The sequence below is a fragment of the Rhynchophorus ferrugineus genome, unplaced genomic scaffold (assembly GCF_030347505.1).
Source record: "Rhynchophorus ferrugineus isolate W39M unplaced genomic scaffold, kcgeb_rfMv2 rfM1, whole genome shotgun sequence".
NCBI lineage: Eukaryota > Metazoa > Arthropoda > Insecta > Coleoptera > Curculionidae > Rhynchophorus > Rhynchophorus ferrugineus.
Window position 1 is genome coordinate 94580381 of NW_027472580.1, and position 478189 is coordinate 95058569.

Here is a 478189-nt window from a genome sequence, read left to right on the forward strand (position 1 = left end):
ACAAAAAAAAAACATGAGGCCCAAAACTCTGATGTAAGTAAATACTTACATCAGAATGGTCTTCATAGCAATGCATTATCGATCTTCAAGCTATACTGGCTGGCCGGCCCTTTTTTCTATCTCGAAATGAAAATACACATATACATAACTGACGCCTGATAGCTGATATATATACATATATATATATATATATATATATATATATATATATATATATATATATATATATATATATATATATATATATATATATATATATATATATATATATATATATATGCAATTGCAACGCTGCTGCAATCTAATATGGTAACACAAACAGAACAGTACCATAGTACTAAATGTTCAATACATCAATGAAATTCTGATGAATAACGATGTTGTACGACGATTGATCACTTTGAACAAGACCTTCAAGAGTCTTCAGGAATTATCTTTGGTTTTTTGGTGTGATAAATCAAATTTTTTTATGGATTAGTAGAATAAAAAACCGATTTGTTACTGAATCAGTATATATCATACAGCTTCCCTAAAACTAGTCAAGTAGAGTACGAATTGTTTTAATATTCACCTTATTCGCCAGATTTAATTGCCTCTGAATTCTCAAACTCATTCAATTCTCAACTTCAAAAAATAATTCGGTGAAAAACTATTTTTATTAAACGAAGAGATAGTAGCTGCTCCAAAACTAGAGAATCGTTGAAATGTTTATTGAAGTACTTTTGCAAGCATAAAATCATTTTTCTCCTCCATTTTATTTCATCGAACTTATTGAACTAAACGGCACTTTGTTTACTTTGCATTTAGTTTTTTTGCTCTTAAATGTTATTTACGTTGTCTATTTGACATTCTTGCTGCTATTTCGAGTTGATTTTATATCAGATTGTTAAAATTTAGTTGCAATTGAGCTGATTGTGTAATAATGACTATTATCTTTTTAGTAGGGATCATCGCAGTACAATTTTTTTGATGTTTGTACATAGAAAGCAGTAATATTTTATCACCTACCATATCATGGTTTATTTTGTAAAATCCTTAGTAACGAAGAATTAAACTAACACCTCACACGATGTCAATAAGTGCGATAATTTTACTTTTTATTAGACCATCTGTATTAATTGTTTACATTATTTTTCGATACTTGTTAGTGTACAGAAACTAGTGAAACAACAGTGTGCTAAATAGTCAACACATGTTAATATTTATTTACCAAAGCTTTAACAATGATTAGCAACCGAAACATTGCCCGCTTTCTCTCTTTTTTATCTTATCAGAGAAAATGTTATTTATATTTTCACTCTACTGATAATTTTAATATTATTAATATAATATTATTTCACGCTATCGTGACATCGTTGTTCGGTTTATATGGGGCGCCCCCTATTGGCAAGGACACGACGTAGCGTAGTCCACTGAACAGGAACAGTCGGTGGATGATGAGTTGAAGTAGGTACCGGTGGGACAGGTACGCTTAACCGGGCTGTAAGCCTTTCCCGATCTGGATACGTAACAGTACACGAACTTTTGACAGTAGGGATCGCTGGGATCGGAAAAACAACCCGTTCCTAAATCGGAGGAACACTCGAAGGTGGCACCGGCGTCCTCCAAGCAAGCGGTCTCCACTATCATGCTCTCTTCAACCACGTCGCCGCACGGACACGAGTAGTACCAGTCGCAGGCACTGATGCTGGGGTTAAAGTAGGTTCCCGAGGCGCAGGTCTTCGTGACTTTGCTATAACCAGACGTGGTGTTGTAGCAGGCGAAGTAGCTGGAACAAGTGAGGTCGTTCTGGTTCTGGAAACTGCCGGCATCCTCGCAGACGAAGTAATCGGGATCCGAGTTATACACGCAGGTCGATTCGCCGAGCCCGATTCCGACCAGTACCAAAAGGGCGAAGCACCACGGAGAAAACATCGTCGCTACACTTTCTAATCGCTCTCACTGAAGGAAAGCTTCTAGAGCGATAAAACTATATACCTCCACCGTCGAGGTTATAAAAAATGAAATTGTTTGATGTTCATTGCCTGGGCTATTAAGTTATGACGCTTGGCAATTGGGGTCGTAAATATCAAGGTATACGATGTTGATTTTAAAAGCCATATACTCAGTACTCTTTACTATATACTATAACAGCGTAATTAATGATTCCGGTAATTAGGTCATTATGTATTTGTTGTACAAATATGATTCCGTCTTTGCGCGTTGTTTTAGTTCTTATGTTCGACACTAGTTCTATTGGGATAGTGCGGCAATAAACTTTCCTTTTAGTTCAACGTTTGCCGTAAGCATACACTAGGGCCTGTTTGGATAGTTTGAAAATGCTCTAATGCGTATCAACAACAATAATTTATTACACGAAAGGGTATCGCGGAGACGCAATATTCGTTTTCAGAATTTTGTGGCACATATTAAGTCGATTTCTCATATTTTCTATATTTTTATGATTTTGTATTAATATTTAAGTATCATAAACATTGAAAACCGGACAAGACTTGTGAAAAATTAAATCGGTTAATTTATTTATTCGATTATTATGTGCGACTTAAAATGAAATAATAGGAAATATGAATATATGAAATGAAACAATGAATATACGGTGCCAATATATGAAAAATAGTAGTGTATCCAATAAAACAGTCAATGCAGGCCAAGTTTATGATGTCAGGATGTCGCAATGTTGCCGCATTAACTTAAAAAAAAAATTGGTATATAACGTTTGCCGGTTTGTAAACCCTAATTGTTATCACTAATTTTGTAGACACTTGACAACAGGGTCGACCAATATCAACACAAATCGTATATTATAGACTGATTCGGTCATATTTTATATGTTTCGACGCATCAGACAGCATTCTATCTTATTTTATATAGGAGGCTTTAACAAGTAAAATGTGAAGGTAACATCATATAACATTTAACATTTTTACAAACATTTGGCAATATATTCGACGTTATCTGTGACGTGCATTGGCTATTTTATTAGAAGAACTATATATAGCCCACACAATAAAGCAGCCAATCCACGTCATAGAATTTTATAACGTCAGAACATCGCAATGTTGCCACATAGAATTTTAGTTTACAACGTTTGTCGGTTTATAACCTTTAATTATTATCACTAATGTTTTTTGAAGAATTTTGTAGACATTTTGGCAACATGGTCCGCTAGTATCCAATCCAAGTCGAATTTTACAGGCTGATTTGGTACATGTTCCTGCACATCAGTCATTATTATATCTTTTTCTAACCAGGATAAAATGATAAAGGAAAATCGGCTCTGGACTTAAGACGAATCTTTACAAACTGCAATAATTAATATAAAATAGATAATAAATATTAAAATAGATGCAAATAACTGGTAAACTGAAAAGGTATTTTGCAATTTTAAGAGAATTATGAGGAAGAAAACGTTCATTAAGGTTTAGCATGAAGAATTTATCGATAAGCTTCAAAAACATCCTTTCATATCAGCTGGCATGTTCAGGTTTAAGCAAAAAAGCTTACTTTACAACAAAAAACAAAAGCATGTTACCTGTTTGATATGTTTCATATTACCACAAATGGAAAATACCAATAAGGCTACATCATGCTGATTCTTGTTGTCGGAGACAATAGCGAAGAAGCCACACGAAAATAAGAACAAACAAGTGACAATATAAATAATTGGGTCCAAATCTATATAAAACGCTAAATATAAAAGTAAACAACTGTTAAATGACCTAACCTAACTGTTGAATTTGATGGTATATATTATAATTGAACTATTCAATAATTTTGTCGCTTGATTGCAAGAAATCTGCTGCTGAAGCTAATAAAACACAATCATAAAATAGGACATACAACAAGAATTATGATAAGGCCGTTGGATGATATTGCAATTTTCGGGTTTTATTTAAACGATTTAAAACGACACTAAAAAAAAATGACACAAGGCTAATGGCCTTCATTCAAAGGCTTAGAGGACGAAAACCAAGGTTAAACTGTCAAAAAATTTCCAGACATTTAGCAACTGACGAATCAGCTACCACATGAATTGGCTGAAAATGTCATTTTGAATTCATGGTATTGGATTGATGCTGAAAAGGGGATTTATTACTATAATCTCAAGTAGCAAGAGGTACGGGTTAGTCCAGAAGAGCCGATTTAAACTGTTACTGCTTATGACTACTGGCATCTGGCTTATGACTTTGCAAGAGTTGTGAGAGATTAGAAAGGTTTCAAATTGTTGAAGCGCGAAACTGTTTCAGTTGACAGTTGAACGACTGCCAAAGTAGCATCGTTATTTTGCTATGTTGATGGGAAATATTCTAATTCATATATATTATTATTTTGATATATTTTACACGAACATCTCTCAATGAATGCGTTTTTAAAGTGAAAAAATGATCAGTATACATGCAATAAATTAATATTTACGAGTAAAATACAAATATAAGAACAAATGATTATGTCAGAAAGAAAGGGCACCAGTTTTTTATTTTTTTGAAACAGAGCTATTCAAAATAAAGACATGATGCACTGTATTGATTGATGCTGAATTCACTCACCATCAATGACATTCAACATTCATATTCTTTACTTCCCACAAGATATTTTTCTTATGAAATCACAGTTCGAAATATGATCATCGATGTATTCATTTCATTAACGGAGACCACGTTTCAGCTTCAAGTTTAAGTTAAGAGTTAAAAACTACTTCCTGGTTCCAATACAATTAGGAAATCTATAGTAGAACAACAATTAAAAAAGTATTTTCATAAATAACACAATAATAAAACCTTCATGTTTAAGAGCATAACCAAATATTGGGTTTGACTTGACCACTTTTGATGTATTGATACTATAGTCCAGATATAGCATCCTTTGATTATTACCTGTTTATTAAATTATTGTTATATTAATATTGAGTTTATTAAATTTTATTAATAAATGTACCAGAACATTTTTCTCAGGCCTAATGAACAACTAAATTCTACGAAGTAAGTCGATTTATTTGCATTTATTTGGCTACTTTTTGTGTATCTAGTCCTTACCAGGCACGTTTATATATTTCGGTTGTTTATTTTCCTATTTATTATACTAATTTCTATTTTATTTCCATTGATATTCACTGCATAAAAATAAATAAACCCGAAATATTACATTTTAATGATATCTCATAAAAGAAACCAGATGGTTTCTTATACCTGTTGCCGGTTGATTCTTTCATAGTCATAGTGCCGTCTTCCTTCCAAGGGTCAAGAGTCAGGTCCACGGTACTGACCGAGAGCCATGTGATATAGCGATCATGCGCATTTGAAGACTTGTTTCTTTGATCATTGATAATTGAGATGAAAAATTACTTCGGCGCTCTCGAGTAGAATCTAATTTATGTTAAATAGCGGTTAAATCTCCTTAAGAATGACTGTAATAATTCCGTAAATCTGTTTATGTGTGAGTTTGACGGAAACTGAACCAACTAGAAACGGTAATTGTTCGGCGCTCTACCTGTTTCATGCTCGAAGATACTTGTCGGAACTACCGCCTTCACGTCGCCGTCCAGTACGACTAATAAGACGTTAAAAGTGTTCGGTTTGAATTTGTGTATTTTGTATACTTTTATGTGACAAATATGGTGATATATTGAGTGTTATTGCTGTGGAGTGAATACAGGTATGTATTTTAGTAATTTCTACGTATGTTTAAGTTAAAAAGTGTTGGTTTTAAGACAATTTCTTCGATTATTTTGATCGATTCTAACCTCAACAACACAAGTGCATAACATTACATATTTACAATATTCAAATAATTTAATAAACTCTGATTAAAAATATGTTATAACAATGTGTTCCGTTTTATAGTTTTATTTCTGATGATGAGCTATATCGATTTCCTTAAAAGGTAGCCAACAAAAACATTGTTATTATATATGAGGTAATATAATGTCATAATATATTGATACATAATGTTGTGAATGTTTTATTTATTTCGAAGCATTATGAACTAAAATGTTGATATATATCTAGTGAGTAGAAATTGTTTAAATATATTGCTAATGCATGAGTTGGTTAACTAATAGTAATTAATTATAGAAAATTAATATTTAAAACTTGTCATCCTTAAATTTGCGCATATATTTATCAATGTGCGCATTGTAATTGATATAGTCATTAAAGTATTTTTTAATATCATTTATTACCGTTATTTAATGTTTATCATCACGTCACTTCGTAGTAATTTGTTATATTATTGTTTTTTTGTTGAGATCTAAAGTTATTTGTGTTTGGATTTTGGTATGACATTCAATAATCATATCAACAAGTTTTTATTGCTTGTTTATACGAATGTATAACGGTACGGATTAAATTATTGCACATATAATATATTGTGCATTAAAAGATATGTATTTGAATGAATGTGTTTTAATTTCAGTTCAAAGTTTTTATAAGGTATGTTAGTAATGATGTTTTCAGTATTTAAATAAAAAGTATTTCATTTTTTAAAAATGAATTTTAGTGAAAAAAATAGTCACAATTGACTGAATAATGATCTTCGTGGGGTGTGAAGAGGAATCTGTGCCTCCAAGAAACTTTGGAGTGGATCAGTATCTGTATATGTTGGTTTTTATAATTTTTTAAATTTTATTATGTGTGAAGATAAGGTGGAGACTATATCAGGAATCACATTTGAGAAAAGATTATATCAATAAATATATAAGAGAGATTAATGAATTAATGAGTGATAAAACACTTGATATTTTTTCTGGTACATGTTATCTTTTAGCTGTTGTGTTTGGGTCATCCACATTGTCTAGTTAAGCCTTACTGTTAAAAAAAGACAATAGTCCGTTTTCCTTTATTTTTTGTAAATTATTTCCAATCCTCTTTTTGTGTTGTTTAAGAATTTTTTTCCCAACATTCAAAATGTAATAATTTTTCATTATAATAACAAGGTTTTTCTGCAATTACAAAGTACTGCGAATAAGAATTCAGCGTAATACGATATAATTGCTAAGTGCTAAATCTGATAAATGTGCTGTATGTATATTGTCTTGGTAGAAGAGGATCTTCTCTTTATCAGATTTGAACATTTATTTTTAACCTCAATGTCCAATAAGTTTAATAATATTCTCCCTGAATTACTCTTTCTATAGGGTAATGCAACTCAAAACACTCACTATCATGTTTTTTGTATTTTTTAGCTTATTGTAATCTTTGTCTATGACGAAACCACTTTCGTTAACATTTATTGATCATATTAAAATGGATATTTGCTCATATTTTGTAACATATAAAATAGTGCATTATAATTTTGAAGACGGTTAGTTCTATGGATTCATGGGAGAGCTACGATTTAGAAATGAAGCAGGTTTAGGGTTATGTTTTTTAAATAATTGTATTTTTAAAATCAAAAATTAGTTTTTTTTTTGTTGAAAGTTTGACAAAATTATTATAAAAAGATATATAAATCGAACCTCAAAAAAAGGAAAAATGAGTATTCTGATGTTGCTAACGACGTTATACTGTGAACGTACTTTGTGGGATTTTGTTTGTGCCATTGTTGTTTTTATCTGTCAAATTATTGATAAACCATAAGCTGTTTCATCTTCTGGTGCCTTCAACAGGTGATAATTATAAGGGCCTACATTTAAATGCGACAGGTGGGATACAACATATGGCCACCTCATAGCGTTTCTTCTTTATAAGTAAACTATAGGATATAGAGTTATTTTTTTGTATATTTGAAGCTTTATTTTGAGAAACTGTTGTAATATATTTCTTTAAAGTACTGTCCGTTATTAGTTACACCTTTTTCTTCTGCTGCAAAAGCTCATAGATCTACTGCCGAAAAAATGCTGCTACTTTTTGAGCCTTTCCTAATATTCGACTTTTTCTTCTTAAGAAAATAAGGACTTTCTGTGTATGATTCATTGAGCATTACAAGTAGTCGAAATAACTGCAACATTCTTATTTTATTGAATCACTAGTTTGCATTTTTACTTCTATAACGATAATTTGTGTTCGATGATTTATTATGTGTTTGTCGTCAACATCAAATTCACTATCCTGTAGATTTCTTCTAATAGAATAAAATATATATGACGAAAGAAAATCGTTAATATTTATACTTGTATATAGATCTGTATATGTACAAGTAATACTATGTACGTATAATGTACATATAATCTATTCAAAGCATTTTTCACATATGCCATCAAGATATTTAATGTGTTGCTTGTTTTAATTTGTAAATTCGTTTTAGAATCAGACAATATTTTCCTTCACATTTTAATCTAGTTGAAAAGAGACACAATGCTGTCTGATTAGTTCGAACGCGTAAACGAATGAGCATGTCAAAGTCGTCCGGTTGTCAGACGTATGTAAAATTCTTGAAAGCAATAGTGGTAAAAGGTTATAACTCTAACCTATAGACTATTGTGGCCGTAGAATTAACTGTGGTTTTTAGATGTGCTGTAATGTTAAAATAAATCTGATAACATATATATTTATATATATATATATATATATATATATATATATATATATAAATATATATATATATATATATATATATATATATATATATATATATATATATATATATATATATATATATATATATACTAGCGACCCGCCCCGGCTTCGCACGGGGGCAATGCTGATACTAAATTAAATACACTACAGAAAAAATATGAACGTTGTATATAAAAACATAGCGGCCCGCTCTGACTTTGTACGGGCATAAAATATATATGCCTACGTCACTCAATGAAAACATGATTAAAATCGATCCAGTATTTTTGGTTCATTCATTACCGCCCTTGGCCTGCACGCATTAAATTTGGAGTAAAACAATTCCTCTTCCCCTATACTTACTATGAAGATTTCCTGCTATCTTTGGAATATCTAAATTCATACAATTTTTATTACATTACACATTTTTAAACGCAAATTTTAAATTTGTAATATCTCCGAAAATATTTGTTTAATTTACATGCTGTAAGGAACCATATTGATCTATATTAATTGCACACTGTATTTAAGGTACTTAATTCGATAAGGATTAATGCCGTATTGCTTAAAATAGCTTCGTAAATAAGCCATTTTCTCACGTAAAAAGTAAACAATAAAAATGGTTAATGTGGGTTATCCCTAAAAGATAAACATATACCATCGCGGACTTTTTTGTAGACCTTTTTATGGTGTACAATACTGTAGTACATTAATTTGATCTAACTCGTAGGGTTAGGCAGCGTTTTTGCTAATTGCTAAATAAGCCTAAAAAATAGGTTAATTTACGACATCACGTTAGAAACCTCTAAAATTAGCAATGTTGTCTTAGTATATTATGCATGTATTATACATATAAACCTTCCTCTTGAATCACTCTATCTATTGAAAAAAACCGCATCAAAATCCGTTGCGTAGTTTTGAAGATTTAAGCGCACATAGGGATATAGGGACAGAAAAGGCGACTTTGTTTTATACTATGTAGTGATATATACTTAATACCCATGTAAATATCCCGAAAATTCTGTTTATACATTATTTACTTAAATATTATTTTTTGTTTTGAACATTTGTTGTTTGTACATGTGATAGATTGATATTTTTGAGCCGTTTTGTTCTTCTACTGTGTACTGATTGTTGAGTCTTGATAGAAAATCTGAATAATTAAAAGGGCGTTGGGAAAAATACTCAAAATTTGATTGGATTATCACATCTTTGAGCAACACTTTGTGCTCTCCTACCCGCAGAACTATCAAATCCTAAAACCATCTAAAAGGATTAGAAAAATAATTTTTCAAAATTGCCCCTGATATATTGTGCCGAATATTCTCTATTTGAATATATTTTTCAAGTACTTTTTCTATGATTGATGCATCTGTATATTACATATTGCTTACTCCAATATGCATTTTCTATGCAACTACCGTTCCTTGGGAAATATTGCCATCTTAATTTTTCTTGATATGTAAGAATAAGAAAATCAGGCGAGGCAAAACAGAAGTATACTAAGTATTTGTTATGCACTTACGTTGTAGTTTTGCAGACTTAATCCTGTGTTTCATTGCCCAAAATTCCAATTCATAGATGCATTATTGACGTAAAACTAACTAACATTATATAACTAAATATAACTAGAATTTTAGGCGCTATTTGCCCCTCGGTAAACACAAATTCGCTTGTATATCAAGAAGTCTTAACTACCTATTTTCCTAGAAATGTAATTGTTACAATGAGAAGGTCAGCTACCAGATGGTAGCATTAGTTTATCACGATCCCTAAACATAAAAGACAACCCCTCGTGACAAAGCCCTGGAAATGGCTAATACTAAAACACATTTTATATTAATTTATATTGCTCTTACTTTATTATTTAGTTATTACAAGCAACTGTATAAATAACATACATTAAGGGTAATACATAAAATATGACTGTAAATACAAGTATGGAGTAATTTATCATTAATTATTCATAATGACTGCGCCAGAGATAGGAATAATTGATACCTATACAATTTTAATAGTAAACATTATGTTTTTGGTTTCATACATTCATTAATAATGTTGTTCAATAATAAATGTTTAGAAAATAAACAAAAATTACGCGTTAATGTATATTCGTATTAATTATTAAAAAATACATTTAAATATTAACTAACATTAAGTATTAAATTAATATTAAACTAAAAACAATATTTATCGTTGAATATGACTTGATTAGATTGCATAAATTATATTTGGTGTACAATACAGACCAACGATTATGGAACGTTTTCAATGATTTTAATCTGTGTTATTTGATGAACTGGTTCTGAAAACGATTATAAAAAATAGTATCACCCATTATTTTCTCGCATTTTAATTTGTGGTTATTAAAAACAAGTTTGTAGTGTGTGTTTTTACATATTAGAAATGCTTATAGTTCATTGTCTGTTGTTAATTCAATATATATGAAGGAAACAGTACTGTGTCGTTCTTAAAAAGTTGTTTTTATACTGCATGGTTAACGAGATGGATTTACAAAGTTTTCATGCTATATATGGAAGTGAAACAATGAAGTAAGGCTTCATTCATCCAACAAATTACTGCCAATGAGAAAATCTCAAGCAACTAAACAAATAAAGTTGGGCTTAATGAATGGTTTTGGAAAAGCTTTGAGTAAAGAAAAGAGAGATTTTCTTAGATCCGATATGTGTTAATTTATATTTGATTCCATCTTCTAACAACAATGAGTACAAAAAAAGTAGGATTGTATGTTATTTAAAGATCTTCTTACGTTACATGTAGAAATGAAATGAGTTGAAAATACTATACGTTTGAATAAAGATAGATACGTTTAAAACTCTATGTCGTATGATGAGACCATTTCTTGCCCAAACGTCTTGACATTTTTCTTGAAAATTTAGGTGATGTGTGTGAAGAGCAAGGTAAACGGTTTCATCAGGATGTAAAAGAAATGGAGAAGATATCAGGAATAATATTGGAGAAAATATTATATGAATAAATATATAAGAGAGATTAATGAATTGGTGTTATATTGTGAGCTAATTACGAGTAATAAAAAACTTGATATTAAATACGGTTTCGCCAACTAAAAATATATACAATTTTGGTAATTTGGTTTATAACATTTTATATATCTGTCTTCATTTACACCTTAATTTTCTAGATATTTAAATTCGACTATTCTGATTTTTTTTGTTTTCGCCTTGTGATCAGTACATATTTTTTTCTTCTATTATTAATTTGTCTAGCTTTTTTTCTGGTACATGTTATCTTTTAGCTGTTGTGTTTAGGTCATCCATATTATCTAGTTAAGTCTTGAACGTTTATTTTTAACCTCAGTGTCCAAAAAGTTTAGTAATTCTCCGTGAATCTTTCTATCGGGTAATGCAACTCAAAAAAGTCACTATCATGTTCTTTGTCTTTTTTAAAATTATTGTACTCTTTGCCTATGATGAAATCGTTTTCGTTAATATAAAGTTTTGGTAAATTAGTTTAATGCGTTTCTGTAAACATATTTCCTTTGGTCTGTGTAATAATTATGTTTAAACATTTTTTTTGGGTTCTAGTCCTCTATAGTAAGGATATCTTTTAATCTATGTTTTCATGTTTAATTTATATTTATTATGTTAGAAAATAAAAATTAAAACATGTTTTTATAATTTTAAAATATTGTCTCTTTAAAGGACATTTCTCTCCTAATTTTTGCTGTTATATGTTCACGCCATGTGTTAGATATCGTATGGATTTGAAATTTAAACCCGAATTGTTTTTGTACAAGCGCATCGAGCAAATAACGCGCATACGTATATTTAACACGATTTCCGTTTTGTTTAAATTCGAACTAGATACATGGAAACAGCATTTCCATAAAAGTTTCCTTGTGGCTGATATTTTTCGATTCTATAGCGCAACAAATAGGAATCGCGTTTGTTTTATGTCTTTTTAAACGTAACAAAGCGTCTATGATCGCCGGTTTCTTAAATTTGTTGTTCTTGTATTCGTTTTGGAGATAGTCGTTGAAACTATCTCGAAAATAGTCGTCAACTAATTTAAAAATCCCCACGCTGTACACGAACATGGCGCCGACGAATATAAACCACCGGAACACGAAAGAAAACATTTTTAAGATTTATTGTAGTCCATGTACGAGTAGTAGAAAGCGTCCATGGTCTGTTTCATTTCGGGCCAGCTAATCAACAGGAAGCAGACGAGGGTGTTGCCGAAAACGAACAGCTTCAACGTCTCCCATCCATCCTCCGACCTCAACCACTTGGTGAATCCTTGTTCTTCGTTGTCCGACTCGTTCTCGTCCTCTTCCCTTCGTGGAGAGTTCTTCGATTTCGTAGCGGCTCGTTTGGATTTGGATTTCATGTCTGATTATAACGGCATTCCTGGAAAAGATGTGTTTTATGGCCATTATTATCTGGTGTAACACAGAGATGATTGTAAATTGGTTTATGGATAGGATTACAAGGTTTATTACATTCATAACAAAACGTAACGTGATAATGCGACCTATTCTCATTTCGTTGTTCCAGGAATTATTTTTCTACCGCCTGCTGGATTACTGATAGATAACAATGTTTTTAGAAGGTTTTCGAAAACGAATATGTTTTTCTATCAGATTAAATTTAAATGATATTTTGCTGACTTTTCTTCGTTTAGCCCATTTAGCAATTAATTGAGAAATATATAAATATAGAGTGTCCCAAAATGTACGCACGATTTGATTTAAATATGTAAGTTAATTTGAAATTTAACTTTATTTTTCAATATCGAATCTTTATATTTTATTTCCGACAGTGTATGGTCGTTGTAATATTCAACAGGAGTTGTGTATACTTCAGTTGCAGAGTTTTTTTGGCTATAATAAAAAGTTTATATATTCAGTATAAGATAAATAGTGGAAATAATTCAACCCTAAAATCAGATGTACCCAACATTTGAAAAATGCATTTGACATAGTAAGAAGAGAAATATTTTGGGTTATATTAAGAATAATTAAGAAAACACTGAAGGATAAATATGTGAAATATGTGTATAAAAATATGAAATAGAAATGAAATGAAAAAATGAAAAATAAAATAGAACTGTTGGAAAGGAGCTTCTGCAGATAATGTAATAATAAACAACTGATCGGAATATGACAGATGGAATATGAGACTAATATAGTAAGCGATGATAATGAGTAAAAACAAGACGAAAATAATGCTGATGGGGGAGCCTGAATAAATAACTATCCAAACTGTCAAAATACAACAAGTAAATGATTTTAATATCTGGGCATAGAAATCGAAGATGATGAAAGCCAGGTAAAAAAAAATGGATATCGGAATTGGGAAAACCATGAATTTACAAACTGAGACAAGCAACACATTAAACATCTTGATGGCATATGTGAAAAATGCTTTGAATAGATTATATGTACATTATACGTACATAGTATTACTTGTACATATACTTGTACATATACAGATCTATATACAAGTATAAATATTAACGATTTTCTTTCGTCATATATATTTTATTCTATTAGAAGAAATCTACAGGATAGTGAATTTGATGTTGACGATAAACACATAATAAATCATCGAACACAAATTATCGTTATAGAAGTAAAAATGCAAACTAGTGATTCAATAAAATAAGAATGTTGCAGTTATTTCGACTACTTGTAATGGTCAATGAATCATAGACAGAAAGTCCTTATTTTCTTAAGAAGAAAAAAATTAAGTCGAATATTAGGAAAGGCTCAAAAAGTAGCAGCATTTTTTCGGCAGTAGATCTATGTGCTTTTGCAACAGAAGAAAAAGGTGTAACTAATAACGAACAGTACTTTAAAGAAATATATTACAACAGTTTCTCAAAATAAAGATTCAAATATACAAAAAAAATAACTCTATATCCTATAGTTTACTTATAAAGAAGAAACGCTATGAGGTGGCCATATGTTGTATCCCACCTGTCGCATTTAAATGTAGGCCCTTATAATTATCACCTATTGAAGGCACCAGAAGATGAAACAACTTATGGTTTATCAATAATTTGACAGATAAAAACAACAATGGCACAAACAAAATCCCACAAAGTACGTTCACAATATAACACACAAAATTTAGCTTAATACCTCGGAAATGCACTCTTTCGAACAAGAAAAATAATTTTGAAAATCGGTCAACATTTGACGGAGAAATCGGCAAACATACATTTCAAAAATATATGCAGGCGAACATAGAACGTCCTCCTTTTTCGAAGTCGGTTAATAAAAAGCCAAACTAAAATGGGAGTATATAAAACAATTCTTGTATGTGATGTTGTTAAGTGGCCACAAGTAAGATACAAACTGCAAAAATGAAATACCTCAGAAGAGTCAGAAGTGTAACTGAGATGGATTGGATTAGAAGTAAATAAATCAGCGGAAAGGAGACAACTCAGTTGGTAGGGGCACTTACAGATTATGGGGGACACAAAAGAGGTACATGGAGCAATGTACATGGGGTAAGAGAGAATAGAAACTAAACATAACAAACCCTCACAACCATGTGGCACAAAAAGTTTTTTTTATTATATACGGTATATTTAACTTAATTATAACCCAGTCAAAATATGAATGAAATAGAATGAAAATCAACACCTTTTTAGTTCAGAACAGTGTTCCTTCTAATTTGAGTAATACATTTTGTGCTAATCTATAAATACGATTTTTTTTCTAGGTAATTATTTGTTGTAAGTTTATTTTTAGGTGTATATGTGATCTGATACTAATCTGATGATTAATTATGTTTCGTTTCGTAAAACTCCCTTAATACCTCTAAAAACTATCTCTAAAATAATTCAAATAATTTGAAAAAAGATATATTAGCACAGTAAAGCTTTTTCATATCTTAAAATAACTCAAAATTTTGGCATATTTTTATTACAGTTTGTTCAATAATTATTTAATTTCTAATGTTATCGATATCATAATTAAATTACGAATACATCAATTAATATAATTTCCTAGGAAATGAAAGGCCTTTAAACAAAGTTTAACCTTAAATAATAAAGCGCACTGACTCACTAATTACTGTTTTAAATTATTCATGGACAGACATCATTAGGCGAAACTAAAGTCAATTGGAAACATCTAGGATCTCGAATTCTATATGAAGTATAAAATATTCCTTTTCAAAATGTTTACATTCTCAACTTCTACTCTATGGATGTTTTTTTTAATTCAAAAATCACAAAGTGCAAAAATATATCTGCAAATATGCAATATTCTCTGCAAAAAACATTAGCTAACATCTTTAAAATAATATTTTATGAAACATGATATCTGATGCTTATACTTTGAGCTTACTTCTTCAGGCATCCTATAATGATTCTATTAGCAGTATGTGTGTGTGCGAAATGCTTTCTCAAATTCATTTTGAGGCCCAAGCGTCCTGTTGTCTCTCCACTGCTTTTCAACATAATAATGAAGGTAATTATGTGAATAACAGGTCAATTGAAAAGTCCTCGGCTTACCATAATGAAACACATTTTTTTTACAAAAGGTCAAGTTTTTCAAGGGTGATACACTGATTATAGCGACCCTTCAACTTTTCGATACCAATTTTGTAGTACGATTTGTCTTTTTCTTCAAAATAGGCCTCAGTTTCGGCGACCACCTCTTTTTTCGACGAAAATTTCTTCCTAGCGAGCATTCTTTTGAGATCTGAGAACAGGAAATAGTCGCTGGGGATCAGATCTGAAGAATATGGTGGATGAGGAAACAATTCTAAGCCTAATTCATGGATTTTTGCTATCGTTTTCACTGACATCCTTTTTCACCCCTTCCTTTTTTAAGGTAGTCAATGAAAATTATTTCATGCGCATCCCAAAATACAGACGCCATAACCCTGCCAACCGATTGTTACGTTTTCCCACGTTTTTGAGCGGGTTCATCGTGTCTAGTCCACTCGGATGACTGTCTATTGGGCTTCGGAGTGAAATAATGGAGCCATGTTTCGTCCATTATCACATATCGACGCAAAAACTCGGTTTATTACGCTTGATCATCTTCAAACACTGCTCCGAATCATCACCTCGTTGACGGTCATTGAGAATTATTTTGTGGATTTTTAAAATATTTTCGTCGGTAACAACCTCTTTTGGGCATCCACTGCGTTCACCGTCGTCGGTGCTCATTTCGCCACGTTTAAACTTAGCATACCAGTACATGATGGTTGATTTTCCTGGGGCAGTGTCCGGAAACTCGGCATCAAGCCAAGTTTTTGCTTCAACTGTATTTTTTCCCTTCAAAAGGCGATATTTATCAACACGCGAAATTCCTTTTTATCCATTTTTTTCACAATAACAAACGTTGCCTCACACAAAATGCTGTAATATTTGTGTAAATGATGTAAAATTTATACACGCATCTTTTGAGGGTTGGGATTAACTAAAAATCATATGGATTTAATATAGGATAGCAGCGCCATCTATGTGTCAGGTCGGCGACTTTTCAATTGACCTGCTAGTTTTTAAAAACAGACATGGCATTCAGTATGGTGCTTCAAACTCTTTGACCGATCTGATGTTTCCTAATGATAGCTATATTCGCTGTTATAGATGTTGAGATTTCTATACTTCTTCATGATATAGTTCATATTGTCAGTGTCATATGACTTGAGAATTAATAGAGAAAATGCCAAAATATTGACAACTGACCAATGGACCTCTATTGTAAATTTCAACTGGCTCCAGTTATACTAAGAGCAGGAATTTAAGCACTTGCGATCAAGAGAAGAAAGTAGCATCTATCGCTGAAATGATAAATCGAGTCAGCCAAGCTGCACGAGTTTTTACTTCTTTGAGATATAATGTAATCTAAAAAATAGGAGGCTAACGTTGTCCAAGGTTCAAACGAGTTGGTCGAAAATTCTAGTGGAGTTTAAGTTCTACGGTCCCAACAACAAACTATTACTTGAGAAGTAAACAGTATTCCTGAGTGTCGGCTATGGATAGTTAATGGTCATATAACTGATCTGTAACTAACACAATCATACTTTGATGACGTTTGAATGAAACACCCTGTAGATATTATTGAACGAAGTTTGGCGAAGGTGCTATATACCAGGGTCACTATTTATATTTCAAGAATAGGAAAAAAAAATCAACTACTTAAGCTGCAAATATATTTCTATTATTTTTCAAAGTACTCGCCATGATGATCGATACACTTTTGCATACGCTTAAACCAATTTTAAAAGCGTTTATTCCATTCCGAATGAGGTATCTTCAAAACATGATTTTTGAACGCTTCAATAGCTTCTTCGGGCGATGAAAATCGTTGACCACGCAGTTTATTCTTCACGGATGGGAACAAAAAGAAATCATTGGGTGCCAAATCAAATTTTGAGTGCAAATAGTCTCTTGTTTGTTTTCCTTATTTCACCGAAGACTTCCTGCAAACAAATGGTTATGTACCAATCAGAATTTACTGTTCTACGATCCTCCAGAGGCACTGTTGCAATAAGACCAGTTTTCCCGAAGAAACAGACCACTTTGAAGTGCTTCGTTCGCGAGCAACTTTTGTTGGATTTGGTTCATCTTGGGACACCCATACAGTGGACTGCTGCTTACTTTCGGGCTCATAAAAATATATCCTTGATTCGTCACCTGTTACGATTTTACAAACCTCTTTCGGAGCACCGCGATTGAATTTCTTAAGCATTTCTTTGCACCAATCGACACGATCCTTTTTTTGAACAATTGTCAAATTGTGTGGGATCCAACGCGAACATAACTTTCGCACAGCTAAGTGTTCTAAGTTGTAATGTAAAATCGCATATATGCTGGTGGAACTAATGCTTAGGGATGCCTCAATCTCACAATAGGTGACATGACGATCTTGCTTAATCATTTCGTACACAGCATCGATGTTTTCTGGCACAACAGCCGATTTTGGACGAACTTCACGAAATTCGTCGGACAGCGAACTACGACCACGATTGCAGTCACTAAACCAACGATACACGGTGGTTTTTGATGGAGCTTCATAGCCAAAATTCCGTTCAGATTCAGTTCCATTTTTTTCGAACTTTCAACTAAATATGAAATAAACAAATAGCGTCCGTGCGACAAAATGTTCTGAGTACGTATATCGTCAAAAATGTCAAACTTTATGATGGAACCACCAGATGGACTCATACGATAACAGTGTTGCCAATTCTCGAAATTTAAATAGTAACCCTCGTATTTTTGGACAAAAATACCATCTTTTTGCAGGGATTTTTCAATTTCTCGTTTAATTTATTAAAATAATTATTAAAAAATATATTTAAGTTTTATAAATAATCAATCCGAAATAATCAGCAGTCTCTTATTAATGGGCTAATTCATATTATCGAAACAGTATAATTAATAAAGTTTATGGCCTGTGTAGTTCGTAATGTTTTATTGCTGCGAATCTGAATTGCAATTTTCGATAAATCACTGCTGGTTTATTTAAACGAAACTGCATGTGATACCTGTTTCATTATTATTGATTCATTTGGGTACAGAATTCAGTTAAAATATTTAATAGTTTTTGTTGTTTAGGGTAAATGAAACGTCCTTTTTTGTGATCGTCAAAGGTAACTCGTCAAATTGTTTTATCATATTTTAAATTAAAATATATGTGTTTTTTTATTAATTACATCTTACATTAGATATGCTTAGTACAATCTTAATTTACAAGTTAATTTATTACTGCTCTTCTATTGTACATAACCATTGGTAATTAATCGCTTTGTACAACTTTGTTTTGGGATTTATCGCTGAAGCTCCTCTCTCAGGTTCTTGGTGGTAGACAAGGATGGTCCAAGAACCCTTTTCTGTACACCGATTCGCTGAGTATATCGGGGTGGGAAACACTCTTCCAGCTAGGAACTCACTCACTCTGATAAAACCTGTGCGTTTCGGACTGTTGAGGAATTCCTGAATATTCCACGATTTCGGGTCTTCTTGATATTTATGGTTATGGGTGCCATAAGGTGTTCTCTACCAGTTCTAACATCTGACACGTTTCGTCTAGTCTCGGTACTTGAACCCTCGTTATCCGAAAGACTCGGCAACGAGCCGATGGTAATCCTCTTTGTTGAACACGTATTGAACACAGCCCCTTTTTTGGTTATCTAATTTCACCAGACGTTTAATATAATGCGATGTTATATTTTGTATCAAGCCATAATTATTTTCCCATGTCATAAATATCAGGATCATCGGTTAAAAGTCTAATAAATTAGACCCGTTAACTATACAACCCAAAAGAATTCTACAATTAACGTAACTTAAATTTTACACGACTGTCCCAACTATTAATTATTAAAAACTTTAAATTTAACTTTAATTTTAAAAACTTTATTTTTTAAATTAAAAATCCAACAAGTGGGTTGGATTACTAATTTGTTTGATGTTTAGTGCAACCGCATTTTTGCACCCCTTAGGTCCAAATTGGCTTTATGATTGACTGATAAAGAAATATCTTTGATATTAGGTCAAATTGAGAGTATCTTCGGACTAACCGGTACAGTTGCTTGACTTTGAGTCTAATCTGCACTGCTTTTTGTCTAACTTGAGCTGTATTTTCCAGTGTCTAGTCCATTTGTGGATCTTGACTGCCACTTGTAGTTTTTCTATAGCCGCAGGCAGAGATATATTTTTTGCCATGGTAATTGTTTCTTTGGCAAATGTTCCAAGTACTGTTTCTTTTGTTGTTGGTATATCAGCAGTATAGAGCAGGTGCACAATCCCTTAAAAAATACATTACATAGATAAAGACATTGCCCTGAGAAATCTCATCTAATGAGAAAAAAAAACACAGGATTGAAGCCCAATATATAAAGGAAAGAAATAATAAATATAGTGGAGTATATTATGTAAGATAGGAACATATTCATACGCCCATTAAACATGCAGCCTCAAGTATCCAGCTTGTGTATATAGATCAAATAAATTAGAAAATATAATGTAAATCAATCGTAAATATTGTTTGCATGTATTTTGATTCGCGACATATATTGGTCAAAATTTGAATCTTTGAACTATGTAAAACAAATTCTTTGCCAAATTCGAGATCATCAGCCTTGAATTTGCCAAAAATGGTTAAGCATTAATTACCGTTCTTTATATAACATTAAAATTTTATATTTTCTCGAATATTTGTAAAGCATTTTTATTGTAAATGGCAAACGTTTATAACTGATTTCTGAAATTAGATATATTTAACAGGTCAACTAAAAAATCCCCGGCACATAGATGGCGCTATTAGAATTAAGTCCAGTTTTAGTTAGCCCTAACCCTCAAAAGATGCGTGCATAAATTTGACAGCTGTCGCATATAGCATTTTGAATGAAGCAACTTTTGTTATAGTGAAAAAAATTGATAAAAAGGAATTTCGCGTGTTGCTAATATATTGCTTTTTGAAGGGAAAAAATACAATTGAAACAAAAACTTGGCTTGATGCCGAGTTTCCGGACACTGCCTCAGGAAAATCAACCATCAAGGATTGGTTTGCTAAGTTTAGACGTGGTGAAATGGGTACCGAAGACGGTGAACGCAGTGGACGCCCAAAAGAGGTTGTTACCGATGAAAATATTAGTAAAATCCACAAAATGATTTTGAATGACCATAAATTGAAATTGAATGAAATAGCAGACACTCTAAAGATATCAACTGAACGTGTACATCATATCGTTCACGAATATATGGATATGAGAAAGCTCTGCGCAAAGTGGGTGCCGCGCGAGCTCACTTTTGACCAAAAGAACGACGAGTTAATGATTCGGAGCAGTGTTTGAAGATGATCAAGCGTAATAAACTAAAGTTTTTGTGTCGATATATGACAATGGATGGAACATGGCTCCATCATTCCAATCGACAGTTATCCGAGTGAACTGCACACGATGAACCCGCTACATAGCGTGGAAAAACGCAACAGTCACCTGGCAAGGTTATGGCGTCTGTAGAATAATTTTCATTGACTACCTTGAAAAAGGAAGGACCATCAACAGCGACTATTGCAAGGCGTTATTGGGCCGTTTGAAGGACGAAATCGCCGAAAAACGTCCGCATTTGAAGAAAAAGGAAGCGCTGCTTCACCAAAACAATGCACCGTGTCACAAGTCAGTGAAAGCGGTGGCAAAAATCCATGAATTGGGCTTCGAATTGCTTCCTCATCCACTGTATTCTCCAGATCTAGCTCCCAGCGACTATTTCCTGTTCTCAGATCTCAAACGAATGCTCACTGGGAAGAAATTCTCGTCAAATGAAGAGGTGATCGCCGAAACTGAGGCCTATTTTGAAGCAAAGGACAAATCGTACTACAAAAATGGTATCGAAAAGGTAGAGGGTCGCTATAATCAGTATATCACCCTTAAAGGGAATTATGTTGAATAAAAAAAAACTAATTTTGCCAAAAAAATGTGTTTTACTATGGTAGGCCGGGGACTTTTCAATTGACCTGTTAGTATTTAGATTGATATATCATGTATTATATTTATTTATACAGATATGATAAAGTACGTGGAAATTTGATATACCAACTTGTTTTTATTACTCCCCAACAGTGATATAAAGGTTAACCGGAGGCTTGGAGTGTTCACGCCCTCAACAGTCAATCCACAAAAAAACAAACGCAACCTCATCTGCCAAACCGGCGATTGTTAAAAGAACCAGCACTGAATAATCCGAGCGTATATATTAGAAATATGCGAAAAAGTATTCACGTTTTTAGCATTCAAATATATATTTCAGCAACAACAAATTTAATCTTTATTTATTTATTGTATTTTAGAGTTTCCTTTTTATTAACTGTCTAACGACTACTGATTACCGCTATTCAGTGCAGTTGCAAGACGCCAAAAATATGCTCGATAAAATCCTCAGCAAATTAACATGTAACAGTAAAAATGCTTACTTCTCTAAGGAATTTTGCTGGCAAGAGGGGACCTCCATTCCTGTTCAGTTCCAGAACAATTTCTGTTCCTGTTCAGAGTAACTGAATCAAAACAAGCAAAGCAGTAAGACAACGCTTACCGGTTTATAACCTCTTATCACATCACTATTGTCTTGAAGAATTTTGCATACGTTTGCCAACCGAACGACTTTGACAGGCTAGTTTGTTTACATATTTGATTGTATTGGACAGCATTGTATCTCTTTTTAACTAGATTTTTTTTTATTACTCTTCGTGAGTCCACAATCTGCCCTATTGGCAATAAGTATTTCTTCTGTTTATATTAAATATACATGGCATGTAGAAAATCACTTTATTAAGCAATCTTCTGTATAAAATATTATCTTAATTAATTAGTCTTATTCTAATGCTTACTCTAAACTCTACATATGTCCAGTAATCAGATCAGGTGGTGTTAAACGTTTTAGTCTACGCACTTCACTATCACGTCGCATATTTAGCTGGTTAGCGAGTACATTGGGATGCACTGACACTCTTTCGAAGTACTTCACACAAACACGTTGGATTACACTCGTTATAGGTTCTAGAGGAATATCGCGTTGTATCACTTTATTTGAAATATAGTACGGAGCATCAACAATGGCACGCAACACCTTATTTTGGAACCGTTGAATGATGGATATATTAGATTTGCTAGCGGTACCCCATAGTTGAATTCCATATGTCCAAATGGGCTTGAGTATAGACTCATACAGCAATACCTTGTTATCTAATGATAACTTGGATTTGCGCCCAATGAGCCAATACATTTGATATAATTTTAGTCCCAGTTGTTTCCGTTTAGAGAGTATGTGCTTCTTCCAGGTTAGGCGTCGATCTAAATGCATACCAAGATATTGAACATGCTCTGCTTGGGGGAGTTGACGATGATTGATATTTACTGGTGGACATGTTCTTCTACGCAGGGTAAACGTTATATACGTGGATTTTGATTCATTGGCTTTAATGCGCCATGTCTTCAACCATAATTGTATTTGCTCCAGGTGGGTTTGTAGGTTTATTGATGCTGTGACTGGATCTTCATGGGATGCTAAGATTGCTGTATCGTCTGCATATGTTGCCACAGTAGTTATTTTTGTGGTGGGCAGATCAGCCGTATACAGAAGATACAGTACTGGACCCAGTACACTACCTTGCGGAACTCCTGAATATATGGGATTTAATTCGGTATGTTCATCGCCTTGATTTACAATAAAATGTCTGTCAGTGAGATACGATTTTAGTAGCTGATAGTCCGGATGAGGGAGAAGTTTCTTTAGTTTAACCTGCAAGCCCGTATGCCATACTTTGTCAAAAGCCTGAGATATGTCTAGGAAAGCAGCCGAACAATATCTTTTCGCATTTAGGTCAGCGTTTATTTGGTTTACAAGTCTATGCTCTTGTTCTATAGTCCCATGCTTATTGCGAAAGCTAAACTGATGTTCTGGAATAATTTTTCTTTTTTCTATTATATAGTTTAGTTTTTTTATGTATAATTTCTCGAAAACTTTCGAGATTATTGGTAATAAGCTTATAGGTCGGTAGGAGGTCACATCTTCTGGTATTTTTCCTGGTTTAAGTATCATTAATACTTTAGCTACTTTCCAGATACTAGGGAAGTAATTAATTCGTAGCATAGCATTAAATAATTATGTTAATAGTTTTACAGCCTTTTCTGATAGTTCTTTTAAAATTTTGCCAGTAATTAAGTCATAACCAGGAGCTTTTTTAATATTAATCGCTCTCATTATTGTATCTTTAACTTTTTTGACCGTTAATTTCTCGTGCGGTAAATCCATTTGAAATGGCGAATCTAGAAAGCTAGTAATTTTATTTTCGTCATCTTTATGTAGCTGAGACTGGAAAGGTTTAAAAACATTTTTTAAGTGTTTTGAGAAAATGTCGGCCTTCTCTTTATTGCTTCTCGCCCAATTATTTTCGCTTGTTTTAATAGGTGGGTTATGCTGCTGGGATCTCCTAAGCTTTTTTGTTGCTTTCCACAACGAATAGTCTGTAGCCTCAGTTGATGTCAAGTTTTCTAGGTATTCTTGAATGTCTTGGTTTTGTTCAATTTGGATTTGATCTCTCAGCTCTTTTATGGCCCTATTAAATTTTCTTTTATTCTCTTCAGTCCTTTGCTGTTGCCAATTTCGTCGTAACTTTCTTTTTTTCTGCTATCTTTTTCTGTATTGTACATGATATATGTGTATTTTTTCTTGGAAATGTTTCACTGTTGGGAGTCGCGGAATATGCTTATGAATATATGCTTTTAACTAGAATGAAATGAGAAGGAAACTGCTGTCTGATTCTAAAACGAATTTACAAATTGGGGTAGGCAATACATTAAACATATTGATGACGTATGTTCACAGCAAATTTGGATATACTATAGTTTTTTAAGTTACTGTAGAGAAAGATTGTAAGTTAGTCAGCGACGACTAGTAATAATATTTCCACGCATTTTGCGTAAACGGATTAACAAATAATCCGAGCATTAGTATTCAAATTTAAATTCGGCTTTTTGCCAGGAACTTTCGCACAATAAATCTCGAACAAGGCGTCCCGATATTGTTATGGGATCGAGGAAAAACGTCCGATACTGCCGATAAATATCAATCCATATCGGGAGCCGTCAATCAGGAAAATTAATTTGGAACGCGTGCTGTTACAACTCCTTCTGGGCGCGGCCAAGGAAAAGAAAACATTTCCTATACCCCGGACTGTCAGCTGTCGTTCCGTATCGTCGTGGGCTTATCCGGAGGACCTACTCTCGATTAATCATCGGCCCTCGCATCAAACTGACAACACCTCGATGGGTTTTCGTTCGAAAATATGGCGGGGTTGTCGAAGATGTAAAGAAGAATGATATAATTATGGAGAAAATCAACAGATTTTTATCCGTCCATCCGTCTTGTCGTGTCTTCATGTATAAGCGTCTTAATGGATGATCGGAAATTAATTTAGAAAGTACTCAATCTGTCTAATAATAGGTTGGGGAAAAAGTATTTTCCGAATTTTTTTGTGCGTGTTTTTTAATGAGGATTTGTTTATGTAGCCTTCATCTCGATATTTCTCGGGCACTCGACAAGGTGTGGCATACTGGACTGCATGTTAAATTGAAATAGCTTTTGCTCCATGCGCACTTTCAACTACTGAAATCGTATCTCACAGACAGACATTTTATTGTCAATCAGGGTGATGAATACACTGATCTGCATCTCATATATTCGGGTCTTTCGCAGGGCAGTGTTCTGCCGCGTTCGCCTATATATATATATATATATATATATATATATATATATATATATATATATATATATATAACTATCCTGACATGTAGAAGATCACTTCAGTAAGTGATCTACTGTACAACTTATAATCTAAATCTTATTCTATAAATATTCATATATATATGCTGTTTTGGTCGATGGCCTCCTCTTCTAGTAATCCCGTTGTTTCTTGTCATTGTGGGTCGTGTGAGATTTCTGAGCGAAAAACTTCACTGAACTATGTAAATGGTTTTACTGTCTTTAATCTTGTGAGTAAGCCATCATTATCTAGTAGCTGGAGAATCTTAACATCGATATGCCAATGGAGCCTCTGTTCATGTCTTTGAGCATGGTCTTTGTGCAGATTACGAATGTACCATGGAGCATCAAGAATACCCCACAGTACCTTGTTTTGGAATCTTTCTATAATATATCTGTTGTTTTGGTTGGTACAACACTAGGGTTAAACACCACACTGGTGAACATAAATGCTCTATATAAATATTTGTAAATATATCAGATAAATACAATACACGTCGCACATACATGCTAATTTGGGGTTGTTATATATATTATTAAAACAGAATCGAATATATTTCTTTCAATGTCACGTTTTTTACACGTTTTATAATGTGCCTGTGTGTGTATAATATATGCCTGTGAGTAACAAGAGTAACGGTACTAATGATAAAGCTAATGATTTTATTTTAGCGAGCAGCGACGAGGCTAAGTGATGAACCATAAACATCAAAAATGGAATTAGAGTTAATCAACTTCCTAAACGATGAAAGCAAAATGCTTACCATTCTTCAACGCTATCTAAATATACATGGAAGAAGAAGATTGAGAAAAAATGTTTCCTTTAGCAGATTTTTTATGACCCAACAAGAAGCTATTTCATAGTACTTAGAGAAAAAATATAGTGTTCATGAAAGGACATTTTTCTTTTAATGATTAAAGCCTGGTTGGATTAGTTCTATTCTATTTACATAATCTAACATTGAAAGTATTGTTTAATTATATCAAATGGTAGCAGGACTTTTGCTCCACGTTGTATAATAGATTCACTGAATAAAAATGACTAAAAATATGCATCTTTAAGATGGGGCCACTGCAGACACAGCACGTTCAACTATTCAATTATTGAATGACGTTTTTCCACAAAGTCTTAATTTCGCGAAGCGGCGATTTAGCATGGCCAGCCAGATCTCCGGATTTAACAGCACCAGACTTTTTCTCATGGGATGTTTTAAAACCAACAGTTCATGTGAATAAGCCCCAAGCGATTCAAAGTCTTAAAGACAATATTCGTCACGAAATTGAAGAAATTCAGCCTCAGATGTTGCAGGATGTCATGAAAAATGCCTTAAAAAGAGTCGAAATTTGCATAGCGAATCACGGTTACCATTTAGCCGATACAATTTTTCAATCATAACGGAAAAAAAATGTAAACACCAAATATACTTTTTATCAAAACAGAATTTACTTATATTTTCGTTGGGCAAAGATATAGGCAATCAAAATGGTAGCGAGACTTTTGCCCCACGTTGTACATGCAACAAATCATGTTCTTTGCCTAGCTGTAGAAGGGTATTGAAGTTTAAAAATCAGTTATATTTTTTCGGACATTAATATTACCATTAAACCGTTCATTGAAAAGGAGAGGCGAATATTATTAGCAATTATTCAGACAAACAACGAGCCATCCTTGATTACTATACCGATTTATAACAATGATGTTTTTATAGGAACACTAACGATACATTAAACGTAACGAATACCCGTGAAATTATCAAGCAAATGGGGCAAGATGGGTTTTTGTCTTTTATGTGGGTCGCCATTGTGTCGGATATCTTGTTGTCTTTAGCTCCGGTTAAGGCTCGGGACAACTTATCAGCTAAAGAGGGGAGATGTAGCTTACCGGGGATCTATTTATCTAAACGTAATTTTGGAGATTATGGTTTTGCGATGCGAGTTCATTCAGATTAAGAATAGAATCCTCGAAACAACTCAATTTGTTCTGGTTAGAATGATATATTTTTTGGTTTGGTTAATTTTATTAGGTGTATTAGATGCTTATTGGGTATGGATATTTTTTGGCAAATTTCTCTGACCTGGTGTTTTTTCTCAAGTAACATATGAAGGTTTGAAAGAAACTTGTAGACTTTGGTCTATTTTCAAACAGTTTTTTAGGGTAGTTCTTAAAATAAATTAATAGTTTGTGTTTTCTAGACCCTTTCACATTTTATAACTAGCACAGCATAAGGTTCTTCTCTTTTAAATGCATTTATTAACCAGCATCAAATTAATTATCGAGAAAAGACAAGGACGTTGGATTGGCAACCGTTCCGTAGTTACCCGAAATATCTCTTGGTGTAGTTAAGTAGACTTCGAGCAAAAGTATCGCAGCTGAAGCTGTAAAGTCACAAAAAGTGGATTGAATGTAATCAAAGACCCCTAGATATAATCTATTCCAAGTAAGAAATATTCAAGCTTTGAAAAACATCTCTAGTACGTGGATTCTCGACATATGCATCACTGTTCACGGTATAAGGCTACCAAAGGTAGACTGAAATTGCTATGAATTAACAAAGTCTACTGGAATTTAGACAGAAGCTTGCAGTTCATGGTGAACCGCCGCTAGAAGACTGTTGGAATCTGAAGTTACTAAAATTCGAACACCCATTCCATAGAGGATACTATGGAAATTTAGGTAGAAACAGTGTCATTTCAAACATCTTCAAAGGCAAATTGTAACTATAAACAACTGTTAACTGTCCCTGTGGCCGTTTCTTTAGGAGAGCAGTTTTATATAATGCAACGTTATAGCTCTGACTATCTGACTATAAATGGTGAACGAGTTAGATGGGTTTGATCTGTTTTTGAATAGATAAATATCCCCACTGTCGCTTTGTATTGCCGTTCAACAAGTACTCTCTTCTTTCTTTGAATAAAACAGTTTTTATAGTAATTTAATAGTTTTTGTTTTCTAAACCTTTTAACATTTTATAACCTATAACAAGGAATTGTAGAAAACACTCGATAGGGTTTAATTTATACAGTAAAACAGAGCAAACGCGGGCAATGATTTATATTAGATAAGTGAATAACTAACACATCAGATTTCCAAAAAATTAGCTTCTGAATGAAATACGAAACCAGAAGTTCCGGTAAAAATGGATAAAAGTCATGGGGTCTAACACTGCCTGAATCTTGCGGCATCTATTCCCTGTGAAGTGAATTGATGTTGATTTTTAAACGTTTGAAAGGCATCTAAATTAATTTAAAGTCAGAAAATCGGATGCTTCACGAACGGTGGTTATGAGTGGAAATTAAAAATGAAAATTATATATGTTCAAAATATTTTTCAACAGGAGAAAAAGCTGTATTTGTATACGTATTAAACAATAATCTAGAATGGAAAAATTATACATTAAGTATGTACTTTTTTAGTATTAAGTGGGACACATTAGTATGGTTAATGCCTTTTATCTGGTAGGATACAAGGAGCGTATTGTTCTATAAATCACTAAAATCTAGCGATCTCATTCGTGGAGAATGTTACCGAGAAAAATTAATTAAAAATATTATTAACAAAAAAATTGAAAAAGGAATTCATTAAAGGAAATCACTAAAAAGTAAACAAGAAGCTTATTTAACCTATCTATTACAATACCTACCTAAACCTATTCATCTATTTACAATATTATTTTAACTGTACTTTTATATAATTATTATAATGACTATTATGTACATATTTTATTTTAAAACGTATTTTGTCTTAAAAATCTAAGTGAGTTCCTTATTTTTTTCTTGAAGTCGGTTTAATTTTCTTGTTAAAAATATTTTATTTTTCTCTTTTTAGTGTTTTTAGTGATTACTCTAGAAATTACACAATTATTTTCTTAAGTATTACAATGGATAGCCCAAATAAAAGTACAACCCGTATGAGGAAAAATGGGAGCAAATACACAATGATTGAAAATAAGGAATAAGTCTAGGTACTTTGACAAATGTTCCAGTCAATCTAGAACAAAAAAGTTGCTGCCTTGTTGCGAATCGAATCTACGACCTCCGCGTGTGAGCTGAGCGTTCTAACCAATATAAACCGTTGCCTACAACGTCTCATATGATATGGTTAGTGCTTAAATAATAAACTGAATGACTTTTACACTATACTCCAATATCTGATTATTTTAGATAAAACATATGTGAAAACATTGTACGTGCCTTTGAAATTTGAGGTTTTTCCTCGATTTCCTCCCTTCCCCCCAACAGATATTAACTAGGTTCCAATGGTATCACCTCGGAAGTGCACTCTTTCGAATGAAAAAAGAATTTTGAAAGTCGGTTCACAACCTCCTTCAAGAACTTCCTCCTTTTTTGAAGTGGCTTATATATTTATTGGATAAAAATGGTTGGATTGAGCAACCAGGTGTAGTATGATATTTGAGAAGTATGCGGTAGAAAACTTTATTCTATCGGCTGTATAGGCCAGGACAAAAAACATTTACTTTTTATTTTTACAAATTACACTTAATCATAGATCATAATAAAAATTTATTGAATTTAATTTAATATGGATACTGTTACACAATTGTTAATAGCATAAATAAAACAAAATGTTTCACACCCGATGTTATTTTGAGATATTAAAATAGCTTAAGAACAGAATGACCAAAATCATTTACCTTACTCGAGGAGAACGCCCTTAACTATTCCTGATCGCGATCCCACCGACGTCTAGAACAACAAGCTTCGCCTTGTTTTGATGTAAACATTCTGTTCGACGTTCGACTGCTCCGTTCAGCTCGACTCGTCGTCATTCAAATCCGATTAAGCCACAAAATGGATTTTCGACCTAACAAATCCCGTTAGGAAAAGACAGGAAGCCCCACACCGTCACATCGATGAACGTTAATTTTCCCATTCTCAACCGCCAACCAACCCCCCTCCCACCGCCATACATCCCCGAAACGCAATTCGGCGTCATTCGCGGAAGTTTAATGGATAGACTTGACGGTCGCAAAATGGTTCAGTGCTCGGTTAGGAATGATTTTGTAGCCTTAAAGTATCGATATTTGATTATGAGTATCTTAATTGGCATTAGAACGCTTAAGTGTTGAGTTGTATATGTTATTTTCCTTCTTACCAAAATATTTTGAGTTTAAAACTTTTTTTTGTCAAATGTCGATGACAAAAATTATCATAAAAAGGATTAATATAATTTTATTTATAGTATAGTCATTTTCTTACGTGAAGAGTTTCATTTTGGATGTAATATAAATCATCATTTTTGTGTTTGGCCAAACAGACGTAGGTTGCAATGGTTTGGAAATGTCTGTCGAATAAAACAAATTTCTCACATACTGTTGTACCGAAATCAACATATTAGATGAAAGACGCAGTAGATAGCTTAAAAACAAATATATATATATATATATATATATATATATATATATATATATATATATATATATATTACTAGTAATATTTGGTAATGTTGGAAAATTATTTTTTCCTAGTGGCTATGGATTGATGATGATCCAGTGCCTATCTATTTGTAGCTGATTAATGTTCATTGCAAATTTTGTAAATCCCTGTATAAATATTAATTTTAATTTTCGAGTTTGTGCATGTTGGCATCACTGCACTCTTATAACTGCTGTCAGCTGACGGCGTTGCATTAAAAATTATTTGAAACTTACTTATGTGCTCTGATTGTGCTTCGGAATGTGTGACCATGCAGAGAGAATGTTGCAAGGTTAGTTCAAAGTGTTTCTGTTACGTATATAGATGTTATATGCTCGGTTAACATGAAAAAATCACGGCAGCTGCCTTCAAGGATGCCTATTTGCAGTATTTTAATTTTGCTAAAGTAAACAGTGACAAGCCATGAGTACCAAATAGTTTTGTAACGCGTGCAGACCAAAGCTGTACAGGCGGTCACTTTTTTTTTGGCAAAATTAGTTTTTTTTTATTCAACATAATTCCCTCAAGGGTGATACACTGATTATAGCGACGCTCCAACCTTTCGATACCATTTTTGTAGTACGATTTGTCCTTTGCTTCAAAATAGGCCTCAGTTTCGTCGATAACCTCTTCAAGATCTGAGAACAGGAAATAGTCGCTGGGGGCAATATCTGGAGAATACGGTGGATGAGGAAGCAATTCGAAGCCCAATTCATAGATTTTTACCATCAAATGTAGCAGTTTTTCGGCGATTTGGTGATTCAGACGGTCCAATAACGCTATGTAATAGTCGTTGTTGATGGTCCTTCCTTTTTCAAGATAGTCTATGAAAATTATTCCATGTGCATCCCAAAATACAGACGCCATAACCTTGCCAGTCGACTGTTGCGTTTTCTCACGCTTTGAAGCGGGTTCATCGTGTGTACACTCCGATGACTGTCGATTGGACTTCGGAGTGAAATGATGGAATCATGTTTCACGCCTTGTCACATATCGACGCATAAACGGCACCCACTTTACAACCACGTAACAATCTCTTTTGGGCGTCCACTCTGTTCACCGTCTTGGGTGCTTATTTCCCCACCTCTAAACTTAGCATAACAATCCTTGATGGTTGATTTTCCTGGGGCAGTGTCCGGAAACTCGGCATCAAGGCAAGTCTTTGTTTCAACTGTATTTTTCCCTTTAAAAAGCAATATTTTGTCAATTCCTTTTTATCCATTTTTTTTCACAATGGCAAAAGTTGCTTCACTCAAAATGCTGTAATTCACAAACTAATGGTCCGACAGCTGTCAAATTTAGTAGCGCCATCTATGTGTCAGACCGGTGACTTCTCAATTAAATATACATCACATACAATACAATCATTAGTGTCGAAGTCCGTTTTACATATGTACAGTCATCCGTTAAATTGGTCTGTGTAATAATACCTTAAGAAACTTCGTCTTCAACAAAAATCAAGGAGGGAATATTTGTGGGACCTGATATTCGAAAAAACGAATGGCTGACACAAAGTTTACAAAATGTTTAGCGCATGACGAAGTACCGAATTCCAAGCACGTAATCGACAATTTGTTGCACAATTACTACAACATTGGAGCTCTAATTTATCTCAAAATATATTTTCTGCGCCAAGATATAGGCAAAATCGAAAGGCTATACCAAAGATGTTGAGAGCAAAGCATGATGACCGATTAGTGTTGAACCTTAATGTGTGAAACAGATCCTAAGCTGTATAAAAAACTCAGTTCCACCTTTATTCATTTCTGTTTTATACTTTTTAATTTAACAAATAGCTGTTAATAGTTAAATATAGTAAAATAATGAATTTACGGAATATGTCTGAAATTAGAACAAATATTTAAAAACTACCCCAAATTACCTTACATACAACTTTTGGCTCCTCAGTGTGCAATTACTTGTATATTTGAGATGTGGTAGTAGAGTATGATAGATTTCACAATGTTTCTGAGTACACACCATTTGATTATGTTATTATTTCTTCTTATTTAAGTTTATCTTTTTTGTCAACACTTGAATACTTAATGGACATATTCTCAATATGAGGATCCATTTGTATCCAGATCTAAACCATATAATTTTAAATATTGACTTTGAATTGATGAAATATCAACCAAATTGAGAATTGCAATATATCGTGTAGTGAAAATATTTATAAAAGATAATATTTATTAAAAAAATATAAATTGTGATAATATACAATGGTCCAGATTGTTTTTTCACGGACTTTCGTTTTATTTTTTTGCTAAAATCCATGTTTATATTTCATAATGTGGCAATTGATAGGTCCATTTTTACTTGGAATATATTTGGTAAGAAAGAGAAGCTTATTCATATAAATCGATTTTTTAATTGATTGGGACCGTACGAAATTCTTTTCAATCGGTTTTGTTAATGCATATTCCCTAGATTTCAGAAAGTATGAGATAATGAAATGTTTAGATACAGGAGATTAAATAGATTATGGTAGATAGTGGAGATGAATAAAGTAATATGAACACCTGACGTATATATACATAGTGTTTATTTATAAATAAGGTGTTGATCCACCATTTGCTTTTAAAACAATCGTAATTATTCGCGAAAATGTTTCTAAATAGTTTCCAACGGAATAAGCCAATTGCTTCAATGATGTTGGAGGTGAGAATCTACAATTCACAACTTCAATTTTGTTGAGATCTGATATCTGATATATGTTTGATGATAATATTCTGATGCTCCATAAACTAAGTTTGAACCTTTTTGGCTGTGTGTATAAACACACCATGATCTTTCAGTATGACGGTGTTTGACGACGATATTCTAGTCGTAGTAAAAACTTCATCTTTGAGGATAGTTTGGAGGATGAGGAGGAGATATTAATTCGCGTAGTCCCGAAGTGTTGGTGCGAAGTAATCCGAAAGTGCACTACTCTGATTAGTGCATCCCAATGCACTCGCCAAACAGTTAAATGTGCGCAAAAACGCAACATACGAACCAGAACCATACGAAAAGTATCATGCGAACTGATTAAGATACATATAGTGAGATTTAATAATCTTTAGAATAAGATAGAACAGTCTTTAGAATAAGTTAGGATATGCTTTAAAATAAGTTAGAATAGCAGCTAGAATAAGATTTAGATTAAGTTGTACAGCAGATCACTTACTTAAGTGATCTTTTACATGTCAGGATGGTTATATTATATAACGGAAATCATATAATAATACTTATTGCCCTCGGGCAAATTGTTGACGTTCTGAGAGAATAATTTAACAAAAAGTGTAATCCGGCCAGTAATGTGAGTGGGAGGACCAGCTGAATACCACCATATAGCTGCCCAAACCATAACGAAACCTACCCCATGCTTAACCGTGTTTCCGGTTTACTTCAGTATTTTTGTATATTTCTGAGAGGTTTTTGGTTTTCTCTGAGAAAAAAGTTTTGCAGTAAATTATATGTTCAATCAACCTATGTTATTTGATAATCAATCATCGGCAGCATATCTGTATCGAAAAAAAAAACAATCGATACTTTACTTACATTTACCCGATTCGAAATCATCCTCATGCCTAGTTGCAGTCGTCTTTGGATTTATGCTTCCTGTTCCTGAGGTTCAATTAAACTTTTGCCGAAACAGAAGACGATTCTGTTCGATTGCAGGGCCTTTGTGCGTTGAGATTAGTGGGAATCTAGTAATAATTCCAGCTTCGCTGCTGTAAATCAGCGACGATCTGGTGAGTTGTTCGAGACAGAGTTAGAATTTCGTTGGCTTTATCATTTTATGATTACAGAGGTTTGTCTTACTGTTAATGTAATCGTGTATGCCCAGAAATAATCTGTTATAATAACCACCTCGATTAAAAATTTGTCTCTTAACTTAGGAAAATCAGTCTAACGATTTTTAAATATTTTAGTACTTATTTTTTGTGGACTATATATATAACAGGTTAATTGAAAAGTCCGCGGCCTGACACATAGATGGCGCTACTAGAATTAAATTTATATGTTTTTAGTTAGCCGCAACCCTCAAAAGATGCTTGTATAAATTTGACAGCTGTCGGATCATTACTTTATGAATTATAGCATTTTGAGTGAGGCAACTTTTGTTATTGCGAAAAAAATGGATAAATGGAATTTCGCGTGTTGATAAAATATTGTTTTTGAAGGCAAAAAATACAGTTCAAGCAAAAATTTGACTTGATACCGAGTTTCCGGACATTGCCCCAGGAAAATCAACCATCAAGGATTGGTATGCTAAGTTTAGACGTGGTGAAATGAGCACCGAAGACGGTGAACGCAGTGGACGCTCAAAAGGGGTTGTTACCGACGAAAACATTCGCAAAATGATTTCGAATAGCCGTAAATTGAAATTGAATGAAATATCGTACACTCTAAAGATATCAGCTGAATGTGTACATCATATTATTCACGAATATTTAGGTACGAAAAAGCTCTGTGCAAAGTGGGTGCCGCGCGAGCTCACTTTTGACCAAAAACGACGACGAGTTGGTGATTCGAAGCAGTGTTTAAAGATGATTAAGCGTAATAAACCTGAGTTTTTGCGTCGATATGTGACAATGGATGAAACATGGCTCCATCATTTCACTCCGAAGTCCCATCGACAGTCATTCGAGTGGACTGTACATGATGAACCCGCTCCAAAACGTGGGAAAACGCAACAGTCGGCTAGCAAGGTTATGGCGTTTGTATTTTGGGATGCGCATGGAATAATTTTCATTGACTACCTTGAAAAAGGAAGAACTATCAACAGAGACTATTAGGTAGCGCTATTGGACCCTTTGAAGGACGAAATCGCCGAAGAACGGCTGCATTTGAGGAAAAAGAAAGTGCACGCCAAGACCGTGCACCGTGTCAAAAATTCATGAAGTGGGCGACTATTTCCTGTTCTCGGATCCCAAAAGAATGCTCGTTGGAAACAAATGTTCGTCGAATGAAGAGATGATCGCCGAAACTGACGCCTATTTTGAAGCAAAGGACAAATCATACTACAAAAATGGCATCGAAAGTTGGAGGGTCGCTATAATCAGTGTATCACCCTTGAAGGGAATTATGTTGAATAAAATAAACTAATTTTGCCAAAAAATGTGTTTTACTATGGTAGGTCGGGGACTTTTCAGTTGACCTATTATATATATTATACAACTATATGTAAAATAAATAAATAAAAACAATACAAACTCAAATAAACCAAATAAAGACTCTTAACTATACTTATAAAAATAAAAATAATGGTAAACTGAGAATAAGCACAAGAGAAACTATATAATAAAAAATTATACCTTTATAAAAATAATATAGGCTCTAGGCCACTGCATAACACACCCTGCATAAATGTTCAAGAGTCCAAATATTTAAAAGAAAAATTCTATTTAATTTTCTTTATGCATAAAATATATTTAAAGCTAAAGGACATATAAAAACAATTTGATATTGTATTTTTCATCTTTTTTTATATTGTATTTCAACAAAGAACGAATACTGCTATTAATTAAAGTACTCTGGATGTATGTAACATGATAATAGCTCCCTACAGTAGAATATCATCTCGGCTAAGCAAATCCAAATAATACAGATAATGCGGAGCAACAACCACCGCCCGCTATTATTCGCAAACACCTCAGAATCTCCGGCCTTGCACCCGAAACTCACACTAATCCAGTTAACCGATAAACAATTTCGATTTTCCAGCCGCTTTAGCGTAGTAACAGGGTCTCTTCCGTCTCCCCATCCCCCACCGACCTCCTTGCGCCACCGTCTTGTCGTCCGGGGATTAGATTCTCGTCTCTGTTGATTTATTCCGTTCCTCTCTGTCCGATTGCGGCGGTGTGGGGACCGGGGGGGAGAATGGGGTGGTCGTCCTCCATCATTCCCGCTAGCCGGTGTACCTTAATGTGTCCGTCACGGTGGGTTTAGACGGCATTCGAGGCGGCCTCGGGAATGACTGTTTAGAATTAATCCGGCCTCTTAGAACGGTTTCAATTACGCCTTTTTTACTTTAATCGAAGTTTAAACGGTTTTTGGCGAACTAAAACGGAATTGGAATTAGGGAATTTGGAGCTACTTAGTTCTTATTGCCACTGTGACTATTTTTTTTAATGGTTTCTCAGCTCGAAAGCCTGTCAGCTATTTTTTTTAAGTGTTAGGATTAGGAATTAATTCTTAACCGAGGAAAATCGACACCAAAAGTTGGTTCGTCTTTTAACCAACATTTTGATCCCAATTTCCTACTTTTCACATCTTCAGATTTGTCTGCTCCTATAATTCAGCTCAGTGTTCTTGATCTGATTCTAAGGGCAATGTTAAGACTTACCATGAGACCTTGCGTAAGTTCTCACGTAGTTTATAATCGTTGTATTGACATCAAAAATTAACTGCCTGTTGCAAAAATTAATTCTTACTCTCAATTACTATTATAAACGTACTATATTAGAAAGAAAACTGAAATACTTAAAGTAACAATCTAAACAAGACCTTTTGTAGATATTCTCATTCCACGATACATTGCAATTATGAAATATTTCATCAACAAAATCAATATTTAAAATTATATGGTTTAGATCTAGATACAAATGGCTTTTCATATTCAGAATTCAGAAGACAAATTGTAGGTTAGATGGAAACGACTAGTAATAATGTCTTAATTAAATAATAAAAAAAAAATTCAGAATATATTTATTAAGTGTTCTAGTGTTGACAAGCAAGACAATCTATATATATATATATATATATATATATATATATATATATATATATATATATATATATATATATATATATATATATATATATATATATATTACTACTCGTTTCCGACTAACGTACAATTTGTTTTTATGATAACTGAAATCTAGGTATATAACTAGGAGGACCTATCTCTGGTAAAATAATGTTGATACATGTCACTGCCGAATTTTTTAATATATGCACCTCACTACACAACACTAAACAAAATCAGATGGTTGGATTCTTTTGAGTCTGTATCCTGTCCTGGTGGTATCCAAAAGCTACAATACTTCAATATTCTCATGAGAATGGAGTTATGTCCTCTTGCAATTTTCTTGATTTCTTGACTGACTGTGGGTATCTGAAGGTCACGATGTAGGTAATCAGTCCTGTAGTATTTGGGTGCGCCCACAATACCTTTCAGGGCTTTGTTCTGAAAAATTTGTATTTTGTTTATGTTACTCTGTTGCAGGACATTCCCATAATTGAACTCCATATGTCCATATAGGTTTCAGTATTTGCTTGTATAATAGCAATTTATTATGACCTGATAGTTGTGATTTTCTTCCCATTAACCAGTAGATTTTCCTATATTTTAATTCCAGTTCTTTTCTTTTCTTTTTTATATGTTCATTCCAGCGAAGTTTTGCGTCAAAATTCATTCCGAGATATTTAGCGTCATTGCTATATATATGTTGCTATATGAATGATAGTATTATTTAATGTTATTGGTGCTTGTAGGGTCTGATTGTAAAATTTTAAAAATTTAAATTTTTTTCCAGATATACAGCAAATGCTTCTGCTTTTTGGTGATTGTCGCGTGCCTAATTCCCACATAGGTCTCTTATAGGTGGACTGTGTATACATAAGCGCTTTAGATATTTCGTGGCTTTCCAGAGTGAATAATCAGTTTCTTTATCATCTGTTAAATTTCTCAAATAGTCATTTATGGTTTTGCTTTAATTTCCAGTATTTCCCTTTTCAGTCTTTGGGTTATATTGTTTAAAATATTTTTATTTTCAGGTGTTCTGTTTTGTAGCCATTTTTTTCATAATTTTCGTTTTTCACCTACCATTTCCTTCACATATGTTCTTATACGAAGAGATAATAACATAAAAAAACGGCGTGTACTCGGAAATATTGTGAAATCTATATTGTGCCATCACATCAGAATTGCACAAGTAATTGCACACTGAGCAAATAAAAACTATTTATAAAGTAATTTATAAGAATCAACTTTTCTGGACGGTTGCATCGGTTGGAAAAGTTCTAAAAGGAGAAATGAAAAATCCATTTTGAATAATTTTAAGAATGCAATTCCATTTCTTACCAGGCGTAAAAATGAGTGTTTTCTGTGATGTATTGTGACGGATGATGGCAAATGGATCTAATACGATAAGGGCAAATAGTCATGGCTTACCTAATAATCATGAATTTAAGTTTTGCAGTGTATTTGGTGAGATCAGCAAGGTGTAATGCCAAGTATTGCATTACAAGCTGCTAAATTCGAATGAAAATGTTCCTGCAGATGTCTATCGACACAAATTGAATACGTTTAACGGCTTATTGTTGCAAAAAAGACTAGTAATAGCGAATAACACGAATATTCATTCTCCTGTATGACAACGCTTGGTCTCACGTTGAAACAGTTGTGAATGATAAATTGTGACAGTTCGAATGTGTAGTCATGCGGTATCTCGCCTTTGAAATCACCAATTTTAAACAATATTGAAAGTGTAGCGACCGCTACAACCTATTACTACCTCGCATTCACCTACAGAAAAGCCTACCTAAGTCTCTTGGTCTAAGGTTGGCAACGCTGGTGGATTGGTATCATGCTGTTCCCGGCTATAAATGACCACCACGACGACGTCTCGCTCTCTTTTCTTTTCTTTTCTCTACCCCTTTGTAACAATACCACTTCCACAGTGCTACCGTACTTTCTTTATCTTAACCTAATATCCTGTCCATTCTCCCGTCGACCACATGTATCATTTAATATCACAATAAACAAGTTTTATTCAACCAGTGTTTTTAGTTCCCATGCGAATTGCTTCCCCAAAATAGTAGTGAGTGTTCGGACAAACAATCGCATCGACAGCCATACATTCTGACCGACCGACTAGACGAACATTCCTACAAAAATTTAATCTCGACATCTAGGATGGAAAGGAGTAACCACAAGATTTAAAATTTAGTATCAAGGTAGATAGATGTCAACACATGTACAGAAATAAATCATATAAAATACAAGAACGTTAGCTACTATTTTCAGATAAACTGATTATGAAATGGATCTCTTGAATGTTGATATTAGATTTGCTATATATAATACCTTGGTATCTAAGAATAATATTGGTTTGTGTCTGATAAGTTCTTTAGTTTAACGTGTTAGGTGCTTCACTAGACAGAATTCTGGAGAAATGCAGTATTTTATTTTGATATCTTTTTATGTTTCACTTTATTTGGTTCATTAACCTATATAACTGTGCTACAGTTCGGTACTTATTACGAAATCTAAACTAGTATTCTTAAGCTTCTTGGGGTGTAATTTCTTAATGATGGTAGAGGTCATAGATAGAGTTTGTATAAATAAATGCGAGGACATCTTCCATGACGGTTTAGTTTGGTTTGAACATTTAATTTTGCGTCTTCATACACTTTCGGTGTACACCTCTACGTTATCTCTCTAAGCTTTGGAAATTATTGCCCAGAACTTGATTAATTCATGTCAGATTTACTATATGCTTATAGTATGTCACTCGTAGCTTATAGTAGTAATTTTTTTGGTACATCCTATTAGATATGCTTAGTATAATCTGAATTTATAAAATTAATTTATTACTATTGTTTTGTTATATGTGCATCAATACACAGGCAAGACGAGCGTGGAATAAAAACATCAGTAGGTATTTCCCAAACTAAAAGTAAATTAGACCACTTAAGCCAAAGAACACTTACAGAATACAAAAGTTCATGTGGTCTGGTTAGCGTCAATATTTTGATTTCCTGCGTGTTGTTTAGTAGGTATTTTGCTTCCATGTTGCTGTGATTTAATTCCTTATTTCTTATTTTAGAGCGAAATCTTGAATAACTTGGTAAATTTATTTGATTTTGAGGGCATCGTGCATCTCTTCTTTGATTATATATAGCGATAAGAATCGGTAACTACTCGGGGAACTTTGTTTTGGCAGCGTTGAATTATTAATTGGTTTGATGTTTGAAGTTCAATTAATTATTTGTTGATTTTAGGTCAAGTAATCAATGCCCCCTGGTTCGTTAGGAATAATCATATTCATAGAGAAACAGAAGTCCCCTAAGTTTACGATTTTATATCCGAGCTCTACTCGAGATATTCTCCACTCTTAGTCTCTCGAATAATAGATGTATTACGGAGCTGGCCGATATTTTAGGTCAATAACTCATCCGGCTCTCCGTGGTGCTATTCTATCGCTACCGACATTACCCCCTTCATACTCTTACTCCCAATTTTCTCGACCTTTCCCGTCGAGCGATTAACTCAGGTGCCGCAAGCTGTGTAGTTTGATAATGTTCTTGTCTGATCATCGTGCCTCTTAACGGAGTTACCCGTCACGGACACCCTCCATATCAACAGTAAGAAGTATTAGTTAGGGTCTTGGGATCAGCTGATAGGGAGGGGTTTAGTGAGCAGCCCAGAGGCAGTCTCTATCAGTCCAAATGGCTTATTCCAGGTCTCTGGGGCCAAGTTTCCGTAACAGGATTCCCTACCTCTTTTCAGGTCAAAACTATTGGTCAAGTTCAGGGTATCTTCCGATTGATCAGTACAGTTGTTTTATATTGAGCCTGATGTGCTCTGCTACATGATGTATAATAGCAAAAGCATAGCATAGTTCTTATTAAAAATTGTGAAATCCGTAAATTATTAAGCAGTTACGTTGATTACGTTATTAATCAAAAGTTGTGGCTACTGGATATCAGCATATCGATTCTGCGTTTCATAAGGGCGCTGCTAATAAAATAACGGGAATAATGTGCAATTAGTCCAATGAATGGTTATTGAAATATGCAATTACCGACGACAATCCAAATGCGATCTCGATAAAATGTGGCCCATAATCAGGACGACCATTGTTTCGAAGAATTCGGAGCTTTCGAGCAGCACGATGGCCAATTGCCAACCGTTCAGACTATCCAGGACCCGGTATCCGGGAGACAAAGCCCAGCCGTCGTCGGCACACGTGTCGCCATTTTACATTAATAATTATGACCCGATGAGGCCAAATATTATTCACCAGCGGGAACTGCATCCATCCTACACCTACTGTGCCACCTACGCGCCCTCGCCTATCCCCCCGCGTCCCCCCATCGTTCGTACATTTAATTGAATTTCGGTGGAGTCGAGTTTTCACGAGGGAAGGGTCCTCGCGAATTTTGCTGCTAAAACAAGCCGATTACCGAACGGTAATTGGAAACTTTCCTTGCTCGGAGTTGCTCGGGTTGTTTTTCGGCATAACTAACTTTGAAAAGTTAAAGATATTTAATATCGAAGTTATCGTCGATGTAGTTTCGTGCGCTTGGTTTTAGACATTCAACACTTCTGATTGAAATCTTTATATGACTTCGATTTGAGAGAGAAGTGCTAGAAACGTTGGGGTATAGTAGGTTCTTCAATAAATTTGTGGACCACGAGAAAATTCGTATTCATCTTTCATAAGAACACAAATAATCTTTTATCTACCACACATTTATACCAACAGCTGCAAATACCGTGGTAGTATCTATGGCTGTGATGGACAAACCTGCTTTTTCAGGCTCGCTATACAGGGAGCGATATTCACTGCTAAATTATATGCCTTGCACCAGGTCCTAAAATATGTGTGTACCCAACTATACAAAAAGTACAGTCATTCTTTGGCCTCCAAAACCCTAATTCTTCTACGATTCCTCTTGCTGCCTGGTTATTTTCTGACGCTAGTGTGGATCCCGATCTCCACACGTTGTTTACGGTCGTTCCCACTAACAAACAATATATTCTAGTTTTTTAGTTTGCCCTAACCCTCAAAAGATGCGTGTATAAATTTGACAGCTGTCGGATCATTAGTTTGTGAATTATAGCATTTTGAGGGAAGCAACTTTTGTTGAAACTGCCCCAGGAATAACAACCATCAAGGATTGGTATGTTAAGTTTAGACGTGGTGAAATGAGCATCGAAGACGGTGAACGCAGTGGGCGCCCAAAAGAGGTTGTTACCGACGAACACATTAAAAAAATCAACAAAATGATTTTGAATGACCGTAAATTGAATCTGAATGAAATAGTAGACACTCTAAAGATATCAACTGAACGTGTACATCATATCATTCACGAGTATTTGGGTATGAGAAAGCTCTGTGCAAAATGGATGTCGCGCGAGCTCACTTTTGACCAAAACAACGACGAGTTGATGATTCAGAGCAGTGATTGAAGAGGATCAGGCGTAATAAACCGAAGTTTTTGCATCGATATGTGACAATAGATGAAACATGCCATCATTTCACTCCGAAGTCCAATCGACAGTCATCCGAGTACACCATGAACCTGTTCCAAAGTGTTGGGAAAACGCAATAGTCGACTGGTAAGGTTATGGCGTCTGTATTTTGGAATGCGCATGGAATAATTTTCATTGACTACCTTGAATAAGGAAAGACCATCAGCAGCGACTATTACATAGCGTTATTGGACTGTTTGAAGCACGAAATCGCCAAAAAACGGCGGCATTTGAAGAAAAAGAAAGTGCTGCTTCACCAAGACAATGCACCGTGTCACAAGTCAGTGAAAACGATGACAACAATCCATGAATTGGGCTTCGAATTGCTTCCTCATCCACCGTATTCTCCAGATGTGGCCCCCATCGACTATTTCCTGTTCTCAGATCTCAAAAGAGTGCTCGCTGGGAGGAACTTTTTGTCGAATGAAGAGGTGATCGCCGAAACTGAGGCCTATTTTGAAGGAAAGTACAAATCGTACTAGGAAAATGGTATCGAATAGTTGGAGGGTCGCTATAATCAGTGTATCACCCTTGAAGGGAATTATGTTGATTAAAAAAGACTAATTTTGCCAAAAAATGTGTTTTACTATGGTAGACCGGTGACTTTTCCATTGATTTGTTATAGGCGTTCCATGCCTTTGGCTGAGATAATAGACCATGACCATGACACTAACCGTAAATTAATAGAATTCTTTACTAGTCGTTATAGATCAATTATATTGTTCAAAACAATTATACTTAATACTAATAAAATTAGAAGGTAAATTTGTAGACAAAACACTGCAAAAGTATTATTATATGGATAATTACTTACCTTTTGATTGTTTAGACGCAAAACTCGGTTAAAAGTAATGACATTATAATATCTAGACAATAGAACAACAGTACTACAAAGCGCAAGTTTTAACGGACAATGACTGAACGAGAAGAGACGTCACCAAACTGATAAATGACGCGTGTATACTGTGTTGCCACTTCACAAAAACAATAATAATAATAGCAATATCTATTTAAGATAAAGTAACCCTTTGAAAACATCATTTATTAAAGGAAATAGCTGCCAGTACTGTCGTTAGTAATTTGGCCACCGACTGCATACTACAGCAGTTTATTTGATTTTCAACTTCCTGATTTCTTGTGTGTTGCTTAGTAGTTGTATTGCTTCCAAGTTACTGGCATTTAGTAATCTTATTTCATATTTTCAGGCAAACTCTTGGATACCTTCGTAAATCAATTTGATTTTGAGGTCATCGTGCAGTTCTTCGTTGATTACGTAGCGATATGAATTGGTAACTAATCAAAAAACTTTGTTTCGGCAGCATTGAATTACTAGTTGATTTCCAAATTGGCTTTATAATTAAACTAGCGACCCGCCCCGGCTTCGCACGGGTGCAATGTTGATACTAAATTAAATACACTACAGAAAAAATATGAACATTGTATATAAAAACATAGCGGCCCGCTCCGACTTTGCACGGGCATAAAATATATATGCCTATGTCACTCAATGAAAACATGATTAAAATCGATCCAGTATTTTTGGTTCATTCATTACTGCCCTTGGCCTGCACGCATTAAATTTGGAGTAAAACAATTCCTCTTCCCCTATACTTACTATGAAGATTTCCTGCTATCTTTGGAATATCTAAATTCATACAATTTTTATTACATTACACATTTTTAAACGCAAATTTTAAATTTGTAATATCTCCGAAAATATTTGTTTAATTTACATGCTGTAAGGAACCATATTGATCTATATTAATTGCACACTGTATTTAAGGTACTTAATTCGATAAGGATTAATGCCGTATTGCTTAAAATAGCTTCGTAAATAAGCCATTTTCTCATGTAAAAACTAAACAATAAAAATGGTTAATGTGGGTTATCCCTAAAAGATAAACATATACCATCGCGGACTTTTTTGTAGACCTTTTTATGGTGTACAATACTGTAGTACATTAATTTGATCTAACTCGTAGGGTTAGGGAGCGTTTTTGCTAATTGCTAAATAAGCCCAAAAAAATAGGTTAATTTACGACATCACGTTAGAAACCTCTAAAATTAGCATTGTTGCCTTAGTATATTATGCATGTATTATACATATAAACCTTCCTCTTGAATCACTCTATCTATTGAAAAAAACCGCATCAAAATCCGTTGCGTAGTTTTAAAGATTTAAGCGCACATAGAGATATAGGGACAGAAAAGGCGACTTTGTTTTATACTATGTAGTGATGATAAATCAATCTCTGACTTTAAGTCAAGTTAGGAGTATCTTCCGACTAACCAGTATAGTTGTTTGATTTTGAGTCTGATCTAAACATAATAAAATAAAACATTAAAACATGTTTTATTAAAATTTTGTCTATCTTGTTAATTCTACATTTTTAATTTAAAAAAAAACTACGTATCATTATGAATGTCCAATACCTATGTTCACATTTGGTAGTTACACGTAAATTATAATATTTTAATAGCGCTTTTAATGTTCGTATTTGAACGATGAAATTATTAATGCACATATTAAGGCATTAAAATTAATAAAAACCAACAAGTTATTTTAAGCTCGGTTGCACAGAACCCGCGCCTTCCTTCCTCCATTCAGGCCTTTCAAAAAATATCCATAATTAATGGAAATATTTTAACCGGTCGCTTTTTTCTCCGCGCCAAAAATCCATTTAACTTGGCGAGCGCGGCGCTTCATTTATAATTATTAAATTACGTTTTCTAGTCGGGATACGGCGACGGTGGCTCCACGGACGGAACATTAGCGAGGAAATCTCGTCGGCTACGCGATCGAAACGTTCAGTTGTCGAGTTTTACCTCCGGGTTCTTTTTTTGCGCTTTTCCAATGTCGTCCTCGCAGCCGGACGTTTAACAATTAGGAAATAACTTTTCAAAGTATTTTTTTTTGACCTGGAACCGGGTAGGGGAATACCTGGTCGGGAAGACCCGCAGGAATAAGCGAGTTGGACTGGTTATGTGGAGGCTGCCTCTGGGCTACCCACTAAACTCCACCCTATCAGATGATCCAATGACCCTAACTGATACTTCTTACTGTTAGTAAGGAGGGTGCCCGTAACCGGTAACACCGTTAAGAGGCACAAGGGCTGACGAACCAAGGGGCATTGGTTATTCTCCTGAGAATTTTGTTTTGAAAGACTTGAAGGCGTTCCACCTGACTAGGTGAGACCTATTTTAGATAGACACTGGAGCCGCATAGAACGACTGATCGAATCAGCATCTTGTACAGGAGAAATTTTATAGAGAGAGGAGGCCTGCTGGCCCGGTTGATAAGCGGGAACAGCAAATTAACAATACCTTGACCTTTATGGGGGGACTTTTGAATGTGGGAATTCCACCTAAATTTGCGATCGAAGATAAGACCGAGATAGGTGGCTTCTTCTGACCATGAGATTTCGGCGTTCTCGATTTTAAGACGTGAAATGCTCGGTGAAAGACGCTTCTTCTGGAAGAAGGTGGCTTGGGTTTTCTGTGGGTTGACCTGCAACCTCCAGTAATGTAACCACTGGACCGTCACATCGAGTTGTTTTTGGAGTCTGCTTAGGATGTGCGGTGCTACTCTTGAAGAAGCAAAATTATTTATTAAATAGAGCGGGTGCCGGGGATAGCCTTGTGGAACTCCTGGGTCGATGGTTTTCCGGCTTGAGAAAATATCTTTAATCTTCACGTGGAACGATGATCCTGACAGAAATGATTTGATAAGAGCTGTTAGGTCATAAGGTAGACCTAATCGGATGCATTTCGCCACTAAGCCTTCGTACCAAACCTTGTTAAAGGCTTTGGTTAGGTCTAAGAAGACTGCTCCAAGTCTTTCACGTCGGTTAAAAGCACAGTTGATTTTTGCGGCCAGCTGATGGGCCTGATGAACGGCTGAGTATTTGGCGCGGAACCCGAATTGCTCATCTGGAATGATATTGTTTGTCTTCGTAAAATCATTAAGAGCATAAACAATTGGTTTTTCAGCGGGTTTGGAAATGGAACTTAGTAGGCTGATAGGTCTGTAGTCAGAAGACTTAGCTTCTTTTTTGGGGATAACTGCGATGAATGCATGTTTCCATGTAGATGGAAAGTGTTGTAGCCTCAGAATGGCGTTGATGATATTACTTAGTTCGGCGAGCTCCTTGTAAGGAAGATTTTTGAGTTGGGCTATCGAACTTTTCAAAGTTGTCGAATATATATTTTATCTCATTATGCGCTGAATTTATTTCTATAATATTTTCACCAATTAGATGATTTTTTCATTAATCTCTTAGAACAATATGCCCGTGGGTATATATAGTCCATCCAAAGAAGTTTTTTACATACGACATCTAAATTTGTAACGTCAAAACGTCGCAATGTTGCCGTATCAACTCTGAGTTTTAGTTCAGTTTGGCTTTGACATACAACAAAATTTTAATCTAAATAAAATAATTAAACAAAAATACTGTTTTCAACAATATAATTTATTTTAACATTATAGTACATCTAATGCCTATATTATTGAAGGACTTAAACTACAATTAATTATACAGTTATACTAGTTTGTAAGTTGGGGTTGTGTTTGATTATATTTACATTGAACTGTTTTCCATACCACCTATGAGTTAGAGTTCTAGGCGTGTTTGTAGTGGTAGCCCCTGGAGGACTAATCCACGCAATTAAGAATTATATATCCGAGTAAGATATTATACTTTCATTAGAGATCATATATCTGCAATGAATTATTAATAAATGTTATGATCCACTGATGAATTATGAAGGCCTAACCCGCCTAATTAACGATTGTATTTCTGAGTTATTTATTTAATTTTCATTAGAGAGCATATTTATTTTTTGCGATATTACTTATATTTCTATTTAGTTTGTCCTGTTACTACCTGTATACATCTTTCTTGATAAAACTAGATTTAATCACTGCATTTTCCTTCATTCATTTGCCATATATGCAAATCAGTTACTATTCTTTTTCGCCTGACACATTTTAACCAAATTCTCATTAATATTCTGAACAGTTATACAACATATCTGTGCACATAAATCTTTTACACTCTACAGTAATATTTCCTACATTTATCATATATTAATTATATACTTGCCTTGTTTCCACTCTCATCATCCTGCGTTAGAGATTCGCAGCATTGAATCGTATCATACTCAGAAAGTTTCACTCAAGTGAATAACTAAGATGTTAATTTCCAATCTATCTAACATTTGTTCACAATTCCATCATTTGTCAATTTCTTCTTCAATGTGTATGATCGAGATCATCCATTCCTGTTTCCAGCATGAAGTACAATATATCTGCAATGAATTATAGATAAATGTTATAACTAATAAAACATAATCGACTGTTATTCCATTAGACCTCTTCGATACTTTTCAAATTAACAGTTTTCTTTGAAATAATTGTATTAAATGTTTGTATTAAAAAACTATTCACTGTTTTCATACATTTCATATATTTGATCTCTGATAGAGTTAACTTGATTCGTCACCCGCTTCGTATGAGGACCGTTTTTTTGGAGAATGCAAGATTATATTTTTTATTTTTTCATATTTTCAGCAATAGATATCGCTGTTAAAGATGTGCACCGGACTTAATAAAACATTCAAATAAAACGGAAGCCAAAAAGAATCGTAAAAAATAAAACCGCAATTATTTCTCCTAGACTCCGCGTTTACCCCATTACTTGGTCATTTACAAACAAAGCAACAGTAAAAATGGGGTGAACATCCCGGACCATTTAATTAAACATCCACCGAGAGATTAGCCGCTAATCTCGAAAAAGAGAAAAATGAGAGCGGGGTGCTGGTATTTTATCGGAGGCATGATGGCGAAGGGGACGTCGTAAGAATGTCTGCATCAATTCTGAAATTATGATAATTAATGCTAGAGTAATTTTTTTCTAAGCATTCGGGGTATTACGACGGAAAAAAATGCGAGGGCGGAAAGTTTGGAGCTGCCTCATTAGTCTGCTGTTGCGCTATATCGTTAATCCGCCTACTTCGTGGAATTTTTTTAATAGAAACGCTATAAAGGCGTTGGGTATTGAAATTAGATCAGTTCTGCCCGCGAATTTTTTAAAATTCGAATCTTAGTGCCCTTGTGGTAACCTCATGGAAGTTTTCAGTTTTTGATTTTAATCAGAATAATGTTTCAATAAGTGATTTCTTGAAAATAAACGACCTGAATAATAAACGACGATAATAAATAGAAAAAAATAAGTCAATAAGTAAAATACAATTTGGATAAAGAATGGAACAAACAATATACAAAAGCTAAAACTTATTTCCGAAGTTTTAAAAACTTGTACGAGAAAAAGGGTATATAATTATGGACTAGTGAAAGAAAGAGACTTAATTACTGAAAATTAAAAAATAATGGAGAGATGGAAATATACTTACAGGAATTACGAAAAAATAAAGTGAAAGCACAGAGGCGATAAAAATTGAAAAATTAAAGAGTGGATGATTGTACCAGAAATATGGAAAAAAATGTGTCAGAAAGCTACTGAAAATTTACAATATAGTATGGAAACAACAATAAATCTTACAAGACTGAAAAATAACACTGGTTGTTAGGATACATTAAAAAGGAGATAGAGAGGGATAGACTGTAATAATTATAAAAGGATTACACTGTTGTGTACAGCCATGAAGGTATACGAGCAAATTATTGAAAACAGTCTAAATTCCAGTACCAAAAAAATCAGGTATATCTAGATTTTTTCTGATTGCTAGAGGTTATATCAGAACAAAGAGGTGTAAGTAACAAAATTGTAAGAATAATTCAAGAAATATAAAGGATAAATACAAATTCGGTTATTGCAGCAACATGAAATGAAATACCTAAGCAGTATTAAGACAAATAGACAAGAAATGACTATCAGATGATGGACATATAGGGTACAAAATGGTGCTACTACTGCATCCTGACCTATTTGTTAATTTTACTTTCAATGATTTAAAACTGATGAGGACCAAACTTCAAAGTCAATGAACCTGTTACCTGACAAACCAGCAGAACAAGTTGAATCTTATAGGCCTATTTCTCTGCTACCTGCCGTTACAAAATTATTTGAGAAACTGCTGTTAAAGCGCATTAAATCATTTATAGAAATACCAGATTTCGAATTTGGATTTCGGAATCACCATTCGACAATCGACCAAGTGCACAGAGTAACAGCGGTTGTTGAAAGGGCATTCGGAGAAAAGAACTACTGCCATGCAATATTCCTGGATGTCTCACAAGTTTTTGACCGGGTATGTCATTTGGGATTAATCTACAAAATGAGCAAATTGCAACCGCGGAATTACTGTCGACTACTGTAATCATATCTCAACACTTAAACCTATTTCGGCTGGAGTTCCACAAAGTAGTGTGGTGGGGTCATTTCTATATCTGCTCTATAGTGGTGATATCCCAACAACAAAAGAAACAGTACTTGGAACATTTTCTAATGGTACAGTTATAATGGCAAAAGATATATCTCTGTCTAAGGCTATAGGAAAAGTACAAGTAGCGGTCAATAAGATTTACAAATTGACTGAAGACTGGAAAATACAGCTTAATAGCTCCAAATCTGTCCATGTTAATTTTGCGTTGTTGGCGAATTAAGTTTATACTAACCATATCGAATGTAAGATGTCAATAATTAAAAAAAAAGAACTTGTTGGACGAAAATGCGACTTGAACTGTCAAATGATTTTCAGATAGCTTAACAGTTGATAAATCAGCTGTTTCCACTCATTTTGCACGCGATTTAAAAGATACAAATAAAATAAAATAGCTACCATACGATTTGATTGTGGATGCCATTTCGAATCGTTTGAACAAAATTTTTCTCAATAAATGCCATCTAAAGTGAAAAAATGAAATTGTCATGTTAGAATTTTAGTTCGATTGAAACTAAAAAAATGTTAAAAGGTAAAATATGTAAATATAGCCTTTACAAATGAATTAAGTGTTACATAGTTATATTCCCAGAATGTGAACTATGCTTTGAACAGGGATTTATTAAATTTGTGCTACGCCAACAATTTTGATGAGGTATTTACTTATTTACTGTAATATTACCTGAGAAATCTTATTGTTTTAATTATGTTTATTATTATTTTAATAACTGTGGCTCATATTATTTTTATATTATAGTGTTACATTTTTATATATGTAGAACAAGTTAATACAATATTTATGTAAATGTAATTTTTTTTGTTATCCTCTTAGCATTCCACAATCTGCCCAATGGGCAATAAACATTTCATGAGATTTATGTTATACAACGATATATAGAAGACCTCTTCAATAAATTGATTTAGGTAGGTATTAAGCTAAATTGTGTGTATATAGTAGTGTAGCGACTATGAGGCATGTCGAATTTTACATCGTGGAATGACGGGCAACTAAGTACCCAAAAATATAATCCCAGATGTTGAACACGGGCGGGGTGCTAGCAGCGACAACTAGAACAGGATAACGAATAGCTGGCAACCCCGAGACGTTTATCTGGGATGTTATTGAAGGGTACTTCGATCATTTAGTAACCGACCATCGTTTGGTTTAGACGTGCCACCATCGACTGCCCAAGCCTCGTCCCCAGGTAACACCGCTACCATCCGTTTTATCTATTTTGTATTTTCGACATTTTTATATTACCTCAATAAATAACGGTCACATAATGTAAACACCACTGTTTCATTTCGTTTTACCTCTATGCACCGAGCCACATCTAATTTACCCTAAACTATAATATAAAGTACGTGTAGTAGATAGGTTAGATAATGTTCCTGTTTATTTTTATTTAGTTATTACCACGATTATTATGTACATATTTTATTTTAATGCATTTTGTTGTGTTAAAAATCCTTATTTATTTTTTGAAGTCGGTTCAATTTTTTTCTTACAGTTATATTACTTTATACAGTATATGTTAATATGTTAATTATGTGTTAAAGGCATCTAAAACTATTGTGGAAGTGTTTGAATGAAAGACAGTTAATAATGAAATTTTAATACTTGTTGAACTAGCTTTGTTTTAGCTTGCCAACCATTATCCGAAACTCATTTGTCTCGCCACAGAGGGTGTAGAAACATCAATCGTTTTGTCGACGGTTTTTAATCTCTTACCGAAACCGAACGAATGGGCAACCGTCGTCTCTATCGGCGTTTCGACTTTTGAAAATCGAATTTCGCGTCGGCTGCCGTTGCCGGACGCCTGATTTATTTCGACCGAATGCGAAAGACTAATTCGCTTTTATTTTATCACTTGGCGACTAATTGGGAAAACGTGTGACTGAGACCGGGAGGGTGGGAGACAGAACTGTTGAGTTGCGGAGGTGGCGGCGCGTTTCTCTCTTAATGAACTCGTGCCCCGACTGCCAACTTTCTAAATTTACAATAAACGAAATTTATTTCGTTTCGTATTTAGCGCGAGACAGTTCCAGAAAATTTATCTGGAGCGCTTAATAGAATGCCTGACGGAAGGGTGAAAAAATGCCTCTGGGTCGGGAGGACCACGTTTCCAATTATCTTTCAACAGCTATTCGAGTAGATATAGTGCTTCAAAACAGCAAATGCACGTCATTAAAATGTATGACGTCGCAATATTGTTATATTAACATTATAGTACATTTAATGCATATGTTAGTGAATGACTTAAACTACAGTTAGTTGGACAGCCACAATAGTTTATCGGTTACAGTTGTTTTACTATGTATATATTTAACTCTTTTCCACACCACCTATGAGGTAGGGTTCTAATCGCGTTTTTTAGGTAATGGTCAAGACAGTTACTCTGATACGTTTATTTACTATTGAAAAAATATACAGTTTTTCTAGGTTTTCCCCTCACTAGTTACGCCGGTATCGAATTCCTTGAGTAACTTTGCCATGGGAGCACAAACTCCTCTACCTAGTAGTCGGTGTTGACTCCTTGACCACCGAGGGCTTCTTTCAGTGGTCCAAACATCTGGTAGTCGCAGGGTGATAAATCCGGACTGCAGGGGCGGTGTTCCAGTACCTCCCACCCTAATTCCAATATTGTATAGAGCGTGAAATGCGCGGTGTGAGGGCGCGCGTTATCCTGAATTAATTCTTGTTATATTTTACGCTCTTATATTTATAACTACAATCACGAATATAAAGTATATCTATGTCCGGTGGGATCCAAAATTTTTAAAAATTCTAATGTTATATTTTTTCAAATGCTACCAAACCAAACCAATTATTATTTTTCTGTAATGAAACCCGTTTTCTAATATTTTTCAGTTATTTTCTGTCTGATTAAACGTGAAAACTCGATTTTCATCATGGCCTTTCGATCTAATTTTAAAAAATGACTAATTATATTTAAAGGCAATCCACGGACTGTTGCTGACGACTACCACTTTCAATAACGATGGCGGGAAATTAAAACCAGATCGACGAATTCGATGCAGCTCGGGCGCCCCCGCCTACTCGTCCTGCCGCGCCGAGAGTTTCCAGCAGGAAATTTCCAGAGAAATTACGTACGCGTGTAGCAAGGGACCCAATAGGATTTTCGGGCGGAAATTTTAACAACGATCCGCTTGATTCGAAATTATTATTGATGTGGCAATATATTTGCTTTGCTTTATGCTATTAAGTAAAGATATAGATGAGTTTTGATTACTTGTATCGAAGGAATTGATATTTTGTATGGTATTTACTTTTAAAGGATTTTTTAGTTAAATATAAATCTTGTGACTGGAAGTTTAACGTTGATTGATATGTGTTGAGTAAGTTTTATCATTCGGCAAGATGGATATACAAAAAATAGTGGAAATGATAATGATACATAAACCAGTAACTGCCACTTCATTCGAAAAAAGCTACTTAATAATAAAGCCACCAACAGAGAGTAACAATATAGCACAACCATATCTAGCTTCAACTAAAGGCCTAATTTATGAAATTGGGGATAAAATTTCAAATGTTCATTGTTAGATTGTTCTATCGTTATTCTAGATGTGGCAGACTTTTGGAAGGTTTGGTGAGGTATCTAATCTTAAATTAAGAAAAGTATTAACCAAACAGTTCGCAGACAATTTTAGAGTTCAGAGAGAGCCATCAGGGTTAGGTTGGGGATGTCTATTGTGAATTGAAAACCGAGAGAAATGGAGTGCCGTAAGGTAGTGTGTTAGGACCCGTCCTTCATTGAAAGTATACGAGTGATGTTCCTGAATTGTAACACAAGACACTATCTAGTTAAGTAAAATTATTAATTGGGCCAGTCTGAATAAAACAATATATGTCGTCGTCAATTTATATCAACACATCTCTATAAATGTCCGGATGTGACTATTCAGTGTGAACACAAAAGAAAAACTTTCGAGACTACACTCATTTAAAGAACAAGAAAGATATACTTGATATTAAATTTAGAAGAATGATTGGCTATTTGGAAGAAATTATGCTCTGTCAACATAACAAAGTACTGCATTATGGGATTGTGCTAAGAAAATCAATCTAGAAATAATTTAGCTGTTTCTAAATAAAAGATTGAGGAGGGATGCCCCGTAGTACTTTAGAAATATAGAATATAGATTAGGAAAAGGATACCATTAAACATACTATGATTTTCATAGTCATAACCCAACTGTCGGTTTCGATTTCAACGATTTAACAGTAATTCTCAAAAAAGGTCGAAAAGAATAAGCTGCCAAGTTTATTGGTCGAAATCACTGCTCAAGTTGCAAGCTTAAGGAAACATCTGAGAACAAGCTTTGCAATTTATTAATCAAATATTTTCAGATAGATATTTCGTATTTACATGGAAAATATCCACGAATTGGCTGAAAGTGATGTTTTGCGGTTTCATGTCTTGCGCGCAAAAAATGAAGAGTTTTCTGAGGCGTATTGTAAATACCGTATCAAAGGTGAATCTAGTACGATAACCCCTAGGGTAAGAGTCATAGGTTAACCCAAGGGAGCCCAAGCGGATTATTCATTAGACTAGCATATTGGACAAGCAATAACGAGTAATGGGCAGAGGCTGAGTTTTTTACATGACAATGCTCGGCTTTATAAGAGTTATGAAGGTTGATGGGTAATAATGGCTCAGTGAATGGAGGTAACTCAAAATAAAACTGTAGTATTTACATTATGTTACCGTTATTTGATGACAGCGGTGTTACCTGAAGACGAGGTTGATCAGTCGATGGTGGCACGTCTGAAACTGAATCATTGTCAATAGTAGAATGGTCGAAAGTACCCTTCAATAATATCCCAGATAAGCGTCTCGGCGCTGTCAGATATTCGTTTACTAGTTGGCGCTGCTGGCACCTGTTCAACATCGGGGATAAAATTTTCTGGGTATTTTGTAGGCCGCTATTTTAAGATGTAAAATTAAAAATGCCTCAAGGTTGCTACAAAGGATACACTGTTGCGGCTTGAATGGGAAGTTCTACCGAACTCAACTTACTCACCAGACATAGTGCCATCTAATTACCACTTGCTCAGATTGATGCAGTATTACTTGCTTGGCAAACGGTTTCTAAATGCTGAAGAAGTGCGAAAATGGAGTCGCAGCTAAAGCAATATCATTTCTGGGACACAGTATCGCCATGATTAGAAGAAAGAAAAAAGTTGTAGAAAATATTTTGATTACTATACGAGGGGAATCAAATATAACTGGTAATTTTACTATTTAGCTTAGCACGTAATTCCGATTTAGAGGATTCTTTTGAGGCGTATTGTCACTTGTGATGCACTTTCAAATCCAAAAGCAATCCAGAAAGGTTGGGGATAGCAAACCTGCTACCTTCTCCGATCTGTCCTTCTAGCAGACTTCCCGTCTCCAGCAAATGCTTATTTTACCAGATGTTAATTCGGTCCGTACTCCTCTACGGATCTAATTTTTACTTCGAGTTTGTTACTCCCAACCAGGTGAAAGGGCTCCAAGTTTTTCAAAATAAGCTCCTCAGGAGAATCTTAAATGCTCCATAGTTTGTCAGAAATAATCAAATTAGTGCAAGTTCTTCTGAAACCGCGCTTATTCGCGAGCTGGTAGACATGCTGAGAGCTTAGCACTGCGTCACCGCTAACTTCCGTCGTCGCTGTAGTCATAACTTTTGCCCCCATATGACAGTACCCAGTTGTGTGTTCGCCAGAATCGCCGGGTTCTCGTGCCCAATAGCGGCTGCCCGATTAGCAGGTGTCATATCCCCAATTTTAATGCAGTAGCAGTAGTGATCCACATGGATCAACTGTGGGGCGGTTTCGGTTTAGTGTATTGGTAGGCCCAGAGGCAGTCCCACATAACACGGTTCAACTTGTCACTTCAGGGCAAGTCTCTGCGGCCAGGTAGGCGTCATGCCTTCCACCGCCTGGTTTTAGGCCAGAACATAAAAAAATACTTGTGATGGTATAAGGAGTAGCAAATGTGAATGGAGGGAATGCGTTGGGAAACCCTCGAGCACCCTCCTTATAACCCTCATCTTGTTACGAAGAAAGAATATTCAAACTTCTAAATCGGTGGCAAAAAGTGGGTAGAGTATGGAGGTGGCTACATTGAAAAATGTTAAGTGTTAAGTTTGTGTATGCTATTGATCTCAAAATTTATTTTACAAAATTACCGGTTATATTTGATTTCTCCTAGTATATTGCACCAATTCTTTTCATTAAATGCCCTTTTCAAGTGATAGAATCATTAGAATATACGTAAGCACCTAATATCAACACAATGCATTAAACAATTGTTTTTAATGAACTAATACATTTAATCGGTGTAATTCAATGTGGAAAATGTGGAAGATGACCAATCAGGTTCTATGATGAAATCTTTTTTAAGCGCTCTCCTTAATTTGGGCGTGTAGCTCCACGGCGGTGGCTTTAACGAGAGTACAGCGGCAGATGGAAGGATCTTGGTCACGTATAAGAAGTACAGAGTTTGAGCGAGCAGCCAAGTCACCAGTGCTAGTTCCTGACTATAAGGGAACTTCTTCGGTTGAGGCCAAACCACAACAAGCCCTATAGAAATAATTTTGGAGGACACCAATGATACTCAGCGGTGTTGCTTACCTTTCTGGTGAAATTTCGGTATAACCTCATTGCATTTCGGTGTCCGGACTCGTTTGTATTGATGGCGATTCGTATGTTGTTTCGTCGACAGGCTCTGAGTCGGCGAGTTACACAGTCCTCTGCTGACTTTCTCGTAGAATTGCGTCTTAACGTATTTGAGGTTTCGCGACTTGCTGTTCTTGATTCGGACGAAGATATCGAGACAGTTCAATACGCGGCAAGAGCTCCGTGCCTCGTCGGTCATCTTACGGGCGGGGTTACATGACGGCTTATTGGGGACACTGAACAATTTTCAACATCTAAGACAAACAATCTTTCCTAAATTGGATTTTTTAAATTTACTTTTTTTTCGATAGGTTTATGTCAGAGAGACACATTTAGGGATAGTTATAACTGTTAGGCAGCCATAAATACATTAAGAATCGGCATAAATAGTAATATGAATTTTAATTTCTTTAAAATCGAAAGATTTGGAAAGTTATTCCGGTATTATATTGAGGTGTGTGTTTTTATACGTTTATTATTGGTGGTTGGAAGTAGTTCGTAGTCTTTTTTGTAAAATATATTTTATTTGAATTCAATTGAAAAATAAATGTTATAAAAAATGTTTCGTCGCTCACTACTGCTTTTTATTCATCTATCGGATAAATGACATCGGGGCAATATCGATAACTAATTCCATATCGGAGAAACTTTCATCTCATCGGAACTCATTTTTCCCATTTTTAGATACAATCTATGAATCAGCAATTTTCGTAAAAAGTTTGAATTTACCCACACAAACATTGGAAAAAGTTATTAACAAAATAAGATCTATTAAGCATTTATATTTATTCTATTATCCACACAGCTGAGCTAAAGAAACTTTTTTTGAACAACCAGAATCAGATATATATATATATATATATATATATATATATATATATATTAGGCATATTGGCACTGAAAATTCAGTTTATTATTTTTACGCCGATGCTTAATAGTTAAAAATAATCAATCATTTAGCAAAAAGACCAACAGCTGTGTTTTATAATCAAAAGGTTCACTATACTGCCAACTGTTTGGTTATTAAAACAGACGGTTTTTGGTCAGTTATTTAATATAGTCTAATCTCTTAGATATTGATTTATGATTTCAAAAACTGTTAGTTTAGGGTTCAGTGTAGTCTGCCGTACATGTTTTCAGGCAGAAGCAGATTTCCTTTAAACAGCTATCTATACTTTTAAGTAAGAAGCTTATTCTATTTTACAGAAAATAAGCTAATAAGAAGTCAGATCCGAACAAATTCGGACGTTCGAAATGTCAACAAATGAGGAAGATAAGTTTGTTGTAATTTTATGGAAAAGAAATCGACGTTAGCTGTACTGTCTCCTGGCTTGAAAGGGTACGTGGCTAAAAATCGAGAAAAACTTGTACTTGTGAAACTTGTGTAGCCTACAACACATGAAATCTGGACGAAAAACTGGAAATATTTCCTATATACTGATGAGTCCAAATTTCATATTTTTAAATTTAATAGGCATGTTTTTCTGCTCCGATCAGAAAGGATCAAGCTGCAGAATGTACTGTTATCGTTAAGCATGGTACTGGTAGATACTTTGGTAACAATAAGCCAGACCATACGATTAAAATTGATGAAAAATTGAATAAATGTTATTTGAAAATACATCAGAAAAATTGCGATTCTTTCTAGAGCGAGTCTAGTTCTTCCGGATAGGCCTAAGTTTTGTTTTTTTTAACAACACAATGATCCTAAACATTCGTCAGAATTATGTCAAAGGTTTCGAGAGCACAATCGCCAAAACGCTCTCCTATCTGAACATTATATTTTAATATTTTTCCGTTGTTGTGGCTATAAACCTTCCATGCCGTTCAGAATAATTACTCCGAATATCGAGACCATTCGTAAACATATGGTTTCAAATATTTGCGCTTCCTTGCTTTGACAAACGTATAATGTGGAAAAAAAGCTGACTGAAGTTTTAATCCCCATGTTTGCCAACCATGTATTTTCGTAATACTTTACTCGAAAATTGTGAAACGACCCAGGGAGTTTGGAACAAATAAATACAATCGTCGGTAATTTTGGAGATATGTATTTTTATGTCCAACATTTTATTTTTAACACTAGAGTGTTGGTCATGGTTTCCTGATTTTATAAACGGTTATATCTATTACCTGTAGAGTTCTGAATAATGTATGTTAGTGAAAATAGCATGAGTGAATCTAGATCTAAATATTCTAAAATATTCAGTGTTGTAATGGTCACTCATTTGATAATTTTGGGTGTTATTAAGTGTTATTAATGTTCTGTTAGAAAATTTTATTACAAATCTTGAGGACGGAGTGAAAAAGACCATATTTATATAGAGATTATTTGACATTATATATAATTGATATGTTTATATCAAGTCCATGCACCATATTTACATAAAGACTTCCAGAGAAAAGTCCAGAAACCATATTTGTATATGTAATTCATCTATCTCAAAGAAATTTTTTTTATCTTGCACACCACTAGGTTATTTGTTTTCACTCCACCAACGGTTAATTTTAAAATGGCCGATTTTACACTGTACGTGGGGAAGGAGAGAGCGCAAATATTGTGCGCATGCGGCAATTCCAACATTTCCTGCAGTTTCGCGTATTCTGAGAAAAAGAGAGCGCAGCATAGCCGATTGAGCGCATCACCTTCAGTTTATCGTATTCTAATCCTTCGAACTCGGTGACATTTTTGATTTACGCTAATTTTAATAGAAAACCAAGCGATTTGACGCGCGTCAAGAATAAAGATATCGGCATAGATACGCCCGTCGTGGAAATAATCCGGCTGCCGACGTACTTCGTCCCTCGTAAACGTTCATTGCGAGAGAAGCGATCCGATTAAAGTTTCGCCGCCGGCCGTTTCCTTTTGTTTCGTTCGCGATTGCTCGACATATCCCCGGGCACGATAAAAATATTCCCAACTTGCCGAAACTGTCGGAAAGATAACGCGACGACGCCTGTCATCTAAATGTAAATGGATTCGACTCGAAAGTTCCACATCTCGGGCCAGTTATCGACGTCGCGGGCGACTTTTTCGCCTTTGAAAAGAACTTTTAATCGTTTGTCTCTCGAACGCCACAGGGCAACAATACCCTCGGCCCTCCGCAACCCTAAAATCCGATCAAGGCGCCCTTTCCATTATGGGGATGCGTTAAAAGGACGGGCACGGAGATACCAACACGGAAAAATTGCTGGAATATCGATGCGCGGATGGAAAATCCATTGTGCATTTCTTCGGAATCAATAAGCCAAGCCGCGAGAGCCGATTTCACTTCGTAAAAATGAAAAATTTCCGCGTTATCAAATAACTTCGATATCGACGAGTTTCGAATGGAGAGATTGTTGAAAAGGCATCTCGAGATATTAGGTTTTGTCGAATAGAATTTCGGATATTCTCTTGATATTTCATTGAAGTACTTGTTAAAATAAAATTTTATTGTATACGATTGCAAACAGTAAATGTTTATTTTAGTTATCTGTTATGGAATTGTCATTCATCATTGTAAATACTATGCGGTTACTATACAGACAACAAATTCCTTAAATGCCGACTTGGTTGGCGCAGTGGTAAAGGCTACAGGATGGCCTACTGTTACGATAATCGCCGGTTCGAATTCTGCTGGGGTTTGTGATTGTTTAATAATTGTGATTGTCCTAGGCAAGAGTGTAAAATCCGACAAGGAAAATGATCCCAGTCACGCCAGTAACCAGACTGGGTAAGACCGGATGTCTTCTGGGATGATCTCTAAGTTGGTCACTCGCCAGGCAGTAGGCTTAATGCCGAGGATCATGGTTCGGAGCTCACGTTAAACTGTAGGTCCACTCCAGATAAATAAACCCCTAGTAGGGTAAAAGACTTAAAATATAATAAAAATCCTTAAATTAAACCAGATTTCTTTTCAATTTTTTTCAGTCTTTTAAATAAATCTCTGTTACATTTACTAAAGGAAATTAATGATCTCCATAAAATTTAATAGTGTTAGTGTTTATTTTTGGCGGATCTACTCTGCTTAGTACCAGTTTTAACTTAGTGGTTGCTTGTGTTATTCTTAAAGGGTTAAATTTTAGAAATATGAGAACACACGCCTTAAGCTTTTGTTCTCCATATTGATCTTTCATTCTTTATTTTTTATCGTTTATCAGTTCGTTGTTTTCTTCGTTTTTGGGTTAATTTTTAAATTTTTTCATGGATTTCTGTTAAGTTATTTATTATTAATGTTCTCTCTGTCTTTTTACTATCAATTACATTTTATGCTTTTTTAGCTCTTATGTCATTGCTCTGGCTCATTTTCGTTTGTTTCTTTATTTTTTTCGACGTCTTTTAATCTTTTCTTTGTCTTTCCTTTCTTTTCTCCATAGCTCTTCATTTACGATCAATTTCTTTTACGCAATTATTGCTGGATTTTTTGTAATATTATGATCTGTAGGATATTTATTTAGATGTTCCTGAATTTTTGTTTTTTTTTATAATTTAATCTTATTTTTTTAGTATTTGTATTCTTTCTATTTTTGTAGTTCGTCTTTTCCATTCCATTCTTTTTAGCATATATATTTCTTTCTTCATTATTTTTGTGCCCATTTGCTTTATATTGTCAATTATCTTATTTTTTAGTGATTCTGTTTCCATCTATTAGAATACTGTCAGTTTTTTTCTAGATCTTGTTGCCATTCTTCTTGCTTTCTCACTATTTTTTCTTTCATCCATCGGGTGATGGCATGTATTCTAATTATAGTTTCACATTATATAGCCATTTATTGAGAAACATTGGTAGATTATATCTTTTGTATCAAATATTTCCACATTTCTAGTATCAGGAGGCCATTATTTTATGGAAATAAATATCAAAATCGAATTTTTACTTTAGATTAGGTTGTTTAATAGATTTTTACATCAATATTTCGCATTTTCATCAATAGATATAGCTAATTAAAAAGTATACAAACACGTAATATTTGCACAATTGCTCTGTTTGCTTAATTGAGAGTTCATATTATCATAATTTTACTTTTTGTATTTTGTTAATTTGTAACATGTAATATGTAATTTGTGTAATTTGTTGTTTGTAACATATAAGACCTACTTATGTAAAACTCTTGATTCTTATCTATTATACTTTTAGTAGCTGTTTTGTTAATTATTTTTTCAACTTAGAACATCTTTTATTCAAAAAGCAACCAATTAGTTTTAGCTTCTGATTTTTTTCAAATCAAAGAAAGCAATCAAAAGCTTTAGTAAATGGTCCTTATTTTATTCACAAGTTGATGTTTTGTACGAAAACCTGCATGATACATATTTTTGTACAAAAATACAAAATAATATAAAGGTCTCAATATTTCATGGATTTGGCGTTGGTAGTTGATCAATCTTCACTACATAGTATAAAACAAAGTCGCCTTTTCTGTCCCTATATCCCTATGTGCGCTTAAATCTTTAAAACTACGCAACGGATTTTGATGCGGTTTTTTTCAATAGATAGAGTGATTCAAGAGGAAGGATTATATGTATAATACATGCATAATATACTAAGGCAACATTGCTAATTTTAGGGGTTTCTAACGTGATGTCGTAAATTAACCTATTTTTTTAGGCTTATTTAGCAATTAGCAAAAACGCTGCCTAACCCTACGAGTTAGATCAAATTAATGTACTACAGTATTGTACACCATAAAAAGGTCTACAAAAAAGTCCGCGATGGTATATGTTTATCTTTTAGGGATAACCCACATTAACCATTTTTATTGTTTACTTTTTACGTGAGAAAATGGCTTATTTACGAAGCTATTTTAAGCAATACGGCATTAATCCTTATCGAATTAAGTACCTTAAATACAGTGTGCAATTAATATAGATTAAAATTAAAATTAAAATTTGCGTTTAAAAATGTGTAATGTAATAAAAATTGTATGAATTTAGATGTTCCAAAGATAGCAGGAAATCTTCATAGTAAGTATAGGGGAAGAGGAATTGTTTTACTCCAAATTTAATGCGTGCAGGCCAAGGGCAGTAATGAATGAACCAAAAATACTGGATCGATTTTAATCATGTTTTCATTGAGTGACATAGGCATATATATTTTATGCCCGTGCAAAGTCGGAGCGGGCCGCTATGTTTTTATATACAACGTTCATATTTTTTCTGTAGTGTATTTAATTTAGTATCAGCATTGCACCCGTGCGAAGCCGGGGCGGGTCGCTAGTAGGATATAATATAACATTTTCAATATGCTAGTTATCATAATAATATTTATGAATCAAGATTTGAAACTGCATCAACAATAACTCAGTCAACAATGAATGGATAACATGGATACTTAACAATAACTTCTTTTGTGACGGATAGTTTTGTAAGAAATGTTTGTAAAACATTAGGAATTATTTGCTATAAAGATTTACCAATACTTGTTAATGTAACGATTATCTGTAATACATGACGAAAAATACAATACAAATGCCTCTCAGAAATATTCCTGCAATAAATGCATAAACAGGATAAACTGATGGCGCGCTTTAAGACCACCATCGTATATCAAAAACAAACCATTTATGGAATTAGATCGTTCCTGCGGCGAAAGCACAACCGAACTATCAATTCCGTCGGCAGCAGCGCGGGCTTTTCACAGAATCTACATAAGTCCGTAGCACGTGAACTGTAAAAAGGCTTTTTCGTGGCATGGCAGATTTATTCGGTTTTGTGCGTCGCGGCTGGGCTGCCGACAATATTTTCGGACCAAACGGAGCGTAAGAAATAAATTTGAATTAAACTCACTCCATATCTTGAATGCACTCTTGGCAGGTCGCGCTGCTGCTCCTGTTTGGTTTGGTGTAAAGGGTCGTACATTGTCATCGCCCACGTTGAATGTTGCCGTTCTGCCTCTGACAGTAACACGTATTATTAGGTGTGTAAAGAAGAACATAGCGTTTTGTAAATTGTTTTTTATTTAGTTAAATGTTGGGTATCATTTGTAGCGACCTTGAGGCATGTCGAATTTTACATCGTGGAATAACGGTCTACAAAATACCCAGAAATATAATCCCAGCTAACTATGAAATGATAACGATTATCTGGCAACCCGAAACGTTTTTCTGGGATGTTGTTGAAGGGTACTTTCAGCAATTTTAGCAATAATTTCGTTTGCAATATATTTTTTGCTTTTGGGAGATCGATTATTTCTTTTTCTACTGGTACAAGCAATTTTTAACCGACTTCAAAAGCAAAGAAGAGGTTCTATGTTCGACTGTTTATATATGTAGCAATGTTCGTCTAGTCGGTCGGTCGGAATGTGTGGCTGGCGATGCGATTGTTTGTCCGAACACTCACTACGATTTTGTGGAAGGAATTCGCACGAGAACTGAAAACACTGGTTGAATACAAAACTTGTTTATTGCGATATCAAATGATACATAGCGCTGTGGAAGTGGTACAATTACAAGGGAGTAGAGAAAAGAAAAGAGAGGGAGACGTCGTCGTGGTGGTCTTTTAGAGCCTAAAGGGTTGTACATATATATTTTTTTATGTATGTTCGCCGATTTCTCTGTCAATTATGGACCGATTTTGAAAATTACTTTTTATTCGAAAGAGTGAACTTCCGAGGTGGTCCCATTGCAACCAAGTCAAGATCTGTTGGGGATATCGAGGGAAAATCTCAAATTTCAAAGACACGTATAAAGTTTTCACATATTTTTTTGTCTAAAATAATGAGATATTTTTGTATATTGTTATTGCTGAGCTGATGTGACGGAAAATCGGAAGTCGTTCAGTGTCATTGTTTGCTTTTCAAGCACTAACTATACTGCTTCTACGGCCTGGCTATTGTAATACTTAATAAAATAACTACGTAATTTATTGAGTAAATATCTAACACTAAAAAGAGAATAATGAAATATTTAACAAGAAAATTAAACCGACTTCAAAAAATAAATAAGGAACTCACTAAAAGATAAAACATATTCAAACTTAGATTTTTACCACAAAAAAACGTCTTAAAATAAAATGTGTACATACTAATTGTCATCATAACTAAATAAAAATAAACAAAATTCTTAATTAATCCATCTACTACACGTATTTTATATTCTACACAATTTATTACTTATTACACAATTACACATATTAGCAATTTAGCTTAATACCTACCTAAACCTATTTATCTATTTACAATATTATTATCCAGTCCAAAGAATACGATATTAATAACATAATTGTGTGACATATAAACAAAATTAATTTATAAACAAAACAAATCTAATTTGTTGCTCGTACTATCAAAATAGTAAAATAGATAAATAGGTTTAGGTAAGTATTAAGCTAAATTGTGTGTATATAGTAGAATATAAAATACATGTAGTAGAGAAGAAGATGTTATTACAGCGATTATTATGTACATACGTCATATTAAAACGTTTTTTTTTTTGTTAAAAATCTAAGTTTGATTATTTTTTAACTTTTGGTGAGTTCCTTATTTATTTTTTGAAGTCGGTTAATTTTTTTTTGTTAAAGATATTTTATATTTTCCGTGTTTCATATGTTGCATCTCTAAGTCATTTCACCTCCTTTTTATTAGTAAGACTATATTTTACATAAGACCTGCTTGTATCTTCAATTTTTCTTTTTTTTTGTGGTATCGCTGGTTCCTTTTATTTAGGATCCATATTTAGTATCTTCCCATTTAATTATTTTCCTAATACAAAGACTTAAGCATTTTCCGGCTCCCACCCATCATCATCATCGGATGATACTTCTATATCTCACCAATCATCATTTTCAAGTACTTCCAGTAGTTTCTCGTCAGTTAAAAAATGTCTTGTCTTCTTGAGGTAAAAGCAAAATAAATGTCTGGATAAATAAGACCTAAATTTTTTTCAGCCATCTCGATGGACATTAAAAAAATCAATTGTATATTGGAGGTACGTCACATTCTACGTAATTTATATTATTACACTCACCTTCTGTCAATAATTCGATAAACACCTGCCAAAATATTCAATTTTAATGCTCAAATTCAATCGCGTATTCCGTTACCATCACCAACTACGAAACATATGTCTCTATAATATCGAACGACAATAAAATCATCGTAAAAGTCACTAATTGTACCAATGTTTTTATTACCGGTCCATCTATGTGGAGAACTAATTTTCACATCGAACGCAAATTATAGGGAGTAATTGAGCTGTGTGAATCCAATAATCGTGTCCACTCTAGTGGAGGCAGCGCCCGAAAGGTTTAATATTACTTCTAGTACAATAGTATGTTATTTCTCTCATACCCTTTGCAACGTTTTTATTTAAACAAAAAGAATAATTTTCATCTTTGTTTCTTGATATCCTTTCGAAATCTGTAGCTATATCGGGGTGAATTTTTTTGTTATAAATTTGGCGGTTAATATTCCAACTATAAACAAAATTGATGCTGTTGGGATATAAAACTTAACCTTACATTTCATACTTACCTTTGTTCTTTCATATTTTAAATCCAATGTATGTTACAATACTAAGAATAACACAACAATTTAATTAATGTTATAAACTTGTTGGTGCATCACAAAATCTAAATATTATAAATTATTTATTTTTACTCTGTAGGAATGTTCGTCGGGTCGGTCAATCGGTCGAAATGTGTGGCTGCCGCTGCGATCATTTATCAGAACACTCACTACTATTTTTGGAAGGAATTTGCACGGGAACTAAAAACACTGGTTGAATCAAAGTTGTTTATTTTATCTTACGATTGATACATGTGGTCGATGGGAGAATGGACAGGATATTAGGTTAAGGTGAAGGAAGTACGGTAGCGCTGTGGAAGTGGTACTGTTACAGGGGGACGGTGATAAGAAAAGAGGGCAAGACGTCGTCGTGATGGCCTTTTATACTCCAGAACTTCATGGTACCAATCCACCGGCGTTGCCAACCTTTGTAGTTGTTGATGGTGAATTGGTGGTGGCCTAAAGGGTCGTGGCGGTCGCCACATAACTCCCCTCCTAGTGGAACAGCCGTGGAACGTACCTATATGTGATGCAAGTTCCGGAAGGCACCCGCAATCACGCAAACAAACGCCCGGGGACTGCTGATGAGATGGGGATCCCAACCTGAGCGAGGAGTTTTACGGGATCAGCTGCCATCGGAGCTGTAGCAGGACGTCGTTCGTCTTGAGGCGTTTAGCTTTGTTTGAGGGTACCTGTAAATGTGTTACGTGTCCCGTTTCGTGATGCGAGGGTGCTCATGTGTTGATATACATGGTGGGCTTCTGTGGTTTTCGTCCATCAGGCTAGTCTCGTGGGATGTCGTCGACCAAGTGATGTTGATGGGTTCCGTTCCTCGTGCTATCCTTCCATGTACGTGTCAAGCACCTGTCGAGTGGCTTATGTTGATTTGATTTACCTGTTAGGCACTTTGATCACGTCGGGGTCACCAATTGTAGGAATGTTCGTCGTGTCGGTCAATCGGTCGAAATGTGTGGCTGCCGCTGCGATCATTTATCAGAACACTCACTACTATTTTTGGAAGGAATTTGCACGGGAACTAAAAACACTGGTTGAATCAAAGTTGTTTATTTTAACTTACGATTGATACATGTGGTCGACGGGAGAATTGAAAGGATATTAGGTTAGGTAGAGGAAGTACGGTAGCGCTGTGGAAGTGGTACTGTTACAAGGGGACGGAGAAAAGAAAAGAGAGCGAGACGTCGTCGTGATGGTCTTTTATACCCTGGAACTGCATGGTACCAATCCACCGGCGTTGCCAACCTTTGTAGTTGTTGATGGTGAATTAGTGGTGGCCTAATGGGTCGTGGCGGTCGCCACAACTCCATCAACTGTAAATTTTAAAACGGTCAACTATACACTGTAGGTAGAAAAAAAGATACTGCAATATAGACGATTGTGCGTATTCGCTAGTTCCAACAATCCCTTCTGTTTATCGTATTCTGGACAGTAGACTTCTACGAAAATGCGCGGTGAGTCTAAGTACTTATCGGACCGCCCTCGTATATGTTTTCCTTGTGACCAAATGTTGATTATCCAAGGAACGGCATACTGCGAATATAATTCCAGCTATGAAGCACGCATATGGGGGACGACGACGACATTCAAAGCATGGCACGCTCGATGCTCGACGCCGAATATTTGAAGCGTCACCGACCACCGTTCCAGCGTCCCATCGTCGCTCCAAGAATTCGTTTCGCCTACGTCGGTCGTCGTCATCGGCCGATCCAGAAAGGTAAATGTAGTGCGCGTCCTTTATTACGGGCGTCTCCCCTAAAATTAGGGCTTGGTCGGCGTAAATTTCCCTTAAATAGGAAACGTTTGAGCGACAGCGAGGCCCGGAGGTCCTGTTTCGGGGTGAAAACGACTCATTTTTCCTTCCGCCTGACGTGGCCGCCCGTGAAGTTCGCCTTAATGATCGACTTTTTGCCCGGAAAGTTTACAACGCGGGGCGCGGGGGACGCTAGCGGTCCGTCGACGGCGGGGGAGGGACGGTAACGCTGGCGGGTCTAAGGGAGGCTCGACGAGGCGATGGCAAATGGGCTTTTGTTAAGTGGAAATGTCATTTCTGAACAAATAGGTCTAGACAAACTAATACTAGAAAATAGATTGTTTACGGCACAAGGCCTACACCATTAACAACTCGAACTAAGTTCGGTATAAGATGACTTGTGTAGAAATAAGACTTAGTGATGTTGGTTATTACATGAACAAGGATATTAAGAATTAATCTTAGCCTATCCTAAGTAGCAAAAGCAGTGGAAGCGGTGCAATGTTGCCGCATATAACGTTGACATTTTACCCATTTTAGTTTATTTTAGTTACGATATATACAATATACTAATGTACATAAAATAATGAAACAAAAATGATAATATCAAATAATTTATTGTAGCGTTATAGTATATCTAAAGCATATATTGTCGAAAGACTTAAACTACAGTTAATTAATCAGCCATAATAATTTGTAGGTTAGAGTAATTTTATTATATTTACATTTAACTCTTTTCTAAACCACCTGTGGTATGCCCTGAAGACTTAATTTGCCTATATAATAATTGTACATCCAAGTATTACATTTATTTTCATTAGAGAACATATTTACCTTCTATTTAGTTCTTGTTTTCTTTGTTGCCGTATTTTCTTGTCAAATCATTTTGATATTACTGTATTTCGCCTTTGTTTCTTCTGTTATTTCCTATGTAAGGTTTTTCTTGATAAAATCATATTTAATCACTGCTTTCTCCCTAATGCATTTGCTATATTTGTAAAAGAGTTAATATTCATTATCTGCTCGTACATTTTAATCAAGGGCTCATATATATTCTGAACAATTACACGCCTATGCACATAAAAGGTAAAAGGTGAAAAGTGCCCGGCTTCACACATAGATGGAGCTACTAGCATTAAATCCCTATATTTTTTAGTCAGCCCTAACCCTCAAAAGGTGCGTGTATAAATTTGACAGCTGTCGGATCATTAGTTTGTGAATTATAGTATTTTGAGTGAAGCAATTTTTGTTATTGTGAAAAAAATTAATGAAAAGGAATTTCGCGTATTGATAAAATATTGCTATTTGACGGGAAAAAATACAGTTGAAGCAGAAACTTGGCTTAATGCCGAGTTTCCGGACACTGCCGCAAGAAAATCAACCGTCAAGGATTGGTATGCTAAGTTTAGACGTGGTGAAATGAGCAACGAAAACGGTGAACGCAGTGGACGCCCAAAAGAGGTTGTTACTGGCGAAAACATTAAAATAATCTACAAAATGATTTTGCATGAAATAGCATACACTCTAAAGATATCAACTGAACGTGTACATCATATCATTCACGAATATTAGGGTATGAAAAAGCCCTGTGCAATGTGGGTGCCGCGCGAGCTCACTTTTGACCAAAAATATCGACGAGTTTATGATTCCGAGCAGTGTTTGAAGATGATCAAGCGTAGTAAACCCGAGTTTTTGCATCGACAGGTGACAATGGATGAAACGTGGCACCATCATTTCACTCCGAAGTCCAGTCGACAGTCATCCTAGTGGACTGCACACCACGAACCCGCTCCAAAGCGTGGGAAATCGCAACAGTCGGCTGGCAAGGTTATAGGGTCTGTATTTTGGGATGCACATGGAATAATTTTCATTGACTGCCTTGAAAAAGGAAGGACCATCAACAGCGACTATTACTTAGCGTTATTGGACTGTTTGTAGGATCAAATCGCAGAAAAACGGCCGCATTTAAAGAAAAAGAAAATGCCGCTTCACGAAGACAATGCACCGTGTCGCAAGTCAGTGAAAGCGGTGGAAAAAATCCATGAAAAGAATGCTCGTTGGGAAGAAATTTTCGTCGAATGAAGATGTGATCGCCGAAACTGAGGCCTATTTTGAATCAAATGAGAAATCGTACTACAAAAATGGCATCGAAAAGTTGGAGGGTCGCTATAATCAATGTATGGTGAATAAAAATAACTCATTTTGTCAAAAAAATATGTTTTACTATGGTAGGCCGGGGACTTTTCAATTGACCTGGTAAAGCTTTCACGCTCTACAATACGATTTCCATATAGGATAATATAGGTTAAATAAGGTTTTTGTTTAATTTTATTTAGTCATTACAACGATTATTATGTACATATTTTAAAACGTTTTCTTTGTCTTAAAAATCTAAGTTTTATGATTTTTTACTTTTTAGTTAGTTCCTTATTTATTTTTGAAGTCGGTTAATTTTTTTTTGTTAAAAATATTTTATTTTTCTCTTTTTAGTGTTTAGTGATATTTATTCAATAAATTACGCAGTTATTTTATTAAGTATTGCAATGGGTAGGTCAAGTAAAGGTGCAGGCATTATAAGGAAAAATAGGAATAAAAAACAATGATTGAAAATAAGGAATGCTTCAGACCGCGGGGTCCGTTATCTGGTCTAGGAGATTGAATTAGAACAAAAAGTTGTTGCCCCATGGGGAATCGTACCTGTGACCTCCGCGTAAGAGCTGAACGTTCTAACTATTACACCATAGAAGCAGTTGCCTGCAATATTTCTACGACTTCTCATATAATACGGTTAGATCTTAAAAAGCAAACTGAATGGCTTTTACACTGAACTGCTTCCGATTTTCCGCCACATCAGTTCAGCAATAACATTGTACCCAAATATCTGAACATTTTAGATAAAAAATTATGTCAAAGCTTTCCACGTGCCTTTGAATTTTGAAGGTGTCCTTCGATTATTTCCCTTTCCTCACACAGATCCTGACTTGGTTCCAATGGGGCTACCTTGGAGATGCACTATTTCGAATAAAACAAGAATTTTGAAAATCTGTCCATAATTAACGGAAAAATCGGTGAACATACATTAAAAATATACTGCCGAACATAGAACTCTCCTTTTTTGAAGTCGGTTAAATAAATAATAGACAATAAACACGTCTACATCATTATGTGGTATAAAAGGTGTTTTCGATTTTATATACTAAAGTCATTTTGTTTTGCCAAAATGCGTATGTCCCATAAAGCTTTAATATATTCTTCATTTTTAAAAAATGGTATTTTTTTATCTGGACTGCGCCTACAGTTTAACGTGGGCTCCAAACCACGGTCCTCAGCATTAAGCTTACTGATTGACGAGTGACCAACTTAGAAATCATCCCAGAAGATATCCGGTCTTACCCAGCTTGGTTAATGGCGTGACTGGGATCATTTTCCTTGTCGGATTTCGCACTCTTGCCAAGAACAATCACATACATAAATTTACGACCATGCCCCAGCAGGATTCGAACCCGCGGCTACCGCAAGAGTAGGAGAACCGTCCTGTCGCCTTTACCACTGCGCCACCAAGCCGGCCGCAGTTATTTTTGAATATATTTTATGTTACGAACTATGAAAGAAACTAAGAATAGATCGAACCGATTGATTTTGTTTTATGTTCGACATCGAACAAGGTCCCCCGTTATCCCCACGAAAATAAAATTAAAATTGACCACTAAACCGTCGAACTCCGAAATATATATCGGGAAAATCTTGCAGATTTATGATGGCGAGGCGTTACAAATTTATTACCTTCCACTAAACGCCTAGGACGCTCGTAAATTTTATCCGCTTTTTTCCGACGGACAAAAGGAAAATTTTCAACTTCGAAGGGCCGCTCCGGACCGAGAAAGACCGGGAAAAAGTGACGCGACACGACTTGATTTAAACGGCGATGTGTTTTATAGGTGAATTTTTATGGGGTCGGACTGAAAAGCGTCCTCGAATGGTAATACAGAAAACAGTTCCTTTGGCCCGCATATATTTCGACATGCTCTGGGCGTTGTTCGCGACATCAATCTATTTTTGTGCCCCTCAATTTGTCAGACGCGAGCTTTTAATATTTGTTCGCTAGCTCTGTTTATTTTTGAACATTCGTGGAAAATATATTGTTACGAGAAATTATGGTTTGATGATTTATTGAAGGACCATTAATGTGTTACTCTAGTTTCGTGTACCCAGTAACTTTAAACGATAGGAAAATTTAGCCTTCAAATAGTTTAATTAAAGTGTGTATGCACATTTCGTTGATATTATAGAGAAGAGAAGACAGTATTCGACTAGCTAGTTTAGCGCGGACATTCTTAAATACAAGATATTATAAATATAAAAAATGATATAATACAATAAAAGCTTTTCTTTGACGTATGAAAAATATTAGCGAAAAAATAAAACAAAATTAATATCGAACTTACTCAACTATGTATATTCACATATTATTGGTATATTTCTTTTGTATTTGGCTTTTTCACACTACCTATGTGCTCTAAATATACTACGTAGTCTGGATTTTGCTTTTGTAACTTTATATTTTTAAAGTACTCGCCACGATTATCGATATACTTTTGCATACGCTTAAACCAATTTTCAAGGCATTTATTCCACTCCGAATGACGTATCTTCAAAACATGATTTTTGAACGCTTCAATAGCTTCTTCAGGTGATGAATATTATTGACCACGCAGTTTATTCTTCACGGATGGTAACAAAAGGAAGTCATTGGGTGCTAAATCAGGGCTGTGCGGCGGATGACCCATCAATCCGATGTTTTGAGTGCTCAAATAATCTCTTGTTTGAGAGCTCGCATTGTCATGATGAAGAACAATCCGGCGTCTCTTGTTTGTTTACTCTATTTCACCGAGGACTTCTGGAAAACAAATGGTTGTGTACCTATCAAAATTTACTGTTGTACGATCCTCTGGAGGCACTGTTGCAATATGACCAGTTTTCCCGAAGAAACAGGCCACCATTTTCTTTGAAGTGCTTCGTGCGCGGACAATTTTTGTTGGATTTGGTTCATCTTGGAACACCCATACAGTCGACTTTTGCTTACTTTCGGGCTCAGACGAATATATCCATGATTCGTCACCTGTCACGATTTTATAAACGTCTTTTGAAGCACCGTGATTGAATTTCTTATGCATTTCTTTGCACCAATCGACACGAGTCTTTTTTTGAGCTATCGTGAAATTGTGTGCGATCCAACGCGAATATAACTTTCGCACAGCTAAGTGTTCATGCAAAATCGCATATATGCTGGTGGAACTAATGTTTAGGGATGCCTCAATCTCACAATAGGTGACATGACGATCTTGCTTAATCATTTCGCATATGGCATCGATGTTTTCTGGTACAACAGCCGATTTTGGACGACCTTCACGAAACTCGTCGGACAGTGAACTACGACCGATTGAATGATTGAATTCACTAAACTAGCGATACACGGTGGTTTTTGATGGAGCTTCATAGCCAAAAGTCAAATTAATTGGATTGATACACTCTTGTTTTGATAATCCACGTCGAAAATCGTAAAAAATCATCGCACGAAACCGTCAGATGGACTCGACAACAGTGTTGTCAATTCCTGAAATGTAAATAGTAACCCTCGTATTTACATAACTACTAGGAATACTGACGATATTGATATATACAATTTGATACCTAGCAAACGGTGTTATATAATTAGTTACATTTTACATTATCTGCCATTATGTTTATTTATTTATTTGTATATTATAGACACATCAGCCTTAGGGACTATTTAGGGTCTGTTTACAGATATACAATATACAACACATATACAGTATCAGTTAAAATATATACTGCTATTACAAGTATATTGCAAGATGACAAGCAAAATATGTAAAAGCATACAGATACATGAATATATGAATGCTTCAGTATATTGGTCGCAAAATCCATGACACTGATCAGTTTAAAAATGTTATCGTTATTATAATTTTCGAGCAATTTTGTATCAATATAGTGATATTTGTAACAGATATTTGTACGTTATGTTTTGTATGTATGTACAATTTTTTAATAAACCTCGTACGTACTTAAAGTAACTTCTAAACGTACTATTTAATTTTGTCTAAGCTTATTGTATTAGAATATATCAAATTCTGCTACCTAATAGCCAATATGAAGGCAAACTTAAACTTAAACTAACAGTATGAACTAACTATATGTTATGTTGACATTATCTACTTAATTCTAACTTTAAGAGAAACTGTAAAAATACAATTTGGAAGTTAAATCAAATATTTAAATAAATAAAAAACAAATATTTTCTGTTTTTTACATTAGTTGGGAGCGTGTATATATATATATATATATATATATATATATATATATATATATATATATATATATATATATAGGAATTGGGCATACTGATATAAGTAAAATTGACATTAACAAATTTCAGTGATATATCTGTTGCCTTTTATTGCCTACTATGCCTTTTATTGATGGAATATTGGCAGTTTGGAACAGATATAAAAGTGATACCAACTTCAGGTTAAATATGTTAAATGAATTTTAATGTTAAATGAATGTTAAAATATTTAACGTTTTAGCCAACATGATAAAAAATATTTAGCAATATGTTTTAATATTTTTCTGTTTTTTTTTTCAGTGTTAATCAGCAATCCTCAGACATATGATCTGAAAAACACCATCAACAAAAAGTTTGAGGTAAATAATATTTATTATGTAGTTTATTTTTAAATGAATCATCACTGATTCTAAATAAAAATCAGAATATTTTATAGGAGACTTTTTTTACACTTTAGAAAGTCTATCGTGTGATGCGATATAAAACCATTTTTTTATTTGAAGCTTTTTTGTTATGATTTAATTATTCTGTCCTTCTAACTGTTTTTTGACAATTTCAACACGTGAGATATAGCGTTTTTGTGTTATAATATTAGATGTATAACTTAATTCATATATATTTTTTATTATTATTTCCAATGTTTAAAAAATATTTTTAAAGTACTGGAATTAACTTGAAGCGTTCTTGGCGTCAATGTTGTCTCTTTTTAAACGTATAATTATGTTGTTGAATGGTCAAGTAAAAAAAATATTATTGTGTAATATATGTATGTGTAATGTGTGTATAAAATACTATTATTATGTACATATTTTATTTTTATCTTTTTAATGTTATATATTTACTCAGTAAATTATGCAGTTATATTATTAAGTATTACAATGGGTACATCAAGTAAAGATGCAGCTCCTTTGATGAAAAATAGGAATAAAAAAATAAATAAGCAATGATTAAATATAAAGAACGATTAGATATTGTTCAATGATTAACAAGTGTTTTAACCAAACTAGAATAACAATAATAAAGTCGTTGCGCCCCCGGGGAATCGAATCCGCGACCCCCGCGTGTGAGCTGAACGCTCTAATCACTACACCATAGGGGCAGCTGCCTGCAATATTTCTACGGCTTCCCATATGATATGGTTAGTGCTTAAAAAGCAAACTGAATGGTTTTTTCGTTGAATGACTTTGGTAAGCAAACGCTTACTAAGATCTTCTCAAAAATTCAAGGGTACAGCGGTCCGGTCTCTATTTTCATCATCAGTTTACCTAAATAAATGTATAATATATAATTAGTTGTCTGTACGTCCCCATAATGTTTAAAGCAATATCCTCTCACTCCTAAACGTTGAAGATTTGTGTCTTCCGTCACATAAGCTTAGCACTAACATTATACCCAAATATCTGATTATTTATTGTACATGCCTTTGAAATTTTAACGTTTCCTTCGATTTCCCCGAATCCACCATCAGATCCCGACTTGGTTCAAAATGGACCATCTTGGAAGTCCACTCTTTCGAATAAAAAATAATTTTCAAAAAAAATATATATGTAATAACCCTTTAGGCCTTTAGGCTATAAAAGACCACCACGACGACGTCTCGCTCTCTTTTCTTTTCTCTACTCCCTTGTAACAGTACCACTTCCACAGCGCTATGTATCATTTAATATCGCAATAAACAAGTTTTTGTTCAACCAGTGTTTTCAATTCTCGTGTCAATTCCTTCCACAAAATCGTAGTGAGTGTTCGGACAAACAATCGCATTGGAAGCCACACATTCCGACCGACCGACTAGACGAATATTGTTACATATATACACATGTTCTTGTTTATATTCATGATGGCTAATCGTAATTTATGACTTGCTTTCTTAGAATTTCTTCTGTTGCCTATTCGGCTATGAAAGTCTCGAACTGAACATCTTTGAATTCTAAACATGAATGGACGTAAACGTAACTATTTGCGACATTTCTAATTTTTTCCCATCAACGTGCCCGAGAGCTTCGGTCCTAAACTCAGGTATTATTTTCGAATAGAAATTGGGACGTCGTCTGTTTCGCTTTTCTGTTTCTTCTTGTTTCGGATAGTGAATAAAAAGTAGACGGTTAAGGGACGCGAACGAGGGAAAAAAAAGGATGACTGGTTTAGGAGAAATGAGAATATTATAATGTGGAACACGGAATGTTTTTATTCTGTTGGAGATTTCGTCTCGACTGAATATAAATGACGGTATATCAGCTTAGATGCGATGGGAATATTCGCGGATAATGGGAAAGGGAACTAGTAAGGCGGAAAAGTCGGTGTAGGTGCGGAAATCTCATGCAGATATCAATATTTGAATGAGGCCGGGGGCCGATGGTTAGCAGAACTATTCAGCTTTCGTTCTTCGGTGGTTAATAGAGTTCAGTCAGGTTAAAAGAATGCGAGGTTCATATTTTATCGGGGATATTTCCCATTGTGTTATCAGAGCGGGAAATCTCCAATACTGGAGAACTTCCTTGTCAGATTTAAATTTCGTGGATTCGTTATGTTTATTTGATATTTCCCCATCAAAGATTTCTTCCGCGTTGTTAAGCTTTTTGATTTGGTTTAAGCAATAAAAAAAATATTCCAACGATTGTCCAAATTTATTTGGGCTAATAAATTTATTAGTTTTTTTATTCACCGAAGTACTGTATAAAGACGTCATCTACTATAGACTGTTTAAGTTATTAAATCATACAAAAAATACTTAGTTTGTACATTTTTAATTAGTGTTAACATATTTTAACTGAATGAGATGTTATGTTGTTAATTTTTCATCAAAAAACTTGATAAAGTAAGAAACTTACGGACGAATTGTTAGAAGTTAATAGAAAAAATAATTTCGTCGTAAAATTTATTCAAGTAACGTTATTTTTTATTAGTTTGCATCATTGTCGGATGGATATCTGGGGAAAATAAAGAATTCCACGTGTAGCCTGGATATTAAAATCCGAGAAAAGTAATGAGACAAAACATAAGGCGACTTAAGCTTTCGTAATAAAAACTTTTTAAGACGTTCGATGCCGACTACAGGCTTTAGAACAATCACGACAGTTTAATTTTTCGATAATATTCGGTGTAAGCTGAAATTGCTTACAATTTGTCGTTCTGGCATTTTTTTAAATCGTTAAATATCTTTTTACCTACAAACCAAGAATTATTTTATATAAATTAATTTTCGCAAATCTTCAGTAGTTACAAATTGTTTTTATTATTTAATTATTACATTGTTACTAGTCGTTTCCGACTAACCTACAATTTGCCTTTATTATAACGTAAATCTAAGTATATAACTTGTTTATACATGTCATTGCTGTATTTTTTTTTAATTATATAGACCTCACTACATAACACTACACAAGATCAGATAGTTTGATTCTTTTGAGTCTGTGTCCTGTTCTGCTAGTATCCTATACTTTATATGTACTTTATATGTGTATTATGTACTGATAAATATGATTTTCTTCCCATTAATCAGTACATTTTCCTATATTTCGATTCCAGCTCTTTCTTTTTCTCTTTATATGTTTCAGCGAAGTTTTGCATCAAGATTCATTCCGAGTCAATATTTAGCGTTGTTACTATACGGAATGATAGTATTATTTAATGTTATTGGTGCTTGTACGGTCTGATTGTAGGTGAACTGCACATGTACAGGTATACTTTCATTAATTTTTATTTTCCAAGCTTGTGTCCAATTATTTATATTTTCACTTGCCTGTTGTAATTAGTAGTTAAGAATGACAAAAACAGTAAAAAACAAGAATCTAGTGTTGAAGTGCCGCCAACAGCTGAAATAAAACATGATTTTTTAAAATTGTAACCCTTACAATGTTAAACCACAACAATCTGCCAAGTGTACTGTGGCGACCTTGAGGCATGTCGAATTTTACATAGTGGAATAACGATCTACAACATACCCAGAAATATAATCCCAGATGTTGAACACGGGCGGGGTTCCAGTAGCGCCAACTAGAACCCGATAACGAATAGCTGGCAACTCCGAGACGTTTATCTCGGATGTTATTGAATGGTACTTCCATTCATTCAGTACTCGACCATGGTTTGGTTTAGACGTGCCTCCATCAACTGCCCAAGCTTCGTCTCCAGGTAACACCGCTGCCATCCGTTTTATTTATTTTGTATTTTCCACATTTTTATATTACTTCAATAAATAACGATCACATAATATAAACACCACTGTTTCATTTCGTTTTACCTCCATTCACCGAGCCATCTAATTTACCCTAAAGGACAATAAGTATAATATAAGATATAATATATGATATAATATAATATATTATATATGATATAATATATTATATAATATATAGGTCCAATCCAAATAAACTCCTAGTAGGCAAAGGGAGACTTTAAACTATACAAAGAAAATATTACAAAAACAGTTCTAATGGTTAATTGGTCTAATAAACTATACAAAAGAAAAGACATTACAACTCTTATACATATTTAAGAAAATTAAACCATTTTCTTAAATATGTATAAACGCAGTTACTAGTCGCAATTCAATTGTTTAACTCAATATAATCCTCATTAATAAATTTATTTTATTTAATGAATATATTCGTCAGCAAATCAACACGGAACAATCATCGATTTATTTATTTATTTAATTTAATTCCGATTTTAACGAATATCGCGATAAATCGCCAGTCATCAGGAGCCGACGATTGCCAGATCGGCATTATAAATTTCAATTTTATAGCCCCCGGCGGTCCCCTAAATCGTCCGGGAACATTCTCGCCGGTGGCGGGATGGGCGAAAAAACACCGTGAACCGTTCGCTTTTCGCTGCCATTAGCGCGATACCGTCTCGGAAAGGGCTCGACGATAAACAGAAACATTAAGCGGTGAGTTATAAGGATACGCAGGTTCGATTCTTTTACGACGGGGCCTCCTCCAGCCTTAATTATTCGGTTTCTTGCTGGTGGGTGTTAAAGGTCGTTGATATATCTAATTTGTTTCGTTACTTACGATTAATTGTTTTAATATTGGTTGACATTAATCAATATTATCGAAAAAAATCGTTTTCAATTTTAGGGTAAATGATGTGACTCGGTGAATGGAGGTAAAACGAAATGAAACAGTGGTGTTTATATTATGTGACCGCTATTTATTGGCAACTAGCGACCCGCCCCGGCTTCGCACGGGTGCAATGCTGATACTAAATTAAATACACTACAGAAAAAATATGAACGTTGTATATAAAAACATAGCGGCCCGCTCCGACTTTGCACGGGCATAAAATATATATGCCTATGTCACTCAATGAAAACATGATTAAAATCGATCCAGTATTTTTGGTTCATTCATTACTGCCCTTGGCCTGCACGCATTAAATTTGGAGTAAAACAATTCCTCTTCCCCTATACTTACTATGAAGATTTCCTGCTATCTTTGGAATATCTAAATTCATACAATTTTTATTACATTACACATTTTTAAACGCAAATTTTAAATTTGTAATATCTCCGAAAATATTTGTTTAATTTACATGCTGTAAGGAACCATATTGATCTATATTAATTGCACACTGTATTTAAGGTACTTAATTCGATAAGGATTAATGCCGTATCGCTTAAAATAGCTTCGTAAATAAGCCATTTTCTCACGTAAAAAGTAAACAATAAAAATGGTTAATGTGGGTTATCCCTAAAAGATAAACATATACCATCGCGGACTTTTTTGTAGACCTTTTTATGGTGTACAATACTGTAGTACATTAATTTGATCTAACTCGTAGGGTTAGGCAGCGTTTTTGCTAATTGCTAAATAAGCCTAAAAAATAGGTTAATTTACGACATCACGTTAGAAACCTCTAAAATTAGCAATGTTGCCTTAGTATATTATGCATGTATTATACATATAAACCTTCCTCTTGAATCACTCTATCTATTGAAAAAAACCGCATCAAAATCCGTTGCGTAGTTTTAAAGATTTAAGCGCACATAGGGTTATAAGGACAGAAAAGGCGACTTTGTTTTATACTATGTATAGATATAAAAAAATGTGAAAAATACAATTATATAAAAACGGATGGTAGCGGTATTACCTGTAGACGAGACTTGGGCAGTCAATGGTGGCACGTCTAAACCAAACGATGGTTGAGCACTGAATGAATCGAAATACCCTTCAATAATATCCCAGATAAAAGTCTCGGGGTTGCCGCCAGCTATTCGTTGTCGGGTTCCAGTTGGCACCCCGCCCGTGTTCAACATCTGGGATTATATTTCTGGGTATTTTGTAGACCGTTATTCCACGATGTAAAATTCGACGTGCCTCAAGGTCCCTACACAATAAACGATAATAAAACAAATACTATGAGTTGATCCAATTTTGTAGTTTTGTTGTGATATATTCTTATGATCAAAAAATGTTTAAGAGATAAAAAATCCTGGAGCCCTACACAGGATCCTGAATATAAGCCATTGTCGAACATGCCAAAAAATTCATCAAAATGGTCCAACCGTTTAGGAGGAATTTATAACAGTTTGTAGCTTAGGGCTGTGTTATTATAATTATGATATCACCTATGAGTTAGAGTTCTAGACGCTTTTTTTTTTATTTAATGGTATCCCCTGGAGGCCTGATCCATCTAATTAACAATTGTTTATTCAAGTAATATACTTTACTCTCATTAGAGAAGAAATGCTGATGTATGTTCTGAACAATTATATACATGCCTGTATCTTTCACACTATACAATAAGATTTCTTACATTGATATGAATTATTTACTCACCACTAGTTGTTTCCTCTCTCATCACTCTGTTTTGGAAATTTTCAGCATTGCATCATAATCCCATGTTCAGACACTTTCATTCAAGTGAATAACTAAGCTGTTAATTTCCAATCTATCTAACATTTTTTCATAATTCCATCATTTGTCAATTTCTTCTTCAATGTGTCTGATCAAGTCATCCAAACCATTCACCAGTTCATAGTTAACTATTTATGGTTCCAGCATGAAGAACAATATATCTGCAATGAATTATTAATGAATGTTACGACTATTATTATTAATAAAGCTTACTCAATTGTTATTCCAAATTTTAAATTTTTTATCAACTTATATTAGCTTAACTCTATGTTTATTATCATCTTGCACTCAGCGACCAATAGGTATATTGGTCCCGTTCTGAAATATCCATGTCTCTTTTAAATACACAAATTGAAATAATAAGTCTTCCTTGATTTTATTATATACTTTTAAAGATTATATTCTTTCAAGAAAAATATCTGGAAGTTCCATTAAACCTCTTCGTAAGATATATTTACACCATTTAAATCCTATATTACTCAACAGTGTATGAAGTGTATGTTCTACAGCCCTTAAACAGCTGCATATTTCTAAGCTTTCTATGCATACTTTCCAAAATAACAGTTTCCTCTCAAATAATTGTATTAAATTATGTTGATTGAAAAAAACTACTCGCTGTTTTATGTTTTTCATATATTTGATCTCTAATAAAGCCAACGTCAATATTGATTCCTCACCCTCTTCGTATGAAGACTGTTTCTTTTCGGTGAATCCAAGATTATTTTTTTCTTTTTTTTTGAGATATTTCTGTGACGGTGTTCGGAATTTTCAGAGTTTTTGAAGTGTATCAAAAGAAGCAAAGCGTTAAAACAACGATTGCGGGTTTCTAACATGTACTATATAATGTGTATAGTACATAATGTGATCATATTGTGGCTCTTTTTAACTGGAATAAAATGAGAAGGAACATATTGTCTTATTCTAAAACGAATTTACAAATTACAGCAGGCAATACATTAAACATATTGATGACGTGAGTTCAATGTTATTTTGATGAACCATCCGGACTGTGAATGTCAAATCGACTATCATGTGGATGATTCTTCTGGATTAACCCATGCGTTCTTTTTTTGGAATTGGCGTAGTAAGACTGTGACGTTGAAACTGTTCGAAACGGCATATTTGTTTGCATAATTGTTTGGTTGAATTGATTTGAGCTCACTAGGTCTTCGAACTCTTTTGGTCTTCCATGTTGCTACTTGACGTCAAAATTACCACTTTTAAATCGCTAAACCAAAGCCTACTTTAGGGTAAATGATGTGGCTCGGTGAATGGAGGTAAAACGAAATGAAACAGTGGTGTTTGCATTATGTGACCGTTATTTATTGGCTATATAAAAAATGTGAAAAATACAAATGATAAAACGGATGGCAGCGGTGTTACCTGGAGACGAGGCTTGGGCAGTCGATGGTGGCACGTCTAAACCAAACGAGGGTTGAGCACTAAATGACCCGCAATACCCTTCAATAACATCCCAGATAAACGTCTCGCGGTTGCCGCCAGCTATTCGTTATCGGGTTCTAGTTGGCTCTGCTGGCACCCCGCCCGTGTTCAACATCTGGAATTATATTTCTGGGTATTTTGTAGACCGTTATTCCACGATGTAAAATTCGACATGCCCTAAGGTCGCTACATTACTATTCATATAGCCATCACTATTCTTTTCGGTTCTGCCAATATATATCACGGGTCAAAATACATGCAAGCGCCGAAGGTATTGATTTTAATCGAAAAAGGCTAATAGGTAGTATTGTTAGCGCCTGTGGTAGATCTGAATAAAGTGAAATTGTGGTTTCATCACTACTCAAACTATAACTTATTGACATGCATGCTTTTAACTTAGCCATCACAAGCACAACTTTTCTACAACTAAGTTATGTGCACGCCTAGTGGCAATAGCTTTATTAAAACTAAACCAACTATATGTTATTGCGAGATATAAATCATATTTGATACGTCGTAATAAGTTTACACTCATTTTTCAGTAAGTTTCCTGTTTTGCCGGCGAGAGAAAACAACCGACTGCGTCGCGGCAACGCCACTTCCAACAAACTCCAACCCCATTACCAGTCGAACTTTAAATGTCTCACTTGAAGCGTGCTAATTGATTAAACCGAAGCGATACATTTGTCATGGAAACTGTGCTCGGAGTTGAATCTGAAAACTTTTTCCCGTCTTTCCTTCTCGGCCCTACGTCGCAGGATAATGGGCAACCGGCGAACGTTTCACCTTTTAACCGTCGCCTCCCCCCCTCATCGCCGAACTTCGACAGAGCCGAAGTTCCAAATAGGTTTTTTCACTTAAGCAATGTTTGCCGTACTTCTATACATTATTTCCGTTCAACTTTTATGTTGGGCGCATTTTAAAACAAAAAGTTGTCTCCGAATCAGATTTCGACCCTCAGACATATACTTAACGTCGAGTTGGCTGTGTAGGTGGGCTTTATCGAGGAGATTATTATTTCAGTAATACAGCTTGGCGATCATCGATTTTGTTTTAGCGTTTTTTTTCTTCGTTGCTTTTGGGTTGTTGGTGTAATGAGGTTTTTGATATGGGTCGATGGGCTTTTTTTTTGGTTCCTAATTATTTTTTAAAGATATCGTCAATCATTAGACGCTACTTATCTTATCATTCGAAGTATTTGTCGGAAAATCGACCTGTCTTTAAGACCATCCAAGGGTCAAATGAACAAATTACTTTTTCAGGTTTAACAGTATTATTTAAAATTTTTTTTTTAATTTTAAAGTATGCTTTTTACCAACGAGGGTTTATCTGGACTGGACCTACTGTTTAACATGGGCTCCGGTGAGTGACCAACATAGAAATCATCCCAGAAGACATGCGGTCTTAACCACCTTAGTTACTGGCGTGACTGGGATCATTTTCCTTGCCAGATTTTCCACTCTTAGTAGCCGCCTAGTACAATCACAAATATTAAACAATCACAAACATAAATTTGCGATCATGACCCAGCAGGATTCGAACCCGCGACTATCGCAACAATAGGTGTACCATCCTGTCGCTTTTACTACTGCGCCAACCAAGCCTATTTAAAAGTTATGTTGACGTCAATACATATTGGACTGTATCTATGATTTGTGATGTTTAATTTTCTTAAAAAACATAGTTTTCACTTGATAGTTTTCCACGAAAAACCTTTTTGTTGCTATCGGCTAAAGTACCCTACTAAAGTGTGGTCTACCAAAACTTGTTCCATTTGATATCAATACTTGCTAATAAGTATATAACTATAATAATGCCAAGCTCGAGTAGCGCTTGAAGAGCTAGCAATTGCATGTTTAAAAATTACAATAGATTTACTTTTAACAATTTTCTGGAGAATTTGGCTGAGTATGTTACACACTGTGCTTGCTACCTCCTGTATATATTTTGTTATATTTATTGTTACATCTCTATCTCTCTCAGTTTTTACAAGCAAATTTGGAAAAGTTAATTAATTTAATTTAATTATTGCAGAGGGAAGGGGACCTATTTATGGGGATATTTGAAAATACTATTTCTATAGGTTGTGTTAGTAATTACTTTTCGGTTATTTACTATTGATAGTTAAATTTTGGTATCAAACCAGTGTGACCTTATGGCATCAAAGCAATTTAAATATCGTCCAAAGATTCTAAAACAAGGTACTGCAAGATATTGTTGATGCTTCTACATATTCGTAATGACAATTTGCATAAGGACCTAAAGGTAGAAATTGTTGATAACGTTATCAAGGAGTATGCCCAAAGACACGAACAGAAGCTCCATCAGCATATCAATGTTGAGTTTGTCCAGCTTCTATATAATGATGACTTAGTCAGATGATTAAGGAGAATAAAACCATCTGATCTGGTTCAGTGAATTAGTAATTCTCAGTGACATAGATGTTAAGCTAAATGTGTCGACGGTTAGATACGTACTTTGTAATTTTAGTAGCATAAATTGGATAAAAAGAAAAGCATTATTTTTTATTTATTATAGTGCTATAATACATAATAACAGTAAGATTTTTTATGTCTTCGCACATAACTATAACTGTACCTCCATATGCTTTATTGTCTAGCTTAACATAATTTACATTCACATAAAAAGGTTTTCTAGTACGACTATAAAAGGCTTGGTACAAACTCTCGAAACATAATGAAAGAAAAAGGGGACAAAAACATCGAGAGATCCTCTAAACCAACGAAACTTATTTGCTCTCAATCGACATCCGACATTCCTCCCATCGGCTGAAAGAAAAAACCAGTCGACGAAAGCACTTATACTCGTTTTCCCATTTAGAAAATGCTTGGTACAAACGTTCGAAATACAATAAACTAAAAAAGGAAATCAAAAGAATCAAGTTCCAGCCAAATATACATGACTCTTGATGTTAAACTCAGGTGGAAGCCACATGTTAAGATAAAATGTACTGATTATTGTGTAGATTTGCAGCCTTGTTAGTATGTGATAACCTTTTGCCTTCCCAGTAAAGCTTGAAACCAGTGTGGGCTTATGGCATCCAAGCAATTGAAATACCGTCCAAACATTCCAAAATAAGCATATATACTGCAAGATATTGTTGATGCTTCTTCGTATTCGTAATGACAATTTGCATAAGGACCTAAAGGTAGAAATTGTCGATAACGTTATCAAGGAGTATGCCCAAAGACACGAACAGAGGCTCCATCAGCACATCAATGTTGAGTTTGTCCAGCTTCTATATAATGATGGCTTAGTCAGATTATTTAAGAGAATAAAACGATCTGATCTGGTTCAGTGAATTAGTAATACTCAGTGACATAGATGTTAAGCTAAATGTGTCGACGGTTAGATAAGTACTTTGTAATTTTAAGAGCGTAAATGGGATAAAAAGAAAAGCATTGCTTTTAATTCATTATAGTGCTATAATACATAATAACAGTAAGATTTTTTATGTCTTCGCGCATAACTATAACTGTACCTCCCTATGCTTTATTGTCTAGCTTAACATAATTTACATTCACATAAAAAGGTTTTCTAGTACGACTATAAAAGGCTTGGTACAAACTCTCGAAACATAATGAAAGAAAAAGGGGACAAAAACATCGAGAGATTCCCTAAATCAACCAGACTTATTTGCTCTCAATAGAGATCCGACATTCCTCCCATCGGCCGAAAGAAAAAACCAGCCGACGAAAACACTTCTACTCATTTTCCCATTTAGAAAATGCTTGGTACAAACGTTCGAAACACAATGAACTAAAAGGAAGTCAAAAGAATCAAGTTCCAGCCAAATATACTTGACTCTTGATGTTAAACTCAGGTGGAAGCCACATGTTAAGATAAAATGTACTGGTTATTGTGTAGATATGCAGCCTTGTTAGTATGTGATAACCTTTTGCCTTCCCAGTAAAGCTTGAAACCAGTGTAGGCTTATGGCATCAAAGCAATTGAAATACCGTCCAAAGATTCCAAAATAAGCATATATACTGCAAGATATTGTTGATGCTTCTTCATATTCGTAATGACAATTTGCATAAGGACCTGAAGGTAGAAATTGTCGATAACGTTATCAAGGAGTATGCCCAAAGACACGAACAGAGGCTCCATCAGCACATCAATGTTGAGTTTGTCCAGCTTCTATATAATGATGGCTTAGTCAGATGATTTAAGAGAATAAAACGATCTGATCTGGTTCAGTGAATTAGTGATACTCACTGACATAGATGTTAAGCTAAATGTGCCGACGGTTAGATAAGTACCTTGTAATTTTAAAAGCGTAATTTGGATAAAAAGAAATACCATTATTGTTAATTTACTATAGTGCTATAATAAATAATAACAGTAAGATTCTTTATGTCTTCGCGTATATGTTTTACTGTCTGGCTTAACATAATTTACATTCACATAAAAAGGTTTTCCAAAGCGAGTATAGAAGGCTTGGTACAAACTCTCGAAACATAATGAACAAAAAAGGGGAAAAAACATCGAGAGATCCTCTAAACCAACCATACTTATCTGCTCTCAATCGAGATCCGACATTCCTCCCATCGACCGAAAGAAAAAACCAGCCGACGAAAGCACTTATACGCATTTTCCCATTTAGAAAATGAATCAGGCCTCACATAAATCCATATCTAATGTTCTCGCCTGGAAAAACCGAATGTTCGATCACTCCGGGTCGGATCGCGTCCTAATTCCTGCTCGCATCCCGCATCCGTAAGTGGTCCCGTTCACCGGGCCACCGAAGGCAAAAGACAACAGACCACACACCATCTCGGCAACACATCGCTGCCGCTGCCGTCACGGTTGTTGCAGAAGAGCGCGCCGTCGGACGGTCGACGCGCGACGTCTCCTGCAACCACCAGTTAAGCCTCAAGCGACGCCCCCGCATCTCAGTCGTTCGCCAGCGTCGGTGGCATCGCGACGGCCTCAGCCTCGTTACTCCGGTCGCGAGATTCTGGTTACTTTCGTCCGAGCCATGACGAGTTAATGCCGTCGTACGTCTAGTCTGTGTGACGGATTTTTCGTGGTCAGCTCTGTGGTGAGGAGGTTGCGTCGGTTAGGAGGATGTCAGAATGGATGGGTTGACGGCCGCTCGTCATAATTGGTTTTACGCCAATTAACAGCTAATTGAACACTGGCTTAATTAATTTGTTTCCGTCGATATACTCATTTTTTTACTTTATAGAAAATTATTTTTATACTTGTTTTTGTTTAAATCAAATATCAACATCACAAAATCATTGAATCATTGCATTATAACATATATATGAAATATTAACCCTATTTAGATTTGGAAATGTTTGAGTATTTGATATTTAATAAGTGTCATCTATGGTCACTAATTATTCTAACGGTTTACTATTTTTTTTTAAATTAATTATTTCCGAAACAAAATTAAATTACTTAAGCTAGAGTTAAGTGTAACGCTTATACACTAAACAAGTTCGTGTGATTTGGTTCGCTCCAATCTTCTGATTTCCTGCGTGTTGTCCAGTAACTACATTGATTCCACGTTGCTATGATTTAGTAACCTTATTTCAGGTTTTACAGCGAAATCTTGGATAACACCGTAAACTAATTTGATTTCGAGGTCATAGTGCAGCTCTTCGTTGGTTACGCAGCGATAAGCATTGGTAATTAATCGTAGAACTTTGTTTTGGGTGCATTGGATTACTAGTTGGTTTGATGTTTTAGTGTACCCCATAGGTCCAAATTGGTTAATACAACTGATAAACCAATCTCTTTTATTTTTTGTCAAGTTGAGAGTATAACTTTTTAATTTTTTAAATTTATTTCATTGTTTTTTTTGATCTATTATTCAATTATATTACTAAAATTATGATCTGAAACAATAAGTTCTGTTGAAATTAAAAACTAAATGTTTTTACACTGGTGTTTCTTTGGTTCTAACATCTTATTTATACTAATATTTAGGTGTACACTTGTACTATAATCTGTTCTTATACTAACACAATATTATTATAATAGGTCAAAAGTTTTCTTGAATCTTCTTGTCAGTCTATTAATGACCTTTGGAGTTTTCTAATAATTTGGTTAATGCCCATAGGTCCATATTTGTTTATACAACTATAAACCAATCTCTTTTATTTTATGTCGAGTTGAGAATATAACTTTTTAATTTTTTAAATTTATTTTATTATTTTTTGATCTATTATTCAATTATATTACTAAAATTATGATCTGAAACAATAAGTTCTGTTGAAATTAAAAACTAAATGTTTCTACACTAGAGTTTCTTTGGTTCTAACATCTTATTTATACTAATATTTAGGTGTACACTTGTACTATAGTCTGTTTTTATACTAACACAATATTATTATAATAGGTCAAAAGTTTTCTTGAATCTTCTTGTCAGTCTATTAATGACCTTTGGAGTTTTCTAATAATTTGGTTAATGCCCATAGGTCCATATTTGTTCATACAACTATAAACCAATCTCTTTTATTTTATGTCGAGTTGAGAGTATAACTTTTTATTTTTTTAATTTATTTTATTATCTTTTGATCTATTATTCAATTATATTACTAAAATTATGATCTGAAACAATAAGTTCTGTTGAAATTAAAAACTAAATGTTTTTACACTGGTGTTTCTTTGGTTCTAACATCTTATTTATACTAATATTTAGGTGTACACTTGTACTATAGTCTGTTTTTATACTAACACAATATTATTATAATAGGTCAAAAGTTTTCTTGAATCTTCTTGTCAGTCTATTAATGACCTTTGGAGTTTTCTAATAATTTGGTTAATGCCCATAGGTCCATATTTGTTCATACAACTATAAACCAATCTCTTTTATTTTATGTCGAGTTGAGAGTATAACCTTTTAATTTTTTAAATTTATTTCATTATTTTTTTGATCAATTATTCAATTATATTACTAAAATTATGATCTGAAACAATAAGTTCTGTTGAAATTAAAAACTAAATGTTTTTACACTGGTGTTTCTTTGGTTCTAACATCTTATTTATACTAATATTTAGGTGTACACTTGTACTATAGTCTGTTTTTATACTAACACAATATTATTATAATAGGTCAAAAGTTTTCTTGAATCTTCTTGTCAGTCTATTAATGACCTTTGGAGTTTTCTAATAATTTGGTTAATGCCCATAGGTCCATATTTGTTCATACAACTATAAACCAATCTCTTTTATTTTATGTCGAGTTGAGAGTATAACTTTTTATTTTTTTAATTTATTTTATTATCTTTTGATCTATTATTCAATTATATTACTAAAATTATGATCTGAAACAATAAGTTCTGTTGAAATTAAAAACTAAATGTTTTTACACTGGTGTTTCTTTGGTTCTAACATCTTATTTATACTAATATTTAGGTGTACACTTGTACTATAGTCTGTTTTTATACTAACACAATATTATTATAATAGGTCAAAAGTTTTCTTGAATCTTCTTGTCAGTCTATTAATGACCTTTGGAGTTTTCTAATAATTTGGTTAATGCCCATAGGTCCATATTTGTTCATACAACTATAAACCAATCTCTTTTATTTTATGTCGAGTTGAGAGTATAACTTTTTATTTTTTTAATTTATTTTATTATCTTTTGATCTATTATTCAATTATATTACTAAAATTATGATCTGAAACAATAAGTTCTGTTGAAATTAAAAACTAAATGTTTTTACACTGGTGTTTCTTTGGTTCTAACATCTTATTTATACTAATATTTAGGTGTACACTTGTACTATAGTCTGTTTTTATACTAACACAATATTATTATAATAGGTCAAAAGTTTTCTTGAATCTTCTTGTCAGTCTATTAATGACCTTTGGAGTTTTCTAATAATTTGGTTAATGCCCATAGGTCCATATTTGTTCATACAACTATAAACCAATCTCTTTTATTTTATGTCGAGTTGAGAGTATAACTTTTTATTTTTTTAATTTATTTTATTATCTTTTGATCTATTATTCAATTATATTACTAAAATTATGATCTGAAACAATAAGTTCTGTTGAAATTAAAAACTAAATGTTTTTACACTGGTGTTTCTTTGGTTCTAACATCTTATTTATACTAATATTTAGGTGTACACTTGTACTATAGTCTGTTTTTATACTAACACAATATTATTATAATAGGTCAAAAGTTTTCTTGAATCTTCTTGTCAGTCTATTAATGACCTTTGGAGTTTTCTAATAATTTGGTTAATGCCCATAGGTCCATATTTGTTCATACAACTATAAACCAATCTCTTTTATTTTATGTCGAGTTGAGAGTATAACCTTTTAATTTTTTAAATTTATTTCATTATTTTTTTGATCAATTATTCAATTATATTACTAAAATTATGATCTGAAACAATAAGTTCTGTTGAAATTAAAAACTAAATGTTTTTACACTGGTGTTTCTTTGGTTCTAACATCTTATTTATACTAATATTTAGGTGTACACTTGTACTATAGTCTGTTTTTATACTAACACAATATTATTATAATAGGTCAAAAGTTTTCTTGAATCTTCTTGTCAGTCTATTAATGACCTTTGGAGTTTTCTAATAATTTGGTTAATGCCCATAGGTCCATATTTGTTCATACAACTATAAACCAATCTCTTTTATTTTATGTCGAGTTGAGAGTATAACTTTTTATTTTTTTAATTTATTTTATTATCTTTTGATCTATTATTCAATTATATTACTAAAATTATGATCTGAAACAATAAGTTCTGTTGAAATTAAAAACTAAATGTTTTTACACTGGTGTTTCTTTGGTTCTAACATCTTATTTATACTAATATTTAGGTGTACACTTGTACTATAGTCTGTTTTTATACTAACACAATATTATTATAATAGGTCAAAAGTTTTCTTGAATCTTCTTGTCAGTCTATTAATGACCTTTGGAGTTTTCTAATAATTTGGTTAATGCCCATAGGTCCATATTTGTTCATACAACTATAAACCAATCTCTTTTATTTTATGTCGAGTTGAGAGTATAACTTTTTATTTTTTTAATTTATTTTATTATCTTTTGATCTATTATTCAATTATATTACTAAAATTATGATCTGAAACAATAAGTTCTGTTGAAATTAAAAACTAAATGTTTTTACACTGGTGTTTCTTTGGTTCTAACATCTTATTTATACTAATATTTAGGTGTACACTTGTACTATAGTCTGTTTTTATACTAACACAATATTATTATAATAGGTCAAAAGTTTTCTTGAATCTTCTTGTCAGTCTATTAATGACCTTTGGAGTTTTCTAATAATTTGGTTAATGCCCATAGGTCCATATTTGTTCATACAACTATAAACCAATCTCTTTTATTTTATGTCGAGTTGAGAGTATAACTTTTTATTTTTTTAATTTATTTTATTATCTTTTGATCTATTATTCAATTATATTACTAAAATTATGATCTGAAACAATAAGTTCTGTTGAAATTAAAAACTAAATGTTTTTACACTGGTGTTTCTTTGGTTCTAACATCTTATTTATACTAATATTTAGGTGTACACTTGTACTATAGTCTGTTTTTATACTAACACAATATTATTATAATAGGTCAAAAGTTTTCTTGAATCTTCTTGTCAGTCTATTAATGACCTTTGGAGTTTTCTAATAATTTGGTTAATGCCCATAGGTCCATATTTGTTCATACAACTATAAACCAATCTCTTTTATTTTATGTCGAGTTGAGAGTATAACTTTTTATTTTTTTAATTTATTTTATTATCTTTTGATCTATTATTCAATTATATTACTAAAATTATGATCTGAAACAATAAGTTCTGTTGAAATTAAAAACTAAATGTTTTTACACTGGTGTTTCTTTGGTTCTAACATCTTATTTATACTAATATTTAGGTGTACACTTGTACTATAATCTGTTCTTATACTAATACAATATTATTATAATAGGTCAAAAGTTTTCTTGAATCTTCTTGTCAGTCTATTAATGACCTTTGGAGTTTTCTAATAATTTGATTAATGGTGCCCATTTCTGAAATTCCTTTTGGCCAATCTAAATGCCATAAGGACTTAAGAATGTGTTTATGCAAAACAGCTTTGTGGTAGGTTGAAAACCTAGAATCTCTTCCAATACCAGTCTATATATATGAGTGTATTTGATATTAATACAACTTAAATTATGTTTAATAATTTATTTGTTTTTGGCGGGGCTCTAATTTCACATTTCATTTTTGAATATTTGGTAAATGTACTAAAAGTATTAAACGTTTTAATTAGTAATCAGCAGTCGTAATTTTATATTATGTATGGCCGCTAATTTACTAATATCATCCCTTTGTTATTGATTGATATGACTTTATGATATTTTAAAATTTACCATCATTATTTAATCAGTCATCTTAATGATATTACTGAAATTACGATCTGGAAAAGTAATTATTAAGTAAGTTATATTGAAGTTAAAATCTGATGATTTCTACTATAGAATTGCTTAGTATCTAACAAATTATTATATTTACGTGTACATTCGAGTCCACACTCGATCTTAAAGGAGTCTATAGAGCTCGACTAGCTATAAAGAATGATCTGGTAAATAGTGTCCGTTGCTAAAGCATTACGAGACATTTATAGTGAATTATATCTAAATTGTTCCTTTTGGTTCAATTCATATTTGAATGCCACAGGCTTAAACATTTGTTTGTAGAGAAATACTTTTGGGGGAATATCTTCCAAATAGCCTATAGATTTTCACAATTAGATGTTTATAGTAACTTAGACTAAATTAGTTAACATGGTAATTAGGTGAAATTAAATTATTACACCTGATTTTGAATTAACTTTAATTATTTTGTTTGTAAATTTGATTTTATTTATTGCTATATCTCTATATAATTTGGAACACAAGCCATTTGTTTTTTTTTCAATAAAGTTGAACTGCTTTTGCTTTGCCCCATACTACGATCCACAATGTTTTACCATTTTTTGGGTTTACCTTACGAGTTTCTATAATTTCTGGTTTAATAATTGAATTAAATGTCTAATATCATTGAGAATTCTACAGAGATCTAAACAATTCATAATCGGAAGCTATTATATTTGAACCATATATTGGATGTATCAAAAAATCCTAAGCTTTAACATTATACAATTCATGACATTTTATTTCAGTTTCTTAGCATATATAGAGATTATATCCATTGCATTATAGCATACAATATAGCATCCACTATATTGTATGGTGTTCATGTTATTTTGTCTAGCCCCTGTATATGTTGACCGACTCTTTTGTTTTAAATTGCTTTTTATAAATATTATTTTTAATCGTTAATCGGCAAACACACGAGGGAAAAAGGATTTATTCCAATATATTCGTTCATATATATATATATATATATATATATATATATATATATATATATATATATATATATATATATATATATATATATATTTAATTAGTTACCGCGAAAGATATTCGGTAGGTATTTTTATTTATCTGATATTTTCCATTATTTCCATTCACGAAAAAGTTTTCCAATACGACAATAAAAACTCCGATATACATTTTCTAGAAGCAATAAAAATATAAAAAACATCGAGAGTTCCTCTGAGTTAAACAGCCTTATCTGTTTTAAATTGAGAATCGATTATTTTCCTCCAAGACATTATTTGAATTACAGAAATCGTGAATCACGAAAAACAAAACTACAGGAAGTTTACTTCAACAAAACGCAATTTAATAAATGTGGACTACTTTATCACTAGATGTATTTACGCAAAGTAAAAAGCCTTGATCGAAAAATAGTAATACTTTTAAAATTCAACGAAAAGTCTTTGAAATAATAGTAAGTAGTTTTTTTTGTTTAGAAAGTAGCCAGAAATTTAATGGAGCTAAATCAAGCAAATAGGGTAGTTGCTGAGCTGATTAATTTCCAGTTCTGTTTAAGAAGGTACATGATTCGCGGTGAAGTAAAACAAAGTGTTATTGATTCATGATTCCACTCTTGACACTAAAAGCATGTAAAATAATTATTTCTTTAGTGATAGTTTGACCAGGTGGAAAGAATTCATATTATATATAACAACACTAGGCCATAGTACTGAGAGTGTTATTAAAAACTAAATTAAAAATTGAGTTATATTAAATATATTAGTTATACAGTGTACTTTGATATAAGTGGTGAGAATTCAGACCTATCATAGACATTCATTTTCGCTTCTTCGAATATACATGGTCGTATCAGTCGTGCGATATAACACTTTTGTCCTAAAAAACGACTAAAAGGATTTACATGGTCGTTGTTCCGTCTGGACGGCTTATACTTGTAACAGGTCAATTGAAAATTCCCTGGCCTACCATAGTAAAACATGTTTTTTTGGCAAAATTATTTTTTTTATTCAACATAATTCGCTTCAAGGGAGATACACATTATAGGGACCCTCCAACTTTTCGATACTATTTTTGTCGTACGATTTGTCCTTTGCTTCAAAATAGGCTTCAGTTTCGGCGATCACATCTTCATCCGACGAAAATTTCTTCCCAGCGAGTATTCTTTCGAGATCTGAGAACAGGAAATAGTCGCTGGTAGCCAGATCTGGAGAATACTATGGAGTCCAATTTATGGATTTTGGACACAGTGCATTGCCTTGGCGAAGCAGCACGTTCTTTTTCTTCAAATGCGGTCGTTTTTTTCTTTTTCAAGGTAGTCAATGAAAATTATTCCATGCGCATCCCAAAATACAGACGCCATAACCTTGCCAGCCGACTGTTGTGTTTTCCCACGCTTTGGAGCGGGTTCATCGTATGCAGACTACTCGGATGACTGTCGCTTGGACTTCGGGCGAAAATGATCGAGCCATGTTTCATCCATTGCCACATATCGATGCAAAAGCTCGGGTTTATTGTATGTTTATTTTGTGGGTTTATTATAGGTCAGGCCTGGGACTTTTCAATTGACCTGTTAATAAAATGAATTGTGAGTATTCCCTGTACTTTCTTTCGTCAATTTGTCTCTAACGTTCATCTGAATAACACTGTTTTTATTCAAGTTTCCATGGTATACTGTGTATGCAATGGTTTCCCAAGTTGGTGACTCCAAATTCCAATAGTCTACCGCTGAAGAAAAGAATGCTGCAATCTGCTTTTGGTGATCATACATCCTGAACGACAAGTTTCAGTCCAAATTCCAATAGACTATGTTAGTTCACATCAACTTCAGTTCGCCTTTGGTTGCCTTACACCTTGAACTGCCATATTTGTGACAAAAATTCAGAGACTAGGGGTATTTTTCAAAGCTTGATTGCTTCTTACTCAGAATAGTTTATGGCTAGAGGTCGTTGAGCCTCTTCAATCTATATTAAAAACAGATAACAAAACAAGCAGAAAGATGTAGCGACTTGTTGGAAGCTAGTACAACATGATTTGTTATATTCAGATTATTTTCTTAAAAATCAAAAAATGTATTCTGTCAGAGACCTTACAAATTCTTCTTCCTTTTTTGAATAATTATTCGTTTTTATACCACAAGTTTACTTCCTTTAAAACTTTATTTTATGCCTTTTCATTTAATGTCTAAATTTATAATTCCCTCAAAAGTTATCCGCTCAAAACCCCCGTTGTTTTTCTTGGCTTGATATTGTGCGATTAAGAATTCCGGAAAACCTTGAATTATCCAGTTTTCCATTGTTATGGTCAATAACTTCGGCTTTACGGTTTTACGAACGGATGAAACAACGGAACTCGACGTGATTATTATTGAAATCTACGTTATAGTTGCTTATAAAGTGTTTAAGCATTTAGTTTTGTTTGAGTAATATTTAGTTTTCTGTTATTACAGTTTTTGTGATTTTTGCGATCATTTTTAAAGGTTGTGTGCTAAACAGGGTTGTTTTTTATATTCCGGTATTTGGAGAAAATTAATTCTTTTTGAATAAAAATGTTTTTTATAGTTAATCCTCAATATCGCTACTCATTAATATTTGTGTAATTCGTGAACTGTTTGAACGCTCATACAAATATCGAACTTCTTTTGGTAATAATAATCAGTTTTATATAAATGTTTTGAAATTGTCAGCCTATCCCTATAGGTTTAAGAATTTCGATTTTTTTAAAAGATTATTTCAACGGTTGACCAATAACCGAATGAGTAAACCCATTGAGACATTGGCATTCCTCACTATAAAGACAAAAGCAATTTTTGATGAGCCTTCGCTTCTTTTTTTACCTATTCGAAGATGTGCTTTTGGAATATATTTTGTAATCGTAACAGCTTTTGACTGAGTAAAAGAATAACGATCTTGTATCCAGGCTGTTCTATGGACTGTTCTTTTTCAAACGCGCTATGTTATCGCTTCGTTGAATTAGTGTTAATAAGATAATTGTCATGAAGATCAATTAGTTATAACAAGAAGTCATCTATAGATCGTTTTCTATTATCTCGGCTATAACTTTTTCGATTTGCACTAATTGTCGCATCTCAGCTGAATGACTTAATCTCTAATGCGATGCCTGGAGAGTTTCTCTTTTAAATAGCTGGATTTTAGTCTTGATTGTGTTAATTCCTTTCTTTTGAGATTTTTTTTTTGTTCAGGAACAAGGACCTAGCTGGTGATGCTTTGTGAAAGGACTAGTTGGACTTGTTAGTGATGTGAAGACAACTGCTGAGTAACTCACCTTATACCACTACTATATACCACTACTAATACTTCCTCCTTATAATATATAGTGTCAATTAACAAATAACAAATAATAGCGTGAATTTTGATGAAAAATTCTTTTTCAAACTCTTTCACGGGGAATAATAGTATCCGTGAGAATCTGGTAATTCCTGACATGAATTATTGAGAATTCCAACATTGAGATTACTGCTGAGAAAAATATTCTGGAACTCCTGAAAGCGCTCTACTTGAGAATGTGTGATGTACTGCGTATCCTAACGCTAGATAAAAAAGTATCAGGATAAGGACATCTTTTATGGGGAAAATTTGATGGAGAAAGATAACTAGCTTTTCCAGCAGATGAGTGAAAATAGCAGATTGGAGATTCTTTGAACTTTCTGGACTGCTTTCTGTATTCGGAGACTAGAACTGAACTTCTAGTGAAAGAATAGACCTAGGTAGTTCAGTTTTCAAAAATGATGGCCTGGGTTATTTGTTAACCTCTTAGAGAAGCAAAACCTCCTGATACCATGCCGATTTAGCTTATTACTGTTGTAGTGGATGACACTTTCTTCTCTTGCATCAATCGTTCCAAGCATTTGAACTCCTATAACTGCTCTAACTAGATCGCGTTGAAATCTACAATATCAGCCAATTGTTCAGTTTACAATACTTTGGTTTTTTCTTCATTAAGTCTTAAATCATATAGCTCTTTAGTGAGAACTATATCTTCTAGAAATTGTAGAAGCCCGATCATCTGTATCAGCGAATTAACCAAAACGATGTAATAATACGAAATAATTTAAAAGAGACAAACACGATAATACAAACAAGAAGTCATGAAGATAGATGTATTTTGATACATATCTACTTTATGGAGCTATCTAATGGGTCTAAAAATTAATTTTAAAGGATTTTTTTTAGTTTTCAGTTTTATTATTAAAAATCCGTAAAATATATTTTATTCAAAGTATTGTCTTTCGATAGCTGCACTTTTTTCCTATCCTTCAATTATCCAAGCGATGTATGTTCGACCCATTTTTGGTATCTTTACAATAAATGAAGAAGTGAAGCGCTGCGCAGACAAGTCACAGCTCAGATGTCGGATCAAGTAGCAATCAGAAGGAACAAGATCTGGAGAATACGACGGGTGGGGTAGCATTTCTCATTTTAATATTTCCGAGTGTTTTCACTGGTTTTATAACATTTGGTTGATAAATTTTAGTCGACAGCGAGCCCTTGGTTGATCGTTGATGGTTTCATTAGGTTTAGCAACACATTGTATACTATATTAAGCTGATCCACCAAATACAGAGCACTAGCCTGGATCCATGGTTATTCGGCTTTGCTAATGATGTTTTTGATGCATGATGAGGTCACTTAATTGTGCAGTTGACAAAACACTTTACACACGACCAAATTCCTGTCAATTTCTCTTAGTTTTTCAAAGTCTCTGTTCTTTGAGCGACTGAAAATTATTTCTTGTGTTATTCCCAACAGACCTGCATTTTCTTCTTGCGTTTTACACAGATCATCATCGAGTAATGCCTTCGAATTCTTTTGAAAATTTGTCCGACTTCCCAGAATGCTAAAAATAGCCACTTTTAAAGGGCCAATACCAGTATTTTACATGTTAAAATTGATGGAGCATGGTTGTCATAACCTTCACACAATGTTCGATATAAAAGAGGTAAAATACAAAAGTATAAAAAATGTAAAAAAGTATAAAGGAGGTAAAAAGTAAACTGCAAATGCGGTTTGCTTGGTATAAATTCAAATATTTTCAATGCACCGAAATATTTTTGTGTTCGCATTTCGCCAGCCAAATGTACTCAAAGCTATTTAATATACATTAGCACCATGTATAGTAAATCCTTTAAACGTAATTTATAATTTGTATACTAGAGGCTTATAGTAAACGCGTATAATTTTCCAAGACAAAGAAAACTAATTTAAAAATGTTAAGCGTGAATTAAGAGACTCTGACGCGTGGTGATGAAATATTTCGTTTTTTTACAGTCTGGTATTGAAGCAGAGTTAAAAGTTATCTGCTTTTATGCTCTGTGTCAAGTAAAACGATAAGGTTCCTGTGCGGTAACGCTCTAAAATACCCAACACAGGCCGAGAACAATGTATAAACTGAAACACAAGGCGCGCGGAGACTGCTATACTGGGTTCATTATGTATTCCCGACTATTAGCTGCTGACAAAATGCGTTATCTCAATGTACGATGATGTAGACAACAAGAGACAACTCCGCGAGACTTTTAACAGCCGAAGGAGATGATAGGATAACGTTCTTGTGCGCGGTAGTAAGTTTAGTAATCTATAGATATATTCGAATATAATAGCAAATGAGTCTCTAGTGTACATTTATCAGTATAAGAGAATTCCTTGAAACAGTTCAAAGTTATATCGTTAACTTTTCCATGAAGTTAAGTCGTTATTTCGATCTTTTGACGTTATCTCTATACTTGCTTCGTAAACATTCATTATTAAGTGATTTTAGATCTAAGTGAAATTTACATTTCAATTTTTCTCATTGGCTCAGGCTTGCTTCTGAGGTGTGCCGTAATTTTTAAATTCCTAAATTTTGGTTAGAGTCTCCTGTTGTTATCTTTTAGTCCTGTATAGAGTGTAGAGTATATTTAGTTAGTATGTTGTTTCTACAAAATGTACTTGTACCCTTCACAATGCTGTACATTTGATAGATATTGGATATACTAATGAATCATTATATTTTTTTTTTATTATTTAATTATTACATTGTTACTAGTCGTAACCTACAATTTGTCTTTATGTTAACTTAAATCTAGGTATATAACTAGGAGAACCCATCGGCCCTATCTCAGTCTGTGGTGAAATAATGTTTATACATGTCACTGCTGTATTTTTTATTATATGCACCTCACTACACAACACCACACAAAATCAGATGGTTTGATTCTTTTAAGTCTGCGTCCTGTTCTGGTGGTATCCAAAAGCTGCAATACTTCAATATTCTCATGAGAATGGAGTCATTTGTGGTATATCACAAGTGTAGAGTAGATAAAGCATTGGCCTTAGTACACGTCCTTGTGGTACACCTGTTTTAGCTGACTCATTGATATCATAGATACGACTCATAATGAACAACTTTATATACAATGTCGTTTAATAGTTTCTGTATTTTAACATTCATTTAACTTGTTTTTGTTTTTTGACTAGAATTGTTTTATTACATCTTACATTAGATATAATTTTAAATTATAAAGTTAATTTATTACCATTATTTTGTTGTATATGCATCATTTATTCAATCTTCTGATTTCTTGCGTGTTGTCGATAGATTACTGTTATTTAGTAATCTTATTTTATTTTTCGATGTTTCGATGTTTTAGTGCAAATCCATATTTGCATTACATACGCCCAAAGTCGCTTTGCAATTGACTTATTTCCCCCAAAAAGCAAGAAAGAGGGCTTTTCAATTTCTGAATAATTTTTTTATCAGATTAATGCACATCAGTTCACCATTTTCACTGACGCACTATTTTACATAAGGTGTGACCTTCTTCAGCGAAAATCATTAAGAAAGTTACTAGGTGTCCATAAGCCATCGTGATTGACTAAATGTTATTGTTGATATAGTTTCTGATAATGTTCCACGTACTCTCATTCTAAGTAAAGGAATTACATGTTGGTGCCATATAAAAGTTTTATTGTAAACTGAAGATGACGCGTTTGGTATCAAGATTTGATTTTGAAATAAGTTAATTGAAGCTCTGGCATTTCCTTAGGCAATATGAGTAATATTTTGGTGGAACTTTTGAGTTTCAGAAAGCCGAATGAAAATTGTTTGTTCCATTCGTTAAATATAGTCTAAAAACCTATTCGAATGTTACATATTTTCCAGATTTCTTTTCAAGACATTCATCTTTAATCATAATGAAGGAAACTTCGATGTTTTATTACCCTTTTGAACTGAAATTAGAGGGTAATATGTGAAACGAACCTAGTACTTCGGCCATCAGTAGTATAGAATCAGGAATCATTGAAATAAATAATGAACTTCTTAATATATTCTTTTAAAATTCTTAAATATATATTAAGTTTTTAAAGAATTTTTACGATACGATTGTGTAAGAATATCACGTGTTATTGTTATAGTTCATTTCGAAATCATAAATTCTATATCTAGCCATATCAATAAAGATATTATAATGCGTATTACACACAATTTGCAAAAGCATCATTCTTCTAAAATTTGTATCCTATTGTTTAATTATTTTATAAAAATATTATCAGATAATTGTCCTCTTTCCTATCCACAATAGCGCCATAAAATGTACTTCTTGTTCCTAGAAATGCGACTAGCGAGGTTATATGGATTCTATTTTAGTAATTTTAATCGGCCTAAGTAAAGATTCTTGATTGTATTCACTCATTAAATATATATCCTTCAATATAATTTGTATTATTGTTAAGTGTGCCTTCGTTTCTGTGTAAATACGTCGATTTTACATTGTTTCACTTAAAATTACGCAATTATTATTTAATGATGACCACTTAATAATATTTTGTTTATATATCAGCAGTCCAGGAAGTTCGCAGTTTAGAATAAAAACGGTTTTTATAAAATGAAAAACTAGAATCACTAGTACTTGAAGGTAATTAATAATTTTTTAATGTTTTTTAAGTGTTCAGAGGATTTTGTTCAATAATTTAGTCCAAATAATCACGTGTGATGTTAAACTAGGGCGACGATTAATTGGTAATAAAAATCAGTCCAGTTTATGGAGGAGATTGACATACAATAATCGTTATAAGTATTTTTTTTCGTAATGTTGTTTCGCATCAAATGCTTTGAAAATATATGTAATCATTTTAATGAATGTGCTACTACTTGAATAGATATCCTGAAGTTTTCAACTTCTTATTCTAATTTGAAATTGGCATTCAATTTGATGTTCTCTGACGGACAATCCTTGGCTTTCCCAATCAGTAGTTTCGTTAGTGAAGGTTCCTCAAGCTTTTTATTATATTTTTATGTAAGTTTAACACAGTGGCTAAATGATTGGCATTCAGGTAAAACAAACTCAGGCACTTTTATTATGATAAAAAATCGAATAAATTAGATATTTTCTCGATGTAGTAGGCTAGTAGATAACTAGCTAATGACAATTGCATCTAGTTTCTTGATTTGCTCGTCTTAGTCGTTTGCCTTCTTCAAAAAAATCTTTTTTGCAATTACTTGAGTATGGATAGATTATTCTTCTTTTTTAGTGTTATATTTGGAGTGCAGGAATATAATATTTAATTAGTTTCTTAAAATCCTAGAAAAAATATACGGCTTGGATATTGACTCGTATTGAAAGCATCATTCTTGAGTTATTTTTTTATTTTAGTATTTAATTTTTTAGCACTAAACTGTGCTCTTAACTTAGTAAGAAGGGAGTTTTCGAAAATTAAGATATTCCGTGAGAATTTAAAATTTGTGGATATATTACATTTTTTCGCTTATAACTATAATTTTAATTGGCGAAAATGTTTACTATAGGGATTCTACTGCGCTTTATGTTCATGATGTTAAACATTTTGTTATGAGTTTAATATTTTAAAAATAGTTCTGGCTTAAAATAGTCTTTAAGAGTCATAGTATATTGACAGAACATTGGTAAAAGATCTTCCATCAATATAATACCATATTTTTTAGTAAAATACCTGAAACTTTAGCTATGTTTAAAGTCCTTCATAGGCCATTGTTATGGTAAATTCAACATATGTCTCTCCAAGATTATGTTAATATAATGTGATATATTAATACGACAGTCAGTGTACTATTGCTGAACAATCCAGACACGCATTCAGACCATGAAGGTTTGGGCATGTCTGTCGAGTAAAAGGTGAATGAAACCTTCACATACTTCTGTAACCTGGATGAAACATGTACCAGTGTTTTGCTTGAAAAGTAGCTATTTAACTCAGGAATAACTGGAAATTATTTTAACAGCCCCACATTATCTTTTTTTGTAATAATTTTTCAAATAATACAAATCCGACTAATGATCAATTATATTTTCTTGTAACGCTTTTGAATTACTCCTTTTTTTCTCTTATTTAAATCTATACCATTATTTTTTTTTAATAAACTTTGTACAAATAGGACTGAGAAGCCACATTATTAGGCTTAAAACATAAATAGCAATCTACGCAGCAGCGTATTGCTTGAAGTGTGGATAGTCTCCCTTACTGTCGGATATGGATTGATGATGATGATGATGCTTTGTGACTTGTACAAGTAGCCATTTAACTTAAATATAACTGGTAATTAATTTTTCGGCTTCATAAAATCTTTTTTTTGTAATAATTCCTCGAATAATTTAAATCCGACTAATGATTAATTATTTTTTCTCGCAACGTTTTTGAATTATCCCCTTTTTTCTCTTATTTAAATCCATACCATTATTTTTTTTAATAATCCTCCTACAAATAAGAGCGAAAAGCCACCGCCGTCTTGGGATAATCATTTATCGTGTTATTATGGCTGGGGACGGAAGGGGGTTTTTCGCAGACGACGAAGGCCGTCCCGTTCGCTCACATTTAACTGAAAAATTTACAAGCAGCGAGAAAAAAGGCGAGAGAGAATTAATCTATTTGGCGCTCTCGCGTTCTCTCGCCCTCCTTCCCCGTTATTTGTACTAATTAAAGGCGCCTCTGTATAGGGTCTTAACCGGAAATTTTTCCGATGGCCTTTAGAGCTTGTTACCATGCGGGTTTCCAGACGCCGAGAAAAAATATTTTTCCGCCTCCCCCGCATTCCGCCCCTCTACCGTCGCCCGTTTCATCGAACAGAAAGCCTTTCAAAGAAAATATTTATTCGAACGTCGTCCGTCACCTGCTCTTTGAGATATAATTAGGGGTTGTTCTAGGAGCAAGGTCCTTTTCGATAGTTTTATCTTTCAATGATGTTTAACATCGGCGTCATGATATGTAATTGACTGATTTCCCCAAAAACAAAGCAATATATTTAATTTTAAGTTAAGTTTTGGGTATAGTCTGATCTCTGTTTTTGGTCTAACGTGTAGATCCAATTCTTTCTGCCGGTTCGTCAGGTTTTTTAAGCATAATTATTCAAGCAACCTTAAAACCTTCCCCCATATGCTTCTGTCTCAAACCGGCATTATATTTATGTCAATATGATGATTACTTTTCGTGGCAGCTCTTTCAGTAACCCTGGTGAAATATCATCAATTCCATGAGCCTTTTTAGGATTGACTTGTAATTGACTGATTTCCCCAAAAACAAGGCAATATATTTAATTTTAAGTTAAGTTTTGGGTATAGTCTGATCTCTGTTTTTGGTCTAACGTGTAGATCCAATTCTTTCTGCCGGTTCGTCAGGTTTTTTAAGCATAATTATTCAAGCAACCTTAAAACGTTCTGGAACATGCTTCTGTCTCAAACCGGCATTATATGTATGTCAGTATGATGATTACTTTTCGTGGCAGCTCTTTCAGTAACCCAGGTGAAATATCATCAATTCCATGAGCCTTTTTAAGATTGATTTGTAATTGACTGATTTTCCCAAAAACAAGGCAATATATCTAATTTTAAGTTAAGTTTTGGGTATAGTCTGATCTCTGTTTTTGGTCTAACGTGTAGATCCAATTCTTTCTGCCGGTTCGTCAGGTTTTTTAAGCATAATTATTCAAGCAACCTTAAAACGTTCCGGAACATGCTTCTGTCTCAAACCGGCATTATATGTATGTCAATATGATGATTACTTTTCGTGGCAGCTCTTTCAATAACCCAGGTGAAATATCATCAATTCCATGAGCCTTTTTAGGATTGAGGTTGTTGTCAAATTCTGTGGAAACTTCCACTGGAGAAATCAGATTTACAGCTACATCGCGCTGACAAACAGGATTTATGTCTATTGTAGATTCCATATCAAGTTTTGCATACAAATAATTGATGGTAGAAATATATTTAACAAAACAAATATAATTTTATATTATAAAATATAATATATACAGTATATATTTATATGAACTCAAGCAGGAGATATAGAGTTTTCGTTGGAGCTGTAACGGGTCTGACAGGCTGTCAAAACTTTATTACCGTTCCTGATGAGCACCAGTCTCTTGAATAATGAGCGGGAAATAGTGGCGGGATATTTGTAGAGGAGAGGACGGGGAACGGCGTTATCCCGACGGGTACGAGGGCTGCAGGACGGGCTTTTCGATAAGTTTCGCCGTTGAAAAATTTCGGAGAATAACGGCGCGCCCTCTGCGGGCTTGGGACAGCCGCCTAATGGATATTCTTTCATCGGAATTAATCGTAGTCACGCAGACATGGTGGAAATGAATCTGGTAAAAAATGAAAGCGATAAAAACGTTGTGGCTGTATAATATAATGTAATTTAATTTTTAAAAAAATCGTTATTAATTTTGTTACATGTTTTAAAAATATTGTCTATGGGCCTAGCATAGAGATGGCGCTTGTTTTATTGCATTCACTAATTACTTTAGTTAGTACTATCCTTCAGAAGTAATATGTTAAAATTTCATGATATTCTACTCAAAGGTTTGTGAGGTATTGTGCTATGGATAAAAAACAATTTCATGTTTTAATTATATACTGCTTCTTGTTCATCAGAAACAATAATAAAACGTGGTCGTAGAGACACCGATGATGCAGAACGCCGTGGACATCGAAATGAAGTGGTAATACCAGAAAACATAAAAAATATCCAGAAAATCGTTTTGAATGATCGTAAAGTGAAGTTGCGTGAATTACCTAACATAGTAAAAATATCAAAAGAACTTGTTGGTTTTGTATTGCATGGACATTGGCTATGAGAAAGCTCTGTTCAAAGTGGATTCCGCGTTTGCTCACTGTTAACCGAATACAAGAACGTGTTGATGATTCTAAGCTGTGTTTGGCTATATGTAAACTTCATTACTTTATTCCGGAATCAAAACAATCGTTGTCTGAGTAGACAGCAACTGATTACAGACCCATTTTGAGGCAAAGGATCAATCGTTCTACAAAAGCAGTATTGAAATATTAGAGCGACTCTGGAATGATTGTGTAGCTCTTGATGGAGATTAAATTGATGAATAAAGCTAATTTTGAACAAAAAAAGACGCATTTTCTTTGTTGCGTCCATCCCTTGTTAAAAACAATTTGAGTCTGAATATTTTCCCTTCAATTTAACAAAATCTAGTTAACCATGTAAAACAAAAGAAAAAAGCCTTCTTACTATATATAAAAAGAACTAGAACTGTCCTATATCGCTAAGACAATAAGAGTTCCCCTAAAAATAATATGTGACACCATACAAACCCACAACTAGAAGTGTAAGGGGCTATTATTGTTGAGTTATTTTAGTATACATAAATATCAGTAATACGTTTAAACTAAAAATTATATATAAGAAAAAATATAGTACACCAAATATAACAATTAGCTTAAATATAAATAAATATATATAGAAGTGTAGAATAGAATCCGAAGTATAGAATAATGTAGATAGAACAGAATATATATGTAAATAAATTAAAAATCGGTCAAAGACAATACGTGCTGGAAAATAGAACAAAAATTAGAAAGAAATCCATTAAAAGTGTTAACGTTTTATTCTTAATAACTATATTTTCTCAATTATTACTCATTACTTTTGCTAGATGAAGAAAATTTCATGTATTCATCAACAAAAATAAGATTTATTTAACATTTTATTCAAAACATTCATATATTTTGTACAAAAGGGCCACTGAATTGGACAACTGAACAAATACGGTTGATCATGCTTGCCACTTTATACATTTTCAATCGATGAAGGTTATAAGTGTTTGTGTTCGATTAATGTACTCGATTAATCCTGTTTTAAGCCATAGAAGATTCCAAGAGATACCAATTATGTATTAGTTTGTTTAACAAGAATAGAAATTTGGAAGTTTTTTTTATATAGCGATCACATACCTGATAAACGTGACTGTTTCTCCTGAAGTTTTGGGAGATTTGGGCAGATTTATAGCAGTTTGATGTTAAAACAAGGCACCTGGCTCGTAAACTATGTATAAAAATTTAATTTTTATGCACGTAAAGCCAGCAAACGGTACATTGAAACCAGTTTTCTCTAAATCTGTTTTCACAACATTTTTTTCTATACTTCCGAATGCTTTTGTTCTTGTCCTCTGTTCGTTTGAAAACAATTTTCATGACATATTGTTGTTATTTTGTGTTTAAGTTTTCTAGATATTAGAAATATAGTATTACTTTTGGATTTGGTGATCAGAAAAGTGTTAGATTGGTAGTAGTACCTCACAGTTCAATACCATAGGTCCAAATGGGCCTAAGCATTGACTTATACAGTAAAACGTTGTTATCTAATGATAATTTAGATTTATGCCCTATCAGCCAGTACATTTGATTTAGTTTAGCCTCAAGCTGTTTGCGTTTTGTCACTATATGTTTTTCCCATGTCAAACATTGATCAAAATGCATTCCCAGATATTTAACGTTGTCTGCTTGCGGAAGTTCATGATTATTCAGTTTTGCTGAGGGACGTGTTCTTTTACAAAGGGTGAATGTCACGTGGGTAAATTTTGTCTCATTTGCTTTGATACGTCTCGTTTTCAACCACAATTCAACTTTATTAAAATGAAGTTGGAGGTTTCTTGTGGCTGATATATGGATCTTCTTGTGATGATAAAATTGCTGTATCGTCAGCATATGTTGCAACGGTAGCGTTTCTTGAGGTTGGTAGATCTGCTTTTAACAATATATATATATAACAGTGGGACAAGAACACTGTACTGCGGAACACTCCAATATATTGGGTGTAGGTCAGTGTATGTTTTTATTCATGAAAACAAATTTCGTGATGCTGCTTTTAACAAAATTGATAATACCTAGACAATACATTATCAAGACAGAGGGGAAACTATTTTAAGAAATAAATATTACGCATCATTCCCGACAGAAACATTTTTTGCTGCTCTTTGTCGTCTCCGTGAAACGTCTCCCTGTTGTTATACCGCTCCAGACTTCCTTCCCGACGCAGTTTAATGGAATAGATGAAAATCCGACAGGCTCAAATTGTTCCTATCCCGCTCCCCTATCAATTTTCCTGCTCTTGCCTCGGGCAAAAAATATTAACCAGCCACAGTGTATTTATTATAAGATATCGTACCCTTTCTGGGTATCATCCCGGCTATTAATTTCCATTTTAAAATCGGAAAAGTGATTTTTGAGGAGGCGTCGCTTCGACACTTCTCCTTCGTCGTCTCCTCGTGAGGGAGTAGAACGACGCCAACGGTAAAACTGCGATTAATTTTAATCGAGCGACATTCGTTAAGCGCACCAAGTTTGCGAGGGAGGAGACGATAAAGTTTTACAATCGTTCCGGTAAATATTCAATAAAGAAGAAGTCGCGCTGATGAAGTGTTTCTTTTTTAAACTGTCAAGGATGGACAAGCAATTTTTTTGTAATTTAGCGATTAGTTGACGTTTGAATAGCCAAAATGATAATAGTTTCCACCGTAGGATGATATAGCTTAGAAATTAATAGAGAAAAGATAAAAATCTTGAATCTTCAATATTCAACTTCAATATAATTTATTTATTACAATGTTACTAGTCGTTGGCGACTAACCTACAGTTTATCTTTAGAACACCTTAAATGTAATTATGTATTAAAGTTCATTAGTTCGTGAATTATAGCATTTTGAGTGAAGCAACTCTTGTTATTGTGAAAAAAATGGATAAAAAGGAATTTGGCGTGTTGATAAAATATTGCTTTTTTAAGGGAAAAAAGTACAGTTGAAGCAGAAACTTGGCTTGATGCGGTGTTTTAGGACACTGCCCCAGGGAAATCAACCATCAAGGATTGGTATGCTAAGTTTAGACGTGGCGAAATAAGGACCGAAAGCGCTGAACGCAGTGGACGCCCAAAGGAGGTTGTTACCGACGAGAATATTTAAAAAATCCACAAAATGATTTTGATTGACTGTAAATTGAAATTGAATGAAATAACAGACACTCTAAAAATATCCACTGAATGTGTACATCTTATCATTCACCAATATTTGGGTATGAGAAAACTCGGTGCAAAGTGGGTGCCGTGCGAGCTCACTTTTGGCCAAAAACAACGACGAATTGATGATTCGGAGCAGTGTTTGAAGATGATCAAGCGTAATAAACCCGAGTTTTTGCGTCGACATATGATAATGGATGAAACGTGGCTCCATTATTTCACTCCGAAGTCCAATCGACAGTCATCCGAGTGGACTTCACACGATGAGCTTCAAAACATGGGAAAATGCATCAGTCGGCTGGCAAGGTTATGGCGTCTGTATTTTGGGACGCGCATGGAATAATTTTCATTGACTATCTTGAAAAAGGAAGGACCATCAACAGCAACTATTACATAGCGTTATCGGACCGTTTGAAGGACGATGTCGCCGATAAAACGGCCGCATTTGAAGAAAAAGAAAGTGATGCTTCACCAAGACAATGCACCGTGTCCAAAAAAAAAGAATGTGCTGCTTCCTCATCCACCGTATTCTCCAGATCTGGTCCCCAGCGACTATTTCCGGTTTCTAGATCTCAAAAGAACGCTCGCTGGGAATAAATTTTCGTCGAATGAAGAGGTGATCGCCGAAACTGAGGCTTATTTTGAAGTAAAGGGCACAAATCGTACTACAAAAATGGTATCGAAAAGTTGAAGGGTCGCTATAATCAGTGTATCACCCTTGAAGGAAATTATGTTAAATAAAATAACTAATTTGCAAAAAAATGTGTTTTACTATGATAGGCCGAGGACTTGTTACATAATATTTCCCTTGTTAAACTTCATTCAACTATGCTTAATATCCTATATTTTATAATATAATAATACCTATAATAATTTTTAAAAGCTATAACCTTTAATAGTCGCATTATACTACTCGAATATGGTAGATAATTTCAAGGGAATATTTAGCTAGCCCCATTATTGATAAAGGTGGCTGAACCACATTTTACATCTATTTGAGCATATCAATAATCTACAGAATTTTCTTTCGAATATCTAATTCTCGAAGAATTCTCTTGTTGTTTTGAATGTTTTTTTTTGTGATTGGGTGTAGTTTATTTGAACAACATTTTTCTTGTTCATGTTTGTTCAAACAGTTCAAACCTCTTCAAATTTATGGTTTTTTTCTTAATATACGATTGTGTATTATTACAAAGGCTAAACTATATGTATGGATCTGCTGCAGATCGTAGTCCTTGAACCACCGTTCTAGACTGACAAGTGACTAACTTAGAGATCATCCCGGAAGGTATTCTGTCTTACCCAGCCTTGTTAATGGCGTGGTTGGAATTATTTTCTTTGTCACATTGTCTACTCTTACCTTTTGGACTATGATAATTATAAACAATCATAAACATAAATTTACACTGCTATCGAAGAAGGATTCAAACCCGCGACAATTAATAGGAGGACCGTCCTGTTGATCAATTTATATTATTTATTCAAATAGTTGTTTTCTTATTTTTGCCTTTTGCACATGCAATACTGCATATATTGCTTAGACTTCTTGTTCTGTAAAAAGAAATAACCTAGTACACGTTAACAATTTTATCGCTTTTACATCCAACTACTATAAAAGTATTATTGCTTCATCCTTTGAATCTTCGACTCGACATAAGAAACATTCACGGAAACTTTTCTAATATGTTTTGCTTCGGGAAAGCTCATTCGTAACGGAGTCCGCATCATGAACGCCGTTGGAATCAAAGAAAACGCTTCCTCGACCTTCAAAGTCCTTTTTCAGTTTGACGAGGTGGGCGAGTCAAAGTAAACCCGTCGGGGCGAGGCCGGTCAAAGGGAAACATTTCCTGGAAAACGCCGTGACAGCCCTGGATATCACGTTTCGCCATTTTTCGGTCGGCTTGGCCAGAACGAGCATGAAGGCGAGCAACCAGACAGATTGGGGTGACTGTCGACACGATCTCGGATAACTTTCACACACATCTGAGATTATGACGGCGTTAGAATGCTTTGATGAAAGAACAGTATCTGCGTACTATTTTTTTTCTCATTTTTCGTCAGTAACTTCATAGAAAAACACATTATTTCAGAGAAATTAGTAGCGAAACGTGTAGGATTTGAAAACAAAAACTTTTAACTTACATGAAAACGATTTAATTTTAATGGAAAGGAGTGGGAACTTATTCATCCAAATCTAACTCTAATATAGACGCACAACCCTTAGCTCTGAACGCTGAACTCTATATTTAGTCTTACAATCAGATATAACCCCAATATAACGATATTGTTTGATCTTTACCATTTCGAAATCCTGTGCCAGCCAAGTCATGCTGTATCAATGTGAACAAGTGGCAATCGAGATGTGTTTTGTATGATGAGTTTAAGGGAATTGAGGCTGTTACTTTATATTGTTGGTCTTTTTCAGTCAGTAGATATCTGCAGTAACATTTTCATTCAGTTTTAGCGGCTTGTAATACCATACCTTGCCCATCGAGGTTAAACATACAAATACACATTAGGCATTTGTAATTCAATTACTTCCCAAAAAATATAAATTGTAATTGGTATTTCAAATACCTGAAGATGGCGTTGGTTACAGTTAGTATCTCAATATAATACTTATGGCTTCAAAATACTTCTGAACATAAATACATTTATCATTCAGCCTAAATCGTCTGAAATTATTTAAGACTTTCTTGAATAACAGTTGATATATCTCTGTCCTGCAAATTGAACCCTCTTTACTATCCTATTACTCAGCTTATGAGAAGTAAATTCAAATTAGTCCTATTAGTCCTCCCTTTCTCAGTCATAGAACTAGAATAGGAATTTATAGATGTATTGAACAATTGGTACTATGGTATTCTTCTGTCTGTTTTAGTGTCTGTGAGAATATACTAATCTAATTGCAGCGTTGCAATTGCATTTCATTGTTACAACTAAACCAAGCACTAGAGCATAGAACCAAGACTTAATCAGCTTTTAAAGCTGTCACCTGAACTATATCGAGCCAGATTGACAGAAAACATCACAACAGATTTTTGTATTAATTACATCTTACGTTAGATATGCTTCAAGATGTACAATCTTAATTTATAAATTGATTTATTACTACTGGTCTGTCCTACTTGTATTAAAACACAAGCAAGGCGAGTACTAGATTAATACATCGGTATGTATTTCCCAAAATCACAACAGATTATATAAAAAGCAGGAAATAGGCCCATAAATAACAGGAGCATTAGTACTAGTAAAGAAGTGAATGATTTTTTGTTGTTCTGAACAGGGATAGTGATCAACCTCAAACATCAAAAATGGCATGAAAGTTAGACAGCTTCCTGAATGATAAGTGCAAAAAAACTTACCATCATTGAACGCTATCCAGATATAACATAGATTAGAAAGTAGAAAGATTTTTTCTGTTTTTCTTTCATAGTTTTATTCATTCCTTAACAAGAAACTTTTTGTCTGATTGTATATTTAAAAATATAGTATTCAAGAAAGAAACTTCTTCATATACTGATTAAAAGACTTGGCTGGATTTGTTCTATTCTATTTACATAACCTTACAACTGACTTTATTTTGTATTTTATATTTCAATTACACGACTTAAAAAAATTAAAAACATTAGAAATAATATTTTGTAACTTGATGCCACCATACGAAAAACAAGTCTCACTGACTACGACTATTTTGCTTCGAAGTTGATTGTGGATTTCTCTTCTGGATGAACTCTTAAAATTTTACTTTCGAGGACTTTATTTTTTGCTTGACGAGCAATGAAACCGCAGTGTTGAAATGCCTAGAAATTGTATTTTCAGTCAATTTGTATGTATACGTCTGGAACTAATTGAATTAGCTGCTAAACTGTTTTATTTCATTGAAGCAATTCAATATCTTCGAACCGTTTTGATGTTTCAGATCATTCTAAACCTCTAAACCGTTGAAAAACCATAAAAACTAAAACTAGACTTTAAAATTAGAATTAGAAAAATATTTGTTAGAAGGGAAGAAAACCCGGGTGCAATTGAGAGAGTTTTGCAAAGACGTTTTAGAGAAATATCTTACGATTGATAGTAATGGCTAAGGATAAGCAAAAAGAAAGAACGAAGGACAAATTATGAACTATTTTAGAACTGACATTTATCGTATATATATATATATATATATATATATATATATATATATATATATATATATATATATATAGGAATAAATAATGTTATTTACTTTCACGTTGATATCTAAACATGGCGAAAGAAACGAAAAGAAAGAGATTGGAAGTATATTAAAAGAAATTTAATAAATTCCTTGACCTATAACATTTTCGTTTATTGTCTGGGGAAAAGCTTTTCATTTTCTGATATTCGAAGGGATAAGTGAGTAAAGAAAGACAATGAAAGGGGACCGATCAGGTTGTCGTGGACGGGCGTTTCACATGCGCTATTTCGAAAACTATTATATCCCAGACGTGTTATTATAGGTTGTGTGAAAAAGTATATAACTTTGGTTGGGTTCCTGTATCTCATGAATTATTTTTTAATTTTTACCAAACACTTTGGATTTTCACTATTCAATCGTTTGTTGGGATTTTCCAGGCTTCAGGTATCATCTTTATTCCAGAATATTATCACAAATGATCCGCTTTTAGTCGCCTACATCAATTCGTTTCAAAAATGGTTCGATTTGGTTTCGTTCTGGCAGGAGCAGCAAGGCAGACAAATGATGAGGAGACCATAGAAGTAGAACCTCAATCATAACTTGATGAAAATGACCAGGAACCTCAAAGGCATTATTATATTGCTTTTTGAAATCATTTTCAAGATTCAATAACTTTTGACTGGTTGAACGAACGACGCTATTCTGTATTATATAGAATATTGATGGACACATTTTTGAAACGCACTGTATCTAATATTATTAGACATTTTTGATAAAAGTTATTGAAATTTAATATTTATTGAAAGTTATGGATACAGAAAAATGTAAATTACTTTTTCGACAACTTTATATAAATCAATTTAGTTTTCCTTCACCAATCTGTCGTAAATTTATGTTGACTATATGGGAACTATTACATTATTTGTAGCATGAAGAAAATATTATATAAAATATTAATTTATATATACATTTAATGTTTTATGTATGTAAGTATTGATGATTACAATTAACACATATTACAATATTACTAACTGAGTGACCAACAGTCAGTGTCAGATTTTACACTTATACCTAAATAATTATAAATATCCATAACCTCATTTGGTGACACTTTGATAACAAGGCTAATAATCTGACAGTTTAGTGGTTAAGAATGTCAGCAAAAAAAAGCAATTTCAACCCTTCAAAAAAAAAACAGATATACCTAGATTTTATTGGTTTTAAAAAAAGCACTTGACAGAATAACAGGAGAAACACTATAGATTATATTAGAATAAAAATGTGTCAGTAATAAAATTTAAGAAGTGTATCATATACATAGAATAAAGAAACTTATAAGTGCATCACCTATGTTAAAATTGGTTCTAGGTTACGCTCGGAATCCCCGTGTAAAGGCGCTTACGCATGCGCCGTATGACAGTTAGTTACGGCGGGAAATTTAAGAATGTTTAGCGGGAATTTTAAAAATTTTAGCGGGATATTAAAAAAAAATCTTTTAATTTTACTGGGAAAATAAAAAAATAAATATATCTAAATATATTTTATTGATATATTACAATTACATTAATTTTCCTTCACCATAAAGACATTGATATAATCACAGAGATATCTCCACTACCCAAAACACGTAATCCACTGATACTATTTTCTTTCTAATATTTAAAACAAACATTAAAATAAGATAGTATAACTATTGATGGTTCCGTTGTATTATTTTTTAGAATCAACTAAATTAACAACCTACCTAAATTGAGGTACATTTTATCAAGTATGACATGCTGCTGTTCGGTCTATACAGTCAAGTTTCTGAACTAACGACCAAAATTAGAGGTTACTACTCCAGCAGCTAAAAGGAACCTTATTCAGTATCTGCGTTAATGTTCTTCTAGAAGTCGTCAGAGTTCTTCAGTTTATGTCCTCTGCCACTGCATTTCAATAAGGATAAAGCCATTAGCTTTTCATCCAACCTCGAACGAAACTTATGGGACAGGCTGAGTTATCAGTAAATGAACATATAAATTTTAAGTTAGAACCTCCATTCTCTAATAATAAACATAACTTTCTTATTATATACTTACTTCTGGGTCTTGTTGGAGTAGAAGAATCTCCTACATATCTATCAGCCTCAAAAAACTTATGTGATTTAATATTGCCATTGGGGGCATATGTTCCTGGTCTTGTAGTAAAGGTAAAGAAAAAGCTTAATTATTTCAATGCAATAAATCATTATTATTTAACAAAATACTTACTATTTAAATTACTAGTAGGAATCACATCTTGTTTTAGCCATGGCTTTCCACATTTTGGTCTATAGTCTTCATCTTTAAAATGATTACAAGCTTTCCTGGACCTACATAGGAGATCATAAGAGATCCCCTTAAGGTTTTCTTTTTATTACACTAATAAATTGAAATACACAGAATAATCTAAAGTAATTGTCAAATATATATAAAAACACATACCGAAAAACTTGACGTAAATAAACAATACAAATTATATGACCTAAAAATGGCAGTTAACTGCTTGGGTTAGAATTATTAATACCGAGGCCGAACGAGAGAGAAACACCCATATAGCTGTTGTATTTTTCATTTACATTTTGCCGCGTAACGGGGACCCGATTTTTCCATATAACTTTCACTTCTAAATTTCTTTATTCTATGATCATATATTGAATAATTGAAGAAATAGACAGGATAAATACCAATACCAGTACTTACAGAAAATCTTAAATATATAGAGTATGATACCGGAAAAATATAGAATGATAATGAACAAAATCAAAACGATAGTTGGGGCGGAAGAATTGGAATTTATACATTTCCAAATTGAGGATATAAAAATAGAACAAGTAAATGCATTTAGCGGCGTATGGAAACAAAAAGTAATAGGAGCTAGAAGATGAAAATGAATGCCAGGATTGGAAAAACCATGAATTTGAAAAGAAATACATTAAACAAAACTAAAATGGGAGTACAGTCGGCTCAACAATCGATTGCGATACACAGATACTAGCAAAGTAAGATACGAGAAGCATAAATCATATACTTCAGAGCGGTCGGGGGTGAAATAAAGATGGATAGGATGATAAGTAACGAAATGAGAATAGAACCTCATTATTGAATGACCGGAAGGGTGCATAGAAAGGAGACAACTCAGTTGGTGGGGATACCTACTGGAGCACATATCCTATATGTAATATATATCATATACATCACATATATCATATATATTATATGTGTCCATATATGTCATATATATCATATACATCACATACATCATATATATCATATACATCATATATATCATATACATCACATATACATCATATACATCATATATATCATATACATCATATATATCATATACATCATATATATCATATACATCATATATATCATAAAAAGTTTTAGTGTTCTCATTACACAACATTCAATAATTGACTATTACGACTATTATGCTCAACACTGTTATTTCTGAGTTATTAGTTATATATAATAACCTCCAAATATAGATCCTTAGCAGGAGATTCGGCTTTTGATGCCGTAGGATAAAGACCAGATTAAATGAACGAGACCACCACCGTCTCGTTGCCCCTTCGAAGGAACGAACAAATAAAGAAAAACTTATTTAGAACACGACACCGATATTGTTCTGAATTCGTCCATTGTTTGCGGGATCAAAACCTTCGCCAGCGAACGATCCGGGGGATTCTCCGACGATGAAAGGGCCCCATTTTTAGGCGGTTTCTTTATCTAGGGCGACCGCCTCCGCGGAATATCGGTTTGTCGATGCCGACAAAGCGGCCTGAAATATGCCAACGGAGTATTTGTTGTTTGGCGGATTCGCGGTCCGGACTCCCCGAACAAAAGCTTTTCGAATATAAATAATTTGCCGTCGCGTGAACGGCACCGTCCCGTCTAATCTAGATGCCAATTAAGTTGGCAGTCGACGTCGTTTTCAGCAAGAAAATTGGACGGGGTCGTCACGAGAGACAGTAAAAACTAACCCGGAGGGCGTCTACTCCACCTGGGCGCTCCTTTTCATAAATAGCTTTCTATATTTTTAGACTAACAGGGTCGACGTAATTTATTGATGTTTGGCAATACCAGGGTGAAGTTACAATTAGACAAGTTTACCAATTCGGATTACTTTTTAGTAACGATTGGTTACATCATCTGATCCCCTAAACTCAGATTTGTGTGTCAAAATTGGAGTATATAAGTCGTCCAAACAAAGTAGTCAGAAACATAGCAAAACCGAAACAGAACGTTCTCGTCATCGTCGCTCACAATGTACATTTGAACTACCGATAACAAGTCATCTTTTGCATACTAAAGAAGGGTTTTCATTCACATTTGTTTAAATTACGTGCATTAAATTTGGGGATATGGCACCGGTCAACCGGGCAGGCGTTATTGGGTATGAGGACCCGGCGAATAAACAGATAGTGGAACTAACTATGGATTTGCGAACTTGAGTTAACACACGACAAGGTACTGTCATATGGGGACAAAAGTTTTGACTGCAGCTACGGATGAGATCGTTGAAAAAGAAAGTGCTGCTTCACCTAGACAGTGCACCGTGTCACAAGTCAGTGAAAACGATGGCAAACATCCATGAATTGGGCTTCGAATTGCTTCCTCATCCACCGCATTCTCCAGATCTGCCCCCCATCCACTATTTCCTGTTCTCAGATCTTAAAAGAATGCTCGCTGAGAAGAAATTTTCGTCGAATGAAGAGGTGATCGACCGAAACTATTTTGATGCAAAGGAGACATGGTACTACAAAAATGGTATCAAAAAGTTGGAGGGTCGCTATAATCAGTGTAAAAAAAACTAATTTTGCCAAAAAAATGTGTTTTACTATGGTAGGCCGGGGACTTTTCAATTAAACTGTTACAGCACAAAATAGTCATTTCACAGTTCCCCATTTAAAATCCTTTTAGTAAGCGTACAATTCTTATTACTTTATTTATAATGATGTTGAAGGACTACGGATTTGGTCTCTTTCAGTTATGTCTCAATTTATTTTTGCTTGAATCTGATTTACTTCATATGTATTTCCTATGGTATTGATGGCATTATGCAGAATCATCTGTAGCAAAGGAAATATAATCGTAATCTTAACTAACCACTTATAAATCTAAACTACTCAAGCTAAAGTAAAACGCTCATAATAACACAAAGACGAGAAATTATACAATTTACATTTAATAGACGGGAGACATAATAAAGAACATAAGTAAGAAATACAATAAACTTCTCAAAAACCCTTCAAAATAACTCTTCATTCGTATTCAGCTTCTGGCAGGAATTAATAACAATTTATAATAATTAATAAAACGGGCAAAAATTGAGACCAGGGAGGATTTGAAACTGAAACTCGGAGAAAGAATCAAGAGTTAGAAGTTATTGGCCACTTTTAATATATAGGAATTACGATATCGGAATTAGAGATAAAGAAATGAAAATGTACAATGTTAAAAGTAAGCAAACGCTTTTTAAAATTAATAAAAAAGATAAAAATAAAAGTACATAAAACGCTAACAAGATCACTAGTAATCACAGTCACTTGGACCATTTAAAGTAGTAGAAAACGGGTGGAGAAAAAAAGCGAACTACTAATTAGAGAAGCAGAACGGAAAATATAGCAGAGTGTTGTAAAGTGGCTATGATATGTAATGATTAGTAAATAGATATAACACATTTATTCAGAAAGCTGAAGAAAGTAAGGAAAAAACGAGACTAAGGAAGGACTGACAATAATAATTGATAATATATTATTTCATAACGTCGCTATTTATAAACGGTTCCTTATATATTTAATGTTGTATTAGAAGTAATTTCTTCCGTCACTAAAACTGCCAGAAAACGATAAAAAACCAACGGGAGTCCTTATAATCAACTGTCGATATAAAAGAAAATATAAAAAGAAAAGAAACGGGCTCTTGTCTCGCTCGAGCTCGGCAATTTACCACCTGAGCCCTTATTAAACGCTATCGCATTATCTGGAAACGTACTGTTTTATTTTATTTTTTTGTGTGAACTTTGTTCATATGCGGGCAGTGCTCCCGCGGGGTGGATAATTGAATTTGGAGCGGAGCGCGATTCGCCATGACCTTTACGTGTCGCTAATTTGCTTCAGTTTTTGACGTTCGGTTCGGAACGCTGCTTTAATCTACTTAACACGCCGTGGTTGCCACAACGTGATACGCGATCACGTTACGTTGAATGTCCAGGTCTAGGTGGTTGTATAGAGATTTGTTTTCGGCGTTCCGATTTAATTGGTTCCCGTATATTATTTTCAAGTCACTGATTTTGTTTCGTTGATTTTTAAATGTTTTCTTGTTCAGTTTATTATTAAACATTGTTTAGAATTGAATGTTGTTTTGTTAAGAAGAGAAAAGAATGTTGCAGATGAAATAAAATTTATTTTCTTTCTTCTTTTGTACGTAAATGAAGGCACAAAGACGAGTTTATTTAAATGGATAATATAAATCACTACCTAGTATAAAACAAAGTCGCTTTTTCTGTCCCTATATCCCTATGTGCGCTTAAATCTTTAAAACTACGCAACGGATTTTGATGCGGTTTTTTTCAATAGATAGAGTGATTCAAGAGGAAGGTTTATATGTATAATACATGCATAATATACTAAGGCAACATTGCTAATTTTAGAGGTTTCTAACGTGATGTCGTAAATTAACCTATTTTTTTAGGCTTATTTAGCAATTAGCAAAAACGCTGCCTAACCCTACGAGTTAGATCAAATTAATGTACTACAGCATTGTACACCATAAAAAGGTCTACAAAAAAGTCCGCGATTGTATATGTTTATCTTTTAGGGATAACCCACATTAACAATTTTTATTGTTTACTTTTTACGTGAGAAAATGGCTTATTTACGAAGCTATTTTAAGCAATACGGCATTAATCCGTATCGAATTAAGTACCTTAAATACAGTGTGCAGTTAATATAGACCAATATGGTTCCTTACAGCATGTAAATTAAACAAATATTTTCGGAGATATTACAAATTTAAAATTTGCGTTTAAAATATGTAATGTAATAAAAATTTTATGAATTTAGATATTCCAAAGATAGCAGGAAATCTTCATAGTAAGTATAGGGGAAGAGGAATTGTTTTACTCCAAATTTAATGCGTGCAGGCCAAGGGCAGTAATGAATGAACCAAAAATACTGGATCGATTTTAATCATGTTTTCATTGAGTGACATAGGCATATATATTTTATGCCCGTGCAAAGTCGGAGCGGGCCGCTATGTTTTTATATACAACGTTCATATTTTTTCTGTAGTGTATTTAATTTAGTATCAGCCTTGCACCCGTGCGAAGCCGGGGCGGGTCGCTAGTAATATATAAAATGAAGATGTTAAATCGATACGTAATTGTGAAATGAATCACGAATTGGATGGAAATGACTTACTAATCTTTCGGTTAGTTTGGCATGATACAGATTCCTTCATCGTACTCAACTGATGGTTATACATACAACGTAAGAATTTTACTGTTCTGATCTTTATCCTCTAAGTTGACTGTTATTGCTCTTGACGCTTCTTGGCTATTCCCAATTTTCTTGATTCTTACTGTCTTATTCTTACTATTCCTACTACTTCTGTTATGTTTTCATTCACGGACTAAATCTTCCTTCTTACTGTTCTGCTCTTCTTACTTCTCTTTTCTGGTTGAATCTTCCGGATAATCTTTTTCTGCTTGAATCTTGCCAATAACATTACTGTTTACAGTGGTCGCATCGTATTTTTATTGCGGAAGCTCCTCTCTCGGGTTCTTGTTGGTGGCTAAGAAGGTTGTTTATATGGGGAGGTTGTTTTAGGATTTAACAGCACCAGACTTTTTCTTATGGGGTATTTTTAAAATCAAAAGTTCATGTGAATAAGCCCCAAACGATTCAACATCGTAAAGACAATATTCGTCCCGAAATTGAAAAAATTCAGCCTCAGATGTTGCAGGATGTCATGAAAAATGCCTTAAAAAGAACTTAAAGTTGCACAACGAATAAAAAATGTATACACCAAATAAGCTTTTTATGAAAACCAAAGTTACCTATCTTTTCTTTAAACAAAGTTACAGGCAATCAAAATGGGAGCGGCCTTTTGCCCCCAATATTTGATATTAGCTTTTTGTAATTTAAGCTTGATTGGATTTGATTGAAACTTGTTGAGATAATTTAGTTAGTTAATATTTTTCTCTGTATTTTGAAGTTTTTGCTGTTTAATATTGAACAGCAGTGAAGCCCTATTTCTTCTATTAACACTTCTAATAGGCATAAATAAAGTTAGATAAAACTGTAAATTCTCCCATTTCACTTGTTTTTACGAAGATAAATTACCGACATTCAATATTAATCACCTTTCTCTAACTGTTTTCAGCCTTGGAACTGATGGAATCCACACATTTTTAAGACACCGCATAATTTTCACACATAACTAAATAAGTTCAAAGGGTTTTTGTCTCTTCATCCTCCGGGTAAGCCTACTGGTGTCAAGCAGTTGTAGTACTTTGCAAACCTTTTACCTTTTTGGCTAACTGTTATGTTGGTATCCTTAGATATTTATGGATGTCCCCATTTGTGGAGAACTTTATTTTGGTAAATTTGGATCATATCATTATTAGATTTCTTTGTACAACACCATCATTGCACTCCATAGGCCAACAGTGCTTTCAAGATTTTTAAGATGTTTTCCTCTAATTGTATTTTTTTTCTAAGCCACATTATCGTAGATTCAAGCAAACCAGAATTAGTTAGATGAATATATTTCGATACAAAACCCAGCTAAACCAGCTCGATATTTTTTTCTAGGCCCTATACGCACCCGCAATAATTACGAATAAAGGGAAAGATGGGCCAGACTAGATATCTCGAGGCGTTTACGTCGAATTGTTGCCTGTTACATGGCCGACGTATAATATCTGGCGTCTTTGTTGCATAAAAGTGAGCCGGGGGGGGATGTGGGCGACGGGGGTGTAAATAGTTCCGCCCCTCCGGTGTCTCCAAGGGTATATTGTCGGGTTGCGAGTCTCACTCTAATAAATAATACGGCCTTAAGCTGTTTGCTAATTTTCTAGATCATCAGAAACTTTACAAAATACATATTTGTTTCAATTAATCCTTTGTTAGTCGGGCAGATATAGCAAATATAGTAAAACATTTTCCACTCGGCTGGTAATATTTTCTAATTTATTTCACCCCTTGATCTCACAATGAGTTTTCAGGGAAAACACTCGTGACGATTCAAACAAAGATATGGGCTTGCTACCAGGATATGGGAGAAATTTTCGATGGTTTTGTGGAACTGTTGCTGTGGTGAGAAATTGATAGAGTTCATTTTATTTAAACTATTGTAGATGGTCGTTAGTATGATTTATTAGCCCATACATTGGATTTAAAAGATTTTTTTTTAATTTAAAGCTTTATGCTAAAAGGAACTATATTGCTACGTAATCAACGAAGAGCTGCACTTTTCAGCTGCACTGCACAAGATTTCGTATTAAAATATGAAATAAGGTTGCTAAATCACAGCAGCTTGAAAGCAACACTGCTACTGGACAACATGCAGGAAATCAGAAGATTGAAGCGAAACAAACCACAGGAACTTGTGTAAAGTGTTACTCTTAACTCTAGCTTAAGTAATTTAATTTTATGTGGGAAATACATAGCGATCGTGTATTCTTAAATTTAGCTTAAGTAGTTTAGTTTTATAATTATAAATTAATTTTTATATTAAGATTATATTAAGCATATCTAATGTAAGATGTATTTAATTAAGAAAACTAGTAATCAGAAGGAGCTAGCTGTGGGGAATACAATTTTTAAAATACTATCCTGAAATAATTAATTTTTACATTCCTATGATGATTTAGATCGATTTGAGATTTTATTTCTATGTCCTCATACACTTTAAGCCTCTCTTCGTGTTTTTTTTTGGATTCTACGCAATATTTACCATTCTTAGCTTTTCAAAACCTTTCCTAACTCACTTAAATACTCATTAACATGAGTTTTAAGAAGAACTAATATATCATCTGCAGATTTATTTAAATTTACGAAGTAACATAAAGATCCCCTACCAATAACTGAACACTTGAAGTGGAACTGTTACGCTCTGGAAATAGTACTGTTACAAGGGGTAGAGAAAAGAGAGAGAGAGAGAGAGACGTCGTAGTAGTACGTTTTTTTGTGTAGCCGGGAACCGAATGGTACCATTCCACCAGAGTTGCCAACCTGTGAATTTAATGTAGATGTAATAGTGGCGGCCTAAAGATCTGTAGTGGTCGCTATATCACTCACATCCTAGTGGAGCTGCCGTGGAACGTACCTTCGTGTGGTGCAAGCTCCCTGTTCCCCTTTCGAGAGAGAAGATGTAATTAAAGAACCCATTTCTTGGCGGTGTCTATTCATTATTCCGTTTTATTTTCAATGATTTTGTGTTGGTTTAGATCTAATTATATATTTTATGTTGGATTTGTTAAAATGAGTATACAGTAAGAAGATATATAACAGCATAATATATATGGCTTGATAATCAATTTGTATATCATCATTTTGATCTCATTGATTAAATATACAACTGATACTATCGCTTGCTGTCCACTTATTTTCGCTGAATTCATTAATGTTCATGAATTATTTTCGTTACATATTTTCCGGTACCAATTATCTTGATCATGAATCGAAACAAGAAGCAATGAAATATTGCGAACCTGGCCACTTCTCCTTCAAAGTGACTGATGTCAGTATCAATTTTTCTGCATGAATTAGCAAGTACTAGAACAATAAACAATTTATTCGACAAACTCAACTCCATCTGACTTTTTGAAAACATGTTGCCGAACATATTATATTTCACGCCATATGATCGTATTTTTCTTATCTGTCGACAAAACTTACTGGACAACCCAGTATATATATATATTTTATCCCGAATGACATTTTCTCGGCAAATTGCCCGTGTGCAGTCGTCTCGTAAAAGGACTGACGTTTATTTGACTCTGTCCGGAGGTAAAGAATGGGCGCCTTTTGACGGGAAATACGTCCAGGAAAACGTACAATATGGAGGCCTTGTGACGGGACCGTAGTTAGATTAAAATCGTTTCGCGAATGCCGCAGCCACAATGAAAACGCTAGGAATTGCGCTAGAAGTGAAACTAGAAGCGAGCTATTTAATCTCTTGTACGAGGATTTTTCGATAAACGCATTTCATAACCGTTATTATTTTTATTGTTGTCGGTTTTATGTAGTGGTCGTTTTTACTTTTATATAATAACGTGATTTTTCATCCAGTCTCATCAATCTACAATCTCAGCAAACTGACCTCTAACAAAAAGTATAATGAGAAAACTTCCCCATTTCTAATATATAAAAAACATTATTTGTTATGAATGCGTTACTATACCGTTAATCCGTTTGTGATGAAACTTCAGCGGGTTCTTCTACATATGACAGTGAAGATTCCTAGCCCAAAAAAACGTATACAAATAAAATATTTTGTTAGTTCATTTGTATAAATTAATAGAGAGAAAATAACAAATACTATTCAAAATTTTCTCTTTCATCTTTTCCCTTTTTCATATTTGTTTAGTGCTATCAATTTAATAGGATCTGTTAGAGTTCTGTCTTTTTGCTTTCCAATACTTAAAGGAAATTTTGAGTCTTTCCCTGTTTAAACTCTATTTACTTGTTTAATCCAAAATTATATGACGCACTTTGTTATTATTCTTAATATTTTATCTGAAAAAATAGAAAAGAAAAGTGGGCTGTGCAATTAAAAGTTTTCAAATTTATTTTTTTAATAATACCTGGCAAAAATTGTGTTATATTGTCAACTGTGCAACAGATGAAAGTCTGTGTCTGTTAATATTTTAGTTACTTGTTCAACACAAAAATGTATTGAGGAATGTTATAATTATTTTTACAATGTTATTGTGAACATTGTATGATATTCGTCAGAATCAAGAAGACATATCAAAAATAATACTTTAAAGAACAGCAACAAAAAATGAAAATGGATGATAAAAAGTATTACTGTGCTCTTATTATAGTAAAATCGAGGAGTTAAACAGTTTAAGGATCTATTAATAATATAATAAAACAAGCATGATAACCTCTTGTCTATAAAATCAAGCTCAATCTGTTGATCTACAAATTGTATTATTTTATTTTATATTAATATATTTTGTTAACATCTTTATTGAAAAGGTTATCTCGGTTAAAAAGCCTTAAGCCAAAATATTAATTATATGTATCTTAACCAATATACATTTGTTTCAAGTAAATGAACGAACCCCTTCAAAATAATTACGTTTTTAATTGATGGCACTTTACAAACAACTTTTTAAAGGGTAACAAAAACTTTTCATGTAGTATAATCACCTTTACCTTCAGTGTAATTTTGCCATCGCCCAATTTGGACACATTTGGTTTTTAAAGTGTGGGTAATATTCTCATGATTTCTTCTATATATATTATATATAAATACGAATGATCTATATAAATAATTGTATACGTACCAGGCAAAAGCAATGCTAAATCAAACATACATCCTTAATCAATCTAACTTGGGTTTTTTTTATTTCCGCACATTGACTGGATACACCATACTTATGCAGTTTTCATTTAGTATTAATGAGTTATTCAGTGTATACAAAAATTTAGTTATGGAATTTTATGGAATTAGTTTTATTGTTTAATTTGAAGAAATCTAATACCGAAGCCCATAACAGAAAACTTAAAAAGGTATGATGATGTGCTGCATTTATGGTATCTTATGTGGCGTTTGGTTTCAACAATTTGAAATGGATGGTTTTAGTGTCAATAACAAAGAATGGATGGGGGGCATAACATAGCCAACCAAATGCCTTTGTAGAGAAATTCAAATGAACCTATCAAAAATGTTGTCTCAGGGTCAGCATTAGTTGAACCACACAAAACATTCCCTCGGTTTTGCCTATTTAAGTAAAACCTCTATATATACTCTATGGTTAACATTTGCATGAAGCATTTTCAAAACACATAAAAAACGCTATTTAATATATCATGTACAGGAAAATCTATCAGCACAATAATATAACTGTTAATGGGAAAGTACTGAAAATGTTGCTGTTTAAACCTATATATCAAAATACACAATATGAAAATACATGTCAAATTGTTTAAGAATTATAAAACCTTTAAAATTAGTTCACACACCGTATGTTAACAAATATAATTTTTGTGATTAGATATCAATGTACTATCAAAGTCAAATAATTGTTGAGATTTTCAGTATTATACTATACTAATTCCGTGTTAATTACGACCAATAACAGCAGCTGTCACCCATCCTTCGACTTCGTCCGAGATCGCATAACGTTTTAACCGCCTGTTCTGCAGCAGCCTGTTAGTGATGCTCCAGTTGGTACTGCGACAGCAAACCCTCCTCCTCGTCCTGTAATGCGTCTTTTAACTTGGAACTCTCTTATCATGTTCGACATCGTGTTTATATTCTTCCTGTTTCTCATCGGAGTCACGTGTCTGGTTTACTATCTGCCGGGCAGAAGGGTGGACCAGGATGAGTCCTCCGTCTACATGCCCAGCAGACCTCTACAGTGCTACGTCACGGTACCGTCCGGAGACGTACAGAGGGCGCCAGTAGACCACGTCTAATGAAAATCACGGCATTGTAAGTATTTTTTTCTAATTGGTTTTGTTAAATATGACATCTTGTTAATATTAAGTAATATGAAAACAAAATCTAAATTTTTAGTATGCAATACAGTAAGGCAATTATTATTTTTTTAACATTTCCAAATTTGAGTTTTGTTGATCATATCTAAAATGTTTTTATTCCAAGAAAACCATAAGATACTGTAACTGAGGGAACTTCTAGATATCAACTATATATATGCAACTAGATATTTATCGCAGCTTAATTGTATATAATAGCGTTTTCATCACTAATTGAATGTGGTGGGTGTAATGTGTAAACTGTAATGTAAACTAACTAATTTCATGTCCAAAAGTCTGTCCGTTCATTAATAAATTTGGACATATATAGTGCATATATTATGTCATATATATAGTCTATACATAGTTTATTCAAAGTTATTTTATACATACGTCATCTCAGTTTGTGACATAAAAACGTCGCAATGTTGACGCATCAACTCAGAGCTTTAGTTCAGTTTGTCTTTGATATACAACAAAATTTTAATCTAAATAAAATAATTAAACAAAATGTACTGTTCTCAAATATAATATATTTGAACATTATAGTACATCTAAAAACTACAATTAATTATACAATAACAATAGTTTATGGGCTATCACTATTGCTTTCTAGAATTTTTGCATACGTTTGACAACCGGACGACTTTGACAGGCTCATCGCGTACGCGTTTGAACTAATCAGACAGCATTGTGTCTCTTTTTAACTAGAATAAAATGAGAAGGAGAATATTGTCTGATTCTGAAAGGAATTTACAAATTTTGGCAGGCAATACAGAAAACATTTTGATGACGTATGTACAAAAAAAAACTTTGAATAAACTATATATATATATATATATATATATATATATATATATATGTATATATATATATATATATATATATATATATATATATATATATATATATATACACGCAAATGGCAAATAACCGCTTTCCCAGATTTACTTTATCTATCTCACATTAATCCTCCATGCATATGAGGTGGCGAGAATGATAATAGTGTAAGTCTAGCCGTTAATAAAAAAGTCATATTTTGATTAACAACTATTTTTTTTTCCTTGAACATAACTTTTTGTATTACAAAAAGCGAAATATGCCAAAGTTAAATTAATTATTAATTAAATAATTAATTAGGGTCAATTCCGATATAAAAAATTATTTATCATTATATTTCACGGTACCCTAATATTAAGTGTTTGCATGTATTTTGAGCAGCGACACCTGTTGGTAGAAATGGCAAATATCCATGTGAACAACTGAACTAAACTGTTAAATTCGAAGGTTTTAACATGTCTGTTGTATATAATTATTAATAATACAGTTTTCATTTAGTATTAATGAGTTATTCAGTGTATACAAAAATCTAGTTATGGAATTTTATGGAATTAGTTTTATTGTTTAATTTGAAGAAATCTAATACCGAAGCCCATAACAGAAAACTTAAAAAGGTATGATGATGTGCTGCATTTATGGTATCTTATGTGGCTTTTGGTTTGAACAATTTGAAATGGATGGTTTTAGTGTCAATAACAAAGAATGGCTGGGGGGCATAACCGCTCGAGGAAGAAAAAAATTCCAGCTCCAAAGTCAGCCTATATACACTCGCACTGAAGTGGAATATTTATGGGCAAAAAATCTAGCTGGGGATCTGGTTGAATTACCAGGTGTAGTGTTATTAGAAGTAGTTAAATGTGTGAAGAGTGAAACTGTTACTGCTAATGAATACTGACGTCAAGTAGCCAAGTTGAACGACATATTGTTGCAAAAAGTCCAGCAGTAGCAAGGAACTGCCACAGAGTCGTGCTCTTGAGTGAATGGCAAGTTTAATACACTTCTTAAACATTTGTTAGATTGATAGTTTTAACATGCTAAAGAAATGTGAAGCACGCCCACGATAACATGAAAAGATGCAAATAGTTATAGAAAACAATGGAAAATATTTAAATATATGGTACTAATACATACATGTTAAAACTGAAAAAATTATCAAAAACATACTGCACCTAATATTTTTCTCTTTTACTCTTCGAAATCGTTGCGGAGTGACATGTTTGGAATGGGTTCTTATGTCTTTCTTCACCTCGGTATTAATATCGTTAATCCACAAACAAAGTTTGGGGAATATCAGGAAATCCGATGGAGCTAATTCAGGCAAATAGGATGGGTACGAGAAACTTATAACCTTGGTCCATGGTTTAAATTTCTCTAGGAAAAATATTCTAAAATATTGTTCACGCAAACATCACGTCTTACTATTTTTTAATCACAGTAGTATGTAACCTAATTATTTTATTTTGTTTCTTATTTCATTGTCTTTTGTTGCCGTAACGGCGAATCGCTATTCGAGTCTAATTTTCTCCTAATCCTAATTCTAATAAAAACAAATATCGAAAATGACAACAAATCAATAAACTCGTTTACTATAAAATGGCGTACGCGCCCCGAGTAAGCGGGAGGCCCATATTTCAAATTAAGCCGGTTATTTATGGAAAAGGGCTTTATAATTGTCTTATTTAAGCGAACCGAATCAATACATTACATTATTTACGTTATTGATTAAAACCGAATTGAAATTGCACCGAGACCTGACGTTATATAAAACAAATGATACGTATCCGACGTGGAAATGGTTTAAAACGAATGCAATTTCGCAACGGGGCAATTAATTATGATGGTGGAATGACTAGACGCCAGTTATCAGTGCTCCTCCCCCTTCCCTGTAGATAGATGTGGTGAAAAGGGCGTCGAGTGGACCCTCTTTTAAAAATCGATTCAGGTTAAAAACCATCCAGGAAATTATCGAGAGCTATTCGGAGAAGGACTCTCTTGTGCTTCTTCCCGTTTTTTGAATCGGTGCCAATTCGGTGCCGATATTTTCAAGGACTGTGTAGTCATTCTGAGTGATCCTTTTTGTAAATTTAAAGTTGTTTTACGGAAAATGGTGTACATTCATGCACGTCAAGATTTTATACTTTGCTAAGTTTCTTAATAAATTATTTTCCTAGCTTACTTATTAGCAATTACCCATTTTAGTCAAAAATTATCTTATTTTTGTTGAATAAATGACAGCCATAAGTGATAGTATCTGAAGAAAATGGCTCAGCGGAGACAGGAACTTTCGCTGTCATCGACCACGAAAAAATCTATGAGGCCCAAATGGAACACCTCCCTCCTGTTACAAATATAAACGCTGCTGAGAATAACGAAATCATTGGGACGGCCAATTCCATTTGTTCTCAAGTGCCTTCGAGTTATCTTTTAAACCATCTGGTCACTCCTAAAATACTCACGCAAATGTTCTGCAAGATTCGGAACAAGAAGGCCCCGGGTTTCGATAATATTTCGATAGCTCAACTCAAAAATCTTCCCTACAAGTAGCTCGCCGAACTGCTGCAACACTTTCCATCCACATGGAAACACGCTTTCATCGCAGTTATCCCCAAAAAAGGAGCTAATTCATCACCTTCTGACTACAGACCTATCAGCCTACTAAGTTCCATTTCCAAACTTGCTGAAAGAGCGATTCTTTAGGCTCTTAATGATTTTACGAAGACAAATAATATCATTCCAGATGAGCAATTCGGGTTCATCAGGCCCATCGGTTGGCCGCAAAAATCAACTGTGCTTTTAACCGCCGTGAAAGACTTGGAGCGGTCTTTTTGGACCTAACCACAGCCTTTGACAAGGTTTGGCACGAAGGCTTAGTGGCGAAATGATTCCGATTAGGTCTACCTGATGACTTAACAGCTCTTATAATATCATTTCTGTCAGGACGATCGTTCCAGGTGAAGATCCAGTGCTCATATTTCTGGAGGTTGCAAGTCAACCCACAGAAAACCCAGGCCATCTTCTTCAACATGAAGCGTTTCGCACCGAGCATTTCGCGTCTTAAAATCGAGAACGCCGAAATCCCATGCTCAAAAGAAGCCACCTATCTCGGTCTTATCTTCGATCCAATTCAAAGGTCCCTCCATAAAGGTCAAGGTATTGTTAATTTGCTGTTCCCGCTTATCAACCGGGCCAGCAGGCTTCCTCTCTCAATAAAATATCTCCTGTACAAGATGCTGGTTCGATCAGTCGTTCTATACGGCTCCAGTGTCTATCTAAAATACGTCTCACCTAGCCAGGTGGAACGTCTTCAAGTCTTTCAAAACAAAATTCTCAGGAGAATAATCAATGCCCCCTGGTTCGTCAGGAACAATCAAATTCATAGAGAAACAGAAGTCCCCCAAGTTTACGATTTTATATCCGAGCTCTACTCGAGATCTTTCTCCACTCTTAGTCTCTCGGACAATAGATGTATTACCGAGCCTGCCGATATTTTAGGCCAATCGGCTCTTCCTGGCCTTATTCGGTGGTAAGCCCAGAGGCAGTCTCCACATAACCAGTCCAACTCGCTTATTCCGGCGGGTCTTCCCGACCAGATATCCGTAACAGAATTCCCCTTCCCGATTCCAAGCCACAAAAAAAGAAGATTGGAAGATTGTGGAAAGTGCCTTTCAGATGTTTATTGAGATACCATTTTTCCTTAAAACTCGTTCTAAATACAATCAATTGCAATTTATTGTGATCTTTCATGATAACTTTACACAGTTTCTGTCTCATGTAATATTTGAAGTTGGATTTCAGGTTCTTATCTGGAGCTGGTCTGATTTTATTTGATCATCCACTCCAGTGAAAATGATGATAATCCTTCTGTGACTTCAGTGTTGTTAAAACTGTGTTGTTTCATGTATCGTGTATGTATATCGATCAGAAATATATATTTATGAAAATATCGATATCAATATAAACAACCTAACCTTGATGTGGAATTATTTTGATATTTCATTACATAAAATAGACTTTTCTGCTTAGTGCTATTCAGTGTTAATCAGTATGTATTGATGACATTTACACACAGCAGTCTTATTTGAATCTAGAAAAAGAAATCTAGACAAAACTAATAATTAAAAAAGTTATTTTTTCTGTATTTAGGAAGGGTATTATAAGTACAAAATGAATTGAATGATTCTCTCTTAAGAACAACAAATAATATCAAGTACAACTGGCATATAACCAAATCTAAATACGACAGGTGACGAATTTTAAAACAAAAAATAATAACATCAACAAATCTCATTTCCGAAACTCAATATACGCAAAACCAAAATAACTTTTTTGTCAGTCCGACAGAATCCGATGGAGTGTTGCTTTTTTCGTATGCAGTAACGTATTCTTTTATGAGGCATGGTAACAAACAAATCCACTCTATGATCCGCCGCCCTATCCCGGAAAAAAGAAATAATATATGTAAAACTGATAATAAAAAATTATATTTTTTTTCTGTATTTAGGGCAGGATTTTTCTTGTACAATGCTTTAAAAATTGAGCAAACCGGCAGAATAAGTTGTATCTTGCAGGTCTACTTCGCTGCTATCTGCGATATCAAAATTAATTGAAAAACTGTTGTTAAAGTGTATTTTCAACTATTTATAGAAATACCAAATTTCCAGTTTAGATTTCGAAATCACCTGCGCAGAATCGGCCAAGTGCACAGAGTAACAGCAGTTGTTGAAAAAGACATTTGAAGAAATAAAATACTGCCCCGCAATATTCACAATTGGTCTCGCATGAAGGGGTATTCTCAACAATTAAACCCATTTCGGCTGAAGTTTTACAGGACTCTATGCTGCTGGTTATTCCAACAACAAAACAAACAGTGCACACAATTGTCAGTTGTCATATCAAAAGATGTATCTCTGTCTAAGATCTCAAGTCAATAAGACCTACAAATGGACAACCTAGAGTATTACTACTGACTGGACTTAAACTTACTAATTATATCAGTTGACGGATGCCCGATTTTCAAGCTGTATTAACTAAATATGGTAGGTTAAATTGGAAACAGAGCAGTTTAGACTCAAAGTCAAACAAATGTACTGGCTACTCGGAAGATACTCTCAACTTGACCAAAAACAAAGAGATTGGTTTATCAGTCAGTCATAAAGCCAATTTAGACCTATGGGGTTGCATTCAAACATCAAACCAACAAGTATTACCAATGCTTATCGGTACGTAATGAACGAAGAGTTGCGCGATGACCTCGAAATAAAATGGATACTCGAAGTGATCCAAGATATTGTCTTAAAATTTTAAATAGGGTTACTAAATTACAGCAACGTGGAAGCAATACAGCTACTGTACAACACGCAGAAATCAGAAGATTGAAACAAACTAAACCACACTGACTTGTTTAGCGGGTAACAGTTGAAAACACAATTGAAAATTACCCGGCCTGACACATAGATGGCGCTACTAGAATTAAATTAATTAGAGATTAAAATGTTTTTTAGTTAGCCCAAACCCTCAAAAGATGGGTGTATAAATTTGACAGCTGTCGGATCCAAAAAGAAATCGATAAAAAGGAATTTCGCGTGTTGATAAAATATTGCTTTCTGAAGGGAACAATACAGTTGAAACAACAACTTGGCTTGATGCCGAGTTTCCGCACACTGCCCCAGGAAAATCAACCATCAAGGATTAATATGCTAAGTTTAGACGTGGTGAAATGAGCAGCGAAGACGGTGAACGCAGTGGACGCCCAATAGAGGTTGTTAACGACGAAAACATTAAAAAATCAACAAAATGATTTTGAATTACCGTAAATTGAAATTGAATGAAATAGCAGACACTTTAAAGATATCAACTGAACGTGTACATCATATCACTCACGAATATTTGGGTATGAGAACGCTCCGTGCAAAGTGGGTGCCGCGCGAGCTCACTTTTGACCAAAAACAACGACGAGTTGATGATTCGGAGCAGTGTTTGAAGATGATCAAGCCTAATAAACTCGAGTTCTTTCGTCGATATGTGACAATGGATGAAACATGGCTCCATCGTTTCACTCCGAAGTCCAATCGACAGTCATCGGATTGGACTACACACGATGAACCCGCTCGAAAGCGTGGTAAAACGCAACAATCGTCTGGCAGGGTTATGGTATCTATATTTTGGGACGCGCATGGAATAATTTTCATTGACTACCTTGAAAAAGAAAGGACCATCAAGAGCGACTATACCATAGCATTATTGAACCATTTGAAGGACGAAATCGCCGAAAAACGGCCGCATTTGAAGAAAAAGAAAGTGTTGCTTCAACAAGACAATGCATCGTGTCACAAGTTAGTGAAAACGATGGCAAAAATCCATGAATTGGGCTTCGAATTGCTTCCTCATCCACCGTGTTCTCCAGATCTGGCCACCAGTATTTCCTATTCTCAGATCTCAAAAGAACGCTCGCTGGGAAGAAATGTTCGTCTAATGAAGAGGTGATCGCCGAAACTGAGGCCTATTATGAAGGAAAGGACAAATCGTACTACAAAAATGGTATCGAAAAGTTGGAGGGTCGCTATAATCAGTGTATCACCCTTGAAGGGAGTTATGTTGAATAAAAAAAACTAATGTTGCCAAAGAAATGTGTTTTACTATGGTAGGAAAGTAACTTTTCAATTAACATTTTAAGACAAACTTGCACGTAACCAAACCCATACCATAGGTGATGAATCTTAAAACAAAAAATAATAACATCGACAAATCTCATCCGATTTCCGAAACTCAATATGCGCAAAACCAAAATAACTTTTTTGTCAATCCGACAGAATCCGATGGCGTGTTGCCTTTTTTCGCATGCAGTAACGTATCCCTTTACGAGCCGTGAAAACAAACAAACAAATCCACCCCCCCTGCCCGCCGCGCTATCCCGGAAAAAGAGGGAGGAAAAAAATTGAAAACAAAAAGTCCTTCCGTCTCGTTGGCCTCTGGTAATTTGTTAGTGGGCGCTAAAGCGATTTTTTCCCCTTTGCCTCCCCCTCCGTCTTCCCTTTCTTTCTCCGTTCCAGAATACGGACTCATGCATCTTGGCGGCAGGGAGTTGCGAGGGTGAGAAATAAAGATGAATATTGTCTCAAGGAGTGCCCGGGGCGGTAGGTTGGGGCGGCCCTGTTGATAATGCAACCCCTTCTAAAGAGCTAAATAAATTTTCTTTTTATTCAGTTTTTCTTTGCGCGTGTTTGTTCCTGTTTTTTTCTATCGCTGTTCATCTGCGTCATCGAGAAGGGCCGGGGACAACGGCGAAGGAACCCCTTTGATGTTTACGGCTTGTTTTCTTTTTGTGAAGTTCGGAGTTGGAATGACATAATTTTTTTATTCGTTCTCACTGTTACCATTGAAACATTTTTCTCGTAAAAATGTTTTTTTTTACTTTCTCTGTATATGTCCGGAATGAATTCAAACTGATACTGTTGTTGACCTGTATTGTGACCGTAAGGAATATTTGGTAGATTGATATGAGTTCAGCTCGGAACTAGAGGTGCGCGTTTGGATTGGAGAATTTGATGGACCACACTGCGGATGTTCACTTATGAGATTCGTTTTAATCCTGTAGAGCGGGAGCGATTGACAGAACAGTCACGTTATTGGAATAGTCGTTGCGTCATAGCGTTGGGAACTATCGGCTGAAAACGACTATCGACGTTAATTTTTTTAAAATTAATCTCCTAGAACTTCAACAATATTCTTAACTCATTTCTTATTCTAAATATTATTGTAACTTTCTAGAGATTTATATATCTCACTCTATGTGTCTATTAATTAATTTATTTAATAGTGTTCTTTGGAGCCTACGCACTTCAATGTCTTCGGTTACATTTAACTGTTTGGTGAGTGCATTAGGATGCACTAACAGTGTTCCAGAGTACTTTGCACTAACACATCGAATCACACTCGTTATGGGTTCTATGGCGATATCGCGCTGAATTAATTTCTTGTGGACGTAATATGGGGCACCAACGGTGACTCGCAACACTGTTCTGGAATTTCTGAAGGATACTTATGTTAGATTTGCTAGTAGTACCTCACAGTTCAATACCATAGGTCCATCCAAATGGGCCTAAGTATTGACTTATACAGCAATATCTTGTTATCTAAGGATAATTTAATTTACGCCAGGCAATACATTTGGTTTAGTCTATAGACTAAGACCAACCTATTTTTGTTTAGTTCTGTCACTATATACGTCTATATGGTTTTTTCCGTGTTAAGCGTCGATCAAAATACATTCTCAGATATTTAACATTATCTGCTTGTGAAAGTTCATAATTATCCATTTTTACCGGAGGACAAATCCTTCTACAAAAGGTGAATGTCACATGGGTAGATTTTGTCTCATTTGCTTTGATATGTCATTCACAGTTTTCAACCACAATTCGACTTTATTTAGATGAAATTGGAGTTTTCTGGTGGCTGATATTTGATGCTCGTCTGATGATAACACCACATATATATCGTTTGGTATCATATAACGTATCGTCAGCATATATTGCAACAGTAGTGTTTCTTGACGTCGGTAGGTCAGCGGTCAGCCTGCATAACACCTGAATATATTGGACGTTTAGTAATGAATTACTTTTTACTCTCGTCTGTTTTAGTTGCTATTTTTGGTCCGACTATTTTTTATCAATGACTATTTCAATAGACTACTTTCAGCTAGTTTGACTAGTTTGAATCATGACTAGTTCACTCGACTCATTTTTAACCTAGAAAGTAATGTGCCGATTTTATGCTAATGCTTTTAAAGTAATGTGCCGATTTAGGTATGTAAATAGATTTTATCCAAAGTAGCAGTGAATTCACGCCATCTCAAATTATGACGTCAAAACGATGCAATGTTGATGCACTTAACGTTAACATTTTACCCATATTAGTTTATTTTAACTTCGAAATATAACATTATAATATAAATAAAATAATGAAACATTATTCAATATTATTTATTTTAACATTACAAACACATTACATACACTTACATAGTACATCTAAAGCCTATTAAGATGCAAATTAATTAAAGAGCCACAACAATTTGTAAATTAGAGTTATTTTATTATATTATATATTATATACATTTAATTCTTTTTTAAGCCACCTGTTGTATTCCTTGGAAGCTTAATTCAGCTAATTACTAATTGTACATCCAAGTAATGTCATTAGAGAAAAATTTTCAGTAGGGAACATATTTACCTTTTTATGTTTAGTTCTTGTTTCTTTCGTTGCTGCGTATTTTCTTCTTTTACTGCCTGCGAACATTTTTCTTGATAAAATTAGATTTAATCACTGAATCACTGAAGAATTACAGACTTATTGATGCACATAAATATGTCTCGCTCTACAATACGATTTTCTAAAGTTATCCCTTAATAATTATTTACTCTTGGTATTGTCAGCATTGAATCATAATTCTACATCCAGAAAGTTTCATTCACAATTCGACTGAACACTATGGCCATCTTATTCAGCCCTCTTATCTGCTGCATATTTTTTTCCAGGTCTATTTCTAAAATTAAAATAACAAGTCTCCCCTAACTTTATTATATACTTTTAAAAATTGTATTATTTTAAAAGAAATGTCTGGAAGTTGCATTAGACCGTTTCGTGAGTTATCTTTACTCTGTGTCCTATCTGAATCCTATGTTTCTTAACAGTGTTTGAATTGATGACTTATACCCCTCAAATTGCAGCATATCTCTAAGTTTTGTATGAATACTTTCCAAACTAACAGTTCATTCTGAAATAATTGTATTAGATTATGTTTATATTGAAAAAAACTACTCACTGTTTTTATATATTTCATAAATTTAATCTTGAATAGGGTTATCAATGTTCATCAATGTTCTTTTAATTTTCTTTTAGGCGAATCTTATACAAAAATTATACAGTTTTTCTTTAATTAGAGAGAATTTAATAATCCCAACAGTTTAATATTTAATAGTGGTTATACCTACCTCTCTAACTTATTTTACTGATTAGAATGGGACCTAATTACCTCGTTCATAGTCGAACTTATTGATTAGAATCGTAATCTGTTTCTGACTGACTATTTATGTGGCGTCGGTATTTTCAGCAAGAGTAATTAAAAATATTATGTAGTGATTTAAAAGGCACCAAAACAACGTTTGCCTGTTTATAGCCTCTTATCACTAATGTTTTGTAGAATTTGCATTTGACAAACTATCGACTTGCAGGCTGATTCGGTTATAAGTTCAAAAATGTGTCAGACAGCACTGGATCTTTTTTTAACTCGAATAAAATGAAATAGAAAATATGATCTGGTATTAAAACAAATTTACAAAATGCTATAGACAATACATATTCGTGACTTGAGTTCACTGCTTATTCGTATAGACTATGCTTACTCTACGAGTGACACTTGTGGCTTGAAATACTGTCTTTAATGTATACTGAGCTTTACTTTTAATTTTACTGAATTGGGTCAAATGATTTTACTCTCTTTAATCTTCTAACTAAGCCATCATTATCTAGGAGCTCCAGAACCTCAACATTGATCTGCTAGAGGAGCCTCGGTTCATATCTTTGGACGTAGCCCTTGATAACGTTACTGAGATTTCCTACCTTCAGGCTCCTATACAGATTGGCGTTACGAATATACCATGAATCATCAAAAATTCCTCGCAGTTCCTTTTTTTTAATATTTGTATGATGTTTCTCTTGTTTTGGCTGGTACAACCCCAGAATTGAACGCCATAGCCAAGTCTGCTCAATGATCCTATACGCGATGTACAAATAAAAATGTCTAGTAGCACACTGTCAATCCAATAAAAAATAAAAAGTGTAAATCTTCCGTTGATTGTCGACAAGTTAAAAGGATCCGTTCAGTAATCAATCACGTTAAAATCAAACGCGACTGTCGCATCGCTACACGTCGCCCATCCTAATATGTCCGCGTTAACATATGGGTTCCCCTACAGCATCTGGATCAGTTAGATCGAATTAATTACTATCTCATTAAATTGGATGTGAAACAGGATTTACTGATAGCTGCTATTGATGGACTCTGGCTCGAACTGATTCGGTAATATGTCACGCGATATTGATAGATACCAAAAAATGTATCTATATAACAGTAAATGTGCCAGTATGAAAATAAAGTTCATTTTAAATATTATATTTCGGAGAGTTTTTCAACTGATCGAACTTTCAATGGCCTTAAAATATGAATTCCGACAGCAAGCTAATGATATTTTTGCTTGTTATGAAATTGACATATTTTTGACATCTGGCTATCATACCTCTATAAATTATGAAGCTTAACTACAATGTATATTATATATATAACTAGCGACCCGCCCCGGCTTCGCAGGGGTGCAATGCTGATACTAAATTAAATACACTACAGAAAAAATATGAACGTTGTATATAAAAACATAGCGGCCCGCTCCGACTTTGCACGGGCATAAAATATATATGCCTATGTCACTCAATGAAAACATGATTAAAGTCGATCCAGTATTTTTGATTCATTCATTACTGCCCTTGGCCTGCACGCATTAAATTTGGAGTAAAACAATTCCTCTTCCCCTATACTTACTATGAAGATTTCCTGCTATCTTTGGAATATCTAAATTCATACAATTTTTATTACATTACACATTTTTAAACGCAAATTTTAAATTTGTAATATCTCCGAAAATATTTGTTTAATTTACATGCTGTAAGGAACCATATTGATCTATATTAATTGCACACTGTATTTAAGGTACTTAATTCGATAAGGATTAATGCCGTATTGCTTAAAATAGCTTCGTAAATAAGCCATTTTCTCACGTAAAAAGTAAACAATAAAAATGGTTAATGTGGGTTATCCCTAAAAGATAAACATATACCATCGCGGACTTTTTTGTAGACCTTTTTATGGTGTACAATACTGTAGTACATTAATTTGATCTAACTCGTAGGGTTAGGCAGCGTTTTTGCTAATTGCTAAATAAGCCTAAAAAAATAGGTTAATTTACGACATCACGTTAGAAACCTCTAAAATTAGCAATGTTGCCTTAGTATATTATACATGTATTATACATATAAACCTTCCTCTTGAATCACTCTATCTATTGAAAAAAACCGCATCAAAATCCGTTGCGTAGTTTTAAAGATTTAAGCGCATACATAGGGATATAGGGACAGAAAAGGCGACTTTGTTTGACTATGTAGTGAAGTGTCATATTCAAAAATTCGTTTTAATATTTGTTATTGGCATTTTTACCCGTATTAATATTTTAATTATTATGCGTAAAAATTATCAGCGTAAAATTAAATTTTAGACATTCATTACTTTTTTTTTTAATTTGAATAAAATCGCTGTTGGAGCTCTTTAAATATTTGTGAAAACTTATCATGACGTGACAGCTGTTGATTTCGGTTAAAACTTTATAATTCTATTTTTTTATCACTTGTATCTTACATTAGTATGTTTAGTAGAATCTTAATGCACAAATTATTTGATTACTACTATTTTGTTGTACTTGCATTAATAGCCAAGCAAGACGAGTACGGGATTAATGCATCAGTATGTATTTCCAAAGTTAAAATAAAATTAAACTACATAAGCTAAAATTAAGAGTAACACTTTACATTATTCAAGTTCATATTCAATGGTTCGCTCCCATTGTCTGATTTTCTGCGTGTTGTCCAGTAGCTGTATTGCTTCCACGTTGCTAAGATTTAATAAACTTAATTCAGTTTTTAAGGCGAAATCTTGGATAACTTAACGTAAATATATTTGATTTTGAGGTCGTCGTGCATTTCTTCACATACATACATTGGTTACATAGCGATAAGTATTGGAAATTGGTGGTGGAACTTTGTTATGGCAGCGTTAGATTACTAGTTGATTTGATATTTTAATATCTGCACCCCATAGATCCATATTGGCTTTATAATTAACTGACAAGTTAATCTCTTTCATTTTAGGTCAAGTTGAGAATATCTTCCGACTAATTAGTTAGGTTCTTTGAGCTTGATTCCGAACTCTGCTTTTTGTTTAACACGAGAATTTTAATTCAATCTAACATGAAGATGGATGCCGATGGAAGTTAAATACCTAACTTATTTTGCTTGAGGAAATGGGCATCCGTCAAATTATATAATTAGGTTTTTGTCATTTCGCTGTAATGAAAAATTAAAATTAACACAATCCGATTTGGAGCTATTGAGCTGTTTTTTTCAGTTTCTAGTCCTTATTGGCTGCTACTTGTTCTATGGTCTTAGGCTTCTTTTGTAGTTGGGATATTAAGAATGGACGGCTGACCCATGAGTAGTCCCGAAATAATACCCTAGGGAACTCCAGCATGAATGTTGAGAATGTCGTTTCATGCAATATTATAAAAAATCTTTCAAAAATATATGTCTCCAACAGTTGTAGATTAGTCCCAAATGCTTGTAAGACGTCTATTGGAATATTGCAGGGTAGTATTTTTTTATATTTAGGATTATATATATATATATATATATATATATATATATATATATATATATATATATAATCGAGTTAGGCCTGTAAAATCCGGTTCTGTCGATTTGTTACGTTTTTTAGGCCTAATTTTTGTGTTCTTGTGAATGTGGTTATCTTTTTTAACATATAATATATTTGCTAGAATTTGCTTTCATTAAAGTTAATATTTACATGCCACCTTGAATAATAATCTAGATACTAATTCAATGTAAATGGATCAAGAATTTATGAGCTATTGAAGTGACTAAACGTCGGCAGAGTAGAAATAGAAATATTTTGAGTTATATTAGAACAAAGAGGAGTAAAAAGTAAAAGTCTAAGAATGATTTATGGGACAAACATATACACTGTAATTACAGACAATAAAAAATCACCTTTATAATAACTACAAGATTGAATTTATGAATGTGCTGCATTCATAAATAAAATCCTTAACCTTAAAGACACTACTGCAATTAGGGTATTGGAATATTCAGAACTCTGATAGTTTAAACTAACACTGACACTTCTAATAGAATAGAAATAGAACGATTAAACGAGTATATAGAAATGAGACGACTTTCGATGGGGCCATTTGCAGGGCATGGAACAGATAACAGGGTCAGGGAAGCAAGGACGGAGAGCTTAAGAACCATGAGACAACCTAAGTTAGTCTGGGAAAATTTACATCAGAGAACAAATATAGAAGAAAGGTATAATACTGATCAAAGCAAACATTTAACTTAACATGATGTTCCAACAGATACGAAATATAGCACACTTACACCACTTAATGGTACGAAAGGTGGTTTGATTATTTATACATAAGAATCAAAACAAAATAAGCTTTGGAACAATTTATATATCATTTCCAATAAAAGTGAACTGATGAAACAAATTTACTTTGTTATAACAGCTTTGTTCAAAAGTTATTTTATTACTTATCCATTAATTAAGGGTCGATGTTTTATACACATTAAAATAAAATTACACTATAATATAGACATTATTTCCGTCCATCAGAGATAATATTTGAACATGTATTGAGACCGTAATGACACGATTCGGTCGTTAAATGTTTTACAGCGCGTACATAAATTCGCTTGATTTATCGATTTAAAATTAACTCTAAAAAAACGTTTTAACCTTTTTGGGTCAGTGTAAAGTTAAGCGAGCCCGGTTAATTGTAAATGGGGACCGCGGCGACCGCTAATTCGCGGCGTGCTCGTCGGAGGCCCCATTCCAGCTGGTAACTGATTCGGTTTTAATGGAAAGCCTTTAATCGTATCGTCAGTTCAACGAATCGATCGCCTCTTTGTTTTGTTGCAGGATGTCCAGACCGCGATCGACGTCAACCAGTAGCAGCAGCGTCGCCGGCAACGGCACGGAAGACGGCGTGGGCGGCAACATCGGTTTTCGTCAACGGAAGGCGTGTCTGGCAGATTTGCTGGCTACCAGGCCGTCAGGATTACTAGAAGCGGAGACGTGGGCTATCCTGTGTCAGAGCGTGCAGGCTCTGCAAGATCTGTTTCTGTCGGGTAAGGCTTGTTCGTGTTTAGAATTTACGACAGTAAAAGACTCTAAATTTACGAACTCGTTGGAAATGCAGAGTGAGTTTTGAAAAATAAATAAGTCTGATATTTCGCCGCCGATTTTTTTTATTTATATATTGGCAAGAATGTACAGGTATCTATTAATTTTTCGCTATATTGGTTGTTTACTTTTTTGTCTATTTAGTTGACAAGTCTTTTAGCACCGTTGATGTCAGTTTTTATATATTATATATTATACATTGCAATTTATTTTAAAAAATCTTATGAAGTTTAAGAAAGTCTTGGACATATTAAAAACTCGGTGAGAGCAGAGTAACACACCAACAACTGATGAAAGCAAAAAAGTTTAATCATTTATTATGAACGCTTAGCAATTAGGAAAAATTCCAAAAAATTCCAAAAATTACTGTTGATATTGGACTTTTTGTGATATGGACAAATTTGTTCAGACATTTAATTTCTGGTTTATGAAGGTGAAAAAATAACATTATTAGAAATCTGCCTCCATATTTATCAGACATAGCGTCGTGTAGCTTTTTCTATCCAAAAAAAACTTTGAAAAGCAAAAGAACAAAGGAGTTTCCGAATTTCGAAGAAAGAGTACTTTCAAGGGGATATCCCAAAGTAAAATTGGTTCTAAAAAGAAATAATCTATTTATTTTGTGGTCCGATCTCGTATAAGAGTGTGTTTATTCCGAAAAGAAAGGTCTATTCGTATTTCACAGACTCTAAATTTACCGTCTCGTTGGACATATAGTCAAGTTGATTAATTTTAAAGAATTTACGATTTTTTTATCGCTATGCCTCCAAAATATCCTATATTTAATTATTGAGGCTTATTTTAATGCTATTTGAGTGTAAGTAATAAGGCCGTCGTCTAAAGACTCTGTTTTGTCCTTTTTGGTTTTTCGAAGCATGACCTTGAACTGCTTCAGCGAATATTCTTTAGTGTGGTTTGTTCAAGCAACGTAGGATTTTTTTATTAGTTAAGTTATGTTCTTATTTAAATTTTACACTCTCTATATCTCTAAGCTTGTTGAAAATAAGAGAACAATTAATTCATTTTGAGGTAAGTGGAAATTATTAAAATACAAGTTTATCCCGGTATCAAATCTAGTGGGTATAAAATGTATATATAATGTGTATATATATATATATGTATATATATATATATATATATATATATATATATATATATATATATATATATATATATATAAACTGTAATATAATTTAATCAGAGACAATTCTAATTCAATTAACTTATCAAAACGTATATCGTATCCTTTATAATTTGTAATTTCTGAGAAGGATTCGAAATTTTCGGAGAATAAACCAAAGCAATCTTTAGAAATAATTTTCAGGTATAAACGATGATTTTATCTGTAAGGGAAATCTCAAGCACCATCAATTTCCAGGTTTCCAACGAGTTCATTAATATAGAGTAAGTAAAATTCTTGTTCTATCTAATATAGAACCGTTTTATATATTACCAAGAACCGTTTTTTTCTATATACTTTTTACACTTCGCCCATACTTCTTGTACATGATGTATCATTCAATTCAATCAAATCAATTACCAGGCTTCCAACGAGTTAATTAATTTAGAATGAGTTAGAGTAAAACCGATCGATGGTTGCGATCGAAATGTCGAAATTCTCTTGTTTTATCTAATATAAAAACCATTCTATATGTTCATAAGAAACATTTTTTTTTCTGTATTCTTTTTTCTGTTTCGATTTATGCGTGTTTCGTAGGCGTACTGCCATTTTTCCCCGGCTCGTTTGTTACAAAATTACCCCTCTACGTCCCGCCTGTCTCCGCAACACTTTATTCGCGTTGTCTGGCCTTTCGCGTCATATTTTATCCTGACAATCGCAGGCGGTGCAACGGCAACACGGCTTACGCCTTCGCCTGCAACCTCCGTTATCGGGAAATGAAGTGTGAATGTATCAATCTATTTGCGGAGTTTTTGCAGCGTTATTGTCTACAACTCCAGTGAGGTTCGAACAGTATATATATATATATATATATATATATATATATATATATATATATATATATTGGGCGGATTGTGGGGCCACTAAGGGTAATAAAAAAAGAATTGTTTTCTTAAAGTAGTGGTGACTATTTAGAAACAAAGCTTCGTCCTTTCCAGCATTTCATTTCACGCAATCGTCATAAATTAATTATATTTTACCTCTAACCAACTTAAGGACGTTTCTGTCTCCGCCTGGAGCTTTTATCGACACAATTGCCTCCAGACGATACATCTCCCTCGCCGATCTTGTATGCGTCTCCAACCTTACTTCCGTCGACTCTCCAACGAAAGTAAAACAATATACTCTGCACATTTTAGATGATTAATATAATTGCCGTTGACACTTATTCCACTTTCGATCCCTTTTAATTTACGAAATATCTTCTCGAGACCGAAGGAGATCCGAGAAGAGGAGACCAGAAAGAGGGAGAGAATCCCTTTGGCCCTTCTTTTAGGATTTACTTGAGTTTTAAAACATAAAATAACAGCTCTCCTATCTTCTCAAGGTTTTATCATTGTCTCGCCCGCACTTTTCCATTAAAATATGGTTCTTTGTAGTTTTAAAAACGGTTTGCCGAACGAGGATCCAACATATTTCGACGATCTAATATAACATTTTTTATCAAAAGTGTCTTCATTATATTATATAATATATTTCGACCATGTTTTTTTATCAAAAAGTCTTGATTCAGTTGAAAAACATAATAAAATATTTCAACGAGCTTTGTGGGATAGAGTATGTTAATATTACGATTATTTTTCAAATAAAAATGATTCTTTAAGAAGAAAAATCGAATAAAATACAAATTTACATCGGAAACTTATTTATACTATTTGGAACTTATTAACGTAAAATAGAAGGCCAATAAAAAGTTTTCTGGATACGACGAGTTCGTCGATTTAGAGTATGCGAATATTAAAATGGTTTTTAAATTATAGCGAAGTTGGGACTAACAAGAACGAGACTTAGCGAGAAGAAAGTTCATTTTTAGTTTTTATTTCACTCAAGTTGGTAACTTTTTATTTGACTTGTAGAAGCGGCCTGGAAATTAAAATAATATTAGATGCGGAGAAGCCTAAGTAATATTATTGATTCGATATACGCTAAAATGTAAATGGATTCGAAGCTAGATCGAGGCTTATAGAGAATGAGTCCATTCTCATTTCTAATTTTGCTTCTTTTATGGTAGTTAACAATCAATAAATTAGTTTAAAGTATGCAACGAGTTCATTGTTTTAGAGTAAGCTAATATTTAAATGGTATTTTTGAATAATAACATTTAAATAACTTAACATTGAAAACGTTAAATTAATATATGACAATTTAAATAAGTTTTAAGAAACTTTTTTAATTAACATGAGATCGATGCTTACAGAGAACGAGCTCCAGTTTCTATTCTTCTTTTACTTGTTTTAACATTGTTAACAATCAATACATTCGTTTACAGTATTCAACGAGTTCTTTTATTTAGAGGAAACGATTTTCTATTCACTCATTTGAACGTTACAGTCGAAACAAATATAATAAAATAATTTGAACAATTTAATATTGAGAACGTTTAGTTGATGTGGGCTAAAATTTAAATTATTTTTAAGAAGCTTTTTTAATTATCAAGATCAAGACCTACAGAGAAAGAAGTGCATTTTCAATTCTTATTTTACTTGTTGGAACATTTACAGTATTCAACGAGGTCATTGATTTAGAATAAGTTAACATTCAAGTAGCGTCTTCAAGCATTTCCACTTTCTAATCATTTTGAACGTTATTTGTTCATAATTTTAATCACGTCAACATTATTGTGTTATTTAATAGCTGGTAAATGAAAACGTTTAATAAAAAACTGACTTTTTATATAAAAATATTTTATCAGATATTCTACGACGAAGAATAAAAAATATTGTTTGTATTTTTTACCTAATTTTTCGATATAATAGCCTAATAAGAAACGATTGTGTACTAATTCTTGGTCGAGTACATAGATTAAAACATGGGTTGGAGTCTGATTTAATTATTTGATAATGTCTGTCAATATAAAAATTACACAATTAAAAAATAATGTAACACAGCTCTTTTATTTAGTTTTTGAATTAGTAATTTTTTACTCTAGTATGATAAGTTTTCAACGAAACCCTCAACTTAGTACATGCTAATATTAAAATTGTTTTGAGGAAACTTGAACTAACAAGAACAAAACAAGAACATTTAATAGATTTTTTAATTTTATAAATATTTTAAAATATAATAAGAAAATAATGATGTTACACCAACGAGTTCATTTGTTTAGAGTGTACAAACTTATAGAAATAGTCATTATAATTAATACAGCAGTCACTGTAGTATAATTACGTCTCTAGTTAGTTAGTTTTCAATTTTAAGTTATTTGATAATTATTTGCCATATTTGTGCTAATATCATATATGAAGAAATAATATATAATGAATCCATAATACCACCAGATGTACATATAATCATGAATAGAAATCATGATTAAAATACAATAAAGGAATAATGAGATAGTCTTAATATAAAGCAATGAATATAACGAGTTCGTCGGCTTAGAGTACGCTAATATTCAAAGCGCTCTCGGAACTCGAAACATGTTAGTCAGACATCAGACGTTAGACATGTAGAAAATAGACGATGAAAAGGCAGGAATAAGTTTAAAGTTACTATAAAAAGTGTTAGTTTACCAAACTAGTAGCATAGATTAGAACTATTCATAATCGAAAGGATATTTATAAAATTTTATAAATATTTTAAGATATAATAGGGAAATAATGATATTACACCAACGATTTAATTTGTTTAGAGTGCAGAAAATGATATAAACCACGATTAAAATTTAATAAAGGAATGAGAAGAGACATTCTTAATAAAAAGGAATTAATCCAGCGAGTTCGTCGGTTTAGAGTCCGCTAATATCCAAACCTCTCCCGGAACTGGAAACATGTTAGTCACAGACGAGGGAAAGACAGGAATTATTAGCGTGGAGACGTGGGTCGACCGACAGCGTTATTGTTAGTTGGGTTTTCTCCGTTTTTCCGTCAAATATCACCCGGAACAATTAGTTTGAACGCCTGGAAAACAGGCTCGATATTAATCCGCGTTCAGCGATAAATTTTGGGCGCGCGGCGGTTGCCCGGGGTGGGAAATTTTTAACAGTCGGCGAAACCCATTAGTATCTGGCTTTTCCCCGATTGGGAAAATTAACGTTTCCAGTTCCGCTTGACGGTTATTGATATCGGAACGGTTTTTATACAAAACACCGACTTTTTGAGACGTTTTTTTTTGTTTTAATTACAATCGATATTAGAATGGCATGGCACCCATTAATACTTCCTCGAACGAAAGTCTAACATCATTATTGAATATTGTTCAGAGCTTACAATAGGAATATAAATTAAACTTAAGGATTTTTATTTGGTAATGTCAAAGCTTACTATAGAAGTCAGCTTAACCTACATTTAGGTCTCCAAATAGTAACCTTTTCTCTTAATAGCGAGGCAGTCGAAGCTATTTCTTTCCATAGCTTTTGGCTTTGTTTTTATATTGATTATTTCCATTAATAATTTTTTATCGATATACACATAAAATAGAAGGAAGAAGGAATATGAGGAAGCTGTCGGCGCGATGGGTGCCACGTTTGCTCACTCCAGACAACAAGCCCAACAGTGAAACCACTTCGGAGCATTATTTGACGCTATTTAAGCGCAATGCAAAGGATTTTATGCGCCGTTTTATGACCGTCGGCGGATGGATCCACTAGTACACACTAGAGACCAAGTCGAAATAGACGAATAGTCGAAACAGCGGACTTCACTGGGTGAACGTGTTCCCAAGAAGTCGAAGAAATATCTTATCGGCCGGAAATGTTGTGGCCATCGTGTGGTCTATATCGACTACCTGGAGAAGGGCAGAACGGTCACAGGACTACTCCATGCCGAATTATTGGTTCGGCTCGACGCCGAAATGCAGAAAAAACTGCCATATTTGGCAAAGAAAAAAGTGTTCTTCCACCATGACAACGCACCGGCTCACACTTCCGCACTTGCCACTACCAAATTGGTCGAATTGGGCTACGAACAGCTCTCTCATCCCACGTATTCTACAGATTTGGCCGCGTACTACTTTTTTATTTCGAACTTGAAAAAGTCACTCACCGGGCAGAAATTTACTTTACCGGCCCACTTTGCAGGCCTCGAGAAAACGTATTTTTCAGACGGGTTAAAGAAACTGGAGCTAGGTCAAGCGTATCGAGCTAAAAGGATACTTGGTACTTATCAAACCACCCACTAATCATTTGTTCCCTTTAAAAAGACATTTAGTGATAAAAAATGGTACAATAAAAACCAAGATAATTTACACGATTTCCTTCTTCTGGAAAATTGGTGATGTGTCAAAATAATGATTGTTGATTTGGGAGCGATGTGGTAATCATAAGCCACTAATATCGGCTGAGTACGCTGGGTGTTGTAGAAGTTCGAGCTGCAACAGTGTATCCCTCACAACTCTCGCAAAGTCTAATCTGAAAGTGTGTCTGTTACTCTTTTTCTTTATAAAACAAAAATAATCTTTTTTGTAAGAAGGCGTCATTGACATTCATTGACGTTGGAAAATATTATCTGTAATAGTTTTGTTTGCCTTTAGCATATACTTTTTGAAATAGACTTTCCTTCTTTGTCCGGCGAGGAATGAAACTATTGGAAATCATATTTTTAGTCAATTTGTGTGGTAGCCAATTTACCTCCTATTGATCTTTCTCATGACATATAAATGTTAGGAAATAGTTGAATCATCGACTGGAAAGCTGTTTGAAAGTTTCTCAAGTCTTGGGCTTCATTGATTTTGAACTGTTTGGTTGTCTAGTCCATTTCCAGTTTGTTTTGCAGAAATAATAATTCATCCTATAATCTTAAATAATCTCTATATAATAACTCTATATCCTTTAACCTATAACACTAATCCCTATATAGAAAATTATCTTTAATATAATGTTATACTGTGCCACCATATTCAGACGAACACTTTTTTCTCTACTGTTCTGCGTCGCCAAGATATCACATGAAATTCATCATTTATGTCATCATTCTTTAAAAGACAGATATAAAATTGTCATCTTGACAAGAGTGCGTATTATTCTTCTTATTGACAATTCTGTTAATCCTGTGATGATATTTTAACATATACCTTTAATATATATTTTAAAAAAACATGCACATTAATTTATGTTATTGTTTGTTATTCATATATTTTTATCTAATATACATTCACTAACACACACTAAACCTTACTCATCACTGACATTTTCCATTTTTTCTGGAATGTAGTCCATGTGGGAATGAAGAAAATGTACTTTTACACTCATTAAGCAACATAAAGCTTGAAATATCTCTAAAATCTAAAAAATATCTCCATGTCTTTCTTAAAACAACCCTCCATTCTTTTTGAGGATCCGCCTGTCTGGTCCGACGTAAACACCGACCTTCATCTTTGCTTTTGAGAGACCTGGAAACTTTAAAACTATGGATTTGAAGCAATCTCCATCCCCGGGAGGTGATTTTACAAATTGCTTCATCAATCCCAACTCTATGTGGAGATACCAATATTTCTCGGCGTGGCTAACTTGTTTTTGGTCTAGTGATTTAGTCGGCATCTGCTATCCCGTAGACACAAACAGCAAGGAATTTGGTAAACAGCCGAGCACCATATACAATATTTTAGAATGGGCGAATACCTACCAACCATGACCTTAATATTTTAATTCTAAGTCCTTGTAGTATATTTTCAGATATAGTGAATGACCTACAGAGTCAGAAGGGCTTATTTTTAATTAATCTATGAAAATATGCCATTGTGCTATATCGTGGTGGATCTTATCATTGTGTTTATGTATGAATTTTAGCTATATAGACTTCTTCTACTGACTATGACAACTTTCATACTCCTTCGGATCTTACTCAGTAACAAGCCGGCTTGATGGCGCAGTGGTAAAGGTGACAGAACGGTCCTACTGTTGCGATAGTCGCAGGTTCGAATCCTGCTGAGGCTATGTTTGTCTAATATTCGTGATTATTCTATAGACAAGAGTATAAAATCCGAGAACTAAAATGATCCCAGTCACGCCAGTAACCAGGCTGGATAAGACCGGATGTCCTCTGGGATAATTTCAACCGGTGTGACCGTTAAGCTGTAGGTCTAGTCACTAAAACATCCAAGAGGTTGACTTTATTGCACTTAAAAAAATAAATATTATCCTTTTGTTTTGATTGAGTATCTAAAAGTAAATTGAGAAAAAATGCAAATGTTCTTATTTGATTAACAACTATTTAATTTTTTATTTGTAGTAGAAACGACAACGTAATTAGATTTTTATTCGCCTTCTCTGCATACATTGTCGAAATTAATATTTTCCGGTATTTCCATATAAAAATTCCGGACCGACGTCACGGTTCTCTTTGTTCGTCGGAACTTTTTTCAAACTCGCCGTCGTCGCAGAACGTTTTTTTTTTTTCTCTCAGAAAACGTTCGATTGGCATCGGTGTTTTTACGGGAATTATAACCGAGAATACGTGCTGTCCATTTGGACGTGTCGGAGAGTCTTTTTTTACCGGAATACGCCGCAACGGGGGTGGATAAAGCTTGTCAGGTTGTTTGAACGAGCAATAAACCTTTTAATAAAAGTTTGTCTTTTTGTCGACCCTCGGGACGAGCCTAATGGATCTAATGGAAAATTGTTAAAGAAAACCGAAAGAATTATTTAAAAAAGTATCTTGGCAGCGGTGGGATTCGAACCCACGCCTCCGAAGAGACTGGTGCCTTAAACCAGCGCCTTAGACCGCTCGGCCACGCTACCTTATGGTAAATTTTGATCTATTAACTTTTTCAAAAAAAAAATGACTACTGTGTCAGTAAGCTTATTTATTTGATTTATTTAAAAAAAATTAGTTATCACTTATCTCAATTATATTAAATAACACCCTCATTTTAAAAGTAAACAAGTTGTGATATAAACTTTGTCTCTCTGAAATGTAATTATAACAAATATTATATTATAATATTTAGTGTTTAATATTTTAAATCAATTAGTGTAAAAGTTACTGTAATTTGAAATAAATATATTTTAATAAAGGTTTTGAATCTAGGTAGTCAAAATATTAAAAGAAATGAAATAAAATTGCACCAAATAAAATATATATGTCGAAATAGGTATTAAATGTATTTGTGTATAGTGGATATCTATCTTTTAAATTGTGTGTTATACCACTTATGTGGTCGTGATATATCCTGTAGATCTGAATTCTTCTCTTGCAACTATATTTTTGGTTTAGTAGACTCCATGTACCTTGTATATTTCAGACACTTTCAATATTGTCTCAACAGTATCAGTATCTATGCATTCCTTATATATTCACATCATACCCACTATGGTCAACACTTAATTTTAATATCAGCTAGTTTTTTCAATGAATATTTCAACTAGAACTTAACTTTGTTGTAGATATTTACTAGGATTCTTCTTCAAACACACTACAGTATGACTTTTTTGAATAAGTGTGGCTACTTTAAATGTATCTACAATATTAAACAAATCGAAAATACTTTTTCCCAATCGTATATATAAATAGATAAAGGAAATAATAAATTTCTGAATGATTTCCTTTCAAGTAGAAAAAATAATTGACGGTGGATATTCACTCCAACGAAATCCATTTTAAAAAATGTCAATTAATTTTTCGCACACATCATTTTTGTTTCTGTTTGAACAATTACTCACTGATGCAGAATTAATCAATGAACTTCTGCCTATCAGGCTTACACCTGACAAGGTTGTAATAATTTCTGTTTATTAAATATGTTTCACCAATTTTTTAATTTTGCTATAAAGCTATATGAAATTATAGAGTAAAAATAAATATCTCTGCAGTTTTTCGTATGAATTATATCGCCAAACATCAACAAGTCAATATCCATTATCCCTGAGAGGAAACGGATAACTGATTGACTAGTCTACTAATAATTGTAGACATAACTTACTCTACAAATAATCCCTATTTTTTTCACTTCAAATTTGTTGAAAATGAACAATATTAAACCAATTTTTTGAAGATAATTAATTTTTTTAACATTATTTTTTTGCACCTAATAAGTAAGGTAATATCTAAAGTATGGTAATAACTATGGCTTATAATAGGTCTACAGATTTGTTTCCGTAATTTTCCTACAAATACCTTTAGAACGAGGCTGGGATTTCTATTAATAATAACACCAGTTTAGTTATGTAAATTTAAAACTTATTTCAGTTTGGAGAAAACTTCATATAATTGTTAAGATAGCTGTTAAGGGCATAATTTAATGATTTTAACATATTTAAAAAGATTTTTTTCTGTAGTCATTGGTGAATTTCTATACTTGTTCACTCTGTATTGAGTTATTCCACTTTAGTTTTCTTCCTTTGGACATTATTTGCTAATTAAGACACGAAACACACCAAGACCGTTTTAATTTATATGGGTGCAATGACATTAATATTCAAATTTGTATAAATGCATCTAAATAACAGGTAGAGTAAAAGTCCCACTACCATTTTGATTGCCTATAACTAAAGTAAGTTTAATTTCCATAAAGTTTATTTGGTCTTTACAATTTTTTTTCGTTATGATTGAAAAATTTTATCGACTAAATGGTGACCGCGATTCACTATGCAACTTTCGGCTCTTTTTGAGGCACTTTTCATGACATTCTGCAACATCTGAGGCTGAATTTCTTTAATTTCGTGACGAATATTGTCCTTAAGATGTTGAATCGTTTCGGGCTTAGTCACATAAACTTTTGATTTTAAAAACGACATAAGAAAAAGCCTGGAGCTGTTAAATATGAAGATCTGGCTGGTCGTGCTAAATCGCCATTTCGCGAAATTATTCTTCGTAGAAAAACGTCATTCAATAATTGAATTGTTGAACGAGCTATGTGTGATGTGGCTCCATCCTGCTGAAACCACATGTCCTCTAGTCCTTCCATTTCAGGCACAAGAAAATTTGAATTGATTCAGCAGTATTGTTAACTGCAACACCGTGATTATTTTCAAAAAAATAGGGACCAATGATGTTTTCAGCATGAATACAGTTGTTTTTAGCGGATTCAATGATGTTTTATGAATTAATTGAGGCTTCTCTATTCTCCAAGACCGACTGTTCTGTTTATTGACGTGGCCACTGAGAAGAAAATGGGCTTCATCACTCATTATCAATTTGAACTAAAAATCAGCCTTAGGATTGCATTGCTGTACTCAACTCGTCGATCAGAATCTCTCGGTAGCAATTTTTGAACTAATTGCCTTCAACTGCATGCAGAAATGTGTAACTGGGAACCACGTCTCCGAATTGATGTTTCTGAAGACTCCGCAACACTATCGGGCACCAGAGTCACATTTTCAGGGTTACGAGACATCTGTTGTCTTCCAGAACGAGGCCTGCCTGCTGTCGTATCGTATTGTCGAAAATTCGCATGTAAACGGTAAATTGTGGTTTTCTGAGGCACTGAACGATTAGGATATTTTAGATGCAATTTCCGCTGAATGGCAATAATGGAACGATTATTCTCAATAAATATTGTCACTATTTCTGCTCGTTCTTGTGGCGTATATTTATCCATAATAAAATATTAACGTCTACACAACATAATGGTTAAAGCGAAACTGAGCTAAACGTCCCATAACCAAGATGGGGGGCAGTCAAAATGGTAGCGGGACATTTGCACCAATCATGTTTCATTTAATTTCAAATAAACTATTATTCTCTTAAAAACGTATGAACTAATGCTAACATAATAAATCAAAGTGTCGATACTATCTTATCCTATATTCCCACTGTGTGATTAACTGTACAAGTAGCATACGTAATCCGCTGCAAATGCAATTTACAAGACGCATTAACAGACGCCCCGAACCGCAGCCATCAGCACTGCGAGCTGCAAGACCGCTGGAATAACAATCAGTTACCCGAACGCAGCATAAATCAAAACCGAAATTGATTGAGGATGGTGCTCAGTTTTCGTTCTCGTTTTACAGACGGTCTGACGGGGAAACAATGCCTGCCGTTGGTGACGCCCTCCACCCTGCAGCTGAGCTCCAGAGGACGGGTCAAGTTATGCCAGAGGGTCAACTTCTTCGTGTCCGGACCTCCCGCCCATCTGGCTGGATATCTGGCGCCCGAATATCGAGCAGGAAGAAACTACAGCGATACGGAACTTGAAAAAGTAAGTAAATAAAACACAATAAGTATAATAAGTTGGGTAGAATATAATTTCGGTTTTCTGAAACTTTGTTTAATTACTTACGATATTCGTATCAAGATTATTCGATATATAAAAAAGTTGATACCAGAGGTAACACACACACATATATATATATATATATATATATATATATATATATATATACCCACATATATATATATATATATATATATATATATATATATATATATATATATATATATATGAGATAATATAATATATAAGAATCGAGATTACAGAGTAGAAAGTAGAAAAATTAGCTATAGTATGTCTTAAATCGAAAGAATCTTAAAACAAGGTTTGAAATTTAAAACGTTTTTCAAATTAGCTTATATAGTAGTCTTCTGTTTTCATTTTTAGATAAGGTATTTTAATAGTATTTTCTTAAATAGGTAATGGATTGAAAGATCTAGATTTTTAAGATAGACAAATAGCTGCGTTTGCATTGAATAATCTTATTATATTACATATTAAATGAAAACAGAAAAGAAGAATTATGATTAATATCAACTCCACGAACATTTTTATCAACTGTTTTCAAATTTTGACCTCAAGTTCAAATTTAATTTTCTTGGATTTTAGTACCGACTTTAACGTTTTCGACTTTATTTGTAAATAGTAATTGCACTATAATGAATAGTTTGCTACTTACTATTCAATAGTTTTACTATAATATTATTTAACTTATAACATCTGCTGGTATATTACTAAACTTAAGACAAATTAAATATTAATAATGTTGAATTAAATTAGCTTCGCTAACTAAACTAGTTCTTTTAGTTTACCATCTCTTCAATGGCTCTCTTAGTGGATTGTCATTGCCCTTTTTATTTGTTGCTAATTCACTATGCCCTTGGTCGTCCATTCTGTGGCTCCCTGAACAATTTCAGCTGGACTTTCTCGCGAATTAATGAAACACTTTACATTACACTACTTAATTTATTTGTACTAATTACAATTAAAGTGAATCAAGGCGATTTTTCATATGAGTCTTTCTATCTAAACGGCCCCAACCTCGCGACTTTTCGCGAATTGCAAGTTTGACGAACTTATGTTAATTGAAGAGCAAAGGAGTGAAAGAGGATTAGATGACCTTGGTTCTAATTATATAGGGTGTCAAGTATGTCACGCCTACTCCTAAAGTTTACTGCATTTGCCAATCATCTTCTCTTCTAGCCAACGGCTATACCCCAAATGTGCCAGAGGCTGACTGATACTTACTGACAATATGTGCAAGAGACCCAAATATCCCCATAAAGCTATAAAAGTGCAGATAATAGGTCAATTGATACCATTTTTGTATCACCTCCACATTCGACGAAAATTTCTTCCCAGCAGGCATTTTTTTGAGATCTGAGAACTGGAAATAGTCGCTGGGCCAGATCTGGAGAATACGGTTGATGAGGAAGTCATTCGAAGCTCAATTCATGGATTTTTGCCTTCATTTTCACTCACTTGCGATTTCGTCCTTCAAACGTCCCAATAACGCTATGTAATAGTCGTTGTTTATGGTCCTTCCTTTTTCAACGTAGTCAATGAAAATTATTCCATGCGTATCCCAAAATACAGACGCCATAACCTTTCCAGCCTGTTGCGTTTTCCCATGCTTTGGAGTGGGTTCATCGTGTGCAATCCATTCGGATAACTGTCGATTGGATTTCGGAGTGAAATGATGTCGACGCAAAAACTCAGGTTTCTTACGCTTGATCATCTTCATACACTGCTCCAAATCATCAACTCGCCGTTGTTTTTGGCCAGAAGCTCGCGCGGCGCCTACTTTGCACAGAGCTTTCTCATCATTGTTGGTTGATTTTCCTGGGACAGTGTCTAGTAATTCGGCATCAAGCCGAGTTTTTGCTTCAACTGCATTTTTTCCCTTCAAGAAGCAATATTTTATCAACACGCGAAATTCCTTTTTATCCATTTTTTTCACAATAACAAAAGTTGCTTCACTCAAAAAATTATCCGACAGATGTCAAATTTTTACGCGCATCTTTTGAGGGTTGGGGCTAACTAAGAAATATTTGGATTTATTTCTAGTAGCGCCATCTATGTGTCAAGCCGGGAACTTTTCAATTGGCCTGTTTTATCCGACATCTTTAACGAATAATTTTCGTTATTTTATGTATATACATATACATACAACGTTGCAATCTTCTATATATAATGTATGGAATTTTTCGAAATATTTACATACCTAAAAAGCAAAAACGTAACGGACAATCCCCAAATACCATTTTATCAGTAAACATCTGCCGTATCAATAAAAACCCATCTCGGGATATTTTCCGACTAAAGCCATATCCACCCGCGTCCGCCCCGGACATTTTCCGATGTATACCCGAGAAATTCGAACCGGAAAACGCAGTATATTACGTCGACTTTTAAGAACCTTTTAACTGCAACGCGAGACTTTTTCCTCTGCGAAAAATCCTCTTTTAGGTTCGAGTTTAAAGCGAAACGATTCGGATGATAATAAAGGAACCGCTTTCGCGTACGATTTATCGACTCATATTTTAAGGTTCGCTCGTTGTAAATCTGTTTTCGTTTCAGATGTGGATTTTCGGATTGGGAGAGACGTTGAAGCGAGCCACCCTGACTAGTCACGCAGCCACGTCACGTCTCAGTCGGGAGGTCTGTCAGGTTCTGGCGGATATGACGAAACAACAAACAGCTCGACGTTCTTCCCTTATGAGTTTACTGGATGTAAGTACAATTAATCTTAAGTAGAAAATGCTATAATGGGTGTTTCTTTATGTTACTTATTATTCAAAGAAAATGTATATTCTTACAAAAAGTATCACGAATCAATTGAAGTCCCTAAAGCTTAAGAGAATTATCAAACTATCCTCTAGAAAAACCATAGAGTAATGGAGAGTCAATTCAATACAGACTTTAGGAGAATAGTTTGGTGTCATCTACTCATTATATGGTACTTTAATTGTCATTTGAGGAATTTGATTGGTTAGTTTAAATTTCTATTATAAAATTTTTAAAACAATCTTACAAAATACAAACAATGTATGAAGAAAATGAACAATACATTCTAAAAATGTATGTTAAAAACTATAAGTGCAGTTGAAATAATATCAAAATATATAGTCAATGCAAAACAGAAGTGTACCCACGTAATATTTCAAAATATCGCAACGTTGCCGCAGCAACTTACAGTTTTAGTACATTTTGACTTTGGCATATCACAAAATTCTAATCTAAATGAAATAATGAAACAAAAATGTTAGGTCTTAATATAATTTACTTTAATATTATAGTATTAACTAGCGACCCGCCCCGGCTTCGCACGGGTGCAATGCTGATACTAAATTAAATACATTACAGAAAAAATATGAACGTTGTATATAAAAACATAGCGGCCCGCTCCGACTTTGCACGGGCATAAAATATATATGCCTATGTCACTCAATGAAAACATGATTAAAATCGATCCAGTATTTTTGGTTCATTCATTACTGCCCTTGGCCTGCACGCATTAAATTTGGAGTAAAACAATTCCTCTTCCCCCATAATTACTATGAAGATTTCCTGCTATCTTTGGAATATCTAAATTCATACAATTTTTATTACATTACACATTTTTAAACGCAAATTTTAAATTTGTAATATCTCCGAAAATATTTGTTTAATTTACATGCTGTAAGGAACCATATTGATCTATATTAATTGCACACTGTATTTAAGGTACTTAATTCGATAAGGATTAATGCCGTATTGCTTAAAATAGCTTCGTAAATAAGCCATTTTCTCACATAAAAAGTAAACAATAAAAATGGTTAATGTGGGTTATCCCTAAAAGATAAACATATACCATCGCGGACTTTTTTGCAGACCTTTTTATGGTGTACAATACTGTAGTACATTAATTTGATCTAACTCGTCTATTCACTCTATCTATTGAAAAAAACCGCATCAAAAGCCGTTGCGTAGTTTTAAAGATTTAAGCGCACATAGGGATATAGGGACAGAAAAGGCGACTTTGTTTTATACTATGTAGTGATGTTTCCTTGTGAAGTCATTTTGATACTACTATATTTCTCCTTAGTTTATTCTGTTACTACCTGTATACATCTTTCTTGATAAAACTACATTTAATCACTGTATTGTCCTTAATGTTTTTGTCATATGTGCAAACAATTAGTTTTATTTATCTCCTCATATATTTTAACCACACATTCATCTATATACTGAACAATAACACATATTCTCATAAAGCTTTCACACTCTGTAACACAATTTCCTACAACTAAAGTATATTAATTGTATACTGACCTTTAGTGGTTTCCTCTTTCATCACCCTGTCTTGGTAATCGTCAGCATTAAACCATAAACCAACATTCATAAAGTTTTGTTCAATCATTGTCAGTTTCAGAAACACTAATCAAGTGAATAACTAAGCTGTTTATTTCCAATATATCAAAAACTTGCGCACCATTCTACTATTTGTCAATTTATTCTTCAATATGTCTGACCGAGTTCATCCAATCCGAAGGTTTTATTTTCGACAATGCTTCTTTCCATAAATGCAGACAGTTCTGGTTCGAATATCCTCCTCGATCTGAATGTCTATTTTAATAATTCTTTGCGATACCTCATATCAACTCAATTGGATTAAATATGCAGTAACAGAGAGGAAGGCCTGTGGCTCTAACATTCTCTAACTCTGTGGCCATAACATTCAGCAATCTGATCTACCATGTATCTTTTCTGAACCTTATTTCTAAAAAAGTAAATTACATAAAATGCAATCAAATATTTCATTTATATTTACTGAGTAACAATTTGAAATAGTTCATTCTTTATGATGGTTTTTTCAAAACATATTGTATGTACTTTAAGCCATTCCTTAATTGCAGCCTTTGTTCTTTCAACTTTTACCTTTTTCCATCAACTTTTGTTTTCTTCACACTCCTTTTATTAGTGTTTTGCCAAAAGTGGCATAATGTTCTATTTTGAAGGAAGGTTTTAGGTTTTCTATGGGTACTTTCAATACTAATAGTCATCTCTGAAATAATGGTATTAAATTATTTCTATATTAAAAGAAACTACTCACTATTTTTATACAATTCATATATTTAATTTTGAATAGAGCTAACACCAAGGTATAGAGATATTTTGTTTTCGGCTAATACAAATTATACCGTTTCTCTTTAATTTAGGAAATTTTAATTATAGTGACCATACTAATATGCAATACAACTGCAAGACAATAAAAATATTTTCAATAAAATGCAGCCTAATATTAATTAGTATCATTACTTACCTCTCTAACGCATTTTACTGATAAGAGCGCACCCCCCCCCCTGATTAGAGACCCCAGAATAATCAAAAATATTAAGCAGCTTGATTTATAACCTCCTGTCACTAATATTTAGAGTATTGTGACATTTACATTTGCAGGCTGATTCGAACATGTGTTCGAGCTTATCAGACAGCATTGTCTCTTTTTAACTTGAATAAAATTAAAAGGAAAATATTGGCTGGTATTAAAACGAATTTATAAACTGCAATAGGCAATACAGTATACATTTTGATGACGTAACTTCACTGCTAGTTTTGATACACTATAGGTAGTTTCATCACTAATATTTACTGGATATAGATTAGATCTATATCCAATATCCGATTAGATCTATAGATTGGATCTATCGGAACATCGTCTAGTATAAATCCCTCAATGTCCTAATACTTTCCTGCCTTCTAACAAAAACTTTTAATTCAATAAATAGTCGTGTTCAATGAACTTTTTCTTTTGTCTTCGGCCATTCATCTACGTCCAGGCCCGTTGTTAAACGTAACAATTCGAATAAAACACAAACAAGGAAGCGGTGAAGCTAATTAAAAAGACCGGCCGTATTCAATCCAGACGGGCTCCGAAACTTGTCCAATATCCAAACCCGCGTGCGTCTTCCCTCGGACCGGACAATCGACAGTTTCTGTCGGGTCAGTAATAAGGGAAGCCGTCCAGCAAGACGTCTCATCCGTCTCTCTACATCGGCACGCTCCCTCACAATGAACGAGGAGATCTGGGGATTGACGGCCGGGAGAGGAGAGAGCGATCCCTCGGAAATACTCGGCCCGTCTGTCCAGCGACGCTGATATATGCTCGACGATATTAAAAGAGAGCTGCGGGCCCCCCTTTTTCTAGGGTGCATAAAAAAGGTAATGTTGTCGTTAGTTCGAAACGTTTATTTTTAGAGGGGAACGATTTTTTTTCTGTGTGTTATGAGAATGTCGGGGGACGCTCGTAAATTCCTTCAGGACACCTGTTGACAGGCCGTTTCGTTTGATGCGTTCACTTTTATGCCGGGCAGAATTGGTCTATAAAACTTTAGTTTTTTTTTTGGACAAAGAATTTGGACATTCCTTATATAGAGTGAGTCATTTTTTTTTCTTTGAATATAATGACAGTTTTGTAGTGTTTCATGGATGGTCATACCGCCATCGATATCCGACAACAAATTCTCCGCATAGTTTTTTCGTTTAAGAAACACTATTAAATCTTGGCCAAGAGGGAGCGTAAAAAAACACATTTCCCTTTTCTGTACTAGGCTTGACATATTATTAAAAATGTTGTTCAGATACCGATCATTTTTGTATTAAATTCTTACATGTAGTATAATCATATTTTCAATTTAAAAAGTCATCTGTTGAAGAAAATCGGGACAATATATATTAATTAAAATAGTTTCCACTATTTCTATTTCCGTGCTTATTGCCTCCAAATCGAAAAAGTTCCTATCCTCTAGCTCCAGAAGATATCATACCTCGGTCTCCAGTTCGACCGTAGGTTCCAATGGTCAGCTTAAATGCATCACGCTATTTCCAAAGGCAAGGGCGTATACAGCCTACTATTTCTACTCCTCTGCAGAAAAAGCAAACTTCCAATCCCCCAGAAGGCGATTCTATATAAGATGCTAGTCTGTTCAGTCTACCTCTATGGATCACAGGTGTAGTACAGGCACTAATCCAAGTGTTTCAGTCCAAAAAATTCCTCCGTTATGAGGAATGTGAACACTCACCTCGAATAAGGAGTCAGAATTTCACGGACATGCTCAGTGTAAAGTTCTTCCTCGGCGCCTTAGAAATCGAAAACAACTCGATCAAATCCCTAGCCATCCACAAGCCCCGGTACTTAAATCATTATATTAATTACTAACGACCCGCCCCGGCTTCGCACGGGTGCAATGCTGATACGAAATTAAATACACTACAGAAAAAATATGAACGTTGTATATAAAAACATAGCGGCCCGCTCCGACTTTGCACGGGCATAAAATATATATGCCTATGTCACTCAATGAAAACATGATTAAAATCGATCCAGTATTTTTGGTTCATTCATTACTGCCCTTGGCCTGCACGCATTAAATTTGGAGTAAAACAATTCCTCTTCCCCCATAATTACTATGAAGATTTCCTGCTATCTTTGGAATATCTAAATTCATACAATTTTTATTACATTACACATTTTTAAACGCAAATTTTAAATTTGTAATATCTCCGAAAATATTTGTTTAATTTACATGCTGTAAGGAACCATATTGATCTATATTAATTGCACACTGTATTTAAGGTACTTAATTCGATAAGGATTAATGCCGTATTGCTTAAAATAGCTTCGTAAATAAGCCATTTTCTCACATAAAAAGTAAACAATAAAAATGGTTAATGTGGGTTATCCCTAAAAGATAAACATATACCATCGCGGACTTTTTTGCAGACCTTTTTATGGTGTACAATACTGTAGTACATTAATTTGATCTAACTCGTCTATTCACTCTATCTATTGAAAAAAACCGCATCAAAATCCGTTGCGTAGTTTTAAAGATTTAAGCGCACATAGGGATATAGGGACAGAAAAGGCGACTTTGTTTTATACTATGTAGTGACAATATTATAACAAAAATAGGCCTCAGTTCGGCGATCACCTCTTCATTCGACGAAAATTTCTTCCCAGCTTCTTTGAAGATCTGAGAACAAGAAATAGTCGCTGGGGCCAGATCCGGAGAATATGGTGGATGGGGAAGCAATTCGAAACCCAATTCATGGATTTTTGCCATCGTTTTCACTGACTTTTGACATGGTGCATTGTCTTGTGAAGCAGCACTTTCTTTTTCTTCAAATGCGGCCGTTTTTCGCCGATTTCGCCCGTCAAACGGTTCAGTAACGCTATGTAGTAGTCGCTGTTAATGGCCCTTCCTTTTCCAAGGTAGTCAATGAAAATTATTCGTCAGACGCCATAACCGTGCCAGCCGACTGTTGCGTTTTCCCACGCTTTGGAGCGGGTTTATCGTATGCAGTCAACTCGGATGATTCAAACACTGCTCCGAATCATCAACTCGTCGCTGTTTTTGGTCAAAAGTGAGCTCGCGCGGCATCCACTTTGCATAGAGCTTTCTCATACCCAAATATTCGTGAATGATATGATGTACCCGTTCAATTGATATCTTTAGAGCGCCTGCTATCTTATTCAATTCAATTTACGGTCATTCAAAATCATTTTCTGTATTTTTTAAATGTTTTCGTCGGTAACAACCTCTTTTAGGCGTCACTGCGTTCACCGTCTTCGCTGCTCATTTCATCACGTCTAAACTTAGCATACCGATCCTTGATGGTTGATATTCCTGGGGCAGTGTCCAGAAACTCGGCATCAAGCCAAGTTTTTGCTTCAACTGTATTTTTCCCCTCAAAATGCAACATTTTATAAACACGCGAAATTCCTTTTTCACAATAACAAAAGTTGCTTCACTCAAAATGCTATAATTCACAAACTAATGATCCGACAACTGTCAAATTTATACACGCATCTTTTAAGGGTTAAAGCTAACTAAAAAATATTTGGATTTAATTCTGGTAGCGCCATCTATATGTCAGACCGGGGACTTGTTATATTTAAAGAGACATTGAGAGTTCATTATGGTGATACACATCTGGTGTTCGCTGATGATTAATAGATATAATGATGATATTTTTTAGAATTTTTAGTAATTTTTTAATATAACTTTTAACTTTTTTTTATTCACGTGATATAACAAATATTTTTAGCAAAGTGACGATGCAAATATTGCCGAATTATGAACGTGCACCCCAGTAAGCAATCTCGGAATTAAAATTCCCGATTCCAAGTCGAGGGTACCACCGTATTCAATTTAATTATAGGGATTGGGCGGCCAACAACCGCATTAAATAAATATAAAAGGTATTCTCCACGGTAGCGTCGCGATTATACGTTCATTTTAACGTTCCGCTAAAAAGGGACAAAAGCTTTTTCTTCCTTTGTTTACTGGAAACGTTATTGTCCCCCGTCGGTTTTTGTTTCATTTTTTTTTGTACGTATGCGTGCGTTCCGTTGATCCTGTCCTACTCAACTTTGCACACGGTCGTTTCATTGAACACACATACATATACGACATGCCGGCGGCCATTTTCGGTGCTCTGTTCATTTACCGGATGCCGAAATGACAGCGTCGTGTCGCCCGACAAAAAATCGTCGGGTCCTAGCGGGAATAGATGGACGTTCCCGCAAAGCCGCGTTTTTTTGCTTTCAAATTTTGAGTGATTGGTTAAAAAATGGGACAAATATTTTGACTGGAAAAATCCCCCGTTGAGGGAATTGGTGTATATGTTTTTTCGATCGATAAATAACAAATGGAGTATCAGATTAAATTGGTGATATTTGAACCGGCAGGAAAGAAATTTCAGTTGTATAGCGTAAAATAAAATTATTTTTGATCATCAATGAATTCCCATCAATTCCTATATATTTGAAATCAAAGTCTAGCCAAAGTAGCGTCATTTCCATCTATGACATCAAAACGTCGCAATTTTGCCGGAATTATCTTTAACATTTAGTTTATTTTAACATTATAGTACATCTATTACATATATCATCGAAGAACTTAAACTACGGTTAATTAAACGGCCATAATAGTTTGCATGTATTTCAGTTTCATTAGAGAAAATATATATGTTTTTATTTTTAATTCTTATTTCTTTTTTTGCTTTGTTTTCTTGTCATATCATTCTAGTATCACCGTATTTCTCCTTAGTTTCTTCTATTACTACCTGTGCACATTTTTCTTGATAAAATTGTATTTAATCACTGCATTCCCTCTAATGCATTTGCTATATCTGCAAAGCAGTTAGTATTCATTATCTCCGTGTATATTTTAACCAAATGCTCATATATATTCTGAGCTATATATGTAAATTTGAATTGTAATATATGTTAATAGTTATTTCTATGTTCCTTTACGCGCTTTATTACGATTTTCTACACTTATCCTATATTACTTATGTATCACCTTTATTTGTTTTCACTCTTACCGCCCAGTGTTTGCATTGTTACCATTGAATCATAATCCAGAACGCAGCATTCACCCACTGTCACATTATGAGCCACTATTGAATGAATTTATATGAAATCAACAACTAAGCTGTTAATTTTCAATCTAACACTAGTTCACAATTCCATTATTTACCAATTTTTTTCTTGTGAGTGTTTGGTGGAGTTCATTCAGACCGAAGGGTATTATTGTAGACAATCCTTTCCACTTATCCAAACAGTTCTTGCTTGTATATATTTCTTGTATAAAGATTTTTCTCCTAGATTTTATTATATCAATCTTTTTTCATTAGCTGCGTATTTTCCCTTTTGTCTATTGCTGTACTTATCTGTGGTGTTTTTTAAATCGTTCGTGTATTCTTATTGAATTTTTATATATCCGTGCTATTTCTATTATTGTTTCCTCTCCATATTTTTTCAGTTGAATACATATTTCCGTTTTTACCAGCTGCATTATTCGCTTTTGAGGTTCTTAAGATTTCCTTTAAAACCTAGACTTTATTATATCAATCTTTTTTCATTGGCTATGTTTTGTTTTTAGTTTTCGCTTTTCTGGGTTCATACCTTTTATTTAATTTATTAGATTTCTGATACACTTTTTTGGTAGTCTTCTTATTCTCTTTTCCTATTTCTTATAGTTCATTTTTCTTATAGTACCTTTTTATTATGTTACTATTAATTTCTTAAATTTAGCTTGACTTTTTCTGAACATGTTGTGTTTCTTTTAATTCTTATTATTTTCCTTACTACAATATTTATAGCTTCTTCTTCTGGGAATTAACATGTCAACTGAAAACATTTAGTGAATAAATGTCTCAAAAGATGTTGTCTCTTGTTATCTGTTGTCTCTTGTTATCAATGTCTCTTGTTATTAGTTAACAACAACTAACAGATGCAAAGTCATCCTTTTCCAGGACGAACCTCTACACGCGTCGAGAACTAAACAATCAAAAGTTGACAAAACGAAATAAGCAAAGAGATTTAATTAAATGTGTTGGTATAATTAATATATTAGTTCCGACCACAGCTAAATAGTTTCGCAAATCATTTTAAATGACGTTTTTTACTGAATATATTACATCAATCTTAATTTCTTGGAATCAATCGGATCCTACAGTGTTTGTTTGTAACAATCAGTGGGTTTAACAATTGACAATAACAATAACAGCATTTAGCGATTCATCTGATGGGAACGTTTTCTGTTCAGTCGACTGTGGAGATGGATGTTGACCAAAGGCATCCACATCGAATCGTAATTTACCTTTTTGCACATTTTAAGTTGAAGAAAAGTGTTCTGATATAGAATATAGACAACTGTGTGTTTTTCTGTGTTGAATATTGGAGCAGGTATGGACGCTATTAAATAATATGGATACATTTATTTGAATAATCTGATAATCAGCATTGTTTGGCTTTTTATAACATTGCTATTTCAAGATAATCCCAAGATAAACTATTGAGTATGAAGTAGATGTACTGAAAGTATTTATACAATTCTCAAATAATTTAAAAATCAGCATTATGAAGTGATATTGTTTGGCTTTTTTTAACATTGCTATTTTAAGGCAGTCCGAAGAGAAAATATTAAGTATGATGTAAATTTACTGAAGTATTTATACAATTTTTGGATTCTTCATTATAACAATTGATACTGACACTGATCATACATATGTTGTACTTTACATTTATATATAATGTAAGTTTATCTACCGTTAACCGGAGATACTCTACCGTGATGTTTTTTGATTTCTATTACTTAAATCTTTATTTTGAACAAATTGTTGCGGGGATAAAGAAATATTCGCGAAAGACATTGAAGGTGATTTCAAAACCGGCTTGATTAGATGAAAGTTATTTTAATTTTGTATCTGTACAGAAAACTAATAATAACGATAATTAGGTAGAAACTCTAATATAATATGTTTGAGGGAAAAGAAATTTAACTATTTGTCTTCGTAAGCTTTTCTGAGCTGTTACCCTTATTTGTATAACCGGAGACTGATATCAATAAATCAGAAATATTCTAGGTATGATAGCAATTTGTCTATTTTTGTGCTTTAAGTATCTTCAGAATATTAACTTCTTCCTTACATATTTCTGTGACCAAGTGAAATAATTTGTTGTTTGGCATAATAATCTCATATTTATATATATATATATCAAGTATTTATATATATATATATATATATATATATATATATATATATATATATATATATATATATATATAAAGAATGTATTTCCGTACATTTCAAATACTATACAGTGATAGATGATTTCCATTGGAAAACCATAAATTTTCGGATAAAACTTGAAGCTAGCTTGATATCACTGCGTTTTGCAGAGAATTTATCAAATTGTAGTCGGGCAGGATAAGATCCGGGGTATATGGTGGGTGCATCAGAACTTCCCAACTAATATCTCACTATTTTTCCCGAATATTTAGATATAAGACGAATTAATGGTTTGGCGATATTCTAGCCCATTCTTCATTCTTCATTCACCCTAATTATAAGTTTCAAATTTGGTTTAACATATTCGTTTCAACAGTCATTAAGGCAGTCCCAAAAGAAAATATTAAGTATGATGTAAATTTACTGAAGTATTTGTACAATTTTTGGATTCTTCATTATAACACATCATAATTGACATTGGATCATACATATGTTGTACTTTACACTTATATATAATAATTACTTAGAAATTATTATATATATTAATAGTTAGAAAGCCATAATTACTTCATTGAAGAAGAAGAATTGTACATTTTCGGATAAAACTTGAAGCCAGCTTGATATCATTGCGTTTTACAGGGAATGTATGAAATTGTAGTCGGGCAGGACAAGGTCCGGGCTATATGGTGGGTGCATCAGAACTTCCCAACTAATATCTCACTATTTTTCCCGAATATTTAGATATAAGACGAATTAATGGTTTGGCGATATTCTAGCCCATTCTTCATTCTTCATTCACCCTAATTATAAGTTTCAAATTTGGTTTAACATATTCGTTTCAACAGTCATTAAGGCAGTCCCAAAAGAAAATATTAAGTATGATGTAAATTTACTGAAGTATTTGTACAATTTTTGGATTCTTCATTATAACACATCATAATTGACATTGGATCATACATATGTTGTACTTTACATTTATATATAATAATTACTTAGAAATTATTATATATATTAATAGTTAGAAAGCCATAATTACTTCAGTGAAAAAGAAGAATTGTACATTTTCGGATAAAACTTGAAGCCAGCTTGATATCATTGCGTTTTACAGGGAATGTATGAAATTGTAGTCGGGCAGGACAAGGTCCGGGCTATATGGTGGGTGCATGAGAACTTCCCAACCAATATCTCACTATTTTTACCGAATATGTAAATATAAGACGAATTAATGGTTTGGCGATATTCTAGCCCATTCTTCATTCTTCATTCACCCTAATTATAAGTTTCAAATTTGGTTTAACATATTCGTTTCAACAGTCATTAAGGCAGTCCCAAAAGAAAATATTAAGTATGATGTAAATTTACTGAAGTATTTGTACAATTTTTGGATTCTTCATTATAACACATCATAATTGACATTGGATCATACATATGTTGTACTTTACATTTATATATAATAATTACTTAGAAATTATTATATATATTAATAGTTAGAAAGCCATAATTACTTCAGTGAAAAAGAAGAATTGTACATTTTCGGATAAAACTTGAAGCCAGCTTGATATCATTGCGTTTTACAGGGAATGTATGAAATTGTAGTCGGGCAGGACAAGGTCCGGGCTATATGGTGGGTGCATGAGAACTTCCCAACCAATATCTCACTATTTTTACCGAATATGTAAATATAAGACGAATTAATGGTTTGGCGATATTCTAGCCCATTCTTCATTCTTCATTCACCCTAATTATAAGTTTCAAATTTGGTTTAACATATTCGTTTCAACAGTCATTAAGGCAGTCCCAAAAGAAAATATTAAGTATGATGTAAATTTACTGAAGTATTTGTACAATTTTTGGATTCTTCATTATAACACATCATAATTGACATTGGATCATACATATGTTGTACTTTACATTTATATATAATAATTACTTAGAAATTATTATATATATTAATAGTTAGAAAGCCATAATTACTTCATTGAAGAAGAAGAATTGTACATTTTCGGATAAAACTTGAAGCCAGCTTGATATCATTGCGTTTTACAGGGAATGTATGAAATTGTAGTCGGGCAGGACAAGGTCCGGGCTATATGGTGGGTGCATGAGAACTTCCCAACCAATATCTCACTATTTTTACCGAATATGTAAATATAAGACGAATTAATGGTTTGGCGATATTCTAGCCCATTCTTCATTCTTCATTCACCCTAATTATAAGTTTCAAATTTGGTTTAACATATTCGTTTTAACAGTCATTAAGGCAGTCCCAAAAGAAAATATTAAGTATGATGTAAATTTACTGAAGTATTTGTACAATTTTTGGATTCTTCATTATAACACATCATAATTGACATTGGATCATACATATGTTGTACTTTACATTTATATATAATAATTACTTAGAAATTATTATATATATTAATAGTTAGAAAGCCATAATTACTTCATTGAAGAAGAAGAATTGTACATTTTCGGATAAAACTTGAAGCCAGCTTGATATCATTGCGTTTTACAGGGAATGTATGAAATTGTAGTCGGGCAGGACAAGGTCCGGGCTATATGGTGGGTGCATGAGAACTTCCCAACCAATATCTCACTATTTTTACCGAATATGTAAATATAAGACGAATTAATGGTTTGGCGATATTCTAGCCCATTCTTCATTCTTCATTCACCCTAATTATAAGTTTCAAATTTGGTTTAACATATTCGTTTCAACAGTCATTAAGGCAGTCCCAAAAGAAAATATTAAGTATGATGTAAATTTACTGAAGTATTTGTACAATTTTTGGATTCTTCATTATAACACATCATAATTGACATTGGATCATACATATGTTGTACTTTACACTTATATATAATAATTACTTAGAAATTATTATATATATTAATAGTTAGAAAGCCATAATTACTTCATTGAAGAAGAAGAATTGTACATTTTCGGATAAAACTTGAAGCCAGCTTGATATCATTGCGTTTTACAGGGAATGTATGAAATTGTAGTCGGGCAGGACAAGGTCCGGGCTATATGGTGGGTGCATGAGAACTTCCCAACCAATATCTCACTATTTTTACCGAATATGTAAATATAAGACGAATTAATGGTTTGGCGATATTCTAGCCCATTCTTCATTCTTCATTCACCCTAATTATAAGTTTCAAATTTGGTTTAACATATTCGTTTCAACAGTCATTAAGGCAGTCCCAAAAGAAAATATTAAGTATGATGTAAATTTACTGAAGTATTTGTACAATTTTTGGATTCTTCATTATAACACATCATAATTGACATTGGATCATACATATGTTGTACTTTACATTTATATATAATAATTACTTAGAAATTATTATATATATTAATAGTTAGAAAGCCATAATTACTTCATTGAAGAAGAAGAATTGTACATTTTCGGATAAAACTTGAAGCCAGCTTGATATCATTGCGTTTTACAGGGAATGTATGAAATTGTAGTCGGGCAGGACAAGGTCCGGGCTATATGGTGGGTGCATGAGAACTTCCCAACCAATATCTCACTATTTTTACCGAATATGTAAATATAAGACGAATTAATGGTTTGGCGATATTCTAGCCCATTCTTCATTCTTCATTCACCCTAATTATAAGTTTCAAATTTGGTTTAACATATTCGTTTTAACAGTCATTAAGGCAGTCCCAAAAGAAAATATTAAGTATGATGTAAATTTACTGAAGTATTTGTACAATTTTTGGATTCTTCATTATAACACATCATAATTGACATTGGATCATACATATGTTGTACTTTACATTTATATATAATAATTACTTAGAAATTATTATATATATTAATAGTTAGAAAGCCATAATTACTTCATTGAAGAAGAAGAATTGTACATTTTCGGATAAAACTTGAAGCCAGCTTGATATCATTGCGTTTTACAGGGAATGTATGAAATTGTAGTCGGGCAGGACAAGGTCCGGGCTATATGGTGGGTGCATGAGAACTTCCCAACCAATATCTCACTATTTTTACCGAATATGTAAATATAAGACGAATTAATGGTTTGGCGATATTCTAGCCCATTCTTCATTCTTCATTCACCCTAATTATAAGTTTCAAATTTGGTTTAACATATTCGTTTTAACAGTCATTAAGGCAGTCCCAAAAGAAAATATTAAGTATGATGTAAATTTACTGAAGTATTTGTACAATTTTTGGATTCTTCATTATAACACATCATAATTGACATTGGATCATACATATGTTGTACTTTACACTTATATATAATAATTACTTAGAAATTATTATATATATTAATAGTTAGAAAGCCATAATTACTTCATTGAAGAAGAAGAATTGTACATTTTCGGATAAAACTTGAAGCCAGCTTGATATCATTGCGTTTTACAGGGAATGTATGAAATTGTAGTCGGGCAGGACAAGGTCCGGGCTATATGGTGGGTGCATGAGAACTTCCCAACCAATATCTCACTATTTTTACCGAATATGTAAATATAAGACGAATTAATGGTTTGGCGATATTCTAGCCCATTCTTCATTCTTCATTCACCCTAATTATAAGTTTCAAATTTGGTTTAACATATTCGTTTCAACAGTCATTAAGGCAGTCCCAAAAGAAAATATTAAGTATGATGTAAATTTACTGAAGTATTTGTACAATTTTTGGATTCTTCATTATAACACATCATAATTGACATTGGATCATACATATGTTGTACTTTACATTTATATATAATAATTACTTAGAAATTATTATATATATTAATAGTTAGAAAGCCATAATTACTTCATTGAAGAAGAAGAATTGTACATTTTCGGATAAAACTTGAAGCCAGCTTGATATCATTGCGTTTTACAGGGAATGTATGAAATTGTAGTCGGGCAGGACAAGGTCCGGGCTATATGGTGGGTGCATGAGAACTTCCCAACCAATATCTCACTATTTTTACCGAATATGTAAATATAAGACGAATTAATGGTTTGGCGATATTCTAGCCCATTCTTCATTCTTCATTCACCCTAATTATAAGTTTCAAATTTGGTTTAACATATTCGTTTTAACAGTCATTAAGGCAGTCCCAAAAGAAAATATTAAGTATGATGTAAATTTACTGAAGTATTTGTACAATTTTTGGATTCTTCATTATAACACATCATAATTGACATTGGATCATACATATGTTGTACTTTACATTTATATATAATAATTACTTAGAAATTATTATATATATTAATAGTTAGAAAGCCATAATTACTTCATTGAAGAAGAAGAATTGTACATTTTCGGATAAAACTTGAAGCCAGCTTGATATCATTGCGTTTTACAGGGAATGTATGAAATTGTAGTCGGGCAGGACAAGGTCCGGGCTATATGGTGGGTGCATGAGAACTTCCCAACCAATATCTCACTATTTTTACCGAATATGTAAATATAAGACGAATTAATGGTTTGGCGATATTCTAGCCCATTCTTCATTCTTCATTCACCCTAATTATAAGTTTCAAATTTGGTTTAACATATTCGTTTCAACAGTCATTAAGGCAGTCCCAAAAGAAAATATTAAGTATGATGTAAATTTACTGAAGTATTTGTACAATTTTTGGATTCTTCATTATAACACATCATAATTGACATTGGATCATACATATGTTGTACTTTACATTTATATATAATAATTACTTAGAAATTATTATATATATTAATAGTTAGAAAGCCATAATTACTTCATTGAAGAAGAAGAATTGTACATTTTCGGATAAAACTTGAAGCCAGCTTGATATCATTGCGTTTTACAGGGAATGTATGAAATTGTAGTCGGGCAGGACAAGGTCCGGGCTATATGGTGGGTGCATGAGAACTTCCCAACCAATATCTCACTATTTTTACCGAATATGTAAATATAAGACGAATTAATGGTTTGGCGATATTCTAGCCCATTCTTCATTCTTCATTCACCCTAATTATAAGTTTCAAATTTGGTTTAACATATTCGTTTCAACAGTCATTAAGGCAGTCCCAAAAGAAAATATTAAGTATGATGTAAATTTACTGAAGTATTTGTACAATTTTTGGATTCTTCATTATAACACATCATAATTGACATTGGATCATACATATGTTGTACTTTACATTTATATATAATAATTACTTAGAAATTATTATATATATTAATAGTTAGAAAGCCATAATTACTTCATTGAAGAAGAAGAATTGTACATTTTCGGATAAAACTTGAAGCCAGCTTGATATCATTGCGTTTTACAGGGAATGTATGAAATTGTAGTCGGGCAGGACAAGGTCCGGGCTATATGGTGGGTGCATGAGAACTTCCCAACCAATATCTCACTATTTTTACCGAATATGTAAATATAAGACGAATTAATGGTTTGGCGATATTCTAGCCCATTCTTCATTCTTCATTCACCCTAATTATAAGTTTCAAATTTGGTTTAACATATTCGTTTCAACAGTCATTAAGGCAGTCCCAAAAGAAAATATTAAGTATGATGTAAATTTACTGAAGTATTTGTACAATTTTTGGATTCTTCATTATAACACATCATAATTGACATTGGATCATACATATGTTGTACTTTACATTTATATATAATAATTACTTAGAAATTATTATATATATTTATAGTTAGAAAGCCATAATTACTTCAGTGAAGAAGAAGAATTGTACATTTTCGGATAAAACTTGAAGCCAGCTTGATATCATTGCGTTTTACAGGGAATGTATGAAATTGTAGTCGGGCAGGACAAGGTCCGGGCTATATGGTGGGTGCATGAGAACTTCCCAACCAATATCTCACTATTTTTACCGAATATGTAAATATAAGACGAATTAATGGTTTGGCGATATTCTAGCCCATTCTTCATTCTTCATTCACCCTAATTATAAGTTTCAAATTTGGTTTAACATATTCGTTTCAACAGTCATTAAGGCAGTCCCAAAAGAAAATATTAAGTATGATGTAAATTTACTGAAGTATTTGTACAATTTTTGGATTCTTCATTATAACACATCATAATTGACATTGGATCATACATATGTTGTACTTTACATTTATATATAATAATTACTTAGAAATTATTATATATATTAATAGTTAGAAAGCCATAATTACTTCAGTGAAAAAGAAGAATTGTACATTTTCGGATAAAACTTGAAGCCAGCTTGATATCATTGCGTTTTACAGGGAATGTATGAAATTGTAGTCGGGCAGGACAAGGTCCGGGCTATATGGTGGGTGCATGAGAACTTCCCAACCAATATCTCACTATTTTTACCGAATATGTAAATATAAGACGAATTAATGGTTTGGCGATATTCTAGCCCATTCTTCATTCTTCATTCACCCTAATTATAAGTTTCAAATTTGGTTTAACATATTCGTTTCAACAGTCATTAAGGCAGTCCCAAAAGAAAATATTAAGTATGATGTAAATTTACTGAAGTATTTGTACAATTTTTGGATTCTTCATTATAACACATCATAATTGACATTGGATCATACATATGTTGTACTTTACATTTATATATAATAATTACTTAGAAATTATTATATATATTAATAGTTAGAAAGCCATAATTACTTCATTGAAGAAGAAGAATTGTACATTTTCGGATAAAACTTGAAGCCAGCTTGATATCATTGCGTTTTACAGGGAATGTATGAAATTGTAGTCGGGCAGGACAAGGTCCGGGCTATATGGTGGGTGCATGAGAACTTCCCAACCAATATCTCACTATTTTTACCGAATATGTAAATATAAGACGAATTAATGGTTTGGCGATATTCTAGCCCATTCTTCATTCTTCATTCACCCTAATTATAAGTTTCAAATTTGGTTTAACATATTCGTTTCAACAGTCATTAAGGCAGTCCCAAAAGAAAATATTAAGTATGATGTAAATTTACTGAAGTATTTGTACAATTTTTGGATTCTTCATTATAACACATCATAATTGACATTGGATCATACATATGTTGTACTTTACACTTATATATAATAATTACTTAGAAATTATTATATATATTAATAGTTAGAAAGCCATAATTACTTCATTGAAGAAGAAGAATTGTACATTTTCGGATAAAACTTGAAGCCAGCTTGATATCATTGCGTTTTACAGGGAATGTATGAAATTGTAGTCGGGCAGGACAAGGTCCGGGCTATATGGTGGGTGCATGAGAACTTCCCAACCAATATCTCACTATTTTTACCGAATATGTAAATATAAGACGAATTAATGGTTTGGCGATATTCTAGCCCATTCTTCATTCTTCATTCACCCTAATTATAAGTTTCAAATTTGGTTTAACATATTCGTTTCAACAGTCATTAAGGCAGTCCCAAAAGAAAATATTAAGTATGATGTAAATTTACTGAAGTATTTGTACAATTTTTGGATTCTTCATTATAACACATCATAATTGACATTGGATCATACATATGTTGTACTTTACATTTATATATAATAATTACTTAGAAATTATTATATATATTAATAGTTAGAAAGCCATAATTACTTCATTGAAGAAGAAGAATTGTACATTTTCGGATAAAACTTGAAGCCAGCTTGATATCATTGCGTTTTACAGGGAATGTATGAAATTGTAGTCGGGCAGGACAAGGTCCGGGCTATATGGTGGGTGCATGAGAACTTCCCAACCAATATCTCACTATTTTTACCGAATATGTAAATATAAGACGAATTAATGGTTTGGCGATATTCTAGCCCATTCTTCATTCTTCATTCACCCTAATTATAAGTTTCAAATTTGGTTTAACATATTCGTTTTAACAGTCATTAAGGCAGTCCCAAAAGAAAATATTAAGTATGATGTAAATTTACTGAAGTATTTGTACAATTTTTGGATTCTTCATTATAACACATCATAATTGACATTGGATCATACATATGTTGTACTTTACATTTATATATAATAATTACTTAGAAATTATTATATATATTAATAGTTAGAAAGCCATAATTACTTCATTGAAGAAGAAGAATTGTACATTTTCGGATAAAACTTGAAGCCAGCTTGATATCATTGCGTTTTACAGGGAATGTATGAAATTGTAGTCGGGCAGGACAAGGTCCGGGCTATATGGTGGGTGCATGAGAACTTCCCAACCAATATCTCACTATTTTTACCGAATATGTAAATATAAGACGAATTAATGGTTTGGCGATATTCTAGCCCATTCTTCATTCTTCATTCACCCTAATTATAAGTTTCAAATTTGGTTTAACATATTCGTTTTAACAGTCATTAAGGCAGTCCCAAAAGAAAATATTAAGTATGATGTAAATTTACTGAAGTATTTGTACAATTTTTGGATTCTTCATTATAACACATCATAATTGACATTGGATCATACATATGTTGTACTTTACACTTATATATAATAATTACTTAGAAATTATTATATATATTAATAGTTAGAAAGCCATAATTACTTCATTGAAGAAGAAGAATTGTACATTTTCGGATAAAACTTGAAGCCAGCTTGATATCATTGCGTTTTACAGGGAATGTATGAAATTGTAGTCGGGCAGGACAAGGTCCGGGCTATATGGTGGGTGCATGAGAACTTCCCAACCAATATCTCACTATTTTTACCGAATATGTAAATATAAGACGAATTAATGGTTTGGCGATATTCTAGCCCATTCTTCATTCTTCATTCACCCTAATTATAAGTTTCAAATTTGGTTTAACATATTCGTTTCAACAGTCATTAAGGCAGTCCCAAAAGAAAATATTAAGTATGATGTAAATTTACTGAAGTATTTGTACAATTTTTGGATTCTTCATTATAACACATCATAATTGACATTGGATCATACATATGTTGTACTTTACATTTATATATAATAATTACTTAGAAATTATTATATATATTAATAGTTAGAAAGCCATAATTACTTCATTGAAGAAGAAGAATTGTACATTTTCGGATAAAACTTGAAGCCAGCTTGATATCATTGCGTTTTACAGGGAATGTATGAAATTGTAGTCGGGCAGGACAAGGTCCGGGCTATATGGTGGGTGCATGAGAACTTCCCAACCAATATCTCACTATTTTTACCGAATATGTAAATATAAGACGAATTAATGGTTTGGCGATATTCTAGCCCATTCTTCATTCTTCATTCACCCTAATTATAAGTTTCAAATTTGGTTTAACATATTCGTTTCAACAGTCATTAAGGCAGTCCCAAAAGAAAATATTAAGTATGATGTAAATTTACTGAAGTATTTGTACAATTTTTGGATTCTTCATTATAACACATCATAATTGACATTGGATCATACATATGTTGTACTTTACATTTATATATAATAATTACTTAGAAATTATTATATATATTAATAGTTAGAAAGCCATAATTACTTCATTGAAGAAGAAGAATTGTACATTTTCGGATAAAACTTGAAGCCAGCTTGATATCATTGCGTTTTACAGGGAATGTATGAAATTGTAGTCGGGCAGGACAAGGTCCGGGCTATATGGTGGGTGCATGAGAACTTCCCAACCAATATCTCACTATTTTTACCGAATATGTAAATATAAGACGAATTAATGGTTTGGCGATATTCTAGCCCATTCTTCATTCTTCATTCACCCTAATTATAAGTTTCAAATTTGGTTTAACATATTCGTTTCAACAGTCATTAAGGCAGTCCCAAAAGAAAATATTAAGTATGATGTAAATTTACTGAAGTATTTGTACAATTTTTGGATTCTTCATTATAACACATCATAATTGACATTGGATCATACATATGTTGTACTTTACATTTATATATAATAATTACTTAGAAATTATTATATATATTAATAGTTAGAAAGCCATAATTACTTCAGTGAAGAAGAAGAATTGTACATTTTCGGATAAAACTTGAAGCCAGCTTGATATCATTGCGTTTTACAGGGAATGTATGAAATTGTAGTCGGGCAGGACAAGGTCCGGGCTATATGGTGGGTGCATGAGAACTTCCCAACCAATATCTCACTATTTTTACCGAATATGTAAATATAAGACGAATTAATGGTTTGGCGATATTCTAGCCCATTCTTCATTCTTCATTCACCCTAATTATAAGTTTCAAATTTGGTTTAACATATTCGTTTCAACAGTCATTAAGGCAGTCCCAAAAGAAAATATTAAGTATGATGTAAATTTACTGAAGTATTTGTACAATTTTTGGATTCTTCATTATAACACATCATAATTGACATTGGATCATACATATGTTGTACTTTACATTTATATATAATAATTACTTAGAAATTATTATATATATTAATAGTTAGAAAGCCATAATTACTTCAGTGAAAAAGAAGAATTGTACATTTTCGGATAAAACTTGAAGCCAGCTTGATATCATTGCGTTTTACAGGGAATGTATGAAATTGTAGTCGGGCAGGACAAGGTCCGGGCTATATGGTGGGTGCATGAGAACTTCCCAACCAATATCTCACTATTTTTACCGAATATGTAAATATAAGACGAATTAATGGTTTGGCGATATTCTAGCCCATTCTTCATTCTTCATTCACCCTAATTATAAGTTTCAAATTTGGTTTAACATATTCGTTTCAACAGTCATTAAGGCAGTCCCAAAAGAAAATATTAAGTATGATGTAAATTTACTGAAGTATTTGTACAATTTTTGGATTCTTCATTATAACACATCATAATTGACATTGGATCATACATATGTTGTACTTTACATTTATATATAATAATTACTTAGAAATTATTATATATATTAATAGTTAGAAAGCCATAATTACTTCATTGAAGAAGAAGAATTGTACATTTTCGGATAAAACTTGAAGCCAGCTTGATATCATTGCGTTTTACAGGGAATGTATGAAATTGTAGTCGGGCAGGACAAGGTCCGGGCTATATGGTGGGTGCATGAGAACTTCCCAACCAATATCTCACTATTTTTACCGAATATGTAAATATAAGACGAATTAATGGTTTGGCGATATTCTAGCCCATTCTTCATTCTTCATTCACCCTAATTATAAGTTTCAAATTTGGTTTAACATATTCGTTTCAACAGTCATTAAGGCAGTCCCAAAAGAAAATATTAAGTATGATGTAAATTTACTGAAGTATTTGTACAATTTTTGGATTCTTCATTATAACACATCATAATTGACATTGGATCATACATATGTTGTACTTTACATTTATATATAATAATTACTTAGAAATTATTATATATATTAATAGTTAGAAAGCCATAATTACTTCATTGAAGAAGAAGAATTGTACATTTTCGGATAAAACTTGAAGCCAGCTTGATATCATTGCGTTTTACAGGGAATGTATGAAATTGTAGTCGGGCAGGACAAGGTCCGGGCTATATGGTGGGTGCATGAGAACTTCCCAACCAATATCTCACTATTTTTACCGAATATGTAAATATAAGACGAATTAATGGTTTGGCGATATTCTAGCCCATTCTTCATTCTTCATTCACCCTAATTATAAGTTTCAAATTTGGTTTAACATATTCGTTTCAACAGTCATTAAGGCAGTCCCAAAAGAAAATATTAAGTATGATGTAAATTTACTGAAGTATTTGTACAATTTTTGGATTCTTCATTATAACACATCATAATTGACATTGGATCATACATATGTTGTACTTTACATTTATATATAATAATTACTTAGAAATTATTATATATATTAATAGTTAGAAAGCCATAATTACTTCATTGAAGAAGAAGAATTGTACATTTTCGGATAAAACTTGAAGCCAGCTTGATATCATTGCGTTTTACAGGGAATGTATGAAATTGTAGTCGGGCAGGACAAGGTCCGGGCTATATGGTGGGTGCATGAGAACTTCCCAACCAATATCTCACTATTTTTACCGAATATGTAAATATAAGACGAATTAATGGTTTGGCGATATTCTAGCCCATTCTTCATTCTTCATTCACCCTAATTATAAGTTTCAAATTTGGTTTAACATATTCGTTTCAACAGTCATTAAGGCAGTCCCAAAAGAAAATATTAAGTATGATGTAAATTTACTGAAGTATTTGTACAATTTTTGGATTCTTCATTATAACACATCATAATTGACATTGGATCATACATATGTTGTACTTTACATTTATATATAATAATTACTTAGAAATTATTATATATATTAATAGTTAGAAAGCCATAATTACTTCAGTGAAAAAGAAGAATTGTACATTTTCGGATAAAACTTGAAGCCAGCTTGATATCATTGCGTTTTACAGGGAATGTATGAAATTGTAGTCGGGCAGGACAAGGTCCGGGCTATATGGTGGGTGCATGAGAACTTCCCAACCAATATCTCACTATTTTTACCGAATATGTAAATATAAGACGAATTAATGGTTTGGCGATATTCTAGCCCATTCTTCATTCTTCATTCACCCTAATTATAAGTTTCAAATTTGGTTTAACATATTCGTTTCAACAGTCATTAAGGCAGTCCCAAAAGAAAATATTAAGTATGATGTAAATTTACTGAAGTATTTGTACAATTTTTGGATTCTTCATTATAACACATCATAATTGACATTGGATCATACATATGTTGTACTTTACATTTATATATAATAATTACTTAGAAATTATTATATATATTAATAGTTAGAAAGCCATAATTACTTCAGTGAAAAAGAAGAATTGTACATTTTCGGATAAAACTTGAAGCCAGCTTGATATCATTGCGTTTTACAGGGAATGTATGAAATTGTAGTCGGGCAGGACAAGGTCCGGGCTATATGGTGGGTGCATGAGAACTTCCCAACCAATATCTCACTATTTTTACCGAATATGTAAATATAAGACGAATTAATGGTTTGGCGATATTCTAGCCCATTCTTCATTCTTCATTCACCCTAATTATAAGTTTCAAATTTGGTTTAACATATTCGTTTCAACAGTCATTAAGGCAGTCCCAAAAGAAAATATTAAGTATGATGTAAATTTACTGAAGTATTTGTACACTTTTTGGATTCTTCATTATAACACATCATAATTGACATTGGATCATACATATGTTGTACTTTACATTTATATATAATAATTACTTAGAAATTATTATATATATTAATAGTTAGAAAACCATAATTATTTCATTGAAAGAGAAGAATTGTAAATTTTCGGATAAAATTTGAAGCCAGCTTGATATCATTGCGTTTTGCAGAGAATGTATCAAATTGTAGTCGGACAGGACAAGGTCCGGGCTATATGGTGGCTGCATCAGAACTTCCTAACTAATATCTCACAATTTTTACTGAATATCTAAGTAGTAGACAAATTAATGGTTTGGAGATAATCTAGCCCCTTCTTTATTCTTCATTTCCCCTAATTATAAGTTTCAAATTTGGTTTAATATATTCGTTTCAATAGCCATTCATGGAAACTTCAACTATCAAGCATCTTTTAGTATCCTATTGGAAGTAATATTAATTAAAAAATATCATACTGAATAAACAAGTTAATATCATTCGTTAGTCATTATTTTTCATTTGTCGTCAGTGACACACCCTCCTAGGGGGTAGGTCTGCATTATTATCGTCATTCATGGAAACTTCAACTATCAAGCATCTTTTAGTATCCTATTGGAAGTAATATTAGTTAAAAAATATCATACTGAATAAACAAGTAAATATCATTCGTTAGTCATTATTTTTCATTTGTCGTCAGTGACACACCCTCCTAGGGGGTAGGTCTGCATTATTATCGTCATTCATGGAAACTTCAACTATCAAGCATCTTTTAGTATCCTATTGGAAGTAATATTAATTAAAAAATATCATACTGAATAAACAAGTAAATATCATTCGTTAGTCATTATTTTTCATTTGTCGTCCGGGACACACCCTCCTAGGGGGTAGGTCTGCATTATTATCGTCATTCATGGAAACTTCAACTATCAAGCATCTTTTAGTATCCTATTGGAAGTAATATTAGTTAAAAAATATCATACTGAATAAACAAGTAAATATCATTCGTTAGTCATTATTTTTCATTTCTCGTCCGGGACACACCCTCCTAGGGGGTAGGTCTGCATTATTATCGTCATTCATGGAAACTTCAACTATCAAGCATCTTTTAGTATCCTATTGGAAGTAATATTAGTTAAAAAATATCATACTGAATAAACAAGTAAATATCATTCGTTAGTCATTATTTTTCATTTGTCGTCCGGGACACACCCTCCTAGGGGGTAGGTCTGCATTATTATCGTCATTCATGGAAACTTCAACTATCAAGCATCTTTTAGTATCCTATTGGAAGTAATATTAATTAAAAAATATCATACTGAATAAACAAGTAAATATCATTCGTTAGTCATTATTTTTCATTTGTCGTCAGTGACACACCCTCCTAGGGGGTAGTTCTTCATTATTATCGTCATTCATGGAAACTTCAACTATCAAGCATCTTTTAGTATCCTATTGGAAGTAATATTAGTTAAAAAATATCATACTGAATAAACAAGTAAATATCATTCGTTGGTCATTATTTTTCATTTGTCGTCCGGGACACACCCTCCTAGGGGGTAGGTCTGCATTATTATCGTTCCATAAATAACGATTTATTGTTTCAAATCGTACTCCGCTCGGCACTTTTTCAAAACGGGAAAATTGGAATAGATGGAATAAAATTAAAATAGTCGGGCTCGAACAGGACGCGTTCAATTTCCTTTTGGGGTCGGCCCGTTTCCTTTCCGATATTGTTTGTTATGCGAACTGCCACCCCCTATAATAATTTTATTTTCCATATTTGTAACGTTTTTTTTTGTATTTGGTTATTTTACGATATTAATTTGAATGTTCCACTGTCAGTTACAATCTGTACAGTTTTATTTATTAATTGTTGGTTAAAAGGTAATAAATACTTACTTACTTTTTTACTTACTGGGCTTACTATTTTTCTGTTATGATAACAGGCCAATTGAAAAGTCTGCGGCCTACCATAGTAAAACATATTTTTTGGCAAAATTATTTTTTATTCAACATAATTCCCTCCAAGGTTGATACACTGATTATAGTGAGCCTCAAAAGTTCAAAGTAGGCCTCAGTTTCGACGATCACCTCTTCATTCGACGAACATTTCTTCCCAGCTAGCATTCTTTTGAGATATGAGAACAGGAAATAGTCGCTGGGGGTCACATCTGGAGAATACAGAGGATGAGAAATATATTCGAAGCCCAATTCATGGATTTTTGACACGGTGCATTGCCTTCACCAAGGCCTCACTTTCTTTCAAACGTTCCAATAATACTATATAATAGTCGCTGTTGATGGTCCCTTCTTTCTCAAGGTAGTTAATGAAAATTATTCATTCCACAATACAGACGCCATAACCTTGCTAGCCGACTGTTGCGTTTTCCCACGCTTTAGAGCGGGTTCATCGTGTGCAATCCACTCGGATGACTGTCGATTGGACTTCGGAGTGAAATGATGGTGACAATTTTTCATCCATTGTCATATATCGACGCAAAAACTCAGGTTTATTACGCTTGATCATCTTCAAACACTGCTCCGAATCGTCAACTCATCGTTTTTTTTTGGTCAAAAGTGAGCTCGCATGACACCCACTTTACACAGAGCTTTCTCATACCCAAATATTCGTGAATGATATGATGTACACGTTCAGTTGATATATTTAGACTGTCTGTTATTTCATTCAATTTCGATTTACGGTCATTCAAAATCATTCAAAATTCTTCATTAGTTACATATCGATAGGCATTGATAATCAATCGAAGAATCTTGTTTTGACAGCGTTGTATGACTAGTTGATTTGAATTTTTGGTGCAACCCCATATTTGCACCCCGTAGGTCCACATTGGCTGTATAATTGTATTATAGATCAACATCTTTGATTTTAGATCAAGTTTAGAGTATCTTCCGACTAACCAGTATAGTTGTTTTATTTTGGTTCTAATGTGGTTTGCTTTTTGCCTAACGTGATGCTTCCAATTTAATCTACCGTCAAGATAGATTCCAAAGTATTTAGCTTTTTCTGCTTGAGGAATTCGGTATCCATTGATATAATGAAGTTTTTATTCTTTCGCCCCAATGCAAAATTAACGTGGACAGATTTGGAGCTATTAAGTTGAACTTTCCAATCCAATTTTTCTTTTCGTGCGATACTCTAAATTTTCTTCCGAATAAATATGACTCCAGCAATTGACAATAGTTACGTGGTAGTAATTTGCTCATCTTACAGATTAATCCCAAATGCTAAACCCGATCAAAAGCTTGTGAGACATCCAGGAATATTGCAGGCCAGTATTTCTTTTTCTCAAATGCTCTGTCAATAGCCGCAGTTACTCTGTGCACTTGATCGATTGTTGAATGGTGATTTCGCAAACCAAACCAAACTGGAATTCTGTTATATGAAATTCTGAATACTCCAAACTGGAGTATTGTTACCAAATGTTTAAATCCAATAACGATGCCAATAAATGCTGTTAATTTCGATTAATTGAATGTATTCAAAAGAAAAAAGCCTTATGATCTACGTCCTACTGTGTGATAGTTGTGAAATGTATAGGGTTTAAAAATTTAAACTTTTACGAAACTATATATATATATATATATATGTATATATATATGGATGATGTACTTGACTAATTATTTTTCATACAACTACCCAAAACCTATTTTCTATGTATATAGAGCATTGAAATCCTCATATTCATGGCATAATTTCTTGAATGAGGATTTCATTGCAGACCAATGTTGTTTATTACTAAATGATACTCCCTACAAGATGATGTAAATACTTGCCGAAGTTCTAGAACTGTTAAAATATTTTGTAAATTTGTCTCATCCCAAACGTTCCTCCGGGAACAATGAAGCGCGATTAAAATAAAACGCGATCGATTACTTATGGTGTCGATGATGACGCGCGCTCCCAACATCCCCCCCCTCCCCCAAAATAGCGATCGTTGTTCGTCGCAAAACTCCAATTAATTCTCGAGCTTGTCCCCCGGAACGGAGACGGCCATTTAATCCTCCTGATCTCAGCCGCTGCATGAACTTCATAACTTCCTCGCAAACTATGTTATATTAACCCGTGAATTTATAACCGTCCATACGTCGTATCAACTGATCCATCAATATCCAGCGACGGGGATAAGCCTATTAGAAAGTTCTTGCCGTTCAATAGCCGGCAATCGTTCGAACTTTTCCCGATTACCGACGGAGAAAGATACATTTTCCTGTTTGTGTACTTAATCTTGTTAGGGAGGCGTCGGAGGGAGAGGAGGCATGGCAGGAGGATAACGGCGGCGGTCGGTTCTATGGCGATGAAGGAGAGTTTAAAGCGGGCTCATTAAAGAGGTTTTATGATTTCGCGAGCGGGATTCAGTGTTTAGTCTGATGATATTTGCTTATTTCATTGAAATTCTAATTAGGCGTAATAGAAACCGTAAAAATTATACGGTCTCGTGAGATATAAGGAAGCTCCTTATTTATTTTTCGCTTATTCACGTATTCTTTATTCACGGCTTAAAAAAATGCCATCCCCAATCATTCGTTTTATTTGGTGTTATTGTTTAATCCACATCCCAGAAACTTCATTTCCTGATGACGAGCCAAAAGTGGACGAATTGCAAACAGGAATAAAATTATTATTGTTTTTTTAACCGAGTTCCACAAAGAAGGAGGTTCTATGTGGGCCTGTATATTTTTTAAATGTATGTTCGCCGATTTATCCGTCAATTGTGGACCGATTGTCAAAATTCTCTTTTTATTCGAAAGAGTGCACTTCCGAGGTGGTCCCATTGGATCGAAGTAAGGATCAATTGGAGGAAGGGGGAGAAATCGGGGGAGATGCTTAAATTCCAAAGACACGCAGAAAATTTTCACATATTTTTAAGTAAACTAATCATATATTTGGGTATAATGTTATTGTTAAGCTGATGTGACGGAAAAATCGGAAATTTATCAGCACAAAACCTATTCAGTTTGCTTTTTAAATACTCACTATAGCATATAAGGCTTCGTAGAAATATCGTAGACAACTGTTTCTATGGTCTAATGGATAAACGAAAGTCGCGGGTTCGATTCCCGACGAGAACGATAACTTTTTGTTGTTGTCTAGTTAGAACATTTGTCAAATCACCTAGGCTAGGTAGCGAACCCCGGAGCCTGAAGCTCTACTTATTTTCAGTCATTATTTCTTTATTTCTATTTTTCCTCATGCGGGCTGCACCTTTTCTTGACCTATCCATTGTAATATTAAATAATTACGTAATTTATTGATATTTACAATCACTGAGAAGAGAAATATAAAATATTTCTAACAAAAAAATTCAAAAAATAAATAAGGAACTCACTAAAATTAAAATTTTTGTGTTAAAAATCAAACTTAGATTTTTAACACAAAAAAAACATTTTAAAATAAATTTTATTTATTTATTTATTTATTTATTTAAACCCGTCAGCCTCTTGGGCTATTTAGGGTGAATTACAATACATTATATGAACATTAACAGCTTAAAATACTACACAGTAGATTATAAACAGTAGAATATATACAATAACATTTTTCAATTACATAATAATAAATGTATGTTACAAGTGTTGAAGTAGGTATATGGTCTTTAGATAGTCAATCATCAGATTCAGTTGCTCAGGTTGGACCAATTGTTCCAGTCCGCATCTCAAGTTGTCTCCTCAAATCATCATATTTTTGTCAGTCCAGTAGGATGTGTCTGACGCTAAGTTCAATCTGGCACAAATCACATAAGTGCGGGCTCTGTCCCTTCAACAAATATTCATGTGTCAGTTTAGAGTGCCCCATTCGCAGTCGTGCAAGGACGCTTGACTTGCGTATACTGATGTTATTATGGTCTATAGATTGATAAAAGATCCTCATGACTTCCCATAATTTATTGTGTTTTATGAGAAGGTCCCATTCTAATTGGGTCAATTGCCTATTTAGGCCCTTCATATAGACTTTGGCATCTTTTTCTGCTAAACAGTTCGTTTAACTTGATCGACTCCTCTTCCCTACTTGCCAGATGATCGGCTCTTTCATTTCCAGATATTCTTTTATGGGAGGGGACCCATATATGGGAAATGGGACCCATTTATGGGAAATAGAATATGTACATAATAATCGTTGTAACAACTAAATAAAAATAAACAAAAACCTTATTTAACCTATCCACTACACGTATTTTATATTCTACTATATACACAATTTAGCTTAATACTTACTTAAACCGATTTATCTATTTACAATTTTATTTTAATTACTACCAACCTATCACTTTGAAGACGGATCCAAGCCCAAAAATTACAAAAATAATAATATAATTTTGTGGCATACTAAAAATTAAATAATATAATAATATAATAATAGACAAAGTAGTATAGTTGATACATGAAAGATGTTGTATTAAAACACTAAATTGTATTAAGGAGATATTAAAATTAAAAGCATTGAAGCTTCAGCTCAAGAAAGCTTGCAACACGCGAACATTTTACAATGAAAGTATTTTAACGTAAGAAGAAATGTTGATCTGAAAAATGTAGTGTAGTATATTTATGTCATTAATAGTTGTAACTAACCAAATACAAAAATACTTGAGTTGAAATAGAAGAATAGTAGAGATTGCTTCAAATACATAATTTTAAAGTTTCCAAGCCTCTCAAAAGTATTGTAGCCGGATCAAACATTCAACAACTTATGAATGACCCACTATTCATCACAAGCATGACAGATACTCAAGATGAGGAGTGAATTTCTTTTAATTAGGTCATAAATTTCTTTTAAGCAATCTAAAATCTAAAAAGCATGCTAAAACCACTTCAAGCTTTAGGTTGTCGATGAGTCTAAAATTATGTTGTATTTGTTCTCGCCTTGACTACTTTCTGTAAAATGATAAAAAGAGTAATGTGAACAATTATTTCACACATAAAGAGATGGGAACCAAGAAAAATAAGGTGTTTCAATGATATCACACTACTATTGGACTCTTTTAAGAGATATTTCAGAGTTTAGCCATAAGCGAAAATGTCAAAAGAGGAGACTCATTGGCAAAATGAATTTTTTAACATGTGTTGGTGAATTTACATTAGATTTTTTTTTATTATTTAATTATTACATTGTTACTAGTCGTTTCCGTCTAACCTACAATTTGTCTTTATGATAACTTAAATCTAGTTATAAAACTAGGAGGACCCATCGGTCCTATCTCAGTCTCTGGTGAAATAATGTTTACACAAGTCACTGCTGTATTTTTTATTATATTTTTTTACTATATTTCATTTTATTATATTTCAATATTCAATTGCTCATGCCGCCTTCCAATTCTCTTGATTTGTTGACTGACTGTGGGTATCTGAAGGTCTCGATGTAGGTAATCAGTCCTATAATATTTGGGTGCGCCTACAATACCTCCCAGGACTTTGTACTGAAACATTTGTATTTAATTTATGTTACTCTTTGCAGAACATCCCCATAATTGTACTCCGTATGTCCATATAGGTTTCAGTATTTGCTTATATTAATAGCAATTTATTATGTACTGATAATTGCGATTTTCTTCCAATTAGCCAGTACATTTTCCTATATTTCAAATTTACCTTAGATAACAAAATTATTATCGTTAATGTATAATGTATTAATGTAAACGGCTCTTAGATTTTTTTTACACGCCTTTGTTATAGGAGTATTCAATTAAAACTGCAATAACCTGATAAATTGTTAAAATGTTGTTAACTTGATAAAATTAATAATGTTTTGTTAGAAAATAAACAATTGCACTTCATTTATATCATTGTTCTTGGCTACAGAGGAAAGTAGTCGAGTAAAAACATAGAAAAGAGAAAAGGAAAGAGGCAAATAACGTAATTTTCGACATATTCCTAGTAAATGTTTTAAGATTAATCCGAAACGGGAGGCGGAAACCATCTTCAGTCCCGGCAAAGAACCTGTTAAATCCTCTTATAGAGAGGAGCGCGCCGCTTTTATAGGACGTTTTTCAGACAAAGAAACTCGTCAACTATATAGCGTCTTCTTATATCAGCAACATATTCATTATATTACGTGATATTATTGAGGATATGGCCGCTCGAAATCCAAAAACATGGAGAAATATCGAATATATCGAGTCGGCAGTTTTTTCTCCCCTTCCCCTCGTGCTCGACCTTTTCAATAGCGAACACCACCAGTTCGGAAAGAATTCTGACGAGCAGAAGAAGAAGAAGAGGAAAGATAAAAGGGGATCGTTATGACTTCGCCGCTTTTTTTTCTTTCTTCTTCCCTATCGTAATAATGGGTTTCCTGTTACAGGTGATGTCGCAGTATTGCAGGAATCGTCAGCAGAACAAGCCGTTTTCGCATATCGTTATGGACCTGCACCAGGAAGCGTTGGCCTCGATGGAGACCAGCATCGACGCGCCTTGGGGGCCGCCGGCGATGCCGAAGATTGTACCTCGTACTCGAAACAAGTAAGTCGTTTGATATTTTCTATATATAGTCTATTTAAAGGTTTTTTAGTAATGCGTAATGGATATTTGTGACGTCGAAACATTACAATGTTGCCGTATCAACTCTGAGTTTTAGTTCAGTTTGGCTTTGGCATACAACAAAATATATAATTTATATATATATATATATATATATATATATATATATATATATATATATATATTCTGAGATTTGATGAGTGAAAAATAAACCAAGGGATTTTCTTAAACCTTTTTTGAAACTAAACCTACACTAAGGATATTTTTTAGAGACCAGAACAAATTGTAGCCTGACTGAACAAAATCTGGGCTATACGGCGGATGTTTCAAGATTTCCGGATTTTTCATGTTTTTCAAAGCTAATTTATTTTGAACTTTATATTAGCTTTGAAAAACATCAAAAATCCCAAAGCTCAGCCCATTCTAAGAAGTATATAGTTCCTAAAAAGGAAAATAACTGAACAGATTTAGAGTGCTTTTTCAATTATACTGTTAACATATGGAATTAATCCAAAATTACCATTTCAGTTTCAATGGTACAAATAAAATGACAATCAAAACTAAAGGAGTAAAAACCAAATATAGTTTTTCGTAATATTGTTATAGAACATTAACGAAAGAAACTACATGTACACCCAATATGTAAACACACTCAAGATCTATTATTTTTTAATACTGTGTTTTGTTAGTACTGTTTAATTTTTATTATATTTACTCTTCGAAAACAAACTCACTCTGCTAAAGTGCAGGTTAAATTAAAAACAAAGTTGATTGATGGCCCTGTCTGTTGCAAGTTAGTTGACATTTGTTTACACCAAAATTTCAATTTAAATAGAGAATGCGGACCTTGAATATATTCTCGTTGCTTTTTTGTTGGATTTGTATACATTATTTATAAAAAAAAATCATTAATAAATTATTGAAAGCACTGTTTGATTTTCTGGTAGAGAAAAATAGATTCTGTTGATCAGTTGCGATTTCAAAAGAGCGATTTTTTGTTATATTTTAGAGACAAAACAATATGCATGTTCGCGACACTCTATCTATATGTACAAAATAACTTTGAACAGACTATATGTTGGCGTATGTATTGTTCAGTATAGATACCAAGTCTTGTAGGATATTTCGGTGTATTATACATACACAGACCTCGAAAGAGGTCGTGGGAGAGTCGAAAGTCTCGAAAGGTCGTGGGAGAGTCGAAAGTCTCGAAAGAGGGCAAATCGTTGGTATTCTGTTAGCGAGAATGTTTGTGATGAAAACAACTGAATTGTTTTATGTTTCACAAGCAACAGTAACGGTGAAGCCCAGGGTAATGACATCATATACAAAATATGGTAAAACATCATCGATGAAAAGAAAATCGAAACTGTAATCCAAAAAGGTCACATTCATGGAAGGGCCGTGATTGCAAAACCCTTTATAATGAAAACTAATGTTAAAGACTGGACACTAGATGATTGGAAGAATGTGGTATGGTCCGATGAATCATTGTTTACAATATTTCCTGTAAACGGTCGGGTTTATGTATGGAAAACAGCAAATGAAGTCTAAGTCCGGACTGGAGGCTCCGTCTCCGTTATAATTTGGGCGACAATACCAGTAGCCGGATTACTGCGAATAAATATCTCGACATCCTCAATGATGAATTTCTTACTAGGACTAGCATATTGCTACCGAATACTGTTATATTCGAAGATGATAATACACCCATAGACATAGCCAAAAAGATTCAATATTGGTGAACAGTATCAGAATATCATAAAACATCTTCCCTGCTCAACACAATCGCCAGATCTTCAACATACTTCAACCGTTATGGGAAGTTTTTAGAGGTATGGAGTAGATTTGGTACAAGAATGAATCAATGAAACAATGATACTCTACGAATCTACTACGCGAAGATGTGCAGGTGTTTTAAAACCAAATGATGACTGAACACCTTATTAATAAATTAATAATAGGTTAATTGTCATAATTCCCTTCAAGGGTGATACACTGATTATGGCGACCCTCCAACTTTTCGATACCATTTTTGTAGTACGATTTGTCCTTTGCTTCAAAATAGGCCTCAGTTCTTCCCAGCGAGCATTCTTTTAAGATCTGAGAACAGGAAATAGTCACTGGGGGCCAGATCTGGAGAATACGGTGGATGAGGAAGCAATTCGAAGCCCAATGCATGGATTTTTGACATCGTTTTCACTGACTTGTGATACAGTGCATTGTCTTGGTGAAGCAGCGCTTTCTTTTTCTTCAAATGCGTCAAACGGTCCAATAACGCTATGTAATAATCGCTGTTCATGGTCCTTCCTTTTCCAAAGTAGTCAATGAAAATTATTCCATACGCATCCGAAATACAGACGCCATAATCTTGTCAGCCGACTGTTGCGTTTTCCCACGCTTTGGAGTGGGTTCATCGTGTGCAGTCCACTCGGATGACTGTCGATTGGACTTCGGAGTGAAAGATGGAGCCATGTTTCATCCTTGTCTAACATCTAATATCATGTCTTCATGTCTTCATAACATAACGTCTTCATCATACGTCTAACTTAGCATACCAATCCTTGATGGATGATTTTCTGTATTTTAACTGTATTTTTTCCCTTCAAAAAGCAATATTTTATCAACACGCGAAATTCCTTTTTATCCATTTTTTTTTCACAGTAACAAAAGTTGCTTCAATCAAAATGCTATAATTCACAAATTAATGATCCGATTGCTTTCAAATTTAGACACGGATCTTTTGTTAGTTAGGGCTAACTAAAAACATATGGATTTAATTCTAGTAGAGTCATCTACGTGTCAGGCCGGGGACTTTTCAATTGACCTGTTATTGTGTCAAGTCATATAATGTCGGGCGTTCATATTATTTTGTCCATCTCCTGTAATATAAGTTTTTCGTCAATCTAATAGTGTTATTTGCGTTTTCCCGTTTGGCAATACGCTATCGCTTCGTCGTGTACCACCGACGCCTTGCAATATTCGATTTTCTCCAATATGTACGTCACACTGTCTCCATTTTCATATTCGAAACGATAAAATATCCGATACGTCCCGCGTATCTCACTCCAAATCAAAATACTGTCTCGTCCTCTCGTCGCAATAAAGGCTGGTGTGTCGTCTAAAAATAGCCGAAGAAGACGTCAAATCCGGACCTAAAATGGAGAAAAAATCGGCGTATAGACGTGTCGTAAAGAACGGATTATAAACATAAAATAGACAGACATAGAATACGATCCCCTCTATGTAAAGTTGTAGCTAAGTTTTGTTCGTCTAAACCACCTGAGGGCGCGCCGAGCTGATTTATTTCCTACAGGGGAAATTAAAAAATATTTTATTTAAATACTAGCGAAGATAAATACATAAAAAACAATATCCATTCTGACAACTGATAACTTATTTTCTAATTGTACATTGTTGTTGCCTTAAATATTATAATGTAAAAAAATATAAATTAAAAGTTCATTTATCCAAAATATACTTAAAAATACAATATTTGATGTTACTGTAAGGATGCAGAAAAAATATCGATATATCAATATTTTCTGAAAAAAAAATTGATATTTTGTCCGATATTTTTTTGCCCGATATATCGATATCTTTTTAGCCGATATTTTTCGATATTTCTTCAGAGTAAATTAAATATAATTTTTAATAAACGTTTATCACTACTTTTTAAGAGATTCGAAAGTAATATACATTTTTATTTTTTCTTAAATATGTCGATATTTTTTGTCTCCGATATTTAAAAAAAATATCGGAGTATCGGAGACAAAAAATATCGACATATTTAAGAAAAAATAAAAATTGTGAAATATTAGCCTAAAAAGAGAAATATCTATATATTTTGTTTTCGATATTTATATAGGAGCAAAAAATATCGATATTTTTTAAAAAAATGTATATTACTTTCAAATCTCTTAAAAAGTAGTTTAAATTAGTAGTCGATTTTTAAAAAAATATCGAAAACGATATATCGATATTTTTTTAAACATTGATATTCGATATATAGTCGATATTTTTTTCGGTGGCCAACACTCCTATGTTACTGAATATAGTAAATACATGTTACAGTTTTGATTCGAAATCTTCTTTTCTTTTTTATGTATATTTTTATAGATAGTTAAACACTATCATATTTTTAATTTTTGTCCTTTACAATTTTTTTTTTCGTCCACCAGAACATGCCTGATGAATGCCTGATTATTATTTATTTTATTATATATTTGTCAGGATGTTGTACAGAATTAACCGTTTTAAAAAGAATCACCATTTGCTGACAATTTTTGTTAAATTTTGCTTAGTATCTTCTTTTACCAAGCCTAGATATAACTTTACACAATTGATAGCTGGATTTGGGAATGTCAACCGAACCGTTGGTCGAAGTGGAGACCTAAGTACGTAACGTTATCCAGCCATGGAATTATTGCGGTGTCGATCTTAAGTTGCGAGACGCGCAGTACATAACGCTTCTTATGAAAAATGATGGCCTGGGTTTTCAGAGGGTTGATTTGCAACCTCCAGAATTTGAACCACTTGATCGCATGATGGAGCGACTTCTGTAAACGTTCATGAATTGTAACTTTGAACCTGTCGGCCGTGAAGAAAGCAGTGTCGTCAGCGTAAAACGCGACGTCAATGTGTTCTTTTCTCGGCAGATCTGAAATAAAGAGTTTAAATAAGGGTGCGGTCAGCGGGGAACCTTGAGGTACTCCAGCATCGATTTGTTTTCGACTGGAAAGTGTTTTCCTGATCTTCACCTGGAAAGAACACTGCGTTCCACATGATCACGTTAGCCAAAACTGCGTCACGGCACGCTGCGAAGCCTAATATACCATGTCGAAATCGAAGAAAAAATAGCGGAAATGCGTGTCGTAAAATCACGGATTATAAACACGGTTCTGCCTCGTGTCCGATGACGTTTCGTCGCCCTCTTCATCTCGGAACTCGCGATTTTTGCCGCCGCACGGATCTCGGTTTAAATAAAGGAGGACTTTATCTCTGTTAGAACAGTTCGACAATAAAGTGTGTGGCGGAATCGGTCGAAATGTAAGACGACGACGATATTTGGCGAGCCGTTCTTCGAGTAAAATTCCGACGCTTTATCACTTTTCCGAATTTAAGCCGCTCCGTGTTCGCATAAAGTGTATTTTTAATCAGTCTTATCGGGTTTGATTAAATGAGGTTGGGCAAAATAATGCCGGTGATTTATCGGGCCTGGAGGACGCAAAAAATCTTTCAAAAGGTGGAGTTTTAATGGATATAATAACTTTTCCTTTTTTTCGTCGCAGGATCCATGTCAGAAGCATGACTCTTATGTCTTAAAACTGAATCGATCAACATAAATAATGTTTACCATAAGGTGCCGCTCATATATTACGTGGCTATAGGAAAAGTACAAGTAGCCGTTAACAAGATATACAAATGGACTAGAGATCATATAGAGGACATACAGCTGTTAAACTCCAAATCTGATATACTTAACTATATCACCTGACCAATGTCCATTCCTCAAACAGAATCAGCTAAATACCTCGGCATCATTCTTGATGGTAAAAGTGGAATCACCATCATGTTAAATAAAAAACAGAGCAAAACCAAGGAACTGTAACTAACCAGTCGGAAGAAACCTCACCTAAAACCGAAGTTAATGGTTCAGTTAAAACCGAAGTTAATAGTAATCAGTCAATCAAGGAGTGTAAATATAAGTTTGCACGAAAACATCAAACCAATAGTCAAAACTGCGTCACGGCACGCTGCAAAGCCTAATATACCATGTCGAAATCGAAGAAAAAATAGCGGAAATGCGTGTCGTAAAATCACGGATTATAAACACGGTTCTGCCTCGTTTCCGATGACGTTTCGTCGCCCTCTTCGTTTCGGAACTCGCGATTTTTGCCGCCGCACGGATCTCGGTTTAAATAAAGGAGGACTTTATCTCTGTTAGAACAGTTCGACAATAAAGTGTGTGGCGGAATCGGTCGAAATGTAAGACGACGACGATATTTGGCGAGCCGTTCTTCGAGTAAAATTCCGACGCTTTATCACTTTTCCGAATTTAAGCCGCTCCGTGTTCGCATAAAGTGTATTTTTAATCAGTCTTATCGGGTTTGATTAAATGAGGTTGGGCAAAATAATGCCGGTGATTTATCGGGCCTGGAGGACGAAAAAAATCTTTCAAAAGGTATAGTTTTAATGGATATAATAACTTTTCCTTTTTTTCGTCGGAGGATCCATGTCAGAAGCATGACTCTTATGTCTTAAAACTGAATCGATCAACATAAATAATGTTTACCATAAGGTGCCGCTCATATATTACGTGGCTATAGGAAAAGTACAAGTAGCCGTTAACAAGATATACAAATGGACTAGAGATCATATAGAGGACATACAGCTGTTAAACTCCAAATCTGATATACTTAACTATATCACCTGACCAATGTCCATTCCTCAAACAGAATCAGCTAAATACCTCGGCATCATTCTTGATGGTAAAAGTGGAATCACCATCATGTTAAATAAAAAACAGAGCAAAACCAAGGAACTGTAACTAACCAGTCGGAAGTAACCTCACCTAAAACCGAAGTTAATGGTTAATCAGTCAATCAAGGAGTGTAAATATGAGTTTGCACGAAAACATCAAACCAATATCGCCAAAGCACCATTCTACGACTAATTACCAATGCTTTTGGATACGTAACCAATGAAGAGCTGCATAATAACCTTGAAATCAAATGATTTTACCAACTGATCCAAGATTGCACGTTAAAACATGAAATAAGGTTACTAAATCACAGCAATATGGAAGCAGTACAGCTAGCTGCTGGACAAGACCCAGGAAATTAGGAGATTGAAGCAAACCAAAGCTCTATGAACTTGTTTAAGGTATTACATTTACCCAATACTCGCCTTGGTTGTGGTATTAGAGGTATCCAAGTACAACAGAACAGTAGTAATAAATTAAATGTAAAATGTAATTAATTTTAAAAAATTATTGGGTAAGACGATTTTTTACCATTTTTTGACCCCGCCTGTGTGAGAAAAATCAAGAATAGGACAACCGCCTTCCTCCTGGCTAATATTAATTATGTAAAATACTAAAAAAATAAAATTACATGTTTGGTTCCTTTTATTTTTAGTAAAAACCAACTTTCGTTTTACCTTAAAGTTTCTCTAGGGCGGTAAATATGAGTGAATTTTCCCACCGCAATGGACATTGTGGAGGAAAAAACCCTTACGGAAGGATTTTGTGAATGTCATTGTATGATTTGTAATATATTTATCCTATACTACATTTGTCATTTTTTCAATGTCTCCATTGTCTGGAAGGAAATATTCTGCTACCACTGACTCATTGTCTATTATAATCTTAAATTTGTGCATTTTTTGCGATCTTACGTAAGAACTATTAAGACTACCTCTATAATCCCTTCAAAACGAAATATGACATGGTCGAAAACTCCTAATTGTCTTACGCAATTCAGTTTAAAGTTTTTTTTATATAATTTGAATACTATAATACAAAATTATGTATGTTTATTATTTATATTTTGTTTAAGTTCCGGAATTTCGGAATTTTCAACAGATAATCCTGGGATCTCTGGACGGCGTTATTGACAAAATAATTAAATGTTCCTCAAATAATCAGCCCAAAAAATTCGGAAGCTAATCGTACTTGTTATAGTGATGTCAAAACTGTGTTGAGCTTGGTGTGCATCGATTCTTCACTTTTATAGCAGGTTCATCATTCGATAAGGGATAGGTCTGTCAATTTTTATGACTTCTTCACATAGATTTTAGCAAAGAAAGTAAACGCTTTAACGAAAGAACACCAGCAGATATTGCATGAACGTAAAAAGTGCTACGATTGCTCAACAAGAGTGGATTTACGAAGATTGAAGAGAATTCCTTTAGTACTACTAAGCCTACAAATTAATATTAAAGAATTTACAACAGATTGTGTTGCAAATCGAACTTCATGATGATAGCTCACAGTATGTATGACTTCGTCGAAGTTTTTTTTTATTAATCTCTTAGAACGTCAACAATCTGCTTGTGGGCAATAAGTATTATTATATGATTTCCGTTATATAATATAACTATCCTGACATGTAGAAGATCGCTTCAGCAAGTGGTTTGCTCTACAGAGATAATAAATAAAATTAATAGATAAAACAACCGTTGTGGTTTTCAACCACAATTCGACTTTGTTAAGATGAAGATGGAGGTTTCTTGTGGCTGATATTGGATCCCCGTGTGATGATAAAACAGCTGTATCATCAGCATATGTTGTTAACAGTAGTGTTTAATGAGGTCAGTAGGTATAAACTGTGTAAAATATAACAAGAATATGCAGAATTATTGGAAGTAACACAATCAACCCTTTCCAATAGCTTGAAGCACATGAGAATGGTCCATAAGCTTGAATATTCTGCCTTCTCAACATCTCTTTTCAACATCAACAGCAAAGCCACTTGATGGGATTATCTTGGTATGGTATACTATAATCTAAATCTTATTTTAGGCACTGTTCTTACTTATTTTAAAGACTATTCTAACTTACTCTAGAGATTATTAAATCTCACTCTATGTGTCTATTAATCAGTTCGTATGGTAGTTTGCGTTTGAGCAACGCACTTCACTGCCATCGCGCACATTTAACTCTTTGGCGAGGGCATTGAGATACCCTAATAATCTTTCAGAGTACTTCGAGTCACACTCGTTATGGGTTCTAAGGGGATATCGAGCTGAATCAGTTTGTTGGACACATAATATGGGGCATCGACGATAACTCGCAACACTTCATTCTGTAACCTCTGGAGGATGTCCATGTTAGATTTGCTAATAGTACCCCACAGTCCAATACCATAAATCCAAATGGGCCTAAGTATTGACTTATACAGTAAAACCTTGTTATCTAATGATAATTTAGATTTACGCCCTATCAGCCAGTTCATTTGGTTTAGTTTAAGCCCAAGCTGTTTGCGTTTTGTCACTATATGTTTTTCCATGTCAAACGTCGATCATAATCTATTCCGAGATATTTAATGATGTCTGTCTGCGGAAGTTCATGATTATTCAATTTTACTGAGGGACATGTTCTTCTACAAAGGGTGAATATCACATGTGTAGATTTTGTCGTATTTGCTTTGATACGCCACGTTTGGAACCACAATTCGACTTTGTTAAGATGAAGTTGGAGGTTTCTTGTGGCTGATATTGGATCCTTGTGTGATTATAAAACCGCTGTATCATCAGCATATGTTGTTAACAGTAGTGTTTATTGAGGTCAGTAGGTATAAACCGTGTAAAATATAACAAGAATATGCAGAATTGTTGGAAGTAACACAATCAACCTTTTCCAATAGCTTGAAGCACATGAGAATGGTCCAAAAGCTTGGATATTCTGCCTTCTCAACATCTCTTTTCAACATCAACAGCAAAGCCACTTGGTGGGATCATCTTGGTATAGTATACTATGAGTTGCTAAAACTTAATGAAACTATCATTGTGGACCTCTATCAATCGACACAATAATATTATTCTTCAGCATAATAACGTTCGACTACATATGGCAAAACCGATGAAACATACTTAAAATGGAAAGTGCCAGCCAGCGCCCCGTATTCTCCAGACTACGCTTCTTCTGATTACTAATTGTTCCGAAATGAGTCGTGACTTGTCTAAGCAATGTTTCACTTCTTATGAAGGTACCAAAAAATGGGTCGGTTCGTGGTTAGTTTCAAAAGATACACAAGAAAAAAATGTTTAATAAAAAAATTGAACCATCTTCAAACAATAAATATGGAACTCACTAAAAAGTAAAAAATAATCAAACTTAGATTTTTAACACAAAAAAAACGCTTTAAAATAAAATATGTACATAATAATAGTTGTAGTATTCAAATAAAAATAAACAAAAACCTTATTTAACCTATCTACTACACGTATTTTATATTTTACTCTATATACACAATTTAGCGTAATATCGACCTAAACCTCTTTATCTATTTACAATATTATTTTAACTAATACCAACTAATCACTTTGAAGTCAGTGGTTAGATAGATATTTACTAAATAAATTAGGCAGTTATTTTATTAAGTATTAGAATCGATAGCCCACGTAAATGTATAGCTCGTATGAGGAAAAATAGGAATTAAGAAACAATGATTAGTCTAGGTAATTTGGCAAATATTCCAATCAAACTAAAACAAAAAAGTTGCCGCTCTGTTGGGAATCGAACCCGCCATTTCCGCGTGTGAGCTTAACGTTCTAACCATTATACCATAGAAACAGTGTCTGCAATATCTCTACGACTTCCCGCATGATATGGTTAGTACTTAAAAAGCAAACTGAATGACTTTTACGCTGAACTACTTACGATTTTTTGTCACGTCAGTTCAGCAATAACATTATACCCAAATATCTGATTATTTTACATAAAAATTATGTGAAAACATTGTACGTGCCTTTGAAATTTGTGGTTTTCTCTCGGTTTCTCCCCATTCCCCCCAACAGATTCTAACTTGGTTCCAATGGGACCACCTCGAAAGTGCACTGTTTCGAATAAAAAAAGAATTTTGAAAATCGGTCAATAATTGACCGAAAAATCGACGAACATACATTTAAAATATATATAGAACCTCCTCCTTTTTTGAAGTAGGCTAAAAAGTAACAGCTATCGATGGACAATGCGTTGAATAAAATACATTGTACCGATTTTCCAGAGTAAACGGTCAAATTCTAATTAAGTTTGGGTCTGAACTCTTAAATTACTAGATAATTATGTGTGCCATGTGTTTTTTAATTAAGACTAATATAAGATGTTCCTAAAATTTGTATCATTTTGTACGTAGTAACCCCTGTATACGGAGCCGTATACATTTCAACATCAACTCCATCTTTTTTCTGTTGAAGAGGAAGACAGGAGGACAAAGCGCGTCCCCAAATTACACAATGCCCACGAAAAGTACATTTTAATTGCACGCAACGTGTATTGTTAATTATACCGATGCGATGGCGGGCATAAAAACATATTCAAAAATCTCGGACGTAATAGGAAAAAATTAGAATAACAATGGAGCTATTAAAATTAAAAAAACAACAACGCCAGTAAAAGTATGGCAAATGTCGGCTCGTTCGTCGATAGTTAATATTAAAACCATCGCGAAATATAGTAATTTTCGTTCGTGCAGTTCGCGTAAATAGTCATTTTCTCATTTCGAGTTTTTTTATGCATTAAATATAAGCGACGTTCGTTTCGACTTCAATAGTTTCGGACGTACGCAGTTCTCGGTAGATTTCCGGTGTTGTTTAGTTTTATCAGGTAACTGTTTTTGGAAGGAATATATATTAATTTTCAAAGTTCTTTTTATAAATTTAGCATTTTATTGTACAAAATTAGGTATGTTATTTTTTAAAGTAGGTTTTTTTTGTGGTTCCGGAGTTTTCGGATTGTCAATAGGTAATCCTCAACTCCTCAAATAATCCGCCCCAAAAATATGGAAAGTTAAACTTTGCAAATAAAGTAACTTAAACTCTTGACATAAACACGCCTCTATTTACATACATTTCTGTGTTTAACACTACATTTCGAAACAAAAATAACGAACCAAGAGTCAATTCAATTATTGTTTAATTTCCGAGATTTCCTAAAAAAATTCTTGTCAGAAAAATACATTAAACTAAAAAGATCAGCAAAAATTAGTTAAACTAAAAATCTCTCAAACGTCTCTCAAAATAAATCGACTGCTTTTATTTATAATACGAGGGTCACTATTTATATTTCGGGAATTGGCAACACTATTGTCATGTGAGTCCATCGGTTGCATCGTAAAGTTTGACATTTTTGACGATATACGTACTCAGAACATTTCGAATCGTGAACATTTTCGTGTGATGAATCAATCAACTTAATTTGACTTTTAGCAATGAAACTTCACCACTGTGTATCGCTGGTTTAGTAAATTCAATCTGTCTAACGAGTTTCCTGAAGGTCGTCCAAAATCGGCTGTTGTGCCAGAAATCATCGATGCTGTGTGCGAAATGATTAAGCAAGATCGTCATGTCACCTATTGTGAGATTAATGCATCCCTAAGCATTAGTTCCACCAGCATATATGCGATTTTACATGAACACTTAGCTGTGCGAAAGTTATGTTCGCGTTGGATCCCACACAATTTGACAATCGCTCAAAAAAAGGCTCTTGTCGATTGGTTCAAAGAAATGCTTAAGAGATTCAATCGCTCCGCTTCGAAAGGCGTTTATAAAATCGTGACAGGTGACGAGTCATGGATATACACGTATCAGCCCAAAAGTAAGCAGCAATCGACTGTATGGGTGTTCCAAGATGAATCAAATCCAATAAAAGTTGTTTGCGCACGAAGCCCTCCAACGAAAATGGTGGCCTGTTTCTTCGGTAAAACTGGTCATATTGCAACAGTGCTTCTAGAGGATCGTAGAACAGTAAACTCTGATTGGTACACAACCATTTGTTTGCCAAAAGTCTTCGGTGAAATAAGGAAAACAATCAAGAGACGCCGGATTGTTCTTCATCATAACAATGCGAGCTCTCACATATCGGCTCAAACAAGAGATTATTTGAGCAGTCAAAACATCGAATGGGTTATCCACCATACAGCTCTGATTTGGCACCCAATGACTTCTTCTGACATTCTTTTTGTTCCCATCCGTGAAGAATAAACTGCGTGGTCAACGATTTTCGTCGCCCAAAGAAGCTAGCGTTCAAAAATTATGTTTTGAAAATAACTCATTCGGAAGGGAATAAATGCTTTGAAAATTAGTTTAAACGTATGCAAAAGGTGTATCGGTCATTGTGGCGAGTACTTTGAAAAACAATAAAAATATACTCGCAGCTTAACTTTTTTCCGTATTGCCGAAATATAAATAGTAACCCTCGTACTAACAAGTTAATTTTGAAAAGAATCAACTTAATTAAACGTAAGTAAGAGCTCCATTTGCAAGCACGTTATTCCACGAAGAATGTTCACTTTATTAAATAAAAGGCACCAGATATGGTTTTAATTCATACGTTGTAACTAGTCGTTGCCGACTAACCTACAATTTGTGTATATTTTAAAGTCATCTTTTCACTAACGAGGGTTTATCTAGACTGGACCCAGAATTTAACATGGGCTCCGAACCACGGTCCTCGACATTAACCCAACCGACACCATGAAATATAGTACATCTTATTACTTATTGGCAACATTCCTTCCATGCTGCGAAACAGGTGGTCCAAAGATTATAAAACCGGGAGACTTGATTATTGGAAGAATGTGTCACAACTATCTGCTTCCTATAGCAATGATGGTAGAGGTTTCGTTATAATTTGGTCGACATCACCGTGGTATTCAGCTGGTCCTCCCATTCACAGGACCGGCCTGATTATGGCAAATGTATATCTCGAACTAAGATTTAGTTTTGAGGTTTGAGAAGCATCGGAATATTATCAGATATCTTCCCTGGTCTTAATTGAACAATTATTATTAGTATGGAAAGTTTTAGAGCAGTGTGACGACTTATACCATCACTTTTACGCCTTATACCTGTAGTATTCAATTTATTTGCCTGCAGAAGATAATATAAATCTTTACGAGTCAATAAATATAATCTACCCAAATTAACAGTGCCTGTATTAAATTGGTCTCATAATATGACATCCATTGAAATGTTACCTCTTAGTTTGGCTACAATCATTGTTTCGTCTGATTTTAATAGAAATAACTTACCTAAATAATCAACCTGCAACCTTGGAGATAATTGAAATGAGGCTTTTGTTTTTTTTAGTACAAATTTCAATGTTTCTTTTTGAATTTTAATATAGCAGACCGTATATGATTAATCAATTGGGAATTTTTGATGACGAATATTCACATCGAGTGAGATTTCTATGAAGTTCTAACTTCCTCAATTTTATTTGTTTAGAAAAGAATTTGCTATAGGGTTGAATCAAATTTGCAAAAGTGTTAAGACTTCAATGTGTTGTTTCCGTAATGTTTTTTGAAATTGTGGATGATTCTCTCGTCCTTATTAGAGACAATATTTTCAAGTAACTATAAACAACATAAGTTGTATTCAAATGTCGAAACGCTCTGAGCAAGCTTATAGTTATAAAAGTCAAAATCCCAACTCGAAATGGCAGAAGGAGCCTAACTACACTTAATATTGCCAAGGCTCAAAATATAAATAGTAACCCTTGTACAGCTGAGCAAACTATTACTATTCATTGACGTCTATGATTATATACGCCTGATTATATTGTTGTACAATTGTTGAATGTTTTTTTTATAAAACCAAAATATTACCCAGGTATTAGGTTTTTTTCTCTCCATAATTACCGCATTGTTTGTTAATAAATTATTAAATATTCAGCTCCCAATTACCATTATATTTTATATTCATTATATTCATTTTACATTCATGGAACCTACAAATTTATTTACTATGTACATTTTATTTCTTTTAATATTTTTTAGGAAAATATATTGAAAGGTATAGTGATATATATATATATTCAAACTTAATTAGTAGAATAACAAGGTGGAATCACGCGTATTTTGTTATTGATTTAATTTAAATTAGAACAACTGGAGCTGTAATGTTCCCTTCCCTTCCCCATCAAGTGATTTTCCATGCTTCCTTTTGCTGCTCAATTTGTTTTAATTACAACATTTTGTTTCCTTCGTGTGGTGTAACACTAAGCGATACTTACCTCTCTCATTATATATGCTTTTAATATATATATATATATATATATATATATATATATATATATATATATATATATTAATATAGAATAAAGAAAAATTTAGAAAATAAAATATACTAATTTATTTAAAACTAATATAATCAGTAGTTTCTATTTTTATTAGCAGAGCAAAACTCTTCATTTGGCTCTAAAGAGTTTTTTTTTTTGAAGTAAAAGGGAATAATATAAAGTAAATTTGAAACAATTACTTTTAAAAAAGATTAGATGAAAAGACTTACAAATAGCATTAGAGAGTCTGTTTCGAAACATATAATTACCATTGAGCATTTTCATTGGGAATTAAACTATTAATTTGATTATTTAATTAATTTTTTTAACTTAAAAATCATAAAATGTTTAATATTACACTGATTTTCAATAAATCTTCATGTTAATTTGCAATTGTTTACTAAACAGAAACACTAAGATAATATCGCTTCCATTAGGTGTCGTATGCTAACCCTATTGAGAACTATCGCAAAACAATCAAACATCTCAAAATCAAATACCAATGATACTATTATATTCATTCAAGTTATGAAGTAAAGCTGGCGGTTGTATGTTAGTTAAATTATTTGGGAGTATTACCTATACATTCAGCTGCTCTAAAATAATTTATTTACTTCAAAATCGCACTTTTAAATCGTTGATTCTAAACTGAACGAATGAAATATACTGAAGCAACTTTCTTCATAATTTTACACATATTAATGAGCTTATGTTGTTGAGTTCTTGAATTGAAACAGAACAATTAATTGTAACCGTTAAAAGTTAATATTATCGTATTTGAATGACAGTATAGCATTGGCTAGTTGTAACACCCTAACTTGAAAGAAATGATTTCAACAAAAGTTCTGTCGAAAAAAATTTAAGCAAAAGCCTTTGTATATTAACCAAATTGTTTCTATAGGAAGTATATAATTGCCAAAAAAGTCCAAAAGATCGAGTAACTTCTTGATTATTTCCATAAAATATAAACACTCGCACTATACATCTTTTCTCTGTACTCTTGTTAATCTGTTCTGTTGGTTACCAGAACGGATTTCTGAAAGCTAAATATGTCAAATTTATATTTATAGCTAACTACCCGCAAAATGATAATCTACAAAATATTTTTAACAAAAAAATTGAACCGACTTCAAAAAATAAATAAGGAACTCACTAAAAAGTGAAAATCAATAATCAAACTTGGATTTTTAAGACAAAAAAAACGATTTAAAATAAAATATGTACATAATAATCGTTGTAGTAACTAAGTAAAAATAAACAAAAAGTCATCAGTTGGTAAATGAGTTTAGGAAGGTATTAAGCTAAATGGTATGTATATAGTAGAATATAAAATACGTGTAGTAGAGAGTTTACATAAGTTTTTTGTTTATTTTTATTTAGTTATTACAACAATTATTATGGACAATAAAAAGTTTGTAAAAGTAAAAGCTAAGTTTGATTATTTTTTAATTTTTAGTGAGTTCCTTATTTATTTCTTCAATTCGGTTCAATTTTGTTATTAAAAATATTTTATTTTTTTCTATTTAGTGTTAGAAATTTAGTCAATAAATTACAGAAAGGAAAACAGGAATAAAGAAACAATGATTGAAAATAACGCGCGCTTCAGACAAATATTCTAACTAAACTAGAACAACAAAAAGTTTCGTCGTCCCCGCAGGAAATCGAGCTAGCACCCTCTGTTGAGGAACTAAACGCTTTAACCATTACGCCGTCGAAGGACTTGTCTGCAATACTTCTACGAGGTCTTATATGCTATAGTTTATGCTTAAGAAGCAAACTGAATGGTTTTTACACTGAACATCTTCCGATTTCCCGTCATATCAACTCAGCAATAATAGTATACCCAAATATCTGATTATTTTAGATAAAAAATATGTGAAAACTTTGTACATGCCTTTAAAATTTGAGCGTTTCCCTCGATTCCCCCCTTCCCCCACCAGTTCCTAACTTGGTTCCAGTGGGATCACCTCGGAAGTGCACTCTTTCAAATAAACAAATAATTTTGAAAATCGGTCCACTAATGACGGAGAAATCGGCGAACATACATTAAAAATATAAATATATATACAGCCGAACATAGACCTCCTGCTTTTTCGAAATCGGTTAAAAATACTGAGTATTTTTTATAAATACACATTCGTAATGGATGGAATACATTTAAAACAAATATATTACTTCGCTCTCGTTCAATAATCATCCGTGACTCCTTTCGTTTCTGCGTCGAGTTTAATTACAACATTTTGATTTCCTCCGCCGTTGTAACACTTACCGCCCATTATCCGCGCTTTTTCCTCCGCATTTCGGAGCTGGATAAAAAATGTAGACCGTACTTGTTAAAATACGTTTCGTACGAGCTCGGGTAACCATCCAGTCCTCACTCTCTCACACTTAATGAGACTAATTAATTATAAACAACAGCGGTCCGCATCTGTTCAGGGCAATTGTTGCCTTTTGCCATTACAATGGATATTCTGCCTGGTAGCGTGACGGAGTCGGCCGGATATTCCGCCTAAGGCCTCTTTTAATTACATCCCGATAAAGTTATGGTTAACGCGCTACTTACCACCGATCCGTGCCGCTGCTGCTGGCGTCGTCGCTCGGGCCTCCTCTAACTCGCTCTCTGTCTTTCGTCTCTTAATTAAATACTTAATTTTTATTATGCTTAATTAAATGGGAATTTATACAGTCGAATTTAAGGCTTAAACTGCGAATAAGGGAGTTTCAGGAATAGAAAATGTTACGATTTATATTCGGGAATAATGAACATTCCTGATGGGACTAATTTCGTCATTAACTTACAGTATAGGAGCTAATAATGGAGAAATGTGAGACAAATTATGGGTATTACAATTTTTTGTTTTAATGAGACTACATGGAAATGAACAAGATATATGGATATATGATTTATTTTTACGTACTAAAATTAAAACATTAAATAACAGGTCAATTGAAAAGTCTAAAGGGCCTACCATAGTAAAACACATATTTTTGGCAAAATTAGTTTTTTTTTATTCAACATAATTCCCTTCAAAGGTGATACACTGATAATAGCGACTCTCCAACTTTTTGATACCATTTTTGTAGTACGATTTGACCTTTGCTACAACATAGGCCTCAGTTTCGGCGATCACCTCTTCATTCGACGAAAATTTCTTCTCAGCGAGCATTCTTTTGAGATCTGAGAACAGGAAATAGTCGCCGGAGGCTAGACCTGGAGAATACGGTGGATGGATGTAATTTACCATTGTTTTCACTGATTTGTGACACGGTCTTGGTGAAGCAGCACTTTCTTTTTCTTCAAATACGGCTGCTTTTCGATGATTTAACGGTCCAATAACGCTATCTCTTAGATTTTAGGTCAAGCTGAGAGTACCTACCGACTAACCAATACAGTTGCTTGACTTTGAGTCTAATCTGCTCTGCTTTTTGTCTAACATGTTGTTTCCAATTTAACCTCCCATTGAGATATATTCCGAAGTATTTGGCTGATTCTGTTTGAGGAATCGGGCATCCATCAAGTGATATAATTAGGTTTTTGTCATTTCACCCGACATAAAATTAACATGGACAGATTTAGTGTTGTTATTAAGCTGTATTTTCCATTTGTAGATCTAGTTGACGGCTAGTTATAATTTTTCTACAGCCTTAGGCAGAGATGCATTTTTAGCCATGATAACTGTGTCATCCGCAAATGTTACACATGGTATCAAGGAATGAATCAAAGGAAATATATAAACATACATAAATGAATATATCGACGCTATTACTTGAAATAGAATATTGAAATAGTCCATATTTGACATCAATTCCATTTTATTTCCTTTGTTTTCACTAATATTTTCTCTGTATTAAAACTTTTAATTATTTTATTGGAAGGAATTATTTATATTAGGGAAAAAGGTATCTTAGCAAATTTGAACAACAGTATCTATTTATATAAGTTTGGTTTTACTTTGGGTTAAGTTTTTGAACTCTCAATTCCAGTAATTGTCCTAAGATATTGATTTGATAAACAATATCCCTTGTTAATGTAAAAACAATAAAAACGTCAAACATAACCAAACTAAATTGAATTGTAATTAGTTTTATATAACTGGGCTTGGGCTCAACTAACCAATTATATACTTCATTTTGTTCACTTCCAAGTAGCTATTAACCTACTGCTTTTTATGGTGTGTTAATTAGCTAATAAACGGAGAGAGTGGTGCGTAAGAAACCTCCTCAATGTTTCCTCCCAAAATCGCCTTGTAGATTAGCTAGGAGCTCGAGTTTGTTAAACTGACTATTGTGTGTGCTTATCATCCTCCTAACTTATTGCATAACACTTTACTAAAGCCACAGAAAAACACCCATTTAGCTTTGGGGTTTATTCCTTGATTATTTTGAACTTGATTACTTAATTTTACCTTTATTTCTGAAGAAACCTCGACTAGGCTTAATCCAGTTCAGACACCAATTGTGTCTATAACTTTTTGGAGTAGTATCCAACAATAAAAAACCATGATTTGTCATTCAATTGATATGGCACCCATCTTCCCATTTTTTGGACTTTCCCTATTGCTCGTAATCGGTCGCTAATTGCTTATTGGGCCACATTTAAGGCTTCTGTCAATTGTTTTTGAGCTTAGAACTTTTTACTCACATGTTTTTAAGGTTAGAGCATATTCAGCGTAAGTTTCTAATAGCAAACGATAATTTTTAGCGGCTTTTTTTGGATTAAATAGCAATAGTACCGCAAATACCGTTTTCGCGAAACTTGACATTTTCAAAGAGGTATAATATATAGCTTTGAAGCTTGATGCCAGTAGAATAAAATGATACATATATTAAATCATAGCATTGTTAGCAACATCTGTTAGAAAAACCGGTAATGATTTTCCGGTATACTTGGTAGGTAAATTTATTATGTTGCCAAAAAGTCAACCAGTAATTTGGCCAATTCTTTTAAAATGTAGAAATAGAAGTTGTAATATGTTTAATGAGTATTCCTCCAACATATTGTTAATTGTTTTTTGAGTTATTTACTTGATAAATCTAATTATTATAAACTAATAGAAAAAAATAAGCTCCAAAACAATATCACTCAAAAATCAGAGAATCAGAGATCAAAATGTGTCTTATAATTAATGTTTATTTATTATGTTTCCCTTACTTTTTACGATATTTAATGAATGTTAAAAATATATAGGATTTAGGCGCAAATATTTGTTTTTTTTGTAAAAAATGTGCCTTGTCAAAACGACATTTTATAAAGGTATATTAATTTTGTACACACATAATATTAATTTAGTAAATCTTATTTCACAGTGATTCATCAGACTAACTCAATATATAAGTTAGTATTTTTAATATACTAACCGACACTTTAACCGGAAAACTGTAAATCGAACATTAGCGTGCGCGACCGTGAGCCGTTGCTTTTGATAAAATAGCGGAGATACGTTTCTGTACCAACATGCCATTAATTAAATCACCGTTCGGCTTGTTTCAGGTCGGAGTCGAGTACGGTACCGCGCCGCTGGCAACTGTCAAAGGTGCCCGACGTCGTCCTGCCCAAGCTGACCAAGGAGGTCGCCACCAGCATGGAGGATTTGAGCCTTCTGGGCCTGTCCGATAAGCCGGGAAACGTCGCCCGACCCAAGAGTATGTGCGTGCCGGATAGCCGGTACTACCAGCACGAGGACGATAATTTTTTCCGTGATAATTTCGGCCAACAGGTAGTACGACCCCTCGAAAAAATTTTGTCTCTAAATAATGCTGGTTTTAGATAAATAGCAAAGCAAGAAGGTTGAGGAACAAGAAGAACCCAGTCCAACGCGCTGCCTCCCGTCTCTACCGGGCAGGAATCGATCTACCAGCAGAGAGGAACGGTCTGGATGGACGTTGTGTCGGTCCGGAGTTCGTGGTAAGAGCTGCTCTGCCCAACAAGAAGTTTCTGATGGACGATACCAAAGGAGCAAAGAAAATCATCACCGTAATTATGCTGGACGGTCAGAAACTAGACATAACCTGCAATCCTACCGCGACAACAGCTGGACAACTGTTCGAGTTCATCATACAGAAGGAGCACATCGAGGAGAACTTCATGCTGGGTCTGTCGGCGCTCATAGCCGGAGATTTCGTGTTTCTACCATCGGACACTCGTCTTTCTAAAGTGATTCACTCGGGTACCAACCCGGATATCAATTTAACGCTGTTCCTCAGGTAAAGAATATTGACACGATATTACTCCCTGATATTCAACGCCGTCTTCTTCACAGAGTTCGGTTTTTCTTACCATCCTTACGAGGAATCAGAGGTAGTCAGGCCAGGCACCTCCTCTATCTCCAACTAAGGCGGTCCATACTGGAGCATCAGCTGCCCTGTTCTTTTTCTCAGATTATCGAGCTAAACGGATTGGCATTGCAGGCAGAGTTCGGAAATTATAACGAATATGTAAGTACAAGATGTTTTTTAATGATAGAGATCTTTTGATTGTAATAATTGTCACTTGATGGATGTCATTAAATTCGGATTCAGTAAGCATTAATATACTACATTGTCCAGATACCAGTGATATTTCCATGTTATAAATGTTCACGATTTTGACACACATGTTAACTGTCAAAATACAAATAATCTAGTTGTTTGAAGCCTATAAATGGTGACAGTATTACTGTAACGATGAATTCCACAGTATTTTTGTTGCAATTGGTTCAAAATGTCTTGTTTCAAATTATTACATTTTTGGAAACGTTTAAATTCACTCAATTATTGTTGATAACAGGTCAATTGAAAAGTCCCCGCGCTACCATAGTAAAACACATTTTTTGGCAAAATTGTTTTTTTTATTCAACATAATTCCCTTCAGGAGTGATACACTGATTATAGCGACCCTTCAACTTTTCGATACCATTTTTGTAGTACGATTTATCCTTTGCTTCAATATACGCCGCAGTTTCGGCGATCACCTCTTCATTCGACGAAAATGTCTTCCCAGTGAGCATTTTTTAAGATATGAGAACAGGAAATGGTCGCTGGCGGCCAGATCTGGAGAATATGGTTGATGAAGAAGCAATTCGAAGCCAATTCATGGATTTTTGCCATCGTTTTCACTGACTTGTGACACGGTGTATTGTCTTGGTGAAGCAGCACTTTATTTTTCTTCAAATGCGACCGTTTTTCGCCGATTTCGTCCTTCAAATGGTCCAATAACGCTGTTGATGGTTCTTTCTTTCTCAAGGTAGTCAATGAAAATTATTCCATGCGCCTCCCAAAATACAGACGTCATAATCTTGCCAGCTGACTGTTGCGTTTTCCCATGCTTTGAAGTAGGTTCATCGTGTGCAGTCCACTCGGATGATTGTCGATTGGACTTCGGAGTGAAATGATGGAGCCATGTGTCATCCATTGTCGCAAAAACTCGGATTTATTACGCTTGATCATCTTCAAACACTGCCCCGAATCATCAACTCGTCGTTGTTTTTGGTCAAAAGGTAACCAAAAGGTACCCACTTTGCACAGAACTTTCATACCCAAATATTAGTGAATGATATGATGTACACGTCCAGTTGGTATCTTTAGAGCGTCTGCTATTTCATTCAATTTAAATTTACGGTCATTCAAAATCATTTTGTGTATTTTTTAAATGTTTTCGTCGGTAACAACCTCTTTTGAGCGTCCACTGCGTTCAGCGTCTTCGGTGCTCGTTTCACCACGTCTAAACTTAGCATACCAATCCTTGATGGTTAATTTTCCTGGGGCAGTATCCGGAAACTCGGCATCAAGCCAAGTTTTTACTTCAAATGTATTTTTTCCCTTCAAAAACCAATATTGTATCAACACGCGAAATTCCTTTTTATCAATTTTTTTCAAAATGCCATAATTCACAAACTAATGATCCGACAGCTGTCAAATTTTTACGCGCATCTTTTGAGGGTTAGGGCTAACTAAAAAACATATGGATTTAATTCTAGTAGCGCCATCTATGTCAGGTCGGGGACTTTTCAATTTTTTTGTTACAAATACTAAATATTAATATTGTTCTATCATATAGGAACATGGCACCAGAGACTACTTCCTGCTGGAACATTACGTCCCCGAAACCATGGCTAGTGTGGTTGATGACCAAAAACGTTTAAGGAAGGAACTGATCAAGGCGCACGTATCCAAAAAAGGCCTCGAGCGTGAGAAAGCGGAACAAGACTTTATTATCTTCACTCAGAGCTTATCTTATTATGGGGGACACTTCTACACCGCCACATGGGTATGTTTTATTGTCAAAAGTCTGTGCTTTAATTTAAAAAATTTTTTAAAGCTTTACCATTATATAACATTAAACACCTGGTATATTTCATAGATGTTAAAAGACAATAACAACAAAGACGTGTGGTTGTACATCAGCGCGCAAGGTGTGAACCTCTTCGAGAGAGGCAAATCAACCAGTCATTTTGGTCCTCACCTGTACGAAAAGTTCGAGTGGAAGAGCATCCAGACTTTGTGCTATAGCAAGCAATACTTGTGCGTTTTGCCGCATAGCGGCGCTAATCATCGTCCCAAACTGAAGAAATATAAACTAAAGATGGATCACAAAAAGTAATTATCTCCATAGATTTTTTATACTATCATTACTTTTATGATGTTTGTTAGGAGCTATTTTGCGTTTCGCCTGGCATCGTTGCATCATCAGTTTTTTCTGCGACTACGTACTGAATACACCTCCCTTCACTCTCTGAGTCAGCAGTTCGGTATCCCTCTGAAGGACATAAAGAACGAGACTAATTCTCTATGCAAGTTGGACGCCTTAACACAACCCATCTACACGCAGCTGGAACCATCCGACTATGAAGGCACCATCAACGCAGAAACGGAGTTCCAGGTACCACACTGTCGTCATTTTTATCCGTAAGTCGTAAACCATTAATTCTTTTTTAGGTCGAGTTCAGACACTCCAACTCTCGCCATCAGAAATTCAACAATTCCTTCTACAGAAAGTGCAAGAGTGTTCAGGACTTGAACGGAGCCTTTGGCGGGGTCAACGAAGAGTTTCAGAACAAAGAGAACGAGAATCCTCATCGACGGATCGACCGTTTGACTCTCGACAGCGGGTACTTCGCAGGAGCGCCGGGAGGAACCAACGAGAAACGCCGCGGAGTCAAAATGGGAACCAGAGCGTTTTCTAATCTCACCCCCAGGGTATCTCGCAGTATGGAGGCGGTCAACGCATCTGTTCACGATTATCTCGACCAAATGTCTCTCCAATCTGTCTCGCTACATTGTAGCTCCAACTCCATATCTAAGTCGTCAACGGATGGGTACCAACCAGGTGGAGGTGAAGCCTATGTTATTGGTAAGTGAATGAAACGTTCGAAATTAAATTTTCGACATTACTTTTGTTGTTTGATTTTAATGAATCTGCTGACAAAGTTCATCCAACACTTTCAGAAACTTATGACGACATTGCCCCGTCATATCCTAAATGTGGGTTTTGGTTTAAACGCTTTAAAAGTGGCAATTTTGATGTCAATGAATAAATGGCAGTCCAACGATAATGCATTGGAAGACTTATTGCACAAAAATACAGTTCAAAATCTCAAAGAACTTTCAGTCAGCTTCACAGTTCAGTGAACTGATTCTAGACATTTATATGCCACTAGAAAAGATCCAAAATGAAGAGAAACTACTACCACACGAATAGACTGAGAATGCCATTTCAACATCGAAATTTTGAATTTTCTGTGGTGGATTGTGACTAAAGTACAATAAATCATGTGTTAGCCCAGAATAACCACCTATAGGTACACCGAAGAGAAATATTCATGGCCATAAAGTTTAGCTGTGCATATAGTAGGATTAGCAAGGTAAACTACTGAAGACACTACTACTGAAGTTGCATAGCGACGTCATTTGAACAAATTGAAGCCACGGCAATAGCGACTAATAGACGCAAAATCGTCCTCTCGCATGACTCTAATGCTCTACCATCTAAGAGTTGTGAAGGATTCACTGTCGCATGGAGGCTACACTGATCACCACTTCCATCATTACCTTATCATCATATGAGTTAAGACAAACTTTTCCCCTAACTATTCGTAATTTTTTCTACTGCAATCAATATATTCTTCTGAACAATTGTTTCTTTTTAGTACTTTAATGCCTTATTTTGATCCAGCATAACAGATACGGCTATCCGTCTCTCAGTGGACCTAAAGTGTAGTGAATACGTGTTTACGTGACCAGACAAAAGGACTGCATCTCATTTTTATTAGTGTTTAAAATTATTTCATCTTATTTTACAACAGTCCTTTTGAAATTCATTTATAGTATTTATAGTAAAAAACTAGTGCTAAAATAACGTAAGTGAAAAATGAAGTGCGTGAAATAAACAATGTATTTATTTTATTTTTTTTATCCTCTGGAAGTAAATTAAATAAAATATTAAAATATTAAAAAATGGCAAACCATAGCGATTCAACCAAATCACCTGCACACTTTGATATAAGATTAGAACAAACAGCAATAACGCAAACTCCACCATCAGAATGGACTACAGTCATTAACAAAAAACGATTGAGAAGTCCAGAAGAAGAAATCGCGAGGAAACAAACAAGAATCAGTGACTATTGGTTGCAGAAACCGATAGAGACAAAAAACAGTTTTAGCAACCTGTCGGAAGAAATTGAAGAGAACATACAACCAAGCCCTGAAAAAGTTGTTCCCAAACCACCACCAATAACAGTCTATAAGGTAGGAATAATAAAAAACATCCATGACTTATTGAAAACCATTACTACGAACTACACAATTAAAACAGTGAGCTATGAAACAATTAAAATCCAATTGTTCGAAGCGGATCACTTTAAAGTTCTTATAAAAGAATTAGATGAAAGAAACACCCAATACCATACATTCAGGTCAAAATCCGAGAGAACATTTAAATTCGTATTAAAAGGATTACATCACGGGACGGACTTTAACACCATCAAGGTAGCACTAGCTGAAAAAGGCCACGAGGTCGTAAATATTCACAATATACGACATCACACGACAAAAAAACCTCTGCCTATGTTTTATATAGACATAAAACCTAATGGAAATAATAAGGCGGTGTATGAAATCACCAAACTGGAAAATAATATTATTAAATGCGAACCACCACATATAAAAAGAATTATACCACAATGCACAAGGTGTCAAGCGCACGGGCACACAAAGACTTACTGTCGCAAATCATATAGATGCGTAAAATGTGCAGGAGAACATAAGACAGGAGATTGTACTCGTAAAGTTCGCGATGAAAAAGTGAAATGTGTTAACTGTAACGGAAATCATCCAGCGAACTACAAGGGTTGCGCAGTTCACAAGCAACTACAGCAGAAACTCTATCCTGCCTTAAGGGAAAAAAGGCATCAACAAAAACAATCCACTACTACCAATCTACCACTACCTACCAGAACAAGTCAACCAGACATAACTTATGCCCAAATAGTTGAAAATGGTTCAGCACAAAAACGAGAGACAATATCTCAACTTACTGAAACTAGCAACATCTCAAGATTAGAAAATATGATGGCCAAACTAATGGATCAAATGAGTACGATGCTTGGTCTACTCACAACCGTCGTAAGCAAAATTGCCTAATGCCTGAAACCAATAGTTACAAAATCGCCGTCTGGAATGCCAATGGGCTCCAACAACACGCCAGGGAACTAAAAATGTTCGTAAATGAACAAAATATTGACATTATGATGGTTTCCGAAACACACTTTACGGACAAGAATTATCTGAAAGTTCCTAAATATAAGCTTTATCATACAAATCACCCTGATTATAAAGCACATGGAGGTACAGCCATAATAATTCGAGATGATATAAAGCATTTCGAAAAAGAAAAATTCCGCAAAGACTACCTGCAAGCCACCAGTATAACCATAGAGGAAGCCCATGGATCATTAACAATTTCTGCGATTTATTGCCCACCCAAACATAACAACAAGGCAGAACAATTTCAAGAGTTCTTCAGTACGTTAGGTAATAGATTTATAGCAGGAGGAGATTATAATGCAAAACATTTAATGTGGGGTTCAAGAATAATAACCTCAAAAGGTAGAGAACTGCTCAAAGCCATAAGGAAAGATAACTTACAACATATCTCTACTGGTGAACCAACATATTGGCCTTCAGACAGAAATAAAAAACCAGATACAATAGATTTCTGTATTACAAAAAATATTGATCCAAAAAAGTGTCAGGCAGAATCATGTTTCGACCTGTCTTCTGATCATTCACCAATAATAGTAACAATTTCTTCAAAAATTACCATCAAAGATAAACCCCCTTCTCTGTGCAATAATAGAACTAACTGGCCCTCATTTAGAGAAAACTTAGACCAAAATATCTCTCTAAACTTACCGTTACAAACTGAAATGGATATAGAAATAGCAGCAATAAATCTTACAAAAAATATACAGGAGGCAGCATATTCCGCGACTCCCAACAGTGAAACATTTCCAAGAAAAAATACACATATATCATGTACAATACAGAAAAAGATAGCAGAAAAAAGAAAGTTACGACGAAATTGGCAACAGCAAAGGACTGAAGAGAATAAAAGAAAATTTAATAGGGCCATAAAAGAGCTGAGAGATCTAATTCAAATTGAACAAAACCAAGGCATTCAAGAATACCTAGAAAACTTGACATCAACTGAGGCTACAGACTATTCGTTGTGGAAAGCAACAAAAAAGCTTAGGAGATCCCAGCAGCATAACCCACCTATTAAAACAAGCGAAAATAATTGGGCGAGAAGCAATAAAGAGAAGGCCGACATTTTCTCAAAACACTTAAAAAATGTTTTTAAACCTTTCCAGTCTCAGCTACATAAAGATGACGAAAATAAAATTACTAGCTTTCTAGATTCGCCATTTCAAATGGATTTACCGCACGAGAAATTAACGGTCAAAAAAGTTAAACATACAATAATGAGAGAGATTAATATTAAAAAAGCTCCTGGTTATGACTTAATTACTGGCAAAATTTTAAAAGAATTATCAGAAAAGGCTATAAAACTATTAACATATATATTTAATGCTATGCTACGAATTAATTACTTCCCTAGCATCTGGAAAGTAGCTAAAATATTAATGATACTTAAACCAGGAAAAATACCAGAAGATGTGACCTCCTACCGACCTATAAGTTTATTACCAATAATCTCGAAAGTTTTCGAGAAATTATACATAAAAAAACTAAACTATATAATAGAAAAAAGAAAAATTATTCCAGAACATCAGTTTGGCTTTCGCAATAAGCATGGGACTATAGAACAAGTGCATAGACTTGTAAACCAAATAAACGCTGACCTAAATGCCAAAAGATATTGTTCGGCTGCTTTCCTAGACATATCTCAGGCTTTTGACAAAGTATGGCATACGGGCTTGCAGGTTAAACTAAAGAAACTTCTCCCTCATCCGGACTATCAGCTACTGAAATCGTATCTCACTGACAGACATTTTATTGTAAATCAAGGCGATGAACATACCGAATTAAATCCCATATATTCAGGAGTTCCGCAAGGTAGTGTACTGGGTCCAGTACTGTATCTTCTGTATACGGCTGATCTGCCCACCACAAAAATAACTACTGTGGCAACATATGCAGATGATACAGCAATCTTAGCATCCCATGAAGATCCAGTCACAGCATCAATAAACCTACAAACCCACCTGGAGCAAATACAATTATGGTTGAAGACATGGCGCATTAAAGCCAATGAATCAAAATCCACGTATATAACGTTTACCCTGCGTAGAAGAACATGTCCACCAGTAAATATCAATCATCGTCAACTCCCCCAAGCAGAGCATGTTAAATATCTTGGTATGCATTTAGATCGACGCCTAACCTGGAAGAAGCACATACTCTCTAAACGGAAACAACTAGGACTAAAATTATATCAAATGTATTGGCTCATTGGGCGCAAATCCAAGTTATCATTAGATAACAAGGTATTGCTGTATGAGTCTATACTCAAGCCCATTTGGACATATGGAATTCAACTATGGGGTACCGCTAGCAAATCTAATATATCCATCATTCAACGGTTCCAAAATAAGGTGTTGCGTGCCATTGTTGATGCTCCGTACTATATTTCAAATAAAGTGATACAACGCGATATTCCTCTAGAACATATAACGAGTGTAATCCAACGTGTTTGTGTGAAGTACTTCGAAAGAGTGTCAGTGCATTCCAATGTACTCGCTAATCAGCTAAATATGCGACGTGATAGTGAAGTGCGTAGACTAAAACGTTTAACACCACCTGATCTGATTACTGGACATATGTAGAGTTTAGAATAAGCATTAGAATAAGTCTAATTAATTAAGTTAATATTTTATACAGAAGATTGCTTAATGAAGTGATTTTCTACATGCCATGTATATATAATATAAACAGAAGAAATACTTATTGCCAATAGGGCAGATTGTGGACTCACGAAGAGTAATAAAAAAAAAAAAAAAAAAAAAAAAAATTTTGATCCAGATGGCAACACTGTTGTCTACCAATCAATTTTTAATATGTTCAAGGAAGATCTGATAAGACATCAAGATTTTCATGAAAGATATCTGTAAAGAACCTTATAAGCAGAAAAGAGTCCAGAGTCCTCTACTACTAATCTATTGAACTTGGTCTTTAAATAGTTCGGCTTCAACGAAAACAAATTAATGATAGAGATAATCTTCTCTAATATTTTTGTCAGGTTTTAAAACCATTGCAATCATCATTTATATGTTTTTTACAGATTCTACGATAAAATCAATTTCACAACAGAATTTCTTACCAAATTTCCACGAAACCATCAACCAAACCTTACTCGAGAAGTTGGACAACATGTCCTTTGCGGAGGAACGCATTTTATCCACGGTGATCATCGAAAGAGACTCCAAGGGCAGTTTGGGACTTCAGATCACCGAAGGATCTGATGGTAACGTTTATATCCAGTCGGTGATACCCGGAGGACCAGCCCACATGGGTCAGAACATCGTTAGTGGCGATCAAGTCGTCGCGGTAAATGGACAGTCTCTGCTGGGACGAAAGTACAGTGATTCCTTAGAGTTGTTGAAGAGTACTGGTCAAAAGGTATATCGCTTTTGATGTTTAATCGAGTTACTTAATGAGATGTTGTCTTTTTCAGGTGGAATTCGTCTTGTCCAGAGTCGTTTCGACGTTTAAAGTATCCAATGCCCATTCTAGCAAGAGAAATTTGAGTAATATAACGGAGGTTGATATAACCGAAGCCACCAATCTCTCTTTATCCGCTCTGCACTCGATGAGCGATAAGTTGGAGCGTCCAAACACGAATCTCAGTCAACCCACCTCCAGTCCCGTTGAGAAACACCTCACGGAAAGCTGCTGCGACCTCTCGAACAGCACCAAGTACGTCAACCGGTCCCCAGCTCGGCCCATCGAGCTCTCCACGGATAAAGACGCCGGCAAGAAAAGATTGTCGAGCAATGACAACGATCGAGCCGTCATCATCGATATGATCCCGAAACGGAACGTGGACTGGACGGATTTCCCCACCAAGGGAAAGTTCACACCAAATCGTCGTACACTGCCCATGAACAAAACCAAAATCAAGGAGCTGGACCTCAGCAAAGAGCCCCCTACCATCGCCCTGCCTCGAAGCATGGGACTGAGCAGGAAATGGAGAGGACCGGTTCGATATCCCGTAACTCCGGTCAAAGGTAAAGTGGAGGGTTCGACAGACGACGAGATCGGTATGACGTCGGACGAAGAACAAGTTTTTATTTAGTGCCTCCCCAAACACCCCCCTGCCCCACAATATTTTTCCGCAATTTCATTGGTTCCCGTAGCAACAAAAAGAAAATTCAATGTGATTATTGCGAAAGAGGAAAAAAATAATATAATCAATGTGATATTAGTATCTCAGTAAACAGATTCGTTCAATATACAGACCAATGTATACAGATCTGAGCTTCCGTAGTTTTATAAAGTGCCGAAAATAATCTTTAAAAAAATAAAATTGAAATTTTTAGGTGGAAGTGTAATAAGTAGTCCAAGATTCCGTGAATTATATGTCCATGTGGTTTTATAAGAGCTAAATAAAATATGAAAAATAAAATATCACAGGTAAAAGCAATTGGCTATTTTGAAAAACTTGATGGTTTTAACAGAAATGAACTAACAATGTCGAACTACACAATAAGGCATGGTTTACTCCAGGATATCCTAGAATTCTTTCAGTTCCCATTTTTAACCATCTCCTTTAAAGATCTATTGGCATCCAATCTTCAAATAAGTGATAAATTTTAATATTTAGTATGTTAAAAGAACTCTTTCACTCTTAGTTTTTATTTATTACTGTTTTAGCTCAATATACATCATAGCAAGGCATTCCTAATTTGTCTCCCTTCCATTTGCAACATTATACAAGATTCATTTCATGTCTGGCTACTACTGCCTTTATAAGAATCGCCTCTTTAGGAACAGTTTTACATTCTTGATTCTTATGATATGCTACAAGATGTATTTCTCAAAAACAAAATTTAATTGCTACTAATTAATAGTGAATGTTTTAACACCTTGGTCTATTAAAGAACAAAATCCATTAATACCACTTCACCCAACCATGGTAAAGTCAATTTATTTCTATTTCTCTTTAAAACACACTAGGTCCTATATATAACCAATTTTTTCTTGGAGTATTATTATTATCAATGTATTTAAAAATTATAGAGAAATGTTTATGAAATATGTTTAGAATCACAAACAAAATATTCAAATCTGATTACTGAATGTTTTTAAATAATCAAACTACTATTTATAAAAATAAAATAATAAAATTCCATCGTAAATTACAAGCAAATTTACGATAAGTCATAACCATAAACTCTACTGAACTATTACATATATACTTACCTTAAATACTCTCCACAAAAGTACATCAAGCAGTAAAAATTCTCATGTTGAATTCTGATCTCTTCTGTTAAAGCTAACCAACTAATAAGTCAAAGTTTGTGCGCAAAATTTGACACTTTAACTTTCATCTTTTGTAAAATGACGTGTTTGACATTCACGGGATCGGCGACTATAACAAAACATATTCTAGACTCATCGTTGATATTGTCATATCATCTGTAATTTCGATCATATCATTGATTCATTGTACTAAACTTAGTCACAGTGTCACAGGATGATCCAAGATTGTTGAAAAGCGAAATATGGTAATGTGATATTACTTTTAGTTTTGTTAGTGTGATTCAATCGTGCTTGCATTGGAACGATGCGGTAAACCGGATCGCTCGAATGCGAATCCATATACTCTTAGTTCCATACATATTAGTTGCCGAAAACACACAAACCTGTTGTTGGTCAAGCAACAAAATTAATTCTAGATAATAAACGTTAGTAGGGCCAATGTTAATGTGTGCCTAACATTTTTTGACAGTCTGATAATAATCTAAATGTGACCTTTATGTATATGTATATATATAAAAATATATATTTACTTAATTAAGTTTTCGAGGAAGTGTAGTCTGTAATATTTAAGTTTTATAATCGAAGAAACAACTACTGTTAGTCACGTTTAAGAAAGAATATCATTGTTAGATTCGATTAATCATTAAATAAAAGCCTATTTATTGCAGTAGTTTATTTTATTTTATTCCCTGGACGCTCTTATATTTGATTTTTCTAAAATAAAATGCAGCTGCTAGAGCCATCTGGTGTTTTTTTGTTAAAATTGTACGATTCTCTTACGGGTAACTGTATTTAACTCTGTCAAAACAGTGTCAAATTAAAATGAATATCCTACCCTATATATTCAAATATAATTAAATAACAAAGACAGTTGGTTTGTAACGGCATAAGTTATAAAATTTTGGAGTGTCATCTAGCAGTGAATAGACGAATTTCGATGACAGCATTACAGTTAACTGTAAACATGCGTTGCACAATAAATTCGTTGACAGAGACACCGAAAGATGGCGGTTCCTGATATTTTTTAAAAATGTTTCTTAAATGTTAAATTAACTTGGTCCCAATTAATAAGCAATGAAAATGCTCACATTTTTTATCCGGAGGTTGAATTTTAATAGGATTTTATTCCTAGAACAATGTTTATTGTTTGTTTAATAAAGAGCAATAAAATACGATAAAGTGTAGTTTACATTTTAATTAAAAAATAAATACTATTATTTTATAACAGTTTTGTTCTGAAATATGTACAATAATATTAAATATAGTAATTTTTTCCATTTCTAGATGGCGTTCTTTAAACGTGGTGAATTAGATGTATAAATACGATTCATTTTTTAATACTTTACTTTTTGTTGTTTATATTATTATTTCTATATTGTAATATTTAATTTTATTTCAGGTAATTTATTTCGTTCACGTAGCTCACCTGGCGAACGGTTTTTCCTCAACGTTTGACGAGTGATGGATTCTTTGCTGTCGCATCGACTAATGAGGCGCAAAATGGAGCGAAAATTGGAATTTTTCTTCTTGCAAAACTACGAGAGGAATGCCAATTTCCTTCCGATTGCGAGTTTCTCCAGTTATTTTTAATTAAACCGAAAAAAGCTAGGGAAACTTATAGTTAACACCAGGTTGATTGGATTGAAGAGAAAGCAATTTCAGATTTGTCGACGAAAACAAATCTACTTTTTAAGGGTGTGTTTTTATTACGATAGTTCCATTAGTTGTGTGCTAGTGAATTGGGATTTATAGGATTTATTTAAGAGCTTAGCTGATGTTGGTCAAGAAGATGACGACTATACTGCTTTTCAAAATGGCGTCCTGTATAATGCTACGAGTACAAGCATCTGATCCTATCTAATGGTCGCTAATCATATCATTATATTCACTGATACAGATGTTGAGGATTCTATTAGACTTCTGGATATATTATGTGCAAATACAAAGTATCAATATAAACAACTGTTAAACAACCTAACCACACTTTTAAAATCGATATTCGATTCCTTTTAACATTTCTGTGTTTTTAACAACCTTTTTTCATTTGGGATTATTGAGTCCATAGTCTATCCAAAGAAGTTTTGTATATACGTCATCTAAATTTGGGACGTCAACACATCGCAATGTTGCCGTATCAACTCTGAGTTTTAGTTCAGCTTGGCTTTGGCGTACAACAAAATTCTAATCTATATAAAATAATTAAACAAAAATATTGTTATCAAATATAATTTATTTCACCATTATAGTAAATCTAATGCGTATATCATCGAAGGACCTAAAACTACAATTAAGTACACAGTTATAATAATTTGTAGGTTAGGGTTTTGTTTGATTATATTTACATTGAACTCTTTTCCATACCACCTATGAGTTAGAGTTCTAAGCGCGTTTGTAATTGTATCCCCTGAAGGCTTAATCCACATAATTAGCAATTGTATATCAAAGTAATATATGTTACTTTCGTTAGAGAGTATTTTTACCTATTACGCTTAGTTCTTGTGTCCTTCGGTACAGTGTCCTTGTAAAGACATTTTGATATCATTGTATTTCTCATTAGTTTGTTCTGTTAATACTTGTATATATACTGCAAAACAGTTACTATTGATCTGAATCTCCTGATACATTTTAGCCAAATGTTGATGTATATTTTGAACAATTACACACATTGTGCACATAAATCTTTAAACCCTACAATAACATTTCCTACAATTATCATATATTAATTATATACTCACCTTTACTTGTTTCCATTTTCATCATCCTGTGTAAGAAGTTGGCAACATTGAATCATATACATAAAGTTTCATATAAGCGAATAACTAAGCTATTAATTTCCAATTTATCTAACATTTGTTCGCAGTTCCATCATTTGTCAATTTCTTATTCAATGTGTCTGATGGAGTTCATTCATACCGAATGTGATGTTAACCATTTCTGTTTCCAGCATGAGGTACAATATATCTGAAATGAATTATTAATTTTTTTTTACTAATAAAACCTAATGAATTGTTAATCCAACGTTTACCTTTTTCTATCAACTTTGGTTGTCATAACACTATTTTTATTACCATATCGCCATGAATGGCCATATCGACCCCATTCTGAATTATCCATGTCTCATCTAAATAGTCTTCCTTCATACTATTATTGATTATCATACTATTAATGAAAATGGTATTCCTTTAAAAACAATATCCGGCAGTTACATTAGAACTCTTCGATACTTTTGTGACTAACAATTTGCTTTGAAATAATTGCCTTATATTATGTTTGTATTGAAAAACAACTGACTGTTTTTAAATATTTCATATAGTTAATCTCTGATGGATATCTCAGTGCCCTTGTCTATACTAATATTCAGTGCAGCTGAAAATATTGTCTGATTCTAAAACAAATTCGAATTGCGACAGGTGCGTTCACTGTTATTTTGAATAGATTTTTTAAATAAAAAGAAATGCGTGACGTAAATCAGACTGCCTTTCAGCATAAAATTCTAAAAAGAAAATATCGAACACTATTTCGGAACATTCACGACACCACAAACAATAAATAAATCCTGTTTTGATTTCCACGATTCCACAATGCAAGCTTTTCCGGGAAGGCCTACTTAATGAGACGTCGAAGGCCGTTTTACTTCCGTTTCTGATCCGGCTACGTTTTATAAATAAGCGCGATTGCTTAAAAGATTGATCCCTTCTATATTTAACCGGGCTTCAAGAATAGACGGGCGCCTATATCGATATCTCTTTTATGGCGAGGTTCTCGCGTTTTGGATTCGAAAGAGGCGGATTTTCAATCGGTCCGGGCGACGAGCATCTGGCGAAACGGTCCCTCTTTCCGCCAATTTGATCGTTCGACGTAGTGTTACGGAGGAAATGGATTTGCCGACGAGATATTCCTGTCCGTGTCTCGATACGAGTTTATTGCGACAATTCCGACAATGTATCACAATATTACTTGTTATGTTTTACGCCGTTTTTATTTTAATTTATTGAGTGGTCGTACGACTTTCATTACACAAGGAGAAAAGTAGTTTTGGTTTTAAATATGTAATAGTTAGATTAGAAAAGGCTATTATATATATTTTTACATATATACCAGGTGCACCGGAAAGTTTTGTTCGCAAGACAATGCTCTGTGTTTGGTGGGACCAGAGTGGCGTGGTGTATAATGCTCTATTGAAACCTGGTAAAAATTTGATAGAGATCGCTACCGATAACAAATGGTCAACTTGAACCATGCATTGATCGAAAATCTTCCGGAATGGGACTGAACACGACATAATTTTACAGCATCAAACCAAAATTGGTCAAGGAAGCATTAAAAGCACTTGGATAGGACATATTATCGCACCCGCTGTACTTACCAAACCTTGCCAGCACTTCGTTAAGTTTGAAAATGCCTCGATGAATTGTTTTGCTTAATACTGTAGAAGATATTATAATAATTATAAACTAACATGAACAAAGTAATATATGTTACTTTCATTAGAGAGTATTTTTACCTATTACGCTTAGTTCTTGTGTCCTTCGGCACAGTGTCCTTGTAAAGACATTTTGATATCATTGTATTTCTCATTAGTTTGTTCTGTTAATACTAGTATATATACTGCAAAACAGTTACTATCGATCTGAATCTCCTGATACATTTTAGCCAAATGTTGATGTATATTTTGAACAATTACACACATTGTGCACATAAATCTTTAAACCCCACAATAACATTTCCTACAATTATCATATATTAATTATATACTCACCTTTACTTGTTTCCATTTTCATCATCCTGTCTAAGAAGTTGGCAACATTGAATCATATTCATAAAGTTTCATTTAAGCGAATAACTAAGCTATTAATTTCCAATTTATCTAACATTTGTTCGCAGTTCCATCATTTGTCAATTTCTTATTCAATGTGTCTGGATGATAACAAATGGTCAACTTGAACCATGCATTGATCGAAAATCTTCCAGAATTGGACTGAACACGACATAATTTTACAGCATCAAACCAAAACTGGTCAAGGAAGCATTAAAAGCACTTGGATAGGGCATATTATCGCACCCGCTGTACTTACCAAACCTTGCCTCATCGGACTATCAACTTTACACTTCAATGGCCAAAGCAGCACTTCGTTAAGTTAGAAAATGGCTCGATGAATGGTTTTGCTAAATACTGTAGAAGATACTATAATAATTATAAACTAACATGAAAAACGTTTTTTTTTATATATGCGTCATCGAAATTTGTGACGTCAAAAAGTCGCAATGATGTCGCATCAACTCTGAGTTCTTGTGCAGTTTGGCTTTGACATATAAAAAAATTCTAATCTAAATAAAATAATTGAACAAAAATTTTATCAAATATAATTTATTTTAACATTATAGTACGTCTAAAAACTATAGTTAATTATACAGCCAGAATAATTTCTAGGTAAGAGTTAACACCTCTTATCACTATTGCTTGGAAATTAACAGTTTAGTGATTGTTTTGGACAGTGACTCGGAAAGTAAAAATGGCTAAAGGAAACTTTCAGGATATATGATAATGTTGGAAATTCCCGAGACAGAGTGATGAGAGTGGAAACAACTAAAAGGTATGCACATAATTAATAGAATATATCTGGAGAAAATTGAATTGTAGGGCGTGAAAGATTTGTGTGCATAGATATGATTGCAATTGTTCAGAATACAACTTGAACATTATGTTAGACTGTATGAGGAGAGACTGAATACTAACTGTTTTTTAGATATGGTAAATGCATTATGCAGATTTTAGTGATTAATTTCATCTAGAATTGTATACACAGGTGGTAGCAGAAGAAATAAGAAATAGACTATACAATACAGTGCATCTTATAACATGTCGCCAAAACTATTTTCGTGTAATTAATTAAAAAAAAAATATATTGTAGACTATATGACAATGGAGCAGTTCTTCTGGACCTAACCAAAGCCTTCGACAAGGTCTGGCACGACGGATTGAGAAGTGCGTGCGGTTGGGCCCCCCAGAAGACCTAACCGCTCTCATCAAGTCCTATCTCTCGGACAGATCTTTCCAGGCCAAGATCAGGCACTTGGACAGATCACTTTCCAGTCGTAAACAAATCGATGCTGGCGTACCTCAAGGTTCTCCGCTGGCCCCAGCCTTATTTAACCTCTTTATTTTAGATCTGCCGAGAATAGAGCACATTGACGTCGCGTTTTACGCTGACGACACTGCTTTCTTCACGGCCGCTAGGTTCGAAGTTACAATTCACGAACGTTTACAGAAGCAGTTCGATCATGCGGTTCAAATTCTGGAGGTTGCAAATCAACCCCCTGAAAACCCAGGCCATCATTTTCCATAAGAAGCGTTACGCACTGCGAGTCTCGCAACTTAAGATCGACATCGCAATAATTCCATGGCTGGATAACGTCACGTACCTAGGTCTTCACTTCGACCGGCGGTTCGGTTGGCATTCCCAAATCCAGAAAGCAATCCAAAAAGGTTCGGGGATAGCAAACCTGCTATCTTCTCTGATCTGCCCTTCTAGCAGACTTCCCATCTCCATCAAATGCTTATTTTACAAGATGTTAATTCGGTCCGTACTCCTCCACAGATCTAATGTCTACTTCAAGTTTGTTACACCCAACTAAGTCAAACGGCTTCAAGTTTTCAAAAATAAGCTCCTCAGGAGAATATTAAAGGCTCCATGGTTTGTCAGAAATAATCAAATTCATAGGGAAACTGACACTCCAGAAATCAAGCACTTCATATCTCAATCATTTCACAAACAACAACTTAGCTGAAATTCTTCTGAAAACGCGCTTGTTCGCGAGCTGGTCGATATGCTGGGAGCTTAGCACCGCGTCACCGCCAAGCTCCCCCCTTTTCCAGGCTGAAACGACCTCATCCGTCGCTACAGTCATAACTTTTGCCCCCAAACAACAGTACCCAGTTGTGTGTTAACTCAGGTTTGCGAATCAATGGAATCGCCGGGCCCTCGTGCCCAATAAGCAGCAGCAGTAGTGATCCACAGGGGTCAACTGTGAGGCGGTTTCGGTTTAGTGTATTGGTAAGCCCAGAGGCAGTCCCACATAACCCGGTCCAACTTGTCACTCCAGGGCAAGACTCCGCGACCAGGTATGCGTCATGCATTCCACCGCCTGGTTTTTAGGCCAGAACAAAAAAAAACTATATGACAAAATCACATGAATATCCGTCAATAGCATAAAATAACTCTAAATATACCTTAATAAAATAAAATTGTTCTGAAAATTTGACTTACTGAAATCAATAAATCCAAATTTGCCTGTGTAACTTTTATCTTGCATAGAAGAACATATGCACCAGTGAATATTAATAGTTTTCAACAGCCCCAGGCTGATGTATTGGCATGTATCTAGAACAATACCTAACTGAAAAGAAACATATACTCGCTAAAAGGAAATAACTTGGGCTTAAAACTCAATTAAATACTGGTCATTTTGGTCATTTCATTGGTCCATTTATTCCTATAGAATCTACTTATGGTACTACTGCCAAAACAATATTTTGTATGCGATTGCAATTGGTGAATATTCTATCTCTAATGAAGTAATACAGTCTGATTGTTCAGAATTTCAGAGAGATAAATTGTAAAATTGTTAATTGTGTATATAAAAGTCTAATATTTATGGCCTAAAATACTATTTTTATAATATCTACATTTATAAAAATGGTGATGCTTTATGGTGATATTTTGGGTCTCTCTAACAGTTTGTTGGTCAGTGTTTCATCACACTTTGTTGCCGGTGGTACATGGAAAAACCCTTGTAATTGGCTTTTGGTTAGAAGATAACTGTGATTGGCAGATACAGTATGCTTTCAGAGAGAGTTTGACATACACGTCAGTTTAAATAGGGCGAGACAACAGGCTGCCATTCACGTTAATATTCATGATTTATGTTTGTATTCAAGTTTGTATTCATACCAAGTCTATATTCAAGTTATAATTCAAGTAAGATCGAAGATAGTTTGGGTATTTCATTCTATGTATTATACTATAACTGTGCGTATAATTATGATAATATACGTAGCTAAAATACAATTACTTTTATTTCATGTAAAATAATGAATACCCAATAAACTAGTTGATATCAGTCTCATAAATAACTGATATCCTTCAGGACAACTTATTAATTTACTCTATTGACCAGCGTCTGATTGTTATTTTATGAATTGACAGACATTGGTTCTTCGAGCTGGATACGTGGGTTTTGACCTATTAATTAACTCTATTGAACCATTCGTTCCGATTATTATTTAACAAATTACTCCAAGTAATTCAACAGTGATATCGTTATAGAGAGCCATAACGAGCATATTCGAAGTGTTTGTGTTAAATACTTTGAAAGAGTTAATTTACTAAATGTGCTACCTAATGGTAAAATGCCTAGTCTAAAAGCTACTCCACCATTACTGCCATTTGATCTAATTTATGGACAGATATACAGCTTGGAGTTTTGTCTTATAAATAAAAGTAAAATATATTATTTAAAATAATATATTTTACACAGGATATCATTTACTGAAGTAAATTTCTACATATCATGTATTTAGTAGTTTTTGTAAGATTTATAGCTCAGTAGACGAAATTGTTGGATCATTAATAGCCAAAAAGCTTACTAAATATAAACTTAGCTGGCATTATTGATAAATAAATAAAACTTTTCTACAATTACTTTATTTATTACTTTTTTATATGGTTTTATTTATAACATCTTGAAATCTGACCAAAGAATTTTTCCAGTGGATACCAGCTGTACATTCTGAAAGCAAAAATCCGATTTCTAGCAAATTGGATTTCGGTAAATGTCATCTTTATTGCCTCATGGCCTTCGCGTAGTACCATTTGCTGTGCAAGCTGGTTTGCAAATGAACAGAGTCGTTTTTCAACATCAAGAAACCGTTGGTACCCATCCGACGGGCGGCGGGACAGGTACGCGATATCAATATCAATAATTCTCTCCCGTTATCCGTGATGTTCGGTACAATAAAACGGTGGTGCCAATCGCGGAACGTAAACATATCTCGGTGCCGATACGACGAAAATAACTTAACATTCTCATCGGGATGGATGTGGGTGAGACCGAAATAAATCGTCGGGCATAATTGTGAGAGTTTTAGCGACGCCGGACCGTCGTACAGGCCCGACGCGGTGCCCGTGTTGGCCAGCCTCCGACCGGGACCTGCCAAAAAATCCGAAAGTCGCGTTTCGCATCATTCCGATGCCAAGAGTCACACAAAGTGCGTCCCGAACAACAAATACAGTCGGAGCGGCCAGAGAGAAAAAAAAAACGCTTTTTTTTCGGAAAACCCGCCGTCACCTGTCCGCCGATTGCGAAATCGCCGGTTTGCCATTGAAAATCCGATCGTCCAGTGCGTTCTCGTGTACGGTGTTTATCTCGTTATGAGCTGTGAACGTTAAAATTGTATTTATTTGGACAATACGTACGGTAAATATAGAGTTTTGTTTGGTTTTTTGTGTTTTTCTCATTACCATAACAACGTTCAGTACCTTCGCCGTTATACAATTTCTTCACAACATCGTAAGAATTACGTTATTGTAACGATTAAATTGGAAATTGGATTAGATTTAAACTGGAAAAATCAAAACGTTTTTTCAGTTATCTAATGATACGTGTTAATCGTATTCAATAACACTGCAACATGTTGTATACTTCTCAAGTCACATAATAACATCAACAATTAGGTCCAATTTGATGCTACTAAACATATAAATTACAAGTGGCAGACGAATTGCTTTTTTTTTATGTTTTTCTTGTCATCATAACAGCATTCAATACGTTCACCATTATACAAGCTCTTCACAACATTGTAAGAACTACGATTTTGTAACGTTTAAAGATAAAACTTCATGATATTGTTCAGAATAACTTTCATCATTTCAACAAACTAATTATCTCCAAAGATATTTGGTTTTTCGAGTTAACAAATAATATGAAAACATTTTATTAGTAAACTAATGATGTATAATAATCATCATATCGGTACAATATAGTTACGAATTAAGTTGTAATATAGCCACAATTATAAACTATCGAACTTTTAGATATATCAACTATCCTTTCTGATTTTTCCATAAACGATAAAATTGAAAATTGGTGTTATGAATTGTGGATTTTATTCCATTTCACACACTAGGTATTTTTAGACATTCAGTTCAATTTCATGCTTACTAATTATATAATTTGCACTATTGAGACGTATTGTTTTGTTTTCATCGGTTTATTGATGATACGCATTTCTCAAATGATGTTTAGTCATAGCTGCATCAGTGAAGACGTTGATTGAACATACAATTTTATTTGGTCATTAAAAATCGAATCATCAAGTGCGTTCTTGTATCGGGTTATCTCGTGTGAACATTAAAATTGTATTTATTTGGACAATACGTACGGTAAATATAGAGTTTTGTTTGGTTTTTCGGTTTTTTTTTCGTTACCACAACAGCGTTGAGTTCACCATTATACAATTACTTCGCAACATTGTAAGGATTACGTTAGTGTGACGTTTAAATATAAACCATCATGATATTCTTTAGAATAAATTTCGTTAACATAGTTACAAATTCGTTGTTTATATTCGATATAAAATGCCTAAAAACAACTCTAGAGCCTTGTTTACTTCTCAAATTACATAATATGATCAACAATTAGATCCAAATTGATGCTAATAAACATTAGTAGCATATTGTTCATTATATCAGTGCAATAGAGTTATGAATTAAAGGTTTACACTCTTTGTAAAATATCTATAAACAACCCTGTATGCTCATTTGCTATTTAAATCTCATAATATGGCCGATAATTGGTCCAATTTGATGCTTACTAAACATCTAATTTACAATTGGTAGATGAATGGCTTTATTTTTTGTACTTTTCTTTTTATCAAAACAGCATTCAATACGTTCACCGTTATATAACCCCTTTGTAACATACATGTTTTCTTTTTAAAAATCCAGAAGGCAGTCATTTGTACCTCTTTCCATACTCTACTGTACATTTCTACTAATTTACACTTGTGATATACCACAAATGGAGAATATTACGATGCTTACTGCGATGATGCTTACTGATGATACTGCACAGGCATGTGACAATATAAATAATTGGACACAAGATTGGCAAATGAGAATTAATGAAAGTAAATCTGTACATGTGCAGATCACCTATAAACAGACCATACAAGCACCAATAACATTAGATAATACCATCATTCCATCATTTAGCAACAACGCTAAATATCTCGGAATGAATCTTGATGCAAAACTTCGCTGGAAGGAACATACAAAGAAGAAAAGAAAAGAACTGGAATTGAAATATAGGAAAATGTACTGACTAATTGGAAGAAATTACAATTATCAGTACATAATAAATTACTATTATATAAGCAAATACTGAAACCTATATGGACATACGGAGTTCAATTATGGGGATGTTCTGCAAAGAGTAATATAAATAAAATACAAATTGTTGAGAGGTATTGTGGCGCACCCAAATACTATAGGACTGAATACCTACATCGAGACCTTCATTTGATATAAAATGTATGGGTATTTACCAACAGTCAGTCAAGAAATCTAGAGAATTGCAAGGGGACATGAGGATAGACTCCTTTCTCATGATAATACTGAAGTATTGCAGATTTTAGATACCACCAGAACAGGACGCAGACTAAAAAGAATCAAACCATCTGATCTTGTGTAGTGTTGTGTAGTGAGTTGCATATAATAAAAAATACAGCAGTGACATGTATAAACATTATTTCGCTAAAGACTGAGATACGCCCGATGGGCCCTCCTAGTTATATACCTAGATTTAAATTATCATAGAGACAAATTGTAGATTAGTCGGAAGCGACTAGTAACAATGTAATAATTAAATTAAAAAATCTACTAATAGTTCAGTAGCTTTTTTTTCAGCACTTCTGTTAACTTCAGTTTATTCAGTCATTATTTAGTGAGTTTATTCAGTATGGCCTTTAGTTCTTAAATTTTCCTCTACTTTGCGCTCAGACTGTCCTTTCTTGTTAATTAAATTAATTATACACCTAATATAATATTAAAAAATTATTCCGGTGACACAACGAACTTATATCAAGTCCTGCTTATCCAACTATATAATCCAGTTTTGATTGTTTATCGGAAACCTTGATTCCTCCATCGTCTGATAAATTATTACGGGCGTTCGCCGAGACAGGAAACAGCGCTCGATACAGTAAACCATCCGCTCGTTTATACTCGTCGTCGGGCCGTAGTTGTTCTGTTCTTGGCACCAAATGATTTAATCATACCCCAAGATCGAGTTAAACAATTAATATTTGGCCGATAACCCGATAGATATACTGGTTACTGTTCGATTCCTAGAGGTAAATTATGTAATGGGGATCGGATAGCAATGTTATTGTCCGTCGACGAGAATCCGTGTATATTTGAACGGTGACTAGTTGAAATAAATATAGTTTAACGTTCGGTCGCCGTTATGATTATATTAAACACATGTTTAACTTTAAGATTAGTTAAATTATGGCGGAGATCTAAAACATTTAAAATCGCAAGAATTTATATAAACTAGTGTTCCCAGTAAGTTTCCACAAAACAACACTTTTCAACATTTTAATAAGATTAGAAGGAAATAGATAAAGTAACATTTTTTTATATCAAATATGTTAATATAGTACAATGACGAAAAACGGCGTTTAACGACCGGTACTGTCTTCAAAGTGGTCAGTTGGTAGTAGCTAAATTCTGTTAATAATCTGTTATATTATATTACAGGTCAATTGAAAAGTCCTCGGCCTACTATAGTAAAACACATTTTTTTTGCCAAAATTAGTTTTTTTTATTCAACATAATTCCCTTCAAGGGTGATACTCTGATTATAGCGACCCTCCAACTTTTCGATACCATTTTTGTAGTACGCACCAATAACATTAAATAACACCATCATTCCATATAGCAACAACGCTAAATATCTCGGAATGAATCTCGATGCAAAACTTTGCTGGAAGGAACATATAAAAAAGAAAAGAATTGGAATTGAAATATAGGAAAATGTACTGGCTAATTGGAAGAAAATTACAATTATCAGTACATAATAAATTGCTATTATATATGCAAATATGGACATACGGAGTTCAATTATGGGACTGTTCCGCAAAGAGTAACATAAATAAAATACAAATTTTTCAGAACAAAGTCCTGAGAGGTATTATGGGTCCATCCAAATACTATATGACTGATTACCTGTATCGAGACCTTCAGATACCCACAGTCAGTCAAGAAATCAAGAGAATTGCAAGGGGGGCATGAGGAAAGTCTCCATTCTCATACAAATATTGAAATATTGCAACTTTTTGATACCACCAGAATAGGACACAGACTCAAAAGAATCAAACCATCTGACCTTGTATAGTGAGGTGCATATTTTAAAAATTTCAGCAGTGACATGTATAAACATTATTTCACCAGAGACTGAGTTAGGGTTGATGGGCACTCCTAGTTATATACCTAGATTTAATTATCATAAAAACAAATTGTGGGTTAGACGGAAACGATTTTTTGAGATCTGAGAACAGGAAATAGCCGCTGGGGGCCAGATCTGGAGAGTACGGTGGATGAGGCAGCAATTCGAAGCTCTATTCATGGATTTTTGACACGGTGCATTGCCTTGGTGAAGCAGTACTTTTTTTTCTTCAAATGCAGCCGTTTTTCGGCGATCTCGTCCTTCAAACGGTCCAATAATGCTATATAACAGTCGCTGTTGATGTCACTGTCACATATCGATGCAAAAACTCGGGTTTATTACGCTTGAACATCCTCAAAAATTGCTCAGAATCATCAACCCGTCGTTGTTTTTGCCCAAAAGTGAGCTCGCGCGGTACCTACATTGCACAGAGCTTTCTCATACCCAAATATTCGTGAATGATATGATGTACACGTTCAGTTGATATCTTTAGAGTGTCTGATATTTCATTTAGTTTCAATTTACGGTTATTCAAAATCATTTTGTAGATTTTTTAATATTTTCGTCGGTAACAACCTCTTTTGGGAGTCCACTGCCTTCACCGTCTTCGGTGCTTATTTCACTAAGTCTAAACTTAGCATACCAATCCTTGATGGTTGATTTTCCTGTGTCACTATCCGGAAACTCCGCATCAGGCCAAAAAGCAATATTTTATCACGCGAAATTCCTTTAGAGGGTTCTTTATTTATTTTTTGAAGTCGGTTCAGTTTTTTTGTTAAAAACATTTTATTTCTATTAAAGGGCCTTTTATCATCAATTTATTTTCTCTTATTCTCTATATATCTGGCCAATTTACACGAGTAATAAGGCATTTTTATTATAAAGCACCCCATCTATGTCCCACCACATACACAGGAGATCCTTCCTTAAGCGGATGCCTTGGGTTAACCACAATTTATCCACATATTTTTGCATTTGTGAAACTTGTTAAATTAATAGGAAGGTAAAGAAGGCTGTCCTGTAATAATTGAGATTTAATGGTTGATTTTTGCGTTTCTCTCAATTGCTAGTTTAATTTGCTCACTGTCAATAATGTCCATCAGTTGTTTCATCCGATAGAAAGTCTCTAGATTTACAACAAGTGATATAAATTCAAGGAAAGCGCTCCGATATGAGATAATAACTGGGAAAAATGTGAAAATTTTCACCAAGGATGGTAAAAAAATGGCTGAAATTAATATGATTCCGAAACCTATAAAACCGCCTAATGAAGAAACGAAGAAATCTGATCTACCAATGCTGCTATCAGTAATTTCCAACGAATTTGAAAAATTAAATATTCTTTCAGATTTTATATTCGATTCTGGAAACTTCAAGCATTTTTATACTATTTTGGTTTTCTAATACTACTCTACTTTTTCTAGATTCAAATTTACTGTTTTTCTTTAAAACCTTTATGATTTTAGTGAAGAACATAGAAATAAGATACTATTACTAATGAAACACAAATATAATGGCTATAAGTATAATGTTCTAGAGAAATTCTTCAGACAATTTGTAAAGAAAACGTCAGTTTTATAGTCCTTATGTAAAAACTGTGATTGATATTTTTGAAGATATGTCGTTTATGTTTCGTTCTATCCGGATTATGAGCTACTAAAATCTTACCTCAATATCATATCGTATTTTACTCTAAAACAAGGCGATGGACATACCGGATACATGCAACATATTCAGGGATTCTGCAAGATAGTGCACTGGGTCCAGTACTTTATCTTTTATTCTATCTTTTACGATCCGCAGAAGAACATGTCCACCAGTCGATATCAATAATTGTCAACTCCTGCAAGCAGAGGATGTTAAATATTTTGTTATACACCTAGAACGATGCCTAATTTGGAAGAAACACATACTCGCCTAACGAAAACAGCTTGGACTTAAGCTCTACCAAATGTATTGGCTTATCGGGCACAAATCCAAGTTATCAATAGATAACCAGATATTAGTATATAAATCTATACTTAAACCTATTTGGTCATATGGAATCCAACTATGGAGAACCGCTAGTAAGTCTAATATATCCATCAGCCAACGGTTCCAAAATACTATATTTCACACTCATGCATTTCAAATGAAGTGATACAATGCGATATTACTCTAGAACCAATAACGAGTATAATTCAACGTGTTTGTGTGAAGTACTTCGAAAGAGTGTCTGTGCATCCCAATGTACTCGCTAATCAGCTAAATATGCGATAAAATCAATTAAAATAGTATTTTATACAGGAAATCACTTAATAAAGTGATTTTCTAATATATCATACATATGGTTGAAACATAACAAATACTTATTGCCCTCTGGGCAGATTGTTTCGTTTTGATATTACGTAAATGTTTTAATAAATCAATTTTTGTTTGATTTTTTATTCTTCAGAAAATACAGGTAAATCCCAAAACAGGTAAAATAGCTCATTTATAAAAATCTTTATATGCTTCTACAATAAATGCAATTCAATATATTCTTCATCGTTAATGTCAAAATTAACACTGATGTACTAACGAAACCAAAGTCCAAAGTTGAGATATAATGAGGAAGTACAACTGTTAATATAAGCAACTACTAAGAACCATTAGTATAAGACCTCAACACTCGATAGCTCGAAATCAAACAGGAAGTAAAGAATGTTAACAATGCAATTTTGAACGAGTTATTTTTAGTATATATAAACAATAAATTGACAGCCAATAATGGCAGATGAAATAGCACTTAAAATTATCGTTATTAGGCATCGTTAGATAAAAATTGCTACCTACTAATGACATACTGATAAGAAATAATTCATAGTTCTATGAATAACTATATTAAAATACCATTTAAAACTCAATATGTACGAAGCACAGAAGAACAAGCAGAACGAAGGTAATTAATAGGCAGCTTAAATTGCTCAATGAATTGAACTATCATAGTAAATCGTATTTGTCGTTATGTAAAAAAAATATGATGCGGCGATTTTGCAACATGATAATGATTATTATAGGTTAAATATTGATTTACCAGATATACCAGGAAGTGTATTGGGGCCAATGCTTTATCTATTCTACACTTGTGATATAACACAAATAGAGAATATTACGATGGCATGTTTGCAGATGATACTGCGATTATAGCTGTCGGAGACAATAGTGAAGAAGCTTCACGAAAATTACACAAGCTTGGAAAATAAAAATTAATGAAAGTAAATCTGTGCATATACAGTTCACCTACAATCAGACAGTACAAGCACCAATAACATTAAATAATACTATAATTCTATATAGCAACAACGCTAAATATCTCGGAATGAAACATGATACAAAACTTCGCTGGAAGGAACATATAAAGAAGGAAAGAAAAGAACCGGAACTGAAATATAGAAAAATGTACTGGCTAATTGGAAGAAAATCACAACAATTACCAATACATAATAAATTGCTATTATATAAGCAAATACTGAAACCTATATGGACATAGATCTAAAGTTTTGCAGCTTTGCAGTATTTGCAGCTAACGCCAGAACAGGACACAGACCCAAAAGAGTCAAATCATCTGATCTTGTGTAGTGTTGTGTGTGAGGTGCATGTAATAAAAAATACAGCAGTGACATGTATAAATGTTATTTCTCCAGAAACTGAGATAAGGCCCATGGGTCTTCGTAGTTATATACCTAGATTTAAGTTATCATAAAGACAAATTGTAGGTTAGTCGGAAATGACTAGTAACAATATAATAATTAAATAATAAAAAGGTTAAATAATGGTTTACCAGATATATCTTCACAAGCTATGACTTATTTCAATATATAAATGAAATGGCTTGTCTATACAGTGCCAATTAGGAATCATGAAGATGAAGATATCTGAAACAAGTTTCCACGTGAACAATAATAATATTTTCAATATAGACAATATTTTTACGATAAAACCTCGAATTTGTACCTCGATATTACGAAACTGATTCTGAACCAAGAGCTACAAACAAATTACGCACGATTTAATTATAACTTGCCACTAATCTCAAATGTCAAGAGAAAAAATCTGTACAGTGACAGCACATTAAAAAACAACTTGCAAATATCGATAATACTTTCCGACCAATCCATTATTATATAAGTTGCTTTGCATTATGTTTGAACTTGACATAAATAATAGTTATTACATGTAGGCGACCGTTTCTATTCTTGTTTCATAACATCTAAACTAGAATCAGCAACGAGACAATAAACACATTTTACTAGTGAAGAACAAGATATTTCTATCAAAAAGGAACAGTATTATTCTGATGATTTACGCGATATATGAATAAATATTTTATTTCAAATGGGATCTCCCGAGTTAAAACGTTGTATTGATCCAATTTTGTGTTGCCGTTGGTAGGTTGAGGCATTTTCAACGAATTTTAATGCATAAGTATTCTCGCTCCACGTTTGTTTTATCGTTTATTTAAATACGTAGTCGGACACAAGTTTTATATCACATATTTTATTATTAGTTCAATTTCTCTGAATATTATATAGGGAGTGGCAAAGAAAGAAATTCATTTTTGAAATAGTGTTGACAAACCATGAGTGTATACAATAACAGGTCAATTGAAAAGTCCTCGGCTTGACACATAGGTGGCGCTACAAGAATTAAATCCATATGTTTTTTAGTTAACCCTGGCCCTCAAAAGATACGACATAATATCGACATATATAAATTTGACAGCTGTTGGATCATTAGTTTGTGAGTTATGGCATTTTGAGTGAAGCAACTTTTGTTATTGTGAAAAAAATTGATAAAAAGGAACTTCGCATGTTGATAAAATAATGCTTTTTGAAGGGATAAATAGACTTGAAGCAAAAACTTTGCTTGATGCCCAATTTCCGGACACTGTCACAGGAAAATCAACCATCAAGGATTGATATGTTTAGATGTGGTGAAATGAGCATCGAAGACGGTGAACGCAGTAGACGCCCAAAAGAGGTTGCTACCGAAGAAAACATTAAAAAATCCACAAGATGAATTTGAATCAACTGAAATCAATGAAATCAGCTGAACGTGTACATCATATCATTCACGAATATTTGGGTATGAGAAAGCTTTGTGCAAAGTGGGTGCCGCGCGAACTCACTTTTGACCAAAAACAATGACGAGTTAATGATTCGGAGCAGTGTTTGAAGATTATCAAAAGTAATAAATCCGAGTTTTTGCATCGATATGTGACTATAGATGAAATATGGGTCCATCATTTCACTCCGAAATTCAATCGACAGTTATCCGAGTGAACTGCACATGATGAACCCGCTCCAAAGCGTGGGAAAACGCAACATTCAGCTGGCAAGGTTATGGCGTCTGTATTTTGGGATGCGAATGGAATAATTTTCATCGAAGACGTTAAAAAAGAAGGGCTATCAACAGCGACTATTACATAGCGTTATTGGACCGTTTGAAGGACGATATCGCCGAGAAACGGCCGCATTTGAAGAAAAATAAAGTGCTGCTTTACCAAGACAATGCAGTTGTCACAAGTCAGTGAAAACAATGGCAAAAATCCATGATTGGGCTTTGACTTGCTTCCTCCATATTCTCCAGAGGTGGCCCCCAGCGACTCTTTCCTGTTCTCATATTTCAAGAGAATGCTCATTCGGAAGAAATTTTCATCGAATGAAGAGGTGATCGTCGAAACTACAATTTTTGATAAGATTAACACATGTTGGAAAACGTCTAATATTTTTTTGAGAAGTTGTGTGATTATATAAGAGTTATTATAAGAATCTCATTGTCGTACGAAGATGCAAATGAATACTGCAAAAGGATACTAGAAAACTAGTATATTTGTAAAAAAATAATTTAACTTTTGCTGCAACTTTGCTATTGTTTAAAGTAGACTAGTATATAATAGTTTCACTATTACTTCAAAGGTTGTTAGTTACGATAACGACAAAAAGTATTTTATACGAAACAAAGCTCTTATAGCTCGGATTAGAGCTCTCTGCAATGTATCTATTTTATTTTCTTCAATCAATATCAATATTATAATCAACAATGTAGCACAACATTACAACATTGAAAATGATCACAGCCTTGACTGCTGCTGAGTATGTACTATCAGTAAATTGACGGAGAAATATAATATTATATTAAATATTAAATATAATTTCTTGCCAATTTTTACGTAAGACTTTTGAAGTAAACCCTTCAATTCCATGAAATAGTTTTAGAAACTTATGCTGTTGGTGTCGCATCACATCACAGTTAAGAACGTTCTGAAGAAACAAAAAAGTTTGAAGAGAAATAATTATAAGACTTGTTCGACGAAAACTCCGTTCGAACTCACAAAAACCTTTCAGATAGTTTAGCAGTTGATAAATCCACTGGTTTCAAATATTTCAAACGTTTGTAAACGATGGAATATATTAAAAAGCTTGAAAAATGGCTCGGACACTTTCCATATCGCTGTTTCATTGCTTTCCAGGAAAAAAAGAAAAGATTTATTTTCAAGATCTACTACAACAACCTCAAGCTCAAAAGTTAGTTTAGGAGAATCATCAACATCAACAACGATGCGATAAATCAATGGTCATCAAAGCTTGCTCTGCATATGATGGGATCAGCAAGTGTTACGAGCAGCTAAAATCAAATGAAACACTCACTGCAGACGTTTACTGACGTCACTTGAAACAACTGAATCACATATTATTGCAATAACGAGTAACAGATGGTATTTCAATCATGTTCTTGCCTGATAATTAGGCCACACGTTGCAAGGGTTGTAAATGATATACTATTGAGGCTTTAATGGAAAGTTATATTGCACCCAGAGATGGCTATGGCAGATATATTCGCTATGCTTAAGAATGCCTTGTCAGAAAGATGTGGAGAATAGAATTTTTTCAGAATAGAGTTATTTTAGTCATTATTTGGACTGAATCTAGGAAAACCAGAATGATCGGGTACAAAATATTATTGATTTAAAACCTTTCTGATAAATTTGACTAATACGTTTATAGGATTTAATAATAATACATATTTTAATATGTTGATCTCTGTTTCAGTAGTGGCTCCATATAATGACAGGAGCAGAAGATTATCTCAAAGAGATTATACGGCTACAGTTGAAAAAGCCTAGAAGCTGGAACTGGGAACTATCCACCTCCAAGTCATCGCCCCACATCAGCCTTCCTACCATACAGCTTTACAATTCTAAAGGAAAACTATTAGGTTCGTATGGAGACACTGAACTATATAATAATTTAGTAAATATACAAAATATTTATTCCAATCAGCTAGGGTTTTGGGATAATTGTCACAGACTGGTTCTGTAGAGTAACAATAACATACCTTGTATTCAGTTCACATTTACTATACGGAGCTGTAAAAATATACGATTTCAATAAATTAAGTTGTAAATAGTGATCATTCCATTATGCCGACCTTGTTCAGGTCGTCGTCTATACTCTCCTGTCCTTGCCTCGTTTTACTACGGTTTTACGTAATTTATAGTTTTTCTAGCATCTGTACGCAATATATTGTTTGTAGAATGTATTCGGAATTTACTGAATATTTTAGAAAACCGAACCAGGATGATGTTAATAAAACATGGGACAAAAGACCCGCTACCATTTTGATTGCCTATAACCTTGCTCATAGAAAAGACAAATAAGTTTGGTTTTCATAAAAAGTTTATTTGATCTTGATTTGATTTGATTTGATCTTATGATTGAAAAATTATATCGGCTAAATGGTGACCGCGATTAGCTATATAACTGTTTTTAACGCATTTTTCATGATATCCTGCAACATCTGATCTGCAACATTATATTGTCTTTAAGATGTTGAATCGTTTGGGGTTTATTAACATAAACTTTTAATTTTAAAAAACCCCATAAGAAAAAGTGTGGTGCTGTTAAATCTGGAAATTGGGCTGTCCATGTTAAATCGCCACTTTGCGAAATTACTCTTCGTGGAGAAACGTCATTCAATAATTGAATTGTTGAACGATATGTGTGTGCTATGGCCCCATATTGCTGAAACCGTATTTCGTCTAGTTTTTGTTCTTCCATTTCAGGTACAAGAAAATGGCGAGTCATGTCTTGGTACCGTTCAGCAGTAACAGTAACTGCAATACCTTGGTCGTTTTGAAACAAATAGGGACCAATAATGTTTCCAGCACACCACACCATAGAGTTGTTTTAATGGATGAGATGATGTTTCATGAATTAATTGAAGATTATGTGCTTCCCAAAACGGACTGTTCTGTTTATTGACGTGGGTGGCCACTGAGAAGAAAATGAGCTTCATCGCTCATTATTAATTTAGACGAGAAATATTTTATTTCACCAGACAGCTTTAGGATTACATTACTGTACTCAGCTCGTTGATCAGGATCTCCTGGTAGCAATTTTTAGACTAATTGAATGTTGTACATGAACATTTTCAAATCAGTTTCCAAAATTCGCCTTAAACTGCGTGCGAAAAAATGTGTAACTGGGAACCACGTCTTTGATTTGTTTCTGGAGACACTGCAACACTATCGCGCACCAGACCTACATTTTCAGCGTTACGAGACATCCGTTGTCTTCTAGAACGAGACCTGTCTGCTGTCGCACCTTGCTGTTGAGAATTGGCATATAAATGACAAATTGTGGTTTTGTGAAGCACTGGACGATTAGGATATTTTGGACCTAATTTCCGCTGAGTGTCAATAATGGAACAATTATTTTCAATAAATATTGTCATTATTTCTGCTCGTTTTTGTGGCGTATATTTATAAAATTTACGCCTACACAACATATTGGTTAAAGCGAATCTGAGCACGTCACACAATCAAGGTGATGAGCAATCAAAATGATAGCAGGACTTTTGTCGCACCTGTTAGCTTCCATGTCATCTTTACCCGATCTAGATTCGCGTGACTTTTCTTCGTATACTTATCTCTTCTAGAGTTTTTTGTTGTTTAATTCTATTACCTACAAGTTTGTTGAAGTATTAAATACGAATTATGCTTACGCTTACGAAATTAAGTTCTGTCAGTTCAGAAGGTTTTAAAAAAATATATCATAAATTTCTTATTATTACTACTTATTATCTTAAAGCTATTACTGAAGAAAAATGTATAATTATTCTGCATTAGTTCGGTTTTAGAGGAAAACATGCAGCAGTGGACCAGGTGCATAGATTGTATTTCTGAATGTGGCGGTGCTAAGCTCCCAGCATGCTGACCAGCTCGCGAGAGTTTGTGAGATGATTGACATATGAAGTGCTTGATTTCTGGAGTGTCAGTTCCCCTATGAATTTGATTTTTTCTGACAAACCATGGATCGTTTAATATTCTCCTGAGGAGCTGATTTTGGAAAACCTGAAGCCGTTTGACCTGGTTGGATGTAACAAACTTGAAGTAGACATTAGATACGTAGAGGAGTACGGACCGAATTAACATCTTGTAAAATAAGCATTTGATGGAGATGGGAAGTCTGCTAGAAAGGCACATCAGAGAAGATAGCAGGTTTGCTATTCCCGAACCTTTCTGGATTTGGGAATGCCAACCGAACCATCGGTCGAAGTGGAGACCTAGGTACGTGACGTTATCCAATCATGGAATTATTGCGGTGTTGATATTAAGTTGCGAGACGCGCAGTGCGTAACGCTTCTTAAGGAAAATGATGGCTTTGGTTTTCAGGGGGTTGATTTACAACCTCCAAAATTTGAACCATTTCACCGCATGATCGAGCTGCTTCTGTAAACGTTCATGAATTGTTACTTTGAACATGGCGACCGTGAAGAAAGCAGTGTCGTAAGCGTAAAACGCGACGTCAATGTGCTCTTTTCTCGCCAGATCTGAAATAAAGAGTTTAAATAAGGCTGGGGTCAGCGGGGAATCTTGAGGTACGCCAAGCATCGATTTGTTTTCGACTGGAAAGTGTTTTGCTGATCTTGCTCTGGAAAGATCTGTCCGAGAGATAAGACTTGATGAGAGCGGTTAGGTCTTCTGGGAGGCCTAACCGCACGCATTTTGCGATCAATCCGTCGTGCCAGACCTTGTCGAAGGCTTTGGTTAGGTTCAGAATGACTGCTCCAAGCTTTTTACGTTGATCAAGAGCGTGATGGATGTGTGCGGCCAGACGGGTAAATCGAAATATTCTCCGCTCGCTGGGAAGAAATTTTCGTCGAATGAAGAGGTGATCGCCGAAACTGAGGCCTATTTTGAAGCAAGGGACAAATCGTACCACAAAAATGGTATCGAAAAGTTGGAGGGTCGCTATAATCAGTATATTACCCTTGAAGGGAGTTATGTTGAATAAAAAAAAATAATTTTGATAAGAGATTGTGTTTTAGTATGGTAGGCCGGGAACTCTTCCATTAAACTGTTATCTTTGTTCAAATATTTGTTTAGTTTATGCTAAATATTTGTATATGTATTTAAATAGATTTTATTTAGAACTGAATTTGGCTGCGTTCACATTAACGAGCGTCAACAATAATATTAAACTAATACAGTTTCTGGGAGTAAAAAAATTACTTCTCCAACTAACTAATAAAATTAACCTAATTTGTCGCTTTCAGTCGAGACCAAGGACGATGGATCCACTCGAAGACAAAGTTGGAACAATTACCAGTGTCGTCAGGCCGTCGCCAAGTCTCCGGCAGTGCTGCAACGATGCGGCAGCGAGAATCTGGAGAAAAAACTCAAGAAACACAGGTACCCCTCTCTTGTTTAATAAATAAACAATCCGAAAAGTGTCCCGGCTGCTCCCGAAGACCAAACTTTTCCCAATATCTGACGGTGGCCCTTTCCCGTTGTCGTCGACATTCGCCAAACGACCGTGGAAATTTCAACTAGTAGTCCGGTCTATCTAGACGTTTCCAACACAGAGAAAGAAAAAAAATCTAAATTATTCAAGGTCAAACAATTTCAGTGTTTTGGATTTCTGTCAACAGTAAGCTTTTTTAAATAAATAGTTCAAAAAAAAATTATATACTTTGAAATTATCTACAAGAATAGGTTTTATACTTTTTCTTACAGAAGAGGTACCATTTTGGAGATATTGCGATTCAATAAGTCGAACGAATTACATTCTATAACAGGTTAATTGAAAAGTCTCCGGCTTACCATAATAAAAAAAACATTTTTTGGCAAAATTAGTTTCATTTATTCAACATAATTCCCTTCAAGGGTGATGCACTGGTTATAGTGACCCTACAACATTTCAATGCCATTTTTGTAGTACGATTTGTCCTTTGCTTCAAAATAGGCCTCAGTTTCGTGGATCACTTCTTCATACGACGAAAATTTCTTCCCAGCGAGCATTTTTTTGACATCTGAGAACAGGAAATAGTCGCTGGGGGCCAGATATGCAAAATACGGCCAATAAGGAAGCAATTCGAAGCACAATCCATGGATTTTTTCCATCGTTTTCATTGACTTGTGACACAGTGCATTGTCTTGGTGAAGCACCACTTTCTTTTTCTACAAATACGGCCGTTTTTCGGCGATTAATAATGCTATGTAATAGTCGCTGTTGATGGTCCTTTCTTTTTCAAGGTAGTCAATGAAAATTATTCCATGCGCATCCCAAAATGCAGACGCCATAACCTTGTCAGCCCACTGTCGCGTTTTCCCATGCCTTGGAGCGCATTTATCGTGTGCAGTTCACTCGGATGACTGTCGATTGGACTTCGGAGTCAAATGTTGGAGCCATGTTTCATCCATTGTCATATATCGATGAAAAAACTCGAGTTTATTACGCTTGATCATCTTCAAATACTGCTCCGAATCATCAACTCGTCGTTGTTTTTGGTCAAAAGTCAGCTCGCGCGGCACCCATTTTACACAGAGCTTTCTCATACCCAAATATTTGTGAACGATATGATGTACACATTCAGTTGATATTTTTAGAGTGTCTGCTATTTCATTCAGTTTCAATTTACAGTCATTCAAAATCATTTTGTGGATTTTTTTAATGTTTTCGTCGGTAACAACCTCTTTTGGGCATCCACTGCGTTCACCGTCTTCGGTGCTCATTTCACCACGTTTAAACTTAGCATACCAATCCTTGATGGTTGATTTTCCTGGGCCACTGTTCGAAAACTCGGCATCAAGCCAAGTTTTTGCTTTAACTGTATTTTTTCCCTTCAAAAAGCAATATTTTATCAACACGCAAAATTCCTTTTTATCCATTATTTCCATCTAATTTTTGTATTTATCTAATGATCCGATAGCTGTCAAATTTAAACGCACATTTTTTGAGGGTTAGCGCACACTAAAAGACATATGGATTTAGTTCTAGTAGCGCCATCTATGTGTCAGGCCGGGGAGTTTTCAATTGACCTTTTATATCTATGGTATATTGTATAACATTTAGCTCAATCGATTTTATTCGATGTAGAATCGCAATATGTCGGAAATGGTAATTCTTGGTAATGGGATAATTTTATAATCTACAATTTCGGTCTAAATTATTTCTTTCAAAAAACTCACTTTTGACGAAAAAACCGTCCAAAAAAAAAAACAAAAAGATTTTGACTTTTGATCTTAAAAATAACTGTTTAGTAGACGTGGGATTGGGGATTGGGATTTTTTTATAATGGTGAACCCCAGGTCTCTTCCGACAGAGCTGAATTTTTGTAATTTGATCAATTTACCGGACTATAGATAGAACGGCGAAAGATTAAATTTAATTTCGCCCAACTTAGTTGGGACCCAATCCGGACGCCCTCCTTTTCCCGTCTCCCTCCCGTCCCTGACGTCCCACGGGAACTTCGCTAAACTTTAAATCCGCAAAAGGGAAGTTTTAACTTTTGTTTCTTTGTTTTAAAATGCAGCGTCTCGCAATCAAGCGATAGTCATTCCGCCACCCGAGCGCCTACAAGGAAGGTTCAGAGATGTCGCAGCGATACGGTCACCGAAGCCTCTTTGCCCAGCAAGAAGAGGAACAGATCTTCAGAGGCGGTGCTGTCTTACAGGGGGAATATAAGAAGTAATATGGGCATGTTTTTTTTGGTGTTGGGGTTTTGACTATTATATAATTTTTAGATGCGATATACGAAGATATTCCGGAGGATTTAGGACATCAAAATAAAACCCGACACGGTCAATATTTAGAAGCAAAATGGGGAAATAGAGAGAATGTTGCTGGTTATGGTTTGCAGAAATCCAAGAGCGATGTATTGGATTTTAAAGGTAAAAGGACAAATAAGCTCTGTATTAATAAAATATTCATCAATTTATTAAAGTGATTCTAGTTCCTTAATATTCATTAAATCTGACCTCCATGTGGAGTCATCCACATGGATGGTCATCCATCCACCCAGTGGACAAGGAGGGGATGCCTCCTTGTCCACTACCCAAATTTTCTCCCCTGGGATCTTCTCTAACCCCTTCATAAACATATATTTATGTCAATTTTATAAAACACAACATTGTCCTTACTTAGACCGCTTATTGGTCCAAACTCTCTTAACTTCTCCACTCTTACTCTGGCACTGATGGTCATCCATCCACCCAGTAGACAAGAAGGCGTCCCCTCCTTGTCCACTACTCAAATTTTTTCCCTTGGATCTTCTCTAGCCCCTTTATAAACATATCTTTACTTCAATTTTATAAAACAGAACATTGTCCTTACTTAGACCTCTTATTGGTCCAAGTTCTCTGAACTTCTCGACCCTTACCTTGGCCGCAAGTACATATATACCGATGGCTCCAAATCTCGCAGCGGTCTTGGCAGTGCATTTGTGTTGGACATCCGGGCATTCCGTTTCAAGTTCCCTGAATATGGTTCATTATTGACCGCTGAACTCTTCGCAATATTCAAAGCTATATCCTACATCACAACACAATCCTTCAAAGAATGGCTAATCCTGATCGATTTCCGAAATCTCTCGAATATTTTCTGGAACAGATATTCAACCATCCCCTGGTGACCGACCCACTGTCAATCATCCGTACCCTATATCTGAATGGGATCAAGACAAGTTTACTGTGGATCCCTTCTTACGTTGGTATACCGAGAAACGAGCGAGCGGATAGTGCGATAAAAAAAGTATTTCCAGTTTAGAATTATGGAAAAATCGATTCTTTTCATAGTTTCAATGTTCGACACTTTAGTAAAATATGCTCTTAAGAGGGGTTTTAAGATCTCAATTATTTTTGTAGGTATAGGTGGTATCAAAGTAAACCTATAGCAAATTAGGATTCTTGCTATTTAAAAGAAAACTGAAATGTCAAAAAAATATTTTTTTTTGGAACAGCCGTAATTGGACGAAAAAAAATTCCTTTTTACATTTTCAAACAATATAAAAATGCCCTTTAAAATAATTAGTATGTTGCTATATACTGTAAAGTACCTGTAAGGTACAAGGAACGGAAATATCTATGTATGATACTTATTTTCTTTCAGTCCAATCTAAAGCTTGGTTGAAAGCTTTAATATTTTACCTCAGTTACTACATTTCCAACTTCCTTACCGTCCTCACTATCCATACTTTTCATCATGTTATTATTTATCTCCTTATCTTCACCATTTTCAATAAGTTAACAACATTCAAGGACACATTGGCAATGATACTCGCAATCTTCATCATTGGTACAATGGGTATCGTTCTAACATTTTTGTTTATATTTTCTTGGTTTGGTTTTGTTTTTCCGGGTTAGAACATTCCAAGCCATATGCAAATTCAAAACATTTTCTGAAACTGTCACCTGTTTCAAAGCTTCAGACACGTTTTCAGGACTCTGTGATAGGACAGATGAAAGCAGAATCTTTCGCTAGTATAGTTTGGTATTGTATTATGACAGTCCATTGATTTTTGTTCCATCTTCACTCGCTAGTTGCTGTTTTAGAGAATAACCAAGTACATTCTCTAACAGAAAAAGAAACTGAAAATTATAAATATAATATTTGTGATTACAAAATTATTGTTATGCCTGAGAAGCCAAGCCCATGTTTGGAATCTTTAGGGATTTCTTGCTGGTCACCCAAAAGTTTTTCAAAATATAATTATCAACAGTCATACTTAAGTTTTTAATTTTTTGCTTTTCCTATTATCGTAGGCTTCATTTTGTGTGAACTACTAGCGTTAGTAAAGCTAGAAATATTATTTGTTGTATTTACGGCTTTCTATCTGGACCACCGGAAATTATTTTAGTCAGCCCTCTTTAGCTATGAAACGTTCAGTCTCTCTCAATTTTTCATTTAATAGTTTAACCTTTTTTTGATGCTTATATCGTTCAGGAAACTAATTCCATTCCTGTTCGCAAAAACAATGTAGTATTTGTTAGTACTGTTACTCTTATTATTCCTAGATATTATTTCATGTTTTTGTTTTCAGTAATTTATTCGCCTCTTATCTGTTGTGATGTTTTCTGGCAAATAACACATTTTGACATCAATATGACTCCGTTTTGCTCACGTAGCGGTTTTAAAAACTTATCAAAGCTTATTTCTCAGCTCTTTTTCTAGTTGTAACAATTAAATACCTCAAATTGCAATCCTGTAGCCGATATAGTTTAATTCTTATATATCTGATTGCCTGATTGGCCTGATTGTAATTTAAAGTTGTAGTAGTCATTAAATTATAGTTGATTGTGGCTTTACATCTCAGACAAATTTCCTGGATATACCCATGGATGTTATTGATCACTGCGAAATACTTTCCTAGTTAGAATTAGCAGATGCGTCGCAGCATACACTTGATGCTTTTTCCGGCATCATAAACGTACATGTAGAGTGAATTTGATCATCCATCGTGATATTCGTACTTTTACTAACAAGCGTTTAAGAATGAAAATGACAATTTTGTCAATTCTCAACAATTTGATTTATAATATTGGTGTAGTTTTGCCATTTTTTAAATTAATCTCTTAGACATGTAGAAAATCGCTTCAGTAAATACTCTGCTGTAACTTATAACCTAAATTTTATTCTAAAGATTATTCTAACTTGTTCTAAAATCTACCCTAACGTATTCTAAAGACTTTTGTAACTTATTCTAAAGAGTCTCTAACAGTCTTTCAGAGTAATTTGCATTAAGACTTTGAATCACATTCGTTATGGGTTCCAAGGGGATATTGTGCTGAGTTCGTTTGTTGGAGACGTAATTTGCGGCATCGACGATGACTCGCAACACTTTATTCTGGAACTTCTGCAGGAGGGCTGTATTAGATTTGATAGTAGTGATTGCCAATAAGTGGTATATTTGGCGGTCGCCATTTTGTTTATGAAAACTATTGAATTTAGTATTTTTATTTGTTTTTTTGTAATTTAGTATATAATTGAATTATATTTAGTATTTGAAATACTAAATATAATTCAAAATACCTCAGTGTCAGTTATAGTATTTGAAGTGCCAATTCCAAATAACATTTTTAAGAGGTAATTGATTTACACATACCAAATATGCCTAACCCTGTCTACTAATCACAAAGAGGAAGAGATAATTCAAGTCAAATATAAAGTGATCATCCAAAGATAACGATCCAAACATTTCGGCTAATACATTCTACAAACAAATGAAAAATGACAACGAAAAAGCCACAATCCTTTTTTTCTTTGCCAGCAATTAATGATAATTAAAGACCCGGGGTGGGAAAGACAGAGAGAGAGAGAGAGAGAAAAAAAAAATAAATGACCGGAATAAATAAAAAATAAACCGAATCTCTGCCATTGACAGAGCTAATACTTCGCAGGGAAAAATACGCGAAAATTTGCCGGCGGATCCAGTGGAGAATTTATCCCGGATCGGGCGAAGTGAGGGGGAGGGGGTTTAGTTCGGGAGATAAACGAGTCGAAATATATTCGACGGATAAGCGGTGAAAAATGGACGCGATATTAGGAGAATTAAAGACGCGTCACGGCACAATTTATAGCGCTTTATTTGGTCATTACCTTATCAAATTCTAGTTAAATCAAGATCCCCGTCCAGCCAGAGGCCTTATCACCGACGTACGGGCAGCGACGATTTGTTCCAGAAGACGTGGCAGAAGTACAACTTGAAGGAGAGTCTGAGACGAGCCGAGATAGACGGCTACAAGAACTTCTTGGTGCCGTTTCAGGATGAGCCTTCGGTTGATAAACCAGATCGGGATAAGAAAAAAGTACCACCGAGGTGTTTGGCTACCGCCGAGACCGTCACTTGTAATAACAAAGCTCAAAATATTGAGGTACGGTTCGGTTTCAGGTAATGTACTGATGTTTCAAATTTTTTATGATCTAGGTGAAGAATGTCGAAAAACCAAGAAGATACAGGCTGCGTCAGAGCAGGGCTGGTATTCTGGTGATCAGTGATGAGAGTTGCAGTTCCAGTCATCGGCGGCGGTGCCACGGTAACTTGGGTGATTGCAGGGAAGACAGTGACGACGTTATCATCGAAGGTGATCTCTCCAGTTCCGTAGAAGATCTCCGTCTGTTGAAACAAAGGTATTTCTTCAGCATTATAGTTGCATCTACAATTCATCAGCTTATTTTTAAGCTAAAGTATTGCATTGGGATGCTCTAACAGTCTTAGTGTACTGTTTGTGTAGAAAAATAGTTGATAGATTGATTTTAAGCTTTTACAAAATGCCCCGTGACTAAATTATTTCTAATTGCAAAGTTTTAACGAAATAGGGAAGTGTAACTAGTTTAGTTTGATTTAAAATGCATCCTAGTTATTTAGATTTGCATTGTCGTGTTAGTAATATCGTCTTATGAAATCTCCAAATGTAATCTTCCTAAGAGTTTTAAGAAGAAATAATAGAAAAATAAGAGACCATCCTTAACATTCGATTACGAAACGTGGATATTGTCAAAGAGAGATAAAAGTAAGATACAAGTGACAGAAATGATACACTTCAGAAGAGCCAAAGTTATTTTTATATAAAGGTTTACTAAATATACACCTACACCACTATATCGTACAAAAAATGTTTTTTATTATATATTTGATCAAAAGTTATTTCATGATTTCACGACTTAAAATAATTCTAACATTCTAATTAAATTCTATGAAAGAGCAGCATTTAAATATTCTGAATATTAAAAAGGAACTTAGTCCTATTTTATTTTTAGAAGACGATAACTTCTCAGCTTTAGCAAACTATTCTGAGATATTAAAAATCTAGAATAAACCAATAATAACTTGCTTAATTCAAACGCATCTTTATGTCTTGTATAAAAAAATATACGTAATAGGCCATCTGTAAAAAACACGAATGAAATCGAGAGTATTGGCATATAGAAATTGCTACAATGCACTTTTGTTCAAAATGTTATTTATCCTTAGTTACTACCAATAATTGATTGGAACATAAATTGGAACAAGCGTTTCTAATAAAAGTTCGGTTTCAGTACATTTGTATCTGCAAAACCTGAAAAGTTGATAGATGACTTGATAGATGGAATTTAAACTTTAACAAAATTTTGATTCTTGATAGAAGAATATTTACCTCCTGCTTGAAATGATTTAAGTGATTTAGTTTTAAGAATATTATTGCGGTTTTAGATTACTGTTTTAGTATTCTCAAGACTCGAAAAGGCATTAATAGATCGACTTTAAACTTTTGAAATATTCATACTGTTAGAGGAGTGTTTATTTATACTTCCCATTTCAAAGTTTTGTCTTTAACTTTTTCAAACTTTAGTAAACTTTTAAATGTTAATAATCAGTAAAAGATTAAAGTAATTAGGTAAAGAAACTTCTACTATAAGTTGGTTGCCTAATGAAGTTCAATCGCATGACTGGCGATTGGACTTCGGAGTGAAATGATGGAGCCATGTTTTATCCATTGTCACATATGGACGCAAAAATTCGGGTTTATTACGCTTGATGATCTTCAAACACTGCTCCGAATCATCAACTCGTCGTTATTTTTGTTCAATTCGTGAATGATATGATGTACACATTCAGTTGATATCTTAAGAGTGTCTGCTATTTTATTCAATTTCAATTTACAGTCATTCAATATTATTTTGTGGTTTTTTTTAATGTTTTCGTCGGTAACAACCTCTTTTGGGCGTCGACTGCATTCAGCGTCTTCGGTGCTCGTTTCACCACGACGAAACTTAGCATACCAATCCTTGTTGGTTGATTTTCCTGGAACAGTGTCCGGAAAGTCGGCATCAAGCCAAGTTTTTGCTTCAACTGTATTTTTTTCCATCAAAAAACCATATTTTATCATTTTATTATTGCTTCACTCAAAATGCTATAATTCACAAACTAATGATCCGACAGCTGGTTAGGGCTAACTAAAAACATATTGATTGTTGATATGGATATGATTGGAAACATATGTGTCAGACCGGGAAGTTTTCAATTGATTTGGAACAGTTGTGGAAATGTATTAGTATCCCCCATATTATTCTATAAAGAACGTATGCATATAATTTTTTTGTTCCCATCATTAAGTGTGTTATTTTCAACCACATATTATTTTCTTTCTCCCGTCCAGGTACTACAGAGACTCGGGCAGACCCCGCCGACAATCCAGCGATCCTGCAGGTGCGAGACTGGCGAGGAATCGATACCGACGCCCGACGCACGCTAATGACGTCAGTGGCGGCGTGGACCGACGCCATTCCGGCAGGTAATTCGACGGCGGAAACCCCGGACCGACCGCCGAGTCGCTTCGGCAGGACGGTGGCGTCTGTCCGGGTGATTCCCGAAAATTGTCATTCCTCCCCCCCCCCCCTCCCGAATCCGCATGGGAGCTTAGTGGGGCTCCGGGTGCCGCGAACGGCTCTGAATGCAAAGAGGTCCGGACGTTGGCGGAAATGGAGAGGGAGGACAGCAAGATTAAATATGAGACAGCACGTTTTACACATAAAAGTCTGTCGAGTGTCGCAGTTTCAGTGTGGCTTGGTTGCAATTTGATGGTGCGGGTCAAAGGACCTGGGCTAAATACTCAAATATAATTGAAAATGATTGCCGCAGAACTTGGCGAGGATTCGGCGTTTGTTCAATGTAAATTAACAATTCAAAATAATACGGTTGTTGATTTAAAACAATTGGATTGTCTTCTAACTAGCGTTGGAAACTATCGACTGAAAATAGTGAAAACAGTCCATAGTCAAATGCACGGTTCGACTGTTTTTTCAATTCACGATGTCAGACGAAGATGTACGAACTTTTTCCTGCGTAAATTGTGAGAGAGGAACGGACGGAGATAATTGCTTAGTATATGCGAGACAGGAATGTACATATTCCTTCAAGTACTAACTTTAATCTTTTTACCCTATTACATTAATAATCTAAAAAAAGATCGTTCCAAAATGCTGCTATATTAATATACAATATATTATTATCTACAAGTAAACTACCAAAAAAATTATAAAACTATATATATTACTTATAAATCTATGTAAGCATAAATTGGGTACATTTTTGTCAAGGTAGTGGTCGACGATAGAGCTTTAAAAATCAGTGGAATGATACTAGTAGAACCAAAAATAGTAACTAAATGTACACGACTGAAACAGTCGATAGTATATAATAACCAAATCAGTCGGATCGAAAATAGCGACTAAAACAGTCGATAGTAAAATGTAGTCAATTACTAAATAGTCGATAGTCGTTTTCAGTCGATAGTTCCCGACGCTACTTTTAACACAACGGCTGAAAATTCTCGGGCATAAGAAAGATAACGCGTTTTTTTTCTTTAAAATTGGCTTTATTCATCAACGTAATCTCCGTCAAGAGCTACACAATCATTCCAGCGCCGCTCTAACATTTCAATATCACAATTATAGAACGATTTAACTTTTGCATAAAAATAGGCCTCAATTTCAGCGAAAACTTTTTCATTCGAGCGAAATATCTTAGCGGTTAGCATTTTGTGAGGTCTGCGAACAGTCAGTGGTCGCTGGGAGCCAAATCTGGCGAACACGGTGGATGTGGGAGCAACTGGAGGTTCAATTCGTGTAGTTTTGTCATTGTTTTGTTTGATATATGACACGGAGCGTTGTCTTGATGCAACAAAATTATTTTCTTTGCAATTTCGTCCTTTCAAACGCCCCAATACCGCTCTATAATATTCACTGTTGATGGTATTTCCCCTCTCAAGATATTGGGTGAATATTACACCACACATATCTCAAAATACCGTGGCGATAACCTTTCCAGACTATTGTTGTGTTTTCGGGCATTTTGGACAAGGCTCACCAATTGCTGCCCACTCAGACGACGTGATGAATGTTTCACCCATTATCACATATCGACGCAAGAAATCCAATTTGTTGCGTTTAAACATGACCAAACACTGTTCAAAGTTATCAAAATGTTTTTGGTTTTGGTCAACAGTGAAGAAACGCGACACCCACTTTTAACAAAGATTTTCTCAGTCAAATGCTATTATCAAATGTCAATCTATTGTCAATGTATATTTTATTTTTCCCTGCACTTGTCTCTGTTGTTTAGACATATTCTCATTGATGTATATTGTCTATCTTAATCTTAATAAATCTTGGTACCTAAAAACGAAAGTTTAAACGTGCTTTTCTCCAAATAACATTTTTGGAAAAGTTCTTGTGAACCGATTTATTTGAAACTGCTCTAGCAAAATTAGAATTAAAAAAAAGTCTTGTTTTTTAGCAATCGGTAATTTTAATTTTAAATAAATGAAAAAATTTTGATCGTCTGACATCGAATTTTGATTTCTTAAATGAAATGAGAACAGCAGACAAAGATTGTTTGCTATTTTTTTTATTTATTATTTAATTTCCTAGGTCAGGTAGGTGTTAACACTGCAGTTAAATATCATCGATAAAAAACAACTATATTTGTTAACAAACAACTAAATTTTTCTATAATAATTTGTTTGAGTTGCATTAATGAATCTATATATATTCTATCTATATCTATCTATATTATCTATATGCCAATAGTTTGTACAATATCTTTAATTACGACAAAAATGCAAATTTATTATATACACAGGGCAAGTATGAAGGATGCAGGAAAGAATATATTCGTCAACAAAAGCTCATAAATATCTTCGTTATCATTGTGTCACTATTGTTTAAATGTTAATAATTTCTCTATGTATGCTCGTTATTGTGAGTATATACAATATTTTGTTTGCAAATAACATTGAGTTTGGTAGTATACCGTACAAAATCGATTGTTTCTCCTAAGGGTATCAATGCATATTTCTAACTAATTTACTGTAAGTAGTAGAATATTAATTGTTTGCATATATTTTAATCATTCTCCTTTTTCCAAAGTTACTTATTGTGAGAAATATATATTAATCAAAACATCCTTCAACATTTTCCGATGTTTCTGGCAACATGGCAAGATCGTGTCAAAAGAACGATGTTGGTTATGCAACCCATGGCATTCTCGCTCTTCTTCAGCATTTAAAAATCGTGAGGCAGCCAGGCCGTGTAATCACTAGGCACTATGTCTAGTAGATACGCTGGGTGTAACCTTCGCAACTCTTGCAACGTGTGATTGAGCATGATCAAGCGAGGAGATTATTTTCTCTCTGTTACTCACTATTGCTGGTCCCTTTTGAAACAATTCATCATTCTATTTGCTCTACTGACGCTTGTAGACGCCTGTATTAGTCCATGCGTTTTTGCGTTTGGAACTCTCGTACTAAATTCAGTTTCATTGGCAATCATAATACAGTGGTACAATAGTACATAAAACTAATGTTTTTTCTCTCTTGTTTTAACAATATTACCGCTATGTTTACACGATTTGAGATGAAAGCTTGAAAAACAGTTGATTCCTCTGTCGGAAAATGTTTTGAGAGCTTGAGCTGTGTTTCGTACAATAAGACTTACAATTCATTACTTTCGAACTACTTTGGTTCTTATTACTTCTAAATCGTTAAAACTAAACCCGAGGATTATGACAATCGGTTACAGTCACGACTAGCTATTCGCGACACACTTCAAGTCCAACTGAACTAGGCGATTACGTGGTATAAATTCTCGCAGCTGCAGATAAACCCGAGCAAAACTCAGGCTATTCTGTTCCACCGCAAGAAGGAGTTCCGCGACTCTCGCCACTAAATCGATAAAGTTCCTATCACCTGGCTTCAGAAGGTATCATAACTCGGTTTCCAGTTCGAGCGGTCCAGCCACTCGAACTGGTCAATTCTACAAAGGCAATGGCGTCTATATAGCGTATAGTCTACTCTTCCCACTCCTCTGCAGAAAAACTCCCAATATCCCAGAAAGCGGCACTGAATAAAATGATAGTCCGTCCAGTCTACCTCCTCGGAGCACAGGTGTGGTACAGGTACGTCTCTGAGAGACAACTTGCACTACTTCAAGTGTTCCAATCCAAAAAATGCCCGCGCGTTACTGGTTACATGGTTTATGAGGAATGTCAACACTCACCTCGAAAAGATTTTCATGAACATGTCCAGTCTAAGGTTCTCCCTAGGCGCCTTAGAATATGACAACATCTTGATTAAATCCTTATACACCCACAAACTTCGGTAGACAGACAACTATGACAATTCCAGTAGTAACCCAGGGTTTCTGTAGCCCGCAAAACACTCAACTATTCCGCACCCGAGGCGACATCAGCAAAAGACCATTTAGTTCTAGCCGGTCACTCTGGAAAAAAAAACGACTGGGATATGACGGAGCGTCATATCACACATTTTAAAAATACAATTCTAATGGGAATGAACATTAAAATCATTAAAATCCGTGACTAGCGTCTGTAAAACAGGTCAATTGAAAATTCCCCGGACTGATACATAGATTGCGCTACTAGAATTAAATGCATATGTTTTTGGTTAGCTCTAACCCTCAAAAGATGTGTGTATAAATATAACAGTTATCGGATCATTAGTTTGTGAATTATAACATTTGGAGTGAAGCAACTTTTGTTATTGTGAAAAAAAATGGTTAAAAAGGAATTTCACGTGTTGATAAAAAATTGCTTTTTGAAGGGAAAAAATACAGTTGAAACAAAAACTTGGCTTAATGCCGAGTTTTTAAGTTTAGACGTGGTGAAATGAGCAGCGAAGACGGTAACGCAGTGGATGCTCAGAACGATCGTAAAGCGCTTTTAACGAAAAACAACGACGGTTTGATGATTCGGAGCAGTGTTCGAAGACGATCAAGTGTAACAAACCGAGTTCTTACGTCCATATGTGACAATGGATGAAACATGGCTCCATCATTTCACTCCGAAGTCCACGTACACTGCACACGATGAACCCGCTCCAAAGCGTGGGAAAACGCATCCGTCGGCTGGCAAGGTTATGGCGTCTGTATTTTGAGATGCGTAAGGAATAATTTTGATTGACTACCTTGAAAAAGGAAGGACCATCGACGGCGACTATTACATAGCGTTTTTGAACCGTTTGAAGGACAAAATCGTCGGAAAACCGCCGCATTTGAAGAAAAAGAAAGTGCTACTTCATCAAAACAACGCACCGTGTCACAAATCGGCAAAAATCTATCCATCTACCGTATGCTCCAGATCTGGCAACCAGCGACTATTTCCTGTTCTCAGATCTCAAAAGAATGCTCGCTGGGAAGACATTTTCGTCGAATGAAAAGGTGATCACCGAAACTGAGGGCTATTTTGAAGCAAAAGACAAATCGTACTACAAAAATGGTATCGAAAAGTTGTAAGGTCACTATAACCAGTGAATCACTGTTGAAGGGAATTATGTTGAATAAAAAAAAAACTAATATTGCCAAAAAAATGTGTTTTACTATGGTAGGCTGGGGACTTTTCAATTGACCTGTTATACTGAATAACTCGATAATACTAAATGGAAAACCGTTAACTATTATGTTATGTAACAATCTGGTTTAAAAGTTGAGTTAGCATGTTTACATGAATATATCAAATATAATTATAAGAACTCTCAGCCATGATGATGCACGGTTTTATTTTTCTGACAGGGAACGCAAAAAAGATACAAACGAACATCTGTTCTACTCCAAAAGTGACGTTTTCGCATTCCAACATCTATTCGAGAAACCTTCACCAAGCCAACCCGTTTTGGACATGGATGTGAACAGCAATTACATCGTGCAAGAACCCCTCACAACTCCGAACAGCGAAAGCGGAAAAGATATCGCGAAAGACGTACAACGAACTGGCAAAGCCAGGCGACAAAGTATCAGAGAATTAACCTCGTCTCCCAGTGCCGTCGAGATAAGCAAGGGTAAGTTTGTCAAAATATTAGAGGATTTTGTACATGGAGCAAGAAATCTATAATCATTACTAAAAATAATTTACATAAGTTTTTGCCAATGTTCTAGTAATAATATAATAAACATATTGATTCTGAAACAAGTGTTAATGCTGATATACATTCATTAGCGTTGGGAACTATCGACTGAAAACAGTCGAAACTCTCGATAGTCAAAAAGCTAGCGACTGAAAATAATATTACTGTATTATAATTTTTTAATACAATGATTACTATGTTCAGTCAAATGCGTGGTTCGACTGTTTTTTTTTTCAATTCGTCATGTCAGTCGAAGATGTACGAACCCTTTCCTTTATAAATTGTGAGAGGGGAAAGGACGGAGATTATTGCTTGGAGCGGTTAATTTTATATTGGCTTATATTTTCCAACGGAGATTAGAATTGCGAGACGAAGATGTACATATTCCTTACTGTACTAACTTTAAAAAAGGAAAGGAAAAAATAATTAATGGATACTATTAACATTCAGTTAATAATTTCGTTTTATAAGAAGTAGAATTACTTTTATATTTGAATGTTGTGTGGATCTGTAAAAAGGAATCGAATTTTTCTATGGAATGGAATAATACCCCACAAATGTTTTATCGTATTTTAATATGTTAATTGCTATTTTTAAATAATATACTATAATAAATATAGACAATAAAATAGAACTTAAACAAAACCTAAAAACTAAAGATGTACAATAACCATAAATACTAAATATACGCATACCTAATCATAAAAAAAACAAATCCATGGCATAATTAAAAATGATCGCACAATAATTACTGGAGCTTTTTTAAATAAGGTAAATGCTTTATTTATCATTGAACGGAAATATCTTTTCAAAAAATCGAAAGAGTAATCGAAATATTATACAAGAAAATTTCGAATAATGTCTTGGTACCGTTCAGCAGTTACACTAACTGCAACATCTTGGTCATTTTCAAAAAAATTGGGACCAATGATGTTTCCAGAATGAATACCGCACCATACAGTTGGTTTTTGGTGGATGCAATGATGTTTCATGAATTAATTGAGGATTCTTTGTTCCTCAAAACCAACTGTTCTGTTTATTAACACGACCATTGAAAAGATAATGGGCTTAATCGCTCATTATCAATTTAGACGTAAAATCTTCAATTTTACCAGACAGCCTTAGGATTGTATTACTGTTCTCAACTCGTTGATCACCATCTCTGGGTAGCAATTTTTGGACTAACTGAATTTTGTACGGAAACATTTTCAAATTTGTTTTCAAAATTTGCCTAAACTGCGTGCAGAAATGTGTAACTGGGAACCATGTCACTGAATTGATGTTTCTGACTCTGCAACACTATCGCGCCTCAGAGTCACATTTTCTGCGTTACGAGACGTCCGACTTCTACAACAAAATGGTAAAAGCGAAACTGTGCGAAATCAATATGTTAGCAGGACTTTTGCCCCACGTGTTATATATTTTATATAAAAAGAATAAATACAAATATTGAACCATATGAACGTAAAGATTGAAAGCTCATATAGAGAAGGAAACATAACAACATCAAACCAAAGAAGAGTTAGTTTACCTGCTTTTTTAGAGAAGAATAGACTGCATGGCAGGGAATATACTGATGACACAATTTTAAAGTCAAAGTATTATACGCTTCGAAATACCAATACAAGAAGACTGTACTAAAGGTGACAGCTGTGTCCTCATTGTTTAAGAAAGGGTGTACATAGGCGATACTGGGAGGATAATAAGTAAACTTCGTTCTTTCTTAAACACCAGATATAAATTGGTAACAACACAAGAAGGTCCTGAGAATCATACAGATATTCGATGCTGTTCAAAAAAACTGCGAAAATCTACTCTGCATAACAGGAATTTCACTACTAACACCTCAATCCAATGCCCCAACGTTACTGCATTTAGCCTTTACATGGGAGGGGAGCTTTTCTTCATGTCTTCTTCTTCAATTCCTTTACAGTTGGTATATTAACTTTTCTTGTATAAGGTGTGGCAAAAGTCCCGCTATCATTTTGATTGTGCGCCATCTTGGTTATGTGACGTTTAGCTCGAGAGCGAACAGAAATATTGATAATATTTATTGAAAATAATCGTTCCATTATTGCCACTCAGCGGAAATTGCGTCAATGGTAGCGGGAATGTTGCCCCACGTTGTATCCGTGTGCTAATAAATACTTCTCAATACATTATTTTGAAACTATTGTATCATGTTAATATTACTTTTCGCAAAACATCACCATATTTGAATTCCCACGGTCTATATAGGTTTTACTACTTGTTTGTATACCTGTATATTATTATGTATGGATATTTTAGATCTTCTTCCAAATAACCAATACATTCTGTTAACTTTTAATTCGAGATAAAATCGAAATAAAGTTATTATTGACTTGTTCCTTCCAACTAAGTTTTGCGTCAAGATTTATCACAAAACTTTTAGCATTGTTACCGTATGGGATAATGGTATTGTTCATTTATTGGTATATGAACAGTTTTGTTGTAGGTAAAATTAATATGTACTAATTTATTCTCGATAAGTTTTATTCTCCTTGTCTGGCACTACTTATTTATAGTATAACTTACGTATTGTAGTTTTATGGTTAGTTCTTCGCTATTGTCTCCAATAGCACCTATCGCAGTGTCATCGGAGAATCTTGCTATAGTTACATTTTTTATTACAGACTAGAAGACCTATAACACAATTTTTTTATAACTTTTATATTAAATTTTTACTAGTCGTTGCCGACTACCCTAGAATTTGTCTTCACATTAACTTAAATCTAGGTATATATGTCTAGCAGGACCCATCTATCCTATCTTAGTTTCTGATGTAATAATGTTTATGCAAAAACACTACTGTAGTATCTCGGTACTTTTTAGGATTTTGTTCTGAAAAACTTGTATTTATATTAATTTTCGTGGAACATTCCTATAATTGTATTCCGTATGTCCATATAAATTTCAATATTAGCTTTTATAATAGCAATTTATTATTTACTGATAATTGTAAATTTCCTTCTTTGGGGTACAGGTGCGGTTAGATAAAGACAATATATTCGGCGATTTATTTCGGTACAAATGGAATCTAATTATATGCAGAAGAAATATTTATTTTTAGACGAACAGATATTAAACAATAAACAAGATATTAAACACTAAACAAGATCACACTATAAGAATATAAAAAGAAAGAAATGCACGTGGCAGGGTTACCTTCAGGTGTTACGAACAGTGGCACGTCTGATCACTCTCCGAGTCGGGAACGGAAAGAACCTCGAGGTGTCGCGTCATCCCCTAGCTTCGCCACCCGAGGTTGCCACGTCGTACCCTCTGTCAGTACCACTTGTTGCCACCTCACCGTGGGTGCTAACTTCAGGTATGTGCAACGCCTCGAGTAGATCTGTGGGCTGCTGAGAATTGCGGGAAAATTCGAAACATCTGAATGTCGCTACAGTTCCAATTAACCAATACATTTTCCTATATTTTGAATCCAGTTCAAAAGGTTCATTCCAACTTACTTGGTATCTGTTGGTATATGTTTAATTATTTATTACTATTGGTGGTTGAGTCGTCTGACTATACGTAAACTGCACATGTACAGATTTACTTTCCTGAATATTAATTTTCCAGTTTTGGGTCCAATTATTTATATTGTCACTTTCCTGTTGTAATTTTCATGTGGCTTCTTCACTATTGTCTCCGACAGCAAGAATTGCAGTGTCATCAGCAGATATAGCCACCGTGATATTTTCTATTTGTTGTATATCATATATTTATCACATGTGTAGAGTAGGTAAAGAATTGGCCCCAATACATTTTCTTGTGATAGGCCTGTTTTAGCTTCTTTCATTGTAGAGTAGGATTCCTCGTGCAAAACTTTAAAGGTTTTGGCTGTAATGTAAGGTTTCAATAGCCCACTGTATTGTTTTGGAAAGACTCTCTGTAGCTTATGGACAAGACCGTCATGTCCTACCTTGTCGAAGGTTCGTACCACATCTAAGAATATAGCTATTTTCTTAGAATAGGAATTGGGAAAATAATAAAGTAAGTTTTTGTTAGATTGAAATATATTTTCAAAAAATACAATTAAAATAATGTGGTTTACTTTTTCATACAGAGATATAAGCCGTAGCCCGATATTCGTTCGCTGTCTCGATGCTGTTTGTACCTCAACTATTTGCCGTGACAATATTGACTCTTCCAATAACGCCACCCCCGGAAAATATCCGGTTTTATTCGATTGCCAGGGCGGTTTATTGAGATTTTCTCCTTTTACCGCGGTCTCGTTCGTTGCTAAAGGAACCGCAAATCGATCAGCAAACATTCCGACGTACGTGTGTCCAGACGTGGCGGGCTGGCGTCTCCGCCCGCCCGATGCACGGACGACATAAATTGGCGTTGTGTGATCGGCGTGGACGTGGCGTCTTTCGACGGTCGCTCGATCAAACGCTTCCGCGGACGCCTGTTTATTTTCTGCAAAGCGGCAGGATTAGGCCGGGCCTTCGTCATCCTCGCGCGATCCTACGGGATAAATCCGGCGGGCCCCCGCGCCAGTCCTGCGAAGGACTTCCTGCGACGTCGCGGGCTCCACGGGCCTGCCGCCGCCACCGTCCGCACGTTGCCGGATTTAGCAAAAAGTCGTAACATTTCCATACATTCTAATTTATTTTGTATATTAGGTTGGTAAAAATTAAATATCAGAATTTAGTAATTGCATATTATTAATCATTATGTTATAAGTAAATCGTCAAAATTGAACAATTTAGTATATCGCCATTAGCACCATTATTAGAAATGGTTGTACATACAATTTTTTTATTAATTACATCGTACATTAGATATGCTTAGTACAACCTTAATTAACAAATAAATTTATTATTACTCTTCTGTTGTACTTGCATTAATAGACAAGCAAGGCACGGAATTAATACATCAGTATGTATATCCCAAATACAAAATACCAAATACAATTGCTGGGGCATGCTCATATATTTATATTTGTGATAGTCCAAAAGGCAAGAGTGCCAAATGCGATAAGGAAAGTGACCTCAGTCACGCCAGAAACAAGGCTGGGTAAAGCCGGATGTTTTGATATGTTTAATACCGAGGTTCGTGGTTCGTAGCCCACGTTAAGCAATATGTCCAGTCCAGATAAACCTTAGTTGGTAAAAATGAGGCATTAAAATATAACAAAAAAAAAATTATTTGTTAGTTGGAGAGGAATAACTCAGTTTGCTGACGTCTTTCCGTTTATATTTTTATTTAAATTATAAATACAGCAGACCCCCAATAATGTGCACTAATTCAAAATAAGTGTAGTTCACATTCAAACAATATATTTACATGTATTTATAACAATCTGAATAAATAGTTTAAAAGGGGTAATTATTACTTAGTTAAGAATTTACGAATTTGCTATTTACATTAACGTAATACTTTCATTATTGAGCGTTTACGTTACCGAACGTCTGCTGTATTAATTATATTGATTAATTAATAGTGCTGGTTAGGAATAATATTTTTATTCAAAAAGTTTCAGTTAAAGGATATTTTTAAAATGTTAGGAAATAAAATTGTTAAACGTTCTGATGTAATAACTTCATTATTTCATTTCTTCTTCAATTATTCATTATTTCGGTTATTTGACTTATTGATTACGTGAGACGATTTTTTCAGTTTTTGGCCCCCCTTTAGTGATTTTACGTAAAAGCTATCCAGACTAGCTACTAACCCCTTGAAAAAAAAGTAAGACGTGGTCGACCCCCTACCCCTCAAATCATTTTCCGTAAGAAATGAATGAAGAAATGAAATGAAACCTAATCCAATGAAAGTGATTCAGTTTAAAAGGGTGTTATTAACTTTATGACGATATAGATACATTTTACAGAAAAACAAACTTTCGTTAGAACAAAGCATTTAAAAAATAATAACAACTAAAGTATTTAAAATGAATTATACGTTTTGGTACATTAATTACATTTTATTTTCCTGCCTTCATCGATAACATTTTTGGGTAATCCAGTTGTGTGAGTTTGTTTTTTGTTTTTAAGGAACAAAGATTTAATTAAAATTTAATAATTAAAAATTAAAATATTTATATATTGGTTGAAAAAGGAAAAGGTTGTTTCTAGCCATAAGAGACGGTGACAGAATTAAGCTTCTTTAATAATTGAAAATACCATTGGCTTATTATATCAGGAAAACATATTGCGTCATATATGTATTATAATTTATGTATTTTAAGTATAAATAATTTATGTTTAAGAAAATATTTTTAAGAAAATTAATTAATATTTTGAAATAACTGTACTTGAAATAAAAATATTTTTTCTAATGAATGGTGATTAAATTACACTTTCCTGATGGTTGAAACTATATGAGAATGTATGTATATTGATCACGAAGAAAAGTATTGCAAACATAAGAAAATATAGTTGAGTAAAAATTCGTCGCGGGAATCAGATAGAGGTAAACGTGACAACGCCGCATCGAGTCTGACCTCGCCTCTCTTTGCCCTGCCGTGTTGCCGGCGTTGTAGCAGAGGTCGTCGCGAATCTGTCGGGTGTAGAAGCGCGCAATCCAAGCCCTGATACCGTGCGACAGGTAAATAGCGTGAGCCCCATCAGAAACCATGTCTCCCTGCTGCCCCAGCTTCTGGACTTTTGGTCAGTTGCAGCGTATCTAGTGTCGCCCGTCGTTTTAAGTCGCCAACAACCGTCGTCGCCGCCCCCGCCCCCCACACTACCCGTCGCCGGTGTCGAATCTGGTTTAACCGGAGGCCGAGAGGAAAGACGATCATGACGCTGTTGGCTTCAAGGTACTGTGTTCACGATGATTTTTCTTTGAGAGCGTATTCACAGGGCGGCACGTAACACCGGTAGCGGTGGAGGTAGCATCGCGGCCGAGGCAGCGGCACGACCACGGCGTCGATTTATTGTTTACTATGCATTTTCGATGTCGAAATCTGTCGACGAGGTAAACGAACGGCGACCGGTATGCTAATAAAATCCTGTCGGTTTTTCTGCTCGTTTCGGTGTAACTGTTCAGCCACTACCTATCGTGACAGTTGAATTTAGCTCAGAGATCGCTGCTGCTGCTGCGGAGGGAAAAAAATTGGTAAAACACGAGGCGTTCAGTGAATACAAACAATTTCGCGTCAGTGGCGTGCCCACGGCGCGGATTGTTCGTGTATTTCGTCGGCTTCACAGTCAGAAATCCGAGTCGATCCCTTTGTTGGACCGAGGGCCTGGGCCACGGTCCTTCCGCGCGATTTAACGGGGAAAATTCGGGAAACCGTTCCCCGTTCACTCGATATGAACGTGGGGGCTCCTTTGTCACACCAAATCGCAGAAGTTTCGACACCAACAATAGACGTTTTATTACATTTCTCAAGGTTCTTTTTAGTTCTAAGGTATGGCGATTTAATTCATATATTTAGTATAAAATAAATCATATTTCTCCCCATCTAACTCCCAATAAAGGGCGAATAAGGCTTAATACTGCGTTTTTTAGCAAAAGTGTAATGTGTATACTATGTCGAAACTTTGAGAACATTATATATTTTTTAACGAAAAATACCAACAAGAAATAACCATTATACTTAAGATGTATATGCGTACGTAAATGGAGCCCGTAATTTTTATTTCATATCAATACGGTTACGTTTTAACTAATATATCTCGCAGTGTCATCAACAAATGTAGCTATAGTGACACTATTTGTGTTATATCACATGTATAGAGTAGGTAAAGAACAGGACCCAAAACATTGGCCTGCGGTACACCTGCTTCTGCTTCTTTCATTGTTTTGATATACTTTAAATGACACGTCATTTTATATGAGCTGTTTTTTTACACGACAAATATGAAAATTTCTGTTTTAATATTGTATAAACAAAATAACTAATTTTTTGGTATAGTTTAGTTTGGTCTTTATTAGATATATCAGGTTACATTATATTTATATTATATTATATTTTTCGAAATTAATCTGATAGGTTTGATACACTCTATCCATTATCCAGACCTTCTAGAGATGTCATATACAATATATACGTTATAGCACGTAAATTTATCAATTTGGTAACTATTAATTAAGGAGGATACAAAATTTGTTCAATCAGATGCTTTGTCATGTTTCCTTTCGTTAACTGGAGGTCTTAGGTTTGTTCAATTGATGATAATTTCCTACAATGTTTTTTAACTACTAAAATAACATCCAAAACTTATTATGTAGTGAACAATATATTGTGTATGAAATGCTCAAAAGACATATTGATAGAAATTCATGGAATCTGCGAGAATATATACTAAACATAATAAACCTGCATTGTGTAGTACAAAACGTTTTTTTTTTGTTCTTGTACAAAATATAAACCATAAAATTTGTATGGAATGTCTTTTTACATCTTTTACATTCAGTGTTTCTGCAGATTTCTCATATTCTATTTATTGTTCTGGTTCTTTGGAGTCATCATCATTGATTCATGTTTCAACGTATGTAAGAAACCAATCAAGGCAAGCAATCAAATAATCTACAAGTATCAGAAGCATTATTTTTGTTTTAAATAGTTAAATGAAGAGATAATCCAGTTACCCATGTTAAGTGACCTATCAGAGATGCAAAACTATTTTCCTTAATATAATGTCCTCTCCTAATAGAGCGATGACTATTGAGAACATGTACTTCTATTTTTCAGGTTTTCGTTAGCAATTTATAACAAAAACAGTCTAGCTCTGTCATTGCTAACACAACACTAAATATATTTAATTTTCAAATATGTAAAGCTTATTTTAACAAAGCAATTGCGTAATAAAAGTCGACATTATAATTTCGACATATTGTATATAAAATTAAAAAAAAAATAAATGGATGAAAAAAGAAATATTTCCTATTATTGAAAAACTTTTCAAGTTCTCAATTCTTCTCAATATTTTTAGTGAATAATGAATAGTGATATTCCTCCAGTGTTATCCAAGCGTTAATATTAGCATAATTATGGAGTGTCCCTTCATATCTCCTTGTGAATATCCGACTTTCCTGAATGGTAGCCAGGATCTGAAGGTTTCGATGTAAATAGTTATTGACTATTGCTAAATATTGCTAAATTTGATTGTATATCAGTTAAAGTTTCTTGTGGTTTCCATTGTTTTCAAGTGATTTTTAAACCCAACTGCAACATGTAGCTTAATTTTCAAATATATAAAGCTTATTTTAACAAAGCAATTACGTCATAAAAGTCGACATTGTAATTTCGATATATTGTATATAAAATTTTAAAAAAATAAATGGATGAAAAAAGAAGTATTTCCCATTACTGAAAAACTTTTCAAGTTCTCAATTCTTCTCAATATTTTTAGTGAATAATGAATAGTGATATTGCTCCAGTGTTATCCAAGCGTTGATATTAGCATAATTATGGAGTGTCCCTTCATATCTCTTTGTGAATCTCCGACTTTCCTGAATGGTGGCTAGGATCTGAAGGTTTCGATGTAAATAGTTATTGACTATTGCTAAATATTGCTAAATTTGATTGTATATCAGTTAAAGTTTCTTGTGGTTTCCATTGTTTTCAAGTGATTTTTAAACCCAACTGCAACATGTAGCTTAATTTTCAAATATATAAAGCTTATTTTAACAAAGCAATTACGTCATAAAAGTCGACATTGTAATTTCGATATATTGTATATAAAATTAAAAAAAAATAAATGGATGAAAAAAGAAGTATTTCCTATTACTGAAAAACTTTTCAAGTTCTCAATTCTTCTCAATATTTTTGGTGAATAATGAATAGTGATATTCCTCCAGTGTTATCCGAGCATTGATATTAACATAATTATGGAGTGTCCCTTCAAATCTCCTTGTGAATCTCCGACTTTCTTGAGTGGTAGCCAGGATCTGAAGGTTTCGGTGTAAATAGTTATTCCATAGTTATAATTTTTACTCAGTGAATTTTATTTTCCACATTTTTGGGTCTAGTTATCTATAGTATATATTTTTACTTGTATATTACAGTTTTTTGGCTGCCTCTTTAGCGATTATCTTTAATAGCAAGTATCGCATAATTATGAGCAAATGTAGTTATGGTGATATTTGTGGTTTATTACTTGTTAAATATTAGTCCCTTATTGTTGAGCTGGTTTCCTCTTGTTTTACTCTAAACATTTTGGCTGGAACAGTTGAAGGGCTCAGAGCATATTGTACCAGTAACATTTTTGAGGCCTGAGCTACTTTTAAAAGTAGGACTAGACGTTTTTATTTTTATATGATATTTCTATGTTTGTGATTCTATATATCTGACCAATTGTTAAATAATTATCAATTAAAATTATTTTATTTAATTTTTGTATGAAGTGGAACTGTTTATCAAAGTATTTTTTAAATTCCACATGAGATATCTTCAAAATATCATTGTTTACGTTTAATTTATGTATAGATCCATAATTCGTAGCTTGTTACAAAGTTATATACGCATTTTGGAACAACCTCGTTGTAGTTCTTGAGTATTTACGTTTTGTACGCCCCAATTGGCACAAATATTTGGAGATCTTTGATTTATGAAGTCTAATCTAGATAATTAGTCTAGTAACTAATATCATTGAAAAACTAAAGAAAGTTAGGACTAAAAATATAAAATTTTCATTTGAAAAACGAGCGGACGTCTGAAAACAATTAGTGTTAGTGTTCAAAATTTAAATAATACCCCTCGTATCAGCTATGTCCTGTGCAGTATCAAATCGCCAATAATCCATAAACTATTCAGCTTGCGATGAAGCCGTACGACGGACTAAAACCGACCACATAATTCTGTGAATGAATGTTCTGATGATAATTTACGATAAACCAGACTAGAGCAGTTATTAATGTCGTCGGGGCTTACCAGAGGAGTTGCGAAAGTTTCGGCGAAACAGGCGCAGTATCTGTTACGGAATCTTGACGAAACAGCCATCGACATATTGTTGTTGTACATCATTATTTTTGTATTAATTGAAATAGTTTTAAAGGGATTGTAGTTGAGTAAAAAAAAACTTAAAAAAAACTATTAGATATGTGAAAAAGTCATTCACATGTTGAATGCTTGAAATATAGAATATCTGAGTAAGTTTTGAGGGTTTCTCGATGAATAGAACAATCGACTATATTTTTGCTTGGTTCGTAAATGCTATTTAATCATGAGTCATGGACTCAAGCAATAACATAAATGAGTGGACGAAGATATGGATAGTAAAAGTCAACGAAAGACCAAACTTTTTATATACCAATAATTTTTTTTATAACATCTTTATTAGATACGCTTAGTACAATCTTAATTTACAATTAATTTATTACTACTTTTCCTATGTACTTGGATTAATTAACAAGCAAGACGAGTGCGAGAAAATACATCAGTATATATTCCTCAATTATAAAATTATAATTATTAATTCTTAACTTATAGCTATAGTTTACACTAAATGTATACACTTTATATAAGTTCGTATGGTTTTGTTCGCTTCAATCTCCTGACATCCTGCGCGCTGTCCAGCAGTTGTATTGCTTCCACGTTAGTATGATCTTCTTTCGTGCTTCAAAGCGAAATCTTGGATAACTTCGCAAATCCATTTGATTTCCAGGCCATCGTGCAGTTCTTCATTGGTTACATAGCGATAGGCATTGGTAATCAGTCGAAGAACCTTGTTTTGACAGCGCTGGATGACTAGTTGGTTTGAATTTTTTGTGCAACCCCATATTTGCACCCCATAGGTCCGAATTGGCTTTATATTTGTATTATAGATCAACCTCTTTGATTTTAGATAAAGTTTAGAGTATCTTCCGACTAACCAGTATAGTTGTTTTATTTTGGTTCTAATGTGTTTTGCTTTTTGTCTAACGTGATGCTTCCAATTTAATCTACCGTCAAGATGGATTCCAAGGTATTTAGTTGATTCTACTTGAGGAATCGGGCATCCATTGAGTGATATAATTAAGTTTTTATTATTTCGCCTCAATGCAAAATTAAAGTGGACAGATTTGGAGCAATTAAGTTGAATTTTCCAATCTTTCGTCCATTTGTAGATTTTGTTGACTGCCACTTACACTTTTTTTATTGCTCTAGGCAGAGATATATCTTTTGCCATAATAATTGTGTCGTCAGCAAAGGTTCCAAGAAGTGTTTCTTTTGTTGTTGGAATGTCAGCAGTGTAGAGCAGATACAGGAGAGGTCCTAATACACTACCTTGTGGAACTCCAGCCGAGATATTTTTAATTGTCGAGAAAGCCATTTTGTGCGCTACTCGAAATTTTCTTGCGAATAAATATGACTCCAGCAATTGACAATAGTTACGCGGTAACAATTTTCTCATCTTACAGATTAATCCCCAATGCCAAACCCGATGAAAAGCTTGTGGGACATCCAGATATATTACAGGGCAGTATTTCTTTTCCACAAACGCTCTTTCAATAGCCGCAGTTACTCTGTGAACTTGATCGATTGTTGAATGGTGATTTTGAACACCAAAGTGGAAATCTGGTATTGTTATCAAATGTTTAACACGTTTAAATATCAGTTTCTCAAATAACTTTGATATTGCATATTTATTTGTGCCACTTTAAAGCATTCCGGGACATGCTTCAGCCTTAGACAGCCATTAATTATATATGTCAACATAATGAATGCTTTTTGTGGCAGTTCTTTTAATAATCCAGGTGAAATGTCATCTATACCAGGTGCTTTTTTAGGATTGAGGTTATCAATTTCACTGACAACTTCCAGATCTACATCGGGTTGATAAAGAGGAGATGTATCCATGTTAGATTCTATATCATTAGGTTGAGATATGTAAGCTAAGTATTGTGCGAACAATTCAGCTTTTTCATTTTCGCGTCGAACCAATTCATTTCGGTCATTTTTAATTGGCGGTACTAGAATAATTGGTCCTTTAAATCTTCGAGTTGCTTTCCATAGCGAATAATCTTTGTCTGCTTGTGGGCTTAATTCACTTACATACTTTTGAAAGCAATTCTGTTTATATTCTTTAATCTTTTGATTCGTCGATTACTAATTCTATTAAAAGTAGTTTTGTCTGCAGCACTTCTGGTTCTGTGGCATACTCTTCTAGCTTTTCCACGCGTTGTCCATTAGTTGTATTGCTTCCACGTGAATATGATTTAGTAATCTTCTTTCGTGTTTTAAGGCAAATATTGGATAACTGTGCAAATCCAGTTGATTTCCAGGTCATCAAGTAGTTCTTTGCTGGTTACGTAGCGATAAGCATTGGTTAATTAATTAATTAATTAATCGAAGAATTAAGTTCTGACCGCGTTGGATGACTAGTTGATTTGAATTTTAGTGCAGCCTCATATTTGTACCCCATATCAATCTCTTTGATTTTAGATCAAGTTGAAAGTATCTTCCGATTAACCAGTATAATTGTTTTATTTTGGTTCTAATGTGTTTTGCTTTTTGTCTAACATGATGTTAAGTATCAATGAATGCAGCCTTAATGGGGTCAATTAGTTCTCGATGACTTAATAACATTTGATTGACATATTTTAATAACATTAATTAAGTTAACGTTAAGATTTTTGAAATTGGGTGACGATTATTACTGTTATGGAACTTGATGTATAAAAAAATACTTTATTAGTAGTTCAGTTGTACTTATGTTCATTCAGAATATTAACAATATTGTGTGGTATCGATCATCCTTTAATACAGTTCTAGATGTTGTCAAATGATTTTATTATTAAGGTACTATGCATCCACAACAAAAGTTTAACACACTACCCATTTTTAATTATAACTCTTAATTAAAATAAATTTATAACTTTTAGATTCTACAACTACAGAAGGTTAGTCCAGATATTCATGTAATTATTACAAAGTGTCCACTATTGTTAACTTATTGTTCCCGAGTAAGATCGTACCACCACAACTGCGTGACAAAACTATAGTATAATTATAATGAAATTCATTTATGAATAATCTAAGAAATAATGATTTAACTTGTTACGAATAGGTAATATAATAAATAAAAATGTCCGTTGTATGCCGGGTTTGGCTGGCGCAATGGTAAAGGCGACAGAACGGACTACCTACTGTTGCGATAGTTACGGGTTCGAATCCTGCTGGGGCATGGTCGTAAATTTATGTTTGTGATTATTTCATATTTGTGATTGTCCTAGCCAAGAGTGTAAAATCCGACAAAGAAAATGATACCAGTCACGCGAGTAGGCCGGCTAGATAAGACCGGATGTCTTCTGAGATGACTTCTAAGTTGTCACTCGCCAGTCGGTAGGCTTAATGCCGATGGCCGTGGTTTGGAGCCCACGTTAAACAGTAGGTCCAGTCCAGATAAACCTTAGTTGATTAAAAGGAGACTTTAAAATGTAAAAGAAATATCCGAAATATTATATACAAAAAATCAGGAGACCAGCTGATTATGATCATAACTGATAGATAGATATTTGGAGTTGCTTCAAATTCTATGTTAACATTAAACGAAAACACTTCTGCAGCTGACGCAAAATCTAATATAACATACTACGCCCTTAAGACGAAAATGTTTTACAGAAATCACCTTTAAAACCACAAAAAAATGTGCTTACAATATTTGTTGAAGAACACATTTTATGGGAAAAAAGTAGCATACTGTGATATTTTCGGACGAAAAGAAATTAACTTTTAAAAGTCAAATGCAGTCGTAGTTAATTCTCAGGTCCAAATGAAATTTTTCAGCAAGACAATGTTGTTGTTCATACCGTGAAAATCGTTAAAGGTTATATTTTAGACCACAATACTCAAATTTTAAAGTAGGTAACACCCTTCCCTGTTTTGAATATTATTGAAAATTGAGCCAATTAAACAACTTAACAATTTTGAACAACTAAAAATGTTATCCAAGATAGTGGGAAGAGTTAGAACAAGATTGTTTTAAATGAGACTGAATAGAGGAGAAAATAGAGACCTATAACTTAATTAAATATTTCAAATATTGAATAGTTATCATATTTTTGTTTTACCTACAGTGCTATAGTTTTGTCGGGTAGTTCGATAGGCCTATAAGTAAACAATACCAAGACCATTTAAATCGTCTTTAATCGTGGAATCCGATAGCTAGACATTTATTTTTATTAAGGGTTATATTTAAAAATGTGTAGTGTGTGAAAATATTGAATATAATTGATAACTAGCATGATAGAATGTGATTTGTAGATAAAACTCATTGTTCAAACTTGAATGGTGCTCGGTACGGAATGTTTCTGCGCCGCAGGACGGAAAAGGAACTAAAAGGGTACAGGACTATTGTGGTGTTGTGACGACGATCCTTTTTCGAGATATTTTATGGCGGACGTCGCCATAATTCTCGACCAGTTTTTCAGGAATCTAGTCGTTCCGCGGCCTTATCACCGTCGCCGCTTTTGCATAGGCAACAACGGAATTTTATGCATAGTTTTCCACATTTTTCACCGTTTGCCACCAAGCCGCGATAAGATACGCGGACCACTCGATAAATTTCAACGGACGGAGGCTATTTTCAGTCAACTTCCGATAATACTTCTCACATATACTAAGCATAAATATTTTTTATGTTCTTCCATTTTTCTCAACTACGTCTTTTGTTATTTAACGTAAAAAAAGTCTCATATGTTTGAAAAACCGCCATTAAAAGACGTCATCGGTCCAGGTACAAGTGTAAAAATGACTCAAGAACTGCGTTTTCATCATTGAACGAAAGTATTTAATTTATTAAGGAATATTTGTTGGACTTGATATTGGAAGTCTTGTCAAATATATATGCCCATATAGGTTTCAATAGTTGCTTATATGATAACAATGTATTATGTACTGATCATTGTGATTTTCTTCCATTTAACTAATACATTTTCCTATATTTTAACTCCAGTTCTTTCCTTTTCTTTTTTAGATATTCCTTCCGGCGAACTTTTGCATCGAGATTCATTCCGAGATACTTGGCGTTCTCATTGGTGGTTGCGCCGCCTGATTATACATGAACTACATATGTACAGATTTACTTTCGTTAATATTTATTTTCCTGGTCTGAGTCAAATTATTTATATTGTAACTTGCCTGGTGTAATTTTTGTTTGGCTTCTTCGTTATTGTCCTCGATAGCAAGAATCGCAGTATCATCAGCAAGTGTATACATGGTGATATTTTCCATTTGTGGTCTATCATATGTATAGAGTAGGTAAATAATTGGCCTCAATATACATTCTTGTGGTACACCTGTTTTAGTTTCTTTTGTTGTGGAGTAGGCTTCCTCGTTTTTGACTCTAAACACTCTGACTGTTATGTTATGTAAGATTTCTGTAACTTAGTGTATTGTTTCAGTAGCATTTTCTGTAGCTTTTGAACGAGACCGTCATGACATCCTTATCTTATTACCTTCATAGCCTTTTTCAATTACATCCGTTATTCTTTTTCCGTTATTTCAATATTATTCAATTACACCTGATCGATCGTCGAATGTTTGTTAACAAACCCAAACTCATATGAGGAATTAGGTTTTTTTTTCTATCTAAAATAGTTTTTATCCTTTTCAGCAGAAGTTTTTCAAATACCTTATGTATTACTGTCAATAGTAAGATAGGTCTATGGGCTATACGTGTTTAATTTGCTGATTTTTTAGGTTTTGGGATCTTATTTATTTCAGACATCTTTCAAACGTCTGGGACATTCTTTAGTCGAGATGCTGTATTGATCAAGTTAGTTAGTTGCCTTTCGTGGCAGTTTTTGCAGAATTTGTCAGATTTTTTTGGGTTAATGTCAATCTTATTAATTTTGGTTACTTCTTTCAGCGTAACTTGTTGAATCGATAAATTTTCACATTCTAAGTCCGGCAAATTGTAATCAATATCAGTTTCGTTTGGTCTGAAGGCATGTTGAGCGATTAGTGTTGAATCCTAATGCGTGAAACAGATATCAAGTAATGTAAAAAACTCAGTTCAATTAATTATTTAATTACATTAATGATTAAAAATAGTAAAATAGAGAATTTATTGAATATTTCGAAAACTAGAAGCAATCTTAAAGAACGGGCTGCAAATTTGGTTTCAGCCCCCAGATTTTTGGTTGCTCAGGTACAAAACCGCGTACTTGTGTAACTCTAGTTTTATTCTCGCACAATTTAAGAAACGTGGACCACTTATTCAAGCATTAAGTGCTTACGCTGATCAAAATCGCTTAACTCTTAAACATCCGCCCTTTCAACCACATGAATAAGCCACCATCTCGGGACATTCCTTCAGGAATTTTACAACGGTTTTATATGGTATTCGACGTGTTCTAGTCCATTCCTCGTCGTCGTGTCGTTAAAGTTTCACGAGACCTGAAATCTGGTTTTCCACTCCCAGTTTAATGCATTTTTTTCCCTTCTCCGTTCTCTCGGTCCTCTCGTTCTCTCTCCATTTCGCCTCTAGGCCCCCCGTGCCGGACGTCTTGCGATTCGATGGCGGCGCGGTGACCCGACGGCGGCGTGCGGCGGGAGGGAGGGAAGAGGAGGGCGACGGCGGCGGTCGCTGATTTACTGCCGACGCTTGGCGGCGGAATCTCTTGGAAATCTTCCACGGGACGTCGATTTACGATATTTCTATTCCAGCTGCTGTAAAAATAAAAAGACCTCTCAGTCCGGGGTGTAATTTCTGTCGCTTGCCCCACACTTCCTGGGGGCCGGCGGGGTCCAGGGCTGAGGGGGTGCGAACAACAACCGACATAACATTCTCTGGAAAAATTTCATTTCGAGCAGTCTGCCTCAATGTTACCGTTACGATCTCATCCTTTTTTTCTTCGGGTTACCTGTCTATCTTATTGGTTTTATATTCCTCGGAGATAGGCGATATGGTCTGTTATTGGATTGACAATAAATAAAGTTAGGTTTTGCAGTATGAAATAAACCATTGAAAGAAAGCATACGAGTAGATTATTACAAGCGAGAGTAATAAGTCCATGTATTCGAACAGCTCATCCGCGTAAAATTCGTTAAAACGATTTCGCAATCCGAAGGGTAAGTATGTCTTCCCGATATTCGCCGTAGGGATTTATACAAACGACCAAGGTAAACTCACTATGTCGCTTGATGGGGTGTTTGTAGCGCCTCGCCATCGGACACAATGAAGTTTGATTGCTCTCCAATGGTGATGCAAACAATATATCGTAAGTTGAAGCAGATACCATATATTTGTTATTGTGTTCTTCTACTACGTACATAGAAATTGTAGAAAATTATTTAGGCATCTAATCATTTGATGTGTTTTGGAGTTTATTTATGTCAGGTTTATTTCTGACACCAAAACTGCTCGATACCCTTAAATATTATTTCGGACTATTTGGGTAACTAATTTCTAAGAAATCAGGCATATTTGAGACAGGACAAGGACAGGATACATTTCATTGGTCGACGATTTCATATAACAAAATAGCGTTAATTATCACTACATAGTATAAAACAAAGTCGACTTTTCTGTCCCTATATCCCTATGTGCGCTTAAATCTTTAAAACTACGCAACGGATTTTGATGCGGTTTTTTTCAATAGATAAAGTGATTCAAGAGGAAGGTTTATATGTATAATACATGCATAATATACTAAGGCAACATTGCTAATTTTAGAGGTTTCTAACATGATGTCGTAAATTAACCTATTTTTTTAGGCTTATTTAGCAATTAGCAAAAACGCTGCCTAACCCTACGAGTTAGATCAAATTAATGTACTACAGTATTGTACACCATAAAAAGGTCTACAAAAAAGTCCGCGATGGTATATGTTTATCTTTTAGGGATAACCCACATTAACCATTTTTATTGTTTACTTTTTACGTGAGAAAATGGCTTATTTACGAAGCTATTTTAAGCAATACGGCATTAATCCTTATCGAATTAAGTACCTTAAATACAGTGGGTAATTAATATAGATCAATATGGTTCCTTACAGCATGTAAATTAAACAAATATTTTCGGAGATATTACAAATTTAAAATTTGCGTTTAAAAATGTGTAATGTAATAAAAATTGTATGAATTTAGATATTCCAAAGATAGCAGGAAATCTTCATAGTAAGTATAGGGGAAGAGGAATTGTTTTACTCCAAATTTAATGCGTGCAGGCCAAGGGCAGTAATGAATGAACCACAAATACTGGATCGATTTTAATCATGTTTTCATTGAGTGACATAGGCATATATATTTTATGCCCGTGCAAAGTCGGAGCGGGCCGCTATGTTTTTATATACAACGTTCATATTTTTCTGTAGTGTATTTAATTTAGTATCAGCATTGCACCCGTGCGAAGCCGGGGCGGGTCGCTAGTGATCAGTAAAGAAAAACCACTGAAATTCAGATTCATTCCGAGATACTTAGCGTTCTTCCTATATGGAATGATATTATTATTTATTGTTATTGGTGATTGTGCCTCCTGTTTATATGTGAACTACATATGTACAGATTTTCTTTCGCTAATGATTATTTTCCTGCTCTGGGTCCAATTATTTATATTGTCACTTGTCTGTTCTAATTTTCGTGTGGCCTCTTTGTTATTGTCTCTTATAGCAAGAGTCGCAGTAATACCAGCAAATATACGCATCGTTCGATATCGATATTTTCCATTTGTGGTCTATCATATGTATAGAGTAGGTAAATAACACTCTGACTGTTGTATGAGATTTTGAAAGCTCAGTGTATTGTTTCGGTAGCATTTTCTGTAGCTTATGTATAAGGCTGTCAGGCCATCCTTATCTTATTACCTTCATAGGTTTTTTCAATTACATCCGTCATTCTTCATTCGTTATTTCAATATTATTCATTCGTTCGTCGATTGTTTGTTAACAAACCTAAACTCATGTGTAGGAATTAGCTTTTTTTCTTATAGGTAATAGGTTTTATCCTCTTAACAGGAGTTTTTCAAATACCTTAGATATTACGGACAATAGATAGGGTTATAGGCGTTTATTTCATTAAAACTAAAATTAAATAACAGTAAGTGGTGTGAATTGAATCTCTAAAAATCCCCACCACGAACTAAAAAGACATGGTAAATACACGATTTATAAAACTCGAAAAAAAAACCCTTTTCCTCTAAAGAAAAACCGAATTTTTTCTCATACCCTTCCGCATTTCCCTTCTTCGAACACGTCAAAGATAATATATTAACGATCGAGGATTTGATAAAGGTAAAATATTATGCCGGTTCAGACACTTTCTCCGGCCGAACCCTTTTCATAAAAACGCCGCGAACATCCCGATACACGCCCGCACCGACCGCCCTGCCGCCGCCCTCTCCCCTCCCAGCCCATTTTCCAATTTACCATCCAATTACCGAACAGTTTTTCCGCGAGCCGTATTTTATATGTAACTATTCGCGCGATAATCTGACATAATCAGGTCCCTTCCCGGATCCGTATCCCATCTCGTTCCTCATCTTCGCGGCCTAATTTCCATTCTGAAGCTTCGCGGTTGAGGGACGGCGGGCGATGAGGAAGAGGGCAGCAGGAGCGCCGGAGAGGAAAGGGGAACGGTACGGCGGGTGAAAAATCGAGGATACATTGAAAATCATCGTGGTCCGGTATATTGAATACACTGCGCTGGCGCTTGCGTCCCCACTGTTAGAAATAGTAATATTTCGGTTTGCGGCGAGTAGATTGCGCCGACGAATATACGAATAGTTCCGAAAGTAGCCGAATCTCCGCACCACGATGATTTTTAATGTATACTGAAAAATCGCCCCTCGCCGTGAGCTTGAGCGACTTCATAAAACGCCGGATCTTTAATCTAATATTATTTTAAGCGGCGTCTGATACTATCGCGAGAGGTTACGGTCCTGTTGCTGTCAGTTTCCACCCTCGTCAATCGCGCGCACGTGATCCTGATGATGTTTCACTCAAGCTATTAACCTTTATTAATAATGGTCGGGAACGCCGGTTGGCAGGAAAACATTTTCGGGCGTTCTTGTACGGTAACCGTTGTGTTTGTGATCGAAAAAAACAACTATTAAGTTAAAATCATAACGTAAAAACATAATTTTCCTAGATATTTTTCGAACTTAACCTACCTTTTCAAACACAAATGTCAAACACTACAACTAATCACATCGAGGACATCCGAACTGTCTCACCCATCGAAGAGAGAAATATTGCCCATCGACGCGTAAATCATATACAATAAATGCGTCTTTACATATAAAGACGCAACATACACTCTTGAATAAATCTTCTTATTATATATAACATATTGTTGACTGTCGTAATAGTAGGAGGACCATCCTGTCGTCTTGACTACTGCAACAACCAAGCCGGTACCTAAGTGTTTGCTGCACATTTCTTAAGAATAAACTTACGTATCAGTGTTTAGCAATTCCTATTCTACAAAAAATATATATATTTTTTCTAAGAGCAGATAGACAGAGCAGGAAGAAACAAGGCGTTTAATATGTTAAAAATCGAATTTAAGGAGTTGACAATAAAATATTTTTACAAAAATTCGTCGGTACAATTTTTTTTGTAAAAATATTGTATTTTTCTCTTTTTAGTGTTAGATATTTATTCAATAAATTACACATTTATTTTGTTAAGTATTAAAATGGATAGCAGAAGAAGTACAGCCCGTATGAGGAAAATATGAATAAAGAAACAGTGATTTTTTAAAAATATATTTTAAAGCCTCCTTTTTACCAACTAGGTGTTTATTTGAACTACAGTTTAACGTGGGCTCCGAACCACTATCCTCGGCATTAAGCCTACCGACCGACGAGTGGCCAACTTAGAAATCATTCCACAAGGCATCCGGTCTTACCTAGCCTGGTTACTGGCGTGACTGGTATCATTTTCCTTGTGAGATTTTGCACTCTTGCCTAGAACAATCACAAACAAAAATTTACGAGCATGTCCTAGCAGGATTCGAACCCGCGACTATCGCAACAGTAGGTGGACCATCCTGTCGCCTTTACCACTGCGCCACCAAGCCCTCAAAAACAATGATTGAAAATAAGGAATGTTTTAGGCACTGAAGTCTGCTATCTAGTCTAGGTGATTTGACACATTTTCCGACCACACTAGAAATAAGAAAGGTATTGCCCTGTTAGAAATCGAACCAGCGGCCTCCACGTGTGCGCTTAACGTTCTGACTATTACACCATAGAAACAGTTGCTTACCGTGTTTTTATATTTGCTTTTTATAGTTGCTAACTGAATGGCTTTTACACTGAACTACTTCCGATTTTTCGTCACATCAGTTCAGCTATAACTCTATACACATATAATATTTTAGATAAAAAATATGTGAAAACATTGTACGTGCCTTAGAAATGTGAGGTTTTTCCTAGATTTTCCCCTCTTCCCCCATCTGATCCTAACTTGGTACCAATGGTACCACCTCGGAAGGACACTCTTTCGAATAAAAAAAGGATTTTGAAAATCGGTCCAAAATTGACGAAGAAATCGGCGAACATACATTAACAAAAATATATACAGTCGAAGATAGAACCTCCTCCTTTTTTGAAGTCGGTTAACAAAGCAATATAATTTAAAGAAAAATGATAGTGTCTCACTCATGTCTATTTCACTGAACACCGATTAGCAGGAAAAGGTTTTCGGTATTCTTATATGGAAACCGTTGTGTTTGTTGTCGGGAAAATCTTTTAGGTTAAAATTTATTAGTTTTTTTCTATATTATCAGATATTGTAGGCTCTTGAATCAGGCTGCAAGCAAAATATTATAACCATGTGTGGGAAGAACGGTTATCTATAATACTCTCATACTCTCTCACAGTGTTTTGACCAATTTTTATATATTCATTATTTCGCTAATTCGCATTTTCTCCAGTAGATATCGCTGATCAAAATACATGCAAACAACTACGAAATTTTTCTAAGTAAATTTTGTTTTATTATGAAATTTTAGAATTTAGTTTTACTGTAAGTTCTCTACTAATTAAGTGAGCATCCTAGTAGTTGATTAAAAGGATACTATAAGATGCAATAAAATAAGACAGAGATAATTCAGCAAGTGTGCTGAATGCCAGTGTAATTGTCCGTTTCGACTCAATAACAAACAGAGAATCCTCGACGTATCCGAGATATATATCACTGGGTCGGAGAAAAAGCAACAGCGACGAAATAAATGGAAAAAAGGAGGAAACGTTGGCGAGGCGTTTGTCGATTCGTTGGCATTAATTGAATTTCGATATCAGGCGGCCCATTGTGATGTTTCGGTCGGAGGGTATTTGGTATTTTGATGGTGATCGAGCTGAATGTCAATAGGCAACCCCGGCTTTACCCCGGAATGCTCTCCGAATGGGCATTTTTTACCACTGATTGAATATCGCCACCGAACCGTTCTCGAGGGGACAATTATGCTTTCGTTGTATCGCACAATCGAGATAAGTTTCGAGGTTAATAGGTGTATACTGTTTTATTGTCTTGCGATATTTTTAACCCTTGATATATGATTTCAATAATTATTCTAAAAAGATTCTAAAGAAGGTTTATAGTTTCTTTAACAAGTTCGCTGGCAAAAAAGCGGTAGCGCGTAATGTGAAGCTTTCATTGGACGCGCGGTGGTCTTTCTAAGCCCTGTATTTAGTTCAGCATTAGCAGTGAGCTCGTACAGTTGTATCAGCATTATCTGAAGACTATAGGTGAGTCATTTACGTACTTGGTTTAGATTTAATTCGTATATATTACAGTATATTGCATATAGTGGGAAAAATTTTCGATATGTCAGGGCCCCGTCGTCCTAAAAATTAAAAAATATATATGAAACGTACCCTAACTTTACAATAAATATTCAGCCAATCGTATTCCAATTTACGACTTCCGTTTGTCTGTCATAAAAAGGTTACTAAAGGCTCCGTCTAACCCTACTTCCAGAGCGGTTATCAACGAACGTGTTTTGAAAATACGAGAGGAGAAGAAATCAGGAAATGTAGCGAGAAAGCAATGTAAAAATTGATATTTGCAAAAAAAAAGAAAATGTTCTGTTTATGTATCTTTGTGCATGTCCTGGATAGTCTAGTTACTGTTCAGACTGTGCAAAAATTAGTCATGAGTGACCTCTTATGATTTATCTGAATAGGGTTTTGTGGGTTTTAGTGAAAATTTATATTAGTTTATGGCCGTTCATTTATTTCTATTGACTTCTTAATTTACTTGAACAGATATTTTGTTTGTTTGTAGTAACATTTACTTAGTTATTTTTTTCTCGTTTTTGTGCTGAATATTTTTTATCTTATTTTAGTAGTAGTTGATTCATTCCCACAATATGCAATAAAATTTGACCTCAATGGCGATTGAGAAAATTATCAAAAAATATTAAAATCTATACTGTCCGCAAAAAAAAGTCGGCTTCTAGGGTAAGATTTAATCGCAGATCGGCAGTGAACGTGTTAAATTGATATACAGGCAGATCAAATGGGATGTTACAGGCCTATTTCGTTGCTACTACCTGCGATATCAAAATTATTAGAGAAGCTGCTATTAAAACGTATTAAATCATTTATAGAAATAACACATTTATAACTTCGAAATCACCATTGAACAATCGACCAAATTCATAGTGTAACATCAATTGATCAAAATGTATTTGAAAAAAATAAGTACTGCTCTGCAATACTCCTGGACATCTCGTAAGCTTTTGACTGGGTATGGCATTTAAAATTAATCTACAAAATCAAAAAAATCCTACAACGGAACTACTGTCGCCTTCTGCGATCATATCTTTTCTACGGAAAATTTAGTCTAACATGAAGATACAGTCTCAATACTTCTCGGGACCACTCCAGTATCTGCTCTACACAGTTGATATTACAACAACAAAAGAAGCAATGCTTAGAACATTTGCCCACCACATAGTTATCGTGGCAAAATGTATAACTCAATAAGTGATCACTAGGAATAAATCCAGGACAGTAAGGTGTGTCAAAATGTCGGCCATTATCATGAAGCAGTCAGTCATCCTAGCCGGCGGTTCTAAATAATTCGACTCGAGTTTTCTTTGCCCTAATCATCTTAGGTGGAGTTTCTTTAGCGTGTAAACAACAAATTACGAAACTAACCTCGAATGGTTGCTGAGGCAAGACTGAGCGACCCAGCGAATTGACTTTTGACATATGTTTGACCCTGTATAATGTATGGATATAGAAATAATGAAAATGCTATTCTTCATCCAGATTTATTATCTATTATTTTACTATTCGAAAAATACATTATTTCTTCAGACTTGTTATTTGATTTTTGGCGTAATATTTGCTGACGGTGATGACACGCTCCCCTGGTTCACTAATCAGTTTATCTCTTCATTTCGCGCTACGTTCAGGCCTTGAACGGTCGCATATAATCCAATAAGACCGGAAAGTTTTTCTTTCCTTTCTGCTGCCGTTTCCCCCTCCCCATCATCCTTCTAATCAACTTTTGCCAACTTATTTGCTAGCAATTGATTGGTTATTGACAATAGTTTACCCTGGCAATGAGTTCGGCAGTAGGTTTTCAGTATATATGAGTTCCTGTCGGTTAGGGATAGTTACTGTCAGTATTATAGATTATAGATTTATAGTATTAGATTTTATTAGATATATAGATTTTTATATAGATCTCCCATTGTGTTCCCTTAATTGTTGTCTTTCAAGTCTTTTTATTATCGTCTTCCAAAGGTGGCCTAATGTTCTATTTTGAAATATCTATATCTATACACAAATTGAAATAAGAAATCTTCCTTAATTTTATTATATGCTTTTAAAAATTGTATTCTTTTAAAACAAGAGCTCTTCGTGGGTTATATTTACACTATTTAAGTCCTATGTTTTATTACAGTGTATGAAGGGATAATTTACTAATAATTTTATGGATACTTTCTATGGAAACAGTTATTTCAGAAGAAATTGTATTAAAATATATTTTTATTAAAAAAACTACATAATGTTAATAACTAACATCAAGATATGTAACGTCGCGCTGTCAAAACAAAATTCTTCGATTAATTACCAATGACTATCACTATGTATCCAACAAAGAACTGCACGATGACCTGGAAATCAAATAGATTTGCGAAGTTATCCAAGATTTTGCCTTAAAACACGAAAGAAGATTATTAAGTCATACTCACGTGGAAGCAATACAACTACTGGACAACGCGCAGGATATCAGAATATTGAAGCGAACCAAACCATACGAACTAATATAAAGTGTATACCTTTAGTGTAAACTATAGCTTAAGTTATGATAATTTTATAATTGAGGAATACATATTGATGTATTTACCTCGCACTCGTCTTGCTTGAGAATTAATCGAACTACAATTGAAATGTAGTAATAAATTAATGTATAATTAAGATTGTACTAAGCATATTTAATAAAGATGTTTGTAAACAAAACGCGAAAACAACGTTTGCTGATTTAAAACCGTTAATTATTATCACTAATATTTTGAGGAATTTGCACACATTTGACAACTGAACGATTTTTGTAAGCTGATTAGGTGCTGGAATAAAATGAAAATATCAGAAAAATAAGTTTTCTGCAGAGCGTACTCTGTTCTGATGATGACCTTCTCATTCGACTGAAACTTATGTTCGGAAAGAAATTTTTCAGCATTCTTTCTTCGCGAAATGAGGCCTTTTATTCTGCGGCGTGGATTCGGCCCGATAATTCGGCGTAGTACAGTCCTGTGACTGTTTTGCCTTTCCTCAGGTAGTTGATGTAGATCACACCTTGACTGATAGGACACTGTTCGCCTTCTTCGGAGCACGTTCGCCGACTGAAGTCCGCTGTTCCAATAGATCCGTCTTTCGTCGACGGAGGAAACGACGCAGAAACTCTTTCAGATTTCGTTTAAACAGCCTCAAACATTGCACTAAAATGGCCTCACGGTTTCCCTTGTTGTCCGGGGTGAGCAAAAGTAGCACCCATCTCGCCGATAGCCCTGTCATGCTCAAAATTTCATGCAGGATATGACACACGCGGTCTTGCCTATTGAATCAGCTACCTCGCGCACGTTCAATCATCGATCTGCCAATACGAGATCGTGGATTTTTGTCATGTTATTCTCCGTTAATGAATTTTTGACGGTTCCCATCGAAGGAGAAGAGTCAGCGTACACAGCGTCCAAACGCTCTTTGAGTTCGCCGTCGGATATGTCCAAAGAAGCCATCTATGAGAATGTATTTTGGGGATATGCTAACCGCTAACCGGGCAGTCGTTATTTGGTACGAGGACCCGTCGAAAGAATAGATACTGAAATATAGGTTCGCGAATTTGAGTTATGGGGGAAAAGTTATGACTGCAGCGACGGATGAGGAGTTAAGCTCCCAGTACGTCGACCAGCTCGCGAACAAGCGCGTTGTCAGAAGAAGAGAATTTACTACACGATAGTAATTTTTTGTTTGCGATGGTGGTGCCATTTGGTGGTCAGACTAAATACTTATCAGTCCCCTCTCGTTTACTTAAGGTTAGTGAAATACTGAGATTCCTGTTATGGCACTATATTACACTGCAATAATCAGTACATGAAATTGCGCTCTTTTTTAGTCTGAAACATCTTTTTTAAACTGTTGTTGTCGCTATTTTTGGTTCTATTGATTTTACTACTTTTTACCAGTGACTGGTTTCAGTCGCTATTTTCGGTCCGACTGATTTTGTTACTATTTACTATCGACTATTTCAGTGGTGTACTTTTAGTTGCTTACGTTCTGGCTCTGTTGTCCTAGCCGCGACCATCACAAAAATCCATTCCATAGAAAAATTCCATTCCTTTTTACAGTTCCACAGAACATTCAAGTATAAAAGTAATTCTACTTCCTTTAAAATTAAATTATTAATTGCACGTTAGTAGTATTCAGTATTTTTTTTCTTTTTCTTTTTTAAAATTAGTACGTGAAGGAATATGTGCATTTCCGTCTCGCTTATACTACGAATGGTAAATATAAGTACATATAAAATTAACCGCTCCAAGCAATTATCTCCGTCCTTTTCTCTCTCACAATTTATACAGGAAAGGGTTCGTACATCTTCGTTTGACATCACGAATTGAAAAAAACAGTCGAACCGTGCATTTGACTGAAAATAATAATTACTATTTTCATTTGCTAGTTTTTTGACTATCGACTGATTCGACTGTTTTCAGTCGATAGTCCCCAACGCTACTCTTTACTGCAATTCCTACCCAGACCTCCGACACTGGCGGTCGAACATCGCGAGCGCCCCTGCCGACCTTCGGATCTGGATCAGGCGGCCATCTTTATACCGGTCCGTTATCTGCAACCGATTCTGGTCCGGGACTGAATCGTCTACGCGACGGAGCGAACGATAAAGAAACCGTCTAATCCAACTTAAAACCAATTAGTTGGTCGACGGAGATAAAACGGTGGAAAAACACCGGACCCGGGACCGGGATACATTAATATCTCCTCTTCCCGGATTAAATCTTCTCGGGAGATACGCTTTCCCGATATCCCGATCGATATTAAAATCGGGAACGGTTTTTATGGCAGTTCTTGTAGATCGGTTTTTATACAAGAACGCGCGGCGGCAATCAAACTTCAGCATCAATGGATTAGAGTCGAAATAATTTGTTTTATTTTTCTTTTATTTCGCCTTCCTACGTTGTCTCTCAGAATATACCGGCAAGAAATACGAAATGCCCTTTTTATTGCTAAAATATAAAATTGGATTGTTAAAATTAGAAGTTTTATTTTATTTTTCTTTATTTTTATTTCGTAATTATTTCTGTTTTATTTTTACAGTCCAACGTCAAAATTTTGTTGCGTTTGATACTGGATTTAATTTGTAGAATTTTAAAAAGCTGTTTTTAGTTGTTTACTCTAATAGTCCACTCCCTATATGATTTCATCCTCATTCATAGAACATTCTATATATAGCTTCATTCATAAACCCCTAGAAAAAAAATTGGTAGTGATTTCAGTGCAAAAAATACAATCATAAAGCAGCTGCTGAACTAAGATGTCAACTGAGAAACCAACTTATTGGCCAATTTTTCCAGAAAGACATCCAAACCTGTTAGATTGCTCCAAAGCTAGAAGCATAACATACAACTATATGGAAGTTGAGGAACATTTTGACCTAAGATCGGATCACATACCAGTGATTCTGATACCGAGTGATAATATAATAAGAAAAGAACAAAACCCAATGTTAGCAATTAAAAGAACAAACTAGAAAAAATTTGCTGTATAATTAAGGGAAATAATTATGGGAAAGTAATCAAGGAAGTGGTAATTGAGAAAACGAAAGCTAAAAAATTTGGCCACAAAATAGAACAGCTGAAAAACAAATTATTTTAAACAATATTATCCAAAGGTTAGAAAGGGAAATACTGAAATACTACATAATAAATTCAAATTATACAGGCAAGTATTGAAACCTATATAGATATACAGAATTCAATTATGAGGCTGTTCCGCGAAAATTTATATAAATACAATACAAGTTCCAATCCAGAATGCAATCCAGAACAAAGTCCTGAGAAGTATTTTGCAACCAGATACTCTCACTCGGGAAATCAAGAGAATTGTAAGAAGACCTGAGGACAGGCTCCATTCTCATGTCAATATCGAAGTCATACAACTCTGGATAACACCAGACCAGGACACAGACTCAAAGGAATCAAACCATTTGATCTTGTGTTGTATAGTGTAGTAAGTATAACAGTGTTAATGCATATGCATTGTTACACCAGATACTAAGATAAGGCCGATGGGTCCTCCGAAATATATACTAGCCGGCAATGATTAGTGACAACGTAATAAAAAAATTTAACAGTCATAAAGTTATTGCGTTTTGAAAATGAAGATCCTAGGAGGTTGAGAGGGAGAAAAATGCAACGCAGTCTCCTAAAATATTACATGAAGTTTATGTCGAATTACTTTATGAACGCCAGTGTCAGAATTAGTTTGTTCGTTATTGAAAAACGGCCATTGAAAAAGTCGAAGATATTCTAAAGGTGTTACATACATTTATAGCGGCTTGGCAAGAGAGATTGGTTTGATACCTCTACCGTAAAGACGATAGTAAAAACCTATACATCCATGCCTATACAAGTTTAGATTGGCTAGAACTGCACATGCGCGCTTGTTCTAATTTGGCCTGAGAGTTTTCACAACTACTCGTCCCTTTCTATATACACCTTGTTGTTTACTACAGTTGTGGTTAGAAGTCATTTTTAGGTTAATTTTGTATTTAAACTTTGTTGAGATAATATAATTACTTCATAGACAAAATTAGCGGCAGATAATGTGAAAATAAGTGTATAAGGTATGAAATATTAGTAAAATATTATTATTTTATAACACTAATTTTGTAAATTGTTATGGAACAAAGTATATATTTTTTTGTTATATAAAAGGACGCGTAGTTATGAAAACTCTTAAGCTAGATTAGAACAAGTGCGCATATACAGTTCTAACCAATCGAAACCTGTATTGGCATAGATGTGTAGGTTTTTTTACTGTCGTCCCTGCCATATAGACAGAACCTTGAAAATCTCTTTTTATAGTTTTTCATTTCACTATTTTAATTAGAAAATCGATGTCATGCTCTAACCCGAAAGCGTTTCGCGTGTTTTACGATAATGAACGATGTACAATTGGAAGAATTGCTCTATGAACCAAACAAGTTAGGATTTATCTAAATTTATTCAGAGTCGAGTTGTTAATAATAAGCAAATGCCTAAATGCTTTGTAATAGATAAGTATAAAATTAAATAATTGTAATGGATAAATAAGGAATAAAAGAAAATGGCTCCCTTATAAATTAAAAGCCAAAAAGTTTCAGAGACTTTTTAGATCTACTCCCACCAATACAAGCTTAGAAAATTCTAAGCAAAATCGAACGAATCATCAACATCTGTTAAAATCACATATACTTTACACATGTCCAAAAGAAAAGAGTGCAAAATTCGATAAGGAAAATGATTCCAGCCACGCCATTAACCAGGCTGGGTAAGACCGGATGTCTTCTGGGATGATCTGTCAGTCGCACGCCATAGGTCGAGGGTCGTGGTTCGTAGCCCTCGTTAAGCAGTAGGTCCAGTCCAGATAAACCCTAGTTTGTAAAAAGGATACTCTTTAAATATAGCAAAAAAACCAATAAATTTCAGATGAATTAATTGATATTAAGGGAATTTAAAAGAAATTGATAATATTAAATATCTAATAAATGATGCTAATAATGGTGTTTAATAATGACTGATAGGCGATGGGAGCTGTTTTTGTTCAATAAAAATTGAAAAATCGTGGACCACAATGCCACGACGAAATTCACAAATTGCTGAAATTTCGTGAATTTTATGGGTTTATGCTGTGTTTTGTTAATTGATTATATAAACAAACTAAATAAACTGATATCATCAAAAAGTTCATGAAGCATCATAATCATTCCTAAAGAAGTACTATAATTATTATATATTCAATTTTAAAATCCCTATATACTTTTAAAAAGGTAAGAACACTGTTATTAATTTTGTCAACTGTAATCTTATTCATACATTTATAGTCCGGATTTTAATTAAGTCGATTTTGAAAGACTCATTAATGATATTTCTAATGGAGATTTTTTTTTTCAAACAAACAACTCAACAATCTCCTAATATTAGAATTGAAATTATATTTCTGTTATTATGAGTATGTTCGCGACGCTTTTCAGTTTCAGGGATTTAAATTACTTTCTGAGCATACCGTTTAATAATTAAAAAGCAAGATTAAATATTATTTGTTTTGATGTTTGTTTTATTTTTAATTGAAACATTTTTCCTCTGAAATTCTTTTTTTCATAATAATAACAAGTTTATTAAGAATAAAACATATGTCTTTGTGTATTGTAGAAATAGATAATTCATCTTTTGGAATATCGGTTTATCTTTTAAAAACTTTGGAGGCTAATTAGTCGTATTTCTAAATATATTTCTCATTCATTCTTTTCACGATAAATCTCTCTGGGTGCAAAATAATCTAACATGATACTTGCTTTATTGGTTCAGATAAATTGGTTCAAATAACAAGTAGTTAATCAACAAGTAATCTAATTGCCATATGAAAATATATGAGTCTTGATTTGCTTAATGTGCTCATTGAAACTGAACACGATCTCTATACGCTGACAACGTCCTTTAAAGACTTCATATTAATCGAAAATGCTGGAGAGAACAACTTCACTAAAAATAGTTTCACCCAAATCTCATCAAGCTAAACAAAAGACAGAGAAAAGGCAAATAAATAAAGCAAAGAACTGGTTAGTTGGAAGATACTCCCAACTTGACCTAAGATGAAAGAGATTGATTTATCAATCAATTATAAAACCTATTTGAATGAATTAGAAACCGACTAATAATTTATCGATTAGTAAGTTATCCATGTTTTCACCTTAAAAGGCAACAACCTGTAGGCAATACAATTACTGGATAAGGCGTAGGAAATCAGAAGATTAAAGTGAACCAAACCACAAGTACTTGTATGCTATAAAAGTTTTACCCTTAAATTTAACTTAATTAGTCTATTTTAAGCTTAATTACGAAGAAGAATTTCAGCTATTTTAAAAGCAAAATGTAGTTCCACGCCTTATTGATAAATCAATATTATGTGTATGTCTGTTTTTTATATTATTCTGTCCATCCCCTGTATAAGCAAAGCTTTTTTTTTATTAATATTTTATAACGTCAACAATCTGCCTGTGGGCAATAAGTATTATTGTATGATTTCCTTTATATAATATAACCATCCTAACATGTAGAAGATCACATCAGTAAGTTATCTGCAGTACAACTTATAATATAAATCTTATTCTAGATATTATTCTAACTTATTTTAAAGTCTATCTTAACTTATTCTAGAAATTATTAGATCTTACTCTATGTGTCTATTAATCAGTTCGTATGGTAGTTTGTGTTTGAGTTTACGCACTGCAATGTCATCGCGCACATTTAACTGTTTGGCGAGTGCATTGGGATGCACTAATAGTCTTTCAGAGTAGTTCGCACTAGCACTTCGAATAACACTCGTTATAGGTTCTAAGGGGATATCGCGTTGAATCAGTTTGTTGGGCACATTATATGGGGCATCGACGATTACTCGCAACACTTTATTCTGGAACCTCTGGACGATATCCATGTTACATTTGCTAGTTGTACCCCACAGTTCAATATCATAGGTCCAGATGGGCCTAAGTATTGACTAATACAGCAAAACCTTGTTATCTAATGATAATTTAGATTTACGCCAATACATTTGGTTTAGTTTAAGCCCAAGCTGTTTGCGTTTTGTCACTATATATTTTTTCCATGTCAGCCTTCGATAAAAATGCATTCCCAGATAATTAACGTTGTCTGCTTGCAGAAGTTCAAGATTATATAATTTTACTAAAGGACATGTTCTTCTACAAAGGGTAAATGTCATATCGGTAGATTTTATCTCATTTGCTTTGATACGTCACACGTTTTCAACCACAATTCGACTTTGTTAAGATGAAGTTGGAGGTTTTTTGTGGCTGATATTGGAGCCTGATATTGGTGTGGTGATAAAACCGCCGTATCGTCAGCATATGTTGTAACAGTAGTGTTTCTTGAGGTCAGTAGGCCAGCTCTATGCATAAGATATAACAATAGACCAAGAACACTGCCCTGCGGAACACCCAAATATATGGGTTGTAGTCAGTGTATTCGTCACCCCGTTTGACAATAAAATGTCTGTCTGTGAGGTACGAATTGAAAGTGTGTATGGGGCAAAAGTTTTTTCAATTTAACGTGCCGTCAAGTGTGTCTGGGAAATATCGAGAAATGCAGCAGGGCAATATTTTTTATCGTTTAAGTTTTGTTAATTTGGTTGACTAATCTATGTATTTGTTCTGTTGTTCCATGTTTATTACGGAAGCCAAATTGATGGTCTGGAATAATATTTCTCTCCTCTGCGATTAATTTGATTCTCTTAAATAAGCAAAATGATAAAATCTAAACGTCCAACATTAATAAATCATCGATATTGATAAGGTCCATCCACACGAGCGAGTCGAATAGAAAGACGATTTTCAATCGAACCTTGGGCCCAATGAAATCTATTCGTGTTCGAAATATCGAAAAATACACCGCAATTCTTTTCACGGATATTTCGTCAGATATCCAGAAACGATATCTTCCTACCCAGGCTCATTTTTCAATAATTCATCCTGGCAATATCGATCGCGACCGGGTTTTATACTATACACGTCGCGTGTGTCTCGAAAAGAAAAAATGGGATTGAGGAAGAAGAGCGGTAGAACGAACGAGGGAGAGAGAACGAAAAACAATCATGAGGAGAGAGATATAGGCCGAAATACAAACGCAGAAATTACGGTAGTGGGCGACGAACCAGACGGTCTTTTGTTTTGTGCAAATATCGAGTCGACCTACGCTTTCGCGATTTACAGAAAAACAAACGCCTATCGCAGCCGGGAGCTTTTTAATTTCGAGTTTGTAGGCATCACTGACACGAAAATAACAAGTATTTTTGTCCGGCTACCATTCGACATTCGCAGCAACGCTGAAAATAGACGTTTTAATCATGTTCTTGAAGGATTTCTTTATTCGTCGGTCGACTTAATGATGAACTAATGTTTAAAATTATTTGTTTATATTTATAATAATCGCAATACGAACGGTTTCGTTTGTTTTCGGATACAAAAAGGTTTTTTTATTGAAATTGTTTTAATAATACTGAGTGACACAATTTTTCTAACATAAATAAGATCGTGTATTTTGAATTCCTTATTCCATTGTTAAAACATTTTCTCTGATATGGTTGTTTAATACATCATGTTCTTTAGCAATAGTGTGAATGCTGTTTATGGTGGCCAATGTCGTTCCAAACTATTTCATATTCAGTGATATTAAAAGAAATGTATGAAAACATGAAACTAATTTTACACTACAAATACAAAGGATACATCTGGAAAGTTTGTTTTGAATTAAAAGTTGTCGCTATTTTGCTTATACTATAGGGAGGTTTCACGAAATATTCTCGTTTTTTTTGTGTGTGGGCCAGTAGAGATACCAAAAACAACTACCATGTTGAAGATTGACCAAAAGGAGCTGACTTCCTATACTTTCTTTTTCGAGAGGTTAAGATAAACAATCTGTGAGTATATATATGTTATGTATTTTGCAATTATCGATGTAGAATGAAATGAAATACTTTACTATTATAATTACAACTAGGAATAGAATCTTCGTTAAGATTTTTCCACATTTGGATCCATCGTCTTGTAGGAACGTTCGTCGGGTCGGTCAGTCGGTCGAAATGTGTGGCTGCCGCTGCGATTATTTGTCAGAACACTCACTACTATTTTTGGAAGGAATTTGCACGAGGACTGAAAACACTGGTTGAAGAAAAACTGTTTATTTCAATGTTAAATTATACATGTGGTCGACGGGAGAATTGACAGGATTTTAGGTTAGATAGAAGAAGTACGGTAGCGCTGTGGAAGTGGTACTATTACAAGGGGATGGAGAAAAGAAAAGAGAACGAGACGTCGTCGTGATGGTCTTTTATCACTTGGAACTGCATGGTACCAATCCACCGGCGTTGCCAACCTTTATACTTGCTGGTGGTGAATTCGTGGTGGCATAAAGGGTCGCGGCGGTCGCCACACTAGTATTAACTGTAATTAAATTATTCTGAATATCATTACTGTTAATATTCCCTCTAACACACCCAAATATATATCATTCCACTAAACATGACACACAGGATGATATTTTACATTTTTTTCTCTGGCTACCGAAAAAAAAAAAACCTCACGGTCTTATAATGAATTTAATGTACGGCAAGGGCAGCAGCCCGGAGACGAGCTCTCGCCGGCCATTAATCCTGCACATCTGCGACCGCAGGAGAGTTCCGAACGTCCGCAGAATTATATCAGGGACCCGGTTTCTGACGCCTTCGTCGGCTGAAATATGACCGGTTGTGATTTCACCGGATCAGGCGGAAATGCCCAACAGGGCGGTCGGGACGTTTGAAATTGTCAGGAACTTTTTCACCGACGTTTATTTATCATCTCACTTTAGTTATTGTTCGGTTTTATGGGGGTTGATGTCGAATGACGTCGTCTGTATTTGAATTCATCTTTTGGATGTTGCGCTATCGGACGGTTTGATTTAATGCCGGTCAGGTACAGGTAGTCACGTACGAAAATTTGTAAAAATATCGAAAAAAAAACCGAGGTAATATAACGGAGCTCAAAATATGGTTCTGGGTGAATAATAAACAAACGCACGAGCAAATATTTTGAGATACAGACATAAAAAGCTTTAACTTAACAAGCTTGACGTTATTCCAGTTTATTTAAAATACGACGATTTAAAAAAAGCACCTTGAGAACCTAAATAAAAGCTTCAAATTAAAATAAATATTTAAAATAAAGAATTGTTTTTTATTTATAATTAACTAATAATTTTTGTATTGTCGACTACCGTACTATTTGTTTAAAAATTTGCTACAACAATTTGCTTAATTGTAAACTTAGTCTTAAACATTGAATTTATCTAAGAAGGCCCTTTTTTCTGTTCTGGCCTAAAACTAGGCGGTGGAATGCATTATGCATACCTGGTCCCGGAGACCTGCCCTGGAGTGACAAGTTGGACCGGGTTATGTGGGACTGCCTCTGGGCTTACCATTGCACTAAACTGAAACCGCCTCACACTTGACCCCTGCGGATCGCTACTGCTACTGCACTAAATTTGGGGATATGGCATCCGCTGATTAGGCAGCCGTTATTGGGCACGAGGACCCGGCGATTCTATTCATTCGCGAACTTGAGTTAACACACGACTGGATACTGTCGTATGGGAGCAAAAGTTATGACTGCAGCGACGGCTGAGAAGAACTTGAGCTAGAATGATTGAGATATCAAGTGCTTGATTTCTGGAGTGTCAGTTTTCCTATGAATTTGATTATTTCTAACAAACCATGGAGCGTTTAAGATTCTCCTGAGGAGCCTTTTTTGGAAAACTTGAAGCCGTTTGACCTGGTTGGGTATAACAAACTTGAAGTAGACATTAGATCCGTAGAGGAGTACAAACCGAATTAACATCTTGTAAAATAAGCCTTTGATGGAAATGGGAAGTCTGCTAGAAGCGCAGATCAGAGAAGATAGCAGGTTTACTATCCCCGTACCTTTCTGGATTTGGGAATGCCGACCGAACATTATCCAGCCATGGAATTATTGCGGTGTCGATATGGCTTGGATTTTCAGGGGGTTGATTTTTAACCTCCAGAATTTGAACCACTTGACCGCATGATCGAGCTGCTTCTGTAAACGTTCATGAATTGTAACTTCGGACCTGGCGGCCGTGAAGAAAGCAGTGTCGTCAGCGTAAAATGTGACGTAATGTGCTCTTTTCTCGACAGATCTTAAATAAAGAGTTTAAATAAGGCTGGGGCCAGCGGGGAACCTTGAGATACGCCAGCATCGATTTGTTTTCGACTGAATAGTGTTTTCCTGACTTTGACCTGGAAAGATCTGTCCGATAGATAGGACTTGATGAGAGAGGTTAGGTCTTCTGGGAGGCCTAACCGCATGTATTTTGCGATTAAACCGTCGTGCCAGACCTTATCGAAGGCTTTGGTTAGGTCCAGAAGGACTGCTCCAAGCTTTTTACATTGGTCAAAAGCGTGATGGATGTGTGCGGCCAGACGGGTAGTCTGATGACCGTATGAGTGGTGAGCGCGAAAGCCGAATTGTTCATCAGGAATTATGTTGTTGTCCTTTGTGAAAGAGTTGAGAGCGTAGAATATTGCCCTCTCGGCAAGCCTCGAAATGGCACTGAGAAGGCTGATGGGTCTGTAGTCAGATGGAGATGATTTCGCTCCTTGCTCGGGAATAACCGCTATATGTGCGTGTTCGTCCAAGATGCCGGGAAATGTGGCAGCCTCACGATGGAGTTAGTGATGTTTTCTAAGAAGATCCATTAATGATTAGTTAGTCTTTAGAGTAATAATATTCATTTTTTAAATAATCACATCTTACTGAAATCTAAATAGGTTTTAACAGCAGTTTCTCAAATAAGTTTTGTTTGTTTGTCAAGTTTTTTAAGCATAATTATTCCAGCAACCTTAACACATTCCGGCACATGCTTCAGTCCCAAACAGGCATTGAATATATATATACCAACATGGTTACTGCTTTTCGTGGCAGTTCTATTAATAACACAGATGAGTTATCATCGTTCCATGAGCATTTTTAGGATTGATGTTGTCAATTTATGTGGCACCTTCCAGAGAAGTATGCAGATTTACACCTCGGGCTGAAAAACTGAATTTATATATATTGTAGATTCTATATTTTCCCTTTTTTGCAACTTTCTCAATCTACATAACAATCTATAAATAGTTGATTCACGAATCACTAAGGTCTCTGAAAGTTCTATAAGAATTTAAGCTAGTTCCGTCGTCTTGTTTGGTTCTCCAGTTATTTCTTCAATAGGAAGGTCTCATATACCGTCACTATTACGTCAATTGATGGTACTACTGTTCTAAGAAATTGGTATACTGTCGTGATGTAGCAACTGATCAATTTTAGAACTATGAATTTAGTCGAATTTGAATTAGAAAATTAAAACCCTGATACTGCTAAATGTTCTGTTAAAAGTTGTTTGTCTACTATGTTTAATCACTACCGTTCACTTACTGTACGTTTATTCAGTCAATTCATAATCAAACACTGTTAAAATAATTTTTCAACCAATATTTTTTATCTGTACACAGATAAAAGTCTACGTTATTTAAATAGCAATAATTTATTAGTTTATTAGTTCTTCTATTCCCAAGAACACCTTCCTAATTACAGCTGGTTTAAAAGCAAATGTTGACTTAACACCTTATTAATTAACTAGGGTGTAAATGATATTATGGTTTAGTATTTATATGTATATAAAATACTTATTTTTTAATTAGTCAATCATTATTTGATGTTCCAACATTGTTAAACGCAATATCGACGACAGTTTTATTTTATTGTACAAATTGCCTCCTTTAAACATTTGCGAGAAACTTTTATCTTATTTGTACACTCTATATCTAATTCACTGGATGACTAATAATTATTCCGAACAGAGCCAGCCATCCGGCGACCACGCGACGCTTTAATTTCCTTAAAGGTTCGAAAATAATAAACGAAAAACTCGACCGCCAAATCCGATAGCGGTTTATCGTCGACGATAAAAATAAATCTCGGCATCACCGCTCGCTGCGCCACCGTCGCACGACATTTGCATAGAAACGACGCCATTAAAACCGAAAGGACCAGGATATGTGTCGACAAATGGATCGAACTATGCTGGCATTCGTCTTCATCATATACGGCCCGCGGCGCGATACAGACAAGGAGGTTAGGACGTGACGGGACACGCCCAATATGTTCACCTGATAATGATATATTATCCGCACGAAAGGTTATAACACGTATTTTTGTTGACTATATAATGCAGGGATATTTGTGTAAGGTAATGGTGATCATTAGGAAAATTGTTTGTCCTTCGATCAATCAATATCTAGTACTAGCTGACCCTAGGGACACTGTCCTCTCAGACGACAATAAAAGGACTCCAGAGTACGCGTTGATTTTGATTCGTTAATTCACAAATACCTCCGGATTTGGCGCATGCGTAGAATAAACCATAGAAAAGAATAAACTATATTGTCTTCCTTTTCTAATGGCGGTACATTCTTTTCGAGTTGATCGGTATAGTTGATCAAGTCACAACAACAAAAAAACTAGAATATTTAGATTTTGTGTTACATTAATGATTCTGTAGTAATAATAATTAAATTGTTGTGTTATTTTTGGTGGTCTAACATACATTGTACAGTGTACAGTGTACAGTGATACTATTAAAAAATTAAATTTGCTAACAAAAGTAGACCTGTATCAAATAAACAAAATATAAAACTGTCAACGACACCCTAATGATCTAATGACAAGGAAAATACAATAGCACAAGTGTAATTTCACTGCTTTCATATATAGTGATGGCTTTTTCGTTTTAACTTTTTGGTTTTAACTATATTGGCTGTTTTTGATCTAAACGATTTTGGTCTTTTTTATGGTGAAAAACACTATATTTATATAGAGACCATATTAAAATATATTTACATATTAACATAAAGACATCAAATTGAAACATTTATACAAAAAGTCCATAAACTATTTTACATAAAGACTTTGTAATGTTTTTATTTGAACAAAAATAATAATTTTCTTCTTTACTTCTTGTTATCGTTTGCAATATCTAGCTATATCTTGGTGAAATTTTGGCATACGTTGACTTCTATTTGATGTCGTTGAAAATGATTTATTATCTATTTGGCAGTTTTTTCTTACATTTGGTCTTCCATATTTTAAAACCAATGTTTGCTATAACACTAAGTTTTAAATAACACTAGTTTTGTTAATGCATCACAAAGTCTAAATTTTCTAGATTATTTGTTGATTTCACTCGATCAAAAGTTAATCTTAAAATGTCTGAATACATACTGTAGGTAAAAAAAGAGAGAGCCATATAGCCAATTGTGAACATGCGTTAATCCGAAAATTCCCTTCTACATATCGTATTCGAATCTAAACTAGCCTAGTAGACTTCGCAGACATGCATTGTTGTTTACTAGTGTTGCGATTACGAAGTAATTTTTAGATTAATTTTATTTTTACAAAAGGTTATTAAAGTAATACAATTATTTATTAATTAATACAGAAAATTAACGGTAAACAACGCGAATATATATAAGTGTATAAGGTACTAGTAACATGTATGTTTTAGATAAATTGTAGCCTAAACTAGGTAAAAGTTTTGAGAACCAATCCGCAAAGACTCTTATATTCGTGGCATAGTATAAAGAACATTCAAGGCAAAAGGAAACTAAAAAATGAAATTAATGAAATGGGCGAAAGCACATTTCTGCCACTGGTGGATTTGTACATTACAAAATTACAAGAGCTGATGAAGTTGAATTTTTAATTTATTTGTACTACTGTATAGTAGTATAAGTGTAAGTATTTGCTACTACTGTATGAACTTTATCGTTATATTTTGTTTATATTAATTATAAAATGAGGACGTAATAAAAATGTGGGCTCATTGCTTTCGAAAATACAATGGACTCAACACAAATATAGCAATAGGGTCCTTGAACAATCTCGTATAAACAAAAACCCTAACAGTTGGAAAACTATTAAATTCATTAGATGATCTGATTGGTATGAAAGTACGAAAAAAATTTGTATATTGAACGACCAAATGCTAATAACTATCAAAATAAAAGTATTATCAGACCCCACAACCAATAATAATCTATACAGTTTTACAACATTCGGGCAAATTTGAAGCAAAGGCGGTTGGTGTACAAGCAGTAAGGCAGGAAATATACAGTATAGCAGAAAGTATCGGAGGGTGACTTAACGCAGCATACAAACGAACGGGGTTGTGTTGCATAGAAGGAAGCCAGCAGCACGTGAGACTCAAGAGCGGCGCCCATAGATTGAGACTCTCTCATTAAAAAAAAATAAATAAACCACCAGTTTAGAAGATGGACAAGTGGCTTATTATTCTAAAATATATTATTACGGCACAAAACAGAGAAAAAGAGAAATTTGTAGAATTTATATTAGGCATCGCCTTTGAAACACATCAAACTTAAAAATGTCTGTGTGTAACAGTCGGAAGAAAAGCAATAACGAGTGATACAGAAAGAAATACGTTATCTCTTTATAAATTGTATAAAGACCATTTTTATATGTATTCAAACGCAATAATTGCAATCCAAATATAATGATTTCCTTCTAATTATTTGCATTTTTGAACTTTTGTTTTTTTTATTTCAAAAATTATACAACTCTTCTTGTAACTTCATCTATATTCCCCTTAGAAAACTATCGAATGATTAAAAATCGAATTATTTATAATGAATAGAGAACAAGAGATTAAAAAAACCTAATCTTTTAAAAACTCCAATTTAACCTTAAAAAATCACCCCGAAATGCCCGATAATTACAAAACTGAACCGTATCTCTCCGGCCCGATTTCAAAATACCAATCCATCTTAAAATAAACGCGTCTTAAAAAGGACCGATCCTTTATTTTATCGCCCTCTTTCCTCGCCGAATCTTGTCTACATCGCTCATTCATTAAATCCGCCGCGTTCCCCGAAAGAACCTTAACTGGATCCCGGGATCTACAATGGTCGGGATTTTTTCGATGGAAAAATCGAACCTATTGTTTGGATCTTCGTCCTTGTGATAAATCGTTGAGTGACGCCGTGACGAATTTTCAGTGGGTTTTGCGTTATTACATTTACATCGGTACTCGGTCTGATGTCGTTATGGATATTTGTTTTGGTTCAGTGATCATTTCGTATAAATTAGTTCGATATTTTTCATTATGCTATTTTAACGCATAAGTTCTTCCAATAAAACACTCAACATATCGCAATGTTGCTGCATCAAATTTGAGTTTTAGTTTATTTTCACTCTGACATAACATAATACTAAAGTAAATAACATAATGAAACATAACAACAGTTAATTCTAACGCAATAGTTGGTAGGTTAGAGTTGTTTTATTTTATTAACATTGAACCCTTTTCCGCTCCATCTATGAAGTAAAATGCTAAACACTTTTTATGTAATGGTATCCCTAGAAGCTTAATCGGATTAATAATTATATATATATATATATATATATATATATATATATATATATATATATATATATATATATATATAACTAATATATTTTACTATCATTAAAGAAAGACTAATAAATTTTACGTACATCACCTTTTTACGTTTTGTTCTTGTATGGTCCCTTGTTGCTTTGGTGGCTATGGTGATATTCGTCAATTTCTGCAATAATTATATATATATATATATATATATATATATATATATATATATATATATATATATATATAACTAATATATTTTACTATCATTAAAGAGTACATTTTACGTACATCACCTTTTTACGTTTTGTTCTTGTTTAGTTACTATGGTCCCTTGTTGCTTTGGTTGCTATGGTGATATTCGTCAATTTCTGCTTTCGTGTGTGTTGATAGAGTTCATCCAGACTAAAGATGCTATTGGATACAACGCTTCTTTCCACATATTCAGACAGTTTTTGTTAGTATATCCTTCTCGACCTGCATATCCATTATAGTATTTCTTTGCCACGCCCTATTGATTGGATTGAATATGCAGAGATAGTGAAAAAGACGTAACACTTTGCAGTCATATTACTCCACAATCTGATCTATTGTTTGTCTTGTGCCAGTCCTGTTTCTAAAAAAGTAAGTTACATAAAACAATTAAATATTTCATTTACATTTATCGAGAAATAATTTGAATTGGAATCATTTATATTTTATAAGCCATTCTTTAATTACAGTCTTTGTTGATTCATTTGTTCTTCATTGGATCTTTTTCACCAGTGCTATGGTATGGTACATTGTCCTTAATAATAACTGATGGTTCCTCCAGGTCCTGTAACACCTGACTCTCAAACCAGAGTAAAAACATGTTTATTTGGTTAATGGTCCATTTAACCATGTTAGTTGCCTTTGAGATAAAAGTAAAACATTAACTCTGCTTCAGGAATAAAACCATTCCTGTTTGCAGCATTTTTTACTAATCTCTTAGAACTTGAACAATCTGCCCGTGGGCAATAAGTATTATTATATGATTTCAGTTATACAATATAACTATCCTAACATGTAGAAAATCGATTCAGTAAGTGATCTGCTTACTTACAACTTATAATCTAAAACTTATTCTAGATACTATTCTAACTGATTCTTTCTCGACTTATTCTAAAGGCTATTCTGACTTATTCTAGAGATTATTATATCTAGAATACGTGTCTACTAATCAGTTCGTATGGTAGTTTGCGTTTGAGCCTACGCACTACATTTAACTGTTTGGCGAGTACATTGTGATGTATTGATAGTATTTTAGAGTACTTCGCACTAGCAATTCGAATCACATTCGTTATAGGTTCTAAGGGGATATCGCGTTGAATCAGTTTATTGGACACGTAATATGGGCATCGACGATGACTCGTAACATAATATTCTGGAACCTCTGGAAGGTAGCTATGTTATATTTGCTAGAAATACCCCACAGTTCAATACCATAGGTCCAAATAGGCCTACGTATTGACTTATACAGCAAAACCTTGATATCTAATGATAATTTAGATTTACACCCCATCAGCCAATGCATTTGGATGTCAAACGTCGACCAAAATGTATTCCCAGATATTTAACGTTGTCTGCTTGCGGGAGTTCATAATTATTCATTTGTACTGACGGACAAGTTCTTCTACACAGAGTGAATGTCACATGGGTATATTTGGTCTCATTTGCTTTGATACGCCACCTTTTGAACCACAATTCGACTTAGTTAAGATGAAGTTGATGTGATACTGGATCCTTGTGTGATAATAAAACCGCTGTATCGTCAGCATATGTTGCAACAATAGTGTTTCTTGAGGTCGGTGGGTCAGCTGTATACAACAGATATATCAATGGGCTAAGAACATTGCCCTGCGGATCACCCGAATATATTGAATGTATTTGTAGTTCAGTAGTTAAGAGGGCGTATGGGGTAAAAGCTTTTTTAATTTACCATTCAGTCTAGTGTGCCACACCTTGTCGAAGGCTTGATATATATAAAGACACACAAATACAACGGAACAATGTTTTTTATCATTTAGGTTTTTATTAATTTTGTTGTCTAATCTACCTATTATTACAGAAGCCCAATTGACGGTCTGAAATAAGTCTTACAGAATACACGTATTTTCAAAAAGTGTATAGATCACATGTAACAGGCTTATATGACGATAAGAGGACGTCTTCTGATTTTTTCCCTGGTTTAAGAATCATGATGATTTGAGTCACTAGGTGGAAGTGCTAGGAAAGTAATTAAGTCTTATAGCATAGCATTAAATATGAAGGTTATTAACTTGATGCACTTTTCTGAGAGCGATTTTAAGATTCTTCCAGTTATTAAGTTAAAACCAGGAGCTTTTTAGCATTGATTTCTTTATCTATTGTTTGTTTTACTTTTTGCAGCTTAAAGAACAATATATCTGCAATGAATTAGTAAAACAATATTATAACCAACAAAACCTAATCAAATGCTATTCTAACTTTTACATTTTTCAATGAACTGTTGTTGAGAGTTTCATCTAGGAATACGAATATTCCTTATTTTGATTATATGTTTTTAAAAAGTGGATTTTTTTGAAAGCAATGGATGTGTCCGTCAGTCCTCGTCTTGGATTATCTGCACACTATTTAAATATGTCTCCTAGCAGTGTATTAAGGGATGACTGACATAGGATAGGTTTATATTTGCATATGAGTAGATTATGACATTATTTATTCATTACAAATCTTCGTCAAATCCAATCAAAATCGTTGTTTTGGAATTTCTCCCATCTCTCTGCCCTGTTTGGTACTTGACTGAAATTCGATCGCATTTCAGTCTGACATTCACTGAGTAATTTCATCATGTTGACGACGATTAGTTACAGTTAGCTGCTTTTTATATAAATTTACTAGCGACCCGCCCCGGCTTCGCACGGGTGCAATGCTGATACTAAATTAAAGACACTACAGAAAAAATATGAACGTTGTATATAAAAACATAGCGGCCCGCTCCGACTTTGCACGGGCATAAAATATATATGCCTATGTCACTCAATGAAAACATGATTAAAATCGATCCAGTATTTTTGGTTCATTCATTACTGCCCTTGGCCTGCACGCATTAAATTTGGAGTAAAACAATTCCTCTTCCCCTATACTTACTATGAAGATTTCCTGCTATCTTTGGAATATCTAAATTCATACAATTTTTATTACATTACACATTTTTAAACGCAAATTTTAAATTTGTAATATCTCCGAAAATATTTGTTTAATTTACATGCTGTAAGGAACCATATTGATCTATATTAATTGCACACTGTATTTAAGGTACTTAATTCGATAAGGATTAATGCCGTATTGCTTAAAATAGCTTCGTAAATAAGCCATTTTCTCACGTAAAAAGTAAACAATAAAAATGGTTAATGTGGGTTATCCCTAAAAGATAAACATATACCATCGCGGACTTTTTTGTAGACCTTTTTATGGTGTACAATACTGTAGTACATTAATTTGATCTAACTCGTAGGGTTAGGCAGCGTTTTTGCTAATTGCTAAATAAGCCTAAAAAATAGGTTAATTTACGACATCACGTTAGAAACCTCTAAAATTAGCAATGTTGCCTTAGTATATTATGCATGTATTATACATATAAACCTTCCTCTTGAATCACTCTATCTATTGAAAAAAACCGCATCAAAATCCGTTGCGTAGTTTTAAAGATTCAAGCGCACATAGGGATATAGGGACAGAAAAGGCGACTTTGTTTTATACTATGTAGTGATTAGTAGCTAGATTTCTTCTTGTTCCGATTTAACTGCTGTCTAGTCAGATTTTTTATTTTCAATTGCAGATGGCTCTGCAGAGTTTTCAGACATGGAGGGTTGTCTTAATCGTTATACTGCTATCATTTTATTTGGCTGAAGTTCCTTTATTTTCTTGCTTGCGTAATTGATGCAAGTACAACAGAACAATGGTAACAAATTAATTAGTAAATTAAGATTGTGATAGTGTATCTAGTGTATCCAACCAAAAAATAATCATATATTTAACATTTTTTATCATACCGAACGAATGCCTTTTCGTCTTTCCTGCTACAAGTCATTTTAATTCATACCGAACAAATGAACAGCAACTCCCTCGAAAGAGAGCCCTTAAAGTCACCTCTCTGAGCTCCAGGTCATTTGATCATATGCACAACACTCGAGACGATCTTTCACCAACTCTATTCATCTCCTTCCCGGACCCGGAAAGGCTCGCGGGATAGACTTCCCTTTACCCGTAAACTTCAATGCACTCGAAAGAAGTGGACCTCGCTCCTTTCGCATCAACATTTCACGTCGCGTTTTTCCCGTTTTACCCGTTTCTCAAATAAGTTTCGCTAAAATTAAACGGCCGCGCCTCCGAGACAAGAAAGACACCGAGAGGATCGAAAATTGTTTCGAACCCTTTTACTTTTACTTCCGAGTCCGTTTCCCTTTTTAATAATTCATAATGGCGGATCCTTCTTTCCGATAGGGGGCGACGTTGAGAAACATCGGGAGAATATCCGGTTTTTTTTCTTCTTTGTCGAAAACAATAAGTATTCCGAAAGCGTCTATATAAAAATAGCGACGGTCTGTTCGTAATGCAAAGTACTTTTGGCAAAACGGGAATGGGAAAGGTCTCAAAATTTACTGGCTAAATTAATAATGTAGTGGTATTAAACTCGTGAACTTTATTTATAACTCCTTTGTAAGAGACCTTTTGTTAAAACTTGAATATTAATAATAAGGTATGATTTTTTTAGAATTATCAGAGTATCTATATGAACATACAGTAATACGTATTATCGACTGTCGATTTGCCTCTGTTAAATAATAAATAATTATATAAATTGTAGCGATTTTGAGGCATGTCGAATTTTACATCGCGGAATAACTGGCTACAAAATACCCAGAAATATAATAATAACAGATGTTGAACACGGGCGGTGTGCTAGCAGCCCTAACTATGAAACAATAACGATTATCTGGCAACCCCGAGACGTTTATCTAGGATGTTATTGAAGAGTACTTTCGATCATTTCAATATCTGATCAGAGTTGAGTTCAGACGTGCCACCATAGACCGCCCAAGCCTCGTTAACAGTCAAACCCAGCGCCGATCCTTTTTATCACTAGTATTTTCCACATTTTATTTTATATCGTCAATAAATAACGGTCACATAATGTAAACACCATTGTATCATTTCGTTTTTACATCCATTCACCGAGCCATATAACAAACCCTAAAAAATTAGTCCAGGAATGATGTAAACATAAAATTAACAAAAAAATAATAGAAAATGTATTGGAACAAAAACTATATAACAGGTCAATTGAAAAGTCCCCGTCCTGACATATAGATGGCGCTACTAGAATTAAATATATAAGTTTTTTTAGTTAGCCCTTAGCCTCAAGAGATTTATAAATCTAACAGCTGTCGGATCATTAGTTTGTGAATTATAGTATTTTGATTGAAGTAACTTTTGTTATTGTGAAAAAAATTGATAAAAAGAAATTTCGCGTGTTGTTAAAATATTGCAGTTGAAGCAAAAACTGGGCTTGATGCCGAGTTTTCGAACACTGCCCCAGGAAAAACGACCATCAAGAATTGGTATGCTAAGTTTAGACGTGGTGAAATGAGCACCGAAGACAGTGGACGCAGTGGATGCCCAAAAGAGGTAGTTACGGACAAACATATTAAAAAAATCCACAAAATGATTTTAATGACTGTAAATTGAACCTGAACGAAATAGCAGACACTATAAAGATATCAACTGAACGTGAACATGATATCATTCACAAATATTTGGGTATGAGAAGGCTCTCTGGAAAGTAGGAGCCGCGCGAGCTCACTTTTGGCATAAACAACGATGTTTTGAAGCAGTGTTTGAAGATGATCAAGCGTAATAAACCAGATTTTTATGATATGTGACAATGGATAAAACATGGCTCCATCATTTCACTGCGAAGTCCAATCGACAGTCATCCGAGTGGACTGTGCACGATGAACCCGCTCCAAAATTTAGGAAATTCAACAATCGGCTGGCAAGGTTATGGCGTTTGTATTTTGGGATGCGCATGGAATAATTTTCATTGACTACCTTGAAATAGGAAAGACCATCAACAGAGACTATTACATAGCGTTATTGGACCGTTTGAAGGGCGAAATCGCCGAAAGACAGCCGCATTTGAAGAAAAAGGAAATGCTGCTTCACCAAGACAGCGACTATTTCCTGTTCTCAAATCTCAAAAGAATGCTCGCTGGGAAGAAATTTTCGTCAAATGAAGAGGTGATCGCCGAAACTGAGGCCTATTTTGAAGCAAAGGACAAATCGTACTACGAAAATGGTATCGAAAGTTGGAGGATCACTATAATCAGTGTGTCACCCTTGAAATGAATTATGTTAAATAAAAAATAATTGGCCAAGAAGTGTGTTTTATTATGGTAGGCCGGGTGTTTTTCAATTGTACTGTTTTATATTGCAATACGAGACAAATAAATAAATTTTTGTGTCTGCCATATACAAACATATTTTGATGAACAATAAAATGTTTCCTGTTGCGGTTAATATTTCTAGGGATTTTCAAATTTTAATGTCTATAATAATGATAACGCCTAATTGACACAAAGAATAATAGATATTTTTCAATACAGGCTTGAATGTAAAGTTGTTGATAAGTCATCGTTTTCTATTATTTCTTTAAATTATAACTATATAGCTAATATTAGGTAGGTAGCGTCTTGGGACCACTCCTGTATGCTCTATACCGCCGATATACCAATAACAAAAGAAACAGTTCTTGAAATATTTCCCGACGATACATTTATCATAGCAAAATATATATCTCTTCCTAAGGCTATAGACAAAGTACCAGTAACAGTTAACAAGATCTACAAAAGGACTAGAGTCCTACAAATATGACTATCTTAATTTTAATTTGCGACGAAATGACAAAAACCTAATTATCAGCCCAAACCCAGAATCAGCTAAATACCCCGACATACATTTCGATGGTACGTTAAATTGGAAACATCATAAACCTATTTATATATCATATTTATATACAATAGCAACAGACAAAAAACTGAGCAGATTAAACTCAAAGTCAAACGTTGTATCAATGCTTATCACTACGTAACCAATGAAGAACTGCACTGTGACATCGAAATCAAATGGATATACGAAGTGATCCAATATTTCGCCTTAAAACATGAAATAACGTTGCTAAATCACAACAATGTGGAAGCAATACAGCTACTGGACGAGTGGACATTGTGCTTTGCATTCGTTGGCTACGTAGCGAAAAGTAAATTGGGAGGCTGAATCTAAATCAGATCTAAATGAATCTTATTGACTGTCACTGGTACTTTTCCTGTTGTTCACAATTTTCTCGGTAACTACAGATTACATGCATATTTTTTATAACATCTTTATTAGATACGCTTAGTACAATCTTAATTTACAATTAATTTATTACTACTTTTCCTATGTATTTGGATTAATTAACAAGCAAGACGAGTGCGAGAAAATACATCAGTATATATTCCTCAATTATAAAATTATAATTATTTACTAATTATTAACTTATAGCTATAGTTTACATTAATAGTACACACTAAATGTTCACACAAGTTCGTATGGTTTTGTTCGTCTCAATCTCCTGACATCCTCCGCGCAGTCCAGCCGTTGTATTGCTTCCACGTTAGTATGATTTAGTAATCTTCTTTCGTGTTTCAAGGCGAAATCCTGCACAACTTCGCAAATCCATTTAATTTCCAAGTCATCGTGCAGTTCTTCATTGGTTGCATAGCGATAGGCATTGGTAATCAATCGAAAAACCTTGTTTTGATAGCGCTGTATGACTAACTGATTTGAATTTTTAGAGCAACCCCATATTTGCACCCCATAGGTCCAAATTGGTTTTATAATTGTATTATAGATCAACTTCTTTGATTTTAGATCAAGTTGAGAGTATCTTCCGACTAACCAGTATAGTTGTTTTATTTTGGTTCTAATGTGTTTTGCTTTTTGTCTAACGTAATTCATCCAATTTAATCTACCGTCATGATGGATTCCAAGGTATTTAGCTGATTCTGCTTGAGGAATCGGGCATCCATTGCGTGATATAATTAAGTTTTTATTATTTCGCATTAATGCAAAATTAACGTGGACAGATTTGGAGCTATTAAGTTGAATTTTCCAATCTTTCGTCCATTTGTAGATTTTGTTGACTACCACTTGCACTTTTTCTATTGCCCTAGGCAGACATATAACTTTTGCCATAATAATTGTGTCGTCAGCAAAGGTCCCAAGAAGTGTTTCTTTTTTGTGTTGGAATGTCACCAGTGTAGAGCAGATACAGGAGAGGTCCTAAGACGCTACCTTGTGGAACTCCAGCCGAGGTATTTTTAAATTTTTTGAGAACGTTATTTCGTGCGATACTCTAAATTTTCTTCCGAATAAATATGACTCCAGCAATTGACAATAGTTACGCGGTAACAATTTGCTCATCTTACAGATTAATCCCAAATGCCAAACCCGATCAAAAGCTTGTGAGACATCCAGAAAGATTGCAGGGCAGTAACATGCATGTAATCAACAATTTTTTGCAAAATTACCAGAAGCTTGGAGCTCGAATACATTTTCTGCATTCACAGCAAATGGTTACACACAACATATAGCAAACATCGAAAGGTGATACCAGGATTTTGAACCAAAGGCATGATAGGCGATTACTGCCTGACCCTAATACGTGAAACAGATCCCAGTTCAACCTCTGTTCATTCCTGATTTATACTTTTTAATTCAATAGGTGTCCGTTAATGGTCAAAAATAAATATTTCGAAAACCAGAACCACTTTTAAAAACACGCTACTGATTTGAATTCAGCTCCCAATCTATTTTATGAACAGCTTTTGGTCGATCAGGTCCAAAATCGTGTATACTGATGTAATGTGTATACTGATGTAAGCTGTTCAGCTCCGGGCTGGGGTGTAATGTCCAGTAGGAATCATCTACACCGAATTTTAACATTTTTTATTAGAAAAATGTGAGAAATATATCGATGTTATAGGTTATCTGAAATAGTTCAAATTCACAGACCCCTTGATTTAACATCTTTAAATAAAAATAAACAGCAAAATATCGTCGAGAAACCGATAAATAACGTTTCTCCGCTAATTCCATTTATCATTTTAATGACTTCTACGGCCCAATTACCGGGAAATTCGCCCCAAAACGAGACCCATCCTTCTATTATGGACCTATCGTCGGAATCACAACCACGCGCTGACAAATCTATTCGGTTTACTCGAGCTAAACTAAATATTTAGCCAGACCGGAACAGTAGATGGTCGGCCAGTTAAATATTGGCCAACGCCTGTGTATTTGAAACGCGATAGTTCATAGGTCAGTTTTTGATCGACTGTATTCTGTCAATAAAAGTCGTTTCGCATTCCTCACGTATTTGATAAAATTCATCGCAAATCCGTTCGGTGATTATCTGTCTGTGTATTTTCGTCGTTTAAAGCGCCCTTCGAGGAACCTATCAAGGAAACGGTCATTCATTAAATTTTCAATATTATCCAGATAATCTTAAGTGCCTTTTAATATGAATGAAGTTGGTATACTTGAAAAGTACCAGATGTTTATTTTAAATCGTGTGAGACTTTAAAGTCACAGGCTTAACATCAGTCATTAGTGCTATTTGAATTTTGATATCTTTTTTATCGTTGTACGAGGTGTAGCCACAAAGTAGTGAAACTATTATGTTCTTTAAACTTTCAAAGAACAATTTATTCAGTAAAATTGGTACAATAATTAGTGAACACTAACACAGTCGCAATACACATCAGAACACTCTTCTTTTTTGATTCAAAAAGAAAATTAAATAGATTTCTTAAACATTATAAAAAACCATTTAATTATTTTTAATGAACATTTTAAATTATTACTTAATCTGAAATATTTGCTTATTTTGGTACTTAACGAACGCATTTTAAAAGTTTTTTGTGGGACTTAATTGTAAGGGTGTATTAATAATTTATGACTAAGCCATCATTATGTAGGAGCAGGAGAACTTCAACATTAATATTCTGATGGAGCCTGTGTTCGTGTCTCTAGGCAGAGTCCTTGATAACTTTGTCGACAGTTTCTACTTTCAGGTCTTAATAGTAGATTATCATAAAAAGAATGAATAACATAAAAAGTAATGGAGCATCAATAATATGTCACAGTATATTGTTATTTCGCTGGTATAATCCCAGAGCTGAACATCATAAGTCCACAAGGGTTTCAAAACTTTTAAAACTTGTAAAAAAATAAGAACGTAGAAAACAAAGTACTATTTTTTTGGCTGGTACAGTCCTGGAGTTGAACACCATAAGTTCACTCTGGTTTCATAATTGTTGATAATGAAATTTTTTTAACAGGTGTTGCTTTATTTGAGAAATCTAACAAAGCAATTTACTGTCAGGGCTGAATATTTACCTATTAACCAATACGGTTTCTAGTATTTCAGCTTAAATTCTTGACGTTTTTTCTTAACATGTGGTTTCAGCTGACTGGTTTAACATAATTGGTTATGCCAAGATATTTGTCTGTATTTTCATACGAATTTCATTTTGATGCTCCATTTTCTGCCCAGCATTGTATTTCAACAATAGCTGTTTGTAACTTTTTGATTGATTCAGCGTGGTTATCTCCATTGTTATCTCTCCTTTCAATATCAAATGTTCTGTCTAACTTTTTTCATTGTGCAAAAAGTTAATATTCTTATGAAAATTAGTTATAAAATAAAAAAAAATCTAATGGCGACACGGCAGTCTTAGCCTCTCTTGAAGATCCATACACTGTGACTGAAAAGATAGGGTATAAAAGCTAACAAAACAAAATCCAGTCATATAACATTTACGCTCCGTAGAAGAACATGACAACCAGTCTATATCAATAAAAATCAACTTCCGAAAGCAGAGGATGCTAAATATCTTGATATACACCTAGATCGGTGTCTAACTTCGAAGAAGCACATACTCCTCAAACGGAAACAACTTGGACTTAAACTCTGTCAAATATATTGTTTTATCGGGCGTCAATTCAAGTTATCCTCAGATAACAAAATATTATTGTATAAAACTATACTCAAGCATATTTGGTCATATGGAATCCAACTATGGGGAACCGCTAGCAAATCTAATATATCCATAGTAACAACCTTGGGGCATGTCGAATTTTAAATCATGTAATAACGGTCTACAAAATACCCAGAAATATAATCCCAGATGTTGAACACGGGCGGGGTGCCAGCAGCGCCAACTAGAACCCGATAACGAATAGCTGGCAACCCCGAGACGTTTATCTGGGATGTTATTGAAGGGTATTTCCAATCATTCAGTACTCGACCATCGTTTGGTTTAGACGTGCCACCATCGACTGCCCAAGCCTCGTCTCCAGATAACACCGCTGCCATCCGTTTTGTCTATTTTGTATTTTCCACATTTTTTATATTGCTAATAAATAACGGTCACATAATGTAAACACCACTGTTTCATTTCGTTTTATCTCCATTCACTGAGCCATATCATTTACCCTAAACCATCATACAACGGTTCCAAAATTATGCGTGCCATTATTGATGCTGCATACTATGTTTCAATTTAAGTGATACAGCGCGATATTCTTCTAGAACCAATAATGAGTGTAATTCAACGTGTTTGTGTGAAGTACTGCGAAAGAGTGTCAGTGCATCCCAATGTACTCGCTAGTAGTGAAGTGCGTAGACTAAAACATCTAACACTATTGGATCTGATATTGCACATATGTAGATTTTAGAATAACAGTAATTAATTAAAATAGTATTTTCTACAGGAGATCACTTAATGAAGTGTTTTTCTACATGCCATCTAAATATAATACAAACATGAAGTACTGCGAAAGAGTGTCAGTGCATCCCGAAGTGCTCGCTAGTAGTGAAGTGTGTAGACTAAAACCTCCAGCACTATTGGATCTGATTATTGGACATATGTAGACTTTAGAATAACAGTAATTAATTAAAATAGTATTTTATACAGGATACCACTTAATGAAGTGTTTTTCTACATGCCATCTAAATATAATACAAACATGAAGTACTGCGAAAGAGTGTCAGTGCATCCCGAAGTGCTCGCTAGTAGTGAAGTGTGTAGACTAAAACCTCCAGCACTATTGGATCTGATTATTGGACATATGTAGACTTTAGAATAACAGTAATTAATTAAAATAGTATTTTATACAGGATACCTCTTAATGAAGTGTTTTTCTACATGCCATCTAAATATAATACAAACATGAAGTACTGCGAAAGAGTGTCAGTGCATCCCGAAGTGCTCGCTAGTAGTGAAGTGCGTAGACTAAAACCTCCAGCACTATTGGATCTGATTATTGGACATATGTAGACTTTAGAATAACAGTAATTAATTAAAATAGTATTTTATACAGGATACCACTTAATGAAGTGTTTTTCTACATGCCATCTAAATATAATACAAACATGAAGTACTGCGAAAGAGTGTCAGTGCATCCCGAAGTGCTCGCTAGTAGTGAAGTGCGTAGACTAAAACCTCCAACACTATTGGATCTGATTATTGGACATATGTAGACTTTAGAATAACAGTAATTAATTAAAATAGTATTTTATACAGGAGATCACTTAATGAAATGTTTTTCTACATGCCATCTAAATATAATACAAACATGAAGTACTGCGAAAGAGTGTCAGTGCATCCCGAAGTGCTCGCTAGTAGTGAAGTGCGTAGACTAAAACCTCCAACACTATTGGATCTGATTATTGGACATATGTAGACTTTAGAATAACAGTAATTAATTAAAATAGTATTTTATACAGGAGACCACTTAATGAAGTGTTTTTCTACATGCCATCTAAATATAATACAAACATGAAGTACTGCGAAAGAGTGTCAGTGCATCCCGAAGTGCTCGCTAGTAGTGAAGTGCGTAGACTAAAACCTCCAGCACTATTGGATCTGATTATTGGACATATGTAGACTTTAGAATAACAGTAATTAATTAAAATAGTATTTTATACAGGAGACCACTTAATGAAGTGTTTTTCTACATGCCATCTAAATATAATACAAACATGAAGTACTGCGAAAGAGTGTCAGTGCATCCCGAAGTGCTCGCTAGTAGTGAAGTGCGTAGACTAAAACCTCCAGCACTATTGGATCTGATTATTGGACATATGTAGACTTTAGAATAACAGTAATTAATTAAAATAGTATTTTATACAGGAGACCACTTAATGAAGTGTTTTTCTACATGCCATCTAAATATAATACAAACATGAAGTACTGCGAAAGAGTGTCAGTGCATCCCGAAGTGCTCGCTAGTAGTGAAGTGCGTAGACTAAAACCTCCAGCACTATTGGATCTGATTATTGGACATATGTAGACTTTAGAATAACAGTAATTAATTAAAATAGTATTTTATACAGGAGACCACTTAATGAAGTATTTTTCTACATGCCGTCTAAATATAATACGAACATAATAAATACTTTTTGCCTAGATTGTGGAACTACTAAGGGTAATAAAAATAATATTATCGAAAGGAAACGTGTGAAATGACCCACCCTATATATATTCCTAAAAATTTAATCGTAAAACCCATTTTCTGCGACCATTAAGCCGGTAGACAACCGCGAACACTAAAATCAAATAATGTCTGGTATCAAATAAACTAATTTCATCCACTATCCGAGTCGACAAAGGAATAAGGGCATCCTCTATAATGAAAATCACATTTACTGTTACCAATTACCCAATTACCGGCTCTTCATCCGTACGACGTGCGCCTTTATTATGGCCGCTTCTGATTAGAGAAGTATCAGCGCTCGTCATAAAACTTAGGATTAGTTCACTTTTGATTAAAGGCCGTGGAAGCAATCGTCCCCTCTGTCGGTGGGGACCGCCCTCGTTTTCGACAGTTACAGGGCAACAAACAAGTGAAGGGATCGATCAATCTTCTGCGAGGCGTCGAGAAGGCTGCGTCAGCGAAAACACCGAGACGAATTCACTTGTTTATTACGGTTCATTTCACTCGTTTATTGCTCAAAAGCATCTGGTATGATATAGTCCGTCCGCAATCGAGCTTTTTTCCCCGACGCGGCACTTAGTTTGTAATCATTCCTTGTTTTTATTCGGCGGTTAGTTTTTTTACGGTCAAATTTTTGTTTTCGAGCGTCAGTGATCCTCATTTTCAAGGATCATCATATCCAAGGATTACTTTAGATTTGATGGGTGAATAAGTATGATCAATTGTCTGTAATTTTAATTGTTAAAGGTTGGAATTCATTCATAGTATTAGGCCTGGACATTTATTTTTTCTAATTTGAAGGTATATTGTGAAATATCTGTAAAATTTATATTTTTCAAATTATTTGTCCATCGATAGACGCTGCATTGTCCAATTTTTTAGGCAATTTACGGATTCCATCTCGAAAGAACGGTGTATCTTTTGAATCTATCGACGAATCGACCCATTTTCTGCTATCTTCATAAGAAGTGAAGCTCAGACAGATCATGATTCATATCATGTCGAAGCAAGTGGTAACCAAGAAGAAGCAAGGTTTGGAGAATACGGCGGGTGGAGAAGCACTTTCCATTTTAATGTTTCCAAGTATGTTTTCACATGTTGTCATACCGAAGAATAACATTGTAACAGGTCAATTGAAAAGTCCCCGGCCTACTATTGTAAAACACATCTTTTTGGCAATTTTTTTTACTCAACATAATTCCCTGCAAGGGTGATACACTGATTATAGCGACCCTCCAACTTTTCGATACCGTTTTTGTAGTACGATTTGTCCTTTGCTTCAAAATAGGCCGAAAATTTCTTCCCAGCGAGCATACTTTTGAGATCTGAGAACAGGAAATAGTCGCTGGGGGCCACGGATCTGGGGAATACGGTGGATGAGGAAGCAATTCGAAGTCTAATTCATGGATTTTTGACACGGTGCATTATCTTGGTGAAGCAGCACTTTTTTTCTTCAAATGCGGCCGTTTTCCGACGATTCCGTCTTTCAAACGGTACAATAACGCTATATAATAGTCGCCGTTGATGGTCCTTCCTTTTTCAAGGTAGCCAATGAAAATTATTCCATGCTTATCTCAAAATACAGACGCCATAACCTTGCCAGCCGACAGTTCCGTTTTCGGCCGGGGGTCTAAAAACAATGGCAATCTCTCATTGGCACTATATAATTGGACAGTACTAAGTAGTTCTAAATTTGTAAAATCCTCTCGAGGGCATATTCTTAGTGGGTTAGTTAAAATACAGTAAGAAATAGTAAATATATTCAATTTAAAACTCATCGGGTGGAGAAAAAGTAAATTCGACGATTTTTATGTTATTCAAAACTACTTATCATATAAATTTGAAACATTAATTAATTATGTATGTGCTGAATTTATCAACGACCTTTTGCCATTTTTCTGGTAAAACGGATTTCTCTCACTGAACTGCGATATCTGGATAAAAAAAGAAGCTATGTAATTCTCAAAAAAACTCTTAAACTAACGTTAAGAGATATTAATAAGAGGCCAGACTATATAGTGTATGAATCAAGACATCTCTGCCAATTTCTCTCAATTTTTTCCAGTAACTACAGTGACCTCTTATTGATCAGATAGAGCTGTTTTTATTAAAATGCTGCATCAGTTGCATTAATTATTGACCGTAAAGAGTAGAATTAATTCTGTTTCTGATAAACAATTATTTTTTAATCTTATCAAATACTTAACATCATCTTCCTTAGCGCCAATGTAGATTTTACAATCTTTTATAAAGCTTGGCTTCTTCTACCACCATTAGGGGTGTTGGCCACCGAAAAATATCGATATTTCGATATCCTGACAGCTCTTTTAAGATTCTTCCAGTTATTAGGTTAAAACCAGGAGCTTTTTTAGAACTGATTTCCTTATGCATTGTTTGTTTTACTTCCATAACAGCAAATTTCTCATGTGTCAGATCCATTTGAAACAGACTATTCGAAAAGCTATTTTCTTCTGTTGCGGATATTTCAGAGGGGTACGGATTAAATACTGTCTTTAAATGTTTAGAGAAAACTTCCGCTTATCTTTATCATACCTAGCTCAGGTATTGTTGGGTCTCCAGATGAACTTTTATTAATACGCATAATGAACCTCTCGCTTTTTGTTCTAAGGGCAAAATCACGTTATTTCTTATGACACTTCCAGTAGATGCTTAAATTAAAAAAAAGCATCCATCAAATTGACAGAACTTTACGAGACGTTGCATGGGAAATATTCGTTCTGTTTGCCATTCAATTTGTCGACTGTGCTTGGCGAGACCGACTTCCTGATTCTTTTATTGAGCGGAACCCCTGAGGCTAATGTTTAAAGAGACTTTGGCGAGAGAGTGCTAAAAATAACGACGGGCGGTTAGAGCGGGACGCGAATAAGCGAATTCTTTCCAATATATGATGGGTACAAATGATTTTATGATAATAAAACGGGCGAAACGCGCAGCGGGAACAATGAACAAACCCATTACGTTGCCCGCGAACAATGGCGCCGCGCACAAACAAAGCTCGCGGTCCCGTTTTTCGAAATCGGGCTTTAAAATTATCATAAACGCGCGCGCTCGCCCCGCACCGTCGTGCCAATTCAACATTTCGTTCCGTACTTTTCAGCGTTTTTGATTAGAGTAGACACGAGCGCGGCCGAAAGAACAATAAAAGAGCGGTTATCTAGCTCGGCGGTAGTTAAACGTAACGCCACGGAGAAAAATGGTAAAAGGAAACGGGCATGTACGCGATTAAATCTGTTTCAAAGGCTCCTTTCACAACTTCCAGCTCTAGCGCAGATTGGCGAATGTAGGCCGGCCGACACGAAGGCGTCAAAGGCGCATTTTCGCGTGCGCTACTTTATAATACACCCCGGTAAAACTAAGAACTTTCATTCTATTAACGATAATTACTATTAATCATTGTCTTCCAAGCCCATATCGTCTCTCTACTTAACTATAGGTTGTATAGATAAGTTATGAAAATCCTTCACCTTTCTGGGGTAAGTTTTAGGTAATACACCCCGGTAAAACTAAGAACTTTCATTCTATTAACGATAATCACTGCTAATCATTTTCCTCCAATCCCATATTGCCTCTCTGTTTAAATGTGGGATGTATAGATAAGTTGTGAAAAAGCATCATTTTCCTATGGTAACTCTTTGGTAATACACCCCGGTAAAACCACGAATTTCTTGTACTAAGTAATAATCACTGTTAATCCTCTTCTTTCAAGCCCATACTGTCTCTCTGCTTAAATATAGGATATGTAGATAATTTGTTAAAAGCCTTCATTTTTCTGAGGTAACTCTTTGGTAATATACCCCGGTAAAACCAAGAATGTCTTCTACTTGTAATAATCAGTGTTCATAATACTCATAGTGATATGAATTGTATCGAAACAAGCAAAGTGCCAAAGCAACGTTTGCCATTTTACAACCTCGAATTATTATTACTCATGTTATAAAGAATTTTGCAAACATTTCACCTACAAGTTATGTATTATTCAATTTCTAAATAATCTGCGGGGAAAAAAGTAATTACGGTTTCCTTTCTATATATAGTAATAAAAATAATATTTCGAATAAAGCATATTGTAAGCATATAAAGTTACACTTGAGCTTTCTCAAATACACATGAAGTTGATACGAAGGAGATATGGTCAATATTATTTAGTGTCGTTCCACAAGTCGCCACGTCTTCCCGTAAAATAAAATAGTTTTTGATGTAAAATAAAAGTTTTTGTATTTTAAACTTGAACCTAACTTTCATAAGCCCTCAACAGGTACTTTTTTTTCTTTTTAAATGCGTAAATACTCATATCTTTTTTGTTACAATATATTTTAAAGTATTCAGTGAAGTACATTTTGAGCTCCAATCTTTTACAGTTATATATAGGCACGTTTACTACCTGCACAACTACCAACAGGTCTATGAAATTTTCTGTGGTAACTATTTGGTAATATACCCCGGTAAAACCAAGAATTTCTTGTACTAAGTAATAATCACTGTTAATCATCGTTTTTCAAGCCCATACTGTCTATCTGCTTAAATATAGGATATGTAGATAATTTGTTAAAAGCCTTCACTTATCTTAGGTAACTCTTTGGTAATATACCCCGGTAAAACCAAGAATGAGTTCTACTTGTAATAATCAGTGTTCATAATACTCATAGTGATATGACATGTGGTGAAACAAGCAAAGTGCCAAAACAACGTTTGCCATTTTACAACCTCTAATTATTATTACTCATGTTATAAAGAATTTTGCAGACATTTGACCTACAAGTTATTTATTATTCTATTTCTAAATAATCTGCAGGGAAAAAAGTAATTACGGTTTCTTTTCTATAAATAGTAATACAAATAATATTTCGAATAAAGCATATTTTAAGCATATTAAGTTACATTTGAGCTTTCTCAAATACACCTGAAGTTGATATGAAGGAGATATGGTCAATATTATTTAGTGTCGTTCCACAAGTCGCCACGTCTTCCCGTAAAATAAAATAGTTTTTGATGTAAAATAAAAGTTTTTGTATTTTAAACTTGAACCTAACTTTCATAAGCCCTCAACAGGTACTTTTTTTTCTTTTTAAATGCGTAAATACTCATATCTTTTTTGTTGCAATATATTTTAAAGTATTCAGTGAAGTACATTTTGAGCTCCAATCTTTTACAGTTATATATAGGCACGTTTACTACCTGCACAACTACCAACAGGTCTATGAAATTTTCTGTGGTAACTATTTGGTAATATACCCCGGTAAAACCAAGAATGAGTTCTACTTGTAATAATCACTGTTCATAATACTCATAGTGATATGAAATGTTTCGAAACAAGCAAAGTGTCAAAGCAACGTTTGCCATTTTACAACCTCTAATTATTATTACTCATGTTATAAAGAATTTTGCAGACATTTGACCTACAAGTAATTTATTATTCAATTTCTAAATAATCTGCTGGGGAAAAAGGTAATTACGATTTCTTTTCTATAAATAACAATAAAAATAATATTTCGAATAAAGCATATTTTAAGCATATTAAGTTACATTTGAGCTTTCTCAAATACACATGAAGTTGATATGAAGGAGATATGGTCAATATTATTTAGTGTCGTTCAACAAGTCGCCACGTCTTTCCGTAAAATAAAATAGTTTTTGATGTAAAATAAAAGTTTTTGTATTTTAAACTTCAACCTAACTTTCATAAGCCCTAAACAGGTTCTTTTTTTTTCTTTTTAAATGCGTAAATACTCATATCTGTTTTGTTACAATATATTTTAAAGCATTCAGTGAGGTTCTTTTTTTTTCTTTTTAAATGCGTAAATACTCATATCTGTTTTGTTACAATATATTTTAAAGCATTCAGTGAAGTATATTTTCAGCTCTAATCTTTTACAGTTATAGATAGGCACGTTCACTACCTGCACAACTATCAACAGGTCTATGACATATTTTTAGAACCGTGAAAGATCTGTGATCAATATTGTAGATTTGCAGATTATTATTAAGTTGGATTGTTTGTTCATTATATCTATCTGGTAATTATTTAAAATCATATAGTTGAAATTTGAATTCTAATTATTAATTTCGATATTACCGTAACTAATATATACGTATTTATATAAATAATTAAATAATTATTCGCATAATTTAGCGATTCCCAATATTTCTCCATGTATTTATAATATTAATTTTATAGGATTTATGGTAATTTCTGTAAAGGGTTGTCGTAAACACAGGTCAGAGGCTTTTAATTTCATTCATGCAAAATATTTGTGTTGTAAAGGTTTACGATATTAGACGATTATATGATGTTTGTTTCTTTTAAAGGATAATTTAAAGTTGTTTTTTAGAGGTTAGTGTATTACCGTTTTATTTCAAAATGATTTTTCGCATATTGCTTTTCCGGATGATTCGAATATAGTCTGAAAGTTTAATTTTCAATAACTATTTTCAACATTTGGTGTCGCATATCGATCAATCTTTATTGGCTCTTTTGGAGACCTAAGGGATTCACAGGTCTGGAACATGAAATGGTACGTAAAAAATGGTATCTTCAGAAATTGGATTTCACTTAACTACATGACACTGCTGAATTTTTTAATATATGCACCTCACTACACAACACTACACAAGATAAGATGATTTGATTCTTTTGAGTCTGTGTCATGTTCTAGTGGTATCCAAAAGTTGTTGCAATATTTCAATATTAGTATGAGAATGGAGTCTTTCCTCATGGCCCCTTGCAATTCTCTTGATTTCTTGACTGACTGTGGTTATCTGAAGGTCTCTGATGTAGGTAATCAGTCCTATAGTATTTATATACACCCACAATACCTCTCAGGACTTTGTTCTGAAAAATTTGTATTTTATTTATGTTACTCTTCGCAGAACATCCCCATAATTGAACTCCGGATGTCCATATAGGTTTCAGTATTTGCTTATATAATAGCAATTTATTATATATTGATAATTGTGATTTTCTTCCAATTAGCCAGTATATTTTCCTATATTTCAATTCCAGTTCTTTTCTTTTCTTTATATGTTCCTTCCAATTTTTGCATCGAGATTCATTCCGAGATATTTAGCGTTGTTGCTATACGGAATGATAGTATTATTTAATGTTATTGGTACTTGTACGGTCTGTTTATAGGTGAACTGCACATGTAAAGATTTACTTTCATTAATTCTTATTTTCCATGCTTGTGTCCAATTATTTATATTGTTACTTGCTTGTTGTAATTTTCGTGAGGCTTCTTCACTATTGTCTCCGACAGCTATAATCGCAGAATCATCAGCAAATGTAGCCATCGTAATATGTTCGATTTGTGGTATATCACAAATGTAGAGTAGATAAAGCATTGGTCCCAGTACACTTCCTTGTCGTACACCTGCTTTAGCTTCTTTTATTGTAGAGTAAGCTTCTTCTTGTTTGACTCTAAACATTCTGCTTGTAATGTATGATTTTAATAGTTCGGTGTGTTGGTTTGGTAGCATTTTCTGTAGTTTATGAACCAGGCCTTCATGCCAAACCTTATCGAAGGCTTGTGCTACATTTAAGAATATAGCTGAGCATACTTTTTTACTTTCGTAGACTTTTTCAATAATATCTGTTATTCTATGGACCTGGTCAATTGTTGAATGCTTGTTAATAAACCCAAACTGGTGTGTTGGTATTGGGTTTTTCTCTATATGAAAATTAAATTAATAGTGATATAAAATCAGATAAAAATATATTTTATATATTATTATTAGAACATTGTTATTAATAATTATTATTGATATATCGATCATAAAAACCGATATATCTCCGAATCGATCGAATCTCCATTTGTAAAAAACAATGACGTATCTGTAAGGTACACATGAATTATGTAGCAGAGTGCGTACAGATTTTTGGCACTGGTACAATTGTACAACATCTATTTCTCTAGATATTCTGCAGACAAAAAAATTGTTAAAATTAGATGGAAGACCCTATCCTCCATATAGTCTAGACTGTTTCTTAATTAATTAGTTATTGTTCATGTTACTAAGGTCTAATTAATGAAGTTAATAACCTTGAATAACGTTAGGAAAAGAGAAAATGCATAATTTCTTTTATTTGTTTATATTTTTCCCTATTTTTGTGAAGCATTTATTATTGTTGTATTATTTAATCCTCAATATATTCCAGATGTAGTTACATGTGATTATTATTATATTCGCTTCTGTTTATTAATTAATTAGTTATTTTTCATGTTACTAAGGTCTTATTAATGAAGTTACTGACCTTGAATAACGTTAGAAAAGGAGAAAATGCATAATTTGTAGTATCTATTTATACTTTTTCCTATTTTTGTGAAGCATTTATTATTGTTGTATTATTTCATCTTCCAGATATAGTTACATGTGATTATTATTATATTCGCTTCTGTTTATTAATTAATTAGTTATTTTTCAATATATTCAATATATTCCAGATATAGTTACATGTGATTATTATTATATTCGCTTCTGTTTATTAATTAATTAGTTATTTTTCATGTTACTAAGGTCTTATTAATGAAGTTACTGACCTTGAATAACGTTAGAAAAGGAGAAAATCCATAATTTGTAGTATCTATTTATACTTTTTCCTATTTTTGTGAAGCATTTATTATTGTTGTATTATTTCATCTTCCAGATATAGTTACATGTGATTATTATTATATTCGCTTCTGTTTATTAATTAATTAGTTATTTTTCAATATATTCAATATATTCCAGATATAGTTACATGTGATTATTATTACATTCGCTTCTGTTTATTAATTAATTAGTTATTTTTCATGTTACTAAGGTCTTATTAATGAAGTTACTGACCTTGAATAACGTTAGAAAAGGAGAAAATGCATAATTTGTAGTATCTATTTATACTTTTTCCTATTTTTGTGAAGCATTTATTATTGTTGTATTATTTCATCTTCCAGATATAGTTACATGTGATTATTATTATATTCGCTTCTGTTTATTAATTAATTAGTTATTTTTCAATATATTCAATATATTCCAGATATAGTTACATGTGATTATTATTACATTCGCTTCTGTTTATTAATTAATTAGTTATTTTTCATGTTACTAAGGTCTTATTAATGAAGTTACTGACCTTGAATAACGTTAGAAAAGGAGAAAATGCATAATTTGTAGTATCTATTTATACTTTTTCCTATTTTTGTCAAGCACTGTTGACTATTGTTCCATTATTTCGCCGTAATTAAAATACTTCAGCTTATTTATTCGTTTTCCGAGCAGCATTTCTCCGTTCCACGTTAAATATCGAACGTTACGTGGACGGAAAACTTCAAAGGAAGTAATTTTATCCGAAATAGGCAGCACTTGTTAAAATTAAACCAAACCGAAGAGGCGAGTTCGCGTTCGGCGTCGAAAATATCAATGTCTGTGGAATTTCTCATTGAAACCACTTGAGCCTTTCTCTGTTTTCTTCAAAAATAATTTATTGCATTCCCGTTGTATCACGGTGAAGTGTTTTCCAGACCTCTCGACATTCCGTCCCGGCTTATGCATCTCCTCTCGGATCGCCTCTCTCGCCGCGAAGGGGCGCGAGAGAGAGACGGGCCGATCCCACCTTGCTCTCGATCTCCGAGGCAGAAATATTTTGAAAATTAGTCATCGGCGGCGGCCGGCGAGAGCCCAGTAACGGACAAAAGGCATTCGGTCACGGCGGATGCGTCACGCGGTGCCGCCATTCGTCTTTTCGAAAACGGTTCCGAGAAGGATTTCCGTTCATCTCGTCGCAGCGCAACGCGTCGGACAGAGAGGAAACGACTCATTTTCGGACGTGTCGATTCGGAATTCCACGCCGGCCTTACTTCGTCGATTACCGCGCTGAGCAAGGTGACTGTACCTGACTGCGTTTACGTCGCGGATGATTGTACGAATTGACTGACAGCACCCAAAAAAAATACAAACAAATATCATGTTTTTATAGAAAAATGTGGAAACAAACATAGATACTACAATCTTAAGAAACTCACGTAGCTATTAAATCATACAGGGTGTCCCAAACAATTTGTTTTATTGAATACATTATGTAGAACATGGTTATGTAATGGCCTCCACGCTCTTTCTCAAACTGATATAACAGATAATTGAAAAGTCCCCGGCCTGACACATGGATGGCACTACTAGAATTAAGTCCATACGTTTTTTAGTTAGCGCTAACCTTCAAAAGATGCGTGTATAAATTTGACAGCTGTCGGATTATTAGTATGTAAATTATAGCATATCGAGTGAAGCAACTTTTGTTATTGTGAAAACATGGATAAAAAGGAATTTCTCGTGTTGATAAAATATTGCTTTTTGAAGGGAAAAATACAGTTGAAGCAAAAACCTGGTCTGATGTCGAGTTTCCGGACACTGCCCCAGGAAAATCAACCATCAAGGATTAGTATGCTAAGTTTAGACGTGGTGAAATGAGCACCGAAGACGGTGAACCCAGTGGACGCCCAATAGAGGTTGCTACCGACGAAAACATTAAAAAAATCCACAGAATGATTTTGAATGATCGTAAATTAAAATCGAATGAAATAGCAGACACTCTAAAGATATTAACTGAAAATGTACTCATTCACTCATATCATTTACGAATATTTGATTGTGAGAAAGCTCTGTGCAAAATGGGTACCGCGCGAGCTCACTTTTGACCAAAAACAACGACGAGTTGATGATTCGGAGCAGTGTTTGAAGATGATCAAGTGTAATAAACCCGAGTTTTTGCGTCAATATGTGACAATGGATGAAACATGGCTCCATCATTTCACTCCAAAGTCCAATCGACAGTTATCCGAGTGGACTGCACACGATGAAACCGCCCCAAATCATGAGAAAAGGCAACAGTCCGCTGGCAAGGTGATGGCGTCTGTATTTTGGGATGCACTTGGAATAATTTTCATTGACTACCTTGAAATAAAAATGACCATCAACAGCGATCATTATATATAGTTATTGGACCGTTTGAAGGACGAAATCGCCGAAGAACGACCGCATTTGAAGGAAAAGAAAGTGCTGCTTCACCAAGACAATGTACTGTGTCACAAGTCAGTGAAAACGATGGCAAAAATCCATGAATTGGGCTTCGAATTGCTTCCTCATCCACCGTATTCTCCAGATCTGCCCCCCAGCGGCTATTTTCTGTTCTCAGACCTCAAAAGAAATTTTCGTCGAATGAAGAGTTGATCACCGAAACTGAGGCCTATTTTGTAGTAAAGGACAAATCGTTTCACAAAAATGGCATCGAAAATTTGGAGGGTCGCTATGATCAGGGTATTAATCTTGAAGGGAATTATGTTAAAAAAAAAACTAATGTTGCCAAAAAATTGTGTTTTGCTATGGCAGGCCGGGGACTTTTCAATTGACCTGTTATGAGATTGGGGAAAAATTTTATCAATTTTTTCACTACAATTAAATGAAGCCATACTATAGCGTTTTTAAAACAAACAACCTAAATATAGAGGTAATTCCATTCGTTTGCTCCATAAAAATTAACAATAGAGAACTCTGGATTCTCTATTTTCATATCATCATATTCATTTTCGTCATATTTTACATATTTATAGTAGAGGGACAAATACAGCGCAGCTTTATCGAAAATTAGGTGGTGTTTATGGTGATAATCATTTAAATTAATATTATAGTCATTTAAATCATACCAGAATTGATTGGCTTGTTTTCCTTCCCGAAATTTTGATGTTACAGTTGGAAAGTCGATGAAATTCTTAAAATTACCATGGAATACGGACATACATGTGAGAATGGGAAGGTGTGGCACATGGTATTTGTAATAAAACTAAATTAATTTTTAAAGATTTTTTCGGGTGATTAGCCCGATATCAAAAGGTTCGCGTGACTCTGTCGGTACTGTCCTGATCGACCCGCTGTACCGTGTTTTATTGCCAAAAGTCCGACCTTCTGACCGTTGGGTTTTCCAAAAATATTCAATCAAATAGGAATGGCTATAAAGGCAGGTATAAGAGGTTCGATACTAAGGAATACCCGTCTGATAAAAGCTATATGCCCTTATACACAATTTTTATTTATTAATAAGATATTGAACCATCATTTGCTCTTAAAATAACTTTAATTCTTCGGTGAGTGTATTCGTAGAGTGTGTGAATATTTTTCAACGGAATGTTTTTCTTTTCTTCAATATGTCAGTAATGGCCAGTGTTATTAATGATATTATTATGAAAAATTTAATTAAATATTGTTTTGGAACAAAAACTGTTTTATACAATTTGACTTTCCTTATTTATTGACTAATAGTGAATTTCATAACATATATATTTGAAATGAATGGCTATTTTTATAGGATATTTTTGATTATACTTTTCTTAAATGCATTATTATCAAAATATAAGAGCAAATAAACAATAACTATTTATCATTTATTCATAAGAATAGTGATCAAGGATGCCTGCTATAGTTTGAGATTCACTAACTATATACTATTATCATATATTTTATTCTATAATATCCTCCGTATTCTTAAAATTTCAAATTAGATCAGATTTACTACATTTACAACTCTCAACTTAATATTAGAAGGTTTATACTCATTTTTATATTATCGGGCCTTACGTCATCAGCTCGGAATATCAAGGAAGATCATTGAATGAGCTATAAAAATCTTCCATCAATAAACATTTCTAATCATTGCTTTTGAGTAGTATTTTTTTGATTAATTACATCTTACGTTAGATATGCCCATAATGATCTTAGTTTACAAATTAAAATATAATTAAACCACTTAAACTAAAGTTAATGGTAACGCTTATGTTATACGCTTTCAGATGATTTGGTTCACTCCAATCTTCCAATTTCCTGCGTCTTATTCAGTAGCTATATTGCTTCCACATTGCTGAGGGCTAATAAAATCATCACGGTATTCAACTTACGATGTAAGTTGTATTTTTTGATTTTGATAGCAACAGAAACATGACTGAAAACATTAACCATAACATATTCGACATATTTCCCTTCAAATTATCACTTGACAGCATGACAAGTATTGACAAGCAACTAGAAACATATAATACATGAAAAAAGAGCAATTTAAAAGTATTCTGCAATAAAGCAAAATATGTATAACGATTTTATAATAGCCGGTACACAAACACAGTGAAAGTGCATCAGATCGAAAACAAACCGGGTAAACGCGACCATCGCCTCATTGTTCCTCCCACTAGACACGTCTGACGTCGTTAATGGTTTACCTTTTACCAGGCGGACGATGGAATTCAGTCTTCGCCGTAGTCATGGTTACCATTCGACGGTCTCCGTACACAAACCGAAACCGTAGTCGTACCCTGAGTCTCGAGTGATCTAGCAGTCGGCGATCCCAAGCTCAAGATCTCCCGACCAATCGGCGAGGGTAAATAGTTGCACACACATCTATTTGTCCGTTCTAAATCGCAGTTTTATCTAATCTGTGAACGTTTCGCTGGCGCATTCGAGTGAAAGTACGAGTCAGCAGCCCATCGAGTTCAAACTAGACTGGAAAAACGCGCGGTGCAGAGTTGAATAAACCGTTCGTCTGTTGTTTTTTTTTTTTCATTCTGTGGTATAGGTCCTGGATTATGTGCTAGTCGGAGGTCGGTGAAGATGTTGGACGTACATTTCGGTGAGTTCAGTTCATGTCTCCGGTTTGTTGATAGTCTAGATAGATACGCTACGTATAAGTCACCCTAAGTATTAGTTCATTAAAGAAAAAACTCATATTACATCGTTTATATTTTATATTTTAACCTGTTATGAATAGCAATAATATTTTTTTTTGCTTGAGAAAGTATTTATTGAGATATTTCTCATCATTTTTTGCCAATCTTTCTGTTGATATGGTTCTGTCTCAGGATATATTGATTTTAACAAGCGATAATTAGAAGAAACTAAGTTTGGTGGGTAGCTAGGGATACTAGAAATCTCAAATATCAAAACATTTTCTCTCAAGAGGATGCTTTGTATCAGCTTCTCACCCACATAGCAATTTTCGCAAAAATTATTCAGTTAAATCGTTCAATTAATGTTGCTTGACTTATAGGTGTCACACTCATTCATAATCTATTCTTCATATAAATTGATCACTTACAATACGCCTAAAAAAAGTGTAATTGATACCATTTTTCTTCCTTTTTTATCCTACCCAAGCTATTCAAACGTTTTGTAGCTGTTTTTATCAACTACTATCTCATTTAAAATAATTAATTTAAAATTAAAATAGGTAACAAGGGCATCAGCAAGTATTTGATGGGCCATTTTTTTTGCTTAAAAAAGTGTTTATTGAGATATTTCCCATCATTTTATGCATCTTATCGCCATTATAATCAAACGTCTTTGTTGATCATGTGTATTCTTAATATGATGAAAGAATGCCTGATCTAAAATACATTTTAAGAACATTACAGAGACAAATGGGTATATATGCGCTTTTCTAGTCTTTGATATATTATAACAGGCAGTGTTAAATAAATATGAAATAATACGTGGAATGACTGTAGTGCAATCTGTAGTAATACTTCAGCGTTGCTATTAAATAACATACAAAACAACGTCAACTAGTTGAAGCACCTGGGAAAACCACACCGTTTGGGTTTTTCTTTATTTTTCTAAGAAACAGTCCCAAGTTAGGCTACAGGTATACGACGAGGGTAATCCAAACTGTTGATGGTGGGAATTTCGAACGAAATGAGGAGTACCTTGTGATTTATTTGTGCAAATTTTCAAGTATTTCACAGTGGTTGTTCAATTATGTTATCAATTAAATTAGAATGCCATGAATATTGAAAAGTATATCAATAAACTGCTAATGAACTTGGGAAAAACGTTCGATGAGTATTTGCGAGAATAATTAAATTATAATAAAACGATTTGAAAATTATTCGAGTGTTTCATATACACTTTCGAAATGTTTTATACTACTGTGATTAAATAGCGTGAAGTAAATAGTAAATATTACGTTCTCAACTTGCGGTGAAAGAACTTCAGTTGAAAAAAAAAACCGTTTTTTCTAGAGTTTTCTTGTCTTATAGCGATTTAAATAATGTTAAAGGCCAATGCATTCTAAACGAGTTGTTGTTTGGTGTGGGTTGGGTTCTATAGAGACATGCTGACTGATATTATGTGGATGCTACTAAATTATATGGTCTTAGTTAAAACAGGATGGTACAATGTGTCACATGTTTATTGTAAAACGCTGCTATTTGACAGTATTTGTTGAATTTTTGATTACAAATTCAGTTATAATATAATCAAATAGATTAGATTATCAGTCAATCAAAAATCATTCATCAATTCCAACCTATGAAGCGTAAATATGGAGTTGTACTAAATCATCAAACCAACTAGTAATCCAACGCTGTCAAAACAAAGTTCTACGATTAATTACCAATGGTTGTCGCTACGTAACCAACGAAGAACTTCACGATGACGTGAAGTAAGGTTACTAACTCACAGCAACATGGGAGCAATACAGCTACCGGATAACACGCAGGAAGATTGAAGCGAACCAAACCATACCAACTTCTATGGTCCAGTTTTATTCTAATTTGGAAAATACATGGTGACGTATTAATCTTGCCTTGGTTGTGTATTAATGCAAGACAACAAAACAGTAGTAATAAATTAACTTGTACATTAAGATTGTACCAAGCATATGTAATTTAACAAGCTAAAACTATATATCCATACATATTAATAAAAAAAAGACACCATATAAATTATAAAATAAATACCATGAAATAATTGATAAATGTAACATGGCCAAATTTGGGACAGTTATTTGGGTTAGCCTGAGAAATCCCATATTGAAAGCACTATCAACAATATTTTCGAAACATTATATGGGGAAATAACCTTTTGTTTACTTAATATTGGTAAATAAACTACTCCTAATGTGTACATTTTCATTATCAATTAAGATTAACGAGTAGAATACCGAGAAATAGTTTTGTATGGCTTAATGCATTAGTATATATATTTAGAAGTCTTAACGAATCTTTATTAGATTTAGAATTAGGATGTTTATTATAGATATTGATATAATTTGATATGTATTTTGTATTTCCACCAATTATCCAGCTGGTAGTGAAATATCAATTATGTATCAACACTTATTAACTGAACCGTAAATGTTTTGGTTGATTTTCAACATATTTCTTTTAGGGTAGTTTCTTTTCTGTCAGTTTAATTATAGAAATTCAATTTCATGGAGAAAATGGGTCTTTTGCACACTTCTTCTTTTTCCGCATTTTAAAAGGGGTTTATAACTTATTTTAACGTTTATAACGTTTTAAACTTATTGGGGTTTTGCTTATTTATATCAGTAGTTTTTAAGAGGTCTTAACTAATATTATTACCTAGTTAATAAAGCTTCTTTTTGAACTTATTTATGATTAAGTCTGATTTCCAAATTGCTAGAATTTTCATTGTCTTCAATATTAACATAACACTGATTCCATACCTTTTATGCAGAATTTTCAAGTTATATTTTCGTAGGACCTTCCAATTCTAACAATGATCACTTCTACCTCTTTAAAATAATTATTAAATAAATTTTTAATTATGTTTTATTACAATATTGTTTAATTTAATTCCCTTTGTTTATTTAAGAAACTGCCTGTAGGTTCTTCATGGTTTTTGCCATAAATTAGCAGATAACAACAGCACACAACTGCTTTGTTTGTTCCATCTTACTTCTCTTAATTCTGAAAAACCTCTTTGAAATTCATAATTCAAAAACATCTGAGACTCTTTTATGGAAATGACATATTCATTATTTACCAGGAAACATTACGTATTCGTTTTCTAAATCTTTTTCAAATACAGTGGTAATTCAAAGAACTTCATCTATATTGAACTGATAATTTGGAATCACCAAAATGTTTAAACAATAGTCAAGATTTAGTTCTGAAAATAGCATTATTTATAATTATTGTGAAGCTGTTATTATCAAAATATAGCAAGAATTTTGAAATAAAATGTAAATAGGTTACTTGCATTGTATTCATTTTTATTCATTATTTCATTTTATTCCTTTAGATTCAATGCATTTATAGCATAGTTCTTCTTTAATATAATATTATTTATGTTAAAACTTGTTTCAAAGATCAACCATCTAGTTATTCCCAACAGCATTAAGTTATTTTCATTGAAATAGCAGAAACTAAACAAGTCATACAGATAAAAAGAAAGAATACAAGAACTAGGAAGAGCAAGTGGAAAAAGCAAAATAATACCTAGAGTGGGGGAAAAAGAAGTGGAAAATATAAAATTGATAAGAAATAAAATCATAGAACTAATAAAACAATTGAGAAGGTTGAATATTCAAATAACTAGAGACCCAAAATAAGGAAATTATTAGTATTTAATTTTTATTTAGTTACTAACGACCCGCCCCGGCTTTGCACGGGTGCAATGCTGATACTAAATTAAATACACTACAGAAAAAATATGAACGTTGTATATAAAAACATAGCGGCCCGCTCCGACTTTGCACGGGCATAAAATATATATGCCTATGTCACTCAATGAAAACATGATTAAAATCGATCCAGTATTTTTGGTTCATTCATTACTGCCCTTGGCCTGCACGCATTAAATTTGGAGTAAAACAACTCTCCCTATACTTACTATGAAGATTTCCTGCTATCTTTGGAATATCTAAATTCATACAATTTTTATTACATTACACATTTTTAAACGCAAATTTTAAATTTGTAATATCTCCGAAAATATTTGTTTAATTTACATGCTGTAAGGAACCATATTGATCTATATTAATTGCACACTGTATTTAAGGTACTTAATTCGATAAGGATTAATGCCGTATTGCTTAAAATAGCTTCGTAAATAAGCCATTTTCTCACGTAAAAAGTAAACAATAAAAATGGTTAATGTGGGTTATCCCTAAAAGATAAACATATACCATCGCGGACTTTTTTGTAGACCTTTTTATGGTGTACAATACTGTAGTACATTAATTTGATCTAACTCGTAGGGTTAGGCAGCGTTTTTGCTAATTGCTAAATAAGCCTAAAAAAATAGGTTAATTTACGACATCACGTTAGAAACCTCTAAAATTAGCAATGTTTCCTTAGTATATTATGCATGTATTATACATATAAACCTTCCTCTTGAATCACTCTATCTATTGAAAAAAACCGCATCAAAATCCGTTGCGTAGTTTTAAAGGTTTAAGCGCACATAGGGATATAGGGACAGAAAAGGCGACTTTGTTTTATACTATGTAGTGATTACAACGATTATTATGTACAAATTTTATTTTAAACGTTTTTTTTGTGTTAAAAATCTAAGTTTGATTATTGTTTACTTTTTAGTGAGTTCCTTATCTATTGTTTGAAGCCGGTTCAATTTTTTTAAAAATATTTTTGGCTAATGTGTCGTTACCACAAATCTGAGAAGCAAAAATGTTGTGTTAACTATCTGATATGTAACGAAATGTACTTTTATTTATAGCAGAAGTTATCTGTTTCCATGTTAACCAAATTATCTCTACCGTCACTTGTTATATAAATAAGCGTTTCCCAAATTCGTCTATTATCACCATATATTCCTCCACCTTCCTGTTGTTATCGTCAATAAATAACGTTTTATTAATATATATGAGACGTGCGTTGTTGACAAGGTAGCATCCTGTTCGGTAAACATCACAGCCGTTTTTATTTGTCATTATAAATTTCGGATCTCCACTCCATCGTAATACCCATCCCGAATGAAACCATAAAATTCACGGTTGTTTTTCGAAGGCCGCCTCGCCGGTAGCGTCTTAAATTTTTACCTCGTTACCAGTCAATTTACCTTCAATTTCTATTCCATTGATTACGACGTCGTTCGGAAGTAACAAGGCGGAAACCTCATTAAGATTAACATCGTTATTCCTCGTGCTACATCCGCGCCACCCATGGGATCAGCCGGTAAGATCGTGAGCAGAACAAAAGAAAAATACATGGAGACAATTAAAATAGTAGGACTGCGTAATTTTAAAGATATTGGCTTGTCGTAGTATAAGAAAAATGTTTTTCTCGCAACATAGTGATCCATTTTGATTTCTTCAGTTAATTTTTTTTGTTCTGGCCTAAAACCAGGCGGTGGTATGCATGGCGCATACCTGGTCGCGGAGACTTGCCCTGGCGTGACAAGTTGGACAGGGTTATGTGGAACTGCCTCTGGGCTTACCAATACACTCAACTGAAATCGCCTCACAGTTGATCCCTGTGGATCGCTACTGCTACTGCGTTAAATTTGGGGATATGGCACCCGCTGTTCGGACAGCCGTTATTGGGCACGAGGACCCGGCGATTCTATTGATTCGCGAACTTGAGTTAACACACGACTGGATGCTGTCGTATGGGAGTAAAAGTTATGACTGCAGCGACGGATGAGTAGAACTTGATCTGAGTTGTTGTTTGTAGAATAATTGAGATATGAAGTGTTTGATTTCTGGAGTGTGAGTTTCCCTATGAATTTGATTATTTCTGACAAACCATGGAGCTTTTTAGATTCTCCTGAGGAATACTATTTTATACTATTTCTCCTATTTTGGAAAACTTGAAGCCGTTTCACCTGGTTAAGTGTAACAAACTTGAAATAGACATTAGATCCTTAGAGGAGTACAGAGCGAATTAACATATTGTAAAATAAGCATTTGATGGAGATGGGAAGTCTGCTAGAAGGGCAGATCAGAGAAGATAGCAAGTTTGCTATCTGCGAACCTTTCTGGATTTGAGAATGCCAACCGAACCTTCGGTCGGAGTGGAGACCGAGTACGTGACGTTATCCAGCCATGGAATTATTGCGGGGTCGATCTCAAGTTGACATTTAAGTAAGATGCACAGGGCGTAACGCTACTTATGGAAAACGTTGGCCTGGGTTTTCAGGGGGTTGATTTTCAATCTCCAGAATTTGAACCACTTGACCGCATCATCGAGCTGCTTCTGTAAACGTTCATGAATTGTAACTTTGAACCTGGCGGCCGTGAAGAAAGCAGTGTTGAGATACCTTGAGATACGCCAGCATCGATTTGTTTTCCTGATCTTGACCTGGAAAAATATGTCCTATAGGTAGGACTTGATGAGACCGGTTAGGTCTTCTGGTAGGCCTAATCGCACGCATTTTACGATCAAACTGTCGTGTCAGACTTTGTCAAAGGCTTTCAAGGAGTCAGGTTTCAAAAGAGAGGTTTTCAAAGGAGTTCCGCCTCCAAATTGAAAAAGTTCCTATTCCCTGGCTCCAGAAGACATCATACCTTGTCTTGAATTGGTCAGCCCAAATTCAGCACGCTATTTGCAAAGACAATGGCGTATACAGCCTACTATTTCCACTCCTCGGTAGAGAAATCAAACTCACAATCCCCGAGAAAGCGACTCTGTAAAAATTGCCAGTCCGTCCAGTCTGTCACTACAGAGCACAGGTATGCTACAGGTGCGTGTCCAAGAGACAACTTGAATTACATCAAATATTCCAATCCAAAAGAGTCCCCGCGTTACTCAATGCTCCATGGTTTATGCGAGTTTATGAAAAACGCTGGAAGTAATTCATTGTTTTTGAACTCTTTTGGTCCTCTATCGGTTCTTTGTCATTAATATCAAAATAATCACATTTAAATCATTGAAATCAAAACCGACAATTCATATATGACAGATATGATAAGTTTTTGAAAGTGATAGCTGATGTATTTTAATCAAACAGGAGTAATGTTTATCGAAAAAGTAATTTTGAGCGTTCAACGACGATTTTTTGCAGATAAATGTCAATATCAACAGTTACAATTAAATTATTTACATTGATACTTGGCATTTGTATCAATATATATAGCTTATTAAATTATATGCAAGCACCTAATACCCAATTTTTTTAAACACCTTTTTAATTGAGAATGACTTCAAGAAAATTGAAAGAAATTAACAGCAATGAACAATATTTAGTAAAATATACACCTGATACCCAATTTTTGAAGTTAAATCCTTAATTTATCATCAAAAAGTAAACGAGTATTACTCATTTGTCGATAAAAATAATCTATGTTGGCTTCTTTCTGTCGTTATCGCTAATAAACAAATATTAGCCCACTTGATGTGTTTGTTTAATACATTCTAGTCGGATGGCACCAGCAAGCAACAACTTCATAACATCACAATGTTTATTTGTGGAAATAACAAGCGAGGTCATTGTTCATCGTAATTTATTGGCAGTGAATAAATGTATAACTTCTGGATGAGCCACATCCTGTGGTTCTCCTTTCCGACAAAAATTTAATAACAACACGAGATGATTAAGCGGTGGTCTAATTGGTGTAATCTAATGCTTTTGTTTTAATTATAATGTAGGAGTACAATATTTTCGTGAGATTTTACACTCCATTGTTTTATTACAATCATGAATTGTTTTGTTATCTTTCCGAGATGTCCTGTAGAAAGTTGTTCTTTAGTTTCGATTTCTTTCTCCGTCATTTATATACTATTCTTAGAAATTCTAAAGAGAAAAATCATCTTTATAACAAGGAGAATATATGAGATATAATCAAGTACTAATCACTGTTGGATTACGGTGAATTTGTTTACAAATCAGATAACATGTTTTAATATACGACACGTAGACAAGTATTTTAACGGTATATCTTACTTTACTCAGAAAAAACAGTTAATTAGATAACTACAGTTATTGTGGACAATAGTCCATTCTCTAAACCCAAGTTATAGCACAATTTCAATCGATTGAGAGAATATTTGATAAAAAATAGCCAATAAGGAAACAATAAGGGAAGATGAATTGTGGTTTTTTATAACCATGGGCTTTCGATCTATTTTTTTTCACCAATCATTAGTTTTGTTGGTTTGTCTTTAAAGATAGCTATTTCTTAATATCACAATAATATAAGCTGCAATTTGGAGCAGAACTATAGCTCTTGGGGCAGAAATTTTTGAAGCTCACAAGGAACTCTCATTGTCAACCTCAGAAGAAACTGAAATAAGCACCTGAAACTTGAGACTCATCATCCAAAAATAATAATTCAGAAGCTCACTCCTCGTCAAGCAGCGGGTCCTGAAAGCATAACCATTTGAAGAAGTAAAATACATGTTTTGAGTAATACCATGACATATTTACTTTAACACTTCCACTGGAAAAGAGCAATCTTTCTTCTCTTTCATTTATTTCTACAAGACAGTAAACCATTAATATAATGAAAAGTTAGTTCAGTTCATTGATTTCAAGTTAAAATAAATGATTTAATTTCTCTTTTCATTTTAAATGTAAATATTGTAGAATACAAGGAAGTAGATTAATAAAAAAGGTTATATAAAATAATATCTAAACATATATAAATTTACTGACACAAGGAAATATTATTGCTACTGTTTTAAAGATTGAATATTGGAATAAAAAAGTAAAGAATGATGTAATATAGGTAAAGAAATTATTCTGTTATCAAATAAGCTTGTTTTTTTTTCAATTTATTGTTTTTCAATATATATTTTAGGTGAAAAATGTGTATAAAGGATAAAAATTATATTAATACATAAATGAAGTAATGAAAAATTATAGATAAAGTGAAACTAACAATATAATTTGCCTAAATGGAACACATGGGACAAATAGAATAACATAAATTATGAATTATTAATAGTAATTTGGTAAATATTTGAAACTGCTGATAAATATTAAGATATTTAGCGATTTATGCCATTTATTATTTATATTTTGTATCAATTATTTAGTTATTTACTTTATAGACCTAAGTTTTGGGAAGTTCATTAAATGATTGTAAATGTATTACTTTAATATTATTTCTATATTGTAAAAAATACAGTTAATTATACATAGAATTGCATGTTTATGATTACAACATAAAAGTATATAAAAATCATATATACTTATATTCGAAGCTCTGAAGTTGTTGCAGTTCTGAAATTAATTTTACCTGTGATACTTTTGTTATAATGTTCAGTGATGTAATAATTCAAACTTATTGATGCTTCGTTGATTATTAAAACTTAGAAGAAATTTGTTTTATTATTTAATTATTACATACATACTAGTCGTTTCCGTTTAACCTACAATTTGTCTTTATGATAACTTAAATCTAGGTATATAACTAGGCGGATCCATTGGCCCTATCTCAGTCTCTGGTGAAATAATGTTTATACATGTCACTACTGTATTTTTTATTATATGCAACTCACTACACAACACTATACAAGATCAGATGGTCTGATTCTTTTGAGTCTGTGTCCTGTTCTGGTGGTATCCAAAAGCTGTAATGTTTCAATATTCTCATGAGAATGGAGTTTTTCTTCATGCCCCCTTGCAATTCTCTTGAATTCTTGACTGACTGTGGTTATCTGAAGGTCTCGATGTAGGTAATCAGCCCTATCGAATTTGGGTGCGCCTACAATACCTCTCAGGACTTTGTTCTGAATATTTGTATTTTATTTATGTTACTCTTTGCTCAACTTCCCCATAATTGAACTCCGTATGTCCATATAGGTTTCAGTATTTGCTTGTATAATAGCAATTTATTATGTACTGATAATTGCGATTTTGTTCCAAATAGCCAGTACATTTTCCTATATTTCAATTCCAGTTCTTTTCTTTTCTTCTTTATATGTTCCTTCCAGTGAAGTTTTGCATCTAGATTCATTCCGAGATATTTAGAGTTGTTGCTATATGGAATGATAATGTACGGTCTGTTTATAGGTGAACTGTACATGTAAATATTTACTTTCATTAATTCTTATTTTCCAAGCTTGTGTCCAATTATTTATACTGTCTATTGTAATTTTGAGGCTTCTTCACTATTGTCTCCGACAGCTATAATCGCAGCAGTTAGTGTTATTAATATTATATATCAAATATGTTTCTAATTTTATATTGAAAATATTGTCAAAACAAATTTTAGTAACATTAACATATCATTTCTAAGATATTCTATTGATTTATCAAAGAGCTATGATTAACGGTATAAATTGTGGTAGAATTTCACTAATGTTAATTAAAATAGCAGCAATATATGTTTCTAAATGTTTACAAAATAGGGTTTACTTTTTCGCGCACGTAATTTTCCGATGAATATGAGAGTGCGGGCTCGGTTTTCGGCCATATTACGTCGACAGATGACTGGGCCATATTTAAATTTAATAGAAGCATTAAAATTTAAATGTCGTCCGTTATTCGCAAGTAGAACGGCGATTTTGGAGTGATGCAGCGCCCGCTAATGTTTATGGATCGCCATTGAAAAGATTTACCGTTCAATTACCATAATAATGTCCCCGGAAAATGAAGTAACTCGTACGAAATCACGTCCATAAATTCGATTTTAATTAACGGTAACGCCGGTGGCGTGGAAGTACGCCCGAAAAAATCCATACGGATCGTTCAGATTTATATATGTTGGGAATATTATTGAATATGTTCCAATGAGCGTTTAACATATTGACAGAAAACCAAATTTAGTTCATATTTTCGATCACATTAGTCTGCTGTAGATTGTAAGTAGTGTCTATTTTTGGAGAATCATAGTTGGCATTCGGTAAACTTCCGTAATGTCCGCCTGGTTTTTTAATTAATTATATCTTATATTATATATGCTTAATACAATAATAATTGACAAATTAATTTGTTACAACTGTTCTCTTGTACTTCCATTACTACATAAGCAAGGCGAGTATGTGATTAATACTAATAATAACTATAAACACTAAACAAGTTCGTATGGTTCGGTTCGCTTCAATCTTCTCATTCCTGCGTGTTGGCCAGTAGCTTTGTTACTGCCATATTCAACCTTATTTCGTGTTTTAAGGTGAAATCGTAAACAACTTCGTAAATACATTTCATTTTTCAATCATCTTGCAAGTTCTTCATTGGTTACGTCGCGATAAGCATTGGTAATTGGTCATAGAAATTCGTTGTGTCATCGTTCGGTTACTAGTTGGTTTAATGTTTTAGTGTAACCCCATATTTGCACCCCGTAGTTCCAAATTGACTTTATGATGAACTAATGAACCAATCTCTATGATTTTAGGTCAAGTTGAGAGTAACTTACCTCTTACCATTACAGTTGCTTAAGTTTGAATCGAATCTACTCTGCTTTATGTCAAACATGGTGTTTCCAATTTAATTTATCATCGAGATGTATGCCGGGGTATTTAGAACGGGATATAATTAGAATTTTATTGATATGATATAATGATATAATTAGGTTTTTGTCAACGCGAAATTCACATTGACAGATTTGGAACTATTAAGCTGTATTTTCGGGCTTCTGATCCATTTGTAGATCGTGTTGACCGCTACGTCTTATCTTGTTTCTTTTGGTGTTGGAATGTCAGCAGTGTTGCAGATACAGGAGTTACCCCAAGACACTATAATAGAAAACCGAAATAGGTTTAAGTGTTAAGAATACCCCTTTATGTGAAAAGATTACTGGAAATCTCATATTCCTATAAATGGATTTAATTGAGATGAATTTGGAGGTCTCTTGTGGCTATTGGATCCTGATATTGATCGCTGTATCTTCAGCATATGATGCCATAATAATCAGTACGTCAGCTGTATAGAGAAGATATAACAATGGGTCAAGAATACTGCTTTGGGGGAACACCTGACTGTGTACTCGTCATTCTGTTTAAGAACAAACTATCTATTTGTTTAACTCGAATTCTAGTATACCACACCTTATTAAAATCTTGAGATATCAACTAGAATAGAATTACTAATTCCTAAGACAATAAGCAGAAAGTGTTTTTAATATCCAGCATAGGTTTACCACCGTCCAAGGAAATGGAGACATATTAACACCGAAATTGAAAGTCTATCTGACAGAGAGCTTTTAAATTGATGGATTTTTCTAGCATTTAAGAAAATTTGTTGTATACAGTACGTTTTAAATTACTTTGATATATATGAAGCTGTAAAAGTTCTTGTATGAAAAATCGCTTCCAACGCTTCCTTTCTCCGATGCTGATGTTCCTTTTTGTTTCAGGACCTTTCGTTCGTAGCCCGAAAGCTCGCGAAGCAAACGAATGCGACTTGTTGCAGTTGGTGCGTCGCCTGTCCAGAACCGAGTCCGTTCATCGCAGCGGTTCCAAGCAGTTTGAGAACGTCGCCACCACAAAAGACGACCGCCATGTGAGTGAAGTTATGGGCGCCAACGTCAGTCGACATTCGACAAAAGGACTCTCAGGTACTTGTATGCCATCCATATGAGATGATCTCACATATAAACTAATCAGTCATTAAGTTGAACACTAAATCTTATCAACTCCTCTCTAAAATTGGCATTTAATGCTTCAGCGTGTTATTTAGCTTCATAAAATAATGAGACATGGAAGTCGATCTATATATAAGGTCGTAACCACATTTTATATGGAACCACTAGCTATTTCACTCCCTGAATATTACACAGGTTCGCATGGTTTGATCTTCTTTGGTACAGAGGCCTTAGGTTTTTATGGAGGTATGGGCTAGCTTCATGCTTTCCAGGAACCTTTCAATATATTTTCTGATTATAAGAATTCCTAGGTTCAAGAAATTATTACCTATATACCAAACAGTTTTACGCAACTCCTTATACTTTTACATATACATTTGGTTTCCCATAGTCAAAACTACACGTCTAGCACTATACTAATATGGTACAGTAAAGGCTATTAAAATTAGTCAGCAAGTTAATAGCTTAAATTAATATTTGATTGTTAAGATTGATATTTGCCTTTTTTTCATTCTAATTTTATATCTCTAGCTGCCTAAAATTTCCTATAGATCCTTCTTGGTTTTTATCCACTACCCATTGGTTATAGTGCTGTATCATCTGCGAATGTTGCAAATGAAAAAAGAATTAACAAAATAAAACAAAGAGTTTTTCTTAATAGGTTGTGATTTGGCACCAAATAACTAAATCGTGAAACATTCCAAAATCAAAAAGAAAGCATTATTGCTTTATTGGGCTTCAGTCGACTTCGGCGTTCTGAAATTAAATGTCCAACTTTCAAAAATATCTTTCTCACGAAACACTTTTTTTAGGATATGATAATAATTTGCATGGTTTTTTTGCTGAATATATGTATTATGGCTGTGATTTAATGAGATATATATAAATAGAAGAAATTGTTTATTTGAAAGATCCATACAAACATAGGTCTTCATTAGAAATGTCTTCATTATTATGGTTGTTTTCTAGTCAATTTTTCTTTCGCCGATTTTCTTTCTATGTGGCTATCACCATGATTATTTTATTGCTGCATTTGACAACATTTCTCTCTTTATAAATATAAATTACAAATACAGTAGATGGACGTATTACTATGACCACCTGACATGTACACAATATTTATTGATTTATAAAGCGTTTAGCTACCACTTGCTTTTAAACCATTTCCAACGTAATGCTGCTCTATCTTTGCGTCAAAAGATCTGTCATTTTCTTCGATGATGTGGAAAATGGAGCTATTCCTCCTCACACTCTACACATTACCATTTTTAAAATAATGATAAGGCAATTTTGCCTTGCTTAATCCCTTGTTGAAGATACTTAGATAAATATCTGAACACCCAAGAGCATCTAAAATTATAACTTACACCGATGTAACTTTACAGGCCGACGATCACAATCCAGTGGTAGCATTTGCAATGGGAAAGGCCGTCACCAAGGCGATGGTAGCGGAAAGGGTAGCGGAGGCAGCCTACCCAGTTACTTAGACGAACGGGAGCCATCCTGCAACAACAACTTCGACGACGATGCCGAAAAGGCCTCATTGGACGAGGTAAATAATCGACCGTAATACCCGTTTGAAAATATAACGACGTCGTTGCGTCCGACGCTTAAAAGAAAATTACCTCGTAATGGACATATTTCTCACCGAAGAAGCAGACGATAATTGTTATAATCGAGGAAATTAATTTTAACAGATGTCGTACGGTTATGAAAGTCTTATGGCATCGGAGACTGCTTTTACAGTTGTTAAATGATATGTTTATGGCGTATAGAAGAAATAGTATCGATGTTGACACGATATATTTTCCGTGTTTTTTTATGGATTTTTCTTGCTAAAACCGACTTGCAATGACTGAATGGCATTGTTGTAAAATATAATGAAGATGTAACATCATTAGCAATATATTCCGTGAAAAAAAGTAGCGAGAATAGGTTAATAATAAAATCTTTATTATTTATCTAAATGTAAATACATAAAACAATATCGGGTACTAACCCGGTACACTGTTTATACCTCATAATCGGTTGTACTAATTTGAATGGTTTTTGAATAACAGATTAACTATTAAAATATTGGAAAAAGTGACGGAAAAATTGTCTGCATTCGAGGCATGGTTAAAGTTTATTTATAATAATTAATGTCCACTGTCCACTGCAAATCCGTGACATATTAAACATCACTGAATATACTATTACATAATAGAAATTCAGTGAGAAATAAATCGCACATTCAAATTTAGAAAAATAATGAAATATATAAAAAATATTTACTAACTGTACCTTTCTTCCACTAATCCAGTCAAGAAGGAAATGTAATAATTTTAATACGAATAATTTAGGGCGAGATTAACATTAATAAAGGTACCCGAAACAAAGGAATATGTAACAGGAATATAGAGAACAAATGACAACAGTCAAATTGATTGGCTTCAATCATTCCAGATCATTCGGTCAATCAGTCATCCGTACGGCAAGAGTGACGACACATAATAGACAAAAAAAACTCTCGGATCATTTCACTGCGGATACCTGTCAGTATATTTTGATAGTACACCAGTTCATTTCCTGGTTTAATTAATTAATTAATAGTATTAAATTTTAACAGTGTAGATTAAACATTAATAATGTTGTTATTGTATTATTCCTGTTTTTTATATTTGTTTTGGCTTGAGCTTAAACTTTTTCATTGGCTCATAACTCAATAATTTGATCGCAATAATTAAACTGCGAAATCGTCACCTATACCACACAAATTATTCAAAACCAATTTACAACCTTCCTATCATTTATTAACCGACTTCAAAAAAGGAGGAGGTTCTATGTCGACTGTATATTTTTTTATGTACGTTCGCCGATGCCTCCGTTAATTATAGGTCGATTTTCAAAATTCTTTTGTTGTTTCTTCTCATTTCTCACCTTTACTTGGCCTACACGTTGTAATACTTAATAAAATAACTGCGTAATTTATTAAATTAAAATAATCAGACTTAAATTTTACAACCACAAAAAAAAAACCTTTTCAAACAAAATATGTACATAATAATCGTTGTAATAACTAAATAAAAATTAACAAAAACCTTATTTAACCGATCTACTACACGTATTTTATATTCTACTATATACATACAATTTAGCTTTAATACCTACGTAAACCTATTTATCTATTTACAATATTATTTTAACCACTATCAACTAATTAGTTTAAAGTCGATGTCGAGCGAAAACAATACAAATATAATAATATTATTTTGTGACATATACACAAAATTCAATAACCAACAAAACAAATCTAAATTAATATAAGCTAAATTGTGTGTATATACTAGAATATAAAATACTAGCGACCCGCCCCGGCTTCGCACGGGTGCAATGCTGATACTAAATTAAATACACTACAGAAAAAATATGAACGTTGTATATAAAAACATAGCGGCCCGCTCCGACTTTGCACGGGCATAAAATATATATGCCTATGTCACTCAATGAAAACATGATTAAAATCGATCCAGTATTTTTGGTTCATTCATTACTGCCCTTGGCCTGCACGCATTAAATTTGGAGTAAAACAACTCTCCCTATACTTACTATGAAGATTTCCTGCTATCTTTGGAATATCTAAATTCATACAATTTTTATTACATTACATATTTTTAAACGCAAATTTTAAATTTGTAATATCTCCGAAAATATTTGTTTAATTTACATGCTGTAAGGAACCATATTGATCTATATTAATTGCACACTGTATTTAAGGTACTTAATTCGATAAGGATTAATGCCGTATTGCTTAAAATAGCTTCGTAAATAAGCCATTTTCTCACGTAAAAAGTAAACAATAAAAATGGTTAATGTGGGTTATCCCTAAAAGATAAACATATACCATCGCGGACTTTTTTGTAGACCTTTTTATGGTGTACAATACTGTAGTACATTAATTTGATCTAACTCGTAGGGTTAGGCAGCGTTTTTGCTAATTGCTAAATAAGCCTAAAAAAATAGGTTAATTTACGACATCATGTTAGAAACCTCTAAAATTAGCAATGTTGCCTTAGTATATTATGCATGTATTATACATATAAACCTTCCTCTTGAATCACTCTATCTATTGAAAAAAACCGCATCAAAATCCGTTGCGTAGTTTTAAAGATTTAAGCGCACATAGGGATATAGGGACAGAAAAGGCGACTTTGTTTTATACTATGTAGTGATTACAACGATTATTATGTACAAATTTTATTTTAAACGTTTTTTTTGTGTTAAAAATCTAAGTTTGATTATTGTTTACTTTTTAGTGAGTTCCTTATCTATTGTTTGAAGCCGGTTCAATTTTTTTAAAAATATTTTTGGCTAATGTGTCGTTACCACAAATCTGAGAAGCAAAAATGTTGTGTTAACTATCTGATATGTAACGAAATGTACTTTTATTTATAGCAGAAGTTATCTGTTTCCATGTTAACCAAATTATCTCTACCGTCACTTGTTATATAAATAAGCGTTTCCCAAATTCGTCTATTATCACCATATATTCCTCCACCTTCCTGTTGTTATCGTCAATAAATAACGTTTTATTAATATATATGAGACGTGCGTTGTTGACAAGGTAGCATCCTGCTCGGTAAACATCACAGCCGTTTTTATTTGTCATTATAAATTTCGGATCTCCACTCCATCGTAATACCCATCCCGAATGAAACCATAAAATTCACGGTTGTTTTTCGAAGGCCGCCTCGCCGGTAGCGTCTTAAATTTTTACCTCGTTACCAGTCAATTTACCTTCAATTTCTATTCCATTGATTACGACGTCGTTCGGAAGTAACAAGGCGGAAACCTCATTAAGATTAACATCGTTATTCCTCGTGCTACATCCGCGCCACCCATGGGATCAGCCGGTAAGATCGTGAGCAGAACAAAAGAAAAATACATGGAGACAATTAAAATAGTAGGACTGCGTAATTTTAAAGATATTGGCTTGTCGTAGTATAAGAAAAATGTTTTTCTCGCAACATAGTGATCCATTTTGATTTCTTCAGTTAATTTTTTTTGTTCTGGCCTAAAACCAGGCGGTGGTATGCATGGCGCATACCTGGTCGCGGAGACTTGCCCTGGCGTGACAAGTTGGACAGGGTTATGTGGAACTGCCTCTGGGCTTACCAATACACTCAACTGAAATCGCCTCACAGTTGATCCCTGTGGATCGCTACTGCTACTGCGTTAAATTTGGGGATATGGCACCCGCTGTTCGGACAGCCGTTATTGGGCACGAGGACCCGGCGATTCTATTGATTCGCGAACTTGAGTTAACACACGACTGGATGCTGTCGTATGGGAGTAAAAGTTATGACTGCAGCGACGGATGAAAAGAACTTGATCTGAGTTGTTGTTTGTAGAATAATTGAGATATGAAGTGTTTGATTTCTGGAGTGTGAGTTTCCCTATGAATTTGATTATTTCTGACAAACCATGGAGCTTTTTAGATTCTCCTGAGGAATACTATTTTATACTATTTCTCCTATTTTGGAAAACTTGAAGCCGTTTCACCTGGTTAAGTGTAACAAACTTGAAATAGACATTAGATCCTTAGAGGAGTACAGAGCGAATTAACATATTGTAAAATAAGCATTTGATGGAGATGGGAAGTCTGCTAGAAGGGCAGATCAGAGAAGATAGCAAGTTTGCTATCTGCGAACCTTTCTGGATTTGAGAATGCCAACCGAACCTTCGGTCGGAGTGGAGACCGAGTACGTGACGTTATCCAGCCATGGAATTATTGCGGGGTCGATCTCAAGTTGACATTTAAGTAAGATGCACAGGGCGTAACGCTACTTATGGAAAACGTTGGCCTGGGTTTTCAGGGGGTTGATTTTCAATCTCCAGAATTTGAACCACTTGACCGCATCATCGAGCTGCTTCTGTAAACGTTCATGAATTGTAACTTTGAACCTGGCGGCCGTGAAGAAAGCAGTGTTGAGATACCTTGAGATACGCCAGCATCGATTTGTTTTCCTGATCTTGACCTGGAAAAATATGTCCTATAGGTAGGACTTGATGAGACCGGTTAGGTCTTCTGGTAGGCCTAATCGCACGCATTTTACGATCAAACTGTCGTGTCAGACTTTGTCAAAGGCTTTCAAGGAGTCAGGTTTCAAAAGAGAGGTTTTCAAAGGAGTTCCGCCTCCAAATTGAAAAAGTTCCTATTCCCTGGCTCCAGAAGACATCATACCTTGTCTTGAATTGGTCAGCCCAAATTCAGCACGCTATTTGCAAAGACAATGGCGTATACAGCCTACTATTTCCACTCCTCGGTAGAGAAATCAAACTCACAATCCCCGAGAAAGCGACTCTGTAAAAATTGCCAGTCCGTCCAGTCTGTCACTACAGAGCACAGGTATGCTACAGGTGCGTGTCCAAGAGACAACTTGAATTACATCAAATATTCCAATCCAAAAGAGTCCCCGCGTTACTCAATGCTCCATGGTTTATGCGAGTTTATGAAAAACGCTGGAAGTAATTCATTGTTTTTGAACTCTTTTGGTCCTCTATCGGTTCTTTGTCATTAATATCAAAATAATCACATTTAAATCATTGAAATCAAAACCGACAATTCATATATGACAGATATGATAAGTTTTTGAAAGTGATAGCTGATGTATTTTAATCAAACAGGAGTAATGTTTATCGAAAAAGTAATTTTGAGCGTTCAACGACGATTTTTTGCAGATAAATGTCAATATCAACAGTTACAATTAAATTATTTACATTGATACTTGGCATTTGTATCAATATATATAGCTTATTAAATTATATGCAAGCACCTAATACCCAATTTTTTTAAACACCTTTTTAATTGAGAATGACTTCAAGAAAATTGAAAGAAATTAACAGCAATGAACAATATTTAGTAAAATATACACCTGATACCCAATTTTTGAAGTTAAATCCTTAATTTATCATCAAAAAGTAAACGAGTATTACTCATTTGTCGATAAAAATAATCTATGTTGGCTTCTTTCTGTCGTTATCGCTAATAAACAAATATTAGCCCACTTGATGTGTTTGTTTAATACATTCTAGTCGGATGGCACCAGCAAGCAACAACTTCATAACATCACAATGTTTATTTGTGGAAATAACAAGCGAGGTCATTGTTCATCGTAATTTATTGGCAGTGAATAAATGTATAACTTCTGGATGAGCCACATCCTGTGGTTCTCCTTTCCGACAAAAATTTAATAACAACACGAGATGATTAAGCGGTGGTCTAATTGGTGTAATCTAATGCTTTTGTTTTAATTATAATGTAGGAGTACAATATTTTCGTGAGATTTTACACTCCATTGTTTTATTACAATCATGAATTGTTTTGTTATCTTTCCGAGATGTCCTGTAGAAAGTTGTTCTTTAGTTTCGATTTCTTTCTCCGTCATTTATATACTATTCTTAGAAATTCTAAAGAGAAAAATCATCTTTATAACAAGGAGAATATATGAGATATAATCAAGTACTAATCACTGTTGGATTACGGTGAATTTGTTTACAAATCAGATAACATGTTTTAATATACGACACGTAGACAAGTATTTTAACGGTATATCTTACTTTACTCAGAAAAAACAGTTAATTAGATAACTACAGTTATTGTGGACAATAGTCCATTCTCTAAACCCAAGTTATAGCACAATTTCAATCGATTGAGAGAATATTTGATAAAAAATAGCCAATAAGGAAACAATAAGGGAAGATGAATTGTGGTTTTTTATAACCATGGGCTTTCGATCTATTTTTTTTCACCAATCATTAGTTTTGTTGGTTTGTCTTTAAAGATAGCTATTTCTTAATATCACAATAATATAAGCTGCAATTTGGAGCAGAACTATAGCTCTTGGGGCAGAAATTTTTGAAGCTCACAAGGAACTCTCATTGTCAACCTCAGAAGAAACTGAAATAAGCACCTGAAACTTGAGACTCATCATCCAAAAATAATAATTCAGAAGCTCACTCCTCGTCAAGCAGCGGGTCCTGAAAGCATAACCATTTGAAGAAGTAAAATACATGTTTTGAGTAATACCATGACATATTTACTTTAACACTTCCACTGGAAAAGAGCAATCTTTCTTCTCTTTCATTTATTTCTACAAGACAGTAAACCATTAATATAATGAAAAGTTAGTTCAGTTCATTGATTTCAAGTTAAAATAAATGATTTAATTTCTCTTTTCATTTTAAATGTAAATATTGTAGAATACAAGGAAGTAGATTAATAAAAAAGGTTATATAAAATAATATCTAAACATATATAAATTTACTGACACAAGGAAATATTATTGCTACTGTTTTAAAGATTGAATATTGGAATAAAAAAGTAAAGAATGATGTAATATAGGTAAAGAAATTATTCTGTTATCAAATAAGCTTGTTTTTTTTTCAATTTATTGTTTTTCAATATATATTTTAGGTGAAAAATGTGTATAAAGGATAAAAATTATATTAATACATAAATGAAGTAATGAAAAATTATAGATAAAGTGAAACTAACAATATAATTTGCCTAAATGGAACACATGGGACAAATAGAATAACATAAATTATGAATTATTAATAGTAATTTGGTAAATATTTGAAACTGCTGATAAATATTAAGATATTTAGCGATTTATGCCATTTATTATTTATATTTTGTATCAATTATTTAGTTATTTACTTTATAGACCTAAGTTTTGGGAAGTTCATTAAATGATTGTAAATGTATTACTTTAATATTATTTCTATATTGTAAAAAATACAGTTAATTATACATAGAATTGCATGTTTATGATTACAACATAAAAGTATATAAAAATCATATATACTTATATTCGAAGCTCTGAAGTTGTTGCAGTTCTGAAATTAATTTTACCTGTGATACTTTTGTTATAATGTTCAGTGATGTAATAATTCAAACTTATTGATGCTTCGTTGATTATTAAAACTTAGAAGAAATTTGTTTTATTATTTAATTATTACATACATACTAGTCGTTTCCGTTTAACCTACAATTTGTCTTTATGATAACTTAAATCTAGGTATATAACTAGGCGGATCCATTGGCCCTATCTCAGTCTCTGGTGAAATAATGTTTATACATGTCACTACTGTATTTTTTATTATATGCAACTCACTACACAACACTATACAAGATCAGATGGTCTGATTCTTTTGAGTCTGTGTCCTGTTCTGGTGGTATCCAAAAGCTGTAATGTTTCAATATTCTCATGAGAATGGAGTTTTTCTTCATGCCCCCTTGCAATTCTCTTGAATTCTTGACTGACTGTGGTTATCTGAAGGTCTCGATGTAGGTAATCAGCCCTATCGAATTTGGGTGCGCCTACAATACCTCTCAGGACTTTGTTCTGAATATTTGTATTTTATTTATGTTACTCTTTGCTCAACTTCCCCATAATTGAACTCCGTATGTCCATATAGGTTTCAGTATTTGCTTGTATAATAGCAATTTATTATGTACTGATAATTGCGATTTTGTTCCAAATAGCCAGTACATTTTCCTATATTTCAATTCCAGTTCTTTTCTTTTCTTCTTTATATGTTCCTTCCAGTGAAGTTTTGCATCTAGATTCATTCCGAGATATTTAGAGTTGTTGCTATATGGAATGATAATGTACGGTCTGTTTATAGGTGAACTGTACATGTAAATATTTACTTTCATTAATTCTTATTTTCCAAGCTTGTGTCCAATTATTTATACTGTCTATTGTAATTTTGAGGCTTCTTCACTATTGTCTCCGACAGCTATAATCGCAGCAGTTAGTGTTATTAATATTATATATCAAATATGTTTCTAATTTTATATTGAAAATATTGTCAAAACAAATTTTAGTAACATTAACATATCATTTCTAAGATATTCTATTGATTTATCAAAGAGCTATGATTAACGGTATAAATTGTGGTAGAATTTCACTAATGTTAATTAAAATAGCAGCAATATATGTTTCTAAATGTTTACAAAATAGGGTTTACTTTTTCGCGCACGTAATTTTCCGATGAATATGAGAGTGCGGGCTCGGTTTTCGGCCATATTACGTCGACAGATGACTGGGCCATATTTAAATTTAATAGAAGCATTAAAATTTAAATGTCGTCCGTTATTCGCAAGTAGAACGGCGATTTTGGAGTGATGCAGCGCCCGCTAATGTTTATGGATCGCCATTGAAAAGATTTACCGTTCAATTACCATAATAATGTCCCCGGAAAATGAAGTAACTCGTACGAAATCACGTCCATAAATTCGATTTTAATTAACGGTAACGCCGGTGGCGTGGAAGTACGCCCGAAAAAATCCATACGGATCGTTCAGATTTATATATGTTGGGAATATTATTGAATATGTTCCAATGAGCGTTTAACATATTGACAGAAAACCAAATTTAGTTCATATTTTCGATCACATTAGTCTGCTGTAGATTGTAAGTAGTGTCTATTTTTGGAGAATCATAGTTGGCATTCGGTAAACTTCCGTAATGTCCGCCTGGTTTTTTAATTAATTATATCTTATATTATATATGCTTAATACAATAATAATTGACAAATTAATTTGTTACAACTGTTCTCTTGTACTTCCATTACTACATAAGCAAGGCGAGTATGTGATTAATACTAATAATAACTATAAACACTAAACAAGTTCGTATGGTTCGGTTCGCTTCAATCTTCTCATTCCTGCGTGTTGGCCAGTAGCTTTGTTACTGCCATATTCAACCTTATTTCGTGTTTTAAGGTGAAATCGTAAACAACTTCGTAAATACATTTCATTTTTCAATCATCTTGCAAGTTCTTCATTGGTTACGTCGCGATAAGCATTGGTAATTGGTCATAGAAATTCGTTGTGTCATCGTTCGGTTACTAGTTGGTTTAATGTTTTAGTGTAACCCCATATTTGCACCCCGTAGTTCCAAATTGACTTTATGATGAACTAATGAACCAATCTCTATGATTTTAGGTCAAGTTGAGAGTAACTTACCTCTTACCATTACAGTTGCTTAAGTTTGAATCGAATCTACTCTGCTTTATGTCAAACATGGTGTTTCCAATTTAATTTATCATCGAGATGTATGCCGGGGTATTTAGAACGGGATATAATTAGAATTTTATTGATATGATATAATGATATAATTAGGTTTTTGTCAACGCGAAATTCACATTGACAGATTTGGAACTATTAAGCTGTATTTTCGGGCTTCTGATCCATTTGTAGATCGTGTTGACCGCTACGTCTTATCTTGTTTCTTTTGGTGTTGGAATGTCAGCAGTGTTGCAGATACAGGAGTTACCCCAAGACACTATAATAGAAAACCGAAATAGGTTTAAGTGTTAAGAATACCCCTTTATGTGAAAAGATTACTGGAAATCTCATATTCCTATAAATGGATTTAATTGAGATGAATTTGGAGGTCTCTTGTGGCTATTGGATCCTGATATTGATCGCTGTATCTTCAGCATATGATGCCATAATAATCAGTACGTCAGCTGTATAGAGAAGATATAACAATGGGTCAAGAATACTGCTTTGGGGGAACACCTGACTGTGTACTCGTCATTCTGTTTAAGAACAAACTATCTATTTGTTTAACTCGAATTCTAGTATACCACACCTTATTAAAATCTTGAGATATCAACTAGAATAGAATTACTAATTCCTAAGACAATAAGCAGAAAGTGTTTTTAATATCCAGCATAGGTTTACCACCGTCCAAGGAAATGGAGACATATTAACACCGAAATTGAAAGTCTATCTGACAGAGAGCTTTTAAATTGATGGATTTTTCTAGCATTTAAGAAAATTTGTTGTATACAGTACGTTTTAAATTACTTTGATATATATGAAGCTGTAAAAGTTCTTGTATGAAAAATCGCTTCCAACGCTTCCTTTCTCCGATGCTGATGTTCCTTTTTGTTTCAGGACCTTTCGTTCGTAGCCCGAAAGCTCGCGAAGCAAACGAATGCGACTTGTTGCAGTTGGTGCGTCGCCTGTCCAGAACCGAGTCCGTTCATCGCAGCGGTTCCAAGCAGTTTGAGAACGTCGCCACCACAAAAGACGACCGCCATGTGAGTGAAGTTATGGGCGCCAACGTCAGTCGACATTCGACAAAAGGACTCTCAGGTACTTGTATGCCATCCATATGAGATGATCTCACATATAAACTAATCAGTCATTAAGTTGAACACTAAATCTTATCAACTCCTCTCTAAAATTGGCATTTAATGCTTCAGCGTGTTATTTAGCTTCATAAAATAATGAGACATGGAAGTCGATCTATATATAAGGTCGTAACCACATTTTATATGGAACCACTAGCTATTTCACTCCCTGAATATTACACAGGTTCGCATGGTTTGATCTTCTTTGGTACAGAGGCCTTAGGTTTTTATGGAGGTATGGGCTAGCTTCATGCTTTCCAGGAACCTTTCAATATATTTTCTGATTATAAGAATTCCTAGGTTCAAGAAATTATTACCTATATACCAAACAGTTTTACGCAACTCCTTATACTTTTACATATACATTTGGTTTCCCATAGTCAAAACTACACGTCTAGCACTATACTAATATGGTACAGTAAAGGCTATTAAAATTAGTCAGCAAGTTAATAGCTTAAATTAATATTTGATTGTTAAGATTGATATTTGCCTTTTTTTCATTCTAATTTTATATCTCTAGCTGCCTAAAATTTCCTATAGATCCTTCTTGGTTTTTATCCACTACCCATTGGTTATAGTGCTGTATCATCTGCGAATGTTGCAAATGAAAAAAGAATTAACAAAATAAAACAAAGAGTTTTTCTTAATAGGTTGTGATTTGGCACCAAATAACTAAATCGTGAAACATTCCAAAATCAAAAAGAAAGCATTATTGCTTTATTGGGCTTCAGTCGACTTCGGCGTTCTGAAATTAAATGTCCAACTTTCAAAAATATCTTTCTCACGAAACACTTTTTTTAGGATATGATAATAATTTGCATGGTTTTTTTGCTGAATATATGTATTATGGCTGTGATTTAATGAGATATATATAAATAGAAGAAATTGTTTATTTGAAAGATCCATACAAACATAGGTCTTCATTAGAAATGTCTTCATTATTATGGTTGTTTTCTAGTCAATTTTTCTTTCGCCGATTTTCTTTCTATGTGGCTATCACCATGATTATTTTATTGCTGCATTTGACAACATTTCTCTCTTTATAAATATAAATTACAAATACAGTAGATGGACGTATTACTATGACCACCTGACATGTACACAATATTTATTGATTTATAAAGCGTTTAGCTACCACTTGCTTTTAAACCATTTCCAACGTAATGCTGCTCTATCTTTGCGTCAAAAGATCTGTCATTTTCTTCGATGATGTGGAAAATGGAGCTATTCCTCCTCACACTCTACACATTACCATTTTTAAAATAATGATAAGGCAATTTTGCCTTGCTTAATCCCTTGTTGAAGATACTTAGATAAATATCTGAACACCCAAGAGCATCTAAAATTATAACTTACACCGATGTAACTTTACAGGCCGACGATCACAATCCAGTGGTAGCATTTGCAATGGGAAAGGCCGTCACCAAGGCGATGGTAGCGGAAAGGGTAGCGGAGGCAGCCTACCCAGTTACTTAGACGAACGGGAGCCATCCTGCAACAACAACTTCGACGACGATGCCGAAAAGGCCTCATTGGACGAGGTAAATAATCGACCGTAATACCCGTTTGAAAATATAACGACGTCGTTGCGTCCGACGCTTAAAAGAAAATTACCTCGTAATGGACATATTTCTCACCGAAGAAGCAGACGATAATTGTTATAATCGAGGAAATTAATTTTAACAGATGTCGTACGGTTATGAAAGTCTTATGGCATCGGAGACTGCTTTTACAGTTGTTAAATGATATGTTTATGGCGTATAGAAGAAATAGTATCGATGTTGACACGATATATTTTCCGTGTTTTTTATGGATTTTTCTTGCTAAAACCGACTTGCAATGACTGAATGGCATTGTTGTAAAATATAATGAAGATGTAACATCATTAGCAATATATTCCGTGAAAAAAAGTAGCGAGAATAGGTTAATAATAAAATCTTTATTATTTATCTAAATGTAAATACATAAAACAATATCGGGTACTAACCCGGTACACTGTTTATACCTCATAATCGGTTGTACTAATTTGAATGGTTTTTGAATAACAGATTAACTATTAAAATATTGGAAAAAGTGACGGAAAAATTGTCTGCATTCGAGGCATGGTTAAAGTTTATTTATAATAATTAATGTCCACTGTCCACTGCAAATCCGTGACATATTAAACATCACTGAATATACTATTACATAATAGAAATTCAGTGAGAAATAAATCGCACATTCAAATTTAGAAAAATAATGAAATATATAAAAAATATTTACTAACTGTACCTTTCTTCCACTAATCCAGTCAAGAAGGAAATGTAATAATTTTAATACGAATAATTTAGGGCGAGATTAACATTAATAAAGGTACCCGAAACAAAGGAATATGTAACAGGAATATAGAGAACAAATGACAACAGTCAAATTGATTGGCTTCAATCATTCCAGATCATTCGGTCAATCAGTCATCCGTACGGCAAGAGTGACGACACATAATAGACAAAAAAAACTCTCGGATCATTTCACTGCGGATACCTGTCAGTATATTTTGATAGTACACCAGTTCATTTCCTGGTTTAATTAATTAATTAATAGTATTAAATTTTAACAGTGTAGATTAAACATTAATAATGTTGTTATTGTATTATTCCTGTTTTTTATATTTGTTTTGGCTTGAGCTTAAACTTTTTCATTGGCTCATAACTCAATAATTTGATCGCAATAATTAAACTGCGAAATCGTCACCTATACCACACAAATTATTCAAAACCAATTTACAACCTTCCTATCATTTATTAACCGACTTCAAAAAAGGAGGAGGTTCTATGTCGACTGTATATTTTTTTATGTACGTTCGCCGATGCCTCCGTTAATTATAGGTCGATTTTCAAAATTCTTTTGTTGTTTCTTCTCATTTCTCACCTTTACTTGGCCTACACGTTGTAATACTTAATAAAATAACTGCGTAATTTATTAAATTAAAATAATCAGACTTAAATTTTACAACCACAAAAAAAAAACCTTTTCAAACAAAATATGTACATAATAATCGTTGTAATAACTAAATAAAAATTAACAAAAACCTTATTTAACCGATCTACTACACGTATTTTATATTCTACTATATACATACAATTTAGCTTTAATACCTACGTAAACCTATTTATCTATTTACAATATTATTTTAACCACTATCAACTAATTAGTTTAAAGTCGATGTCGAGCGAAAACAATACAAATATAATAATATTATTTTGTGACATATACACAAAATTCAATAACCAACAAAACAAATCTAAATTAATATAAGCTAAATTGTGTGTATATACTAGAATATAAAATACTAGCGACCCGCCCCGGCTTCGCACGGGTGCAATGCTGATACTAAATTAAATACACTACAGAAAAAATATGAACGTTGTATATAAAAACATAGCGGCCCGCTCCGACTTTGCACGGGCATAAAATATATATGCCTATGTCACTCAATGAAAACATGATTAAAATCGATCCAGTATTTTTGGTTCATTCATTACTGCCCTTGGCCTGCACGCATTAAATTTGGAGTAAAACAATTCCTCTTCCCCTATACTTACTATGAAGATTTCCTGCTATCTTTGGAATATCTAAATTCATACAATTTTTATTACATTACACATTTTTAAACGCAAATTTTAAATTTGTAATATCTCCGAAAATATTTGTTTAATTTACATGCTGTAAGGAACCATATTGATCTATATTAATTGCACACTGTATTTAAGGTACTTAATTCGATAAGGATTAATGCCGTATTGCTTAAAATAGCTTCGTAAATAAGCCATTTTCTCACGTAAAAAGTAAACAATAAAAATGGTTAATGTGGGTTATCCCTAAAAGATAAACATATACCATCGCGGACTTTTTTGTAGACCTTTTTATGGTGTACAATACTGTAGTACATTAATTTGATCTAACTCGTAGGGTTAGGCAGCGTTTTTGCTAATTGCTAAATAAGCCTAAAAAAATAGGTTAATTTACGACATCACGTTAGAAACCTCTAAAATTAGCAATGTTGCCTTAGTATATTATGCATGTATTATACATATAAACCTTCCTCTTGAATCACTCTATCTATTGAATAAAACCGCATCAAAATCCGTTGCGTAGTTTTAAAGATTTACGCGCACATAGGGATATAGGGACAGAAAAGGCGACTTTGTTTTATACTATGTAGTGATGTGTAGTAGATAGATTAAATAAGGCTTTTGTTTTTATTTATTTATTATATGATTATTATGTAAAGAGTTTGTTTTAAAACGTTTTTTTTTGTGTTAAAAATCTAAATTTAATTATTTTTTACGTTTTGGTGAATGCTTTAATTATTTTTTGAAACCGGTTCAATTTTTTTGTTAAAAATATTTTATTAGCAAATGTAAGTCGAAAGAATCGAAAGGTATCTACGTAAATCTGTATAATAACTTTTGTGGCGAAATTGTTTTTGTTGAAAATAGAAAGGATTATAATATATGATAATATGTGTGATTTCTTTTAAAAGTTTTAAAAGCTTTTACTAAAATCCCAGATATATTTAGTTTAATACTGAATAATGTCCTTTTTACAATAAAATATTGGTGAAATTTGAAAGTTTTTTTCTGATTTTAATATTAAAATGTTTTGCATTTTATCTCTATATGCGTACTGTAGCAAGAATGTCGTTCTTTGGTTATTTTAATACTTTTCCTGGTTTTGTTATATGCATATTGATGAAAGTGCTAGTGATTATTTTAAAGTATGCATTGGCTCAGTCGTATAGTTGATAATAAATTAGTTTAATATTAAAAATAATTCTTTATTCGTTATCGCTGTTTTCTTTTATATTCGTACAAATCAGTAATTATAACTTAAAATTTATTAAAAATAGAAATCAGAATAATCTTTGTTTTTAAGAATATGGTTATTTTTTACAGTTATATTTGCAATTTTTTGTCATAAAATGCCTGTTCTATATAGTTCTAGCAAATATTTTCGGCAACATTGTATGTTTTACACTTCTGATCTCTGGAATTATTAGCAATTATTATACTCGTATGGCCTGTCTAATACTTTATATATAATCTAACAGATCAATTGAAAAGTCCCCGGTCTACCATAATAAAACACATTTTTTTGGCAATATAATTTTTTTTATTCAACATAATTCCCTTCAAGGGAGATACACTGATTTGAGATCTGAGAACGGAAAATAGTCCGTCCTTCAGACGATCCAATAACGCTATGTAATAGTCGCTGTTGATGGTTCTTCCTTTTTCAAGGTAGCCAATGAAAATTATTCCATGCGCATTCCAAAATACAGACGCCATAACTTTGCCAGCCGACTGTTGCGTTTTCCCACGCTTTGGAGCCGGTCCATCGTGTACAGTCCAGTCGAATAATTGTCGTTTGGACTTCGGAGTGAAATGATGGAGCCGTGTTTCATCTATTGTCACATAACGACGCAAAAACTTGGGTTTAATACGCTTAATCATCTTCAAACACTGCTCCGAATCATCAACTCGTCATTGTTTTTGGTCATAAGTGACTTCGCGCGGCACCCACTTTGCACGGAGCTTCCTCATACCCAAATATTCGTGAATGATATGATGTAAACGTTCAGTTGATATCTTTAGAGTGTCTGCTATTTCATTCAATTTCAATTTACGGTCATTCAAAATCATTTTGTGGATTTTTAAAATGTTTTCGTCGGTAACAGCCTCTTTTGGGCATCCACTGCATTCACCGTCTTCTGTGCTCATTTCACCACGTCTAATCTTAGCATACCAATCCTTGATGGTTGATTTTACTGGAGCAATATCTGGAAACTCGGTATAAAGCCAAGTTTTTGCTTCCACTGTATTTTTTCCCTTCAAAAAGCAATATTTTATCAAAACGCGAAATTACTTTTTATCTATTTTTTTCACAATAATAGTAGCGCCATCTATGTGTCAGGCCGGGGACTTTTCAATAGAACTGTTAGATCAGTTTTAATACAGTTGCTTTCAGGTATATTGTATCAACAATGTTATGGAAATCTACAAATAAATACTCGAGGGTCTTTTTCATACAAGGTTTTAATTAAAATTCTCTAATTCGTAAATAATAATCGAAAAATTTTAGGTTTATGGAAAGTTCGGATGAAGGAATCGCCACTGTATACCAAAAAATAAGATAAATATTCAGCTCTGTTTAGCTATGCCATCTTAATTCAATCCTCGGGTTCCCGTAACCTTCTTTCATTTAATAATCCATCAGAACATAATAAAAATGTGCGGGATAAATTAATTAAGACCCTTTCTCGTTCTGCCTTCTTCGGCCGATGTATCCACGACCAATATTAATACAGAGAAAATTAAATTAGTTTTTTCCCCGTCTTTTTCCCGTACAAATAGCGGCGCGCCCTTTTCGCCGATTCCCAATTAAAAACGGGAACTTTACTTAAATCCCGGTTTTCTTTTCTGCTCTTTTCTTCATTTCGTAATCGATTTTGCGGCATCGGGTACGAATTCCGTCCGGGATATTTCGGTGCCGAACTCGCTGGTTTGAATGAGGTTTTTTTTTAAAGTGCAATTCCAAAGTATCGATACTGCTTAATGTACGAAGGCAGTTTGGTAAGTCAATAATTTTTTGAATGAAAGATATTTTCTTTGGTAAAAAGAATATTTCTCAACACATCTCGTTTCAATGATGACCTCCTCATTTGATCCAAATCCTTAACCACCCAGTCATTTCTTTAGGGTTGGAAAAATAAATATAGATAATAATATTGAACAAACAAATATAATTTAATATAATTGTGTGGGTACGGCACCGTCTTCAAACTGATTTTTATTTAGTTATTACGAAGATTATTACGTACATATTTTATTTTGAAACTTTTTTTGTGTTAATAATCTAATTTTGAGTTTTTTTTACATTTTCGTGAGTTCTCAGTGTGTCTTTTCACAGGATCTCCAGATTTTTTTGGTTTAGTCTTACAGCCATTTGCGCCATTACTGTTGATAATGTTAAATAAAATTTTGATTTTATATTTTTCCATAATAAAAATAATCGAAATACAAAAGTAGTTGATATCAAGACGAAAAACATTGCGATACTTCTAGGCTAAAGACTGATCCCTCGATCCTGAGGCCTAATTAAACACCAATCCAAGAGAGACGGTGGTTTGGTTCGGTGTTCGGTTCGCAGGATGAAAGACGACGGCTGTGGCGAGCGGCGGCGAGAGACCGAGAGAGAGGCAGGCGGACGATCAGACTTCTGAATTTTAATTGAGTTAAGTGAAAATGCTTTCTGATATTTCCATTAGCGATAGCGGCGAAGGCGTGATGAATGTTGAATAGGCGAGACCGTCTCGGTTTTGAATGGAAACCGCCGATCGTTATCGTTACCGTAGTTTTTCTTGGAAATATTCGCGATCTTATTTACAGAGGTTTTCTAGGTGACCTAAGGATGATTATTAGAATTTTTCTGAGATTTTGTTTTAGGGTAAATGATATGGCTCGGTGAATGGAGGTAAAACGAAATGAAAGACATTATGTGACCGTTATTTATTGGCTATATAAAAAAATGTGAAAATTACGATTAGATAAAACGGATGGCAGCGGTGTTACGTGGAGACGAGGCTTGGGTAGTCGATGGTGGCACGTCTAAACCAAACGATGGTCGGTTACTGAATGATTGGAAATACCCTTCAATAACATCCCAGATAAACGTCTCGGGGTTGCCAGCTATTCGTTATCGGGTTCTAGTTGGCGCTGCCGGCACTCCGCCCGTGTTCAACATCTCGGATTATATTTGTGGGTATTTTGTAAACCGTTATTCCACTATGTAAAATTAGACATACCTCAAGGTCGCTACATTATCATTACTTTTTTGGCTTTATTTATCTATAAGAAGATAAAACAATACGTTAACTAATAGAAACTAGCGGGATTACGGCGAATTAATGACTTGATAAATGCAATCCGTCTCTTGGTCCACCTCAACAGACGTTGTCCATCATAAATAACACTATCCTCTCTCTGAAGAGGATAAATTTCCAATCAGTCGATCTCCTGAAGAGCAGAATCTCTCTCAGATACCTACAGCTCTCGATAAAACGTCTGTCTTCTAAAAAATTTGCAGGCCCAGATAGTATAACAGTAAACCATCTAAAAAGCCTTACTAGCAAGCAACTATCAGAGCTTGCCAACATCATCAAATCCATCCTGAGGTTAAAGCATTTCTCGAAGAATTGGAAACATGCGCTCGTCGCTGTCATTCCAAAAAAGAAAGCCAAGTCCACTCCATCTTACTGATTAGTTCACTTTCCTCGCTTACTTGCCGAAAAGATATACTACACGCTTTAAATAGCTTCACTGACGCACACAACATGTTCTTCCGGTCAACTAACAAAAATCGGTTTCCGTGCCAAACACTCAAGCTTTCATCAAGTTGCTCGCGTCGCAGCAACAATGCTCCAGGCACCAAGAAAAGGTCGAAAAACTGGAGCCATCTTTTTAGGTGTTTCTAAAGCTTTCGACCAAGTTTGGCATGACGGTTTAAATTTCAAAGTTAAAAAGCTTAGCTTACTGAATAACCTAGATAGATTCATACTTGGACGGCAGGTCTTTTCAAGTGAGGATCGGTGGTGCAGTCTCCTCTCGAAAACAAATTTCCGGTTTCGCATGGTGTTCCACTAGCCCCTGCCCTATTCAACCTGTATATGACTGATTTCCCACTCCACAAACGTTCCCATACAGCATTTTATGCAGATGACACAACGTTCTTTACAACCGGCTACAATAACGACGCTATTCGCAACAGTCTCCAAGTCCATCTGAACCAGACGATTAAGTGGTACAAATTCTGGCGGTTACAGATTAACCCGAGCAAAACTCAGGCTATTCTGTTCAACCATAAGAAGGAGTTCCGCACCTACTACCTCCAAATTGATACCCTGGCTCCAGAAGGTATTATACCTCGGTCTCCAGTTCGACTGCAGGTTCCAATGGTCAGCCCAAATCCAGCACCCTATCTGCAAAGGCAATGCCATGTATACTCTTCTCTTTCCACTCCGCTGTAGAAAAAGTCAACTGCCAATCCCCCAGAACACGACTTTGTATAAAATGCTAGTCCGTCTAGTCTGCCTCTTCGGAACACAGGTATGGGATAGGTACGTCTCCAACAGATAACTTGCACTACTACAAGTGTTCCAATCCAAAAGTCCGCGCGTTACTCAATGCCCCATGGTTTATGAGGAACGTCAACGCTCACCTCGAATCAAGCATCCCGTTCGTGAAGAATTTCAGTGTAATGTTTTCCTTAGGCGCCTTAGAATACAACATCATCTTGATTAAATCCCTACCCATTCACAATCTTTGGTAGATAAGCAACTACGGCAATCCCAGTCGTAACCCAGGGTCGCCCGCAAAACACTCCACTATCCCGAATCTAAAGCGACATCAGCAAAAGACCATTTCGTTCTAGCTGGTCATTCTGGAACTAGAACTGGAATTTTATTAAAATATACATGAAAACCAGTGTTAAAAGAAGCCATTACCATAAAAATACCATCTAAAGTTATCGAGAATAAAATATTGCCTTTGATCTAATGTGTAACACTCTGACAACTTGAACATATACAAACAAATCCAACAGGATTCTGACGGTCAAGGTCAACTTTTTTCTAAACCGCTCTCGTATGCATGTAAATATTGTATAATATCAACAACGAAGAATGTTATATGGGTATGGTGATGTCATGGTTTTTTTTAAACGTCGAAAGCGCTGAAATAATAATCCTTCACGCAGTGATATAAACAGTTGAAATTGTCCATTGGATCGCAGAAAACCGGACATAATGCAACAAAAGCATAGGTTATTGTGTTGTTTGAAATTACCGTCGGCTAGGTTTCGTCGAAACCGTGATATTAACTCGGTAAAATTCGTGGTGGTTATCTATAGTGTGACTCACGCGTTAATTTACGACCGTCTAGTTCGTAATGATAACATTAAATATGATAAAAATAGAAATATTATGTATATTATGATAATTCGATACATTCCAGAGATAATGAGGGCTAAGGTAATATAATAATGTTTGATATGAATCACATTGTATTTAGGAAATATTCAAGAACAAGTATAGGGTATAAAAATAAGTATTATAGGGCTAATTTTAAACACAGGGTGTAAAATAAAAATTATATTTAACAAAACAATGAAACATCTTAAATAAAAACAGAGAACAAAATAAATGATATAGCAACTACTTACACAATAAATGGCGTAATAAATAAAGCAAATAAGCGTGCAAGATCTTGATGTCGATGTGGTCCGGTGACTGAAAATATAATGAAAACGTACCTGTGCAACCAATGTTCAATGATAAGGGTGAAATTAAAGATATACTTGTCGACTTGGTTGGCGTAGTGGTAATGGCGAAAAGTGGTAAAGGCGACAGGATGGTCCACCTACTGTTGCGATAGTTGCGGGTTCGAGTCCTGCTGGGGCATGGTCGTGAATTTATGTTTGTGATTGTCCTAGGCCAGAGTACAAAATCCGACAAGGAAAATGATCCCAGTCACGCCAGTAACCAGGCTAGGTAAGATCGGATGTCTTGTGGGATGATTTGTAAGTTGGTTACTCGCCAGTCGGTAGGCTTAATGCCGAGAACCCTGGTTCGGAGCCCGCGTTAAACTGTAGGTCCAGTCGAGTTAAACCCTCGTTGGTAAAAGGAGACAGAGATATATATTATCCATAAATCATAACTACACATCAGTATCATAAATCATAATCAGTAACTAAATAAACTTTTGTTTACAAATGTAATAGATTGTTTCTTGAAGAAATTCTCTTGAAAGAACATCACACACATCAGACGTCAAATAAATTAAATAACTATTCATAGACCTATTAAATATATAGATCTTTTACAGACTATTAAAATTATTTATAGACTTTGGATTAAAAAAAGCTTTGGTGAGATAATATAATATGCTACACTACTAATTACTTCAATTTGATAGTTTCATGTGTTTGCTTTCCAGGTTGAACGCATACCGCCTTTGGGAGATGGTGCACCTCTCCATTGGAAGTTTTCCGATGCTCAAACAGCCCTGTGCCAAGACCAAGGCTATGGTTCGGAACGATCTCCCGAAGAGGAATATCCTCCTCCTTTGCCAGACCACGACCTGAACCAATGCCATCACCACTTAGAGCCACATTCCTGCTATCCATTCATTACACCAGGTACGTCGTTTCGCTATGTTAATCTTGGGAAGCAGTGCAGTAATACTACAGAATAATTATTTTCTACGTGTGTGTTAGTTATGAAATGTGTAGTCACTTTTTTATTCTCTTGGCATTCCACAATATTACCATTGGGCAATAAGTATTTTATGAAATTTATGCTATAAACGATACGTAGAAGATGCCTATAATAAGAGGTTTCCTGTACCCTTGGTATGTAAATACATCCAGTGCCAAAAGAATGGCGATCTTGCAGTTGCTTTCTTATGGGCAGAGAATAGACAAAATAATATGAACACCATGCAATATAGTACAACTTGTTATCTGTTAGCAACACTGCTTCCAGGAAATAATGCGATGCATGTTTATTATTCAGTGTACATGCCCGGTCTCGTAGGCTACATTTAAGTTGAATTGATAGCCTCACACCATGATGAACTTCAATCTTCACTCATTCCATACTCTTGCGCGTTTTCAAATATTTCCAAATTTGTTGTATTCCTGCCTATCACTTCAGTGCTTAGTGCCCACGTGTTGTTTTAATACTAGTAGTTAAATGGTATTCTTTTGTTAATTATATTAACCGACTTCAAAAAAGGAGTATGTTTCGTCGATTTCTTTGTCAATTATAGACCGATTTTCATTTTTTTTATTCGAAAGAGTGCACTTCCGATGTGGTCCCATTGGTACCAAGTTAGGATCTGATGGGAGGAAGGGGAAGGAGGGTTATCGAGGGAAAACATATTCTTTATCCAAAATAATGAGACATTTAGGTATAATATTATTGCTGAACTGATGTGAGAACATGTGAGAAGTCGTAGAAACATCGCAGGCAACTGTTTCTATGGTGTAATGGTTAGAACATTAAGCTAACAGGCGGAGGGCGCGGGTTCGATTCCCAACAGGTCAGAAACTGTTTTTGTTCTAGTTTGATTGGAATGTCAAATAATCTAGACTATGTAGCGGACCCCAGGGACTGAAACGTTCCTGATTTTCAATCAATGATTCTTTATTCCTATTTTCCCCATACGGGCTCTACTTTTACTTGGGCTTTTTATTGTAATACTTAATAAAATAAGTGCGTAATTAATTAAGTAAATATTTAACACTAAAAGGAGAAAAGTAAAAGATATTAAACAAAAAAATTGAACCGACTTCAAAAAAATAAATAAGGAATTCATTAAAAAGTAAAATTAAACTTAGAATTTTAAAACAAAAAAAGAAGACGTTTTAAAATAAAATATGTACATAGTAATCGTTGTGATGACTAAATAAAAAATAAACAGAAAGCTTATTTAACCTATCTACTACACATATTTTATATTCTAGTATATACACAGGATTTAGATTAATATCTATCTTTTTTGTTTATTTTTTATTTAGTTATTACAACGATTATTAGGTACATATTTCACTTCAAAACGTTTTATTTTGCGTTAAAAATCTAGGTTTGATTATTTTTTACTTTTTAGTGAGTTCCTTATTTATTCTTTGATGTCCTTTCAATTTTTTTGTTAAAAATATTTTACGTTAATTTTATTCCTAGTTTACTTTATTTCATTATTTATTACTTAGAAGAAAATTAACAACAGACAGTACGCGCGTAATGTATGAATTGTAGGTAAAATATTATAATTTAGTAATACTAATTTTGTAGATTGCTTAGGAATAAAAGTTTATTTATGTTAATTAATATGAAAACACTGAGAAATATAACGCAGTTTTGGTAAGTGCCTTATGCGAAAAGGACTGCCGAGTAGGGTAGTGCTACAAATGAAAAATATGTTTATATTTGTATAATTGCCAGTGCCCCGAAAATTTTATCAAAGTTATACTGTATAAACACATTCTCTTTTTTGATGTTCTCTGTTTTTATATGAGAACCATGTCCTACCATAGCTGTAACAGCGAAAATGTGAATGGAACTAGTGAAGATTCCTTTATGCTGTACTTCAATGGTTCTTGTGGAATAATTCCTTCAGTTTCCTGTTTAATTGTTTTTGTTTTGGTAATTCTCTTTCTTCTTAATTTAACCTTTTTTATTAATTCACAAATACAATAAGGACACAACCTTCTAAAGCCGGACTAATACTCCATCAATAAATAACTAAATATAATCAAGAAGTCACCAATTGCGCAGATCCGGCCTGACTAACTCCTCGCCGATTCGGATACGTCGAGTGAACGGGGGTAGGTGGGATAGAATTCAAAAATAAATAATAAATTTCCAGGAGCGATATAGCCGCGCAGCCAAGGGTCGCGTCGGTCTTATCCCTCAGGTGTAGTTCACTCGATGATGGTGTTCCCTCCATTAGGCGTGTTCATTATACCCAGACGGAAAATTCCGTGCCGGAAAAATCCGGGAGATGCGGGCGCCGACTCCTAGTCGGCTCTTGCCGCGCGAGAATTTATGGGACCCGGTCCGAAATATGGAGTCATGAATTTCAAAACAAATGGTACGGTCGGAAATGAACCACTTCCAAATAACCATTCATATGTAGGGGTGGGCGAAGTGACGTGGGAAACAGAAACGTCAATAGGGGCTATTATCGGCTAAGAGTAGAGATCAGCGGAGAAGTCTCCAATGTCACTGATAATACACATTTTTTTTGGCGGGACAGAAAAGCTTCCCTTCAAATATTATGTCCTTGTGTCAGTGGCGTAGCGTAGGTGGCAAAATTTCACAATAATAATTAATAATAATAACTAGTGAGCCCTATCATGTTTCCTTCATAATAGACCAAATATAATAATTTAAAAATGATTCTTTGGTAATATTTTCTATATAAAATCAGAAATACATTTGATAACAGGTCAATTGGAATGTCCCAAAAACCTAGCTTGATGCCGCGTTTCCGGACACTGCCCCAGGAAAATCAACTATCAAGGATTGGCATGCTAAGTTTAGACGTTGTGAAAATGAGCACCGAAGACGGTGAACGCAGTGGACGCCCAAAAGTGGTTGTTACCGACGAAAACATTAAAAAAATCCACAAAATGATTTTGAATGACCGTAAATTGAAATTGAATGAAATAACAGATACTCTAAAGATATAAACTGAACGTGTACATCATATCATTCACAAATATTTGGGTATGAGAAAGCTCGGTGCAAAGTAGGTGCCGCGCAAGCTCACTTTTGACCAAAGACAACGTCGAGTTGATGATTCAGAGCAGTATCTGAATATGATCAAGCGTAATAAACCCGAGTTTTTGCGTCGATATGTGACACTGTATGAAACATGGCTCCATCATTTCACTCCAAAGTCTAATTGACAGTCATCTGAGTGGACTGCACACGATGAATCCTTTCCAAAGCGTGGGAAAACGCAACAGTCGGCTGGCAAGTTTATGGTGTCTGTATTTTGGGATGCGCATGGAATAATTTTCATTGACTACCTTTGAAAAGGAGGGACTATCAACAGCAACTATTACATAGCGTTATGGGACCGTTTGAAGGACAAAATCTCCCCAAAAACAGCCGCATTTGAAGAAAAAGAAAGTGCTGCTTCACCACTTGTCTTCTTTGGCTTTCGTTAATCTGTTGATTTCTACTTTGCCTTGTGTGCCTTGCCTTGAAAAGCCATGAGAACTAAAATCTCACCAACAAATGAGAAGTTAAAACCTATATTATTGGATTAACCAGAAGTAAAACCAAATTTGAATCAACGCTCCCCAATAACGCTATATAATATTCATTGTTGATATATGTAGTATTTCCCATAAGATAGTCTATAACTATTAGACCAAGGGCATCTCAAAATACCGAGGCCAAAATTTTTCCAGCCCAGTGTTGTGCTTTCGGGCGCTTTGGACGAGGTTCACCCGTTACTGCCCACTTAGATGACAATCGTTTTGATTTCGGAGTGAAGTGATGGATCCATGTTTCATCCACTCTCTCATATCGATGCAAATATTCTTCGGTTCGTTAAGTTTACTACATGGCCAAATACTGCTCAGTATCATCTACACGTTTTTGTTTTTGGTCAACACTGTTCATAGTTAAATGCTCATGCAATAGAAAACCAACACATACTTTTTATATTCTTAATCATTATTAAAATATATTGTGTTTAAAATAAATGTCAAATTATTACTAGTTATTAAAATTTTTGCTTCTATTCTTGGTGTACAAGCCTCATTAATGACTTGACTACTTCCAACACAACTAGAATGATTTTCTCTCTGTTTTTGTTATCACTAAGTTTTGGCATATGTTGATACCTATTCGATGTCGTTGAAAATGATCTGTTATAAATTTTATAACTATTAAAAATTTAACCTTACATTCTGCACTTACGCTTGTTCTTCCATATTTTAAAACCAATGTATGTTAAACCATCAAGAATAACATAACAATTTAATTATTATTACTATAGAATTATTAATGTAACACATTCTAAATATTTAAATTTTGTTGTTGTTTTGACTTGATCGAGTGTACCGACCGACTCGAAAAGAATGTAGCGCCATAAGAAAAGAAAGGCAATGAAAAGCAAGATGAATTTAAATGACCTTCATACTGATTCAAACCTGATTATCAAACGCTATACCAAATACTTATACAGGAAGAAAAAATCTATTAAAGATAACTTAAAACATGGTATATCACTACATAGTATAAAACAAAGTCGCCTTTTCTGTCCCTATATCCCTATGTGCGCTTAAATCTTTAAAACTACGCAACGGATTTTGATGCGGTTTTTTTCAATAGATAGAGTGATTCAAGAGGAAGGTTTATATGTATAATACATGCATAATATACTAAGGCAACATTGCTAATTTTAGAGGTTTCTAACGTGATGTCGTAAATTAACCTATTTTTTAGGCTTATTTAGCAATTAGCAAAAACGCTGCCTAACCCTACGAGTTAGATCAAATTAATGTACTACAGTATTGTACACCATAAAAAGGTCTACAAAAAAGTCCGCGATGGTATATGTTTATCTTTTAGGGATAACCCACATTAACCATTTTTATTGTTTACTTTTTACGTGAGAAAATGGCTTATTTACGAAGCTATTTTAAGCAATACGGCATTAATCCTTATCGAATTAAGTACCTTAAATACAGTGTGCAATTAATATAGATCAATATGGTTCCTTACAGCATGTAAATTAAACAAATATTTTCGGAGATATTACAAATTTAAAATTTGCGTTTAAAAATGTGTAATGTAATAAAAATTGTATGAATTTAGATATTCCAAAGATAGCAGGAAACTTATATATCCATGATTTGCGTCTGACATCAACTTTCCTAAGCTAATCATAAGCATCACAACGATTTCATTTCCTGCATAGAACGCTGCAAACAACCATAAAATCATTGAAGCATGCCTAGATCAACTTCCCACAGACTTCTGTTGTCAGAATTCAGTTTTTAGAACACTCCAAGGACATACTTATGTATCCATTATTTTAATATATTTTTGTTTTATAAAGACATTTATATATGGAGTCAGTGATACATTAATAAACACTTCAAACAATATGTGTATTTCCGTTTCGAGAGAGAAAAATAGTTTGAGAAACGTATCAAACATATCTTGCAAGGCGCGAACCAGCCAGTATAGTTTGAAGATCGATAATGTATTGCTATGAAGACCATTCTGATCTAAGTATTCACGATTTTAACTACCTTAATTACGTCTATATTGTGTCATAGACGTAATATCGAACTAAATAACATTATTTAAAAAAATTGGAGTTTAGGCCTCATATGTTTTTTTTTGTGTGTATATTTAACCCTAATAACTTTCTTTCCAGTTATCAAATAAAATGGAAATTATTTTTAATATAATGGAATTAGTTGCTTTAACAAGAGCGCATGAGGTCTGCATATATTCCTACAAAATTCGAATGAAAACCCAACAGAAAGAATGAGCTTATAAAACTACCGTAAGAGCATATATTTTCAAAATACAAATAAATATATTAATTAAATACAAACCTTCAACATGTGCCAACCAAATCCTATCATGGAACCAGCCCAATTCAAGTATCTAGTTTCTTGCACATCAAATAGGTTGATGAGCTATAATTCACCAGGCTAAGGGTAACTTTTTTTATTGTATTAATCATCTAATTTTATAAATAAATATTATATAAATAGAAGTATATGTTATACATATGTCTGATAAATCAATCCCTTTAATTTTAGGTCAAGTTGAAAGTATCTTCCGACTAACCAGTACAGTTGCTTGACTTTGAATCTAATCCGCTCTGATTTTTGTCTAACATGATATTTACAATTTAACTTACCATTGAGGTGGATGCCGAGGTATTTAGCTGATTCTATCTGGGGAATCGGGCACCCGATAAATGATATAATAAGATTTTTGTCATTTCGACTCAACGCAAAATGAATATGGACAGATTTGGAGCTAGTAAGCTGTATTTTCCAATCTCTAGTCCATTTGTATATCTTGTTGATTTCTACTTGTACTGTTTCTACAATCTTAAGTAAAGATATATCTTTTTCCATGATAAAATTGGATATCTGATATTTAAATAAATAGCAAAAAACGTTTTAACCGCCGGTTTGTTAGGTTTTTTGAGCATGATTATTTGAGCAACATTTAAGCATTCCGGAACACGCTTCAGTCTCAAACAGGCATTGAATATGTATGTCAACATGATGATTGCTTTTTGTGGCAGCTTTTTCAATAAACCAGGTGAAATATCATCAATTCCAGGAGACTTTTTAGGATTGAGGTTGTTGTGAATTTTTATGGCGGTGAAAAAATCAGATTTACAGTTACAGCGGGCTGATAAACAGGCTTTATATCCGATAAAGATGCTATATTATTCGGTTGAAAGACGTTAGCTAAATGTTGTGTGAATAATTCAACATTTTCATCGTTGCATCGAACCAAAGTTTCATTGCTGTTTCTGGTGGAGCGGAGCCCTTACAACACTTTTGAAGCCATTGCCTCTCTTGAAAGGTATTTTCCCATGAAGAAGCAGTGTAAAATTAAAACACAGGACTGTTTTTTGGTCCACTGTTTTGAAAATAACATAAGTAGCGTCACTCTTAGCACAATAACTGACAAACTTATTAATAGAATATCATGAAATTTTAACAGAATTTGTTTAAACTAGCGCCATCTGTGCTACTATAATAATACTAACTAAAGAAGTATTTTAAGGTTATTTTTTTTAAAGGAAAATTCTTTAGGCTAGTTCATTTATCTGACACTTTAGTGTTTTTTAATACAAACTACACGATTCTTCTATTACAACGTTGATTGGTTTTTCGATAAAATTTATCAGACGTTATTGCCGTAATATGAACGAAAACTATCCGTAATTGTCTAGGTTTGAGAAAAAAACTTCGACTGCAATCTGATATTTCCAGTCGGTTTAATTGCTCTCTGTATAGTTCGGCCGGTTGTTTTCCGAAGACGAAGCCGAAGTAAGTTTGACGCGAACTTTTCCAACTAGAAAAGCCGTCCCCGACCTGTAGACACATCGTCTGATTTACGGAAACTTTTTCATCGATCGATAAAGTTCGGCCATTACCGGCCAAATTACCAGAGGCTCTCGTTTCTCGTTTTTCTAGGCCATTAACGACACCGCGGCGCTAAGAGAAGTTTTCCGCGCCGCTCTCAACCGCCCCTCCGACACACAGCTGTCGCTCCAGGTCAGATTTTTCCAAATAATAGAATTTTAAATTGTTCCACGAAAGAAAGCAAAGAAGTTCCTTTGTTTTGCTCTCCCGGACGTTTCTTCCTCCCCCCCCCCCTCCTCCTCTCTAAACGACGCTAGTGTTCTTTGTTCTATCGTGAAAGGGCTGCACCGTTTTTCCTTTGTCTAATCTTCTGGAAATATTTTTATTATTAATACTTCAGCTGCTTTTATGTCTTCTCAACAATAACATAAGAATGCTGTGAATTTGTTTTAGCAATTTTTTTTAAATTTGGATTCAAGGTTTTCTTGTGAGAAATGGTGTACCTTATTATTCTTCATATTTTTCCATCTCTACTCGCAGTCAATTGTGTGTCTGTTCAAACTTATTTTGTACATACGTCATTTAAACATCAAAACGTCGCAATGCTGCCGCATCAACTCTGAGTTTTAGTTCACTTGGGCTTTGACATACAACAAAATTCTAATCTAAATAAAATAATTGAACAAAATTGTTATGAAATAAATTTATTTTGACATTATAGTATATCTAAAAACTACAGTTAATTATACAGCCACAATAGTTTATAGGTTAGAGTCATAATCTCTTGTCACTATTGCTTTCAAGAATTTTGAATATGTCTGACAATCGGACGATTTTGGCAGGCTCTATTTAAAAAATAACAGTTTTAGATTTAACATTATTGAGTGATTCAGCATAGAGTTGTACATACAATTATAATAGAATGCATAGAATTTGGCGTTGAAAGTTGAATTCATTACTTTTGGCATTCGTTTCTGAAAAGAAATCTGCTTCCGAAATCCACCAAATACTTTTAGAAATGTATAGTGATGAAAAATAGTGAAAAATCAATACATTTTACGAAAAAGCAGCTGAAACTTTTAAAGTTCCTTTCAGATATGCATCCACTGTTGATGATTGCATGTTATTGGGAAGACCCAAAAAGAAAATGGCATTTCTAATCGTTTCATCATAGTGGATACATCGTTTGTCCAGAAAAAAGAAGAGCTCTTTGTGACCTTTGGTAACAGGCAATAAAAAAGATATCTATGATCACAATTCAAAAACAAAAAAGTGTAAAAAGTCATGGGTTATTCCAGGAGAACCATCTACATCGACACTGAAGCGTAATTTTCCTGGCCATAGACTTGCGTGCATATGAATCAGAAATGTGTAGCATATTGGCAGCTGCTAAAGCCTAATTAAACTATTGCTGCACATGCCTATCGATATTAATTGGATACGAAGTATTATTTCAAAAAATTAACAATGGTCAGTAACAGACTCAAAATCCTCCTCGTGCATGACAACGCACGGTCATGCGTCACAAGAATCACCATGTTGCCACCAGAAGAAAAACACAAAAGCTGTAAAAGATGATCGAAAATATTTTGGTTAATATATATAGCACCAATTTATATTAGCAAAGTGCCTTTTTAAAATAAAAACATCATTATCATACATACAAGCACCTAATAATTAATCTTATTAGCAACATTACTCAAACTGAATTATTTATTTAATAAGTTAATAAAAAGGAAAACAATATGTAAAACTGTATAAACTAATTAACTTCCCAGAGTTTTACTCATATATATATATTATAGACACTTTATTTCAATTAATATAAGCATATATATCTTTGAGATTTTTTACTATCTTTGAGATTACTACAATCTTCACTACATAGTATAAAACAAAGTCGCCTTTTCTGTCCCTATATCCCTATGTGCGCTTAAATCTTTAAAACTACGCAACGGATTTTGATGCGGTTTTTTTCAATAGATAGAGTGATTCAAGAGGAAGGTTTATATGTATAATACATGCATAATATACTAAGGCAACATTGCTAATTTTAGAGGTTTCTAACGTGATGTCGTAAATTAACCTATTTTTTTAGGCTTATTTAGCAATTAGCAAAAACGCTGCCTAACCCTACGAGTTAGATCAAATTAATGTACTACAGTATTGTACACCATAAAAAGGTCTACAAAAAAGTCCGCGATGGTATATGTTTATCTTTTAGGGATAACCCACATTAACCATATGAATTTAGATATTCCAAAGATAGCAGGAAATCTTCATAGTAAGTATAGGGGAAGAGGAATTGTTTTACTCCAAATTTAATGCGTGCAGGCCAAGGGCAGTAATGAATGAACCAAAAATACTGGATCGATTTTAATCATGTTTTCATTGAGTGACATAGGCATATATATTTTATGCCCGTGCAAAGTCGGAGCGGGCCGCTATGTTTTTATATACAACGTTCATATTTTTTCTGTAGTGTATTTAATTTAGTATCAGCATTGCACCCGTGCGAAGCCGGGGCGGGTCGCTAGTAACTTATAAATTAATTTATTACTACTGTTCTGTTGTATTTGCATTAATATACAAGCAAGGCGTATACGGGATTAATAAGTCAAATGAAACCATTTAAACTAATGTTAAGAATACACTTATACCCTAAAGAAGTTCGTGTAGTTTGGTTCTCTTCAATCTTCTGATTTCTTGCGTGTTGTCCAGTAGCTGTAGTGCTTCCACGTTGCTGTGATTGGATCACTTCGTGTATCCATTTGATTCCGAGATCATGGTGCAGCGCTTCTTTGGTTATGTAGCAATAAACGTTGGTAATTAATCATAGAACTTGCTTGTTTTTGGTGCACTATATTACTAGTTGATTTGATGGTTTAGTGCAACCCAATATTTGTATCCCATAAGTCCAAATTGGCTTTATGATCGATCTCTTTGGTTTTAGATCAAGTTGAGAGTATCTAACCAGTACAGTTGCTTGACTTTGTGTCTAATTTGCTCTGCTTTTTGCCTCACCTGATGTTTTCAGTTTAACGTACCATTGAGATATATTCTGAAGTATTTAGTTGATTCTGCTTGAGGAATCGGGCATCTGATCAGTGATATCATTAGTTTTTATTAATTCGCCGCAACGTAAAATTAACATGGACAGATTGGGAGTTATTATGCTGTATTTTCCAATCTCTAGTCCATTTGTAGATCTTGTTGACCGCTATTTGTAATTTTTCTATAACCATTATAACTGTGTCGTCAGCAAATGTTCCAGGTACTGTTTTGATGTACAGTCTTTGTATAATAGCCCTTTATATGCCTAATATATGGTTATAAACACATATTAAGTTTACTGTATTTGTAAATATTATTAATATATTGTTATATAATACTTTTTGATTTTTTTTTTCAGAAAGCACATTCGCTGTTAAGCTGGCAAAAGGATCCAGAGGACTCGGACTGAGCGTAACCGGCGGTATAGACAGCGCCGGTTCCTGGCCGGGCTTGGTTCGCATCAAAAGACTGTTCCCCCACCAGCCCGCCTCTTCCTGCGGCCTCCTGAACGTCGGCGACCTGCTACTGGAGGCGAACGGCGTGCCTCTGACAGGCCTAACAAATTATGTGAGTAAAATCCTAGCCCTAATTTCCGTATATTACGCGAAATTGCCACGCTGAAAATAAGTAGGACGTATAATAAGTTGTTGTTCGATAATAGATGGCGCTGTTTCGTTCGTCATTTTGTTTTTTAATTGATTTTCGAAGGAGGCTTTCTATCTCAAATGTATTGTTAATCAACAATAACATATTAGGTGAATATGTTGACTGTTTTGCGACATTTATTAAGTTTTTAGTAAAGAAAGTCACCATTTCCTTTATTTCATTGAATCTAAACTTAGCTGGGGCCATTTATGGCTGATTAGAGTGATGCCAATTTTCTACTCTCTTCGATCACTTTTGCGCAATTTAAGACAAATCTTTGGACTTTTTTATCCATTGTGAAAATCTCACTTAAGTTGAAGTGTCAAGTCCTAGACATTTTCTACTTATTTATAATTTTAGTTACTTTAACGTTATTGTTCTGTTTAATGACTGATATCAAAGTTTTGAAGTCTTACAATACATGAATACAGGTTTTCTTATATAAATTGATAATAGTGTAAATAACTATAAACGCAATAAAATAAACATAATTGATAAATTAGATAGTGGCAATTAATACACAAAAAAATAAAAATAAGTAAAAGTTATTATATTTAATATACAAGTATAAAATTTAAAAATATATATTTTTTTAACTATGAATAATAATTTATAGTATATCCAAAATAGCAATGAACTCACATCATCTCAATTTATGACGTCAAAACGTCGTAATATAATATACATACGCAACATTATAGTACATTTAATGCACATATTAACGAAAGACTTAAATTAAAATTAATTATACACAGTCACAATTAGGTTAGAGTTATTTTATTATCTTTTTTATTAATGTTTATTTACTTTAACTATGAACTAAACCTAACCAAACTAAACCAAACCATCTATGGTATCCCCTAGAGGCCTAATCCACGTAATTAACAATTGTATATCTAAGTAATGTATTTTATTTTCATTAGACAACATATTTATTATTTTATGTTAATTCTTGTTTCCTTTGTAGCTGTGTTTTCTTGTGAAGTCATTTTGATATCACTGTGTTTCTCCTTAGTTTCTTCTATGTACTGCCTGTGTACATTTCTCTTCATAAAATTAGATTTTGGTCACTGTATTATCCCTAATATATTTACATGTCCTAGAACATGTCCCTCGAAGAGATGTATATTTCTATGGATTCTTGATTACCATTCTTGATGACCTTCTAGATTAACATTTTCCTCTGTAAAGAAAAATTTTTTAAATTATATTTATATTGAATAAACTACTTATTTTTTTCATACATTTCATATATAATCTCGAATATAACTAACATGAAGGTATGTAGACACATTCCTTTCGGTGAATCCAAAATTACATTGTTTTTGTTTTTTTTTTTTGAGAAATTTTAGTCATGTGTTCATACTAATATTCAGTGCAGATGCAACCCAATAAAAATATTTCCAACAAAAGCCTCAGCAGCTTAATATTATATAAAAGTCTCAATACTTACCTCTCTAGCGTATTTTCGTAGTAAGAACGGGCTCTCATTATCTCGTTCTTGCTCGAAGTTCTATTTCTGGCTGACTATTTATTGGCCTCGGTATTTTCAACCAGAATAATCACAAATATTAAGGAGCAAATAAAATGTTGTCAAAACAATAAAAGCGCCAAAACGTTTACGGAATATACCAACCGGACGATTTTTGCAGACTGACTGGGTTACATGTTCGAACGTTTTAGACAGCATTGTATCTCTTTTTAATTAGAATAAAATTAGAAGGAATATTTTTGCAATATTGGTGCATATTTTTTTGGCACATATATGTAAAATATAGTACTGTATTTCAATATATAAAAAGCAAATACAATAAATTAGATACATACACTTTGGTATCACACAGGGATTAGACAAAATAATGTGAGCATCGTGCAATATGTCACATGTTGTTGTATGTATAGTCTATTCTAAATAGCACTGAACTCACGTCATCTGAGTTGATGATGTCAAAACGTGGCAATGTTGCCGCATCAACTCGTGAGTTTTAGTTCATTTTGGCTTTGGCGTGGTATGTCAAAATTCTAATATAAATAAAATAATTATACTGCTACATAATTATATTATTAAGTTAAAAAATACTGTTATAAAATTTAATTTATTTAATAACAGTATTTTTATTACAGTACATCTATTGCAAATGTTATCAAAGGACTTAAAACTACAATTAATTATACAGATACTAGCGACCCGCACCGGCTTTGCACGGGTGCAATGCTGATACTAAATTAAATACACTACAGAAAAAATATGAACGTGCTCCGACTTTGCACGGGCATAAAATATATATGCCTATGTCACTCAATGAAAACATGATTAAAATCGATCCAGTATTTTTGTTTCATTCATTACTGCCCTTGGCCTGCACGCATTAAATTTGGAGTAAAACAATTCCTCTTCCCCTATACTTACTATGAAGATTTCCTGCTATCTTTGGAATATCTAAATTCATACAATTTTTATTACATTACACATTTTTAAACGCAAATTTTAAATTTGTAATATCTCCCAAAATATTTGTTTAATTTACATGCTGTAAGGAACCATATTGATCTATATTAATTGCACACTGTATTTAAGGTACTTAATTCGATAAAGATTAATGCCATATTGCTTAAAATAGCTTCGTAAATAAGCCATTTTCTCACGTAAAAAGTAAACAATAAAAATGGTTAATGTGGGTTATCCCTAAAAGATAAACATATACCATCGCGGACTTTTTTGTAGACCTTTTTATGGTGTACAATACTGTAGTACATTAATTTGATCTAACTCGTAGGGTTAGGCAGCGTTTTTGCTAATTGCTAAATAAGCCTAAAAAAAGGTTAATTTACGACATCACATTAGAAACCTCTAAAATTAGCAATGTTGCCTTAGTATATTATGCATGTATTATACATATAAACCTTCCTCTTGAATCACTCTATCTATTGAAAAAAACCGCATCAAAATCCGTTGCGTAGTTTTAAAGATTTAAGCGCACATAGGGATATAGGGACAGAAAAGGCGACTTTGTTTTATACTATGTAGTGATAACAGTTTATAGGTTAGGGTTGTGTTTTATTATATTTACATATCACATGTGAGCTAGAGTTTCAGGCGCGTTTTTTTATGTAGTGGTATCAAATGGAGGCCTCATCCACCTAATTAACAACTATATATCTTTTACGTTTAATTTTATTACCTTCGGTACAGTGTTTCCTTGTAAAGTCGTTTTGATATCACTGTGTTTCTCCTTAGTTTGCTCCGTTGCTACCTCCCACATTCTTGATAAAATATAAAAATAGGTTTAATCAGGCTCAGGCTCAAGAATTGAACAGTTATGGGCTGATGCCGCGAAGAACTGTGGCTATTTTAAAAGCAACTGGGGGCTTAATACCTTATAAATAAATAAATATCGTGTATGTCAGAGGTTGATATTAATTTATCCTGTATATGTTCAAAAAAAACGGCATTAATGATTTACTTATGTTTAGGAAATTTATTTATAACAAAATACATCTTTAAAAAAATTGTGGAATACTTTTTCACACACCTAATATATATAAATCAAGCGGAAAAAAGGCTTCGCTTTGGTCAGGGCAAGCAGCCCCCCCGCATGCCTCCCCAACAAAAAGACCCTTTGTTATTTCGACCACGACCACCAACTTGCCTGTCGCAAAAAAGTCCTCGGATAAAAGTTCCTCGGACCAAAAGTGTCCGAGAGCCGGAGATTAATCGTCCAACTGAAATGCGATCAAGATGTCGCAGTGACCGGCGGACGTAAAAACAAAGACGCATCGCGGAACCGTCGGACGACCTCTCGACAAAAACCGATCGGCCGTTTCCGATTCTCCCCTCGGGCCCGTTACGCGACTCCCTCGTTAACGGGCGTCTTGTATCGGGTTGTCCGGAAAATGGTGGCGGTTTTTGTTTGGTCGGATTTAATGGCTGTTTTTCTGAGCAAATTGTTATTGTTTTGTGTCATGTCATGTTCGGCATAGAAACTGCTGATGACGATCTCATCGTTCGGTGGTGTTTCAAAAAGAATCCGAAAGCCTTGTGGGTAAACAACTTTGAAAGTTTGTGGAGAAATACTTTGGCAATAAGTTGGCTTATTCTAATCACATTCTCGCTGTATGGTCAGTCTGCTACAATTATTGCTCGAAGCACTAATAATAAAATCAGAAAATAGTAGGTTAATAAGAATGATCCTCAAACCAAAATTGAGCATTTTTGGCTGTGTGTATGGACGCATCATCTCGGAATAATTTGATGATTGAGGATGTCGAGATATTAATTTGCAGTAATCTAGCTAGTTATGTGAATGAGAGAACCGCAATTTTTTCGCCCAAATCATAACGGAACCTTCCCCATGATGGTTCTCCATATATAAGCCGGGTGTTTATAGGAAACAATGTACACAATCATTTATCGGACCAAAACATATTCTTCCAATTATCAGGTGTCCAGGATTGTTGCACCACTTTTTTGTTGTCGGCCCACAATACTTTTTAATCCATTCGTCATTCGAACATACCGAATTAAATCCCATATATTCAGGAGTTCCGCAAGTGTACTGGGTCCAGTACTGTATCTTCTGTATACGGCTGATCTGCCCACCACAAAAATAACTACTGTGGCAACATATGCAGACGATACAGCAATCTTAGCATCCGATGAAGATCCAGTCACAGCATCAATAAACCTACAAACCCACCTGGAGCAAATACAATTATGGTTGAAGACATGGCGCATAAAAAGCCAATGAATCAAAATCTACGCATATAACGTTTACCCTGCGTAGAAGAACATGTCCACCAGTGAATATCAATCATCGTCAACTCCCCCAAGCAGAGCATGTTAAATATCTTGGTATGCATTTAGATCGACGCCTAACCTAGAAGAAGCACATACTCTCTAAACGGAAACAACTGGGACTAAAATTATATCAAATGTATTGGCTCATTGGGCGCAAATCCAAGTTATCATTAGATAACAAGGTATTGCTGTATGAGTCTATACTCAAGCCCATTTGGACATATGGAATTCAACTATGGGGTACCGCTAGCATATCTAATATATCCATCATTCAACGGTTCCAAAATAAGGTGTTGCGTGCCATTGTTGATGCTCCGTACTATATTTCAAATAAAGTGATACAACGCGATATTCCTCTAGAACCTATAACGAGTGTAATCCAACGTGTTTGTGTGAAGTACTTCGAAAGAGTGTCAGTGCATCCCAATGTACTCGCTAATCAGCTAAATATGCGACGTGATAGTGAAGTGCGTAGACTAAAACGTTTAACACCACCTGATCTGATTACTGGACATATGTAGAGTTTAGAATAAGCATTAGAATAAGACTAATTAATTAAGATAGTATTTTATACAGAAGATTGCTTAATGAAGTGATTTTCTACATGCCATGTATATATAATATAAACAGAAGAAATAGTTATTGCCAATAGGGCAGATTGTGGACCCACGAAGAGTAATAAAAAAAAATTCGTCATTCGTCATTCGTCGATCTCCGTCAGTTAACTTTAGATTTCGCCCACTAATCCTCTTTGCTGATGATGTTTAACCATGTTTTTGCTGGGATGCTGTCATTACCAGATATTGCCCAATAATCTGGATTTAGTTATTAATGGAAATTTCTGTGATCAATTAAATACTGTTTCTATTTAGTTTATCTTCGCCGGCTTGGTTGGCGCAGTGATAAAGGTGACAGGACGGTCCACTATGTTGCGATAGTCGAGGGTTCGAATCCTGCTGAGACATGGTAGTAAATTTATGTTTGTTATTGTTTAATATTCGTGATTGTCCTAGTCAAGAGTGTAAAATTCAACGAGGAAAATGATCCCAGCCACGCCAGTAACCAGGCTGGGTAAGACCGGATGTCTCCTAGGATTATTTGCTAAGTTGGTCACTCGCCAGTCGGTGAGCTTAATGCCGAGGACCATCTTAAACTGTAGGTCCAGTCCAGATAAACCCTCGTTGGTAAAAAGGAGACTTTAAAATACAAAAAAAAAGAAAAAAAACCTCAAAATGAACCGGATTTGCCGGGCTAATTAAAGTTTCCCTGAAACTGAACCTTATTTTTTGAACATTAGTAGTAGTAATTAATTCTTACATCTCTCCCTTCTTGTTTTAAGCACCTTCTCGCAACCAAGGGAGGATTTTTATTCGACCGGTCGAGTGGGGGGGGGGCCCGAAGGAAACGGCCACGGCTATCTGCGATAATGAAGATTATACGATCATGACACGCGATTAGGAGGGTTGCAACACCGGGGTGGGTTTAAAACATTCGCCAACACGAAAGTCGTCAGGGCCGGGAAACGGGGAAATTGATATATATGGTTGTTTGTGAGGCGAATTTCGGAAAGTTAGACAGCCAACGGTAATAAATTAATTTAGAAGCGGTCCGTAACTTATTAGTGGTACACGCAAGCTCACTTGAAATTAAAACTCTCCACTGCGGACGGATCGCGCGTCGATACAAACATACTTTTATTGTTTTTGCATATTTACGACTGGTTTTATTTGTTCGATTCTCCATAGTAACTAAATTAGTGATGGGTGTTCGAATCGAACTTTCCTCATCGATTTATTTTAGAAAAAGTTAATTGAAAATAATTTTTATTATAATTTGTTATTATTTATTATTATTAATATTTTTATTATAATTTTATTGTTTTCTTGATATAAAAGATATATTCAAAATTAGTAATGGGTATTCGAATCGAACTTTTGTTATCGTTTTAATCATTTTTGTGATTTTTATTATCATTGTGATTAAGGATCCATTGTTTTCTTAATAGTCATTCAAGTTTTGTTGGTAAAAAATAAACTCCTAATTAATTTTACATATAAATATAAAATTTATAGCAAAGCAAAATATATATAAATTATAGAATTTTTTTTTAATTGAGTATGTCCAGCCCATATTAAATTTGTTCTCCATAGTAACAAATCCAAATTTATGATGTCAGCACGTCGCAATGTTGCCGCATTAGCTTAGAATTTTGGTGTATAACGTTTGCCGGTTTGTAATCACTAATGTTTTGAAGAATATTTATATTTGACAACAGGGTCAACCATTACCAACAACAATCGGATTTTATAGATTGATATGTTTTATATTCCAACACATCAGACAGCAGCCTGTCTCCTTCTAATTAGAATAAAATAAGAAGGAAAAATCAGCTCCGAGTTTAAAATCAATTTTACATTTTTACAAACTGTATTTGGCAGTATATTGATCTCATCTATGACAACACTTATAATTTGAACTATTTTTAATATGATTTGTTTTATTATCGTCATGACATTGTATTAGGGATGCCGAAAAAATATCGATATATCGATATTGTTGGCCCATATTCTTTTGACTGATATTTAAAAAAAATATATTTTTTGGTAAATTGAAGTAATTGTAACGAAATAACGTTTTTATTTATTATAACAGAATATCAACAAACTAATCGAAATGAATTGAAGTTTTACAATATTTAATTTTTAATCATCTATTTTATTTATTTGTGTCTTCATAGAAACTAAATTAGTAATATTTTAGAAGTTATTTTATTGTATTTTACTTTATTATAGATGTGATTATAGATTCATTACCTGTATTTAATCAATAAAAATTCGTATTCATCAAAGAGAAGCGAATTATGGTTCTGAAATAAACCTCTTTTTCGGCATATAAAAATAAAGCTCGGATCATATATATGAAATGGAATATTGCCGAACGTATCGTACGTACATCGATACAATCAAGCTTTAATTATTTTTGCATATTTACAAACGCGTTTTATTTACTCGACTTGCTACAGTAATTAAATTAGTGATGTGTATTCCAATACAATTTTGATAACATTTCGATATAAAATATATTTAATATTTCATTCAATTCTAAGATATTATTTTAAATGTATTTTATTTATTGTAACAAGAATTATTTTTAAAAGTATGCAATCTATACAAGTTTTCTCCAACATTTTGGTTTATTTCACAGTATCTCTCAAGGTCGTCGAGGTTTGGTCGTTTCTTCTCATTTCTTTCAATCTTCCACTGGCAACTAAAACAATCAAATTTGCATAGTCCATCTATAAGAGATCTAGAAGTAAATTAGGCATGTAACAATCAACATTTACGATCATTTAGAACAAGTCTTTAAACCAAATGAAACTAACCAAATGAAACTGAGTTTGAACATAATCTACTGATCAGTTAAAATCAAATTTGAAAAAATGCTATACCTACATATCAGTTTAGCTTTATGACCAAACATTCAAAAATTGTCCAGCGTTATTTAGACTATAAATATATTAGGTTATAAAAATAGGCATTCCTTTCGGTGACAACTTTTTTATTCTACTCGTATCTCTTACCACCCAACCTTTTCTTCAGGTTTAAAAACAAGTAGTTGTCTCAGAGGGCTAAGTCTGTAGAATATACTGGATATGGTAATAATTTATGGTCCAATTTATAGATTTTCTACTATGGTGACCAGACATGTGTGTACAGATGCATTATCTTGATGGAACAACACTTTTTCTTCGTCAAATGCGGTAATTTTTGTTTCAACTCAATATCAATCGTACCTTTTTTTAAGGAAATCGGTATGAGTCCGCTCAATTTATATGCCTACTGCCTCAGCCACCCTAGGTGCTTTCATTATCCAAAAGCAATCTATAGTCTGTTTAAATTTATTTTGTACATACGCCATCTAAATTTGTGACGTCAAAACGTCAACGTACGGCAATATTGCGGCATCAACTCAGAGTTTTAGTTCAGTTTGGCTTTAACGTACAATAAAATAATAGTTCAAAAATGTTATCAAATACAATTTATTTTAACATTATAGTACATCTAAAAACTACAGTTAATTATACAGCCACAATGCTTTATAGGTTAGGGTAATAAACTGTTATCACTACTGCTTTGGACGATTTGACAGGCTAGTTCTGTTACACGTTCTAACTTATCTGATAGCATTTTGTCTCTTTTTAACTAGAATAAAATGAGACGGAAAATAATGTCTGATTTTAAAACGAATTTTCAAATTGCGACAGGCATTAATACATTAAGCATATTGATGACGTATTTTCGAAAAAAACTTTTAATAAACTATATGGATTTTACCTACGATTTCTAGTGTGACAACTTCTTTTGATCGATCTGAGCGTTCGACGTCATCCATAATATTTATCAAGTCTTCCTCGGCTTTTGGTGATGGTTTTTTTGGAGATAAAATAATTTGTATGTATTATTTCCATTTGTGTTGTTAATCGAAAGATTCTCCGATGTGGATAGCTATCAAACACAAGCTAAGGGACGCAGATTGTTCAAAAATATCTCAGTAGTCTAGCAAATGATGGAAATTGAGGAAAACAGTGATTCGTTTAAAGGTATTGCGTGCGAAATTCAAGAAGTCACTAGTTTACAAGGGTATACATGATTTTGGAATGAGCAGCCAAAAGTTGTTTATAAGGTTAAATGCAGCGGCTTTCTTCTTTAAACTGATTCTAGTTTTCGAAATATTCAATAAATTCATTATTGTACAATATTTGAGTAACAACGACCATCTATTGGATTAAAAAGCATAAATCAGAAATTAACGAGGTTTGACTTGAGTCTTTTAGACTTCTTGGGATCTATTTCATGCATTAGGATCCAACAGTAATGGCTCGTCGTTGATTAGTACCAAAATATTTAGTATCGATATCTTGGCGTAGCCGCTCTTCATGCTCGTGTATCTCAACTTTTGTAGGAAAAATTTAAATGTGTGATAGATTTGTAACAAATTGTCGATTACATGTTTATAATCCGGTGATTTTTGGTTACCGAGTAAGTTTTTGTCGTAGCGTAAAGCGAAGTTCTTAACACATTTTTTGCACTTGTATCGCGACAAATTGGTAATTCATCATTGTCCGTACGTAGAACTGACTTCGACACTGATGATACGTCGGGATATTTATATTATATAGAGGAAAAGTAACAATAATCTGCATGGTTTTTCTGTTATCCCCATGAGGTTGGCATAGAGTGAATTTCGCCAAGTAACCACCTGTACAGCTTTGTTCTACACGCGTTGCAAAACAATTTCAGTACCGATGACTTGTCAATGTTTACCATTGCGGAACCACAGTACTACAAATACGCATTTTTCAAGATACAAGTTCCAAATGATTTTAATGCAACGTCGTCAGCTGACGGTCGTTTTACGGATCGAAGATCTGAGTTCAGGGCATCAAATAATTTTAAGAACTAAAAATAAACTTGTGTAATCAATCAGTTTTCATTAAAAAATCAAACAAACAGAGTTTAATCCGACTAATAATAGTAATAATAGAAATGGGAAAGAATTCTTTGAATCTAGAACACCGTTTAATCGACCGAAAGTCACGAAAATCCTTAAACCATTATCGATATCGATTTTTCAGGTCCATTTCCGCCCGTGTCGTATCGAAACCCGGCAATCATGGCACCGGTCGGGAATAATTTACAGGTACACACGATATATCGCGATTTCTCTAAAGTTCTCGCAATAACATTATCGGCCAGCGCGGAACAAATAAGCTCTCGCACTATCGATCAAAGGAGTTGCTGGAACGGCGGCCGTGGTGGGGGAGATTTGGAGGTTATCCAGTTCTGTTTTGCCTCCCTGGTCTCGCCAAAAACCCGCCAGTACGCCTAATTCGGAAATTTAACTCACTTTTGGACCGGTATCGGGCTCTCGGTTCGTTTTATTGGTTGCGTCTGATGTTTTAGTAATCACGCGGGGCCTTAAAAGGTTTCCCGTTTGTTGAGTTATTGCTATAATCTTAATTAGACGGCCAACAATATAATATATGGGCCGGTGCATTGGAGTTTTCCTAGCCAAACCGTAATATCGATCCAGAACGGCACTAATTCAGCTTGAACAGCGAAAAGATATCTATAATCCAGGCTGAATTGGAGAATTATTATTCGTTTATGACAACTTCTTTAAATTTTTTATTTAGATAATTAAAGTTTCCTTAAAAAAAAGTATAAAGTAAAGTATCGTAAAGTATATGTTAATTAAATAAGCGTGGTAAGTTACATATTCATTTACCCTATCAATGACACATACATATTTCCTTAATATGACATATCCACTAAATAGTTTGCTATAAGTTCATCCATAGTTCAATAAGCAACTAGATCTTTTTCATTTTTCCATTTACATTGCCCTATTATAAAAATAAGTCTGTGTGGAAACCAACAAGATGTGTAGTCTATCTAAAGTAGCAGTGAACCTACGCCATCTCAATTTATGACGTCAAAACCCCGCAATGTTGACACACGCGACCTGTTAAAACGTCACAATGTTGCCGCAGCAAATTAATTATACAACCACAATAATTTATAGGTTAGAGTTGTTTTCTTATATATACATTGAACTTTTACAACCGAAGGCCTAATTCACCTAATTAACCATTGTATATCAGAGTAATGTATTTTACGTTCATTAGAGAGCATATTTATGTTTTACGCTTAGTTCTTGTTTCCTTCGATGTAATGTGAAGTCATTATGATATTACTATATTTGTCCTTAGTTTATACCTTTATATCTTTCTTGATAAAACTACATTAAAATCATTGCCTTCTCCTTAATGTATTTGCCATATCTGCAAAACAGTTAGTAATATTTCTTTCCTCATACATTTTAACCAAATATTCATTTATATTCTGAATAATAGCACACATGCTCATAAAGCTTTCTATAATACAATTTCCTATAATTAAAGTATATTAATTGTATACTGATCTTTAGTTGTTTCCTCTTTCATCACCCTGTCTTGTTAACCTAATCCTAATTAAACCTAATCGATAGTTATTCGAACGTTTACCTTTTTCCATCAACTTTTGTTGTATTTACACTATGTTTATTATAATCTTGCCATGAGCAACCCAATGTACCATTCTGAAATATTCATGTCTCATTTAAATATATAAATTGATAGAATAATTCTTACTTGATTTTGTTATATGTTTTAAAAATTGTATTCTTTTAAAAGCAATATCTGGAAGTTCCATTAAATCCCTTCGTAGGTTATCTTTACACCACTTAAATCCTATGGTATCCAACAAGGTATAGGATGTTCTACATCCCTCAAATAGCTGTATATCTTTTGGCTGTTTATGGATACTTTCCAGACTAATTTTCTCCGAAATAATTTTACTAAATTATGTTTTTATACATTTTGTATATTTGATCTCTGAAACATCAAGCTAATCTTGATTCGTCACCTGTTCCCATAAACACGCTTTTTGGAAAAATTTTATAATTAAACTTAAAAATGACGTTAGTAAATATCACTTATATATTACTGTATAATAAAATTGTGACAAATAAATTGGTAATTATTCCTAGTTAATTATTGATAATAAATAAAAATTAGCCACCGATGTCCATTAATGGCTAATCAATCATGGAAACTAATTAGTTTTTTACCAAACTCATAAATAATTTAAACAATAAAAAACATTGTATTTTAATTAATCCACGGTTCAATAAATGTATTTTTTGTTGCTAGACAAGGTTAATAATACCAAAAATAACCTGACGGATATATGGTAGCTGATGAACAATATTGGAATTTCACCTAGAGCAAACATATAATGTTACAGTATTGTCCTGACGCCATATATTTTTTGATATTTTAAATTATACCTCTAAAAATATTTTTACTTTGATATTTCGGGACCTGAGTAAAATTGAATCTTTTACCAATGAAAATTCTATCTAGAATATCGTCTTCTAGTAGAAATGGAACTACTAATCATAGTTGTTATTTGTGAAGTTCTGAATATCACATGGAACTGTTTAAATTATATATTATTATATAGATTTTAGAGGTATTTTAAATTATACCTCTAAAAATATTTTTACTTTGATATTTCGGGACCTAAGTAAAATTGAATCTTTTACCAATGAAAATTCTATCTAGAATATCGTCTTCTAGTAGAAATGGAACTACTAATCATAGTTGTTATTTGTGAAGTTCTGAATATCACATGGAACTGTTTAAATGAGGTTTCAGACATATTCAAAACGTCTGGGATATGTTTTGGGACATTGATAATGTTAGTGTCTTTTATAATTCCCTTCGTTGACAAATTTTGCAGCAATTGTCCTGTTATTAAATCATAGCCTGGTGAGTTCTTTGGATTGATATCAACCGGGAATCTTCTTTCGGAGTAACTAATTGAATGGATAGACGATTAATTATATTCAATTTCACTTTCGTTTTGTTTGAAAGTTTTTTTCTGAATGGTCAACTAATGTTTCTGCTTTTTGTTGATTGTTACCCTATTTCTACGTTTATCTCTTATAGGTGGTCTGAACATCTATAGAGCACTGACTTTGAGTAAGCTGTACTATGGCTGCCAGAGTTACCTTTCTGCGGCTCCCTCATATATAAAGAGACTAAATTCAATCCAGAACACAGTACTAAGGATTGCTCTAGGAGCATACCATACAAGTCTAATTGATGGTCCACTCCGTGAGGCGGATATTTCTTCCTTAGATTCTAGACGAGAACTTTTGCTACTAAGGTACGCAGGCTCGTTAAAGCTCAAGCTGGGGCTATCTCAGTATGGGCATTTTTCCCCATCAACAGTAGTATCAAAATAAAAGTACAAACGTACAAAGGGTCTGGCTATTACTTCCAGAAAATCTGCAATCGCTTGTCATTGGAAATACCTACCATCTGTAAATTCACGAATAAAATACCTCCCTGGCAGAACGTATCTATTGCCATTGATCATTCAATGATATTTTTTCCTAAGGATGCTCTTAACTCTTTACTAATAGTGTACGCTCCCTTTTCAAGCAATTGATCAAATTTACAACACTATCAGATTTACACAGACGGATCTAAAAACGATGAATATACAGAAGCTGCATATACATCAACATTGAAGGAAGAACATTACAAATTGCCCTCTTTGACGAGTGTTTTTACTGCAGAATTGCTGGCTATATATAAGGCTCTTAAATGCGTTCAAGCCAGTCCAGATATGATCTCGGCGGTAATAATCACTGACTCTATGAGCTCTCTTGAGAGCTTAAAATCGGCACAGGCTCATCATCCACTGATAATGTACATTCGAGAATTAAACATTGCCGCTCGTAACGGCGCAAGAATATTATCTACATGTGGGTACCATCCCACATGAGAATCGAAGGTAATAAAATAGCCGACCATATTGCTCGGAAAAAGGAAGGATCACTTTTGGAAAACTATCTGCACTGGAGAAGGGATCTGAATACATATCATACCGCACTTTATAAAAAACTGGATCAACTAAATTGGGACTTAATGACCAATAACAAATTATGGGAGGTAAAAGAGGAGTTTTACCAAGGTATCAACTTTTGTAACTTTAGTAAGCGTAAATTGGGTATTTTTTCCAGGCTCAGAATAGGCCATTGTCGACAGACTCACGAGTTTCTACTCAAAGGAGAAAGTCCGCCCATTTCTGATAAATGTAGATCCCCGCTGAGCATCAAACATATCCTAGTTGAATGCACCAAATCAAGCCTACCAAAGCCACTCTGGCCTGAAGGGATCCATGAAATAATTACAATTGAAGAACCTTGAACAATTGAATTCCAAATATATAATATATATTCCAAAATATATAATAGACTATGAATACTACTGCTGTTAGCTTATGTCTTTTAAACTGTTTACTCCATATTATTCTTATATTTATGTTAAATTATATATAAGCTCTTTTAGTTTTGTTCTTTATATTGTTGATCCTGTAATATTAAAATATATATAGTGCATACGTCCTATATAGCCCACGAATCTGATGGGCCTTTAATAAATAAATCTAATCTTATAGGTGGACTATGTAGACAATATAGTTTTATGTATGTTTCCTTGTCATTTGTTTTTGGATTTTTACTTTCTCGGTTTTTGTAAAGTTAGTGTTACTTTTTAAGCCTTTCCATTATACAGTTTAAAATATTTTTATTTTAAATTTAATTTGTTGCCATTTTTCGTACTTTTAAGAAAGAACATAAACATAAATATGATTATATGACCCCAAAAAAAAATATATGTATTTCGACTTGTTATTTTTTCTAACGAATTCGAAACTATTTCGTACGACCACAAAAAACATCATGTTTAATTAATTCACTATTCGCCAACTTTTTTTGTCCTCGCGCAAAGTTAACGGTTCCAAAAGGTATGCGGCCTTACCCAGCTCGGTTAATGGCGTGACGCGGCCGCCGCAGAACTTTAACCCGTCCCCCCATTATGTATCGGATACTCTATTCAATATCATTAAATTAATTATCTGCTAACGACGGCCAGCAACAGCGGCAATAAATAAATAGCAAAATTTAATTAACCATCCGAAACGTTTTCTGCTTCGGGAGCCAACAAAATAATAAAGGAGGTTTATGATGCGCGCGTATGCCGCTGCCGCTGTTCCAAACTTAATAAAATTTCGACCGGGATAGGTTCGGCGGCAGCTCACTCCGTAGAAAGCGTTAAAGTTAAAACTAACGAATCAATTTTGTACCAGGCCCCGGCTCTTATTAATATTCAACGGCGTCTAAAGCTTAATAACCGTGATTTAATTAAAAAGGGAATATCGAACGAGTTCGCAGATCTAGAGGTGATGTTTATTTAATTATACGATTTTTCTCGCTCCTGCGAAATGTACGGTATTCAAACCGGTGGCGGTGGGATGCGGGGGTGCGGCGATAGTGCGCCCTATAGTTGTCGGGGATTAGTCGAAGGAAATCGAAAATGGCTTCTGCCCCGGTATGGTCCTAATTTCATGCCCGATAGACCCTTTCTAGAAATAGGAACGGGCTTCTAGATCCCCAATCCATAAAAACTCAAAGACAAGGCAACGTTCGATTTTTATTTGTTCTCTATTGTGTATATAATTTTCATCAAAAATTATTTCTACCTTATTTGCTAACATTGTAAAAAATGTATTAAACATAATAAATAAATGAAATATAATATTTATTACAGATTATAAAAAAATGGTGTGAAAGTCAAGCATTATTTTTCTGTTGTCATTTCTCACACGCAGAGTCGAAGTTTTAAAAGCACCTTTTAAAAATGGTCCAGTTTGTGCTTTGCTTCACAATAGGCCTCAGTTTCGGCGATCACCTCTTCATTCGACGAATATTTCTTCCTAGCGAGCATTCTTTCAAGATCTGGGAACAGGAAATAGTCGCTGAGGGTCAAATCTGGAGAATACGGTGGATGAGAAAGCAATTCGAAGTTCAATTCATGGATTTTGGTATCGTTTTCACTAACTTGTGACACGGTGCATTGTCTTGATGAAGCAGCACTTTCTTCTTCTTTAAATGTCGCCGTTTTTTGGCGATTTCGTCCTTCAAACTGTCCAATAACGCTATGTAGTAGTCGCTCTTGATGGTCCTTCCTTTTTCAAGGTAGCCAATGACAATTATTCCATGCGCATCCCAAAATACAGACGCCATAACCTTGCCAGTCGATTCTTGCATTTTCCCACGCTTTGGAGCGGGTTCATCGTGTGCAGTCCACTCGGATAACTGTCAGTTGGACTTCGAAGTGAAATGATGGAGCCATGTTTCATCCATTGTCACATATCGACGCAAAAACTCGGGTGTATTACGCTTGATAATCTTCAAACACTGCTCCGAATCATCAACTCGTCGTTGATTTTGGTCAAAAGTGAGCTCGCGCGGCACCCACTTTACACAGAGCTTTCTCATACCCGAATATTCGTGAATGATATGACGTACACGTTCAGTTGATATCTTTGAGTGTCTGCTAGTTCATTCAATTTCAATTTACTGTTCTTCAAAATCATTTTGTGGGTTTTTTAAATGTTTTCGTCGTAACAACCACTTTTGGGCGTCCACTACGTTCACCGTCTTCGGTGCTCATTTCACCACGTCTAAACTTAGCATACTAATCCTTCATGGTTGATTTTCCTGTGGCAGTGTCCGGAAACTCGACATCAAGCTAAGTTTTTGCTTCAACTGTATTTTTTCCCTTCAAAAATCAATATTTTATCAACACGCAAAATTCCTTTTTATCCCTTTTTTCACAATAACGAAAATTGCTTCACTCAAAATGCTATAATTCACAAACTAATGATCGGACAGCTCCGTGTCAAATTTAAACACACATCTTTTGAGTGTTAGGGCTAACTAAAAAGCATATGGATTTATTTGTAGTAGCGCCATCTATGTATCAGGCCGGGGACTTTTCAATTGACCTGTTAAATTTAATTTCTCCAATGGAAAAGGGCTCCTGGAATTGATGATATTTCCCTAGGGTAAATGAAGGAACTGCTACGAAAAACAATCATCATGTTGACATACATATTCAAGATTGAAGCGAACCAAATCACACGAACCTGTTTATTGTATAAGTATATTCTTAACTTTAGCTTAAGTAGATTGGTTTTATTTTAATTTAGGAAATACAAACTAAGGTATTAATCCCATACGATTATTCTTTTTTGAAGAAAATGGCGATGGGTCGTTTCTTTAATAAATTCCATAATAGTTATCGAGACTCTAAATCATCTCTGGTAATAAGCAATATCATATTTTTGCATACACATCAATAGTGGTATAGGTATTTATTTAAATAACAAAATATAGTAAAGACTTCATTAAAAAAATATAACATATATTTCTCTCACAAATATCAACAAAATATCACATTTAATTAAGTATATTTAATATAATATTATCTATCTTCATATTAACCCAGGTATATAGCGTTAACAATAAAAGATCCTAAATATTGCCTATTTGTAAAAAATTGTGAAATGTTTTTTCTTTAGACTAATTATAAAGTGAAATTGATGAGTATTAACAAAAATGATATAGTTGCTTTTCATGTAATAGTATGCCTATTTAATACAAGTATAAAATAGTATAATCTATTCAGAATGTATATATATATGCATCATTAAAATGTTTAATGTATTGCCTGTCGCAAATTATAAATTCGTTTTAGAATCAGACAATATTTTCCTTCCCATTTTATACTAGTTAAAAAGAGACACAATGCTGTCTGATTAGTCCGAACACGTAAACGAATGAGCCTGTCAAAATCGTCCACTTGTCAGACGTATGCAAAATTCTTGAAAGCAATAGTGATAAGAGGTTATTACTCTAACCTATAAAGTATTGTGGTTGTATAATTAACTGTAGTTTTTAGATGTACTATAATGTTAAAATAAATTATATTTGATAACATTTTTGTTCAATTATTTTATTTAGATTAGAATTTTGTTGTATGCCAAAGCTAAACTGAACTAAAACTCCGACTTGATGCGGCAACATTGCCATGTTTTGACGTCACAAATTTCGATTACGCATATATAAATAATCTTTGAATAGGCTGTATACTAAATAGTTCTGATTATTATAGATGTAAGAAAATGATTAATTCTTTGCTGTTGTCGTGGTAAGCATAGAGGCAAGTGTAAAAAATCTAAGAAAAAACCATCCCAATCATGCCAGTAACCAGGCTGGGTAAGACCGGGTGTCTTCTGAGTCTCTTACAATTACTGACTGGCCACTAGACACTTAATACCGAGTCAACATTAAACACTAGGTTAAAAGAATATTAAAAGGATATTGTAAAAATAATTAGAGAAAAAAATACTTCTACAAATATTTCATATTATTAAATTTCTTCCTTCTTTTCAACAAGAATCACCAATAAGGAATTATTAATTATGAAAAAATGGCGAAGGATCCTCTCTTAATATATATATTTTAAATATTAGGAAAATTAATGTGGACTGGTAAAATGTCTGAAAATATTTAATATAATAATAAATTTAGATGAATATTAAGATATGTATGTCGTATTATATTAAACTATAGGCAACTGTTAAAATAATTATATACTGTAAAATAATGGCGAAAAGCCTTCAAAAATTAGTAGACCTTGTTAATAAAAATCACTATATTGGTGAAAGTTTTGATTATATTTAATGAAAAAATATTCATATCCATATTGAGGGCTAATAATGTAACATCGTTAAAATATTTATTGATTATTAAAAAATGGCGAAGGAGCTTTATAATTTGTTGTGTTTTTCTTTCAGGAAGCACTAGAAGTATTACGCACCGCATCCAACCAAGTCGAGCTGAGAGTATGCCGGCCCCCGCCCGACGTCCTCAACTGCGTCAGCCCCATATCCGAGGTCCCGCCTCCGCCGCCCACCCGCAAGGAACCCCCAAACAGTCTTAACCTGTCCGGGCCCTGTTACGGCACCACGCCAGAAGACGAATATTACCATGGCGTGAGTATTTTCGACTTCTTCATCCCCCTCCGGCTCCAAAACAATCCCCGCGGGGAACAACCGCCCGTCTAAATAAAGACACACCAGAACGTTATGGATATGGATCTAGGTCAATGTGACAGCCCCTATTGCGTGCGAATTTCTAAACGTACGCACACTCACACACGCTCATAATGGATTACAACCGACTCTCTTTCGGGATCCCCTCTCCCTTAACTTCCGGATAGCGCCGTATGGTTCAGGAACACTCCAAATTTAATGCTGATATCTACATCTCAATTTGCATAAATTTAATACCTCTAGGAAAATGTATTGCTTTTTTAAATTCGTTCATTTGTCTCCTGATACGAATTTACAATATCATATCAAATGATATCCAAAGTAAAAGGACATAATAGAGAATAAATTACACTTTCAAAACTTTATGCATAACAGTAATAAATTAATGAAGAAATAACTGAACAATCAAACTACGATTCTATCATTATAACACACAAGTTTCAGGAAAACTCCAAATTTAATGCTGATATCTACATCTCAATTTGCACGAATTTAATAACTGATGTAATGAATTTAATAGAAAAATGTTGCTTTTTTAAAACGGTTAATTTGTCTCCTAATACGAATTTAAAATATCAGATCAAATTATATCCAAAGTAGAATAAATTAAACACTTTCAAAACCTTTTGTATAACAATAATTTATCAATGAAGAAATAACTGAACAATCAAGTTACGGTTCTTTCATTTTAACAATGACATTAATCTGTTTATTACGGCAAAATATAGGTAGTACTAACAGGTCAATTGAAAAGTCCCCGACCAGACATACAGATGGCGCTACTAGGATTAAATCCATATGTTTTTTAGTTAGCCCCAACCCTCAAGATGCGTGTATAAATTTGACAGCTGTCGGATCATTAGTTTGTGAATTATAGCATTTTGAGTGAAGCAACTTTTGTTATTGTGAAAAAAATTTATTAATAGGAATTTCGCGTGCTGATATTCTGCTGCTTTGATTGCTGAAAATATTGCTTTTTGAAAAGAAAAAATACTCTGCTCCAGGAAAATTAACTGAAGTCCAATTGACAGTCATCCGAGTGGACTGCACACGATGAACCTGGTACAAAACTTGGGAAAAGGAGTCAGCTGGCAAGGTTATGACATCTGTATTTTGGGATGTGCATGGAATAATTTTCATTGACTACCTTGAAAAAGAAAGGACCATCAACAGCGACTATAACATAGTGTTATTGGACCGTTTGAAGGACGAAATCGCCGAAATACGGCAACATTTGAAGAAAAAGAAAGTACTGCTTCACCAAGACAATGTACCGTGTCAAAAATCCATGAATTGGGCTTTGAATTGCTTCCTAATCCACCGTATTCTCCAGATCTGGCCCCCATCGACTATTTTCTGTTCCCAGATCTCAACAATACTCGCCGGGAAGAAATTTTCATGGAAGGAAGAGGTCATCGCCGAAACTGAGGGCTATTTTGAAGCGAAGGACAAATCGTATTACAAAAATGGTATCGGAAAGTTGGAGGGTCGCTATAATCAGTTTATCACCCTTGAAGGGACATGTGTACTATGGTAGGCCGGGGACTTTTCAATTGACCTGTTATCCATCATACAACGGTTGTAAAATAAAGTGCTGTGTGCCATTATTGATGCTCCGTACTGTGTTTCAAATGAAGTGATACAACGCGATATTTTTGTAACACATAATAACAATTTTACCACTTTTTGATTAAAGAAAGCTAATTTTGCCAAAAAAAAATGTTCTCGTAAAATAGAACAAAAGCCGAAATCAAGATAAACTTGATACGTAAAATGCAATACATTTTCCTAGTAGTATAGTCGAAATTCGATGGGTGCGAACGATCCGAGTTCCAAGGGTCAATGGTTTCCGAAGAGGGGACGCGCATTAATTGAAAAATTAACGAGGAACTCGGACAGAGTCCCGGGGACACGACCCGGGTCCTTTTTTGTTCCCGATGGCTGTTGTTACCGTCGCCTTTACAACGGCCCGTCCGGCACTAAAGCTTCTTTTATCTCTCTGTTGCAGGAATTCGAAATCACCCTGACGAAAATCCAGGGCTCGTTGGGGTTCACCCTGCGCAAGGAGGACGACAGCGCCCTGGGCCACTACGTCAGGGCCTTGGTCAGGGAGCCGGCCCTCACCGATGGCCGAATAAAAGCCGGCGATAAAATTATAGCTGTGAGTTTATAGTTGTTTTACTCTCGTAACGTTATTTATCGGCCACGCAGGATTTATGGGATAATGGTTTTATCAACATCCGTTCATTTTTTTCATTCGTTCTCTAAATAACAATAGGGTTAGGACGACCTCTATTACATTGTTCGCTGATGTTCGTGTTGATATCACTATGTAGAGCTTTATTTCTCCCGAAATTGTTCATTAAATGATTGCTATATAAAATTATTCTTTACTGTCTAAAATATGTGTCTTAAAATTTACGCGATATTGAATTTGTCCCTGTATCACAATTTTTTTATTACTCTTATTAGTTCCACAATCTGCCCAGAAGGCAATAACTATTATTTATATATACATATATGTAGAGAATCACTTCATTAAGTGATCTCCTGTATAAAATACTCTCATTCTCATTTTAAAGCTGATTCTAAAGTCTATATATGTCCAATAATCAGATCGGATGTTGTTAGACGTTTTAGTTTACGCCCTTCACTGTCATTTCGCATATTTAGCTGATTAGCAAGTACATTGGAATACACTGACACTCTTTCGAAGTACTTCACACAAACACGTTACATTACACTTGTTGATTGAATTGACTATTGCCTTGTATCAGTTCATATACAGTCATATGCTCTGTAGAATATATATATATATATATATATATATATATATATATATATATATATATATATATATATATATATATATATATATATACGCACCTAGATCGACATTTAACTTGGAAGAAGCACATACTCGCCAAGCGGAAACAACTTGTATTTAAACTGTACCAAATGTATTGGCTTATCGAGCGCAAAACGAAGTTATCAATAGATAACAAGATATTACTGTATAAATCTATAACCCTAGCGAGTCGAACATAACAGATCAATTGAAAATTCCCCGACCTGACACATAGATGGCGCTACTAGAATTAAATCGACATGTTTTTTTTTCGGATCAGTAGTTTGTGAATTATAGCATTTTTAGCGAAGCAACTTTTGTTATTGTGAAAAAAATTGATAAAAAGAAATTTCGCGTGTTGGTAAAATATTGATTTTTGAAGGGAAAAATACAGTTGAAGCAAAAACTTGGCTTGATGCCGAGTTTCTGGACACTGTCCTAGAAAAATCAACCATCAAAGATTGGTATGCTAAGTTTAGACGTGGTAAAATGAGCACGGAAGACGGTGAACGCAGTGGACGACGCCCAAGAGGTTGTTACAAACGAAAACATTAAAAAACAAAATGATTTTGAGTTACCGTAAATTGAAATTGAATGAAATAGCAGACACTCTAAAGATATCAACTGAACGTGTTCATCATATCATTCACGAATATTTGGCTACGAGAAAGTTCTGTGCAAAGTGGATGCCGTGCAAGCTCACGATTGGCCAAAAATAACGACGAGTTGATGATTCGGTGCAGTGTTTGAAGATGATCAGCGTAATAAACCCGAGTTTTTGCGTCGCTGTGTGACAATGGATTAAACATGGCTCCATCATTTCACTTCGAAGTCCAATCGACAGTCATCCGAGTGGACTGCACACGATGAGCCCACTCTAAATCGTGGGAAAACGCAACAGTCGGCTGGCAAGGTTATGGCGTCCGTATTTTGGGATACACGTAGAATAATTTTCATTGACTACCTTAAAAAAGGAAGGACCATCAACAGCGACTATTACGTAGCATTATTGGACCGTTTGAAAAGAAAGTGCTGCTTCATCAAGACAATGCACCGTGTCACAAGTCAGTGAAAACGATGCCAAAAATCTATAAATTGGGCTTCGAATTGCTTCCTCATCCACTGTATTCTCCAGATCTGGCCCCCAGCGACTATTTCCTGTTCAAAGATCAGATCTCAAAAGAATGCTCGCTGGGAAGAAATTTTCGTCATATGAAGAGGTGATCGCCGAAACTGAGGCCCGTTTTAAAGCAAAGGACAAATCGTACTACAAAAATGGCATCGAACAGTTGGAGGGTCTCTATAATCAGTGTATCACCTTTAAAGGGAATTATGTTGAATAAAAAACCGAATTTTTCCAAAGAAATGTGTTTTACCATGGTAGGCCGGCGACTTTTCAATTGACCTATTATGCATCATACAACGGTTCCAAAGTAAAGTGCTGCGTGCCATTGTCGATGCTCCATACTGTATTTGAAATGAAGTGATACAACGCGATATTCTTGTAACACATAAGAACAATTTTACCACTTTTTGGCCACTCTAGTCCCTTCTATGAAGATAATGTTTGGTTTGCTTTAAACAGACATTAATTGAGAGTGATATCATTACACATACAAAAACAGCTTTCTTTCCTTTAGTAGTAGTATTAATCTTAAGAACCAATGTTAGAACAATACTTTTTTTACTTTTTTCTTTTCAAATATTGATGAATTGCCAGAAGTTATATCATTAATCAGCGTTAGAAGTTAGTTAATTGATTTTTCTACTGAACATTTTTAATCAACTCAAAACCTACTTTACCGCATCTTTTTTCCCGGATAGGTTAACGATGTGGAAATATCGCCGATGAGTCACGAGCAGGCGGTCCAATTCCTGCGACAGTGCGGCGACAAAGTCAAGCTGAAATTGTACAGAGACTCGGCCCAGACCCCGGTGGCGGCCCTCAGCCCCACCGAGACCACTCCGCGCGCTTCGTTCTCCAGAAAAGCCAACCTGAGGTGAGTGTGTGTGTGTGCGTCTGGGGGGAGCTCGACAACGACATCTCTCGGATTGGGCGCCCATAAATCTGAACCCGGGACCGTTTCCGGTTACCCAGCAGGACGCATATTGAAGTAGCGTAATTAATTTCCTCTGCGCGCTCTGGGGGTACGAGCTCGCCGTTCGACCCGGACCCGTCGAATTCGCCAAATTATAATAAATGTATTGACGTTTTTTTAGGTTTATTGAGCTTTTAAATATTGTGTTTCAAAAAAAAAATGATTTCTTCGACAAGCAGCTCTACTACAAGTAAATTTAGGTATTAACTCCTTAATCGATTAATATTTCATTGTTGTTATTCCATTCCATAATTTGTACCTTTGTGCCATGGAGAAATAACGACTCAAATAAATGGTCACACTGTATTTCAATCAAGACTTGAAAAACGTGAAAACTGTGTTGGCCTAAATAAAGTTCACATATCTAGCCTTAGTAAACTTAACAAGAGATGAAAACTATCCAAGTTACGATATGAGAAGGATCTTATGAGAATAATGTAACAACTTGTTTTTACTCAAATTTACCATAGTATATCCTCTATGAAAAGGTTTCCCAGGACTTGGTGACTCTAAATTGCAATAGTTTACCGCTGAGATACTGGTCTATTGAAGTCCACCTTTGGTGACCTTGATCTGCAAGCCAGCAGGCTCTGTCAGTTCACAGCTACTTTAGTCCACCTTTGGTGACCTTATACCCTTACACTAGCGGTGTTTTTCAAAGCATGGATGTTTTCTAATTACAATAGTTTATGGAAAGGTATCTTTAATCACCTTTAACCCATATTTTGTGACTTTACAGCTTCTGCTGCAATAATTTTACCCAATATACACTTAACCACGCCAAGGAATGCTTCAAGTAACTGCAGAGAGGTTGTCAATCGAACATCAATCTATTTTCTTCTCTTAATAACTGCCTTGATTAAATGAAGTCCAGATAGAATAGAACAAAAACTTCTATTTTACAGAAGGAAAATCTTATTCGAATATAAACCAAACCCTATGTTTAAACGTTTTACTCATCTTTTAGACCTCACTCATTACATCTTTCAATTTCATAACATGCATACATTCAGATATGTAAAGTTTAAAGAAAAGCTACAGCTAAAGATGGAGTCAAAATTTGAGAGAAATAAAATTATTCTTAAATCTTCCTCGAGTATTGTGGATTACTCTGGTGTGGACATAAACAGCAACAGAAATTACATTTTTCTCAACTATTGATGCACCTTAATACATTTCTAAAAGTATAGCGATCATTTTTATATGTACCCTATACCTCACTTAAAGTTTTATTTATATTATTTTAAGTTATTTAGTGTAGCAGGAAGGTATATTAGTAAATTTAAGCAACATAATAACACATGGACTGAAAAGTCCAGAGAGGGAAAGAGAAAACACGTTTTTTTTTTGTTCAGAAATGACTTCCTTTATCAACGTAGTCTCCAATAAGAGCCACACAATCATTCCAGCGCCGCCCTAAGATTTCAATACCACTTTTGTAGAACGATTTATCTTTTGCCTCAAAATAGGCCTGTCACCATTTGCTGTCCACTCAGATGACGAGCGTTTTCATATCGATGTAAAAATTCTGTTTTGTTACGTTTAAACATGGTTAAACTCTACTCAGAATCATCAAAACGTTCTAGTTTTTGGTCAACAGTGAGCAAACGCAGCACCCAGTGCAACAGTGTTCAAATGCAGTTTGAACAGAGCTTTTTCATAGTCAAATACTCAGGCTCTATCGAACCAACACGTTCTTTTGATATCTTTACGATGTTAGCTGACTCCTAAGTGAAGCTTGTGAAGTTAGGCACTTTTCGATCATTCAAAACAATTTTGTGGATTTGCTTTATGTTTTCTGGTGTTACCACTTCATTTGGACGTCCACTACGTTCTACATCATCGGTGTCTCTACGACCACGTTTGAAGTCAGTAAACCAACGTTTTATTGTTGTTTCTGATGGAGGGGAGTCCTTATAACACTTTTCAAGTAATTTCTTCGCTTGAACGAATCTTTTTTCCCATAAAGAAACAGTGTAAAATTAAGTAACAAAAATAACAGTAACAGTAACACAATAAATCACAAACTTATGAATAGAATATCATGAAATTTTAACAACTTTCTTTTGAAGGTTAGTACTAACTGAAAAAGCTGTGAGTGCAATAAAACTGGAGGTTAGTACTAAGTGAAAAAGCTGTGAATGCAATAAAACTAGCAATAAAAACAATATCCAAAAAAAAGAAGCTAAATCTTCTTCTCAATGAAATAGGAGTATCTAAGAAATAAAAACATCAAACATAACTGACCTAATTTAAGAGCACCTGCCGATCATATAACACATCCTGTTTATTTTCCTGTAATCCGTTAAACCATTTGTATTTTGATAGTTAACAGATGTACCAACATGGGAAAAGGGTTTTATGTTGAATTTTGAACTCAGCAGATGAGAATAGGGTGGAATTTTTCAGTACTGAGCAGAATTATAATTAATTTCTCGTCTTCATACTAACTAAAATTTTAAATTGCAGACAAGAGGCAGTGGACATGCTGAACGACATCGCCGTTCGCAAACTGATACCCGGTGGTCTCCATGAAGGTTCCGGACATCGATCCTCGTCCCCGAGGAGGCTACGCCGACACAATTGCCCCAGCGACGCTTCCCAAGATTCCGGCACCAAGTACCTGGTGTCTGAGGATCACTTCCACGAGGGTTTGCTCAAATGTCCACACTTCGAGGAGGACGCCTACAACTCTTTATTTAGTATCGATAGCGATGACTTGGACCGACCGTCCAGGTAAGTGCGACGTAAAACTTTCCGCCCGAAAAACTAGCATTGCCCCCATTGTTATGACTCTCTTGGGAATACAATGAGTTCAAGAATGCCTACTAATTTCAGGCCAAGTTCTTTAGACCTATACAATCCAAATCAAACTCCTATTGCTAGCAGGAAGCCGAGGTTCAACTTCACCCTCGCCCACAACGCCTACGAGCTGAACAATTTGGACCCTGAGGTTCTGGACGCCCCAAATCTCGCTTATAACCTTGGTAAAACAATCGGAACAATATCCCAGTCGTCAGAGATCACAGAATAATTGATTTCAGGTAATGAAGATGGCGCCAGTGTCGAGATAGACAGTTCAGACCGTTATCCTACCGAACCAGCTAGCATGCCCCACATTCCATTGGACAACGCAGGACCGACTTTCAGCTATAAAAATCCTGCTTACCAGTCAGCTCATCCTCCCTGTATCGAAAATGATGGCAGGAGCAGCAGCAGCACTTCGAAGAGCAGCCAAAATACCCAGAAAGAGGAGGAAACTGACACCATAAAGCGCAAGAAGGGTATTCTGAAGAAAGACAGCGAGAGAAGAGAAGCAAAAACTGAAGGTGCCAAGATGACACCCATGAAAGAAGATTATGAGGTATGAGTCGAGGTTTTTTCTAGTTATAGTATAGGGTTGATAAGATATAATCGAAATATATCGATGGTGAAATGAGAAAAGTACTTTGTTTACCATTGATTGTAGCAATCTAGTAAATTAACATTTTATATTCTATGATAAACACTTTGCGCTTAACATCTATGTCACTGTTTTTAATGTGCACTGAGTTTTGCTTATAACTTCACTGAATTAGATCAAATGGTTTTATTCTCTTTAATCTTATCACTAAGCCATCATTATCTAGGAGCTGGAGATCATATTGATGTGCCAATGAACCCTCTGTTCATAGTTCTTTAGAACGTTATCGACAGTTTCTAACCCTTGTGCAGATTGTCGAGTTTAATAAGAAATACTAATAAAATAAAAGTATGAAATAATGAATGTAGTGAAGCATTTTTAAGATAGGAAATTCCAATAAATAATAGTCAAACACATATATTTTATATTTTTTATTGTTATATTGAAACCATATAGTAATTTTCCATTAATTAACCATATAAACATTTTTTGTTTATAGAGTTTTATTTACTAATCATAAAACACTTTTGGTTTCTGACTTTATTTACTGTCTATATCGGAAAAACAAAAAAATCATAATGAAAGAAGATATGTTAACAATTAGATATTGATTCCATAAAATGTTTAATTTTTTCTTAGCTTTATGTGAGACAATTGTCGAGTCTAAAACTATCTTTAAACCTCCTTTAGGAAAACTATTAAAATATAAGTTAACAACGATTTTATTATGTTGTGATTAATTTTCTTTTCCCTTTCACATTAGCGCGAAATATACAGAAAACTGAGTCACACAAAAACTTAAAGAAACTCATATCATTACTACATATTTATTAAATTTTTTGCCATACACTATTTTATATTATTCTATCCATTGTCCATACAATATTAAAAAGATATGGAATTAATATTTCAATTCACATCCTTGTATCGTCATTAGTTACTAATTAAATAGATAGTATAAATAATTTTACATAGTTATAACACAATTTCATACAGTGATCACAGAAAATATTGCTCCATTAAAGCAGATAGTGGAAGAAGATGAAGAAGATGAACCAATGGCATTGGGAATGGCACACATTAGACAAATATTGCATGAACATTTACATTAAAAAGACTGTAATTAGTTTATGTCTCTTAAAAATATACGAAAAGTAAAATATATTTGTTGTTGATGATATCATATACTGAAAATACACTCATGTGTGTTCAGAAACTTTTAAAGAAATAGAGACAGTTTTTCAGCATATGGAAAGCAAAATTACAAATGCAGGGTGTTTATTTTTTTAGCCCAAAAACAAATGGATTAACACATACTCTAGCTAGAATATAATATTAAAGATTGCTGTAGCTGATAGTAGTTCTAAAGACTTTTTAAAATTACTTAGTATACACAGGAGCTTATAGCTTCGTACTCAAAAATAATTGACAAAGAAATTTCTTGAAACCTGTCGTGCACTCAATAGTAGACAGACTAAATCAAATGATCATTCAATGATTTAAATAAAGTATTTCGGTTGTATCGATTACAACCACAACCACTTATTACTATGATTACAGTTATTACTTATGAATCTTATTGGTACAGGTCTTAGCAATCGAGTTGAATCGTGGATGGAATAGCAGGTTAGGCTTCAGCTTACAAGGCGCTGCTGGTGTCACATACGTTAGTGCCGTCCACGCCGATTCAGTGGCGGCCAAGGATGGTAGAATCAAACCAGGAGATCGCATAATCAAGGTAAATCGCTCACTGATAGAAACTGGGGAGGTATATGACTTAATTTTGTACAGATTTTTCAGCAATTTTTTTTCATTTAAATAGACAATTATGGACTTAATCTTTGAAATGTTCGCTATTGTTTTCAATGAAATTACGCCAACATATGAATTCTATAGCGAAGTAATCCTTTGAGGCGATCAAGTCATCAACAATATAATCAATATTTTCAACTATTTATTGACTAAAGCGTGTTGCATCAATAAAATTAAATTGGTAGTCAAATAGAGCAAAATAATGTGAATATTCCGCCTGTGGCATATCTTCCCATCTGTTGTCATGCAGCAGTGTAACTTGGCTGTGAACTTACATAGTAAATGGCTTTTTCTGAAGATCCTTCATGCTCTCACCGATGTATCATGTATCACAAAAGATAAAAATAAGAATATATAAAACCCCAATTAAGATCAGTGACAAAACAAATTGAAAAATAACGAGGAACACATTGAGAACCATAATAAATGCAAAAAAATGCTAAAATATGAGTACAAAAAGGAACTATGAATTGTTGAAGAAAATTGCAGCAGATATAGCAGGAAAAGTAAAACAATAAATTGTAAAGGGATTAGAATATGTATTGAGAAGTTCTTTTTTTTATTAATCTCTTAGAACGTCAACAATCTGCCCGTGGGCAATAAGTATTATTGTTTGATTTCCGTTATATAATATAACCATCCTATCATGTAGAAGATCACTTCAGTAAGTGATCTGCTGTACAATTTATAATCAAAATCTTATTCTAGATACTATTCTAACTTATTCTAGAAATTATTAAATTTCACTCTATGCGTCTATTAACCAGTTCATATGGTAGTTTGTGTTTGAGCCTATGCACTTCACTGTCTTCGTGCACATTTAACTGTTTGGCGAGTGCATTAGGATGCACTAATAGTTTTTCAGAGTACTTCGCACTAGCACTTCAAATCACACTCGTTATGGGTTCTATGTGGATGTATTGAGAAATAAGTAAAAAGATCTTGTAAACATAATCACAGGAATAAAAAAGAAAGACGATTTGTTAGAAATAGGAATACTAGAAGATGAAAAGAAGAAAAAGATGCATGCAGGAAAGTTTGTCTAAAGATAAAATAGAAACGGGACAGATACTTCAAAAGACTTATCTACTTCTAAGGATCTGGAAAACTTGGATGGCACCCAGTCATTCTTTCACAGTACTTATTCTTATAATTGAAGGGTACACGATGCTGCCAGATATTTTCTTTGTACAGCTACAGCTTCTTGTCAAAAGAGATCAGATTTTGGTTTATTTGAATAATCCCAAGAACTTTGTAGCTATTAAAGATGAATATAATCAATTAATCTTATCTACTTCTAAGGATCTGGAAAACTTGGATGGCACCCAGTCATTATTTCACAGTACTTATTCTTATAATTGAAGAGTACACGATGCTGCCAGGTATTTTCTTTGTACAGCTACAGCTTCTTTTCAAAAGAGATCAGATTTTGGTTTATTTGAATAATCCCAAGAACTTTTAAAGAAAGAAGCTATTAAAGATGAACATAATCAATTAATTAGTTCTAATAGTTAAGGACAAAATTTCGTACTTTTTTATTCTTGAAAATGTTGATTTTGTACAAAAGTTGTTATTTATATTTTGAGCCTTGGCATGAGTTCCCATACCAAACTCAAAAACAATTGCAGAAGCGTTAGATGTGGCCCAAGAAACGATTAGCGATTCATTACGTGCAATGGGGAAAATCCAAAAGATGGGAAAATGGGTTCCACATTAATTGAATGATGGCAGATGGAAAATCGAAAAATCGTCTGTGAAATGCTGCTTTTGAGTGGAGAGTAAATTTATTTTGAAAACCGTAAACGCAATATATCATGGTTAAGCCGACCTATCGACTCCAAGTTCAAGACGTTTTAGCCGCAATACAATATTCTGTATTTGTTAGGACCAGAGTGGCGTGATGTGCTAGGAACTGTTGAAACCTGACGAAATAACTAATAGTGATCGCTACCGACAACAAATGATCAATTTTAATCAAGCATTGATCGACAGACATCCAGAATGGACCCGAAGACATAGTAAAATTATTTTACAGCACGATGATGCACCGTCTCATAAAACAAAATCGGTCAGTGAAGCGTTGACATTATTTGGATGGGACATATCGCACCCGCCGTATTCTCCAGACCTTGCCCCGTCCGACTATCAACTTTTTGCAAGTTTGAAAGTGGCTCGATGAATGGTTGCTCAAATAACAAACAAGCTTTTTTGGGACCGCATCCATAAATTACCCGAAAGATGGGCAAGATGCAGAATAGAATCAAATGGTCGATACTTTGATAAAATTTTTCCATTTTGTTGAAAGTTATGTAGGTTAAAAATAAACGGTAATGACTTTCCGGTACACCTGGTATTATAAACATTGAAATATAGAAAACATTCTGGTGGTTACGCTCGCCATATACGTTAAATATACATAATATAATATTTCCCCATATATAAATTGTTAGAACCGATTTTGTAGAATCGATTTGGTGAAGGCGTTTGGGCAATTAAAACACTGGATTCAACTGAGTCACTCTCTATTTATTTCGACAAACATCTTGGCCAAAGCCCCAACACAGAATGAATCAAGATGGCGGGATCTTCATCCTGTCCGGATGGCATTAGTACGAGCATGCGCCGTAGCGTTTATTATAATTTACAGGAACCTACTTTAATAGGGGCTAGGTAACCATATATACATCGTCAGAGGACGTCAGATGTAGGCGCATCCACCCAATTATTTATATATCCAACAAAATACAATGTTACATATATAAATACAATGTTAATACAATACAATATGGCTAGACCACCTTCAATTTTAAGACCAACGGCTAGTTTATTAATTCATAATGGTAAACTCTAAATTTTTAGTCGTTATGTGTACAGAGCAACTTACGTAATGATTATATAACCGATGTAATTTCGATTTTTTAGATTATTTAGAACCGTGGAAGTCTAAGAAAATATTTCTATTTGATTATATCTGAATTTGGGCTTGAAAAATCTGTAGAAACTAGGTACTATCGATTTAACAGTCTCATAATATCGTTCTTTTTCCAGGTTAACGACGAAAGCGTCGATCAAATGACCACCAACGAGATCATAGACCTGTTGCGTATAGTCCGCGGTCCAGTCTGTATAGTTGTAAAAAGAATTATTTCTAATCAAGACTGTTCTAAAAGCAATGCAGAGAATTGACAAAATACTTGTAGTTTATAGAGAGACTATGGCTAAGGATTAGTTCGTTATTGTTCCGTTTCTGCATACGATTCTTTAGGAATGATATATACACCCCCTCAACCTAACGCCACCCCTCTCACCCCCCTCCCACACACGTCCTGTCCAAGAACACACTAACTAACTTATATGAGCGACTTTTGTTCGCCACCATATTCTAACCACGGAACCCACAGATCGATTGAGATCGTCTGTGGGTTCGTTATGTAAATATCACGAGAATCCCGCGAGGAAATGCCGTAAACTAGTCAAGTTTTCTCGCTTGTATATTAGACAGATTTTTTCGAAAAAAAAAAAAACAAGCAACTATGTCAATGTATCGTAACGTCGTTTAATGTTGTTTTTGGTCATTTCACCGCATCCCCAGGAAGACAACAGGACCCCCGACATTGCCCGGCGTGTTTCCGCGTACAACAACGGATCTAGAATAGGTCCGCGCACCAGACAGCATCAATCTAATAATTAACGATGATCAAAAGTTAGGTTATGTGATCGAAAAACAAAAAAAATGAAACCAAAAAAAAACTATGTTGAGTAGAAATTAAATGAGTAAATATTAATGAGGATCTAAAAACTACCGTTTAGTCTGTATTCGTTCTAAATAACAAAAAAAAACCGTAGCGTAATTTTTGAAATGCCATCGAGAAATCGACGTCTAGGCGAGAGATGGCGCTGTACTAAATAAAATTTACATTCTAAATTTTTGCCTGAATAGAAATATTAATTGTACCGTTTATTTTATAAAAAAAAATAAAGAAAACTTATAATAATAATGAAGAATTCTAAGAAAAAATCAAAACATTGTATTCAAATATTTAGCAATATATATAAATATATATATACAAAACACGTACACATGTGGATTGAGGTTATTGTAGGACGAGAGTGTGCGTCACTCTGTCACGAACGATTCCCTTTTGTTTTATATTGTGTATAATTTTTTTTTGTTCAGTTTTGATATTTTATTGTTGTCCCATTGTTTTTGATTTTATATGTAGTAAATGTACAAATTTTGCTCCAATATTTTAGTGTTTAGGTCCAGCACGGAATGCCAGAAATTATTATTATTATTATTATTATTATTATTAGTGTTAATTTTAATGAAAGTTAAATTTTTGTAATATACTTTATTTTTGTTTCGTACCAAAGAAGCGAGAGAGGATGGAAGAAAGTAAATAAAATTTATGGAAAAATAATGTTTTTTGCGTATTTATTTATACTTTTCCTATATTACCAACTCATGGTTAATTAGTATTTTCCTTTAAGTTTTCTGGATCTAAAGAGGATCCTGTTTCTTACAAAATAGAACCTTTATTTTGTACTGAGAAACTGTTACATCCTGTTACAGTTGTCTATTAGACAAATTATAACCTTTGTTTAGTGTTGAGAAGCTCTGAAGCATTTTTTTAAATATATATTTTAAAGTCTCCTTTTACCAACTATGGGTTTATATGGACTGGGCCTAAAGTTTAACGTGGGCTCCGAATCACGGTCCTCAGCATTAAGCCTACCGACTGGCGAGTGACCAACTTTAAAAGTCATCCCAGAAGACATCCGGTCTTACCCAGCCTGGTTACTGGCGTGACTGGGATCATATTCCTTGTCGGATTTTACACTCTTGCCTAGAACATTCACAAATTTTAAACAATCACAAACATACATTTTCGACCATGCACCAGCGGGATTCGAACCCGCGGCTATCGCAACAGTAGAAGGACCGCCCCATCGACTTTACCACTGCGCCATCAAGCTGGCTTTTGAAGAAACTGAAATCATTTTAGCAACAGTTATTTGACATTTGTTACTTCTGTCAGACAAATCACAGTATTAAGAGGCTCTGAAGAACTTTAGAATTATCTTGGTTAAACAAATTTGATTTTTCTGTGTTACAAAATAAGTTTTATATTGCGTTGAGAAACTTAATAAGTTTAATGCCAGTTATATTAAATTCAACATGTTTCGAAATAAAATAACCTTTATTTTGTGTTGAACCTTTAAAATGAATTTAGTGATTATTTGAGCAATTTAATAATGTCCTGTCATACGAATATAATTTTATTTAGTGTTAAGATTGTTAGGACCGATTTGGTGAAGGTGTTTGGGCAATTAAACCACTGGATTCGACCGAGTCGCTCTGTATATATATTTTTACAAACAACTGGGTTAAAGCTACAACACAGAATGAATCAAGAGGGCGGGATCTTTATCCTGCCCGAGTGCCTTTAACACAAGCATGCGCCGTAGCGTTCATACAATTTTATATTTCAAGGTAACTACTCTAATAATTATTTATCCAATCATATATACTTGAGGGATGGTGAGTATATGGCGCCTCCATCCAATTATTTTTATGCCCCACAATTGTTAAAATAACTGTTCTAGTGGGAGCTAAATTAAAATTAACTATAAAATGTAAAATATAATATTCCTCTAGTATCACGAAATTCAATTAATTGTATGACAAATGATATTTTTATCGTACGTTTTTTCCATATCCCCTTTTTGTTTTGCCATTTATTTTTAATATTTATGTAGAGTCTCCTTTTTACCAACTAAGGTTTATCTGTGAGTTATCTAGTGAGGTGTTTGTCGCCTGGCGCGTATCACAGTGTGTAACCGCCAAGCTGCCAAATAAATTTAAAAGGAAATGAAATGAAATACTTTAATATATTCATTCAAAAAATAAGCTTATCTTTCTTTTGAAACGACATTATTAATTACTAATTCTCAGATTTTATTGTTTACACTATTAAAAATGTTAATACAAATGAAAATGAAATAAAAAGTTGGAAAGGCATTAATTCGCATTGTTTGCTTCTTTTCTACGTGTTTCACCCAAGTTAATTTAAATGTTTTAAGCCCACTCAAATGTGTCTCACCAGAAGTGTCATCAGAAACTGAAGTACCTGTTTTATACAGAACTTACTGTGACTTTGCAAATGAAATTTAATTTAATCATGTCAATTTTGGTTATAATATTAAAAGTGATAAATGCTGAATGGTACTCGTTAATCTTTTATTTTTTAATTCTGTTACAGTTTTTGAAATTATAGCTTTCAGAAGTTTAAATATAGAAACTAACACATATATTGTAATATTGCTTGTGATCATATTACCAACAAATTTCAAGCACAAAATATTTTATTCTTTTTAGGTTGTTGTTGGAATATGTTGAGGAACAACCAGTTCATGCTTTCTCTACCTTTTTAACCAATTTATATCAATTATCAATATTGGCTCTAGATAGAGCATCATCATCAAAAGATTTTTTAAAATTATTTTAAATTGTCGAGAACAGGAAAATCTTTTTTAAAAACAATAAAAAACTTTGTGCGTTAGATTTGAGCAAACCATGTTTTTCACGCGGACAAATATACGTTGCATGCTCTAGAGTGGATAAACCATCAAGTTTGTATTAGCTAAAGACGGGCTAACAAAAAATATTGTTCACGTTATAGCATTAAGAGATTAATATTATGTAATGAATTAATGATATAAATAATTGTTACTTAAAATAAATTATAATAAATTTAAAAAAAATGTTTGGTGTATTTGGTGCTTTTTATTTTTATATTTCCTTATCGTTCACAGCGCTCCATGCCTTTTTCACTCATATATTACATCCTTACAAACTTCCAATAAGTTATTATATTATATATATATATATATATATATATATATATATATATATATATATATATATATGATGTTAATCTGAACGCCACTATACTCTCTTTCTATTTTTTTTATTTTAGCTAAAAAATCGTGTTGTTTTAATTGACTTTTAAGAACCTAGTTTTTATATTATTAAGTGAACATAAAATATTGGAACAAAATAATTTCCATAATTTTATGCTTTTTCCACCACCATCAAAAACTATACACTCTGTTGAACAGGCGGACCGTCGAGCTGCCTCATCTTCATTCGGAAACGGTCCGCGTGTCCGTTCTGCAGGTGGTGTATCCGTGCGGTGTTTCCTCCACGAATCGACGCTAATTCCACGCGCTCCAGGTGCTTCAGGTTGATAGATACACTTCATAGCCGGTGGTGAATAACAGAAAGGGTAAGTTTCATAAAAATAATATATATTTTCCCAAGAACTACAGTATATTTATCGACGAAACAGTGATACCATGACAATGACCCATTGCAGGAAGGGTCCGTGACATAGGAAGTGGGCTTTTCGTACAGGAAACACATGTGCGTCACGCAAAAATCACACAGACGATTATTTTATTCCGGTGTCTCGTTTTTTTCTTTTGGGTTCGACGGAACAAATCGCCTTTTTCTGAGAGCAATTGGGTGTGCGTTAGTTTCGCACGGTGCATTTGTGAGGCGAAACAGGACCGGCGGGTCGAGAAAGCATCAGTTTCGATGGTGTATCCGAATTATTTCCTGTTTCCTCATCATTAACGGCCAAACCGATCGAGCGGTGTTTTGATTTAAGTGTGAATAAATTTGAAAAAGTACGTCCGTAACGGTACATTAGTAAAACTGGTTTAATTGTTTTGTTACATGGATTGTAGTGTATGAAAGGAATTTAAAACTGTTAAAACATAACAACGGCAATTCATTTTTTAAATATTAAACTCAGCAATGAATTCTTATAATTTTTCTTTAATATCTTTGTTAAATAGACGTTTTCTGAGAAAGAGGAAGAAGTTAGATCTCGTTAACATTATGTTCTGAGTCACTTATGATTCGGGATGGGACGGAATGAATAATACTACTTATGGCTTTGGAATAAAAAAGAAACTATATTACTTTTTTTTCTTATTCCAAGATGGCCAACTAGAACCAAATGGTCTTTTGCTGATGTTGCTTCGGGTTCAGGATAGTGAAGTGTATTGCTGGCGACAGGGACCCTGGGTTAGGACTGGGATTGTCGTAGTTGGTTATCAACCAACGTTTGTGGATGGGTAGGAATTTTATCAATTGTCGTGTTCTAAAGCATCTATGGAGAACCTTACGCTGAGTATATTCGTGAAACTCTTCACAAACGTGATACCTAATTCGAGATAAGTGTTGACGTTCCTCATAAACCATGGGGCATTGCCATATGTATAGATTTATAATTTTTTGAAAATGTCGAGCTTTGTGACTGGAAACGTGTATTTGAGCATGCTCCAATAATAACCACATTTGAAACGTAGTTTGGACTGTGGAAATGTGGCAATTCTAGCGTTCAAGATAAAAAAATCCGTAGGTAGGCCGAAAACGCGTGAAGATTTTTAAGTTATTGGATGGCGACTCGCAATTTGTGACTGATTATAAGCAATGGGAAAGATCCAAAAGACAGGAAGATGGGTGCCACATGCCTTGAATAACAGTCAATTAAAAAATCGCTAGTGAAATGGTATGTAAGGAAGTCACTATCCATGGATGGAACCAAAGTGGTATAGTGTATTAGGAACTGTTGAAACCTGATTAAATAATTAAGGTTAATAGCTGCTTAGAACAAATGATCAGTTGAAAAGCGTCCACAATAATCAGTCAAAGAAGTACTGAAATCAGTTGGAGGGGAAGTTTTATTGCATCCGCCATACTATCCAGGCGTGGCTTCATCCGTCTATCACATTTCCGTATCGAAGGGGTGTCCACTTGCAAAACAGCACTTTCGCCGATTTCAAAGAAGTTAAAATATGACTCGATGAATGGAAATAGAAACAATTTGTTTGGTATGGCATCTATAAAATGCCTGAGAGATGAGCAAATGTATAAAATCAAATGGCTAGTACTTTGAATAAATACATTTTACATATTGATTGTAAACTACGTGTTTGCTTTAGCGGAGGAAAACGGAAAAGAATTACCGACATCTGGTATGTATACCATGTAGATAGATCCAGTTTTTCAGCTATCCACACATCCTACCAATTTTTGGACATTTTTATAATTTTGAAAGGGTGTTTGAACAATCAGAAAACATCTCTGGTAGAATTGTGAATTCCATTAGTGCTCTACACCCCTTGCAACATTGTACAGAATATTGACTGTAAATATTCAATCTTGATCATAACGATAATCTATCATATTTTTATTTTGATATTTAATTTTGTCATATTTTAGGTTTTTATTATGTTACAATGTGGAGAATATTTTCTGTTAATTCGTGTTTTTAGCTTTTGGTCTATTCCGGGTGCTTCCTCAACTTTGCTTTTTAATGGCAATTTATTTCGATATTTGAGAGCTATATTCACGGCCAGTTAAGTTTATTATACATTATCAATAAACATTTTAGCTAATCGTGGCATACTCGAGATTGATAAATGAGATATTTTAAAATATGTTCATTAAAAATCAAAATTCTTTCATCAGCTTCTCTCTTGTCTGTCACCATCAATCGGTGAACTAACTCATCTAAACTTTATCTTCTTAAGCAAAACTTTTATACATTCTATTAAAATATTTATCCTTGAAAAACTTACGTAAGTGCAATAGATTCATTTAATGATGGTAGATAAGCAGAAGAATTTGATTAATACTGATGTCTAGCTGTGCCTGTTTGTAGATCTACAGGAGGTTCATTCAGTAATTCAATAATAATAAAATTATTGATTGTTATTTACTGCAATTTGATCTACAAGATTTATCCTCTCCCTATTTTTACACGTAATCCCATATATAAAATTCTAACTTAGTTTTGCGCGTCTTTAGCACCAGAGATCACGTCAAGCGTGAAATACTATTATCGGGAAATTAAAACAAGGATTTTTTAGTTTCTAACACAATATTTAATATGAAAATATATGTACAGTTGCACTTTCAAATTCTATTAATTTATCTTATTTTTCTCAATCAATCTCAATCTTTCAACACTTCATTTTTATTTTACAAGTAATTGACTTGTTCAATAAATTCTTACGACCTATAATAAAAAATGTTATTGTGAATATACTCAGTTCTCATTTATCAAGTCAGAAGTCAAACAAAACTGACAAATTAGATAGATTGTTAAGCTATTTAAGCCAGATCTTTTCTAACAATTTTTTACATCCAACTAATCCAAGAAGTTGCAGTAATATGCTTAAGATTAAACTTTTACCAACTTGGAAACAATCCACTAGCAAAATTCACCCCAAACACCTTGCTGTGGAATCAAAGTAAGATCCAGTTAATTCCGGTAATATTTAATTTCATGGAAATCTTAAGAAGCTTTGCTGGTGAAACGCGTTTCTCCCGAACGGTTTCCGTTATTTTTTCGCGAAAATGGAATAACGAAAAATCAGCCGGCCTCCTTAATTCAGTTTTATCTTATTGTTTAAACGATCAGACACTGTAACTGGATCTGCGGCACGTAGACGAAATCGCCGCGATCGGGTGAAAACAAACGAAAACAAATGCCGGTGCGTGCGGACCATTCATCATCGCGATCTAGATGTCAACGCTAATGTCGTCCAGCTGACGACGGTAACGGGCCAACTGAAAAACGAGGAAAATAACAGACGACGGCGACGAAGATATGCAGAAAGTGGAACAATTAGAATTATTACTTTTCATTTTACTGTACTTGCCGCTGCTGTTTTACTGTACTTTTTTACGCGACTGGGACTTTTTCCCGCGTCTAGGAAAGCTGATGCATTAAAATGCTGTTGGGAAACCAGATTAATTGGTTTTTCTTTTATTTAAACTTAAAATATTATTTTTTTAAATCTATTAATTTATTATTACTGCAGTAATTTTACCCATTAACTCTCATTTAGTCTCTAATAATATAAAACTTAGTAGCATTCTTCAGTGTCTTTTGTGCTTCACTATACAAGATAACATGTTGTGGTTCTCTTAAATCTGCATCCTAGTTCAGTGTAGTTCAAGAGTTGCAGTACTTCGTGGTTTACATGGTAGTGGACCCTCTCTTCGTGTCTTGTTGCAAATCTCTTATAGTCTATTCAAAGTGTTTTTAGTAATGCGTCATGGATATTTGTAACGTCGAAACATTGCAATGTTGCCGCGTCAACTCTGAGTTTTGGTTCAGTCTGGCTTTGACATACAACAAAATTCTAATCCAAATAAAATAATTCAACGAAAATTTTATCAAATATAATTCATTTTAATATTATAGTACATCTAATACATATTTTATGGAAGGACATAAAACTGCAATTAAAAACACAGGTATAATAGTTTGTAGGTTAGATTAGTTTTGTTTACATTGAACTCTTTTCGACATCATCCATGAGGTAGAGTTTCTAGGCCCATTTTTTGAATGTAGTGATATCGCCTCTGGGTGCCTAATCCACCTAATTAACAACTGTGTATCTGAGAAACGTATTTTACTTTCATTCGAGACCATATTTACCTTTTTACGTTTAGTTCTTGTTTTCTTCGATGGTGTGTTTACTTGTCAAGTCTTCTTGGTATCACTGTATATTTTATTTCTTCCGCTACTATCTGTGTACGCCATTCTTCATAAAACTAATTACTGAATTCTGTCTAATGCATTTGCCATATCAAACAATTAGTAACAGTTATTAACAAAACAGTTAGTATTCATTCTCTCCTCATACGTTCTAACCTAATGCTCATGTTTAATTGTGAACAATTATAATCATATCTGTGCACACAAACCTTTTACGCCCTACAATACCATTTTCTACAGTTATATTCAATTAATTATGTGCATACCTTTAGTTGTTTCCACTTTCATCACTCTGTCTCATGAATTTCCAGCATTACCACATATCCTGAAAGTTCCCTTTAGCCACTTTCACTTTGCAACTCACTGTCCAATTCAGTCACTAAACTGTTAATTTCTAATCTGTCTAAAACATGTTCACGATTCCACCATTTATCGATTACTTCCTCCGTATGTTTTATCGAGTTCATCCAAACTGAAGGTGTTATGGCTGATAATGCTTCCTTCCACATATCCAAACAGTTTATGATGAAATCCTTCTCGACCAGCAATATATCTGCAATTAATTATTAACAAATATAATTACCAAAAAAACCTAATCGAATGCTATTGTAACTTTTACCTTTTTCCATCAGTCAAGAGAACAACTCTTTACACTTTTTTTATTACTGTCTTGCTTAGAGTCCCACAATGAACCATTTTGAAATATTGAAGTTTCGTCAAGATACACAATTTGAAATAGTTTATCTTCCTTGATCTTATTTTATGCTCTTAAAAATTGAATTCTTTTTAAGGCAATATCTGGAAGTACCGTTCAACATCTCCGCGGTTTATCTTTACACCATTTAAACCCTATGTCCTGTAAGTCTGTATGAAAGGATATCTTACATCCCTCAAAAAGTTGCATGTCCCTAATTCTTTTATGTATACTTTCCAGACACACAATTTTCTCTAAAATAAATTTATTAAGTTATGTTTATATCGATAAAATAGTTTGTGTATTTACTGTCCTTATACAGTAAATTCTGATTGGTATACAACCATTTGTTTGCCAGAAGTCTTCGGCGAAATAAAGAAAACAAACAAGAGACGCCGAATTGTTTTTCATCATGACAATGCGAGCTCTCAAATAAGAGACTATTTCAGCACTTAAAACATCGAATTGATGGGTCATCTGCCCTATAGCCCTGATTTGGCACCCAATAACTTCTTTTTGTTCCCATCCGTGAAAAATAAACTGCGTGGTGAACGATTTTCATTGCCCGAAAAAGCTATTGAAGCGTTCAAATACGTTTTGAATATACCTCATTCGGAATGAAATAAATGTATCGATCAAAACTGTATCGATAATCGTGGCGAGTACTTTGAAAAACAATAAAAATAAATTCGCGGCTTTTTGTTTTGTTTTTTACTATTTCCGAACTATAAATACTGACCCTCGTACTAGTGGACCATTGGCTGTTTTATTAGATAGGGTGTAAATAGCTTCCAACGGAATGTTGTTATATTCTTGTTCTTTAACAATATTTAACGATTGATTTAATGATAGTGGGATGTTTGATGGAATTCTGATTCTCTTCAAGATAAGACTCAATATTTTTGGCTATGTGTATGCGCGCATTTATCTCTTAGAATATGGCGGCGTTGCCATTAGTGAGGGTGCCAGGACATTAATTAGCAGTAATCTGGTTAATAATGTGAATGCGAAGACTAACCGAACGCCACGACAATCGTCTAAATCGATATTAATATTGGCGTTGAGTGATGATCCCCCATTCTTGACTGTAGGAAGCATGCAGTCCACACCGTAGGCTTCTTTAGCTATATTTTGGTATTTAGTGAATAATGTAGAAACAACCAATCCTTCATTCAAACAAGCAAAGCAAAAATTTTAAACATTTGTTTCGTAAATATTGATTCGAATCAAATATTATAAAGAAAGCTAGAACAGGCCTGCCGCTCTGCTATTTATTTAATAACCTATCATTATTTTTCTTGATTCCTGCGTCAAAATTAATGATTAAAATCAAGCGCGAGGAACAGCAACATATGCTATAATCATGGAAGAAGGTAAAAGTGGATATTTCGAAATGGTAACGTGTATAATTCGAAAGCCGTCATTGTTACCATTCTTGGGAAAAAAATTGAATCGCTTATTGTGTTCGTTGAATGCTGTTTTCGCATATTTTTACTCTTATTTTCGTCAAATATTATACATTATTATATATGTATATGTGTACGATATATTAGGTGTGGTACTTAATGGTAAAGTATTTATAGGCTTAATAAAGTCAATTATCAGTTAAAATATCTGTTGGGATTAAAGTCTGAATAATTCTTTTAAATATTAGGAGGGTAAAAAATCGTATTTCTTTAAAACTATATTTATTTATCAAAATGTTAAGTGAATTTAAACAAAAGAACGTATTTAAGAACTCTTGATGTCAAAAATTGTATATTCTTGCACAACATTGGTTATTGGTGTAGTTTTCATAAACAAACCAACATATATTGTTCCACAATCAGCGTATTCACTTGATTTAAGTCCACTTTCATCGTCAGTCACAATACGCCACAGTGAACTCTGCTTTTCACCTGGCAAGTAATGAAAACACGATGTTAAAATGGTTCGAAATGCCATTTTCAGTCAATTCATATAGTAGCTGTTCAAACCGGCCCCACCCCCTTTGAATCTTATAGTATAATATAGTATGCAAATATATAAAAATAGTTAATTCATTAACTGCTCAGCTGACTGAAAGTTCTTTGAGATTTTCGTTTGGGTTTTCGTCCAATAAATCCTGCAATTAATCGTCTTCGAACTGAATTGTCCTTTCTGGCCTTCCAGGTCTCCGGATGCCCTTTGTCATTACAAGACTTAATTTAACAAAATCACCACTTTTAAATTGTTGAAACCTAAACCAGCAATTGGGATAACATCGTAGTTCCAAGATTCAAAAAGTGTTAGATGGGCTTCCGAAACAGATTTTTTCAGATAATAGAACAATACTAATAAATATCGAAAATTAAATTTTGAGATCTGCAGATTTAGCATCTAAATTACTTAATAATAACTAATAACTTAATAATTATAAATCGTGTGCGAAAGCTATTATGTTATATAAAGAAATCCTAAAAAACTACCGAATTATATTTTAAGATTGGGCCGCTTAATACATGTTTACATAGATATCGCATTTGCATTTTTACTAACAGATATGACTGATCAAGATAAATACAAAGACCTAGTGTATATAATTAATACGCCCAAGTTGGTTTTCTGCGCGATTTTTACATTAATTAATTGCTTATTACGCAAAATAATGCAAAATTGACATTCTTCCTTTTCCTCTTGTAGTCTTCGTCTGTGGTTACAATGAACAATTTAAAATGAACTATATTTTTTATTCGCTATTCATTAAAGAACAAACTAGCCATTATTTGATAATTGAAGATATGCTCTGATTCGAAATAATTAGTGTGTACTCTGAAGAACTAACTAGCAATGTGTTACATCAAAAAAAAAAGATTGGAAAGAACATCCAACAATACGAGGGTCAAGCTGTAATTAACAGAAATGTTAATTGATGTTTTCATAATTTTTATTTTAAATACATAAAACAAACATTCTTAATAATCTTTGTTTGTTTTGTTGAACTATTATAATATCGGAGTAATTAACACAAAAAAAATAGTTTCTAAATAAATTAGGTTCGCCTATCACCGCCATCAGCAAACATATAGAATAGAAAATACTCTAATGAGATTTTTTTTAATCGCCATTTAGCCAATTTCTTGTCAATTCTACTGACTGTACATTTCTCTCACTAATCCAATCAAGCAGAAAAAAACAATAATCTTAGTGCGAATAATTTACAGCGAGTTTAATATCATGAAGGTAACTGAAACGAAATACATAACAAAAATATAGAGAGGAAATGACAATAACTGTCAAATCGATTAGTTCCAAACATTCCACATTATTCGGTCAATCAGTCATTTGTACCACAAGATTGACATTCTCAGTATATTTTGATAGAAAATTAGCTAATTTGTTGGTTAAATTTATTACAGTAAATAGTATTAAATTTGGTTATGTATTATTAATATTGTTATTGTATGATTCAGAAAATTAAATGAATATCTGGAAGACCTATAATTTTTATTTTTTTATGTTTTCTGTGATTTATTTTGGTAAAAAGCATACAAATGTTTTAATATTATTAATAAATCTTACTATGTGAGTAATTATTAACAATGCTGCAACCTAAGAGAACTAATTATTCCCAACAAAGTCGTAATGCAATGAGAAGCAAATAGAAGACGTATGAAATATTATTATGAAATATACGTATCATTGCTAATCACAAAAATAGCAAATAACTGAGTGAACGAACAATTTTTGCGACCAAGAACGAAGATGAAGATAACTGAAACGTTGCAACTCAGAATGAAATCATTGATACTCTACAATCATTCAAACCTATCGACTATGTCACAAAGGAAGACAAAGTACAACTGAAGATTGTCTTGGCAGTCAGCATGCTTGGAAATCTAATCCAACGAAAACTATGATCAGGTTTTCCTTCCATCAATTGTATGTGACAAAATATATAACTTGAATACAGCTAAAGTCTTGCTTATGAAATACTTAATTATTGTACATTTATTGATGTTTGTTTTATTTAAAAAAAAAAAAGTTATTGACTGACATTAAATTTTTAATAAATATATTCAAAAATGTGCTTAAGAACTACCAAAGCAAATTGCTACTTGCCATTAACTCGAAATAGAGCACTTTTTACCGTTTGAGTAAAAAGTGGGTAAAAAGATGTTTTTCAAATCAGTTTCACTATGATTGCGCTGGGAATCTAACCAATATGAAATGAAAAGAATTAATTTTTGATATAGACAAGTTACCAACAATTTCTACGGGGCATTCTATTCTATAAATTTGAAAAAATCGATTTTTTTTCCTTTAGTAATATGCCCTTAAGGGGATCATTTAAAATTCAAATTATTTTCCGAGATATAACGGATAGAGTTGACAATGAATTTATGATGTATTTATGTATGATACATCTCTATACAGTCTTCTAACATATCAAATTAAAAAGGAATGAAACGCATTTTCTTACTTAACTTAGGGCTGTTCCAGAAAACGAGATTTATTTTCAACTTTTTTAACATTTCAATTTTTTTAAATAGTACAAATTAGCTTTCGCATAATAAAAGAATATACAAGGAAGGCTCATACCATTGGTTCAGTAGAACTTGATATTAACCATTTCGAAAAAAAGCTACACACACCTAAAACACCCCTAAAATAACTATTTTTTCCGAAAATAATTAAAATTTTAAAAAATCCTGGTAGGGGCATAGGTTTTGAAAAAATTTAAAAAACCTTTTTAAAAATGTCTAATAACGTAACAGAACCTTAATAACCTTAATGGAACTTAAAATAACCTTTAAACACATTTTAACCATTAATAAATATAATTTTTTCAATTTTTGACTTACAATATTTTCGAAAATGAAATACTATTTTAGGGTAAATGATGTAGCTCGAAGAATGGAGGTAAAACGAAATGAAACCGTGGTGTTTACATTATGTGACCGTTATTTATTGAAGTAATATAAAAATGTAAAAATACAAATGATTGAAAAAAAAGGCTGGAAAGGGTGTTACCTGGAGACGAGGCTTGGGTAGTCGATGGTGGCACGTCTAAACCAAACGATGGTTGAGCACTGAATGAATCGAAATACCCTTCAAGAACATCCCAGATAAACGTCTCGGGGTTGCCAGCTATTCGTTATCGGGTTCTAGTTAGCGCTGTTGGCACCCCGCCCGTGTTCAACATCTGGGATTATATTTCTGGGTATTTTGTAGACCGTTATTCCACGATGTAGCATGCGACATGCCTCAAGGTTGCTACGCTATCATAAATGATCAAAAACACAGATCCATTATGAGCAATGCGCTTTTTTACATATAGGAAACGTAATAATGAAAAATTCACCCTCAATTGTTCGCTTTTATTCTCATGGTCAATGTTCTTTGGCCATTCGTACGACTGGATACACTCGACGTATCATAACGGAAGAGATTTTAGCCGATTTTCATTTAAAAGTGACCGCCGGTGAATATATTAACTCTGTTACTGTACAGCGCGTCATTTTTATGTTTTATTTCTTTTCAGTCGGAGAAGATGAATCGGAGCAAGTGGAACTGTGACAGAAATACGGCGGTGGACGCATCTGCATAGATAGGACACCGTATCAACGAATTCCGACGACATGCGGATGCCAATCAATCCCTTCGAAGTGTTCTGCACCAAAATTAGAAGGTGTTGTTCGTTGGTATTTTTACTGTTGCTATTCGAGTGCTTAGATATGGTGTGTGGTAATAGGCCACCTCGTTTCCTCATCGACGGACAAACCGAAATTGTGTTAAGACTGAAAGAGGGTGACGAAACCCCAATTAGTGAGTATTTCGATTTGTTGTACTTAGCAGACATACTTGTTTTATTTATTTATTAACATATTGAAACTGTAACTTACAATTTGTCTCTATAGTGACTTAAAACCAGGTAACAGATCAATTAAAAAGTCCCCGGCCTGACAGATAGATGGCGCTACTAGAATTAAATTCATATGTTTTTTAGTTAGCCCTAACCCTCGTGTATAAATTTGACTTCTGTCGGATCATTAGTTTGTGAATTATAGCATTTTGGGTGAATTAACTTTTGTTATTGTGAAAAAAAAATGGATAAAAAGCAATTTTTGAAGGGAAAAAATACAGTTGAAGCAAAAACTTGGCTTGATGTCGAGTTTCCGGACACTGCCTCAGGAAAATCAACCATCAAGTATTGGTATGCTAAGTTTAGACGTGATGAAATGAGCACCGAAAACGGCAATGGACGCCCAAAAGAGGTTGTTACCGACGAAATCATTTAAAAGATCCACAAAATGGCCGTATATTGAAATTGAATAAAATAGCAGACACTCTAAAGATATCTACTGAAAGTGTACATCATATTCACGAATATCTAGTCTTTATCTGCAATACCTAGTGTTTGTTGCAGTATCTGGTGAATGTGTTTTGACAACAAGACGAATGTTACAGACTGGCTCGGTTACATGTTCAGGCGCATCAGACAACATTGTATCTCTTTTTAATTAGAATAAAATGAGAAGGAAAATACGATGTTATTTTATTATTTATATGTTTAATACCAAAAACATCTTGATGACGTGAGTTAACCGCTACTTTAGATAGACTATTTATAGTATTTCCAATAAAACAGCCAATGCACGTTATCAATATCATCAAACAGTTGCCAAATCCACTTTATAAAAACATAATATCCCTTTAACCGTGAGAATTTTCTTTCTTATTTTACTAATTAGCATTACTCCAGTTAACAAGAGACAGAATGAAGCCTGATGCGTCAAACCATGTAATCAAAACGGCTTATTAAATTCCATTTGTGTTGGTTGACACCGTTGTCATATGTCAGTGTAAATAAAATAAAACAACTCTAACCTACAAACTATAGTGGTTGTTTAGTTAACATTATAGATATACTATAATGTTAAAATAAATTACATTTCATAACGTCATTTTTGTTTAATTTTTATGTACATTAGTATTTTGTTATCAGAGTCAAAATAAACGAAAAGTTAATTGGGCCCGGCAACGTTGCATTATAAATTTTGATGACGTGCATTGACTGTTTTATTGGAAGGACTATACTATAGTTAGTTTAGAGTATGTTATATGGCTCAGTGAATGGAGGTAAAACAAAATGAAACAGTGGAGTTACATTATATGACCGTTATTTATTGACGATATAAAATAAAATTTGGAAAATACTAGTGATAACAAGGATCGGCGCTGGGTTTACCTGTTGACGACGCTTGGGTTGTCGATGGTGGCACGTCTGAAGTCAACGCTGGTCAGATACTGAATGGTCGAAAATAACCTTCAATAATATCCCAGATAAACGTCTCGAGGTTGCCAGATAATCGTTATCATTTCATAGGGGTCATCGGGGATTATATATCTGGGTATTTTATAGACGACATGCCTCAAGGTTGCTACATTAGTAATAAGTTAATTTATAATTAAGGTTATACTAAGCTATCTAGTAAAGATGTCACATTAAAATAATACTTTATTTATCGTAGTAGAAATATTTTAAAACATTTTACATGACGAATTAATTTAAGTTAAGCAAAAAAAGTCCAATGTTCCGAGTTATAATGACCGTGCGGTACCGTTTCCACTGGCCGCCGCTACTAAAACGATAAATTAAGTGCGACTTGCGGTTCCATTCCCGGAGCCTCCGAACGTCAACGAGACAAATTGTACGGAACGGTACGCGACTAACTCAAGCGCTCCCGTCCCAGATACGTCGAGTTCGATGGCAATTTTTCGGTCTCATTAACCAAAACTAAACGAATTTCTCCCCGAATCGTTATCCGTCGTTTTGTTTTGATTCCCGTCTGATGGCATTTTAATATTGGGTCTCACGAACGAAGGAGAAAGTTCGGTCTTGGTTTCATTCAGTAGATCTAGAGAAATTGTCTCATAGGCTGAAATATCTGAAAATATGCCTGCAAATACTTTTAGTGGTTTTAGTCTCTACTGAAATAATGTTTATACATTTCACTGCTGTATTTTTTATTAACTGCACCTCACTACACAACACTACACAAGATCAGATGGTTTGATTCTTTTAAGTCTGTGTCCTGTTCTGGTGGTAACCAAAAGCTGCAATACAATATTCTAATGACAGTGGAGTCTTTCCTCACGCCCCCTTGCAATTCTTTTGATTTCTTGACTTACTGTGGGTATCCGAAGGTCTCGATGTAGGTAATCAGTCCTATAGTATTTCAATACCTTCAATAGAACAATACCTTTCAGGACTTTGTTCTGAAAATTTTGTATTTTATTTATGTTACTCTTTGCAAAACATCCCCATAATTGAACTCCGTATGTCCATATAAGTTTCAGTATTTTCTTAATACATATAACATAATTATAATAGCAATTTATTATATACTGATAATTGTGATTTTCTTCCAATTAACCAGTACATTTTCTTATATTTCAATTCCAGTTCTTTTCTTTATACGTTCCTTCCAGCGAAGTTTTGCATCAAGATTCATTTCATTCATTTGATTGATGATGAGATGTGGTGTATCACAAGTGTAGAGTAGATCAAGCACTGGCTCCAGTACACTTCCTTGTAGTACACCTGCTTTAGTTTCTTTTATTGTAGAGTAAGCTTCTTCTTGTTTGAATCTAAATACTCTGGTTGTAATGTACGATTTTAATAGTTTGGTGTGTTGCGTTGGAAGCGTTTTCTGTGGTTTATGAACAAGGCCATCATGATAAACCTTATCGAAGGCTTGTACTAAGTCCATTTTTATTTTTGTATGACTTTTCAATAATGTCTGTGATTATATCTACCTATTTAGTTGTTCAATGTTTCTTGAAAAAACCAAACTGATGTATAGGCTTTGGATTTTTTTATCTATAATTTGTTTTAATTTTTTTAAAAGGAATGTAGCAACTATCAGCAGTTAAATTGGTCGATAAGATTTTACCTCTTTGAATGATTTTTCCAGTTTTCCAGATTTCGGATATAACTTTAGTGTCACAAGTTTAATGGAAACATTTTCTCACTCTTTGATCGGTAGATTATGTCCAAACTCCGTTTTATTTGGTTTAAGGGTTATTGTTAATTTTTGCGTGCCTAAATTCCTCTAGATATCTTATAAGAAGTGCTTGGATTTTTTGTTATTAGTGATAGTGTAATGGTCTAGATTCCACAGTAATTAATAAAATAATAAAATAACTTAATAAAAGAGTAATATATGCCATGATTATATTTTTTAATTGGCGTTAGCTACTAAAATAGTTTAATAAAGTACAACTAACACCTTTTAATTGAAATTTTTGGCATAATTCATTGTCATATTTAGTTTTTAACATTGCTATTGAATCATTAGATATTGAGCTTATTCACTAGCAATATTTAATCGGTTTCTTATGTATTTCCTTACGAAATCTGAATATACTTTTTTCTATACCAAATTCATCAAATTTCTTAAAACGCAAATATAATTATTTGGCAATCATATTGCGAATATGAAAAAAATGCTAGAAGAAGTTGAAATGATTAAGAAAGAATTCGTTTTTTAGAGAGAAACGGCAGAAGAAACGGCTTCTTATTTTTGAATTAATGTTTCGATAAAGCATATGAATAAACATGTCTATCAAGCTGGAAAATAATTTGGTGTCATCACTATAAATGTAAGAAGGTTTAACTCTCTATGATCTTTTAAATTACTTTATCTAAAACACTTTTTGATTGGAACTTTGTTCCTTCATGGTTTCACTAAAATTGGAATAATTAAAAAAACAAAATTAAACAAAATTGCCGCCAATCAATATATGTCCTACAGAAATAGTAAATCTATCGTATGAAGGGAAAAGACGAGAGCACAGCCTGGGTATGTAAACGCAAAATAAGTGGGTAGAGTAGGTTAGAAACTAAAATAACAGGTATGAGCTGATGCCTAAGTGTAGTTTTTATTAATTTTTATGTATTTGTTATAGAGATCATATATAAATGTGAATTCTATGTATTTTTTCTTCATATACACTTTAACAAAGACAAATCTTATACCATTTCGTGCATGCAATATTCGTAAAAAGGAAAGCAAAGTTTTGGCTTAGCATATTAATATGTAGATTATTTATTCCACTCTATCTACTCTCTCAAAATGTGAGGATATGAGAATCGATTAGCCAAAGTTGTGGCAGCCCAATCATATTGAATCCAAAATCAATAGGTTGTTATAGAAAAGTCAAGCAAGATTGCGTCTATTACTTGCTATTGCTCGTCTTTTTTGTACTGAACAATTCAATAATACTAAATAGAAAACGGGTATTTTATGTAGAGATTGTTAAAATCATCGAATTTAATAATTTACCTAATACTTAATACCCTAATAATAGTACCTAATATAAGCAGGTCCTTGCAGTTTTTGATGATACTTAAGCTTTCGAAGGTAACTTAAACAGTGTGGTTTCACTTTACCAAAAATCAAATGAATCAAAGCTTCAAGGAAATTATATTATAAGAAATCTTCGTAGTGGTACAAGGGATCTGGATTGTTACCCTTTTCCTTATACACAAGCGAATATTTAAAACATTTTCTTGTACATTATACCAGTTTTCAGTACAATATCCATATTGATATGAATGTATATTTGATTCTTGTCAAAATGAATAAGCAAAACTATCAATTGCAATTGTCTTGAATGCAAAAATTGACCCGCACAAACATCACATTGTCTCCATTACGTCAAATCACGGACAGACATTTCCTGAACATAATTTTCAATATCTTTCAGGATCTCTTTTGTACAAATTAAAAGCCTACGACCCTGATGGTGATCCCTTAACGTTCGGACTACGGTCATCACCAGGTAGCGATGTTATCGTTGTGGAAAGCACTTCCAATACCGAAGCAAATGTGTACCTCAATAAACTACTCGATCGAGAGGTAAGTATTGAGGTGCTATGATTTAAAAGTCGATCTAAAAATCATCGATTTTATTGCAGGAACAAGACGAATACGCTCTGGTGTTAACTTTAACTGACGGCCGTTTGGGAATTGGTAACTACGTGACGCAAAGTCTTCTTCTATTAGTGGAAGACGTGAATGACAACGCCCCGGTCTTCAAGAGTCATCAGAACTCGATCATACTCCGAGAAGATGCTCCTCCGGGTGTTATTGCGCAGCTGGAAGCGACTGATGCCGACGAAGGTCCTTACGGACAGGTACTTTATCACCCAGGAAATGATGTCGACAGGACTTTGTTCAGCGTCAGTACGGTTGGTGAAGTAGCTGTTGTGAGACTGATAGGTAATAATGATATTTTTGTTAATAATAATAATAACAAGTTGACGCAAAACGTATTTTACTATATTTGAAAAACCTACACCACTATGTGGCACAAAAAAAGTTTTTTTTATATTTTTGATGTTTGATAGCATTTAACTTTTCATCTCAATATCAAAACTATATTTATTTCATCGGAACTAGGTACATTGGACTATGAAACCCAAACCGTTCACCAGCTCAAAGTTCTTGCAGTGGATCGAGCTAAGGAGGGCCGAGTTAATACCGGAACGGCCATAATCCTGGTGAAGGTCGAAGATGTCGAGGACCAACCACCGGAGTTTCTGAAAATTACCCCCATTGCCAGAGTGGTAGAAAATAGTCCCATAGGAACGATGGTCCTTCAAGGTATTCCCAAATAATATATTCAGCTGGTTTTAGTTTTAATCGAATTACTTTACAGTGAAAGCAGTTGATGGAGATAGAGGGATCAACAATAAGGTGGTATATTCCATCGAGCCCAGTGATGGAGCTTTCAAAATAGAAAAAGACACCGGAAGGGTAGTTACTGGTGAATTATTGGACCGAGAAGCTTTGCCCTTGGGATCGAGTTCCTACGTTCTTCGAATAATCGTAAAATATAGTGATTTTTATGTTTTACTGTCGGGAATTAAAGTTGTATTGTTCTCAGGCGACTGAGGTTGGAGGTAAAAAAAGGCCGCCGGCGTCAGCATGGACGGAGGTCACTATTTTGGTGACGGATGTGAATGATGAAGCTCCGAGATTCAAAAGTACGGCTTATGAGTGCGAAATTGCCGAAAATGCCCCCCAAAATACACCAGTGACGTTCCTAGGCAATTCTGATCCAGAAGTCTTCGACTATGATCAAGTAAAGCATTGATGAACTTGGCCAGAAAGTATTTTCAGTATTGTAGTATAAAAATTTACTTGCGAACAAATATTCTATCGCTTATTTGCAAAATTTGATACATTTTTATCAAATTTTACCCACGACAAAACTTAACTTAAGCACATTTGTTATTGCAACTATTTTTGGGCAGGACAATTTAAAATTTGAATATTGTGCTCAGCGATATTCGCGGTATGAACAGCAGCATTGTCCTGCTGCAAATTGTGTTCCATATTTGGATAACTGTTCCTCAATTAATGTAATATACATTTTGGTAGCAATTTCCCAGAAATTAATTGTAATTCTGTATTTCATAATGCATGGAAGTGCTATGTGTTGACATAACATTTCCTTCACCTAATTATTTGCTACTTAAAATCATCCGATCTTTTCTGAAATCATGATAATAATACTTATATCTATCAGAGCCATTCAAATATTCAATTCAATTGGTCTTAAAAAATTACAAGACGCCACTTTTTTCCCATGAGATATGTTCATTGGCAAATTATAAGAAGTCAATTGAAAAGTCGCCGGCCTACCATAGTAAAACACATTTTTTGGCAAATTTTTTTTATTCCACATAATTCCCTTCAGGGATGATACACTGATTATAGCGACCCTCCAACTTTTCGATACCATTTTTGTAGTACGATTTGTCCTTTGCTTCAAAATAGGCCTCAGTTTCGGCGATCACCTCTTCATTCGACGAAAATTTCTTCCCAGCGAGCATTCTTTTGAGATCTGAGAACTGGAAATAGTCACTGGGGGCCAGACCTGGAGAATATGGTAGATGAGGAATCAATTCGAAGCCCAATTCATGGATTTTTGCCATCGTTTTCACTGACATGTGACACGGTACATTGTCTTGGTAGAGCAGCACTTTCTTTTTCTTCAAATGCGGCCATTTTTTGCCGATTTCGTCCTTCAAACCGTCCAATAACGCTATGTAATAGTCGCAGTTGATGGTCCTTCCTTTTTCAAGGTAGTCAATAAAAATTATTCAATGAGCATCCCAATATACAGACGCCATAACTTTGCAAGCCGAATGTTGTATTTTCCCATGCTTTGGAGCGGGTTCATCGTGTGCCCTCCACTCGGATGACTGTCGATTGGACTTCGGAGTGAAATGATAGAGCCATGTTTCTTCCATTGTCACATATCGACGCAAAAACTCGGGTTTATTACGCTTGATCATCTTCAAACACTGCTCCGAATCATCAATTCGTCGTTGTTATTGGTCAAAAGTGAGCTCGCGCGGCACCCACCTTGCACAGAAATTTCTTATACCCAAATATTCGTGAATAATATGATGTACACGGTCAGTTGATATTGTTAGATTGTCTGCTATTTCATTCAATTTCAATTTACGGACATTTAAAATCATTTTGTGGATTTCTTAAATGTTTTTGTCGGTAACAACCTCTTTTGGGCGTCCACTGCGTTCACCGTCTTCGGTGCTCATTTCACCACGTCTAAACTTAGTATACCAATCCTTGATGATTGATTTTCCTGGGGCAGTGTCCGGAAACTCGGCATCAAGCCAAGTTTTTGCTTCAACTGTATTTATTCCTTCAAAAAACAATATTTTATCAACACGCGGAATTCCTTTTTATCCATTTTTTTTACAATAACAAAAGTTGCCTCACTCAAAATGCTATAATTCACAAACTAATGATCCGACAGGGTTAGGGCTAACTAGAAAATGTATGGATTTAATTCTAGTAGCGCCATCTATATGTCAGGCCGTGGACTTTTCAATTGACCTGTTAGTAAGTAGTCGTTCTTATGTTTTTCACTTAAAAGTAGTTTATGTAAATATGTTCTTAAGAGACGTTGAACATTTCCTACATTTGTATTTACGCTAGATGCAGAAGGAATTTCTTCAACTGGAATTGCAACTCGCAAATTTGCTCGTCTATCTATTTGTCGTCTATCGTATATTTGTATGATTTACGATTTATTATATTTGCTATTTGTGGCACATTAAATATTTGTTTTTTCAAATTATTGATAATATTACTTACTTCCGCGAGGCATAATGAAAATGCATGTTTAAACTTATATTTTAAACACATAAGATTCACTGAGTGTGCTTTAGTTTCGTCATGTATGGTGCAATTTTACGCGGAAACTACATTATAAGTAAACAATAGCAATCTCTTTGTAACATATATTTGAATATCTTGTCTAATTCTCTTTAATCGTAAAATCAAAAAAGCTACAAATTATTTTTTATTAAGAATTGGATTTTGTGTCAATGAAACAATATTGGTTTTGTGTTTATCCATTTTCTTAATGTACTCCATCCGTGTTTTGTAAGCTTGTATCGATCAGAAGTTATATATAGAAGAGTTCCTATTCGAACATATTTTAAAACCTATGAGCTAACGTTGTGTGAATAATGGCGGCTTTATTTCTGCTATTTGCTAATCCTAATCTCTTCTTTAATTATTCTTCGGTCTGAACCAGGAGCTTATAGACTACAGATATTGAGTTTTAATTTCGATACCAATAGCTCTACAGGATTAATGGCATATGAAATATCAAGCAAGGCAATCCATCTTCTGGGGCAACCACTCTTTTATTGAGTAACAATCAAGGAAATCATAATAATTAGTGGAATTGCAATAGTATTTTCAGATATTTGCTAAGATAGCTGTTTTCCATCCTTTTGAAACCTCCTTAAGCCATGAGAACAATTTGCAACTATTAATTCATCAACTGCTAGTTCTTCATGTCATTTCTTACGCGTTTGGTCTTGGTTGGTCCAATCCAGTAGTGCTGCCAATTCATTGCCTTCAAAATCATATAGCTATTTTCCATGCCGTCATTTACGTTAAAATTGGCACTTTAAAATCATTGAATCCGAATTTTATGGTCGGGAGATGATCGTGCCTGATGATATTTGGTACCGAAATTTTTTAAATCAAAACGAAAATGTAATTAATATAGAATATATGATTTTTACGTTCTGTGAATAATAAATAAAACTAACAGTAACAATAAGAAATGTGATTCATGATAGACTATATGATAGTATATGCCACATAATGTTAAAATTACTATCAATATATAATCAAAAAAAACACGCGTTAATACCGAAAATACTTTCTAACCAACCTAATAGTTTTTCTTTCAACTCCTGGTGCACATATCGTCTTTCAGGGAATCAATGGTACTTTCGAGCTTTACGTTAAAGGCACCGATGTATTCGAAATCGCACCAAAAAGAGCCATCAACGAAGCGCCTTTTACCATTAAAGTCAAAAACGGTACCGCTCTTGATTTCGAACGGACAAGAAATTTTAATTTTACGATAGTGGCTAGGGAAATCGTGAAAATTAACCCGAAATATACGGAAGTACCTATTATCGTGAACGTGTTAGATCGAAACGACAACTATCCGGAGTTCACCAAAGGTTCCTACGAGGTGTGGGTAGCCGAGAACTGCGACATCGGTACGACCGTCGCCTGGGTTCAAGCTCTGGACGACGATTCCGGATCGTTTGGAACCATGGGTGTCCGTTATACCAACCTAGCGGGGAGTATATCAAACCTGTAAGTTAATGTATAATATATGTTTAATTATTGTTAAGTCTTCTTAACTGCTAACCTGAGGCAGCAGGAAAGAGCACGTAGGATTTATTTTATGGAAGATCGTAGTAGATGTGGAAAGCTTGCAATTATTGTAAGCGTAAAATAAGTGGGTAGAGTAGGTTAGAAACTAAAATAACAGGTACGAGCTGATGCCTAAGTGTAGTTTTTATTAATTTTTATGTATTTGTTATAGAGATCATATATAAAAGTGTATTCTATGTATTTTTTCTTCATATACACTTTAACAAAGACAAATCTTATACCATTTCGTGCATGCAATATTCGTAAAAAGGAAAGCAAAGTTTTGGCTTAGCATATTAATATGTAGATTATTTATTGCACTCTATCTACTCTCTCAAAATGTGAGAATATGAGAATCGATTAGCCACAGTTGTGTCAGCCCAATCATATTGAATCCAAAATCAATAGGTTGTTATAGAAAAGTTAAGCAAGATTGCGTCTATTACTTGCTATTGCTCGTCTTTTTTGTACTGAACAATTCAATAATACTAAATAGAAAACGGGTATTTTATGTAGAGATTGTTAAAATCATCGAATTTAACAATTTACCTAATACCTAATACCCTAATAATAGTACCTAATATAAGCAGGTCCTTGCAGTTTTTGATGATACTTAAGCTTTCGAAGGTAATTTAAACAGTGTGGTTTCACTTTACCAAGAATTAAATGAATCAAAGCTTCAAGCAAATTATTTTATAAGAAATCTTCGTAGTGCTACAAGGGATCTGGATTGTTACTCCCATCCTTTTCCTTTTACACTAGCGAATATTTAGTAGTAGATGTGGAAAGCTTGCAATTATTGTATTTATTTTAAACAACAATTTTTAATCAATTTTTAAAAATACTTTTTAAAGTCTCCTTTTTACCTACGAAGGTTTATGCGGACTGTACCTACTGTTTAACGTGGCCTCCGAACCACGGTCCTCGACATTAAACCTACCAACCCTACCGACTGGCTTGTGATCAACTTAGAAATCATCCCAGAAGACATCCGGTCTTACCCAGCCTGGTTACTGGTACGACTGGGACCATTTTCCTTGTAGGATTTTGCACTCTTGTCTTAGGACAATCGCAAATATTTAACAATAACAAACACGAATGTACGACCATGTCGCAACACGATTAGAACCCGCGACTATAGCAACAGTAGTAGGACCATCCTGTCGCCTTTACCACTGAGCCAATCAAGCCGGAGCCTAAGGAATTCAGAGGCACAGATTACAAAAATTTGCGAATGTCGGTGGAATAAAAAATCAAAGAAATTGACATTTCGGCTGAAAGACGTAGCGAACAGCCGTGGACTAGTTAGAAAAAGACATGGGTCAAGATCATAGAAAGCGAATCTTCATTATGGGAAATTGACATTGTGTGAAGCCAAAACGGTTTTTGGTGAATTTGGTGACATAGATAATTTCCCCAAGTGCCGAATATGAATGATAATGATATATATGTATCATACAGCTTTTGTTTTTTATTCTTACTACAGACTCTCCATGGTAAATGTATGGTAGACTTCTCTACCTGGCTGCACGTTAATCTAAATGTCTGTGGACTGCGGATGCACAATTTCTAATGTTTAGAATTAGCCATCTGTTGGTTTCTTTCGCCTTATACCTTTCACTTATTTTAGTAGAAGATATTTTTTTCTCGTCAAGCACTAATTTTACTGAAATTGTTATTTAATAATGGAATATTGTACACTCTTTAACAAAACAAGAGTATGTAATTCCAAAAATATTATCAAATATTACCAATAAATGTCGCATACTGTACATGCGGTGTACATAAATAGACATGAAAATTAATAGGAAAATTAACAAAATTTAGTATCGGCTATTTAAGTACAGACGCACTTAAATGAATTGAATGACATTTCAAAGTAAATTTTATTATGAAAGATATTGTTTCCCTTTAAAATAAATCCATCACAGTGCGACTACAGTTGTCAAGTAAGACAATTAATGGGGTTGAAACTTAAAAAAACTCAAAATAAAATAAAATTTCTATGAATAGATACTTATAATGTTGCTACTAAATTTCTACTTCAGTGAATAATTTAAAGTAATATAAATAAAAGCTTTTAACTGAAGTGTTAAAAATATTAATTAAATAAAAAAAATAAATAATTAAAACTTATAGTATATTTCAATATCGAAGTAACGAAGTTTCGAATCTAAGTATTTCAGTATCGAAATTCACATATTATTGTTGTAATTCTTTTGAATTTATTTGTTTACGTCACCCTTGTGGTTCAAATGTATCTTGTATTTCTGCATTGTTCTCTTGTAACTTATTTTTTAGTATCTATGTACTCTGCATACTATGAACTATACATTATTATCTGCAACAATCCTTACATATTCATATCAAATTTACATGCTTACACATCATATTTTTTAATTAACTACTAACAATATATATATATATATATATATATATATATATATATATATATATATATATATATATTCTCTACCAAATAATATTAGATTCTATATCCGTAATAGTTTTGATGCTATCGCATCTAGAATATGTTATACATTTTACTCATATTTCAGTTTTAGTTACGTTTTTAAATTAATTTTATATCAGTATAGTAATATTCGTAGACTCACTTTGTCTTGCTATAATTCTTTAAATTTTCTCTATTACAAATAAAAAATTAACGTTCTGTTATTTTTTTTCCGAATTTCATAAAATTTTCACAGCCATATATTGCAATTTAATAGGTCACTATTAACACAACTATAGAATAAGCAAATCATAAAAACAAAGTCACGTAGATGATCCAAATAATCATGCACAGAACGAGAAAATTATATACAATATCTTCTACATTTTCATTCAGTTCTCTGTACCGGTAAATTTAATAAATGGTTCATTTTATAACTTAAAATTAACTAGACAGTTAATATAGGGTGGCAATAATGGAACGATTATTTTCAATAAATATTGTCACTATTTCTGTTCGTTTTTGTGGCGTATATTTATCCGTAATAAAATATGAACGTCTACACAACACAATGGTTAAAACCAAACTGAGCTAAACGTCACATAACCAAGATGGCACGTAATTAAAATGGTAGCGAGACTTTTGCCCCAACCTGTATAATGGTTTTTTATTGGTGTTAACTACTAAAGGTATATTTTTATCAAGGACAACTTAATATATCTAAACAACTAATGAGTCTTCAGTAAATAAACATTTATTAAAGACAGATATTTTGATTTTAACCAATTCTAGATTGAATCTTCATCCAGCATCGGGTGTTATAACAGTGAAGACTGCAGGCGGCCCTTCTTGGGATCGGGAGCAAATATCCAGACACTACTTGACGGTCGAAGCCCGAGATGACTTAGGTAACGGGAACAGAAACACGGTACAGCTCATCATCAACATAGGAGACGAGAACGACAACAGTCCCGTGTTTGCGCAGAACAAATACGAAGCCCGGCTCCTGGAAAACAAAAATGGCTTCGAAATTCCGCTCAGAGTGGAGGCAAGAGACGATGACTTAAATGGTATTAAATTAGATATAAAATAATATGAACACCTGAGATTTGATGACACATAATATTTGTTTATTAATGTGGTAGTGTGTGTTCTTAACGTAATAGATTCGTAGATTATCTGGATAGTCTTCAATGGAATATTGAGCCATTCTTGGACCATAACATCCTACAATTGCTTCAGTTATGTTGGAAATAGAAATCTACTCCTGACTCTCTACTCTAACACTCCTCATAACTGCTTAATTTATTGAAACAATTGTGGTAGCCAGAGATTATTAAATCTCATTCTATGAGTCTATTAATCAGTTCGTATGGTACTTTGCGTTTGAGCCTACGCACTTCACTATCATCGCGCACATTTAACTGTTTGGCGAGTGCTTTGGGATGCACTAATAGTCTTTCAAAGTACTTCGCACTAACACTCCGAATCACACTCATTATGGGTTCTAAGGGGATATCACGCTGTATCAGTTTGTTGGACACGTAATATGGGGCATGGACGATGATTCGTAACACTTATATTCTGGAACCTTTGGAGGATATTTATGTTAGATTTGCTAGTGGTACCCCACAGTTCAAAATAAGTATTGACTTATACAGTAAAACCTTGCTATCTAATAATAATTTAGATCAGCCAGTACAATTGGTTTAGTTTAACCTCAAGCTGTTTGCGTTCTGTCACTATACATTTTTTCTATGTCAAACGTCGATCGAAATGCATTTCCAGATATTTAACGTTATCTGCTTGCGGAAGTTCATGATTGTTCAATTTTACTGAGGGACATGTTCTTCTACAACGGATGAATGTCACATGGGTAGATTTTGTCACATTTGCTTTGATACGCTACGTTTTCAACTACAATTCGATTTTGGTAAACTATTTTGATGCCTTATAGTCTTGACTGAACTTTTTGATTATGTGTATGGGACATTATCATTTTGCTATACGACAGTGTTAACAGTATGGATATGCATAATTGAGGATATTGATATATTCATCCGCAGAAATCCGGCCACTGATATGAATAAGAATATCACGGTATTGTCGCCAAAATCTTAACAAAACCTTTCCCATGTTTGACTGTAGGAAGAAGGCAGTCCGGACCATAGGCTTCTTTCAAAGTTTCCCATACCGAAACCCAAGCCTTTATAGGAAATAATGTAGTCATCTAGTGTAAAGGTTTTATGACTACCGCACCATTTTTCTTGCAGCGTAGGCTTTCTTTATAAAGTGTTTCGATTTCTGCTATCACTTCAACTTTGGTTTTTGCCCAATATTCCTCGTCCCCGATGATGTTTTACCATGTTTAATGTTTTTGTTGCCATTACCATGGACACTCTCGCTCGTAAATTGTCTCAAAAAGTATAAGATTTGGCCTATAAACTGAGCACTATATACACATCGCATTATTTACATGGGATCAACGTCGCCAACATGCAAAAAAATTTACTTTATTGCTTGGTGTTATTGTATGTTACGCGGGTGGTTCAAATATGATGGAAACCAACGCTGTAGATGGCGCGCATGTATATTTTGAAGGTCGTGGCTTGAGTGTGTGATAGCTGGGCCCCTTACGAACAGTGTGGTATGGTTTTCGCCGGGGGCGCATGTTTCACGCGCGTGCTACGACCATGAGTGAACGTCAAGTGTCGACCGCCGTAGCGCAACGCATTATCATTCGTTTTTTAGTGTGGGAGGGCGTTAAAAAGACTGTTCTGCTTTTGCGAAATCAGTTCGGTATGGAGTGCCTGAGTAGAGCTGCCATGTTTAAATGGGCCAAAGCATTCAAGGATGGACGAGAATGAGCAGCATGATGATCGTCGACCGCGAACCAGCATCACACGAGACAATATTCGACACGTAGATTAACTCATTTTGGAAGACCGTAGAGTGAATGTTCGCGACATTTCGGCTGAATTCGGCATCAGTTTTTTTGATAGTGTAGCTTTCAACTACACTGTTGAAATTTTGTCGCCGCTTACTGACGCCATACGAGGCTGAGGGCGACGGTTTTTTAACGCGAATCTTCACTAGAGACGAAACATGGGTACACTATTACACTCTTGAAGGCAAGATGCCGTCTAAAAAGTGCCGGAAGAAGGAGGAAGGGGTGCCAGTCAAAACGAAGATAACCAGGTCCGCGGGTATGGTTTGGTGTACGGTTTTGTGGGACTACACCGTGGACGTGCGTTGCGTGCTCTACGTCGATTTCCTTCACACGCAACGTACCATTTATGCTGCATACTACTCTAACCTTCCGAAACACACGTGGAACCCGCTTATCGCTCAAGACGGAGGAGAATTCCAGCACGAAGTGCGATTCTTCTCCTGGATAACGCGGGTCTCACGCTCGATACAATATCGGAATAAGTGTGAGAGGCACTGGACAACCCCACCTACAGTCCGGGTTTATCACCCTACGACTGCCAAATGTTTGGACCACTGAAAGAAGCCCTCGGAGGTCAAAGATTCAACACCAACGATGAGATAGAGGAGTTCGTGCGCACATGGCTGTCCGAGTTGCCCAAGGAATTCTTCAATATCGGCATCAAAAAACTTCCGGAAAGATGGACAAAATGCGTAACTAGTGAGGGGAAATACTTAGAAAAACTAAATTTTTTTAATTTTTTTCAATAGTAAAAAACGTGTCACAGTATTTGTCTCGATCACATTTGAACCACCGTCGTATTTTATCCAACCCTTGTATTATCATAGTTGAAACAACGAAACTCGATGTTTCAGGGACAAACAACAGCGAAGTAGAGTACATACTCTTTGGCGAGTTACATCAAAATTTCACGGTGGATCCGTTCCTGGGAATAGTGAAACCGAGAGGCTTCATGGACTTCGAAGACATCGAAGGGCCCGAGGAGGAAAACGTCAGAATTTTGTATCTAACCGTTCGAGCTAGGGATCACGGGATACCCAGTCTATACAGGTATGCACATCAAAGCGTTTACAGAAAGACTCCATCATTCAGGTAAATCTAATTTTTAGTGAGGTACCTCTTCAAATATACGTAGAAGACGTGAACGATCATGCTCCTCAGTTCGAACGTCTGTTCTACAACGCTTCGGTAGCTGAAGACGCGGGTGGGGGCACTCCAATAATCCAAGTAATCATTAATAAGCCTTAAGAGTTCATGATATCATAAACAAAATTTTGTAGGTGGAAGCGTTTGATATGGATGGATCGACGCCAAATAATCGAATAGTCTATCGGATTCAGAATGGTGCCTTAGATAAATTTATAATTGACTCAGAAACAGGTATGAATTGGAACAAACAATAGCTTAAAACAATACATTTAAAAATTATATCATTTGTACGGATAGTCTGTTCACAATCCTTCATAGCATATTTGTTTCAATTTAGTAACGTTCACTCAGTGCAATCAAACACGAAACTACTTCTTCGACTTGTTAAATATGAATATTTTTTCTTATGGTTTAAAGTCTTCTTTTTACCAACTAGAGTTTATCTGGACTAGGCCTACTGTTTAACGTGGGTTTCGAACGAGGGTCTTCGGTATTAAGCCCACCGTCTAGCGAGTGACCTACTTTGGAGATCATCCCAGAAGACATCCGGTCCTACCCAGCCTAGTTACTGGCGTGATTAGTATCATTTTCCTTGTCGAATCTTATACCTTTGCCTTTTGGGTAATCAAGATTATAAATCTACGACCAATCTCCAGCAGGATTAAAACCCGCGACAGCAGAAGGACCATACTGTCACCTTGACCATTGCCCCAACCAATCCGGTTCATGTGTGAATATTTTATACAATTCTGTATCATAATATGGCGGAATATACCCATCCCCAAGAGAATATTATATTTCTGAAGAACCATGAGCCATCAACAGATGTACAAATGACTCGAATAAATAGTCATAAATCCTGATAACTTTTTTAATACAATAAACAAGATTCGGGGAAAGGCGACGGTAGTAAAAGTGTACCAAAAAAAGTTATTTTCAATAGATATGAATTTACAACACGTCAACAATGATCGTTGGTCCTTTAAGAAATTCCCCAATATCGTCTGTTTGGTTTAAAATGAGTGTCATGTATTCATAGATATCATAATTATTTTCTACACTACTGAAACGTAACAATTAGATTTATGCCTAGCATCAATGATCTGTCGTAAAATATAGACCCTTTAAATTTTGAAAATCATTAAAAACCCATTAAATATGACCTGAGAAACTAATATGTAGTAGTAGAAGATGTCGGAGTGTAACAATATTCACATCTCGGAGTCATACGGAAGGATTGTCGAGATAACCGTTCCATATGCACCATGTTAGAGGGCCCCTGAAGAAGTTCCTGGGGTAGAGGGCACATTCTTCTCCTGTACTATTAATCTGAAGTACTCGAACTCCTGAACTTGCTCTAACTTGATCCCACTGGATTTTCAATAGCAGGCGATTCGTCAGAAGTCAATATTATTGTCTTTCATGAATTCGAAGATATAGGATTCTGTAACGCTATCGTCAGCGAAATCTTGGTCAAGGAATTTGTAGTATCATATCGATATCGAATTTTTTTCAAGAATTTCCTCCACAAACTGGCCGAATGCAAAACCCTTATCTACAGAACCACAGTTGGAACAATTGGCTTCTTGTTTATTCTTTTATTTTTTATCATTTGTATGATCTTAATAAACTTTACAACAACAAGTGAGAGAATAAGTTATTAAACCCTGGATATCTATTACAATGAACAAATGAGACAAGAGTTATTAGCAAGATTGAAGCATATTTGCAGCTATAAAGCCCACAAGCAAACTCATGAATACTTTGTTAAAAAGAATATCTCGTTCTATTTTGATAGAGAGTCTATTGGAAAGTTCATAGTAGTTCATATACTAACGAAATATTATGAGTATTGTCTGGTTAGGAAACAACTTCATCAAAGTTTTAATAAATATTTGTGTAATAGTGGCCATTTTTTTAAATTTTACTTACATTTCTTCAAATATCAACTGTTAACTTATGTAATTCGTAATGTCTATTCTATAAAATTATAAGGATTTGTTGAGCCTTGTGTTGACATAAATCCCTGCACTAGAATACATTGATTATAAAGTTCAAATTTTTGTCCTCGAACCTGTCCCACCTTATATTTAAAAGTTCAATGCTTGAATGCACTTTCTGGGAGGTTATTGAGGTACTTGATTTAACTCAAATTACCATTGTATCACAATTACCATTGTGTGTCATCACTATCAAGTATTTGCAAACATTCATATATATTGACAAAAATTGGTACAATATAACATATATTCGAACTTCTCATTCAAGTTGTAACTTGAACTAATGTATTCTTGAAGAACTTTGCAAAGCGTTGTCATACAAAATTATAAATGTGAACATCTCGCTATTGTTGGTCTTTTTTCCAACAATGGGTCATTCAATATATTCAATTAACGTCCGTAAAGATCTGAAGTAACAGTTTCATTCGGTTTGTTGTACCTCACAATGCATTAAACCATACTTATCACGCCATAAGGAAGATAATACTTTAGGGCCATGAATATTCCGCTTCGATGTTAATGTGGATGACTCTCTTGAACTAACCCGTAATATTTTTAGTTGAAATTATCGAAATAGATCAGCTTTTAATCACCAGCCACGATAGATCACAGAAAACCCTTCTTTTACTGGCTGTCAATAAATGCAATAGCCATTTTGTCTCCTTAACTACTAAGCCATCCCTTTAGTTGTTTAAGGGTTTGACCTGGGTTTTCGCTCAATAAATCTTGCAATAAGCATTTGAACTTTTTTGTTCCTCTAAACTGCTCTTTATAACATCAAAATCACCACTTTTCAACATAGAAACTACAACAAATAATTAGAATGTGACGGAGCTGTTTTTGCAATACGTTTTTTCAAATTAATGATTGTTGAAAATCAATTTTCAGAGGCTCCATGATTAGCCTCTGTATAAGTGAATGATTACATAATAGCAGCAAGAACTTTGTGATAATATTTACAAACATATTCTTCAGGAGTGATTTCAATAGCTAGCGGCGCGAACTTGGATCCAGATTTATCTCACCCCAGAAAAAATCACTACTCATTGAACGTACTGGCTTTGGACGGCGGACAAGGCGAGAACCAGCTTCATGCCGCTGTGACAGTTGACATAACCATTCTAGACGTGAACAACAAAAATCCCGAGTTCCTCGAGTTGGAGGACTTGTCCATTGAAGAGAACACTCCGGTGACTATACCCGAATATTCTACATAACCTCATGTTGACTTTCAATTACTGACTCTCAATTTTTTAACAGGTCGGAACAGTGATCACTAAAATACGAGCCAGAGATCCTGACGAGTCCGCTCGTTTAATATACATACTGGACGAGGATAACTGTCAGGCTAGAAACGAACGAGAAGTGATACTCAACGGTCGGGACGTAAACTGCGTCAGTTACTTCAACCTAGACCCAATCACAGGAATTTTGAGCGTGGCTAAACAGATCGACAGAGAGCAGATTGATTTGTTTCGAATTGGTGTCCTAGTGAGAGATACCAATTCTGAGACGGGGCTTCAAATAGATTCAGGTCGGTATATAAATGTTCTCAGATACAATTGAGTGATCAGTGAGTGAAAACATTAGGGCTACAAATGAATTTTAATGGATTTATAACAGACGGTGTTACTGTGAATTCAATCGCAGCGGGTAAATTTGTGACTAACTAAATGTTGAAGCCTCTCTGGTAGGCATCATTTTTGAGTATATTACGAATCACTGACGATTCGGGACGGGACGGAATTAATACACCACTTATGGCCTTGGAACAAAAGAGAAACTTTATTTTGATCCCTCGTAATTTATACCCACTCGATACAAGTCACAGCGCCCTCTACTAACTTTTCTTCCTCCTTTCTATACTGGCTCTTGTATCAAGACAAGTCATATATTTAACAGAGTATGTGTCATTTCGCCGAAGTGTAAACAAAAATAAATTCAATGCATTGAAGATGTCTAAATTTGTAATGAGCAAATTGTATTTGCAGAAAATTTTATTTTTTATTTTAATTTGATACAAAGGCGACTGAACATCATCGAATGCTGTGTGAAGCTTATAGCATAGCTTTTAAAAGTAGTCATATTAAACTTTTTTATTGATCTCTTAGAACTTCAATAATCTGCTCGTGGGCAATAAGTATTATTATATGATTTCCATTATATAATATAACCATCCTGACATGTAGAAGATCGCTTCAGTAAGTGATCTGCTGTATAAATTATAATCTAATTCTTATTCTAGATACTATTCTAACTTATTCTAAAGTATATTCTAACTTTTTATAAAGACTATTCTAACTTATTGCAGAGATTATATGGTAGTTTGCGTTTGAGCCTATGTTCTAAACTGTCATCGCGCAAATTTAACTGTTTGGCGAGTGCATTGGGATGGACTAATAGTCTTTCAGAGTACTTCACATTAATACTTCGAATCACACTTGTTATGAGTTCTAAGGGGACATCGCGCTGAATCAGTTTGTTGGAGACGTAATATGGACCATCAACGATGACTCGCACTTTATTCTGGAATCTCTGGGGGATATCTATGTTATATTTGCAAGTTGTAACCCCCCAGTTCAATACCATAGATCCAAATGGGCCCAAGTATTGAATTATACAGTAAAACCTTATAATCTAATGATAATTTATATTTACGCCTTATCAGCCAATACATTTGGTTTAGTTTAAACCCAAGCTGTTTGCGTTTTGTCACTATATGTTTTTTCCATGTCAAACGTCAATCAAAACACTTTCCAGATACTTAACGTTGTCTGCTTGCGGAAATTCATGATTATTCAATTTTACTGAGGGACATGTACTTCTACAAAGAGTGCATTTGCTTTGCAACGTTTTCAACCACAATTCGACTTTGTTAATATGAAGTTGGAGGTTTCTTGTGGCTGATATTAGATCCTCGTGTGATGATAAAACCGCTTTATCGTCAGCATATGTTGCAACAATATTATTTCTTGAGGTTGGTAGATCAGCTGTATACATAATATATAACAATGGGCCAAGAACTACCCTACGGAACCTCCGAATATATTGGATTTAGGTCAGTGCATTTGTCACCCTGTTTGACAATAAAATGTCTTGTCTGTGAAGTACGATTTCAGCAGTTGAAAGTGCGTATGGGGCAAAAGCTTTTTCAATTTAACATGCAGTCCAGTGTGCCACACATTGTCGAAGACCTGAGAAATATCGGGAAATGCAGCGGAGCAATGTTTGTTATCGTTTAAGTTTTTGTTAATTTGGTTAAGTAATCTATGTATGTGTTCTGCTGTTCCGTGTTTATTACTGAAGCCAAATTGATGATCTGGAATAATCTTTCTCTCATCTGCGATTATTTTGAGCTGATTAATGTATTTTTTTTTTCGAAAAGTTTAGAGATGAGAGGTAACAGGCTTATAGGGCTATAAGAAGAATCCTAATGATTTGTGCCACTTTCCATGAGCTAGGAGAATTATTTAATCTTAGTATGGCATTAAATATGAATGTTATTAATTTCACTAGGAGCTTTTTTATCATTGATTTCTTTAACTCTTGTTTGTTTTATTTCCTTAACAATAAACTTTTCATGTAACAAATCCATTTAAAAGGGAATGGTATGAAAGTCAACTATATTATTTTCTTCCGTTGCGGATATTTCAGACGGGTACGGATTAAATACTATTTTTAAGTGTTGAGTTTGAAACTTCCGCTTTATCTTTATCATTCCTAGCCTATGTTTTTGAATCTTTTTTGTTACTTTTCAGAAAAAATATTCGTTAAGTTTTCGTTTAAAAATTTTGAATCTTTTGTTACCTTATTGAATTTTCTCTTGTTTTCTTCTGTTTTTACTTGTTACCAGGTTTTTCGCATTTTTCTTTTTTCAGAAAAATTTTGTTTAATTGTAGATGAAATATAATTAAACTTTTGATATGTCGCGCTATTAGGTGTTGTGTACCATGCAGCCTCTTGTATAGTTTTTTATATATTTTTTGCTGCTATTTCTGTATCTTTTTAAATTTTGAGGTGTAAATTTAGGGATATTAAACTGTTTAATTTGTTTCTAATTAATGGCCAGTTAGTTTTGGTGCTATACAAAGAAGGTGGTTGTAAAATGCGAAAAGAATATGTAGAATTTTTGGAAGTAACACAAGAAACTGTTTCTAATCACTTGCAGAAGCTAAGCTTGATTCAAAAGCTTAGGAATCTTATGCCGTATTAATTGAAGCCAAGAGATTTCTGGCTGCTTCAACGGCGAAATCGGAAAGGTTTTCTGTATCGTATTGTTACTGACAATGAAAAGTTTATCCATTATGATAATCCAAAGGAAATAAAATCATGGGAACCACCTATTCAGGCATCAGCATTAACTGTAAAACTGAATATCCATGCCTCTAAGCTATTGCTCTATATTTTGTGAGGTCAGCTTAGTGTGGCATAATATGAGATAAAAAAACCTAATGAAACTATCATTGGAAATCGCCACCAATTGTAACTGATGGATTTGGGCCAAGCACTGAGCAAAACACGGCCGGAATATGACCAAAGATACAACAATGTTATTCTTCAGTATGACCAGACTCGACCATATGTTGCAAAACCGGTGAAAACATACTTGGAAGCCTTAAAACGAGAAGTGCTATTCCATCCGAAGTATTCTCCAGACCACGCTCCTTCTAATTATTATTTCTTTATATGTGTCATGACCTGTTTCAACTACTCTTCACTACTTATGAATATACCCAAGAATTCGTATATTGCCCCAAAAGATACATCGTTCTTTTGAGATTGAATTCGTAAATTGCCCGAAATATGGAAAAAAGTAATGTCGATCGGTGGACAATATTTTGATTAAAACACATTTTATCTATTTTAATTGCTTCAAATAAAAAAATCCATTAAAACTAATTTATAGGCTCAATAATTTGATGAATGAATCTACGCTTCACTAAAAACCATGGTGATGTCCAAAAATGCCTCCATGTGTTTCTTTTCCCGAATATCTTGGATTATGTTCTTTCATTTCGCAGCTTCAATGAGAACGTAGAGAATTTTTATGATTACCATCATCACGACAGTTAATTCTAATAAGTCATCTTTGATTTTAGCCACAATTAAAATTCAGATTGAAGACATCAACGACAACAATCCGAAATTCGACCAAGCTTTCTACAAGTTTGCCGTTCAAGAGAATAGCAAGAATGGCATTTTGGTTGGGACAGTACGGGCTCAAGATCCGGACAAGAACAAAACTATCGTATATCAAATCGAGACCAGTTCCAGGAATTCTCACCTAATCCACATGGTTAACAGTTCAGGGGATCTATTGGTCGGTAGCAAAATAGATAGGGAGTTGCATTCCTGGTTGAATTTAACGGTAAGCGATATATTTATCGACCTGAAAAATGTATTTCGGTTCTGTGACCTGAAATAGCATTTTTATGTCTAAAAATATGTTATAATATAACCTTGAAATATACGCCGTATTGCTTCAACATTATATAAACTTGTATCCCATATTCGCTCTTCCTCGTTTCTGCGAACAACTTCTTGAATGTCTCCTTTTCACTGTGTATCCATTAAAATTTACAGAAAATGTATTTAATAACCTTTAGAATTATCTCTAGTACAATAACAGAAAGGTCTGCAGAACTGTATCAGTATCTCAATATCTCTATATACTATATACTATATAATATATATATATATATATATATATATATATATATATATATATATATATATATATATATATATATATAGAACCCAAAAATTTCAAAATTCTAAACATCTTGTAAACAAAGAGAACATACGATTCTTATTATTCTCGAATTTTGTTAATATATGTTGGGATGAAATTTTCCCATATGTTGGGTATTTCTTTCACAGCTGTACCTTCCGATAAAGCGGACACATTAATTTGTTTTTACAAAGTAAGTAAAAAATTTCATTTTATGTTACCATATTATTCTTAATTGTTATCCCAATAACTTGCCATAGCTCTTCAATGGTTCCAACGATAGCGTTCCTTAAAATCAAATAACTTCATTTTAAAATGTTTTTTTACAGACTCCCTTTAAATGCATTCGGGGGTACAGTGTTGCCTAATTTTGATTTTAAGAATTGCGCGTCCGCAGTCGATGACCTACTATAAAGAGCTGGCAGCACGTCGGCAAAAGCTTAAAATATTTGTCTATAGACTTTGTGTCACCGATCTGATGGCTATTCCTGATTGCTTGATTTGGGTATATATGTCGTTTTAGTGGAATTTACATATTTGTAACGCATGTTACACAAAAATTTTAGGTATAAAAATTCTTACTTGATATATTTTTTAACCGTGCAAATCTTCGGGTCTCTAAATGATGCCTCCCTGTGTTCCTCAAATAGGGAGGTACAATTTTCTCTAAACCTATTAATATATACAAGAAGATTTGCTCGTATATCTTACTTATTAAGTCAGGTGCGATAATTATATGTTATGTATATAAAATGATTAAGTGATAGAAAAACTAACAGGATATGCAGTTCTAAACGCAAAAAGGATGCAATAGGATCGCTAAGGTAAAAATATGCGGAAAAACATGTTCTAAAACCGACTATGCTTCTTATTTAAGCTAAATCTAACAAATATTAAATGTAGACACAAAACCGTCATTACTTTTTCCTTAATATTATATTTAAAATGTCGCCTATTCAATTAATTCAAGTAATCTAGATTATTTATATTGGTAGATAAAAGCCACGGATTCAGGAATACCAAGTCGCTCGGGTTACACTCAAGTGTTCGTGCAGATCCTGGATGAAAATGATAATAATCCCGTATTTTCTGCAGAACCGACTGCGCTTTTAGTACCTGAAGATGCCCCACCGGGTAAGCCTGTGATTGTAATATACTTTTTTCATATAAAGACACTAAAGTTTCTTCTTCAGGAACAAAAATAGCCACGATCCGAGCTTCCGATGCCGATTCTGGCGAATACGGCAAAATCACTTTTATTCTGGATCGACTCTCGTCGCAAGGCAAGTTCGCCATCGACAGCGATAATGGAGATTTGAGAATAGCTCGAAGTCTGGATAGAGAGGAGAAAGAAAACTATATGTTGATTATAGAGGCTTGGGATAATTATCAGTACGGGTTCAATGCTAGGGAAAGTAGGAACGCTTTCAAACATTTAAAGTAAGGATAGTTAATTCTATAATTTTAATATGAAAAAGTAATCCATGTTTCACTTTTAACCGATTCCAAAAAATTAAAAGTTTCTCTGTTCGGCTGTACATTTTTTTTAATGTATGTTCGCCGATTTCTCCGTCTATTAAGGACCGATTTTCAAAATAATTTTGTTATTCGAAAAAGAGATTTTCCGAGGTGGTCCCATTGGAACCAAGTCAAGATCAGATGGGGTGAAGGGGGGAAATCGAGGGACAAATGTTAATACGTAGAATGTATTTATATTTATTAAAAAAATACGTGGCAGCCACCTAACTTTTGGAACGATATTCTTTTTGCTAATGTTATATAGTTAACAAAAACAATAAAGATTTGCATGTTTTAACAGCCATCTTGGACTTCCTAATAAACTATAACGCTTCTAGAGGTGCTTGGCTTGAAATTATCAAATAAATACAGCATTGAGAGTACTATAAAGCGGAGAAAGACCATCAGTATAAACATGCCAGTTTTCTTTGGTTAAAATCCTCCATCCAAGATAAAACTTATGTTTTTAAAGTACCAGAAAACGATGATAATTTTAATAAACAAACCAGCCTATATAAACCATTTAATGGAAAAGATAATTGAAGATGAGGTATCACATCTGCCCAATGAAGCATCAGTTTTAATTAAAGTCTTATTCCAAAAGGGAACTCAGTATTCGAAACATTCATTATATTCTTTGTATTTTTGTCTGTTAATTGATGTGGTAAACAATCATCTTTTTTGTTAAGTAAAATTCATATATATTAAATGTTTTCTTATAATTGAACCATCATATTTTTTTTAATATAGATCCATTTTCATTGGTTATCCGATCAAGGTAACAGATCAGTTGAAAAGTCCCCGGCCTATTTTTGACACGGTGCATTTTCTTGGTGAAGCATCACTTTCTTTTTATTTCCAAACGGTCCAGTAACGCCTTCCTTTTTTAAGGTAATCAATGAAAATTATTCCATGCGCATCCCAAAATAGAGACGCGATAACCTTGTCAGCCGACTGTTGCGTTTTCCCACGCTTTGGAGCGGGTTCGTATGCACTTCACTCGGATGACTGTCGATTGGACTTCGGAGTGAAATGATGGAGCCATGTTTCATCCATTGTCACATATCGACACAAAACTCGGGTTTATTATGCTTGATCATCTTCAAATACTGCTCCGAATCATCAACTTGTCGCTGTTTTTGTTCAAAAATGAGCTCGCGCGGCACCCAATTAGCACGGAGCTTTCTCATACCCAGATATTCGTGAATGATATAATGTACACATTCAATTGATATCTTTAGAGTGCCTGTTATTTCATTCAGTTTCAATTTATGGTCATTCAAAATCAGTTTGTGGATGTTTTAAATGTTTTCGTCGGTAACAACCTCTTTTGGGCGTCCACTGCGTTCACCGTCTTCGGTGTTCATTTCACCACGTCTAAATTTAGCATACCAATCCTTGATGGTTGATTTTCCTGAGGCAGTGTCCGGAAACTTGGCATTATTTTATCAACACGCGAAATTTCTTTTTATCCATTTTTTCAGAATAACAAAAGTTGCTTCACTCAAAATGCTATAATTCACAAACTAATCATCCCACACCTCTCAAATTTATACACGCATCTTTTAAGAGTTAGGGCTAACTAAAAAACATATGGATTTAATTCTAGTAGCGCCATCTGTGTGTCAGGCCGGGGACATTTAAATGACCTGTTATACCTAAAGTTTTCTAATTCTAATTTTATCAAGTTTTCCACTTTATTTCAAAAACATGGATTACTTTTTCACTTCCTAATATTCGTTGTAGTGTGACCATCGTAGATGCGAACGACAATCCTCCCGAGTTAACGGTGGAGACCGCATGTGTTAACATCACCGAGTTCCAAGAGGTGGACCAACCAATAACTTTGGTCCATGCTTCCGATGCTGACGACCCCAGCACTCCCAATGGACAGGTTTTGCTCGATATCGTCGAAGATGCAAATGAAGAAGGATTGTTCGAGATGGTGCAGATTAGTGAATGGTCAGCTCAGATCAAGGCAAAGCGCCCGCTTCGCGGCAGACACGGGACGTACCCTTTGGTCGTTCGCGCTCAAGATCTGGGGTCACCTAGTCTCCTTGCCGAAAAAACGGTCAGAATTTGTGTAATGGATTATAATGATCATCCGCCAGTATTTATATCACCGCCTCACAACTCAACGCTTCGTATACCAGAGGTATGAAACAGAACTCTTTATAACTGTGAATATTTAGCACAAAGCACATAAGGTTGTTTTTGGATAACTTTTCTCAAAACATTTCATTAATGATATTCAGAATTAATAGAAAGCCTATTGACTAAAAAAACGTTTTAAAATAAATATAGCATATTTAGCTGATTAGCGAGTACATTGGGATGCACTGACACTCTTTCGAAGTACTTCACATAAACACGTTGAATTACACTCGTTATAGGTTCTAGAGGAATATCGCGTTGTATCACTTTATTTGAAATGTAATACGGAGCATCAACAATGGCACGCAACACCTTATTTTGGAACCGTTGAATGATGGATATATTAGATTTGCTGGCGGTACCCCACAGTTGGATTCCTTAAGACCAAATGGGCTTGAGTATAAACTCATACAGCAATACCTTGTTATCTAATGATAACTTGGATTTGCGCCCGATGAGCCAATCCATTTGATATAATTTGAGCCCAAGTTGTTTCCGTTTAGAGAGTATGTGCTTCTTCCAGGTTAGGCGTCGATCTATGTGCATACCAAGATATTTAACATGCTCTGCTTGGGGGAGTTGACGATGATTGATATTCATTGGTGGACATGTTCTTCTATGCAGGGTAAACGTTATATGCGTAGATTTTGTTTCATTGGTTTTAATGCGCCATGTCTTCAACCAAAAATGTATTTGATCCAGATGGGTTTGTAGGTTTATTGATGCTGTGACTGGATCTTCATGCGATGCTAAGATTGCTGTGTCGTCTGCATATGTTGCCACAGTAGTTATTTTTGTGGTGGGCAGATCAGCCGTATACAGAAGATACAGTACTGAACCCAGTACACTACCTTGCGGAACTCCTGAATATATGGGATTTAATTCGGTATATTCTTCGCCTTGGTTTACAATAAAATGTCTATCAGTGAGATACGATTTTAGTAACTGATAGTCTGGATGAGGGAGAAGTTTCTTTAGTTTAACCTGCAAGCCCGTATGCCATACTTTGTCAGAAGCCTGAGATATGTCTAGAAAAGCAGCCGAACAATATCTTTTGGCATTTAGGTCAGCGTTTATTTTGTTTACAAGTCTATGCACTTGTTCTATAGTCCCATGCTTACTGCGAAAGCCAAACTGATGTTCTGGAATAATTTTTCTTTTTTCTATTATATAGTTTAGCTTCTTTATGTATAATTTCTCGAAAACTTTCGAAATTAGTTATTACAACGATTATTACGTACATATTTTATTTTAGAACGTTTTTTTTGTATTTAAAGTCTAAGTTTGATTATCTTCTATATTTTAGCGAGTTATTTATTTGTTTCTTCAAATCGGTTAAATTTTTTTTTAATATTTTCTCCATAACGTTGGCACAGAAGATGAAAAGTATATATTTTCACGAAATGCCGACTTGTACAGCTTCAAACAATTTCATAAAAACCAAAGTACTGTATATACGGACCTTTGGGTGCCTTTATCATGATTTTTACACGTTTGCCGAGCATATAACATCCACGAACGTAACAAAAACACTTTCCATCGAGTTTGCAACGTTGTCTCTGCATTTTTACACATTCCGAAGCACAATCACAGCACGAAAACAAGTTCCAGTTATTATAAGAGCGAAATGCTACCGTCATACAAGACCTCGTGAACTAGAATCAGTCTTGACACACATATTGAAGGTCTTACTTATGAAATTAGTTCCGTTCTCATCTGTTCAGGTCCAAAAGTTGGTCCGAAATTGTAAACTTGTTTTATTGTTTCAGAATGCCACGGTGGGAAGTGCTTTAATCCAAATTAAGGCAACAGACGAGGACGTCGGTCAAAACGGAGCCATCCGATACAAACTCAAAACCGATCCAGCTGGACATTGGAGGTCGTTCTCACTTCAGGCGATGTCCGGAATATTAGAACTGCGGCAACCGCTGGACAGAAGAAGACAGAAGATTTACGACGTTAGTCAGGTGACTCAGTAAATCCCAAACCCGATTATACACGATATCATTTTTCAGATCCGAGTGGAAGCTTACGACCTGGGGGTTCCGACGCCTCTCAGCTCTGACCTCGATCTTACCATTTACGTGACAGACGTGAACAAATACCATCCGCAGTTCTCCGAGGACGAGATAACGGTTCATTTCAAAGGTGCGTGAATATAGAACGAGAGATTATCTGACTGACTCTGAGATTTGTTTAGAAAACGAGTTGCCGGGAATCGAAGTGCGACGTCTTCCAGATACCATCGACCGCGATGAACTCGATTACGATGGTCCCAAAGCACCGGTGTGTTACTACATCATTGCCGGAAACGAACAGGAGCTGTTCTATTTACACCCTTCCGAACACACGCTTCAGGTAACTCAACCGTTGGACCGAGAGGAACGGGATTCTTACTTGTTACTGGTCAAGGCATCGGAGGATTGTTCCCGCCCACCACCAGGGGAGCATTTCTTCGATTCCGACGACGATACTCAGCTGAAGGTAGTGGTGCACATCGCGGACGTCAACGACAATCCCCCACGGTTCATCAAGCGGATTTTCACCGGAGGCGTCAGTACCGTCACGGCTTTCGGCACCAACTTCATGCAGATCAAGGCGGAGGACCTGGACGAGGGCGACAACGCCCGCCTTTCTTACTATCTGGTCGGACGGATACAAATGACCCTCACGGAGGGACTGGAGAACCTCTCCCGACAACCGTTCATCGTGGACAGGGAGTCCGGACAGGTCCAGCTGAATTTCGATCCGCAGCAAGGCATGAAGGGTTACTTCGACTTCATGGTTTTGGTCAACGATACGGATAACTTGCGGGACGAGGCGAGGGTCTTTATTTATCTCCTGAGGGAGGATCAGCGAGTGCGATTCGTTCTGAGGCAACACGCGCCCGACCTCCGAGACAAAATTGATGTCTTCAGAGAGTAAGTGTGTTAATAGTTATAAGACCAAGATTTAAGTATTCTTAAAATCTTTGGGCACTATTTTTGATATGCACTGAGTTTCACTTATAACTTCACTAATCTAGATCAAACGATTTCACTCTCAATAAGCATATGACTAAGCCATGATTGACACAGATTCATCTGTTTCAAAAAAATCTGCATGGAAACATATCATAACTTTTAGTCATCAAACCAGTAATTTACTTCCTTAATTTACACTTAAAATTGTAAGATGAAAAACTGCTAATTCCAATATTCAACATGTAGTCATATTTTCCTTTTCGGTTAAGGTAAAGGTGAATAATCTGTGACAATACGCATATCATATATTTCAATACTAGTACCGATATAGACTTTAATGAAATACTTGCCTTTTAAATTAGAATTGAGAATTTCATAATGGTTAAGCAATGCTCTTCCACATTTAGGACTACAATAACCTGGTCCGAAATACAAGGAACAAACCTTCCTGTTCAGAAGCTTGATGTAGGGGCTCATACAAAAATTATTTTAAGTTTCTAGATTAGATTTCTGCACTAGAACCGAATCCTAAGGAAGCAATACTTTCTATTTACACCTCCACATTTTGGAAAATAACGTTTTTGTTCTATTTAAGCTTCTGTCTCTTTAAAATTACACACAAAATTACACAAAAGTTAGTCACTAGGTTGCTAACGTCAATAAGTTTATTTATATAATTAATATGTATAATTGAAAACTGAAAATTACCCATTATGGTTCTGTCTTGATTTCTAGTGTCCTGGGCAATGTTACCGGTGCTATCGTCAATGTCGATGAGTTCAGGATTCACGCCAATCACGATGGTACCGTGGACAAGACAAGGACCGACTTATATTTGCATCTAGTCGATCGGCAGGATAACTCCATCCTGGATGTGACAGACGTTCTGAAGCTGGTAGATCAAAACACGGAGAAGCTCGACGCTCTATTCAAGGTACTCCATCTTTTGGCCAACACACGAACTTTACCGTACTCATCACTATCGTATCCTAGGATTTCAACGTCTTGGATACTCAGCCTGGTGGCAGCTTGGCACTAACATCGCAGCTACACACTGCCGGGACCACTTTCTGGTTATCAGCCACGTCCTTGTTCTTGCTGCTACTTCTCCTGCTTTGTTTAGCGTTATGCATCAATCAGAGACAGACATACCAAAGGAAACTTAAAGCTGCTACCGCCACGGCTTATGGTAAGGGAGTAATGACTACTCTTTTGATATTTCTAATGATTGAAAACGTTTTTCAGTAAGAGCTGATTCTGACATTGATGGTAGAGGCTTGAGCATACTCAGTGGAAGAGTACCAAACACAAATAAACACAGCATGGAAGGGAGCAATCCCATTTGGCTTAAAGCGTACGAAAACGAATGGTTTAAAGCACCAGATGATATCAGGTAGGATATAAGGGCCATTCTAAGTTAAGAGGTACCCGCTTGTTAAAAAAAATCGACAAGATATAAATATTAGAATTTTAGTTGAATTACATTACTATCTTTATTGAAACAATATATATGCAAAGCAACCAATCAATTTGTTAATTTTATCCTGTGTTACAAGAGACCAGGTCGGATATTCAACACAGGGGAGAGAATAGATGTACAGTGTAGGGTATTTTATGAATATGGGAGGCATTTTGTCGTTTCTTTTGAACGGGCTATTTATAAGGATCCACTTGACCTATTCATGATATGATTATTTATTAACCGATATAGTTCAGTTATCAAGTTAGCAGAAATAGCTTAAATTGAAAGTTGCACTACAAAACAATTATGAAGAAATACATTTCCGTAACTTATGCTTAACGGCTGCTATGTCCTACAAAAGACTAGAGAGAGAGAAATTGTAGAATGTAATAAGAAATGTAAAATAACTGTTCATATGTTAACTGTCAATATAATTTGATATGACGGTTTTATATTTACCAAATATTATGTCGTTTTATTTGTTAGATTTTAATGTTGATCCTAGTTTTATCAAATGGATTACTTTAGCGGTCAGAATCCATTAGGGGATGGGCCAGAGGAGATACTGTGAAGAAAATGGTAAATATTGAGAGATAATAAAGTTATTTAAAAAAATGCGATTTTTTTAACATGCACGTCGCAAGTACCTCTTAACTTAAAATGACACGCAAAGAAGTCATATTAAACCATATTCCTAGCAATACCTCAGACCATGACTCCCTCGATGAAAACGCTGTGTGTGACGATTGCTCCGTGGGTCATACCGGTTCGTCCGCGGAAGACTACGAGAGACAACAGAATATCTACCATGATATGCCAGTACCGATCCCACAACCCAGAAAACTGGAAACCACAGAATTATGAGTTTCATCATGATATAATTGAAGATTGAGAAGTAGATCGAATCATAAAAAACAACGATGCAAGTAATAACGAAATAATTCAGCATAACCAGCTGAAGCCTGTAAATATATTTAATTATAATTTTTGTAATAAATGCTCAGTTCTAAGTATAATTTTTATCGTATATCTTTAGATATTCCCAAACACCCAAGTGGTTTCGTCCTTTATTTGAGATTAGTATGAGATAAAACAGACAGTTGTCCTGGTACTTTAATAATGAATATAACATTAAATAACACTGTATATTTATATAGGTCTTATCCTAAAATAATGCCCTGATGTAAACCATAACAAAAATTATTTTAACAAATTTTCAATCTCATTCTTCTTATTCTTCTTCATTCTGCTCTAACATTTCTTCCATGAACTTTAGTGTCATTGAAGTTTATATTTTACAATCATATCCTTACCATTCAGAGGTGCTACTAGTGAAAAAGTTAAATTATTATAGAATTTATATAAAAAACAACTTTATAATTTTATAAAATTAGTCTATTCTGTTCTCTATAATAGAAATAATTTTTCAGCCATCTTTGGTCATGCCCATTTTTGTTGCTTTGGTACTGATAAACATCCTGCAATAACTTTGTTCGATTAGGGGGCCAATTTTTAATTAGGTAGATTACATAATTAACAGTTGTATATCCAAGTAATGTATTTTACTTTTATTAAACAGCATATTTACCTTTTTTGAGTCCTTGTTTCCTTCATTGCACCGATCATATAGAGAAAAAACCTAATACCAAAGCACCAAATGGGTTTATTAACAAGCATTTAACAATTGACCAGGTCCACAGAATAACTGATGTTATTGAAAAAGCCTACGAAAGTAAAAAAGTATGCTCAGTCATATTCTTAGATGTAGCACAAGCCTTTGATAAAGTTTAGCATGAAGGCCTTGTTCAAAAATTATAAAAAATGCTACGAAAACAACACACCGAACTATTAAAGTCTTACATTACAACCAGAATGTTTAGAGTCAAACAAGAAGAAGTTTACTCTAAAACAAAAGAAGCTAAAGCAGGTGTACCACAAGAAAGTGTACTTGAACTAATTCTTTATCTACCCTACACTTGTGATATACCACAAATGGAGAATATTACGATGGCTACATTTGGTGATGATACTCCGATTATAGTTGTCGGAGAAAATAGTGAAGGAGACTTACAAAAATTACAACAGGTAAGTGACAATATAAATAATTAGACACAAGCTTGGAAAATAAGAATTAATGAAAGTAAATATGTACATGAGCAGTTGATCTATAAACAGACCGTACAAGAACCAATAATATTAAATAATATTATCATTCCATATAGCAACAACGATAAATATCTCGGAATGAATCTTGATGCAAAATTTCGCTCGAATGAACATATAAAGAAGAAAAGAACTGGAATTGAAATATAGAAAAATGTACTGGTTAATTGGAAGAAAATCACAATTGTCAGTACATAATAAATTGCTATTATATAAGCAAATATTGAAACCTATATGGGCATACGGAGTTGATGATGCTGATGTTGATGATGATGTTGCGGATGTTCTGCAAAAAGTAACATAAATAAAATACAAATTTTTCAGAACAAAATCCTGAGAGGTATTGTGGGCGCACTCAAATACTATAGGACTGATTACCCATACCGAGACCTTCAGATACCTACAGTCAGTCAAGAAATCAAGAGAATTGCAAGGGGGCATAAGGAAAGACTCCATTCTCATGAGCATATTGAAGTTTTGCAGCTTTTGGATACCACCAGAACAGGATATAGACTCAAAAGAATCAAACCATCTGATCTTGTGTAATGTTGTGTAATGAGGTGCATATAATAAAAAATAGAGCATTGACATGTATATTATTTCCCCGGAAACAGACATAGGGCCAATGGGTCTTCCTAGTTATATACCTAGATTTAAGTTATCATAAAGACATATTGTAGGTTAAACAGAAACGACTAGTAACAATGTAATAATTAAATAATAATAAAAAAAAATTAACAGTTTGCAAACCCACTGCACACTGCATATGTGCTACAGATTTGTCGCGTAGTCCAGATCGATCTTACGCGAAGCTAACAAGTAAACAGTAACGGTCACTTTGTAATATTTACATGAATACCTTGACCAACCGTCTTTAATTGTGGAATATATATTTATTTGCATTCTCTGTTCTAAAGTTTTGTCGCTGAGTATATATGATTTTATTGAAACATTCAAAAAAATTATATAACCTGTTAATTTTCTAGACTGACATTGTTTCAACAGAGAACAGGGAAAAGTGAATAAAAGTGGTGTAAATTAGAAGGACAGAAACAAATTTCGTATTTAGTTCAATTATATTGAATGAAATTTAACCGAAAATTGCTAAGATAAAGTATCAAAGATATATTCCTTAATATAAGCAAATATTCATTATTTTCTTCACCAAAAAAAAGAGGATTTGTCTTATTAAATAAACAAAACATTTTAATAATTGTCATTTATTAAATATTATAACCTAATATGTACAATACTTAACTATTTAAACTTTAACTTATCTTACTAAAATACATTCAGTAATCTGGCGCAATCAGTATATTTAGTAGCAGCATAATCATACGCATATTTATCGGCATCACAACTGACTGATTTCAAAGCTCCAGCAGATAATAATGTTTCTATCACCTTTAAATTGCCAGATGCAGCGGCCCACATCAGAGGAGTTCTTCTTTTGTTATCTGGCCGATTTACATCAACCCCTTCGGATATTAAACGCGAAACTATCTCTAAGTTACCAAGCTGACAGGCCCAACTCAAAGCGGTTCTGCCGCTATGATCTCGTACGTCCAATCGAGCTCTTACCGACTCGAAATGGTCATCTACACCAACGGACAGAAGCTCCTCGATCACGTCCACATGCGCGTCCCAAACGGAAATGATGAGCGGCGTTTTCTTATCGGTATCTTGATGGTTTATGTTCGCGCCGGACGAGATCAGACAAGAAATCATGTGAGAAAATCCGAATTCGCAGGCCCAGCTCAGTGCTGTCCTACCCGTTTTATCTGGAAGATCCACTTGGACTTTATCGGATTGTTGATATTTGTCCACGCCAACCGATAATAACTCATCTACCACGTCCAGGTGGTCATAGGAAGTGGCCAACATGAGAGGCGTCTTGCCACTGTTGTCCTGATGATTTACGTCTGCTCTCGCCGAGATCAGGGTGGAAACTATATCTAAATAACCTCTTTGACACGCGTACATTAGAGCGGTTACGCCAGAATCGTCGGACATATCCACACGAACTTTTTTCGACTTGTTATACTTGTGTAGCCCAATCGAAAGCAACTCTTTCACCACCTCCGCGTGGCCATTGGCAGCGGCTAGAATGAGCGGTGTTCTTTTATCTTCGTCTTGATGATTCACGTCAGCATGCTTATAAATCAAAAGACGTATTATCTCCAGATGACCAAACTCGCACGCCCAACTTAGAGCAGTCTTGCCGTCCACATCCGCAACGTCCACTCGAACTTTCGGCGACTTGTTACCCAGTAGCTCTTTCACGATCTCCAAATGGCCGAAGTAAGCGGCCAAAGTAAGCGGCGTGTGTTTATTGTTATCCTGGTGATTTATATCGGCCCCAGCAGCAACAAGACGACGGACTATATCCAGAAATCCTAATCGACAGGCCCAACTCAGAGGAGTTCTGGCTGCTTTATTGTCCGGAACATCCACCCGGACTTTTCTCTCCAGAAGACAATCGACGACATCCAAACGACTCTCTATGGCTGCCCAATAGAGGGGAGTCTCATTTCGATCGTTACATATATCAGCTTCGGCACCTTCCCCTAAAAGGATATTAGCGATTTCCAGACAAGAAGCGTAGAACAAAGACGTTTGATTGATGGAATCCTTGCTATTAACGGAAGCTCCTTTACTAATAAGATATTTCACGCAATCTATACGGCCAATTTCACAAGCCTGCTTCAGTGGTGTTTCTTGGTCGTAATTCTTCACTTCTAAATCAAACCGTTTTTCCTCCACCAGGTATTTAACAGTGTCTAGGTACCCATTTCTACAAGCCACGTGCAAGATGGAGTTACCTCGACTATCCAGCGCTTCATATATAATTTTCGGATATAGTTCGTCAATATATTTAAGCACCTCCAACATGTTTTTCTCAACGACATACCATACGAGCTTCTTGCCCAGTTTCAGTTGATCTCGGGATTTATTTATGATAAACTTCATACACTCCTCCTTGCCGTTGGTCAATAGTTCGTGTAAGATGACGTTTACTCGATTTATATTCTTACTAGGACGGTCCAAGAGATCAAGCAGCCGGTGTCTCTGGCAGTACTTCGTTCCATATATTTCCAGCAAACTGTTGTAGACCTCATTCTTAGTCATGGGGGTTGTAAGATCCATTTTCGAACAAGGATATCTGAAATAGTTTATATAATTAATAAACAATACGCTATTAATACTTGAAGTTTATTATGGAGTATATAGAGTTGCATAATAGTGAAAAAATATATTATGTACCCGTCCCAGTGTAGCCGCGCAGTCACCATTTTCTAGTAATTTTGAAATTTTTAAATTTTATCCATGTTTTTTCCATGAAGTTCTAAGCATCATTATTCTCTTGGATATATTTTTATACTATGTGGTCTTTGATCAAACATAACAGTCGCGTAAACTAAACATATTAAGAGCGTGAATTTTGGATAGAAATAATTTCTACATTATAGAAAATACGATATCCGAAAAATAATTTGGTTTGACCTAATTATGCTTGGATGCTTTCATTTAATATTATTGAATTATTTAGTGTAGAATTTATGATTGATGATGGATAATACAATAAAATAAATTCATCAATATATGGAATATTATTATGCCACTACTATGTTTCTGTTATGCAACCCTATAAACATACTGTTTATCTATTCTAATATGTCCAATATTAACTCAATATTAATATGTTAAGCAGAATTTAAAATGATGCCAGACATTTGCTCGTAAAAAATGATACGTGAATGTTCTCACATTTCAAAAATTCTTATATAGATAACAAATTTCGACATTCATTAAGGTATATAGCAAACGTATAAATTAATTGCTTTTCAAAATATAATTATAATTATAAAGCCGTTTCCTTTTATTTTTCTAAAAGCAAAACTTATTTAAATATTTTAAAAAGTACTTACTGTTTCTCACTTGATACCAATATTCGGTTTTTTAATACTGATATAGCGTATTGTTTTCGCTTATATACTAACCACTCATTGAAGGGCTCGGTACTTTTTGCAAAGCGTCTTACAATCAATAATTATCTCGAAGTGGCATTTCATATTGTATTATAAATATTTGATAATCTCGTATGTATTGGAACTGAGTAGTTCGGTATTTTTTGCAAATGCGTTTTACAAAAATAAAATATTAATAAATTATACAGATTAGAAGAGGACACTAGTAACTAGAATGTTCGAACAGTGTGAGAAGGTATTTTTCTAACAAATCAAATAATAAAGGAAGTAACATTGGTAAATAAAAATTTATACATATATAACAAGAATTAAACTGGTCATACGTATTTCAACAATATTTTTTAGTATAATATCTTATTGGCAATATTATTTTCTACTCAGTATATATTGTAGGTTTATTATAACATTGGCTATAAATTAACAACACTGTATTATATAGCAAACCTATATCCCATAAATATATGAATGAATAAGATTACAAAGAAGTGAACAAGATTTAAAAATGAAACTATTTCTTTTTATTTTTGTCGTTCTTATTATTCACATATCCGTATTTAGTCGAGAAATACATTTAGCTAAGGTTTCTATTTGAAAAAACAAATTATCACAATGAGAATATAGATATAATTATTTTTGGGAAAATTAATGGAACTGAAAAACTTAACCCAAAATAAAATCAAACTTGTATCAATATTATTATGTTGCTTAAATTTTATAATTCTTCTTCACTAAGTAACTGACAACAAATTGTATAAAAGCTTTTAGCTGAGGTATTGCTGAGGTATGAATATGAAAGAAGCAAAGGTATATTCAATTAACATGTCAATTGCAAAGTCTCCGGCCTACCATAGTTAAACACATTTTTTTCATTTCATCAACTCGTCGTTGTTTTTGGTTAAAAAGTAAGCTCGCGAGGCACCCACTTTACACAGAGCTTTCTCATACCCAAATATTAGTGAACGATATGATGTACACGTTCAGTTGATATCTTTAGAGTGTATGCTATTCATTCAATTTTAATTTACGGCCATTTAAAATTATTTTGTGGATTTTTAAAATGTTTTCGTCGGTAACAACCTCTTTTGGGCGTCCACTGCTTTCACCGTCTTCGTTGCTCATTTCACTACATCTAAACATAGCATATGTGTCAGGCCGGGGACTTTTTAATTGACCTGCTACAATAGCTCCATATATATATATACTAATGTTTACACTATAATCATTAGTTAGCAATATATAGAGAAATCTAATATATATAGGAAATTTTAGGGAAATATTTCGCGACGTGTGGATATCGCTACTTAATTTAATTACTTGTTTTAATTGCTTTGCTATTAACCACGACGGGAACCAATTGGGTCAGTTCGTCTCTATAGTGCCTTTATTATTTATGTGTTTCAGGTGCCATTTTTAGTGTCCCTAACCTATGAACCAATGCATTTAGATTTTTATAACGTTCAGAGATTAATTTATTAGTTCATTAGTACTTCTAAGGCAGTAGTATAATAAATGAATTCTCGATCTAGAAAGTGTTGTGTATCCGGATGCACAGATAGTAAATAAATAGTTTAACTTCGTAGAAGAAGTTACTCAAACTCACTGGATTAACCGTCAAAGAAATTTATAATCGTTACAGCATGTTTTGTTGTAAGTTGTAAGTTACACTTAATAATAAAAACATTGCGTAAATGCAAACACGGAAGTCGTACTATAAGATCAAATGAAACGCGCAATAACTCAATAAACCTGTACGCTCGATAATGTAAACATATCTAGGCGACGCGACCTCTGACACACGCAGAAAATAGAGATTTAACTTTAGAGGATATTTTGGAGATATGTCTCACGACGTCCAATATCTAGATGTCACCCACTTGAACTTAATACTTATTTTAATCGGTTTGCTAAAAGCCGGTTAAACCCTTATTATGTATATATATATATATATATATATAATAACATAATATATGCATAACGTTCATTAATATAAACATTTTGGTAATTTCAACTGCACTTGGTTCGAATTAGTTCACATTAATTAGTATCTACTGTATTAAGCTTTACGGATATTTAATTATGTAATTAGTTTAGACATTTGTTTAAAAAACTCTAATTATATTTCAGCATAAAATGAACTGGTTGCTAGAATGATGATGATTACAATAGATGAAAAATTGTACAAAAATGGTGAGAATTATGGATTGTGAAGGGTTCAACTTACGAGTTTGGATGACGATGTGTTTAGACGTGTAGTAGGTGAGAATCTACCGCTCTGAGTTTGATAGGATTGACAACTAACGAGAATATATCGCTTAGATTAGATTGATTAAGTTGTTCGAATTTGATATGAATGGAAATTTTGCTTTGTTACAAAAGGTACTGTGTATATGGTACAGTGGTGCTTCGTGCACGTTTGCTATGCACGTTCTTTATTTATGACAAGAAAACTGCAGGTTTCAATCACCCAGTCAGCGAGAAAAGGCTCAGACTTGATACGATTTTTTGCTTGATATTCGGGGTTAACTCAGTTGCTTGATTTGGACGAATCATTATGTTTTATCCCTAAACACACTATTGGCCTTACAGGACTTCGAATATTCTTTACTATGTTCGCCACAATTGGGGATTGGTTAAAACTGCTCTGACCTCAGACAATTTTAATATCCTACGTTCAGATCGCTTACTATAATACTGATCCGTGACTCTGTGTTTTTGCGCTTTCCACACAATATGTTGATTTTACTAGAGAAGTATTCATTCGCCTTTCATTCGATAGACATGTCCAAAACCTTAAACTACAGAGATTACTCTATCATGACAAACTCCATGAAACCTCAACGAATATAGCACTGTCGTCAGCAAACATCAGATCAGCCAAGGAGTTTAAAATACCATATTGAACGCCATGTCTGTTTTAAAAAGCATTAGAGGGACGTCAACTTCTTGGAGAACACCAGCTCGGATATTAAGTGAGCTTGGGAAATAAATTCGCACTCACACCTAAGCCAATGGAACCCTCTTTAGGGTAAATGATGTGGCTCGGTGAATGGAGGTAAAACGAAATGAAACAATGGTGTTTACATTATGTGACCGTTTTTTATTGACAATATAAAAAAATGTAAAAAATACAAATAATAAAACGGATGGCAGCGGAGTTACCTGTTGACTAGGCTTGGGTAGTCGATGGTGGCACGTCTAAACCAAACGAGGGTTGAGCACTGAATGACCGAAATACCCTTCAATAACATCCCAGATAAACGTCTCGGGGTTGCCGCCAGCTATTCGTTGTCGGGTTCTAGTTGGCGCTGCTGGCACCCCGCCCGTGTTCAACATCTGGGATTATATTTCTGGGTATTTTGTAGACCGTTATTCCACGATGTAAAATTCGACATGCCTCAAGGTCGCTACAATACTCCCCTGCCAGAATTTTACATAAAATTACTCCAACCAACAAAAAAACAAAAATGTATGAAAAAATATCAAATACAAAAAAAATATATATACCAAACAAAATGTGCTGTGTGAAAAGGGCTTTGAAAAATATGGTAAATCGAAACGGTTGTAGTTGGTAGGGTCGCGATCCGGTACGGCTGTTGATATCTTCCGGCCCTAAAGATACCGTTGCTTCATGGTTGCTTTGGTACTTGAATGTGGTCCATCGACGAGTTTGAAAACAAGCTATTTTTCGGACAGGGCTCCCGTAATCGACGCTGTGGGAGGATCGATTGTTCGACGACGTGGTAGCTTATTTCCTTCGACGATGAGACGTTAGCAATTCTGGTACCTCGGCGAAAACATGACGAGTCTACGGTGACTGTAATCGGTACCTAGCTTCTGGAGCTGCTCTGAGGCTAATCCGTAGTCACACACGTTATGGTAATTCAGAAAAAACAAATAACGACGGTATCCGACCGAAGCTGCCCAAAGCCTTTCAAATCTAAATGTCTGCCATTATGACGGAGACGGCGAGCGAAAGAAGACATTATGATTTAAACATAGCGCCGAAAGAAATGTTTAGCCGAGACGCTGATGATTAAACAGTGATGTAAATATATCTATGAGTTCAAAAGATTGTGAATGAAAATTTTGACAAAAATTTAAAAAAAATTAATTGGAAATAATGAAATGGATACGAATAAAATGAAAAGGAATATTGAATATTGATGGCAGCGGAGTTACCTGTTGACTAGGCTTGGGCAGTCGATGGTGGCACGTCTAAACCAAACGAGGGTTGAGCACTGAATGAATCGCAATACCCTTCAATAACATCCCAGATAAACGTCTCGGGGTTGCCGCCAGCTATTCGTTGTCGGGTTCTAGTTGGCGCTGCTGGCACCCCGCCCGTGTTCAACATCTGGGATTATATTGCTGGGTATTTTGTAAACCGTTATTCCACGATGTAAAATTCGACATGCCTCAAGGTCGCTACACCTCGTAAGATACCCGAACTGTAACAGTATACTGTAACGATTTTTAGATAAATTCGAATTAAGGGCCAATATATAGTCGCAATCAGAACGAACAGCAATAAAAAAAGATAATGATATTGTATGTATAGAGTATATTCAAAATAACAATGAATTCTCGTCATCAATACATACATACAGACAATATTCGCGCATTTATATTTCGCATTTTATTATATTTAAAAAAGAGATAGAATGCTTTCTAATAAGTCCTAACATCTAAATGAATCAGCCCGCCAAAGTCGTCCGGTTGTCAAACGTCTGAAAAATTCTTCAAAATATTAATTATAATAACTACGGGCTATAAACCGGCAAACGCTGTTTTAATGCTTTACTCGTTTTGAGAACTTTGAAATCGCTGCTTATTATTATTCTGATAGAAAACGCGGAAGCCAGGCAGAACAGATTCGTCTCTAATCAGTTACATCGAGCAGGAACAAGAATGAAGGCCCACTCTTGCCAGTAAAATTTAATAGAGAAGTAAACATTTTTACTATTAGATATTAAGTTGCTGCGATTGTTATCGAGAGTATTTTTTAGCGAACGCAGTGAATATTAGTATGGACAGTTACTGATATGATATCTCAAAAATTGGAAAATATAATCTTATATTCACCAAAAAAAAAAAACCGTCCTTATAAGAAGTACGTGCGAATCAAGATCAGCTTGATGTTAACTATATCAGATATCAATTATATGCGATTTATAAAAAGAGTGAGTAGTTTTCTCAACATTAACATAATTTAAAACAATTATTTAAAAGGCAACTGTTAATCTGAAAAGTATCCATAAAAAGTTTAGGAACATGCTGCTCTTTGAGGGATGTAGAGCATCCTTTCATAGACTGTAAGGTAATCTATGATTTAAATGCTGTAAAACCAACTCAGGAAAATGTCCAATGGAACTTCCAGGCATTGCTTTTAAAGAAACAAAATTTTTAAAATTATATAATAAAATCAAGGAAGACACATGAATATTTCAGAAGGGGGCCAATATACCCAACTGTCATGGCAAAATAGTGTTAAGACAACAAAAGTTGATGGAAAAAGGTAAACGTTGGAATAACGATTGATTAGGTTTTATTAGACATGACATTTCAAGTTCAAGTTCATTGCAGATGTATTGTTGTATATAGGAATTATTAATAACCCCCTTCAGTTTGGATGAACTCAATTCAACGTGCCTGGTTGAAGAAGAAATTAACAATTGAATTATGAACAAATATTAAATAAACAGGATATTAACAGCTTAGTTGTTCATTTAAATATATCTAATATATTAAATATATCTAAATATATCTGAATATGAATATGAGATCTGAATACGAAATTAATGCTGAAAATTTCCAAGACAGGGCAATGAGAATGGAAACAAGTAAAGGTGAGATATAATTAATATATATGATAACTGTAGGAAATCTTATTGTAGAGTGTAGAAGTTTTATGTGCACATATAGGTGTGTAATTGTTCAGAATATACATGAGCATTTCATTCAAATGCATGAGGAGAGCAACACTACTAACTGTTTTGCAGATATGGCAAATGCATTAGGAAGAATTCAGTGATTAAATTTTGTTTTATGAAGAAAGATGTATACAGGTAGTAACAGAACAAACTAAGGGGAAATACAGTGATATCATAATGACTTTACAAGGAAACACTATACCGAAAGAAATGAGAACTAAGAGTAAAAGTTACAAGTAAAACTTTCATTATTTTATTTATATTAGAATGTTGTTGTATTTCTAAGCCAAAGTGAACTAAAACTCAGATGCGGCAACATTGCGACAAGTATATATAATTAGGTGTCTCTATTTCAATTCTCGAATGTTCGACTGGGATGTAGGACTGCCCTTTGGAGTTATGCCATTTCTCTAAACAATTTTGTTTCATTTATTGTCGGTATATCTACAGGGTAAAAAAAAGATGTAAGGGTGATCCCAAAACACTACACTGCGCAAGTCTAAATATAAATTTCACATGAAAATACTCAATAATCTGCCCATCTTCTGGATCAGTCCCAAAGTCCCAAGCCCCAAGTTTTTTCTGGTATACGGATTTTCTAAACTCAACATAATTATCTAAACAAAAACATTATCGCAACATAATTAAATGATTGATAACTTTTCAGAATTATTTTTAAAAAATCGCTTTGTTTTGTAGCTGATAAGAAATCATGTAATATTTTTGTTTTTTGATTACAATTAAATGTCGTCAGATATAATATGGTAGATGATCATTTAATACACTTTTATCTATACTATTGTTTTACTTATCTATATTATTATTATATACGTTATTTGTTATTAAACCATTTCTGACAGGATAATTCGTCAATATAAAATGTATAAAATCGTTTTATGATAAGAGATTTTAATGTATAATAGCGATTAGATGAAGGGCCAAGAAGATCACCGAAGGCCATAGACTTAGAAGAATCGGATAGCGATCTATCAGACAGAGTTACAAGATGATTTGGACGACCATTTATCTATTGATGAAACTCTTACTACTTTGTACCACACATTTTTTGGGCTAAAAATCTATCGAGATAGGAAAACCCTTATACACGATAGGAGCTTAAAATCAACAGCAAAGTCAAATCATTTACCTTTTAGCCAAGCATTTAATGCTGTTTGTTAATGTTGGTTGACTAATTCTGTTATTCTTTTATTATTTCTGGTCTTGGTTCTGTAATACTATAATTATAAATTCTAATTAAATTCTCGATGATCCTTATTCTTAATTCTTCTATAAATTCTTTAATCTAATTCTCATTGTCGATGCATCCTGTTTTCTCGCTGAAGCTCTTTCCTTGGTTTTGGGAAGGAAAGACCCTTCCAGCTAAGATCTTCTAATGCCGATAGAAAACGTGCTTTACGGACCCTTAAAGAATGCGCGAAAATTCTACGATCTCGTGATTTCTTGAAGTTTGTAGTTATAGCCACCATAAGGGCGGTCTACTTCTACCAGGTCTAACTTCTGACGCTTCGTCTAGCCTCGGTACCTGAACGCCCGTTTTCCGGAAAACTCGACAACAAGCCGATGAGACATCATTTTTGCTAGACACCTGTTTTCTGTTTGCTCCGTGCCTTTCTTATATTGGCGATATACGATACAATGCAATATTTCATATTTTCTCAAGTTAAAAAAAATTATAATTCCCATGTTACAAATATTACAAAAATCAACTAAATGCCCTAGTAATCTAATAAATAAAAATAATTAAAGACCCCTAAACTATACAAAAGAAAAATCATTACAATTTTCGTAAACTTAAAATAAAACATTTTTTTAAATATAAATAAATGTAATTATGTCTCCACACCTATTATAGATGAAATTACCATATCCAAAATGTTTGTGACCAAAAATAACAACAATCATGAACAATGGAATGACTCAGAGAAGACATGTTCTGTATAGGGATTTCTAATTTTTCTATAATGTGCATGCATCCTATAAAATACGCGTAAAGGTTTCAACTTCCTTCCAATAGAACTAGAATACTTGGAAGACTTGATACAGGCATTGAAATCAATTGCTACAGCTTTAAAATACGTTAAAAGCAACAATTGTCACTATGGCAAACATTTTGTTTACTTACAAAATGCGTTTGTTACCAGAAAGCAACACAACACATGGAAGGAAAATAATTCAAAAAAAAATGTAATTCAACATTTAGAGACAAATTACAAAAAGCATGAGATAATGTTTGGGACTAACGGGAATAACAATACTTGTAAAGAAGATGTTGGTTTTAGTGTAATGATCAACCACAGTCATCAAATGTGGAGTTAGAGTTAGTCCGCTTCTTAAACGATACAGGCAAAATGCTTACGATCCTTGAATGCTATCCAAATATAATCCTATCTGGATCTGTAAAAAGATCCCTTCCTTTAGTAGGTTTTATTCATTCTTCGACAAAAGGCTCGGTCAAGTAATTCATTTAAAAATCTAGTGTTCATGAAAGGACGTTCTTCTTTTAATAATTAATAGGCTGAGCTGGATTGGTTGTTTTATATTTACGTAACCTAATATTTGTTACTTTATATTTCAAATGCACGTAAAAATATTTTATATTTTGTATTCTAAGTACATGCGAGTTAATATCTTGTAATTTGGATTTTAATTAGAGGAAATTATTGGTTAGAGAATATTGGAAGAGTTATTGAATGAAAATCCAACCGAAACTTAAAAACAATTGGCAGAAGCGTTCAATATGACCCAAGAAACGATTATCGACATATTACTGGCAATGGAGAATCCAAAAGATGGGAAGTTTGTTGCCACATCGAATGAATGACGGGCAAATGGAAAATTGAGAAATCATTTCTGAAATTCTGCTTCAAAGGTATGATTGGAAGTCATTTCTGCATCGAATAGTGACGGGTGATAAAAGTGGATTTATATTGAGGACCCTAATTGCAAAAAATCATGGTTATCACCTGACGAAGCCGGCCCATCGGCTCGAAGGTCAAATCCTTTTGTTCGTAACGCTAATGCTCTTTGTTTGGTGGTACCAGAGTGGCATGGTGTATTACGAACTGTTGAAACCTGGCGAAACAGTCGATAGTGATCGCTAAGGACAACAAATGATCAATTTAAATCATGCATTAATTGAAAAACGTCCATAATGCGACCGAAGGCACGGTAAAGTGATTTTACAGCACGTCTCATATAGCAACACCGGACAAGGAAACGTTTTTTTTTTTTGGCCTGGAACCGGGTAGGGGAATACCTGTTTGGGAAGACCCGCAGGAATAAGCGAGTTGGACTGGTTAAGTGGAGACTGCCTCTGGGCTACCCACTAAACTCCACCCTATCAGCTGACCCAATGACCCTAACTGATACTTCTTAGTGTTAGTAAGGAGGTTGCCCGTAACCGGTAACACCGTTAAGAGGCACAAGAGCCAGGCAAGATCGTGGCGTCGTTATCACACCACGCAGCTTGCGGTACATAAGTTAATCGCTCGCCGGAGACGGTCGAGACAATTTGGAGTTAGAGCACGACGGGGTAGTGTCGGCTGTGATAGAATAAGGCCACCAAGAGCCGAATGAATTATTGGTCTAAAATATCGACCAGCTCGGTAATACATCTATTGTCCGAGAGACGAAGAGTGGAGAAATATTTCGTGTAGAGCTTGGATATAATAAAATCGTGAACCCTGGGGACGTCTGATTCTCTATGAAATTGATTATTCCTGACGAACCAGGGGCGTTGATTATTCTCCTGAGAATGTTGTTTTGAAAGACTTGAAGACGTTCCACCTGGCTAGGTGAGACGTATTTTAGATTGACACTGGAGCCGTATAGAACGACTGATCGAACCGGCATCTTGTACAGGAGAGATTTTATTGAGAGAGGAAGCCTGCTGGCCCGGTTGATGAGCGGGAACAGCAAATTAACAATACCTTGACCCTTCTGGAGAGATTTTTGAATTTGGGAATTCCACCTAAATTTGCGATCGAAGACAAGACCGAAATAGGTGGCTTCTTCTGACCATGGGATTTCGGCGTTCTCGATTTTAAGACGCGAAATTCCCGGTGGCAAAAGCTTCTTGTGGAAGAAGATGGCCTGGGTTTTGTGTGGGTTAACCTGCCACCTCCAGAAATGTAACCACTGAATCGTCTCATTAAGTTGTTTTTGGAGTCCGCCTTGGATGTGCAGTGCTACTCTTGAAGAAGCAAAGTAAGCAGTGTCGTCTGTGTAAAAATCTGCCTCAACTTGTGGTCTCTTAGGGACATCTAAAAGAAACATATTAAATAAAGCGGGTGCCAGGGGGGATCCTTGTGGAACTCCCGCGTCGATGGTTTTCCGGCTAAAGAGAATATCTTTAATCTTCACCTGGAACGATCGTCCTGACAGAAATGATTTGATAAGAGCTGTTAGGTCATCGGATAGACCTAATCGGATGCATTTCGCCACTAAGCCATCATGCCAAATCTTGTCAAAGGATTTGGTTAGGTCCAAGAAGACCTCTCCAAGTCTTTCACGTCGGTTAAAAGCACAGTTGATTTTTGCGGCCAACCGATGGGCCTGATGAATGGCTGAGTGTTTGGCGCGGAACCCGAACTGCTCATCTGGGATGATATTGTTTGTCTTCGTAAAACCATTAAGAGCATAAAGAATTGCTCCTTCAGCAAGCTTATAAATGGAACTTAGTAGGCTGATAGGTCTGTAATTAGAAGGTGATGACTTAGCTCCTTTTTTCGGCATAACTCCGATGAATGCGTGTTTTCATGTGGATAAAAAGTGTTACAGCCTCAGAATGGCGTTGATGATATTAGTTAGTTCGGCGAGCTGCTTGTAGGGAAGTTTTTTGAGTTGAGCTATCGAAATATTATCGAAACCCGGGGACATCTTATTCCAAATCTAGCTGCTCATTTGCGTGAATATTTTAGGTGTACCTAGATGGTTTAGAAGATAACTGGGAAGCACGTGAGTATAAACTGAGTTGGCCTTCCTAATGAGTTCGTCGTTCTCGTCAACGTTTATATTTGTAGCAGGAGGGAGGCGTTCCATTTCATCATAGGTTTTAGCGAGGAGCTCGGCCTTTTCGTGGTCGGTGACTGCGAAAGTTCCTGTCTCCGCCGACTTTAGGGGTGTATGATGTTTTGCGCCTTCCCCGCGATGTTTTTAGAGAGTCGCCAGAAAGTTGTGGGACCATGCAGCCTTTAGCCCGCTAGAAATTAGTTCCATTTCTCGGATCGCCAGGCTTGGTTTTGGTTTTTGTTTTCTTCACTCAAGGAAGAGTTGAAAGCTGGATGTTGGATGGGACATATTATCGCACCCGCGGTACTCTTCAATCGTTGCCCCGTCCGACTATCAACTTTTCGTATTAATGGGACACACGCTTGCAGAGCAGCTCTTGGCCAATTTCGAAGAAGTTAAAAAAAATGGTCAATATGTATAGAATCAAATGGCCAATACTTTGAATAAATAGTTTTTTCCATATTCTTGAAAATTATGGTTTCTTTTTCGAAAAAAAAACAACCGGTAATGACTTCTATACACCTGGTATGTCGTAATTTGCTCGACTTCAGCGGTCTTAAGGTACTTGAATGATCATGTTGCCTCGTCGTCCATTGTTACTCTCAAATCCTGTAGTATCAGATATGTAACATGTAGTACACAAAACATGAAAAATATATAAAACAAATGTTAAAAACCTTTTGATTAAACTCAAAATTCGTGCTGTAATGCATAATCAATCGAAAGAATGATAAAAATTAACTTATGATCTCACAACTACAAAACGACAAGGAAAAATAGCCGGTAGCGATGGTCTTTTTTTAACTGACTACGCCAATGCTCGTCGATTCGTATCAGTCACAGTCTAGAAATAAACGCGTCGCGACTCTAACCGATATTTCGATTCAAATCGACCGCCGGAATTTTCGCCAATCGCATGCGCGCTGACGTAATTCTCCGCCAATGACAAGACCGCGAACTCAACGATTGAAGCGATCGTCGCATATGGAAATGAAAGAAAACGACGAGAGGCGAAATTCGTTGGTATTTTGTCGATATGAATTATTTACCAATCATAGACCTCTTCAATGAAACCTTAAGGGTGACCCGGGGAAAATGAAAGTTCACCTTTAGAAGTTCCACGTCGATATTTTTTGATAGATAAAAAATTCGGGTACGTTCTCGGAATAATATTTAAACTTGAAATGATATCTCTTATGACTGCATTCTTTCTTACCTCTGCTGTATTTATCTAATACATTCATTCTAGGTTCTCTTAGATCACCATCCGGTCTTCCTCTCTTACGTCTGCACCCAGGCCTTCTTTATCAGTTTTGTCTCTTCGATGTACTTTAACGTATTAAATTCTTCTATGAAATAAATTCTTCCAAACACACCATCTAGTGAAAAAGTACAGTTGAAGCAAAAACTTGCCTTGATGCCGAGTTTCCGGACACTGTCCAGGAAAATAAATCATCAAGGATTGGTATACTAAGACTAGACGTGGTGAAATGAGCACCAAAGACGGTGAACGTAGTGGGCGTCCAAAAGAGGTTGTTACCGACGAAAACATTTAAAAAATTCAAAAAATGATTCTGAATGACCGTAAATTGTAATTAAATGAAATAGCAGACACTCTAAAGATATCAACTGAACATGTACATCATATCATTCACGAATATTTGGGTATGAGAAAGCTATGTGCAAAGTGGGTGCAGCGCGAGCTCACTTTTGACCAAAAACAACGACGAGCTGATGATTCGGAGCAGTGTTTGAAGATGATCAAGCGTAATGAACCCGAGTTTTTACATCGATATGTGACAATGGATGAAGCATGGTTCCATCATTTCACCCCAAAGTCCTATCGACGTCTTTCATCCGAGTGCACAGGAAAACGCAACAGTCGGCTGGCAAGGTTATGGCGTCCGTATTTTGAGATGCGCAAGGAATAATTTTCACTGACTACCTTGAAAAAGGAAGGGCCATCAACTATTACATAGCGTTATTGGACCGTTTGAAGGACGAAATCACCGAAAAACGGTCGTATTTGCAGTGAAAGAAAGTGCTGCTTCACCAAGACAATGCACCATGTCACAAGTCAGTGAAAACGATGGCAAGAATCCATCAATTGGGCTTCCAATTGCTTCCCCATCCACCGGATTCTCGAGATCTGGCTCCTACTACTACTTCCCGTTCTCAGATCTCAAAAGAATGCTCGCTGGGTCTTCCCGTTTTCGTCGAATGAA

At 34.2% G+C, this 478189-nt stretch overlaps 8 protein-coding genes, 1 long non-coding RNA gene and 1 other non-coding gene across 16 annotated transcripts; 5 read left to right on the forward strand and 5 right to left on the reverse strand.

Moving 5' to 3' along the window:
* Positions 1 to 5533: 5533 nt before the first annotated feature.
* LOC143192873 (tyrosine-protein phosphatase non-receptor type 13) lies at positions 5534 to 223770 on the forward strand. Of its 4 annotated transcripts, XM_076398648.1 has the most exons (15): positions 5534 to 5652; positions 75465 to 75523; positions 143710 to 143918; positions 156042 to 156229; positions 158822 to 158974; positions 191166 to 191323; positions 211615 to 211840; positions 211891 to 212327; positions 212384 to 212558; positions 214159 to 214368; positions 214462 to 214697; positions 214752 to 214980; positions 215037 to 215451; positions 220903 to 221240; positions 221296 to 223770. In XM_076398648.1, exons 3-15 carry the CDS (start codon positions 143711 to 143713, stop codon positions 221914 to 221916), a joined length of 3594 nt encoding a protein of 1197 aa, XP_076254763.1. In that variant the 5' UTR covers positions 5534 to 5652; positions 75465 to 75523; position 143710; the 3' UTR covers positions 221917 to 223770. The 4 variants fall into 4 exon arrangements, with proteins under 4 accessions (XP_076254763.1, XP_076254772.1, XP_076254755.1 ...); XM_076398657.1 differs by lacking the exon at positions 75465 to 75523 and having other exon boundaries at positions 5566 to 5652; XM_076398640.1 differs by lacking the exons at positions 5534 to 5652; positions 75465 to 75523 and adding an exon at positions 127892 to 128007.
* LOC143192921 (uncharacterized) lies at positions 12469 to 30556 on the reverse strand. The gene is made up of 2 exons (XM_076398758.1): positions 30416 to 30556; positions 12469 to 12883 (listed from the first exon to the last, which is right to left on the reverse strand). Exon 2 carries the CDS (start codon positions 12861 to 12863, stop codon positions 12615 to 12617), a length of 249 nt encoding a protein of 82 aa, XP_076254873.1. The 5' UTR covers positions 12864 to 12883; positions 30416 to 30556; the 3' UTR covers positions 12469 to 12614.
* On the reverse strand, positions 57102 to 57869 carry LOC143192908 (uncharacterized). Its single transcript, XM_076398718.1, has 2 exons — positions 57500 to 57869; positions 57102 to 57448 (listed from the first exon to the last, which is right to left on the reverse strand). The coding sequence occupies exons 1-2, from the start codon at positions 57741 to 57743 to the stop codon at positions 57198 to 57200; spliced, it is 495 nt and encodes a 164-aa protein (XP_076254833.1). The 5' UTR covers positions 57744 to 57869; the 3' UTR covers positions 57102 to 57197.
* On the reverse strand, positions 152747 to 152828 carry TRNAL-AAG (transfer RNA leucine (anticodon AAG)). The gene has a single exon. It is a non-coding gene; the product is annotated as a tRNA-Leu (tRNA).
* Positions 223771 to 232248: 8478 nt separating the features above from the next.
* Positions 232249 to 412859, forward strand: LOC143192862 (uncharacterized). 3 transcript variants are annotated; one of them, XM_076398608.1, is made up of 21 exons: positions 232249 to 232580; positions 243686 to 243851; positions 247194 to 247329; positions 249453 to 249607; positions 249664 to 249810; positions 253529 to 253788; positions 253842 to 254044; positions 256054 to 256188; positions 261482 to 261747; positions 356281 to 356481; positions 357894 to 358060; positions 367550 to 367751; positions 378616 to 378824; positions 398019 to 398216; positions 400285 to 400437; positions 402949 to 403124; positions 405693 to 405959; positions 406062 to 406210; positions 406268 to 406587; positions 408215 to 408364; positions 411487 to 412859. In XM_076398608.1, the coding sequence occupies exons 2-21, from the start codon at positions 243701 to 243703 to the stop codon at positions 411622 to 411624; spliced, it is 3783 nt and encodes a 1260-aa protein (XP_076254723.1). In that variant the 5' UTR covers positions 232249 to 232580; positions 243686 to 243700; the 3' UTR covers positions 411625 to 412859. The 3 variants fall into 3 exon arrangements, with proteins under 3 accessions (XP_076254723.1, XP_076254733.1, XP_076254742.1); XM_076398618.1 differs by having other exon boundaries at positions 232250 to 232580; positions 243689 to 243851; XM_076398627.1 differs by lacking the exon at positions 232249 to 232580 and adding an exon at positions 233405 to 233545.
* Positions 331344 to 345909, forward strand: LOC143192917 (uncharacterized). Its single transcript, XM_076398746.1, has 3 exons — positions 331344 to 331724; positions 344097 to 344297; positions 345710 to 345909. Exons 1-3 carry the CDS (start codon positions 331706 to 331708, stop codon positions 345892 to 345894), a joined length of 405 nt encoding a protein of 134 aa, XP_076254861.1. The 5' UTR covers positions 331344 to 331705; the 3' UTR covers positions 345895 to 345909.
* Positions 363288 to 366040, forward strand: LOC143192912 (uncharacterized). The gene is made up of 2 exons (XM_076398734.1): positions 363288 to 365553; positions 365609 to 366040. The coding sequence occupies exons 1-2, from the start codon at positions 365224 to 365226 to the stop codon at positions 365690 to 365692; spliced, it is 414 nt and encodes a 137-aa protein (XP_076254849.1). The 5' UTR covers positions 363288 to 365223; the 3' UTR covers positions 365693 to 366040.
* On the reverse strand, positions 409078 to 412278 carry LOC143192927 (uncharacterized). The gene is made up of 2 exons (XR_013004906.1): positions 409925 to 412278; positions 409078 to 409724 (listed from the first exon to the last, which is right to left on the reverse strand). It is a non-coding gene; the product is annotated as an uncharacterized LOC143192927 (long non-coding RNA).
* A 13368-nt stretch (positions 412860 to 426227) lies between the features above and the next one.
* Cad88C (Cadherin 88C) lies at positions 426228 to 459844 on the forward strand. The gene is made up of 24 exons (XM_076398594.1): positions 426228 to 426504; positions 431452 to 431603; positions 431663 to 431966; positions 432147 to 432350; positions 432406 to 432575; positions 432634 to 432831; positions 436021 to 436412; positions 439717 to 439994; positions 442729 to 442924; positions 442984 to 443101; positions 443155 to 443254; positions 445999 to 446213; positions 446284 to 446557; positions 450123 to 450391; positions 451750 to 451888; positions 451948 to 452194; positions 454019 to 454427; positions 456196 to 456384; positions 456442 to 456574; positions 456627 to 457347; positions 458125 to 458323; positions 458383 to 458578; positions 458635 to 458782; positions 459550 to 459844. Exons 1-24 carry the CDS (start codon positions 426318 to 426320, stop codon positions 459713 to 459715), a joined length of 5604 nt encoding a protein of 1867 aa, XP_076254709.1. The 5' UTR covers positions 426228 to 426317; the 3' UTR covers positions 459716 to 459844.
* Positions 459845 to 462220: 2376 nt separating this feature from the next.
* LOC143201455 (transient receptor potential cation channel subfamily A member 1) lies at positions 462221 to 467360 on the reverse strand. 2 transcript variants are annotated; one of them, XM_076412555.1, is made up of 2 exons: positions 467225 to 467360; positions 462221 to 464177 (listed from the first exon to the last, which is right to left on the reverse strand). In XM_076412555.1, the coding sequence occupies exon 2, from the start codon at positions 464159 to 464161 to the stop codon at positions 462296 to 462298; it is 1866 nt and encodes a 621-aa protein (XP_076268670.1). In that variant the 5' UTR covers positions 464162 to 464177; positions 467225 to 467360; the 3' UTR covers positions 462221 to 462295. The 2 variants fall into 2 exon arrangements, with proteins under 2 accessions (XP_076268670.1, XP_076268661.1); XM_076412546.1 differs by lacking the exon at positions 467225 to 467360 and adding an exon at positions 464944 to 465064.
* Positions 467361 to 478189: the final 10829 nt, after the last annotated feature.

Excerpts from the sequence above, each read along its gene's own strand:
- LOC143201455 (XM_076412555.1), bottom strand. The coding sequence starts at position 464,161 with ATGGATCTTACAACCCCCATGACTAAGAATGAGGTCTACAACAGTTTG.
- LOC143192908 (XM_076398718.1), bottom strand. The coding sequence starts at position 57,743 with ATGACCGACGAGGCACGGAGCTCTTGCCGCGTATTGAACTGTCTCGAT. Across the intron at positions 57,449-57,499 it reads ACCGAAATTTCACCAGAAAG|GGCTTGTTGTGGTTTGGCCT; the intron begins GTAAGCAACACC and ends TTATTTCTATAG.
- LOC143192873 (XM_076398640.1), top strand. Across the intron at positions 211,841-211,890 it reads GTGATAATTTCGGCCAACAG|ATAAATAGCAAAGCAAGAAG; the intron begins GTAGTACGACCC and ends TGCTGGTTTTAG. Across the intron at positions 212,328-212,383 it reads AATTTAACGCTGTTCCTCAG|AGTTCGGTTTTTCTTACCAT; the intron begins GTAAAGAATATT and ends TCTTCTTCACAG.
- LOC143192912 (XM_076398734.1), top strand. The coding sequence starts at position 365,224 with ATGACTGATTTCCCACTCCACAAACGTTCCCATACAGCATTTTATGCA. Across the intron at positions 365,554-365,608 it reads ATCTGCAAAGGCAATGCCAT|AACACGACTTTGTATAAAAT; the intron begins GTATACTCTTCT and ends CCAATCCCCCAG.
- LOC143192917 (XM_076398746.1), top strand. Across the intron at positions 344,298-345,709 it reads TTCGACAAAAGGACTCTCAG|GCCGACGATCACAATCCAGT; the intron begins GTACTTGTATGC and ends GTAACTTTACAG.
- LOC143192862 (XM_076398608.1), top strand. The coding sequence starts at position 243,701 with ATGACAGGAGCAGAAGATTATCTCAAAGAGATTATACGGCTACAGTTG. Across the intron at positions 243,852-247,193 it reads TTCTAAAGGAAAACTATTAG|TCGAGACCAAGGACGATGGA; the intron begins GTTCGTATGGAG and ends TGTCGCTTTCAG. Across the intron at positions 398,217-400,284 it reads AAGACGAATATTACCATGGC|GAATTCGAAATCACCCTGAC; the intron begins GTGAGTATTTTC and ends TCTCTGTTGCAG.
- Cad88C (XM_076398594.1), top strand. The coding sequence starts at position 426,318 with ATGCGGATGCCAATCAATCCCTTCGAAGTGTTCTGCACCAAAATTAGA. Across the intron at positions 443,255-445,998 it reads TATAATTGACTCAGAAACAG|GAGTGATTTCAATAGCTAGC; the intron begins GTATGAATTGGA and ends CATATTCTTCAG. Across the intron at positions 452,195-454,018 it reads AACGCTTTCAAACATTTAAA|TGTGACCATCGTAGATGCGA; the intron begins GTAAGGATAGTT and ends TATTCGTTGTAG.
- LOC143192921 (XM_076398758.1), bottom strand. The coding sequence starts at position 12,863 with ATGAAATCCAAATCCAAACGAGCCGCTACGAAATCGAAGAACTCTCCA.